This window comes from Echiichthys vipera (genome assembly GCF_963691815.1).
Source record: "Echiichthys vipera genome assembly, chromosome: X".
Lineage (NCBI taxonomy): Eukaryota > Metazoa > Chordata > Actinopteri > Perciformes > Trachinidae > Echiichthys > Echiichthys vipera.
The window spans coordinates 178,291-755,006 of record NC_139825.1 but is presented as its reverse complement, the minus strand read 5'-3'; the positions used below and the strand labels follow the sequence as shown (position 1 = coordinate 755,006).

At 42.7% G+C, this 576,716-nt stretch overlaps 4 protein-coding genes across 4 annotated transcripts; 3 read left to right on the top strand and 1 right to left on the bottom strand.

Moving 5' to 3' along the window:
• Positions 1 to 146,527: 146,527 nt before the first annotated feature.
• Positions 146,528 to 440,519, bottom strand: LOC310965473 (dihydropyridine-sensitive L-type skeletal muscle calcium channel subunit alpha-1-like). The gene is made up of 42 exons (XM_083939088.1): positions 440,178 to 440,519; positions 439,820 to 439,925; positions 423,891 to 424,030; positions 413,726 to 413,868; positions 413,422 to 413,574; positions 410,965 to 411,170; positions 395,287 to 395,390; positions 395,054 to 395,199; positions 390,388 to 390,469; positions 377,235 to 377,395; positions 375,208 to 375,433; positions 372,846 to 373,053; positions 372,590 to 372,710; positions 369,656 to 369,770; positions 357,543 to 357,645; positions 357,376 to 357,445; positions 357,144 to 357,276; positions 342,482 to 342,611; positions 342,294 to 342,353; positions 331,730 to 331,836; positions 325,793 to 325,880; positions 325,598 to 325,705; positions 325,452 to 325,504; positions 292,829 to 292,975; positions 292,405 to 292,606; positions 275,174 to 275,332; positions 269,101 to 269,211; positions 267,686 to 267,769; positions 258,114 to 258,161; positions 254,485 to 254,511; positions 254,231 to 254,356; positions 254,080 to 254,145; positions 248,333 to 248,424; positions 219,273 to 219,432; positions 216,700 to 216,827; positions 214,402 to 214,498; positions 202,541 to 202,643; positions 199,986 to 200,087; positions 176,844 to 176,974; positions 168,810 to 168,935; positions 164,131 to 164,282; positions 146,528 to 147,301 (listed from the first exon to the last, which is right to left on the bottom strand). Exons 1-42 carry the CDS (start codon positions 440,363 to 440,365, stop codon positions 147,292 to 147,294), a joined length of 5,022 nt encoding a protein of 1,673 aa, XP_083795214.1. The 5' UTR covers positions 440,366 to 440,519; the 3' UTR covers positions 146,528 to 147,291.
• A 17,713-nt stretch (positions 440,520 to 458,232) lies between these two features.
• apobec2a (apolipoprotein B mRNA editing enzyme, catalytic polypeptide-like 2a) lies at positions 458,233 to 488,445 on the top strand. Its single transcript, XM_083939020.1, has 4 exons — positions 458,233 to 458,570; positions 479,812 to 480,036; positions 480,440 to 480,748; positions 487,552 to 488,445. Exons 1-3 carry the CDS (start codon positions 458,332 to 458,334, stop codon positions 480,741 to 480,743), a joined length of 768 nt encoding a protein of 255 aa, XP_083795146.1. The 5' UTR covers positions 458,233 to 458,331; the 3' UTR covers positions 480,744 to 480,748; positions 487,552 to 488,445.
• Positions 488,446 to 503,867: 15,422 nt separating this feature from the next.
• Positions 503,868 to 526,746, top strand: LOC310965573 (uncharacterized protein). The gene is made up of 6 exons (XM_083939245.1): positions 503,868 to 503,926; positions 517,549 to 517,607; positions 517,725 to 517,796; positions 520,923 to 521,045; positions 526,248 to 526,305; positions 526,620 to 526,746. The coding sequence occupies exons 2-6, from the start codon at positions 517,569 to 517,571 to the stop codon at positions 526,685 to 526,687; spliced, it is 360 nt and encodes a 119-aa protein (XP_083795371.1). The 5' UTR covers positions 503,868 to 503,926; positions 517,549 to 517,568; the 3' UTR covers positions 526,688 to 526,746.
• A 14,986-nt stretch (positions 526,747 to 541,732) lies between these two features.
• On the top strand, positions 541,733 to 550,453 carry elf3 (E74-like factor 3 (ets domain transcription factor, epithelial-specific)). The gene is made up of 9 exons (XM_083939666.1): positions 541,733 to 541,873; positions 542,033 to 542,193; positions 542,824 to 543,057; positions 543,325 to 543,432; positions 543,522 to 543,668; positions 543,778 to 543,864; positions 547,682 to 547,801; positions 547,995 to 548,190; positions 548,807 to 550,453. The coding sequence occupies exons 2-9, from the start codon at positions 542,040 to 542,042 to the stop codon at positions 548,916 to 548,918; spliced, it is 1,158 nt and encodes a 385-aa protein (XP_083795792.1). The 5' UTR covers positions 541,733 to 541,873; positions 542,033 to 542,039; the 3' UTR covers positions 548,919 to 550,453.
• The last annotated feature ends 26,263 nt before the right edge of the window (positions 550,454 to 576,716 follow it).

The window sequence follows — 576,716 nt, the reverse complement described above, 5'->3', positions numbered from 1 at the left end:
TGTATTTAAAGCCGCTACTCTTAGACCACAACAGACTCATCTGATGTATGACCTGGTTTGAGTTGTATCAGAACTTGTCTCCGCTTTGCAAAGTGCGCCAATAAAGATATTGGTGTGATCTCAAGCCATCGTCTCTAGATCTCTTCTTCTATCCTCCGATAACTGCAGGTTGATCTCAACAACAGCTAAATGAGCAAATCAGCAATCGTGATAATAAACATCCAGCGGAGCATTTTCCAAGTTTTTCATTCCGTTGTTTTGAACTGATCTGGAGACGTTACCGTTCAAGCAGCATAGCTCTGCTGGCCATTGAGAGGACACTGGTCAAGTCCTGTGTCAAGGTCACAAATAATTTTCTTGAAAAGGAACGAAGGGTACAATTTACATGTTAATAAAGAAACACATTCATGATGTAGGCCGGAAAAATTAGCTTCCCCCCCTTGAAGGATCAGCAGCCACCACGGAGCTGACCACATCATCTTCCATGTAGACCGCACACCCAACCCCCATCCTGTTGCCACTGGTGCATCCTCTCTGCTAGGTCAATGGTCTCTGAGTGCTCTGCTAAGCAAGTAATCTCTGCTGGGATGAACTATACAGGGATCCGCCATTTCCAAGATTCTCTTGAAATGCAGATTCTTGGCTCTGGTGTCCAGGCAACGCTCTGTCTATTTCTTCATCCTATCATTTTAGACTGAAGGTAGACTGGTGAAGTGACTCACTACCACTTCTCGAGGTACAAGTGATATTACAAGACAGGATGGGCTGCGGCTAGCTCCAGTTTTTTTGACATTTTAAACAAAAAATGTGGCCATATGTTACACATTGCACCTTTTAAAATGTGAAAGATTCCATATTCTGTTAGCAATTATTGTTTAATCTTTTGAGGTGAAAGTAGTTTTTATTTCTTGCCGGTACTATCAAATTGACCAAAAGCGTGCATAGCGCGTGACATATTAAACATAACGTTACCTACCTGATCAGTCTTTATAGTTTTGTTTGAGGAATTGTGTTCTTCTGTATTCTGTAGGTTGTTTATTGTTACGGTAGGCAGGAGGAACAAGTTCTTATCTATCTCTATCTAGTATTATAGTATTCAAAAGGGTAATTTTTCTTCTTAAAGGGTACAAACATTTCCATCCTATTAAGCTAAATTAATTTGGGGATTTGAGAAAGCAGAGAGGTTGTGCAGCTGGGTGCACTTTAACCTGAACTTTCATCATCCGATGTAGGGGAGTCTGTCTACAACAAAGGATAATGGTTCTGATGACCAATCCCAGTGCTGCCTGTGTGGCATGCAGTCTGCTTCTGCGCTACTGCTGTGAAACTTTCTCTTCCACTCTCAAATACTCACACACACAGACTACAAAATTACTTTATGCCTCAATCAAAGCTACTTTTTGGCCTCTGCCTAGATCATCTTCGTTTCGTGATTTATTTATGCTTCACCAGACTCTACTGTAGTCAAGTGAGTCATGATGGCAGGGTATTACTCACAGGCTTACACCCGGAAGAAAAAACATCAAGCAACGCCAAGCAGGGATACTCATAGTCCCAGAGTGCATTTTAGGGCCTTTGAATCATAAAAAAGAAATTTCAGTTTGTTGTGTTATGTTTTTCAGGCCAATTGCAAAAGCTCATCTGTACTGAAAAAGTCTTCAGGGATATGTTCCAAGACACACAAAACATGCTCAAATAATACATTTTAAGATAGATGATACATTTTTTCTGTAATTGTCAGCTACGGTGTCATGGATATTGCCTCTTCAGGATATTGGCTTTGGTGTATTTACATAGTTTTTGCCATCAACTTGATTAGTTACACTACCATACTTTCAGACAAAGTATTTGCTAAGACCTGGGAACATAACAACATGACTACAACAAAGTAGGGCAAGAAACATGAGCAGTCATATGAGATGTCTTTTGGTTTTGAATAAGATGGCAGATTAGCCAGGTTATTTAAACTAGAAGCCTTTCTTCAAAGTGGGAGCTTCAGTGAATTTAAATGAAACACTATTACATTACATAAGTTTTCAAAAGAAGATCACACAGAATAGCCTAAATGTGTGCGATTTAAAGAAATACAGTAGTTTTGGAGAATATTAGTGTTTTCCCAGAGTCAGAAACTATATATTTGGTGTCGTCTGAAGTTATATAAAAACAGCAATATTAGGCTATCCTGGCTCCATTAGTGTGTGTCTATACGGCACAACATTAGCCTGGCTATTACTAGATCAAGTTCAATCTATGAGGTCTGTTCTAGTTCAAATGGCTGCAAGCAATTGGACAGTCCTTCAACCATTGGGGCGGCAGTAGCTCAGTCCATAGGTGACTTGGCTGGGGACTGTAGGGTCACTGGTTCAAGTCCCTGTGTGGACCATGTATGGAGCGTGGACTGGTGGCTGGAGAGGTGCCAGTTCATCTCCTGGGCACTGCCGAGGTGCTGTTGAGCAAGGCACCGAACCCCCAACTGCTCGGGGCGCTGGTCACTGGCAGCCCCCTCGCTCTAACATCTCTCCTTAATTGCATGTATAGGTCCTGTTTGTGCATGTGTGTATTTCGGGCCTGTGTGTGTAACATGTATAATAATAAGAGTGAAAAAATTCAATTTCCCCGTGCGGGATAAATAAAGTAATTCTTCTTCTTCTTCTATTCAGACCAATGATCCAGATGACGCACTCCATTTGTTTGGCAACTAGCAGGACTAACTGGTAGATTTAACTTTTACCAAATCCAGTCGGCAGTAAAGCAAATACATCCTTTTTTTGAAGGAATTGCAAGTTTCTGCTCAGTTTTTAAAGTAAACTTGCCACTTGAAATAATGTAAAACTGTTAACTGTAAAACAACAAGTTGCGGTTGCTGCGCTGCAATGTTGAATGTAAATTGTAAACAAAAAACTATCACACTGCTTCTCTGTTGTCATCAGGATTAACCAGCCAATAGTGTACCAGGTGAAAAAAGCAAGCTTGGTAATTGAATCCAGAAAAAAAGAGATAGGAAACAGAAAAAACAGACTTTCTCTTTTCCAGATCCTTTTGCAGAACAAATTAAAATCGCCGGCAGAAGGGGGTGGGGATACCCTTTCTAGCACATCATAACTAACATAATCATAATCCCACAGGTTTCCAGAAATTAAGCGAAACTAAGCACACCTTATGCCTTTTTCAAAGCTTTGTCTGAAGGGAGGCCTACAGCCACAGACTTTCAAAACCCTTGATCTAAACCAACTGGAATAAAACCATATCAGTGCATCAAAAATGTCCGTAACAATGCGTTATTGGACACGATGTTGTGTGAGCACAAGTACAGTTTTGGTAAAGGCCTGGTCACACCAGCATTTTACGTGGCCGTATCATGGAAAAAATTACTTCTTCAGTGGTTGTGCACATAGATTCGGGTATCTGGGGTGCCTACCAATCCACAATCTGAGAAATAAGCCCAGTCAGTTGTTTGTGGGCTGCGGAGGTCAGAAAACATGGGATTCAACAAGCCTTTCAGATTTGTGCCATATTTTTCTTACAAGCCAATGAAAGCGGACTGAGATTTTTTGGAATGGGGCTTAAATAGACAGGGGCTAAGGCCTTTCAGACAAAGGCCGAATACACGTATATTTGGAGAGAGAGTATGAAAAAAGTAACATTAAAAGAGTAAACCTGAAAATGGCAATGATAGGTCTCCTTTGAAACAGCCAAGAATTCCAATGATTTCAATGCAGTTTCATGCAGAGTCATGCGACAAGCAAATCCACAGTTGTACCATTCCCTGGTAGCATGTTAGCAGTTGGCTCATCAGCTACAACAGTTCACTAACTAGTCCTCTGAGTAATCGCGTGTTACGTGTTACGTGTTACGGTGACGTATTACGTAATTTCCGGTGCTTGTGTGTTGGTCACTCGTTGTTGTTTCACTGTTAGCTGCTCTCACTAAATTCAACTGTTTTTGCTATAATATTCACCACAGTGGCTAACTACCGCTTAACATTTAATCATCACTAGTTCTACTCAAGCACTCACAGCTCTCCTTCTTTCAGCCGCTTTCTTGCTAATTAAACGTTTCACGCTGTTAGCCACTTTAACTTAGAAGTTAGCTTCACGGCTGGTGATGGCTTACCCCGCTCTCTCTTGCTCGGAGTATCGTAAGTTTAGCTACTCCTCCGCCTCCTTTAGTGATAATGGTAGGGGTAATAAGTGTAATAAGTGTACTTGTAGCGCTGGAGGCGAGCCTCAGTGAGTTAGAGGCACGGCTCCGCACCATGGAAGCTCAGTCTTACGCTACAGTAGCTAGCCGGCCACCTATAACTTTATCCGGTGCCAAGCCACATAGTGTAGCGTTAGCTCCTGCTAGCCCTCCCTCGGCAATCCCTGAGTAGCCAGGGTCCTCCTGGGTGACTTTGAAAGGAAAGCATAGTTTTAAATCGAAGCCCATGGTTAACCATCCGCCCGTTCACGTTTCAAACAAGTTTTCTCCACTCAGTGACACACCTGCTGAGGAAACAACACTGGTTATTGGCAGCTCCATTTTGAGAAACGTGAACTTAGTGACACCAGGGACCATAGTAACATGCATGCCAGGGGGCAGAGCGGGCAACATTGAGTCCTATTTGAAACTTCTGGCTAAGGATAAACGTAAATATGGTAGGATTGTTATTCACGTCGGCAGTGATGACACCCGGTTACGTCAATCTAAAATGAATGTGGAGTCGGTGTGTGCTTATGCAAAAACTATGTCGGACTCCGTAATTTTCTCTGGTCCCCTGCCCAACTTGACTTGCGGTGACATGTATAGCCGCATGTCATCATTCCGTCGCTGGCTGTCTGGATGGTGCCCGGTAAATAATGTGGGCTTCGTAGAAAATTGGCAGTCTTTCTGGGGAAAACCTGGTCTTATTAAGAGAGATGGTATTCATCCTACTTTGGAGGGTGCCGCTCTCATATCTAAGAACCTGGACGCAGTTGTTAGCGGTCTAAAACCATGACAACCCAGTGTTGGGATCAGGAAGCAGAGTCGCAGTTTAATATACCTCTCTGCGCTGCCCTTATCGCAGGTGCCCAGGAAGCAGAGTGGCAGTCTTACACACCTCTCTGCGCTCCCTGTGGAGCATTTTCCAGCTCAGTTTAGTGTACAAACACTGTCTGCCCCACGATCATATAAATTAACCAGATCAAAAATAAACAGAAGAGGAGCTATACAGAAAAACTTGATACAAATCTACGCAAAATCTGCGACTATGCAACAATATCAGAAAATAAAATGTGAACTTTTAAACATCAGATCTCTGTCATCTAAAGCTGTATTAGTAAACGATCTGATATCAGATAACCATATTGACTTACTCTGTCTGACCGAAACATGGCTGTTTCATGAAGAATATGTTAGCCTAAATGAATCCACTCCTCCCAGTCATATTAATACTCATATTCCTCGAGGCAGTGGTGGAGGAGGAGGCATTGCAGCTATTTATGACTCTGGCCTATTAATAAACCCTAAACCTAAACTAAATTATAATTAATTTGAAAGTCTTGTTCTTAGTCTTTCACATTCAACCTGGGAAACTGTGCAGCCAATTATATTTGTTATAATGTACCGTGCTCCTGGTCCGTACTCTGAATTTCTGTCTGAATTCTCAGAGTTTCTGTCAAATTTAGTCCTTAAATCTGACAAAGTAATCATTGTAGGTGATTTTAATATTAATGTGAACAGCGATAATAATAGTCTTAGTACCGTGTTTATCTCTCTATTAGATTCGATTGGTTTTAGTCAGAGTGTACATAAACCTACTCACTGTTTTAATCACACCCTCGACCTTGTTTTGGCTTATGGTGTGGAAATTAATGACTTAATAGTCTTTCCACAGAATCCTATTTTATCAGACCATTATTTAATAACTTTTGAATTCATATTACAGGACTACTCACCTCTGGGTAAAAGTGTCTACACTAGATGTTTATCTGATAGTGCTATGACTAAATTTAAGGAAGCGATTCCATCTGCATTTACTTTAATGCCTTATTCTAATATTCAAGATTCCTGCACTAATGTTAGTTTCTCTGAAATTGATCACATTGTTGACAGTGTTGCAGGCTCTCTATGAACAACACTCGACTCTGTTGCTCCTTTAAAAAAGAAGATAATAAAACAGAGGAAGTTAGCTCCGTGGTATAACCTACAAACCTGTGAATTAAAACAAATATCGCGAAAGTTGGAAAGTAAATGGCGCTCCACTCAACTGGAGGAATCTCACTTAATTTGGCAAGAGAGTCTAAAGACATATAGGAAGGCCCTCTATACTGCGAGAGCAGCCTATTACTCATCTTTAATAGAGGAGAATAAGAACAATCCTAGATTTCTTTTCAGCACTGTAGCCAGGCTGACAGAGAGCCACAGCTCTATTGAGCCATGTATTTCTATAACCCTCAGTAGTAACGACTTCATGACCTTCTTTGATGACAAAATTATAACTATTAGAGACAAAATCAACTCGCTTGGCACCGATTTTTCATCAAACCCAGGAACCTTAGAAACTGTACGACCTGATATATTCTTGGACTGCTTTTCTACAGTCGACCTTAACAATTTACATCTACTATTTCAGCATCAAAGCCCTCTACTTGTCTCCTAGACTCTATTCCAACTAGGTTACTTAAAGAAGTGTTACCTTTAATTAGCATTCCTGTATTAGATATGATTAACATGTCTTTATCAGCAGGTTATGTACCACAGTCTTTTAAAGTAGCTGTAATTAAACCTCTTCTTAAAAAGCCCAGTCTTGATCCTGAGGTACTAGCCAACTATAGACCTATATCTAACCTTCCTTTTCTCTCTAAGATCCTCGAGAAATTAGTTGCCAATCAGTTGTGTGACTTTTAACATAACAATGAGATATTTGAGGATTTCCAGTCAGGATTTAGAGCAAATCATAGCACTGAGACAGCACTGATGAAAATTACTAACAACCTTTTTATAGCTTCAGACAAAGGACTTGTCTCTGTGCTTGTTTTACTAGATCTTAGTGCGGCCTTCGACACTATTGACCATCACATCCTGCTACAGAGACTGGAGCATCTAATTGGCATTAAAGGAACCGCACTGAGCTGGTTTAAGTCATATTTATCAGATAGATCTCAGTTTGTACATGTTAATGACAAATCCTCCATGCACACTAAAGTTAGTCACGGAGTCCCACAGGGTTCTGTCCTTGGACCGATTCTTTTCACCTTATATATGCTTCCCTTAGGAAATATTATAAGGAAGCACTCCATAAATTTTCATTGTTATGCTGATGATACACAATTATATTTGTCAATCAAACCAGAAGAAACCGATCAGTTGGATAAACTTCAAATGTGCATTAAGGAAATAAAAAGCTGGATGACATGTTAATGTTAATGTTAAACTCATACAAAACTGAAGTTATTGTACTTGGCCCCAAAGGCCCCCGAAACTCAATAGCTAAAGACATTGTTACTCTGGATGATGTTGTGTTGTCCTTCAGCACCACAGTAAGGAATCTGGGTGTTATTTTTGATCAGGATATGTCCTTCGATTCTCACATAAAACTTACGACAAGGACTGCATATTTTCACTTGCGTAATATTGCAAAAATTAGGAACATTGTGTCTCAGAAAGATGCAGAGAAACTATTCCATGCATTTGTTACTTCTAGGCTGGACTATTGCAACTCATTATCAGGCTGCTCCAATAAGTCTGTTAAGAGTCTCCAGTCGGTCCAAAATGCTGCAGCTCGTGTACTAACTAAAACAAATAGAAGAGAACATATTTCTCCTCTATTAGCTTCTCTGCACTGGCTACCTGTTAAATCTAGAATAGAATTTAAAATCCTTCTCTTTTCGTACAAAGCTCTTATTGGTCAGGCTCCATCGTATCTTAAAGAGCTCATAGTACCGTATCACCCGACTAGATCTCTGCGCTCTGAGAATGCTGGGCTACTCTTCGTTCCTAGAGTCTCCAAAAGTAGAATGGGAGGCAAAGCCTTCAGCTACCAAGCTCCTCTCCTGTGGAACAAACTCCCAAATGTTATTCGGGAGGCAGACACTGTCCCCTTTTTTAAGAGTAAACTTAAAACTTTCCTTTTTGATAAAGTTTACAGCTAGGACTTACGATAAGATTTTATTCTGCTTAAATATGCTGCTATAGGCCTAGTCTGCCGGGGGATAATACTTTTCCTGATACTCTGAGCGTCTCTCCTCTCTGTCTGTACCATTCATGTCTCATCAATGCATGTTACTAATTCAGCTTCTTCCCCGGAGTTGTTTGTGCTTTGTCGTCTTGCAGGTCACTGCTGATCGTGGTGGTGCCTTCTGCCGTGGTCCTACATGACGCTTCCTGCTGCTATTATCACTGTTACTCATATATACTATCACTAGTTTAATAAACTATAAAATTTGTAGCTGTATCGTAGCTGCTATTGCCACTACTCATCATTGATCATGTTTGCCACCATAATTATTATCATCTTCATATTCTATCACCTTAGCTGTGCTTGTTTCTACTATTCTGTTGTATTAACTGCCATAAAATATAAGTCATATACACATTACTATAGATATTATTATAGTTACTGTTAGGCTTTGCTTGCATCTCTGGAAGTGTGTCTGTCTGTCTCTCTCTGTCCTTCTGTGTGTCTTTTCTCTCTTTCCCACTCCTTTTCTTCCTCCCCAACCGGTCAAGACAGATGGCCGTCCTCCACAGAGCTGGGTCTGTGTGACGTTCCTGCCTGTTAAAGGGAAGGTTTTCGTTGCCACCGTACTCTACAGAGGAATTGTTGGGTCTATGTAAATCATAAATAAGTCATTGAGTGTGGTCTTTACCTACTCTGTAGAGTGTCCTGAGATAACTTTTGTTATGATTCGACACTATAAATAAAATTGAATTGAATTGAATTGAATTGCAGCTTCATTAAGCTTTCAGCAGCTTTCAGCAACCCGACCTGTTTTCTGGCATGTTTTCTCTTTAACCCTTGTGTGGTGTTCGGGTCTGTGGGACCCGTTTTAATTTTTTATTAAAAGAAAAATGATACAATTAATTAATTTTTCAAGACCCACTGGCTTTGGCTCATTTTCTGTGAAGAGCATATATCAGAATACATATTAAATGACCACACACCATACACCCTCCCTACACATTTCTATTACATATAAGATGTCCGGGTCTAATAGAATTGTGGAAATTGGTGTTCTGCGTAACACACACACACACGCACACACACACACACACACACACACACACACACACACACACACACACACACACACACACACACACACACACACACACACACACACACACACACACACACACACACACACACAGCAGGCCTAGACAGGAGGAGGACAGAGTGTAGGTATACAGAACATCAGAGGGTCAAATGTGCGAGAAAAGGAGAGCAGACATTCAAATTCTGAAATTGAATGGTCTTCTCGCCCAAGAAAAGAGCCACCCCGCAAGGCTGCCAATGTGATAAGGATGCAACCAGGGCCAACACGGATGGCAGTTACTCACACACAGGACATCAAGTCTTCTTTTGAGCTTTTCATCCCAGATTCTATCCAGGAAATTATTCTTTACTGCACTCATTTAGAAGGAAGACGTGTTTTTGGAGAGAGGTGGAAGGAAATGGACTAAACCCAATTACATGCTTACTTCGGAGTTCTCATCCTTGCTGGAGTTTTCAGGTCCAAAGGGGAATCCGCAGAATTCCTGTGGGATGCAGAAACTGGCAGATAAATTTCCCATGCAACAATGTCTCTGGAAAACTTTCACATCATTTCCAGGATTATATGCTTTGACTACAGAGATGACAGACCAGCTCGACGGCAGAGAGACAAACTAGCTGCCATCAGGACATTATGGGACAAGTGGGTGCGCCACCTCCCCCTGCTGTACAACCCTGGGCCAAATGTCACCATTGACGAACAGCTGATGCCATTTAGGGGCCGCTGCCCCTTTCGGCAGTATATACCATCTAAACCTGCAAAGTTTGGTATAAAGATCTGAGCTGCCTGTGATGCCACTTCCTCATATGCTTGGAACTTACAAGTCTACACAGGGAAACCTGATGGAGGAGCCCCCGGGAAAAACAAAGGAATGAGAGCTGTCCTCGACATGTCTCAGGGACTCAGTGGACACAACATCACATGCGACAATTTTTTTACCTCGCACAAACTTGGACAGGAGCTCCTGAAGAGGAAGCTGACCATGGTGAGAACAATGAGGAAAAACAGGTCAGAGTTCCCACCTCAACTGCTGACTTCAAAGAACAGGCCTGTCAAGTCTTCCAAGTTTGTATACACGGCTGACACATCCCTGGTATCCTATGTGCCAAAGAAATGCAAGAAGTTGTCATGAGTACACTGCACGGGGATGGAAGAATCTGTGACCAGGAACATCACAAACCAGAGATCATCATGGATTATAATGCCACAAAAGGAGGGGTAGACAACATGGACAAGCTGGTGACGGCCTACAGCTGCAAATGAAGGACTCTACGCTGGCCACTGGTGATATTCTTTGACATGTTGGACATCTCAGCGTACAATGCCTTTGTCATTTGGATGGCACTGAACCCAGAGTGGAAACGAGTGAAGCTCCAGAAAAGATGGCTCTTTCTTGAGGATCTGGGAAAGGCATTGGTGAGACCACAAATCAAGAGAAGAAAACATATCCCCAGAACCCCAGCCTCTGCAGCCAGGGTGAGGAGGATTCAGGAGGAGAATGCTGGTGCCCTGTCCACCCAACCAACAGAACCACAATCTGCAGAGCCTGAAGTAAGTGTGTGATGCTGTTGCAGAAGAAGAAGAAGAAGAAGAAGAAGAATTACTTTATTTATCCTGCAACGGGGAAATTGAATTTTTTGACTCTTATTATTAATCATGTTACACACACAGGCCCGAAATACACACACATGCACAAACAGGACCTATACATGCAATTAAGGAGAGATGTTAGAGCGAGGGGGTTGCCAGTGACCAGCGCCCCGAGCAGTTGGGGGTTCGGTGCCTTGCTCAACAGCACCTCGGCAGTGCCCAGGAGATGAACTGGCACCTCTCCAGCCACCAGTCCACGCTCCATACATAGTCCGAACAGGGACTTGAACAAGCGACCCTACGGTTCCCACCCAAGTCACCTATGGACTGAGCTACTGCAGCCCCTTCTTCTTCTTCTTCTTCTTCTTCTTCTTCTTCTTCTTCGGTGCAAAGTGTGCAGACCCAAGATGGACAGGAAAACACGATATACATGCATCAAGTGCAAGAAGTATATCTGCAACACACACACAGTAAAGCTCTACCCCTCATGTGTTGTATAGGCTAGTGGCTAAAGGCCATGTGTTCAATGGGGCTGATGTGTTGTCTTGACTGATATGTTTACTCTGTGTTCATGTGTTCAGCTTGTGTTGTGCACCTGAATGGGTTAAATTTCAAGTTCAAAGAAATAAAAGTCAGTAGTTTTGAAAAACCTTGCTTCTCTTGTAAATTTATATAACGATGACCTGGACGAATGAGAACATTCACAGGCTTAACCATATATATTGTTTATACTGCTTGTAATTGGGATAAGGTAAACATCTGTTCAGTATTTTAACATAAAAGTGTTTGATGGTGAGGCATTAAAAGCCACAAAATGCAACGGGTACATCAGACCCACAAATGCTGGCTGAGTAACAACAATATGAACATTACACAAGGGTTAAGATAAATTTGAGGATTTATGGGGTGGGCTGCTCTGTGAGGTGAATCACGGGTACTTGGGGGGGAAACATACATTCTGCCTCCCTATTGGGCGGGACTTCTACACCAATTCAACGTTGAATGTATTTTTATCCTTTTTTATTTTTACAAAGTATTGATCTGTGATTGGCCAAAACACTGAAAATGACATAGATGAGGAGCGCTTCCTGCCTAACGAATCACAGTTCGGGAAACATGATAGACATGTCCAATAACCATATCCAGATTTCAACTTCAACCACTTAACTGTACTCCATGTAGCACCTAGCACCTGCTAGTTAGATAGCCACAGGCATTAGCAAGCTTGTTAGCCTTTAATTAAATTTTGCAGTAATAATGTGGATTTTGTGACTTGATCGAAGAGAAGAACACAGAAGAATGGCCAGACAGTTCGGTGGTAATGGTAAATGGACTTGTACTTATATAGCACCTTTCAGTGTCTTGCCCAAGGACACTTCGACATGCGGACCAGAGGAGCCATGGATCAGACGAACGATCTCTCGAATGGAGAAAGACCTACACTACCTCTGAGCTGCCCTGGTGGGCAGCAAGGTGCCGTGGCCTGAACAGAGAGCTCCGTTTTTGAAGGGCAGCTATCAGGTACGGAGGAAGTGAAGACAGAGACATGCGTCCACCTGACTTGTTGGATCATGGCATGGGAGTTGCACATTTGCACGGCAGAGAACTTGCTAAGGGGAGTCAAATATACAGCTAAGCTGACATTTTTAAAGGTTTAACCTAAGGAATGAAAATGTATTTTGATATTTTAGTCATTGTGATTGTTATTAATTTTTTCCCCAAATTGCTTTATTGAGTTTTTTCAGTTGCATACTGAGTCTGAGCGTCTGCTTTAAAATGAAAGGAAAAACAAAAAAACCCCAACATGAATTTCACTATCCCTCCGAACAACCCATGTCAGACATAGTCACAGTACATAACTAGGTAATTAACTAACATATAACATAAGTAAATGGTTGAGGTACAATGGGACAAAATTGAGTAAAAATATATATTTAAAAAAAAAGTCAATATAAGCTAATTAAACATAAAAAAGAAGGGGGGCTCTCTCTTTGGAATTATTAGGAAGTGTCATCAGCATCACCAGGAATAACAGTAAGACTATTACTAATAAAAGCCAGCAGTTGGTCCCATGTTTCCATTTAATGGAATGGTATGTCTGGCGAGCAGGGTGGTAAAGGCCATGACCCGCTGTGTAGTGATAGGCGGATTTACAGACAGAGGGAGCCCAAAAAAAGTAGTCAGGGCATTTGGTTCCAAATTTGTGTTAAGAGCCTGTTTGAGGGTTTGAAATATAAAAAATTCAGCAAGCTTCGGGCACGCTGGGGGCTGCTTACAACGGTCACAAGTATCACTGTGACTAGGGTATATCTTAGCAAATTTAGTATTGGTGAAATGGGCTCTATGAAGCACCTCACACTGTAATAGGCCGTGCCTGGCACAAATCGTGGATGAATGAACCAGTCCCAGAATGTCCCTCCACTGGAACTCAGTAATGTCTACCACCATATCCTTTTCCCATGCTTTTTCAGTCAATACAGTGGGGACTGGGGACAGAAGAACTATCTTATTATAAATGACAGATATCGGTCGTTTGTGTTGTACATTTAGAGAGAGGAATTGGTCGATCTCAGCTTCAGGGGGACGGTTTGGAAAATGTGGAAAATGCTTTTGGATAAAGTGTCTCATTTGGAGGTATCGAAAAAAAGTGGCTATTAGGTAGGTTGCATTTGTCCGACATAGATGCAAAGGACGCAAAAACACCTTCGTCATACAGGTCATTAAGTGTTTTGAGGCCCTTATCCGACCATATGCGAAACGTAGGATCGTGCAGGAAGGTAGAAACGCATAATTATTCAAAACTAGGGAGGCGTGATTGAGAGGAACGGCCTCCCTGATCTAAATCCAAGCGGTCGTCTGTTATTAGACTTCTGTGCTAGTCTGACTAGACTACCGGATAAGGTGAACAAATCGTAGAATGCAAAGAGCAGGAAGAAGATGTTATCTCAGTATGATCCCAGAGTGGGCAGACTTCTGCAACTTCACCGCAGAGCAAATACAGAAGTTTATTAATGTTGCAGGCCCAGAAGTAGTGGCGAAATTAGTGCTCGCCCCCCTTAAGGTTTAGGGATATGTTTTTTGATACAGGCTGCTCTATTCTGCCAAATAAAAGCCTCAAGTTGTGGGTCTAGATTAGCAAAAAATTATTTAAATTGGGAGGTGTTGAAAAAGGGGCTGTGTTGTCTGGAGTCTAGTGCTCCTGGTAGGGTCTCCCATGGCAGAGTGTGAACCATTCTTAGTCCGGCCCCTCGCCTGAGACCAAAGACTCTATGGACAAACGAGGTACAGGAAGAGAGACCCTGCCCGGAGGAAGCCCGGGGCCCCGTCCGGAGCCAGGCCCAGACAGAGGGCTCGCTGGCAAGCGCCTGGTGGCCAGGTTTGCCACGGAGCCCGGCCGGGCACAGCCCGGAAAAGTGACGTGGCGCCTCCCTCTTCTCCATCCTGTGGGCCCACCACTCGCAGGAGAAACCGCTGGGGTCGGGTGCGCTGCTGCACGGGTGGCAGTGAAGGTGAGGGGCCTCGACGGACCAGACACGGGCTGCAGAGGCTGGCTCTGGGGACGTGGAATGTCACCTCTCTGTCGGGGAAGGAGCCGGAGCTTGTGTGGGAAGTGGAGTGCTACCAGTTAGATCTGGTGGGGCTTACCTCCACACACAGTCTCGTTCTGGAACCGTGCTCCTGGATAGGGGTTGGACCCTATTATTTTCTGGAGTTGCCCAGGGTGTGAGGCGCCGTCGGGTGTGGGGATATTCACAAACCCCCGGCTGAGCGCAGCGGTGTTGGAATTCACCCCGGTGGACGAGAGGACCCCTCCTTACGCCTGCGGGTGGTAGGGGGAAAACTCTGACTGTTGTTTCTGCATATGCACCGAACAGCAGTTCAGAGCATTCAGCCTTCTTGGAGTCCCTGAATGGGGCTCCAGTAGGGGACTCCATAGCTCTGCTGGGAGACTTCAACGCCCACGTGGACAATGATGGAGACACCTGGGGCCTCATGTACTAAGAATTGCGTGGCTTTCTTACTAAAACATGGCGTACGCTAGAATCCAGAAACTGGCGTAAGCACAAAAAAATTCAGATGTATCAATGTGTGCGTACGCATGGATCCAAGCACTTTTCCTTTGTACATCCCAATCAACGTGGAATTGAGCGCACATGCAGAAGTGCTAAACTCCTCCCTGTCCACGCCCCCATTTAAATATGCAAATCAATGTAAATAGGGCCTGCACCGGGGATTCCCTCTCTGCACTATCAGATTTAAACGATGAGTAAAGGTAAGAAGCGCAACTTCAACGAGTCTAAGCTCGAAATTTTATTAAATGAAGTGGAGACCGAAGAGCGGTTTTATTTGGTAGCCTCTTTTCAGGGATAAACACAAAGAAAAAGACATTTCTGGGGAGTGTGTGTGTGAGGCAGTGAACGCTGTGGGGTCGGAGCAGCGCACAACCACTGAAATAAATAAAAAAAATGGTCCGACGTGAAGCGGAGGATTTCGGCCCACCGCCGAAGTATCACCGCAACGGGCGGGGTGACAGGAGGGGAGGAACTGACCCCCTTTTGACCAGAGAGTGGCGGCTATTGTGGAGGGAACAGCTCTAAGCGGAGTTGTGGGGGGCCATGAAGGCGACACAGATCATCCTCAAGGTAAATGTGTTAAACTCAGAAATGTCATTATACTAGGCTGCTCACATTACACATGCTCGTGCGTTAAGTTGCCAGGATATAAACACATTGACTCATGTTTAATTACTTCTTTTTTATTATTATTATTTCTCAATAGACGATGAGACAGGAGAGGGCTCCTCCCTCTGCACCGTGCGCCCTGGCGTCTCCACCGGCACCTCCAGCACCACGCGCCCTGGCGACTCCACGCCAGCTGACGTCCGCCCGACTGGCCGTGTCCTTACACAAGCTGTGCTGGAATCACAGGAGGAAATAGTGAGAGCAACCCGTGGCGTCAGTGGTCATCTAGATCAAATTGTCAATGCACTGGGAGATATTTATCATGCAATAAATGCACGTACAAAGTAAATCGTGTCCTTGCCTCTTTACATCATTGAAATCAGACGCTGACGGGCCCGTATCGCTTTGCGGGGTGGGTCGAGGTTGACGGGTCCGGCATCCGGTTCCTCCGGTGGGGGGGATGTGCTCTGGCAGTGGTATGCCATGGCGGTGTGCCAAGTTGTGCAGGACACCATAGGCCAGCACGATGCGGCACACCTTCTCAGGTGTGTACAGCAGCACCCCGCCCGACCTGTCTAGACAGCGCCAGCGCCCCTTCAATAGGTCAATTGCCCTCTCCACCACTGCCCGAGTTCGGGAATGGCGGTCGTTGTATCTCCCCTCTTGGTCGGTGCCGGGGTTAGTGAGAGGGGTCAACAGCCACGTTCTCAGGGGGTAACTATATATATATATATATATATATATATATATAAATCACACTACTGTTCGCGGGAAAACAAACAGGACAAAATAACTGCATTACAAGGATTGACAAGACTGATCCCACTTATATTAATGACTGCAGAGGTTCCAACTTTACGCACGCGTTTATTGAGACGAATAATGAACACAAGGAGACATTCTTTTTTCACCAGGGAAAAAAACAAATACACATATTTGAATGCGCGTGTCCAAACGGGCATTGTGCTGGTTTAAATTCGGGGCGCATTAAACGGATAAATGATTTACTCACCGAGAAGCCACTCATCGCGCACCGTGCCAGCCTCCAACCTGTTACCAACCATGCTATTGTTTAGATTGAACGAGTCATGCGTTGCCAGAAATCCCAGAGTGGTCAGCACCTGTGTGGGAATGGACAACCCCTGGCTCCTGGGCGTGTGTCGTTCTAAGTCTGGCCGCGGCTCCGCGCACAGCTCCAGTAACACTGGCCTCGGCAACCCGAAACGACTCATGAGCCAGTTGTCGTCATTTGCAAACAGATCTTCCCGCTCTCTAAACACCCTCTCACGGCTGACATAACCATTTGCGATGTCTTCTAACAAGGCCAAGGCTGCCATTGTTAATTCCATTTTTTATTAAATTGCGCATGCTTTATATCCTTCTCCTTATTTTATATCCTTACGATTGCAAACACGTGTGTGTTAATTGTCCATTAATGTGTCTCTGATGCGCACATTACACTGAGGATGAATTATTTTCACATAACTAACAGTTTCCCAGCATCACCTCTAAGTGTCGCCAACGAAACAATAGCTGTAGAAACGTGCGTACGACAGCCATGAAGTTTGCGTGGCGCACCGCACATTTCCACGGTCATTTCACTTTTGATACATCCGAACGTTGGCGTGGAAAATGGCGTACGCCACGTTTTTGTGCGTACGCAACATTGATACATGAGGCCCCTGGAGAGGCGTGATTGGGAGGAACGGGTTTTGGTTCTCCCAAGAGAAATTTAGAAGAAAGTGCTCAGTGACAAGCTGTCTTTTTTTGTAGACAATGCAGAAACTTAACCATTATCACTGAACTCAGTTACTGTTGTAGGCTTCTCTGGGGTTAACCAAAAACTGTCATTAACCCATTCACTCCCAGTGACTATGGGGCGACAGACTCTTTCTCACAGTTTTGTCCAAGATGGGTGTGATGTGACAGGTTGACGTCAGGGACATATATGTAGGCCCTGAGGGCTGAAAGCTTCTGTTCTATTAACTCTAGAACATCAGGTGTGGTATGGAGGCAGAGGCGTACCCACACGTCTCTCTAGCCCTCCATCCTGGGCACGAAGCTAAGGACCTCAGTCCCATGACTAAGACAGTGATGCAGACAGATTGGGTATCCATTCAGATCCCTCATTTGCAGTTTTCACCAGCAACTCATATCTACTGTATCCAAGCTGACCATCCGTCTAGTGCCCCTCTGTTAGATAAGTTACCAGACTCACTCAGGTCACAGGGTCCTACTGATGTGGGTTACTGCCCGTCACATGTGACTTTTGAACTCACTTCACGACCCTCTATTTGGCAACCCCAGTATCCACACAAATCACAGGCAAAGGAGGGAATAAGGGAAACTATCATGGGTTTGAAAGACGTGGGAGTGTTAGAACCTGTCAACCTGGAACACACCAATTTTGCCTATCTTAAAACCAGGCACCGGCAAGTACAGAATGGTCCATGACCTCAGGAAAATAAATGACAGGTTAGCCACATATACAGTTCCAGTTCCTAACCCTTATACGGCTCTCACTAGTCTTCATCGCAAAAGTGGTTGACCTGTATTGATCTGGCCAACGCTTTCTTTTGTCTCCTCCTACATCCAGATTTGCGAGAAATCTTTTATTTTTCGATAAGCATACGCTCGTCTACCACAAGGGTTTGCCCTCTCACCAGGCATATTTAAACAGTTGTTAAAAAAGGCATTAACCAACTGTCCCCTTCCAAGTGGAACAACTCTCATCCAATATGTGGATGACCTACTGATTGCAGCAGAATCAGCAGTTGATTGTTTGACAGCCACTGAAACAGTTCTCAGGTGGTTAGCACAACAGGGTTTCAAGGTTAGCCGTTCTAAACTACAGGTTTGTAGAAAACAGGTTTCATTCTTGGGTAGGACCCTCATTGGCCGGGGTTCCGGCTTATCACCTGCCCATAGATCCTCAGTCTTACATCACCCAACATGCTCTCATTTAACTGGCTACAGTAGAAACTACATTCCTGGCTATTCTCTCCTTATGCTCCCCTTAAGGGCTCTGGTTAACAGCAATGGTATGCGTAACTTATCCGCCCACTTGGATTGTACATTTGCTGCAGGCGTTTATTAAGCTAAAACAATAATTATCCTCAGCAGCTGATCTAGCCTCTCCTGACTATTCAAAGCCTTTTTATCTGGATGTTTCTGAAACAGATGGGGTGACAAATGAGGTCTGTTTCAGAAAAGGGGGGATGGTAGGTGACAAGTACTACTATATCTAAGTGCTCCCCTAGAAAACATAGAAAAACAACATCATGATTGCACCAGACTTGCAAGAGTGGCCAGACTGATTAAAAAAATAGCACACATAGGGATGTGACACCAACTGCACGTACTGACTAACCGCAGTGTAGTAGCATACACTCACCGGCCACCGGCAACTGCTCGGTAACGCAAATTTCTAATCAACCAATCACATGGCAGCAACTCAATGCATTTAGGTATGTAGACATCGTCAAGAAGATCTGCTGCAGTTCAAACCGAGCATCAGAATGGGGAAGAAAGGTGACTTAAGTGACTTTCAGAGGAGAATGGCCAGACTGGTTTGAGCTAATAGAAAGGCAACAGTAACTTAAATATCCACTGGTTACAACAGAGGAATGCAGAAGAGAGTATCTGTGAACACACAACACGACCTGCTTTCTAGCAGATAGGTAACAGCAGCAGAAGAGCACACTGACACTTTATTAAGCACCAATTGCACCTAATAAAGTGGCCGGTGAGTGTATGTGAACTCACAAACATTCACCATGACGTCACTCAGACAAAGACAACTGAGCAAACAACTTGAGGCTCCTAACCTACTTTTCACACATGAAGGCATTAACATATGGCAGACCATGACTACAGGAGAACCTCACCAATGTGAACACAAAGTAACACAAGAAGACTGTAGGAGATTAAGCCTGCTTTTATTATGGCTAGAATATATTAGTCGCTGAATTAATTATGAATTAACACGACTCGTTAAAATTTAGGATTTATTTTACCTCGGAGTAGGGCACCACACCAAAATAAGACAGGATGTTTATTAAACTTTGGTGAAGGTTTAATACCTGTTAGTTATTTAAAGTAATTGATTATTTAAATTTTTATCAGTCTTGTCTTGAACGCGCTAGTTCGTACCACAGCCTTATCAGGGACCAACACTTTCTGCACAGAAAGGACGACTCTCACAACGACGTAAGGTTATAAACATTTATTTGACTACCTAACAAAGAGAATACAGGACAGTGCAACACTGAATAGAGAAGTGAAAAAGGGTTAAATGTGGATATAAAAGCTTAAGACCAGGGTGATTCAGGCCTACGGGGCTGGTTTATAATATTCCTGGCGGACTTTAAAACTGGTTCTAATTAGCCTGTCAAAAGAACTCGGATCAGAATTTAACTGTCACCAACGTTTAACCAAGAGTTGCATTAAAAGGCCAACCTTACTTTGCCGTTGATATTACAGTCGCCCTGGCGTCTTACAGTACCGATGCAGGTTCGTAGGTCCGCGTCCCGGTGTTTGGCAGATCTTAGTTCTGGTACTGTAGACTGGGTCAGCTGCGCGGTTGGATCGGCGGGCTCGTCTGCTTCCGTCCTGGCTCTTCAGGTGGCTGTGGCTCTGGGGCCAGCAGACCTCCCCCAAGGACACAGGCCCACACACCACTGCCTGGGTCCTCCTGAAAGTCATCCAAAGGATGTGGTCAGAGCCCAGGTAGAAAGGTCCATATCGAGTGGTGGAACGCACCTCCCATGCCATCCGTCAGAGGGTAAGGGGGACACATGGTACCATTGGAGCCAGTGCAACCCAGCGGAGGAACCAGGCCGATCGTTGACAGAGATCCAGGACCACATGTCAACAGAGTCATCATCCCATCAACCAGACACCTCATCAGGGCCACCCAAGGGTCCTGAGGGAACCCTAATAGACTCGACAGCGGAAGACGCGACTACCTGAAGATACACTGTTAATTGAATTGGGTGAAGTGCTAGTGCAGCCAACCTCTCCCCATAGGTCATAGAAGAGTGAGCTGGGCGGTCACAATTCCCAGCCAGAAGAAGCATTGAAGCAGGATATTCATTTGCATTAAGTTAGGGATTTTTAGTTCATGGTCACATCTAGTTTGCCAAGCTGGGTAATAATTAATAAAGGGTTTAAGCTCATGAACTGGACCCTGCCAGTTCAGCACAAAGATAAATTGGATTTGGGTGGCTCACCACAACCACTGAGGTTCCCCTCTACCTTTACAGAATGGGAGGAATCCCAGCAGAAGAAGTAGTAGTCTTCATGCAGATCTCAACCAGGACTCCATATGAGGAAAAAAAAAAAAAAAAGAAAAGACAAAAGACCCGGCCTATAAAAGGCCAAAAAGAGAGTAACTATAATATTCAAATAAATAAAATATACTTTTAAATGTAAATAAATGCATATAAACATATATTTATACATATACCTTGTAACATTGTTTCCTGATAAGTTTAAACACTCTTTGCTGCGCATTAAACGAACTGAACACATTTCTCAGTATTAACGTGACATAAAGGCGGAACATTTCTTTCCGTTTATCTGCTTTCTCTTTTTCTTTACTGCCTCTCACTCTCAGAGAAAACACAGACTGGGGGTAATGCAAACACTGTAACCTTTTTTTTTTTTTTAATGTAGCCTGAACCAGCACTGAGCGGTAGGGTTTGTGCCTGCTGCAGTCGACACCACCACAAAGGCCAGAGGCTCTCTGCTTTAGATTGGAAAGAGCTCCCATCCACAGTTATTGAACATTCATCAGTGTGTGACAAATTGAGGAGACAAAAATATGTCAGGTCGTCATAAAAAAACGGTGCAGAGTGCTGCATGTGGATGTGGGGAATGTGAATATGCTCTGTTGTGCAGCAGTCAGGCAGACAAGGAGCGGGCCGGGCCGTCAGCAACTGTGGGACACACTAAGCATCTGGTGACAGATCCGTGGGGATGCATGACCACTTTACACTGGGCTGCCTTTGTGTGGGAGTTCTGGATAGATACATGATGTGTTTTTACTGCCAACTTAGTGCACACCTCAGGAATTCTAGCGAGGTCCTGTCCTCACTGGTAATACTTAATATTAAGGTACACCTATTCACCACAAATTAGTTGCCTATTAGCATGCAAATTAGTAACATATTGGCTCTTAAGTAGTCATTTTTAGGAAGTAATAATGCCTTATTCTGCATGGCCTTATTATACAACGAGTAAGCCATTAAATAAGTTTTCCCTTAATAACCTCAGAATTATTGCTTATTAGTAGTAAGTTAATAAGTTGTTGTATATGAATTATGATCTCAATATGCTTTGCTTAGTATGGACCGTGGTAGTAACACAAGAATAGTTATTATCCCTTAATAACACTTAATGAATATGGTCTGTTGTTACGTAGCATAACATAAAACTACAAGTGTTACTAGGGTCCAAATAACTCAAAATTAAGTCTTTGTTACATAGAATATATCACCCATACTAAAGTGACATCTTTATCATTACTCATTTACTAATAGTTGAATACTTATTAACAACACATGTTCTCTAATCTAAAGTTGCCTCCTTTTCACACTTGGTTAATATATTATAGCACATAACTACCGCAATGAACAAGTGATGGGTTACACCTTTGAAAAAAATGGATCCATCTATAGGTTCCCTCTCATTCAGTCATAGAATAACGAAGACAGCAAAAGTACAAATAACTAAATTATTAAACCACTGGTTAAGGTTTCCCAAGGCTGACAACAAATACTGCATTAACTTGCTGTGTAGTTTAACTTACAGGTAATGGGGTCTGCCTGAAAATTCAAACACTGACAAGTATATATATATATATATATATATATATATATATATATATATATATATATATATATATAGACAGTGTATATAAACATGTCATACAATGTGGAATCAAATGTATAAGCAGGTCATACTGTATGATAATACAGGTACTCTATTGTTGAAAATCTGTGTGATCCTTTAACCAAAATATGCTTGCTTACAAAAAAAGCACAATCTAAAAAATATAAAATCTGCACAGCTCAATATGAACTTGCTCTTTATCAGCTAAGCTACACTTGTCAACGCTTAGAACAAATAGTGCACAAATATTTCACTTTTCCAATACATATAACAGAATTTTAACCGAACAAAGAAGCTCACTTGTATTTTAATACATTAAGAAGGGAAGGAGTTGACATTTGGCCTTCATGTCCATGATACTAGCCTTTTACTCAGGGGTAACAGTACATTTAGTGTGTCAAAACTTTTGACTGGTAGTATAAATATCAACTTGATAACCCCCTCAAATGAATTTCAGTCAAAAGCAACTGGACTTGGTTATTCATCCAAGAGGCTTCATCAGTTCATGTACGCATCTGACCAGGCTGGGACTAGTCCAACTAACTGGTGTGAGATCCAGGTATTTAACCTTTCACAAGGCCGATGATGTCACTGAAACCCTTTGTGCTCCAAGTGCCAATGGCCGTCATTGGAGTGGCAGTCGTTGGTGGGAAGTTGGTTTCGACTTTGTCAGTCTTCTACTGAGTCTTAACGACCGTCGTTGGGAGACGAGAAGTCCAGTGACAAAATCCAAAGCGATGTGAGACCAAGGCCGACCGAGAACGGGAAGAGGACGGAGAAGGCCAGCTGGAGGACAATGAGAGGCCTTTCCCCGAGCGCAGACGGTGCAGGCCAGGACAAACTCCCGGGTATCGGTTGTCATGGTCTTCCACTAGAAGTGACGGCGCATGAGTGACAGGGTCCTGGTGATCCCGGGATGACAGGCAAGACGAGAGGAATCCCCCCACTGGAGCACCTGGGAGCGAACACTGGCAGGAACAAACAGACGCCCCGGTGGCCCTCCCCCGGGGACGGGATTAGTGCGTTGCGCTTGTCTAGCTGTAGACTCGATCTCCCAGGTGAGTGCGGCCATAACGCAAGAATAATGTGATCCGACCCGGTCACCTCCTCCTCAGCAGGTCCAAACTGACGAGAGAGGGCGTCCGGTTTAATATTCTTGCTGCCTGGAATGTAAGTCAACAAGAAATTGAAACGTCAAAAAAAACAATGCTCACCAGGCTTGCCGGGAATTCAGTCTCTTAGCCGTCTGGATGTATGACAGATTCTTGTGATCAGTCCAAACCACGAACGGAATCTCTCTCCTCCAAAGATAGTTTGACTGCTAGTAACTCACTGATCCCTACGTTGTAGTTTCCAGAAACGCGTCATCAGCGGCTGAAGACCAAACAAAGGGAGTTGTGGGAGACGTCAATCTGGCCATCGGGGACACAACCTGGCTGTAGTTACGGATAAAGCAATGGTAGAAATTGGCAAAACCCAGAAAACGCTGTAGTTGCTTTCTGTCACCGCTTTAACCTTGGCAGGATCCGCCCTCACCTGTCCTTTCTCCGCAATGTACCCCAAAAGAGTCACTGATGAGACGTGGAATTCAAATTTCTCCGCTTTGACGAACAATCAATTCTCCTGTAGACGCTGGAGAATGTGGCGGACGTGATCAACATGTTCTGAAGTCCCTTGAAAAAATCAAAGTGTCATCCAGGTAGACAAACACTGATCGATTCAGCATATCACGGAGAACGTCATTAACTAATGCCTGGAAGACAGCTGGGGCATTAGTTAACCCAAAGGGCGTTACCAGGTACTCAAAGTGGCCGAGTGAAGTGTTAAAGGCGGTCTTCCACTCACCCCCCTCCTTAACCCTCACTAAGCGCTACGCGTTGCGGAGATCTAATTTGGAAAAGACAGTAGCACCATAAAACGGTTCAAACGCGGAATTAATCAACGGGAGGGGATACTTATTCATGACGGTAATGTTGCTAAGGCCGTGGTAATCAATACAGGGGCGTAACGACTTGTCTTTCTTGGCCATGAAGAAAAAACCCGCTCCCAGAGGGGAGGAAGAAGGACGAATGATCCCAGAATGATTACCGGCAAGAGACGTGGTCAAAGGAATTGTCTCAGCAGAGATCTGTGCAAGCTCCCCACCACTGAGACCATTAACCACCAACGGAGTGTCTAGATGAACAGTAGGGAACTGACTAGTACCCACCAACTCAGAATCAATAATGTTAGTATCCTCCCCTAAGTCGATTAGAGCTTGGAGGGAGAAATCTCTGCCCTTCACAACTCAAAACAATCTCCAAATTAACGCGCTTACGGGGAATAGCAGGAACAACAGATGGACTCACCAGAACCCCGTCTATAACTGGTGAGTCTGATCGTTTAACCGGAGCGGACAGGTAGCCAACTGGTGATTAGGAGCTCCACAGTAAACACATAGTCTACCTCGAAAACGCCGTTGACGTTCGGCGAGAGTCAACCGGCTGCGACCCAACTGCATGGGTTCCTCCTGGACTGGAGCAGAAGACTGGTTTACACGGTCGTAAACAGGTACGCTAGGAACAGGGTCGAGGGAAACAGTGAGCGGGCCTGGCGTTACCAAGGGTGATGACCGCCTCTCATGGAGACAGTTATCAATCTTTATGGCAAGGCCGATGAGCTCCTGAAGGTTAGTGGTCTCAGATCTCCCCACTAAGCAGTCCTTTACCTCCTTCTTCAGCCCCTTGAAAAATATGCTCTGTAGAGCCTAACTTAGCTGCTAAGGTTCGGAAATCGACTGAATAATCCGCCGCACAGGCGGAGCCCTGACTCAGGTCAAGTAACCGGTTGCTAGTATCACAATTTCAAAAACCGGATGGTCAAACATGGAAAGTATTTCGTTAGAAAATAGCTGAAACTTTGTATGTTGTGTGAGCGGGTTGTTCCAGAAAGCTCGGGCCCTACGTTTTAGCAAACCTAGCACATAGGCTATCTTGGAGCTATCACTTGGGTAGGTGAGGGGCTGCTGATCGAACAAGAGTGAGCATTGAAATAAAACAATGTTACACTCCCCTAACTTCCTATTATAATGCACAGGTGCAGGGACATGAGGCTCATGAGGCAGAAGGGTACTCAAAGTGGTAGCGGGTGACTCAGCATTCGCAGAGGTAGCAAGGAGAGGCCCAACCTGTCTTCCCTCCAAGCGTGATACACAGGCAGACAGCTGGCTCAGACCCTCAAGGATTCCTTGCAGCGTCTGTGAATGCTGAACGAGCAGAACACCCTGACTGAATACTGCTCGACGAACGGAAAAACCCGGAGAGTCGACTTCCATGTCTGCGGGGTCCATGTTATGGCCGGGGAAATAACAAAGGAACCGGACCCAAAATGCAGGCAAGGACACAGTGTAGGGAATAGTGCCGACACGTATTACGGACAAAATAGATTAGTCACCGAATTAAATGTGAATTAACTCGACTCGTTAAAATTTATGATTTATTTTACCTCGAAGTAGGGCACCACACCAAAATAAGACAGGATGTTTATTAAACTTTGGTGAAGGTTTACTACATGTTAGCAACTTAAAGTAATTGATTGTTTAAATTTTATCAGTCTCGTCTCGAAACGCGTTAGTTCGTACCACAACCTTATCAGGGACCATCCGTTTCTGCACAGAAGGGAAGACTCTCACAACGTCGTAAAGTTATATACATTTATTTGGTTAACTAGGAAGGATAATACAGAATAGTGCAATACTGAATAGATGAGTGACAAAGGGTTAAATGTGGATATAAAAAGTTTAAGACCAGAGTGATTCAGACCTAAAGGGCTGGTTTATAATATTACTGGCAGACTTAAACTGGCTCTAATTAGCCTATCAACAGAAACCGGATCAGAACTTGATTATCACCAACGTCTTAACCAGAAGTTCGATTCAATCAAATTTTATTTATAGTGCCAAATCATAACAAAAGTTATCTCAGGACACTTTACAGAGTAGGCATAGACCCAACAATCCCCCCCTAGAGTAAGGTGGCAACGAAAAACCTTCCATATAACAGGCAGGAACGTCGGACAGACCCAGCTCTGTGGAGGACGGCCATCTGTCTTGACCGGTTGGGGAGGAAGAAAAGGAGAGAGAAAGAGAGAAACACAAAGATAGACAAAAGACAGAGAGACTGACAAGCTTCCAGAGATGCAAGCAGCCAGCGACTAACAGTAACTATAACAATATCTATAGTAATGTGAACATGACCCACATGTTATGGCAGTCTACACAGCAGAACAGTAGGAATATGCACATCCAAGGTGACAGAACATGGAAATGATAATAATTATGACAAACATGATCAATGATGAGTAGGGGCAATAGCAGCTACGATACAGCAAGACATACCACTGATGGTGTTTTTATGGCTACAAATTTTATAATTTATAAGACTAGTGACAGTATAAATGACTAATAGTTATTGAAGTAGCAGCAAGCATCATGTAGGACCACGGCAGCAGGCACCACCACAATCAGCAGAGACCTGCACACAGGACCACGGCAGCAGGCACCACCACGATCAGCAGAGACCTACACACAGGACCACGGGACCGCGGCAACAGGCACCACCCTCATCAGCCGAGACCTGCGCACAGGATCAGGGCAGCAGGCACTACCAGCATCAGCAGAGACCAGCACACAGGACAACGGCAGCAGGCACCACCACCATCAGCAGGGACCTGATACAGAGGACCAAGGCAGCAGGCACCACCACCATCAGCAGAGACCTGCACAGGACCACGGTAGCAGGCACCACCACCATCAGCAGAGACCTACACACAGGACCATGGCAGTAGGCACCACCACCATCAGCAGAGAACTACCCACAGGACCACGGCAGTAGGCACCACCAGCATCATCAGAGACCTGCGAGATGACAAAGCACAAACAACTCCGGGGAAGAAGTTGAATTAATAACATGCATTGATTCGACATGAATGACATAGACAGAGAGGAGAGAAGGTCAGAGTATTAGGAAAAGTATTATCCCCCAGCAGACTAGGCTTATAGCAGCATCATTACGCTGAACAAACGCAGCTTTAAGACTTACTTAGACTTAGACTTAGACAAACTTTATTGTCATTCACACACATTTTCATGTATACAAACGAAATTCCGTTGCAAGGCTCCAGAAACCACCAAAAATATACAATATAAAAGGTAAATATAAAATGTAAAAGGAGGCAAGATATAGACATATCTACAACAAATAAAATATAAAATAAAATATAAAATAAAATAAAATATAAAATAAAATAAAATATAATATAGCATCTAAGTTGACAGAGTTGACAGCTGTTTGAAGTGAGTATTAGCAGCAGAATATTAAGTATAAATAATAAATAAACAGTGAACGGTGTAGTGAACAGTGAATAAATAAATAAGAATAACAACAACAACATAGCTGAGGGCTCGTAAGCCCTAGCTGTAAGCTTTATCAAAAAGGAAAGTTTTAAGTTTACTCTTAAATATGGGGACAGTGTCTGCCTCCCAAATAACCCTTGGGAGTTGGTTCAACGAGAGAGGAGCTTGGTAGCTGAAGGCTCTGCCTCCCCTTCTATTTTTGGAGACTCTAGGAACGACAAGTAGCCCTGCATTTTCAGAGCGCAGCGATCTAGTCGGGTGATACGGTACTATGAGCTCTTTAAGATACAACGGAGCCTGACCAATAAGAGCTTTATAGGTAAGGAGAAGGATTTTAAATTCTATTCTAGATTTTACAGGTAGCCAGTGCAAAGAGGCTAATATAGGAGAAATATGTTCTCTTCGGTTTGTGTTTGTTAGTACACGAGCTGCAGCATTTTGGACCAACTGGAGACTCTTAACAGACTTATTGGAGTAGCCTGATAATAAGGAGTTGCAATAGTACAGCCTAGAAGTATCAAATGCATGGACTAGTTTTTCTGCATCTTTCTGAGACACAATCCTAATTTTTGCAATATTACGCAGGTGAAAATATGCAGTCCTTGTTGTTGATTTTATGTGAGAATCGAAGGACATATCCTGGTCAAAAATAACACCCAGATTCCTTACTGTGGTGCTGGAGGACAACACAACATAATCCAGAGTAACAATATCTTTAGTTATTGAGTTTCGGAGGCCTTCGGGGCCAAGTACAATAACTTCAGTTTTAACTGAGTTTAACATCAGACAATTGCAGGTCATCCAGCTTTTTATTTCCTTAATGCACATTTGAAGTTTATCTAACTGATCAGTGTCTTCTGGTTTGATCGATAAATATAAGTGTATCATCAGCATAACAATGAAAATTTATGGAGTGCTTCCTTATAATATTTCCTAAGGGAAGCATATATAAGGAAAATAGAATCGGTCCAAGGACAGAACCCTGTGGGGCTCTGTGACTAACTTTTGTTTGAATGGAGGATTTGTCATTAACATGTACAAACTGAGATCTATCTGATAAATAAGACTTAAACCAGCTCAGTTCGGTTCCTTTAATGCCGATCAGATACTCTAGTCTCTGTAGCAGGATGTGATGGTCAATAGTGTCAAAGGCAGCACTTAGATCCAGCAGAAGCTATTTTGTCTGAAGCTATTAGAAGGTCGTCAGTCATTTTTACCAGTGCTGTCTCAGTGCTATGATTCGCTCTAAATCCTGACTGGAAGTCCTCAAGTAACTCATTGTTATGTAAAAAGTCGCACAGCTGATTGGCGACTAATTTCTCAAGGATCTTAGTGAGAAAAGGAAGGTTAGATATAGGTCTATAGTTAGCTAGTACCTCAGGATCAAGACTGGGCTTTTTAAGAAGAGGTTTAATTACAGCTACTTTAAAAGACTGTGGTACATACCCTGCTGATAAAGACATGTTAATCATATCTAATACAGGAGGGCTAACTAAAGGTAACACTTCTTTAAGTAACCTAGTTGGAATAGAGTCTAGGAGACAAGTAGAGGGCTTTGATGCTGAAATAGTAGATGTTAATTTGTTAAGGTCGACTGTAGAAAAGCAGTCCAAGAATATATCAGGTCATACAGTTTCTAAGGTTCCTGGGTTTGAAGAAAAATTGGTGCCAAGCGAGTTGATTTTTTCTCTAATAGTTATAATTTTGTCATTAAAGAAGGTCATGAAGTAGTTACTACTGAGGGTTATAGGAATACATGGCTCAATAGCGCTGTGGCTCTCTGTCAGCCTGGCTACAGTGCTGAAAAGAAATCTAGAATTGTTCTTATTCTCCTCTATTAAAGATGAGTAATAGGCTGCTCTGGCATTACGGAGGGCCTTCCTATATGTTTTTAGACTTTCATGCCAAGCTAAGCGAGATTCCTCCAACTTAGTAGAGCGCCATTTCCTTTCTGATTTTCGCGATATTTGTTTTAGTTCACGGGTTTGTGAGTTATACCACGGAGCTAACTTCCTCTGTTTCATTATCTTCTTTTGTAAAGGAGCAACAGAGTCAAGTGTTGTTCGTAGTAAGCCTGCAACACTGTCAACAAAATGATCAATTTCAGAGTGACAAATGTTAGTGCAGGAATCTGGAATATTAGGATAAGGCATTAAAGTAAATGCAGATGGAATCGCTTCCTTAAATTTAGTTACAGCACTATCAGATAAACATCCAGTGTAGAAACTTTTGCCCAGAGGTGAGTAGTCCTGTAATATGAATTCAAAAGTTATTAAAATAATGGTCTGATAAAATAGGATTCTGTGGAAAGACTATTAAGTCATTGATTTCCACACCATAAGCCAAAGCAAGGTCGAGGGTGTGATTAAAACATTGAGTAGGTTTATGTACACTCTTACTAAAACCAATCGAATCTAGTAGAGAGATAAACGCAATACTAAGGCTATTATTAACAACGTCCACATGAATATTAAAATCTCCTACAATGATTACTTTATCAGATTTAGGGACTAAATTTGACAGAAACTCTGAGAATTCAGATAGAAATTCAGAGTACGGACTAGGAGCATGGTACAATATAACAAGTATAATTGGCTGCACAGTTCTCCAAGTTGTAGAAAAAGGCCTGCCTTACTTTGCCGTTGATACTACAGTCGCCCGGGTGCCTCACAGTAGCTATGCAGGTTCCGTAGGTCCGAGTTTGGTGGACCCGTGGTTGGTCTGTGTGCAACTTTAGATCTGCTGGGCTTGTCTGCCTCCCGTCCCGGCTTGGATTCCGGCCCTTTAGGTGGCTTGACTCTGGCTGTGGTTTGGTGGTGGTCAAAAAGAAGTTCTGATCGATTCTATTGAGCTGGTGTCGCGCAGGATTCAATGTACTTTGCCAGCCAGACAGACGTAACAAAGATCAGCATGAGCGGCTTTATTATACTAAAATTAAAAATGTACTGTAGAAAACGTATAAAGTCGCGTGATAAAAATAGATTAATAAATGAAAATACTTAAGTAAGAAAAGAAAATATAACGTTACGTTTTTGCGAACTCTTGAGCAACAAAGTTGAACAAAGGAAACAAAAGAAAAAACAGCGGAAGAAGGCGCTGAATAGAGAGATGAGACGACGCACCGGCGAGTTGAGAAGAAAGAGAAGTAAGAGAAGTAAAAGTAAGAGACACCTCCACCTTTGACTTTTATCCCCAAGAGGCAGACAGGAAGGGGGGTTATTGTCTTATACAGATACAAATAATGCATACATAGTTACATATTTAAAAAAATGTCTTTAAACAGCCAGTTGAGATGAAACAGCGAACTTGACTGTTTTTCCCACGTTTTAACAGGAATTAAGGAGAAGTTCTGTTACTCAACGAAGGTCTGTTCCTTGTCCTTACCACATCCTACCACTGGATGTCACTCTGTCTCCTTAGGGAAAGACCGACCCTTGGTTCAACTTGCAGTCAGATTTGACGTTGATTTAAGAGGGGAAGGGGTCCTTCGTCCTGGGAGGAGATGTCCTGGAGTGCTGGGTGTTAATTACCCTAGTAGGGGCTGAGGTTGTAAAACTTCCTTATCTCACATAGAAATGGGTATAAAAATCTCACACTCCCCTCCTGTGAAGCTTAGCAGCTGGTCAAGAAGGGAATCAGGAATGCGTGTTCACAAAGGAGAACTTTCAGACTGAGGTCCCTACAACAGGATAAGGGAATAAACAAATATTTTATAACAAAAACAAAAGGGAACCAAATACAGGGAAAAGTACAATACGGACGAGACGGTCGAGGGTAATCTGTCGGGGATCTGGAGAGGGGAACGGGATCCCGGGAAACTACAGAGGGAAAGAACAAAGAAACAATAATTATATAACAAACAACACAAAGCAAGAATGCAATACGACGAGAACCGGGAGCCAACCGGCGAGAAGTTAGCACGTACATCAGAATAACGGTCCAGCGCCGAATGTGTGTCACCGCTTCTTATACCCAGGGAGGTGATCAGTATAACTGGATACAGCTGGGGTGGAACCACGCCTACCTGCTCTGGACCAACAAAACACACAGGGGAGACACATGCAGGGAAAAACAGACAGAACCTGGGCACTAACAATTCCCCTCGATTGAATCAATGAACTACAATGTACCTTATTTCAGAATGCAGTAGTTAGTCCTTGAGATGTCTCTACATTCAGTAGCTGAGTTTAGCACAGACTTAACCAACATCAAATAAACATTTTTAGACACAAAAGCATGTATTTGGCATCAAAGTAATACTCATAAGTGTTTAAGTAACTTTCATAACTTTCTTTCCTAATTTGCAGGTAGGGCAAAGTCAGGAAGGAATTGAGAGGGAGGGGGGGTGTCAGCATGGCTGGAGGTTTGGAGGTGGATGGTTGCTGAGGAGCCGTGGTGGTGGCCCTTTCATCAAATCTGATGGTTTGTAGCCAGTGATGCTCCTCATGCCGCTCCACACGTCGTTCACATTGTTCTGCTGGAGTTTGTGCACCAGCTTCCTCCTGTAGTTTTCTTTGCCCTGTTGAATCCTCTCCTTAAGCTCCCTCTGGACCTGCCTCATCTGCTCTCTGTACCCATCTCTGAAGGCCCTCTTCTTCTCATTCAGCAGGACCTTGATGTCTCTGGTGACCCACGGCTTGCTATTGGGGAAACAGCGTACAGTCACTGTAAGAACAACGCTGTCCACACAGAAATTGATGTACCCGTTATGCAGTCCGTGAGATCATCATGGTCCTCTCCATGTGAATCACAGAGAAACTCCCAGTCTGTAAATTCAAAGCAGCCCTGTAAAGATCCATCAGTCTCCTGTGAACATCTCCTTACAGTCCTGGTGATCCTAGGAAGCCGCTGAACTTGGGGCTTATACAGGGGCTGCAGGTGGATGAGGTCGTGGTCCGATCTTCCAAGAGGAGGAAAGGCAGTGGAGCTGTAAGCCTCCTTAACATTGGCATACAGCAGGTCCAGTGTCTTGTTTTCCCTGGTGGGACAGTCCACAAACTGCTTGAAAATGGGCAGTTTTGCAGCCAGAGTGATGTGGTTGAAGTCCCCAGATATGGCAATAAATGCATCTGGGTGCCGTGTCTGAAGACCCGCGACGACGGTGTGGATGACGTCACTCGCGCGCGTCATGTTTGCATCAGAGGAATGTAAACAACCAGGACGATAACGTGTGAGAACTCCCTCGGCAGATAGTATGGCCGCAGACTCATGGCAAGCAGCTCAATGTCCAGGCTGCACACACGCTCCTTTACAGTAACATGACCAGGATGACACCACTTGTTGTTAATAAGAATAGCAAGTCCCCCACCTTTCCTCTTGCCGCTCTCACGGTGAATTCTGTTCGCCTGAACAGTCTGAAAGCCGTCCACAGTTACACTAGAGTCCGGGATGTCCTCGTGGAGCCACGTCTCCGTGAAACATAGCACACTTCAATGCATAGCGGAAATGAGTGGAAACCATAGTAACCAAATGTAAACAAAAATAATGGATTATATCCTCATTTGTTACATCTCGCTGCTCAGATTATAGCGGAGCCATTGACACATATTTTTAACTGGACCATAGTAAGTGGTAAAATACCTAAAGTCTGGAAGTCTGAGCATGTTGTCCCACTTGTGAAAGTTGGTTATCCAACAAACCGTAACAGTTACAGAGCTATATCTAAACTCTCAGTGCTTGCTAAGGTTTTGGAAGGACTTATTAGTAATCAATTAAAGAAGTTTTTTATCGAGTAATGGCTTTCTAAATTACTTACAATCTGGTTTTAGAAAAAAACACAGTACTATCAATGTTTCAATGAAGGTTTTAAATTATATTATAAATGCAATTGATGAGAAAGAGAATTGTGCTGCGTTATTTTTAGACTTATCCAAAGCTTTTGACACAGTCGACCACTCTGTTCTATTGCAGAAGCTTGTTGGGATGGCCTCTAGAACCGTTAAATGATTTGAAAATGACTTGAGCGATAAGATACAATGTGTCCAAGCTGACGTTTTATTTTCTGACTTCATGACTATACAAAATGGTGTCCCTCAAGGGTCTATTTTGGCCTATTTTATTAACTATCTATATTAATAATTTTTGTAGTAATGTCACAAATACAAAATTTCATTTTTATGCAGATGACACCATTATTTATAGCTCTGCATCATCTTTAGAAAGTGCAATTAAGGACGTTCAATCTGCCTTAAATGTAGTTCAGAAAAATCTTTGTGGATTGAGACTTGTATTAAATTTTGATAAAACTAAAATGATCTGCTTCTCAAGACTTAAGACAGTTGTATGTCAGACAAATGTAAAGAACTTACAGATTGTTTCTCTCAATAATAAGGTGATTGAGAAAGTCTCAACTTATGAATATCTTGGCTTTTTCCTTGAGGAAAATCTGTCTTTTAAATACCATATTAAGTGACTTACTAAAAAACTCAGGGTGAAGTTGGGTTTTTTGTTTATAAATAAATGTATTTTTTCTTTTAGTGCTAGAAAAAAAATCATCCAAGCCATTCTTTTATCTGTTATTGACTACGGGATATTTTGTACAATGCTGGATTCTGTGCACCATGCTGTTTTACGATTCATCTCTGATTCTGGTTTCCGAACACACCATTGTACTCTGTATGAGAAAGTTGGAATACCATATGTGTTTCTGTATATGGCTATTTTATATCAACTTCCATCCTATCTGTGTTCTCTACTAGCTCCTAGAAACACCAGAACCTGCACCACCCGCTCCAGCAGCCTTATTATGTTAAATGTTCCTCGAACCAACACTGTGTTTGGTGAAATTTTTTTTAAATATTTACCACCCCTATCTTGGAATAAACTACAGGATCATTTCAAACTGGAATCCCTCATCAACATGGACCATTTCAAAATCAGGATTATGGACTTTTTAAAAACAATTTGCACATGTACTGTCTCTGAGCACTGATTTGCTTTTTTATTTTTAATGCTGTTTTATTTTGTTGATTTATCATGTTAAGTTGTGTGTCACGTTTAGTTGGGTGTTGTTTTGGTTTTAAACATGAAACTTGTATGTTTATGCTGCTGTCTTGGCCAGGACTCCCTTGGAAAAGAGATTTTAAATCTCACCGGGGATATTCCTGGTTAAATTAAGGGTAATGTATAAGAAAATGAAAACTTGAACCACCTGCCCTGTTTGCAACAAGTGTTCATGAAAAGTAATTATTAATAAAAGCTTTGGAAGAACTGTTAAAAATATCTGAAGTAATCATGAGGAAAAAATACAGATCCTAAGTTCTGCATTCTGAATATACTAGGAAGTTGATGATAAATAAAAATGAAATGTCTAAAGTCAAAAATGTGGCCTTCATCGAGAATAAAGCTCCATTTTATTTTGCAGCATTTACTCATCCCATCTCATCATCTCATCTTCATCCGCTTTTCCGGGGTCGGGTCGCGGGGGCAGCAGCTTTAGCAGGGGACCCCAAACTTCCCTTTCCCGGGCCACATTAACCAGCTCTAACTGGGGGATCCCGAGGCGTAATCTCTCCACCTAGTCCTGGGTCTTCCCCGAGGCCTCCTCCCAGCTGGACGTGCCTGGAACACCTCCCTAAGGAGGCGCCCAGGGGGCATCCTTACTAGATGCCCGAACCACCTCAACTGGCTCCTTTCAACGCTAAGGAGCAGCGGCTCTACTCCAAGTTCCTCGCGGATGGCTGAACTTCTCACCCTATCTCTAAGGGAGACTCCAGCCACCCTCCTGAGAAAACCCATTTCGGCCACTTGTACCTGCGACCTTGTTCTTTCGGTCATGACCCAGCTTTCATGACCATAGGTGAGGGTAGGAATGAAGATTGACCGGTAGATCGAGGGCTTTGCCTTCCGGCTCAGCTCTCTTTTCGTCACAACGGTGCGGTAGAGCGACTGCAACACCGCCCCCGCTGCTCCGATTCTCCGGCCAAACTCACGCTCCATCGTCCCCTCACTCGTGAACATGATCCCGAGGTACTTGAACTCCTTCACTTGGGGTAAGGACTCATTCCCTACCTGGAGTAAGCAATCACCGGTTTCCTGCTGCATTTACGCTAATTATTATTCAACATCCTCTCCCAGAACCATCACCTTATCGTGGTAGAGAGGTTTGTGTGTCCCTGTGAACCCGAGGGCTATGTTGTGTGTAGGGTCTCCCATGGCAGAGTGGTCTCAGGCGAGGGGCCGGACTAAGAATGGTTCACAAAGACTCTATGGACAAACGAGGAAGAGAGACCCTGCCCGGAGGAGGCCCGGGGCCCTCGTTTGGAGCCAGGCCCAGACAAGCGCCTGGTGGCCGGGTTTACCACGGAGCCCGGCCAAAAAAGTGTCGCACCACTCGCAGGAGGAACCGCTGGGGTCTGGTGCGCTGCCAGAGGCTGGCTCTGGGAATGTGGATTGTCACCTCTCTGTCGGGGAACAAACCGGAGCTTGTGCGGGAGGTGGAGCGCTACCAGTTAGATCTGGTGGGGCATACCTCCACACACAGTCTCGTTTCTGGAACCGTACGCCTAGATGGGGACTGGACCCTATACTTCTCTGGAGTTGCCTAGAGTGTGAGGCACCAGGCGGGTGTTAATCCGACTAACACGCCCTCTTTTGTAGAGGCAGAGCTGGGTACTGATGGGGAATCAGTCAATATCTCTGGTGGAAGTCACTGAGGTAGTCAAACAACTCCACAGTGGCAAAGCCCTAGGGATTGATGAGATTTGTCAAGAAATACTGAAAGCTTTGGGTTTAGAGGGGTTGTCTTGGTTGACACGTCTCTTCAACATAGCGTGGAAGTCTGGGACAGTGCCAATGGAGTGGCAGACCGGGGTGGTGGTTACCCTATTTAAAAAGGGGGACCAGAGGGTGTGTGCCAATTACAGGGGTATCACACTACTCAGCCTCCCTGGTAAAGTCTACTCCAAGGTGCTGGAAAGGAGGGTTTGTCCTATAGTCGAACCTCAGATTGAAGAGGAATGCGGATTCCGTCCTGTACGTGGAACAACGGACCAGCTCTTCACTCTCAGAAGGATCCTGGATGGGGCCTGGGAGTATGCCCATCCAGTCTACATATGACATGAGAAGGCATATGACCGGGTCCCTCGGGAGATACTGTGGGAGGTGCTGTGGGAGTATGGGGTGAGGGGGTCACTTCTGTGGGCCATCCAATCTCTGTACACCCAAAGCGAGAGCTGTGTCCGGATCCTCGGCAGTAAGTCGGATTCGTTCCCAGTGGGGGTTGGCCTCCGCCAGGGGTGCGCTTTGTCACCAATCCTGTTCGTGATTTTCATGGACAGGATATCGAGGCGTTGTCATGGTGGGGAGGGGTTGCAGTTCGGTGGGCTGAGGGTCTCGTCTCTCCTTTTTGCAGATGATGTGGTCCTGATGGCATCGTCGGTCAGTGACCTTCAGCATTCACTGGATCGGTTTTCAGCCGAGTGTGAAACAGCTGGGATGTGGATCAGCACCTCTAAATCTGAGGCCATGGCTCTCAGCAGGAAACCAGTGGATTGCTTACTCCAGGTAGGGATTGAGTCCTTACCCCAAGTGAAGGAGTTCAAGTACCTTGGGACCATGTTCACGAGTGAGGGGACAATGGAGCGTGAGTTTTGCCGGAGAATCGGAGCAGCGGGGGCAGTGTTGCAGTCGCTCTACCACACCGTTTTGACGAAAAGAGAGCTGAGCCGGAAGGCAAGGCTCTCGATCTACCGGTCAATCTTTGTTCCTGCCCTCACCTATGGTCATGAAAGCTGGGTCATGACCGAAAGAATGAGGTCGTGGATACAAGCAGCCAAAAATGGGTTTTCTCAGGAGGATGGCGGGAGTCTCCCTTAGAGATAGGGTGAGAATTTCAGCCATCTGTGAGGAACTCGGAGTAGAGCCGCTGCTCCTTTGCATTGAAAGGAGCCAGTTGAGGTGGTTTGGGCATCTAGTAAGGATGCCCCCTGGGCGCCTCCCTAAGGAGATGTTCCAGGCACGTCCAGCCAGGAGGAGGCCTCAGGGAAGACCCAGGACCAGTTGGAGAGATTATATCTCCACACTGGCCTTGGAACGCCTTGGGATCCCCCAGTTAGAGCTGGTTAATGTGGCCCGGGAAAAGGAAGTTTGGGGTCCCCTGCTAAAGCTGCAGCCCCCACAACCCGACCTCGGATAAGCGGTTGAAGAGGAGATGAGATGAGATTATTCAACATCAAATGTTCAATTCAATTCAATTCAATTTTATTTATAGTGCCAAATCATAACAAATGTTATCTCAGGACACTTTACAAACTAGGTAAAGACCACACTCTATGATAAACATAGACCCAACAATTCCCCCGTAGAGTACGGTGTCAACGAATGTTTTGCTAGAAAGATTTTTCTCTCAGAAGTAAACATAATTTTGATCTGTAAGACTTACCAACTAAACAGATCCGAGTATCAGAGTATAACTTTTGTATTGAATTCTGAACCACATGTTGTGCATGGAATTATATAAGGAGATGAACAGATTGTCCCATTCCAAAAATATGCTTTATGCTTTTATCAAAAGAGAAGTGACAAGTTTAAGCCATTTCAGCTGAACTTAAGCTGTGTTTGTGCTAATTTCTCATTCTGTTTTTGTTTTATACATTTTTCAGTGAAAGGGCCAGCTGAGCTTATCAGCAGATATAAAAAAGTCTTGAAAAACACTGCACTATGACTGAAGCCTTCAGAATCAATGGCATGGACTGGGGAACCATCAAGATGACTGCTGCAATTGCAAAACTCAACATTGTGGATCCTGAAACCTTCAAGACCCTGAAGTATGATCCTGCAACTGAGACCCTGCAGTCCTTTGCTAAGAGATATGCAACCAAATGGTTTTATAGGGTTAGCCCTATAAAACCATTTGTATCATATATGCTATGCTAGTTTCTGTGAGCTCTATTTTATCAACATTATCAATACTTTCCTTGAAAACCTGTTGTATACGACTTGATACCTGTACTCTGCCCCCTAGTGGATTATCATTCCAATGCAGTCATTTGAGGGGCTTTTTTTTTTACCTTTTCAAAATGGCTGCTGTCATCAGATCAGCCACACACCTTTTTCAGGAAAACATTTACTAATTTTCAAGAACTTTTTTTAGTGACTCATTTTTCATTTTTCATGTATGATTATTTAATAATTCATTATTTATATTAGAGTTAAATCGTGTTAAAAATGAGTGTATCAAATTTGATACTGTTGGTATATAAGGTGATTTATCCCTGAACCCTCATGTCACAATTTTGTTATATAATCTACATCAATACATGTATTACAATACACAGACTATTTTGATGATTTTATTATTCTAATTAATGGCTGAAATGCCATCTTAAATTATATTTTATGTGGAGAAAAATAAATATCAATCAGTCGATTTTATTGCATGTGTTGAGGAAGGCACAGATGACAGCTGTGACGGGAGACCGTACATGTGTTTCAAACAGTTTGTCACTGATGAAAACTACAGAACAAACAAACCTGTACAGACTGCAAAAAGAGGGTAGGTCAGTAAACACAACTTTCAAAGAGATAGAGCAGGTTCTAGGCATGTAAATGCATATGGGATGGAGACAAAGCTCCCTACAGTTTATAATGTGATGTCTCGAGATCTGTTTTGGAAATTGCTAACACTGATTGACTTTCAGGACAACCTCAGTGTGTCTGATGATGCAAAGAAAGATCATTTGTGGAAGCTCAGGCCATGAAAGAACAGTTTCTCTGCATACCACCTGAAGAATTCCATGCAGTTGATGAAATTATGGTACCATTCAAGGGAAAATCTTATCTATGTGTCTACATGCCTGCAAAACCTCACAAATGGGGTATTAAGATGTTGGGACATGCTAGACAAACTTTCTTTATGACTTTGATGTTTGTCAAGGTGCAGAAAATCCAGTCAGAGAAAACTCTGAAGTAGGTGTTACAGGAGAAGTTGTGCGAATAAATGACATCAACACTTCCAGCAGGAAAAGAATCACAAGGTCTTTGCAGACAACTACTTAACATCAGTTCCCCTGGTGCAACACCTAAAAGAGAGAGGAATCCACTATGTTGGCACAATCTGGATGATCAGGATAAAAGGCTGCACCATGAAGGAGGAAAAAAAATTGACGAAAGCAGTGCACCTGATTTCCTCTTTTGGTGGCATTGAACCTGTGGGAAATGTGAAACGCTGGGATTGATATTCCAAAACTTACATAATGGTTCCCAGACCAGCCATTGTTGAAACATACAACAAGTTCATAGGAGGTGCTAATCTCCTTGATATGCTGTCTCTACTTCACACGTTCAGCTTCAGATCACGAAGATGGTACATGTACATCTGGTGGCACACTGTTACAGTGGCTGTCTTCAATGCGTGGAACCTCTACAGAAGGGACCAGAAAGAGCTAAAGCCCCAGATGAAACCCATGGCTCTGTCAAAGTTTCAGGCTTTGGTTGGCACTTCTGTCACAAGTGCAGGAAAGGCCAAACTCAGACCACTATCTTCTCCAGAAGTGACTCCAATATCACCCCGTAAAAGGCCAGGCTGCAGCGTGCCTCTTGATGTGAGAAGGGATGGCACTGATCATTTTCCAACATGAGAAACCCGTTAGAGATGCAAGCACTGCACCGGCAATCATTTCTCACATGTCTACTGTGAGAAGTGTAAGGTGAGAAGTGTAAGGTGCATCTTGCCCGAACAAGGACCGAAAATGGTTTTGTGCCTACCACAACATGAAATAAAAAGGCTGTAAAAAGTTTAATGTAAACAAAAAAATGAGAAAAACTACCTGAAATATTCTATATTGTCAAAATGTTGTGGGAAAATCTGCTTTTGTATTTAAAATTAACATGAGTTGTGAACAAAAAGTTGCCAAGACAACCTCATGTATCAAATGTGATACAAAAAATATAAACATAATATGATGTGGCAAAATAAAAAAATTGGGATTTTGTTTGAGGGTATAATAAACATTTCAGTCCCGAAAAATTAGAATTTTCTTACTATTTTTTCATGGGTCTGGCTTTATAGGGCTAAAACAGGTTTAGGCTGTAAAGTGCAATGTTTGCACAGTTCAGCACATTTGTTCTAAGTGTAGTTTAGCTGATAAAGAGTAAGTTCATGTTGTTTATATTTTTTGTTTTTGTACTTAATATTGTGCAGTATTTTATATTGTGCTGTTTTTTTGTAAGCAGGCAGCTTACCGGTTTTACGTACCGGCCTGGGAACCTCCTACAATGTCTAACGTTAGTAAGGCAGAGAGCTATATTACGTCGTTGCCGTGCAATGATCTGAAGTTACGGAACGATACATTTTAATATCGATACGGTGCAATTCAATTTAATTGAATGCAGTTCTTAACATTTTTTTAATGAATACATTCAATCCGTCTAATGAATTTAAATAAGCCAATTCTATAAAAGTGTCACTGCTGCTTACATCCAAATAGATATAATAAAAGTAAAAAAGTATTTTTGTTCCTGCATTACATTATGGCATCGAAAGAAAATGGAAGACAAATGTCTCATTTCCTAACCTGTCTTGCGTCACTTTTCCAATAGACACACAAAGAGAAAAAAATATATACTACTGTATGAACAAACAAACTTTAACCTATTTACCATGTTACCAAAGACATGATTTTAACTCCACTGTAAGGTCTTAAGTCCTGAGCAATAAAATTGACTGTAGATGTTTGGAAACGCTTTTAATATCCATTACATTGTCTTTAATTCAATTCAATTTTATATACAGTGCCATGTCATAAAAGTTATCTTAGGACACTTTACAGAGTAGGTAAAGACCACACTGACTTATTTATGATTTACATAGACCCGACAATACCCCCTACGAGCACACAGTGGCAACGAAAACCTTCCCTTTAACAGGCAGGAATGTCGGACAGACCTATCTCTATGGAGGAGGGCCATCTGTCTTGTCTGGTTAGGGAGGAAGAGAAGGAGAAAGAAAGAGACAGACAGAGACAAAGACAGACAGAGAGACAGTCCCATAGATGCAAGCAACCACAGAAGTATCAGTAACAACTATAGTAATGTGATTATGATTTATATGTTATGGCAGTTAATATAGACACAAGCACAGCTAAGATGATAGAATATGACAATGACAATTATAATTGTGGCCCCGTACATGCAGGCTCTAAGATACCACTTTAAGAAACATCACCTCGATGCACTGGGACGCATCATCAGTGTTGTTACCTGGGGTCATAAGGAGTTTCGGGTCTTGCAACAGACCCTCTCGCCCAGGCGACCCTGCCGGGGGTGATCAAGTCCCAGCCTGCGTCCCAGTAGCAGCCCACGGATCAGCCCTTTTAATACACTGCCACCTAGTGGCTTTCTCTGCGGCTTCACTAGCAGATTGAATGGCCCTCTTTTTGGCTGGCCCTGTAATGCCCAGTTGACCAAATACTCTACAGAGCGAGCGTCCTGCAAAGCCTCTGCAGCCAACTTCAACCGGCTCATAGACTGTCCTCCAGCCCCTGCCTCTGCACACCTCCACCAGTTCCTGGTACTTCTCACGCTTTCTTTCGTTGGCTTCCTTAATCCGCTCTTCCCAGGGCACGGTTAGCTCCACCATTATCAGTTGTTTTGGGACCTCAGATGTTATAATCATGTCTGGTCGGAGGGATGTTGGTGCAATGTGTTGTAGGAACCTTAGCTGTTTTCCAAGGTCAGCCTGCAGCACCCAATCAGGGGCTGTATGGAGGAGGCCTGTTGTTGCCTGACACCGGGTGCGTGGTCTCTCTCCGGCCTTGACGAAGGGGACTGTCTTGGGAGCTCGATAGTGTCTGCTGGTGCTGATAGCTGAGGCTATACTCTCAGCCACTGCCTTGAGCACCTGGTCATGGCGCCACCGATAGCGACCATCAGCCAGGGCTCTTGGGCAGCAGCTAAGGAGATGTTCTAGAGAGCCTCTTCTTGAGCAAAGGGGACAAGAAGGTGTCTCACTCTTCCCCCAGGTGTGGAGGTTTGCTGGGCTTGGGAGGGCATCATAGACTGCCTGCACCAGGAACCGGACATGCTTGATGTCTGCCTGCATGATGTTCGACCAGGTGACTTTGCACTTCAACGTGTTCTCCCACCTTGTCCAAGCTCCCTGCTGCCGGAGTCCCACTGCCCTGCTCACTCTCTCTTCTTCCAGACCAGCTCGAACCTCTTCTTGGAGTAGTTGGTGTTGCTCCTTGCCCCAGGCCTTGCTGATCTGGGTCTTTGGAAAGTAGCCCAAGCCCGCTCTTCCGGTTGCCAAAACCCCCACCAGGGCCTTCTGCCTTAGGCGGGACTCTGCCACCTCCACTGCCTTCCCTGCCTTCCATTTCCTTCCTGTCCTCACTTCAATCCCAGCTGATGACACCTTGTGGTCCCTGGAGTCCCTGTATTGTAGGGTTTCTCTTGTGCGTGCCACCTTGAACTCCTCAGTGAGTCCGCTGAAGGGCAGCTGCAGGGTGTTACTCGTCCCATACAAAGCAGCGCTGGTGAGACTACGAGGGAGGCCCAGCCACTTCCGAAGAAAGCCACAGATAAATTGAATGCCAATAGCAACATAGCTAAGGGCTCGTAAGCGCTAGCAATAAGCTTTATCAAAGAGGAAAGTTTACTTTCAAATATGATGGCCATATCTGCTGAGAAAGTTAGTAAAGACTGCCGTACCAGACTGTGATGGATGAGTTGAGCATGCTTTCGATGATGGCTGTATAGAAGCGGAGCATGGGATGAGACCTTGCTCTGAACTTCTTGAGCTGTCGGAAATGGAAAAGTCTTTGCTGTGCTTTTTTGTAGATGTGTTTGTTTTCCATTTGAGATTGTTACTGATGTGGGTTCCAAGGAGTCTGAATGTGTCACTGATCGAGTTACCTTCAATGAGCACCAGAGTGTCCAGTAATAATTATAATCATGTTTATCAAAACTGAAATAAAAACATTTATACAATACCCTTGGCAATTTTGTCACTGAAATATTTCTCGTAAAATTAAGCAATGAGGCAGTTAATCTTTTCATTACACCTAATCAGGATAGGCAGTTATGCATTACATTCACATTAGATCTGTATGAAAACCTTAGTAAACAGTGTGCAGTCTTATTCTGAGCAACTTGAAATTTTTTTATATATGACTTTGCAGCATGTTACGGCTGTGAGGGTTGTTTTTCTTTGTGCTCCCTGGCTGTAGGTCCCACCTTTCCCCACCTGACATAGATTCAAGCACATCAGCGGGGCCTTAAAAAGAGGAGGGGATCTGCTCTCTCCCTCTCTGACTCTCTCTCCATCGTCATTTTGAAAAGCGGCTTCGGTGGCAGACGCCATGTGTTTTTTGTACAGCTGTGTGAAGCTGTGTGTTTTTGTTAGTCATTAGTTAAGTTACTAAAAAGGTTAATAAAAACTAACTTTACCTTTTAAAAACAACTGGACCTCGACTCCTTCACCCCGGGATATTATTATTATTTTGATATCATTTTGGTTTTATGTTCGTCCCTTTTCCCCTAGACGCTATTCAGGACGTATCACAGCACCTGACCAAACCCCTGAACAATAGTCCAGATGAGCTAAAACAATTGTTTTAATGACATTTACCATTATATTTTAGGTAAAAAAAAATAAAAATATAACTGAGAGACCTCTGCCAATTTTACTTACCAATGTATCAATATGTTGAGCCCAGGATAATTTACTATTTACAATAATGCCAAGAAGTTTGGTCTTTGGAACTTGTTCAACTGCCATACCTTTAAAATACAAATTAAACTTTGGATAATTAAATAACAGATGCTTTGTCCCTAAAACGATGCTTTTTGTTTTAGAAATGTTAAGAACCAGTTTGTTATTTGTTACCCATACCAATGCTAACTGCAATTCCTTGTTCAAGCCATTAGTAAGCATTTATATATAAGGTTAAAGGTAATTCATAAATAGCCATGGTTCCAGACAACTTCTCTGTGGAACTCCATAAGTTAATGATTTTAGTTCAGAGAAACTTCCATTAAAGTACAGTCTGTTTCCTTTTTGCTAAATAGCTGTCTAGCCAGAGTATTGCAGTTGAATTAAAACCATATCCTTAGTTTTTGTAGTAACAGATTGTGATCAATTATATCAAAAGCCAAGCTGAAATACAGCAGCAGAGCCCCTAATAAGTTCTTATTGTTGACTTCTCTGTGCCAATCATCAGTCATTTGAGTAAGGGCTGTGCTAGTGGAATGTATAACATCAGAACATTTTAGGTCATCCAGCTTTTTATTTCCTTAATGCACATTTGAAGTGAGCTAACAGATCGGTTTCTTTTGGTTTGATCGATAAATATAATTGGGTATCATCAGCATAACAATGAAAATTAATGGAGTGCTTCCTTATATATAAGGTGAATGGAATCGGTCCAAGGACAGAACCACGTGGAGCTCTGTGACTAACTTTAGTGTAGATTTTTTTCTTTGTCATTAGCATGTACAAACTGAGATTGATATGATAAATAAGACTTAAACTAGCTTAATGCAGGTAATTTAATGCCAATTAGATGCTCCAGTCTCTGTAGCAGGATGCGATGGTCAGATGGTTCGATAGTGTCGAAGGCAGCACTAAGATCTAGTAAAACAAGTACAGAGACAAGTCCTTTGTCTGAAGCTAATAGAAGGTCATTAGTAATTTTTACCACTGCTGTCTCAGTACTATGATTCATTCTAAATCCTGATGGAAAGTCCTTTAAATAACTCATTGTTATGTAAAATGTCACTCGGCTGATGGGAATTTCTTGAGGATTTTAGAGATAAAAGGAAGGTTAGATATAGGTCTTTAGTTGGCTAGTACCTCTGGATCAAGACTGGGCTTTTTAAGAAGAGGTTAAATTAAAGGTACTTTAAAAGACTGTGGGGAATAACTTGCTGATAAAGACATATTAATCATATCTAGTACAGGAGTGCTAACTAAAGATAACACTTCTTTGAGTAATCTAGTTGGAATAGAGTCTAGGAGACAAGTATAAGGCTTTGATGCCGAAATAGTAGAGGTTAATTTGTTAAGGTCGACTGTAGAAAAGCAGTCCAAGAATATATCAGGTCGTACAGTTTCTAAGGTTCCTGGGTTTGATGAAAAATCGGTGCCAAGCGAGTTGTTTTTGTCTTCAATAGTTATAAATTTGTCATTGAAGAAGGTCATTACTACTGAGGATTATAGGAATACATGGCTCAGTAGAGCTGTCGCTCTCTGTCAGCCTGGCTACGGTGCTAAGAAATCTAGGATTGTTCTCATTCTCCTCTATTAAAGATGAGTAATAGGCTGTTCTGGCATTACAGAGGGCCTTCCTATATGTTTTAAGATTTTCTTGCCAAACTAAGAGACATTCCTCCAATTTAGTGGAACACCATTTACTTTCCAATTTTTGTGGTACCACAGAGCTAGCTTCCTCTGTTTCAGTATCTTCTTTTTTAAAGGAGCAACAGGGCCGAGTGTTGTTCATAGTGAGCTTGGAACACTGTCGACAATGTGATTAATTTCAGAGAAACTAACATTAGTACAGGAATCTTGAATATTAGGACAAGTCGTTAAATTAAATGCAGATGGAATTGCTTCCTTAAATTTAGTTACAGCACTATCAGATAAACATCTAGTGTAGAAACCTTTGCCCAGAGGTGAGTAGTCCTGTAATACAAATTCAAAAGTAATTAAATAATGGTATGATAAAAACAGGATTATGTGGAAAGACAATTAAGTCTTTAAGTTCCACACAATAAGCCAAAACAAGGTCAAGGTTGTAATTAAAACAGGTTTATGTACACTCTTAGTAAAACCAATCGAATCTAATAGAGATAAATGCAGTGCTAAGGCAGTTATGCATTACATTCACATTAGATCTGTATGAAAACCTTAGTAAACAGTGTGCAGTCTTATTCTGAGCAACTTGAATTTTTTTTATATACGACTTTGCAGCATGTTACGGCTGTGAGGGTTGTTTTTCTTTGTGCTCCCTGGCTGTAGGTCCCACCTTTCCCCACCTGACATAGATTCAAGCACATCAGCGGGGCCTTAAAAAGAGGAGGGGATCTGCTCTCTCCCTCTCTGACTCTCTCTCCATCGTCATTTTGAAAAGCGGCTTCGGTGGCGGACGTGTGTTTTTTGTACAGCTGTGTGAAGCTGTGTGTTTTTGTTAGTCATTAGTTAAGTTACTAAAAAGGTTAATAAAAATTAACTTTACCTTTTAAAAACAACTGGACCTCGACTCCGTGCTATTATTATAAACGTCCACGTGAATATTAAAATCTCCTACAATGATTACTTTATTCACTGTAGAAGGTATATAAGTACCTGGCGGTGTACTTCCATAATAAGTTGAACTGGGCTAGAAATGCAGAGGCTGTCTACAAAAAGGGCCAAAGTCGACTCTTCTTCCTGAGGAGGCTGAGGTCCTTTAACATGTGCTGGACAATGCTGAGGATGTTTTATGAGTCTGTTGTGGCCAGTGAAATCTTCTTCGCTGTCACATGCTGGGGCAGTGGGCTGAAGGTCGCAGATACCAGCAGACTGAACAAACAAAAAAATTCTGGGGCAGATTGAACAATGTAAAGTTTCGTTTATATGTTTTGGGCAAAATTTATCGCCACACCTCATTGAAGGCGTTCCAACTGCCTCACAAAGGTCTTTAGATGCAACCTACCAGATTTGAAGTTACTGAGATTATTCTCTAGGAGGATATTGTTAAAGTATAACACGTCTGATTAGCTTAACTTTGTGAAAAAAAGGCAGTCAGAAATCACAGGAGGAGACACTTTTATTATGTCCGCTGGTCAGAATCTCTGGAGATAACCTCCATCACTTCACTCAGCAGAAACAACACACAGGACTCCTCCACTGGTCTTTATTTGTTCTCAAACTGAAAACAGTAACTGCTATACATTAACTTGATAGTCTCTTGATAGTCTTGATAGTCTGCGATGCAAACAACAAAAGTTTACACCAACTGGCCTATGCTCGAATTCCAATATGAGAGGGCATAGAGTGGAGAAAATCATGGAAAAGGCTCAAAACCAACTCCTTAATGAGCGGATAAGACAGGTTAATTTTCATTATCGAAGGGCTAAAAGAGAAAGCGGACCTCTTACCTGTTTCTATCATGGAGAAAGTTGTGGATTTCACCCAGAAAGCCCAACTATCTCAACAGAACAAGAGCAAAGAAAGACAAAAAAAGAAATTTCACACTTTACAATCCAGGAATATTGACAAAAACACAGGCAACAAACTGACACTCTAGTACAGAAAGAAACACATAACAGATGGGTTAAGAATTTGTCGGACAGAGATCTTACCCACCCAGAGAAGGAGGTCTTAGCCAAAGGCTTGAACTTTGCCATGACATCAAAATAGTGACCCATAGTGGAGTTAATTACAGCTACAGAATCTGCTATAAAGAAAAACAACCTAACTGGAACTGAGGCTGAACAGCTAAGGTTAAAAGTGTCAGCAACGTCCCAGCTAAGGTCCCCGACGTCCAACCTCACCATTGATGAGAGAAAAGCAGTAACAGAACTCAGCAAAGACAACAACATCACAATCCTTCCAGTTGTTATCAATACAACTGATTACCAGGAAAAGATCTCTGCACTACGCAGTGACTCTAACACTTACGAAACTCTGAAACAAGACCCTACCAGCAGTTACAAAAAGAAAGTTAAAGAGTGTCTACAGCAACTACAAAAAGAAGGGGTCCTTGACTAATCACAATATTACAAGCTCTATCCCCAGGACCCAACCCCCTGCTTATATGACCTCCCAAAAATCCATAAAGAAGGGGCCCCACTCAGGCCCATTGTCAGCAGCATAAACTCAGTCACTTACAACATTGCCTAGCCAATATCCTGGCCGCACTGGTGGGCAACACCCCACACTACATCCAAAACTCCATAAACTTTGTCAACAAAGTCCGAGACTTAAAAATGGATCCAGATGAAACCATGGTATCCTAAGATGTGACTTCCTTGTTCACCTGTATTCCAACCATGAAGACTGTGGCCACAGTAAGAGAGCGCCTCACAAAGGACAACTCCTTACACAACTGAAGAAAATCTCAAACCAAACCACATTTGCCAATTTCCGGATTTGTGCCTGAACACCACATATTTCTAGTTTAATGGCACTTTTTACAGACAAAAACACGGCTGTGCCATGGGGTCACCAGTATACCCTATTGTGGCAAATCTGTACATGGAGGAGGTAGAGGACAAAGCTTTGAACTCCTTCAAAGGAATAAAACAGAGCCATTCGTTCAGATATGTTGACGACACATGGGTCAAAATAAAATCCAAAGAGGTGCAAACTTTTACCGAACATATAAACTCAGTGGACAGAAACATCATGTTCACCAGATTCCCCACTCACACAGATCAATATCTACTATTTGACTTCCACCACCCCCTGGAACACAAGCTTGGAGTTATCAGAACCCTGCAACACAGAGCTGAACGTTCCCACCAGCTCACAGGCCCAAGGGGAAGAACACAAGCACCTGAGAGGCGCCCTCACAACTTGTGGTTACCCCGGCTGGACCTTTGTGAAAACAGCAGCTGCTTCCAGAAAGACAACCAAAGTGGTTGAAAAAGAAAAAGAAAACAAGAGAAACAACATAGTCATCCCCATTCAACAAACCTGCTTACTACCTGTGTATTTCTAACCCAGTAACACACTCAGACAGAGACTAGAAGGACAGAACACCACACACCCACAAAAGCAATCTGGTTTATGCTGTCCAATGCAATGAGGAATGCAAAGATCTTTACATCGGAGAAACAAAAACAAACACTGCATAAATGCATGGCCCAACACGCGAGAGCTAACTCCTCAGGCTTGGACTCTGCTGTCCACTTACATCTCAAGGAGAAAGCCCACTCCTTTGATGACAACAATGTCTACGTCCTGGGCAGGGAGGACAGATGGTTTGAAAGAGGAGTAAAAGAAGTCATCTATGTAAAAGTAAAGAAACCATCACTAAACAGAGGAGGAGCACTGGATTGGCATGGTTTTAGACCGCTAACAACTGCGTCCAGGTTCTTAGATATGAGAGTGGCACCCTCCAAAGTAGGATGAATACCATCACTCCTAATAAGACCAGGTTTTCCCCAGAAAGACTGCCAATTATCTACGCAGCCCACATTATTTACCGGGCACCATCCAGACAGCCAGTGAGGGAATGATGACATGCGGCTATACATGTCATCGCAAGTCAAGTTGGGCAGGGGACCAGAGAAAATCACAGAGTCTGACATACACGACCTCCGATTGACGTGTCATTACCGCTTACATGAATAACAATCTTACCATATTTACGTTTATCCTTAGTCAGCAGTTTCAAATAGGACTCAATGGTAAGAGTAGGAGTCATTTTACTCTGGTCCCTGGTGTCGCTAAATTCACATTTCTCAGAATGGAGCTGCCAATAACCAGTGTTGTTTCCTCAGCGGGTGTGTCACTGAGTGGAGAAAATGTTTGAAACGTGAACGGGCAGATGGTTAACCATGGGCTTCGATTTAGAACTATGCTTTCCTCTCACAGTCACCCAGGAGGACCCGGGTTGCTCAGGGATTGCCGGGGGAGGGCTGGCAGAAGCTAACGCTACACTATGTGGCTTCGCACCGGCTAAAGTTATAGGTACTGTAGCACAAGACTGTGCTTCCATGGTGCGTAGCCGTGCCTCTAACTCACTGAGCCTCGCCTACAGCGCTACAAATGCACCACACTTATTACATTTACCATTATCACTAAAGGAGGCAGAGGAGTAGCTTAACATAAGACACTCCGAGCAAGAGAGAGTAGGAGTGAGAGTGGGGAAAGCCATCACCAGCCGTGAAGCTAACTGCTAAGCTAAAGTGGCTAACAGCGTGTAACGTTTAACACTTTGGAATTAGCAATAAAGTGGCTGAAAGAAGGCGAGCTGTGAGTGCTTGAGTAAAACTAGTGGATGTTTGAATGTTATGCGGTAGTTAGTGGTGTATATTACAGCTGAATTTAGTGAGAGCAGCAAACAGTGAAACAACGAGTGACCAACACACAAGCACCGGAAATTACGTAATACATCACCATAACACGTCAGCACGTCCTCCTGACGTAGGTTTACACCACTGAGAATTACGGTGTGGCTGTGTAGTCCAGTTTCCAACCACATAATAAAAGTAAATAATGATGAATACTAATAACTGAATAATGCCTTTTCAAAATGTAAACTGAAATTCCTGAAGGAAGAGAAGAATTTTGAGAGTGTAAACTAGTCTAATGTACCTATATATCTGATTATAAATTCCGTGTGTATCTTTTCAGTGAGGCAATCTGCTGCAACTGATCAGTGGCCAAATCCATAAAACTGAACAGCATGACCTCTTTATTCCTGAGTTCATTGGAGAGCCTTCTGATGTCCTCCTTCAGGTCAGATTTTATTTGCATGTAGAAGTTGTATGTCAGCATCAGAAGGCATGGTGCGTGAAGTTGTGATGCTAGTGCTGCCTGGTTGAAATGTTTGTTTGGGAACAAGGCAGGCACTAGATTGGTCTGGCTTCAGACTTTAAAGTCGACAATGTTAAAAATCCTTCTTATGACAAAGACAATGCACATAAATCTAACATAAATCCATGGCTTAAAAAGATGTTGAAACTTGGTAAAAAACTGTAAAACACTAGAGGAGCTGTGGGGTGCTGTGGCTCTGGTGTGGGTGTAAAGATACTGTTACAGTTGTCGGGCTTGCTGAATCAGAATCAGAATCAGAAATACTTGAATAATCCCAGGGGGAAATTATTTTCATTGCAAACTCCAGATATACAAACAACATATTTAACAACAATATTATACAGATAACATATATTCGGAAAAACATATATATATATATATATATATATAAACTGTCAAATTTACAACAGTAATATATACAGAACAAAAGTACTGTAATAATGTGCAAAGTACTGTAAAAATTTCAAAATAAAAGATTGTTTATGACCATATCACCACCCCAATGTCTATATTATGGGGGGGGGGGGCTCTCCTTGGCATGCATTGTACAGTTTATTGACCACAGGAAGGAAAAACAAAATATTTACAGAACAAGTTTTGAAACAATGAATACAATACATGCAGTTGCAATTATGAGGTAAAATGTAATGAACAAGAGTTTTCATACTCATTACTTTCTTTTTTTGACTTTCATTTTTTTAATGATCATTGTGATTTAAAAAAAAATCTATACATATTTTCACACCAGGTGTGTGTGTGTGTGTGTGTGTGTGTGTGTGTGTGTGTGTGTGTGTGTGTGTCTAGGTCTATACAGTCTATGGTGTGGGTGAGTGCGTGAGTGAGTGAGTAAGAGAGTGGGAGAGCCATCGGCTTAGCGGCCAAGTGCGGTACTGCAGCATTCGCCTGTTTGTGTGGCGGTCCTGTGCCTGGAAGCACATTCGCCCATTCACATGCGAAGAGGAGATCACCTCCAAACTTTTTTTAGAAACCAATTAAAAGGCTCATTAATATCTTCAGACCCTCTACTAAAAACTGTATGTGGGCATAATTTTAGACCAGACCAAAATGGACCTATGGGCAGGAGAAGGAGGGTCTCATCTCATCTTCAACCGCTTATCAGGGGTCCGGTCGCGGGGGCAGCAGCTCTAACAGGGAGAAGGAGGGTGCGTGGCTAAAAAGCGCCTTGGTGAAACACCTCCAGCAGCTTAAGCCCTGTCTCTGTAGAGGCAAGTGCAAGGCTCTGGCCGTAACACAACTCTGCTGCTCACACTTGTGTTGTGTTCGATATTCTTTCTATTGATTTTTGTTGTATTTTGTGTCGTGCACGGGCATGGACTCAGGAACGCAAAGTTCTCATCCAGTAGGTCCTCCTGCTTTCACAAGAACCTGTGTGTGTTCGAGAGAGACAGAGAGCAGAGCGCAACACATACAGTATGTGTGGGGGAGGGGCGCTGTCAGCTACCCAATGAGGATTTTCATTCATTCATTCTTATTAAACTTGTACTTGGAAAAAGTGCTTTATCTGTACCAGATACTCATTTAAGCCGGGTTCCGGCTCAATTCCAGGTTTTAGTATTACAGTTTGAAGCTGGGTGATAACTTATGATTGTTCTTCAGTTTTTCTTTGTTTAATTGGAGAAAATACTGCCCCATCCAATCGTTGATTTGCTTAATGCATCTACTCATTGCTTGTATTGGACTATAGTCTGGTGATATTGTTATGTAAATTTGTGTCATCTGTGTAGCTACGGTGACATATGTTGTTGTTTTTCATGATCTGAGCCAGTGGAAGCATATACATATTAAACAGAAGAGGCCCCAGAATGGAGCCTTGGGGAACCCCACATGTAGGTTTTGCTCGCTCAGATGTGTAATTACCTATAGACAAAAAGTAGTCCCTATCCTTCAAGTAGGATTCAAACAATTTTAATATTGTGCCAGTCCCATCCAGTTTTCCAGACAACCTAGTAATATGTTGTGATCAACTGTCTTGAATGCAGCATTGAGGTCCGGTAATACGAAGACTGAAATTCGGTCTCATCTCATCTTCATCCCCTTATCCGGGGTCGGGTCGCGGGGGCAGCAGCTTTAGCAGGGGACCCCAAACTTCCCTTTCCCGGGCCACATTAACCAGCTCTAACTGAGGGATCCCGAGGCGTTTCCAGGCCAGTGTGGAGATATAACCTCTCCACCTAGTCCTGGGTCTTCCCCGAGGCCTCCTCCCAGCTGGATGTGCCTGGAACACCTCCCTAGGAAGGCGCCCAGGGGGCATCCTTACTAGATGCCTGAACCACCTCAACTGGCTCCTTTCAACGCAAAGGAGCAGCAGCTTTACTCCGAGTTCCTCACGGATGGCTGAACTTCTCACCTTCTCTCTAAGGGAGACTCCAGCCACCCTCCTGAGAAAACCCATTTCAGCCGCTTGTACCCGCGACCTTGTTCTTTCGGTCATGACCCAGCATCATGACCATAGGTGAGGGCAGGAACGAAGATTGACCGGTAGATCGAGAGCCTTGCCTTCCGGCTCAGCTCTCTTTTCGTCACAACGGTGCGGTAGAGCGACTGCAACACCGCCCCGCTGCTCTGATTCTCCGGCCAAACTCACGCTCCATCCTCCCCTCACTCGTGAACATGATCCCGAGGTACTTGAACTCCTTCACCTTGGGTAAGGACTCATTCCCTACCTGGAGTAAGCAATCTACCGGTTTCTGCTGAGAGCCGTGACCTCAGATTTAGAGGTGCTGATCCTCATCCCAGCCGTTTCACACTCGGCTGCGAACCGATCCAGTGAGTGCTGAAGGTCACTGACCGACGATGCCATCAGGACCACATCCTCAGCCCACCGAACTGCAACCCCTCCCCACCACGACTACGCCTCGATATCCTGTCCATGAAAATCCCAAACAGGATTGGTGACAAAGCGCACCCCTGGCGGAGGCCAACCCCCACCGGGAACAAATCCGACTTACTGCCAAGGATCCGGACACAGCTCCCACTTTGGGTGTACAGAGATTGGATGGCCCACAGAAGTGACCCTCTCGCCCCATACTCCCGCAGCACCTACCACAGTATCTCCAGAGGAACCCGGTTATATGCCTTCTCCATATCCACAAAACAGGAATGAATGAAGAGCTGGTCCGTTGTTCCACGTCCAGAACGGAATCCACATTGTTCCTCTTCAATCTGAGGTTCGACTATTCAATTCAATTCAATTCAATTTTATTTATAGTGTCGAATCATAACAAAAGTTATCTCAGGACACTCTACAGAGTAGGTAAAGACCACACTCAATGACTTGTTTATGATTTACATAGACCCAACAATTCCTCTGTAGAGTACGGCGGCAACGAAAACCTTCCCTTTAACAGGCAGGAACGTCAGACAGACCCAGCTCTGTGGAGGATGGCCATCTGTCTTGACCGGTTGGGGAGGAAGAAAAGGAGAGAGAAAGAGAGAAAAGACACACAGAAGGACAGAGAGAGACAGACAGACACACTTCCAGAGAAGTAACTATAATAATATGTATAGTAATGTGAATATGACGTATATGTTAAGACAGTTAGTACAACAGAATAGTAGAAACAAGCACAGCTAAGGTGACAGAATATGAAAATGATAATAATTATGGTGGCAAACATGATCAATGATGAGTAGTGGCAATAGCAGCAACGATACAGCTACAAATTTTATAGTTTATTAAACTAGTGATAGTATATATGAGTAACAGTGATAATAGCAGCAGGAAGCGTCATGAAGGACCACGGCAGCAGGCACCACCACGATCAGCAGAGACCTGCGAGACGACAAAGCACAAACAACTCCGGGGAAGAAGCTGAATTAGTAACATGCATGAGAGGAGAGAAGCTCAGAGTATCAGAAAAAGTATTATCCCCCGGCAGACTAGGCCTATAGCAGCATAATTAAGCAGAATAAAATCTTATCGTAAGTCGTAGCTGTAAGCTTTATCAAAAAGGAAAGTTTTAAGTTTACTCTTAAATAAGGGGACAGTGTCTGCCTCCCGAATAACATTTGGGAGTTTGTTCCACAGGAGAGGAGCTTGGTAGCTAAAGGGTCTGCCTCCACTTCTACTTTTGGAGACTCTAGGAACGATGAGTAGCCCTGCATTGTCAGAGCGCAGAGATCTAGTTGGGTGATACGGTACTATGAGCTCTTTAAGATACGAAGGAGCCTGACCAATAAGAGCTTTGTACGTAAGGAGAAGGATTTTAAATTCTTTTCTAGATTTTACAGGTAGCCAGTGCAGAAAAGCTAATACAGGAGAAATATGTTCTCTTCTATTTGTTTTAGTTAGTACATGAGCTGCAGCATTTTGGACCAACTCGAGACTCTTAACAGACTTATTGGAGCAGCCTGATAATAAGGAGTTGCAATAGTCCAGCCTAGAAGTAACAAATGCATGGACTAGTTCCTCTGCATCTTTCTGAGACACAATGTTCCTAATTTTTGCAATATCACGCAGGTGAAAATATGCAGTCCTTGTCGTTAGTTTTATGTGAGAATCGAAGGACATATCCTGGTCAAAAATAACTCCCAGATTCCTTACTGTGGTGCTGGAGGACAACACAACATCATCCAGAGTGTGGTGGTGGTCCCCCTTTTTAAAAAGAGGAACCACCACCCCGGTCTGCCACTCCCTTGGCACTGTCCCAGACTTCCACGCAATGTTGAAGAGGCGTGTCAACCAAAAGCCCCTCCAAACCCAAAGCTTTCAGCATTTCTGGACGAATCTCATCAACCCCTTGGGCTTTGCCACTGTGGAGTTGTTTGACTACCTCAGTGACTTCCGCCAGGGATATTGACAATGATTCCCCATCAGCCTCTAGCTCTGCCTCTACAAAAGAGGGCGTGTTAGTGGTACCACGTACACTTATGAGCATCCTTATGTTCGAACATGGTGTTAGTTATAGATAATCCGTGACTAGCACAGAAGTCTAATAACTGACGACCACTCGGATTTAGATCAGGGAGGAAGACTGTTCCCCCTCATCCTATCGCACATCTCCCTTGCTGTCACCTTCAGACATCAGGGATCTCCTTGTTGTCCTCAGCCAATCAGGCTGTAGCTGTCAAATGTTTAAAAGTGGTCTCTCTGTACTGTCATTCCAGGCGCCAGGCGATGACAAACAACCACCTCCACCCCATTCACCTCCATGTCTTTAACAGCATCTTCTGGACTCCTTCTCCACTGCATCCATCCCAGTCATCTCCTCTTCACCACCACCAATGTCTAGACTCCATTGGGTGGGTATCCTGCTCTACCCTTGGCTTTACTACCCCTTTAACATGAAGTCTCGATGGAGTCTAGTCGCCAAAGACTCTCATTCAATCATATTATTTGTCATGCATTGTTAAATAAATACTTACTTTTACGTCTAAAACGGAATCATTCATTCTTCCTGATTGAAATGGAGTTAGCAGTGTCCATCCTTGCCTCAAGTGTGGGATACTCATCATTAATGCCTTGTACCATTGGTTGCACTGATGCACTAGCTGCATACTGTACGTCTGCTATTTCCTTGCTGGAGTGTACGTGATTTGTGTCATGTGCAGATGGATGTTCAAAGACATGCGCGTGTTAATTGATGACTCTAAATTGCCCTAGGTGTGAATATGAGTGTGAAAGGTTGTCTGTCTCTGTTTGTCTCTATGTTCCCTGCGATAGACTGGTGTCCTGTCCAGAGTGTAACGTACAACTGTTCAGTAATTAACATTTTTGAAAGACAAATCATCAGCACAGTTTTGAAGAAATATTAGTATGATGTCATAAATCAACAGCCATGTTTAACAATTCACTATACACTGTTTCCCCTACAGCTTTGTGCGGGGACATATTTTCTAATGTGCATTCTCCGTCCGCTGGTGTGCATACATCATAAAGTGTGTAAACGCGAGACCATAGAGACAGAAATGATATGCCATTGTGTGACTAAGATAAATATAGGGGTGCACCGATTGCAATTTTCTTGGCCGATCCCGGTTTTGTAGAGTCTAACCTGCCAATATCAATTTTTGCTGATGCTGATTTTTTTTCCCTACTTTAGACACATTAGCTGTGCAACATGCTAATGTTAGATTTAACAGGTTAAACTAAAAAATAAAGACCATAACAGCATAAAAGTGTCAGAACTCACGGATTACAGTTTGACCCTGTGTGTAGCAGCATGACCAATAGGGAAGTCAGGGTTCTTCTAAGAAATCGCTAATAGTGAGTGAAACCTAAAGTTCAGAGCACGTCTAAATGCAAGGACTTCATTATATGATGCTTTAGTAATATTTAACATGGCTATAAAACATTATCACTAGTACATTAATAGGTCAGAAAAGATCGAAAAGCATAATAGGTCCACTCTAATTTGCTATTTGTACCATTGATTTTACATATGGCATCTCTTGCATCCAGTGCATTATATATACGTTAGGTAGGTCAGGGATATTAAAAATTATTTTTATACACAATTCTGCTTTGACATACAATTCCGATTAAATATTATATTATAGCCACTATGACTAACTATGGTATCTCTTTTAGACCATGTATTGCCTAGTTATCTAAACTTTGTAGTGATCACAATTCACTAGCTCTCGAAACTTCTTTGTAGATGTAGAGGCTTTGTTCTTAGACTGCAGCTTTTAGTTTCACAGTCACAGCTCTGGAGTGACCTATGGGTGACTCAGCTGACCTGATGATTAAAGCACTGCCTACCTCTTGTTATGTACAAAGGCCTGTGCTGGCAGACCAACCCTCTGTGTAGCTGACCTACAGCGCCCAAACCGACTGAGACGTAAACCCACCCAGCCTCAACAAACACACTGTTGGACAACTTCAAACACAGTACTCAGCTCTGAACTTACCTCACATGAAAGAGAAAGATTCATATTTTTGCTCAGGCATTTCATTTGATGCAATGCATTGACCTATACGGGCACAGTGCAGGTTTGGTTCACATCTATCAAGCTCAGGTCTGTCACATTTGCCACATCTTTCCTCTTTCTGTATAGATCACATTGGCTCGGACGATGTAGCTCTTTTAAAGACATTTGACAAACGTAATGTCCTAATCACATACCACTGTGGTTACAAATGGGGGAGCTCACTTTTGTTGTGGAAATGATTTCTTCAATAAAGATCAACAAACAGGATCAGCTTTTTCTCTGTGGTTTATTTTAACAAAGCATTTTCTTCTGCAGACAAAAATACGTTCACCCCTGCTTCCTTTCAAAGCCTTGAGTCTAGCAGGAATGACACCAAGCCAAATCGTGCCCAGTCTTTTAGGGGAAGAGACAGGACGTGATAAGCCTTGGTTGGTTGACATCTTTAGACCAAACAAAAACATGCCTCAGACATTACAATTTTGAACATTCTGAACCTCTCTCATCACAAGGTCTCTAATACAGAGTGCAGATGCACACATATGCCATCAAGAGTTAGTTATTTGCGTTATCCATTAAGAAGGTTAGACAGAGGAGACATTGAACTATGTCTGACCTGACAAAACTATGATTATGAATTACAAATATCCAAAATCCCCACAACACTTTCTAATGCTTCTGTTACAGCAGCTTGTTCAGCTTCAGTTAACCAGGGAAGCTAAACATTTCATAGTTGGAAGATCATTTGTCTCACTCCCTCTTAGCCAAGGGGAGCAGTGTAGGGCTATAGGGAGCAGAATGGGAGTTTGAAAATCACCTGGCAAGTCACTAAAATCTGAGAGGAATGCACCTTTCCCAGTCTTTTAGCTATAACATACTGACCCAAAATTAAAATGATTGTATTCTGATGCACGGCAGAACAATTTCATTTTAAAATGGTTACAAGAAAAATACATTTCGAATCAATTTAACTCTTTACTGTCTAAGAAATCCATGAGAATTCAGCTAAAATCAATTTAACTTTAGCATTTGTACTGTGTATCTGCCAGGACTTTTGCATTCAGTGGAAAATCCACATATGTGCACATCCTCATACCTAAACATACACTGTTGTTAGCCAGCGACTCCCAAAACAACATACTGTATGTGACTTTTTCTATTCCAGGCCACCACTCCCTAAATTCATAACACGTAGAACTAAGTTTGCATAGCTTCTCATGTTGAACTGAGGGCTGCATATTAGGGCGCACTCACACTGTCCATCCATACCGAGCCCCGTGTTTTAGGGTACTTGCTCCCCCCTTCCTCTCCCCACGTGGGCCAGGCCCGTTTGTACTCACACTGCCTGGGCCTCGCGCGGATGCTTCTTCCCTGTCTATACGTCATCACGCCATAACACGTCACACACATTGATTGACGTCATCGCGATGCGTCGCTTTGCTTACAAATCTTTCCATAGACCTCGGAGTTTTTGGCCGCTTGTCCAACTGTTTTTGAATAATTTAAACCGACCAAATCTGCAGTGAACACTCCACCTCCGCATCACACCAATGTGAACCTTTCGCCGGCAATGTTTTAAATGTCAATGCATGGTCCGTCTTTTTTTTTTTTTTTTTTTCTATGTCTGAACAGGCGCACATAAAACTACATCAGAGCCGCCGCAGGCCTCGTGCTCGTACTCGTACACGTGCGCACGCTCATGCTTGTACATGTGCAAATGTGCTTTACAAAATCCCACCTCTCCCAAACTGTCCTTGGCCGGCAAGCAGGCCACAGATAGGCGCGGTACGGTTGCACTCACACTGGTCAAAGGAACTAGACTTTACCCTTAAAACCTTTGGGCACGGTATGGATGGACAGTGTGAGTGCGCCCTTACTCGCAAATGCGACGCAACTATGCCCGCTGTTGAGGCAGTGAACAAGCCTCCCCAGATCTGTTGATGAGAAGTGATCAGTTTGGACATATACAAACAAGCTTAAATATTTATTAATACAAAGAACTTTGGAGATGTCACCACAGAGAATCACATGCAAGCCCGGTGAGATCTGCTGATACAGAGTACACTTCTTCTTTATTGGCTTAAGCTTATATCACCCACCCACTGACAGTGTCCTTGAAGGCCTCAGTGCTCCCTTACCCATAGTTGCCCTATCTACTAGGGTTTATAAAAAAATTTTGTCCTTTTCAGTACGCATGCCACGGTTGGGGACACGTGTGTACCGTTAGGTTTATGAGGTGCAACGTAGCGTAAGTCTTCATGACTGCTGTCCTTTCATCTCAGCGCTACCATATCCCGCTATGTGTCAGCGCGTCAAATCCCAGCACGCTGGTGGACTTGCTCCATGCGTGCCCTGTAGGCGCGCGGCCACAACGCTACGCACGCTCCCGCTACGCACGCTTCCGCTACGCACGCTTCCGCTACGCTCTTCTTCGTGGGTTTCTGAATCCTCTTGACAACAGCTCGCTAAGCTCCGCTCTGTTGTTGTTCTCAATTGGTTAGTCCGGTAAAATCTGTGGTTAAATCACCACATCAATGTCTCTTTCTACTCTGAAAGAAAGGTTGTCAAAGAAAACTGTCCGTTCACCAGAGAATGAACAGAGACATTTTTGTTTCTGTTACTGTGAAGCCTGTGTTTACTCTGCAGCCACATCTGTGTGTGAAGAGGATAAGTAAATAAAGCATTTTAAAAAATCATGCTACTCTGCATTTATGTTACGTTCATTTGTGTCAATCCATTTTTTGATGAATAAACTAATGTTTCATATGTGCTTGTCAGCCTGGTAAAGTAACTAGTAGCTGAAGTAATCAGATTGAATGTAGTGGAGTAAAAAGTAGAATATTTCCACTGATTTGTAGTCGAGTAAAAGTATAAAGTAGCATGTAAATAAAATACTCAAGTAAAGGAGAAGAGCCTCAAACATTACTTTAGTCCAATAATTGAGTGAAAACCTCTGGTTAACAGGTTTGTTCATTTAACAAGGATTGTTTTGACAAGCTTGTTGCACTTTGAGGTCATGACTACTATTTATATTGATAAAATAAAGACAATATATGTACTATATTGGATTATGTACAATATCCATTAATGTTATGCTCGTATTTTTCCGGCCCCTCATTTTGGATAATTTTCGTCAACCGGCCCCAATTCCAAATTAATTGAAAAGCCCTGATGTAGCCTATTTCAGCCAGTTCAGTGATTGCTGTTTGTGCATATTTTAGTGAAAGAAAACTATTTTTTTTTTTTTTTATAGATTTAATAATGTATACGTGTTTATATTCTTACCTAGAAGGCAAACAATTGTTTACCTTTTTGCTAAATAGATATATAAATGCGTATATTCAGCAATGTCTCTCCTACACTTTCATTTAAGATTGTTACAGTAATCCCTAAACAAGCTGCCTCATTATTTCAGTTTTTGCATGATTGCATGTCATGTCCTTAAGAATATCTCATTAATAAAAAAGTCTTATTATTAGGCTATAGATTTGATACATGGTATTTTTAGAATCTAAAAGAAATAGAAAAAAACAACCGAACCGAAAAAAAACCGTGACCCGAAAACCGTGATATGAACCGAAAAGTGTATTTTGTGAACCGTTCCACCCCTACTATCTACTGACTGCTACTCAAACTCCCTTATCCCTCCTCTGCGCACACTCTCCCAGTGGTTTCAAGGCTGAGAAACAAGCACCCACTGTCTGCATAATACATGAAAATGACAATGAACACAGAATATAAATGTATAACACCTAATGTGCTACTTTTAACCACTACTCTTTTACCACTATAACAATCAGCATATATACATATATCCTTCAACACCGCCACAGTGCCACAAGTGATCAGACGCAGTGCTTGCACGCACTAAATTAAGTGAGTTTGAGAGGAGAGAAAGGAGGTCTGTCATCTAATGCAGTTGTTCCCAACCTTTTTCTTAAGGGACCCATATTTTTACCATTGTAAACTTTGGTGACCCCCCCCCCCCCCCCCCCCCCATGAAAATAAAAATAAAATAAGGAACCTCATAACTTCTTTTACATGAAATACTTTATATTTCAGTTATTTAATAACAGCATGGGACAATGAGGAGAACCTGTGTATGATTACAACATATTTCTTCATAACTTGTACTTTAAAAAAAAACTTTTTCTTTAACATATTTCAATATGTTACCTGCTTAAATTAATTTGAAAAACAGCTTCAGAACTTGTACTTTTAAAAGTACAAGTTCTTTTTTTTTCAAATTCATTTAAGCAGGTAACATATTGAAATATAATAAAGAAAATGAATTATTATAAAATTAAAAATATACATTCTGCTCTAATTTTATCCATTGCTTCTATGAAGCCAAACTCAATATAACTTTCTTGGTAGCCCCTCTTTTTCTTTTTGACATTTTCCGCAGTCTCCTCTATCTGACGCTTCGCCATCTCTCCCTTAGCTCCGCCTAGCAACGACTGCTGCACATGAGGCGTTCAAGTCACACACGCTCTGTTCCTCGTGATATAGGCCTATAACTTGTTCATTTATCTAAAATTTGAAATACACGAATAAATGTTTAATGTGGCCCTTGGATTTAGTTGATTTTGTCACATATATGAATTAAATGCTTAGCCTACTCATTTATTTAACATTTTAATTACATTAAAATTATTAAACCCCTTAAAATCAAGAGGGCTTCGCGACCCCCCCTGGATCTTTGACGCCCCCCTTGGGGGGTCGGGCCCCCCAGGTTGGGAACCACTAATCTAATGTACCGCACGCATTTCTGGAATGATTGAAACCAACAACCGACCAATCACTGCTCAGAGCCGGGAACCAGCGCAGGAGATGGTGACAAAAAGACAACACAAATCTGGCACAAGCAAGACGAAAACAAACAAAAACAAGAAGAGCTTCACTTGAAGGTGAGCATGTTGTTTAAACACAAATGTAAAACGTTGGCCATAGTATAGGCAACAGTTCAAGTGCAATGATTCACATCATGAAAGAAAGTTCCGTCTCTTTTTACAGGCTACTGGAGATTCAGCAAGCAGCGATGAACAGGTCCTCGCAACCAGTGCATGTTGGGGAGGTGGCTGGTCGCTGGCGCTCGCAGCAGTGTTCTTTAGATATTGAGAATTTTATGTAAATCTGATTCATTTAGTCATATAAGTCTGATTTCCTGTTGCCAGTAATTGGTGATGTGTCTTTTAGTCGATATTGGCATGTAGTTGTCCTCGGGCCTCGACTCTAATCATCTCTGGGAAATGTGTTGAAGTTTGGGCAATTCATGCTAGAGCTATAGTGACTTCCTGTTTATGGCGGGCGGGACAAAATCGATGCCATGCCATTAACCAACATACGCAAAACATGCATCATGTTTCCCTACATCAAGTGTAGAACCCAAAATATAAGTTTCTTGTAAATTGGTAGATATTTGTCCTTTTTCCCATTGCCAGTAAGGGACGCTATGCTTATGATTAAATATTGACATGCAGATGTGTTCAGGCCTGGACTGTTATGATTTATGAGAAATTTGGAGCATATTGGACAATGTATGTTGAAGTTACAACCACTTCCATAGGAATGGTTGCCACGGAAACAGAATTTGATGAAAAGCCAAAAGCTACATGAGCAAGCATCATCTTAAGTATGTGCTGACAGGATTTGAGGTTGATGTTTTCAACCTGCTAGGAAAAGAACATGACAATATATAAAATGTAACTTCCTGTCGGCTATGACAAGGATTCAAAATTGTCATACATACATGTTTAGGGTGGGTGTCTTATCAAGCATGTGAAGTTTGGAAAAGATCTGAACACCTGGTGTGCAGTTTCAGCAGTGTCTTTGGGCCCTAATAATAACCATTCCAATTACAATAGGATCCTCGCCAACTTTGTTGGTGCTCGGGCCCTAATAACAATAAAAATAATAATAATCATAACAATTTAAATAGGGTTCTTGCTGACTACATCAGCGCTTAGGCCCTAATAATAATAATAATAATCATAATAACAATAATCATTCCAATTACAACAGGGCCCTCGCCGAGTTTGTTGGTGCTTGGGCCCTAATAATAATAATAATAAACAAAATGGCCAAACAAGATAACATAGGTTGGAAATGCTTTGAGCATTTCCAACCTATGTTACCTTTGTTCTGAGGTATGTTCTTTTCTTCTGAGGTAATACAAAGCGCTGTGTGCTCATTGGCAGCCATGCACTGGCTGTGATGAAAAGGTTCATTACAGTGTGGAAAAAAGGGGGAGGGGGGTTTGTTAGATTGTGTTAAGATTAATATAAATCCATACAACTAAGTAATTAAACTTGTCAAAACTAAATTAAATATCCAAACTCTAAGTATGGACAGCAATGTCCTTTCTAGGAAAACATGTTATAGTCTACATAAATGTTACGTTTAGGGGTACAAGTCTTCTACTTCTACTTGATATTTAGAAGTAAAATTTACTTGAACAAATTATTTTTTATTAAGTTAAATCAGACAGACAGACAAGTTTAAGCTATGAAGAAGTGGAGAGCTCAGACAAACGATTAAGTGTTGCTATGGTGATGAACAGCTTCACTGTTTTAATCAACACACATTTGTTAACTGCATGCTACTGTGACAAGTGAAACAAAATCTGTGAAGCTTCTCATCAAAGAAGCTTCAAAAAAGCCTAAACAATACGTGGTATCAATATAATGACCTCACCATGAGCACCACGAGGCAGGGAGTTCCAGAGGGTACGGGCGGCGATGGCAATGGCTCGATCCCCCAGGGTGCGACCATATTTGGTTTTGGTGATGGGGATGAGAAGGTTGGGGTCAGCAGAGTGGAGGCGGCAAGTGGGGGAGTGGCGGTGGAGGAGATCTGTCAAGTATGAGGGGGCAAGGTCTTTTAGGGCTTTGTAGGTGGTGAGGAGGATCTTGAAGTTGATACGTTGTTGTATGGGAAGCCAGTGAAGTTCAAGGAGGATGGGAGTGATGTGTGCTCTAGAGGGGGAGTGAGTGAGCAGTCGGGCGGTCGAGTTTTGTACATATTACAGTTTTTGAAGTGCAGTGGGAGGAGGCCATAAAGGATGCTGTTGCAGTAGTTGAGTCTGGAGGTGATGAAGGCATGAATGAGTGTTTCAGCAACTGAGGAGGAGAGAGACAAGCGAAGGTGTGCAATGTTGCGGAGGTGGAAGAAAGAAGTTTGGTGGTGGTTTGGTGACATGGTTGATGTCTGACTTGAAGGAGAGTGTGGGGTCCATGGTGATGCTGAGGTTTCTGACCGGGGGGGGGGGGGGGGGTGACAGAGTTGCCATTGATGCAGCGGGAGAAGTTCTGGAAGGTAGGGAGGATGGATTTTGGGCCGAAGATGATGATTTCCGTTTTATTGCCGTTGAGTTTCAGGAAGTTGTGGTTCATCCATGTTTTGATGTCATTGAGGCAGTCGGTGAGGGTAGAGAGAATGGCGGGAGTAATGGCTTTGGTGGTGGTGTAAAGCTGGGTATTGTCAGCATAACAGTGAAAGTGAAGACCATGGCGGCGGATGATGTGACCTAGTGGGAGCATGTGCATAATGAAGAGGACTGGACCAAGCACTGAGCCTTGAGGGACTCCATGTGAGACAGGGAGAATGTGGGATTTGTGGTTGTTGATGCAGATGTAGTGGAATCTTTCAGACAGGTAGGAGGTGAACCAGGAGAGGGCGGAGTCAATGATGCCAATGGATTGCAGATGGCTGAGGAGGATGGAGTGATTGACGGTGTCAAAGGCAGCACTGAGGTCGAGGAGGAGGAGAATGGTGAGGGAGCCGGAGTCAGAGGAGAGTAAGAGGTCATTTGTGACTTTGAGTAGAGCTGTTTAGGTGCTGTGGTCGGTTTGGAAGCCGGATTGTAATGTTTCATACAGGTTATTGGAGAGGAGGTATTGCTTGAGTTGTGTTGCGACGGCTCTTTCCAGTAGTTTTGAGAGGAATGGGAGGTTGGAGATGGGTCTGAAGTTGTTGGGGTTGTCAGAATCAAGGCCAGGCTTTTTGAGGAGGAAGGTGATGGTAGCAAGCTTAAGAGGTGGGGGGATGGTGCAAGAGGTAAGGGAGGGGTTGATGGTGTCCTTAATGAGTGGGGTGAGAGAGGTGAAGCAGGCTTTGACGAGGGTGTGTGCTGTGAGACCGGTTTTCTTATGCAGTCGTTCTAATTGTCTCAGTTGTTTTTTGAGTTTGTAAAGTTCCGGGGTGAACCAGGGGGCCGAGTGAGTGAAAGTGTCGATTTTGGTTATCAGGGGAGCCAACTGGTTGAGGGAGGTGGATAGTGTGTTGCCATAGATGTTGACAAGAGTTGGGTTTGGGGGGCGGTAGATGATAGAAATGATGAGAGGCGTAGGGCAAGATATTTTAAATGACAGGTGTTCAAATGAAGGAGCAGCAGGGATGGAGAGTGGGCGGGGTTGGAGGTCATGCTGGTAGAAAGCAGCAATACCCCCTCCTCTGCCTTCAGAGTGTGGGTTGTCCAGGTATGAGTATCTAGTATGGATAGTTTGGTTGAGTGCAAAGTAATTCAGAGGTTTTTGCCAGGTTTCTGTAGGGCTAGTTTTTATTTTATTGGAGGATAAAGTTTATGAATAATTAGGGGCGCAGCCTCTTGAGTGACTGCTAGCTGCTGGCCCTCACTTTGCCTCAGAGTTATACGTCAGCCAGATGGACATATCTCCCTCCCCCCCACCATCACATCAATGCCCTCTTTTGGTAAGAGGAAATGAAGCGGAGTCAAAGTCTGACAAGATGATGACTACTACTTAATTTCCGGTTATGATTGGATCAAGTAAAATGGAGAGTTATAGTTCCAAGAAGCTGTAGTTCTTAGTATTAAAATAGGCAGTTTCAGAAAAGCTCAAAGTATTGGCATGGCAGCAAATGTGTGGTTTACACTGATGATAACCCTTTAAGTCATTTTCAGAACCTGAGGCTGGGGGCTACTTAACAAAGATAGCTTGCCCAGTTGGCAGCTTTCGACTTCACCATGCACTACTAGCCAGGTAAAAATAATGCTGCTGCTGCTGACTCTCTCTCTCCAGTACAGCACTCAGGCAAAGGAAGACTTGGCGAGGAAATGGTGTTACTGGCCAGGGATCGGAGTGGATATTGAGAAGTATTGTCAGAATTGACAATGCTTTGTGCTATCTAAAGCTGTCCAGCCTAGAGTCAAGACTTACCAGGAGTGGGGGGTGAGATGTGCTGAGATTGCAAGACCGCTGAGACAAGATTTGGATTCATCATGGTGTCGCCGGCTGCTAGATCGGACTACAACGTTTCTCCTGTTTTTATTCCCTTCTTGTTACCATATATAATATAAAACATAATAAATAAATAAAAAATCACGACCATCAAAGAATACCATACAGAAACACACCGCACCCTGATCAAAGTGGAGGACCTCAAGGAATACATTGACAACCACTACTACCACCTTGGAATGGAAAACAGCCCGGTTTACCACACTTTCAGTCCAAACAAATGCAAAAAGAAAGATTCAGCCACGGAGATTTTTAAACCACGGATATACAGGTAAAAAAATTGACGTTCTCAACATGCTCCACCAGGAAATGAAAGACTCGAGTTCCAGCCTTGAATTCACACATTCCCAAATAACCCATCTTCAAACAGACAACACGCAATTACACATCACTGTCGAGCTACTTACCTCCCAGATATCCACAATACAAAAGGAGAACAAGACCCTAAAAGAGACCATCCTGGACATTCCATCCCGAAGCATCAGAGATAACCTCATCTTCTCAGGAATCCCCGAAAACACGGCAGATAACCCAAACACACTAGTTTGCAACTTCATGCAGTCCGCTCTCAAACTCCCGGCAGACACTGTTAATAAAATCACATTTCACCGCATACATCACCTTGGAGCCCGCACCGGATCACGTCCTCGTCCCATCATTGCAAAATCTGAACACTTCCAACAAAAATAACTGGTCAAAAGCAAGGGGATGGAACTGAGAGGAAGCGCGTTTGGGATGAACGATCAGTTCCCAAAGGAAATAACTGAAAGGCGTAAAGTACTGTACCCCATTCTCAAGCAGCGCAGGCAGAAGGGTGACCGGGTCACCCTGGTTGTGGACAAACTCTACATAGCAGGACAATTATTCCGTGACTCCTCCCTCACACCCTGGCTCATATAACAAGTGGACTTATGCCTAATTGATCAAATTCTTCTCATTTAAGATGTATACATAACAATCTCACTCTGTGTTGCAAGGCCCCCGCCCTGTTAAATAACAAACGAACTTCCTCTCTCTTGCTCACCTTTGATTAATCTCATTCTCCCCCCTCTCTCTCTTTTTCTCTCTCTCTATATCTCTCTCTCTCTCTACATCCATCCCCCTTTCCTCTTTACACTCTGCTCACCCCTTTACTGTATGTCCTGACATTTCACCTCCGTCAACTCTGTCTCATATCATTGTATTGATGACCCTTTTTTTAAATATTACATGGTAGACACACACACACACACAAATATCAGTCATGCTCACAGATCCAATCTTGACAGAATCCCACCTACATTAACATGACATAGACACTAAACTTCGGAACATGGAATGTGCGCGATATTCATGCCGGGCCCAAGAGGAAAGGAATTTTAAACCATCTCGTCAAATTAGAGGCAAATATATGTTTATTACAAGAAACCCATCTAGCTAACTCTGAATCACATATTCAGCCAAGCTTTTTCAGCCACTTACAACAGTAGACAAAGAGTTGTCTGTATCTTAGTAAACCACTATACAATAACTGATCGAGAAGGACGATACATCATTATTACTGCAACCATCTAAAACAAAAAATTTACATTTGCCAACATATATGGTCCCAACACAGACAATCCATCCTTCTTCCACACATTTTTCTCTACATAACAAGATTCTACAGATATCATAATTGGTGGGGACTTCAATACAGCAATCAACCCCACAGTGGACCGATCAAGCACTGCTGGCAATTTACGATCCTGGCACTCTACTGAACTGCTAAACATGACAGATTTTGGTCTTGGCGGCAGTTGGAGATTTAGCAACCCATCATCAAGAGAATACACTAATTTTTCTCCACTACATCAATATCAGTATCCAAGACTATCATACATCCAATCATGATTAGTGACCATGCTCCAGTATCCTTTTCCATAAAAACTGAATCAGCTGTAAAATACTCTCCCTGTCGGCGTTTTAACACAAACAATATCATACTCAAGGGAAAAAAAGGAACAGGAACTAGAAAAACATCTGAAACAAAAAAAGAAACAACTTACAGATATCTATTCAAACTACTCCAACATACAAATAAAAAAGAAGCTACATAACACCAAATCATGGCTTAAAGAAACTATAAGCAAAAAACCCTAATTTTGATACCACAATTAAAGTATGACAACTTTGAAAATAGCAATAAACCAAGCAAATATTTAGCTAGTCAACTACAACATAAAAAAGAAAAAGCAATAATCTCAACTATGGAAAACTCAATAGGTGAAACTACAAAAACAAAATCCACAGTAAATAAATAACACCTTTCAAACTTTTTACATTAACTTATACTCTTCAAATACAGACCCCGACCCATTAGAATTACAATCATTCTTTAATATCCTGGACTTACCCAAACTATCCAAACCAGAGGCAAAAACACTTGATAGACCATTAACATCAGATGAACTGTATAAAGCCCTACTCCGGATGCCTAATAATATTTAACAAACTAACCATAGAAATTCAAAAAAACATCACAAATCCCTCCCCACATGTACACATCTGCCATTTCAGTTCTACTCAAACCCAATTGAGAACCAATGCAACCTTCCAGCTACCTCTGATCGTTCATCCCAAACGCGCTTCCTCTCAGTTCCATCCCCTTGCTTTTGACCAGTTATTTTTGTTGGAAGTGTTCAGATTTTGCAATGATGGGACGAGGACGTGATCCGGTGCGGGCTCCAAGGTGATGTATGCGGTGAAATGTGATTTTATTAACAGTGTCTGCCGGGAGTTTGAGAGCGGACTGCATGAAGTTGCAAACTAGTGTGTTTGGGTTATCTGCCGTGTTTTCGGGGATTCCTGAGAAGATGAGGTTATCTCTGATGCTTCGGGATGGAATGTCCAGGATGGTCTCTTTTAGGGTCTTGTTCTCCTTTTGTATTGTGGATATCTGGGAGGTAAGTAGCTCGACAGTGATGTGTAATTGCGTGTTGTCTGTATCACACATCTCCGCCATCTTTTTTTTTAAACAATAATCAGTTTATAGACTTCAAGGAACTTGAAGAATTAAAAATCAATGAGTGAAGTATCATAATCATGTGTTAGCGTGTGTATTAGTAATGATAAATGAGAGTGTGATAATAAGAAGCAATAAGTATAATCATTTAAGAGTGTGATAGTATGTGCCTTTGCTATTATTTGACCAGGCTCAAGCTTTTCTGCTTTCTACAAAGCACACAAACTTTTGGCAGTCAGTCAAGGTCACAAAGACAATGAAATAGCCAGCTTGCACAAACACACCTGGCAACTAGTTGAGTTTAGAGAATTGCGGTTCGCAAACAACAACCAGATAAGGAGAAAGGAACAACCATATAAGGAGGCAGGCTACAGGGAGGATGAGAGTATGTGCTTCTTTCACAGATAAAGAAGAAGAGTCATGCGGAAACAGAGGTTACCCCGACGCGCGGGGAGGAAGATGGAGGCTGGAGGAAGATGGAGGCTGGAACAGCGGCTACTTCTGAAATACACATATGCATGCACAAGCAGACACATAAACCACGCCTTTGTAACAAGCATAAATGCTGGCGTAGTTAGAATAGATATCAGAACTTCTTGGCTCTGATCCTGGGTACTGTGTTGCACACAGTTACTCAAGATAGAGAATAGAACATTTCTCCAGACGTCTGTATCATCCGATGTCCTTCTGCTAATAAATGCCTGCTGGCGCACTAAACTGCCAACGACTTGCTGACTCCAGAAAGCCTCCTGTAGAATTTGAAATACGCAATATATACTCTGTGAGGTCCTTCTGATTTGACTAAAGTATTGTGTGTAAAATTCCAACAACTTCATACAGAACCAAGGAATTGATAGACAATTTTTAAATTACTCACAACTTAAATCCATACTCAAATCTAAAATCAAGATCAAGAGACATCCAACTTGAACGTTCTGAATAATTGACGACATAATTACTTTAAAAATACAAATAAACTAACTTAAACTAAACTAAAGAAAAACTATACAGATTAATATTAGCTTCAGAGAATTCAATAACACTCCCAATAACCCACTGGTTTACCATGACATCCAATACAAATTCAAGGATTCAAGGTGTTTATTGTCATATGTTCAGTTAAGACAGACGTCACTGCACAATGAAATTCTTACTTTGCACATCTCCCTGGTCACAAAGAAAGTAAAAATGAAATAAAGATATATATATTTAACTAAACAGTGTCAGAAATAGAATTTTAAAAAGGCTACAATAAAATTTAAGTTAAAAAAAATGTACAGACCAAAAATAAAGCTAATTAAAATTAAAATGAAAAGAGGGAATCTTAGAACAGATCCAAGGACAATATTGCACGATTAAAATGAAAAAAAAAAAAATCTTAGAAGTAGAACAGATCCAAGGACAGTAGTGCACGGTAGATTCTAGGAAGAAATGACAACAAGTATTGAGAGTACAGAGAGTAGCAGCAGTGTTTGTATGTTAATCAGTTCTCTCTCTCTCTCTCTCTCTCTCTCTCTGTGTGTGTGTGTGTGTGTGTGTGTGTGTGTGTGTGTGTGTGTGTGTGTGTGTGTGTGTGTGTGTGTGTGTGTGTGTGTGTGTGTGTGTGTGTGTGTGTGTGTGTGTGTGTGTGTGTGTGTGCGTGCGTGCGTGTAAGTAAATCAGTTCAGGGATGTGAGGGAGGGGGGGTTCTTGATGAGGGAGCTGTTCACCAGCCTGATGGCCTGTGGATAAAAACTGTTTGTCATCCTAGTGGTTCTGGATCTCAGACTCCTGTAGCGTCTGCCTTATGGCAGCAGCTTGAAGAGTCTGTGCTGTGGGTGGGTGCTGTCTTTGATGATGTTGTGGGCTCTTCTGGTGGCCATGGTGGAGTAGATGTCCTGAAGTGAGTGGAAGGCTGTTCCAGAGATGGACTGTTTTGACCACCCGCTGGAGGGCCTTCCTGTCTTGGGCAGTGCAGTTTCCATACCAGACTGTGATGGAGCTGGTGAGGATACTCTCAACCGTACACCCGTTGAAGTTGCTGAGGATTTTGGATGACATGCCAAATTTTCTCAGCTTTCTCAGGAAGTACAGTCGCTGCTGGGCTTTTTTAATCCTCTGCTGTGCGTTGTGAGACCAAGTAAGGTCCTCGCTGATGTAAGTCCAGAGGAATTTGAAGGTTTTCACCCTGTCCACTTCTGTCTCACCTATGCACAGGGGTATGTGCTGCACTGTCTTCCTTCTCGGGTGAATGATCATCTCCTTGGTCTTTTCTGCATTCAAGGAGAGATTATTGTCTTGACACCAGGCCACAAGTTCTGCCACCTCTCTCCTATACACCGTCTCCGACCCACCAGTAATCAGTCCGATGACTGTAGTATCGTCCGCAAACTTTACAATACTGTTGTTGTTCTGGGTGGCCACAAAATCATAGGTGAAGAGGGTGTATAGCAAGGGACTCAGCACGCAGCCCTGGGGGGTCCCTATGCTTACAGTTCTTGTTTGAGATGTGCAGTTGCCAACTCTGACTGACTGGGGTCTGTCAATGGGGTCTGGCATTGAGGAAGCTCAGCATCCAGTTACAGAGGCTAAGTGTCAAACCAAGAGTGAGGAGCTTAGTAGAGAGTTTATGGGGAATGACCATGTTAAACGCTGAGCTGTAGTCTATGAAAAGCAGTCTGACGTATGTGTCCTTGGCCTCTAGGTGAGTGAGGGTGATGTGAATTACAGTGTTGATGGCATCGTCTGTGGACTGGTTCTTCAGTTAATCCAATATAAAATCATCCACCTAACACATATCACACAATATAAAATGCACAAAATGGGGCTAACAACCACAGACATTTGCTGACAATGCTTAACAGGAACAATAAATAACTACCTTCATGCACTCTGGGCTTGCCAACCAGTTCACTCTTTTTGGAAAAAACCTCTCCTCCATACTGGACTAAAAAAAATTATCTCCAAAATTGGAAATTCAAAAACTCAATAAACATCAACCACTAGATCAATCTTCTTTTGGAACACATCTCTATGGAAAAACTCACTGCTTACAATAACAACAAAATAACTGCTTTCACAGAAAGATGGTCCCCATTCCTCTCCTCGACGGACCTGTACCCACACCAATGCCGCACACATTCCTAAGCCCCCCCTTTTTTTCTTTCTTCTGCCTCTTACTTGCCCTAACTAAAATATTCTCTCTTCCAGTCTTTATTTTCCTTTGCTTTTCTTTTTTTATTATTACTATTGATATTATTACTATATTAGCACTATTTTTATAATCACTATGACTACGACAATGACTAATACGCTCACTTCGTTGAATGTGTTTATTCATATTACAAGCACAGATACGCTTCTGACTGAATATTATGGTTATGATTGTTATTATTGTTGTTGCTATTGTCATTATTATTATCACCATACCATCATCATATCTAAAGGTGTTTTTTTTGCATCATTTATCTATCATATTACCATAACAACTGTTCTGAACATCATCATTATAGATGTAGGTTATCTTATTTATCCAAGATATCATTATTATAACTATAGTTTCTTATTTATTTATTCATTTGTTTAATTATTGTTATTATTATTTTTAACTATAATTATTATTATTATTTTTCCTCAATAATAACCACGATAATGCCATTATTATTTTACTATATTATGACTACAAATTCATCATCATAATTATGTTTTATTTACTTATTAATTTATTTATGTATTTATCATTGACTTGTTTACTAAAATTATTATTATTATTACCATACCAATATCCGAACTAGAGCTTCTTACCTTACTTATTTATCATACCATCTCTATATAGTTTATATATATATATAGTAACTCATTCATCAACAAATCTCATCTCATCTCATCTTCAACAGCTTATCCGGTGTCGGGTCGCGGGGGCAGCAGCTTTAGCAGGGGACCCCAAACTTCCCTTTCCCGGGCCACATTAACCAGCTCTAACTGGGGGATCCCGAGGCGTTCCCAGGCCAGTGTGGAGATATAACCTCTCCACCTAGTCCTGGATCTTCCCCGAGGCCTCCTCCCTGCTGGACTTGCCTGGAACACCTCCCTAGGGAGGCGCCTAGGGGGCATCCTTACTAGATGCCCGAACCACCTCAACTGGCTCCTTTCAACGCAAAGGATCAGCGGCTCTACTCCGAGTTCCTCACGGATGGCTGAACTTCTCACCCTATCTCTAAGGGAGACTCCAGCCACCCTCCTGAGAAAACCCATTTTCGGTCAGGTGAGGGTAGGAACGAAGATTGACCGGTAGATCACGAGCTTTGCCCTCTGGCTCAACTCTCTTTTCATCACAACGGTGCGGTAGAGCGACTGCAACACCACCCCCGCTGCTCTGATTCTCCGGCCAAACTCACGCTCCATCGTCCCCTCACTTGTCGGTGGTTGTATCTGTAGGAGAGTAAGCCTACACGTAGACCACTGCTTACCCGAATTGTACAGCATTGTTTACAGTCACGTCGAGAAGCTAATTTCTGGTGCTGTATCAATTAGCTTCACTACAGATATCTGGTCTTCAAGCGTTAACCAGGTTAACATGTTGAGCTTGACTGCACAATGGCCAGATGAGGACTTCGTGTTGAAAAAGGCTGTTCTTCATTCTCAAGAGTGCCGTGGGTCTCACACAGCAGACCGAATTGCATCGACTTTTGAAGGTATGTTCGAGAAATGGAATATCCCCAAGGCGAAAGTACACGTAGTAGTGAGAGACAATGCGCGTAACATGGCTAAAGCTGCGGTGGAGTTTGGTGTGTCAAGTCTGCCCTGCATGGCGCACACCTTGCAGCTTGCAGTGAACGGAGGTGCCCTGTCTCACCGCAACATTTCAGATGCTCTGGCCGTGGGGAGGCGACTGGTAGGCCACTTCAAGCACTCACCACTAGCTTGCAGTAAACTTGAGGACATACAAAAGGAACTCAAAATGCCTGTCAAAAAGCTCCAACAAGATGTGCCCACCAGGTGGAATTCCACCTATTATATGATGCAGAGCCTGGTGGAGCAGAAGAGGTCTATAAGTGCATTTGCTGATGATTATGAACTCCCTGCAACCCAGAAACTGACAGCAACTCAATGGGGAATTCTGGAGAAGATGATCCCCTTACTGCAACCTTTTGAGCAGCTAACCAAGGACATCAGCTCTGCAGAGGCAACTGCTGCTAATGTTATCCCTGCTGTGGTGTCCCTGACACGGCTGCTTACCAAGGAGGATGAATCTGACAAAGGTGTGAAAACAGCCAAACGTGCTCTACTTGAAGCTGTCAGTGATCGCTTTAATTGTGTGCAATCTGAACCTCTTTATGCCATTGCAACCATGGTTGATGCCCGTTACAAAGATCGTTTCCTTGACATAGATAAGAAGGAGGGAGCACGCAATATGCTTCTTAAAGTGGTGAATGAAAGGACCCGTGGCAGCAATAGAGAGGCTGCTGGTGGCAGTGCAGATGACCCAGGCCAGGAGGACCAGGAATGCCCACCTAAGAGGGCCCGAACTGGAAGCTTGAACCTGCGGGACATGTACCAAGAAATCCTCGCAGAAAATGAAGTTGACGATCAAGCACCTACAGGTGAGACAGCACAGGTGAGTAGTTAATAAACTTTATTATCAAACTTATTTAATCTGTTGAGCACTTCACATGAAAATGTACATACAATGAATAAAATAAACATTTGGCTGTCAGTGCTTCAAAGAAAAGTAAACACAAATCCTATTAAAGAAAAGGAAGAATTATTTTATATAATTATTGCTTTCTTTTATTTTTTACGCTTTCTTTAGGTGCATGCATTCCTGGGAGAGGCCATCCTCCAGAAAGGATGCCCTTTGGAGTACTGGAGGCTCAACCAGGCCCGCTTCCCTGCTGTTGCTCGTGTTGCACGCAAGTACCTGACTGCACCCTGCACCAGTGTCGACAGCGAACGGCTGTTCAGCAATGTTGCCCATGTCATTGATGAGAAGAGAAATCACATACATTGTGACAATGCCGAGATGCTAGTTTTCATACAGAAAAATCTGCCTCTCACACATGAGGACATGCGGAAAAAGAAATAGGCCAGTCATATGGACCGGTCAGCATCAGTCTTCTTGGAGCTTCATTTGTTGCACTTTAAATGTTAAAGTTTTTAAACATTCTTGTGCCTTTCTTGTTATTTGCACTATTTTGTTACTCATATGAAAGAGCAGGGCAGATTGAGCCCAGTTTATAATTTATTGATTGTATTATTTGCCAAAGTTATGGCCAGTTACTCAGTCTGGAAAAAGAGGACTATGTTTGTTTACTACTCTGGACTGAAGACATGCATCTTCCTTGTGTTGTTATTGTCTGTAGCGTTGTTTGAGGCAAAATATTCTCTCTAAAAACAAAAACAAATAAATGAATGGCACTTTTTTGGCACTTTTTTCAAGAACTTATTTTGCACAGACAGTGTTTACATTTGAAAAGCCATGTTGCATCTATGTATGCATCCAGTGGGGCATCACAATAAAATTAGGCATAATGTGTTAATTCCATAATAGGTGATATGTGATGTTGTTATCTAACAATTTTGGTGTAAAAAGACTGCATATATCGGGACAAGAGTTGGACAATATCGGAATATCGGATATCGGTAGAAAAGCCAATATCGAGCATCCCTACTTTATACTGCCGACCTGTCTGACAAGCACATGGCTGGCTCAGTCACATCTCAGCTCTTGGATGGCCTGAACAAAATCGACCAAAGCTATCTCCCAGGGAAATTCAAGGTCTGGTGTTACCAGTTCACCCTGTTCCATCGTCTGATTTGGCCCCTGAAATTGTGTGATATCACCTCCACAACTGTCCTCAAGATGGATTCAAAAGCCAACAATTACAACCGTAAATGGCTGGGCCTTCCCAGATGTCTTTCCAACACAGCTCTGTTTGGAAGAACCGCCCTGAAGCTGCCACTGAAATCCATTAGCTTGGGCTACAAACAGGAGAAGGTGAGGCTTGTGTTCGAGCTGAGAGACTCACCTGATCCATCAGTCCGTAACACCAAGGCCCAAGTTCATAAAGGACGTAAATGGAATGCTTGTCAGACAGCCATCATCCGACTGAAACATCAGGAGATGGTAGGACAAGTGCAGTCTGGCAGGGCTGGTTTTGGATAGTGAACAGCACCCACAGTGTGGTCTAAAGCCTCAAAGAAGGAGAGGAAAGACCTTGTGGTCTCAGAAGTGGTGAAGATGGAAGAGGAGAGCTATGTGATCAAGGCTGTGGCCCAACAGCAACAAGGGAGATGGACCAATTGGGAGGCCGTAGTCAACAGGGTCATTACATGGGGAAAATATGTGGAGAATGCCCCAAGCAAGGCTGAGTTTCCTCATCAGGGCCACATATGACACCCTTCCCAGTCCCTGGAATCTGCATGTGTGGTACGGGTCAGAGGCGACCTGCAACCTCTGTGACTCCCAGAACGCAAGTTTGCAGCACATTCTTTCTGGCTGTAAAGTGGCTTTGACACAGGGCCGATATGGATGGCGCCACGACCGCGTTCTGTGGAAACTAGCAGAAATCCTGGAAGTACGCAGAATGGAAGCGAATGGCGCCAGCTCAAGAACAGCAGAACGGTCGATCCAGTTTGTCAAGCAAGGGGGCAAGCCACAGAGCATCACTAAGAACCCACAGTCCCTCCTGTCAGCTGGAAGCGAGTGGAACATGAGGGCTGATCTGGACCGGCAGTTGAAGTTCCCGCAAGAGATCACCACAACCTCTCTACGTCCAGACATTGTGCTGTGGTCCACCTCTACCAAGACAGTCATCATGGTAGAGCTGATGGTTCCTTGGGAGGAGGGAATGGAGGCTGCCTTTGAGAGAAAGAGGGACAAATACTCTGAGCTGGCAAGTGAGTGCTCACAAGCAGGGTGGAGAGCCTTCATATACCCAGTGGAAGTCGGGTGTAGAGGCTACACTGGAGCATCCACCCAGCGGCTACTAAAGTCCCTTGGGATCAAAGGCTCCAAGCTGAAGACTGCCCTCAAAGTCCTGGCAGAGGAGGCAGAAAAAGGGAGTTTCTGGTTGTGGCTCAGGAGGAATGATAAGGCGTGGGGAAAACAGGGAGCTTAGACAGGGGGCAGTAGGGAAGCTTTTCTGCTGCTACATTCCATCACCCTGAGATGCTGCGGTATGCGGTCAGCCCACGTCTGACTCAGGGAGATGGACGTCCCTGCCATGCATAGTCCCTTGGGTTTCATTCCATAACCACAACAGCAATAACATAGGGGACAGAGTGTAGGGTGAACAAGGATCTTTCCGCTGGCTGCAGGGGGTGGCAGGGAGACGTCCCTGTTCGCTGCTCCATAAGATTAAAGGAGCGAAACATCTGCGAAGGGTGGCTCCCGGCTGATGACCCTGCAGCCGGCAGCATGGCACCGTCGGAGGTGCGGCAGGCTGAAATGCCCAGCAAGTCCTATCACTTGTGCTTACATCTAAATGACAGAGACTAGCGTCTCTTACAGGTATTACACCGTTTTCAACGAGAAAAAATGAATTAGCCCAATTAATAATTAAGATGATTAATAAATGTATTTATGCTTATATAGGTAGTATCTCTGTTTTTCTATCTGACGTTAAGGGGTTGCATACCAGCAAATATGACAGACAACTGATATAAATTCTCTTTCATAGACTCTGCCTTTTCACTGCTCGACACTGTACGGGGGGTATGGGGACTCAGTGGCAGGAGCAGGTGCCCCTTATACAAAGCGCTTGACCTGCGGCTCTTTGTTGCATGTCACCTCTCTCTCTTTCCCATTTCCTGTCAACATCCAGCTGACAGGAAATAAAACAGAAACAGAAAATTAAATAAAAGTAAAGACTGACTTGATAAATCAATGCCATCAGGGATCTATCAACCTGGAACTTGACTAGCTTGCTCAGACAAAAAGACGCTGTTGAATATTCCTACCCATCATATCTGTGTTCCTCGCAGAGGCCATCTTACCATCAATTATGATGCCCAAATTCTTGTTAAACTCAACAATTGTTGTGTTTAGAGAAGGTGGGTGGTGAAGTCTAATATCAATGCACATGTCCTTGGTTTTATTCACATTTATGGCTCTATTAGCATAGACAAGGGGTCAGCAATGTTAGGCACTGGTGTCACCATTGGCACATGGTAGGTTAATCAACACTAGCAATGAGTGTGCAAGAGACTTTTTTTAAGTGTTCTCTTATAGGCATGCCAAGTGATACTTTTCACAGCCATTCAGAGGTGCACAGACTGTTATTTATGGTAGTTTAATTTAATTTTTTTTTTTATTGCTGGCAAGTGAGTAGGTAAGCAGTTGAGCGGGTTAGGCACTCCAGTTGCTGGCGGCGTTTGCTGCAGCGGCACAGAGCCAGTTGAAAATGGCTAACTAATCATATGTTACAAGCTAACGCTAGTGCTAGCTAGCTCACATTGTTGGCATGGTACAACCTAATGCTGATCAAAACATTTCTGTCATTCACAATGTTACAATGAACTTAACACCTTACTTAAGTAGAAATTTTGGTTATCTATACTTCTAGTAATTATTATTCAGATGTCTTTTTACTTCTTGTTACATTTTCAAGCAATTATCTGTACTTTCTACTCTTCTGTTTCCCCCCTTACATTACTTTTAGTTTTATACTTTAAATTGTTTTGAAACCAGTACTTTATTATTATTATTTATTATTACTTTTACTTGAGTAAAAAGCTTGAGTTGATACTTCTACTTCTACAGAATTCCTAGTATCTATACTCCTACTTGAGTAATGAATTTGAATACTTTTGACACTCTGGAACTAAATTAAAGTTTATCATCTTTTTTCTCTAAAAGGGACCATAATTTATATTTCATATTGTATTGAAAAATACTTAACTTGAAAAAAAAAACTTAATGACTAAGACTATAAAATATATTGGGAAAGACAGGTAATAAATTCCTGTGAGAAGTAGGCTCATTTTCCTATTGACTTCCATAAAAACTCACTTTTTGGAGCAAGTAGAGTCACCCCCTGCTTGACATTAGAAGAAATGTAGGTGTAAGGCACTTCACTTCAGACCTGGAAGTTACATCTTAAGTTAAATTTACTTATTGAGGTCAGTAAACTCAATACTTCCTCTACAATTCCTCTTTTTAATTCTGTTTTGAGATTATGACTGAAAAGGTCATGCTTTTCATGCAAGCTGATGTTTGCTTTGTTGCGTAAAATAAAAAATAAATGCTTCATGCTGCTAATGTTAGCTAGTAAAATTGCTAAGAATCGTAAAAAAAAATAGTTGAAAAGATGGTCACTCAAGTTTCGAGGGAAACAGAATTGAGTGTATCCACATCAAAAACAGTCAGGCCTGCTCTACTTGTACTAGAGCTTATCTGACCCCACAGTTCAATTCCTGATGTAGCTACTTGATGATCACGTCAGTGTAGGTGACTTCATCTTCGTCGTCATCATCCTCTTTCTTTTTACTGCACCCTAATCTACCCGGAAACAAAACTTCTTCTCCAGACGCAATCCTGGTATAATCTGTTTCCCCTTCCATGGCGCTGGAGGACGTCTTTGGCCGAACAGGCAATTCTTCAAACTAGGGAACAACGTGAAAAACAACAATAACAAGGAATCACTGAGCAGGAGCAACATACAGTGAATACAACTGCCAAGTTAATATTACATGTTCATATTAATATATTACTACAGTAATACATATTACTGGTAGTGCATATGTATTCTGATCATTCTGTAAATTGGTGACAGACAGAATTAATACTATACTTAATTTCTATAGTCCCCCTCCAGACATGTGTTAACGTAATTAAAAACTACTCTAAAATGATTGATATTTTGTTTAACAGATTTCCCACATAGAAAGTAAAAAAAAAAATTCAGAGATGAGCTGGAAAGCGCATCTACTGATTCTCCGCTTGTAACTGTCAGTGGCTGACAGCTATGATGGCAGTGTGGTTTCTCCCTAGTCAAATTGTTTTTCACATATTGGACAGCTGATTGGTTTATGGATTAGTGATGTACCAACTAAAGCTGCCTGGGATACCTTTGAATCTCAAAGCCCAGAGATGTGCACAGACATCTCCTTCAGGAGAGAATTGTTAAAACACCTCACAAGTGACAAAATGTGCTCAGATACAAGTCACTATAGTCAGTGTGAGACATTTTAGAGGACAGATACTGAAGAAAAACTTTTTTGAGTAGAGTAGTAATTTAAGGATACTAACTGTTGCATCACAAGACAATGCAAGACACTAAAATATGAAGCAGACATAAATAAGAAAAAACCTCACTCCCAAGTAAAATGTCACTTTGGAGCACCATGATGCCTGGGTTCAAAGGATTGGTCTCCATTTTTATACAACAGTGAATAGGGGCGGCGACTGGTGACTGGAGAGATGCCAGTTCATCTCCTGGGCACTGCCGAGGTGCTGTTGAGCAAGGCACCTAACCCCCAACTGCTCGGGGCACTGGTCACTGGCAGCCCCCTCGCTCTAACATCTCTCCTTAATTGCATGTATAGGTCCTGTTTGTGCATGTGTGTGTATTTAGGGCCAGTGTGTGTAACATGTATAATTAGAGTGAAAAAATTCAATTTCCCCGTGCGGGATTCTTCTTCTTCTTGTGCAATTTATTTTGATCTGTTATGATAACTGTGCTCATCATAGTAATTTGCTGTGATCTGAGAATACAGTAACATAAAAAAAAAGGTCCAATGACAACACCGAGATAGCATCAGTGTCATGAATGGTGCGGGGAAACAACACAAAGAGACTGGACCCAAATGCAGACAAGGACACGGGGTAAAAGTACAAACAAATATTTAATACAAACAACAAAACAGGAATAACTACAGAGGAACAAGAACACTACGGACGAGACAGTCGAGGAGAACAGGAACGAGGATACGACAGACAGTCAGGGATCTGGACAGGTAAACAGGAACGCGGGAAACAAACAATAATTACAACAATTAAAACGGAGCAAAAATGCAGGAACAAACGAGATAGGGGAGCCAACCGACGAAGAGTTACCAAGTAAGCAGCTGGGGTGGAACCACGCCTACCTGTTCCTGGACAAAACAAACACACAGGGGAGACACATGCAGGGAAAAACAGAGGGTGACAAACTCACACAAAAGGGAGCGAGGAGGGACTGAAAGAACAGAATCCTGACAGCCTGCAGTTTTGCTCAGCCGTCCGCAGCAAAGACTGATCGATTCAGCATATCACGGAGAACATCATTAACTAACGCCTGGAAGACAGCTGGGGCATTAGTTAACCCAAAGGGCATCACTAGGTATTCGAAGTGGCCGTGTGGAGTATTAAAGGCGGTCTTCCATTCGTCCCCCTCCTTGACCCTCACTAGGTGATACGCGTTACGGAGATTTAACTTGGAGAAGACAGTTGCCCCATGCAACGGTTCGAACGCGGAATTGATCAGAGGCAGGGGATACTTGTTCTTGACGGTAAAGTTGTTAAGACCGCAATAACCAATATAGGGGCGTAACTACTTGTCCTTCTTGGCCACAAAGAAAAAACCTGCTCCCAGAGGGGAGGAAGAAGGACGAATGATCCCGGATTCGTTGATGTACGTCTCCACAGCCTCACGTTCGGGTCTGACAGGTTATAAAGACGGCTAGTAGGAAAAGTAGACCCGGGCAACAACTCAAAAGGACAATCATAGGGACGGTGAGGTGGTAGGGATAACGCCTTAGCCTTGCTAAATACCTTCGGCGAGGTCATGGTAGACCGGTGGCACGGAAGACTCTGGAGGTTTAGGCAACGAGGGTCTAGGGTCACTGGGGCACCTAGGAGGAGCTGAAAAAAGACAAGAAGAATGGCAATTGCTGCTCCAACTCACAACCCTTCCTGTTACCCAGTCAATAACAATGTTGTGAGTGATAAGCCAGGGAAGACCAAGAACCACGGGAGCATTAGTGGACAGCATAATGTGAAGAGCAATGGTCTCAGAATGATTACCGCCACGGGACATGGTCAAAGGAATAGTCTCCGCGGAGATCTGTGCAGCTCCCCACCACTGAGTCCATTAACCACCAAGGGAGTGTCAAGCTTTACGGTAGGGAACTGACCGGTTCCCACCAACTCGGAGTCGATATTGTTGGTGTCTGCCCCTGAGTCGATTAAAGCTTGGAGGGAGAAATCTCTACCCTCACAGCTCAACACGATGTCCAAATTAATGAGTTTACGAGGAATAGCTGGAACAACAGATCGACTCACCAGAACTTCATCTGCGACTGGTGAGTTTGATCGTTTAACCGGAGTGGACAGGTTGCCAGGTGATGATTAGGAGCTCAACAGTAAATGCATAGTCTACCTCGAAAACACCGTTGACGTTCGGCGTGAGTCAAGCGGCTGTGACCAAACTGCATGGGTTCCTCCTGGAATGGAGGGGGAGACTGGGTAACACGGTTGCTAACAGGTATACTAGGAGCGGGTTCGGGGGAGAACTGGAGAAACGTTGGATGTTGTGTGAGCAGGTTGTTCCAGAAAGCTGCTCCCCAGACTCGGGCCCTACCGATTAGTAACCCTAGCACGTAAGCTATCTTGGAGCTGTCACTTGCGTAGGTGAGGGGCTGCTGACCAAACACAAGAGAACACTGAAACAGGAAAATTTTACACTCTTCTAATTTACCATTATAACGCTCAGATGCAGGGACATGAGGCTCATGAGGCAGGAGGGTACTCACAGTGGTAGCGAGTGACTCAGCATTCGCAGAGGCTGCAAAGAGAGGGCCAATCCGTCTCTCCTTGCGTGAGACACAGGTGGACAGCTGGTTCAGACTACCAAGAATCCCCTGCAGCGTCTGCGAATGCAGACCAAGCAAAATACCCTCAGAGAAACCCGGGGGATCGATTTCCTTGTCTGCAGGGTCCATGTTATGGCCGGACCATTCTTTCATGAACGGTGTGGGGAAATAACACAAAGAGATTGGACCCAAATGCAGACAAGGACACGGGGTAAAAGTACAAACAAATATTTAATACAAACAACAAAACGGGAATAACTACAGAGGAACAAGAACACGACGAGACAGTCGAGGAGAACAGGGTCGAGGAAACGACAGACAGTTAGGGATCTGGACAGGAACGCGGGAAACTACGGAGGGAAACAGAAACAATAATTAACAACAATTAACACGGAGCAAAAATACAGGAACGAACAAGATACGGGAGCCAACCGATGAAGAGTTACCAAGTAAATGAGAACGGTCCGGCGCTGCATGCATGTCACCTCCGGCTCCTTATACCCCTCGAGGTGATCAGCGTAACTAGCGAGGTCGGGGTCCACAATATGGCAGTCCACAAGGTACTGGAGACCTCTACCCCGCCGACGAGAGCGTATCAGGCGCCGCACTGCATACACCAGACCACCATCGACGATATGAGGAGGGGGAGGTGGCTGCTGGGGCTTGGACAGATGAGCAGCCTGCTGCAGACACCTTTGATGACAGGAGGAGCTCCACTCCAGAACAGCCCCAGTCAATGTGAGGGTTGTGAAGACGGAGCCATGGATACCCCAGGATGAGAGGCAGACGGGAAGAGCTTAGGATGTAGAACTGGACTGTCTTGTGATGATTACCAGGAAGTAGCAGGTGAACCGGGGAGGTCTGATGCGTTACAGTGCCCAAGATGTGTCCATCTAACGCTCTAGCAGGAACCGGACGAGGCAAGGGAACCCGAAGGACCACCTCCTCATTAATGATACAGACATCAACCCCAGAGTCAGTGAAGACGGCCAAGGTGTGGGGGCCACCTTGAAGGAGAAGGCGGCCTTGAAACAGAGGTCTCTGACCTTGGGGGAGTTGAGCCCACCAGGATCTCCCCAACTACTGGTGAGCTGGCTTTTGCTGGACAGTTGGAGACGTAGTGTCCTGCTGCACCACAATAGAGGCAAAGATTGGCCTTGTGGAGGCGCTCCCTCTCTGCCAGGGAGAGGGAGGTGCAACCCAACTGCATGGGTTCAGGATCCTCAACCTGCTGATGCAGTGAGGTGGAGTTGGCTGCTGCAGCGTCCCAATGGGAGCGAGAGAGAAAAGAGCGTTGGGTCCCCCTCTTGACGCCTCTCTAGTCGATGGGTCTGAATGCGTAGGTCAATGCAGATGGCCAAATCAAGCACCCCGTCCAAGGTGATGGGGGTGAGACCAGTTCATCCTTAATAGTCAGCCAAACCGTGAAGGAAGGCATCACAGAGAGCAGAACTGTTCCAACTGCTTTGGTTGGCTCTGGTGCGGAAATCGATAGATCTGCCACTGATCGCTCACCTTGCTTCAGTCCTATCAGTCCTCTTGTTGACTCAGATCCACAATTCTCAAACCCAAAAACTTTGCGAAGGTCAGCAGCAAACTGGTCAAAGGAAGCACAGGCTGCAGATCGTCTCTCCCACTCAGCTGTTCCCCACAGTCGAGCTCTGCCTCAAGTCTCTCAATCACCGTTGTAACGCTCCGGGGTTCCCACCCGGGCCTCAGGGGCATCTCTGGGCAGTGAAGAGGCTGGTTCTCCAGTGTCTCTGTCCGGCTAACGCCGCTAGCGCTCGTTCATAAGTCTCAGCAGCTTGTCTGGCTTCAGAAGCAGACATCATGGCCTCATGCTGCTGCAGGACACCCTCAATTGTCTCCAGGAGACTGAGGGGTGTGGGATTGTCTGCTGGGTTAATAGCTGGCCAGATTGTACTGTAACGAGTGTAGAGTGAACCCAATTGCTGCACAGATGAACCAAGTATTCGTCTTATATAGTATTCGACAGTCTTTATTCAGCAGGCAAAAGCAGGTACATGGCTGACCAGGGGAGAACAGAAACAGGTCAGGCGCCGACCAGCCACAGGCAGACGAGGAACAGAAAACAAGCAGGCAGTACTCGTGGTCAGGAACAGAAGGCTGGTAGATTTACCGGGGCTTAGACGAGAGGCGAAGGTCAGAGGAAAGTCGGGTCGATACCAGGTAGCAATCCGGGAACAAGTGCTGGAGAGTCAGGCATGAGAGCAAAGACAATCTGGCAAAGAGTGAGTGGAGTGAGGCTGTATATATACTGGCTTGATTGGAGATGGTGAGCAGGTGAGAGCAGCAGGTGAATGCTGTAGACTAATCAGGGGTGTGGCTGAGCAGCAGAGAAGGAGCCGAGCAAACTGACATACTGGCTTGATTGGAGATGGTGAGCAGGTGAGAGCAGCAGATGAAAGCTGTAGACTGATCAGGGGTGTGGCAGAGCAGCAGATTAGGGGAGGAGCCGAGCAGACTGTGACACCTAAGTACATTACCAGTTGTTGTTTTTAGGGTGATTTTTGGGTGATCGTCATCGTTTAATTTTGTAATTTAATGGTCTGCCTCTAAAGATTAAGCTGCTGCTCCATGGAGTCAAACAGCTGTTCCGAAACTTGACTTCAGAAGGTGTATGGTTGTAGTCCTGTGTATTAAGGGAAACAAGTGTAGGGATATATCCTTACAGTTTGTTAGTATATCTTGTCCATTACTGGGAATCCTCACTAGAATTTAGCAATTGCTTGGATGAGTGTAGTGTTATCAAAGCCAATTGTATTCTGGCCAGAAAAACAAAAAATGTAACCCCCATTGTTGTTAACTCTAGTTTTCTTTACATTTCCTGTATAAACACTTCTGTGCACAATTATTAACACCCAAACAGACAGTAAGACTGTGTCAAAATGAATTGTAAGACAGGATGTGTATAGGAAAATACTGCAAATTGCAAAGTAACTGAAAATACGGTATTCCATCTTTCATGCATTATTTCCTGTTGTTTGACTCACCTCATCATCTGAGCTACTTGAGGTCTCCTTGTCATCTCCTGTAAAGACAGAAAACAACATTTACCATCTCTGGCTCAACTGGTTTATTTTTAAACTGTGTTACATCGACAGCTGGGAACGCTTTACATTTAACTTTACTATCATTTTAAAGCTATTTTCACCTTATTTAGTATTTTCTTTTTTTAACTTATGTATTAATTTAGAGCATTGTTACAGAGCATTCAATCTTAAGCTTTTGTTACTTGTATAATGGCAATCAGGATATTCAATTTTATTTCTATTACAAAAGTACATCTGTCTAAAAATCTGTTTTTAAATTTAGTCTCAGGACTCTGAAGAAACAGAAAACTGAATCTTGTGTTCCAGAGAGCTCAACATAGAAGCTCTTTTATGTTGGTGGTTTGTGACACAAAAACAGTACAACAAGCTGAAAATACAACAGGTATTATTAACTTCAATTTCTGTTGTAGTTGTGTGTGGTCCCAGTGTCCTGTTGTTTCGGTCGAGACACGTTTTTTTCCTATTACTATTAACGGAAATATCCCAGAGAGTCGCTAACAGTCGCTAACAGCCAAATGCGGCTAACATAGATTAGCTTGGGGCAGTACAGTAAAGGCATTAAAATGGCTTTTTTTTAACCATTAATACTGCTCAAAAACAACACCAAAACTCTGCAGTAGCATGATAAGAGTTCCTACACATAAAACGAAGCACCAACAACGTAGTTAGTGAACCCAGAGTTTACTAAAAGAGTGTTTTTAAGACTAACCTACTAGCCCCTGTACCAGCTCCTCTCATAGTAAAGTCCATTCAAGTCAATTACAAAATGCAATCCAAAAGGAAGGAGCCCATTGGTGCTTTGTTTTATATGTAAGGACTCTTATCGTGCTACTGCAGAGGTTTGGTGTTATTGTGAGCGGTATTAGTGGTTAATAAAGACGTTTTAATGCCCCGAGCTAATCAGTGTTAGCCGCATTCAGCAGTTAGCGACTCTTCTCCGTTAATAGTTGTTACATGAAAAAAAAATGTCACAATGGCTTATTTGATAAGTGTATTTGTCGAAAAAAAAACATGTAATGATTTTATGCTGTGATTTCATTTTAAGCTGCTGAATGCTAAATTTTGTTCACCAAGGAGTCTTTAACTTCCAACTGGCTTTGTAGTTTGGTGCTGGGCAGGTAGTATACAGTGGGTTTCTGCCATAGAGCCAAAGGGAACAACGGAGTGGGTGATTATGCTCTGTGACTTCATCCCTACGAGACCCCTTTCATAATACACATAGTCATCTGATCCATTTTATTAGTATGGCTTTTAGTTTTTTCATACAAAAATAGTTTGCTCCATTGTGGTCAGAAGCCATTCATACCTTCACCAGGTGTGGACACTTGACGTCGATGATGACTGTAATAGTGGGCCACTGAGTTAGCATACATATTAGCATGGACGTCAACTGCTGACAGTGGTGTTCTCCTTGCAAACAACCTTTCCCTGAGTTTTGGACCTAAAACATAAAACTGAAGTTAGTTCTTATTTATTTGCAGAAAATATGACACATTAATATTTAAATGCAATAAATATGAAATATTTTTGTCTCTTTGCCAAACAAATTATCAAAACATATTAGGGGCTCTAATTTCAGGGGTTTCTGATTACCTTCTGAGGCACAAAAGGTCAGACTCTCTGTATTTGCTAAGAATGCTGCATTTTTGGTTTGGTTTCTCAAATCAACTGAGCGGATTGGTATAACATTTCAGAGGTGGAGAGCTGTATACTAGAATATGTGCATATAAATGTTCTTACTGTGCACACCAGGGGCACCCTCTCAGAGTAGAGGGGGTGGTGTATTCTTGAGGGGCCCTTCTTCTATTGTACAACTGTACAATAGCTGGTATATCCTACTCCAGGGGTTTCCAATCCTGCTCCTGGAGGGCCACTGTCCTGCATGTTTTAGTTTTCTCCCTACTCTAACACACCTGATACTAACAATTTTCAAACCTTTGACAAGCTTCAGCTGCTTGTTAACTAGCACATCATTAGAATCAGGTGTGTTGGAGCAAGGAGAAACGTAAAACATGCAGGACAGTGGCCCTCCAGGACCGGAATTGGGCACCCCGGCCCTACTCTAACCAACACAAACGCCACTTATTGAGCCAAGTAAGCCTATGTCTAAGAACAACATGATGCCACTGGTTTGGTCTGAAGAACAAAAATAGAAAACAGATTGCCAGTCACATTTAAATGTTTCAGAACAGCAAATGGTGCTCTATATGCATCAACTGATGAATGGATCAGCTCAACCCCTTAGACGGTTTAGACAGCGGTGCTGAATAATATAAGAACAAAAACCTTGCATACACTTTTTCAAAAATAAACTACGATTTATAAAGAAAGAATTGACCTCATGCAATACCTTCTTTGCTGCATTTCTCATTGGAAAGACGGCTGATGAAAGGTCTAATGAGTGGTCGAGCAGCACACACCTTTTGATATGCCAACTGACTTTATGGGCATTTCTACATCCATTTATGGTGATCTGTGTGTGTTTGTGTGTAAATAAGGCTCATGCATGTGCATCCAGCTCCACAATGATGAAGTTTATAAAACTGAAACAGGCATACTTACTTTATAAATGCGTTGAAACAAACGCGTATGCATATTTCTGTCTTTTTTGGTGGTGAATCTACAGTGCTTTATGCATTTGGCCGCTGGTGAACAGTTTTAGCTAAGCTAACTAAGATAAAATGAGGAGATCGAATAACATTCAATGTGCTGGCGCTGTAGGAGAGGGCTGCCTCTCCGGTAGCTCTCAGGTTTTTAGCTCTCTTACCCTATTTTGACCTCTTTCTTTCTACTTTTTATTCATCTTGTGAAGAGATTGTGTGTTTTATAATATATCCTATGGATATTTCTAACTTTAAAATCCAACAAAGAGCCAGTTTTCTCAATCACTCAAGAGAGGAACTGCTGGCTCTGCGCACAACGGGGTGAGCAGGGGTACGACACCTCTTCCCGGCAGAGCTGAGGAGGAGACCCAGGGGCTGCAAGGCTGGGGGGAAGCTAAAGAGCCAGCGAGCGGAGAATCGGAGGCACTACAAGCCATCGATTCCCTCCGTAATCATGGGGAATATGAACTCGCTGCCGAACAAGATCGTCAAGCTGTCCGCGCTCAACAACCAATTCAATTCAATTCAATTTAATTCAATTTTATTTATAGTGCCAAATCATAACAAAAGTTATCTCAGGACACTTTACAGACCGTGAGAGCAGCTTGTTCATCTTTACGGAGACATGGCCAAACCACCTCGTACCGGATGTTAACGTGCCGTGAGAGCCTTCAAAGACACAGAAGCAAAACAAAAGGCAAAGGTGGGGGACTCATCATGTATGTGAACAAACGCAACATGAGACTTTCTCCGTAAAGAAAGTCTCATGTTGCCGGGACCTCGAGCTGCTAGTTATTAGCCTGCAGCCATATTATCTGCAGAGGGAGTTCTGTCACGTGATTACCATCTGTGTTTGCATTCCTCCAAGAGCGGACGCAGCCACCGCCTGTGACAAGATCCACTCAGTCACTGCAAGGCTGCAGACACAGCACCCTGAGACATTTATGATCATCTCTGGGGACTTTAATCATGCAACTTTGGATTCTACCTTGGCTGTTTTTCACCAGGTTGTAGACTGTCCCACCAGAAACAGGACAATTGATCTCCTGTATGCTAATGTAAGGGATGCATACAGAGCGACCCCCCTCCCCCCACTGGGGAAGTCTGATCACGACCTACAGCGACTGTATACCCCCCTGGTCCAAAAACAGCCGGTGACAACTCTCACCATCAGGAGGTGGTCCCCTTAGGTGGAAAGTGCCCTGAGAGACTGTAACAACACCACAGTCTGGGATGTGCTGATCAACCCGCACGGTGAGGACATAGAAGGGACACATTGTCTAACGGAGTACCTGAACTTCTGTGCAGACGTGGTCTCCCCTGTCAAGACTGTCTGCTGTTACCCTAATAACAAGCCATGAGTAACGCGGGAAGTTAAGGCTGTCCTCAACAAGAAGAAGGCTGCCTTCAGGAGCAGGGACAGGGAGGCCATGAAGGCAGTACAGCAGGAGGTGAAACACTGTGGGAGGGAAGCTAAGGACAGCTATAGAAGAAAGGTGGAGGAGAAGCTGAGGGAGAACAACATGAGGGAGGTCTGGGAAGGTGTGAGAACCATCACAGGTCACAACACAAAGACCAGAGCTACAGGGGGGACAGGAGGTGATGGCCAATAATAGGAGTTTATATATGAAAACATGGGGCGTGTAAACTAGACATTTTGGGATTCGTGTGACGGAGGTGTAGTGAGAGCTTCTGTCAATTTGTGGGCCAGACACAAGTTCAAAATTCTATTGAAAAATAGCTGGCATTAGTATTTTTGAATATTTGAAAAAAATGGCTGTGTGCAAATAAGAAAAATAAATAAATAAAATAAAATAAAATAAGTCATAATAAAAAGAAATATACATGAAGTAAAAACAAATGTAACACCGGCAATTATTATGAGAATTAAACATCCCAACAACAAGAAGGAGATTAAGGAACTATCTGAGAAATGGAATAACTAACAAAGGGTTTAGATTCAGCCTGGTCAAAAGAAGGGCCTGTCGGTATGAGTCTGTGTGAGGACATTAAGCTTTGTATTAAAGAATAGAAAGCAAGGATAAGTGTAATAAATGACAGTGAAAAAGACAGAAAGAACTAGAAACATTAAACCTATTTAGAGATGAAGGAAAGATTACTCCCCACCACGACTACGCCTCTATATCCTGTCCCTGGAAATCACAAACAGGATTGGTGAAGAACAGGGGACCAGACTCCGGCTCAGAGATCCTGAGACTAGTGGAACCAGGTGTACACAGAGATCTTCCGGAATTAATAAGGTGGCAGCTCCAACCAGAGCTGACATCTCAGAATCATATATATCGTAAATAGAACAGAGTTTAGGTGCTAAGGTCTCATCACACAAAGGCAGGAGTTAGACGTTTAAATTCCTTTTCCAGTGTACCTACTCTAAAGACAGGTTATACACCCAATCTCCCAATAAGGAGCTTAGACCTCCCCTTTAGACAAGACACCTGCTTTAACAATCTTTCTCCCCAAGGTTGAGGTCACTACTAGACCTGCAGATGAAGTAGTAAGTAGAAGTATAGCTTTCAGGAGTGTGCCAAGGCACAACAGAAGGAGTGTAGGGAAGGTAACTTCATGCCCCTTAGACAGAGCACCCAGAATTTTCAGGCTGCCTACTGTATATACGGCATCCAACGTAGATTAACCCATGGATCACAACATATACATAATTTGTTAAAACCATTTATTAAGTTTCAAGAAGTATGTGTAGAATTTCAAATTGCTACATCCCAAAACGAGCCCCCTACAGATTATAAAGTAGATATACTGGCTGAATATGAATGTTTCGTCAGTGAATGACCGTCAGAGACAAGCAGGAACAGGTCTGGAGTCCACGTAGATAATGCAACTGTTAATTATAAAACAACTTGGGTGTTATCTTGGTTTCCAAATGCTAACATGACTCCTGAATAGACCAGTGTGGTAGGAGAATCCTGGCCCCCTAGATCAAACTTGTCACAACATAACGTTACATGTACTGAGTGAGCAGACATACACAGAAGCGGTTAACTATTGGATGTGTGGTGGTAATGAGGTGATTAACATTCTTCCACCACATTGGATCAGTCTTTGTACTTAAGTAAGAATGAAAATTCTAATACAGGTAATTTACAAGGGAGTAAGTGACTTAATTGGGGATCAGAGGCCTACAGATTCACGCCATAGGGAAAAGAAGCAATATGTTCAAGAGTCACATGTACATTTATATGAAATAATGATGCCTAGAGGTATCCCCCAAGATTTAAAGCCAAGATGAGGTTAGAGCTGGAATATAATCCATATTCCTCTTAGTAATGCCAAAAAAGAATGTAGCATGGACAAATTACATTTATTATATTTATTATAATCAACAACGGTTTATGAACTACACGAACGAGGCCCTTAGTGTCTTAGAAGAACAACTTCAGAAAACTAGTAGGATGGCTTGGAAGAGTAGACCAGCTTTAGATTGGATGTTAGCTGAAAAGGGTGGTATGTGCGAAATGTTTTGGGAAGAATGTTGCACGGTACACACCAACAACCCTGCTCCCGAGGGAACGTTCTCAATGGAAATGTCAAAACTTAAAGAATCAGGACAGGAAGTGAAGGAAAATGTAAGCAAAGAGGAGTCATGGGATTGGTTGGATCTGAAACTCGGTCGTTTAGGAGCAACAACAGTTTAAGTAGCATTAATCACATTCATAGTTTTGATCATAGTTATTCTTTTAGTTGGTTGCATCATGCCCATATTGAGAAATGTCCTCACCAGAACTGTGCCAAACAGATGAATGTGACAGAGATGGAGCATCAGTTGAGCAGGTGATTTTGGAAGAAAACACAACCGAGAAAGTGAACAACAGGACAATGTCACAGTGTACTTGGGACATAGGCCTGATAAGCACATTCTGTTTAGAAAACAATAGAACTGTATTTGGACATGATGACGTCTGGACACAAAGTAGACGCCACTGATTCTAAATGTACTGAGTGTGTATTGGAAAGACCTGATGGGGCGTGTAAACGTTGTCAGCACACGAACCTCAGTATAAGAGGGGAAGTTCTGTTAAGAGACACTTGGAACTTGGAATATTGTGATGGGAGTGTATTGACCTTGATTCAATAAATTCCCCTCGATGGCTGTGAGACTTCTCTGCTGACTCCTTCTTGTAGACCTTTCTATTTTTATAATACATTGTTCTACCATATAGTTTAGTTTAGTTTAGATTATTTCGAATATGTGAAAAAACAAAATGATCATACATTAATGGGCAGTCATACAGAAAAGGAAAAAGAAACAGAGAGAAAAATAAATGTACAATAACAAAGTATAGCAAAGTAAACTGAAAAAAATATAAATTATGTATACATATCCGAAAAGGGGTGGGAAGAAGTATAAACTCATTTTATTCTCCCCCTTTTTAATAAATATCACTGAAATAACATGTACTGAAATATTTTGCCTTCTATCTATATAGTAATAATAACAATAATAATAACTTCCATTTGTCATTCTTCAATTATTTTTGTTCTATATCTAACAAAGCATAATTCTATTACAAAGATATTTATCTTAATAAAATATTGTATTATTCTTTATATTATTATAATATATAACATACACTCATACTGAAGATGACACAGAGTACAATATAGCTACCTGTATAAACATACATACACGCGAACGTACACACACACACACACACACACATATATTTACACATATACATACATACATATGACATACACACACACACTGAAGATAACACATAGATACGTAAATGACAAAGTAAATAAACAATATACACACAGTAATAATCATACACCCATCTCATTTCTGTGCCTTGTAAAAATCATCATTTATTTTAACTGGTTTATGTTGGACATTCCCTAAGTGCCCCCTCCAGACTGTTCCATAATTTAACTCCACATATTGAAATACTCCACCATATCTCTGAATTTTATTAGTTTTGACTGTAAGAATAGGGAGTTTGTGTGATTCTTGTATCCAACCCCATGAATGATCCGTATTGCTTTCTTTTGTAAAATTAAAAGTGGATGTAATGTATGTCATATAGTTGTTGCCCCAAACTTCTACACAGTAAATAAGGTATGGCAGAACTAACGTACAATATAGAGTACATAGTGATTTATGATCCAGTGCATGTTTTGTTTTATATAATACTGCGATGCATCTTGACATTTTGGTTTGTACATGTTTAATTTGTGATTTTCAACTAATCTTCTTATCTATGATCAACCCTAAAAATTTGATTTAATTTACTCTTTCAATACTAACCCCATCCAAGAGTATCTCTGGTTGTACATTATAACTGTGATTTCCAAAAAGTATTAGTCTTGTTTTGCTAAGGTTTAATGATAATTTATTTTTGTCCAACCATTCTTTTATTTTATTCAATTCAGTATTGATTACTTCTGTTAAAATTTGTAGATCACTACCAGAACAAAAAATATTTGTATAATCTGCAAACAAGACCAACTTCAACACTTTTGATACCTTACATATATCATTGATAAAGAGTATGAAGCAGGGATGTCAAAGTCAAATACATCAGAGGGCCAAAAAAACTAATTTGCTACAAGCCGAGGGCCGGACTGGTTCAATGTTTATTAAAACATATTAAAATGATTGCATATAACCTATTGAACCAAGATCTAACACAGTGTACCGTATAATATATAATAATTAAATAAATAATCCAATATTTCTGTATGGCTCCAGCAGTAATTTCAGGTGAAAACATTTTTCACCTGACAACAGGCTCACAGACAAAAACAAACTTCCTTCAAAGAGAAAACACATGTCCTGTACATTAAATGAATAAAGCAATATTTTCTTATGACCTTAGTTATTTCAAGGAAAACATTTTCAACAGGCAAACAGCAAAAAATAAAATGTCCTTCAAAAATAAAATGTGTTCCTTAATATCAAGATAAAGACACACAGCTTTGCCTTTTACCTCCGTGAACATGCATTCTGCCTCCCACCAAGCTTAAAACACCCTGTTCTCATCGTCCACCTTCCATTTAGCCGTAATTGGGGGGGGGGGGGGGGGGTGCTGAACGTTGACATCTGCCCTGAATGCTTAAGAATATTGAAGACGGGGTGGCCCACTTGCAGCGCTACAGTGAGTTTGCGGGCTACCGTTGCATTGTGGGTAATGTAGTTTTTTGCGTGAAAAACACCAGCAGGCGGCTGTGGCGTGCGGGCCGGTTCTAATACTTATCAAATATCATCACGGGGGCCAAGATAATTCATTGGCGGGCAGAATCTGGCCCGCGGGCCAACACTGACCCCTGAGGGACGCCGCAGGTAATGTCCAAACACTTTAAACAAGCATCCCCCAATTTCACAAACTGCTACCTTTTTGTCAAGTAGCTCTTGATCCACTCTAATGCTTTCCCCCTGATGCCATACCGGTCTAGTTTCTTGAATAATATATCGTGGTTTATTGTGTCAAAAGCTTTTTTTTTAGGTCTATGAATATCCCAACTGTATACTCTTTTTGATCTATTGAATTTCCTCAACTGAATCGATTAATGCCAGGGATGTTGCTCTGTTGGATCTAAATCCATACTGACTTTCAGTGAGTAATTGGTGTTTATTTATGAAATTGTCCAGTCGGTTATTGAAAAGCTTTTCTAGAATTTTAGAGAACTGAGATAGGAAAGACACAGGTCTGTCGTTTGTGGATTGGTGTTTGTTCCCAGTTTTGTACAGACCCTGCTCACCCTTTTCACCCTTTTCACAACAGTCACATCAATATCATCACAATCCTTAGATGTCTTATTTGCACATTTGGTAACAGTATTTATAATTTATTTCTCATCCTCTGCTGTGAGGAATATTGAGCTCAGATTCCAGTCTATTAAACTGTCGCTCTGCTCTACAGATGTTACTGGATCTGGGATTTGTTCTGCTAGGTCAGATCCAACACTAAGAATTTATTAAAGCTTTCAGCTACTTCATTCATGTCATGCTTTTCAGTGTTATTGACAATAAAATACTAAGGATAACTTAATTGTTAAGAGCTATTTTTTATTGTAGTGTTCAGTATGTTCCATATACCTTTAATGTTGTTCTTGTTATTACCTAATAGTTTGTTATTGTATTCTTTCCTAGCTATTCTTATAATGTTAGTTAACTTGTTCTTGTATTTCTTATATTTATTTTCTGTCTCCTTGGTTCTCTGTCTTATAAATTCTCTGTATAGTGTATTTTTCTTTTTGCAGGCATTCTGCAAACCCATTGTAATCCAAGGATGATCAGCATATTTTAGTTTCCTATTAATTTTTTCTACAGAACAGTTTTTATCATACAGTATTTTAAATATTTTTAAGAAGTCATCATATGCACTATTTGTATTATTGCTATTGTATACAAGATCCCAGTTTTGCGCCATTAGGTCATTTTTGAATGCTCTTATTGATCCTTCTGTTCTCACTCTCCTATGTACAGTTTTATTGTCGGGTCGATTAGTCTTGTAGTCATTGTCATACACTGTAAAAACTGGCAGATGGTCATTGATGTCACTGATGAGCAGCCCACATATTGGCCCTCATTTATCAATCTTGCGTGAAAACGGGCGCAGATCTGAGTGCAGAATTGGTCGTAGTAAAGGGCCCACATGTGATTTATGAAACATTCGTATCGGACCAATCTCAGCGTACGAATGAGCGGGCCTTGATAAATGCGGCGGCTGAATTCGATCTTCATTAACATGTTACGCCCTTAAATATTCCTGTTTCGAAGGCCTCGCCCACTGAGGTCAAACATGGAGAGACGAAACACTGGTTAGAAAAGAAACTTTTCCGACACAGAGATCGGCATCCTGACATCCGAGATGGAGCAAAATAAAGATGTGCTTTTTTTGGCAGTCGTAAGAGTAAAATAAAAGGGGCCCATAAAAACGCTGTATGGAAAAGAATAACGGAGGCAGTCAACACGAAGCAGCGCTCCACTGTGACCCGTGTGCGTGTGTGCGCACTGCTGAACCTGCGCTCCTGCTCTGTAGCGGGGTTTGCCAGCGGGGTTATTAGGTATTCTGTTAGGGGATAACCTTTGTCACCTAGAAGAACCATACCAAAATGTTAATCATCTGATACCTTGTTTGATTTAATGCAATTTAGGGGGGTAGCCACTTACTGAGGAGATGACTTTGGCTCTGCAGTGCGCCTTGCTGCAGTGCGCCTTGCTGCAGCTGCGCGCCAACACATTCATTAGTATATTCATCTTCAACCGTTTGTCCCTGTCGGGGTCGGGGGGGGGGCTGGAGCCGAGCTGTTTTAAAATATCGCGTGTGTGTGTCCCTGGCCACCTGGCCACCACATTTAAAAGTGACAGCTTGGCATCACAAATCACCTGAACATTTATCGAGTGTTAGTTTTGGCGATTGATGAATGCGTAATCATGCATGGATGGTGCCTTCAGACGCAGATGAGTACAATCAATTGCTCCAACCACAATTTTTATTTTTTTTAATTGGTTTTAAGAATCCGTTTTGATTTGTTCTTAATATGTGACTGCTTATGCTTAATGATAGCTGAGGTTTGTTAATTATTTTCAGCCAGATTTTGTTGTGCTGCACCTCAAATACACAGGCTGAAATTTGCGTACACGATCTCGGACCAGACGTGAGATTTGATCGTAGCTCCCGCTCACGTCCAAATTGATAAATGCCGAAGTTTGCCACGAAATGGTCGTACGCACGTTTTTCTGCCTTACATTTGTTTGATAAATGAGGGCCACTGTGTTGTGAACAATATCATTTGTGAATATATTGTCTATAAGAACTGCACAGTGGGAAGTTATCCTGCTGGGTCTGGTGATTTTTTGGTATAGGTTCATACTATATACTGTGTTAATAAAATCATCAGTCGTTTTATTTTTATTTGGATTAAGGAGATCAATATTGAAGTCTCCACGGATAAAAATTGTTTTATGACTCTTATTTGTGAACATTTCCTCCATCCATTCCTTGAACAGTTCAATATTTGAGCCCGGTGTTCTATATATACAACTAATGATTACTGGTCTATTTTTCTTCTTTGCACAGTTCAATTGATATGCATTCAAGCATGTTGTCCACAAGCATTGACATATTTTCCAACACCTTAAAGTTAATGTTTCTGTCCACATATATTGCAACTCCTCCTCCACCTACATTTTGTCGATCCATATGCACAAACTCAAAAACTTCCAATTCAAAGTCCACCCCTTTTCCTGCGTTAATCCATGTTTCATATATTGCAATGATGATTTTTTCTGTTTCTTCAGTTAGCATGCTTGTTTGGCGAGGTCTGCGTTGTGTTTGGTCGGGTGCTCCTTGATATATACAAGAAGAAGAAGAATTACTTTATTTATATATACGTTTGTCCCTTTCAGCTTCCTCCCCTGTTTCAGCAGTGCAATCTTGTGCTTTCTGTTCACAAACCTCATGATGACAGCTGGGTTTTCTTTAGTGTTTCGTCTTGGCAGAGTGTGGCAAGCCTCAATGTTCTCACAGTCAAACTCAATGCCTCTGGTCTGCAAAAATGCGGCCACCGTAAGCCACCGTGGAGCTTACATCCAGGTCTCCGGACTCTTCTTGGTGATGGCCACCGCACGAGCGTATGACCGGGGTTTCATATCGAGTCCAGAGATGATGATGTCATTTATCCTGGTGTATTGCTCCAGGTCGGCAACTCTGTTTTCAAGGAAGGCGATTTTCCTATCCTCATTCTGGATGCAAAGGGCTTTCACCTCCTTCACCAGTGTCAAGATCCCCTTCTGCTGCAGCCTGACAGCGGAAACTTCTTCGGCTAAGAAGTCGGCGACTTTTTTATGTCGTCGACCTCTGGTAGCTTCTTTGGACCCATTTATTGTCCATTTGCACTAGTTGCTAGCTGTAAACAGCAGCTGCTGTAAGCTAGACAGCTCATAGTAGCTGTGTGACGGGTGTGTGACAGCATGTCAGGTGACCGTGTGACAGGTGGGGATCTTTGGGATATGATCGGGAAGCCAGATTTGTTTCCTATACCTGATATCTGAAGAACATGGACTACAGTTGGATTCCCTGACAGGGGAACTGGTAATAAAGTAAGTCAGACCCCAATTTTAAAGTGTTCTGAGTGTGAACTGAACTTCGTAACCTTTGCAGGATCGTGAACTGTCAGTTTCCTGTCATTGTGAGTTTCTCACGGAGCTTTGAACTTTGGATGTAAACACTCAGTTTGATCTTTTGAACTTTCTAACCATGAACGGTTGTCTATGGATTTCGAACCGTTAACATTCTTTTTGGATTCCAACCTTAAACATCGAACATTGAATATTGTCCCTTCTCCCTCGAGATTAGAAAAGACAAGAGGGGTGTTTTTCATTATTCACGTTTAGTTTAAGATTCATTTTAAGACAGCTCTCATAATAGTGTATGACCTATAACTATAATGTTAGGTAATTGATTGGTAATCACTGGCAAGTAATTATATATTTTTAAGTAATCTTTTTACTTGTATGTAATCATATAGTGTGAACTGAATATCTTGTGTGTGGGGATATGTGGAATATGTTTGAGTCAGCCATTATGATGAGAATTTGGGATTCAATCAAAGACCAGCAGATTTTGATTTATACTTATCATCAACTAGTCCATCTGACATTCTGATTTTCTCACTCTCACTCTCTCACCTTCAAACCGCTTATCCGGGGTCTGGCTGCGGGGTAGCAGCTCTAGCAGGGGACCCCAAACTTCCCTTTCCCAGGCAAGATTAACCAGCTCTAACTGGGGGATCCCGAGGCGTTCTCAGACCAGTGTGGAGATATAATCCCTCCACCAAGTCCTGGGTCTTCCCGAGGCCCTTCTCCCAGCTAGACTTGCCTGGAACACCTCCCTAGGGAGGCGCCCGGGGGCATCCTTACTAGATGCCCGAACCACCTCAACTGGCTCCTTTCAATGCAAAGGAGCAGTGGTTCTACTCCGAGTTCCTCATGGATGGCTGAACTTCTCACCCTATCTCTAAGGGAGACTCCAGCCACCCTCCTGAGAAAACCCATTTCGTCCGCTTGCACCCGCGACCTCATTCTTTCGGTCATGACCCTGCTTTCATGACCATGGGTGAGGGTAGGAACAAAGATTGACTGGTAGATCGAGAGCTTTTCCTTCTGGCTCAGCTCTCTTTTCGTCGATGGGGTAGAGCAATACCGCCCCCGCTGCTCCGATTCTCCGGCCAAACTCACGCTCCATCGTTCCCTCACTCGTGAACATGATCCCGAGGTACTTGAACTCCTTCACTTGGGGTAAGGACTAATTTCCTACCTGGAGTGAGCAACCCTCCGGTTTCCTGCTGAGAGCCATGGCCTCAGATTTAGAAGTGCTGATCCTCATCCCAGCCGTTTCACACTCGGCTGCGAACCGATCCAGTGAGTGCTGAAGGTCACTGACCGACGATGCCATCAGGACCACATCATCTGCAAAAAGCAGAGACAAGATCCTCAGCCAACCGAACTGCAACCCCTCCCCACCACGACTACGCCTCGATATCCTGTCCATGAAAATCACAAAAAGGATTGGTGACAAAGCTCACCCCTAGCGGAGGCCAACCCCTACCGGGATCGAATTTAACTTACTGCCGAGGATCCGGACACAGCCCTTGCTATGGGTGTACAGAGATTGGATGGCCCACAGAAGTGACCCCCTCACCCAATACTCCCGCAGCACCTCCTACAGGATCTCCCAGGGGACCCGGTCATATGCCTTCTCCAGATCCATAAAGCACAGAAGTTAAGAGTTGGTCCGTTGTTACACATCCAGGACGGAATCCGCATTGTTCCTCTTCAATCTGAGGTTCAACTATAAGACAAACCCTCATTTCCAGCACCTTGGAGTAGACTTTACCAGGAAGGCTGAGTAGTGATACCCCTGTAGTTGGCACACACCCTCTGGTCCCCCTTTTTAAACAGGGGAACCACCACCCCGGTCTGCCACTCCTTTGGCACTGTCCCAGACTTCCACACAATGTTGAAGAGACGTGTCAACCAAGACAGCCCCTCCAAACCCAAAGCTTTCAGCACTTCTGGACGAATCTCATCAATCCATGGGGCTTTGCAACTGTGTAGTTGTTTGCCTACCTCATTGACTTCCGCCAGAGATATTGTCAATGATTCCCCATCAGCCTCCAGCTCTGCCTCTACAAAAGAGGGAGTGTTAGTCGGATTAAGGAGTTCCTCAAATTGCTCCTTCCACCGCCAGATTACCTCGGCTTAAGTCACCAGCATCCCGTCCTTACTGTTCCCCGTTTCCCCCTCCTGATGTGTCGAATAGTTTCCCAAAAGCACCTTGGTGCCGCCCGAAAGTCCTTCTCCATGACTTCTCCAAACTTCTCCCACACCATCTGCCTTTCCTCTGACACAGCAGAGGCTGCAGCCCTTCTGGCCCGTCTAGCCTCTCCGGGAAACATCACCTAATTGTGGTGGAGAGGTTTGTGTGTCCCTGTGAACCTGAGAGATGTGTTGTCTGGAGCCTAGTGCTCCTGGTAGGGTCTCTCATGGCAGAGTGGTCTCAGGCGAGGGGCGGGATTAAGAATGGTACACAAAGACTCCATGGAAAAACGAGGAAGAGGAAGACCCTGCCTGGAGGAAGCCCAGGGCCCCCGCCCAGACAGAGGGCTCACCGGTGAGCACCTGGTGGCCTGGTTTGCCGCGGAGCCCGGCCAGATACAGCCCGAAAAAGTGACGTAGCACCTCCCCCCTCTCCGTCCTGTGGGCCCACCACTCGCAGGAGGAACCGAAGGGGTCGGGTGCGATGCTGCACGGGTGGCAGTGAAGGTGAGGGGCCTCAACGGACCAGACATGGGCAGCAGAGGCTGTCTCTGGGGATGTGGAATGTCACCTCTCTGTCGGGGAAGGAGCAGGAGCTTGTGCGGGAGGTGGAGCGCTACCAGTTAGATCTGGTGGGGCTTACCTCCACACAGTCTTGGTTCTGGAACCGTACTCCTGGATAGGGGTTGGACCCTATTTTTCTCTGGAGTTGCCCAGGGTGTGGAGCGCCGGGCGGGTGTGGGGATACTCACGAACCCCCGGCTAAGCACTGCGGTGTTGGAGTTTACCCCGATGGACGAGAGGTTTGCCTTCTTACGCCTGCGGGTGGTCTATATCTATATCTATATGTCTATATCTAACACCATGTTCGAACATAAGGATTCTCATAAGTGGACGTGGTACCAGAGCACCCTAGTCGATGATGGTTTGAGTAATTGTTTCATCTGATCTGAGGCCGTATGTTTTGGACACTTGAGTGAAGAGAGGGGCTGAGCTGTCAACTGATCACTATCTGGTGATGAGTTGGGTCAGAGGATGGGGGAAGATTCTGGACAGACCAGGTAAGCCCAAACGAATAGTGGGGGTGAACTGGGAACGTCTGGAGGAGGCCGATGTCCAATAGATCTTCAACTCACACCTCCGGCAGAGGTTGGGGGCATTGAACCGGAGTGGGCAATGTTCAAAGCTTCCATTGCTGAAGCTGCAGCGATGAGCTGTGGCCTCAAGGTCCAGTCAAGGTTTATTATACTCTGATTTTGCATCTATCATTTACAGGTTATTATTCTGAATATCTGAATATCTTACAAAGGTTTTATCAGTTCATTTTTATCACATGATAAATGGTTAATGTGAAGAAATCAATGCAGCTGCTGTTCGTGCCTAGCGCAGTCGCCCATCATCCATGTTATGTCAAAACAGAGGCCAATGGGGACTTTTCAGGACTTAAAGTGATGAAATGATCAAGAATGATTATATGGTGAAGTAGTGAAGGCTGGAGGTTTTTCACCTGCATGAGCCTCGGATGGCAAATTGATTCAGCCCCCTATACTTCAGGACAAACTGAACAGGATGGGAGTGGAACCCTATCTGGTGGACTGGGTCAGAGACTACCTCACTGACAGGCCACAGTATGTCAGGCTGAAGGACACCACGTCTAACACTGTGGTCAGCAGCACCCCTCAGTGCTGGCCCCCTCTTCTCTTCACCCTGTACACAGGGACATCAATTCAGGAGCAGCACCCACCGCATTCGCCTCTTGAGAGGGAGGATCCAACGGGGAAGGATCGAACGACGGGGCCATCTCAACCTCCTACTCCGAGGGAGGATCGCACTAGGATGCAGTGTCGCGCCAGCGCACTCTAAGGTGAAACAGACGGCAGCTTCCAGAGCCAATCTGCAGCAGCTCCCGGCTAGTCTAGCCAGCTCAACACCACAAGGGAGGACGTCTCGCCAAGCGGTGAGGTCTCCCAGAGAACCTGACCAGCTACCAAATGCAGAGACAGCGTACAAGACTCGGCCGGACCAGCTCAACGAAGCAAAGGACGAGTCCGACACTGAGAGCTCTGACGGCGGAGAATCTGACAGGAGCCTGGCATCTGAAGCTAATCAAACCATGTCCGAGCCTAAACCGTTACGGATAGGGCTTCGTTACGGGGACTAGTGAAGCCAAGGTGAAGACCGGAGAGAAGGGTTTGAATCTGCTGGATCGGGTGATCTAGTGTGCATGGCCATACGAGCCTTGGCTGTGCCAGGTAACAGACCCCCCGTTATGGGCCATCCAAGCTTCCCAACTGCTGAGAGTTTACCGGGATCCGGAGAAGGCTGGCCGTCATGAGGGCGTCAGCCATCTTCCTGATGATGTTCGGGAAAGGGCAGAATGGACAGGATGGACTTGGCCACGGGAACTCACCACCTGGGCATCTCTGATAAAAGAGGTAATAAAATGTGCTGACTACCCATGGGAAGATCTGCCAGGAGTTCCCAAGGAAGAATGCAGAGGGAATAATCTGTACTACAGTGTCACCGGCCTGGATGCCTGGGGGAGCCAGAATGCTAAACCCAAGACGAAAAGGGCAGAGTTCACCGTCACCCCAGAGGACTGGCGTTGAGACGAAATAATACAAGTACCGGGGGGAGTGGCTAGCAGAGCAGCCACACCCAGCACACCTGAGCAGACGGTGACAATACTAGTACAGATTTCCATGGTAACAGTTCCATTCCGCGGAGTAGTCTCGGTGGGAGCCGACATCTCTGTGGTCAAGGAGCAGCCCCAAGAACTTGAGCCAGAAAAGAAAGTCCCAGCCATCAGAAGGCAATGGCAGGGGTACCGGTTTTCTAGAAAAAGGAGCTCCATGCGGGGCACCCAGCAAAAGCAGTAACAATATGGGAGCACGGCGGAGAATTGCACCTTGGACATCACAAAGACAAAAGTATCAGGTACTAAAAAGACCACATGGAATAAAGAAGAAAAAGCCAACCACTATTGACTCGGGTGCAATAACATTAGGAATAATGTACCTAGTACTAATAGTCATACTAGTATCAGGACTAATTAGTATATATTGTTGTGGGAATTTGGGATAATTCATAATCATAGTTTTGTCAGGTCAGACACAGTTCAGTGTCTCCTCTGTCTCACCTTCTTAATGGATAATGCAAATAACTAACTCATGATGATTTATTGGCTTATTTGAGCATCTGTACCCTGTCTTAGAGACCTTGTGATGAGAGAGGTTCCGAATGTTCAGAATTGTAATGTCTAAGGCATGTTTTTGTTTGGTCTAAAGACGTCACCCAACCAAGGCTGTCCCTTCCTGTCCCTTCCCCTAAAAGACTGTGCGAGATTTGGCTCATCGTCATTCCTGCTAGACTCTAACTTTGTGAGGATGCAGGGGTGAACGTATTTTTATCTGCAGAGGAAAAGGCTTTGGCAAAGTAAACCACGGAGAAAAAGCTGATCCTGTTTGTTGATCTTTATTGAAGAATCCATTCCCACAACAATATGTTGCAGCCATTAAAGAAGGAATAGTAAGACCTATGGCACCGAGGAAAAAGGGGAACCATGGATAACTGTAAATTGACTGTCGGAATTATACAATTCCTTGTTGAATTACAACAAATTGAATTATTAACATGGAAAAAATTTATTTGAAAATAAAAACTGCGAGATAAGGCAGCAAAACCAACTTCTCTTACCTTTTACCCCACACCCAGCTGGTTAAGAACTGAAGAAACAGAAGCACCGGATGCTCAGTATGTCAAATCCCCTATGTATAGCATTCTAGCAGCATTACCATTTGGACCTTATGATCCTGAAGAGAATAGGATCCCGAGGAAATTATTAGGAAAGAACGAGTGTATGATTACGGTGACGAAAATAACTCGAGATTTTGACAACGAACATCGCAAGATGAACATTCCACCCTTTATGATTGAAACAGTAGGGTATTTACTGAGATGTGAATGGTTGGTAACAAGTTTGACAGAAAGGAGTATCTACCAACAATGTTTCCATAAGCGGGGAGAGTTGATAGTCATCCAACTAAGGGGGGTGGTGATATTCAGCAACTTTCTGAGGCCTCTACAAAATGTGGAAAAACAGCGCTACACAGTAAGCTACAAAGTGACATGAAGATAGGGGTGTGACCAAGGGCGGTGTCAATCCCTGGCCACCCCCTTTATAAGCCATTATATAGTGACTGACCAATTATAACTAAGAAGGGCTCCAATCAAGGATGGAGCTTCAACCCATGATGCCTCGACCGGGCAGAAGAGCTCCTCGACCAAACCCAGATGAGTTTGGCTCACAAAGAATGGAATACCAACCGCAGCAGCTGAATAAAAGAAAGAAAATAAAATATTGCTTTTGCTTTTTGGCCAAAAGTGGTGCAGTGATAATTGGAGTTATCACAGTCCTACTCATCCTGTACCACTACGGCAGCCACCCATGGGCCCTAACCCATACTGGGTAAACGAAGGCAGCCCAGCAGGCTTGCTGGACGGTCTAACCAAGAAGTGTCTTCATGGTATGGGACAACACATCAGGAAATCTAACAGAATTCTGGAAGACCGCTCTTAACGGGACTAGAGTTTTGATGCGGAACAGGACCCAAGGTGAAAATGTCACCAAGGGGGATGGAATTATTCTAGATTTGCAAGGATGGGATGTCGGGATCCTCGTTCAAGCCTTGATTCTTCAGACGAAGAAAACAAAGAAGACGCAGTGCAGCTGGATACAACCAGAGGGTGGAGATCCAGCGTGGTATTGCACTTGGGGATGCAGGCCTTTGGCTGAGGTAAAGGGCCAAGGTTACTGGGAGAGGGAGACCGTTTTCCCAGCCTCTCCATGAAACAACACCTGTACCACAATACTCCCAAAATGGGAGTTTTGGGGGAACTACAACCTCACCTGCGACAGAGACATCGCACCAGGGCACCAGAAACAAGACGACGACTCCACGTCGATCGTAAAATACAACCAACGCAACACCCAGCCCAAGTCAGCAACCCCTATACACCAACGGCGGCTCCCAGCGGAGGACAACAGATAAGTCCACCCCCTACGGGATCCACGCTAGCCATTCTAGACCCTGGTCTCTCCCGAGAGCGCACCCAGCAACAAGAATGGATTAAGATCATTACATATACATGTGTACACGAGCAGTTGGTGTTGTTGAATCCTTGCTACTGGAATGTACAGAGGGAATGTACGACCCAGAACTATATGGTGTTAACACCGGAGACCAAACCAGGCTTCTTCATCCAGAAGGGGGCATACAGAGAAGGATGGCTCAACGACACTATACCCTGAGTGTGGATCTCCTCTCTACAACATTTTCAAGGGACATTTCCACCTTCCATTTTTGAAAACTGGGTTGGGGCTACAAGGACCTTACAGATCTATTATTATTATTATTAATTAACTAATGTCAGTAAAGCCTGGGGAGTTTCAGACGGTCGACCAGTGTGTAGCTGAAAGGATGTTCCAGGACTTGAACGACATAGAATTTGACAGTAACGGTAAGTCTCCTCGATGCTCAATCTATCAGCATGAGGAGGGTTGAAGAAGTTAAAAGCTGGGTGCTACCGTGCCTTGGAAATGCCAGCGGTTATTGGGTAAAGTACCAGTAATTTGCAACAGTATACTCCAAAGGCCGAGACATTTGGCGAAGCAAGTGGAGTGGGCCAGATCCCTATGTGAGCCCAAGACCATGGAGCATGGTATGTGACAGTGCCAACACCACATGCACCATTAGCCTGGTAAGAAAGCACTGCCAAGAAATTCCTGGCTGGACCGACTATTGCCTGTCAGTCTACGGTGACGAGTATGACAAATACGATCATCAATCAGTTTGGAAAGAGATTAAAAACAAATGGAGCAGATTGTTTCCACCAGGGGTTGGATGCGCTAAAGTCATCTTGGGACATGGAATGTCAACTAGGAAAGAAATCCTAGGTAAGATTGTACCGTTTGTAGCAGACCCTATCATGATGGTGGCTGAAGGACACGCCTTCAGAAAAAGCCTATGCGAAGGTAATGAGAGCACAGGCCTCGAAAGGCTGGGGAGTAACAGCCTCTACAATAACGGGACCTGCCAATCCCCTGCAGAGCATTGGATGCAGTGCGGTGCGGCAGAGGGGAAGACGGATGATTGCAGATGGTACGAGAGAGCTGGAATGGTCCTAAAAGACGGATTTGCTACCCTGATAGAAGAAACTGCAGGGATAATCGAAGAAAGGATCGAGGTGATAGGAGGCTGGCTCGGTGGATTATTCGCTAGATTGTGGCCCTATTTGCCGATAATACTAGGCCTGATAATCACCGGAGTAGTAATCCTAGCTTTGATCAAGGGCGGGGTCAAGGCTGCCCTACGTTAGGTACCTGTTTTCCTGCAACTTCAAAGTCGTTTTTTTTTTTTCTTCGATCATTTCAACTTAACATAGCCAATTAATGAAAGTAATGATTGTAGCCTATAATTCATTTGAGCTAAAATATATGATTTATAAAAGCTAGCTTTGCTTGATGTGTAACTACCAATGTTTTCTTGCAACATTAAATTTGACTTATGATTTACTGCTTTAATAAATTACATATTGTCCCAAATAGTTTCAGTAAACCTTTTGCATTCTCGCTATGTCAAATTGTATTTTTGTAAATCTTGGATATGTTTAACATACTTGGATAATTGCATTTGTTTTGTTGATAAACCGGAAGAGAGATACAACTTTAACTATCTTCAAGGAGGACTATATTACTCAGCAGCTGACATGAGTGATGCTGAGGAAAAATCATCAGAGACTTTAGGGGCATCTTTTCACTCCAAAGCCTTCCTTCTTCCATGTCATCGGTTGATACTCCATCTTCCACCTCCCAATATACAGTTGCAACACAACCGGTAGAGTCATCTGACTTCCTGTCAACTTCTCAAACTTTAGTATATTTTAAATATACAGCTTTCAAAGAAAGTAAGATATTTGCTATTGATTCAGTTGTCCATCTCTATTTTTTGCTTGTTCATTCATAAGCAGTAAGTGTGTATTGGTTGTTCCCCTTGGAATGTTTCGTGACCACACACAAAATCTTGTTTAGGGCTACCAAAATCCTAGGGCCGCCCTGTCTAGTAGTTAAAGGTTGAATATGGAGAATGAGCAGAACACCGCCATCTAGTCTCTCAAGATCATAGTCGCAAAAACAAAAAACAATTCCAGCAGTCGAGTTGCCATGTTGGCCAGACCCTGTCCGTTTGAGTCTGTTTGAACCCATCCCCTCCAGCAAATTACACCATAAAAACAAGTATTGCAGAGGAGTTTGACCGAAAGTTTCAGTTACTTTCATTCTGTACCCCTCAAAACGCCCCGTGGGTGTATTATTATTATTATTATTAAATATTTAGCTTAAATAAAGATTATACATATTCAACCTTTAAACAACAGATGAAAATCTTCATTCATAACCAAACTTTAAGGTTATACAGACTAATTATGGATATTTGACTTACCAATTGTTGTCCATGCTCAGCCTGCTGTAGCAAATTTAGTTTGAGTCCATTTGTATATATTTCATCCCCCATAAGACAAAATAAGCCCAACATGTTAATAAACCTTTTAAAACTCCTCTTCCCACACTGGCGGTAAACCTGCCAACCACTTTTTTGTCATTGTATTGTTAGATTTAAAAAACAAAAACAAACGGCAAACAAAAGAGGATCAAAACGAGCCTTCCCAATAAAATAATGAGATGATGGCCTACATTTTCCATAATATCGGCTGCTGGACTTTACTACTTTACTTTAAGTACTTTAAGTTTGCTGTTATATGTTTTAAAACTAATAGTGTAGACTACATTTTTCTTAGTGCTTTTGTAAAGTGTCTGTCCAGATCAGGGTGGTTTGGTGTTTGTCAGATTTTGTACTGATTTGGCTTTCTAAGTATTAGTGAAGTGGCTGTTATATTACTTAAAGTCAGCTGTAATGCTCAGGCCACTCCTTCTGCTTCAGCAGTAGCTCTGCTTATGGTGAGCAAAATCATTTGCCTATCGGGACGTGCACAGCCAATGTTATCCTTACCACAGTGGGTATGTTAGTGAATCAGTGTCATTCTAAATTGACAGGTGCATTCCCACAAATAAATTAAATCTGAAAAGCAACTAATGTTCTCAAATAAATGCAGTGGAGTAGAAGTAAAAAATAGCATAAAATGGAAAGTTTCAAGTTAAGTAGGCTACAAGTACCTAAAAATTGTTCTTAAGTACAGTAAATCTACTTTACTTTCCATCCCTGGTTAAAAGCTACAGATGATTCTCATTTCATTTTGCTGACCCCATGTCACTCCATGGCAGTACATTGTGGTGGTAAACAGGGAGCTTAAGTATGGGCTGCACTGGATGAATGAAAGCAGTATGCTTGAAATCTTTTGAAAAATACACCATCTGACCACAGAATGGGCTGTAATGGCAAAGTGGCACTGTCCGTATTTCTTCATGTTCACTCCACAGGAAATCAGAATCAGAATCAGAAATACTTTAATAATCCCAGGGGGAAATTATTTTTGTTACAAAACTCCAGATATACAAAAAACAAATATTATACAGACAACATATATCAGAAAACTCTAATTTAAATTAACAGAAATTATTATTTACAGTAGTGAAATATATACAAGATCAAAAATACCAGACTAATGTGCAAAATAACAAATTGGCTGTGGTTGAGTCTGAATTACAGAGAGGTGACAGACTCTCCAAGGGATGCATTGTTTAATTTAATTATCACAGGTAGGAAAGATTTCCTGTAGCGCTCTGTGGTGCATCTGGGTGGAAGGCGTCTTCTGCTGAAGTTGCTCCTCTGCTGGGCCAGTGTGTAGTAAACAGGGTAGGAGACATTGTCAAGGATAGACCGGAACCTGGACAGCATCCTCCTCTCTGCCACGGTCGTCAGGGTGTCCAGTTCCTCCCCCATGACATCACTGGCCATCCCAATCAGTTTGTTTAGTCTATTGGTGTCTGAAACGTTAAGACCACTGCCCCAGCGTGTGACTCAATGCGAATAAGATTGCACTGTCCACAACAGACTCATAAAACATCCTCAGCATCGTCCGGCAGATGTTAAAGGACTGGATGCCAGGTACTCTTCTACAGTGTCCACAGGGACCTCCTGGATGGAGACAGGGGTCACAGGTGTTTTTACCCTCCTCAGATCCACTACAAGTGGCACTACATTAGTCATGTTGAGCTGCAGACGATTCTGCTCACTCCAAGTGACCACAACAGTCCTGTATTCACTTTCATCCCCCTGTCCAATGCAGCCAACTATTGCTGAGTTATCAGAAAACGTCTGAAGGTAGCAGGACTCAGTGCAACACTTGAAGTCTAAGGTGATGAGGGTAAAGAGAAAGGGAGAGAGGACATTCCCCTGTGGGGCCCCAGTGTTGCTGACCACTCTGTCAGACATACAGTTCTGTAGGCGTACATACTGTGGTCTGCCCATCAGATAATCCACAATTCAGAACACAATGGGGGCCTCAACCTACATCACAGCCATCTTCTCACCCAGTAGAGCCGAATGGATGGTGTTGAATGCACTGGCGAAGTCAAAGAACGTGACACTCACAGTGCTTGCAGGCTTGTCCAGATGACTGTAGACTCTGTTCAGCAGGTAGATGATGCCGTTCTCAACTCCTTTGCGGGACTGGTAGGCAAACTGTAGTGGCTCAGTGAAGGGCCTGACCATAGGCCCTTAGCTGCTTCAGGACGAGTCCCTCCATGGTTTTCATGATATGAGATGTCAGGGCCACTGGTCTGTAGTCCTGAGGGCCACTGGGACGTGGCGTCTTTGGCACAGGCACAAGGCAGGACATCTTCCACAGCACAGGGACTCTTTGGAGTTGCAGGCTCAGACTGAAGACTTGACTCAGTACTCCACACAGCTGGGGGGCACAGGCTTTAAGCACCTACGCCATCAGGGCCTGCAGCTTTGCCAGAGTGGAGTCTCGTCAGCTGTCTTCTCACCAGGTCAGGCGTGAAGGACACTGTAGAGGTGTCTGTTGGGGGACGATCTCAGGGTCATCAGGTTGGACATGATGTAGAGCAGGGGGCAGGGGTGGAATAGGTAGGTGTGAAGTGAGGTGGTGAGGGGCAGACAAGGGGACTGTTAGGAGGACTAGGGGGAGGCAAAGTGGCATTAGTTGAGGGGCCGGCAGCAGCAGAGTCATGTGGGGGATGGGCCACAGTATCAAACCTATTGAAAAATAAGTTCAGTTTATTGGCCTGGTCCACACGGTCTTCCAACCCTTTGCTACCAGTCTTCTGGAACCCGGTGATGGTTCTCATGCCCCTCCACACATACCTCATGTTGTTTCACTGGAGTTTGTTCTCCAGCTTTCTCCTGTAATTGTCTTTAGCCTCCCTGATTTTAAGTCTGAGTAGCACTTGCACTCTACTCACCTCATCACGGTTGCCATCTCTGAATGCTTTCTTCTTTTCATTCAGGATGGCCTTAATGTCTTTAGTGATTTAAGGTTTATTGTTGGCGTAGCAGGTTACAGTCGGAGCTGTGGCATTGCAGTCCACACAAAAATTGATGTAGTCTGTGATGCACTCAGTGAGCCCATCGTTGTCCTCCCCGTGCGGCTCACAAAGTGCAGGCCAGTCAGTCTCTTCAAAGCAGCCCTGCAGTGTCTCATAAGCCTCCTCAGACCACCTCCTTACAGTCCTTGTGGTCACTTCCTCTTCACCAGAGGCACATAGCAGGGTTTGAGGTGAACCAGGTTATGAGCTGACCTGCCCAGAGGGTGGGGTAGACGAGGAGATGTATGCATCCTTCATGTTAGCATACATCAGGTCCAGAGTCCTCTCCTTTCTGGTAGGATAGCTCACATACAGTTGAAAGGTCGGCAGAACTCTATCGAAGGTGACGTGGTTAAAGTCTCCCAACATGATGATGTGGGCACTGGGGTGTTGAATCTGGAGTCTGAAGATGTTGCTGTGTATGATGCTTCAGGCAGATGTCAGGTTTGTAGAGGGAGACATGCACTGAACAACAGTGATGACATGCAGGATCTCTCTAGGCAGATGGTATGGACGGAGTCCAACAGCCAGCAGTTCAACATCCAGGCTACAGAGCAGTTCTTTATTAGTGAAATGACCAGGATTACACTATCTGCTGTTTATTAGAACTGCAAGCCCCCCTCCTTTCCACTTACCACTCTCAGTGAAATCCCAGTCAGCCTGAATTGTGTGGAAGCCATCCATGGAGACGTTCTGGTCCGTAAATTCCCTGTGCAGCCATGTCTCTATGAAACACATCAGACTGCACTCATGGTACTCCCAGTGGCTCTGCATTAGCATCGTCAGTTCATCCATTTTGTTGTACAGAGACCGTACATTACCCATAACAACAAAGGGGAGACACAGCTTAAATCTTCTCCACTCATTAAGCCCGTCCTGTCTCGACCCTCCTCTATAGTTCCGACGTTGCTTCCCACCTCTAAGTACTCGTGTGTTTTTCTCCAGCTGGTCTGGCTGCTATGCAGGTCAGTGGTGGGAGCGGCATTGATAAAAACAACTCGAAAAGAAACACAAAAACTAGCGAAAGTAACGTCATTGTAGAGGGCAGAACTTGTGTGCAATGTTTCCGCATGTGCACTAACTGTTTTCAAAAAATATATATATATATATAAATAAGCTGAATGTGGAGGAATGTGTTTTAAATCAATATATTTTTCCACCTAAAGGGCACTTTAGCACATTACACTATTAGACTGAAGCACTATTTGTCTGGCTACTTAACATGAATGTGAATTAAGCATAATCAACCCTGAATAATTCAGCACATGAATCAGCAGAGGTTAGCTGTATGTCAGATAAAATCCTGGTTGGATATTGTTTTTAAAGTTGGTGTTTTCTTATCTGCTGTCAGTCATTGTTCAGTCATGCACATATTACACAGAATTAAGTCGCTGATCAGCTCAGGATATAACATCTGCATGTCCCTTTTTTAAGCTTAAAACACTGTGACTGTGCAGACACTACATTATTTAATCTCAGTTTAAATAGTAAAAATTGTGAAATAACAAATGTTTTATTTTGTCTTTTCTTTTTCTTTCTTTTTTATTTTCCCATTTAATATTGTAGGTCATGCGATTTAACTTTTCTATCTGCCCTGACGACGTGAAGCCACAGAACCGGAGGAACTCAGCTGTGATTTTTTCCATTATTGAGTTATTGTTACAGTGATACTGTAGGTGTGTTAGTGAAGCTAATGACTGTGTGACGGTTGTTGATACAAACGTCACAACGATAAACGGCCCATTTACAGCTCTCACAAAAGGATTAAGAAGCTCGAGGAGCAGTGTCAGGCAGGTTACTTGTTATGAGGACATCTTCAACACCTCACTGGAGACATGCCGTGTGCCAGCTTGCTTCAAGGCCTCCACCATCATACCAGTCCCCAAGAAACCAGGACCCACCGGATTAAACGATTACAGACCTGTCGCCCTGACCTCTGGGGTCATGAAATCCTTTGAGCGCCTGGTTTTGTCCCACCTCAAATCCATCACAGACTCACTCCTGGACCCCCTGCAGTTTGCCTACAGAGCCAACAGGTCTGTAGACGATGCTGTCAACATGGCTACACACTTCATCCTCCAGCATCTGGACTCTGCCGGATCCTACGTCAGGATCCTGTTTGTGGACTTCAGCTCTGCATTCAACACAATCATCCCGGCTCGTCTGCAGGACAAGCTGTCTCAACTCAACGTGCCAGACTCCACCTGCAGGTGGATCACTGACTTCCTGACTGACAGGAAGCAGCACGTGAGGCTGGGAAGCCTCACCTCGGACTCCAGGACGATAAGCACCGGCTCTCCGCAGGGCTGTGTTCTTTCTCCCCTGCTCTTCTCCCTGTACACTAACAACTGCACCTCCAGTCACCAGTCCGTCAAGCTTCTTAAGTTCGCGGATGACACCACCCTCATTGGACTCATCTCTGGTGGGGATGAGTCTGCCTACAGATGGGAGATCGACCAACTGGTGACTTGGTGCAGGGAGAACAACCTGGAGCTAAATGCTTTAAAAACAGTGGAGATGACTATAGACTTCAGGAAGAGCACAGCCCCACCCTCCCCCATCACCCTGTGTGACTCTCCAGTGGACACTGTGGAGTCCTTCCGCTTCCTGGGAACCATCATCTCCCAGGACCTCAGGTGGGAGCCAAACATCAGCTCCCTCATCAAGAAGGCTCAGCAGAGGATGTACTTCCTGAGGCAGCTGAAGAAGTTCAATCTACCTCGGACAATGCTGGTCCACTTCTACACCGCCATCATCGAGTCCATCCTCACCTCCTCCATCACCGTCTGGCACGCTGCCGCCTCTGCCAAGGACAGGTGCAGACTGCAGCGTATCATACGTTCTGCAGAAAAGGTGATTGGCTGCAACCTCCCTTCTCTCCCAGAACCCTACTCTTCCAGGACCCTGAGGAGAGCAGGGAGGATAGCTGCTGATCCCTCCCACCCTGGACACTACCTGTTTGAACCTCTCCCCTCTGGCCGGAGGCTGCGGTCCATCAGGACCAAAACCTCCCGCCACAAGAACAGTTTCTTCCCCTCTGCCATCAGGCTTTGGAATTCTGCTAAAGACACTTAACGGTCATTCGTTATATTAACGATTATTATTATCTGGGACTCATACGTTATATTAACATACCCAAATCACAGATGTTATATTAACACCCCCCCTTTTCACTGGACACTTTAACTTGCACATTACCACCTGCACTGGTCATACAAATACAGTCACTTATATTTCATGTATATAATTCAATGCCATATGTTTAGTTTTGCTTGTGTTCATGTTTATATTTATGTAGGCACTGTAAAATCAAGTCAAATTCCTTGCAATGAAAATTGTCTGGCAATAAACCTGATTCTGATTCTGATTCTGATTCTGATGAGTCTACTTTTTTTACATTAAATTAAGTTCTCATGTAAGCACATCATAGCTTAAAAATTGTAAAGCACGTTGCTACTTATCTTTGAAAATGGCAATATAAATAAAGATCATTGTTCTTATCCTTGTTCGTATATATATATATATGATGAGGTATTGTGCGGAATTCATCATTGTAAGTAATTATCAATTATCATTATTAATTATTATAAATAATAGTTTCTATAGATGTATGGGTAGTACTTACCCTTGTACTTGGTGACAGTAACAGACACAATTATGATGATAAGAAGGATTATGCTGGTCCCTATTATTATGATGCCTACATGTTGTTCATTGGATCTAGAAGACAGGAATATTTACTGTCAGCAACCTTCAAAGTAACAGTGCCTGCAAAACATACTAGTATACTTTCCAAATAAATGCAAAACATTACATTTTATAAATGATATAAACAACATATGAATCTATTAAATAATACAACCTTGATATAGGGTTCCCTGGAGTGACTGCTGGAGGAGGAGGAGGAGGAGGAGGAGGAGGAGGTGCTGTAAAATAGAAGATTAAGAGTGGGTAAGTTGCCCAAGCCCCTTGTCTTTGGCAATGAAAGCCATTTATGTCTAATACACATCCAATGCCAACATTTAATTAGTAAAACATATTTATTAATACAATGAATATGTTTTATCTGTTATTTTTTGGTATTGTGTTTCACCTTATCTGGCTGTTAAGTCTGACATAACATCCTTTCAAAATACGATTTTCGGGTCCAAATGCTCCACTGAAACAAAACAAATACACCTCTTTCTTTGCTGTGTTGTAGAATTACGAGGCTTGGACTGGCTTGGACCCGGAAATCATATTTTGAAAGGTTGTTACATAGCGCCTTAACAGCCTGATTAAGTCATATAATTTAGTCAAAGTGTGTTTTTCTAGACAATAATTAATGAAATAGAAAAACCTTGTGTAACAAAGGTCCTATATCACAAACTCTATAACAATGTAACGAAAATAACAGATCTGCTTTATATTTGTTATTTAAAGGGGTCATATTATACTCTTTCAGTTTCATACATGTATTTTGTGTTTCTAATTGAACATTTTTAGAATGTTTTAGAACATTTACATTAATGTTCAAAAAAAAACTTAGACTGTTTACCCATGTTTACCCCATTATTTGAAGCTTTGGTCATGTTTAGCATGAACATCTGACATTATTACTATATATATATATATATGATAAGGAGTAAGGAAAAGCATAATAGGTCCCCTTAAAAAAATGAATGTAGAATAAGTAAGTATACACATACCAATGACAACAATCTGTACATCTGTATTCCACCTGCTGGACGGGCAGCGATATGTTGTTCCATCATTGTTTGGTGTGACACATATTTGTAATATGAGTGAGCGGTCTGTCTCTATTACATTCTCTTTCATATGCACACAGTGAAAGGGGCTCACTCTACACCAATATGGTTGGACATTATAATAATAATAATCATATCTTCCCCATCTGCTCCCTCTCATTCTGTCATAATCCCAATTATACCTATCCGATTTTAAACAAATAAGATTGAGCTGAGTGTAAGCTTTTACCTGAACTTTCCTATTAGAAGATACTTCCACATCTAAAATAGGATTTTGGTACAAAGGTTTTAAATAAACACTGGATCTTTCAGAGGGAGCCCCTGATCTCTTTGCCACACACCGGAAAGATCTAATATTTGAGCAAGCCACATGGTCAATAGTCAAAATTAGGGCAGACCTAAATCTATCATCTACACTCCTGACTGTTTCAGGACACTCTGAATCATCACATAGCCAATATTTCGAAAATTCTTGCAAGTCCTGGGAGTACTGGCATATGATTTCAAAGTGCTCATCTGCCTTCGGATTAACCTGGACAGGACTGATCTGCAGGAAATTGGGTTCATCTTTAACCTGGAGTTCCACCACATGGACCTTTGTGTGATTTTGAAAGATCTGTGTGCATCTGTAAAATCCTGTGTCGTTGTGTGTCAGCTGAAGTTTCTCAAGAGAGAATGAGCTTTGACTGTCCAGGATCTTGAAATTCCCTTTGCTTTCATTTTTAGGACCCATGATCGTGTCGATCTGACAATCAGTCTCGTTCCCCAAGTGGCACCAGCGTTTCTCTGAGGCAGCCATGATGTCCATTCCAGTGCCGCATGATATGACTATGGATTGTCCCGCAGTCCCAATCACAACAGTTGGGTCTTGATCTGACAAAATACAAAGAAAAAAAGTCTCTGAGCACAATCCGATTAAATCCATTTTATGACTTTTACTTTGGTGGACCCAATGGCCCTCATTTATCAATCTTGCGTGAAAACGGGCGCAGATCTGAGCGCAGAATTGGTCGTATGACAGGACACACGTGTGATTTATGAAACATTCGTATCTGCCCAATCTCAGCGTACGAATGAGCGGGCCTTGATAAATGCGGAGGCTGAATTCGATCTTCATTAACATGTTACGCCCTTAAATATTCCTGGTTCGGAGGCCTCGCCAACTGAGGTCAAACATGGAGAGGAGAAACGCTGGTACGAAAAGAAACTTTTGCGACACACAGATCGGCATCCTGACATCCGCGATGGAGCAAAATAAGTGTGCTTTTTGGCAGTCTTAAGAGTGGAATAAAAGGGGCCCATAAAAACGCTGTATGGAAAAGAATAACGGAGGCAGTCAACCCGAAGCAGCGCTCCACTGTGACCCGTGTGCATGTGTGCGCACTGTTGAACTTGCGCTCCTGCTCAGTAGCGGGGTTTGCCAGCAGGGTTATTAGGTATTCCGTTAGAGGATAACCTTTGTCACCTAGAAGAACCATACCAAAATGTTAATCATCTGATACCTTGTTTGATTTAATGCAATTTATCGAGGGTAGCCACTTACTGAGGAGATGACTTTGGATCTGCAGTGCGCTTTCCTGCAGCTGCGCGCCAACACATTAATTCATTCATCTTCAAGCGCTTGTCCCTGTCGGGGTTGCGGGGGGCTGGGGCTGAGCTGCTTTGAAATATAAAATAATCGCGTGTGTCCCCCTCTGGCCACCACGTTTAAAAGCGATAGTTTGGCATCACAAATCACCTGTATATTTATCGAGTGGTAGTTTTTGCGATTGATGAATGCGTTATCATTCATGGATGGTGCCTTCAGATGCACATGAGTACAATCAATTATTCCAATCACAATTTTTACTTTTTTTATTCGTTTTAAGAATCCGTTTTGATCTGTTCTTAATATGTGACTGCTTATGCTTAATGGCCGCTGAGGTTTATTCATTATTTTCAGCCAGATTTTGCTGTGCTGCACCACAAATACACAGGCTCAGATTTGCGTACACATTCTCAGACCAGACGTGAGATTTGATCGTAGCTCCCGCTCACGTCCAAATTGATAAATGCCGAAGTTTGCTTGGAAATGGTCGTACGCACGTTTTTCTGCCGTACGTTCGTTTGATAAATGAGGGCCAATGTGTGCAAACAGTAGCAAGATTATGTGACTTATCTGCCAAATCTATATTACATACCCTGCTGTACAGATGATCAGAATTGGAATAGCTGTTCAATTTTCATGTCATAAATGTTTAAACCTTTGAACTAGGAAAAAAGAGTCCACCAGTGCCTAACGTGGTATTTTGGCTTATGTGGTGTCATTTTTGAGTATCTTCAAATACTTCATATCTCTAAAATCTTTACAACCTAAGCTAAAAGGTCTTTTAACCATAACATTTTAAAGTACTAAAATTGTGTGTTGAATTTAAACGAAATACAAAAATCTGATATTTTTCTTAACATTTTGCCAACACACAAAACATTTTGATACAATTTCTAAATGTAGACACATTAAAATAAATATAAATATTTCCTATTACTCTTTAAGTTATTTGAAATGTGTATCTTTTTTTTTTCTTTTTACTTTTATGAGCAGAGTGTTTTGGCCCAGATATCATATAACATGATGACATCACAAGTGTACAACATGATGACAGGAGAGACAGAAGCCTTAGCTTTCTGCTGCAAAAACAATGATTGCTCAAGCTAATGGGTTTTACTTTAGCTCCGTTTTTAAAGGCCTTTCACCTTGCAGGTTGCAGTTATATTTGGTTTTATTGACTTGTGAATTCAGCTGTAGAGATGGAAGTCTAAAAATCACATTTCTTAGTTGTGTTAATCACTATTCTTCATTTGATGGCTTTGATGATTTGAATATGTATATGAAGAGCTGACTAGAGAGTTCCTGACTGTGGAGCAGTCAGACTGATGAAATGTAAAAACAAGGGTGGGGGCATCTGCCACAGCAACTTCCTGGTTGATCCAATCTCTTGAGTGACAGCTAGTCGCTGGCCCTCACTTCTCCTCGGAGGTATACATCAGCCAGATGGATGTATCTCCCTCCCCCCAATGTCACATACATGGCCCTTTTTGGTAAGAGGAAATGAGGCGGAGTCAAAGGCTGATAAGATGGCGACGACGTCGATTGGATCAAGTTGAGACAACGGAACTCGACAGAGAGGCTACGTTGATTTTTTTTATACAGTCTATGGCTTAGATGAGGATGTTCTCCTCATCTAGAGCACCTTATGAATGGATGTCATCCTATTATCTCCTCAGGGAGTTTACATCTCCACACCATATCGACAGGTCAGCTGCCTCACTGCCAGAGGCCTCACTTATCACAAAAAAAACATCTGTACAAACAGTACAAAAACAGCATCTAACATAATGACTTACCTTCAAACACATTTAATCTGTACTTTTTCCCAATTCTTCGGCTGAATGAAGTGGAGCATGCATACAGTCCTGAGTTACTGTAATTGAGTCCAGACAACTTCCAATATTTCTCTGATTTATAGCTTTCAAAGAAACTGGGGATCTGTTTTATCACTTCTGTGCACAGGTGACATTTCTGCGGGTATGAAGGGCAGTAACACATCCCTAAGTTCTCAGTGCTGGAACATATGAGTGTTACAGAAGCATTCTTCCTCACATTGATGGTTAGCTCTAATCCCCGAGTACCTGGAATGACAAGTTACATATTACTGTTGTAGCGATTGATGTTGGATTGAGTTTCAAATGCATCTCCTCTAATGACCTGCATGTGTTAGTTCTTATCTTTCATGTCCACCCCACCTTTTTTTATCAATGGCTTGGTTAGCGCTTATGAAAATACTGTGCTCTCTCTCATCTACTGAGCTGATGGCTTGTAACTGATAAGCACAATGTCACCGCAACTGCTGCACAAATTTCCATTCTTTATCAGATGTAGGAGGATGACAAGATTACTGACAGCGCTTTACAAGATCATTGCATCTAAAACATTCAATAGAGGCATGTTTAACTTTATTTATTTGAAATGAGTATTGGTATGATGGGGAATTAAAATGAGTAGGAATGTGGTTGTTAAACAAGTATTGTCAACACAAGTGATGGAAGCCTCAGTTACCAACAACCGAGATTGTCTATATGATTTTTTAATGGGCTGTAATTTATTTGTCAAATATGTTTTGGAGGAAATGTGCCTGGATTACATCTCCAAGCTCATGTTTCAAATGGTAAATGGTAAATAGACTTGTACTTATGAACTTATATAGCACCCTCTAGTCTTCTGACTAGTCAAGGCGCTTTTCACACTACTTGTCACACACCCATGCGCATCACGAGGAGCAATCTTGGGTTCAGTGTCTTGCCACTCTTGACATTTTGACATGCGGACCAGATGAGCCAGGAAACGGACCACCGCTCTTTTGAATGGAGGATGACCCGCGCTACCCCTGAGCCTCAGCCGCCCTCAAGTGAGCACTGACTTTATTGGCGACTTTTTTTAAGCACCCTCTGTGAACAGTGTATGCACCCTGTCAAATCCAAGTTCCCATGAGTATAGTGCACACACAGACTTTACTGTACATTGAATTGTATTTTTATGTTTGAACATTTTAAAATACATTAAACAATAACAAGAAGAGCAAACCGAATGGTCTTATTTGAAGCTTCCACCTGAATAATGTTAAAATATCACAATGTTATAGAAGACAAAAATGCAGAAAATACATAACATCATAAATACAACATAAAAATGATAGCAAACTAATATTGATATTATTAATATAAGAATACATAACAACATCATGTGCATACATGTTGGTCTGTGTGTACAGTATGTGTGTGTGCCTGAGTGTGTGCATGAGTTTATGAGGATATTACTTTACACACTGTATTAAATCCTGAGCAATAGTAATAATATGTGTCACCAAAACAAATAAAACATGTAAGCTTTATTATATGCCCAGAGACTAAAAAACATGTTGGATCACTTTAACCAGCCCTTAGTTTAATGTGTGTCAATGAGGTCAGTGAATTACGTATTTATTTAGAAATCCCAATATGAATCAAAGGGTAAAACTTTATTTACAGGGCCCCTCTACAATTGTATGACTTTCTTTTGAGGCTTTCATGGAATAGCATTTCCAAGAAATTGAGAATCCTTATGGCCATTTCAAAATGGACTAGGAAGGTGCACATGGTTTTTACACTGTCCTGGATATAATTAGATGTTTCTTTTATATACATTTAAGATAAAATGTTATGATAAAGTCAAGTAAAATAAAAAACACTTACCTTCTTCTGTAAGGAACAGAAATATGCAGAGCCTCACACAGCTGTTCATTTTCTTATCTTGTAGATAAAGAACTATCCGTAATGATCAATATTTGTATTGGCTTATTTGTTTGACTGCATTAAGTAATGTATATCTGATTTGTGTGCTTCTTAGGTCGAATTATTATGTAGTTCAACTCAAAAGTAAATGCAGCCTCAGAGCACTGACACATGAACAGGAAACCCAGTCAAATTTGAAAGTCAAAGTGGAAAGTAGTGGTTTATCACACAGGATGAAGGAGGAAAGACAGATTCAAATGTACATGAAGATATGCAATTTTATCAGGTCTAAAAATTAGTAATCTGCACAACACGTCCTCCAAAGTGAGACTGGTGGTTAACATGTTTATATGTGATAACTTTCTCAACAGAATGACATAAATCGTTGGTGCTTTCCAAAACTTTTTTGATTTGCCACTGCTATGACTAAAGTTTGGTTAAACTATTCAGTGACACTTGTTTTCTTGCCAAACCTTTTTAAACAATTGACACTTAAAAAAACTCATGGCATTCTTTGCTGCAATTTAAGCATATTGCAAGCTTTAGTCTAGTGTTGAGTGTTGTTTTAATATTTGCATTAAATCCTGACATTTATCAGTAAGGTCTCTTAATTTTCTACCCTCCAAGTGCAACTCCTGTTATTTTAAGTTTATATTAATTAAAAATATATACTTTATTTGTATTTTATTATTTTATTTGTATTATTTAATGCTGTCCTTTGCCATAGTCCTTTGTAAGCTCAAAGAAAATATCTTTTCATGTATAAAAAGCTATTAACGACCAATTCAGAGACTTATTCAGACCATCAGGGAAAAGGGAGAAATATATACATACTCTCTGGCACTGCCTCAGGCGGCAGCTTGTAGCCGCAGCTCCCATCATGTTTTTTTTTACTTTGTTATTTGTTGGTTTCAGTCTTTTCATTTGTTTGTTAAACAGTCCCCAAGAAGTCAAGGCCATTGGACCCAGCAGACTACAGACCAGTCGCCCTGACATCTCATGTGATGAAGGTCCTGGAAAGACTGGTCTTGGCCCAGCTGAGGCCACATGTGAGGGCGTTTCTGGACCCTTTGCAGTTTGCAGTTCAGCCTCATTTAGGAGTCTATACAAAACATAAGGAGCCCATATGCATCTGGATGGTGGGGGATGCACTGTGTGGATCACTTTCTTTGATTTCTCTGGTGCTTTTAACACCATTCAGCCTCTGCTCATGGGTGAGAAGCTGCGGGTGGGTGGTGACGACTCAATGATCTCCTGGATTACTGACTACTTGACAGGCAGGCCACTGTCTAACGTGGTGATCAGTGGTACAGGAGCTCCACGGGGAACTGCGCTTTCTCCCTTCCTCTTCACCTTATACACCACTGACTTTCAGTGCAACACAGGGTGAGTATAGGACACTGGTAGACAACTTTGTAGAATGGTCCAAACAGAATAACCTGAGGCTGAACGTCAACAAGACCAGAGAGATGGTGATTGACTTCGGCAGGAAGAAGAGGATGCCTTCACAGCCATTACGGATCCCAGGGGAGTTGGTGGAGGAGGTTGAGGACTACACATACTTAGTGGTGATCGACAACAGACTGGACTAGGAATCTAACACCGGCTGTGTACAAGAAAGGGATGAGCAGACTCAGACACTGAGATCCTTCAACATGTGCAGCAAGATGTTGGAGATCTTCTACCAGTCGGTTGTTTTGCAAGCGTCATTTTCTTTGCTGCTGTGTGTTGGGGCAGCAGCATCAGAGCCGGTGACACCAACAGACTTGATAAAATCATCAAGAAGGCTGGCTCTGTCTCATGCTGGAGTCATTTGAATCCATGGTGGAGAGGTGAACGCTGAACAAACTGTTATCCATCATAGACAATGATCAGCACCCTCTCCATCACACAGTGGTTGGACAGAGGAAAACACCTTCTCACACAGACTGCTCCAGCTCTGCTGTCAAAGGGACAGATACAGGAAATCTTTCCTGCCACATGTCATCACACTGTACAATAACAGTTAAACTGTTCAGAACAATACAATCGGAAGCACCTTATGTTTTTCTCGTAATCGCTCCACTGCACCTAAATATGTTTACATTTGCACTACAATTAGACCGCTTATTTATACATTTTATTTTAAGGTATCTTTTATATTGTATTTTTATGTTACTGTTTTGATGTGTCTGTGTGCAATGCTGCTGTTACACTGCAATTTCCCAGCTTGGGATCAATAAAGAATCTCTATTCTATATGGATGGATATAGCAGCCCTGTTGTTATTATGTGACGCCACGGGGTTAGAGGTCGGAGGTGGGACGATGACGACATCATTTAACAATGTATGCGGTTTCGCCATCCAGACAACAATGTTTTCAAATCTTCGCACTCTGGGACCTGGTTACAAAAGATACCATTTTCAGGCTCTGATAACACCGGCTGCGGGTGGATGGTCGGCCAAAATGCTAATAAATTTGTGCGATTACAGGAAAACATGTATTTGTGTGGATGGGCCCTAACACACCTACAGTATCACTGTAACAGTTCACCAGAACTCAATTGGAAAAATGGATCAATGGGAAAAAAACAACTGCTGAGTTCCTCCGGTTCTGTGGCTTGGCTTCACCTTGTCAGGGCAGATAGACAAGTTCAATCACGGGACCTACAGTATTAAATGGGAAAAGAAAAAAGAAAGAAAAAGAAACGACAAAATGAAACACTTGTAATTTCCCAATTTTCACTATTTAAACTGAGATAACATATTGTGCTGTCTGCACAGTCATGGTGTTTTAAGTTTAAAAAAGGACATGCAGATGTTATATTCTGAGCTGATCAGCAACTGTGTAATATGTGACGCACGGCACATGAAAAATGGCAACTTTAAAAACAATATCCACTTTTACTCAGGCTGTTCAATACCAATGGCCAACTGAAGAACACAGCACAAACAGCTTATATAACCAACACACCTGCATTTATCCTTAAATTAGAAATAAATTAAAGTGGGGTTATCTGTAATAATGAAAATTAAATGTATACTGTATACAGAATAACCAGCAAATACACATAAATATACCTGTGTGTATATCTGGATATACACTGTATTGTACAATGAAAAACAGCTAAGCTATTTAAATATACTACCACAAAACTGCCACATTAACACTAGCTAAAATGCCTGTTTGGTGGACTAACGGACTTATTTAAAAACACACGTAAACAATGATTAAATCCACGGACAACAGGACAGTCATGTCCCGTCTTGCCGTTGATTCAGCTCCACAGCGGAGAATCAGCTGAATAAATATCATGAATATCAGTCCACCAGTCAAAATCAAGTCGAGGTTCATTCACCAGAAAAAGGGCAAGACACGGTTATCTCAGATTTCGGTTATTGTTTTCAGCCTCTTTGCTGTAGCTATCAGTGTCACGTTACTTCTTCAGCTGCTTATTTCCTGTGGAGTTAACATGCAGAAATACGGACAGCACCACTCTGTCAATGCAACCCGCTTTGTGGTTGGAGGGTGTATTTATTATTGTTATTTCTATTATCATTCATGCCTTTATTGGTGTTATTCATATCATTCTAGTATATCCACTGTTATAATTATTATTGGTCATATTTATATTATTATCATAGTTGTTAATGTCATTAATGTGGTTGCTGTGCAACTCTGGGTTTCTCTTTCTTTCTATCAGCCCCAACCAATCAAGACAGATGGCCGACCACCATAGAGTCAGATCTTTTATCTTTTAACGTTCCTGCCTGTTAAAAGGAAGGTTTTTATCACCACTGATCCTCATGGGGGCATTGTTAGGTTACTGTAAATCAAAAACAAATCATTGAGTGCGGTCTAGACCTACTCTTTATGGTGTGTCTTGAGACAAATCATAGAAAAAGTTAACACTATAAAATAAGTTCAATTAAGAGATTTCTCCCAATTCCTTAGTAAAGGTGTCTCAGCAGCTTTGTGAACAGGTTTTAAGGGGGCATTCTAAGTAAGGGACTTTTCATACTATTTAGGAGTTCTCCTAGTGTTAACATCATATGTGTTGTGAATACAGGCCCTGGAGTGTACACTTCAGTTATCCCCTTTCTTCTGTATAGGGTCACTCAAGGAAACAGATTGATTAATATTTTTAACTTTTTTATTGATCCTTTAAAAGTTACATTTTTTCTTTTCTTTCCTACTCTCAAATATAATTCAAATACAATCAGTAAAGATATCTAATCTAACACAGAATAACCACAGACATCAGGTTTCCTGTCATTTTCCGTAACGTAGACCAAAGGTGTTCAGGTTGTATGAGGACACATCTTGACGTTTCCTGCTAGTCTGAGGCAGGACGACCTTTAAGATCCACCATGCTGTCCTGGGAAACTTTCCATTAGTTGAATGGACCTTAGCAGGTAGATTCTCAGAAATGTGCTTTGCTGATGGAGGTATTGATGCATGGCTTAAACCTCTCAGGGTTTTGAGTATTGCCTGATCTGAAGAACAAACAAGACAAAAGATCTCTGTCTCCACCTTACTGATTTTGTAAACTTATTCACAATGCTTATGACTTGAAAAGGCGGTAAGTTCAGATTTAAACAAAACAGAAAAGGAATACAGCGAAATATAGTATGTTAATATACTGTAAAAAAGTAATATAACTAAAACACAATTTTAACCTTTTTTGTTTTTTATAGGCTACTGTTTGTTTGAGTTTATTTACATTATACCTTTTATTTTCATATTGTTAAATGTGCACTGTAGGGTATACATACCCAGGGACAACAGATACGTTAGCTTTATCTATTACAATACATTTATTTTACACTGTTGCTATTTCAAATCTAATTTATATAACATTGCATGTTATTATTTATTTACACGTGTCTCAAACAGAGATGTGTCTCTGTCCTGTCAAAAGCTGCTATCTCTCTCACCACTGCTTGCTGCTCTAAGGCTGGTCTGTGAGCATACCAGTTTGTGAGCTTGTTAACAGCAAGTGTGAAGCTTTTTAACTTTGAAAAGGCAGAAAATCACAGGTGATGGGTGTTCATTCTATTGATGATTAAGACAAATTTTGTTATTTTTGCCATAATAATTAATGATAGTACCAAAACATACACCACACTACACTAAAGTGATAAGGTTGGGAACCCCTAGGTTAAGGCATAATTCTCCTTGTTGATTTAGTGTTGCTTGAAATATAACTGGTTCATTTTGACTTTAGCTGAAGTTATACCTTATAAGCCTGTCACTTTATTGGGATTTTGTGAGATAGTTGGCTGCTGCTACCGGCAGGAAAGCCCCATTCTGATCCAGCCCCTACACACTCCTCCCACCCACCCACTCTTACTCTATTTGTGCATTCGCATGGAGAGTAGTTTCATGTCAAACCAGAGTGGAAGTGGGTTATAAAGCCCTCCAACAGCAAGACTTACAAAACACACTCCTCAAGTGCAGCACCTTGTGTAACACCATACATCTAAGATACAAATGTGAGTTTCATGCAGTTATTTGAGTATACAATACGATATGTTTACTTCCTCCTTGAACGGACATTAAATCAAATATTTTAGTGCAGTTTACATTGCATTTTGGATCAAATGAACCCTTGTCTCATCTAGAAAGCTACATGTAGTAAACATCAGCAGGTTCTACCGGAGCTGTGAGTAGCTTTACTTTGTGGGCATGCTTTACCTGGAGCATATGACCTTATTTGAAAAAAACATATTAATCCGCAGTCAACTCTGGTCAGTGTAGACACTGAAGACAGACCACAACCGCTGTTGTTGGGCTGACATGTACACGTGTGTAGTGTAATCCAAGGTTATGCATGGACCTGTATTTGCAGAATGCTATTAAAGCCTCCAGAACTATGTACCTTCACTGCAGTAGGTGTATTTCAAACTGCTGCAGGTGTAGACCTCTGTTGACAAAGCAGCCATCATCAGAGCAACAATGAGTCGTGGCATCATGACACTCAGTACAGCTGCTGAAGTCCCTCTGCAAGCAAAAAGAAATTGTTAAAAAAACATTAATCACTGTAGGGTGCCTTGAAAGTTTGAGCATGTTGCTTCTATATACATTTGCTGCAGACAGACTCAACATAAAGTCTGGATTATTGTTATGTATGACTTTACTTATATTTATTATTAATTGTCAACATGTAACCTTTAACACCTTCCTACAACTTGTACAGTTGTACAGTTGCAGGCAGTATTAGGTATACACTTTAGATGTGACTGATTCTCAATTCTTGGCATTATTTGTAACAGAAAACACAACACAAATATCAACTTTATAATGAATGATGTTTGGGTTGCCTGAAACTGATGGGGAGCTTATTCCACGCCGAAGATGCCCTATAGAGATCTAACCTTACTTCGCCAGATTGATTTGCATAATTCGCATATGCTTTGCATATCCATCTGGGAACTCTCGGGTGGAGATATTTTGGGAAGAGATGGAAATACTAGTTGCTGATTGAATAAATCATCTGTCTGTGATACCTATAGCAGGCACAATATCAGGTCCCGGTCCATATTCCAACAGAAGGATCACAGAGAAAAAAGCGTTAGCAAGCGGCTTGCTTTTTAGCTGGCAAATATCCTTTACTGACATGTTGTTTACTTTGCCTCAACGCTCTGTTAGTATGTCATACGCTTCCTTGATCTGATTGGTTGATTTAGACTGTCTATCACAGACAGATGATTTATTCAATTAGCAACTAGTATTTCCGTCTCTTCCCAAAAGATCTCCACCCGAGAGATCTTATATTATTATCATAGTTGTTGATGTTATTGTTGTGGTTGCTGTGTATCTCTGGGTGTCTCTCTTGTTCTCTCTCTCCCAAACCGGTAAAGACAGATGGCCTTCCACCAAAGAGCTAGGTCTGTCCAATATCCCTGCCTGTTAAAAGGATGGTTTTCGTCACCACTGTGTGGACAAGATTGCTGGATTAATACTGTGTATGATTAATAATAATAATAATAAAGATATGATATGACTAAGATTTGGCGCTGTAAATTATATTGAATTGAATTGAATTGAGGACTTAATAACTACCTTATCTGTGTTGGAAGAAGTAGAGGATAGGGTCTTCTAGCCAGATCAACACCACCCTTAGACTGAGTCCTTGAAAACTCACAACCCAGTCCAACCTAGAATACGCTATAACCTAGCATTCACACCAAAAGCGATGGAGGTGATGAAAGCGTCAAGCTGCCATTCAAAATTAATGTAAATGATGCGATGACACGCAATGTCGCTTTGGGCGGCGTGTTTTTGAGCGATCAGAGCAATACGATGAAGCGATGATGCGTCCATCGCATCTATTGCCTCATTGCGTGGGTCGCTTGAAGATGAAAAATTGTAACTTTTCAAGCGACATCGCATGAAGCTGTGCTGCAAAAGCCAATCAGCATTGAGATTGTGGTAAGCGCAATCGAACTTGAAATACCCAGGGGCTCACCAAAGCCGCTATTGTTGCAGTCCTTGATGGAAACCAGGTTGTCCCTATTGATATAATATAATGGATATAACTATGAACTGCGGATGGCAGCGGCATGCCTTTAGGCATCTAGTCTGCCGGAAATCCAGAAGAAGAAGAAGAAAGCAGTCAGTGCAGAGTGAAGCTGGGAAAGAGACCGGGCATAACCTGCACGGCTTCAGAGGTTAAATCACTGACGGCTGATCACACTACAACACACACTTCCTCTGAGAACTAATTTCTGTTCTTTTAGAAGCATTCAGACCCCTGGTTAGCACAAGCATCACTTACATTTGGCACAACAGCAGAGTAGGCTGAGCCGGGGGTTAGCTTCAGTTAGCTAGGCTTGGCCAGAGGCAGCTGCAGAGCAAATTGAAATTTGCTACTGTGTTGCATCTGGATTTCCTATGTACTGCTCACGTACTCTGTCTTGTGAAGTGATATGATGAAGAAGTAGAAACAACGAACCAGGATTCTAGTATTGCTCCCCTAGTTATATTTCTCTCCCAGTTCCAGCACACACACAATTTACACACAACAGCTCATACACCAACATTACAGACCAACTTCAAATTGTGAGTAGCTTTACAGGATCTGTGTTTGACATGTCCCTGTTTGGAGACATTGATGCTTCATAATATGGTGATGGTTCAACTTGAAGATGACTAATATCCTTCTGCCTCAGCCAAGCTCTTATAAAACATTACTCTTAATTAAAGTTATAATCCATACGATTATATCTATCGTCGACTTCATTCATTGCTCTGGTCTATTGTGACCCCATTCATTGCTCTAGTATGTCGGGACTTTGTTAATTGCTCGGCTCTATCTTGACTCCATTCATTGCTCAGGTCTATTGTGACCTAATTTATTCCTTGGGGGTAGTGTGGCTCCATTCATTTCTCAGGTCTATTGTGACCTAATTTATTCCTTGGGTCTATCGTGACTCCATTCACTGCTCTGGTCTATTGTGACCTCATTCATTGCTCTGGTCTATCTGGACTCCATTCACTGCTCTGGTCTATCGTGACCTCATTCATTGCTCTGGTCTATCGTGGCTCCATTCATTGCTCTGGTCTGTTATGACCTCATTCATTGCTCGAGTATATCGTTTATTATATATATTATTAGAGCCAAATTACATGGGGAAAGGAAGCACAGCCTATACCGAAATTGAGCAGAACTTACCGTATGTTATTAGTGATATCATAGTTACTGCACTTGTTGGCTTGTAGGTTACTACGTATATTTATTTTCTTTACAGATTGTACTTGTGTTTTACTGTTCAGTTCATTGCTCAGGTCTATCGTGACCTCATTCATTGCTCGGGTCTATAGTGACTCCATTCATTGATTTGGTCTATCATGACCTCATTCATTGTCTGGGACTAGCGTGACCTCATTCATTGCTCGGGACTATCGTAACTCCATTCATTGTTCGGATCTATCGTGACCTCATTCATTGCTTGGGTCTATTGTGACCTCATTTGTTGCTCTGGTCTATCGTGACCTCATCCTCATTCATTGCTTGGGTCTATCGTGACCTCATTTATTGCTCCGGTCTATCAGGACTTAATTTATTGCTCGGGTCTATCGTGACTCATTTATTGCTCGGGTCTATCATGACTCTATTCATTTCTCTGGTCTATAGTGACTCCATTCATTGCTTGGGTCTATCATGACCTGATTTATTGCTCTCGTCTATCGTAATTTCATACATTGCTCTGGTCTATCGTGGCTCCATTCATTGCTCTGGTCTATGTGACTTCATTCATGAGGGGCGGCTTTGGCTAAGAGTTAGAGCGGGTCGTCTTCCATTTAAGAGAACGGTGATATTACCGGCTCCTCGAGTCCGCATGTCGAAGTCTCCTAGGGCAAGACACTGAACCCCAAATTGCTCCTTGTGCTGCTCATGGGTTTGTTAATGTGGCGTGAATGCAATACAAAAAAACAATAGAGATTAATTTGAAGATGGGTAGGTGTATTTACTTTACAAAAATGGTGCGTAAATGTGACCAGATTGGCCAAAGTGTGCTTCTGTGTGCAATGCGTAAAATTGGTATATATTTCAATAGCCATGAACTTTGCCTGACAAAATTGACTGTCTAATAGTAAAGTATTATAGTCATTTAGTTTTGTAAAAGTGAGCTTCACTTACAAATAGTATATATAAATGGATTTGTTTGGCATTTATTTTAGCACAAGTACCTCCCCCACAACCACCAGCACATGGCACAGCTAAATATATGAAGCATAAAACATGCACATTATGTAAATATTGTAAATCATGTTTTTTGTGTGTTTTTTGTATGTAGTAAATATTTGGTTTGGAAAAGAAACTTTTGGAGTGGTCATTCTTTTTCATTTGCACATATTCCATGAAGCTAGATATGTAGTATGAAGTCATTATTAAGTCACATTTCTTCTCAGTCCCTCTATGGAGAAAGTGTGTGACAGGCTTAAAAAAACAAAACAGTATTGACAAAATTTCATTTTAGACATTTATTCTACTTTGATCTACTATTTTAGTCGTATATTACACTACTTTTGTAAACCTAAGCACCCAAACAGTGTATCCACATGAGTTAAAGTATGTTTTCATAATAGATAGATAATAGATTCAAAAATGGAATAAAATGTTCAGCCTTTGGGCCAAATAATCTCTTTACACATTGCTCTAGGACAAATTTGGGCCTCACTGTACATAAAGCTGAGTTTGTTCTGAACATTTCCATACAAAACACTTTATGTTATATGCAAGTATTCTCAAAAGGGGAATTTAAGTAAGTATGTAAAAATCAAGAAAATAGTCTTAGACATCAGAGGGTTAAAAACCTGTCTGGTATAGTTGCAAATTACCTTTTTGTCTGACTCCAACCTCTGATCAATTACTGCATTGACTTCAGCACAGTTTCCAAGAATCAAAAAAACATTTGTAGACTCAGCTCCTCAATTTGGTTTCCTTGTTCTCTTCATTCAGCTCCAGTCACTCTGTCCTCATGCCCTGCCGATGGTGCACTGCTACGCGGACAAATTCCCCGATGGGACTGTGAGACCCTGAACTACAGTAACTACATCCTCATATCATCAAACAAAGACTTCCTGGAGATACAAACAGAACCTGAGTGGATATGAAATGTGATGCTGTGATCTTACCTTTGTGCTGAGGTGAGCGCTGACTGATAACACACACACACACACACCCACCCCCACCCCCTACACACACCCACACCCCACCCCCTCTTGGACCAGAGGTCTATTTTATAGGGTGACAACTCCTGCGTCATCATCACTGATCACTGGTTGGTAGTTGTGCAGTACCACATATGCACTAACATACACACTACACCATTTCTCCTCATTTCTTTCCTGTTCATCCACCTCTTCTTTTGAGATTTGGGCTTACAAAGAATAGTAAAATTTCAAAATGCTCTCAGCTTTGGTTTGGTTACTACTTCGGACGTTTCATTATAGACCAGAAATTAGGTTTGTGGTCAAGACAAAGGAATGGAGGTCATGACAATAAGTACACAGTGAAAGAAAGGTGGGCTATATAATAGAAACTAAAAATATACACTGGAGGGACGTTTCTGTAACTAAAGAAAAATATTTGTTTGTCCCTTTTCTGTTCTCAGTTTCATGTAAAATGATAAAGCGCTTCTTTTATGTTCTTGCTTTGATGTATTTTAGGAAGCCTTTTTTAACACCTGGACAGGGACTAAAGATGAAATATGTCCAAAAAGCACTTTTTAAAGTAATAGTAATCAAGATCATTGTGGTTGAAGGCCTTGAAACTCGGGGGGGGGGGGGGCAATATGATGATATTTGATGGTGAAGGTAAGAATATGCTGACGATCTTCCAAAGCAGAGAGATTGTTGTATCGTCTGTAGGACGCATTCTATCCATTGCTGTTCTATGCTCTGCACAGATGCATCAGGCTTTCCTCAGCCAAATCACACCATTGGCTAGTCCGCCTCATGCATCACCCTAAACATATGCCGATCAACCAATCATAGAAACCTACAGGCAGTGACGAGGATTTCTCATCCCCCATCCTGTTTGATTCATAGAGTAGTGGGAAGCCATGGCAGAGAAGGGAAACGTAACTACCGTGTCCTAACAGCACGCCAGCGTCAGACTATCGTGTCGCATAAATGTCTGTCCACATTTATTCACAGAATCCGTGGAACAAACTGTAAAATATGCGGCTTAAAAAAAACAAATTAATGTCCCGTGCAATCGTACTTGATCTATTTGGAATCAAATAGATCAAGTGGACTTGGCTCTATCTTTTTCACACTCAGCACAGCATCACAGTCTGTCTCCTTTTTTTTTTTTTTTTCCAACACATTCCTCGTTCTCGTTCTCGCGAGATGTTCCGTCCGGGTTAGAGCACTGCTGGCGTCTGGCTTGTTGACTGCCGCTTCTATCCCTGTCTCCGTCCAACGTTTTTCGTGTCTATCTGTCTCTTCTTTCTTTGTTTTATTTTTATCCCCTCGTCTCAGTGTCAGTTTAGCCAGCGTTAGCCACCGCCCGCGTCTCTCACCTCATCTCGCCTCCCCGCAGTTCTCCTTGCTTCCCCCCACTCCCGGACTACCAGCTGTGTTAGCCAGCTAGCTAACTGCCAGCCGGCTAAACATCCTCCATCACTGGACCTATCTGCTTCTCCTCCACTGGATCTCCCCGTGTCTCCGAGTGTGTTGCTCGCTCGCTCACCCTGGACCTGGCTCCGCTCGTTTCCCTCACCCGCTCCTACGCTCCCGGACTATCAGCTGTGCTAGCCGGCTAGCTAGCTCCGCCTCTGGATTTATCTGTGTCGCCTTCACTTCGTCTGCCTGTGTCTCCCTGTCTGTGTGGACCGCCTGCTCTGGACCGGGGTGAGTAAGTCGTGTGCTTGTGGTGGTGTATGTGGCAACCTGTGACCGTCCCGCTACGTCTGCTGCTAATAACATTAGCCACACTCCCTGCCAGTCCGTCCGACGCAGCCTAGCTGAGTGCCCCGCTAAAAACATTAGCGCAGCTGTGTAGCTATCTTGCCGGCGTTCAGGGGGGGAACCCCCACTCCCTTCCTGCTCGTCAGCGGTAGCCTAGCTGTCTGTCTAGCTTACCACCACCAAGCAGGCGTACCTGGGGGGAATCCCCATTCTCCATCAGCTCGCCTGGCTAACTGCTGACACGGCAATGTGGGCTCTGCCTACCGCCCGGGAACGGTCCGGGCCAACCAACACCACCCATTCCACCGACTTCAACCCCTGGTTCACTGCTGCGCTCACACAACTCACTGCCTACCAGCTTCTAGCTACCCAGATGCTAGCCTCTGCCAACATCCTACCTCGCCTCCTTTCACCATTACTGACCCATCTACACCCTGGATCTTCACCTCTGCTACTTCACACTCTCTCGACCCTTTCCTCCACTCCACCAACTCCTCCCCCTCTCACCTACACTGCTGCCGATCTCCACCGCCTCAACAACAACCATTGCCTTCCTGCTGCTGCTGCCACCGCAGCCAGCAAAGCTGGGATCCACCGTAATCGCCACTTCATCCACCGAGGCCCTGGCCCCCCCCGCAACCATCACCTCCCCGCTGGCTCACCTATCCCCTCATTCTGGACTAACTCTCGCCCCCCCCCCCGCTCCCACTTCCCGAACTGCCAACCTCAACAACCTCCGCTCCCCCTCCCCCGCTCCTCCATCCATATCCCTTGCGCTACTGAACTGTCGCTCCCTCTCCAACAAATCAACTGTTATATCTGAACTGTTACTGGACAATAACCTCGATCTACTCCTCCTCTGTGAAACCTGGCAACAGCCGCTGGATTACTACGCTCTCAACCAAGCCACTCCTCCCAACTACAGCTACATCGCCAAACCCCGCCTTTCCGGCAGAGGGGGAGGCGTTGCCGTTCTCCATAAACAATCCCTGACCATCACTGAACTCAATCTCAACCTCCCATCTATCTCATCCTTCGAACACCTTGCCTTCTCCCTTGCCAACTCTATCACTGCTGTTCTAATCTACCGTCCCCCGAAGCCACACCCATCTTTTCTCTCTGATCTGTCCGACCTCCTCACTATTGCGTCCTCCCTCTCTCCCCGCCTCCTACTTACCGGTGACCTGAACATCCACATCGATCAGCCCAACGCCCCACTGACATCTGACTTCCTCTCTCTTCTTGACTGTTTCCACCTAACCCAACATGTTGACTTCCCCACCCACACCAAAGGCCACATCCTCGACATCGTCTGCTCTACCTCCCTCCCCGTCTCTAACCCACATCCCCTCCCTTTTCCCCTCTCTGATCACCTTTGCATCATCTTCTCCGCCCCTCTACCCTCCCCCCACAATCCCAAAAAGCGTGCCATCTACTACCGTAACATCAAATCAGTCAATCCAATCTCCCTCTCCCAGCTCATATCCTCTGCCTTCCCCCCCGACTCTGCCCCCTCTTCCCCTGATGACTACGCCACCATGCTCAACTCCATCCTTTCTGACTCACTTGACTCCCTTGCCCCCTGGAAAACGTCCTCTGTTTCATTCACCCGCTCTGCCCCCTGGTACACCCCCGAACTCCGCACCATGAAACAGACCGGCCGACAAATCGAACGACTCCTCAAACGAACCCACCTCACCGTTCACGCTGAAGCCTACAAACACCACATCTCCTCCTACCGTGATGCTCTCCACGCTGCCAAATCCGCCCACTTCTCCACCCTCATCAACAGCACCAACAGGAACCTCGCATCCTGTTCTCCACCGTCAACAAACTGCTCCAACCCCCAGACCACAACCCTTCCCTGTCACCCGACATCTGCAACTCTTTCCTCCTCGCCTTTAACAATAAAATCTCCCAAATCAACAGCTCCCTGACTGCCACTGTTGGCAACTCCTCCACCAACTCCATCCCAGTCCCCTCCCCCCTCCCTGACCACCCGCCCCCCCCTTCTCTCACTGCCTTCTCCCCCATCGACCCCTCCTACATCTTGGACATCATCTCTGCGTCCAAAACAACCACCTGCTCCCTCGACCCCCTACCAACAGCTCTAACCAAGGCCTGCCTCCCCGTCCTCATCCCCCACCTCACCACCCTCTTCAACCAGTCTCTGTCCCTTGGTCTCGTTCCCTCCACCTACAAACTTGCCTCCATCACCCCCATCCTTAAAAAGCCCACCCTTGATCCAGCTAACCTCTCCAACTACCGTCCTATCTCCAACCTGCCGTTCTTCTCCAAAACTCTGGAACGCATTGTCGCCGCCCAACTTCACTCCTACCTCCAGTCAAACAACCTCTACGAACCCCTCCAATCCGGTTTCCGCCCACTTCACAGCACCGAAACTGCCCTTGTCAAAGTTCTCAATGACCTCCTCACCTCTGCAGACTCCGGTGCCCTCAACATCCTGCTACTACTCGACCTCAGCGCAGCCTTCGACACTATCAATCATTCCATCCTCCTCGAAAGGCTGCGCCAGCAGGGTGTTGAGGGCACTGCCCTCGACTGGCTCACCTCCTACCTCACCAACAGGCAACAGTTCGTCTCCCTCTCCGGCCACACATCCTCCCTCTCTCCTGTTTCGCAGGGGGTCCCTCAAGGCTCAGTCCTTGGCCCCCTTCTCTTCATCTGCTACCTATTCCCCCTTGGTCACCTCATCCGCTCACTCAACCTCGATTTCCACTGCTATGCTGACGACACCCAGATCTACATCCGCACCAAACCCACCCAAAATCTTCCACTCAACCACATTGAAACCTGCATTTCTGCAATAAAAACATGGCTGTCCCAGAACTTCCTCAAACTCAACAGCGACAAAACAGAACTCCTCCTCATTGGCACCAAATCCCCTTTAAACAAAACCGGACCCATCTCACTTACCATTGACAGCTCAATCATTTCTCCCTCCCCCCTTGCACGCAACCTTGGTGTTATCCTGGACCCCACGCTCTCCTTTGATCACCACGTCCGCTCCATCGTCAAGACCTCCTACTTCCACCTCCGCCGCATCGCCAAAATCAGACACTGCCTCTCCCCCCCTGCCGCTGAATCCCTCATCCACGCCTTCATCTCCTCACGTCTCGACTACTGCAATTCCCTCCTCACTGGCATCACCTCCCATTCCCTCCATAGACTCCAAATGGTCCAGAACTCTGCTGCTCGCCTCCTCACTCACACCCGCTCCCGTGAACACATCACCCCCATTCTCTACACCCTCCACTGGCTCCCGATCAAACAACGCATCGATTTCAAAATACTCCTCCTCACCTTCAAAGCTCTCCACCATCTGGCACCACCCTACCTCTCTGACCTCCTTACCCCCCACCGCCCCTCCCGAGCCCTCCGATCCTCCTCCTCCCTAACTCTGACCATGCCACCTTCCAAACTCAAAACCTTCGGACACAGAGCTTTCTCTAGAACTGCACCCCGACTCTGGAACTCTCTCCCCCAGCCCATCCGCGACTCTCCATCACTCACAACATTTAAATCCCGTCTAAAAACCTTCCTTTTCTCACAAGCCTACAACCTCCCCTACCCATAACTACATTCACTCCCGGCCTCTCCCCCGACCCCCCCACCCCCCCACCCTCCTTCCGCTCTCCTCACCCATTTCAGCCCCTCCCCTTGACACCCCCCCCCCCCCCCACTGCTCTTCAATCCATCCCCCCACCTCTATTGTTGTACCTGTTTCTGGCTATTTGTCTGTATCACCATTACCCCATGCCCCCTTCGCCTTGCTTCCCTGTCATCCTTGTCATCCTTGTCTCCTGTTGTTTATCGTCTGTATATTATATGTCCTACTCTGTAAGCGACTTTGGGTCTCTGAAAAGCGCTATATAAAATAAATGAATTATTATTATTATTATTATAAAAATTGAGATATGATATTTTTACTTTATTGCCCACCCCAACTTGAAACCATTAAAAAGAACATTTGGGGTGGTGATCAACTGAAATTATTATTGCAGAGAGAAACCTTCTATATACACCAAATGCAGGCCAAGGTTAATCCAGAACTAAAATTTAAGATTGATTACAGTCCTTTTTTGTAGTTGTTCTTATATATGCCATCCCGAGCTGGGAACATAGGGATGACCCCAGTCGCATAAGCCTATGGTCATAGTTGCCTATTCCTTCGCTGATTTTCATGCCTTTTTCTCAAAAAAAGGTTCGATATTCCCAGGTCACATACAAAGCTGGAAAAAAGAAAGGACCTTTCTTGGGAAAAGCCGGGAACATCGGACCCTTTTTTCTATAAAAAAGTAACAATATTTTTAGATATTGAGTTTTGGAGGCCTTCAGGGTCAAGTACAATGACCACATAAAGTGTCCTTACATGGTGGGGGATGTTGGATGATATAAGTAATATTTCTTAATTTTAAATATGCTATTGCATAAATGTGCTCATAAAACCCGACCTACAGACACACTTGACAACTCTGACCACTTTACACATAGTGGAACTGACTCGGAAACAGACATGGAAATAAACATAACACTGTGAGGATAGCATTACAAGGGCCCCCTCCTCCCTTCAGTCTGGGGACTGGACAGCGTAAAGTTTACCAGCCATGGAAATCTAGAGATGTCCAGGGGCTTTTGGACATTCTCCCTCCCCTTAGTCAGGGGGCTAGTCCATGGATTAGAGTATCTGAACAGCACATATTCGGCAGACAGTAACATATGCACAGCAGTCACCTGAGTGGCAAACCTGGGGGATACTCACATTGAAATATTTTCTTTTCTCATGCTCTCCTGGTGGTACGCTGCTACACGTACAAATTCACTGATGTGACTGTGAGACCCTGAACTATCATCAAACAAAGACTTCCTACAAGATACAAACAGAACCTGAGTGGATGTGAAATGGGCTGCTGTGATCTTACCTTTGTGCTGAATGTAAGCGCTGACTGATAAAGACGAAATATGTCCAAAAAGCACTTTTTAAAGTACATAATAGTAATCAAGATCATTGTGGTTGAAGGCCTTGAAACTAGGGTTGGGCGACATGATATGATGATCAATAATAACATTGACATTTGCACGCTAACTGACTCGCGCCCAGATGATGAGGATTTTGGCCTGTACAGAGGAGCATGGTGGATGGCAATGTGAGACAGATGTCCTGTTAATACTGGGATGGCTACTAAACTGCTGATACTTTCTGTCAGAGAGCTGTTGATGAATGAAAATATTTGTGGACAGGATCCCAATAATTCGCCTGCAGCAACTTTGATGTTTAAGGCTTCCATTATTAAGGGTGCTAACCCCAAAGTAGCTGAGCTGATGTATGATGTTGGCTCGTCTCACATGAACCTGCTTGAGTGGACTATGCTTCTCAAACATTACATGAACAGAGGCAGAAAAACAGGATGCACAAGATGCAGAAATAAAAGTCTTACAAGCTAGATTTTTAAGAGCCCAAATTCAGGAAAAGGATCGAAAACATAATAACAAAAAGTAAACCTGACAATGAAATGAAGCAAATGCGTTTAGTGATGCCTCAGCCACACACACTGGCTCAACCCTCCCTTCCTACCTTCCCTGCTGTTATGCCTCCCCCTCCCTTCCCTCCTCCAGAGTCTTCTTCCTCTGTCCTAGACAGCAGGGTTCTAGAGAAAGGGGCAGAGGGTTTGGCCAGCAACAGCAGCAGCCCAGGGGCACGTGTTTCCTCGCGACTGCAATTAGTGTTGCTTTCGTCAACGAAAAAGATGACAAAATACTGTTGTCAACGAACCTTTATCACGTGACGAAAACTAGACGAGACGAAACGAAAATGCTGATCATGTGAAAAACGAGATGAAATGTGGTTTACAAAATAAAAACCATGCTAAAATGTCCCTTCATTTTCGTTGACGAAAACGAGATGAAATAACGTTGTTTCGTCTCGTTTAGTCATGTTATTATTATTATTATTTTGTACTTTTTCTCCCAGTCTCGCGTCTGGGGGACGTCACTTCCTCAATCCCCACATTATTTAGATTCTGAAGATGCTGCTGCTGTGGGTTAGCGTTAACAACAACTAAAGAAAAATGAGAACAAAGTCTGACACCAGCCGGGGGTCGTCTTTGGGAGAAAAAAAATAAACACTTTCATTACACAGACGTGGAAAGGAAAACGGGATGTGTTGGGGAAAAAGAAAGGGAGAAATGCAACCACAAAATCACAGGAAAAAACACCACAGATCTTAAGAGACCTCTCAGGGCATTCCAAAATAAAATTCAGGTAAGTCAAGACTGATTTTCTGTTTTATTAAGCTCATGCGACACGATGCTATGGTTAATGTGTCGGGTTTGACGCTGGCTTTAGCGTTAGCCACTGGAGCTGAGAACAAGTGTGTGTGTGTGTGTGTGTGTGTGTGTGTGTGTGTGTGTGTGTGTGTGTGTTTTTGTGTGAGACTAGCGTGTGTCTGTGTGTGTGTGTGTGTGTGTGTGTGTGTGTGTGTGTGTTTTTGTGTGAGACTAGCGTGTGTCTGTGTATGTGTGTGTGTGTTTGTGTGAGACTAGCGTGTGTGTGTGTGCAGCATGTGTACTAACTAAAACAAACCGAAGAGAACATATTCCTCCTGTATTAGCCTCTTTGCACTGGCTACCTGTAAAATCTAGAATAGAATTTAAAATCCTTCTCCTTACCTATAAAGCTCTTATTGGTCAGGCTCCGTCGTATCTTAAAGAGCTCATAGTACCGTATCACCCGACTAGATCGCTGCGCTCTGAAAATGCAGGCCTACTTGTCGTTCCTAGAGTCTCCAAAAATAGAAGGGGAGGCAGAGCCTTCAGCTACCAAGCTTCTCTCTTGTGGAACCAACTCCCAAGTGTTATTCGGGAGGCAGACACTGTCCCCATATTTAAGAGTAAACTTAAAACTTACCTTATTGATAAAGCTTTCAGCTAGGACTTACGATAAGATTTTGTTCTGCTTAATTATGCTGCTATAGGCCAAGTCTGCCGGGGGATAATACTTTTCCTGATACTCTGAGCTTCTCTCCTCTCTGTCTGTATCATTCATGTCTCATCAGTGCATGTTACCAATTCATCTTCTTCCCTGGAGCTTTGTGCTTTGTCGTCTCGCAGGTCTCTGCTGATCGTGTTGGTGCCTGCTGCCCTGGTCCTACATGACGCTTCCTGCTGCTATTATCACTGTTACTCATATATACTATCACTTGTTTAATAAACTATAAAATTTGTAGCCATAAAACCACCACCAGTGGTATGTCTCGCTGTATCGTTGATGCTATTGCCACTACTCATCATTGATCATATTTTCCACCATAATTGCTGTCATTTTCATATTCTATCACCTTAGCTGTGCTTGTTTCTACTATTCTGTTGTATTAACTGCCTTAACATTTAAGTCATATTCACATTATTATAGATATTATTATAGTTACTGTTACGCTTTGGTTGCTTTCATCTCTGGAAGTGTGTCTGTCTGTTCTCTCTTTCTCTCTCCTTTTCTTCCTCCCCAACCGGTCAACACAGATGGCCGTCCTCCACAGAGCTGGGTCTGTCCGACGTTCCTGCCTGTTATAGGGAAGGTTTTCGTTGCCACCGTACTCTACAGAGGAATTGTTGGGTCTATGTAAATCATAAATAAGTCATAGAGTGTGGTCTTTACCTACTCTGTAAAGTGTCCTGAGATAACTTTTGTTATGATTTGACACTATAAATAAAATTGAATTGAATTGAATTGTGTGTGTGTGACTAGCGTGTGTGTCTCTGTGTGAGACTAGTGTGTGTGTGTGTGTGTGTGTGTGACTAGCGTGTGTGTGTGTGACTGGCGTGTGTATGTGTATTTGTTTGTGTGAGTGTAAAGTGTGTTTTTAGTTCCTACCTGATTGACTCACTCTTTAAGTGCACTAAGCATCCCCTGTTGGCCAAATACTTTCACTAGTTTTGTATTTCACAGAGCAATTAACACTGAACTGAATTTGGCATCAACATAAACTGGATTACTTATTCTAGACCTATACATGCATGTAAACAAAATATATTTGCATGGGTTTGGCTAAAAGAAAATGTTGGTTTCGTCACTACTACTAGGTACTTTCATTATATTGAGTAAATATAATTGCATTACTAAAAAGAGACTAATATACAATTTTCTTTGACCAAGCTAGATTAAAATGTCATACATTTTTTTCATTGACTGCTGAGCAAGATATTCTACACTTTCCACACTTGCACAGGGTTAGGCACTTAGGGTTAGGAATTTTCTAGTATATCCCCAAAGCAATTTTAGTCAAAAGCAACTGGACTTGGTTATTTGTCTAGGAAGACGTTTCACCTCTCATCCAAGAGGCTTCATCAGCTCATGTACGCATCTGACCAGGCTTGGACTGGTCCAACTAACTGGTGTGGAGATCCAGGTATTCAACCTCTCACAAGGCCGATGATGTCACTGGAACCCTTTGTGCTCCAAGTGCCAACAACCGTCGTTAGAGTGGCAGTCGTTGGTTTCGACTTTGTTAGTGCTCTATTGAGTCTTAACGACAGTCGTTGGAGTCACAGGAGGCCATTTGTGTGTGAATCTCCTGGGAAGGGATGAAAGTGCTGCATTGTAAATTGGAGATAAGTGGTGTCTCAGACCTCCTCCCCTGTTTAGCGATGGTTTCTCTACTTTTGCATGAATGGCTTCTTTTACTCCTCTTTCCAAATCTGTCCTCTTTGTCCAGCTTTTGATAACTTCACGTTTCAAGACCCCGAAAATCACAGTAAATAGTAATATTCATCTCGTTTGATGGGAACAACAAAATATGTCGACGTATATGACCAGACAGACTGTAAAAGACCAGTGTCAGGAATGGTACGGGGATAGCACTAAAGGTGGACCCAATGCAGACACGGACAAAAGGTAAAGTTACAAAAGAAATGTTTAATATAATAAACGGACAAACGCAAAACACTACAGAGAAAACAAATACAAGGACTAACTAAACGAACACGGGAATACAGGAACAGGAAGACGACGGAAGATCAGGGAGAGGGACGGGAAACGGGAACACGGGAAACTACGGAGAAAAACAGAAAACAAACATGATTAATCAACTTACTTCGGGGAGCGTGAAAACCACAACGAGAAAGGGGATGCCAGTCCGGAGGGAATAGTTTTACCAATACAGGGTCGATGACGGTCCAGCGCTGCATGCCTGCCAGCTTCAGGTATTTAAGGTGGAGGGGTAATCAGCTTAACAGGCTGCAGCTTGGGGGAAACGCCTCCCGGACCTACACACAGACAAGGGAGAGACACATGCAGGGAAACACAGACAGAGGGAGACAAACTCACACAGAACGGAAGAGAGGAGAGCACTGACAGACACAGAACATGACAACCAGGGGGCGAAGATTAGCCCCGCAGATGACTCATACAAATACCTTGGGCAGTGGCTGGACAATAAACTGCACTGGACAACACACACCAGCCACCTGTACTGGAAGACACAAAGCAGGTTGTACTTCCTACGGAGACTGCGGTCCTTCGACAATTGACTGGAACTGAAGCTCATTAAAGAGTGAAGAAATTTGTGTCAAGGTCGTTAATAAAAATTCCTCTGATCTTTCTATGACCAATAATGCCAAAGATACAAAAATATTGTGATATCTAAACAAAACTATAAGTACTGTCATGAAAAAATCAACTAAGGATTAAAGTGTGTCCCAGTCTGTATGAATGTGTCATGTGATCATACCGTATATTACTGAGGATTTCATTTTAACACATTATTAAGATATATTAAGTCACTGTCACAAAATTATTATTTTAATGGATCTGTTGATGTAATGCTGTCACTGACAGATACTTCCATAGGATTATTAACTTAGAGTAAATTCACATTATGTGTTACTGTGCTTATTGACTGTTCAGTTCATACATTTGGTCTCACTTGTTTTATTCATATGAAAACGGATCACTTTCTTCTCATTATATCCAGGCCACACCTTGGAACTGGAATTAAAGAGTAGATCCAAGCTGTCTTCTTCTCAATCTCTGTCTTTTATTATTTTGTCTTAGTTTTGTCTTGTCTTCAGATTAATTCTGTCCTATCTATTGTACAGTCTTTTATTTTGTAACATCTATCTTGTTTAATTGTGTCTTTAAGTTTTACAAGTACATTGCTCTCTGACTTTGTTTCAAAGAAGTTCAGTGTTTTTGACAACAAACTTATTTTATAAGCCTGTGAATGTTCTCATTTGTTCAGGTCATCATTATCTCCAAATAAATTTCAGTCAAAAGCAACTGGACTTGGTTATTTGTCTAGGAAGACGTTTCACCTCTCATCCAAGAGGCTTCATCAGGTCATGTACACATCTGACCAGGCTGGGACTGGTCCAATTATCTGGTGTGGAGATCCAGGTATTTAACCTGTCACAATTCCGATGATGTCACTGGAACCCTTTGTGCTCAAAGTGCCACTGACAGTCGTTGGAGTGACAGTCGTTGGTGGGAAGTTGGTTTCGACTTTGTTAGGTTTCTACTGCAGGTGACTAGGTTACCACTGGACTAGCACTGGAGTCCACATTCCCTGTTTAAGAAATGGTGGTGCCCTTCTTAACGAGGAATAATTCATTAGCCTAGTTAATTATTAATAAGGTGATTAATTAATTTAATATAATAAGTCTAGTTATCCTACAGTTTAGAACAGGACTTCTGACAGCATAAGAGAACTATTGTTACCCACAAAGGTAACCATTTTTAAAATGTAAAGGGCATCGAAAGGGGGACACAGAGATAATTTGAGGAAATAATGCAGCTGATACAGCAGCTAAAATAGTAGCAGGCTACGTCCGAGTAGCACAGATGATAGTGACTGACGTTGTGAAACCTACTTTGACTGAAGCAGACATTAAAACATTACAGGCAAGAGCAGGAGCTTATGAACAGAATCAGTGGACCGAAAGAGGAGTGACCTGCACAGACGGACTTTGGAGAGCCATGACAGTAACATTGTTGCTCCAGCTGGACTATTACCACTTTTATGTAAAGAAGCCCATGGACCAACACACTGTTCGACCAGACACAATAAATTTAACTCCATCAGCTTAATTTAGTGATGCATCTTATTAACGTATTTAATCAGTCTCAGTCTAAAACTTGTTAGTCTGTATACCAGAACAGTGACCATTTCCCCAAGGAAAAACTTGCACAACAACGTAAGATCATAAACATTTATTTGATTCAATGATAATGATAATACAAGAATAATGCAACATTGAGTTAAAACAGGGATAAATGAATTAAAGAAGATCTGAGTGTGGCAAATTTAAGATGGCCTGATTGGTCTAAACCTAACGGTAGGCTGGTTTATATGTTAAAGTAGCGTTAATTATCTGAATATGATGCCTTTGTCTGTGAATCCACATTTTCCACCATGATCATTCTGAAAATAAAACACAGGAAGACTGACCTGTACACTTGGACTGTCACATATGGATTGCCATGACAATCAAAAGGGTACAGTGATACTGTAATTTGAAATCATGTACTGTATTTTTGAGTTTATTGAGCACAAGTAGAAGACAATGATCAAGGAAAAACAGACAGTGAAACAATATATAAGGTTATGTTTTATTTGATGTGTATTACTATTTTGCACACAAATACTATTGCTCTACATTGAAAAAAAGTTACAGCTTAAGAACCAGATATATACTGCAGGAGTTGGTGGTAACCTAAACTGAGCTTAAAGAGCGTGAAACACAGCTCCAAATGAATGCTAATGTTGCTCTACATGGTCACACTATGTAAACATGCAGACAGAGTAACAACATAATCAACTTCAAAGTATTTTCCAAAAAATGTTCACTGTCATTGTGATATTTTGTTTAAAATAAATACCTTTCAATTAAACCCCCTAGTGTTACACAAAACCAGTGTGAAAAGTTCACACTAACCCAGTTTAATAATTCAAATGCAAATGGGGTTGGCAGCTTTGGCATCCTCTGTAATCAAAATCCTTCTTTGCATCTGTTGAGAAGTTTCTGCTCTCTCCATTTTGCTGAGGTCAAAGGTCATGGATTTGGAGTACTCTATTAGACATCAATGGTCACAGGCCAATTCTTCCAACCATTAATAAAGGCTGATTAAACAAAAGAAGAAGAATAAAACATGTCATGTTATCAGTTCAGGCAAACATACACAACAGCAAGCTATTACCATTATAATAAAGTGTAGGCTACTTTTTCCCTATCGTCAGTCTCTATTGATGGAAAAATTCACAACACTATAATACAGTGGTTCTCAACCTTTTTTGAGCAAATGCCTCCCTGACCTTACCTTGATCGACTTGCGCCCACCCACTTTCACTTTGATTGACGTTACAAGACTTGAAGTAGGCCGTATCTTTGGATGCTTTGTCAGGATGTTTTATGATTAAATGTTCCTGTAACTGCGAGGGAAAACATGATCGCAGAGCAGGCGCAAAGGTAAACTAGTGTTTATCTCCAAAGGAATAAATCCATAAGTCATGTTTTAGTGTCTGCACATTTTCTTGCTATCCGCCATGTTTATTGAAGTGGAATACGTCACAGTGAATTGTGTAGCCTACATTTCTATTGGTTATTTAACTGTTAACCCACAAACCATGGTTATGTTTATCGGCGTTATAATAGAGATGACAATATGACAATAGCTGATGTAGTGTGAGAAACCCATCAATGAAAATAGTTTTTTTCATTTTTCATTTCTGTACCTAAAAAGATTTGAAAACTATGAAAGTTTATAATGTAAAGAAAAAAACCTCTCACTTTCCCAGGTTGTACGAGCATCTTATTGCTGGGGCTTACTATCCCTTTGCTATGCTGTTATTGGCATTCAATTTCTCTTAGAGCCTGCATGTACTAAGCTGATTTTGCTATGCGTAGCTATACTGCTATAGGCCTAGTCTGCCGGAGGACAATACTGTTCCTAATACTCTGAGCTTCTATCCTCTCTATCTGTGTCATTCATGTCTCATCAATGCATGTTACTACTTCTGCTGTCTTCAGAATGCTCCTGCAGGTGGGATGGTTAGTTTGTCCACTACTGCCGCAGCTGTGCCCTCCAGTCATGCATCGGGAAACTATTGCTGGTTAGGGTCGGCAAACGGGTGGCAGGTGCGATGATTCCTGGATCCGCTTGATGAGTTCCATAGCGTGTCTGGACAGGTGAAGGGGGTTGAATCAACCACGGCTGAAGCCAAACCCAATGAACCAGGAGAGCCGGCGCTGCAGGAGGGCCCAGGGGCTGGACAGTCTGCGCCGACATTATACGTGCTTCCGGACCCTAAATAATCGGTGACAGGTGAAGCCGAGGTAAAAAAAAACGGTGAGAAGGGTTTGAATCTGCTGGATCGGGTAATCCAGTGGGCATGGCCATACAACCCTTGGCTGTGCCAGGTAACAGACCCCTCACTATGTGCCGTCCAAGCTTCCCAACTGCTGAGAGTTTACTGGGATCCGGAAAAGGCTGGCACTCATGAGGGCGTCAGCCATCTTCCTGACGATGTTCGGGATAGGGAAGTGTGGGCAGGATGGACTGGGCCATGGGAACTCACCACATGGGCATCTCTGATAAAAAGAGGTAATAAAATGCTCGGAATACCCATGGGAAGATCTGCCAGAAGTTCCCAAGGAAGAATGCAGAGGAAACAATTTATACTACAGTGTCACCGGACTGGACGCCTGAGGGAGCCAAACTACTAAACCCAAGACAAAAAGGGCAGAGTTCACCGTCACCCAGAAGGAATGGCGTCCAGGGGAAATTATACAAGTCCGTGGCTGCTCTGCTAGCCACTCCCAGAACACCGGATCAGACGGTGACTTTTACATAGTAACAGTTCCATTCCACAGAGTAGTCTCGGTGGGATCCAACATCTCTGTGGGTTGAGGAGCAGCCCGAAGAACCTGAGCCAGAAGAGGGAGTCCCTGCGGGCAAAGGGAAGTGCCTGGGGTGCCTGTTTTCCAAAAAAGGGAGCTCCATGCAAGGCTCCCAGCAAAAGCAATAAAAGTATGGAAGCATGGGGAAAAATTGGATCTTGGGTCTCACAAAGACATGGAATAAAGAAGAGAGAGCCAACTACTATCGACTCGGGTAGATTACTGTTAGGGGCAATGTACATAGTGGGGATAGCCATACTATTAGGGGGACTGCTTTGTACATATGTTGCGGCCATTAAAGATGGAATAGTAAAGCCTGTGATGCCCAGAAGAAAGGAGAAGCTTGGATAACTGTAAACTGACTCTTGGATTTATAAAATTCCTTGTTGAATTACAAGAAATTCAACAATTGAGATGGAAGTAATTCATTTTTTAAAAAGCATTATGAGAAAAAGCAGAAAACCATCTTCTCATTATTCACCAGCTGATTGGTATTGCTACAAACCCGAAGGGGTAGGAGAAGAGGACAGGAGCTTTTCTCACCTCTACCCCACCCCCAGCTGGTTGACGACTGAATTCTAGACCCTGGAAACACAGAGGGTGAAGATAGACAAGTTTCTTACCTCTATCCCACTCCCAGCTAGTTAAGAACTGAAGAAACAGATGCACTGGATGGGCGGTATGTCAAACTCCCTATGTATGCCATGTTAGCAGCACTACCATTTTGACCTTATGATCCTGAAAAGAATAGGGTCCCGAGGAAATTATTAGAAAGAACCGAGTGTTTGATTACGGAGACAAAGATAACTTCAGATTTTTACTACGAACACCGCAAAGTGAACAATCCACCCTTTACCCTTGAAGCACTATGGTATGTACTGAGATGTGAGTGGTTGGTGACTAGTTTGAAAAAAAGGCGTATTTACCAGCAATGTTTATATAAACGGTGGGAATTGATAGTCATTCAGCTAAGGGGCGAGGTGATATTCAGCAACTTTCCAGGCCTCTACAAAATGTGGAAAAAATGAGCTACACAGTAAGCTACAAAGTGACATGACGATAGGGGAGTGACTAAGGGCGTGTCTCTGGCCCTCTTCTTTATAAGCCATTATATAGCGACTGATTATTCATAACTAAGAGAGGTTCCAATCAAGAATGGAGCTTCAACCTATGATTCCTCAACCAGGGAGAAGAACTCCTCGGCCCAGACAAATTTGGATTACAAAGAATGGAATACCAGCCATAGCAGCTGAATAAAAGAAAGAAAATTAAATGTTGCTTTTGCTTTTTGGCCAAAAGTGGTGAAGTGATGTTTGGAGTTATTGCAGTCCTACTCATTGCAGCCACCCATGGGCCCTAACCCCACCCAGGGTCCACTATGGGTCAACAAAGACAGCCCAGCAGGCTTTCTTGACGGTCCAACCAAGAAGTGTCTTCATGGTGTGGGACAACACATAAGGGAACCTAACAGAATTCTGGAATACCGCGCTTAATGGGACTAGAGTTTTGATGTGGAGCCAGACCCAAATTTCCGGTTCCGGCGCTGTGTAAAGCGGCAGCCAGCAACAGTTGCTCCCTCTCCTTTCCGCACTTTCATGCTATTTTATCTTATTTTATTGTCTTTTTATTAGTACTTTTTCCTGTAAGTCGTAGTGCTAACCTTAGCCAACTATGTTCGTGAACTTTCTTACGTGTTTTTTGTCCGTTTGTCTCATTCTTGGGACTATTTTTGCCGACCGCGTCTCCGTCTGGACGCAACAATGCGGCGGCTCCATTGTTTACACCCGTGAACAGCTGTTGACGCTAACACAAACGGCGCTAATGCGGGAGAGGCCTGAAATCCCCAAAGAACTGAGGAGAAAGTACAGGGGATGTAAGGCTGGACGTAAACAACGGGAAAAGAAGAGGAGATATAAACCATCTCTCCCTTCCATCACCATGGGGAACGTGAGGTCGCTGGCTAACAAGATGGACGAGCTGGCGGGCCTGGTGAAGACTCAGTGGATGTATCGTGTGAGCAGTGTGCTGTGTTTCACGGAGACGTGGCTCCACGAGGACATCCCGGACTCGAACGTAACTGTGGACGGCTTTCAGACTGTTCGGGCGGACAGGAGTCACCGTGAGAGTGGCAAGAGGAAAGGTGGGGGACTTGCTATTCTTATTAACAACAAGTGGTGTCATCCTGGACACGTGACTGTAAAGGAGCGTGTGTGTAGCCCGGACATTGAGCTGCTTGCCGTGAGTCTGCGGCCATACTACCTGCCGAGGGAGTTTTCACACGTGATCGTTCTGGTTGTTTACATTCCTCCGACTGCAAACGCGGCGCGCGCGAGTGACGTCATCCACACCGTCGTCGCGGGACTTCAGACACGGCACCCAGACGCATTCATTGCAATATCTGGGGACTTCAACCACATCACTCTGGCTGCAACACTGCCCACTTTCAAGCAGTTTGTGGACTGTCCCACCAGGGAAAACAAGACACTGGACCTGCTGTATGCTAATGTTAAGGAGGCTTACAGCTCCACTGCCCTTCCTCCTCTTGGAAGATCAGATCACAACCTCATCCATCTGCAGCCCCTGTATAAGCCCCAAGTCCAGCGGCTTCCTGTGACCACCAGGACTGTGAGGAGATGGTCACAGGAGACTGACGAAGCTTTACAGGGTTGCTTTGAACTCACAGACTGGGATTTGCTCTGTAATTCACATGGGGAGGACCTTGATGATCTCACGGACTGCATAACAGGGTACATCAATTTCTGTGTGGACAGCGTTGTTCCTACAGAGACTGTACTCTGTTTCCCAAATAACAAGCCGTGGGTCACCAGAGACATCAAGGTCCTGCTGAATGCGAAGAAGAGGGCCTTCAGAGAGGGGGACAGAGAGCAGATGAGGCAGGTCCAGAGGGAGCTGAAAGAGAGGATCCAACAGGGCAAAGATACCTACAGGAGGAAGCTGGAGCACAAACTCCAGCAGAACAACTTAAAGGACGTGTGGAGCGGCATGAGGAGCATCACTGGCTACAAACCATCTGGTAGCCAGACGGTAGGAGGTGGTACTGAACGTGCCAATGAGCTAAATCTGTTCTTCAACAGATTTGATGAAAGGGCTCTGGACCACCTCCCCACGGCTCCTCTACAACCACCCACCTCCAAACCTCCAACCCTGCTGACACCTCCCCCTCAATTCCTTCCTGATTTTGCCCTACCTGTCCCCTCCCCCCCGCCATCACCTCTCTCCACCCCCTCCAACACACACAGCAGACAGACCTTCACTGCAGAGCAGGTGAGGAAGGAGCTGTGCAGACTCCGCCCAGGCAAGGCAGCGGGTCCCGACGGTGTCAGCCCGAGGGTCCTCAAAACATGTGCGATCCAGCTGTGTGGAGTCCTGCAGTACATCTACAACCTCAGCCTGAGTCTCAAGAAGGTCCCTGTGCTGTGGAAGCCTGCCTGGTACCATTACCAAAGAAGGTGCGTCCCAGCACCTCAGAGGACTACAGACCGGTGGCGCTGACATCGCACCTGATGAAGTCCCTGAGACTAGGAGTGGAGGATGCTATCATCTTCCTGCTCAACCGTGCCTGCGCCCACCTGGACAGAGCGGGGACCACAGTGAGAATCTTGTTCATGGACTTCTCAAGTGCGTTCAACACCATCCGGCCTGCTCTGCTGGGACGGAAGCTGACGGCGATGCAGGTGGACCCTCCCCTGGTTTCCTGGATTACCGATTACTTGACGGGTCGACCACAGTATGTCAGACTGCAGGACAGAGTGTCTGACACCGTGGTCTGCAGCACTGGAGCTCCACAGGGTACTGTTCTTTCCCCATTTCTGTTCACCCTGTACACCTCAGACTTTCAGTTCCTCTCTGAGTCCTGCCACCTGCAGAAGTTTGCTGACGATTCTGCAATTGTTGGCTGTGTCAGTGAGGGGAAGGAGGAGGAGTACAGGGGCGTTGTGGACTCCTTTGTCGACTGGTGTGCAGCTAATCACCTGATTCTAAACGCCACCAAGACTAAGGAGCTAGTGGTGGATTTCCGCAGGAGTAAATCTGCCCCCACACCCATCTCCATCAACGGCGTGACTGTGGATGTTGTCCAGGATTACAAATATCTTGGAGTATACCTGGACAACAAACTGGACTTTTCCAAGAACACTGAGGCTGTTTACAAGAAGGGCCAGAGTCGTCTCTATTTCCTGAGGAGGCTCCGGTCATTCAATGTATGTAACACCATGCTGAGGATGTTCTACCAGTCAGTGGTAGCCAGTGCCATCTTCTTTGCTGTTGTGTGCTGGGGCAGCAGACTAAGGGCAGCAGACGCAAAGAGGATCAGTAAGATCATCAGGAAGGCTGGCTCCGTCCTGGGGGTCAAACTGGACTCTTTGGTGGCGGTGTCTGAGAGGCGGATGCTGTCTAAACTGCACAGCATCCTGGACAATAACTCTCACCCTCTCCACCAGCTGCTGACCTCCAGCAGAAGCACATTCAGCCATAGACTCATTCTCCCACGGTGTAACACTGAACGCCGGAGGAAGTCTTTTCTTCCGGCGGCCATCAAACTTTATAATTCATCTCCCCCCGGTCAGGTGAGGAACAGTGGAGACACTGTATCCTGAAAATGTCACTTTGTCACTTTATACCATCACTGCACCACTTTATTCAGTTGTACTTTATTCAGTTGTACTGTCACTTACTTCAGTAAGTAATGCTGCTATACTACACTGTCACTTTATATCACCACTACATCACTTTATTTATTTATTAATGGTTTACTGTAACTATCTGCTGATACACTTACTGTGCTTTAGGACATGCTGCTACATTTCACTGTGGTTTACTGTAACTGACTGAAGTACGAAATGCTGCTACACTCCACTGTGCCATACTGTCACTTAGTTCTGTAGGACATGCTGCTACATTTTTAACATTTTTAACACTTATAACTTCTTCTCACTTATCTAGTTTGTACTTATTTTATTTCAATCTGCTGCTAAACTGCACGCTGCGTATTGTTGTATATTGTATATACCTACGCTTAACCACGACGTCTGTTGCACTCTGTCACACTTGGTTCATTGCCTGATTTATCTGACGTTAGCTTTATTTTGATTTGATTTATGTTTATGCTTATTGTTACTCTGATCCTTTTCCGCCTTTGTATCGAAACTGTTGCACAATAATTTCCCTCGGGATAAATAAAGCTTCTTGAATCTTGAATCTTGAATCTTGAAGGTGAAAACGTCACCAAGGGTAATGGAATTATTCTAGTTTTTCAAGGATGGGACGTGGAGATCCCTGTACAAGCCTTGATTCCGTTTTCCCAGCCTCTCCATGTAACAACACCTGTACCACAATACTCTCAAAATGGGAGTTTTGGGGGAACTACAATTCGACCTGTTGCAGTGACATCGCCAGGTGCCGGGACGCCAGAAAGAAGACGACAGGTTCCAGGGCTTCGGCACCACGTATTACATCTCGCATATTTACGCTGTAGGCCTGCTAGCTGATTAGTTAATGCCACAGGTCCGTCATCATTGACTTTAAGCTACCATGCGCCTGCACTCTTGCTTCTGCTGGCGTAAGGGCAGATTTGGGACCCTGGCAACACATGAGAGCTGAATAGTGATTGGATAAAAACTCTAACATAAACGCCAGCCCCCCCAGACCTCGACCTGGGGCTGGAAGCAGAGCAACCAACTTAGGAAAGCTATGAAATTAAGTTTATAGACTATGGGGAACAATTTAATACATATTTGTGGAAAGATTATATATATCAAAAAAATATATTCCTGATTATGTTTAGGCCAGCAGAGAAGGCCTTGCTGGCCTTGAGGGTCCACAACTGCTCACACGGACATCTACCTAATTGCTCTGGTATGGCACCTAGTTGAATAGCCTCGAACAAAGCATATATCTAGCTATCTATGTTGTAAATTGAACTACACATACACATTTCTTATTTGGAACAACCAAGTCAGTCGTCACAGAGCTGGCCTCTGATTGGTTCTCACAGAGCTGGCATCTGAATGGCTCGGAGCTGGCCTCTTATTGGCTTTCACGGAGCTGGCCTCTGATTGGCACTCACAGAGCTGGTCTTTTGCAGAAATTCAGATTTTGAATATTCTATTAAAATATTCAGCTTTTCTATACTTTTGCACATATTCAGCTTTTTTAATATTGTTTTCAAATATTCAGCTTTTTCATACTTTTGCACATATACAGCTTTTTAAATACTCAACGGACCAGACCCGGGCAGCAGAGGCTGGCTCTGGGGATGGAGAATGTCACCTCTCTATGGGGGAAGGAGCCAGAGCTTGTGCGGGAGGTGGAGTGCTACCAGTTAGATCTGGTGGGGCTTACCTCCACACACAGTCTTGGACACTATTCTTCTCTGGAGTTGCCCAGGGTATGAGACGCCCAGCGGGTGTGGGGATACTTAATTCACCAAGAGCAGGATTAGACAAATACTACAGCCTTTTTAATACTACTACTGCTACTACTAGCCAACTTCTGCTTCTGCTAATTTTGACCTTAGTATTGTGATGTGCACCAAGTATCAGAACAGGTAAAAGTCAAGCCCACAGTTAAAAAAAATCAGAATTTTCTAGTTATAGTTACTGCTACTTTTGTGGTTGTATGCATCTCTGGGACTGTCTCTTTGTCCGTCTTTGCGTCTGTCTTTATCTCTCTCTGTCCATCCGTCTGTCTTTTCTCTTTTTCTCTCTCCTTTTCTTTCTCCCAAACCGGTCAAGACAGATGTCTGTCCTCCATAGAGCTGGGTCTGTTCAACGTTCTTGCCTGTTAAAGGGAAGGTTTTCGTTGCCACTGTGTACTCAAGGGGGAATTGTTGGGTCTATGTAAACCATAAATAAGTCATAGAGTGTTGTCTTTACCTACTCATTATTTAAAGTGTCATCTTGTTATGAATTGGCAATGTAAATAAAATTGAATTTAATTGAAATTGAATTGTTTGTATATTGAGTAACGTCAAGATTTTCTTTTACGAGAGACAAAAATGTTTTATGAATCTGAATCAGAATCTAAGATTACAACTCTCAAGGACTCTCAACCCTATAACAATATCTCTCTTTTCTGGCTTGATGCTTAAAGTTGTACGCCATAAGAATTGAGATACGTTGTTTCTAGTGGCCTCTGTGGCAGTAAGATGTAACTTCTTTCAGAGCCTCCATCTTGTCACGTTCATGGTCAGTATATGTATTGAGTATTTTTATTTTTTATTTATTTTTTGCTCTTTTGTAAACTTTAATGAAACACATTCACCTCTCTACTTCTGGTCCGTCCGCTATATGTTCCCCTAAATCCATACATACACACGCACACACACACACAAATGTTCATGTTACGCTTCTGCCCTTACTCATTTACTCAGTTACTTCTATCCCTGACTCAGAAGTTGGAAGTTCTGATTTCCGATTACAATGTTACGACATTAAATGTAAACAAAGAAGACAAAGACAGAAGAAAAGACAAGATTCAGCCCTTTGGTAGTGTGCAGCCTACGAGGTGTGTATTATTAGTGTATATGTGTAATCATTAAGCTGCAAGCTCTGAATTAGCAAATGTATATACCTGTCTATTTGTTTATTTTTACTTTCTTTAGTTGTCACGGGTCGGTCGGTGACTGTGAATAAACCCTGTTTTTTAAACGAACAGCAGCATGTAGACAGCATGGAACAGACTTGCAACCACAAGCATCGGAAGATATGGAAGCTGCTAACCAGGCCTCTTCGCCAGAGAAGTCAAAGAGCTTGCAAGTTGACAGAAAAGGGCCATAACTGCACAAGGAGCAAGTTAAAAGGGTTCAACACTGTTTGTTCAAGAGCTACGTCAAGTGGAAAGCAGTCATTAAGGATGCTAAAGGAGTGCTGAGAGAAGAGTGTCCAAACAGCCCGCTGCATGAACACATTACTAAGGTGAGTGATGCTGCAAATGACCTGAATGATGTCTATGAAGAATTGAGACGTATTGACATTTCAGATCCCGATACACGTCGCAGAATAGACACCTGTGAAGCAGTAACAAAGACAATAATTAAAACTGCTACAAGTTATCTACACACAGAAACTGAGGAAAATCAAGAGATTGAAAAACAAGACAGCAAAAAGCGAGATAGAGAATCGGTGTTTAAGTCAGCAGCATCAGATACAACAAGCATCTGTCATCATACAAAATCCAAGTCCACCAGGTCTTCAGTTAATTCTCGAAGTAATTCAAAGGTCACGTCCGGACGCTCAAGCCAGTATTCTGCTCACAGACGGGAGGCTGCTGCTGAAGTCGCAGCCAAAGAAGCTGCCTTGCAGGTACTATTAGAGAAAGAATGTCATATCAAGGAACTCGAACAACTTGAGGCAGAAAATGCAGAGAGGCAAAGGGCGCTAGAGGCCAAGCGACGAGAAGTGGAACGATTGGAGACATTAAGAAAGTTAAAGGCTGCCAAGGCACGTCAGAAAGTGTATGAAGAAAATGAATGGTCAGATGATGAAATAGATCAACTGCTCCATCAACCTGTCTCTCTGAAAAGGAAGGAAGAAATTCAAGTTGTCTCAGCATAACCCTCCACCACAAGCAATGACACAACTAGGGAGAGAAGACAGCACAGCAGCTCTTGTGAGAGTCCATCAGTGCAAGCCATCTTCCTACACCCGAAACAACAACATTCAGCGGCGATCGACTCAGATTTAATGACTGGAAAGGTTTCATTTTAAACACTTATTGACAGGAAAAACTTACCAGGTGAAGAAAATATATATTACCTGCGAAAGTATGAGTGGCACAGCCAAGAAAGCCATAGAGAGCTACTTCCTGCTAGGCACAGATTCAGCTTATCGCGCAGCATGGACTATCTAGAAGAGAGATATGGCAATCCATTCCTCATCGCCAAAGCTTTCAGGGACAAGCTTGACAAGATAAACTCCAAGAGTAGTGTGGAACTTCAAGAACCTGCTGACTTCCTCCGCAGCTGTGAGGCAACCATGTTTCAAATCAAGGGCTTTGAAGTACTCAACGACTGTAATGAGAATCAGCAGATACTCGCTAAACTTCCAGACTGGCTGACCTCTAGATGGAATAAGAAGGTCATGGAAGTGCAAGAGCAAAGTTACAGGTTCCCAAGCAACTTTTTTCAGTTCCTCACATGTGAAGCCAGAATTGCTTGCAACCCAATAACATCTCTCTATGCTCTCAAGCCAAGTGAAAATGAAAAGAACAAGGTTTCACGGTACAGAGCTCCTGGAGCAAAGGTGCAAGCAACAAACTCAGATGAAAAGGCTGTTGTTTCCAGTTGTGCTTTCTGTGAGAAGGCAGGTCACAGTTTACTCAAGTGTTACAAGTTTATGGATGAAACAGTCTCTGCACGAGTCAAGTTTGTCCAGGGAAACAAGTTGTGTTTCGGCTGTTTACAATCCGGCCATCGCTCGAAAGAATGTGAAAGGAGACAGACCTGCAACATATGTGAAAAAGGACATCCAACTTGCCTCCATGATAAGTGCACTAATGAAATAAAAATGCTGACAAAGGCTACTGGTGCTAGTTACCATGACATGCAGAAGGACGGAAGCACTGAACGGCGACAAGACAAGGCAGCGAGATCCTCATTTGAGGCAATGTCAAACAGAGTCATACAGAACATGAAATACACTCATACAGCCACTATTATTCCGTTGTGGGTGTCAGCCACAAGTGAGCCTGATAGTGAAATTCTTGTGTACGCACTCCTGGATACACAAAGTGACACAACCTTCCTCCTTGAGGAAACTGCAAGGGCTCTGCACACAAAGAATGAACCAGTTCAGTTAAAGCTGTCCACAATGGTTCCAAGAAACACCATCGTGCCATGTCGAAGAGTCACTGGCTTACAAGTAAGAGGATTCTATTCAGACAATATAATACCTCTGCCGGTGACATATACAAGAGACTCCATACCTGCAAATAGAGAACATATTCCCACACCAGAGACGGCTAAAGTTTGGCCTCACCTCGAACACATCGCAGCTGAGATAGCTCCTCTTCAAAGTTGTGATGTTGGCTTGTTAATTGGCTACAACTGTCCTCAAGCTCTCGTTCCAAGTCAGGTGGTGTCTGGTGAAGGAAATCAGCCGTTCGGATTGAGAACCGACTTGGGCTGGAGCATAGTAGGCTATGGCAACCTTCATCTGGATTATGGAGACGCTATAGGAGTAAGTCACCAAGTTGTTGTAAAGCAAGTCATTCCAGATTGTAAGTTGGCTTCAAACGTCACAAGTGAACTGCATTATGTCTGCAGAACACAGATCTAAGAAGTAGTCTCACCTGTAGATGTCATTAAGATCCTGGAGTCTGACTTTGTCGAAAGAGTTACATATGACACAAGCATCTCACAAGAAGACCTCCGATTCCTGTCACAGATGCAAGGGAGCATCAGGCTCAACGATGATGGTCACTATGAGATGCCACTACCTTTCAAGAAGGAGAGACCTAACTTACCAAACAACAAGGTCTGCGGCATCCATCGTCTCAGATGCTTAGAAAGGAAACTAAAAATAAACGAACAGTACTACAAGGCCTACAAAACATTCATGGATGACATCATAGCTCGCGGAGATGCAGAAAAGGTTCCTGAAGAAGACATCAACAAGACTACCGCATGGTACATTCCCCATCACGGGGTGTACCATCCGCAAAAGCCCGGGAAGATCTGCGTCGTCTTTGACTACTCTGCAAGGTTGCAGGAGACTTCCTTGAATGACCATCTGCTAACGGGTCCAGAGTTGACAAACAACTTGGTCGGAGTCCTTTGTCGTTTTCGTAGAGGTCCTGTGGCGATAATGTGCGACATCAAGCGCATGTCTCACCAATTCTATGTAAGGCTGCGCCAACTTTGGACTAAGACAACTTGCTGATGAAGGACGGGAAAGATTCAGTGAAGACACAGTCCAGTTCATCAAAAGGAATTTTTACGTTGACGATGGGCTGGCAAGTGTCACATCTCAAAGGCAAGCCATCCAACTGGTGAAGGAAGCAAGAGAACTCTGCAGCACAGGCAAACTCTGGCTGCATAAGTTCATCTCAACTAGTGAGGAAGTCATGGCCACAATTCCTAAGGAGGAATGTGTTGCGTCTGCCAAAGATCTGTACAGGGCGCTTGGTGAGCATCATGTAGAAAGAGCGCTCGGCATTCAGTGTTGTGTGACCTCAGATGAATTCCAGTTCCGAGTAGTCGTCAAACAAAATCCACTCACCCGAGGAGTCCTGTCCACGGTTGCCTCAATATTTGACCCGCTCGGATTTGTGGCACCATTCATCCTGGTAGGGAAAATAATTGTCCAGCAGATATGTCGCGACAAGCTCAGTTGGGATGACAGCTTACCTGGCGACCTGCAACTTCTCTGGGAATCCTGGCTCCTGAACCTGAAACTCTGGTCTCATGCTTTACTACCGGGAGGAGCTTCAGATATTAACTTAAAAGAAAATTAAATAAATAAAAATCTTAAAGTACAACTTTAAGCCTGTTTCTTTATTGACTCCTAATTGTGAACTGCAAACCACAGCAGAACCTGATCAAATGTGTTGAAAGCTGAACCAATATCTAAAGAAACTTTGAGAGAAAAGACTGCTAATCATGCAAGTTCTGCCACAGTGACCTCTGACCCTAGGAGGGTTGAAGATGACCCCACAGCTGTCAGCTGAGACAGGCAGAAAAAGAGAGAGATGGAGAAATTAGATCAACCTGAATTGCATTTTGGGAAAGCAGCTCCAAAAGGCTCAAGAGCTCCAAAAGGGACTTCCACCCTGCCACAACCTGCTGAACAACTTTTCTGACTTCTGCCAATTGGAAGGTGAAACAAAACATTTTCATGCGGTCATGAGTAGATGTCAGATGCTTGATGCTAACATCCTAGTCAAGCAATTGAAAGTATTGAATGACAAAACCTTAGACGCAGCATCTTCTCAGGAATTTCCCTTAAAATCTCGAATTAAGCCAAAATTGATCAATTAGACTGGATTAATTAAAGTGTAATTCCAGTGTAAAATCCTCCCAGGGTCTTTTTCGGCACTCACATAGAGTCGCTAACAGCCGGATGTGGCTAACACTGATTAGCTCAGGGTAGTACGGTGAAGGCATTAAAATTTATTTTTTAACCACTAATTCTGCTCAAAATAACACCAAACCTCTGCAGTAGCATGATAAGAGTCCTTACACAGAAAACAAAGCACCAATGCATTTGGTAATCAACTGGAATGGAGTTTACTACAAGAGGAGCTGGTTCCAGTAGTAAGTCTTTCAAAACGCTCTTTTAATAAACTCCAGGGGTCCGTTTCACAAAGCAGGTTCAAAAAACTCTGAGTTTAACCCTGAACTCTGAGTTGATCTACTCTGAGATAGGAAACTCTGAGTTTTCGGTTCCAGAACAGCAGATTTGCGTTAGGTTGATCAACTCAGAGTAGTTTGACCTGGAGTTAAGCGTGTGCACCACAAGTAAAAAAAGACAGCATCAATGGAGCCCTGATTCGACGAGTCACCATGGCAACGGGGAAGCGAAGGGCTACGCTACAACTGGAATTGGAAATATTAATGCGCTCATACGGAGTTTGAGCAGGTTTACACCGCTGCAGCAGCAAAAGAGAGGGAGACGGTGCGGGAGGACATTGCTGCTCGGGTCAGTGCGTAAGTTTAAATGTAGTCCTGTTGCAATCACAGTAATATCACAGGGGGAACTGCTTGAGTGGGAGCCTATTAGTTTATTTCATTTAAGTGCAGTCCCACGGGGGAGAATTGCACTTGGCAGCAGCTTAAGATGAAAAATAAAAACTTTGTTCAAACAGGTAAAACATCGGCACAATCTCATGGTGACGCCTCATTTTCAGGATGTTTTACATGGTAAAGTAAATATTACCGTAAGCGCAACACACAATATCTGCTGTGATATGAGAGCATGACTTTGGTTGTTAATGTTGGAAATGTAAGGAGGGATGAGATGGACTGTGACGTGAAACGGTGTTTCCCTGCCGTGAAATGCACCCCCTCGCATTAAAGGTGATATTCTGGATCAGAAGGCTGTATAGGAGTAGTTTATATACCGGTAACCCAATTAAAAGCACACACTTTTGAACCTATGAATTGCAAGAAAAGCTGGGATATATTTAGGAAACGCTAAGTCAAATACATTCAAGCTCAAAAGATCCATTTCATTCATTTTGTATTTATGGCTTCAGTATATTAAGGACGTCTATGCGCGGTCTGATAATCCTCTCCCGACCAATATTTAATTCTCTTTGCGGTAATGCTGCACCTTCATCCACGGGGTCGTTATCAAAAGGACATGCCATGGTAGTGAAATAGTCACCACCTCATATAACTTCTAATGTCTGATGTTTGCAGTGATTTTCTGAAAAACTGACGGAACTATACTACGCCAAAACTCGCCCGCTGACTGAATGAATGAGGAAATCAAACACCGTGTGTGGCTGAAAGAGGGCGGAGACAGAGAGAAACTCAAGGTTTTCTGAGAAAAACCTGGTCCCGACCAGGTTAGTTTCAGAGAGCATGTTACCATGGTAACTGACCAAGAGGTTAAGTTACCTCTCTTTGTGAAACAGGCTAGAGTTACCCCTCTGTCTCTGGTTTGAGTTACCTCCCTTTGTGAAACTGAAAACTCAGAGTTTCCCTCATTTCAGGGTTAACAGACTTTGACTTTGTGAAACAGGCCCCAGTACTCGTATAATGCTACTGCAGAGGTTTTGTGTTATTTTGAGCAGTATTAGTGGTTAAAAAAAGACGTTTTAGGGCCGCTCACACTGTCCGTTCGTACCTTGATCCCGTGCTTTAGGGCGATTGTCCCCGCTCTGTCTTCCCCTGCAGCCCAGGCCCGCTTGTACTCACATTGATCTGGGCCACGGCTCAATTGCGTATTGCTTATACGTCATCACTCCTCTGAGATTTAGTTTTGTCAGACTGTTTTTTAACATTTCATCTGACCAAATCTGCAGTCAACACTCCACCTCCACATCAGACCATCGCAAACCGTTTGATGCATCTTTTTAAATGTCATTTGCGGGAACAGCCGCATATAAACAGACATCAGGACCGCCGTCAATGCTCAAGCTTGTGCCTGTACATGTGCATCCGTGTTAAACTAAAGCCCACCTCTCTCGACTGGGCCGCAGCCCGCAAGCATGCTGTGCCTGGGCGCGGTACAGTTGTACTCACAGTGGTCAAACGAACTAGACTTTAGCCGTGAAGCGTGCTTGAGCACGGTACGAATGGACGGTGTGGGTGTGCCCTGAATGCCTTCACCATACTGCCCCCCGCTAATCGGTGTTAGCCAGGTCCAACTGTTAGCGACTGTTAGCGGCTCTTCGGAATGACTCCATAACAGTTAATAATAGTAATAGTAGTTTTTCAGGGGAAAAAAACTGTCTTGATGGCTTATTTGATGTATGCAAGTGCTGAAAATAACCATGGGGTGATTTTATGCCGTAATTTCACTCTAAATAAGTTTAATGAATGTATTACCTAAGGAATTTGTGTTCTCAGGGGGCTGGTGCTCCGAGCTCTGCAAAGTCTGTTCTTCAGTATAATCTCATTGTCTCTGATAGCCGAAGTCGAGTTCACCTCACTTTCCTTCACCTTTAATACAAGTTCATGTGTGACATGATCTGTCTAATGGTAAATGAACTTGCATTTATACACCCCATCTAGTTGTCAAAGTGCCCTACACCTCATGCCACATTCCCACTTTAACACTGATGGCAGAAGCTGCCACGCCACATTTACCTCAGGATCTGATTGAATCATTCAGACACACATTAAGTACTTTTGGGGGTTCAGTATCCTGCCCAAGGAGGGAGGAGCGGGGGATTGAACCACTGATAATAAGAGGACGATCACATATCCAATAATGCAGTAAATGCAGAGCTTTATAATGCCTCTGAATGTGTGTGTGTCAGTGTGTATGTGTGTGTTTGTGTTGGTAACAGACACACTGCCTTGTGTGCCCTTGATTTGGCAAAGCAAACAGTTAACATACCCAAACATAAACATAAGCATACTGACCTGTGACTTGTGTTGCTGTTGGTGATATTTATATTGTTGTTGATGACTCCTTCCATCAGCAGAGGACGCTGGCTAATTGCCTGGCCAGTATTGGCTATCTCACTCTCCAAAGAAAAGGGGTCTGAGTGGTTTCCAAAAAGACTACCTTGTCTCTGTTTTAGAGAAGATACCAGTTATTGTGGGCTATATTCATAGTTGACAAATACGGATGTCACATATGTCAAAACAAGTTAATACAAAACATTACACATCAGTATTGAGACTGTCAGTAATATATATATTTGCATCACACTTATTTTTTTGTCCATCTCTTTGTGTTTTTAGGAAGCCTACATATGTTCCCCGGGTCCCATGTTCCCCGTGTATAATGATTGAGGGTCGGCTTGATCCATTTATATTTACTTTAATGACAGCACAAACATCTAAACAAACAGGCGCAGGAAAAGCTATACTAAGTTATATATGACATCTCCCCCTTTAAAGTTAAACTATATATAACATATCCCCCTTTAAAGCTATCAATAACTAAATAAATAAATAACTTTCTTTCTCTCTCTGTTTTAAAAAAAAAAGAAAACAAATGAGTCCTTCTGTTTCCCCAATCACCCCAAAGGCCATATGGTTGACACGTCAGTGTCTGCCTACAGGACTAGCCTGTTGACTGGTCTGCACAGTCGTCAAGCTCTGGTTCGATACTGTCCTGATGTCTGTGCAGGGGTGTGTGTGGGGCTTGTGACTTCCGTCGGATTAGAAGAAACAGTCTCTGGAGTGATAACAGTTGCTGGCTGGGAAATCACTGCTGTACTGTCAGCTGGAAGTAGGGTGTCTTGGGCAGGTTGTGAACACACTGCTCCTTGTGGTATGACCTTGGAGTCATACACTCTTTTGAAAGAACTGCTGGTGTCACCCAGGCCTTTTCCTGATCCAACTTGGTGAGGACTGTGTCTCCAGGTCGTAGTGTTGGAATAGGTCTGGCTCCATTTCTGCAATTATAGTAGAAAGCTTGTTTTGCCTTCTCACCAGAATCTTTCTGTTTAACAGTCTTTTTGTTGTGCCATTTAGGTTGAATATTCTTCTTTAATGTGGGCAGTGTTGTCCTGACTTTTCTCCCCATTAATAGTTCTGCCGGACTGACTCCTGTGGTGGCACAGGGAGTTGATCTGTAGCACATGAGGGCTATTTCTGGGTCTTCTTTCACATTTTACATTTTTTACATTATTACAGTACTTTTGGTCTGTATATATATATTACTATTGTAAATTTTATATATACATATATGTAGGTGCAACCAGCACCCCAAAGATGATTGTTAATTTCTGGATTAACGTGAACTTTCAGTTTGATTATGAGAAGGCCTCACCTGACCTCTGGTGATGACATCATCAGTGTCTATAAAACTGTAGGACACTTCCTGCGCTATCTCTCTCTCTTGGATTCCTCTTTCTTGAACCCTCTTCCTTTGAATCTCCACACTCAACTCGACGCTCTCCTGCCAGATCAAGGGACCAGCTGCCCGCTGTCCCTCGGCCCTGAAAATGGCCTGTATGGTGTAGGATCACTGGCAAAGGTTAACCAACCGGTTACCAACTCAACTGAGAAGAACAAAGAGCTACCTGAGTCCTCTTTTGTCTAAGAGCAACAACCAGAACAAGAACCTTTCTTCAACCAGTTTCCATCACAAGGACCAGCCACTGGCATCAAGCAACGCAATTTATCTCCCATCTCATGGACTGGTAACTAATCACCAGTTAGGCATTACTACATGTTATAGGACTGTATGAACGGCTAGATAGAACTGTAACTTTGTTATAACCTGACTCTTACAGCGTGATCACACTGTCCTTTTGGCCGCGGCCAAAACCGGTTTTTCAGCTAAAGTCTAGTACCTTTAAGTAGTGTGAGCGCACCCGCTCCGCGCTCAACTGGGGCCAGCTGGCCCTCCACGGCCCGCTTGAAAGAGGTGGGCTTTAGCGGAGCCGTTTGCACATGTACGAGCACGAGCGTGCGCACGTGTACGAGCACGAGCCCTACGGCAGTAGCGATATGTCCGCCTGTTCGGACATGTAAATAGAAGGACGGACCATGCGCGGACATTTAACAACAACAACAATGGTGGTGAAAGGTTCACGTTGTGTTTACTGCAGATTTGGTTGGATGAAAAGATTCAAAAACAGTCGACAAGACGCACAAAAACTCTGCGGTCTATGGAAAGATTTGTAAACAAAGCCACACACACGCGATCAATGCGTGTGACGTGTTACGGCTTGAAGGCGTATGGACAGCAAGAAGCATTGGCCGAGGCCCAGGCAGTGTGAGTACAAACGGGGCTGGGGCGCGGGGGGGGAGAGGGAGGGGGGACAAGTACCCTAAAGTCCGGGTCGTGGTCCGGGAGGACAGTGTGATCACGCCCTTACTTCTGAGGTCTTCAGCCTGCTTGCCTTTGTGTAACTTAAATGTTAACACCATCCCTGCAGGGGTCCAAGCCCCCCACCTCTCCTCTTTGTTTCACACACACACGCACACACAAACACATTTGCTTTTAGCTTTAGTTAGTTTATTGTGTTTTGTTTGTTGCATTTATTAATTTGTTAATAAATGTTTGTGTTTACCGTATGTCTGTTTATTTAATATTATACAAAGATGTATGAGCCAGCCTCTACTAAGAAAATAACTTTTAAATCCTTCAACTGATTAAACTATTACATTTATCGGTGTTCAACCCTTAATTAGTAGTTTAATATATTTAATGAGACTTTTATATTAGTTGTCACTCCGTCTATGATGGTGGTGCCCGAGGAACTCTGGTTTAACTGGAGTACTTTTTATTATTATCTTTGATAATTATTGGTGATAACTAAAATTGACTTGATTAAAAATAAGTTTATTAAAAATACTCAATCTCATAATCTGAATGTGAGTCAAGGCCCTACATTTAATTGGTTCTCTGTGTGAAGTTTTTAATAAATTAAAGTTATTAATTTTTAGTCATTTTTCTTTATTAATTTCCTTTTTCAAATATTTCATTTGATAGTCACACTTTTGATCCAATTAATCCTAAAGTACCTACATATATATACTGTTTTATATTTCTGTTTTTAGAAATATATGTTATGTGTATAATATTGTTGGGGTTAAATATGTTGTTTGTATAGCTGGAGTTTGAAACGAAAACAAATTCCCAATGGGAATATTAAAGTATTTCTAATTCTGATTCTTGTCGGAGGATTCTCTTTGCAGTCTGTACTGCTCTCTCCGCAGGACTATTTCCCTAGGATGGTGAGGACTAGACACGATCTGCCTGAAGTCCAGCTCTTGGAATTCTGCGCTGGAGAACCATCTTTACTCACCACCTCATCTGGGATCCCAAACCTTGCAAAGGTTGCTTTAAGTCTCTGAATGACTTGAGCACTACCAGTATATGGTACATCATCTCTTAACTGGATTTTGACTGGTTCAGTTTTTAGAGTACCATGCTCACTGTGGGTTAGATGGATGGTGATGCATTTTAGCTCACCTACTCGCTTCACCAGGTTCATCCTTACTGACAGGGCCCGGCTGAGGAGATTGCTGACTCTTTGTCCACGTACTACATAGGCTGTGAAGGGATAATGCTGAATTTTCCCACATTTGCCAAATTTCTTCTCATTTCCCCCATTTTCTGTCCTTTTCTGCCTTGTTGTCGCTGCTGTGATTTCCAGTTTGTGCTTTTATGTTTAAACTGCACCTCCTGTACTGATCCTGCAGTGTCTCCTTGCAGACACACTTGTGTCGCAACCTCCTCTGACTGTCTGATGGTCTGTATGTGTGCATCAGCATCAGGTCCGCCATCAGCTGCAGTCCACGGGAGAGCTCTTTATCCGTTATCCGGACGACGATGTGGTCACGGATATTTTCCTCTCAAGTTGTTCCAAACTCACAGTGCTCTGAGAGATCATACAGGCCTCTGATGAAACATTCTGTCTTCTCACCTAGCCATGGGACGACATGCCCGTTCGTGGATAATATTCCTCCTCGGAAAAAAATAATGATGATAGTCATTGCGGTCCTCCTCTTGAGCAAATGTGATCGACCTTTAAATGTTATCTGCCTCGTTGCCCATGGTGTAAATAAGGTAGCTCACTTGAACTTGTCCCTCCTCCTTGTGAAGTTGTGTTGTAATTCTGTATCACTCGAACCGTTGCTTCCACTCAAGCCACTCCGTCGGCTTGTCAAATGTAAAGTTTTCCAGAGAGTTAAACTTAGTAATTTCTTTCTTGCCGTCTGTCTTCTTAATTTATCTCTTGGTCATTTGTTAAACTACTTCTGACACCATGTAAAATGATCAAGGGTCAGCTTGATCCATTTGTATTTACTTTAATGACAGCACAAAGATCTAAACAAACAGGAAAAAGAAGCGTCTCTCGTAACCAAGGCAACAAGTCAATAAGTGCTCTGCTTTGCAATGTTCCAGTTACTGTAACAACATTAGTTCCATCACATGAACTATATATGACACCCCGGGTCCTATGTTAGTATGTGACCGGGGAACATAGGACCTGGTGAAAATAGGGATGACCACTGTTCTTAATTAACAGGAATTATCTTTCCTCACTCGACTGAAGCTGCAAAATGTGACTAACTTACACACCTTCCCTCACTCCCATCACCTATTCATTCATCTTTCTATATTGCCCTCTTACCTTGAAGATGCTCTGCACAGCAACTCCGTCAGTAGCTTGGGCCATCTCTTCTTCAGTCACAAGGTCTCCAGAGATGGCCCTATGAAGCTCTGGAGCTGCCTCGTCCTCAATGTTCCTTAACCCTGCCTGATGGACAGAGAAAGATATGGTTAGTGAAGAAAACAAAAATGAAACCCATTCAGGCCTTTTAATGATAAAATATCGGAGGGGAAATAGAATAGTCACGTATATAAAAATCTGTGTATACAATAATTTGTGTATAATAAAGTGTTTGTTGTACTTGGAATGCCAACTTATAGTGTACTTCTAATCAGGGAAACAGAGATTTAATAAAACATGTTAAGGACTTTTATAGATATATTTTTTTATTTATTTTTTACATCTTGTAGATTTGACATTGACTTTTGACTCTGTCGTCCATTATTTATCATTCAAAGATGGCTCTCACCTATCTTTCTAAGAATAGGGACCTGGCTAGCATCGGGGCCAGGTGATGTTGTTTTAAGAAAATACACAGCCTGGTGAATCACAAATCATTTTCAGCAGGCCTCGGAAAACATATGTAAATGTTTGTCTTTGTTTTTCTTGTATATTTGTGATATTCAGTAATTTATGAAAATGTTTATCTAATAATTAAAAGTAATTGATTGCTAAAAAGGATCGGGCCCTTCCCTATGGAGTTTGCATGTCGGCAAGAATTCATTTTAAAGCTAAATGGTAAACTAAAATATGTTGAATGTTGATTCATATTTCATAAGCACTTGATTCACAGTTCAATCACACTTCAGAATCAGAAATACATTAATAATCCCAGGGGAAAATTATTTTTGTTACAAAACTCCAGATATACAAACAACAAATATCATACAGACTAAAAATGTATTGGAGAAAACTCAAATAAATTTATATCTACAGAAATTATTATTTACAGTAGTGAAATATATACAAGATCAAATATTGTCTGTGGTTGAGTCTTAATTACAGAGAGGAGGTGAGAGGCTCTCCAAGGGATGCATATAGTTTAATGACCACAGGCAGGAAAGGTTTGCCTGGATAGCTTCCTCCTCTCTGTCACGGTTGTCAGGTTGTCAAGCTCCTCCCCGACAACAACACCGGCCCTCCTGATCAGTTTGTTCCTTCTGTTGGTGTCTGCGACCTTCAGGCCACTGCCCCAGCATGTAACAGCAAAGAAGATCTCACTGGCCACAACAGACTCATAAAAAATCCTCAGCATCGTCCGGCAGATGTTAAAGGACCTCAGCCTCCTCAGGAAGAAGAGTCGACTTTGGCCCTTTTTGTAGAGAGCCTTGGTGTTTCTAGTCCAGTTCAATTTATTATTTAAGTACACCCCCAGGTACTTATTCTCCTCTACAATGTCCACAGTGACCCCCTGGATGGAGACAAGGGTCACAGGTGTTTTTACCCTCCTCAGATCCACTACATCTCTTTTGTTCATGTCACGTTGAGCTGCAGATGATTCAGCTCACTCCAAGTGACAAAGTTGCCCTCAACAGTCCTGTATTCACATTCGTCCCCCCTTTCCAATGCAGCCAACTATTGCTGAGTCATCAAAAAACTTCTGAATGTGGCAGGACAATAGTTGAAGTCGGAGGTGAAGAGGGTGAAGAGAAAGGGAAAGAGGACAGTCCCCTGTGGGACCCAGTGTTGCTGACCACCCTGTTGGACACACAGGTGCCCATTAGGTAATCCACAATCCAGGACACAATGGGGGCCGCCACCTGCATGCAGACATCTTCTCACCCAGTAGAGCTGGAATGATGGTGTTGAATGCACAGCAGAAGTCAAAGAACATGACAATCACAGTGCTCGCAGGCTTGTGCAGATGACTGTAGACTTTGTTCAGCAGGTAGGTGCTCCAGGACAAGTCTCTCCATGGTCTTCATGATGTGGGACGTCAGGGCCACCGGTCTGTAGTCCTGAGGGCCACTGGGACGCGGTGTATTTGACACAGGCACGAGGCAGGACGTCTTCCACAGCACAGGGAACAACAGTGATGACTTGCGGGATCTCTCTAGCAGATGGTATGGATGGAGTCCAACAGCTAGCAGTTCAACATCCGGGCTACAGAGCTGTGCGTTAATAGTGATATGAACAGGATTACACCATCTGCTCAGCACTAGAAAGGCAAGCCCCCATCTTTTCCGCTTACCTCTCTAAGCGCAATCGTAGTTAGCCCGAATGGTGTGGAAGCCATCCACGGAGCCGTTCTGGTCAATAATGTCCCTGTGCAGCTACATCTCCGTAAAACACATCAGACTGCACTCACGGTACTCCGGGTGGCTCCTCGTTAGCGCTATCATCCATTTTGACGAAGACAGAGATAGAGATAACAACAGAGGGGAGACATGGCTTAAATGTTCGCCTCTCCATAAGCCCATCCCCTCTAGACCCTCCACTACTGCCCCGATGTTGCTTCCCTCCTCTGTGTCCCTGGTGTGTTTTACTCCAGAGTTCGGGTGGAATCTCAGCCGGTCTGGCTGCGATGCTAGCCGGCATTAGCGCGATCAGCTGTTCTCCGGAGTAAACAAAGACAGCGTGTCCCGGTGGAAGCAGCATTGATGAAAACAGCACGAAAAGAAACATGAAAACTAGTGAAAGTAATCTCATTGTAGAGGCAAGAACTTCAAAGAAGTTAGGGTGAAGAAACAAACAAACGGAGAATAGAATTTAAGAAGTTAAAAAAGCAAACTCAAAGACCGGAGTAGTAACAGGCAGCATGCAACTTTCGCGCATCCGTACTAAAAATGCGAACATGAATATGAAAAACAATATATTTTTCTTAGAGAGTTACTGACTTCAGCTTTAACTGATGATTCTGAATTTAACTGAACCGTCAGCTATGTGATATCAGCTATGATCGGCTCCAGCCCTCGACCCCAACTGGGATAAGCATTTACAAGTAATGCTAGCTACTACTTGCTAACTGTATATAATTTGTGCAGACTATCTTTTGCTGGTAGCAACATATTTTTTTCTCTCTAGTTTTTGTACACCAGAAAAAGGATATAAGTTGTACAGTGTGTCTTCTTTAAAGTGAAAAAAAAACATAAACAAAAAAAGAAAAAAACCCCAACATGAATCCTATCATCCCTCCCAACAACCAGTGTCAGACATGTTCACAATAACTGTGTCTCTAGTGGAGATTACATCGGATATGAAATAAAATTTGGAAAGAAAAAAAAAAATCACCGGCTCGGCGAGTAGAGTGCAGGCAGCCAGCATTAATGATCTATGATTTAAACTGATATTCAACACAGTACCATGCCCATAGACTGTAAACCACCGACCTTCATGGCCCGAATCCTCCAGCTGCTCCAGATTGGCATCTAGTGTATGTGTCATAGATAGCAGGCTGTACTGCAAGTCATGGTGTAAACGTGGCTATTTAGTTAGCATAACAAAGCTAATGTTAACACTGTGTATTCCTAAACCATCTGTTTGTACAATTGATCAAAGAGCAAACCATCTTATGGAAACACCACCACATGAATGACGGCAGTCCTGGTCCAGATGACGGAGTTTGCATGCTAATCCTGACAACTAGCCTCCGAGGAGAAGTGAGGACAGGAGGCTAACTGTCACTCAAGAGACCGCACCCCTAATTATTCATAAACTTTAACCTCCAATAAAATAAAAACTAGCCTGTTACAAAAATATTCACCCTCATAAGTGTTGTCATGGAGATATGACTTACACATACAGACTAGAATGTTTTTTTGTAAAGAAGCCCTAAATAGGTTTAATTATGCTGTGAAAATCAGCCTTTTTAACATGGGGGTCAATGAGAAACTGCTCTATTGTGCAAACTACTCCTACTGGCCACTTGGAAAACTGCAGTTTTTTGCACTTCCTTATTGGATCAACCAGGAAGTCACTGTGGTGGGGACTTGGACTTGACACATGTCTACTCAATCTCAGCCAAACCGGAAGTCCAGCAGTTTCGTTTTTTTGTATTTTTCCATTTCAATTCTGTTACATCATGTTGAGTATGTATATTTTAACATTTATTTCCTAGACTGCTGCCCCCGCAACCTGATCCCAGATAAGCGGTTGATGAGTGAGTTAGTGAGTGTAATTTGAGTTTTAGAACTTTACCCAAGTGACAATGAACAGCTTCAGCTTTATATAACATTTATGTTAGTATGCCATCCACACCTAGGGTGGGCAGAATAAGTAAGTTGTGTAACATTACTGACATCCCGAAACACCGCAAGTCAGCACGTTGACGCAATTTGTATAATGAGAGTTCATTAAATCAGAGTTCTGCTTTGTGAAACATGACAAATACCTGAGTTAATTGTGTAATTGTGTTTGATAAGTTAATTTACATTTTAAATTTTATAAAAAGGCAAGTAAAGTCTTAAACTGTCATTGAAATAGTAATAAAGCATTTAATTAATAGTTACTCATACAAACAAAATACACCTTAATAATTATGTTGACAGATTGATGTATTAATCTCTAAATAATCTTTATAAATAGACTTAATTACTAAGTAATTCAATATTCAATATTTTAATAGGAAATAAAGAGAAAATAATTCACAAATGAAATGTGAATCCATTAATACATAGTTATCACTAAAAAAAGGTTTTACAAAAACAACATAAAAGTAGTAAGTATGGAATTTTAAAATAAATTCATACATAATTAATCCCTCACTCATCAGTCATCTTCCACTGCTTATCCGGGGTCGGGTCTCGGGGGCAGCAGCTATAGCAGGGGACCCTAAACTTCCCTTTCCCAGGCCACATTAACCAGCTCTAACTTTGGGATTCCGAGGCGTTCCCAGGCCAGTGTGGAGATATAATCTCTCCACCTGGTCCTTGGTCTTCTCTGCGGCCTCCTCCCAGCTGGACGTGCCTAGGACACCTCCCTAGGAAGGCGCCCAGGGAGCATCCTTACTAGATGCCCGAACCACCTCAACTGGCTCCTTTCAACACATAGGGGCAGCTGCTCCTCACGGATGGCTGAACTTCTCACCCTATCGCTAAGGGAGACTCCAGCCACCCTCCTGAGAAAAAACATTTCGGTCGCTTGTACCCACAACCTCGTTCTTTCAGTCACGTGTCAAGACAATAATCTCTCCTTGAATGCAGAAAAGACCAAGGAGATGGTCATTGACCCGAGAAGGAAGACAGTGCAGCACATACCAGTGTGCATAGGTGAGACAGAAGTGGACAGGGTGAAAACCTTCAAATTCCTCGGGACACACACACACACACACACACACACACACAGAACTGATTAACATACAAACACTGCTGCTACTCTCAATACTTATTGTCATTTCTTCCTAGAATCAATCGTGCAATACTGTTTGGATCTGTTCTAAGATTCAATTTTTTTCTCATTTTAATCGTGCAATATTGTCCTTGGATCTGTTCTAAGAATCCATCTTTTCACTTTAACTTTAATTTAGCTTTATTTTTCGTCTGTGCGTATATTTTTAGTCTGTACATTTTTTTTAACTTAAATTTTATTGTAGCCTTTTTAAAATTCTATTTCTGACACTGTTTAGTTAAATATATATTTTTATTTCATTTTTACTTTCTTTGTGACCAGGAAGATGTGCAAAGAATTTAATTGTGCAGTGTGACGTCTGTCTTAACTGAACTTATTACAATAAACATCTTGAATCTTGAATGACCCAGCTTTCATGACCATAGGTGAGGGTAGGTACGAAGATTGACCTGTAGATCGAGAGCGTTGCCTTCCGGCTCAGCTCTCTTTTTGTCACAACGGTGAAGTAGAGCGTCTGCAATACCGCCCCCGCTGCTCCGATTCTTTTCGGCCAAAAACACGCTCCATCGTCCCCTCACTCGTGAACAAGATTCCAAGGTATAGAACTCCTTCACTTAGGGTAAGGACTCTTTCCTTACCCGGAGTAAGCAATCCACCCGTTTCCTGCTGGGAGCCATGGCCTCAGATTTAGAGGTGCTGATCCTCACCCCAGCCGTTTCACACTCAGCTGCGAATCGATCCAGTGAGTGCTGAAGGTCACTGACCAACAATGCCATCAGGACCACATCATCTGCAAAAAGCAGAGTCGAGATCCTCAGGCCACATACCTGCAACCCCTCTCCACCATGACTATGCCTCGATATCCTGTCCATGAAAATCACCAACAGGATTGGGGACAAAGCACACCCCTGACAGAGGCCATCCCCCAACCCCTCTCCTGGAACCATCACCTTCACGTGGTGGAGATGTTTGTGTGTCCCTGTCAACCTGAGGGCTGTGTTATCTGGAGCCTGGTGCTCCTGAAAGGGTCTACAATGGCAGAGTAGTCTCAGGTGAGAGGCTGGACTAAGAATGGTTGTCAAAGACTCTATGGACGAACGAGGAAGAGAGACCCTGCCCGGAGAAAGCCCAGGGCCCCCGTCTGGAGCCAGGCCTAGACGGAGGGCTTGCCAGCGAGTGCCTGGTGGCTGGGTTTGCCAAGGAGCCTGGCCGGGCACATCCCGAAAAAGTGACATGGCACCTCCCCCCTCTCCATCCTGTGGGCTCATCACTCACATGAGGAACCGCTGGGGTCGGATGTGCTGCTGCACTGGTGGCAGTGAAGGCGAGGGGCCTCAACGGACCAGGCATGGGCAGCAAAGGCTGGCTCTGGGGACGTGGAATGTCCCCTCTTTGGGGGAAAGAGACGGAGCTTGTGCAGGAGGTGGAGGACTACCAGTTAGATCTGGTGGGGCCAGTAGGGAACTCCATAGTTCTGCTGGGAGACTTCAACGCCCATGTGGGCAATGATGGAGACACCTCGAGAGGCATGATTGGGATGAACGGCCTCCCTGATCTAAATCCGAGCGGTCGTCTGTTATTAGACTTCTGTGCTAGTTATGGATTGTTTCTAACAAACACAGTGTATGAACATAAGGATGCTCATAAGTGTACATGGTACCAGAGCACCCTAGGCCAAAGGTCCATGGTTGATTTTGTGATCGTATCATCTGATCTGAGGCCGTATGGTTTGGACACTCAATTGAAGAGAGGGGCAGAGCTGTCAACTGAGTTGGACTAGAGGATAGGGGAAGATTCTGGACGGACCAGGTAAGTCCAAACGAGTAGTGCGAGTGAACTGGGAAAGTCCTGAGGAGGCCCCTGTCCAAGAGATCTTCAACTCACACCTCCGGCGAAGCTTTTCTGGCATCGCTGTGGAGGTTGGGGGCAGTGAACCAGAGTGGGCAATGTTCAAAGCTTCCATTGCTGAAGCTGCGGCGGTAAGCTGTTGCCTCAAGGTCTTAGGTGCCTCAAGGGGCGGCGGTAACCCTCGAACGACGTGGTGGACACTGGTGGTCAGGGAAGCTGTCCGACTGAAGGAGGAGTCCTTCTGGGAAATGCTATCCCAGAAGACTCCGGAGGCAGTTGCAAGGTACTGACAGTCCAGAAGGGCTGCAGCCTCTGCCGTGTCAGAAATAAAGCAGCGGGTATGGAAGAAATTCGGAGAAGTCATGGAGAAGGACTTTAGGGCGGCACCAAGGTGCTTCTGGAAAACAATACCTAAATAATGATTTAAAAATGTTTGCTAAAAAGTTAAATAAATAACTGGATTCAAAATTGAATTAAGTATACAGATTTAAATAAGGCGGTCAATTTTCTTTTGCCCTTTGTATTTCTATTTCCATTCTGCTTCTCCTTTCCCTATTAGCTATTACATTTGCTTAGTCATTCATTTTATCGAAATGACCCTCCATTCAGCCCTTCCATGACAATTTGGGCCTTGCTAGGTAAAAATTAGGTTAAACAATACAAATTACCCATGGAATGTAACAAGCTTTCTCTGTTTTGCTATCACCTTCCATATGGTGAAACATTAACAAAGGATTAAGTGTTGTAAAGTAGTCTTGCTACTATTTATATAATTCTAGTACATCCATTGTCATAATTATTATTATTCATATCCATTACTGTAATTAGACATATTATAGGCCCTGTGAGCATCTCATCTTCACCTGCACTAGTTTACATTGAACAGTCAAAGGCTTAAATGTCACTGCTTTAACTACTTACCTGAATCTCATTGGTCACACTTTTATTGATGGGCCGGTAACCATAGTACTCTTCCTGTCTCTTCTTCAATTTCCTGAAATAATCCTGGATTAGGAAGGTAGCATAGAACTTTCCCACTGTCACTTCATCATCTGTTAAAACACAGAAAAATATGTAAATTGTGGAAAAACCATGCTATTAAATTTTACAAAGGGTTGATCCCCTGTACAGTGGCCATTTTAAAACACCTCAGACTCCACATTATTACACAATCATGTGACTGCAAAATGGAGACTGTGTCGGCTATCCGTCTGCCACGCCTGTTTCGCTTGCTCTGTATATTATTTGCTGCAGTCACAAGCCCGCAAAGGCGGTGTAAGCCAGGCATGCCTTCGCCCATTGAAACGTGTTGCACCATCAACTAGCGTGGAGGTCAAGCTTAGCATGGCTCTGCTTCTACTACTTCTTCACCTCTCGTGAACTGGATTTTAAGTTTGTGATGGAGAGCTGGGGCTGTATTTATCAAGCTTCTTAGAATTACTCCTAAGAACTCTGCTAAGAGTTGACTATTGAATAAAAAAAATTCTTCGCTGAAAGCTGCACTTAAAAGTTAATTATCAAGTGTCTTACTCACACGTTCAGCGAAGTGTAGGACTGAATCTTAAGTGTCACTCTCAGAGCTGAATTACGACATTACTATGTGCCGTAAACGGAATTTTAGGTGACGTCATTCCTGTGTCCATAGAAATGACCAATCACGGAAGGGAATCCCTTGTCTAAGAATAAAGAAATATCTTAGGAATATCTAAGTGGACAATGGGAGTGTATATTTTGACAATAATCTACAAAATAATACAAAACAAACAAACAATATTGGCAATAAATCAAAAATAAATGTTTCCTTTTCTTTCCAATTCATTAATTAGGCAACTAATTTGAAACTGGTGTGGGTGGCTCTATATATAATAGCCCATTTCAGCCACATGCAGAAATCAACATGGAATCGAAAAGAAAACCAAACTGGCGAGAGGAGGAGACACTGTCGTTAGTAGAGCTAGTCGTGGAAAGGAAGCTCATCATCAGGCAAGTTCAGCCTGACGCGTACCAGCCATGACAAAAAACAGGCATGGGAAGACATATCAAATCAACTGAACGCCTCTCAAACCTTCAGACATCGGTCACCAGCTGACTGTTAGAAGAATCGGTATAACGTTCTCTCAAAAAGCAGAAGTGAAATTGCAGCTTTCAAGGCCTGCTCCATGCGCACTGGTATGTAGTGCTTCTGGTATGTAGACCATTTCTGATATTTCAGCCATATTCTTTATGTATCAGTTTGGATCGAGATGCATTAGAGTCTCCTGTGTCCCTGAGCATCTCCGACGCGCACTCTCCCTCTGCCTTTGACGCGGTGCAGCCAGGCCCAAGCACTTCGTGTGAGGCAACAGGCAACAATCAAGTGTTGGGTGAAAAAGAAAAAGAAGAAATCAACTTAAGTTTATCACATCTTGAGCATGCTGTCTCTTTCGTTTTTCAGGCCGAGGTGAGTGATTGCGACTCAGCAGAGGAGACGGATGATCTGAAGGCACTGCGGAGACAAAAAATTAAGCTGCGAATTAAAGTGCTGCGGCTCCAAGAGGAGTACTACAGCTTGGCTTTAAAAAAAAGAAAAGATACCGAGTCACTAATAAAATGAAATGGTAAAAAGCCACTGTATCGATGATTTATTGTTCTTGTCCAAAGTGGAGGTTGCCGAAGTGTTGTCTGAAGGCTGCCCCATCACATGGATGGATGTTGCCAGGGACGCTCGCGTCTCCGTCTCCTCCCTCATCGTCATCATCGTCTGCTGCAGGGAGTGGGACATTGCGCTCCATACAAATGTTGTGCAGTATTGCACTTGCCATAATGATGGTTGTGATGGCCCCAAATCATCAGCGTTACACTGTTGCATTTTCCCAGTGGCGAGATATCAAAGCATTGTGATGACCTTTAGTTCTGCTGTGAAAGCTCTGCTGTGGGATGTTGCTGATGAGATGACGCCCCTTTATTAAATCTGTGACAAAAATAATACCCGCTCTGTCTAAAGGATACTGGTTGATCAGCTGCTCGTCATCAAACAAAGCCAGGACATCCTTCCGCTCCCTGAATGTTTGCACACGTCTCTCTCGCCTTAGTGCCATCTCCTGCTGGCAACTCCTAACCACTTACGACACCTCTGGAGGTCTCTTAAATATCTTGGAGAGTAGGAGTAATTCTTAGACTTAAGAAAGTTGATAGATAGCTTTTATTCTTAAGTTTGAGAGCAGGACTAAATTTCGCAAATTCTCAGGACTTAAGTGTAAAATGAAACTCTAAGACGCTTGATAAATACGGCCCCTGGCTTCATGTACTTTCTTCAGCTCCCCTCGTACCTCTGGTAAAGGTGGAGGTTTGGCCTCCGTTTACAAATTCAGCTTTCAGTGTAAACAGATCCACTTACTCCAGCTTTGACTTCATACATGACTTTGCTGACCTGTTGTCGGAGGTTATGGTGAAATATGACCATCTCTTAATTTCTGGTCATTTTAATGTACATGTGTGCTGTAAATCAAACCCTTTGGTCAAGGGTTTCTTAAATCTCACCATGGTCGACTACCCTGACTGAGGCGGGCCTCTTGCCAAAAACACCCCTTATTTCCATGTGAGTCGCTCCGGAGGCCGTTTGACCTGAGATATACCCAGTTGCCGTTTGGATGTAGCTCTCAGCTGGATGTGAAGTGTCGTAGTTGTGCATCGTGTATTTCGGACCATTTGCCTGTTTCATTTAATGTTTTAATACCTTGTTCGAGGCCTAAGGTGTGTGCTCCTGTACGCCGCTCACTTACATTTCATCACAGTTCTCAGTTATTTTTATTGAATGTACGATCTCAGATGGAAACTGTGCTCTCAGTGCTGAGGAGTGTTTTAGCAGTTTTAACTCCATATGTAGAAATATCTTAGATCCAGACGCACTAAAGCACTTTCTGAGCCTTGGTTGAATGACTCCACCTGCTCTCTCAGACACTCATGCGTGCTGAGAGAAAGTGGAAGAAGGACAAACTCCATGTCTCCTTAGAGGCCTTAAAGGTCTCTTTATCTGACTATCAATCAGCTGTTAAAGAGGCTAAAACAAAGTATCTATCCAATCTTGTCCTCACAAACAGTCACAAGCCTCAAGTTCTCTTTAAAATTAACTCTCTTGTACATCCCTGTGAGGTTCCTCCATTCTGCCATCAGCTTCCCTTTTTGAAGAATCCGTTGTGCCCTGCTGTTTTCGACCAGTTTGAGCCTGTATCGCTGTCATCACTTTCAGATATAGTGAAGGGTCTGCGGCATACAAACTGCCCTTCTGACAGCATTCCCTCTCGCTTTCTCAAATAGGTTTTTGATACTGTTGGTTAAAGTGTTGTTGTTCCTATAAACACTCAGTTCAGGCTCCAGATGTGTCCCAGCTTACTTTAAACATGCTGTAGTACAGCCTCTAAAGAAAAATCTAGACCCTTCTGTTCTTTCTAATTTCATACCAATCTCCAAGCTACCGTTTCTGTCTAAGGTTTTGCAGAAGGTAGTCTATGTTCAGCTACAGTCATTTTTAACTCTCGTTGGCATCAACGAAAAATTCCAGTCTGGCTTTAAACTGTGCCACAGTACCGAAACGGTACCGAAAGAGTATTTAATGATCTAATTTTAACTGTTGATGCAGGTAACTCTGCTGTCCATGTGCTCCTAGACCTGTCCAGTGAATTCAACGCCGCTGTCCCTCTCACCTGTGTAGTCCTTCAAGGATCTATTTTGGGCCCTATCCTGTTTTTACTGTACTTTTGCTGCCCCTGGGATCCATCTTAGCGAAACACAACATTTCTTTCCACTGTTTTGCTAATAACAAAATCTATATCCCTGTAAAGTCCAATAGTAAGGACACATTGCAGCCATTTCTTGATAGGTGTCGACCAGCCGTTGCTTTGTCACCTGCAGCTCGTCCAAAACGCAGCCACTCGTCTCCTGACTGGTAAAAGAAAGCGCAACCACATGAAACCAGTCTTGGCCTTGCTACACTGTATCCCTGTCTGCTTCGGGATTGATTTTAAACTTTTATTATTTGTTTTTAACCCTTGTATTGTGTTTGAAAGCTGTTTACACCTGTGGTGTTAGCAGGTCCATTTGGACCCATGATTTTAAAATGCTTTTCAGCTAATTGCTGGCTTAGTATGTATTCATATAAATGGAACCAGCTTGTGAATTGATTTTAGTTGGTTCCACAGACACAGTTTTATAAATATACTACTCGTTTTTGATTGCAAAAACTGTTTAAATTCACTAAATATATTTGTTTTTCTTATAGAATGAGTAATAATAAACTGAACATTTGTTATAAATTAATATTAGAGTACACCTACCAAAAAAATTATTATTATAATTTTTTTTAATTTAAAATGATTAACTATAGGACATCTTTGCCGTTTCTGGTCAAAACGGACCCACATAGATAAATGGTAGGATAAAGACAACAAGTCAATTTTTTTCCCATAAAACCAACTTTTATTTAACCATACCAATTAACCAAACAATTTAACCATGAACTGAACATTGACAATAATATGGTGTTAGCGCAGGTATGTCGTTCTGAATTAACCATAATCTAAACACTGGAAACAATCTTGCGTGAAAACGGGCGCAGATCTGAGCGCAGAATTGGTCTTAGGACAGGAAACAAGTGTGATTCATGAAACATTTGTATCTGACCAATCTCAGCGTATGAATGAGCGGGCCTTGATAAATGCTGCGGCTGAATTCGATCGTCATTAACATGTTACGCCCTTAAATATTCCTGGTTCGGAGGCCTCGCCCACTGAGGTCAAACATTGAGAGAAGAAACACTGGGAAGAAAAGACACTCTTCCGACACAGAGATCGGCATCCTGACATCTGAGATGGAGCAAAATAAAGATGTGCTTTTTGGCAGTCTTAAGAGTGGAATAAAAGGGGCCCATAAAAACGTTGTATGAAAAAGAATAACGGAGGCAGTCAACCCGAAACAGCGCTCCACTGTGACCCGTGTGTGTGTGTGCGCACTGTTGAACCTGCGCTCCTGCTGTGTAGCGGGGTTTGCCAGAGGGGGTATTTGGTATTCCGTTAGAGGATAACCTTTGTCACCATCTGATACCTTGTTTGATTAAATGCAATTTATCGAGGGTAGCCACTTACAGAGGAGATGACTTTGGCTCTGCAGCCGCGCCTTTTCTGCAGCCGCGCGCCAACACATTAATTGATTCTTTCATCTTCAACCGCTTGTCCCTGTCGGGGTCGCGGGGGGCTGGAGCCGAGCTGTTTTGAAATATAAAAGAATCGTGTGTCCCCTGGCCACCTGGTTTAAAAGCGACAGCTTGGCATCACAAATCACCTGTATATTTATCGAGCGGTAGTTTTTGCGATTGATGAATGCGTAATCATTCATGGATGGTGCCTTCAGACGCACATGAGTACAACTTCCGGTTCCGGCGCTGTGTAAAGCGGCAGCCAGCAACAGTTGCTCTCTCTCCTTTCCGCACTTTTTGCTATTTTATCTAATTTTTAACTGTCTTTTTATTAGTGCTTTTTCCTGTAAGTCGTCGTGCTAACCTTAGCCAACTATGTTCGTTAACTTTCTTACGTGTTTTATGTCCATTTGTCTCATTCTTGCGACTATTTTTGCCGACCGCGTCTCCGTCTGGACGCAACAATGCGGCGGCTCCGTTGTTTACACAGCTGTTGTCACTAGCACCAACGGCGCTTATGCGGGAGAGGCCTGAAATCCCCACGGAACTGAGGAGAAAGTACAGGGGATGTAAGGCTGGACGTAAACAACGGGAAAAGAAGAGGAGATACAAACCATCTCTCCCTTCCATCACCATGGGGAACGTGAGGTCGCTGGCTAATAAGATGGACGAGCTGGCGGGCCTGGTGAAGACTCAGTGGATGTATCCTGTGAGCAGTGTGCTGTGTTTCACGGAGACGTGGCTCCACGAGGACATCCCAGACTCTAACGTAACTGTGGACGGCTTTCAGACCGTTCAGGCGGACATGAGTCACCGTGAGAGTGGCAAGAGGAAAGGTGGGGGACTTGCTATTCTTATTAACATCGTTCTGGTTGTTTACATTCCTCCGACTGAAAACGCTACGCGCGCGAGTGACGTCATCCACACCGTCGTCGCGGGACTTCAGACACGGCACCCAGACGCATTCATTGCAATATCTGGGGACTTCAACCACATCACTCTGGCTGAAACACTGCCCACTTTCAAGCAGTTTGTAGACTGTCCCACCAGGGAAAACAAGACACTGGTCCTGCTGTATGCTACTGTTAAGGAGGCTTACAGCTCCACTGCCCTTCCTCCTCTTGGAAGATCAGACCACAACCTCATCCACCTGCAGCCCCTGTATAAGCCCCAAGTCCAGCGGCTTCCTGTGACCACCAGGACTGTGAGGAGATGGTCACAGGACACCGATGAAGCTTTACAGGGCTGCCTTGAACTTACTGACTGGGATTGGCTCTGTAATTCACATGGAGAGGACCTTGATGATCTCACGGACTGCATAACAGAGTATATCAATTTCTGTGTGGACAGCGTTGTTCCTACAGTGACTGTACGCTGTTTCCCAAATAACAAGCCGTGGGTCACCAGAGACATCAAGGTCCTGCTGAATGAGAAGAAGAGGGCCTTCAGAGAAGGGGACAGAGAGCAGATGAGGCAGGTCCAGAAGGAGGTGAAGGAGAGGATTCAACGGGGCAAAGACACATTCAGGAGGAAGCTGGAGCACAAACTCCAGCAGAACAATTTAAAGGACGTGTGGAGCGGCATGAGGAGCATCACTGGCTACAAACCAGACAGTAGGAGGTGGTACTGAACGTGCCAATGAGCTGAATCTGTTCTTCAACAGATTTGATGAAAGGGCTCTGGACCCCCCCCCCCCACCCCCCGCGGCTCCTCCACAACCATCCACCTCCAAACCTCCAGTCCTGCTGACACCCCCCCCCCTCCCCCTCAATTCCTTCCTGATTTTGCCCTACCTGTCCCCTCCCACCCGCCATCACCTCTCTCAACCCCCACCAACACACAGAGCAGACAGACCTTCACCGCAGAGCAGGTGAGGAAGGAATTGTGCAGACTCCGCCCAGGCAAGGCAGCAGGTCCCGACGGTGTCAGCCTGAGGGTCCTCAAAGCATGTGCAACCCGGCTGTGTGGAGTACTGCAGTACATATACAACCTCAGCCTGAGTCTTGAGAAGGTCCCTGTTCTGTGGAAGACATCCTGCCTGGTACCATTACCAAAGAAGGTGCGTCCCAGCGCCTCCGAAGACTACCGACCGGTGGCGCTGACGTCGCACCTGATGAAGTCCCTGGAGAGGCTGGTTCTTTCACTTCTTTGGCCCTTGGTCAGCTCATCACTGGACCCTCTACAGTTTGCCTACCAGCCAATACTAGGTGTGGAGGACGCTATCATCTTCCTGCTCAACCGTGCCTGCACCCATCTTGACAGAGCGGGAACCACAGTGAGAAACTTGTTCATGGACTTCTCCAGTGCGTTCAATACCATCCGGCCTGCTCTGCTGGGACGTAAGCTGACGGCGATGCAGGTGGACCCTCCCCTGGGTTCCTGGATTACGGATTACTTGACGGGTCGACCACAGTATGTCAGACTGCAGGACGGAGTGTCTGACACTGTGGTCAGCAGTACTGGAGCTCCACAGGGAACTGTTCTTTCCCCATTTCTGTTCACCCTGTACACCTCAGACTTTCAGCTCCTCTCTGAGTCCTGCCACCTGCAGAAGTTTGCTGACGATTCTGCAATTGTTGGCTGTGTCAGTGAGGGGAAGGAGGAGGAATACAGCGGTGTTGTGGACTCCTTCGTCAACTGGTGTGTAGCTAATCACCTGATTCTAAACGCCACCAAGACTAAGGAGCTAGTGGTGGATTTCCGCAGGAGTAAATCTGCCCCCACACCCATCTCCATCAACGGCGTGACTGTGGATGTTGTCCAGGATTACAAATACCTTTGAGTATACCTGGACAACAAACTGGACTGGTCCAAGAACACTGACGCTGTCTACAAGAAGGGCCAGAGTCGTCTCTATTTCCTGAGGAGGCTCCGGTCATTCAATGTATGTAACACCATGCTGAGGATGTTCTATCAGTCGGTGGTAGCCAGTGCCATCTTCTTTGCTGTTGTGTGCTGGGGCAGCAGACTGAGGGCAGCAGACGCAAAGAGGATCAGTAAGATCATCAGGAAGGCTGGCTCCGTACTGGGGGTCAAACTGGACTCTTTGGTGGCGGTGTCTGAGAGGAGGATGCTGTCTAAACTGCACAGCATCCTGGACAACAACTCTCACCCTCTCCACCATCTGCTGTCCTCCAGCAGAAGCACCTTCAGCCACAGACTCATTCTCCCCCGATGTAATACTGAACGCCGGAGGGAGTCTTTTCTTCCGGTGGCCATCAAACTTTATAATTCATCTCCCCCGGTCAGGTAAGGAACAGTGGAGACACTGTATCCTGAAAATGTCACTTTGTCACTTTATATCATCACTGCACCACTTTACACAGTTGTACTGTCACTTACTTAAGTGAGAAATGCTGCTATACTTTACACTGTCACTTTATACCACCACTACATCACTTTATCTAGTGGTACTGTAACTTACTGCTGCTACTCTCTTTACAGCGGTTTACTGTAACTTATCTCAGTAAAATGCTGCTACACTGTACTTTACTGTAACTGACTGTAACTTACTCCGGTGAGAAACGCTGCTACACTCCACTGTCACTTTATATCACCACTACATCACTTTATCTTGTGGTATTGTAACTCACTGCTGCTACACTTCACTGTGCCATACAATCACTTGTATCACAGTTTGTACTTATTTTATTTCAGTATGCTGCTAAACTGCACGCTGCGTATTGTTGTATATTGTATATACCTACGCTCAACCATATTGTCTTTTGCACTCTGTCACGCTTAGTTAATTGTTTGATTTATTTTATGTTAGCTTATTTTATTTGATTTATGTTTTTATGCTTATTGTCACTCTGATCCTTCCCCACCTTTGTATTGAAACTGTTGCACAATAATTTCCCTCGGGATAAATAAAGCTTCTTGAATCTTGAATCTTGAATCAATTGCTCCAACCACAATTTTATTTTTTGTATTCGTTTTAAGAATCCGTTTTGATCTGTTCTTAATATGTGACTGCTTATGCTTAATGACAGCTGAGGTTTGTTAATTATTTTCAGCCAGATTTTTGCTGTGCTGCACCGCAAATGCACAGGCTGAAATTTACGTACACGATCTCAGACCTGACGTGAGATTTGATCGTAGCTCACGTAGTTTTTCTGTCGTACGTTCGTTTGATAAATGAGGGCCAATGTGTTGTCGGTTAACCATAATTTGAACTGTGTGTGTTAGTGTGTCCGTGTCTGTGTGTGTGTGTGTGTTCAAATGCATGAATCACAGTATTTGATGGTTACCTTGTGCTCCTTGCAAATTAATTCCTTGCATGTGTGGCGTTGGTGTTGGATTTCCTGTCCTTGTTGGCGGGGCAGGACTGGCACCTCTTTCTCTTCCTCCTGGAATCTCCTCCCTGGTTCTTATCAGAGGATGATGGTGTGGGTGTTGGCTGAAGCTCTCTCACCAAACGAACAGACGCTTCGGTTCGGGGCAGCCGCTCTCGTCTTTTGATCTTTTGAAGGGAGACACTAGAGACTTGCCCAACTCCTCCAAAAGCCTCCTCTTGAAGGTTTTTTCTCCATTCCATCCTGGATCTATTTCAGCCCACACCCCAAATGCGTTGCATGCAGACACATCCAGTATGTTGTAAAACACAACCATTGGCCACCTTTTTGTCCCCCACTTGCATGTATACGTGCCTGTGACCTTGTCCAGGTTGTAAATGCCGCCTTTGTTCTTATTGTAGTCCAGAATTATGTCTGGCTTCTTATCCTCCCTACTGCTCACACCAGCCTCCCTGTGGAGAGTGGACATCACTAGTACATTTTTGTTTTTTTTGGGACAGTAGGAGGCAATTGTGGTCCTTTCTGTGAATGCGAACTTTGATGAGAGAGGAGCCCTGTCTTTTGTTCCTAGAAGAGAAAGGGGAAGCTCAGGTTTGTTCTTCCTGACTTTTCCCACCATCGTCAACTTCCTCTTTAGAAGCTCTTGCGCGAGGTCATAGGAAGTAAAAAAAATTATCACAGGTTATGATGTGCCCCAGAAGACCCTTGGTCATGTCCAGGACAACCCGCTTGCCTTGGTTCTTCTCTGGCACTCCGCTGGCAGGTTTTCCGGTATATATTTGCATATTCCATGCATAGGCCGTTTTTGCATCACATGCTGCCCATATTTTGATACCATATTTTCCAGGCTTGTTTGGCATGTACTGCCTGAAGGGACAGCGGCCTCTGAAAGGGACTAGCCGTTCATCCACTGTCACCTCTGGTCCAGGATTGTACACAAAGGGTAAATGTTCCACCCATTTGTCCCAAACCTCCCTGATGGGAGCAAGCTTGTCATTCTCACAACGAGCAACTCTTGTCTCCCTGTTGTCAAAACGTAGCACTCTTGATAATACATGAAAGGCTTGAAGCGTCATTGTGGCACGAAAAATAGGGCGTCCTGACTCACTATCCCATAAGCTGGCCGTAGCTTCATTACAGGATCTGTATACCCCTGCAAGAAGCAACACTCCCATGTAGGCATCAAGCTGTGTTATGTCCTCTTCTCCCTTCCATGTTGGTCATCACAAATGGGATATTCTGAATAGGTCGCGGAAAGAACAGTTGAAACGCTGACTTGATGTCTTGTGCGTGTGACACAGCATATCTAGTAGGCCCTGGAGTCATTCTGAGGATGTTCTCTGTCGGTGCCCTGGATTGGGTTTGAAGAGGGCTTGATAACCATGAAATGCCAGTCTAAATGGACTGGCACCGCTGCTACTGTATTTCATGTGTATTTTTAATCCTAGTTGTGTTGTATTGTATTGTCTTGCTGAACTGTACAGCACTTTGGTCGACCGTTGGTCATTTAAAATGTGCTCTTTAAACAAAGTTTTTTTTAATTTGATTAAGATGTATAAGGTGTGAAATAAAGCAAAGTGGATTTTGATTTACCAATACAATGAGGCATCTGAGCATAAATGTGCCTTATCCTGAGGTTTTATTCATCTACTGCATTAAATGTCAGAAAAACTGAGACATAAGATCTGAAACAGAAAAAACACCCTTGTGCAACTGAAAAAAATTGAATTAAGAGAGATTTTTAGTAGGTCTCATCTCATCTCATCTTCATCCGCTTATCCAGGGTCGGGTCGCGGGGGCAGCAGCTTTAGCAGGGGACCCCAAACTTCCTTTTCCCGTTCCCAGGTCAGTGTGGAGATATAATCTCTCCACCTGGTCCTGGGTCTTCCCCGAGGCCTCCTCCCAGCTGGACTTGCCTGGAACCCCTCCCTAGGGAGGCGCCCAGGGGGCATCCTTACTAGATGCCCGAACCACCTCAAAGGCTCCTTTCAACGCAAAGGAGCAGGGGCTCTATATGAAATTAATGAAAATTACATTTTAATTTGTCAAAATGATAAAACATTTGTCAAAATGATAAAACATTTGTTTCCATACAGGCACCTGAACTGTCTGTACTAGTGTTCTCATAGACTTATGAACCTAAATTAAGTCTGCATCTAGCCATGAACAGCCCAAATACGCAGATGTGACTTGCTTCATCCATTTTATCTGAGATACATTGGAGGTGATTTGTGTGGACATGATAGCACAATGACATATAAATATGGAAATAAGTGTTTTTAAATTCCAAAGTGGTCCTTGATTGAAATAACAAACACATTACATAGAAACATACAAAACAAAGAAGAAATATAGAAAAAAATAATTTCTTGCTATTTTACCTTTAACATGAGGAACACTGAATGATCTAATGCTTACTCTTGGGTTGCAATTATGTTGGCTTTCGACCATGTCAGTGTGATCATTTATAAAATCTGTGGCCTTTTTGTGAATAATAGCAAATGTGGTTAAGTTTAAGTTATTTAACTCGATCAACAACAGGTAATACTGCAACCTGCTTCATTTCTACAGGTCCAATATGTGTCCCCGGAGGAGAATTGAGCATGTAATCTAATAATATTATTCTGCGCTTCTAGCTAGCTAGTGCAACATCTTGCATCACAGGCATAGTAGCACTGGATTAAACAGGGAATTTGCAGCCTCTTTACCTTAATATGTGACAATATTAAAAACCTTTTTTGCAACAAGGTACACACTGTACCTTGATTGTATTGTTTTTCTAAAGTTTGTGTTTAGTGCCAAATAAAATAGACAGAAGCCAAGCATTCCCACATTCATCGGACACTTCACTCATGATTTAGAAGTAATTTCCTATTTGGGGTGCATGACAATGAAAATAATCACTCACAAGATAGCTAGGCCGAAAGGCAAAGTTCTCGGTCTACCGGTCAATCTTCGTTCCTACCCTCACCTATGGTCATGAAAGCTGGGTCATGATCGAAAGAAAGAGGTCAGCTTCCGTGGCCCAAAGAAAGGAGGACTTGGAGGCACCTGCAAGGCAAGTTGAGCGTTCTCCACATGTCCCTGGGCAGGTGGACCTTTTGTTGACCAAACCATAATTGGAGTGAGCATGTGTGCAGCAACCCCAAAGGCACCACCTGGGCGGCAGCAGCAAGGAGCCCCAACATTCTATGACACTGCAGCGCTGACACTGACCTGCTTGAAATGCAGTGTGTGACACACTCCGTTATTGCATTCCTCCTCTTCTGTGTGAGGCATGCTGTTATGGTGACAGAGTCCAGGATTAGACCCGGATACACTACTGACCTGGCTGGCAGCAGGCAGCTCTTCTTTACATTCAGGTGCAGCCCAAGTGCAACCAACTGTGCCAGCAAGGCATCTGTGTGGCCTTGCACTAAACCCTCTGATGGTGCTCACACTAGCCAGTCATCAAAATAATTGTATACTCGGGTGCCCTGCTGACGCAGGGGGATAAGTGCAGCGTCCATGCACTTCGTAAATGTCCTTGAAGACAGGGACATGCTGAAGGGAAGGACATTGTACTTGAAGGCATGTGACTGGAAAGAAAACCAGAGGAACTTGCTGTGATCTTGACTGATGGGAATGTGAAAATAGGCAACGCGAAGGTCCACTTTTGTTACCAAATGGTCTATCCTTATGGCATGAAACAATGCCCTCAACCTTAGAATCTGAAATGGGAGCACCTTGAGGAACTTGTTTAAGCTCCTCAAGTCTATAATCGGGCGGAAACCACCGCTGTGCTTGGGCACAAGGAAGTAGTTGGATAAAAAAAATACAGTCACTTCCTCTGGAGACAGGGGCCATATTGCTCCCTTCTCCAGTAAGGCAGAAATCGCGCTGGCCAGCGAACAGCGGTACAAGATTTGTCCCTTACTTTTGTTTCCAGGATCCCGCAGAAGCGAGGAGGCCGGACCCTGAATTGCAGGCAGTACCCCAACTCCAACTATTGAGCACCCAGGGACAAGAGGTGCATTGACACCAAGCATTGAGGTGAGTGATGGAAAAAGCTGGCGTCAGGAAGGGAACACAGTTAGGAGTGTTGGAAAGCCTTGGCAGACCCCCTATTGACACAACCCTGTGAGCATGGGAAAAAACATTCCTGGACTCGGGACTGCTGCGGGGGAACCCCCGTCCCCCTTTTCCAGAGCCACGGGAGGAGCTCTGTCCTGAAAGCGAGGACACCCTCCTGGAGGTCCACAAGACGCCGATCTTGACTGTCTAGGCAGCTGCAACAACCGTGTACGCTGCTTGACCTCCTGGGCATCATCCAGTGCAGCCTCCGCTGCTGGCCCAAAAACCTTCCCAGGAGTTATCTGGGCCTCCAAGACAGCAGCTTGTTCTGAATCTGGCAAACCAGACTGACTGAACCAGAGTTCAGCCATCCGTGAGTAACTTGGAGTAGAGCCGCTGCTCCTTTGCGTTGAAAGGAGCCAGTTGAGGTGGTTCGGGCATCTAGTAACGATGCCCCCTAGGGAGGTGTTCCAGGCACATCCAGCTGGGAGGAGGCCTCTGGGAAGACCCAGGACCAGGGGAAGGGATTATATAGCCACACTGGCCTGGCAATGCCTCGGGATCCCCCAGTTAGAGCTGGTTAATGTGGCCCTGGAAAGGGAAGTTTGGGGTCCCCTGATAAATCTGCTGCCCCCGAGACCCGACCCCAGATAAGCGGGTGAAGATGAGATGAGACTTAGCCTGAGCACCGGCGCCCTGGATCACCGTGTCCACAACCTTAATCATCTCCGACAGGAGGTCAGCAGGGCTTTTGGATTCTAAGTCGCGACTCGGACCCTCCAAATACACTAGCAGAAAGGCATTGGTGTTTGCCAGCCTAGAGGCCTAGCCATAGAGTGATAAGCCTTAACCACAAAACCATCAGTGGTGTGAAACCTTTTATCTGGGTGTTGGACAGGGCTGCTCGTGGAAGAGGACCCAGCCAGCAGTGCAAAGGTTGGGCCTATACTGGCCACACGATCAAGGCCATGCATTGAAGCATCACTAAGAGCAGACCGGGGGCCACAGCTTCCCTTCGGTGAGCTAAAGCGCTCTGCAAGTGTGTAACCATATCATGGTACACAGACAAAGGAGTTGGCCCCCGGCTCCTAGGGTTTCGATCTGGTAGGCAGCGCCAGCTTCACCGTTTTCTTCACCAATGTCATACACATACACCTGCTTAGAGGAGCCACAGCCGGAGCTGTAGGTCTTATCCAAATGGTCTGAGGCAGCAAGGGACATGGTAAATCTAAAAGGCGTTGCAGGTTTGCAGTCATGCTTTCATTGGTCTTATGCATGTCCTCCAATTGCCTCTGCATCACAGGCATGGTCCTATTCGGTCCATTCCCTCTTCTTACTGGCCTTCTTTTCCGACCAGCCGGGGAGGGTGTGAACCGGGAGGGGGCGTGGCCTTGCCAAGTGGCACAGCCTCTTCCAGGCTGCCATCGAATACTGTATTTCACTTGCATGGCAGAGAGTATCACGAAAAAATAAATTAATAAATAAATCACACAAATAAAGGAGATGGCAAAAATAGGCATCTTTATGAAAGATTTGAGCTGTTCCTTAACAAGCTTCTGCAGTCTGACCTTGTTTCCTGAATTAACCATGAGTTGGTTGAACACAGCGGCACCTGGGAACCTGTCTTCGAGCTTGGGGAAAACATTTGGGCCATTTGGATGTTTTGCTGCCCTATAATCATGCTCATCCTCCCTGACGCTGAAAGGAAGGTCATATATGTCATTGACAAGGATGATGAGGTATGCGTTCTCATAGCGTGAGAAGATCAAAGCACAGATTTTATCCAAGTAGTCACACCAGTGGTACTCTGAGCCGTCCCACTTCCGAGACTCCAGGTCTTCAGGCGTAGGAGTGGCAAGCCACCAGAACAGCCCCATGTCCACAAGGCTTACGTGGTCTCTTGGTTTTTCACTTACTGGGTCTAGCTTGAAGAGTTCTAACAACTTGCTCTTCACAGTCTTACGCATTGACCCATCTACATTGTAGAGTGAAAGGTACTCCTGAGTCACTCTTCTCTTAAGGGCTGACTCAAGTTGGAACATCCCTGATCCCTCTACAAGGTCCACTAGGGCTGCCAGCCCTGATCTCCCCATATTGGCAACCTTCATATGAGCACCATATGGTGCACATCATTTCTCCAAAAAAATTCTGCCTCTTATTCCTGTGGATGGTTGTAGTGAGAGGCTTGGTTTTTGTGAACATTATGCTTTAGGCCAAGCACTAATTCTGGTGAGGCGACCAGGTCTGACTGTAGCAACCTCAGTGTAGGTGAAAAGATGTCAAAGGGCTCAGCTTCAAAATACTCCATGCATGCCAGCAGGTCTTGAACTGCCTGCTCATCCTTCTTCACCCTTGCTGGCTGGCATTCAACATGCTTTCTATGGCAGCGCTGGCACTTGAGGCTCTGCTTCACAGTAAACTTCACCCTTGCAACATTGTTTGCATTTCTTGTTGTTGAGAACGGTTGCTTGTCATTCTGTAGAATCTGAATCCATTCTAGCTTTAGCTTCAAGTTTAGATTCATAGTTGTTTCTATCCAAAGGTCGAGTGGCTGAGATGAGTACAGTAGCCCGGTCATTGACTGGGTGAAGTGAATGTTGAAGAATGCCATTTTCTCATCTGACAGCGAAGAGAGCATTGCCCAGTAATCTGGAAACCACCTTCCATAATCATGGTTGTCATACGCCATCAGTCCAGGCAGCATGTAGTATGTTGACAGTAGGTACACTGTACCATTTCTTGCATGACATCATCAAGACATTGTACAAGTGGGTCTGTCATCTCCAGGAGACCCAAAAGTCCCATATGTCTGTACCAGGTTTCTCTTAAACTCTGTTGTGCAGCTCCTTTACATCCCTATCCTCCTCGAGATCCTTGTAAGCTTTCTGAAGAGCCTTTCCTGAGTTTCAGTTAGTGCATTGTACAGGGTCTGGAGATTCTCCTTAATATCCTCTGATATCTCTTCATGCTCAAGAATACTTGCCAGTCGTTTATCGATTAGAGCCTCTCTCCAGAGCTGGATGCAGCGCATGCCGTGCCTGCAGTGCTTCCCTCGTAGTGCTTGGTCTACCGAACCCTCCACTACTACCCCTGCTGTAATCAGAGTGTCTGCCATTCCAGAGCCCTTGGATCTCTTGTAGATAGCATAGATGTAGGACATCTGTTGGTGGAAAGCACCAAGGATTGGGATAATGTCCTTGAACATTAAACATTCTCAGCCTTGAGCTGAACGATCGTCTTAATGGTTTAGAGTCAGAAGTGATGTAGATTTATTGATTTGACCTTATTTTGACCTTAAAATTCAAGAAGGGTGACAATTTTTGGCTTGTTAAATGTCAATTTTTCAAAATCGTCATAGAGCCTTAAGACTAGGCTCAAATGAAAGCTTTGCTCATACTGAGTTCAGTTTTGGACAGTAAAATTACAACATACACATAGGAAGTGTTGGGAAGTAACTGGAGAATGGAATATTTTTCTTGTGCATGGCATTCACTTGTTTAGCCATAATGCCATGCACCACTGACCTGCTTGGGGGTTCGTTGTAGGTTATGTGGTAGAAAGGCTTGCTCTTGTTGTGTGGTAGATGATAGCAAGACTGAGCACCACTGTATCCCGAAACGTTCTGCTCTTGAGGTGGTGGTCTTGAACCATCAGTGTCTATGCAAGAAAGTGCATGTATGACAGAGCGAGCACACTGTGGAGCTGAACCATTCATTAATATATATACCATGGAATGAGCTGGTGGCTCACTCTTGCTACCAGGTGGGCATCTGTACTGATGGACCTTTGTCAGCTCTGCACATATCTGCCTCAGCTGAGTGAAGAGAGGGGCAGAGCTGTCAACTGATCACCATCTGGTGATGAGTTGGGTTAGAGGATGGGGGAAGATTCTGGACAGACCATGTAAGCCCAAACGAGTAGTGCTGGTAAACTGGGAACGTCTGGAGGAGGCCCTTGTCCAAGAGATCTTCAACTCACTCCTCCGGCGGAGCTTTTCTGGCACCCTGTGGAGGTGGGGGGCATGTTCAAATCTTCCATTGCTGAAGCTGCAGTGGTGAGCTGTGGCCTCAAGGTCTTAGGTGCCTCAAGGGGCGGTAACCCTTGAACACTGTGGTGGAGACCGGTGGTCAGGAAAGCTGTCTGACTGATGAAGGAGGCCTTCCGGGATATGTTATCCCAGAAGACTCCGGAGGCAGTTGCAAGGTACCAACGGGCCAGAAGGGCTGCAGCCTCTGCTGTGTCAGAGGCAAAGCAGCGGGTGTGGGAGGAGTTCGGAGAATTCATGAAGAAGGACTTTCGGGCAGCACCAAGGTGCTTCTGGAAAACCATTCGACACCTCAGGAGGGGGAACGGGGAACCGTCAGGACCTGACGCTGGTGACCTCAGCTGATGAGGTAATCGGGCGGTGGAAGGAGCACTTTGAGGAACTCCTTAATCCGACTAAAACCCCCCTTGTTGTAGAGGCAGAGTAGGAGGCTGATGGGGAATCATTGTCAATATCTCTGGCGGAAGTCACTGAGGTAGTCAAACAACTCCACAGTGGCAAAGCCCCAGGGATTGATGAGATTTGTCCAGAAATGCTGAAAGCTTTTGGTTTGGAGGGAATGTCTTGGTTGACAAGTCTCTTCAACATTGTGTGGAAATCTAGGACAGTGCCAAACGAGTGGCAGACCGGGGTGGTGGTTCCCCTATTAAAAAAGGGGGACCGGAGGGTGTGTGCCAATTACAAGGGTATGACACTACTCAGCCTCCCTGGTAAAGTATATCTTTCCAGGAGGGTTCGTCTTATAGTCCAAACTTAGATTGAAGAGGAACAATGCGGATTCCGTCCTGGACGTGGAACAACGGACCAGCTCTTCACCCTCACAAGGATCCCAGAGGGGGCCTGGGAGTATGCCCATCCAGTCTACATGTGCTTTGTGGATCTGGAGAAGGCATATGACCGGGTCCCTCCGGAGATACTGTGGGAGGTGCTGCGGGAGTATGGGGTGAGGGGGTCACTTCTCTGGGCCAACCAATCACTGTACACCCAAAGCGAGAGCTGTGTCCAGATCCTTGGCAGTAAGTCGGATTCATTCCCGGTGGGGGTTGGCCTTCGCCATGGGTACGCTTTGTCACCAATCCTGTTCGTGATATTTATGGACAGGACATTGAGGCGTAGTCATGGTGGGGAGGGTGGTCCTGATGGCATCGTCGGTCATTGACCTTCAGCACTCACTGGATCGGTTCGCAGCCGAGTGTGAAACAGCTTGGATGAGGATCAGTACCTCTAAATCTGAGGCCATGGCTCTTAGCAGGAAACCGGTGGATTGCTTACTCCAGGTAGGGAATGACTCCTTACTCCAAGTGAAGGAGTTCAAGCACTTGGGGATCATGTTCACGAGTGAGGGGACGATGGAGCGTGAGTTTGGCCGGAGAATCGGAGCAGCAGGGGCAGTGTTGCAGTCGCTCTACTGCACCGTTGTGACGAAAAGAGAGCTGAGACAGAGGGCAAAGCTCTTGATCTACCGGTCAATTTTTGTTCCTACCCTCACCTATGGTCATGAAAGCTGGGTCATGACCGAAAGAACGGGTACAAGCGGCCGAAATGCGTTTTTTCAGGAGGGTGGCTGGAGTCTCCCTTAGAGATAGGGTGAAAAGTTCAGCCATCCGTGAGGAACTCGGAGTAGAGCCGCTACTCCTTTGCGTTGAAAGGAGCCAGTTGAGGTGGTTTGGGCATCGAGTAAGGATGCCCCCTGGGCGCCTCCCTAGGGAGGTGTTCCAAGTATGTCCAGCTGGGAAGAGGCCTCGGGGAAGACCAAGGACTAGGTGGAAAGATTATATCTCCACAATGGCCTGGAAACGCTTCGGGATCCCCCAGTTAGAGCTGGTTAATGTGGCCCAGGAAAGGGAAGTTTGGGGTCCCCTGCTAGAGCTGCTGCCCCTGCGACCTGACACCGGATAAGCGGTTGAAGATAAGATGAGATGAGAAGATGAAATAAACATATAACTATGAAAATATCTAAATTAAATAATACATTACACAATGTGTCCTCATAAAATATTTATTTGAATATGCCCTTAGGGAAATGTCTTTGTAGCTGTACCTGAGGATGGTTCATCACAGCATTGTAGTGAACTGAAGGCTTGAGATACAATGGACAGTTGCTGGAGTTGTTCAGGAGTCTATGGTTGTTAGCTGCTTGCTTGACTACTTGTGGATGGCTCATGATCCGAATTTTCCTCCTGATGGTGTTTTGCTCCTTGAACATATTCTAGCATTGACCCTGGGAATAGTTTTGAAAAAAATGTATTGGGAAAAGCTAAATAAAAATACCAAAACACAAGTGACCTAAATTATTTTCATATGCATCAGCTTAAGTTTTCTGTTCATCTGAAAAACACTTTATATGTCATAGCTATCTAGTAGCCTGTGTATTTCACCATGATAGGATAATTGGAATAAACTATATATTAATTTATTAACATAGACAAATTCCTTAAATATGGATGTACTCTAATCATACACATAAAACAAAACAATCATAGCATTTTTGTCCAACCAACTAAACATTGTTTGTATTTTCAGCATTCCGCAAACTGCATGCATGCCTATTTTAAGTAATGTATATATTACATGCATATGCCTTAAATAAAAGTTCTGAAATAATTCTCATTTTTCTTATGTCTTGGTTAATTTATATGCCCCTCTTATAGCTGGTCAATAATCATAAATTAGTATGTAGAGTATGGTCTTTACCTACTCTATATGTTAAGTGCCATGATTTTGCACTATTTATACAATTAAACTGAATTGAAATCTTGTTGTGTCACAGTTTGTAGAAAAGTTCGGACTGCAGCAGTGAACTGTACACAGACTGCTTACTAGAATTTAGTTATTTAGAGTTTAGTTAGACTTCATATAAGGTACAGAATATCTGACATTTGTCATCTAAAGTTGACAGCTGTCAACTTTGTAAACGTGCCACATGCATTGTGAAAATCTAGATTATATAGTTTTTGGCGAAGAGCTACATCAAATTCAATTGCTAGGTAACCTAGCCTCGCTGGCTGACGTTAGCTACGAGCTACTTTAGCAAAACAAATAAATACAGACTTACGACCAAGGGATGTGTCATCTCTCTGTTGTCTCTTCTTCTGTTCTTCAGTGCAGATTCATGTTGTCTCTTACTTCCATTATTATTTATGCCTCAATATTCACAAATAAATAAAGAAGACTAACTATGGCTAGTTCAAATCCAGGGAAAAAGCTACACAGAGCAAACTCCTATGCAAAAAGGCAAGAGACAAGAAACTTTAAAGGCTGTACCACTTCAGAGAAGCTGGGGGTGGGGGGGTGGGGAGGTTAGAGTCATGAAACGACTCTAGTAAAAACACCAGGGCACCATGTTCTAAGTGACAGCTAATATAAAAGTCTCATGAAATATACAAAACAATTAATTTGGGGTTATGCACCAATTAATGTAATAGTCTTAGTCGGTTGAAAGATTTGGGAGATTCTTTCCTAGAAGATGTTGGCAAATTCATCTTTGTGTAATATTAAATAAACAGATATATTTCAAACACAAACAAATGTATATGTAAATGTATAGAGCCTTCCACTGAACAGGCTCTGCTGGTTGCTGATGACGGTGTGCAGGGGGTGGCTGGCATTGTCCATAATGTCCAGCAGTTTGTCCAGTGTCCTCCTCTCTGCCACCATCACCAGTGAGTCCAGTTTCATGCCGACCACAGAGCCGGTCCGTCTGATCAGTTTATCCAGTCCGAAGGAGACCTTCTTGGATATGCTGCCCCCCACAATGTAGATGAGTCTACAGCCTCCACCTCAGCTCCCTCTAGCAGGACTGGTCGCGTTCTTGGTCTGGACCTCCCAAAATCAATGACCAGCTCCTTCAAAGACACGTTTTCCTGTAACCGCACAACTTAAGTATTGTTTTGGCCGACCGTCTATACACAGCCGGCATTATAGGAGCCTGTGTGGATGCAGATTTTTCTTGAGCCGAGGCTATGTGGATGGAAAACTTTTTAAGAACGACAGAGAAAAAAAAGGTTGTTGTGTGGACGTACCTCTAGATATATAGACATTGTGATGTCATCAGTCAGGGTCAGACTTTTGACCAATGGTAGCTGACAGTATGGGTCCTTGGGAAAGTTTTCACACCTGGGTGTGACCTGTGTGATCCTGCTGGGTCACATGGCAGTTCTTTGTCTTTGGTAATGCGGTCAGGAACAAAGGGCCGTGTGGCAGGCTTTCAGGCCTTGTCTTGATTAAAATTGGAAGTTCACATTAGTCCAGAAATGAACAATCATCTGTGGAACGCGGGTTGCACTTACAACTGTAAACAATGTCGCTGTTAATTGTGTTGTGATTGATGGCTTGCTATGAAAGGAAAGGACTCTTTACAGATTTTTGGTGCCATTTGTTTTCGCAACTGTATATTGTATAGGAATAGTCTGACAGGAGACTGTGTCAGACTATTATCCTGTGTTCCTGTGATACTCTGAGCTTCTCTCCTCTCTATCTTTCATTCGTGTCACATTAATACTGTGTGAATGTTACTAACTTCACCGCTTCCCCGGATTTGTTTGTACTTTGTTGTCTTGGAGGTCTCTGCTGATTGTGGTGGTGCCTGCTGCCGTGGTCCTGCATGACGCTTCCTGCTGCTATTATTACTATTATTCAAATATATCATTATTAGTTTTAATTATTATAATACCCACAGCCATAAAACCATAATCAGTCGTAATTCTTCTAGTAATGCAGCTGTCACCGCAAATCGTATCATTCGATCATATACACACATATGACACATATGTAGTCATTGTCAATAGCTAATTTAAAATGGTTCCATACCTCAGACTTTCCTCCAAACTTGCTCAATGTTAATACTCCTGTTTTTATTGTTTTAGCATCTTCAAGATCCATTTTGCACTTTTAAGATAATAATGCACACACATGAAAGCAGTCCTGGGGTAAAGTGTGTGAGTGGACATGACACCTGTTTTGTTTTATTGCATTGCAACTTTTTACACATTTGTTACTTGATATATATATATATATATATATATATATATATATATATAGTCATAATAACCTTTAATAAAAAATAATTAGCATTATGATTAGGAGCCCGGCCAAGGCTAGGCTATGGCTCAGCCAGATAATCTTAACTCTAGTGCAACTTGTTGCTGCTTATGGGGGAATTGTTGGGTATCTGTAAATCATAAATAAGTCATAGAATTGAACTGAATTAATTAATTGATGGGTAGAACGAGTTAGGTTTGGTTCACCAAATTGGAAATAATAAGCCTTCTTTTTGTTAGCTTATCATGGTGCCGTTGCTAGTTTGAACAGTCTTGCATTTTAATATGTAAACATTTGTTTACATTTTGCTTTTGTTGCATCATACAATGACATACAGTTTGTCAAAATAAAACGAACATAGCCTCAATGAAACAACCAAATATGATCTTTTTGGATGAAAATTAATCAATTGGCCCTGTACTAAAACCAGTAAAAATATCTTAGTCGTCAATAAATCTGACCTCCTATAGGTGGGATGACTTGATCAAGAAGTTTCATACTGGTGCGCTTCCAGATCTTCTTGATAATTCCCCTCAGCTCCTCGTTGGCTTGTTCAAAATCACCTGGCCAATGGAAGAAGCATAACAATGAGAGGACAATGAAAAGATAATGTAAGGAAATTACTGATATTCAAGACAATCAAATATTGGATTGGTAATGTACCTCAATAAACAGTGTTAATGTAGCAAAATGTATGTAAATGTAGATTCACTGGTCACTTCATAGGAAAACAAATGTTATTGTCTTTTTATTTCTTGTGTCAAGTGGCATTGGTACAAGCCTCCACCACAGCAACTTCCTTGTTGATCCAATAAGTGCCAAAAATTGTCCACTAGGGGCAGGTTTAATAAAAGAGCAATTTCTCATCAACCCCCATTTTAAAAAGACTGTTTTACAGCATAAGTAAACCTATTTAAGGCCTGGTACAAAAAAAACATTCTAGTCTGTATGTTTAGGTCATATCTCCATGAAAACACTGAGAGGGGGGAATGTTTTTGTACCAGGCTAGTTTTTTTTTTTTTATTGGAGGTTAAGGTTTATGACTGGGATACGGCCTCTTGAGTGTCAGCTAGCTGCTGGCTCTCACTTCTCCTCGGAGGCTAGTTGTCAGGATTAGTACACTTACTCCAAAACCTTGACCTGGACCGCGGCCATTCGTGTGGTGGTGTTATCATAAGTGACAAGGTGGTTTGCTCCTTGATCCACTGTACCAACAGATGGTTTAGGAACCTGACCATTTAGCTCTGATATGCTAAGTAAATAGCTGCCCTTGCACCACGACTTGTAATAGAGCCTACTATCGATGGCACATACACTAGGTGCTAATCTGGAGCACATGCCGTATTTTGGCTGTAAGGGTCGGTGTTTTACAGTCTATGGGCATGGTACTGTGTTGAACATCAGTTTAAATCATATACCATAAATGCTGGATGCCTGAACTTGACTCCCGGAGCCAGTGTGTTCTCCCCTAAAGACTGACACGAGAGTGCCTGCACTTGACTCCTGTGTTCTCCGCTAGAGACTGACCTACCATGTCTTTACCCTCTAAAAAATCCTGCTACCGCCGTTCCCGTATCAAAATAAAAAAAGGACTCCCATTCCCTCCCGGTCCCAGAAAAAACATCTCAACATTGACTCCAACACCCGTTTACCTAGTAGCGTGTTCGGTTAGCCGAGCTCCGGGGTGGTGGTGCTAATGTGGCTAATTCAGTAAACGTCAGCCAGATGGACATATATCCCTCCCCCCCATACATACTCTTTTTTGGTAAGCCTGCCACATCCAGCTGAATGCTCACTCCAACAGTCCCCACTCTGGTCTCTCTCTTTGCCTTCTGGCTCAGCTCTTTTTGTCCCCCTGAGGTACTTAAACTCCTTCACACAAATAGGCAATCCATCAGTTTCCTGCTGAGAACCAGCCCTCAAATTCAGAGGTGCTGATCCTCATCCCAGCTGCTTCACACACTGCTGCAAACAAATCCATCGAGTGCTGAAGATTACAGATCGGTGACGCCATCAGGACCACATCAACTGCAAAAAGCAGTGATGAGATTTCCAGGCCATCGGATTGCATTTCCTCCCCACCACAACTACGCCTTAATATCCTATCCTTGAATACCACAAACAGGATTGGTGGCAAAACACTGCCCTGAAATTGTGGGCCAGACCGCTAAACAATGAGCTGAAACTCACAATAAAGTTCATTACTACCAGATAACCCGTTCAAACTGTTTTCACATTGTCATTTAATTGCATAGTTATTATAAAAACATAAATCATAGGCACTTGTTATTATTATTATTATTATTATTGTTATTATTAAAGACTTGTAGAGAAGATGGCCTCTGTGTTAAAAACTTAATTGCTAATTGGAGACCCCACTATATCGACTTCCTGGTTGATCCAATACGGAAGTGCCAAAAACTGAGTGTCTACTAGGAGTAGTTTGCACAAAAGAGCAATTTTCACAGCATAATTAAACCTATTTAAGGCCTCATACAAAAAACATTCTAGTCTGTATGTTTAGGTCATATCTCAATTACAACAATGAGGGTGGGGGGTTTGTACCAGGCTAGTTTTTATTCTTTTCAAGGTTAGTTTATGAATAATGAGGGGCGCAGCCTCTTGAGTGACAGCTAGCCGCTGGCCCTCTCTTCTCCTCGAGGTATGTCAGCCATGCGGACCTATCTCCTTCCCACTCAACGTCACATCAATGCCTTTTTTTGCTAAGAGGAAATGAGGGGAAGTCAAAGTCAGACAAGATGGCAACTCCCGTAGGCGAGTAAGACTGGATCAAGTTGAGAGAACGGACCCTGACGGGTATGCTACATCAATGTTTTTATACATTCTATGATTGGAACTCTCTAATCTTTGACCTTGGGCCCCCTAGCCGGTTCATCTGGTCATGAGTGACACTACTTGACTGTCTGGAAATGAGCTAGCTACATCTCAAACCTACATTCAAGACAAAATGATTAGCAGAAATATAATGTACAATTGCAATGTTGATAACACAAACCTTCTGTCTTTATTTTCAGTGCAGTTCTAACCAGGGCAAATAGTGTGGCGTTGAAGGTTACTGTTCCATCGCTGTTGAGAGGCATGTTCATGGAGACCAACCTCTGAAGAAACACACACACACACACACACACACACACATAGATAATGTTTTATCATTGATCATCATTTAATAAATGACTTAAAATTTAGAAAAAGTGCTGAATAAAAAACAGCAACAAAACTTTATGTTTATAAATTTGACTGCCCAGGGCCCATTGCTTGTGTACTTTGCTTGCAGTTACCAGCTGTGCTGAATAGTTAACTAGGAGAACCTAGCCAATCTTTCAGCCTATTTAACCCTGCCTTCCAGAGACCAGAGCCCGTTATTGTCAAGTGACCCACAGAGACTGCTCATGTCAATATTCATACTTGTATCACCAAATAAACCATTATCACTTCCATAGATATCGCTCCACTAAGGTATCTCCCATTCTAGCACAATAATTCATTGGAGACCAAGGTTCCACCCTTGTCCCAAGGAGCAGATCTGTGGATTCAGTTACTAGAACAACAAACTGCAGGAGAGCCACTGGCCTGTTGATAAGGTGTGAAGGCTCTCAAGGGCCTGGAGAAGACGGAAGGCGAGACACTCAATCTAAATTATGGCCGCGCAGCTGATCTATGGGAGGATGCCACAGGAAGCAGACATGACTGGAGTAAAAACATGCTCTGGAGAGACCAGGTGTTAAAGTGAAAATTCAGGTGTAAAATCATCCCAGGGTCCTACGTAGATTTTCTGCGGCTAACACATTTGTTTACAAATCTTTCCGTAGACCTCGGAGTTTTTGTGCGTCTTGTCGACTGTTTTTGAATATTTTCATCCGACCAAATCGGCAGTAAACACTCCACCTCCGCATCACACCAACGTGAACCTTTCACCGCCATTGTTGTTGTTGTTAAATGTCCGCGCATGGTCCGTCCTTCTATTTTCTATGTCCGAACAGGCGCACATACTGCTACCGCCGTAGGGCTGGTGCTCATGCTTGTAAACATGCGCATGCTCGTGCTCGTACATGTGCAAACGGCTCTGCTAAAGCCCACCTCTCCCGCTGGCCGCAGTTATGCGCGGAGCAGGTGCACTCACACTGCTTCAACGTACTAGGCTTTAGCTGAAAAACGGTTTCGTCCCGGGACAGAAAGACAGTGTGAGTGCGCCCTAATAGAACATACAGACCCTGGGATGATTTTATACTGGAATTACACTTAGCACTCCTAAAGTCACTCCAAGAAACCCTAGAAGACGTCGCAGGGCTTGAAACAATGGACCTGTTTCAGTGGAACCTTGGTGAACTGGTATACCAGATACCAATCCAAACACAAAAAGGAAGAATAGGATTTGGCCACCCTAACCAAATCCGTTCTGTGGAATAATCCCACAGCCAGCCTCAGCCCAACTGGTAGAAATCAAGGCATAAACTAAAGCACTAAAATATGCCCAGGGAAAGATAGTGAACGTCTATTTGGACTCAGCCTACATGGAGCCATACATGTGAATGGAATGATAGCCACACAGGCTGAGAGACAACATGAGATAACTGAAGATGACATAAAACACATGCAGGAAGAAGCAGGAGCCTATGATCTCAGCCAATGGATGAAAGGAGGCGCCGCTGTGACATTCAAGTGCCCCATGGGAACAATAACAAAAACATTTTATCTTACATTGCTTTTTACATTCCATAAATTATTAAATTTAGATGATAACATCGGTTGATAATCAATCCACATCATCAGCATTAAAAATAAATATTTTCCCTAACACAATTATCAGATTAGTAATATTACTATTTGTCTCTGTAGGATCGCCAAGCATAATAGAAATGAAATCAAGTTTAAAACGATTCAGGCAAACAAAAATGAAATCCATCCAAATTGGCAATACCCCTTGATATATATTTTTATTTGGAAGGATCTTAAAAAATTGTTTTTTTATATAATAATGTAAAAAATGTGTGTCTACGGTAAAGGGCAGTCAAAAGAATCCTCTCATTTTTAAAGGTACCATATGGAATAATCTGAGCAGATTTTAATCTTAAATAAAAGTTGATAATTTTGTTTAATTTAATGCCCTTTAACCACCTTGTATTTATTTTAATGGGTTGCGCACTAACAACTTAGACTTTCCACAAGTAATACTGTTTTCCAGTTTCCTCCAATATCCAAGATAAGCAGAGCCTGGCTCTGGTGATGTGGAATGTCACCTCTCTGTGGGGAAAGGAGCCGGAGCTTGTGAGGAAGGTGGAGCGCTACCAGTTAGATCTGGTGTGGCTTACCTCCATGCACAATCCCGGTGCTCCTGGATAGGGGTTGGACCCTACTCTTCTCTGGAGTTTCCCAGGGTGTGAGGCGCCGGACAGGTGTGGGGGTACTCACAAACCCCCGGCAGAGGGCCCCGTTATTGGAGTTCACCCCGGTGGACGAGAGGGTCGCCTCCTTACGCCTGCAGGTGGTAGGTGGGAACTCTGACTGTTGTTTGTGCATATGCATCGAACAGCAGTTCAAAGTATTCAGCCTTCTTGGAGACCGTGAATGGAGTCCTGCATTGGGCTCCAGTAGGGGACTCCATAGTTCCGCTGGGAGACTTCAACACCCACGTGATGGAGACACCTGGAGAAGCATGATTGGGAGGAACGGCCTCCCTGATCTAAATACGAGCGATTGTCTGTTATTACACTTCTGTGTTAGTCACGGATTGTCCATAACGAACACAATTTTTGAACATAAGGATGCTGTGTACATGGTACCAGAGCACTCTAGGCTAAAGGTTGATGATCAATTTTGTGATTGTATCATCTGATCTGAGGCCATATGTTTTGGTCACTCAAGTGAAGAGAACTGATCACTATGTGGTGATGAGTTGGGTCAGAGGATGGGGGAAGATTCTGGACTGACCAGGTAAGCCCAAACCTGTAGAGCGGGTGAACTGGGAATGTCTGGAGGAGGCCCCTGTCCGATAGATCTTTAACTCACACCTCTGGCAGAGCTTTTCTGGCGTTCCTGTGGCGGTTGGGTTGGGTGCATTAAACCGGAGTGGGCAATGTTCAAAGCTTCCATTGCTGAAGCTGGGGTGGTGAGCTGTGGCCTCAAAGTCTTAGGTGCCTCAAGGGGCAGTAACCCTTGAACATCATGGTGGACACCGGTGGTCAGGGAAGCTATCCGACTGAAGAAGGATTCCGTCCGGGATATGTTATCCCAGAAGACTCCGGAGGAAGTTGCAAAGTACCGACGGGCCAGAAGGGTCGCCTCTGCGGTGTGGGAGAAGTCATGGAGAAGGACTTTCTGGCCGCACCAAGGTGGCTCTGGAAAACCATTCAACACCTCAGGAGGGGAAAACAGTGAACCGTCCAAGCTGTTTACAGTAAGGACGGGACGCTGGTGACCTCAACTGATGAGGTAATCGGGCGGTTGAAGGAGCACTTTGAAGAAATCCTTAATCCGACTAACATGCCGTCTTTTGTAGAGGCAGAGCTGGAGGCTGATGGGGAATCATTGTCATTATCTCTGGCGGGAAGTCACTGAGGTAGTCAAACAACTCCACAGTGGCAAAGCCCCAGGGATTGATGAGATTCGTCCTGAAATGCTGAAATCTTTGGGTTGGGAGGGGCTGTCTTGATTTACACGTCTCTTCAACATTGCGTGGAAGTCTGGGACAGTAGCAAGGGAGTTGCAGACCGGGGTGGTGGTTCCCCTGTTTAAAAAAGGGGACCAGAGGGTGTGTGCCAATTACAGGTGTATGACACTACTCAGCCTCCCTGGTAAAGTCTACTCCTAGCTGGAAAGGAGGGATTGTCCTATAGTCCAACCTCAGATTGAAGAGGAACAATGCGGATTCCATCCTGGACGTGGAACAACAGACCAGCTCTTTACTCTCACAAGAATCCTGGAGGGGGCCTGGGAGTATGCCCATGCAGTCTACATGTGCTTTGTGGATCTGGAGAAGGCATATGAACCGGCCCCTCTGGACAAACTGTGGGACATGCTACGGGGGTATTGGGTGAGGGGGTCACTTGTGCACTTCACTGTGCGTCACTTTGGGCCAATCAATCTCTGTACACTGGAAGTGAGAGCTGTATCTGGATCCTCCCCCAGGGGTGCGCTTTGTCACCACTCCTGTTTGTGATTTTCATGGATAGGATATCGAGGCGTAGTCGTGGTGGGGAGGGGTTTCAGTTCGGTGGGCTTTTGGATCTTGTCTCTGTTTTTTGCAGATTATGTGGTCCTGATGGCTACGTCGGTTAGTGACCTTCAGCACTCACTGGATCGGATGGCAGCTGAGTGTGAAACGGCAGCACCTCTAAATCTGAGGCCATGGCTCTCAGCAGGAAAACTCCAGGTAGGGAATGAGTCCTTACCCCAAGTGAAGGAGTTCAAATACCTTGGGATCTTTCACAATGGAACGAGAGTTTTGCTGGATAATCTGAGCAGCGGGGGAAGTATTGCAGTTGCTCTACGGCACCGTTGTGACGAAAACAGAGCTGAGCCGGAAGGCAAAGCTCTCGATGTACCTGTCAATCTTCGTTCCTACCCTCACTTATGGTCAGGAAAGCTGGGCCATGACCAAAAGAACGAGGTCGTGGGTGCAAGCGGCCGAAATGGGTTTTCTCAGGAGGGTGGCTGGAGCCTCCCTTAGAGATAGGGTGAGGAGTTCAGCCATCTGCGAGGAACTCAGAGTAGAGCCACTGCTCCTTTGCGTTGAAAGGGGCCAGTTGAGGTGGTTCGGGCATCTAGTAAGGATGCCCCCTGGGCGCCTCCCTAGGGAGGTGTTCCAGGCACGTCCAGCTGGGAGGAGACCTCAGGGAAGACCTAGGACTTGGTGGAGAGATTATATCTCTACACTGGCCTGGGAACGCCTTGGGATCCCCTGCTAGAGCTGCTGCCCCCGCGACCCGACCCCGGATAAGCGGTTGAAGATGAGACTAGATGAGATGAATTAATTCCTATTTATACAGGCATATTTTGAATAAAACAATCCATTTTTTTTACTGAAAAAATAAATAAATAAAGAATTACAACAGAAGATACATGGATTTTCCTTGTGGTTAAGACTGATCCAACATAATAGACACAAAACAAAACATAACATAAAACACAAAAAATAAATTAATACCTTGTGAAATTAAGCTTAAAACGGGGATACGTTTTACAACTTTGCCGTCACGAACAGTTACATCATGTGGTTGTGTTACCATGGGAATAGCATTGAGACGTTATCATCCTTCGACTTCTTCCAATGTTGACATCCCGTGTTGACATCCCAGTTATTGTCCATCACATCTGTAAAGTTTGCCGTTTATGTATAGTTTGTCAACCAAAAGGCAAACTTTTTGCACCTTCTGTCTCAGATCATTAATAACTGGAAATAGCCTGCGCTAATTCTCAACCACTTTCACTGGATATTGATCATGTAACATCATGTACTTTTCAATTCAGACGAAGAATGTGATCCTTACATTTTGAACTAACTTGACAACAAAAGTTCTTGGTTTACCTTGTTTCTTGTGTTGCCTTAAAGCTGCAGAACACCCACACAGGTGTTTTCAGTTATTCTGGCTGATCAGGCCACTGCTTGGGTTGAAGGTGGACGGGGCTTTAATCAGAATTTGATGGGGATCTATGAGGTCATAAGTGTCCCTCTATCAATAAGAATGATAAAGATATACTTTGTTTTACCTTAAGAGGTGAAACAAAGCTAACAGGAGACTCTGGAAGATGTCAATCATTCACAGTAGACACAACCACACAGTCCTGAAAAGAGATCAACTAATTCAATTCAATGGACAGAGAGAGACAAAGACAGACACAAAGACAGAGACAGACACACTTCCAGTAACTATAATAATATCTATAGTAATGTGAATAGGACTTATATGTTATGGCAGTTAATACAGCAGAATAGTAGAAACAAGCAATGCTAAGGTGATAGATTATAATATAGCAGGAAGCGTCATGCACCACCACGATCAGCAGAGACCTGCAAGACGACAAAGCACAAACAACTACAGGGAAGAAGTGAATTAGTAACATGCATTGATGAGACATGAATGATACAGACAGAGAGGAGAGAAGCTCAGAGTATCTTGAAAAGTATTATCCCCTGGCAGACTAGGCCTATAGCAGCATCATTAAGCAGAACAAAATCATTTAAAAAATAACAACATTGTTAAAGGATTGTAAGTTTTAAGTTTACTCTTAAATATGGGGACAGTGTCTGCCCCCCGAATAACATTTGGGAGTTTGTTCCACAGGAGAGGAGCTTGATAGCTGAAGGCTCTGCCTCCCACTCTACTTTTGGAGACTCTAGGAACGACAAGTGGCCCTGCATTCTCAGAGCGCAGCGATCTAGTTGGGTAATAGGGTACTATGAGCCCTTTAAGATACAACGGAGCTTGACCAATGAGAGCTTTTTATGTAAGGAGAAGGATTTTAAATCCTATTCTAGATTTTACAGGTAGCCAGTGCAAAGAAGCTAATACAGGAGAAATATGTTGGCTTCGATTTGTTTTAATTAGTACACAAGCTGCAGCATTTTGGACCAACTGGAGACTCTTAACAGACTTATTGGAGCAGCCTGATAATAAGGAGTTGCAATAGTACAGCCTAGAAGTAACAAATGCATGGACTAGTTTTTCTGCATCTTTCTGAGACACAATGTTACTAATTTTCCGCAATATTATGCAGGTTAAAAAATATGCAGTCCTTGTCGTTAATTTTGAGTGAGAATCGAAAGGACATATCCTGATCAAAAATAACACCAAAATTCCTAACTGTGATGCTGGAGGACAACACAACGTCATCCAGAGTAAAAATATCTTTAGCTATTGAGTTTCGGAGGCCTTTGGGGCCAAGTACAATAACTTCAGTTTTTTTCTGAGTTTAACGTCAGAGAATTGCAGGTCATCCAGCTTTTTATTTCCTTAATGCACATTTGAAGTTTAGCTAACTGATCGGTTTCTTCAGGTTTAATGGACAAATATAATTGTGTGCCATCAGCATAACAATTTATGGAGTGCTTCCTTATAATATTTCCTAAGGGAAGCATATATAAGGTGAATAGAATCGGTCCAAGGACAGAACCCTGTGGAGCTCCGTGACTGACTTTAGTGTGCATGGAGGATTTGTCATTAACATTTACAAACTGAGATCTATCTGATGAATACGACTTAAACCAGCTTAATGCCAATTAGATGCTCCAGTCTTTGTAGCAGGATGTGATGGTCAATAGTGTCGAAGGCAGCACTAAGATCTAGTAGAACAAGCACAGAGACAAGTCCTTTGGCTGAAGCTATGAGAAGGTTGTTAGTCATTTTTAACAGTGCTGTCTCAGTGCTATGATTCGCTCTAAATCCTGACTGGAAGTCCTCAAATAACTCATTATTATGTAAAAAGTCACACAGCTGATTGGCGACTAATTTCTCGAGGATCTTAAAGAGAAAAGGAAGGTTAGATATGGGTCTATAGTTGGCTAGTACCTCAGGATCAAGACTGGGCTTTTTAAGAAGAGGTTTATTTACAGCTACTTTAAAAGACTGTGGTACGTAACCTGCTGATAAAGACATGTTAATCATATCTAATACAGGAGTGCTAATTAAAGGTAACATTTCTTTAAGTAACCTAGTTGGAATAGAGTTTAGGAGACAAGTAGAGGGCTTTGATGTGGAAATAGTAGAGGTTAATTTGTTAAGGTCAACTGTAGAAAAGCAGTCCAAGAATATATCAGGTCGCACAGTTGTTTCTAAGGTTCTTGGGGTTGAAGAAAAATTGGTGCCAAGCAAGTTGATTTCGTCTCCAATAGTTATAATTTTGTCATTAAAGAAAGTCATGAAGTCTTTACTACTGAGGGTTATAGGAGTACATGGCTCAATAGAGTTGTGGCTCTCTGTCAGCCTGGCTACAGTGCTGAAAAGAAATCTAGGATTGTTCTTATTCTCCTCTATTTAAGATGAGTAATAGGCTCCTCTGGCATTACGGAGGACCTTCCTGTATATTTTTAGACTTTCTTGCCAGACTGTGAGATTCCTCCAGATTCCTTTAGTGGAGCGCCATTTTCTTTCCAATTTTCACGATATTTGTTTTAATACACGGGTTTGTGAGTTATACCACGGAGCTAACTTCTTCTGTTTCATTATCTTCTTTTTTAAAGGAGCAACATAGTCGAGTGTTGTTCGTAGTGAGCCTGCAAGGTAATCAATTTCAGAGAAACTAACGTTAGTACAGGAATCTTGAATATTAGGATAAGGCATTAAAGTAAATGCAGATGGAATCGCTTCCTTAAATTTAGTTATAGCACTATCAGATAAACATCTAGTGTAGAAACTTTTGCCCAGAGGTGAGTAGTCCTGTAATATGAATTCAAAAGTTATTAAATAATGGTCAGATAAAATAGGATTCTGTGGAAAGACTATTAAGTAATTGATTTCCACACCATAAGCCAAACAAGGTTGAGGGTGTGATTAAAACAGTGAGTAGATTTATGTACACTCTGACTAAAACCGATCGAATTTAATAGAGAGATAAACGCAATACTAAGGCTATTATTATCAACGTTCACGTGAATATTAAAATCTCCTATAATGATAACTGAATTTGACAGAAACTCTGAGAATTCAGATAGAAATTCAGAGTACGGACCAGGACCACGGTACACTATAAGAATTATAATTGGCTGCACAGTTTTCCAGGTTGAATGTGAAAGACTAAGAACAAGACTTTCAAATTAATTATAATTTAGTTTAGGTTTAGGGTTGATTAATAGGCCTGAGTCATAAATAGTTGCAATGCCTCCTCCTCGACCAATGCCTCGAGGAATATGAGTGTTAATATGACTGGGAGGAGTGGATTCATATAAGCTAACATATTCTTCATGACGCAGCCAGGTTTTAGTCAGACAGAGTAAATCAATATGATTATCTGATATCAGATCATTTACTAATATAGCTTTAGATGACAGAGATGTGATGTTTAAAAGTCCACATTTTATTTTATGATTTTGTTGCATAATTGCAGATTTTGTGTTGATTTGTATCAAGTTTTTCTGTATAGCTCCTCTTCTGTTCATTTTTGATCTAGTTAATTTAAATGATGGTGGGTCAGACAGCGTTTGTATATACTATACTGAGCTGGAAAATTCTCCACAGGGAGCGCAGAGAGGTGTGTAAGACTTCCACTCTGCTTCCTGGGCATCTGTGATAAGGGCAGCCGGAGAGGTATATTAAACTGCAACTCTGCTTCCTGATCCCAACACTGGGTTGTCATGGTTTTAGACCGCTAACAACTGCAGCCAGGTTCTTAGATATGAGAGCGGCACCCTCCAAAGTAGGATGAATACCATCTCTCCTAAAGGGACCAGGTTTTCCCCAGAAAGACTGCCAATTATCTACGAAGCCCACATTATTTACCGGGCACCATCCAGACAGCCAGCGACGGAATGATGACATGTGGCTATACATGTCATCGCAAGTCAAGTTGGGCAGGGGACCAGAGAAAAGTCCAACATAGATTTTGCATAAGCACACACCGACTCCACATTAATTTTAGTGACCTCCGATTGACGCAATCGGGTGTCATTACCGCCAACGTGAATAACAATCTTACCATATTTACGTTTATCCTTAGCCAGCAGTTTCAAATAATGTCACCCGCTCTGGCCCCTGGGATGCATTTTACTATGGTCCCTGGTGTCGCTAAGTTCACGTTTCTCAGAATGGAGCTGCCAATAACCAGTGTTGTTTCCTCAGCCGGTGTGTCCCTGAGTGGAGAAAACGTGTTTGAAACGTGAATGGGTGGACGGTTAACCATAGGCTTCGATTTAGAACTATGCTTTCCTCTCACAGTCACCCAGGAGCACCCTGGCTGCTCAGGGATTGCCGGGGGACGGCTGGCGGAAGCTAACGCTACACTATGTGGCTTCACACTGGCGAAAGTTACAGGTGGCCGGCTAGCTACCGTAGCACAAGACTGAGCTTCCATGGTGCGGAGCCGTGCCTCTAACTCACTGAGCCTCCAACGCTACAAATACATTACATGTATTACATTTACCATTATCAGTAAAGGAGGCAGAGGAGTAGCTAAACATACTACACTCCGAGCAAGAGAGAACAGGAGAGAGAGCGGGGGAAGCCATCACCAGCCGTGAAGCTAACTGCTAAGCTAAAGTGGCTAATAGCGTGTAACGTTTAACACTATGGCATTAGCAAGAAAGCAGCTGAAAGAAGGAGAGCTGTGAGTGCTTGAGCAGAACCAGTGGATGTTTAAATGTTAAGCGGTAGTTAGCCGCTGTGGTGAATATTATAGCAAAAACAGCTGAATTTAATGAGAGCAGCAAACAGTGAAACAACAAGTAACCAACACACAAGCACAGGAAATTACGTAATACGTCACCGTAACACGTCAGCACTTACTAGCTAGCTATTAATATCCCAGAGTGATAAGGTCAGATAAAAGATCATGTTTCAGTAACAAAGAGTTAGCTAAGGTAGAACAGGCCTAAGGGATAGCTTACAAGTTTGGCAGGATTTGGTAGAGAGAGGCCAATCAGACATGTAAAAGAAAGAAAGCAAAAGTGTGCCAGGGCACTAAGCTAAATTAGGTAGATGCATTGTCGCTTGCACTAATGTCCATGAGATGTTCACAAATGGTCAAACCCACTTCACCCCTCATGAACTGTTGACTGGTCCCCCCCATGCCTGGGCCCCCTGGAACTTGAAAACACTGACTGAATTTATCAAAGTTTTGTCTACACAGGTCCAGCATGTGGAGAAGGAGCCAGACACACAAAGAAAGGGAAAACTAAAAAATAGGTGCTAACAAAGGTGGACAGGACTGTGGGAAGTGACGGAATACACTACCACTTCAAATAAAAGGTAAAACTGGAGCAATTTGCCACCACCTTACACATTGTGTATCTGCTGAACCACTGTCTCAAACTTTGAGAGAAGGTGGTTCTCTCAACCACTGACAAAGTCTAAGACTTAGCCAAGGAAACATCTATACAAGGAGTTGAAGAGGATTTGGGGAGCTTTAATAATAATTGTGTGGTGGTGTGTCCCTGTGGTGGTGGGGAACACAACAACATAAGACAAAAAACAGAATCCAACCCAAATAAACAGAACACCAATAAATTACCCTACAGCTTTTGACCACATTGAAGAAGACACATATACCACACCCCCACACCATTGATGGGAAAGCCTAGAGCAGTAGGCTCTCAATCAACTAAAGATACCTTCCCTGTTTGACTGTCTCTATACTGTACTTTTGGGCAAACATGTATGGCCAAAGTTGGCCTATGTTCCATTATATCATGCAGACACCCTCCCACTCAATGGACATGGTGTGATAAGTATATTTTCATGACCAGTGTAGTCCGCACCAGTTTTGTAGATGTGTTAGGAGCTGTAAGGTTTACATGTGGGTGTAACTGTGAAATGTGAAATGACATACTAATGAATATGGGAAAAAAGGATTGGGGTTATAATCAGTATAATTCTTCTAAAAGTCAGCTGGCTTTACAGCTATTTCCAGTGAAGGGGTGGAAAACTCCAAACCACTGGTAATCACTTTAAATGACCTTAGGGCCTCAGATAATGATACCTATGTTTCACTCGGTGGGAGTGATCCCACTGGACTATTTGTAGTCCCTGTCTTTTTCCTGACTGAATAATTGTTTGCATTGTGATATGAATATCCCATGCCACATTAAAATCAAATTACAACAATCACAACATTGAGAGATGTATTGTATTATAGTGTTGTCTAATCAAGTATTTTAGTATATTTTTTTTAGGATTGCAATGTGACATGAGGCTGAATTTTTTTTCTTACCTTGCAGGCAATACGATGAGGACAAAACTTTCCGAAACCGAGAGGAGGAGGTATTCTCCGTAGGAGTGTCACCACATCAAGGTGTTTAATTCGCCCACTGACAGAAATAAAACAATAAAATACAAAAAAGGATTTTAATACTGACACAAACAAACAGAGGATATTTAACAATTTAAAAAAATAATGATGTCAACTGGGATCAGCTGGGATCGGCTCCAGCCCCCCACGACCCCAATAGGGACAAACGGTTGAAGATGGATGGATGGATGAAAAAAAAAAAGATCTTAATATTCATTGCGCCTTTCCTTTTATCTAAGCAAAGAGAGATAAGCATATGATCCAACCTGATAGTCACAAAGAGCAGTGTAAAACCCTACTTTAAGTTTATTAAATGAGTTCATCAGCAGGATCAGGCCATTTTCACATCAGCTTTCTAAAGTAGCAGTTCTTAACTAGTTACAACTTTGTTTGTATAAAAAATAGTATAAGTGAGTGTCGACCAATCCAAATTGAATATGTGCTTTTATTTATGCTCATTTATTACTTTGTAAAATGTATATGAATGATATAATAAATTATTTGATTATTTTATATTATCATGTTAACACTCAGTATTCGTTTGACCTATATCTAACTAAGCAGTGTACCAGAAACATATCTATCCAAGAGGAGGATACAGTCACCCAGGTCATTTGGTCATAAACAAGCAAGTCTCTAGCCCTTGTTTAAATAAAGTTGCCAAAAAGGTCGCAAAGGTAGCGAGACAGTGCCCGCCTGGGATTGCTTCGGTGCGGGGAAGGGGCTCACAGCAGCACCCGCTGCTCGTTGAGGATACTAGCTGCAGAGTGATTTGTGCATCAGAGTCCAAAACACCACAAAAGTCTCCAATAACACCAGAAACAGTCGACAGATTTCTCTCTAGAATGGATGAGAATTTGGGAAGTCTACAGATTTGGCAAGACAGTCCCCAGTGTTTGTATTATGATTCCGTGTAGACGGAAAACTTTTTAAGAACGGAGAACAAAAAAGTTTTTTTTCAATTGTGTGGCCATACCCTAAGGCCAGGCCTGAAAGTTCAAAGCTTCCATTGCTGAAGCTGCAGCGGTAAGCTGGGGCCTCAAGGTCTTAGGTGCCTCAAGGGGCGGTAACCCTCGAACACCGTGGTGGACACCGGTTGTAAGGGAAGCTGTCCGACTGAAGAAGGAGGCCTTCCGGGATATGTTATCCCAGAAGACTCCGGAGGCAGTTGCATGGTACCGACAGGCCAGAAGGGCTGCAGCCTTTGCTGTGTCAGAGGCAAAGCAGCAGGTGTGGGAGGAGTTCGGAGAAGTCATGGAATAGGACTTTCAGGCGGCATCAAGGTGCTTCTGGAAAACCATTCGACATCTCAGGAGGGGGAAACGAGGAACCGTCTAAGTTGTTTACAGTAAGGACGGGACGCTGGTGACCTCAACTGATGAAGTAATCGGGCGGTTGAAGAAGCACTTTGAAGAAATCCTTAATCCGACTAACATGCCGTCTTTTGTAGAGGCAGAGCTGGAGGCTGATGGGGAATCATTGTCAATATCTCTAGCGGAAGTCACTGAGGTAGTCAAACAACTCCACAGTGTCAAAGCCCCAGGGATTGATGAGATTCGTCTAGAAATGCTGAAAGCTTTGGGTTTGGAGGGGCTGTCTTGGTTGACACATGTCTTCAACATTACGTGGAAGTCTGGGACAGTGCCAAGGGAATGGCAGACTGGGGTGGTGGTTCCTCTGTTTAAAAAGGGGGACCAGAGGGTGTGTGCCAATTACAGGGGTATCACACTACTCAGACTCCCTGGTAAAGTCTACTCCAAGGTGCTGGAAAGGAGGGTTCGTCCTATAGTCGAACCTCAGATTGAAGAGGAACAATGCGGATTCCGTCCTGGAAGTGGAACAACGGACCAGCTCTTCACTCTCGCAAGGATCCTGGGAGTATGCCCATCCAGTCTACATGTGTTTTGTGGATCTGGAGAAGGCATATGACTGGGTCCCTTGGGAGATACTGTGGAAAGTGGTGCGGGAGTATGGGTGAGGGGGTCACTTCTGTGGGCCATCCAATCTCTGAACACCCAAAGCGAGAGCTGTGTCCGGATCCTCGGCAGTAAGTCGGATTTGTTCCCGGTGGGGGTTGGCCTCCAAGGTAAGCCCAAACTACACAAGCATGTACCGATGACCATTCAGATAACTGTAGAAACAACAGTGGTTCCAGCCACAAGTCTCAAAAATAAACACTCTTCACTGTTTGAACCAGATACATAAAACACAAACACTTACGTGGCCTCAGGATCATATTCTGCCCATATTTTCTTGAACTCATCCAAGTGCTGGGGGCCCAGGATGGACCAATCACGTGTCAAGTAGTCAAAGTTATCCATGATGACAGCCACAAATAGGTTGATGATCTGTGAGGGATAGAGGCAATATATGTTTTACTGTATGTTTGTGTGAGTATGATTGTGACACTGAATCCAGCAGTAAGGTACAGTATACTACAATGTTCACAAATTGCAATAGTTCAATTTGCCTCTACGCAAACACTCATCTGGAAGCCTATTGCACTCCTAAACACATGTAACGCACCATTTCCATTCTAAAGTTTGTATTTGGTGTCATTCATGCCATTGTGCTAGCGTGATTGGCATTCAAAACTTGAGCTTGATTTAAAGTGTAATTCTGGCATAAAATCATCCCATGGTCTTTTTTGGCACTTGCATACATTAAATAAGCCATTGAGAAGTTTTTTTTTTTTACGTGTATGAACTATTAACTGAGGTATCCCGGAGAGTCGCTAACAGTCGCTATCAACCGGACGTGGCTAACACTGATTTCCAGGGGGTAGTACGGTGAAGGCATTAAAACAGCTTATTTTAACCATTAATACTGCTGAAAATAACGCCAAACCTCTGCAGTGTCAAGTCTGCAGTGTCAAGTAGTCAAAGTTATCCATGATGACAGCCACAAATAGGTTGATGATCTGTGAGGGATAGAGGCAATATATGTTTTACTGTATGTTTGTGAGTATGATTGTGACACTGAATCCAGCAGTGAGGTACAGTATACTACAATGTTCACAAATTGCAATAGTTCAATTTGCCTCTACACAAACACTCATCTGGAGCCTATTGCACTCTTAAACACATGTAATGCACCATCTCCATTCTAAAGTTTGTATTTGGTGTCATTCATGCCATTGTGCTATCATGATTGGCATTCCAAACTTGAACTTGATTTAAAGCGTAATTCTGGCAAAAAATCGTCCCATGGTCTTTTTCGGCACTTGCATACATTAAATAAGCCATTGAGAAGGTATTTTTTTCGTGTATGAACTATTAACGGAGATATCCCGGGGAGTCGCTAACAGTAGCTATCAACCGGACGTGGCTAACACTGATTACCAGGGGGAAGTACGGTGAAGGCATTAAAACAGCTTATTTTAACCACTAATACTGCTCAAAATAACTGCAAACCTCTGCAGTACCATGTTTACAGTCCCTACACATAAATCAAGGCACCGACAATCTAAAAAGGGTTAAGAGACTCACAACTCTGTTAAGAGTTCCATTTCAGAGGAGGTTTTCTTGATAATGCTTGATCACTTTAGTCTCTGTCAAAGATGACACTTTGACACTTACCTGTGATGACACTTACCCTTAAAGTGAAATTCCGGTCTAAAATCTGAGCCTTGGATGGCTCTTTCTAGACAAATACACCCATCAAATACGCCTTCCTGACAATTTTGTTGTGTACGAACTACTACCAGAGAAATCCGGGACGGACGCTAACAGACACTTACAGCCAAATGCGGCTAACATGGATAAGCTTGGGGCGGCAACTTGAACGCATTAAAACGGCTTTTTTTAACCACTGATACTGCTCAAGATAACACCAAACCTCTGCAGTAGCATGATAAGAGTCCTTACACTTAAAACAAAGAACCAACAGCATAGTAGATGAACACAGTGTGTATTAAAAGAGTGTTTTGAAACATCTACCAACTCGCCCTGGGTCCCCGCCCCTCTCGTAGTAAACAGACATGCTAATGCCTCTGCCTAAGCGTGTCCATTGGTATTCAAAACAATAAGCCACTGGTTAATCAGAGCACAGTTATCGTACCACAATGGCAGCCTATGAAAAATTTGTGGGTTGGAAGCTTTCATTTTTGTTTCACAGCCGGAAAAGATACAAACACAGACCATTCTATCTCTCTCACTTCAAGCTGCAGGCTAGTCATCTTCCCCTGGGCTTGCTCTCACATATGCTGTGTGTCTTCTGGCCACACACGCCCCCTGCGATCTGCGTAATGTTTTAGTGCTGCAGGGAAAATTGTGAGGGACTTTTCCAAACCTTTTATCATCTATTATTAACTTATTTTTCAGCAAACTGCCACAAACCACAACATCTACGGATTTTGCTGGAATAAATCACCAAAGGGCTCCTTCCTTTTGGATTGCATTTGATAACTGACTTGAATGGATCAGCTTGTACTTGTAAGTAGGTAGGTGCTTTGTTTTATGTGTAAGGACTCTTATCATGCTACCGTAGAGGTTTGTTGTTATTTTTAGCAGGTTAAAAAACACGTTTAAATGCGTTCAACACGCTGCCCGAGTTAATCCGTCTTAGCCGCATTTATCTGGTAGTAGTTCGAAAAATAAATAAATTGTCTTCATGGCTTATTTGATGACTCAATTTGCCTAAAAAGACCCTGGGATGATTTACACCGGAATTTCATTTTAAATGGTAGCCATGCAAACAGTTATATTTTTGAACATGTGGAAGGTAGAGTGTTAACATAAGCGTTATAATGCTCTGTATATGTGTTGAGAATGTGTGAACGTGTGTGGCTTTACCAGAAAGGCACAGAGCATGTAGAAACTCATGAAGTAGATGATGGCAAAGTTTGATCCACAGGTGTTTTCTTCCCCAGGCAGGTAGTCCGACTTGGGGTCACACTTCTTCCCATACATACATGCTAACATCACTTCATGCCATGCTTCTCCTGTAGCACATCTGCACAACAGAGATACCAAAACATCTTCAGTCATACCTGATATTCACACAGAAAAGCCAATATGTCACTTCTGCCTTACTCAATCTGATTACTTTCTCGTTAGCCATTACTATAGGAAGGGCTTGAATTTGTTTTGTGTTCAGAAATTAGAAGGCTTGTAGTTGCAACCGGGCTAGCTTTAATGCAGCTCACATTAACACATTCAACAAATCTCTCATCTCTACTAGAATGCATACACTACTTCCTGAATCACTACAGTGCCTGCCTGGCCTCTAGCACCATCTGCTGGCCAGATGGTATCGTAACATCTCTCTTTACATAACAAATGAAGGAGTCTAACAACTAAATAAATCTATCTCTGGCTATTAATATAACAAGTCTTTTGAACATGAAAATGTAAACAGAAATTCACATTTGGACTATAGCATGTTGTGTATCTTAAACAGGTTTAACATGTCAACTTATCACACAAAGATACTGGCATAATCTATTTACTAGCACTTTTCAATACTGCTAATACTTATCAATACCATCATCAGTGTCCAACCTATTCCCTGTCTCTCTCAGGGCACTCAGGGTCTTTATATCTCAAAGGTTTCCGTGTATTGGATCTGGTCCTAGTGTGTAGACATTCTGTGTCCTGTGAACCTTCTGGTACCATTGCCCTCTCTATGACATGTTGTTCTATTTCAGATGAAGGCTCTGTATACCAGTCACTGTCCAGAGTGGTATATTCTCCTGTTGGTGATATGTCAAGCTTTTCCTGGCACTGGGTGGATGTCCCTTTGGTTCCTACGATATGTCTTTACATTCACCAGAACAGCATAGGAATGTTCACTTAGTTGGTCTAGGCACATTTCCAGGGACCACCGTGTGTAGGAAGAAGGACTCTCACGTCTGACCTTGGCTGAGAGCAGTCATGTTCCGTGCCCGGGCATCATAGTTATCTTTCACTGTCCGTGTCCTTGCCCGCTTACTTTTAGTGACTTTCTGCACCTCTTTGGGCTTTAGTTGTGTGTCTTTGAAGGGCACGAGTGTGGATGTCCGTCAGGACATGAGTCAGTGCACTGAAGAGCCACCAATTCCTTCTGTTGGAGTGTTCCTTCATGCCAGAACAGCTTTCCATGGGTCACTTCCCTCCAGGGATGACTTTTTGGGCAGCGTTTTGGCGATTTTGACAGCCAACTCAATTTTTCCATTGCTCTGTCTGTGATAGGGGGATGACGTGTTATGTGTAAAGTCCCGGTCTTTGGCAAAGAGCTGAAAGTCAAATCCTGAAAAGGGAGGGACAATGTCAGTGAAAACAATTTGGGGAGCTCCACTTCGACTGAATTGTCTTTTGCAGCAAAAACGGTGGATGCAGTGCAGTCTGTTAGTTCTTCCAGCTCCCAATAGTCAGAAGAAGAAGAAGAAGAAGAATTCCTTTATTAGTCCCGCGAATGGGGAAATTCAATTTGGCATTCTTCGTCATGTCTGGCCAGAAGACAATCTTGCAGGTTTTTCCTGAGGCTGACTTCTATTCCTGAATGGTCAGTGTGGATCTTTGTCAAGAATTCAGAGTGCAGCTTTGCAGGGTGAGCACTATGTTCCCTTTGAAAATGAGGCCCCTGTCTATAGTGAGTTATTCTATGTATGTCCAGAAAGGTTGTAGGGACTGACCTATGTCTCTAGCATCTGAGTGGTGAAGTTTATATCACAGGCATGATTCACTTGTTCCGGTTCTGCCAGGGTGAGGCCCATGTCATAGACTGTGGCAGGGGTTTGCATTTGGGTGTGGTCTGTATTTGGTAGCTGTGCCCTGGACAGGAAGTCTGTGATGTGTAGATCCTTGCCTTTCTTGTAGATCACTCATAGCTGGTATCTCTCTAACCTCAGCATCATCCGCTGTAGCCTTTTTCGTGCTGAGAGAAGATACTTTTTAAAGATAGTTTCAAGTGGTTTATGGTCTGTATGAACTGTGCTATATACTCTGCCATGCAAGTATTAGTCAAACTTATCAAATGCAAAAACAATGGCCAATTCTGTAGAAGGACTACTGTCAATCCTTCCTTGCATCACATTGCAGAGTGACTTCTTCCTGGAGGTCATAGTATTTGAGGACTTGGTGGTGCTTGATTAGGCGCGTAATGGTCTCTGTGCGTTGTGTGCTGGCAGCAATGTCTATGTCTTTTTCAGTCAGAAGTTGGAGAGGCTCGCACACATCTGATAGGCTAGGAAGAAACTTTAAAAGATAGTTCACAAACTCTAACAGTCTCTGGAGAGACTTGATGTCTGTCGGGGTCTGCATGTTCCGCACAGCTGTAATCTTGTCATGATCTGGACGCAGGCCCTCTGATGTGAGACAATGACCCATGTATGTAACACTGGGAAGTTTCAGCTTCAGCTTTTTTTAGTTGAGCTTCAAGTTTACTTCTCTGGCTCTTTGTTGTAGGGCTTTCAAGATTCTTGTCATGGTCTACTATGATTTCCTTGTTGGTGTCTCCACATCCATACACCAAGATGTCATCTGCTATTACTCTCACCTTCCAGGCCCTGAAGTGGCTTGTGTTGTGTCTTCTGATATTCCTGGTTTTACAACAACTGGCATTCCTAGTCCAGAATGTGGTCTGCTTGCTTGATCCATCTTTTGAATGTCATACTGAGAATATCTTTTCTTTTGCTAAGTATGGTAGTATTACTTCTATTGTGGGCATCTGATAGTGTGATCTCAGTAGGGCCTTGTGCAGTTGACCCAGGTCCAGGTGTAACTCTCTCTTGAGGCATCCCAGTCCGTTGAAAACATCCCCATGAGCGGGGACGATTTATTTCGCTGTTTTGGGTATGTCTATGTGAATTAGGTCGGTTCTGAGAGTAAAGGTATCTGTGATTTCTCCTTTATCTGGAATTTGAGGATGTGTGCTGTTCGATTATGTTCGGCTTTGAGTTCTTATTCTCCTCTGGGTCTTATCAGTGTGCCATCAAACAACTTAAGCATTGTTTTGCTGGGTAACAGAGCTGGGTTACCGTCCTGCAGTACACGTTGTTGGTCAGTGAAACCCATGACATTGACATCGGAGAACTTTTTTTTTTTTGTTTAAATTATTTTTATTATTATTATTATTATTTTTTTATATATATTTTTTTTTATGGCCAGAGCACTGGCAAGCATCAGGCCAGCGAAGGCCCTATTGAATTTGTTAAAATCATTATTATTAGAGCCTGAGCACCGACGAAGTCGTCGGAGAGGGATCTTTTGTAACTGCAGGAATTCTTTTTTTTTTGGTCCAAATTAATTGCCCTTTTGCTTTATCATATTCAAATACTCACCAAACTTCACAAATATTTCAGGGGTGTTAAAACTTTACCAAATGTGCGTAGCAAATTGACTCGCTAGCTAGCAAACCCTAGAAAACAGGAGTGTATATATGAAATCATGGGGCGTGTAAACTTTGACAACACACGAAAATCAGTATAAAGTGAGAGACTGGAACGAGACATTTTGGGACTTGTGTGACAGAGGTGTAGTGAGAGCTTCTGTCAATTTGTGTTCATAAAGCGGCTTTAAAATTTGCTATAATATAACAAGAATTTGAAACATTGGACTCTGTCAGCAGCTGTGATACAAAAGGAAAAAAGAACACTGGCCAGACAGAAAGAGTTTAAAATTGTGTGTGTGTGTGTGTGTGTGTGTGATCGGTCATGTGTGGAATGAGGGAGAGTGGATGTGTGTTCAGAAAAACTACAGAGTCAACTAAATAATTGATATATACGTGAAAGGAAATTCACTAGCAATTGAGCAGGATCTGTTTGAGCACTGGATAAAGATAGGGAAACACACACAAACACACACACACACACACACACACACACACAAAAAGTGTCTCAAAAGGTCCATTGGAAGGCTCAAAAATAAAGTAATTCAGTTGGAAAGGGGATCACACTACTTATGAAAACTCCCAGAGCAAAAACATGAACTGATAGAACCAATGCATGCATGATATGTAAAGCACCAATTAATAAAGGAAAGTTATTGTTTTACTATTTTCTAAACAGGAAAGAGTGTCAAAATAATATCAGAATAATATAATCTATACATAAATCTGTAAAAATCTGTCAATAATCTACCTATATAAATCTTTAGACTGAAGTCTTGAAAATCTTTGACTGAACGGTTTAATCACTAACTCACCCAGTCTCTCACTGACTGAGACGAGATTGTAAAAAGAATATGTGTGTGAGTTTTTAATAGGTCTAGTGTGTGTGTCTGTATGTGTGGGACGTCCATTTAACAGCTGGTTTACATTGTTCCAAAGTTGAAAAGTTAATGTGGCAAGGGTGATTCAAATCCAGAGGAAAATTAGCAGATTAAAGAATTATTTTTTTTGCGGTCCATGTCATTTTGAAGTAGTGGTGTAGGAGAAAATTCAGAAGAGCTATCAATCGCCATTTTGAAGTTGTGGCACCATTGAAATTCGGGAGTTGGGTGTGGTTGTAAAATTAAATAGACATTTTGAAGCAAACGTTTTACAAAATTTTGTGGTAGACGTCACTAATACCGGGAGTGGCTTGGAAGCCCGTCATAAAGAGGGTGGGTGTAACAGATAGCACCAGCTGAGAGGGCCTAGCAGTTAGCTATAGGCCCAGAGAGCATAGGAATGTTATTGATACAGAACTACTATAACATGACTGTTTATGCATGATTAACTGTACATGTAAAAAGGAATTATTTTTTGTTTGTCAGTGGCGGTTTTGTACATGGCTGTTTTTGATTATGCTCTCCGGAGAGTTGTTTAAGAGCCCATCAACTGTTCAATCCCTAGTCTTTGCCACAACATAAGTAACATAATTGGCATCCTCTAACGAACAAGACACCACATCGGAGCTGCAAATTCTCTCCTGGCAAAAGATGCATGGCTAGCACCTAAAACCAAGAGATCTTTTGATCCATAATTCGGTTTGTGCAGTCTTTGTTGACATTTTTGGACGTTTTTTTCAAAAACGTTGTTCTGTACTTTAACAAACTCCTTCTAGAGAATTATATGGAATTACTTCAAAGTTGGTCTGTACACCTTAAAGACATGGGCGACACTCAATTGCGGCGCATACGCATTTCCATCAATCCGCTTGGCCGTGGCGGGGCCTCAAATTTCGCCCCCACGCCATGAAACAGGAAATGATATTTAACATGCCCATACATTGTCAAATCTTTCCCAGAACTTCTCAGGCATGATTGGACTCTCAGCCTGAACACATCTATGAGACAATATTAACGTATAGCCATAGCGCCCCCTGTTGGTAACAGGAAATGACATGTTTCATACTTCGATGTCATCGTCCTAACTGGTTCCTAACTCATTCATGATGAGAGCCTAAAGACGTGGATGATGCTGCATTATGAACATGGGACAATGCCGTTAAACGGCACAGCTGTGGCGGCACGACAAATTTTGATGAAATGCCATGACAAAAGACACCACTGAAACTACACACCAGGTTTTCAGATCTTTTCCAAACTTAACCTGTTTGATAAGAGACCCACCCTGAACACAAATGTAGAAAAATTTCAATCATTGTCATAGCGCCCCCTACTGGCAACAGGAAGTTACATTTCATTTATTTTGATGTCTTTTTCCTAGCCGGTTGAACACATCCACCTCAAATCCTGCCAGCACATACTTAAGACCTTCATGATGCTAGATCATGTAGCTTTTAGCTTTTCATCAAACTCTGTTGTCATGGTGACCACACTTCGCCGTGAAACAGGAAGTGGTTTTAACTTCAACATACATTGTCCAATATGCCCCCAATATTTCATGATTAAGAGTACAATATGCTGCAGCTCCCAAAAAGTCTCTGGCTGCGACGGAGCAGCACCATTCTCTTTGCTCTTGTGGCATACAGCTCCATCAGTGGGTTGATATACCTATGATATACCTTGATATGCCTTAACGTGATTTGCATTTAGTACATATTTGTGTGTGAAATTTGTGTTTTATGAAATGGAAAGGTTGATTTATTGTTTGAAAAATGTAGTTATCTAGCAGTATGCAGTGTCTAACTCTGACCAGCAGAGGGCACATTCACTAAACTGTGTGTTCAGGGACAAGGGGAGTCTTGCGTGAATACGTTCAGAGAACAGAACACACACTTGAGTGTAAAGTTACTTGGGGTGGTGAACTGTGATGATAAAATACATATCTTTGCTGTTTGCGGGTAAGAAGTGTGGAAGATATAGATCTCGTGCTCACTCACACTCACCTCGTGATGACCCTTAAGAACAAGGGAATACTCAGTTCCTCATTTTAACACACTCATAAACTGACAATTTCATGTGGTGCAACACAGACACATCTGTTCTCTCTAGATATCCATATAGGGACATGCACTAGTCTCCCCCACACAGCTTTTATTGTTAGAATGTGTTACCAGGCAGATTAACGCCCATTGCCGCCTTCTTTTTCTTTAAGGCGTTACCATCGAAAGAGGGGTACTTAAGCCTCTACCCCTAGACAATAACAGACTCTTCTGATGTATGACCTAGTTTGTGTTGTATCAGGACTTGTCTCCGCTTTGCAAAGTGCTTCAATAAAGATATTGGTGTGATCTCAAGCCATCGTCTCAAGATCTCTCCTTCTATCCTCCGATCAACGGACCCGGGGAGGTAACTGCAGGTTGATCTCAACAATTTGGGGGCTCGTCCGGGATCGGAAGGAGGAGCAGGCAAATTCGACCCAAAAGGTTTCTTCACGGGGAACAGTGTGAGACACAAGCCGGCACATCAGTAAAGGTAAGCAGAACCTGTTTAATCGAAACTCTGCACATTGGGCATTCTAAAACATTGTGTCTTGCCTGCGCCACAGTGAGTAAACTATTTAAATTGAAATAATGGCAAAACTGAGAATGGTAAACTGAGAATGGTCCTGGGTCGTGGTTGACCCCACCGTTATTATGACGAGGATACGGACAAAACCTAGGAGGTTACTGGGTTAGAGGCCCGGGGAACTGAGGATACCCCGAATTCTATAAGTGAGTTTTTAGCTCACAGAGGCATCGCAATTTTGCTATAAGCGGAGTCTGGGACTCATATGTGTTATTAAAGCAGTGTGGGAGGTTCGTGTGTATATCCACTTTGACATCAGAGGATGTCAAAGTGGAGGAATACACATTTCTGTGGGACAACAGAGGGCGGTTTAGTTCCGTCGCTGTTTTTTATCTGAAACGGGAAAAGTGGTGCACGTTCTGGGGTAACCCCGAGAGTGAAGGCGCACAGACGTGAGTCTGTGTAGAAGCTTCCTTTACTAGAACAGCATTACCGGCATTAACCCCCGTTGACGAGAACAGGGAAGTGTTATAACTTCATTCATGGTTGCATCATATACGTCACCGGAGTATTTAGCGTGGATTGTAAAAGTGAATAAAGAACAGAAAAGGCAGACGAGATACTTAGGCGCCATTTTTAGGAGTATTCGTGTTAGAGGTGGTGTTTGTTGTCGGATATCTTATTCACGCATACACGGATAGTTAAAAGTTAAAATATGGATTTCCATTGGGAATAATTAAATATCGGGCTTGCTGTTTTCTGACTCACAATAAGAGCGAAGTGAACGAATAACACGGTGTCCTGGCTGTTCCAATCAGAGGTGAACTGTAACGAACAAAGTCAGCAGGATCAGCAAGAGCTGATTGGCCGTGGATGAGTCACCGTCTCAGAATAAGGCTCAGAAGACAGTAATCATTTAAGAAAATAATGAACGGAGAATTTGATCCCGAGCAGGACGATGGAGGCTGGGGTCCGGTTAACCCCAACTCCAGATGGACGTCATTTGCAGTCCAGTTAGACAATATGATAAAAGTAGCGGATACCACCCTCGGACCGAAAGGGAAAGACAAGAAATTGTAGGAAATACGAGTTAAAGTGGAAGGGTTGGTGAAGAGAAAAGGGAAAGAAATGGATGAGAAAGGATCATTGGGCAAGTGGTTATGGGAGAAGGAGTGTGAAAGTCGTGTGACAAGGGATGAAATGAAGGACAAGGGTAAGAATGCAGGAATAATGAAACGTTCCGGATATAAGAAAAAAACGGAAGCTCTGGAGGAATATAGAAGGGAGTGGTCAGAACTAGAGTTTTACTGGCGAAGTACAAAACACTTACACAAAAAAACCACACCCACAAAACAACTCGCCACTTCTGCCACAGCTCCGTCATGTCCACCTCTGTATTCCCCTTCAGCCACGACTCAAACTTCAGAAACCCCTGGCATGTATCCAACATTGTATATTACTGAGGGCACCCTCATGGTCGGCGAAGAGGAGGAGGTGTACACACAGGATATTGTTAGTAACACCTCAAGCCTACAAACTGGCCCCATCTCACAGGCAACAGGAGGGGCCTCGTGGCCACCTCCACCCCCGCCACCGACGGTGAACACCAGCTCAGGCGGAATGGACAATACTCCATTTGATCTGCGCAAACAACGTGAAAAACAAGCCGAAGAATGGGCTAGGTTAGAAAGTGAATTACAAAAGTACCCCTCGACACTGAAGCAACAGACCCAACCCCGACCTCCACCACTCACCACTGCCCCCACTCCGACAGCACAGCCACCGTCGCAGCCTACAGGCTTCCCCACACCGAGCTCCAATACTCTTTTACCAGCACTCGATTTAACGGGTCGAGGGCGGGCCACCTTTAGGGGGACAGGGGAAGAAGAACAGACTGGGAATTTCGTTCCTGTCACTATGGATCTGTTAGGATCCTGGGACGATAACGATCCGGCACCTGCCTGTCCTTCTGTGACAGACATACTAGAACGCAAGAGGTCTGCTTTACAGGAGAAAATTTGGGAATCAACAGTCACTGTTAAAGCCCTGGAAAATACTATTGGTAGCAGGGTTGCGGCCAGAAATCGCACAAGCCGTCAGGAAAGTCTTTTTGGAGGGGCATATGGCAATTATCCACTGGTGACGTCAAATAACAATAGAGGATGATATAAACCTTATAGTCAGGGAGACCTTGGCGCCATCGTTGAAAAACTACCACCGATGTCCGAAGGGGGTAACTTGTGGTTAGCCAAATTAGATGCGTTGACTGCGGGACAGAAACTAGGACTGGGGACTTCCGAGCGGTAGCTGCACGTTGCGTGACAGGAGGAGACTTAGCGTCCCTTGAACAACAGGCAGGGACCGTTGGCCTAAGTGATGATACTCCATTTTTGGCGCTGAGCACTCTGATTAGTCAGTTTCTGAGGGAAAAATACCCTTTACCTAGCACAGCTGCCATGCCTAAAATGAGGTGGGATCCTAAGCAAAATCCGCGAGAATACATCGATAACGGGAAAGATTTATGGCTAAAATATACAGGCATGCACCCTGGCAAAGAAGGTACACTGCATGAATGGTTTAGACAGGCGGTGCTGGAGGGAGTTCCGGAGGAAGTCAGAGTGGCTATGGTCAATAACCCGGATATGTTAGGGGCGGAGTCGACTAATTGGGAAAAACATCTCATACATCATTTGACTTGTGCACAAGACCAAACTCAGAAAGAGACAGAGGATCTTAAAGAATTACAGACACAACTACTGAAATTACAATTATCTGATGTGAGACAAAAAGTAAATGACAAAAAGAAGTCTAATAAGGACTCTGGGAAGGTGATGGTTGCCGCAGAATACACGCCCGACTCATTCCTCTCTGATCACATTCCATGGGTGCCACCACACCCACAACAAACGAGGGACAGTGGGCGTGGCAGGGGATTCGTGAGGGGTGGCAGCAGGTTCCGAGAAGGGCATGGAAAGGGCAGCACAGGGCCTGGTCAGTCGAGGGAGGGTTGCTTTGTATGCGGTGACCAGGGACACTGGGCCAGAGACTGCCCCAGAGGACAGGGCGGTCCGTCACGTTTCCGGGCCAGAGGCCGTGTATCTGGAGGACGACGACCTCCATGTCCTCCTCGGCGTGCCACTGACGAAGCCACACCAGAGGGCAGCAACGAAGATCCCAGCCAGTTTCCACAGTGGGAGGGTGGATGGGAGGAGTCCAGCCAATATTGACACACCCCCGAGAACCACACGGACAACAATCCCACGGCAGAAACAATGTTGTCTCTACAAGTAGGAACTGCTAAATTGCCATTTTTGGTTGACACGGGGGCCACGTGCTCAACGATAAAATCATTACCTCCCGGTTCTCTATCTTCGAACACCATCACATTTCTGGGCTTCTCTGGGGAAAAACAAACTCTGCCGATTACCAAACCCCTGTTAACAAAAATTGGCCCACAGACTTTTGCACATCCCTTTGTGCATTATCTCATGGTCCCTTTGAATCTCCTGGGGAGGGATTTGCTCATTAAAATGGGAGCATCCATCCTGTGTTGTGCTGATGGACTGGTTGTCACTCTACGGGACGGTACTCGACTGCCATGCTCGAACGGCCCAGCCTCAGCTGGACAATATCTGCTGCAACCTGTAAACGAACAATGCGTCGACATATACTGGAGAACTATACAACCACAAACGCCTGGGCAGGGTAGCGTTCTTTCGGCTTACCCTGGAAACCCTGGATAGCTCAGATCGAGCCCTAGGTCTCTCCTCCGGATCCACCACATGTCACACTGTTCTATGATAGAGCACAAACTGATTTGTATCAGGATAAATATCAAAGCTGCCTTGAAGGGCAGACTTGGGAAATTGACACAGAATACATTTATGTTGCACCAGAGGGTGTGGCTGCTGCGGTCAACTTAACACCTGAACAGACTTTCTGGTACATGATGGATGACGAGGCATCGCCACACGTTTCTCTGGCGCTGCATCCTCAACATCAGGCCAAGGAACTTGGGAGCATTGTTAAAAGGGCAATACAGCAAACGGATTGGGTAGACACACCACTGCCACAAGTCCAATATTCGCATACGACTAACACTTATCGTATTTTAGTTTCAGGAACTGATCGGGTAATCTTAGAACATGCACAGTTGTCCAGACATCACGGTCGCGAGCAGACGGATCACCCAGAGGCCGCCAACATACACTCCGGACTTCCTGCTAGTTTATGGGCAAATGGCCCGACGGACGTCGGCATGGTACAAAGCTCGCCGGTCACTTTCCAGATACAGGACGGCAGTCCTATCTGGATCAGGCAGTATCCACATAAGCCTCAAGCTGAGGAGGGGATAGCTGACACAATCCTGGGCCTTTTCCACTCAGGGGTCCTGGAGCAATCACATTCCGAATGGAACACGCCCATTTTACCGGTTGAAAAGAAAGGGACAGGTAAATATCGCTTGGCACATGATCTGAGGGCCATCAATGACATCCTTCGTACTCCCACAGTACCAGTTCCTAACCCATATGTTGCGCTCACGAATTTGGTTCCGGAACAACTGTGGTTAACCTGTATTGATTTGGCTAATGCGTTCTTCTGTTTGCCTTTGGCCAACGAGTTACGGGACATTTTTTCATTTACCTTCCAAGGACAACGACTTAGATACACCCGCCTACCACAAGGTTTCGCCCTCTCCCCTGGACTGTTTAATCATACCCTCAAGGAACTGTTAGTCGACTGTCCCTTACCCGTCCAAGTGACTTTGGTTCAGTACATAGACGACCTGCTACTTGCTGCACCAACGGCCGCGTTATACCTACAAGCGACGCAACTCATTCTGACTCATTTGGCATAAGGGGGATTCAAAGTCAGCAAAAACAAACTGCAGGTCTGTCAAAAGCAGGTTTCTTTTTTGGGATGGGTAATTTCTCAGAAGGGGACTAGCCTCTCTCCACAGCATAAATCCACCATTTTGCATCATTCAAAACCCGTGTTAGTAAAAGACATGCTGTCGTTTTTAGGACTCACAGGCTATAGTAGGTCATATATTGCTGACTATGTTGGACTAACGACTCCCTTGCGCAACCTCGTGAAAGAACAGGGTATGCGGAATCTCTCAGCGTCTCTTGACTGGACCCAGGAGGCGGAAGAAGCTTTTATCAATCTTAAACAGGCACTTTCGTCCGCCGCTGAATTGGCCATTCCAGACTTCTCGTTACCGTTCTGTCTCGATGTCTCTGTCACAAATGCCTGCGCCAACGCATTTTGTTCCAGAGAAAAGGGGGAGATAGGATAGTATTAATGTATGTAAGCGTCATGTTAGACGAAATGGAAAAACAACATCATGACTGCACTCAACACGCAGCAGGTTTGGCTAAAATCATCCAGAAAACGGCCCATGACGTCATGGGCCATCCATTACACGTTTTGACATCACACAGTGTGGTAGCATATGTCAACTCACAAGCATTCACATTAACGGCGTTACGACAACGAAGTCATATACTCGAAGCCCCAAATTTAACATTCACACATGGAGGAATAAATATGGCCGATCAAATGGGAACAGGAGAACCTCACACGTGCGTGGACATAATATATAGGGATGAAAAAGTGCGACCACACTTGCAGGCACAAGCAATTGATGGCGCCAGAGACTTGTACACAGACGGCTGTTGCTTTAGAGACAAGAGGGAGGGGTTAAAAGCTGCCTTCGTGGTGGTAGAGGATGTACAAGGACAGTTCGTCACACGAAGCACGGAACGAATACAGGGACAGCAATCAGCCCAAAGAGCGGAGGTTCTGGCCCTTATAGCGGCCCTAGAAATAGGTGAAGGACAGAGAGTAAACATTTATTCAGACTCCGCGTATGCAACGGGAGCGGTGCATGTAGAATTAAAACAATGGTTAAGGACAGGCTTTCTGACGACCAACAAAAAACCCATCAAACATGAAACTGAAATGAGAGAACTGGCGAATGCATTATTACTCCCGAACGAGGTAGCAGTAATAAAATGCAAAGGACATGATAAAGTCAACACACGAGTAAGACAAGGCAATGACGCAGCTGATCAAGGCGCAAAGAAGGCGGCAGGATACGTAACACAAGCAATAGTGGTGTGTTCAAAGGCAGAAGAGCTATCTGATCTGAGTGCACTCAAAAATGGACAAGCAGCAGCGTCTCCACAGGAGAAAACCATGTGGAAAGCTAGAGGGGCCACACAAACGGATGGTTTGTGGAGAGGCCCGGATGGGCGTCTCGTTTTGCCACCGGACGGTAGGCAGACTGCTTTAGCTGAAGCACACGGTGTGGGACATGTGGGTGTGGCTCAGATGATGAGAAATCTGGAACATTGGTGGCATCCTTATCTGAAAGACATGGCCAAACACTTTGTGACCACATGCAAAATATGTACACAGTACAATGCCAGACCCACGGTGAAAGCACATCCTGGACGATATCTTCTAGAACCCAGAGTCGGAAGAGAAATCATAATCGATTATACAGATATGGTTACCATGGTAAGAGGGTATAGGTATGTGTTGATGTGTGTGGATGCATATACAGGATGGCCAGAGGCATGGCCTGCGAAGAAGGAAGACAGTAAGACGGTAATTAAGTTTTTGATAAACCAGTACATTCCGAGACATGGGTTCCCGGAGAAAATCAGGTCAGATAACGGAACACATTTCAAGAATCAGGATTTGCAGAAGGTTGAATCAATGTTGGGTTTGAAACACAAGTTTGGTACATTTTACCATCCCCAGTCACAAGGGAAAGTGGAAAGAATGAATCAGACTATAAAAAACAAATTAGCCAAAATCTGTGCACAGACCAAAATGAATTGGGTTGACGCCCTACCATTAGCCTTGATGTCTGTTAGGAGCTCTGTGAATCAGAGCACAGGTTTCACGCCTTTTGAGTTGTAAACGGGAAGGGCTCTGCCAGGGCCACAGTCTAGGCTGCCTGGTATGAAAAATGATGACCAATCACTAACCAACAGAGAGTATTTCCGTGAATTGCAAAGTCTCGTTTCAGCATTCGCCAAACAGGTGGCCGATCGACTCGGCAACGCGGAGGCCCAGGACAGGTCCATACCAGGTGGTGGAGCGAAAGTCAAATGCCGTCTGACTGAGGGGGAAAGGCGACACTTGGTACCACTGGAGCCATCGGCGGCAGCGGCAGAACAACAACGCTCCTTGAGTGAGGTGCATCAGGACCTGAAAGCATCGTGCACTGTAGAGGAAGAAGAAAAGACCACCGACCAACAAGGGGCAGAATAATCCCTTGGTGGCACTGGAGGGAAGGTAGTATACCTGAGCTTGTTAAAACCAACACCCGAAGAAGACGACGTCGCCAGACCCACCATCCACATGACAACATGTCAACTGAACTTTTTCATTTTTCTATCTGTAATATTTGCTATTTCCTTTGCTTTAGGTTTGCTAAAACTAATACTCACAGGCACCACTAGGTTTAAGTGCTAAATCATGCTACTATTTGGTAATAGAGGAGTGTTATTATCGTGTGGTGCTCTAACATGTATAATTGTAACCCCTGATTTTTTGGTTATGCGAAGGTCAGCATGAACAGAGTGAGGCAGTGACACCCCTTAGCCCGCTCTCTCGTGAGAAATGAGGAACGCAAAAAAAGGATAAGTGCATACAGAAATATGGGGGAATTGAGTTAGATTTCACCCTAAATTCAACCTCGGCGTTCCAATTTGACCTGTGTAGCGTAATTCCTTGTGGAGGCAAGCCAACTTTGCATAGAGGGTATGACGTATATATCTCTGCCAGCTCGGGTGGCCAGGGAGCCAGGTTTGGTGTCCTAGCTGGAACCATGTCTGGTAGGCCACCAATCGAGACTTTAACCCGCAAACGACCACCTCGGAGGGAAAGGTAAAAACGGCGGGGTACTTTCGTATACAGAGGGATTTAAGTGCACAAACAAACCCATTAACAATGAGTGTCCTACAATTAACAGCCAATCCGTATCCTAACCGCCCAAGTGGACATTGTTGGAACTATACCGAAACTCCTTCTATTTCTTATTAGGGTTAGATATCACAGGAAAGGACCCTATGGGCCTAATAAAACTGAACTTACACCCGGCTCGTCCTCAAAACCTCACTGCATTAGCCACTGTGTCCGCTCCAGCCCGGGCGACTAAACCGGACCTGGGATCTACCTTTAAGGTCATAGACTACTCTCTATTGAAACCGGCAGATGTAGTACGGATGGCTACCGGGTACTCTGAAGAAAACTTGTGGGTATTCTGGGTAGCTCAGGTAGCGCGAGAACAGAGTGAAGGGGACTGTGAAGCATGTGCATCTGCTCGCCCCAGTTTAGTAACAGTCCCAGCGCCACTCTTTCCAAACGACACAGTAGGCTATAATTGCATGATGAGCTTGACTAACGGCATTGATACCAGCTGTTCCACTCTGGGACATCTGTTTCCCCCGATATCTAACAAAACCACAGTAGATCCATTTACGCCCAATAAGAACAATGGTACGTACATATGTTACGAATGGTCTGACTATAGCCCAAGATGTAATCTAACTCACAGCAAAACGCCTGATAAACGCGACTATGGGTCCATAGACTCCTCCTGGTGCAAAGAAATCAGAAACGGAAGTGAAATTGGCACGTGGGCTTGGGCAGGATTATATTACTTTTGCGGCACTAAGCGACTCTATGTCCGTCTTCTCCCACATAGCATTGGGAAATGCGCGATGGTAAGACTGAGAACACCTCTCCTTTTGATAGGCGACCATTTGAGACATCTGTCTGCCACCGAAACCGCTAGACAGGCACTCACACAACGTCAACGACGTCATGTGCTCCAGAAATGACACACCGGTTCATTTGATACGTCATTAAACAATCCTACGTATATTGATGCAGTTGGAGTACCACGCGGGGTCCCCAACCGATACAAATTAGCGGATCAAGTAGCGGCAGGTTTCGAAAACACCCCCCTTATCAGCGCTGTGTTCCCGATCACGCCCAACAAAAATGTTGATCGCATCAATTATGTGCATTACAATGTCCTGCGACTAACCAATTTAACCAGGGACGCAGTCAAAGGTCTTTCGGCTCAATTAGCCCCGACTTCACTTATGGCAGTTCAAAATAGGATGGCCTTGGACATGGTTTTAGCCGAAAAAGGGGTGTGTGTGCAATGTTTGGGGACATGTGTTGCACATTCATTCCCAACAATACTGTGCCGGATGGTTCAGTGACCAAGGCCTTAGAATGATTGCAAACCCTCTCTAAAACTATGCACGAACATTCTGGATTGAATAACCCCTTGGATGAATGGTTCACCAGAGTATTTGGAAAATGGAAGACATTGATTCTGTCATTGTTTCTGTCTATCGCTGTTTTCCTGGCCATACTGGTAACTTGTGGATGCTCCTGTGTACCATGTATCAGGTCCTTGATGGTTAGGCTAATCACCACCACCATTGAAGGTAAAGCTCCTGTCATGATGACCATGCCTCTACTGTTAGCTGAAGAACAGGAAAACCAGGAGAATGAAGATGGTGACTACGGGATATTAGACTGGTCGATGTCTAGACCCACTACAGATGTGATTCCAACGCTTTTTCTTAAAACCCATGTACAGCCGAACTATATCATACGGCCGAGCTATATCCATGCTTGCTATCAAAGATTTTCTGCAATTGCGAACGCTTGATGTTGAGCTCTTTTGAGAGCTCAAAAGGGGAATTGTGGAAGATATAGATATCCTGCTCACTCACACTCACCCCGTGATGACCCTAAAGAACAAGGGAATGCTCAGTTCCTCATTTTAACACACACACACACACACACTCATAAACTGACAATTTCATGTGGTGCAAACACAGACACATCTGTTCTCTCTAGATATCCATATAGGGACATGCACTAGTCTCCCCCACACAGCTTTTATTGTTAGAATGTGTTACCAGGCAGATTAACGCCCATTGCCGCCTTCTTTTTCTTTAAGGTGTTACCATCGAAAGAGGGGTACTTAAGCCTCTACCCCTAGACAATAACAGACTCTTCTGATGTATGACCTAGTTTGTGTTGTATCAGAACTTGTCTCTGCTTTGCAAAGTGCTTCAATAAAGATATTGGTGTGATCTCAAGCCATCGTCTCAAGATCTCTCCCTTCTATCCTCCGATCAACGGACCCGGGGAGGTAACTGTAGGTTGATCTCAAAAGAAGGGAGGGTTAGAATTGTGTAATTGACGGGTGAATGTGTTATGTTGTAGTTTATAATCCCGTTTGGACTTTATGTGGTATGGTTTAAGAACGTTACTTATTCAGCTAATGTAACATGCTCAAACGGCTAGCCAGTAGTTAGCACTGGTTGCCTAGTTATCTTAAGCGAGTGGGAGGCTGGAGAGAATAAACTATGAGCCAGTCTAAAGACCCCGAACTGCTCGTGTAGAGTGCATAAATAAACAAATAAATAAGTAGGTTTAATATTCATAAATAAATGAATAAATTATCTAAACGGATACATAATTGACTTGGGTTACATGACAATGTTGGGTAGACACTATTTAAAGGGCCATGGTGGTGGCAGAAGTGGCAAGAACTGAGCAGGAACGCCTTAGCATCAAAGCGGTGTCCCAGGGCCAGCAAGGTCGTTGGACGTCATGGGAAGGTCTCACAAACAGATCTATGTCGTGGTCTGATATGTGGAAGATCCCCCAAGCCAGGCTCAGCTTCCTGATCAGAGCAATGTATGACACCTTGCCTTGCCCCCGAAACCTCCACCAATGGTTCGGTGCCAAAGAGAACTGTCTCCTGTGCAATACCATCAATGCGAGCCTCCAGCACATCCTGTCCGGCTGCAAGATAGCACTGTCCCAAGGTCGCTATACATGGCGACACGACCTGGTGCTGAAAAAGCTGGCAGAGGTGACCGAGGTATGCAGACAGGAGGCAAACAGCAGACCTTCCGCCCCGGACAGACATCCCATCCAGTTTGCCAGGGCTGGACAGAGAGTCAAACCCTCCCGCCAGAAGGACACAGCAAGACTCCTCTCATCGGGCAAAGAGTGGTCCATGAGGGTCGACCTGGGGAAGCAACTCCAGTTCCCCAGGGAGATAGTGGAAACATCGCTCCGACCAGACCTCGTCATGTGGTCGGGGGCTTGCAAGACAGTCCTTCTGGTCGAACTCACGGTCCCATGGGTAGGGGGCTTGGAGGCTGCTAACGAGCGGAAGCGAGCCAAGTATGCCGATCTGGCGGCAGAATGCAGGGAGGCTGGCTGGAAAGCTGTTATCTGCCCTGTGGAAGTGGGGTGCAGGGGCTACATAGGTTCCTCAACTGTTCGCCTTCTCCGCGACATGGGATGCACAGGAGCAAGGCATCGGAAGGCCGTGAAAGAGCTGGCTGAGGAGGCGGAGAAAGGCAGCTTTTGGCTGTGGCTAAGGAAGAAGCACAAGAGTTGGGGGGGCGAATAACACCTAGGGCATCAGCCGGGGGCGGCAGGGAGAGATCCCTGCCGTCGCTCCGCCACTAGTGGACGTTCTGGGGTTAAAGGAGCGAAACGTTGATCACTGGTGGTCCCCAGCTGATGACCCGGTTAGGCCCATAGAGGTGTTCATTGAGGTGTTACAGCACACCTGCTCTAAGGCAGTAATGCCCAGCAGAAATACCATCACCTGTATCATGAATGAATGAATGCTGTGTACTGGAGAAACAAGTTTCTATCGAATGTACATGTTGAAACTGGTCTGTAATATCAATGCAACACACATAGTGTGGCACAGCACCACACAATCAACACAGAGCGCCACAAATTGACTCTGGGTTTCTGCTATTTTTCAACGCGCTTTTAAATATTGTTCCATTTATTCATCTCCGCATAGCACTCTTTCTCCCTGTCATTCTCGTACACACACAGAGAGAGACGCGCACCTCAGTGCAGCCTGTTTGTGTGCTGACGGTCAACAGTGTGAGTGCAGTTTCGCTCTAACTTCTGGCTGGTGCTGACATCTGAGCTAGGGATGTAACGATGCATCTTGAGACAGTTAAAATTGATTAAAATGTGTGACTATTCAAATAGGTTGTTGAGATGAAAAATGGAAAGCAATGCACTATCTACTTTTGACTTTGTTTGTTGACATCGGTGCAAAGATGGCGGTGAGCGCAGCAGGTTGCCCCGGTCTGTTTTATCGGAGGTTCTAACTCAGTTTTGTCTTTTGGAACTGAAAGAAGTTGTGTTTCTTCATCCACTGATTTCCTGTCCAACGCGCTGTCAGTGACACAGGCTGTCAGCAGTGCGGAGCAAGTTATTACGTAAATCCTTTCAAGAATAGTTCAGTACGCTACAGAGGCTAGTCTGTGTGTGTGCCGGTGAAAAGAGAGGATGAACTCAGAGCAGACAGCTGTAGCTGGTGATGGTCGGAGCAGAGAGAAATTAGCAGTTAAATTATCACGTTTTAGTGAGTGTTTCATATTTCCTGACGCTGGTTTGTTCCTGTAAACAGAGCCTCTGCTAACCGAATGGTATTCATTATGTGTACAGGAGAACACAGGCAAAGTCTTAGTTTCTTTGTTTTTCAATTCAATTATTGCTTTTGTTTTTTAAAAAAATATTTATGTTCAGTTTAACTTTTACAAAGAAAAGGAAATGTGCACTGTTTTGCAGTTCATACCTAAGAAATAATCATTCTTTCATTTGAAAAAGAGAAGAGCAGAAAATTGCCTATGTATTTTGTGATTGTATCAATTTTTGTTGAAAACCTTGTATCATGAATGGAATCCAATTGTGAGTTAATTCAGTGTCTCCTTACATCCCTACTGAGCAGTCTCATTAAACTGTGTTTAATAACAGGCTTTTGGTCCAGCTGCAGTATTGTTATTTTTATTACTGGTACCAGAGTTTTTCCTGGCCAAAATTTGGGCTAAACCCAGAGGGGGAGCAAAAATCTTGCGGTACAGAGCCGAAACGTGCATGCTCGTCAATTAATACGTGCATGAAGTGCCCAGCCACTGAATACTGAACTAATGTTCTGTCAACCACAACCCAAGAACCAAAACAGTTCCCTACAAAATATTACTCACTGTTTACTGAAAAAATAATTTCCCAGTCTGGGATCATTAAAGTAATTTTATTCTATTATTATTACTATTTCCACCCTTATTATTTGTGAGCAGTAAGTTTGCCAGGGCTGATGGCAAAACATGGAAGTTTAGCATCACGCTGGTTTGCATTATGCAAAACGGATTATGTCAGAAAATAAGATGTGACTGTGACTCACGTTTTTGATACTTACACGTTTTGTTCAGTCAATATTCACATTTGAATGCCTTTTATATTAGGCATATAGTCACTGTTTGTCTGTGACAAAACATGTTTTTTTGTATGAAACTGTGTTTTTATGCAAAAAAAATTCACCTGACCTGTTTCCAGGCGGGTCACTAGCTAATGAAAACACCCAGGCTGTAGCCCTAAAGTAAGAATCCTTTTCAAAAGGGGGTTTGGGGGTTTCTCCCCCCAAGAAATGTTTTTAATTGGGCTGATGAAAATGCAATCGTGACGTAGTTTGACAAGGAAAGGAAAGACCAATTGCCATGTGTGACTCCCATCGGAGTCACATGTAATGTTTCTGTTAAGAAAGGTCCGCACAGACACTAGCAGCCAGATTGAGACATGAGAACAGCATACAGCCTCAGGAACACTGACATGCACTGACCCGATGTCAAATGGACCGGGTCCAATCCACTGCAGGTCTCCTGAAACTGTGCAAACTAGAAAACATCACTGCCCTGACGGATGTTTTCTCTATCCAGTTAACTGGACACTTTCAGCTGAAAGAGTCTGCAGTTGCAATAGTGATGGCAGATGTTGGTTAATAACAAGAGAATGCGTATCTGTCCTGTGAATGCCTCTTTATGGCGTTATGTACCTGATCAATCTTTATAGTTTTGTTTGCGTAATTTTATCAGTGCCGTTTTGTTTGTTGCTTGTTTTTACAGTAAACAGGAAGAGAGCGAGTTCCTTCTGCTAATAATATAATATCTAGCTCTAATTATTTTTCTAAATTAATACATTTTTCTTTGAAACCTGCTTGTGTATACACGTAGAATTTTATTAAAAAAACAAAACCTATTTTACTCCTTTGTAGTCATGCTGTTCTGAGTAAATAAATAAAAATTAAGAGATTAACTCGATGCTCCACCAACCACGAACCTGTCGAAACACCGGCAAGTCAGTCTGACTTAAGTTTGATTATGAAGTTAGCACTTGTCAGTGTGGACTGTGGACACGTCAGCATTGTCTGACCAAGCGATACTGAAAACTTTGAGTTTTTACTGCAACGTGTGGTTGTGGCTTGGCGCCAGAGTTAAGAAACAGGAAGTTGGTGCAATTGCAACAAACATTGCACAATCTGCACCAATTTGATGCATGAAAACAGTTCAGGCCTGAAGACACTTGCGTGACAATATTTACTCACAGTGATAGAGCCCCCTGCTGGCACCATCTAAATTACAGCCCCTCCCCCAAGATTGACATATAAATATGGAAATCGCTAAGCATATAAAACACCTCCAGACATAATAAAATGCAATTTTGCTATTTATTGCTCTATGTCGCCTTAGCTTGGCATCAAAGTTAGGCTTTTTGCCATAAAACGTTGCTGCAAATTCATCATACATTGTCCAATCTTCCTCAAATTTGTCATCATTCATAAGAGTCATGCCTTGAACACAAACCAATCTTAATATTGACTCACAGTCATAGCGCCCCCTATTGGCAAACATTAAATTACAGCCCCTTCCCCAGGATTGACATAATATTATGAAAACCAGTAGTCTCTTGGAGTAATATGCTTAAGTCAACAGGAAGTCAGCCATTTTGAATTTTATGCCCATTTTTGCACATTTTCAAGTGTTGTACTTTTTACAAACTCCTCCCAGGGATTTAACACGATCGTCTTCAAAATCAGCCAGGATCATCTAGAGACATTTCTGACAAAACAATACTCGGCCCTTTTTCTATTTTTTGCCCCGTGTTGCCATAGCTTGGTGTCAAATATAGGCCTTTTACAATAGTTAAGAAACATGAAGTAGCTGTAATTTCAGCATACATTTTCTAATCTGTAGCACATTTCTCATGCATGACAAGAGTCATGTCCTGAACACACCTACATCTCAATATTGACTCACACTGCTAGCGCTCCCTATAGGCAGGATGAAAAATTATCCGATATACATGAAATTTCCATTGTGGATTCTGCACTTGTATGGAAACATAAGGCATGTTTTGTGCATGTTGGGTAATGGCATGGCGGCCATTTTGGGCTTTTCCCCAGGAAGTCGATCTAACTTAAATTTACATTCTCCAAACTGCATCAAATTTCTTATACATGAGAAGAGTCCAGGCCTGAAGAAACCACATGCCTATATTTACCAACAGCCACAGCGCCACCTACTGGCAACAGGAAGTCGGCCTAATAGGACAAAATTAATCAGATTTACATTAAAATTTCAATGTATGTTCTACACTTGATGAAGAGCAACACAAAACATGCTTGGTACGCGCTCTCTAGCGCCACAGGGGGGATTCAGGAAGCGCTGCAAGAATGACGTTAGATATCCTGGGGCGCCCCACCCTCGGCACAGCATTCCGTGGCCGTGTAAAGCCAAGACCGCCCCGGCCGGGGTCTGGCAGGCTCCCTTGACACACAGCGGGTGCGAGGGCTCGTTCATCAACGCTTGCAGCATTAATTATCATTAGGGCCCGAGTGCCGACACCGTTAGAGAGGGACCTATTTTATTTGTAAGGATTATTCTTCCCAAAGACCTTAGTGATCAAAGTTACCTCATATCGTTTAGTTTTTCTAGAGGGTGTGGCCGTGGTGTAGCGGTGAACATTGGCGTCATGTTATAAAACAGGAAGTTGCTGTAACTTGAGCATACATTGTCCAGTCTTCACCAAATTTCTGTCGGTTGATGAGAGTCTGGTCCTGAACAGAAACACATCTCAATATTCACTCATAGTCAGAGTGCCCCCTAATGGCGGCAGGAAATATGTAGCTTTTTGATGGTACCCTACTTTAACTTACTCCTAGAGATTGAATCCCATCCCCTTTAAAATCTGCCTGTACCATCTAAAGTCCTTAGTGATCAAAGTTACCTGATATCGTTGCGTTTTTCTGAAGCTTCTGGTCATGGTCTAGCAGCGGATATTGGCGTCACGTTATGAAACAGGAAGTTGCTGTAACTTTAGCATACATTGTCCAATCGTCCCTGAATGTCTGAGGCATGACAAGACCCCTTGCCTGAACACACTACCATCGTAATATTAACTCACAGCAACAGCGCCACATGTTGGCAATGAGCCTAATATGACAAACTTCATCCGTTTGATATACAGCAAGGCAAAGCATCTTCGGTAGGTGCTTTCTAGCACCACATGATGCAAGGAGTGGGCAATAGTTTCCATAAATTGCCTGTGGCTCCACGCCCTTCGTGCAGTGTTTGCCAGTAGCTGACACACGTGGCCGCATTGACTTGAGTCTGACCGGTTCCCCCGAGGTTCACCAGTTGCGAGGGCCCATTCATTGCTGCTTGCAGCTTTAATTAGGGCCCGAGCACCGACGAACGTTAGGCCAGCTGAAGCCCTATTGATATTGAAGGAATTATTTTTTTTTGTTGTTGTTGTTATTCATGAAAATAAATTTCCTTTTTGGAATGTGTATCATATCCAAAACCTCCCCAAACACAATAAGATGAAACCAGTAGGCATATATAACTCATCCAGACGTACAAAAAAGTCTATTGGAACAATATCCCAAACTCAACAGGAAGTCTGCCATTTTGTATTTTATGGCCATTTTTCCACTTGTGTCATACTTTAACAAACTCCTCCTAGAGATTTAACAAGCTCAACTTCAAAAATGATGCTTAGTGATAGTGCCCCCTGCTGGCAAACCTTCAATTACAGCCCCTCCCCCAGGATTGACATACAATTCTGTAAACCGGTAGTCATATACAACTCATTGAGACATACATTACAAAAGAAGCCTCTTTGAGCCATATGCTAAAGTCAAGAGGAAGTTGGCCATTTTGAATTTAATGCACACTTTTGAATGTGCCATACTTTAACAAACTCCCCCTAGGGATTTACCACAATCGACTTCAAAATCAGCCACCATCACCTTAAGACATTTTTGCTCAAACAATACTCTGCACTTCGTTTTATTTTTTGCTCTGTGTCACCGTGGCATGGCGCCCAACTTTGGCCTTTCGCCTTCAAACAGGAAGTAGCATTAACTTGAGCAGACATTATCCAATCTCCATAAAATCTCTCATGATCCATAGGAGTCCCGCCCCGAACACAACTCCATCTTAATATTGACTCTACGTCATAGGGACCCCTGCTGGCCACAGGAAGTCACATGTTTTTTACATTTCTTTTTGTTTTAATGATCTCCTCCAAGAAATTACACATGATCAACTTCATAATTGGTTAGGACCATGTTAAGGCATGTGTGACTAAACGATACTTGGCGTTTGCGTTTTAATAATACTGTATGGGCGTGGCACCAAAAGTCAGCCCTAACTACAGAAAGTTGCTTTAACCTGACCATACATTGTCCATTTTTCACCAAAACTCACATACATGACCACAGTCCCGGCCTGAACACACCTACATCTCAATATTAACTCACAATGATAGCGCCCCCTATTGGCAAAAACTCACTTACAGCCCCTCCCCCCAGGATTGACGTAAAAATCCCAAAAATGGTAGGCATATATAACTTATCGAGGAATACAAGAGTCTACTGGAACGATATGTTAAAGTCAAAAGGAAGTCCCCAATTTTTTATTTTATATTACGGATAATATTAGATTCTGCGAGGACACCACCATGCCAGCCCGGACCGTTCACTGCTTCTCCAAAAACAAGCCCTGGATTACCAATGACCTGAAGGCACTCCTGAACAAGAAGAAGAGGGCTTTCAGGTCAGGAGACAGACAGGAGCAGAGCGCGAACTCCGAGAGATGGTGAGGACGTGCAAGGACAACTACAGGAGAAAGCTTGAGGCCAAACTCCAACAGAACAGTGTGAGAGATCCCCAAAGCAATTTCAGTCAAAAGCAACTGGACTTGGTTATTTGTCTAGGAAGACGTTTCAACTCTCATCCAAGAGGCTTCATCAGTTCATGTACACATCTGACCAGGCTTGGATTGTCCCAACTAACTGGTGTGGAGATCCAGGTATTTCACCTCTCACAAGGCCGATGATGTCACTGGAACCCTTTGTGCTCCAAGTGCCAACGACCGTCGTAGGAGTGGCAGTCGTTGGTGGGAAGTTGGTTTCGACTTTGTTAGTGCTTTATTGAGTCTTAACGACAGTCATTGGAGTCACAGGAGGCCATTGGTGAACAGTTGTTCTTTGAGGTTAGATTGTTGAATCTCCTGGGAAGGGATGAAAGGGCTGCATTGTAAATTGGAGATAAGTGGTGTCTCATACCTCCTCCTCTGTTTAGCAATGGTTTCTCTACTTTTGCATAGATGGCTTCTTTTACTCCTCTTACAAACCATATGTCCTCTCTGTATAGGATTTGGACATTGTTGTCATCAAAGGAGTGGGGTTTCTCCTTGAGATATAAGTGGACAGCAGAGTCCAGTCCTGAGGAGTTAGCTCTCCTGTGTTGGGCCATGCGTTTATGCAGTGGTTGTTTTGTTTCTCCAATGTAGAGATCTTTGCATTCCTCGTTGCATTGGATAGCTTAAACCAGATTGCTTTTGTTGGTGTGTGTGGTGTTCTGTCCTTGGGATGTACTAGTCTCTGTCTGAGTGTGTTACTGGGGTTGAAATACACAGGGATGCAGTGTTTGTTGAAGATCCTTCTGAGTTTCTCTGAAACCCCAGCCACATACAGCATTACTATGTTGTTTCTATTGATTTCTTTTACTTTCTCAACCACTTTGGTTTTAGCCACAAGCCACTTGAGTTCTTCCCCTTGGGCCTGTGAGCTGGTGGTTACGTTATCAGCTCTATGTTGCAGTGTTCTGATAACTCCAAGCTTGTGTTCCAGGGGGTGGTGAGAGTCAAACAGTAGATATTGATCTGTGTGAGTGGGTTTTCTGTATACCCCAATGTGGAGGCTCCTGTCATTCTCCATATGGACGTCACAGTCTAAGAAAAGCAAACTATTTTCCTTGACTTTTTGTCTGGTGAACTTGATGTTTCTGTCCACAGAGTTTATATATTCGGTAAAAGTTTGCACCTCTTTGGATTTTATTTTAACCCATGTGTCCAAATATTTGAACCAATGGCTCTGGGTTACTCCTTTGAAGGAGTTCAAAGCCTTGTCGTCTACCTCCTCCATGTATAGATTTGCCACAATAGGGGAACCCATGGCACAGCCGTGTTTCTGTCTGTAGAAAGTGCCCTTAAACTGGAAATATGTTGTGTTCAGGAACAAATCCAGAAGTTGTCAAATGTGGTCTGGTTTGAGATTTTTCAGTTGTGTAAGGAGTTGTCCTGTGTGAGCCACTCTCTTACCGTGGCCAAAGCCTCCATGTTTGGAATACAGGTAAACAAGGAAGTCACGTCATAGGATACCATGGTTTCATCTGGATCCATTTTTAAGTCTCGGACTTTATTCACAAAGTCAATGGAGTTTTGGATGTGGTGTGGGGTGTTGTCCACCAGTGGTGCCAGAATTGGCAACGTGCTTGGCAATGTTATAAGTGGCAGAGTTTATGCTGCTGACAATGGGCCTGAGAAGGGCTCCTTCTTTATGGATTTTTGGGAGTCCATATAAGCAGGGTGTTGAGTCCTGGGCTTAGAGCCTGTGATATTGTGATTTCTCAATGACTCTTTCTCCCTGAGTAAACACTTGTGTCACCTAGAACTTTTTAATGCACCACTTTGAATTGTTTGAATTTTAAACTTATTCATGGTAAATTGCAAGTGTATTGCCTTCAACACACATTCACACACATCTCGGCTCTCTCCCTTTCCCCCTCACACACACATGCACACTCAAACACAAACAAACACACACACCTGTTAGGTTACCACACCAAGTAGGCCTACCCCAGACATAATATATCTATATTTTTTTGCAAAATAATGCAAATTATGATACATTTTTACGCAAAATTCTATATTTTTTTTATATGATTACTTGATTAATGTATGGAATAATCTGTAGAATTCTCGATTACAAAAAGATGCGATAGCTGGAGCCCTACAGACAGACAGACAAGCAGTCAGACAGACAGACAGGCCCCATCAGTTAATATACCATATCAGGCTTTTATTTTGAAGAAAGTTTCAGACTGCAGTGATGATGTCATGTCAGCAACAGTGTGGTGTTGCCATAGCGAAGGTCAGTGCTCTTTGACTCCTGAGGCAGACAGAGACTCAGAGAGAATGTATTGGAGCACACCTCTCAAACTCAGTCTTCTAGATGAAAGACTGTAACTCTGATCGCTTAGATCTCCGGGGGTGAGAGTGAAGACACCCTGGCGGAATTTAATTGTAAGATTTGTCTGGTTAGTCCAAAAACTGTAAGCGTTTACAAAGACCCTGCATCTGATCCACTCCCATTCTGTTACTATAGGAGTCAATGCAGCATTTGGTTGACTCTCTGTCACTTGGAGGCTCACTGTGCCAAATATATAGTCTTATTGCTTCCAAAGCTACATCTTTAGAATGGGCACATTTCCTACATTTTAATGTTAAAATGATGAAGGAAGAGTAAAAAAAGTGTGGACACCATAGCAGTTTAACAGAGATATTCTCTCTGTTGCACTCCACTCTGACAGTTGAAACCCACACTCTGTGGCTGAGCATTCTGTCCAATACAAACCCATTGTAAACTGAAAACAGTATCATATTTAAACAGCCATCATTCAAAAACCATCATTTAAAAACTGTTATATATAATATATATATAAACACTCGAGTTGGAATGAAGTCTGTAGTTGGAAGTATGTGGGACTAGATGAGGTTCAAAGAGTATTTTCATCCCATCTCCATTGGTTTGCATTATAAAAAAAATAAATTAAAAAAATGTCCCATTCTTTCTTGATGCACAACTTAAGTTGCTGAACAGTCCAGGGTCTCCATTATCATATTTTGATATTATGGACTGTAGATGATGAAATCCCTAAATTCCTTGAAATTGTACTTTGAGAAACGTTCTTAAACTATTTGCTCACTCAGTTGTTAACAAAGTGGTGAACCTTGCCCCATCCTTGCTTGTGCACGACTGAGTCTTTCAGGGATGCTCCTTTTATACCCGATCATGACTCACCTGTTTCCAATGAACCTGTTCACTTGACCTGTGGAACGTGAAACATTCCTCAACTTTCGCAATCTTTTGTTGCCCCTGTCCCAGCTTTTTTGGAACGTGTTGCAGGCATCAAATTCAAAATGAGTAAATATTTGCAAAAAAAAGTTTAAGTTTATCAGTTTGAACTTTAACCCTCCTGTTCCCCTCAAATTTTACCAACACCGATTATCCTTTAAACATCCAGAAAATGATCATAATTAAAGTTGTTACTCAAGTCTTTATATGAGGTACTCTGTGTGTATTTGTTGACTACCTAAATAGCATTTTAAATTAAACACAGCACCAAACACCTTCTTATACATCCAGAATACATACAGTATAACGTGAAAGTCTGAAACTGCTGTTAGGACATGGTGTAAGGGGCAACACAAATGTGAAAAGCTTATATGTTGTAATTGGCTGCATGGATTTGCACAAAAGTTGGTCCAGACAATCTAGGTCATGTCTCAGTCGATGCATTAATTATTTAATAGAGTGTGTGTTACTTAGTGGAACAAATTTTCTTGACATTTCACATTAGAAACTTCAAAAAAATCTAAATTAATAAACTGTATTCCCTACAGAACTGCATTTTAGCACACACACTGAATTGTAAAAAACATTTCATTAAGTTCAGTCCCAACCACTTGTGGCTCTATAGGTATATCACAGAATACAAAATATTACAGTGTTTTCTTCCAAATACCTAGAACTATCTGTGATGTTACATAGTTGTTGTATGGATTTTTTGTAGCCTTAGCAGAGGAAGAACGACCACCAACCTGAATAACAGCAGCACAGCCTGTGGGAAAGTTTGGAAGTTGTTGTTCCTGTTGATGTATGTGCCGTCAACCAACGCAATTTTGCCAAAAATCTGCAGAAAAAAAAGGATGGTATTATCCTGTTTATACTGTGGTCATTCATATACAATAGTATTAAAACCACATATCCACAACATTTTGTAGTGCTCAACTACTACCATGGTGGTAAATGCTTAGGTCACACAAATATCAATACATTTTAAATTGCATTTGCATGGTTCTCATGAGATGCTACTTACCCTTTTAAATTATGCTGTAGCTCAGCTAAATGATACTGTTTTTACCAATAGATAAATACTATAAAACTGCAGTCAAACATGTCATAGGTGTTTGATTACTAATCTTTTCACAACTTAAACCCCACACCCCTTCCAGGCCTGTTTCTTAAATAAATCATGAGTGATCAGATCATAATTGGACAGCTCTACAGGTGTGAATGCACCCAGCATGCATTGAGGCAAAAATGCTCACAGAAAGCAGGGAACATAACGCAACCGGCGCTAGAACCCTTACCTGACTCAGAGGAGTCCGAGGCAGACAAGACGAGGCTAGCTGAGAAAAGCTGGTGACATACGTCAAGAATTAACGTCGGCTACCAAAGTTAAAATTAAAACCTGAGATGCAAAAGACCTTTAAAGAGTTTCAGGCCAACCTCAGAAGAGACATAAGGGGAGGGAAGACCACATTCGAACAGGATATTAGCCTGAAGCTAGCCAAAACCGCCACTACTCTACAAGCCCAAGGTGAGGCTATCAGCGAAGCTGAAACGCGTATATAAGATCTGGAAGCAAGCTGCCCGGTAGCTAAAGTCGCCCTCATTACTTCTTAATCAACACAGTAAGATGCAAGAAAAACTGACCGATTTAGAGAATAGATCCAGGAGAAACAACATACGGCCCTACGGGATACCAGAAAATACAGAAGGCACTTCAATGCTTAATTTTGTCAACAATCTGCTCTCCACCGAACTCCAGACGGAGTCAACTGAGAGATTCAGAGAGCACACCCAGGTCTGTTATCGTGAAGTTCCTACATTTCGACATCAAATAGATGGTGCTAAAGTCAGCATGGAAAAAGAAGGTGTGTGGGGATGAAAAGCATTTTTTTTTAACCATGATTATGCAAACAAAGTAATGATTTAATCCCGAACCTATAAAGAAATCAAAAAGGCTTCAAAAGAAAAGTGAATGGGTTTTCAGACCCCTCCGGGAGGCGGCACTCCCACGGGTACCGTCGGACATAAGCATGGAAATATGTATACGGAAAGCATTTCCATGGCATTTCCAAAGATGACGGAAACCAGATGGCTACACACGTGAGGGAGATGCTGCAGGAGTTCAGGATAGAAACACAGCGCTGATGAGACAGACAAGTGGGCTAAAGGGCTAGAGGGTGAGGTGAAGAAAGTGATGGCCGTGAAAGACACACAAGGATATCGCTCAGGAAAGAGACATTTTCAGTTTTGATTAACATAAGGACAAAGTAATGTCCCATTCATTTTTTTAAAATCTTTATTATATTTCGTTTTAAGATGCAGAGTTTGCAATTTTTTTCTTTCTTTATTTTCTGCCTTCTTCCTACAGACCCTTCTAAAATATAGCCCTCTTTAAACCTTACAAAACTGCTTGGTCACTACTAAATGTACAGAATAATGCTGGATTACATTTAGATTAATGTTGGACATGTCTAGGAGGAATGGAAGATGTCACTCCACCCCTAGGCGGGGGCCCAGGGGCGGATCTACAGGGGGGTGGGCAGGTGCCCCACTACTGTAGAGCCTTATTTAGCCAATCATTTTGATTTGATGAGCTAATCAGTACTATAAAACCACTTACTGTCACAAATCACAGCAATAACGCTGCACAAATGAAAGCACTTACTGTCATACTGGTAGAATAATCAATACAATAGCAATATTTAGGATAAACATTACTGTGCATGTTGTAAATCTTTTCTGAGTTTATATTTGTTATACGTATTAGCTACACGGCCCTACAATGTAACATAATATAAGTATAACCAGAGATTTTCACATCTTGACTATTAGCAAGACTAGCTGGAGAGAGCAAAAAAATGAAAAGCTAAGCAAAAAAAGGGGATCTTGACAGTTTTTTAGTAAGAAAGGTGCACAGCAGGAAGATAAGGAGGGAAGGGGGGTATCCTTTGCTGAGGGAATATCCCCCTACCCACTGACGGAAGAGACTGTTCTTGTTCGTGTCTCTGTTGGGAGATTGTTCTCTCCATTTTGTTTCGGTTCTTAAGACCTAAATACATCTGCAATGATAATTGAAGGAAGTATAGTACTTTTAAGTTACTTTACCCCGGTCAGAAAAATGGTGAAAATAATTACTCTCAATGTAAATGGGATGCTTAAACAATCTAAAAGGATCAAAATTTTAACTAAATTACAGAGACAGAAAATAGATATAGCGTTCCTACAGGAGACCCATCTCACATAAATAGAACACAATAAACTTAAAAGGAAAGGTTTCAAGCATGTATTCTCATCCTCCAATAGATCAAAACAGAGGTGTGGCCATTTTGATTTCAGGGAATATTGTTTATGAACATCTAACACAAATAACAAACAAGGGAGGTACATCTATCTTGATTAAGGGCCGGCCCGCCGCATCCCATACCGAGTACAAGTAAAATGAGTACGAGTAAGATATCCAAGGGCCACAGGTTTATCCAAGGGCCACAACCTCTGCCATTAAGACTTGATCTTGCCGGTGCCGTGTGTCTGAGCAGAATAGCGGTACAAACATTTTCTGGGTTTATACAACTTGTGTTATATGTTGAGTTTATACTAATTACCTCTCATTGCATTTTGGTGCCATGGGGGTTAAACATCGAATTCATCTCACCTCATATCAGTTAAGTAAGGTTGGAATCACTGATGATATATCCACCTAATAGGGTGCCTTCACCTGTCTGCTTCTTACACTTTGTGATTTATGTTAGTAAAGCCCTGTTAGTCCAGGGCTTTATCATTATATTACCAGCCTGCAATTTAGATTCGTCAGAACTGTGTATTTTTCTTGTCATATTTGTAGACAACCAGCACTTTCTGTCCCAGTCTATCTGCTGTACTTTACCTGTATGTGCTACACCTTAGCTCAATAAGGTACGAGACTGGCAGTGGGTATATGGGTATTATCTAGGTCAGTTTTAATAATGCTGTAGCATTTTTGTAATGTATTGATTTTGTTTTGTAGGCTGAACTGGAGGCACACATCTGCAGGGGAGCCATTGTTCTCTCCTCCCAAAGATTAATGATGATGATTATTGATTAGTGCCTCGATCCTTGTTGTGTGTGGTTTTTGCTCTTGTACCTTGAGAGTTGCGATTTTAACCTTTCCATGGTGTCTTTAGAATTGAATGGTTTCTCTATAAATGTGGCGTGCCTTAAAACCTTTAAATGTGCAGTGGCATTCACCTGGCTATGTGTGTATGCAATTCTTGATACTTATTGCTCTACTATATACCTAAACTTTTTGATCTTATTGTTTCTGTACAATGGTTCTCAAACTGTGGTACTTGTACCACTGGTGGTACCCAAGCGCTCTCTGGTGATACTTGAAGGTGTGCGCGCAGATGGCACTGGGGATGGGGGGACATGACCCCCTCAAATTCACAGTGACCCTACACACTTTCCCCACATAAGGCGACAAACATTGCTGGTAAAACAGAGGATTAATGTTCCATTCGTTAGACTAATTTACATTGCAGCACAAATTGAGAGCCCGGCGTTTGTGTGCTACGACTAATGGTGCGTTTAAGTTGTGCATGAATGTTGAAATTTCTGAGCTCCAAGTCAGAATTTTAATCAGAACCCCCCGTGCTTGTGGAGACAGATCTCCAACTCTGAAAGTCAGATTAAACTCACCAGCCAGACATCTGCTTCATATGTAAACAGTAGTTACATGTTTTGTGTTTTGCGCTGGAAGCACTCAACTTTGGGGTTACATTGTTCCGAGCTCCAAGTTCCAACTTTCAATGTAAATTGAACACACCATAAGGCACGACTCTAATTCCCCAGGGTCCTAAAGAGGAACTGGTAGCTGTGCCTGTGCCTGTTGTTGCAGGGATCAGACCATTGTCTGCTATGACAGAGAGGGTGATTTCAATTCAATGAAGAAACTAAATGAAGATACCGAAAACAATCAGAGTGTTTCTTTCAAGAAACAAACAATGTAAGTAGGCTATCCTACGCCTGTTGACTTTCCAAGATGTGGCAGCTAATCATTTTGTAATGTTGAGTAGCTAGTCTGACTTTAATAAATGGCATCTGCTCTTACCTGAAGTAGGCTAAATGTAAAATGAAAAGTTTGAGAACCAGTGGTTTATGACATTGCCGAATAAAATTGTTATTTTTGTGCACAAACTAAAAGAGTCTCTGCTGGGCCTTGCAATAATAGGCGTTAACCTGAGTGGGGAGTCTTTGCTGTAAGTTAGTTACACTGTGTGTGGTTTAGGGTCTCTCCCCTTGAAGAGAGTGGCGTCACACATAACTAACCCTAGTGCTGGTCACACTAATTTCAGGATAAATGCACACGTTTATCCGTTGGTAGGTTATAAGCTGTTGGTTTGTGCTGCATTCTTCAGTTGGCCGTTGGTATCGAATAGCCTGATTAGACCTGGATATCATTTTCAAAGTTGGTGTTTTTTGCTGTGAGTCATTGTTTGGACATTCACATGTTACACAGAATTAAGTCGCTGATCAGCTCAGACTGTAACATCTACATGTCCTTTTTAAGCTTAAAACACTGTGAGTGTGCAGACAGTACAATATGTAATCTCAGTTTAAATAGTGAAAATTGTGAAATAACAAATGTTTTATTTTGTCTTTTCTTTTTGTTTCTTTTTTCTTTTCCCATTTAATACTGTAGGTCCCGTGATTGAACTTGTCTTTCAGCCCTGACGACATGAAGCCAAGCCACAGAACCTGTGACTCTTTGCTGCATCTTGTTCTCAGTCCACTTGAAATGTCCAATCACGAAGTCGGAATATCCGAGTCCCAGGTTCAACTAAAACGCAGCATAAGCCCGGTTCATGGGGCTGTGCTGCTGTATGTTAAACACTAGTTCAATAATGAGGGAAACTTTGCTGATTTTTAACCAGCTATGTGAAGGTTTATGGTACAAACTCAGACCCAGAAGCACGGCTATGAACTATGAACTTAAGACTCTGTAATGTGAAAGTATACTGTAAAGGTCCAGCAGATAATTTGATAAAGTGCTGTGATTGATTGCCCGTCTGTACTCATCTGGACTGTTCACATGTGCCACCTTGTGTGCACTGCAGTTACTGCAGCCAGTGAAACTAACATCTGAATAAAATCTTGTTTGACCCCCCTTAATGACACTATGGCATTCACCCAGAGCTCACGTTAAATACAATTGGAAACAACTCTATAGCTATTTACATGTAAACAGAAATTATGTATATGTTTATTGACATACAGAACAGGTAAGTGAAATTAGACTACAAGTGGACACACAAGATCCACGTGGAGACACATTCTGCTGCCAGGTGTGAACAAACTTACTGAAAGCTGTCAACTGTGATCTGATCACTCAGGACAGATGCTAAAACCAGGAGAGAACAGGCTCTCAGCAACAAGCAATAATGGACAGTGTGTGTTTGTGTTTGTGTGTGTGTGCATGTGTGTGTGTGTGTGAGAGAGAGAGAGAGAGAGAGTGTACCTGCATTCCAACCACAGCGTATATAAAGAACAGCATGAGAATGAGCAGGGCCACATAGGGAAGAGCCTACAACACAATGACCAATGACACTGTCAGACGGACAGACTCATTCTAAACTACTACGCTGAATTACGCCAGAGAGGATACTGACCTGAAGGGATTTAATGAAAGTCCACAGAAGATTCCGTATTCCCTCAGAGCGATTCAAAAGTTTCACTAGACGCATGACACGAAACAGTCTGAAGAATGTGACTGATACGCTCATATTCTCAGAAGACTTCTCATAGAGAGAGAGTGTGAGAGAGAGAGAGAGCGAGAGAGAGAGAGAGAGAGACATGGAGAGATCTACATTGCCAACCCCAAATCCAACAAAAATCCAATTCAAGAAGAATTAAAGCAACTCACCGCGATTGCTTGCATGGGATCCACTGCCTGCAAAAACAAATGTTAATTTATATACTGCTGCTTTCTGATGAATGGCTTTAACAAACAATTTTTGGGACGTACATCCAAAGTTTTGAACTGTTACAATGCTCACATTGCAACATTTGATCATTTCAATCAGGAAACTATTACCGAAGAAGCAGAACAATGCTTTTATGTGTGTTTGCTCAAACAAAAGAAGACATTCAACATGCAGGACATGCAGTGGTGAGTAGAAAGATTTAGAGTCCAGTTTACAGAGTATAATTTAGAATTCTGCCAGACTAGGGGTAGACTGTTGCATCAATTTGCAAACATATGGTCCTAATATTTACTGTTCATCAAAATTTGCACATACTGCCACTTAGTATCATTCACAGTCTTTGGACTGAAACGACGGCTTCGTCTTTCTCTCAACTCCACTAATTCCCATAAACTTGCCTTGAAAATTGTACTCCATAAGATTGGAGAAACCTTATTTCTAGCGGCCTCTTTAGCAGTAAGATGTGACTGCAGGCGAGCATACTGCTCACCTTGTCGCCTAAGCTTCCCTAGTCCATGCCAACAATGTGGTCTGACAGGATATACACCTGGTCCATGCTTGCCTGGACTCTTCTGTCGCTTGCTCGCCAGCCCTTGATGGGACTGCTCCAGTACTCAGCTGTGGAGCCCCTGAGACTGCACTACACCTCCACCTGGACATCGCTTTCCTGCCCCGTCGGAGATACATCCACCGGGGGTCCCGCCGGAGCTTCTGAGAGGACACTTCGAAAACAATCAAGTCCATCTGGCCCAACTCCCATCGCTCTCCACCCAACCCCGGCAGTGTTGCCAACCACAGCGTGCTAACCAGCCTAGCCCGGTCAGCTAACACAGCTGTCAAGTACGGCACCATCAGTGTCAACTTCAGTCTGCTAAACATCCGTTCACTCACAAGCAAGGGGTATCTCATCCAGGATCTCCTCAGTGATCGGAAGTTGGATTTTATCTGTGTTTAAAATGAGACATGGCAACAGCCCAACGACCTTTCCCAACATAACGACTCAACTCCTCCGGGGTTTGTTTACATCTTTCAACCCCGCTGTTCCGGCCGGTTTTTAAATGACTTTGCTGCTTTTCTCGCACACCTTTCCACTCTATCACAACACCGGATTTCAGCAGCACACCCATATTCCCACACACTCCAAAGGACACATTCTGGATTTAATATGCTGCTCTGGTGTTACCCCTATTAACTGTGCAGCAGCTGAACTCCCCATCACCGACCACTTCCTCCTCTCATTCAATGTCGACCTCACTCTCTTCATCACTGAGTCCCCTCGTCTCATCTCCTTTTGCAATATTAACAACATAAACACGGACTCTCTCTTCTCTAGTATTGACAATTTCATGGACATTGTTGACCCCTTAACAGCTGGTTTCATACTATAACACCGGACTTCATGATATCCTCAACTCCCTCGCTCCACTAAAAACCAGATCTGTTTCTTTCTCCCTCTCTGCTCCCTGGTTTACCCTGAACTCCAGCTTATAAAAGCCAAAGGCAGGCAGCTTCAACAGCTTCACCGTAAAACTGGATTAACTGTTCACAAAAAAATATAGAAAAATAATTTTCTGAACTACCAGGACTGTATTACTAAATCCAAATCAAACTATTACTCCAGCATAATCTGTTCAAATGTAGGTAACACCAAGTCACTCTTTTCACTGTTCAACAATATCACCGATCCCCAGTTTCTATATCACCCCACTTGTACTCTGCCTTCTGTAACTCTCTTATGTCTTTCTTCAACACCAAAATCCAGACAATCCACCAGAATCTCAAACTACTCCAGTGTCCCTTCTGGCCTCTACCCAACTGCCGTCCCCTTCTCCTCTTTCGAGCTCCCGACCCTCTCAGAGATCTCCGACCTCATCCATAAGTACAAGCCCACCACATGTCAGCTGGACACCCCAACTCCAACTCAAATCCTTCACATCCCAGCAGTCCCCCGTCACTTCAGGTGTGCCCCTCCTTTTCATAATTTTTCTTCTTCCCCTCGGCAATATTTTCCGTAAGTACAACATCAGTTTTCACTGTTATGCTGATGACACCCAACTCTACCTCTTCCATGTTGCCTTGCCCTCCCACACTCTCAGATCCTCCTCCATCCACCTGACTGTCCCACCTGCCCGTGTCACCACCATGGGGAGCAGAGCATTCTGCTCCCCATTTGTTGTCCTTGAGTGCTTAGAAAGGCGCCTATGAATAAAATGTATTACTATTATATATACATATATATATAACATATCCAAATGTTATTTGCCATGCTCATCTTTCTGATTTTCTGCCACTTAAAACATCGTTCATTGCGCCATAATGTCACGTAATGACCTGGCGGTTTTGCTCCTCAAGCCCGAAAGCTAGTTTAAAATGGACAGTTTTTTTTACAAGAAAGAGATCAAAGGAACAGTCCAACAGCCCTGCTGTGGAGGATGCTGCTACAAAAAAACTTAAGAACTCCTGAAAATCAGAAGGTATGAGGCAGCATACATTAAGTATGGCTTTACAGCCATACAGAAAAATAGCCATGATTGCCCAACATGCTGTCTGGAGTCCCTCTCAAATGAGTGTTCAGCAACACTTGATACAAAAACATCCAGCAGAGGCCAAAAAAGCGTCAGCGGGCCCTAAAGGCATAATTTTTAGCTTCATACTACATTGCTTGTGCAAAAAAACCTCACACAATTGGAGAGGATTTGCGTTTACCAAAAAACAAAAACCTTCTTAAAGTTGATGTAAGATATATTTTGTAGCATTGTCTTTGGGTTTGCAAAGCGGGTCCCGGGCCAGAAGCTAATTCTGTTTGGGGGGCCTTGGCATTGAAAAGTTTAGGAACCCATGGCCTATATGTTACGCACTCTTAAATCCATACACACACACATTCCTATTTCACTTATGCCCACTTATGCATAAAAGTGACGAGTTAGGCCGACCCAACAACTGCTGTCAGCAGCGTCACTAACATGGGGACTTATTTACATCTAGCCCTGGTTGCCACAGACACAGATATTGGAATACTTGGCAAAAAAGGCAACAAGTCTTTTTATTTGTGTGTCATATGATCAATCATCATTGTTTTAACTCACTTTTTGATAGATATTAACTTAAAAAGCAATTAAACAGATGGAAATGTTATGGAGTACAACTTTAAAGCATACACGTTTATTTGAAATAGTGTTGACAAATCAAAATGTCCTTCTTGGATGCTGTCTGTCTTGCTCCAGTTGCATCCTCACACCTTCAAGCTATATTCAGTGAAACATTCACTCTAAAGAAAAGGAGACAGGCTGCAATCTGCCATGCCTCCAGGGCCCTGACCTATTTGAAAACTTACTCTCATTCTGATTCAACAATCAATTCTTGATTGTGTAACACTTACTGAGTTGTTTTCCTCTGTTGCTGTTGCAATATTTTAAAACACAGCATACGTTATCCAAGACGTAATATGGATATTATGATCATCTTAGCCCTATCATACCTTTGGGAAAGGGGCCCAGGGACATCTTTGTTGAATAAATTCCATGCAATATGTGGATGTCATGCAAATCAGAAGCAAGTGAATAGTTACAGTGCAGCCATGGAGACAGTAAAGTCCTCCAGAGGAGGCCAGTGCTGCCTGTGGGAGGGAAACACAAATTGAACAAGGGATGTCAGAGGAAATAAAGAAAGCTTCCAGTTGTAAAGGTTCACAAAAATACACTTGAGATCAAAATTAGAGATCAAGTTATTAATACTTATTCTGATATATTGTTATTTTTTAATGTTCATTATTTGATAGAATATCCAATGTGGGTATACCACTGCTGTACTGGGTTTTTTTAATAACCAAGGCACTTCAACAAAAACTTTTATTTTTTAAAAAGAAAAACAGTGAGCAAAATAAGAGAACACTTTCAGATCCCTCCCAGTTATTGGTGTTAATCTGGCACCTGGTGACAATTGACTTAATTGTTGGACACACCCTATTTATCTGGCAGCTCTCCTGGTTACTTTACAAGATGGCGAGCTGCTCTAAGGTGAATGAAACCCTGCAACAGCAGGTTGTCCAGATGGAGGCCAAAGGGATAACCCTTTCAGCCATCAGAGAGAGGTTAGGCTCTGCACACTGTGTCTCATCATTTAGGACTTGTTGGACTGAAATCCCACTCTGCAGTGAACAAACCTCTCACCTGCTAGGCCTAGGCAAAGCAGAACTCAAATGCAGTCAGGGTACGATAAATGCAGGCTTTAATTCCTCGACAAGACTGTGGTAATGGCTAGAGGTACATGAACAGACGATAAAACTCTGGCAACAAGACAGGGGAAGAGGAGGACTATATACACATGACGGAAGGTGACACAGGTGGACACAATCAGGTTATCAGGGAACACAGAAGACCGTTGACACAGGAGGTAGAGCAAGTGACCTGAAACCAGAGGAAGATTAATACATCAAAATAAAACATGGATTTTACAAGACAAAAAATCCAAGACAGGACACCTCATGTGTGACATCAGCAAAAAAATTTAAAAGGCTAGAATTGCCTTTTCTGAGATGCATGTTGTGTGGACAGAGGAGAACTGGTCCAGAGTAGGGCTGAACACAATCATGCCATCGCCAGAGCTGCTGTTTTTGCGGCGCTCCTGACCCAGGATCTGTTGTGACTGACCCTGGATCTGTTGTGACAACTATTTTACACATATCCTCAAAGCAATTTCAGTCAAAAGCAACTGGACTGGAGAAACCAGTCCAGTTGCTTTTTACTGAAATTGCTTTGAGGATAACGATGACCTGGACGAATGAGAACATTCACAGGCTTATTTTACACATACATGCCATCTCCCTACCATCCTGCCAAGCTCACTAATTAGAAGCGGCGTGCTACTCGTGGACAGGTCACGTTAATCAATCAATATTACTTGCTCCATATTTGTAATTAGTCCGAAATGGCTTCAGCTTGACCAGAAGTGGCTTTAAGGGATTTAATCCCCAAGAAAACAGCACGTCCGTCATTTTGGAGTTATTCGGGTTTGAGGCTGCAGACGTGCACCAGTAATAGGTACTGTGCAAAACCTGTCGTGCTAAAGTTGCAACATCCAGCGGAAACACAACCGATTTATACTTGCACTTGAAAAATCACCACAGACATTTGCATGACGAGTGCATGACGAAAAAGCCCAGTGAAAAGTCTGGTGACAATTATAATCAGGCCCAATGTAACAAACTGACTACAGCATGTTTTGCCAGTGTAACTCCGTATGACAAGAGCAGCCGAAGACACCGGGAGATAGCTACGACCACAACACACTACATTGTTAAAGACATGGTTTCTGTAACATGGTCACCAAAGACCGATTTAAAAACCTCCTCCACACACTGGAGAGATGATATATGATTCCCTTCCACAACCTACTTCAACCAGGTTGCCATCCCACATCTGTACGCAAAAAGTGGTAACAGAGTTGAAAACTGTGGAGTAATACGCCACTACTACTGATATTTGGGTGCTGCTGAGCCATAAATGAATGACCCACCTATTTAACTGTCTGACATATGTTTCAGAAAGGTAATTTTATTTAAATAAGAGTTTTTGTATTTTTTTTTTTTTGTTTGTTTGTTTAACTTTACACAATTATGGATTTTTTTAACTACTTTTTTAAGTTAAGAGAGTCAATTATGGCTCTTTTGGTTCATTTGTAATAAATGCCATTGGTCAAGGACTTTAAAGAATGTACATGCATGTTTCTTTATAATAAATACATTTGGAAGCAATTTAGCTTTCATCTTGCATTAGAGTCATAGCATTTAATGTTACTGCACTGAAGCTTTATTTGAAGGAAATCGTGAACCAAATCGAAATCGCAATATCTGGCAGGAAAATCGCACTTAGATATTTTCCTAAAATCGTTCAGCCCTAGTCCAGAGTGCAATTTAGTGATGAGGGTCAGTTCAACTTATTTGGGTCTGATGGGAAACATTATGTTGGATGTAGGACTGGGGAAAGACTAAACCCAAAGTGTGAAGAAGTCAAATTAAGTTAAGTTAAATTATGAGGAGGAAGTGTCATGATTTGGGGGATGTTTTCTGCAGTGGGAGTTGGTCCTGTTGTACAGCTACATGGTAGGGTGAATGCACATGTTTATGTGAATCTGCTTCAGCAACATGCAATACCTTCACTGCAATTGTCTCCCAACCAGCCCACAATTTTCATGAAAGACAATAGTCCTGTTTCCACTAGCCCTATAGATTGGCTGCTCAGAAAGTTTCAGGGCACGCCCTCTCAAATGGCCGTTCACTCGCCATGTTTCCGGCGAGTGAACGGCGAGTGAAGGTCTGAGAGGCATTTGCGAGACGAGGCCTCCTGAGCGACTCATATGCAAATTAGGGCCATTTTTGGTGAGATAGACCTGCCTCATTCCGGGTAGTCAACCATAGTGGAAACGCACCTAATGTCGCCTGTCACACTGCAAAATGGGTTAAGCACGTTCTTAAAGCTCAGAATATTGAAACAATGAAATGGCCAGACCAGAGTCCAGATCTAAACCCCATAAAGAATCTCTGGAAAATCCATGGAAACAAAGTAATGTCTTAGAAATCCACTATAGTTACTAAACTGTGGAAGAGACTGCAAGAAGAACGGACCAAGATCAAACCAGAGCTGTGTTAGAAACTAGTGATGTCCTGTGAGCGCAGATGTGCTGAAGTCATTCATAGCAAGAGCCTCCTTCCTATTCATTTTTGAATCCTATAGCCCTAAATCTTCTCTTCTGACACAGTGAATACCGTTTTCTAATTTTGCTCACTGTTTTGACACAAAATAAAGGGCCTTGGTTGTTTAAAAAAACATGCAGTGGTATAGCCATAGCTGATATCTTTTACAATTCTAAACACTAAAAAATAACAGTATTTAAGAATAAATCAATAATTAATACTTTGTTCACCAATGTTGATCTCCAGCTTGAGTGAGAGATGAAGTCATGTACATGGAATGCAAAGAAAAACATTAAAAATGTAATGTCACCATTCATAAAACAAAAGATGGACACATATGAATCATATGTCTCATGTTTTCTCAAGATTTACTGGATGCAGTCTGTCAAATCACAATTATTACATGAGCAGGCCTGTTTCCCCTGTAAATTCAAAATTCCAAAAATGCATAAAACTCAGGAATATGTTCTTGACATGGTTGCAAAGACATTGGGACTGTAAGAGATGTGCTATTTATTATGTTGTAGTGCAGTCATATTGCTCCTACATTTAAAAAAAACATACAGACAAAATAACCTCTGAATAACACACACACACACACACACACACACACACACACACAACAACAACATGCTTCACCGAGTCCACTCCCATTTGAATAAGGGAAGCGGTACAGCGAGGATTCTCTTCTTGGACTTCCCCAGTGCCTATGATACCATCCAGCCCCCTATACCTCAGGACAAGCTGAACAGGAACATACACACACAACAACTATGGCACTTTAATTGTTTGCTTTGCTCTATGTTTTGTTAATGTTTTGTCTGCTATCTTGCAACAAAATAAAAATAAAAATGTCAAGGTTTAGGGCTTCTTTGTTGGTGCGGGACTGGCCAGCTCACCATCATAGAATCTATAATGAATTTTCCATTGTAGCAGAGGAAAATGCGAGACCATCTGTAAACAAACTGAAGATGTAGAGGATGTGGACCATGCAACATGACAACGATCCAAGTAAATCCACAAAGCAATGGCTAAAAAAAAAAAAAAAAAAGGAGAATTCTTGAATGGCCACATCAAAGCCCAGATCTTAATCTTAATATGTGTAAATTTCTTTAAAATATATTTAATTTTTCACATAACCGAATATAAATAAGGCATGTAGTATCAGAATGACAACTGTGAATGACTCCTGTTCCAGGATTGTCTTGTACCAGCTCTTCATCAATCCTCTACTAAATTTGAAAATATTATCCTACAGATTTTCTAAAATTCAACTAGCTAGTTTCAAAGTGGTCTCATCTCATCTTCATCCGCTTATCCGGAAAGTGGTGATACACTAAATCGGGTTACATAATTAAAACTTAACAAATGTCTTAGCTAGTAAGGACTATGTAAATTGGTTGCTAATAAACATCTGTAAGGCTGTCCAATAAAATAGGACAGGAAGTCACATTGGCATTACAAGATAGCACAAATCCTTTTTTAAACAGTCCACCTGGGTTTTAAAGTCGCTGCTATAATATTAATAATGACCACCAATGAAAATGTGCCTGTCATTCATTTTTCAAGTGTTTTGGTCAAAGACCACATTGGGGCAACATTTTAGAAGTAAGTAACATGGGTATGGTTTGTCTAGCTAAATCTGGCTTCATTGCAGTTCATGCACTCAGCATGAATCAACTTGTTAAAAAGGGGTTAAATATGTGCAGTTTATTATTAAGGTTTGTCTACGTCAAAGAGGTTATAATACTAAGAGGCATTGACTCGTCCATACAACATCTTTGCGCAGTCGAGAGCAAAGTCGCCGCCATTTTGGACTGAACGAACGGCTCGCGTTAATAACAGAAAACCGACTTTCCTATTCACAAGAGGGGGTTAATCTGGTCAAAACTGCTAGTAAACCATGGCAATGGCAGTCATTAAGTCTAAACATTTTCCCTTCACTTTCCATACTGGTGACATAAGTACAACTATGTTTTGCAATTAATGCAACAATACCTTTTTAAAATCAATTTTTGCTTGTCCACAGAGCATTATATGGTGGAAAATTATTGAAAACACAATGATAAGGTTCCAGAAACAAGTTACCTTTTATTTTTATCTCATCATAAAATGTTTATTAAATTTGTGTGCACCAAAAACCAAGGAAAATGCCTTATATGTGAACAACTATTGGAAATAAACGTATAAACTTTTATTATTATTGTCATTATTATTCGGGCCAGAGCTGCAACTGCAAGTCGCCCAGCAAAAGCCCTATTGAAATCGCGTTGTTTATTATTAGGGCCCGAGCGGTGACTGCAAGTGCTACATGTTAATCATGCAACTTTGTTTTCTACTTGGGATGTTTTTCACCAGGTTGTAGACTGTCCGACCAGAAACAACAGGACAATTGATCTCCTGTATGCTAATGTTAGGGGTTCATACAGAGCGACTCTCTTTCCCCCACTTGGGAAGTCTGATCACAACCTGGTTTACCTACAGCCACTGTATACCCCCCCGGTCCAAAAACAGCTGATGACAACTCGCACCATCAGGAGGTGGTCCCCTGAGATGGGCCATGAGTCTGGGATGTGCTGATCCACCCGCACAGTGAGGACCTAGAGGGGATAAGACATTGTCTGACGGAGTACCTGAACTTCTGTACGGACAAGGTCTCCCCTGTCAAGAATGTCCGCTGTTACCCTAATAACAAGCCATGGGTAACGTGGAAAGTTAAGGCAGGGATGCCATGAAGGCAGCACAGCAGGAGGTGAAGCACTGTGTGAGGGAAGCTACGGGCAGCTACAGGAGAAAGGTGGAGTAGATGCTGAGGGAGAACAACATGAGGGAGGTCTGGGAAGGTGTGAGGACCATCACAGGTCACAACACAAAGACCAGAGCTACAGGGGGTACAATGGAGAGGGCGAATGACCTGAAAGACTTTATAAACAGGTTTAACCAGCCCCCCCACTTCAGCAATCTTTCCTTCTTCCCTCTACACAGCTTCACCCAACACCACAACACCCCCTTCCTCCTCCTCCACATCAACACAATCCCTGCCTCACCACAGACCAGGTCAGAGGACAGCTGAGGAAGCTCTGACCCAGCAAAAGCAACAGTCCAAGACTCCTGAAGATCCGCGCTGCAGAACTGGGGGAACCACTACAACAGATCTTTAACCTTAGCCTGCAGCTAGGGAGAGTGCCTACCCTCTGGAAGACATCCTGCATCGTTCCCAAGAAGAACAGGCACAGCGAGCTGAATGACTTCCGACCGGTGGCACTCACTTCACACCTGATGAAGATGTTGGAGCAGCCTTTCCTCAGCCTCCTCAGACCCCAGGTACAACATGCCCAGGACCACCTGCGGTTTGCGTACCAGCCAGATGTTGGTGTGGAGGATGCCATCCTCTACATGCTGCACCGAGTACACTCCCATCTGGATAAGGGAAGCTGTACAGCGAATATTCTCTTCTTGGACTCCAGTGCCTTTAATACCATCCAGGCCCCTATACTTTAGGACAAACTGAAAAGGATGGGTGTGGACCCCTATCTGGTGGACTGGGTCAGAGACTACCTCACTGAGAGGCCACTGTACGTCAGGCTGAAGGAGACCACGTCACATAAACATTGTGCATTCAGCAGCAGCACTGGAGCCCCTCAGGGCACACACCTCTTCTCTTCACCCTGTACACCTCGGTTTTCTGCTACAACTCTGCTGTGTCACATACAGCCATTGTGGAATGTATCAGGGTTGACAGAGAGGAGGAGTATTGTAATCTGGTGAGGGACTTTGCTGTCTGGTGCCACACTAACCACCTACAGCTAAACACCTCCAAGACGAAGGAGCTGGTCATTGATTTTGGGAGGTCCAGGCCAAGGCCGCGACCAGTCCTGCTAGAGGGAGCTGAGTTTGAGGCTGTAGACTCATACCTCGGGCTGTGGCTGGACAACAAACTGGACTGGACAACACACGCCAGCCACCTGTACAGGAAGACACAAAGCCTGCCCAAGTGTAGGACCAGCAGGCTCAATAACTCCTTTGTCCCTCAGACCATTATCCTCTACAACTCCTCACTCAGGGGGAGAAGGAAATAAAGAGGACAGAAGGGAAGGAGTGGGAGCCACTCACTGTGCAATAATAATCTACTTAAACATACCTGGACACTGCTCTTCTTTTTCTGTGCAATCATTTAATCTTACTTCTCATTTTCGTCATACACAGTCATATATACTTTCTGTATTTATTTAGTTTATTGGTTATATTATACTGTTTTTTTTTTTTTTATACCTCCCTTCGGTTTTTGGAAGCTGCTCGAAATTCTATTTTCTTGCGGGAGTCATCCCAAAGGGATCAATAAAGAGAAGTAAGTCTACGCCTATTATTATTATTCCTCACTCTTCATCCCCCAATATCACCCCTTTCCCAAACTGGAAAAGTTGTCTAACTTTGCGGTGTACCTTCGGCCGGATCCGATATTTTTGGGTGGTCGCACAGGGTTGACGCAAAATGCCGAAAAAGTGCCTCCTACAAACCTTCAAAATCCCGATAGGGAATTTGGGAAACTTTGTCCCACGCACATGCAAATCGGTACACATATGTTCAGTATCATACCGAGTTATGCGAAAAAGCCATGACCTCAAGCCAAAATGAAGTCGGCCATTTTGTTTTTAATTTATTCTGCTCAAAACAAACTCCTCCCACAGATTTCACCCGCTCAACTTCAAAATTGTTACGGTCATCTACATACTGAGCTGAGCTTAAGTTGTGCTCTGCAGGTTTTTAGGTTAGAAGGTGTGGCTGCTAGGGCTCAACAAACTTTTGCTGCTTGCCATCTAGATACGAGTGTGTCTCACACACACATACTTGATCCACTATAAACTTGATGGACAAGATGATGGATCCGCCCTGATTCGCCCAATGTATTAATATCCCACTTCAATCATAGCGCCGTCCGGTGGTAACAGGAAGTGAACTAAAATGTATTAAAATTACATACAGCACTCAACTTTATTCCACTTTCAAGACATGAAGAACAAGTTGCTGAAGCTACATTATAAATGCTGTGAAGATAAGAATAAATACACTTCCAAATACACTTTTCATCCGAAAAAAAGCCTTGAAATTCAAGGACTTGGTTTACTTTCGAACGGCACAATTTATGTTTAAAATAAAGAATAATCAATTCCCCATTCTGATTCAGAACCTGTTTCAGGAAAGGGAAAGTACCTATCTGCTGAGAGGGCAAGACGTGCTGAAAAAGCCCAGTGTTAGAACAAATGCAAAAATGCATTGTATTTCTGTTGTTGGAGTGAATGTTTGGAATGATTTGGCCATAGGTTTAAAAGACTGCAGAACATTAATTTACTTTAAAACTGTTCTCAAGAGGAACATTATTCAAACATATGTTGATTGTGTTTCGCTGACAGCAGCAATAAATTAATTATTAGACATTTTCTTTTTGACCTGTGTGTAGCTGCTACCTAAGTTTATGTATTTTAAAGGGTAGGCGTTATAAGCTTTAGCTTCTGCCTATTCCCTTTTTTCAGACCTTATACATTTATTTTTTGAGTTTGTTACGAAATGTCCTTGTCTGAAAATAAACTGAACTGAACTGAACTGATAATGGCGTCTGTGTGGCGACACAATTCCTTGCCAAGGAAATACGTTTGACTTTTGCATGCCTTTAATGAACTCGTATCATCATGAAAATTGATAGCCAGGCCAAGGGGGGCAAGGTCTTTGATCTGATAGGGGCGCCAACCATGGGTGTGGTAAAATGCCTCTAAAGCTCCCCCTTTAATTTTTATAATACCCCTCCCCATAGGGCTTTTTTTCGACTAGGAGCATGAGAATCAGTACACCTGTGTGTCTACCAGATGAACATAAATGTCTCTGGCATTAATGGTCTTCTCCAAACAGGAAGTCAGCCATTCTGATTTTGACATGTCATTTTGGCATGATTACCTCATGTTCTACATTCCCCAATTTTACCCCTTTCCCAAACCGGAAAAATTGTCTAACTTTGCATGTCTCCCCGGCCGGATCTGTTTGATAATTTTTGGGTGGTCGCACATGGTTGATGCAAAATGGCGAAATAGCGCCCCTTTCAAACTTTCAAAACTATGAAAACTATGAAAAGCTAGCTGTGAGTTCATAGTGGGATCATTTGAGCAGTTAATTGCAGAACACTGCTTGATATTCTTCATTGTTGACATAATGTTACAGTACAGTAAGTGATGCACTTTAGGGGACCGTTCAGTCCAAAATGGCGGACGCACCGTCCGGTGGCGGTTGCACAAAAACATGTGTGGCCTCTTAGTATTATAACCTCTTTAATTATGTTGTGAAAAATTGGTGTGCTGTGTGTGTGAGAGAGAGAGGCTGTGAGAGAGAGAGGCTGAGAGAGAGAGAGAGAGAGAGAGAGAAAGAATGAGAGAGACAGAGAGCAAAACCATGATACTCACATCAATCTCGCTTAGCATCACGTCCACAACACTTCCAATGACAATGACAAAGTCAAAGACGTTCCAGGGGTCTCCAAAATAACCCTTTGAAAAACATAGATAAGCATGGATGAGGGTATGTCTTGGCGTGTCACTTCATAATATACATATAGGCAGGCCCTCGGTAATGCCAGAGCAGCATATTACTAATTTTTAATAGAGGAGAATAAGAACAATCCTAGATTTCTTTTCAGCACTGTAACCAGGCTGACAGACAGGTCTATTGAGGCATGCATTCCTATAACCCTCAGTAGAAACGACTTCATGAACTTCTTGAATGATAAAAATATAACTAAAAGACAAAATCAACTTGACTAGCAGCAATCTTTCTTCAAACTCGTTGTCATTTAGAGCGATTAGTCAACTAACGCTTAACACCCCCCCCCCCCCCCCCACACACACACACACACCCAATATAGCATCAGCGACTGAATAACATATTTCAACACAATTAATAACCATTATCTTACAAGTGCGCAAAGCCGGACGCTATTACTCTGCAGAGTGAGTGTGTCAGAAAAAATCAGGTAGCTAGGCTAATGTTACTTGCATGTTTAATGTAGGAGGTCATGTTCATCATGGACGAGTGTTCTTGTCAAAGTGATCCCATATTCTTGACATTTTTCCCGACATGATTGGTTATTAATTATTAACTGTCTAACCGCAATGTACAGCCAACGGACCTGCGGTGTTAAAAAAAAAAACACTCACAGTGACTGTCACAACTTCCTGTATCTTGCCCTTCAAATTAAAAGCCCTCCATCCTTTTAGGCCCAATACTAGCTGCCAGTCACACGTTATTTTGACAAGACACGGCTCGAAATGGCTTTTTTTTTTGGGGGGGGGGGGGGGGGGGGGGGTCCTGCGACCAATCGACCATGAAATTTTGGTCTGCTACTGATTTTTTGGTTGACCAGTGCTTGGTCAACTATTTGGGAGCAGCCCTACAAATTAACCTAAACTCTTTCATCATCAAAGCCATTTACTTGTCTGTTTTTTTCCCCAAAAAAAGGTTTTTGTTGAAGTGCCTTGGTTATTTAAAAAAACATGCTAGTGCTAGTAGCGGATATTCTATCAAATTCTGAACAATATCGAATAACTGTATTTCAGAACTTATCAAAAATGTATTAGTTGTTCTCTAATTTTGATCTTCACTGTATGTTCAAAGTATTGATTGTTTCCAAGTAAAGAAGAAATGACAAAAGATTTAAAAAAAAGGCGGACAAACATACATACAATGTTAGCAGAACTGCACTAATCCTAAGCACACATTTGCATGCATGTGCTTTTATGGGAAAAGTGGTACACTTACAAAAGTATCCATGTGTATGTGACCTAAATGATTGAATGTAATAGTACATTCAATTTAGACAAACCTTGGCTTTGAAGGCCATGAGTTTAAGGATCATCTCTACAGTGAACAGCACTGTGAAAATCACGTTCAGCATGTCAGACAGGTGAGTAACGTGGTCGGACTGGTTGCAGTGCTGTGGGTTAAAGAGGCACAAATAGCTGCATGAATATAAAGTGGCACTGAGTGATTGGACTAATAACAATTATAAGAGGTAATATACAAGTCATTTGCAAAAGGCTCGACAGCATCTGGGTCAGGACCACAAGTGACTAACAGGTTTTGCCCAAAGACTTACACCTTGTTCACACATTTGGACTCAAAGTCAGATTCATTCCCCTGCAGAGTCGGAGAGCCCACCCATTTTAGACGTATGCATGCACAAGTCTAGCACAGGCGCTCTCATCGAATGCTCCTATGGCTTAGAGGCCATGGCGGTACTGCAGTATTTGCCTGTTTGTGTCGCCATCCTTGGCCAGGAAGCACATTCACCCATTCACTTCCATACATGCGGGGAAGAGAAGATCACCTCCTTTTGTCTACCAATCAAAAGGCTCATAATTAAGCCTCCACTAAAATAATGTAGGTATTTATCATTTTAGACCCTACCAAAATCAAGTTATGGGCAGGAGGAGGATCAGCGGCTAAAAAGAGCCGTAGTAAAACACCTCATGCAGCTTTGGTCCTGTCTCTGTAAAGGCCCAGTGCAACACACAACTCTTCTGCTCACACTTTTTGTGCATTGTCTGATGTTTTTTCTATTGTTTTTCATGTTGTTACATGCAAGGGCTCAGAACGCAAACATTTTTACATCCGGTTAGTCCTCCCATGTACACGCGAACCAGAAATGGTGCCGTTCTAAAACAACCGTGCGCCACTGAGCAGCTCTCATAGTAATAAATGGGCCCGATTTTCGGTCCACCGTCTATTCATTTAATCTCCATGGTCCAGCACCCGTTTTAGTATACATCCACAAGCCGAAGTCCATGTGTTTATTTAGTGGCGATTTTGCATAGTTCTTTAACAATATACAGTACCCTATTCACAGATGTGTTATAGATGGAAAATAACCTCCACAACACATACATATAATCAAGTATAATAGTAAAGTGTTCATACCATTTGCATTGGTTTATAGCTTTTCTTAATCCACCTATAAACACGCATAGCCATAAACACTGAATGCAAAATCATGTTCGCATCTCGCGTATGCATCTCTTAATCCACACTCAAACCAATAAACTAAATTAAACTTAACTAAGTAGAAAACAACTAATAGATATATAAAGCTCAGTTCAGACCAAATATTTACAACAAGCGGAAACTTGCAACTACTTGCAATAAGGCCATAAAGGGAACTCATTAGAACGAGTCATGCTTAACTACCAATAAAAAGTTTGTTGCTGAAATTCCAGTCAATAATCCATGCATTTATATTTTCTGCAGAACTGGTTTCTTCGTGGTTCAAAACGTGATCATGCTACACAAATAGGTTAGCTGCTTTTTGTAAACAGAACAGAAAGTTGGCGTCCCCCGTGACTTCATCGAGCAGTACTGATGCGCTTCTGTCTAATATATATATATGGGTGACCCCGAATAGTCGACTAATGGACGATTCGCTCCGAGGAGCCTGATTCGACTGTCAATCTCACCAGAAATACAACAGTCTGCTACTTTTTAATCATCAGAATCTTTTAATTTGAACATTTGCCCATTTGTTGTTTAATATTACCGTCAGCTATTGTCAAAGAAAGATGCAAACAAAACACATTTATGTTATAACAACAATCCCCAAAGGAATTTCAGTCAAAAGCAACTGGACTTGGTTATTTGTCTAGGAAGATCATCAGTTCATCTAGGCAACTGACCAGGCTGGGACTGGTCTAACTATATGGTTTGGAGATCCTGGTATTTAACCTTTCACAAGGCCGATGATGTCACTGGAACCCTTTGTGCTCCAAGTGCCAACGACCGTTGTTAGAGTGACAGTCGTTGGTGGTGTAGGTACTTTAGGTTTAATTGAATCAATAGTGTGACTATCAAATTAAATATTTGATAAAGAAAATTAATAAAGAAAATTACTAAAAATTAATAACTTTAATTTATTAAAACTTCACACGGAGAACAAATCAAATGTAGGGCCTTGACTCACGTTCAGATTATGAGATTGAGTATTCTCAATAAACTTATAGTTAATCAAGTAAATATTAGTTATCACCAATAATTAACAAAGATAATGATAAAAATTACTCTAGTTAAACCAGAGTTCCTCGGGGCACCACCGTCATAAACGGAGTGATAACTAATATTGAAGTCTCATTAAATATATTAAACTACTAATTAAGGGTTAAACACCGATAAATGTAATAGTTTAATTAGTTGAAGGATTTAAAAGTTATTTTCTTAGTAGAAGCTGGCTCATTCATCTTTGTGTAATATTAAATAAACAGACATATGGTAAACACAAATATTTATTAACAAATTAATAAACACAACAAACACAATAAACTAACTAAAGCTAACAGCAAATGTGTGTGTTTGTGTGTGTGAGTGTGTGTGTGTGTGTGTGTGTGTGTGTGTGTGTGTGTGTGTGTGTGTGTGTGTGTGTGTGTGCGTGTGAGAGAGAGACAAAGAGGAGAGGTGGGGGCTTGGACCCCTGCAGAGAAGGTGTGAACATTTAAGTTACACAAAGGCCAGAAGCCTGATCTCTCAGTTCTTAGTTCTTCTGACAAAGTTACAATTGTATCTAGCGTTCATAAAGTCCTATAACATGTAGTAATGCCCAGTTGGTGATTAGTTACCAGTCCATGAGATGGGAGATGTTTTGTGTTGCTTGATGCCAGTGGCTGGTTGAAGAAAGGAAGCTTCGTGGTAGAAAGGTTTCTTGTCTTAGTTGTGGCTCTTAGGCAAAAGAGGACTCGGATCGCTCTCTGTTGTGCTCAGTTGAGTATAACCGGTGGTTAAACTTCGTGGTGATCCCACGCCATAGGCCAGGTCCAGGGCCAAGGGGACAACGGGCAGCTGGTCTCCTGGATCCGCAGGATCACGTCGAGTTGAGTGTGAGAGAAGAGTCTGAGAGAGATCCGGGGGAGAGGGATCCGGGAGAAAGATCGAGAGGAAGAGGAAGTGCAGGTTGTGTGCTACACTTTATATAGGCCCTGGTGATGTCATCGCCAGAAGTCAGGTCAGCCAATGAACAGTTTGGGGGTCCCTTGGAGAATCACACCTGGGTGTGATTTGTGGGGGAGAAGGCATGGCAGGCCTTTGTTTCAGAGACCAAGGCTTTGGGCCTAGTCGTCCCTTTAGCCTGAGCAGGCCCAGGCCTTCTCATAATAAATCTGAAAGTTCACGTTAATCCAGAAATGAACAATCATCTTTGGGTGCCGGTTGCACCTACAGTGGGAAGTAGGTTTCGACTTTGTTAGTGCTCTATTGAGTCTTAACGACAGTCGTTGGAGTCACAAGAGGCCATTTGTGAACAGTTTGAGGTTAGATTGTTAAATCTCCTGGGAAGGGATGAAAGGGCAGCATTGTACATTGGAGATAAGTGGTGTCTCAGACCTCCTCCGCTGTTTAGCGATGGTTTCTCTACTTTTACATAGATGGCTTCTTTTTACTCCTCTTTCAAACCACCGAATGGGAAAGATCTTAGAGACCGCTGCATGTCTGCAGTGGAAGCCTTGTTGACCTTTTTCCCTCATCATCATTTCCTCCATCATCCCCTGGAAATTTCCCTTTTTTTTGGACTTGAATTTGTTTATTTACCTCCTGTAGTGTGATTAATTTAGTTATCTTCACACATTATTTCCCTCTGTTACGTAACTCAAGTTTTTTTTCAAATAAGCCTTTTTTTCCTCTCTGGCCTCTGGCTTATATCATTTTTTATAGTAACAATCAAATTCTTCTACAATCTGATCCTTGTCAGTTATTATTATAGATGGTTGGTCCTTAAATTTGTAATGTGTCAGTCCTTTATTCATTTTTTTATGTTTATGAGCTAACATTTTTAAAGACTTTGGTCCGCCATCATATTCTTCTTCTCACAGTATTTTTTCTATATCAGTTTTGCGTATCTTCTCTAGTTTTGACTGCTTACCCTTTAGCTTTTATTTATCTTCATCACTTTTTGTTATGCTGTCTTTATCTTATCTATCTTTATTTCTTCAATCAACTGTTTCTCTTGTGTTCGCCTTTCTTTTATCTTAACTACTTTAGCTGCTTCCCATATTATGATTGGATTTATCTTACCTTTCGTTTATTTGTATATAATCTATCTATGTTATATTAGTTTTAAACTTAAAAAAATGGGACGGCCAGTGGCACAGTGGTTAGAGCAGTCACCCCATGTAAAGAGGCTGAAAGACCTCGAGGCAGCGGCCGCGATTTCGATTCTGACCTGCGGCCCCTTGCTGTATGCCCCCCCACCCTCACCCCATTTCCTGTCTGTCCTATATAATAAAGGCTTGAAAAACAGCCATAAAAATGTATATATATTAGAAAAAAACCATGAAAAAATAATCTAGTCTGTTATAAATTTCATGCTTTCCAGAATGAGTGGGGTGGAGCTCTCTCCTTACGTCTATAAGTCCTATTTCTGAGCAGGCCTTCCATAATAAATTTGCATTTTTCTCTGCCGATGGACCATTGTGCTAGATTAATCTACTTTTGTTTCCATTAGAATGTTGAGGTCCCCTGCCATTATTAGAACTCCCTTAGACTTTGTAACCACCAAATCACTTAATGTGTGCATCATTTCTGGACCCGTATCCGGTGGATAGTATACATTCTTCTTTATCTTCTTTCTTCCTTCTTTATCAGTGAAGCAGTTTTCTATTTCAAAGTTCACACGTTGTTTATTTAATATTCCTACTCCTCTACTCTTGGTTCTTCTCCTTTCAGTTTGGTTTCTTGTCAAGAGCTTTTATAGTTTGTTTAGATTGTGTTTCAAGCGGACCCAAAATTGAGTTGCTTGCCTGTGACCAGTTTTTTAGATCATAGTGTTCATGTACATTCTAGCAGCACTGGTTGACATACAATCGCTTATGAAACTGTAATTTGCTAGAGGTTTGCTATTGCAGGCTTTTGTAACATAAGTTTGAAATGTGAGATGTGAATCTAATACAATCCCAATATATTTTAATTATTTGGCAATTTCTAGTCATCTGATTACACTCGGTCAAAACACGGTCCACGCAGTCATCTCATCACAACTTGATTACTGTAACTCCATCCCATATGGTTTATCAAAAACCATCCCTAATAAACTTCATTATGTTCAGAACTTTGCCGCCCGTATGATCACCTCCACCCGCTGCTCTGACCATATCACCCATGTCCTCCACCACCTCCAATGGCTGCCCGTCAAATACCGGATTGATTTCAAGATACTACTCATCATCCTCAAAGCCTTCAAACACCTGGCCCCTCCCTGCCTCTCTGAGCTCATCCACCGGTACATTCCTACCTGTCGCCTCAGGTCCACTGATGCCAACCTCCTCCAGCCCATCAGCACTAAGCTTCAGACCTGAGGTGACATAGCCTTCTCTGCACCTCAAATCTCAACTTTTCACTCTTACTTTTAACCTTTAAACATCTTTTTCTTATTTTGTTGTAGTTTTTAATGTTTGTGTTTATTCAGTTGCTATTGTTAAAGCATCCTTGATCATCTGGAAAAGTGATGTATAAATTTGATGTCTTCTTCTTCTTCTTCTTATTATTATTATTATTATTATTATTATTATTATTATTATTATCATTATTATTATGCTTTATTCAACAAAATACCTTGTGCAAAAGATGTGCCTTTGTGTGTTTAGTGGTTATGTCTGCATTTAGGGTGAGGGCAACAGATAGAGTACATTCGTTTTTACTTCTTTGTTTTCTACACACACAAAAATCATCTGTGTAGAATAATTTTAAAGATGCTATGAAATGGCATAATCAGTGATTAAAAAGGGCATGATAGCAGGGAACCATCTACATAACTAATTCCCTCTACCAGCAATATGTTAAATATTTTGTCACAACACAGGTTCCATTCCCACCATCAGACAGGCAGAAACTGTGTAATATGTTTGTGATGTGTGTTGTATTCATACCTGCATTCCCAGACACATGGTGTTGAGCATAATGAGGAGGAACATAAGGTACTCAAAGTAGCAGGAGGTGACGATGTACCACACCTGATACTGGTAGGGGTTCTTGGGAATATAACATCGCAGTGGTCGGGCCTTAAGAGCATACTGCACACACTGTCGCTGTAAAACCAAGCAGAAGAAAGATGCAGGGCTTAGTGAAATTAAACATATGATGACTCAGGATGATTCATTTTTGTGGCTAAAAGCATCACCAGACGTTCAAGCTAAAACAAAATCTAAAAATGATATAATTGATGATGGATATTTTTACTTAAACAAAACAAGAAGTATTGTGAAGTAAGTATTGTAAGCAGGGGCGTAGCCATCATTTCAGAAGTGAGGGAGACAGATTGTTGAGGAGTAAGCGACACAGAAAAACTATTGAGCCGAGATTGTCATTGTGCTTCGGAGCCAGGTTTTAAACCTCCGAAGACAAATAAAGCTTCTTCCGGCCTCAGCTGAGGAAGCAGGCACAGTAAGGAACAACAACACAAGTACTTCCACTTGCTCAAAGAGGCCATGGACTTCTGGCTACTCCCTTGCAGAATGATAGCAGCTTCACTGCTAGACTAAAAGTCATACTTGGACTTGAAAAATGCTAATTGCACTTGAAGGGAAGCAATTGCAGCAAAACCTCATCATCTACCACTCCTAGTACTTTTTCAAGATTCACAATATATTTTCAATACATAATAAACAGCCCTTAGTTTTCGAAACTTTCTGTGAATTGCATAGTCACAGTGTCTATAACCTTGAAAAATGCTGTTCTGAAGTTGTCAACATGAGGTATTTCAATTAGAGACAGGTTGAGTGTTTTACACATTTGTGATGCTTTGTTGTAGACCTTGACATTTATCATGGGCTCTTTTTTCAGCTACGCTTTCTTGTACACAAGTGAAAGCAGCAATCATGCCATCGACTCTCTGTCAACGCCTTTGAAGAGAATTATTGAGGCACTCTAATTCCTCTCTAACCTCCAAGGCGAGCACGAGACCATGAACTACTCTTCCATTTTGCAATCTATCTCCTGTGGTCACAGACATTTCATACAGGCCAGAAAATTCTTTATGAACTATCAGATCATGATCACACATATCCTCTCCTGATACGTCTTGTGTGCTATCCATAATCACAGAAAACTGCAGTCGCGTCAGTGACCCGATGTTACCAAGCCCCAACCATAGCAACTTCCTGGTTAATCCAATCAGTGACAGCTGGCAGCTGGCCCTCACTTCTCCTTGGAGGTCTTACGTCAGCCAGATGGACATATCTCCCTTCCCCCAATGTCACATCTATGCCCTATTTTGGTAAGAGGCGGTATCAAAGTTGCAATTTCACAGACTATAGAGTGGCTCAATAAACCCATGATCTTGTTTTATATATATAATCAATTCACTCTTGAGCTACACCATGCCTTCCTAAGAACTGCACAGCACTGTGCACATACATCTACTGATACCTCTGGATACATCACCAGTGATATGTCTTGTATCATTGGAGGTTTATGGTCTTTCAACAAAATATGCCCGCCTGCAGGTGATCCGGGGCTGATAAGACCCCAGCTTGTTTCCAGATGGCTAGCTAGCTACCATGACTCCATGACTCTCTTCTTTTGAGCCACAGCCGTCTTGAGGCCCTCTCTGCTTTGAATGACTCTCCTCCTTCTCTCTCCCTTGATGCCCAAACTGTTGAAGGCTCTGGTCAGGGAATGGGCTGCAAAACCCCTGCACCCAACCTCCACTTGGAGACACCTTGCAACCAGTTTTGAGCTAATTAGTCAGCTTTAACTGCATTAAGTGATTATTCTGTTCTTATTCATGTGTATTTGATATTTGATTGATCTTTCCTCAATCTATAGGAAATGTTATATGGGATATGTTATCCCAGAAGACTCCGGAGGCAGTTGCAAGGTACTGGAAGGCCAGAAGGGCTGCAGCCTCTGCTGTGTCACAGGTAAAGCAGCGGGTGTGGGAGGAGTTCGGAGAAGTCATGGAGAAGGACTTTCGGGCGGCACCAAGGTGCTTCTTGAAAACCATTCGACACCTTAGGAGGGGGAAATGGGGAACCGTCCAAGCTGTTTACAGTAAGGACGGGACGCTGGTGACCTCAGCTGATGAGGTGGAAGGAGCACTTTGAGGAACTCCTTAATCCAGAGGGTGTGTGCCAATTGCAGGGGTATCCGACTATTCAGCCTCCCTGGTAGTCTACTCCAAGGTGCTGGAAAGGAGGGGTGCGCTTTTATCACTAATCCTGTTTGTGATTTACATGGACATGATATTAAGGCATAGTAGTGTGTGTGTGTGTGTGTGTGTGGGGGGGGGGGGTTGCAGTTTGGTGCGCTGAGGATCTCGTCTCTACTTTTTGCAGATGATGTGGTCCTGATGGCATCGTTGGTCAGTGACCTTCAGCACTCACTGAATCGGTTCGCAGCCGAGTGTGAAATGGCTGGGATGAGGATCAGCACCTCTTAATCTGAGGCCATGGCTCTCAGCAGGAAAATTGTGGATTGCTTACTGGATAGGGAATGTGTCCTTACCCCAAGCGAAGGAATTCAAGTACCTCTGGATCTTGTTCACGAAGTGACGGCACGATTCAATTCAATTCAATTTAAAAAACTTTAATTGTCCCCGGGGGGCAATTCAGGGCACACAGAGCAGCAAATAACGACAGTGCAATTATACAAAAACATTTTAACCAACACAAGAATAAAGTGTAAAAGAAGAGTAAGTGTCAGGATGTTAGTGTGTTAGTACAGGTAGAACAAGTGTCAGGATGTTAGTGTGTTAGTACAGGTTAGATACAGAGAACATCGTCGGCGTGAGATGTGGAAAGACATGTGTGTATCAGATGTAAGCAGACATGTGAACGGGTGTATATGATGTAAACAATGTAAACATGCAGTAGACTGTTGAAACAGGTATGAACAGAACTGTAGTGCAGAAAAGATATAAGTGGACAGTGATCGGATTCAGATGGGGTCAGACATGATACATGTGTGTAATGAGCAGACGTAAACAGAACTATAGTGCAGTAATAGAGTATAAATATAATATATAACTATAAGCTAGATAATAAAGTGATAGTGGTGCATGGCAGGAAAACAGCAGTCTAAATATATGCTAGCTCTGTGTAACAGATGAATACTGAAAAATAAAGTGACCATAGTGCTGTAATGGATACAATATAAGATCTGATAGACAGAATAAAGTGGAGCAGTGCATTAATACCATAAATTAACATAACTAACAGAATCAAGTGGACCAGTAAGAACATAGTAACAGAATAAGTCCGGTGTGAACATAATAACAGAATAAATAAGTAAGTGGAGTAGTGCAACAGACCGGAGTAACATTATAAACAGAGTAAATAAGTGGAATAGTGCAACAGACCGGAGTAACATTATAAACAGAGTAAATAAGTGGCGTAATGCAACAGACCGGAGTAACATTGTAAACAGAGTAAATAAGTGGCGTAGTGCAACAGACCGGAGTAACATTATAAACAGAATAAATAAGTGGCGTAGTGCAACAGTCCAGTAACATTATAAACTGAGTGAACAGAATAAGTGGAATTGTGCATCAACCAGTAGTTCACAGCTTTGAGGACAGGAGTGGAGGTAGGTAGCCAGTTCACGTGTCCGGTAAGTGTCCAGGGGGGGGGGGGGGTCCACGGGGTGAAGGTGTCCAGGGAGGGTGTCTGGAGAGGGGAGGAGGAGGGGTGAAGGGAGGGGTGTCCGGGGGGGAGAGGGGGGTGAGGTGTCCAGGGAGGGTGTCTGGAGTGTGTGTGTGGGGGGGGGGTGATGGTGTCCGGGGGGGTGAAGTGTCCAGGGGAGGGTGTCAAGAGTGGGAAGGGGGATGGTCAGAGGGGTCAGGATTTGAGGAGCTGGACAGCCCTGGGGATGAAGGTTGCTCTTCTCCTCTGTGTCCTGCAGCAGGGACAGCGAAGACGGCGTCCTGAGGGGAGCCACTCAAACGCTGAGAAGAGAGCGTGAGAGGGGTCCTGCATGATCCGACCAGCTAACCTGAGTGTCTGCTGCTCGTGGATGGTCGACAGAGTTCTAACAGGAAGTCCAATGATCTTAGAGCAGACCGTGGCTACGCTCTGCAGGCGGTTTCTGTTCTGGAGGCTGGTGGAGTAGAACCAGCATGTGATGGAGAACGTGATGATGCTCTCGATGAAGGAGTAGTAGAAGGTCAGGAGGATGTTCTTGCTGACTCCAGGAATTGAGCTTCCTAAAGAGGTATTTCCGCTGCTGACATTTCCTGAGAATCTCCTCTGTGTTGGAGGGGAATTTCAGCAGGCTGTCGAAGATGGTGCCCAGGTACCTGTACTCCTCAACTGCTTCAACAGGCTTCCCGTGGATCACGGTGTTTGCTGATGCAGCCAGTTCCCTCTGCTTGTTGGAGAAGGTCACCACCATGTCTTTGGTTTTGTTGACATTCAGCTCCAGGCAGGAGCTGTCACACCACTCCACAAACTCCTGAAGAGCTGGTCCGTGGTGCAGAGATGGGCCTGACAGCAGAGACAGGAGGACGGTGTCGTCAGCGTACTTCACCAGATGACAGTTAGGCTGTGTGGTTCTGCAGTCATCGGTGTAGAGGATGAAGAGCAGAGGTGAGAGCACACAGCCCTGAGGGGAGCCGGTTGAGGTGTGTTGGAGGTCGGAGAAGGTGCTGTTGACCAGGACTCTCTGTGAACGGTTGGTCAGGAAGCCCAGTATCCACAGGATTATCAGTTGGTCCAGATGAAAGAGGGCTGAGAGTTTGTCAGCCAGGATGTGGGGCTGCATGGTGTTAAATGCAGAGGAGAAGTCTGCAAACAGGAGTCTGGCTGCGGTGTTGGGGCGCTTCAGGTGTTTGTGAACAGTGTCTATTATGAATGTTTTTGCATCATCGACGCCCCTGCCAGTTCGATAAGCGAATTGGAGCGGGTCCATCTGGGAGTGGGTTTCCCTGATGATGTGTTGTTTTATGATCCTCTCCATGGCCTTCATCACAAGAGAGGTGAGGGCCACCGGCCGGAGGTCATTCAGACATTTGACGGCGCTCTTATTGGGGATGGGGATAACTGTAGAGTGTTTCCATTGCTGGGGGACTATGCTGCTGTCCATGGATCTTTGGAACAGGGTCTGAAACACGCCCCCTAGCTGCTCAGCACAGTGCTTCAGGACGCGGCCGCTGATGTTGTCTGGGCCAGGTGAGCTGTTCTCCCTGGTCTTCCTGAGGGCTTCACCACATCCTCTTCACTGAAGGTGAAGGCTGCTGAGTCACAGGGCTTGAGCTTGGACATCGCTTCTTCCAGCTGGGTGGTGTTGTCCTGCTGGAACCTTGTGTAGAAAGAGTTAAGGTCATTGGGGAGAGATGAAGAGCTGCTGCCTGAAACCTGGATGGTTTTTGTGTTGCTGGCAGCAGTGTTCACAGCAGCCATGTTCTTAAGTCCCTGCCAGGCTGAGCGGAGGTTACCCTGCGTGAAGCACTCCTCCACTTTATTCTTGTACTCCAGCTTGGCAGTTTTTATGGCATGCTTGACCTCTCTGTTGACCTCCTTTTTCTCCATTTCAGAGCCGGTGAAGAAGACCCTTTTCTTCTTATTGAGGATCTCCTTGAGTTCTTTGGTGATCCAGGGTTTGTTGTTGGGGTAGATAGTGACCGTTTTGGAGGGGATGATGTTGTCCACACAGAAGGAAATGTACGATGACACGGTGTCCACATGTTCATTAATGTCATCAGAGGGGACCAGGAGGTTGTCCCAGTCAGTGGATTCAAAGCATCCTTGGAGTGTGATGATGCTTTCGTTGGTCCACTGCTTGTTGTTCTTGACAACTTTCTTCACCCTTCTCATGACAGAGATGTAAGCCGGAGCAAGCAGGATGGCATGGTGATCAGCAGAGCCCAGAGGGGGGAGGGCGACAGATCTGTATGCGTCGGGTACTGAACCATAGCACTTGTCCAGTGTCTTCTCCTGGCGTGTGGCATGTGATATACTGTTGATAACCTTTTAATGATTTGTCCAGGGAGCAGTGGTTGAAATCACCCAAGATGAATTTGGGAGAGTCCGGTGAAATGTGGTCCAGTTTGTTTAAGGAGTCTGTGATGTGTTCAGTGGCTGTGACTGCGTTGGCTCTGGGGTGGATGTAAACCAGGATGACAAAGAGCTGAGGAAACTCTCTGGATAGGTAGAAAGGACGAAGGGAGACAGCCAGAAGCTCAATGTCCGGGGTGCACAGTTTCTCCCTCACGACGATCGTTGAGCACCAGCGTGTGTTTACATACAGACACACGCCGCCGCCATGTTGTTTACCGGTGAGCTCACTGTCTCGATCAAGTCTTAGAGGGGGGCCGAAGCCATCAACGTGCAGGGCATGGTCATCGTCGTTCTTATTTAACCACGTCTCAGTGAAAGCAAGAACCGAGGCAGTCCTGTACTCATGCATGTGGTTAACGTTAGCTTGTAGCTCGTCCGTTTTGTTCCGGAGGGATCTAACATTAGCTAGGACGATAGATGGAAGCGGCCGTTGTTTACAAGTCTCCCGTTTGAGCCTGGCCCTGATTCCGCTCTTTCTCTTCCCCCTTCTGGTTACCTTATTGTTCTTGTGTGTGGACTTGTCATGACTGGTTGAGTTACTCCGCAGTAATTCCTTCGGTAGCGAGTCTACGGCGAAGGCGTGTAGAGGATGGAGTCCGAGCTGTAGTAGGGTCTCTCTGGAGTACGTGCTCCGCTGGTCGTTGTTTCGTCACAAACTCCAGGAGAAACCACACTTGAAGAATGGCCATGAAAAACACGGGTATATCCATGCTGAACGGAGAATTAAAGTCCCGGGTGAAAAGGAAAAGAAAAACAGGAGAATAACTTCCGCGTTGTCCGGCAGTCACGGGGTTAACAGGAAGGTAAACAAAGAGAGCGTCTCAAGGGGACGGGCAGGAAAAAAAAGTCCGCTACGTCTATGTAACGTAGTTAGAAAGTTAGAAAACACAATCGGCGTGTGTGGCATGCAGAGGGTAAACTAAAAAGTAACAATATATATACATAAAATAAGTAGAAAAACGTAATAAATGCTAAATAACGCTCAAAGTTGCTCTGTGCTCCAGTGTCGACCGGTCGACCACACGAGCAGCGACCCGGAACCGGAAGATGGAGCGTGAGTTTGGCAAATTTGGAGAATTGAAGTGCAGTTGCTCTACCGCACCATTGTGATTAAAAGAGAGCTGAGCCGGAAGGCAAAGCCCTTGATCTACCGGTTAATCTTCACTCCTACCCTCACCTATGGTCATGAAAGCTTGGTCATGACCGAAAGAACAAGGTCGTGGGTACAAGTGGCTGGAATGGGTTTTCTCAGGAGGGTGGCTGGAATCTCCCTTAGAGATAGGGTGAGAAGTTTAGCCATCCATAAGGAACTCGGAGTAGAGCTGCTGCTCCTTTGTGTTGAGATGAGCCAGTTGAGGTGGTTTGGGCATCTAATAAGGATGCTTCCTGGGCCCTTTCCTAGGGAGGTGTTTCAGGCACAGGGGTGGAGATAATATATCTGTTTAAATATTCACCTCCCACCGGAGCTCTTCAGCCTCCGCTCCACCCCAATGCTCCTGAGGGACTGTCATTAGATGAGGGATAATCTTTTTTTCTGTGTCTTTGAAAACATGGAAGAAAAAGCACTCTGTTAAAATGTTTATTTCATGCCAATGATATATGATTTTCTAAATATTTTTGCAATGTAAGGTTTCCAATTTTCTGGAATATACCGTACTATGCACTGTTTCCGTTTTTATAATATATTAAGCCATATATCAAAATCCGTTTAAATTGAAAAATGCTGCTACTGGTGTCAAATATTGATATGCGATTAATCAAGATTCATTACAAAGCCTCTAATGAATTCGATATTTTTTTAATCCTGTCCCACCACTAATATATATATATATATATATATATATATATATATATATATATATATATATATATATATATTCATACGCTCTTCCCTTTTAATAAACTAAATGCTATTGAGGATATTATATTTTTGAGCCAGAAATGTTCACAAGGGGAGTATTGTGATGGAAATTTATAATTATGAATTTGTGTAACTCAAAACACAGGACAAGTCAACCTTTTGTTCTGAAATGTTGCTGCAAACAAGCAAAAAAGTGGTGAAATATGTACTGCTGTGTGTACATGTCATTGACTAAATACGTGCTATAAAGCCTTCATCTTTTGTTCAGAATTAGCTACTTATCCCAGGTAACCGCCGCAACTGCCTTCTCATTAACCCCCTGTAGTGCCACAAAGCTTTACACAGTTGGACGCTCAGCTTCTACTGACTTCAGTGGGGAAGCGTAGAGCGGGCTGTTCCACTGCACCCAAACTAGACGCTCATTGGATGAATGCTGGGCTTTGTCCCACCCATCGGATGCTCAGCGTCTCTGGGGGTCTATGGGACAGTGGGCTGTGTGTGTGTGTGTGTGTGTGTGTGTTCAAAACAAAAACAAAAAACAAAGACTGAAAAGTAAATTTCCCCTCACGGTACTAATAAAGGCATGCTTTCTTTCTTTATATGCTACCGCTGGGACATATCATAAACCAACCTGGTCACATCATGCCATTTTGTCAGGACCATTTGGCGTAACTTGTCAATGCCCTTGGTAGCCCTGTGCTCCCTGTCGCTGCACCAGGTAGCCTTGTGTCAAAATTTGCTCCAGGTCAGTGTTTTGAACACGGTTAACACACATTAAACTATGTGGTTAGGTCAAGGCAACATGAACGGGACAGCCTACTCCAGTCTCCTGCATGAAAGTCTGGAGTTTCTTTTTTTTTACCTATGCACCACCCTAATCTACCTTCTTGTGGTGTGTTTTTTTAGCAAACACCAAGGGCTGTGAAAAAATGACGGTATGTGATGCCCTAGGAATGAAAATGGCCTGCATCAACAAGGATAAAATGCAGTATCATTGTTACGCAGATGACACACAAATTTATCCTGCCAATCAAAAAGTGCTAGAAATCACAAAACCGTATCCAGTAAAATAAAAATAAATAGGAAATAATTGTATTCAGTTCTCCCAAAGTCCATCCTTATTTCATATCACTATCTTGGACTCCTAGTTAAAATGTCTAAACAACTATTCCTATGTTATATATTTCTTTTAGTTGTGTACCTACATCATCCCTAATGTTTCCAACAATAGGCAAACATTATTGGGATATTCCCTTCAGTTTACTACAATGACAAGCTAAAGGCAAATGCTTGGTGGCTAAACTGTACAGAATTGTTAAACAGTGATCAACTGTCCACAAACAATGGCGCCACAATTCAATTTGCAACGTAACGTTAGCTACAGTAAGTTAGCTATATGGGTAGTGGCTAATCTAATGCTAGTTACCTAGAACTACAGCCCATTCCCTCTGCCTGGTGCTGGGAGATTTTGACATGGATGGCGTTAGCCTTTGGTTAGCGTCAGTACCACCTCCAAAAAAACAATCACAAACCAATCTAACATGGTCTAACAGAAAGTTTACTGATCCAGAATGGATGAGAGGCAGTCTAGGATCCGATCACCAAACCTGCAGCTTGTGTGTGGCTGTATCTGAGGTGCTACCTATGGCCATAGACGCTGCTTGCCAGTAGGCAAGGCAGGCAACTGCTTGGGGCCTAAGGCCGTTAGTACATGTAGTTCTGTATTGTTTTGCAGGTTGGGTGTGAAAGACTAAGAAAAAGACTTTCAAATAAGGTATAATTTAGTTTAGGTTTGGGGCTGATTAATAGGCCAGCGTCATAAATAGTTGTAACCATCTGCCAATGCCTCGAGGAGTATAAATATGACTGGGAGGAGTGGGTTCACTTGGGCCAACATATTCTTCATCACACAGCCAGGTTTCAGTAACACAGGATAAATCAATATGATTATCTGATATCAAATAATTTACTAATACAGCTTTAGAGGGCTGGATGCAGAAATTGTCTCCACACTTGCCTGGGAAGGCCTTGGGATCCCCCAGTAAGAGCTGGTTAATGTGACCCGGGAAAGGTAAGTTTGGGGTCTCCTAGAGCTGCTGCTCCCGCCACCCGATCCTGGATAAGCGGTTGAAGATGAGTGAGCTTTAGATGACAAAGATCTAATGTTTAGAAGTCTACAAACTACTCTCCAGTATTGTTGTACTATTAAAGATGTGCTGTTAATTTTTATTGTGTTTTTCTGTATAACTCCTCTTCTGTTACCTGTTGATTTAATTAATTTAAATGAAGAAATCAACTGGTTTGCTAAACTTCAAGCATGCAATTAGCTCAATTGGTCTCCACTTGGTATAAGTCGTTTGCTTCGTGGCATTGGCTAATGGAGTAATTTGCAAACAGCAAGCTTACATTCTGAATATGATTGTAATTCATTTTACAGGATTATACCAACATGATGCCAGGTAATTATGTTGAGTCTCCCTGTTTTGACCGAAACTTGCCTACGGCTCTGGAGTGTGCAAGCAAGTTGGCGCGAGCAACAGGATGCTGATTCCAGTTCATCAGGCCACCAGTGTCGCCATTATCAAGGGATTTTTTTAAAGTTACATGGAGAACCTTTAGTTCCCACATAAAACAAACAACAAGGACTGCCTCTTTTCACCGGCATAATATTGCAAAAAAACAAACAAACTCAAGTATACCGTATCTCAACAACATGCAGCAGAGTTAATCCATGCATTTGTTTCTTCTAGGTTGGATTATTGCATCTCCTTATTATCAGGCTGCTCCAAGAAGTTCCTTAAGTATCTTTCTTTGATCCAGAATACTGCAGCATGTGTACTGACAAGAACAAGGAAAATAGATCATATGTCTTTTCTATAAGCTTCACTGCACCGCCTTCCTGTAAGTAAGTAAGCAAGGTAAGGTAAAATACTACTACTACTACTAAAATACTGCAATCTCAGAATGCAGGGTGACTTGTGGTACTAAGTGTCTCAAAAGTAGAATGGGAATCAGAGCCTTAAGATACCAAGCTGACAGTTTTGGTTTGGGAAGCAGACACCACTTTGACATTTATGAGTAGAATAAAATGTCAAGCTTGATAAAGCTTATAGTTAGGACCGGCTCAGGATTGCCTTGGACCAGCCCTTTGTTATGCTACTATAAGCCTCGCCTGCTGGGGTACCTGCTGGGCATGAAACTGAGCTTTTATCTCTCAAGGCTTTTACCCCCCCCCCCCTTCTCTCTCCATCTGTATCACATTAATGCAAGCAACTAACCCCAAATTATTGTGCATACTTATTTCACACAAGTTTCCAAAGTCATAAAATGTACTTATTTTATCATTTCTTGTATAATTTCTATTATTATATTGTTATATTATATTCACTGCTTTAATTATTATTAGGGTTAGGGTTAGCTCAAAAGTGCCAGGACCTATAGTTTTTGGTGAAATTATCAGACAGTCAGAAGTGTTAAAGTTCTGTGGTGATTGCGCTCAGGCGGGATAAAGTTGCTTTGTTGTTTATGAAATTTGATGGAATCAGTGCTCTGATAAAGAATGTGAGTCATTTTTTTAAATTTTGGCCATTATATTTCATTTCATGAACACATGTTTGAGGAATTTAGTATGCACAAGGCATGGAGGAGTGAGGAGAGAGGATTTTTCTGGACAAAATTTGGGCTGAGGCAGGCAGGGGAGCGAAAATTTTGCGGTATGTGCGCGTGCACGTGAAGCAAAATGTGTATGCTCGTCAAGTAACATGTCCATGCCCAGCCACTGGATGCTGAACTAACTTTATGTGCACAAAACCGGGTCCACCTGGTCTTTCTCATTCATACAACTCTGTCACCCACAGTCCAAGTACCATAACAGTTTCCTACAAAATATCATTCACTGTTTACATTATTATTATTATTTCCACCCTTATTATTTGTGAGCAGTAAGTGTGCCAGGGCTGACGTCAAAACCCGGCAGTTTAGCATCGCGCTGGTTTGCATAATCAAAAACGGATTATGTCAGAAACTAATATCTGTGATTCACGTTTATGATACTTAGAGGTTTTATTCAGTCAATCTTCACATTTGAATACCTCTTTATATTACATCTGAAGCTAAAATGTGATCGCCAGAATTTAAAAGCTAACGGTAGGTTTTACCGGCTTTAACGGACTAACGTTACTACATGGTTGAATAACTGAGATTCACCATCACTAAACTTTCCACTGATTTCAGCCACATGATTTTAAAAACATTGTATAATTTCAAAGTTACCAAGCAGCAAATGAAACCAATTTGTTGCTCTGTGCCAGTGGGGTGCGTTCGGGCTCAGCACAAACTTTGAACGTAGCGGAACCCCGATGAGCCCTGCAGGAACACAAGCAACACGTCAACATCATTTTGCAGCCTGGAGCTGAAATCAGAGCATGCTGTTGCTGCACACGGGCAAAACATGTACCCCAGATCAAATCACAGTGAATTTATTAGAGGAGCTTACCCTGCTACAGTTATCGTAGAGGCCCACACATGCAGAACACCGCTACCGTCAATATCGCTGGTGAGGGCTTATGGGAGAACAAACTGGGCTACCTCAGACTTGACAACAAACCCGGAGATAAGAGACTTTTGTGCGCTAATGTTCACTGATACCTGGCTGAATGACACCAAAAGCATGGAGGGGCTAACCACTTTCTGTGCACATAGGTGTGTGGCTCTGAGTGGCAAATAGTGACATTGTTCTTGGACATTGAACTTTTTACGATTAAATGCCATTCATTCTACAGTATATCCTCAGGGAATTCTCTGTCATAGTGATCACTACTGTTTACATACATCCTTTAAACATCCTTTACAGCTTCAATCAATGATCAGCAAACCATTTACCCCAAGAGAATATGCATTGTTGCTGGTGACTTTCACCAGGCAAACTTAAAGAAAGTTCTAGCCTAGCAATATGTGGACTTGTAGCAACAAGGAGAGCCAACTTACTGGAATATGCTTATACCAACAGCAAAGAAGCATTTAAGGCAGTATGCTGCCCCTGCCTGGCTCATCTGACCATATGGAAGCCATGTCATCATTACAGGACTGCGCCGACTGTACTGACTGGTTTGTTTCCAGAGAGTGCCGCCAAAGATCAGAACACAGATGTCAATGAGAATGCTGAGGCTGTTTCGGGCTACATTCCAAAATGTATGGCGTCCCATAAACAATCACATTGCGGGCAAATTAGAAACCATGGATGACAACTTAGGTTTGCACCGTGCTGAGACCTAGCTTTAAATCTGTCATCTGTCAATCAGTCACTTCAAAGACCACCAAGAGAATATGGCAGGGAATTCCGACAGTTACAGACCATAGAACTAGCACTGAACATTAGACCAGCAACAAAAGGCACGCCACAGCACAACGGCCAGGAGCTAAGTCTTGACCCCGGCTGTTGTCCAACAGACCCTGAGGAAAATCATAGACATGTTGTTGTTTTTCTTTTTTTTATGTCTGATACTGACTTTAGTTTGTCCTGCATGCTTTATGTATTTTATGCCGTGAACTATTGAATATTTACAGGTTATTTGGTTATGATTAATGTTTTGTGTTCTTAGTTAATGTGTTGTTTTTTTAACCCTTCTTTTTTTGCCTTTTAGGGAACCTATTGTAACATCTGGCCAGGGACTGCAGATGAAAACTAGTATTCTGGCTAAATCTGGTATTAACAGAAATGTTTATTAATGTGCACTGTCCCTATCAAATAAAATATAAATGTATAAATAATCAACCCACAGAAAGCTGTAGGTCCTAACATGATACCAGGGTCTGTGCTCAATGGGTGTGTGGACCGGCTGACTCATGTCTTAACAGACATATTTAACATATCTCCCTGAGTCAAGATGCTGTGCCATCATGCTTCAAAACCTAAGTTATCATCCCATATTCCAAAAAAAACACGGTTACCAGCCTAAACGACTATCGACCAGTAGCAATCACTCCATAATAATGAAGTGCTTTGAAAAGGCTTAACATTCCTGACATCCTGTCCTGGCACCTCTTCACTGGTGAAAAAGGCTCACCAGCATACGTGCGCACTTCCTGCGGTGGACACGTGTTGGTGCCCTTTGGTGAATTTTACATGCAACTAATGGCTTGTTGTGTGTTTACTACTGTACTAAAGGACCATTCAAGAATGTTCTACAGTTTTTTTGGCAAGTGAAAGATAATAATCTTGCACATTGCTGTTGAACATTACATAAACATTTCTGTCCCCAGTAACTTCTATCAGTGTCATATCCATTAATGTGCACTGTCTGCAATGGTGATGTGTGGGGAAATTTTATCTAAACATTAGTTTAATCAGTGCCATTATTATTATTAATATTGTCTTAATGTGGATGCACTAGTGTAATCTTAATTCAGATATGCTTTGACTTGTCCGTTAGATATGTAATGAGTGAGGTGTTTCGCACAGAATTAGACTGAAGTGTGGTGGTAACTGTTGGGGGGATGGGGTGGAGACCTTCAGTTAGCAGGAAATATGAAGCAACTTTAATTCAGGATCAATGGCAGCACTGGGGTTTGCAGTTTGCACTTATTGTTGATACAGAGTAAATCTGTCTACAGGCTTCCACCATAACTATTCCTATGCTCTAGGCCACCGGTTCTCAAACTGTGGTACTTGTACAACTGGTGGTACTCAAGCTCTCTCTGGTGGTACTTGAAGGCATGCACGCAGATGGCACTGGAGACAGAGGGACATGACCCCCTCAGATTCACAGTGACCCCCCCACTTTCCCTACATAAGGTGACGAACATTGCCGGTAAATCGGAGGATTAATGTTCCGTTAGTTAGACGTTAGTTAGTTAATGATGCGTTCAAGTTGTGCACGAATGTTAAAATTTCCGAGCTCCAAGTCAGAATTTTAATCAGAACCCCCCATGCTCGTGGATCTCGGATCTCCAACTCTAAAAGTTGGATTAAACTCACCAGCCAGACATTGAATTCATGCTATTTGCTTCTCATGTAAACGGTAGTTGCATGTTTTGTGATTTGCGCCGGGAAGCGCTGAGAGCACTCAAATTCGGGGTTACGTTGTTCCGAACTCAAAGTTCTTACTTTCACTGTAAATTGAACACACCATAAGAAAAAAAAAGAAGAAGAAGCCATGTCTCTCACGCCCCAGGGTCCTAAAGAGGAACTGGTAGCTGTGCCTATGCCTCTTGTTGCTGTGACCAGACCACTGTCTACTATGACAGAGCTGTTGATTACAATTCAGTGAAGAAACAAAAATGAAGAAACAAAAAACAATCAAAGTGTTTTTTCTAAAAACAAACATGCAACAAATTTAAGTAGGCTACCCTACGCCTGTTGACTTTTTTCAGATGTGGCAGCTAATCATTTTGTAATGTTGAGTAGCTAGTCTGACAATAATAAATGGCATTTGCTCTTAGATGAAGTAGGCTAAATGTAAAATGAAAGTCTTTTTAGACCGTAGGTGAATAGCTTTAATGTTTTGTTTAGATATTTTATGTAATATGTTATCTTAATAAGCAACTGTTGTAAAATTATAATATTTAAAATGTTAACATTATCCTTCTGGCCTGCAGGCAATTCCTGATGACAGTAAATTTGTTTGGCAGCACTATAGGGAATTCCTAATAGTATTACTTCTGTCATTTAAAATGTGAATTTAATTTACAGTATACATACTTATTTTTATTTATGTAAATATGCTGTTGTTTCAACTTCTGAGTTCATACACAACTGTTTAAATAAAACATATTTTGCATAGGGCATGAAGTTTTTGTGGGTGATTGGCATTCCAGACAAATAACAGTTTCATCATAAATGGCTAGTGTTGATCAGTTAGAACTTTGTTCAACAATGTTCATTGTTGTTTATCCATGATTTCAAATAAGAATTCTCCAATGGCTTGTTTGTGCAAATCATTGGCCCATTAGCTATTACGAAAGTAATTGCTTGAACACTAGTTAAAGCCCAAATTACAAAAAAATTACTTATTGAGATTAAAAATGATTTGCTTGGTCCCCTCCAGTCGCAGGGGGGCTTGAGATGATCCCAGCTGACATCGGCACGAGGTGGGGTACACCCTGGACAGGATGCCAGTCTATTGCAGAGCACATAGAGACAAACAGAGACAGACCACCATTCACATTCACACCTACAGGAACTTTTGAGTCATCAATTAACCTAATACAAGGACGTCTTTGGACTGTGGGAGGAAGCCAGAGAACCCGGAGAGAACCCACGCAGACATGGAGAGAACATGCAAACTCCACACAGAGGGGCCCCATCCCGGATTCAAACCAGTAACCCTCTTGCTGTGAAAAGATAGTGCTAACCAACAGGTCATTGTGTCGCCAAAATGAAACATTCATTACTAAATTAATATTATACTTAAACTTTATAACCCTTGAAATGTCATTTAAAAATTAGTTTAGCATTTCCTGTCATATTTTTGTTTCTGGAAAGTTCCCAGCAATTTACCAAAACATTTACCGCCCCTTTGCAACCCTAGCTGTGATAGGTTACCTACAGTGTCTCAACCACTTTTTAAAAATGCTATAGGTAAGTGGAAGGTAGGAAATCAATGACACCTCTTGGTATTTTTGATCATATAGTTCAGTCATGTAATTCAAGCCGAATTACAAGCTAAACTGTGATGGCAAGATGGTAAGCAGAGGTAAAATGATTGGTTTGAAAACACTAACATGTCACTTCTGATGCTAACTCTTTTCTAATGCGTGGCTGTGGCTGAAGACAGTCAACAATAAATAATCATCTGAATAGGAATAAAGCTTCCTGCCCGTAGTGTAACAGTGTCGGCCTATGCTGCTGTATTTCAACGTTGGTCTTAGTGGTGGTACTTGAGAGAGCCTGATTTTAACTGAGGTGGTACGTCATGTTCAAAGTTTGAGAACCAGTGACCTAGGCAAAGTAATCTAGGTAGCTTCTAAGCCCAGCTTGTTAGCCTTTGCTAGGTCAGTAGCTTTGAGACAGGCTTTATTTGTCCCTCTTCAGCTCCACCACGCTCCACCTCTTTGCTCATTTTTGGATTAGCTTGGAGCAGGCAGATGCAGGCACTGTCAAGATTGTGACAGCCAGAGTCACCAGGGGCCACCGACATTCAGCTTAATTTGGCTCTTTGGAAATGGGTGATGTCATAGAGACTACGTCCAAATTTTAGACAGTCTATGGCAACAGTGAAATTTTCACTCCCTGTCGCTTTTAACATACCTGGTTTTTGTCCAGCTCACAGTTCTTATACTCCTGCTCTCCTTGCTCCTGGAAGGTGACGATGACGAAGCCCACAAATATATTCATCATGAAGAAGGCGATAAGGATGAGGTAGATGATAAAGAAGATTGATATGGCCACTCGGTTGTTGTAAACTGGACCTTTATCTTCTAAGTTTGAATCAATGGCCTTATATAGTATCCTAGGTAAGTAAAATAAAATGTCACACACAAATCAACACACATCTAATATACAAATTTAAAAAAAGATTTTTAAAAATGCATTAAAAGTCAATTGCAGATACACCATTGACAAAATTACAGTGAGTAGGTGCTGCTTAAAGTAGATTACTGAACTTTAAGCATGAATTGCTGAAATTAGTAGAAACCATTAAAGAATTGGCACAAAACAGATCATGACTCACTTTGGCCATCCTTCAAAGGTAGAAATGGTGAAGAGAGTCAGCATGCCGTTGAGGATGTTGTCAAAGTTTAGTTCGGAGTTGGTCCATTCCCTCTTATGGACCTCCACTTCATGAAGTGCCTCTTCCTGATACTTTATATACCAGCCTCTGAGTCACATAGTGGAATGCAAAGAGAGACAGGCAGATTAATGAGTTTAGGTTTATTTAAGTTTTTTTATGCCAACTATAGACCTAGATGTAACCTTCCCTTTATCTAAATCACTTGAATCAAATTCAAATGAGAGGTTTCAACCTGACATCTGCACCCACCATAGCACTAAGACAGCGCTTGTTAAAGTTGTAAATGACCTGAGAATGAACATGGATGACAAGAAACTCTCAATATTAGTATTTTTAGACTTAAAGTGAAATTCTGGTGTAAAATCATCCAATAGTCTTTTTAAGCAAATTTGGTCATCAAATAAGCCATCGAGACATTTCTTTTTCATGAATGAACTATTAACATAGACTTTTAAGAGAGTCGCTAACATTGATGAGCTCGGGGCAGTAAGTTGAAGGCAGTAAAAATCTTTCGTCTTTTTTAACCACTAATACTGCTCCAAATAACACCAAACCTCTGCAGTAGCATAATAAGAGGCCCTAAACAATAAACAAAGCACCAACAACGTAGTATGTGAACACAGAGTTTATTAAAAGAGTGTATTGAAAGACCTACCTACTGGCCCAGTACCAGCTGCTCCATTCAAGTCAATAACCAAATGCAATTCAAAAGGAAGGAGTCCATTGATGATTTATTCCAGCAAAACATGTAAACGTTGTGGTTTGTGGCAGTTTTGTGAAATGTCCCACACAGTTCTCCCTGCAGCACCAAAACATTAAGGAGATCTCATGGGTCATGGGGCAGGGAGCAGGGGTCAGGGGCCGTGTGTTGCCAGAAGACGCACATTGAGTGCAGGCACGAGTAAAGCCTAGCAACTATTAGTAAAGAGAGACAGAATGGTTCATGTTTGTATCTTTCTCGGCTGCGAAACATAAATAAAACTTACAACCCAGAAACTTTTCATAGGCTGCCATTGCGGTATGATGACCGTGCTCTGATAAACCGATCGAGACGATAAGGCAGAGGGATTACCGTGTCTGCCACAAACCACTACTTTTACTTGTTTTTCTGGAATAAATCATCAATGGGCTCCTTTCTTTTGAATTGTATTTGTTAATTGACTTGAATGGAGCAGCTGGTACCGGGCCCAATAGGTAAGTCTTTAAAAACAATATTATAATAAACTCTGTGTTAACTAACTACATTGTTGGTGCTTTGGTTAATGTGTAAAGACTCTTTTCATGTTATTGCAGAGGTTTGGTGTTATTTGGAGCAGTACTAGTTGTTAAAAAAAAGCTAATCCGTGTTAGCCGCATTTTGCTGTCTGTCATGGATTTCTCCGTTAGTTGTTAGTGTACAAAAAAAAATTGTCTAGATCGGTTATTTGATGAGTGTATTTTCCTAAAAAGAGCCTGGCATGATTTTACATCGGAATTTCACTTTAACTTTACTGTATATGTTATGTTCGATTTTGTCACACAGACGGATGTTTTGTTATTCTGGTCATCTATGGATGTTTGACTATTAAGGTAAACTTATTTTCTTTTCAACAATTGAAATGCAACATCACAGGTGCAGAGTACAGAATATAACCCTCTGTAGTAATAACTTCAGCCCAGTCTTGATCTAGAGCAGGCCTGGCCAACCCGCGGCTCCCGAGCCGCATGCGGCTCTTTGCCTGGTTTCATGCGGCTCTAACGTTCATATCGAAGTTTGGGTTTGTGTTTTTTCTAATGTGCGTGTTCGCTTCGCTTGAGTTCAATACGGTACTTTCGCCAAACGCGCATGCGCGTTAGATGAAAATACGGCAAAGTTTCCCAGTAGGGACAAAATCTTTTGAGTAAACAAATTGTGTCAAGTTCGCCTTCAAAATGGCAGGGAAAAAATGCACAGCCAAACGAAAATATGAAGATGAACACAGGACGTTTTTAACAGAATGGGAGAGTTTATATTTTTTTGTTGAGCGTAATGGCAAGCCATTCTGCCTTATATGCCAGGCGTCATTAGCGCATTTCAAAGCGTCAAATCTTCAGCGCCATTTCAGCTCACTCCATGCTAACATCGACCAGGAATTTCCAAAAGGAACTGAACTTCCTAAGCACAAGTTGGTCACTTTGAAAAGCCAGGCAGAAAAGCAGAAACAGTTTTTCCACAAATTTACGAAGTCCTCAGAGACCGTAACGCTTGCATCGTATCAACTGGCTTGGAACATTGCGCGGGCTAAAAAGCCATACAATGAAGGGGAGTTCGTTAAAAAGTGCCTCAGTGACGTTGTTGAAATCTTGTCTCCTGAAAACGACAAGCTAAAACGAATGGTATCAGAAGTCCAGCTGTCCCGCCACACTGTTGAACACAGAATATCGGACATTAACACGACTATTGAATCACAGTTGCACTCTGCCCTTCAAGCATGTGAGTATTTTAGTGTCGCATTGGATGAGAGTTGTGACATACAAGACAAGCCTCAATTGGCAATATTTGCACGATCTGTGTCAAACGATTGTGTGATCAAAGAAGAACTCCTTGATATTGTGCCATTAAAAGACAGAACCCGTGGCATAGATGTGAAAGAAACAATGATGGCTGTATTTGCGAAAGCAAATCTGCCCATACAGAAACTAACTGCAATAGCCACGGATGGAGCGCCAGCCATGATCGGGTCTGTGAACGGGCTTGTGGGGCTGTGCAAAGCTGACCAAACATTTCCCGAGTTTTGGAATTTCCACTGCCTCATCCACAGGGAGCAACTCGTGTCTAAATCATTGAATTTAGACAACGTCGTGAAGCCTGTGATGGAAATCGTCAACTACATCCGTACACATGCGCTTAACCACAGGCAATTCAAGAATCTTATCGCTGACCTGGACCAAGAGCTTCCAGGTGACCTGCCGCTGCACTGCACTGTGAGGTGGCTATCGAAAGGCAAGGTACTTTCTCGCTTCTTTGAGCTTTTGGATGCCGTGAAACTGTTCATGGAAAAGAAGGACAAGGACTATCCCGAGCTCTCGGACCACGAGTGGATTATGGATTTGGCCTTTTTGGTTGACATGCTGTGTCACTTGGACAGACTGAACCTGACCCTGCAGGGTAAGTTAAAAATGCTGCCTGACCTGGTGCAAAGTGTGTTTGCGTTTGTCAACAAACTGATGCTGTTCAAGGCACATATTCAAAAGGGAGATTTAACGCATTTTCCCACTCTACTAAAAGCCACGGGCACCAGCGTCGCCCTGAATAAGAAAAGAGCTAGATATGCAACACTGGTTGAAAACCTGCACGAAAGCTTCGTGACCCGGTTCCGTGATCTACAACTGAAAAGGCCACAGATTGCATTCCTCGTTGACCCATTTAATGTGGAGACGCACTGTTTGAAAGCCCCGCTAGTCACAGATGAGGCTGCGGCTGAGTTGGAGATTATCGATCTTTGTGAGGAGGACCAACTGAAACCTGCTTTAAGGGAAGGGGTCATTGAGTTCTGGAAAAGTGTGCCAATGGAAAAATACCCCAATGTCAAACGGGCTGCACTTAAGATACTGTCAATATTTGGGTCAACATACGTCTGCGAGTCTGTGTTTTCTACCCTGAAACACGTGAAATCAAAGCATCGATCTGTTCTGACTGACACCCATGTGAAAGAATTGCTTCGAGTGGCAACAACTGAATACAAGCCAGATCTGAAGAGGATTGTTCAAGGCAAGGAATGCCAGAAGTCCCACTAAGCACCATGCACAGTAAGAGAAAAAATATATTTTAATTATTATATTTTTGTTTGTGGACTTGGTTGAACTGAGAGTTTGTGTGTGTGAGACAGTGCACACAATGTTCAATGTTGAAAATGACTGGCCCGTGGGCTATAGAAGTCAAATTCTGTCATTATCATGTTGGTGTGTGACATTTACAATAAATCTGGCTAAGCAGAGGTCTGTGTGTGTGTGAGGAAGGGATGAGGCGATGTTCATGTGTGCCCATGTGTATGATGTGGCTCTTTGCGGTAACACAGTAAAAAAATGTGGCTCTTAGGCTCTGACTGGTTGGCCACCCCTGATCTAGAGGTACTAGCAAACTATAGACCTTTATCTAACCTTCCTATTCTCTCTAAGATCCTCGAAAAATTAGTCGTCAATCAGCTGTGTGACTTTTTACATAATGAGTCAGTCAGGATCTAGAATGAATCATAGCACTGGTAAAAATGACTAATGAACTTTCAATAGTTTCAGACGAAGGACTTGTCTCTGTACTTGTTTTACTAGATCTTAATGCTGCCTTATTGACCATTTCATCCTGTTACAGAGACTGGAGCATCCAAATGGCATTAAAGGAACCACATTAAGATGGTTTTCAGTCTATTTATCAGATCTCAGTTTGTACATGTTAATGAAAAATCCTCCATGTACACTTAAGTTAGTCACAGAGTTACACATGGTTCTTTAATTGTTATGCTGATGATACACAATTATATTTATCGATCAAACCAGAAGAAACTGATCAGTTAGCTAAACTTAAAATTTGCATTAAGGAAATAAAAACCTGGATGACCTGCAATTTTCTAATGTTAAACTTAGATAAAATTGAAGTTCTCTTTCATAATATTTCAGTCGATGCACGCCTCGCTGCAGCCCTCAGAAGCATTTATCTCATTACGCCAATTCTGATGGTGAAAGGTACCGGAACCACCTCATTCAAACACCTCTTCTCACTCCGAGCATATCTCACGTCCAGGGACAGATCTTATTTAGCTTCTGTCGCCGGGCGCTGCTAGCTTTGGATATTTTTCTACTTCTCGTCGGTCACACTAGATCAAACTTGGTGCTTTCCTGCCCTCCACGAAGCAACTTCTCCCCGTCTTCCCGGAGCTGCTGGAGGAGGTGGCGGGCTCATGGAGAGACCGCCCCTACAGCAGCCGAAGCCCGATTCCCGGGGCCTCGTCCCTCGACTGTGAGGTGATGGAGAGCCTGGGTCTGCTCCGTATGCCTCCAATGGAGCCACTTGTTGCAGCGCACCTTCACCCCCCAGCTGTCAGCAGTGTCCTCCCGGAGCCCCAGCCAGGAAATCCTCTCACTGTTAAACAAAGGAGCAATCTGTGTCGTTCCTCCCGCACAGTGTCAGAGCGGTTTTTACTCCAGGTATTTTCTGGTCCCCTAATATGACGACGGTGGCGTATATCAACAGTCAAGGGGGGTTACGCTCTCGTCAGTTGCACATGCTGGCACGCAGACTGATCCTGTGGAGCTGTGGTCGTCTCCTCTCTCTGAGAGCAACGCACATCCCGGGAGCTCTGAACATGGGTGCGGACCTGTTGTCCAGGTAAGCGCCAGTATACGGGGAATGGACTCTGCACCCAGAGATTGAGGAACAGATCTGGGCCCGTTATGGCGCTGGACCTGTTTGCATCGAGAAGAAATGCGCAGTGCGCGCTGTTTTAGTCTCTGCGCAGCATGGACGCTCCCCTCGGCGTAGACGCACTAGCGCACGCCTGGCAGCGAGCTTCTTTACGCGTTCCCTCCCATGGCCTTGATACCCCCCACTTTATCTAGAGTAAGGGACCACGGCCACATGCTGATTCTGGTGGCTCTGCATTGGCTAGCGGAGATTTATCAGTTACTGTGCACACAGCCCTGTCAGCTCCCGCTGCGCAGGGACCTGCTATCACAGGGGGGAGGGACGGTCTTCCACCCGCATCCAGAACACCTGGTGCTGTGGGTTTGGCTCCTGAGTGGCTCAATCTGTCAGCTGTGGGACTCCCACAACGTGTGATTTCCAATATACAAAGTGCTCGAGCCTCCTCCACTCGGTCTCTGTATGTAAGTGGAGGGTGTTTGAGGGGTGGTGTCACAGAAACGGTCACATTCCTTTTCAGTGTCCAGTGGGAGTGATATTGTCATTTTTGAAGGATCTGACTGACAAACGAAAAGCCTTCTCCACGGTTAAAGTGTGCCTGGCGGCTATCGCTGCCTGGTCACGTGGGGTTTGGCAGGCAAACAGCGAGCCACCACCCGCTGGTTTGCTGTGGTTCTGGAGGGGCTTAAGGGCGCCCCGTTTGAACCAATGGAGGATGCAGACTTGAAACACACGTCTTTCAAGACGGTGTTGTTACTGGCTCTGGCTTCGGCTAAACGGGTTAGTGACATCCATGCACTTTAGGTTGTAGGCTCATGTTATCCTATTGACCTTGTGGTCACATGCGTTATGTCCGGTCCGTGCAGTGCGCACTTACATGGACAGGACTAAGGGTTTCAGGAGGAGCGATCAGCTGTTTGTCTCCTGGGCTAATCCTCATAAGGGGATACCTTTCACAAAGCAGCGCCTGTCCCACTGGGTCGTGGAGGCAATTGGTTTGGCCTATAGGAGTCGGGGTCTGCAGCCACCTGCGGGCCTGCGGGCGCACTCGACTCGGAGCTTGGCTGAATCCTGGGCCTTATTCAGGGGAGTTTCTGTTAAGGACATTTGTGCTGCAGCAAGCTGGTCCTCGCCTCTCACTTTTGTCCGTTTCTATGCTGGACATCTCTGCGCCGTGTTGCTGTCCTGATTGGAATAGAGTGCCTTTCCCTGTGGGTTGGTGGACGCTAGATAAGCCTGTCTGGCAACACAGGAGCAACCATTTCCATTTAATTTGAGACATCGAACGAAATATTATGAAAGAGAACTTTTACATAACCCCGGTTCTCTGAGTAATATGAGTGAGATGTCTCACCAGACAACCCTTCTTGCTTGGGCGAGTGAGAAGAGGTGCTTATTTTGAATGAGGTGGTTCCGCATGAGCTATTTAAGGTAGCTGGGACTACCTGAGGCGGACGGACACCTTTCACCAGGCAATCAGGATTGGCGTAATTAGATAAATGCTTCTGAGGGCTGCAGCAAGGCGTGCATCCCATAATGAGACATCTCACTCATATTACTCAGAGAACCGGGGTTATGTAAATAACCTAAAGTTATTGTACTTGGCCCCGAAGGCCTCCGAAACTCAATATCTAAAAATATTGTTATTCTGGATGATATTGTGTTGTCCACAGTGATGAATCTGGGTGTTATTTATGATCAGGTTATGTCCTTCGATTATCACATGAAACAAATGACAAGGAATGCATACTTTCACATGCGTAATATTGTGAAAATTAGGAACAATGTGTCCCAGAAAACCTAGTCCATGCATTTGTTACTTCAAGGCTGGATTATTGCAATTTATTAGGCTGCTCCAGTAAGTCTGTTAAGAGTCTCAAATTGGTTTAAAATGCTGCAGCTCGTGCACTGACTAAAACAAATCAAAGAGAACATATGTCTCCTTATTTGCACTGGCTACCTGTAAAATATAGAATATAATTAATAATCCTTATCCTTACCTACAAAGCACTTATTGGTCAGGCTCCCTCGTATATTAAAGAGCTCATAGTATGGTATAGATAGATAGATAACTTTATTTATCCCAAGGGGAAATTAGGTCATCATAGCAGCGGTACAATACAATCAGCATCCTGTGTGGCACCACCTCCTCCAGGGTGACAAGCTTGGAGCCAACAACAGACCCTGCCTTCTTTAAAAGTTTGTTCAGTGTGTTTGCGTCTTTTGCTTTGATGCCCGCACCTCAGGACACCACAGCGAAGAAGATGATGCTCGCGACAACAGACTGATAAAACATCTGAAGCATCCGGTTGCAGACATTAAAGGACCTGAGCCTCCTCAGGAAGCAAAGCCGGCTCAGGCCCTTCTTGTAGACTGCTTGCGTGTCCACCCCAGTTTATCGTCCAGCACCACACCCAGGTACTTGTAAGAGTCCACAATGTTGATGTCTGTCCCACCAATGCAGACTTGAGAGGGCGGGGGCTTGTTCCACCACCATCTCTTTTGTCTTTGCCACATTCAGCTGCAGGTGGTTCTCCTCACACCATTTGACAAAATTGCCGACCAGGTCCCTGTACTCATCCTCCCTCTCACCCTCTACACGCTCCACAATGGCCATGTCATCAGAGAATTGCTGCAGATGACACGACTCAGTGCAGTACTTAAAATCTGCAGTGTAGGTGGTGAAGAGGAAGGGCGACAGCACAGTTCCCTGGGGGGGCGCCGGTGTTGCTGATCAGACGGTCAGACACACAGTTTTGTAATCTCACATACTGTGGCCTTCCTGTCAGATGGTCATTAACACATGTGACGAGAGGAGAATCCACCCGCATGTTCTCCAGTTTGGCCTTCAGCAGCTTGGGCTGGATGGTGTTAAAGGATAAGGTGAAGAACATGACGCTGACAGCAGTGTGGGGTCTATCCAGGTAGGAGTAGGCTTCCTTTAGCAGGTAAATGAGTGTATCATCAACCCCAATATGGGGCTGATATGCAAATTGTAGGGGGTCCTGTGATGGGCACACTTGGGGTATGAGGTGTGCAAGAACCAGCCTCTCCATGACCTTCATAATGTGAGAGGTCAGAGCAATTGGCCTGTAGTCATCCAGTGCCACAGGATGTCCTTTTTGGGGCAGTGGAACAAGGCAGGATGTTTTCCAGAGCACTGGCACTCACTGAAGGTGGAGGCTCAGGTTAAAGAGGTGCTGGAGAACTCCGCAGAGCTGGCCGGCACAGGCCTTCAGCACGCAAGGGCTGATGAGGTCCGGTCCAGCAGCTTTTCTCTGATTTAGCCTCTCCAGCTCTCTCCTCACCTGGCTGGCTGTGATGTTAAGTCCAGACTGGGGGGTTGGAGGAAGTGCAGAGTGGTGACTGCTGCAGAAGTTTGTAGGCAGCAGTGGGGGAAGTGCGAGGGTCCTGGGGGAGGGGGTTGTGAGACGATCCGTGGTGGGGGCCAGCAGGGGGTGGGGGAGGGGGACCAGAAGGTGATGGAACCTGGTGTCTGCTGCGGGGGTTGGTGTGGAGTTGTGAGGCTGGTGTGGAGCTGTGGGGGATTTGTGACCAGAGGTGGTTGCTTGGAGGAGCAGCAGGGGGGCTGCTGGGGAAGCTTGGGTCGAACCTGGGTCAAGACAGGTTAAACTCGTTCACACGTTGTTCATTTCCCTCAGGTGTCCCTACTCCTTTCCTCTGGAAGCCAGTGATCTCTCTCATCCCCCTCCATACATTCCTGGTGTTATTTTTCTCCAGTTTGGATTCCAGTTTTATCCTGTAGTTTTCCTACTCTCCCTGACGCTGTGTTTTAGTTCTCTCTGAACATGCTTGAGTTCTGCATGGTCCCCTGACCTGGTAACCCAGGGTTTGTTATTTGGGTAACAGCGGACCTCTTTACTGGGGATGGTGTTTTCTATGCAGAACCCAATGTAATCAGAGACGCAATCAGGGATGCCATCAATGTCCTCGCCGTGTGGTTTGGAAAGTGCAAAATTTTATCAGACCATTATTTAATAACTTTTGAATTCATATTACAGGACTACTCACCACTGGGTAAAAGTGTCTACACCAGATGTTTATCTGATAGTGCTATAACTAAATTTAAGGAAGCGATTCCATCTGCATTTACTTTAATGCCTCATCCTTATATTCAAGACTCCTGCACTAACGTTAGTTTCTCTGAAATTGATCACCTTGTTGAAAGTGTTGCAGGCTCTCTAAGAACAACACTTGACTCTGTTGCTCCTTTAAAAAAGAAGATAATAAAACAGAGGAAGTTAGCTCCGTGGTATAACTCACAAACCCGTGAATTAAAACAAATATCGCGAAAGTTGGAAAGTAAATGGCGCTCCACTAAACTGGAGGAATCTCACTTAGTTTGGCAAGAAAGTCTTAAAACCTATAGGAAGGACCTCCGTAATGCCAGAGCGGCCTATTACTCATCTTTAATAGAGGAGAATAAGAACAATCCTAGATTTCTTTTTAGCACTGTAGCCAGGCTGACAGAGAGCCACAGCTCTATTGAGCCATGTATTCCTATAACCCTCAGTAGTAACGACTTCATGACCTTCTTTAATGACAAAATTATAACTATTAGAGACAAAATCAACTCGCTTGGCACTATTTTTTCATCAAACCCAGGAACCTTACAAACTGTACGACCTGATATATTCTTGGACTGCTTTTCTACAGTTGACCTTAACAAATTAAACTCTACTATTTCAGCATCAAAACCTTCTACTTGTCTTCTAGACTCTATTCCAACTAGGTTACTTAAAGAAGTGTTACCTTTAATTAGCACTCCTGTATTAGATATGATTAACATGTCTTTATCAGCAGGTTATGTACCAATGTCTTTTAAAGTAGCTGTAATTAAACCTCTTCTTAAAAAGCCCAGTCTTGATCCTGAGGTACTAGCCAACTATAGACCTATATCTAACCTTCCTTTTCTCTCTAAGATCCTCGAGAAATTAGTTGCCAATCAGTTGTGTGACTTTTTACATAATAATGAGTTATTTGAGGATTTCCTGTCAGGATTTAGAGCAAATCATAGCACTGAGACAGCACTGGTGAAAATTACTAACGACCTTCTAATAGCTTCAGACAAAGGACTTGTCTCTGTACTTGTCTTACTAGATCTTAGTGCTGCCTTCGACACTATTGACCATCACATCCTGCTACACAGACTAGAGCATCTGATCGGAATTAAAGGAACCGCACTGAGCTGGTTTAAGTCATATTTATCAGATAGATCTCAGTTTGTACATGTTAATGACAAATCCTCCATGCACACTAAAGTTAGTCACGGAGTCCCACAGGGTTCTGTCCTTGGACCGATTCTTTTCACCTTATATATGCTTCCCTTAGGAAATATTATAAGGAAGCACTCCATAAATTTTCATTGTTATGCTGATGATACACAATTATATTTGTCGATCAAACCAGAAGAAACCCATCAGTTAGATAAACTTCAAATGTGCATTAAGGAAATAAAAAGCTGGATGACCTGCAATTTCCTGATGTTAAACTCAGACAAAACTGAAATTATTGTACTTGGCCCCAAAGGCCTCCGAAATTCAATAGCTAAAGACATTGTTACTCTGGATGATGTTGTCTTGTCCTCCAGCACCACAGTAAGGAATCTGGGTGTTATTTTTGATCAGAATATGTCCTTCGATTCTCACATAAAACTAACAACAAGGACTGCATATTTTCACCTGCGTAATATTGCAAAAAATTAGGAACATTGTGTCTCAGAAAGATGCAGAGAAACTTGTTCGTGCATTTGTTACTTCTAGGCTGGACTACTGCATTTCCTTATTATCAGGCTGCTCCAATAAGTCTGTTAAGAGTCTCCAGTTGGTCCAAAATGCTGCAGCTCGTGTACTAACTAAAACAAATAGAAGAGAACATATTTCTCCTGTATTAGCTTCTTTGCACTGGCTACCTGTAAAATCTAGAATAGAATTTAAAATCCTTCTCCTTACGTACAAAGCTCTTATTGGTCAGGCTCCGTCATATCTTAAAGAGCTCATAGTACCGTATCACCCAACTAGATCTCTGCGCTCTGAGAATGCAGGGCTACTCGTCGTTCCTAGAGTCTCCAAAAGTAGAATGGGAGGCAGAGCCTTCAGCTACCAAGCTCCTCTCCTGTGGAACAAACTCCCAAATGTTATTCGGGAGGCAGACACTGTCCCCTTATTTAAAAGTAAACTTAAAACTTTCCTTTTTGATAAAGCTTACAGCTAGGGCTTACGATGAGACTTTATTCTGCTTAATTATGCTGCTATAGGCCTAGTCTGCCGGGGGATAATACTTTTCCTGATACTCTGAGCTTCTCTCCTCTCTGTCTGAATCATTCATGTCCCATCAATGCATGTTACTGATTCAGCTTCTTCCCCGGAGCTGTTTGTGCTTTGTCGTCTCGCAGGTCTCTGCTGATCGTGGTGGTGCCTGCTGCCGTGGTCCTACATGACGCTTCCTGCTGCTATTATCACTGTTACTCATATATACTATCACTAGTTTAATAAACTATAAAATTTGTAGCTGTATCGTAGCTGCTATTGCCACTACTCATCATTGATCATGTTTGCCACCATAATTATTATCATTTTCATATTCTGTCACCTTAGCTGTGCTTGTTTCTACTATTCTGTTGTATTAACTGCCTTAACATATACGTTATATTCACATTACTATAAATATTATAGTTACTGTTAGGCTTTGCTTGCATCTCTGGAAGTGTGTCTGTCTGTCTCTCTCTGTCCATCTGTGTGTCTTTTCTCTCTTTCTCTCTCCTTTTCTTCCTCCCCAACCGGTCAAGACAGATGGCCGTCCTCCACAGAGCTGGGTCTGTCTGACGTTCCTGCCTGTTATAGGGAAGGTTTTCGTTGCCACTGTACTCTACAGAGGAATTGTTGGGTCTATGTAAATCATAAATAAGTCATTGAGATAACTTTTGTTATGATTTGACACTATAAATAAAATTGAATTGAATTGAATTGAATTGAATTCAACATGACCAGAACTGACACCTTGCCTGAGTCAGTGTCATTTAACACTCTAATAAGAGCTGTTTCTGTACTATAGTGAGGTCAGAAGCCTGATTGAAATTTCTGAAAAAGAAGTTGCTGAGTTTATTAAAAACCTCTTTCTCAATGATCTTGGCTATAAGGGAAGATTTGAGATTGGTCTGTAATTAGTTAAAATAGTAGGATCCAACGAGTGGCTTGATGGCAGCTACTTTTAGGGGTTTAGGAAATGTACCTGATTGAAGTGAGCAATTTATTATTTTCTGCAGATCTGTTTGGACAGAGCTTACAATAGTTTTAAAAAGGTCAGATGGCATTGTGTCAAGACAACATGCCAATGATTTAAGATGCTGAACTGTTTCCTCAACTTTTTTTTGGTTAACTGTATTAAACTTTGACATTGCAGTTGATTTATTCTTAGGTGATTTTAGGGATTGCATCATTGTATTATTTTTGCGGATTTGTGTGGATATTTAGCCTTATATATTCGATTTTTTGTTGAAAAGGCAAGCAAATGCATTGCATTTTTCTGTGGAGTTCTGAAACTATCTCCTTTGTGGGGGTTGTAAGCTTATCAAGAGCACAAGTGTTGTTGATGTTCTTATTAATCATTTCAGAAAAGTGTTGCTGTCTAGCCTTGAATAACCCATGGTTAAAATTACAAATACTTTGTTTGTAGAGGTCATGGTGAATTTGAGGTTTAGTTTTCCTCCATTTACTCTCTCGCCTTTACAATCACTTTGGTCCTCCATGGTGTTCTCTGTCTTGTCAAGGTCATCTTAGTTTTAATAGGTGCCATGGTATCAATGACGTTTGAGATTTTAGAGAGTTCATCAACGGTCTCTGAACTCACAGTTGGTGACATTGCTATAGATTCCCTAAACCAAAGGTTAAATTACGGTGTAAAATCATCCCAGGCTCTTTTTAGGCAAATACACTCATCAAATGGGCCAATTGAGACTATTTGTTTTGTGCACGGACAACTAACGCAGAAATCCGGGACAGACGCTAACAGTTGTTAACAGCCAAATGCGGCTAACACAGATTAGCTCGTAGTGGTGAGTTGAATGCGTCTAAATGGCTTTTTTACCACTAATACTGCTCCAAATAATACCAAACCTCTGCAGTGTCAAGAAGAGAACAAAGTTCCTTGCCATTTGTGTCCATGTTATTGTCTATGTGTATGTTAAAAATTCCCTGTTATGATAAAAAAGTTGTAGTCAGTGAGTCAGTGCAGATAACTGACAGAAGTTCAGCAAACTCATCAAATTATTTTCCTGGGTATCTTGGTGGTCTATAAATAATTAGGAAGAGAACGTTTGTCTCCCCCTTTACTAAAAACAGAGATATCAAAAATAGCTAAAATCACAATCAAATATAGTTTCCTTGCACTAAAATACAGATTTAAAAATGAACTGCAACTCCCCAGCCTTTTTTACCACTTCGACACTTATTCACAAAACTGAAATATGTTGGTGCTGCTTCATTGAGGATGGTACCACAGCTACATTCAGTCAGCCATGTTTCACTAAGAAATAAAAAGTCTAGATTATAGGTCATAATGATGTAATTTACGAACAAGGATTTGTTGGCTAGTGATCTGATATTGAGTAAAGCTTACCTTGTGGAGATAACAGGAGACACCTGTAACCTGATAATAGGAGACCTGTGAGTTTCCAGGTTGACAAGCTGTACTCAATAGATTGGCAGATTTAATTGAGCCCTTTTTTATTTCTCACTAGTTTGAACACTTTCCTGTTACCCCTCATCACAGGGATTGAGAAGGCTGCCTGAACTACATAGGGTCCTGGGGAACAACATTCTTGATATCAGTATTGCAGTCTGGACCCGGCCTATATAAGTGAGATTCCATGATATAATGATTCAGAGGAGGTGGTGGGGCTCTATGACTTTTGGTCGAGGGTTGTTTCTGAGGTGGTGGAGTGGTAGGGGGTGGATGATGTGGTAGAGTAATAGGGGAAAATATAAGATCGTGGCGTGGTGTTAGTTGGATTTCAGTATTGATGAGGCTCGTCATCATGTTGGGGAAATCCAGTAATGGGGAGTCAAGACTAAATAGAGGGAGTTTGGGGCTGGGTGGGGTCTTTGGCGGTGAAGGTTGGGAGTCTCCTGTTGGGGCTGCGGTAGATAATCAAGATAGGCAAGGCAAGTTTATTTGTATGGCACAATTCAAAGTGCTTCACATAAAACATTAAAAGCTTTGGGAGAAATAACACGTATAACATATAAATCTAAAACACATAAAAGGTCATTTAAAACATAAAATATTTTAAATGCATAAAAGGTCCTTTAAAACATAAAAGATGGTTACAGTTACAGAAGTTACAGTGCAGTTTACTGAAAAGCAGTGGCACATAGAAAATTATTCAATCTTGATTTAAAAGCACTAAGATTTGCAGCAGATCTGCAGTTTTCTGGAATTTTGTTCTGGATATGTGGAGCATAAAAGCTGAACGCTGACTCTCCATGTTTAGTTCTGACTCTGGGGACACAGAACAGACCTGTCCCGGATAATCTGGAAGGTCTGGATGGTTCGTAGCTGAGCAGAAGACCTGAGATGTATATTGGTCCTAAACCATTCAGTGCTTTGAGTAAACCAACAGAAGTATTTGGAAATCAATTTGTTGACAGACAGGAAGCCAGTGTAAAGACCTGAGGACTGGAGTGATATGACCTACTTTTTTTGGTCTTAGTTAGGACTCAAGCAGCAGTGTTCTGAATTAATAGCAGCTGTCTGATGGACTTTTTAGGGAGACCTGTAAAGACACTGTTACAGTAGTCGAGCCTGCTGAAGATAAATGCATGGACAAGTCCTGCTGACACATAAGTCCTTTAATCCTTTATATATTACTTAGGTGATAGTAGGCTGACGTTGTAATTGTTTTGATGTGGCTGTTAAAGTTCAGGTCTGAGTCCATGACTACAGATAAGTTTCTGGCTTGGTTTGTGGTTTTTAGCATTACTGTTTGAAGTTGGGTGCTGACTTTTGATCGTTCTTCCTTGGCTCCAAAAACAATCATTTCAGTTTTTCTATGTTTAATTGGAGAAAATTCTGCTCCACCCAATTATTGATTGCATCTACTCAGGGCTTATATTGGACTATAGCCGCCGGGTGATATAGTTGCGTTGATTTGTGTGTCGTCTGTATGGCTGTGGTAACATATGTTGTTGTTTTTCATTATCTGTGCCAGTGGCAGCATGTAGATATTAAACAGAAGAGGTCCCAGAATGGAGCCTTGGGGAACTCCACATGTAATTTTTGCCTGCTCAGATGTGTATTTACCTATAGACACAAAATAGTCCCTGTCCTTCAAGTAGGATTCAAATCATATTAATGCTATGCCAGAAAGTCCCACCCAACACTGTTCATTAACTTTAACATTAACGTTAGTTGTTCAGCTACTAAAACACGTCTTTTTCAATGATTTTACTGATAAATGGGAGGTTTGATATTGGTCTATAATTGTTCATTAGTGAAGTGTCTAAATTTTTTCTTTTTTTCTTTTTTAAGAGAGACTTGATAACAGCAGTTTTGAGGGCCTTTGGGAAGACACCTGAAAGAAGAGACATGTTTACAATCTGGAGAAGATCTGAGGCCATGCAGTTTTGAGGGCCTTTGGGAAGACACCTGAAAGAAGAGACATGTTTACAATCTGGAGAAGATCTGAGGCCATGCAGTTTGATACATCTTTGAAAAGGCCTGTTGGGAGAATATCAGGGCAGCAGGAGGAGGATTTCAGATTTTTTATAATGTCCTCCAAGATCCTATGGTTAATCACATGAAAAAGTGCCATGGTATTTGAGTTAGTGTTAGGTGGGCACATGGACAGCACATGTCCTGCACCTGATGTAAAGGCACACATTCATTGCATGCTCTGGTGGAAAGCAGTTCAGGGGCTACTGACACAGGAGGGTTTGTTAGCCTCTTGACAGTAGAAAACAAGGCATGTGCATTATTACTGTTTTTGGCAATGTTGCCTGAGAAGAAAGATTGTCTTGCATTTTTCAGTTTCAAGTTGAGGATTTGAAGTCTTCCTTTATATATGTCATAGTGAACCTGGAGATTTATTTTCCGCCACATGCGTTCAGCTTTCCGACACTCTCTTCTTTCTATTCTTACTAGTGTGGCATTTCCCCATGGAGACTTTTTTTTTGCCTGAGACCACTTTCACCTTAGTGGGCGCAATGGCATCAATACTTTTTGTAAGTTTCAGAATGAAATTATCAACTAGCTCATTTACTGAGACCCAGGGGAGGGTTTGTGTGGAGGTGAAGATTGAATACATTTTCCACAGGTGTTTTCTGTGATATTACATTTTGTGATGACTTTTCTTTAAACATCTGTCTGCACAGAGACAGAAAACACAGGAATGATCAGAAAGAGCAACATCAATCACAGCAACCTTAGAAATCCTCACACCCTTGGACATTACTTAGTCCAGAGTGTGGCCTTTGTTGTGTGTGGGCTCGGTTACATGCTGCATAAATCAATAATTATCAATGATGCAATAAAATTATTTGGTCCCCTTGTCATGAAGTTTGTCAACATGAATGTTAAAATCACCCAAAATAACTACACGTTCAAAGTAAATACAGATCATAGACAGCAGCACAGAAAATTCTTTAAAAAAGGTTGCACAGATTTGGGAGGCCTGTAGACATTTAGAAACATAACTCCGGAGGAATAATTCAACTTAAGAGCTTCATATTCAAAGGAGGCACAGTTTCCATAATATATCTGCTTGCATTGGAGGGATTCATTTTACAGGACATCCACCCCTCTTCCTTTCTTATGAACTCTGGCATCACTTTTAAAACCGAAGTTGGAAGGAGCTGATTCAATAAGAACAGCACCACTGTTATCCTGATTTAACCAGGTTTCAATTAAGAATAAACAAGATGATCAAGATTGTGCTTGATAATGAAATCAGTGATTAAAAATGTTTTTCCTGCCAAAGACCTGATATATAATGAGGCTAGATTTAATGTGTTAATGTCATTATCTGCCCCATATTTTAGGATTGGCTGTGACTGATGAGGGATGGGTGCTAGATTTGATAAATTTACAGAATCAGTTGGGGGTTTTTTCTTAGCGTTTTTGGTTTACTTTTCAAGACTGGAACTGAGGAAGCTGGGGCCCTGACTTCTCCTGGAAAAAGCCATGAGTACAGTCCATCTGGTAGTCTGAGTCCAGCACATATCATTAGAGCTCGCTGTATTTGATACACAAGTAACTGAACGTGCTGTACTGTTATCAGGCTGTGTTTGGCCAGAACTGGACTTAGAGCGAGTTTGTGTGGGAGGATGCAGTTAGGCATTTGAGGGGTGGAATCTAGGAATCGGGCAGGGTGTGAATTTTTTCTCCTGGCTGATCATGCTCAAAGGTCTCTTCATGCTTAGGCTTTGTTTTGGCTTCTTCATGTTTTGATTCCTCCTGTTTGGTGTCCTTTGCAGAGGGAACAGATGAGTGATGTAGGAGATAAATAAGGTTTGACATTAAAAGCTTTATCCCCATCCTGTATAGGTAATCCATCTGCTTTAAAAATGTGTCTGGTCCTAAAAGGAGTTGAAATTGTCAATAAAAAGAACTGAGTGGACGGCACATGCAGCTGAAAGCCATGTGTTAAGAGTCAAAAGTCTTGAGAATTTCTCAACTCCTTTTCCAACGGGCGGTAGAGGCCCACGGATTGACACTTCAATGTTCAGACAGCTGACTGTGTTTAGCAGATCAATAAAGTTTTGCTTCAGGATTTGCTTCAGATCCTGCAGCAGTGGAGCAAATCTGTTCTCCAGTTGTACTCATTGTTGTTTAGGAGGTTTCTTGTTATTCATCTCTTTGGCAGCTGTCCTAGGCTCTGTCCTGCTAGGACAGGGGTTGATGAGGCGCTATGCTTTGATGGTGGAGCAGGACAGCCGATCGCATAACAAATCTCATTGCGCTGGGCTCTACCTGTTGGTCTCCCTCAAATTCCTCAGGGAAATTGTTTACTCTCGATCTTAGCACCAAGAAAGTTCCAGCGATAACTTGTGGATTTATTACCTTGTACACAGTCCTCCTGTTTCTTCCTAGTGCTAACTAGCCATGTGTTAGCCTTTTCTTGTCCGCTGTGGGATAAGGCTGTATCGTTACCACACTGCCCAATCACTTCCACATTCACTACTTACCTCTGGATTTTGGTTTCCGGCACTGCATCTTCTGGAGAAGTTTGTGATAGTTATCTTCAGAGAAGGGAGGCATCTTGCTGCTAATTAGCTTTGGTTCCGTCTCACTGCAGGCTTTTGCTATGGGTAGGCCAAGGTTGAGGAGTACTAAGGTTGCAAAAGTATTTAAATATGGTAGTAGTTTGCTATACACAAAAAGTGTACAATCCCAGTGATTTATATCCAGGAGCTGCTGCTTGTAATTTATCTTGGAATAAAAGCATGAATATAAGCACACAATTTCAGGCAGAGGCGAGAGCAGAGAGAAAAGCGTCTGCACTGTGAGAAAGCCGAATCAGCACAGAATTGCATTGGTTGCTTTCTCCGTGGTATTGGGGTGGAAGAGACATTCCTGCGTGATGGCAGTGCAGGCCACTCTCTGTCATGATGAGTCTCCAGCTGCTGGGTTCTGCCTGAAAGCCGTCTTCCCATATTTGTAGTGCTTTGGCTTTGCATCAAGAGAGTTTCAGGGAGGACTGTTTGATTTACTGCCAATTACACCTGGCTCCTGGCACGTCTTGATGGTGCTAGTTAGCTTTCTGTTAGCCTGCTCCCTTTCAGTGTTTTGGGTTATCGGCAGAGTAGTTTAATTCCCATAATGTCCATTTATCTCCACATTCACTTCGAGCCGAATAATTTATGTGGTAATCATCCGTGGAAAAGGAAGGCATCTTAGTGCTAATTAGCTTCTGTTAGCTGAGCTCCTCAATCCCAGTCACTGTGTAGCTTTTTGGTAGGCCAAAGTCGCGCAGTGATGGAATGTTTTGTTTTTTTATCTAGAATTTTTATTGCTTGTTTGTATTGTGATTCAAGTGGTTTTGATATGCTCAAGTTGGCCTGCAACCAGCTTATCAAACAATAATTCAGATGACTAAAGATCATAGAGTGTAAAAACATTTTAGCAGCCTCTTTAGACATGTAATTTCTGATGGAACAACAATTAGCAATATTGAATTTGGTAGTTTTGCAGTTTTGTGCCTTAAAGGAAAGGTTTGAATCAATTAACACACCAAGATATTTAAATTCACTCACAACCTGTAATTTTTTATCCCGCTACAATTATGTGATGGTCACTATTGGGTTTATTGGTTTTACAAAAGAACAAACTGACTGTTTTTGAGAAATTTAATTACAGGCAACATTCTCTTAGCCATGCTGTAACCTGAGCCATGGATCTAGTAAGCTTATCTAAAACAACTGTAATAGGGAAGGTTTTCGTTGCCACCGTACTCTAAAGGGGAATTGTTGGGTCTTATGTTTATCATAAATAAGTCATAGAATGGGTCTTTACCTAGTTTGTAAAGTGTCCTGAGATAACTGTTGTTATGATTTGGCACTATAAATAACATTTAATTGAATTGAATTCAACTTCCTTGGATCTTCCATTTACAAATAAAACAGTGTCATCTGCATACATTATAGTTTCAACCTCAGGACACACAGATGGTCATTAATATAAATACTAAACAAGAGTGGACACCAGTGGGCAACTGCCGTGACTTTGATCTATGATTATTTATATGAACTGACTGAGACCTGCATGTTAAATACGATTCAACCCATTATGTTACACCATTACAGAAGTTAAATTCGGATATCTTAGTAAGGAGCACTTTATGATTTACTGTATCAAAATTCCCCCTAAGATCAAGAAATTCTGCACCTAAAATACCACCCAAATCAAGAGAGAATTTAATTTTTTCTAACAAAAGACATGTAGCTGTCTCTGTTGAATGTTTGGCTCTTATGGGGTGGAGAGAGGTAGAGCTGTTATCAAGATCAAAAATAATCTGCTCTGCTACCCATTCCAAAGACATCTTTTGCCTTAAAAGGTTTGAGGGACCTGATGGTTTTCATGATCTGTGACTCAGTGATGTTTGTTAGGCCAAAGGTATTTTCTACTATGGTGGCTGGCTCCTCTCTACCTGGAAACTCTGGGAGATTTCAGCCCCACAGTCAACAAAGTAATAGTTGAAGGCTTCTACTATTTCATTGGGCTGACTTAAAATAGTCCTATTTAGGTTAGTTTCAGGCATTTTTCTATTACTGTGATTTTCTCCTGTCAGTTTCTTTAAGTGGCTCCAGATCATTATAACATTTCCTCTGGCTTCATTTAAAGCTGCTATAAAAATGTGCCCTTGCTTTTCAGATTTATCTCATTATCTTGTTTCTTAACATTGTGTATTGATACCTATCATGTTGAAGTTTTGTTTTGATGGAGTTTAAAAATATTGTCATTTAACCAAGGGAGACTGTTCTTTTCCGCCCTATTTTTGATCTTACGGGTAAATTGTTTATAAATGCCATGTTTTTTGTTTGAAAATGTTAAACAATCTTGTTCCAGATTACTCCCTGATAGCAGCTTATTCCAGTTTAATTGCTCATTAGCGCACATGTGCGAAAGTTGCATGCTGCCTGTCACTGATCCACTACAGTTCGCTTACCAGCCCCGCCTGGGAGTGGAGGACTGCATCACCTACCTGCTGAACAGAGTCTACAGTCATCTGGACAAGCCTGCGAGCACTGTGAGGGTCATGTTCTTTGACTTCTCCAGGGCATTCAACACCAACCGTCCGGCTCTACAGGGTGAGAAGATGGCAGCGATGCAGGTGGATGCCCCCATTGTGTCCTGGATTGTGGATTACCTGATGGGCAGACCGCAGTATGTTCGCCTACAGAACTGTGTCTGACAGGGTGGTCAGAAACAATTGGGCCCCACAGGGGACTGTCCTCTTTCCCTTTCTCTTCACCCTCTTCACCTCAGACTTCAACTCCACCTTCAGAAGTTTTCTGATGACTCAGCAATAGTTGGCTGCATTGGAAAGGGGGACGGAAGTGAATACAGGACTGTTGTGAGCAACTTTGTCACTTGGAGTGAGTTAAATCATCTGCATCTCAACGTGACACAAACTAAGGAGCAGAGTGGATCTGAGGAGGATGAAAACACCTGTGACTCCTGTCTCCATCCAGGGGGTTCCTTTGGACACTGTAGAGGAATAAAAGTAGCTGGGGGTGTACTTCAATAATAAGTTGAACTGGACTAGAAACACAGAGGCTGTCTACAAAAAGGGCCAAAGTTGACTCTTCTTCCTGAGAAGGCTGAGGTCCTTTAACATCTGCCAGACAATGCTGAGGGTGTTTTATGAGTCTGTTGTGGCCAGTGCGATCTTCTTCGCTGTTTCATGCTGGGGCAGTGGGCTGAAGGTCTCAGACACCAACAGACTCAACAAACTGATCAGGAGGGCTGGTGATGTTGTGGGGGAGGAGCTGGACACCCTGACAACTGTGGCAGAGAGGAGGATGCTGTCCAGGCTCCAGTCTATCCTGGACAATGTCTCCCACCCTCTCTACGACACACTGATCCTGAAGCACACAGGGAGCCAATGCAACGATTTCAAAACTGGTGTAATGTGCTCCTGCCCTCTGGTCCTCGTCAGCACGAGTCAACTGAGTTCTGCAGTAATAGGAAGTTGTACATTTTCTTTTTAGGAAGACCAGAGAACAGGGCATTACAATAATCTTACCGACAAGAGATAAAAGCATGCATCAGAACCTTTGTGCTGGCCTGAGAGAGAAACGGGCGGACTCTGGCTCTATTCTTAAAATGGTAAAAAATCTATTATGTTATGTTTTTGATATGTGGAATAAAAGCGAGCTCAGAGTCAAAATTCTGTAACATTGGTAAAGGTTTCTCTCTCTGGCCTTCAGGACCAATGACTAAAACCTCTGTTTTGTTCTGGTTGAGCTGCAGGAAGTTTGCTTCCATCCATGACTTGATGTCTACAGTACAATGCCGTTAAAAAGGGCATCAATTGGCCCTGTGTCATCAGGAGACACGGCGATGTACAGTTGCGTATCGTCAACATAACTATGAAAGCTCATGACGTACCTCCTGATGACAGCTCCAAGGGGAAGCATGTAAAGATTAAAAGGAGTTGGACCCAGAATTGACCCCTGGGGAACCCCACCCTTTATCTTATGGGCTCCTGAGAAACAAGTATCCATACTTACAAAGAAACTTCGATCAGTAAGGTAGGATGTGAACCTGTTAAAAACAATACCAGAGGAGCCGACCAGGTCTCTCAGTCTATTTAATAAAATGTGATGGTCTACTGTATCCAAGGCGGCAGTTTGATCCAGCAGTACCAAGACTGTGAGTTTATTATAATCTAAATTACACCTGATGTCCTTTAAAAAAAATTAAAGTACGGTCTCTATACTGTGGTTCCTCCTAGAACCAGACTGATGGGTCTCTAAAATATGATTTGAGTTTAAAAAATTGTTTACTTGATTAAAAACTTAGTTGTTGGATACAGGCCAGTAGTTATTTAAAACATTGGGGTCTAAATCACTTGTCTTCATAAGGGAGTCACCACTGCCCAAAGGAGGTGGTGAAGACATCTGTCTGAAGAGAGCAATTCACCAGATACAACAGCTGTACCTTAAAGAATCCGTAGATTGTTTTAAAAAATGGTAATTGGATCTAAAAGACAGGTTGTGGGCTTTATCTTTACCAAGTGTCCTAACATCAACCATGGTTAAACTCTTCAGTGTTTCCTCCAGTAAAAGTAATGCTCCAGTTGTTAAAAGCTGTTGGGATGAAAAATTGGATCTTTAGGGTGCAGGCCTTCGTGTTTGAAAAGGTGGGGTCTGTTTAAAAAAGCTGTAAAGTTATAGTTGTAAAAGATGTGGTTGTAGTTCTGCTAGCTGTGGTTGTGGCCCAATCAGCTGTGGTTATAGCCTGGCTAGCAGTGCTAGTAGCCCTGCTAACTGTGGTTGTAGCCATGCTTACTGTGGCTGTAGCTATGCTAACTGTGGATGTCGCCCTGCTAGCTGTGCTTATCGCCATGCTAGCTGTGAATATAGCCCTGCTAGCTGTGGTTGTGGCCATGCTAGCTATGGTTGTAGCCATGCTCTTCTTGGCTTGGTAGAGGGCTTGGTCACCATCTTTATCCATTTTCTGTGTAAGAGTTAGGCACAAGAGTAGAAAACATGCCAAAGTGGTAAAGATACATGTAGATGACAAAGCTAATATCTTTTGAAGTTTTAAGTTGGCTTTTGGAGCAAACACCCAGAGGCTGCCAAACTGCGTGACTCCATGGCTCCATCCTGAAAATCCAAACAAGGATTCCCCGGTTTAAATTTATTAAAATCACCCATGACAAAGCCTGGTGCATTTGGCTTGAAGGCTAGAAGACAAGCTCATCAACTTTTTTGCGCAGTGAATGGACATTTGCGAGGATGACCCTGGCTCCTGGGCCTCTTTTCCTCACCATTGGTCTGGATGCCTGGCTCCAGAGGGACCAGCAGCCGGATAATCTCCCTAGGGAAAACTGTAGAGGCATCAACAGTGTCCACACTGGTAACGCGCAGTAGTAATAGGGAATTCCGATTGTACTGGAGAGGCTCTCCATACACAGAAAGACTGCATAAAAAGTGACATGACAGCGTCCACAGAAAAAAAAGGCCCAACATACTGAGGTGAGTCATCATGTTGCCTCAGTTTCCAATGCAGATCAGTCACATATCAGTCACAGAAAGGTTAGTAGGACCTTAAACAGGACACACGGGACAGGTTAAAAACCATTGCTTAAAACTGATAAAAAATATAGCACGATTAAGAGGGTTAAAAACAGTTAAAAGACCCTAGTTTGGTCAGACACAGACTGCACTTTCACACTGCTGGCGCGTTTCACTATTACACACAGCAGCATTGTGAGGGCGTTAGTTAGATAGTTAAAGGTTTAATTAGCAATAAGAAAGTAACATTATTGAATTTCTAAGACCACCAGGAACTTATAAAGGACTAATAAAAAAGGTGTTTAACACGCTAAATATTGATACACCAGGTGTGGTTATATGCGCTGGGGACCGGAACATTAATTTACAACCCACTCTGGACCCTTCAATTTAAACAAAAAATATAAAACCTGAAGATTTATACGCTAAAATAATGCTTAAAGAAATAAGCATGTTTGATGCATGGAGATAATTACACCCGACCGATAAGTGTTTTACTTCCTTCTCCAACTCGCATTGTATGTATTCAAGAATTTTTTTTTTATTAAAAAAAATTATAAAATTGACAGACAGGATTATAAACGTGACATAGGGGTAAGAGATATTTCTGATCATGTGGGGGTATATTTGACACTGCTTTTAGATAACAGACCTAGAGAGAGACTGTGGAGACTAAACACCAGCTTCTTAAATGACTCCCAATGCAGAAAATATAAAGAGGAAGAATATGAAGAGTATATGTTGTTTAATAATATGGAGTTGGTGTCTCCCAGTACATTATGGGGCGCAACCAAGGCTGTTATTAGGGGCAAGCTCGTAAGAAGATGAAAAAGAGAAGCAAATTATGAATGATGATGAAATGATTTGACTGCAAAACTAAAGTCCCTGGAAATCAGACATATGAAGTATAATGATACTGATGTCTTAAGCCCAATCAGAGATACAAAACAAACTCTGAATAACATATATGCAAGTCAATTGGGGAAAAAAAAGAGTTAAATGTATCAAGCAAACATGAAAAAAAAACCTGCAAGAAACAGCAAAAAACTGCTAGCATCGAGTATACGCAAACATTTGGCAGATATATTATTCAAAAACTTAAAAATCAACAGACTGATCTAATGCATCACAAACTGGAATATATTCAATGCTCATTTGAAACTTATTATAAGAACTTATACTCAACCCAAGGTGGTTGAATCTTCAGCTGTATCAATTTCTATATTTATTTTCGATAGGAATGGAGCAGAATAAAATGATGACCCAAGACATAACAGATGAAGAAATAAATAAAGCCATATCGAGAATAGGTAAAATGCCAGGAGCTGATGGCTATGCAACGTCATGGTATAAAATCTTTTGAGAAATGATTGTACCGCTGCTTAAAAAATGCTTTAATGATGTCCTTGGGGGCAGGTAGATGCCGCTTTCCTGGAGACAAGCTATAATTTCAGTGATCCCCAAACCAGGTAAAGACAAGACAGAATGTAGGTTGTACAGACCCATATCAGTACTAAACATGGACTACAGATTATATGCTGTATATATCCTCTACAACTCCTCACTCAGGGGGAGGAGGAAATAAAGAGGACAGAAGGGAAGGAGTGGGAGCCACTCCCTGTGCAATTAATGATCTACCTGGACACTTATCTTCTTTCTTTATGCAATAAGTTTATCAACAACTTAAGTGCAATGATTTAATCTTACTGCTCATTTCTATCATATACAGTCATACATATTTTATCTTATATCCTCAAAGCAATTTCAGTCAAAAACAACTGGACTGGTTGTTTGTCTAGGAAGACGTTTCACCTCTCATCCAAGAGGCTTCATCAGTTCATGTACGCATCTGACCAGGCTGGGACTGGTCCAACTAACTGGTGTGGAGATCCTGGTATTTAACCTCTCACAAGGCCGATGATGTCACTGAAACCCTTTGTGCTCCAAGTGCCCACGCCCGTCGTTAGAGTGACAGTCGGTGGTGGGCAGTTGGTTTCGACGTCGTTAGTGCTCTATTGAGTCTGAACGACAGTCGTTGGGGTCACCCGGGCCATGTGTGAACAGTTGTCCTTTGAGGTTAGATTGTTGAATCTCCTGGGAAGGGACGAAAGGGCGGCATTGTAAATTGGAGATAAGTGGTGTCTCAGACCCCCTCCTCTGTTTAGCGATGGTTTCTCCACTTTAACATAGATGGCTTCTTTTACTCCTCTTTCAAACCATCTGTCCTCTCTGTCCAAGATTTGGACATTGCTGTCATCAAAGGAGTGGGCTTTCTCCTTGAGGTGTAAGTGGACAGCCGAGTCCAGGCCTGAGGAGTTAGCTCTCCTGTGTTGGGCCATGCGTTTATGCAGTGGTTGTTTTGTTTCTCCAATGTAAAGATCTTTGCATTCCTCGTTGCATTGGACAGCATAAACCAGGTTGCTTTTGTGGTGGTGTGGTGTTCTGTCCTTCGGATGTACTAGTCTCTGTCTGAGTGTGTTACCGGGTTTGAAATACACAGGGATGCAGTGTTTGTTGAAAATCCTCCTGAGTTTCTCCGATACCCCAGCCACATATGGGATGACTATGTTGTTTCTCCTGTTATCTTCTTCTTTCTCAACCACTTTGGTTTTCTTTCTGGAGGCAGCTGCCGTTTTAACAAAGGTCCAGCTGGGGTAGCCACAAGTTGTGAGGGCGCCTCTCAGGTGCTTGCGTTCTTCCCCTTGAGCCTGTGAGCTAGTGGGTACGTTATCAGCTCTGTGCTGCAGTGTTCTGATCAGAACACTGCAGGGGCGCCCTCACAACTTGTGGCTACCCCAGCTGGACCTTTGTTAAAACGGCAGCTGCCTCCAGAAAGAAAACCAAAGTGGTTGACACCAGTTAGTTGGACCAGTCCCAGCCTGGTCAGATGCGTACATGAACTGATGAAGCCTCTTGGATGAGAGGTGAAACGTCTTTTTGCTTTGAGGATAACGATGACCTGGACGAATGAGAACATTCACAAATTTTATCTTATACATTTCATTTAGCTTATATGATTTAATTTTCCATGAATTTAATTTTACCTGTATTTTTACATCTACCTCATATATATTTGACTAAGAGTTTATTGTTTACTGTTTATTGTTTTGTTTTTTTTAAATATTTTCTGTATTTATTTAGCTAAGAGTTGAATGGTTATCCTATACTGTATTTTTTTATACCTCCCTTGTGTTGCTGCTGTTGTAGCTGCTGGAAACTCAATTTCCTTGCGGGAGTCATCCCAAAGGGATCAATAAAGAGAAGTAGTAAGTCTAAGTCTATGCATTAATACTAGCAAGAATCCTCTAAGTTTAGAGGATATTGTCCCAGATCTCATAGACCCAGATCAGACAGGCTTTCTGAAACACAGGCAAGCTCAGGAGAATGTGTGACATGCTTTTTGTCATTGTGCAGTGTCTGCTCTACCTGCCTTACCTTAAATAAACCCTTGGTGATAAATAAACCCGCTTGGGGATAAATAAAGTCTTGAATCTCTTCACCTCATTAATAGGATGAGAAGTAGCAGTAGGGAATCCATAGCTATTAGTCTTGATGCCAAAAAGGCTTTTGATTCTTTTCGTTGGGAATATTTAGGGCCCGAGCACCGACGAACGTAGGGCCAGCAAAGGCCCTATTGGAATTGAAGGAATTATTAGGGCCTGAGCTCCGACGAACATCTGGCAATTGAAGGATTTTTTTTTCTTCTTCTTGTTATTCATGGAAATTAATTGGAACTTTTTGCAAGCTTTAACATATTCAAAAACTCCCCAAACTTCACACAAAATTCAAGCACGGTAAAAATGTAGGTATTTCATTGTTTTCAGAAATGTGCGTGGCAAATTGGCTCGCTAGCGCCCCCTAGAATCAGCCAGGGTGCTACGAATTAGGTATATTTACCAAAATCGGTAGGCCTTTAGAACTCTTCCAGACATTCAAAAAAGCCTCCTGGAGCCATGTGGTAAACTCAACAGGAAGTTGGCCATTTTGAAGTACCATCTTAAGACATGTCTGACCAAACAATACTGAACATTTTGAGTTTTCACTGCAATGTGTGGGCATGGCTTGGCGTAAAATTTAAGAAACAGGAATTTGCTGTAATATCAACAAACATCGCCCTATCTGCATCCAAATCCAAATTTTTGATGTATGACAAGAGTTCAGGCCTGAAGACCCTCTAAATTACAGCCCCTCCCCCAAGATTGGCATAAGAAATATGAAAATTGGTAAGCATATAAAACACCCTAGACTAAAAAAAAAGCCTCTTCGACCAATACCCTTAACTCAATAGAAGGTCGGCCATATTGAATTTTATGTTCATTTTTCCACTTTATCACATGTCGTGCTTTAACAAACTCCTCTTAGAAATATGACACGATCATCTTCAAAATTATCCAGTATCATCGAAGAACATGTGTGACCAAACAACTCACAACTTGGCACTTTTTTTTTGCCCCGTGTTGCCATGGTATGGTGCCAAAGTTATGCATTTTGCCATGAAATCGGACATTACTGTAAATTCACCATACATTGTCCAATCTCCCTCAAATTTCTCATGATTCATAAGAGTCACCTCCTGAACAGAAACCAATCTTAATATTGCCTCACAGTCAGGGCGCCCCCTGCTGGCAACAGGAAGTCACATGTTTTTACACGTCTTTATACTTTAAATAACTACTTCTACAGATTTTACACGATCAACTTCAAAATCAGTCAGTACCATCAGTCAATACCATCTAAAGACATCAAACCATACTCATTGTTTACGTTTTAACTTTATTGTGTAGTCGTGACATGGCCCCAAATTCAGCCGTATCGCCAACGACAGGAAACTTTTTTACTTGAACATACATTGTTCAATTTGCACAAACGTTCTCATACATGACAAGAGTCGAGGCCTGAACACACCAAAATCTCAATATTGACTCATAGTGATACTATTGAATATTGGCAAACTCTAAATTACAGCCCCTCCCCCAGGATTGACATAAAATTATGAAATCGGGTAAGCATATGTAACTCATTGAGATGTACAAAAAAGCCTTGTGGATTCGACATGCTAAAGTCAACAGGAAGTCAACCATTTTTAATTATATGGCCATATTTGCATATTTGCACGTGTCGTATTTGCACAAACTCCTCCTAGGGATTTAGCACGATTAACTTCAAAATCAGCCAGTATCATCTAAAGACATGTCTGAACACAGGGTTTGGCACTTTTTTCTATTTTTTGCTCTGTGTCGTCGTAACTTGGCGTCAAAGTTAGTAGCTGTAACTTCAGCATGCATTGTCAAATCTCCAGCACATTTCTCATGCATGAAAAGAGTCATTTCCTGAACACACCTACATCTCAATATTGACTCACACTGCTAGCGCCCCATATTGGCAGGATCAAAAATTACAAAGATTATCCAATTCACGTGAAATTTCCATTGTGGATTCTACACTTCATGTATGAAAACACAAGGCATGTTTTGTGCATGTTGGGTAATGGCATGGTGGCCATGTTGGACTTTTCGCCATGAAAGAGGAAGTCGCTCTAACTTAAATATACATTGTCCAAACTGCATCAAATTTCGTATACATGATCAGAGTCCAGGGGTCCGTTTCACAAAGCAGGTTCAAAAAACTCTGAGTCTAACCCTGAACTCTGAGTTTTCGGTTTCAGAACAGCAGATTTGCGTTAGGTTGATCAACTCAGAGTAGTTTGACCTGGAGTTAAGCGCGTGCACCAAAAGTAAAAAAAGACAGCATCAATGGAGCCCTGATTCGACGAGTCACCATAGCAACGGGGAAGCGGAGCGCTATGCTACCACTGGAAATGGAACTATTAATGCGCTCATACGGTGAGTTTGAGCAGGTTTACACCGCTGCTGCAGCAAAAGAGAGGGAGACGGTGCGGGAGAACATTGCTGCTCGGGTCAGTACATTAGTTTAAATGTAGTCCTGTTGCAGTCACAGTAATATCACAGGGGGAACTGCTTGAGTGGGAGCCTATTAGTTTATTTCATTTAAGTGGAACCCCGTGGGGGAGAAGCGCACTTGGCAGCAGCTTAAGATGAAACATAAAAACATTGTTCAAACAGGTAAAACATCGGCACAATCTCATGGTGACGCCTCATTTTGAGCATGTTTTACGTGGTAAAGTAAATATTACCGTAAGTGGCTGTTTTATATGTTGTATAAAAAACTCCCATTTGCAAAAAAACGCAGCGCAACACACAATATCTGCTGGGATATGAGAGCATGACTGGTTGTTAATGTTGTAAATGTAAGGACGGATGAGATGGACTGTGACGTGAAACGTTGTTGTGCGTATTCAGCACCCCTGTCGTGAAATTCACCCCTTTGCATTATAGGGGATATTCTGGATCAGAAGGCTGTTGTTTCCACCTATAGGAGTAGTTTATATACCGGTAACCACATTAAAAGCACACACTTTTAAACCTATGAATTGCAAGAAAAACTGGGATTATATTTAGGAAACGCTGAGTCAAATACATTCAACTTGCTTAAAAGATCCATTTCATTCATTTTGTAATTATGGCTGCAGTATATCAAGGACGTCAATGCGCGCGGTCTGATAATCATCTCCCGACGAATATTTAATTCTCTGTGCAGTAATGCGTTATCAAAAGGATATGCCATGGTAGTGAAATAGTTGCCACCTAATATAACTTCTAATGTAGGCCTACTGACTGATGTTTGCAGTGATTTTCTGAAAAAACAGCCGGAACTATACTACACCAAAACTCGCCCGCTGACTGAATGAATGAGGAAATCAAACACTGTGCGTGGCTGAAAGAGGGCGGAGACAGAGAGACTCTCAAGGTTTTCTGAGAAAAACCTGGTCCCGACCAGGTTAGTTTCAGAGAGCATGTTACCATGGTAACTGACCGAGAGGTTAAGTTACCTCTCTTTGTGAAACAGGCTAGAGTTACCCCTCTGTCTCTGGTTTGAGTTACCTCCCTTTGTGAAACGGAAAACTCAGAGTTTCCCTCATTTCAGGGTTAACAGACTCAGAGTTTTCACTAAACCTGCTTTGTGAAACAGGCTTCAGGCCTGAAGACAAACATGCCAATATTTACCAACAGCCCCAACGCCACCTACTGGCAACAAGTCAGCCAAAATTCATCCGATTTACATTAAAATTTCAATGTGTTCCACACTTGATGAAGAGCAACTCAAAGCGTGTTTGGTACTCACACTCTATGAAAGTCTAAAAATATATAGGAAGGCCCTCCGTAATTCCAGACCAGCCTATCGCTCATCTTTAATTGAGGATTATAAGAACTATCCTAGATTTCTTTTCAGCACTGTCGCCAGGCTGACAGTGAGCCATGTATTCCTATAACCCTCAGTAGTAAATCAACTCCTTTGGCACAAATTTTTCTTCAAACCCAGGAACCGTAGAAACAACTGTACGACCTCATATATGCTTGGACTGCTTTTCTACAGTTGATCTTAACAAATGAACATCTACTATTTCCGTATCAAAACCTCACGCTGTCCATTCGTACCATGCCCAAGCATGCTTCACAGCTAAAGTCTAGTTTGTTTGACCAGTGTGAGTACAACTGTTCCGCATCCAGGCATGGCACGCTTGCCGGCCACAGCCCGGTTGAGAGAGGTGGGCTTTTGAAAAGCAAGGATGCACATGTACGGGCACGAGCATGCACACATGTACGAGCACAAGTGTGAGCATTGATGGTCCTCATGTCTATCTATATACATCTGTTCCTTGCGACGTACATTTAAAAAGATGCGCTTAACGGTTTGCAGTGGTCTGATGCAGAGGTGAAGTGTTTGCTGCAGATTTGGACGGATGAAACGTTCAAAAACAGTCTGACACAACCGTCACGCCTTGGCCCGGATCATTTCAAGTAATGTGAGTTCAAACGGTCCTGGCCCGCGGGGGAAGAGGGAGGGGGCACGGTACGAATGGACAGTGTGAGTGCGCCGGGAGAGACTAGACTAGACTGCCATTCAGTGAAGTAAGAGGAGAAGAAAGGACATAGTAGGTTGCTTTTGGCTTAAATTTGTTTGTTGTTCTTTTGCCCCAGTTTATTTAGTTTCATTGCAATTCCTGTTTTTTTATGGCTGTTGACTAAACTTTTTGTAAATACATGCTTTTTTGCACTACTCTTGATTATCTACATGCTTATTTTTGCTTTAGAAAGTTTGTGGTGCCACACCCCTTCATCTGCCTTCACATGGGGTGGCAGCACTACACCTGATATGTGATTAAAGCTAGTAAGTTATTTTGTCAAATGTGCCTTGTTTACTGAGTGTTTTGTCCAAATTCCAATTTAAAATCATTTTTTGTTACATGTTTCCTTCGAATTATTTTGTCTGGACTTTCTAAATAAAAGATAGAGACCTAGAGCAGCATTATGGAGCATCACTGTTCTAATAAACACAACCAAGTCCTTACCTGCATGTGTCTTCTGTCATTTTGTCAGTATCTGTGCAGGCACAGAACTTGCCCTGGGAAAACAGTAAAAGTGTAAAAGGTTTACAATACCAAATGCAGTGCTCAGTAACAGTACTTTATTTTAATTAATTTATTTGTCTCTTCACCTTGAAAAGTTGGACTCCAATGCAAGCAAACATGAAGTCCAGTAGCATGGTGACCAGTACAATATTTCCAATGGTCTTGACAGCAACAAACACAGACTGAACAACATGCTACAAAGACAGAGATATGATAGATGATCAATCAGGTCTGTATTAGGGACATTTAGAACTGCACATATATTGATAAACATCTCTTACCTTGAGTCCCTTGGCTCTATTGATGGCCCTTAGGGGCCGGAGTACCCTTAATACCCTGAGAATCTTCACCACTGAGATAGCACTGGATCTAGATGAAACAAACACAGCCAGAGCATATTTAGTATTTACATTACTCTGAATATATATTGTTGTCTAATGCTGCAATGACACATGGCAATGCTTTATTAAAGTTGTACTCCATAAGATTCAATTTTCTTTAAAAATTAGATTTATTGGATTTTCAAAATTTATTTGACCCGCGACCCGACCCGGATAAGCGGTTGAAGATAAGTTGAGATGAGATGAAAAGATGATTTTCACAATTAATTTGACACATCCATTAATGAGGGAGTACATGCCCACGTTCAAAAAGAAAAGAACAAGCCAAACAGAGAGGATCATAACGCTGAGGTAAACAACAAAAACAAATCAAAGCGAAAATACATAAATGAAAAAAATTAGTATTATTATTATTAAATAGCCATAAAGAATATTATTGTCGCCGTACAAATCTTTGACTTTTCTGATCCCTCTCTCTGCCCTCTCTCTCCCTCTCCCTCTCTGAGTTTAAAGCCAAGGTCAGTTCTACCTGGTGAAAATCTGCGGTTTCCCCATATTGGTGTCAAACCTGATATATCTGACATTATGGGGCTTGCATTTTGTACCACACCTTAATAGTGTCCTCGACAAATGGGTTGTGGGAAGTTTTTAACAGGTTGTTCAAAGAATCCGCATATAAATAAAGATTTAGGGGTATGGAAATGTAGTGGCCTTTTCTATTGTAACCCAGGGCATAGAAGCATCGCCCATGAACCAGTACATGGCTGCTCTAATCTGAGCTGCCCAATAGTACCAGAGATAGTTTGGCATTTGAAGTCCTCCACTGTCATGTGTCAAGGAAAGTAGTGTGATTCTGAGTCTCAGACATTTATTATTCCAAATTAAATAAGATGTTAACTCTCTCAGTTTATTAAATAGATTCAATGGATTGGAATAGAAACAGAAATGTAGGTAAGATATTCATTCGTCCAATTAAAGAAATAGGTAGATCTGACCATCCTTTAAGGGATTCTGACACATAAGTTAAAATAGGATTATAGTTCTCTGGAACTAGGTCTTTTATGTCGGTAGTGATTTTTATTCCCGGATAGGTAAAGCCCCAAAGTGAATTTTGAAAGGTATTCGCCACTGGTGGGTAGACTCTTTCATTCTTCCCAAGAAACAGTATCTTAGACTTTGCATAATTTACTTTATAACCAGAAAAACTCCTCAAAGACTCCAATAGTTTAGTAAGTGTCGTTAAGGACTGTGCCAGATTTTTTTTAAGAACAGAACAATATCATCCACATAAAGGCCAACACAGTGTTTGTAGTTTCCAATTGTTACTCCAATAATTAGGGGGTGGGATCTAATTGTCAGAGCTAGGGGTTCAATTGATAATACGAACAGGAGGGGCAAAAGCGAGCACTCCTGACGAGTTCCCCTGGAAAGGCTAAAGGGTATTGCAGTAAAGGTATTAGTCAAAACCTCTGCACAAGGGCTACTGTACAGCAGTTTTATCCATTTAATTATATTTTCTCCAAAGCCAAATATTGGGAGCAATTCTAACAGATACGGCCATTCCACCCTGTCAAAAGCCTTTTCGGCATCCAGGGGTAGAATGGCTGCACCCGGACGCCCGTCTTTAAAATGTAGAATGTTAAGCACCCTTCTCAAATTGTGAATTGCCTGCCTGCCTCTAATAAACCCCCTTTGATCTCTGTGTTGCTCTGTTTTGTTGGCAGATCGATCTGACTTATAGAGTATTTCATAAAATAATTTGAATGTTTAATTTCCTTGTTTGTGATTGGTTGTCCTAATTCCATTTAATTGTTCCTTCTCATGAATACTTTTTTTATTTTGTAGAGTTTTAATTCTCCAAGCAAGCAGTTTACCCGCTTACTCCCTCTGGTCATAGAATGACTGTTTTAGTTTGTTTAAATTAGCTAGAGCCTTGTTTGCTGACCGTTCATTACAATGGACTCTAGCAAGTATGGTCAGTTTATGCTCAAGCACCGAAGTTTTCTTAATTATGATTTTGCTTTCTAATGATTTAAATCTCTCCAACATTTTGATTTTGAATTGTTTAAATTTAAAACTGGAGTAGCTAATGATTTGCCCTCTGATATAAGCTATAAAAGCTTCCCATCTAACTAAGGGTGAAGTTTAAAAAGACCTGGAAGAACAATTCTATCTGTTGGTCAGTGAAGTGGATAAATTCTGGGTCCTGTAGCCACTTGGTATCAAATCTCCATCTGGGAGGTCTGCGGAATTCTTTCGAAGTGCTGTATTCTATAGACACTGTAGCATGATCAGAAATTGTTATGCTACTATAATGGCATTTCTCAACATAAGGAAGTGAAGACCTAGAAATAAAAATAAGTCTTGTCATGAAAATGTTTTATGAGTTGCAGAGTAGCAGGAGAATTCACTATTATCTGGATAAAACTCCCTCCAGACATCACACAGGCCCAGCTCATCCGTAAAGTCGAGGATCACTTTTCATAGATTGATTTTGATAGGAGTCTCAATTACAATTCCGATTGATATTGGGGTTCAATGCGCAGTTGTAGTCCCCACCCATAATAATTTTCCCTCTAAATGATGAAAGTTTTAGAAAAATATTGTTATAAAATTGTAGATCTTCTTTGTAAGGGTCGTAGACATTAACTAAATTAAGATATTGGCCAAATAAATTACCTCATAGAATGATAAATCTTCCTCCAGAGTGGTGGTACTTATTTGAAAGGGGATGGACTTGAAATAATATGATCACATCCCTAGCATGGGATGATAATTAGCAGCAAAGACGTGTTCCTGCCATCTTTTTCTTAATCTGATAACCTCAAGTTAAGTTGAATGTGTCTCCTGAAGAAACACAATTTTAGATCCCAGGTGTTTAACCTTAGTCATTACTTGTTTTAATTTGACCAGTCCGCCATTTGACATAACTGGTTACTAGCCATGGAGCAATTTAAAAGGCATATTATTAGTGGGGAAAATCCTGAATATGTGTTTCTGTATCGCCACTTGTAATATCAAAGTCAAAGGAAAAGCAAGGAAACAGGGTAAAATATTGAATAAAAAAAATTAAAAAACATGAAAAGATATTGACCATTTTACTAAAACCTGCAAAAACACACAACTGTATACTAACACCTACCAACTGTCTTTTATTCTACAGTCAAAACCAAATTAATATACCTAACTAATATTCTAACTTCCTTGGATCTTATTACTCATCCATAGAGGAGCTACTATGCGAGGAATTAACTCACACCTGTTACCATTTATCCCTGACCATCAGTCTCATTTGTTAAATGGTCCTTTTATACGGGAAAAAATATTTTAACATTAATTAGTATATTTTGTCAACACCAAATTATCAAAAAAAATTGGGGAACTCTCCTTAGATAATCAGGTTATTTTATTTAGATGGTAGAGTCGATAACTCAGCTGACTTCTCAGATTGCTCACATCTCAAATGACAAAAAAATGACTTTTTGTACAATCTGGGTGTGTTTAATGTGGAACTGTCTCTTACACTGGTGAACAAGCATCTAGATACACAAACAGAGCTAGACTCATTCGGGTTCATTATCTTAACACCTGAAGTAGTCGGTGACAATAACCTTTCGTCTTTTTCAAAGTCCACCCTGGCCAACTCCTCGTTACCATCCATAATATATTGTCTTCAGGTGGTGACAAACGCAAATTCATAAGAATGGACGAAATTAAGTTTTTGAAAACCGCTGGAGTCCAGGAGTGCCTTGAACATCATATCATACGCAGCTCTTGCTGAGAAACAAAACAGGATCAGTGTCCACAAACTCCAGGGTTATGGTCACCTTCCTTCACTTCCCCGTGTCGCTCTAAACTTTCTGCCTTAAGAGATTTGATGGCCATAAGCACAGCCTCCTGCTGTTTAGTCTGAGTGCCTAGTTGGTTAGTTTCATCAGAGAATGTTGCCATTTCCATCTGGCTTCCTTTGTTAGTCAGGTCCATGCTAGCTTGGCTAAAAGTGCTAGCCGCTGAAGCTTTTGTTACAGGTAATTTAGCGTCATGTTGGCTTCTACTGTTAGGCCTTGTTGGAGTTTTGTTTTTTTTCGTCCCCGGCGCAGTTTATGTTTATTTGCCTTGCTTTAGTTTCAATTAGGGACTTACAAAGGGCATATGTTTGGTTAATTAGTCAGGAGACTCGTGGAGCATGTCCGTCTACCTCACCACCATGACCGGAAGTCCTAAGCAATACCACATGCTTCTAAAGTTGGCTAAGGAGTGACTCCGTAAGATTTGAGATATCTTGTTTCTAGCTGCCTCTTTGGCAGTAAGATATAACTGCAGGTGAGCCTGATCTTTCAGGTTTATTTTTTTGCTCTTTTGTAAACTTTACTGAAACACATTCACCTCTCTACTTCCAGTCCATCCCCTATATGTTACCCTCTTAAACCATACACGCACACATGTTACTATTACACTTCTGCCTTTACTACAAGCCTGACTCAGAAGTTGGAAGTTCCCCATTTCCGTCTACAAGTGAACGCAGTATGACCGTAAGTGAGGCACTCCACCGGCAGCAAGATTTCTTTTCTTCCCCTACCATCCTGGGAAAAAAAGATATTGCCCACTGGCAGACCCATAGACATGTACAGACACCGCATCGACTAGTGTCGCCCACTAGAGCGACATGCCTACAGGGCAGCCATCTTGGAACAGGGCCACTCAATCCTACAGTGCATCCATAGACATATATACATGTGAACATGCAGGCCCGCCGTGTCTCCCACATGTCCAGGATAACAATAAACCTTACAATAAAGGTGAATTGCAAAATACATTTTCCCAGTACATTCTTGGACTATTTATTCTTTTTAATTGCACTGAATGTGTGGAAATAATAAACCCTTCTGAAAGACAGCAGCTGGTGCCCGTGAATCCAGCACTGCACGGTCACGCGTGTCAGACAAAGAAGTTACTGAGTGATGTGATTTCTGATAGGGGCATCTTATTAAAATAATTTTTTTTGTTATAACATAAATGTGTTTTGTTTGTATCTTTGTTTGATGACGGTACTATAATTAGAACTGTTTCACTTACACAGCACTGTATCAGACTATCGGATTGAACGTCTATATCTAAATGTAGTAATATCTACTATTCTTATCATTATGTTATATCATTATATTATTGTTTCTATTGCTATTATTCTGATATTAATATTAGATTATTATTAATAATCTATCTCATTGTATTATTATTGTTATATTATAATTATATCACTATCATTATTATTACTATTGTTATTATAATTATTGTAGCCATAGGATCTGTTGTCTCTATCTGCTGTCTTCACAAATCTTCTGTCAGAAGCTCCTCTGCTGATAACATTAAGTAGCATTTGCAAATGGTAGTAAAACCAGTATTTTTAAAATATCCAAGCACCCTGTATCATAGCTACGTCTGTGACATTTTTAACAAATCAATACATTTGGAAATCCTAATAATATAATAAGAATTCTGCTTTGAGATTGAGAAGTACCCCTTTCCTTCATAGGTTGATTAGGCGCATCCCTCCACAGTCGATGTAGCATCTATACATAGCATCTATGTATATATGTCTATGGGCAGACAAGTCACTAACTAATTTACATCTATGCTGGGAATGTCTCCACAGACACACAGACTGGAATACTCGGTAAAAAGGCAACATGTGCTTTCATTAGTGGATTATGTGATCAATCAATCATTGTTTTAACTCACTCTTTAATAGATAAGTACTAAAAAGTCAATTAAATAGATGAAAATCTTTCAGAATATAACTTGAAATACAGGAGTCAACAAGATAAAGAATAGATCTATTTTGCATACATGAGACAGACATTTTTAGACTGCACTTACTCCATGCCCATTGAGAGGAGAGATACACTGACCACCAGAAGATCCAAGATGTTGAAAGAGTTCCGACAGAAAGACCCTTTGTGAAGAATAGCACCATATGTTGTCATCTGAAAAAGAATATTAATCCATTTAGAACACCAGAACTATACTAGTGTAAGCGACTTGGGGGCATGCAGAGATATGAATCAGTCTAACATGTTCCAGCTTTTCCTCATAACTTTAGTGAGTCTCCATGCAACACAGGAGCAAACCGTGGGGTCTAATGGAGGACGACCGGCTCTACCTCTGAGACACAGCCACCCCTATGTGGCCCTGTAAGCCGCAAAAAAAAAATCTGCCACAATTTAGGCTGTCATTTTGAGTACAGTTGGTCTAAATGAGCAAAGTGTAATAATAATCAGGTATGACAATGCCATAACATTAATATACAATAATATTAACAACCCAGCTTTGATTTGGGGTTAAATCAGGATTGTTGTCGTGAGACAGAATTTGCAGTGCTACTCATTCAGCTGACTGCCCAAAAGTTTGAACCTGACCTAGTGTTCATGTGTACAGTAGAACACTGGTGATGGTGGGATGACTTCTAAATCCACTGTCAGCCTAGGCCGACGATTTATCTAAGGAAAGAATCTGTTCTCGTCCTCCACAGACAGCGTTGATAACTGTCGGTCTTAAAATGCCTTTCAACACTTTTCAACTTTTCTGTTAATTCCAGTGCAGGAGTTGATCTTCATCTTCGAAAGTGCATCATGAAAAAGTCAATGCCATCATGCTAACCGCAGCGCTGTTGTCTTCTCTGATGTCTTCAGCCGTGGGCTGCTGATTTAACTCTCCCGGCCCGCTGACCCGGTTAAATGTCGGTGGCCTTCTGGAAGACGTAGGGCCAAATAACTTCTTTGGTAATGATTGATGATGATTTTTTCTGTCCCGCCCACTACTATCAGCATTTGATTGGATGATTGACCAGTCACTTACCACATCAACACACACACACACACACACACACACACACACACACACACACACACACACACACACACACACACACACACACACACACACACACACCAAGAGGTCCATGGTCCAAACCAGTGAGCAGAGAGCTGGAAGCCTTTTCTGCCTAGAGGCAACAACAACTAAATCTGATTGGATAACTCTATTTTCAAGGTTTTAGGACACTTACACTGCCCTTTCTGAAGCAAACTTGATAGAAAATGAGGATCAAATTAGAATTAAAAGAGATAATTATTATTATTAATTGAAATAAAGTAAATATGGCATTTAAAATGCTGATATGTTGGGCCCCCTGCAATAACACCCCATGTTGTAATCTTTCCCTCAAACCCAGCTGTCTGAACAGTACCAACTAGTGTTGTATGTGATAACAGAACATAGCTCATAAAGTTGACATCACTGTAACCACCAAATGTGCATATAAGACAGTAATTCAATAGTACACTACATAAAGCATTATGTCCAAACCTGTGCTATTATCTTTGGATCAAACGATTTCACTGTTACACTAGGAATAAGTTGCTACTTTGCGTTAAGACCTTTCCTTTGGAATTGCATTGATAGCCAACAGCTTGGGTCCTCGTTTACTTTCTGTCAGTTGATATCATTCACATACAGTGCAAAGGGATATAAACTGGGACACATTTAAAATGTTTATGTGTTTAACTGTGAAACGGTATATAATATCTAGCTTTTATACCAAATAATTGAAGAATCACAACACTATTACAGTTGTTTCTCAGTTCATTTGGCTGACCCCATGTCACTCCATGGTAGTTGCAGCGGTAATCAGGGGGCTTAAGTGTGGACTTCACTTGCTAACTGTACACTCTAGAGGGCAGCATTATGCTTGAACTCTGTTGACAGGATTTAAGGAAAATAGACCCCCCAACCACAAAGTGGTTTGCAATGACAGAGTGGCACCGTCCATACATCAGACACCCCATGTACAGAGGCTGCCGTAGGGCTCTTGCTCATGCTCGTACACGTGCGCACGCTTGTGCTCGTACATGTGCAAACGGCTCCGCTAAAGCCTACCTCTTTCAAGCGTGCCGTGGACGGCCGCAGTTATGCGCGGAACGGGTGCACTCACACTGCTTAAAGGTAAGAGGGCTTTAGCTGAAAAGACGGTTTTGGCCCCGGCCAGAAGGACAGTGTGAGTGCGCCCAAAAGTCCTTGCTGCAGCCGCCAGGGTTCAATTCTGACATGCAGCTCTGTGCCTCATCTTGTTCTTGCATCACTGAAATAGCATAAGCCAGTGTGGCGTTAAATGCTACTTCAACCAGCTGACTGAAGTCAGCGGGCATACTTTAGTAGGCAGGCGAGAGGCATGCTCTTTTCACCTGCAGTGACACACAGTTGCAAATCTTAAACAAGTTACCCTGATCCCTAGGACTAACTGCTGTAGCTCGGTTAGCAAAGTGCAACACTGAATTTTCAGCGGCCAGATGTTCCAGTGAAGTGTGATGAGGTGAAAACACAGTGAGAGGGTCAAAGTCCCTAGACTTTAGGTGCTTGTACACTATGGTCGAATTGAGGCAGGTCTATCTCGTCGAAACGCCCCTAATTTGCATGTGAGTCATTTTTCGGTGTCAGATTTTTTTGGCAGGTATTCAAGCCTTTATTATATAGGACAGACAGGAAACGAGGTGAGAGAGGGGGGGGGGGGGGCATGCAGAAAGGGGCTGCAGGTCGGAGTCCAACCTGCAGCCACTGCCTGAGGACCATTTCTTTGCACGGGCTTGTTAAAATAAGTGCTGCAGCAGCCGGGTTGGATTCTGACCTGCAGCCCTTTTCTGCGTGCTCTCTCTCTCTCTCTGTCTCTCTCCCTCTCTCTCTCTCCCCCATTCACACACACACGCACGCATTCATACACGGGTGGGGTTTTACTCTCTTAAACATGGCGCTTGAGAGATGGTGGAGAGAACTTAGTGGTCTAAAGTGAGGCATTATTTCACAAAATATATATATTCTCTCTCTCTCTGTATATATATATATATATACTCCTCCTCTCTGTCACCCCTGATACATCCCACGATGGCTGTGTCATTGGTGTATGTGACACACCTCCAAGTTGTAGGAGTAGTCCGAGGTGTACAGGGTGAAGAGAAGAGGGGCCAGCAATGCGCTGCTGACCACAGTGTCAACCTGTCGGCCTGTCAGTGAGGTAGTCTCTGACCCAGTCCAGCAGAGAGCAGTCCTCTCCCATCCTGTTCAGTTTGTCCTGAAGTATAGGGGGCTGGATGCTATTAAAGACACTGAAGAAGTCCAAGAAGAGAATTCTTACTGTGCAGCTTCCCTTATTCAGATGGGAGTGGACTTGATGCAGCATGTAGAGGATGGCATCCTCCACACCAACATCTGGCTGGTACGCAGACTGCAGGCGGTCCTGGGCCTGTTGTACCTTCAGTGGGGGTGGGAGGTTAACCCTTCTGTTGTGTTAGGGTCAAAATTGACCCGTTTTCAAGTTTAACTATGTAAAAAGTGCACTTTCCTTTTTTGTCCTGGAATGAGGCTTCATCTAATCCTCAGACACACCTATTTAAATGCAGCAAAACCAATTTTCACAATTTTAGTAAATTCTAAAGGTCTCAAAAAAAAAGTTACATCTGTGGTGTTACGGGTCCAAAATGACCGGGCAGAGAATACTGGCTGTTGTATGAATCACTTAAAAGCTATGGGTTGCTCTGAGGATCAATTATGGCCCAATGTGCACAGTTATGGCCCACATCACCAACACACACACACACACACACAGGCCTCTTTCACATGCACATGCACAGGCACAGACAGAGACCCACAGAAACACACGCATACAGGTGCACACACACACCAACCCCCACGTGAACTCAAACTTTCTCGCAGCATATTGATACATTGTTTATAAAACATTGGCACATATAAAGAGGGTTTGGGTGGGATATTATCAGTTGAATTCTGTAGGAGCATCAGTCAACATGGGCAAAAGGTATACTGTTCATGAGGCGCTGGATCATATCTTTGGTAAGGATGGTGATCCTGAGGATAGAGGGCAAAGTGAAGCTGAGGAGGATGTGTCTGAGGATGAGGATAACGTTCAGTATGACCCTGAACAAGACCAAACATCTGATGAGGAGGACCCAGATGTCACAGATGATCAAAGAGAGGTTTTCAAGTCAAGAAAAGGTGACATTTCCTGGTTATCAAGCCCTCTTCAAACCCAAGCCAGGGTACTGACAGAGAACATCCTCAGAATGACTCCAGGGCCTACTAGATACGCTGTGTCACACGCCCAAGACATCAAGTCAGCGTTTGAACTGTTCTTTCCACAACCTATTCAGAATATCCTACTTGAGATGACCAACATGGAAGGGAGAAGAGTGTTTGGTGATAGCTGGACAGAAATGGACAAAACACAGCTCGATGCCTACATGGGACTGTTGCTTCTTGCAGGGGTATACAGATCCTGTAATGAAGCTACGGCCAGCTTATGGGATAGTGAGTCAGGACGCCCTATTTTTCGTGCCACAATGTCGCTTCAAGCCTTTCATGTATTATCAACAGTGCTACGTTTTGACAACAGGGAGACAAGAGTTGCTCGTCGTGAGAATGACAAGCTTGCTCCCATCAGGGAGGTTTGGGACAAATGGGTGGAACATTTACCCTTTGTGTACAATCCTGGGCCAGAGGTGACAGTGGATGAACGGCTAGTCCCTTCATCGAAAGACGAGAGCGGCGGCCCGGAACCGAAGCGTCTGTTCGTTTGGTGAGAGAGCTTAAGCCAACACCCACACCATCACCCTCTGATAAGGACTAGGGAGGAGATTCCAGGAGGAAGAGAAAGAGGTGCCAGTCCTGCCCCGCCAACAAGGACAGGTAATCTAACACCACTTGCCACACATGCAAGAAATTAATTTGCAAGGAGCACACGGTAACCATCAAATACTGTGATTCATGCATTTGAACACACACACACACACACACACACACACAGACACACACACACACACACAGAGACACGCACGGACACAGACACACACACACACACACACACACAGTTCAAATTATGGTTAACCGACAACACATTGTTTCCAGTGTTTAGATTATGGTTAATTCAGAACGACATACCTGCACTAACACCATATTATTTTCAATGTTCAGTTCATGGTTAAATTGTTTGGTTAATTTGTATGGTTAAATAAAAGTTGGTTTTATGGAAAAAAAATTGATTACCGTCTTTATCCTACCATTTATCTATGTGGGTCCGTTTTGACCCGAAACACCAAAGATGTCACTATTGTTAATAATTTTAAATAATAAAAAAAATATATTAAATGTTGGTAGGTGTACTCTAATATTAGTTTATAACACATTTAAAGTTTATTATTACTCATTCTATAAGAAAAATAAATATATTTAGTGAATTTAAACAGTTTTTGCAATCAAAAACGAGTGGTATATTTTAAAATACTGTGTGGAGCCAACTAAAAACAATTCACACACTGGTTACATCTATATGAATACATACTAAGCCAGCAATTAGCTGAAAAACAACATTTGAAGAAAACTGGTGATTTTAAGCATTTTCAAGCATTTTAAAATCATGGGTCCAAATGGACCCGCTAACACCACAGGTGTAAACAGCTTTCTAACACAATACAAGGGGTAAACCTGTTAAAGAAGTCATTCAGCTTGTTTGCTCTCTTCATTGTCCCCCCCTGTAGCTCTGGCCTTTGTGTTGTGACCTGTGATGGTCCTCACACTTTCCCAGACCTCCCTCATGTTGTTCTCCCTTAGCGTCTGCTCCAGCTTTCTACTGTAGCTGTCCTTAGCTTCCCTTAAACAGTGTTTCACCTCCTGCTGTGCTGCCATCATGGCCTCCCTGTCAAATACATCCAGCCCATACAGGAATACAATATCGAGTTGTTTTTAACTTTTGGAATACTGTATTCATGTAACTGCTTTAGGCCATGGGGCTCTTGGACCACACCCTGTTCACAAAGGGCCCGCCCCACTTCACCTTTCATTCAACCACTCTCCTCCTTTACTGAAATCACCTCATCCACCATACTCACTGGCATGAAATCCCTCAAGGCCTAGCTCTCGTCACTCTTCCCCCTGAAGAGCAACTTCAGAAGTTCACAACTTGCTTAAACTCAACTGCAATAATTCTAAAATCCTTATCATTGACCCAAACTCCCTCCCCCGGTCCACCCAGGATTTCTCCCTCAACATTGATGGTTCAAACTTGACCCCCTCCACTCATGTCCGTTCACTGAAACAGCCTTCTTCAGGAACATCCATCTCCATCCCTACCCATAATTCATCTCATCAGGACTTGACTACTGTAATTTCATCCTATATGGTTCATCAAACAACATCTTCAATAAACGTCAATATGTCCAGAATTCTGCTGTCCGTATGCTCACCTACAGCCACCACCTAACTCAGACAGGTTGCCTTAGGTCCGCTAATGCCAACCTCCTCCAACCCATCAGGACTACTACAAGAGGAGCTGGTACCGGGGCCAGTAGTTACATCTTTCAAAACTCTCCTTTAATAAACTCCGGGGTTCGCTAACTACATTGTTGGTGCTTCGTTTTATATGTTAGGACTCTTATCATGCTACTGCAGAGGTTTGGTGTTATTTTGAGCAGTAGTAGTAGTAGTAGTAGTAGCACACAGTGGTCATGAAAACCTTCCCTTTAACAGGCAGGGACGGATGGCCATCTGTCTTTAAGGTTGGGGGAATAGAGAGAGTCCATTATATGAGTTGGCCAGTAAGGGATAGCACGAGCAAATTTAAACATTATGAAATAATTCATAGATATTACTGGATTCCAGTTAGACTTAAAAAGATTGGTCTTATTCAAAGCAACCAGTGCTGGAAATGTCAACAGGTATTTTTCCACACCACTTGTGGGACAGTCCGTTGGTTTCTCCATTTTGAAGACAAGTGGTTGGGACAAATTGGAGATTGGATGGATCAAGCCCTGCTAAGCACACCATCCTTTTTCCTTTTATGGGAAAAATCTGTCATGGTTAGGGTAGGTTCTTTAATTTCCCCAAGGGGTTAATCGTTTTCACACAAGTCAGTTCTCTTTTCCATGGCAGCATACATAAAACAAAAAAAATATTTAAAAAAAGGCACAACACATGGACATCATATACAGATAACACACCCTATCCCCACAAATAACAAATAGACCCTCTTCCCACATATCCCCAGAACAACATATAGACATATAGATAGCACATAGCCATGATCTACATATTTTTGTTTAGCGCTTTGATCGCTAAGGGGACGAAACTTCTATTAAAATGAGCTTTCCTCTAGTCTAACACCGTGTATCTGCGGCCAGATGGGAGTAGAGTGAGATGTTGGTTCAGGGGGTGATCCGGGCTGCTGACTATCACACTTGCCAGGCGTATGATAGCAAGTTAATTTGTTTATGTGAGGCTGGAGGTGGGAAGGTTGATTGTCATAGCTGCTGTGTGTGAGATTTTGAGGAGTTTGTTTCTGCTGGTGACAGTGAGCAGGGTGAAGAAGCAGGGGAAACAGTATGTGAGTATAGGTTTGGATGATGCTTTTGTAGAGGAGTAGGTGGGGGGGCACAGACAGTGATTTTAGTTTGCGGATGATGTAGAGTCATTAAAGTTGAGTTTGTTGTCTATGATGAGTCCTAGATATTTGAAATTACAGACCTGTTCAACTGGTTGTCCTTTGATGGATGTGTGACTTAGTGCAGGGGGTGTCTTGGATGTGTGTATGACCATTTGTTGATGTTTAACTGGAGGTAGTTGTCTGTGCACCACTGTGACAACTGTGTTATTGACTGTCGGTATGCTGTAATGGAATTGCTGTTGCTGTGCCATCTGAATATTGGTAGTATGTGGTGACTGGGAATGGGCTGCTGCAGTCATTTGTGTAGAAAGTGTACAGAAACAGACAGAGAATGCAGCCTTGGGGGTCTCCAGTGTTGGTGATAAGGGGTGATGATGTTGCTGTGCCTTCTCTCACTGTATGTCGTCTCTTGCTGAGGAAGTTGTATATCCAGTGAATGTGGAGTGGAATAATGTCCAGGTGTTGGAGCTTCTTGATGAGCTGGTGCTGCTGGTTTGTGTTGAATGCTGAGCTGAAGTCGACAAACAGGACTGATGCAAAGTTGTTTGGTGCCTGGAGATGGTGAAGGAGGGAGTGGAGGAGGCATGCCACTGCATCCTCTGCCCCCCGTTTCAGGCTGTATGCAAATTGATGAGGATCCAGTTGTGGTCTGACAGTTGGCAGGATGAGGTGAAGCATTATCTTTTCCATGCACTTCATGATTATGGGTGTGAGTGCAACAAGACGGAAGTGGTTGGGCTCTGACAGGCGGGGATTTTTGGGTATTGGTGGAATGGTTTAGGTTTTCTAGAGGGTAGGAACTTTAGCTGTTCTGGATTCCCAGAAGATGGAGTGGAAGACTGGGGAGAGCTCCATGGCACTTAGCTTTAGCGCCCTTGCCGGGATGCCATCCGACCCCTGTGCCTTGCCAATTTTCCACCTGGCCAGCTGCTGCTGTACATCCTCCTGACTGAAGGGTGGGTACTGGGGTTCTTCCAGGGGTAGCGGACTGAGTAGCTCCTCACAGGAGGTGATGTGATCCCGAACCTGTTAAAGAAACAGTTCAGGGAGTTGGCAAAGTATAGGGGGTCAGTATTTGTGGTATATCAGTATTTGGTCTGCACACCTCCATGTCTGCCTCTACATCTTGGTTTGATCTCAGGTGGAAGTGCAACTGGTGGTCTTTGGTTGCAGTCGGCGTAGACCCGGAGATGTAGGTGAGTGATCCCTGGTTAAAGGCTAGTAACGCCAACGCCGGCTTGTTTTTGGATATCCATAGAATAACAAATGTGATGGCAAGTATTTTTCATAGATCAGGCATTGTAGACATTGCACAGACAAACAATGTGACTAGACACAGTTATAACAGAGACGAGACTTCACGATACGTGGATTAGACACTATACAAACAGACCAACAACAGACAGATGCGACGTTGCCATGAACACTGACTGACTGTTTGCCGTCGCAGCAGTTGTTAATTGAATTTTCATGAAATCAAAATAAATTCACCGTTAAGTGAATTTTCGTAAATTCAATAATCTCTTAATACATTGCTCTAGGACAAATTTGGGCCCCACTGTACATAAATCTGAGTTTTTTCTGAACATTTCCATATAAATATGAGTCCTTATAGTACCTTGGGATCTCGTTCCCGAGTGAGGGGATGATAGAGCGTGAGTTTGGCCGGAGAATCTGAGCAGCGGGGGCGGTATTGCAGTCGTTCTACCGCACCATTGTGACCAAAAGAGAGCTGAGCTGGAGGGCAAAGCTCTCGATCTACCCGTCAATCTTTGTTCCTACCCTCACCTATGGTCATGAAAGCTGGGTCATGACCGAAAGAACGAGGCCGCGGGTCTAAGCGGCCAAAATTGGTTCTCTCAGGAGGGTGACTGGAGTCTCCCTTAGAGATAGGGTGAGAAGTTCAGCCATCCATGAGGAACTGGGAGTAGAGCCACTGCTCCTTTGCGTTGAAAGGAGCAAGTTGAGGTGGTTCGGGCATCTAGTAAGGATGCCCCCTTGGTTCCTCCCTAGGGAGGTGTTACTGGCATGTCTAGCTGGGAGGAGGCCTCAGGGAAGTCCCAGGACTAGGTGGAGAGATTATATCTCCACACTTGCCTGGGAACACCTCGGGATCCCCCAGTTAGAGCTGGTTAATGTGGCCCGGGAAAGGGAAGTTTGGGGTTCCCTGCTAGAGCTGCTGCCCCTGCGACATGAGTGAGTGAGTGAGTGATTTCCATATAAAACACATGGGTATTATGTTATATGCAAGTACCCTTAAAAGGGGACTTCACAAGTATGCACAATCCAGAAAATAGCCTTAGACCTCAGAGGGTTAATGTACTATGGAGGGATTTTTGACCATTTTTTTCAATCTCAAGTCGTAAGAAGACAATTAAATTATGCTCCAGATCTGTGTAACAAATGGTATTTACCCAAAAATGGCTGCAACAACTTATGAGAAAATAAGTACATGTGTCTTGTCTATCTTGTTTTAAAACCACTCTAAATTAAATATTTGTGAAAAGAAAATTAGGTATCAATCACAGCCATTTGAATATGGGTGTCATTGTGTCACTTGCCCTATATTTCACTCTTCACTCTTCAGCCTCACACCGTCTGTGTTCCTCTGGTTAAGCTTTTATTACATACAATTAAACACGTGAGTGAAAGGAAAACCAACCATGCAGTGTTTAACAATATATTGTTGTTGTTCCAAAACAAATCAGAACAGCTTCTACTCCTCTTGGCATTGATTTAAACTTTATTGGAGGGGTGAGCTTCAAATTTACATTGATTGAGTTCATTTTGGGTTGAGATTCAGTATTGTTCACATACTTTTCATAAGCAAAACATATATCGTGCCTTAATGACCTGTAAGTCATTGTTTCTCCACACCTCTTAAAGTTTTCTTTAACTTCTTAACCATCTGTATCAAAAATATACTCTGGTACCTGTTATTACCTTGAGCACAATTTCTGCTGTGAACACCGAAGTGAAGACTATATCAGCGTATGCCAACACCTAAAAATGAATACAAAAAAATTTAATATTTCTATTAAATGCTGATAACGAATGAAAACTGTAATTTTTTTCAATTGCAGTGTAACTTAAACATTTATTTTACAATGGAACAGGCATGCACTTGTCACCTTGTTCCTGAAGGATAAGGGGTCGATGGGATCCTCTGCAGCCAAAGAAATAGATGAGAGTAGGATGAAGAGCAGAATGATGTTGGTGAAAGTAGTTGCATTGATTATACGGTGGCAGAGCTTCCGGAACCTGAAATGGTTAAAAGACATTAAAATACATTGTTTTGCCAATGATGAAAGAATGAAGGTTTTGTTATAGTAACTCTATTGCTATTAGGACAGGTCTCCACCTGTCCCTCACCCTCTACAAGACTCTGGATCTGAATACATGCAGACCCCACAGTATATAAGGCAGTACACACCACTTTATGCTATCCTTTACCTTCTTCACTGAGCGGCAAAGGAGCGACATGGCCCCTAGGTAGAGGTAGAGGTAGCTCCACCTGTTCTAATAGAACTAGGGTTACAATACAGTAACATTTGTTCTGTCTCATTAGGCTCCACCCTCTACTGGACTCTATGGGGACAGTGGATGGAGCCAAATGTATGAACGCCCTGTTGCGTCGTAACATTGACCCAGCCACACTGACCCTGACCAACTAGAGGCCCACCTACCTTGTGTAACCTAAGATGTCACACGACACAAGGAAGTAGGGGGCCCCAGCAAACTCAGGTTGTACGCAGCTAACCTAGCGAGAGTTGCCATTTTACTTGGCTTGATTATTATTTGGGTCCCTATTGTAATTGGAATGATTATTATTAGGGCCCAAGCACCGACTAAGTCGGTAAATGACCCTATTGTAATTGGAATGATTTTGCCAGATTGTAATTCGAATCATTAGGGCCCGAGCACCGACTTAGTCTGTGAGAACCCTATTGTATTTGGAATGATTATTAGTGCCCAAGCACCGACTAAGTTGGGGAGGACCCTATTATAATTAGAATGATTCTTATAATTATTATTAGTATTGGGGCCAGAGAACCGATGAATTTGGCTACCCTATTGTTATTGGAATGATAATTATTATTAGGGCCCGAGCCCCGGCAACGTTGGCGAGGAATCTATTGTAATTGGAATGATTATTATTATTATTATTATTATTATTATTATTATTATTATTATTATTAGGGCCTGAGCACGGACGAAGTCGGTGAAGACCCTATTGTAATTGGTATGATTATTATTATTATTATTAATATTAGGGCCTGAGCACCGACAAAGTCGGCGAAGACCCTATTGTTATTGGTATGATTATTATTATTATTATTATTATTATTATTAGGGCCCGAGCACCGACTAAGTTGGCGAAGACCCTATTGTAATTGGAAGGATTATTATTACGGCCCGAGCACCGGCTTAGTCGGCGAGGACCCTATTATAATTGGAATGATTATTAGGGCCCGAGCACTGACTAAGTTGGGGAGGACCCTATTGTATTTGGAATTAATATTATTATTATTATAAGGGCCGGAGCACCGATGAAGTCGGCGAGGACCCTATTGTATTTGGAATGATTATTATAATAATTATTATTATTGGGGCCCGAGAACCGACGAATTTGGCGAGTAGCCTATTGTAATTGGAATAATAATTATTATTAGGGCCCAAGCACTGAAGAAGTTGGCGAGGACCCTATTTTAATTGGAATGATGATGATTATTATTATTATTATTATTATTATTATTATTATTATTATTATTATTATCATTATTATCATTATTATTATTATCATTCTGTGGGCCCACCACTCACAGTCAAGTCAAGTCAAGTCAGTTTTATTGTCAAAAATTGCAATATGCATGACATACAAAATGCAAAAAATGAAATTACAGTCCTCTCAGACCCAGTGCAATCGGCATATATATATACAACATAATAAAAATAATAAAAATATACAAAGAGTAAAAAATGTAAAGTGGCAGTGGATTGTAAAGTGAATAAGGAGGAACCGCTGGGGTCGGGTGTGCTGCTGCATGGGTGGCAGTGAAGGTGAGGGGCCTCGACGGACCAGACACGGGCAGCAGAGGCTGGATCTGGGGACGTGGAATGTCACCTCTCTGTTGGGGAAGGAGCCAGAGCTTGTGCTGGAGGTGGAGCGCTACCAGTTAGATCTGGTGGGGCTTACCTCCACACACAGTCTCGGTTCTGGAACCGTACTCCTGGATAGGAGTTGGACCCTATTTTTCTCTGGAGTTGCCCAGGGTGTGAGGTGCCAGGCGGGTGAGGGGATACTCACAAACCCCCAGCTGAGCGCTGCGGTGTACGAGTTTACCCCGGTGGATGAGAGGGTCGCCTCCTTACGCCTGCGGGTGGTACAGGGGAAAACTCTGACTGTTGTTTGTGCATATGCGCCGAACAGCAGTCCAGAGTATTCGGCCTTCGTGGAGACCCTGAATGGAGTCCTGCATGAGGCTCCAGTAGGGGACTCCATAGTTCTGCTTGGAGACTTCAATGCCCACATGGGCAATAATGGAGACACCTGGAGAGGCGCGATAGGGAGGAATGGCTCTAAATCCGAGTGGTCGTCTGTTATTAGACTTCTGTGCTAGTCACGGATTGTCTATAACTAACACCATGTTCGAACATAAGGATGCTCATGAGTGTACGTGGTACCAGAGCACCCTAGGCCAAAGGTAGATGATCCATTTTGTGATCGTATCATCTGATCTGAGGCCGTAGGTTTTTGACACTCGAGTGCAGAGAGGGGCAGAGCTGTCAATTGATCACCATCTTGTGATGAGTTGGGTCAGAGGATGGGGGGAGATTCCGGACAGACCAGGTAATCCCAAACGATTAGTGCAGGTGAACTGGGAACGTCTGGAGAGATGCCCCTGTTCGAGAGATCTTCAACTCAAACCTCCGGCGGAGCTTTTATGGCATCCCTGTGGAGGTTGGGGGAATTGAACCGGAGTGGGGCAGTGTTCAAAGCTTCCATTGCTCAAGCTGCAGGGGTGAGCTGTGGCCTCAAGATCTTACAGTAGGTGCCTCAAGGGGCGGGAACTCTCAAACACCATGGTGGACACAGGTGGTCAGGGAAGCTGTCCGACTGAAGAAGGAGGCCTTCCGGGATATGTTATCCTATAAGTCTCCGGAGGCAGTTGCGCGGTACCGACGGGCCAGCAGGGAGTGGCAGACCGGGTTGGTGGTTGTTTGTGCCTGCTGCCATGGAAATGCATGACGCTTCCTGCTGCTGTTATTACTTGTTACATATATACTATCATTATTCTTATAAATTATAAAATTTGTAGCCATAAAAACACCATCAGTGGTATATCTCACTGTATGGAAGCTGTTATTACCGCTACTCATCACTGAACATATTTACCACCATAATTGTTATTGTCATTGTCATATTCTGTCGCGTTGGCTGTGCTTTTTTCTTACTATTATGCTTTATTAACTTCCATAACATATAAGTCATATTGACATTACTATACATATTATTATAGTTACTGTAACTTTTGTGGTTGCTTGGATTACTAGGACTGTCTCTCTGCCTGTCTTTGTGTCTATCTTTGTCTCTCTTTGTCCATCTATTTGTCTTTTCTCTCTTTCTCTCTCCTTTTCTTTCTCCCCCACCGGTCAAGATAGATGTCCGTCCTCCATAGAGCTGGGTCTGTAAGATGTTCCTTCCTAAAGTGAAGGTTTTTGTTGCCACTGTGCTCAAAGGGGAAATTGTTGGGTCTATGTTAATCATAAATATGTCATAGAGTGTGGTCTATACCTACTCTGTAAAGTGTCCTGAGATAACTTTTGTTATGATTTGGCATTGTAAATAAAATTGAATTGAATCTATGAAAAGTTCCCCTGTATATGAATCCATCAAAGAAGGTTTAAAAGGGTGTTTGAGAAGAAAGGCATAGATATTAAAGTTTCAGCTTTATCAAGATTTTCCCTATTTTAGTCCATAGTGTGAACAGCTTCTTATAGGATCACGTTACCCGAACTCCCAAATATGTTAGTGGACCCGTTGTAACCCGGAGAGAGTCCTGACCAAAGGACAATGTTAGTGCTGTCCTATCAATTGGTAAAAAAAATACACTCTTTGTTAGATTAATTTTTCTGACAGGATTATGGCAGACTCAAACATACATTCCTGCAACCATCACACACTGCTTGCATGACTCAAGACATTATTTTCTGGCAGCTGTCCAGCTGGGACGAGACCTCGGGGACGAGACCTCGGGGAAGACCCAGGACTAGGTGGAGAGATTATATCTCCACACTGGCCTGTGAACGCCTCGGGATCCCCCTGTTAGAGCTGGATAATGTGGCCCCAGGAAAGGGAAGTTTGGGGTCCCCTGCTAGAGCTGCTGCCCCCGCGACCCGACCCCGGATAAGCGGTTGAAGATGAGATGAGAAGGAAAGAATATTACAGTAATTTATTAGATAATAATAAAAACAATATTAAAAGTCAATGGGATATATTAAATAGTGTTATTGATAATGGTGCTAGACAAATTATTATTATCCACATGACTTTATTAATAATGATATAACTATTGATAATATGGATAATGCAGTTAATGGCTTCAATAATTACTTTGTGAATGTTGGATATATAAGAAAATCCCTGTTTCGATGAGCTCTGAAGACAATAATTTTGATTTCATAGACATGAATCTCAAATCAACGTTTCTAACAGCTGTGGAAGAGCGTGAAATTATAGAGATTGTTCATAAATGTAAAAACAAAACTTCTTCTCACTATAATGAAATTAACATGGGAATAGTTAAACAGGTCATTCAGGGAATTGTGAAACCATTAATGCACATCTGTAACTTATCATTTAAAACTTGTAAATTCCCAAGAAAAATGAAAACTGCAAAAGTCATACTGCTGTACAAAACTGGAGACCATCACCTATTCACAAACTACAGGCCTGTTTCACTGCTTCCTCAATTTTAAAAAATCTTAGAAAAACTATTTGCTGACAGACTTAAAATATTCACCAATAAACACAACTTATTAACTGACAGCAAATATGGATTCAGACCCAACAAATCTACTTTATTGGCAATCATTGAGCTAACAAAAAAATCACAAATTCCCTGGACAAAAAGGATTATGCAGCTGGTGTTTTCATTGATCTAAAAAAAGTATTTGATACAATAAATCACAACAGATTATTTTAATACATTAGAATGGTATGTTATCAGGGGGGTTGTATTTAACTGGCTGAGGAGCTATCTACAAAACATGCAACAGTTTGTGCCGACGGGTAAATACATGTCATCTTTGGACATGTGTTAGTTTGGACATTGCTTGTGGTGTCCCCAAGGGGTCATTCTACAATTTGTGTTATTTGCAGAAGACACAAATATTTGTTTGTAAAGAAGAGGATTTGCAGCAGCTTCTGGAGTTAATTTCATCGGAAATTAGCAAATTAAAAAGGTGGTTTGACAATAATAAATGATCCTTGAATTTAAGCAAAACAAAAATCATGCTGTTTGGAAATTGTAATTTTAATAATGATGGAAATGTTAAGATAGACGATGTTAATATTGAAAGAGTGTATGTAAATAAATTCCTAGTTTCCTAGACAATAGACCACAAGCATTGCTGGAATCCTCACATAAAACATGTTAAATCTAAACTGTCACGTAGCATCTCAGTCCTATGCAAAGCAAAGTATATACTGGATCAGAAATTATTGCATATTCTCTACTGTTCAATGATCTTACCTTATTTAAATTACTGGGGGACCACTCACAAAAGCTCACTGCTACCACTAGTCAAACTTCAAAAACGAGCCATAAGAACAATCAATAAAGCTGGTTATTATGATCACACCAACCTCCTGTTTTTAAATGCCTGTACTTTAAAGTTCAGTGACCTGGTTAACTATCAATTGGCACAAATTATGTTTAAAGCAAGAAACAAACTGTTACCAGATAATATTCAAACACTTTTTTTTTTACAGAGATTTGAGGGAATAGTTTAATTTTAAGAAGCCAGCAGTTCACACGACTTTAAAAAGTCAATGTATTATAGTGGCTGGTGTGAAACTGTGGAATGGAATGAGCACGGAGCTAAAGCAATGTCCAAACATGGTCCAGTTTAAAAAAGGTAGAGAGGAATGATTTTTTCAGAAGGTACAGGGACGGGAAAAAAAATTGCTTTGTGTAGAAATATATCCATATGTATATGTAGATGTGCTTCTATGGATGTTTATATGTAGGCCTATGAATTATATGATGTTACTTTATATATATTATATGCTATTTATACAATTTTATAATATTGATTATTGTATAGTAAGATTTACAAATTGTACATATAGTGGATAAAAGACACAGATTACAGCAATCACTGAATTGTTAAAAAGGGGTAGGATTAAAATTGAAGTGAAAACTTCTTCCTACTCCTTCTTTCAGACAGAATAAATTGTATATATGTCGTTAGAGGTTTTTTTTTTGTTGTTTTTTCCTCTCTTATTTGTTAAACTAATTTAATTTTGTATACTTTTGTATTCTTTTTTTTGACATCTCTGAAATAAATTCATATATTCAATTCAATTCAAAGTGAGGTATATACAGTTGTTTCTCAGGTCATTTGACTGACCCCATGTCACTCCATGGCGGGACGTCGCAGCGGTAAATGGGGGTCATAAGTGTGGGCTGCACTTAATGACTGTAGACTCTAAGGGACAGCACAGCAGTATGCTTGAAATCTGTTGTTAATACACCCTCTGACCACAGAATGGGTTGCAATGGCAGAGTGGCACTGTCCGTATTTCTACATGTTCACTCCACAGGACATAAGCCAAATGTGGAGCCGAATCAACTGTAAGACGGGGCATGACTTTCCTGTTGTCTGTGGATTTCAACATTGTTTACATGTGTTTTAAAATGAATCTATTTGTCCACCAAAATGGTACTTTAGCTAACTTTAACACTATTAGACTAAAGCAGTATTTGTCTGGCTACTTAATATGAATGTGAATGAGATTTCAATTAACAGACCTAGGTAACCTTCAGTACCCCTACTATTCGTGCATGTAAACAGTGTTCCTGGATTATGATTGGGTTACACGTCTGCACATGCTCTGTAGGTTATAAGTGCCGATCCCCACTCTGCAGCAGTATATAAATAACTATATAAAATATATATATATTGTATATATACAATATATACAAAACAATATATCAGGAAGCAACAGCGCCGAAAAACCCCGTAAAAACAAAAACAAATGCTTCAGCTTTAAAGACCCTTGAAACTCAAATCCACAATTTCCTTCTAACTATGTAATTTAGGAGTGTATGTACATAGATTAAGCTCTCTTCACACCTGTTCATAGCCTTGAGAAAGTGTTATTGTACAGGGGCATGCAACGGAATCTGCACACTGCTTAATCTGAACTACTCCCTCCATTAAATGGTTAATTAGACTGTATTGTTTTTATATGAACAAATTTAATATGATAGTGTGTAGTGTCAAAACTTTACAGGGAACATTTCAGTCAAAGAAATGTATTCTGTGCCTCTGCCCAACTAGCCCAGTAATAGTTAGCCATCACAGAAAATTGACTGTATGTAAGATTTGAGTGAGATAAGAGCATTTATTATAAGATAAGCCTTTTTTGATCCTCAGAGGGGAAATTCAAGTGTTGCAGCAGCACAAAGACACAAATAAGTCCAGGTGAATAGAAGTGTCAATCAAAGACATGGTTACTAGGTAAATTGACACGGTATGATTAAGAGAAGCAAGTCTAGTAAATACTGTATGTAAACAGTGTATGCAAGCATAATGTAAGCCTGTGAATATTCTCATTTGACCAGGTCATCGTTATCCCCAAAGCAATTCCAGTCAAAAGCAACTGGACTTGGATATTTGTCTAGGAAGACGTTTCACCTCTCATCCAAGAGGCTTCCTCAGTTCATGTACGCAACTGACCAGGCTGGGACTGGTCCAACTATCTGGTGTGGAGATCCAGGTATTTAACCTCTCACAAGGCCGATGATGTCACTGGAACCCTTTGTGCTCTAAGTGCTAACGACTGTCGTTAGAGTGACAGTCGTTGGTGGGAAGTAAGTTTCGACTTCGTTAACGCTCTATTGAGTCTTAACGACAGTCTTTGGCGTCACAGGAGGCCATTTTTGAACAGTTGTTTTTTGAGGTTAGATTGTTGAATCTCCTGAGAAGGGATGAAAGGGCTGCATTGTAAATACGGGATAAGTGGTGTCTCAGACCTCCTCCTCTGTTTAGAGATGGTTTCTCTACTTTTGCATAGATGGCTTTGTTTACTCCTCTTTCAAACCATCTGTTTTCTCTGTCCAGGATGTGGACATTGTTGTCATCAAAGGAGTAGGCTTTCTCCTTGTCCTTCCGCACCGTGCCCCGGGCTTTAGGGTACTTGCCCCCCCCTCCCTCTCCCCCCGCACCCCAGCCCCGTTTGTACTCACACTGCCTGGGCCTCGCGCAAATGCTTCTTGCTGTCCATACGTCATCACTCATTTGTCATTTTTGAAAGATGTTTTCTAATAGTAATGAACGTTTATTTTCACTCAGAGTTTTTTTAGATGCTTAATGAGACACACCTTTGATATAATATATACATTTTTAGTTTTTATAGCTGGGTTTCCAGTGGCTTTAACCCAAGGGAGGACTTCGCCATGGCAAATGGGAAATGGACTTGCACTTATATAGTGTCTTTCTAGTCTTCTGACTACTCAAGGCACTTTCACACTACTTGCCACATTCACCCATTCACACAGATGTTCATACTGGCAATTAACTTGTAATGAGCGAGTCTACTTTTTCTACATTAAGGGTGCACTCACACTGTCCATCCGTACCATGCCCCATGCTTTAGGGTACTTGTCCCCCCCTCCCTCTCCCCCCAAGGGCCAGGCCCGTTTGTACTCACACTACCTTGGCCTCGGCGGAATGCTTCTTGCCTGCCTATACGTCTTCACGCTGGAACACGTCACACGCATTGATTGACGTCATCACGATGCATCGCTTTGTTTACAAATCTTTCCATAGACCTCAGAGTTTTTGTGCGTCTTTTCCAACTGTTTTTGAATATTTTCATCCGACCAAATCTGCAGTAAACACTCCAGCTCCGCATCACACCAATGTGAACCTTTCTGTCTGTCCTCCTTTTTTTGTATGTCCGAACAGGCGCACATGAAATGATGTCAGAACCGCCGTGGGCCTCGTGCTCGTACACGTGCGCAGCTCGTGCTCGTACATGTGCAAACGTGCTTTACAAAAGTCCAACTCTCCCATACAGGCTGTGGACGGCAAGCTGTACGGTTGCACTCACACTGGTCAAACAAACTAGACTTTAGCCGTGAAATGTACAGTTACGGATGGACAGTGTGAGTGCGCCCTGAATTAAGTTCTCATGTATAACATACTGCAAAACTGGCACTATTATGTTTCTCTTGTAAAGCACATTGCTGCTTATCTTTGAAAGTGGCAATATAAATTAACCATGCCCGTATTATTAATACCAATTGTATTTGTGAGAGTGAGATATGCAGTTACTGTATGCATGTAGCACAGCTGGAGCCTACTTTTAAAGCCTCTTCGAGTACTGTTATTACTATTATTATTATTATTAGTAGTAGTATTATTTCAGCAATAAAGGCAAAGTGTTAATTGTCAATCGAATATAAAGCATTTCACGAAAACAATCACAATGTCCCCAGAGCAGACGGCAGCTGCTACAATAACTTAGTGCGTTTACATGCAGTTTAGAAACCCGTTTATATTCGGGTTAAGGGCATACCCTGCGTTCTTAAACACCATGTAAACACTGTACCCCGGGTAAAATCTGGGTTTTCATACCCCGGTTAACAGACCTAGATCTCTTTCAGTTCCCTGATTATTCAGAATCAGAATCAGAATCAGAAAACCTTTAATGTCCCGCAGATGGGGAAATTCTTTTGTCACAGCAGCAACAGAATATGAAAAAAATAGCAAAAATAAGCAATAAAGTTAAATTTAAAAAGGGAAGAAATGGAAATAGACATATATACATATTCATATGATATAGTGCAGTTGTTCTTGTTTTGTTTGTTTTGTAATAATGTAATATGGAGTGAATAAATATGATTAAATATGTCCAAATAGTGCAAAAAACAGAAGTGCCCATAGTACAGGCATATTGCACAGTGCAGGGTACAGGATGAGGTAAATAGTCTATTGGGAGCAGTGCTGATTGTAAAGTCTGACAGCAGCAAGGAAGGACCTGCGGTACCTCTCCTTCGCACACTTAGGGTGTATCAGTCTGTTGCTGAAGGAGCTGCCCAGTGCTACGAGAGTTACCTGCAGGGGGTGGGACTCCTGTACCAGCAGGGATGACAGCTTCCTGCTATCTCCCACCACCTGCACTCCAGTCCACAAGGCATCCCAGGATGGAGCCGGCCCTCTTGATAAGTGTATCAAGTCTCCTCCTGTCTGCTGCTGACATGCTGCTGCTCCAGCAGACTACTCCATAGAAAATGGGTGAATGTAACAGTAAAATCCTTTTCTGTCTGCCACCAGGAACACATTATCCTTGTCCTGTGTGCTTGGGCCTGTGCCTGCACCACAGCTATCAACACCTCACCAGCGCATGGCACAGCTGAAAATATGTACATTATGTAAATATTGTAAATTGTGTATTTTTGTCTATAATACATATTTGGATTGGAAGAGAAACATTTTTATCCTCAAAGCAATTTCAGTCAAAAACAACTGGACTGGTTGTTTGTCTAGGAAGACGTTTCACCTCTCATCCAAGAGGCTTCATCAGTTCATGTACGCATCTGACCAGGCTGGGACTGGTCCAACTAACTGGTGTGGAGATCCAGGTATTTAACCTCTCACAAGGCCGATGATGTCACTGAAACCCTTTGTGCTCCAAAAGCCCACGCCCGTCGTTAGAGTGACAGTCGTTGGTGGGTAGTTGGTTTCGACTTCGATAGTGCTCTATTGAGTCTGAACGACAGTCGTTGGGGTCACACTGGGACATGTGTGAACAGTTGTCCTTTGAGGTTAGATTGTTGAATCTCCTGGGAAGGGATGAAAGGGCAGCATTGTAAATTGGAGATAAGTGGTGTCTCAGACCTCCTCCTCTGTTTAGTAACGGCACTGAGCAAAGACCACAGCATCACTATCCTTCCAGCAGACAAGGGTAGATGCACAGTTGTTCTCAATACAACTGATTATCAGGCAAAGATCTCTGCATTACTCAGTGACTCTAACACTTATGAAACTCTGAAACGAGACCCTACCAGCGGTTACAAAAAGAAGGTGATAGAATGTCTACAGCAACTACAAAAAGAAGGAGTCATTAGCAAACCACAGTATTACAGGCTTTACCCCCAGGACTCAACCCCCTGCTTATATGGACTCCCAAAAATCCATAAAGAAGGGGCCCCGGCCCATTGTCAGCAGCATAAACTCGGTCACTTATAACATTGCCAAGCATGTTGCCAATATTCTGGCACCACTGGTGGGAAACACCCCACGCCACATCCAAAACTCCATAGACTTTGTGAATAAAGTCAGAGACCTAAAAATGGATCCAGATGAAACCATGGTGTCCTACGATGTGACTTCCTTGTTCATCTGTATTCCAACCATGGAGGCTTTGGCCACTGTAAGAGAGCGGCTCACACAGGACAATTCCTTACAAAACCGAACAAATCTCAAACCAGACCACATTTGCCAACTTCTGGATTTGTGCCTGAATATACCACATATTTCCAGTTCAATGGCATTTTCTACAGACAGAAACACGGCTGTGCCATGGGTTCGCCAGTATCCCCTATTGTGGCAAATCTGTACATGGAGGAGGTAGAGGACAAGGCGTTGAACTCCTTCAAAGGAGTAACCCCAAGCCATTGGTTTAGATATGTGGACGACAAATGGGTTAAGATCAAATCCGAAGAGGTGCAAACTTTTACTGAGCATATCAACTCAGTGGACAGAAACATCAAGTTCACCAGAGAGGAAGTTAAGGACAACAGCTTGCCCTTCTTGGACTGTGACGTCCATATGGAGAATGACAGGAGCCTCCACATAGGGGTATACAGAAAACCCACTCACACGGATCAATATCTACTTTTCGACTCTCACCACCCTTTGGAACACAAGCTTGGCGTTATCAGAACACTGCAGCATAGAGCTGATAACGTATCCACTAGCTCACAGGCTCAAGGGGAAGAACGCAAGCACCTGAGAGGCGCCCTCACAACTTGTGGCTACCCCAGCTGGACCTTTGTTAAAACGGCAGCTGCCTCCAGAAAGAAAACCAAATTGGTTGAGAAAGAAAAAGATAACAGGAGAAACAACATAGTCATCCCATATGTGGCTGGGGTATCTGAGAAACTCAGGAGGATCTTCAACAAACACTGCATCCCTGTGTATTTCAAACCTGGTAACACACTCAGACAGAGACTAGTACATCCGAAGGACAGAACACCACACCACCACAAAAGCAACCTGGTTTATGCTGTCCAATGCAACGAGGAATGCAAAGATCTTTACATTGGAGAAACAAAACAACCACTGCATAAACGCATGGCCCAACACAGGAGAGCTAACTCCTCAGGCCTGGACTCCGCTGTCCACTTACACCTCAAGGAGAAAGCCCACTCCTTTGATGACAGCAATGTCCAAATCTTGGACTGAGAGGACAGATGGTTTGAAAGAGGAGTAAAAGAAGCCATCTATGTAAAAGTGGAAAAACCATCGCTAAACAGAGGAGGAGGTCTGAGACACCACTTATCTCCAATTTACAATGCTGCCCTTTCATCCCTTCCCAGGAGATTCAACAATCTAACCTCAAAGGACAACTGTTCACACATGGCCCAGTGTGACCCCAACAACTGTCGTTCAGACTCAATAGAGCACTATCGAAGTCGAAACCAACAGCCCACCAACGACTGTCACTCTTCAGTGACATCATCGGCCTTGTGAGAGGTTAAATACCTGGATCTCCACACCAGTTAGTTGGACCAGTCCCAGCCTGGTCAGATGCGTACATGAACTGATGAAGCCTCTTGGATGAGAGGTGAAACGTCTTCCTAGACAAACAACCAGTCCAGTTGTTTTTGACTGAAATTGCTTTGAGGATAACTATGACCTGGAACAATGAGAACATTCACAGGCTTAAGGGAACATTTGTAATGCTAATTTTCTTCATTTGCACACATCCCATGAAGCTAGATATGTAGTATGAAGTCCTCAAAAAGCGATATTGACAAAATTCCATTTCAGACATTCATTTTACATGTATCTACTATTTTATTCATATATTAAACTACCTTTGTGTACCTAAGACTTTGGTAAACTAATTTCAAGCACCGAGAAAATAGCCTTAGACCTCAGAGGGTTAAGATTAGTGAGTGAGTGAAAACAGTACAGTCCTCCACATGAAGACGAGATGGTGTTTTTACACGTTATGTAACGTTAGCTGGCAGTAACGTTGAGTCTCTTACAGACCATATGAATGCGTTAGCAAACGTCCATGAATTTATTTACCGGTTTATTATTTAGCCAGATGACTAGAAAACAAACAAATAAGAGACTATAATGTTTCTTGCACATAGTGTATAGGAGCTGGTCACAATCTCATCCCATGACTAACTGAGTTACCTGTCAAAAGCAATGTTTCTGACATGTCCTGAGGCTGTTTTTTGTAACGTTGTAGAGATGAGGGAAAGTGCTGTAATAGATTTAGACATAACAAAACTGTATCTGAGGCCACTGTTAATCCAAGTGGTGGAACAGCCAATGCTGTGTTTCATTAGTTGTTCAACATGCCCTGCTTCACTTCCCCTCAGCCCTTGGTATTACATAGCAGCACATGTCACACGGAGGCCACTTGGAGGGCTGAGGGAAATTGGTCAGGGGGAGGAGCGGGGGTGGAAATGAAATGCACCTGCCCTCGTTCACTTAATCCAAAACTATCATGGATCCACCACCAGGTGTAGGTTTAGCGCTGAACTGCTTCTTAGTAATAATCAGAAATACCTTTAGACTAATTTTAATGAGATGAAGGGGTTTTCTACAGATGATTATACGTCTGCACTTTGTAAACAGCTGTAAACATCATCTTTGATTCAGAAACTTCTGTTTGTGATCTGTATCATGATCACAAATCATTATTATTGCTATGATATTTTGCAAAATAACATCTATTCTATGTGTTTACATATATATATATATATATATATATATATATATATATATGTGTGTGTGTATATCCGTATATAAACCAAGTAGGCTATATATCTACGGAAACTTAAATATAAAATATGAAGCTATCAATGAGATTTTGTTCAGAAACTATCTGCTAAACACGCAAGTAAGCAGCATACACATAAAGGAATGCAGACTTAAAATAAGCTATTATTATTATTAATATTATTATTAATATTATATAGAAAAACTGAAACTGAAAAGCATGTTAGATATTTAATTTTTATGATGATAAAAAGTTGCTCAATTCCTGCACATTGTAGAGGTTTACATTCATCACTGCCACCTACCCATGGATGTGTTCTCTTCCACCAAGTGCATAACTACATGTCCATGGCTCACCAACCCATATCAGAGGGTTTTTCATGAGCAAATAAATAATTATTCGACGATCAGTCAACTAAAAGCAAGAAGTGACGAATCAGATTCGACTATGAAAATTTTTAGTCGGGGACACCGCTATAATAATGTTATGTAATTTCACTGCATTTCAATTACGATCAATTCCAACAATCATACTTGTTTTGAGGTCCAAAGATAAAAAACGAGCTGGCTTCAGGCATTGGTACTGCTTCTTCCTTTAACTGTAGATCTGCCATTGGACGAGGTCTAGGGCTTTCTGGGATATCAGGGTCCTCCTCTTCATCATCACCTAGCAAACAGAAAGAGTGACGGGTTAGCAGAGTTCTTTCTAACCTCTGACTTTGGAATTGTATGATTATTAATACAGTATGGAGGCATTGCAATTTACCAGGAAAGTCTGCTGGAGGGAAAGGGTCTTTGATCTCATTGACATTAGACTCAAACTCATCAATTTTGAGCTGCAAATTTGAAAATTAATGGAGAAATATAAGAAACAGAAACGGTTTATCATATCCTTTCATTAACATGGTCGATTAATGCTCTTGGATGCCTCACCTTGGCAGTTGTAGGGATGCCCTCTACACCCTTGGCCCTTTGCTCAGCCAACTTCTTTGCCAGATTTGCTTTCTCATCTGACGCCTTGTCAGGCATGTTGGCTCTGTAAATCAACAGAGTGGTTAAATCATCTGTAAGCGTGTGGTGTTAAAGAACATTGCAATATTTTAAAACTCAAATCATGTTCAGAGTAAAACAACTAAATGTCACATATTCTAAATAGACTACACGTTCAAATCACAATGACAAACATACATGAAAAAAATGGGTGATGAATCCTTCACAGGCACAAAACTCTACAGATAAGGACAGCACACCATTTAAAGATGGCAGCACTTTGGGGGTATGACCATAGCTATGGAAGAAGGCATGGACACCAATCAAAGATGGCGGTTCTTTGGGGGTATGACACATGCACAATCGAACGGGAGCTGGGCTGTTGGAGGGTTCCAGAAGATGGCACTACAATTAAAGTGATGGTTTCCGCTCAGGTTCTGTTTGGGCTGTTTCTTCTATTTCTATGATTGTGAGCCACCTTTTGAGCCTAATGGCAATCGCAGACCTGATTTATTTGCATTGCAGAGTCATACCCCTAAAGCGGCGCCAACTTTAAATGATGTCTTAGCCTCTTTTGACTAATCTTGCCCTTCCTTGGTGTGCATTGGCAATTTTTACGAAGCTGCAAAGGTGTGCTTAATTAAAGACCTCAACATCACCCCATACTACCAGCAGTGGGAGTTCTAATCAAAATTTCAAAAACACATAACCTTTAAACCCTTTGAAAAGAGAAGAGCAAAAGATGAAACCTTACATGAAAAATAAAATATTTTTTATATATTTTAAAATAATACAAGTAAATAATTTGTCCATCATAAAAATCTAATTCAACCCATAAAGATTAGGTGTGGCCTAAACATGTATCCAATAAGCCTCTCTCTGTTTTTTTGGTTTGACATTTATCCATTAATTTATTTAAAAAATGATTCCATCACAAAACTAATTGTGACATCTATCAATTTATTTGTGTTACTCTGAGAATGCCAAAACTACACATATCAGAGCACAAAAAGTTATGTGTATCTCCTTTTGGATTGCAAAATTTGTATATTTTCTTCTGTTAATTGAACTGCAACTTTAAATGTTAACAGCAATAATGAATGATCAGGTAAATCATATTTCTCCAATGAGATTAACACAGGTTGCAGCATTTTGGTCTATAAGATCTGTGGCAGTAATTACTTGAAAGGCATTCACTATATTGTCCACCACAGCTTTTCATATAACTAATATGGAGGTAAAAATATCATTATGTAGATTTTTCCTAAAATTTAAGACACAGCATTTAGAATCCCTAAGAAAATCAATGGAAGATTCACCAAGACTATTAAGACAAATCTAAGGCTACTCTTGGTGGAAAATTGTCTAAATCCCAAAATCAGTCATCTTTATCAGCAATACGACTATTAAAGTCGGCCCAAAAATAAATTGTGTCTGTAGCAAAATAATAAAAATTTAGTTAAGAAACGACTGAAAACATGTTGCAGTCTCTTCCCTTTGTAGATTCTTCGGAGCATTGCTTTGGAAAAGTGTCCTTGAGCAAGACACTGAACCCTGAATTGCTCCCCGTGCTGTGCATGGGTATGTAAATGTGGTGTGAATGGTTAGATTAGATGGTATGTACAGTAGATGTCCACTGCCATCTGTGTGAATGACTGTGAATGGGTGAATGTGACAAGTAGTGTGAAAGCGCCTTGAGTAGTCAGAAGACGAAAAAGGCGCTACAGAAGTACAAGTCCATTTACCATTTACCAAAAAAAAAAAAATTCCCCTTATTCACCTGTTGGCAAGTGTATCAGTTGGCAGATATTGGCAAATCATTAAGTACTACAATTTGAATTTGACAGTGTTCTGTCTGCTTGCCCAGATCGTCACGAAAGGTTAAGCTACAGTCACTTGTAATTGGAAATTGTGAGTCAGGCTTGTAGTAAGGTTAGAAGTGTAATAAGAATGTGTGTGTGTGTGTGTGTGTGTGTGTGTGTGTGTGTGTGTGTGTGTGTGTGTGTGTGTGTGTGTGTGTGTGTGTGTATGTATTTAAGAGAGGAACATATAGAGGATGGACTAAAAGTAGAGAGGTGAATGGGTTTCAATAAAGTTTACAAAAGAGCAAATAGTAGTAGTAGTTCACAGAAGTTCTCTCCCTCACACACAGGGGAATGGCGCTCCATTCTTTCTCCAAGTGATAAATAGAGAATAGTTGCAGTTTAATTAAGGTGGCCCGTATGATTCACACTGTCAACTTATGTACAAGTAACATGAAAGAAAACACTACAGCGCCTTAAAAAATGAGGGTGCTGTAAAAGTGTGTGTTGACGGAAAGGCTTGCAGTGGTGCAGACTAGAGGACATATATAGCATATCTCTATTCAGGAATAGCTCTGTAGAGTGTGTCTGTGTGTGTGTAAATGGGAGAGAGAAAGAGGGAGCACACAGCAAAGGATCGCAGGTCAGAATCCAACAGAATCCGGGAACTGCAGCACTTATTCACTATCTGGCTATGAGTTGGGTCAGACAATGGGGGAAGATTCTAGACAGACCAGGTAAGCCCAAAGTGTAGGCTAGTGTAGGTGAACTGGGAACGTCTGGAGGAGGCCCTTGTCCGAGAGAGCTTCAACACACACCTCTGGCGGAGTCTGACTCCTGACTAAAGGTTATAAACCGGTAAGGAAAGTTCCACTCCAACAAGGAGGACAGGATTCTGCCTGATGTCAGGAACGGGTGCTGGACAGTGGATGCTCCATCCATTTTAAACATGAGTACAGTGTTTTTAAGATCATATCTCTTGTAATTGTGAAGACAAGCTTCATTTACCTGTGTTGTTTTGAAGCTCTGAAGAAGGTGTGAGACCTAGGTAGACAGTTTAAGATACCTGTGTGGATCTGCTGTCAAGATAATTTATAATTCCTTTATGCACCTAAAGGTATATAAGTGATGTCTTAAACTAGACAAAAATGAATATAAATGTGTTGTGAGAGGTTGGTGCAACCTAACAAAGGAGAGAGGTGTTTTTGAAAATACATGAGCATTTGGGGAGAATATGAATGATTTCTGAATCAATTATTTAAAGAAGTAGAAATTTTTGAAATGCAAATATCATTTGCATGAGCGAAGAGATTCCCAACTACAAAAAAATAGGCGTATGAAGGTCGTAAGGAAAATAAACTTTGTGGTGACTCAATTTCAGTGTCTAAATATCTGGTTTGGATATTAAAGGGTGCGTTGCTCGGAACGAAGGTGTCGTACAAACCGCCTGGCTGAAAGATTATCCAAAGTTAGTGTATGTGTGATAAGATCTAACTATGTTCATATGGAAAGATCAGCATGTGAACAATAAGCCCATTGAAAGTAAAAGCACATCCCAGTGAGTCAATAGAAAAATGGGAAACAAAATGGGAAGGTTAAAATAATTAAAGGTCCTGCTAAATTTATAGCAGTTAAATGGGTAAATTGTGGTTGACAAGTTCCATTTTGGCATTACTAGACTAAGGGAGTTTTTTATATATTAGGTACATATATAGTTAAGAGGGTAAAGTGATGTGAGAGAGAAACGGACAAAAAGTAGGGAAAGATGGATTGTTGGGATAAAGAATGAAAAGAGAAAGACGGAGGAAAGCAGACTCAGTTATAGGAAGACAATAAATTAGAGAAATATGTATGTGTGACAGAAAAAGAAGAAGTAAGTGAATGAAAGAATGAGGAACAGGAAAGCAGGGAAAAAAGACAGGGCCTCCATCATTCTGTCTCCAGGCCATGCAGCCCCTCCATTAAGCCCCCATGCATGTTCCAACAGCCCAGAAGGACTCTGACAGTGAGGGGGAGGGGAGACTGGACCTGCATCAGATGTGTCAGTTTTCACAACACTAGTGACTGGGGGAAAACAGACTGAAACAAGGAAAAAGCTAGCATTGCTTCTCCAGAAAGTTCCCTCTCCAAACAGCAACTTATTTTTTGACTACTGTCCTGAAGAAAAGGGAACAGAGAGGATGTCCACCAGATGTTCATTTCAATTGAACACTGAAGAGCTTTTGTTCAGGACATGGCAGTCAGAGGAACTAAAACATTGTAAGGAGGTGGGAGCTGGAGAGGTGTGAACTCTGATGGGCTAACATTCGACCAGCCATTTGGTTCATTATACCAGCAGAATGGGGCACAGAATCCTGAACAAAGATGGCCTCATCAAGACAACAGCAGAAGAAAGGAAAGAAGGAGAGTGGGACAAGATCCAGAAGAGTCCTGGTTGCATGTTTCTACCTGGGGTTTTCATGTTTCCAGTGAACAGACCATACAGACAGCGGTCAGAGCATTTGAAAATCACAAATTATAAATTAAAGATAAAAACATCCACACTAGATGACACCATGATTTTAATGTTCAACACATACATACACATGCATATACATATATGAACTCTTATTAAGAATAGGTACTGGGGTCAATAGGGGAGGTTTTGGTTTTGCAGTGAGAGTTGATCGTTAGACACAGAAAATTACATTTTTGATTACTATGATCAGACAATGTACAATGTACTATGTACTATGTACTATGTACCCCGCCTCACGCCCAATGTCAGCTGGGATCGGCTCCAGCACCCCCCGCGACCCCGACCCCGGGATAAGCGGATGAAGATGAATGAATGAATGATCAGACAAAATCTTTTTAGCTCCCATCAGACAAAATTTAAGTTATTGAAAGCAACACTGATTCTTTCTTATACAACAAACATGCAATTTTGGAATATTTCAAATATAACTCCCATTTTACCTGAAGAGGCATCGTAGATATCACAGGTTGGAGTTTCTGGTGATTGATTTAGAAAATGCAATATTGTAGCATCACTGTCCATCCTCACTCATTATTCTGTGTTTTTTGCTTTCACTCTCGATGGTATTTGAATTTTTGTAATTTTATGGTACAGTTTTCTGGAGAACATGTTGAAAAACTGTCGTGATGGTGAAGTTTTCAAAAACATGCGTCTCGTTTTTTCAAATCGAAGCATTGGATATAACAATAATAATATTTAAGGATGATTATAATAATAATAATAATAATAATAATAATAATAATGATAATAATTGGGTCCTGACTGAATCCAGAGAAACTGGATGGGTTTAAAAAAAAAAATATATATATATATTTTTTTTTTTTAGCGCCGTTTATGGATTATTTTATGTTTTTGTGGAGATCTCCCAAACCCTATATAAAGAAATTTGACCAATGACTGACTTTTTAGACTGTGACTGCTGAGGCAAACAGCCTCTACCGACTTAAACTGACCTACCTGATCGAGCTTTGATTGTTTCAACATGAACTAATCCTTTTCATTTTTGCATGATAGTTGTATGTCAGCAGTATTATGTCGATTAACAAATTCTAACAAATTAACAGCTGACACTATTGTATTTTCGAAGTGTGCACGTCCTGCATGGTACTCATTGTCACACTTATGTTTTATGTCAGCCTGAAGCGCTGTACTGTCTTCATTTTTGAGCTTTTGATCCTACAGCTGAAGATGGAGAACCATTCTTGGTTGGAAATGTTTAACAGTGGATCAAAACCATGGGATGCATTGTCTGATACATAGTGTCTAACGATGATTCTGTTTTTCTTTATAGATGGTTCTGTGAGGAATCCATCTGACTACTCTTTCTGTGTTTGCCTATGAACTAAACTGCCGAATAACTTGTCTGCTAAGGTGACAGAGTTATTTGTATTAATCTGTGGTTTTCATTCTAGGAGCAACAGATGATACAATGTCATTGAGTCACATTATGCTTTAAGAGTATGTCCATAACTTTCACACTCTGGGAAAAAACTGTGGCATTCTCACTCCTACAGGAAAACCTATTGTTCCCAGACCACTCATCCTTAATTTTTTGTCTCCAACACTTTTACCGGTTTACAGAGTTCACAACTCAGTTTTCACAGAGCAATGCCATTGCAGATGATGGTGCTAAAGAAGAAAGAAATGAGACAGTGGTAAAGACTTGTTTTCTGACAGTATGTCATGTGCTGTTAACCTCTGACACCAGAAGAAAATGGATGCCATGGCATCAAATGAGGCAAAATAAAGCAAGGAAACCTATATAGTGGTTCAGATGAAGAAATGGTGTGAATAGAATTGTTTTGTTTGAATGTTTTTCGTTCTTTTTATCTTCCCTCTGGTTATATTCTGAGAGTTAAAAGTTAACCTATACTAATGTTTGTAGTGTGTAGTCATAGAAATAGTTAGTTGATGATACCATGTTATTACCCCAAAAATATTTTACACTTTGTGTAAAAAGGGGGGAAATGTGGGAAATAACCAGGGGTTTCCTTTTTTCTTTGTAAGTGTTCTAAGTCTATGATGTAAATCCTTGGTTTCTGTATGTTGATTAACACAACAGTCAAGCTATGGATAAGTGCTGGGGGGATTGCGGAGAGGAGTCATAAATGGTTTGCAAATGGTGACATTTGGTGGTCGTAAAACACTGATAACATGCACTGGGCTCATAGACTTTAAGTAGTGTGTTTGTTGTTATTGTTACTTGGATTTCCTTGTGTTTCTAAGGTGCTTTGATGTGACTGAATATAGGCTGAAGCGATCTGGAGAATGCCAGAGCAACATTTTCGACCGCGTTGTTTGTAGCTTCTCTCCTTTATGCATGCAGCTTAGTAAAGACATGATTTGAGAAACACTGAGGACTCCAGAGAATTTCTTTCACAGAGTAGAGCCGCTGCTCCTTTGCATTGAAAGGAGCCAGTTGAGGTGGTTCAGACATCTAGTAAGGATGCCCCCTGGGCGCCTCCCTAGGGAGGTGTTCCAGGCACGTCCAGATGGGATGAGGTCTCAGGGAAGACCCGGGACTAGGTGGAGAGATTATATCTCCACACTGGCCTGGAAACTTCTCGGGATCCCCCATGAAGAGCTGGTCAATATTCTTAGCTTCAATGAAGTGCTTAACCTGTTTTGTAGTGTGACAGGGGGCATTGTCTTGTATGAAAATTGCAGCGGATTAGGAGACAATTGCAGTGGAGGTATTGCATGTTGTTGAAGGAGGTTCACGTAACATAACATAACATTTGCATTCACCCTGCCATGTAGCAAGAGGCCCAACTCCTGCTGCAGAAAAAATCCCCCAAACCATGACACTTCCTTCTCCAAATCGACTTATTTACACACTTTCGGTTCAGTCTTTCCCCAGTCCTACGCCAAACATAATGTTTCCAATCAGAGGCAAATAAATTGAACGTGCTCTCATCACTAAAGTGCACTCAGGACCAGTTCTCCTCTGTCCACACAACATGCTCCTCAGTCCAAATTGTCTTAAACGACAAGACACATTGAGAGTTTTTGCATAATCCTGTCCTCTTGTGCACCGGCATTTTTGAGGGACTTAAATGAATGCGTGTCCTTGTAAAGTTTCAATATTCTTGAAATCACAGACTTGGAACACCCAAGCTCTCTCTGATGGCTGAGAGGGTCATCCCTTTGACCTTTATCTGGACAACCTGCTGTCTCAGTGTTTCTTAAAGTGGCTCACCATCTTGCAAAGTAGCCAGGAGACCTTCTAGATGAATAGGGTGTGTCCATTGTCACAGTTTGCTTGGCTCCTCCCCTGCTCTGCTGCTCAACCACACCCCTGATCAGTCTACAGCTTTCACCTGCTGCTCTCACCTGCTCACTATCTCTAATCAAGCCAGTATATATGCAGCCTCACTCCAATCACTCTTTGCCAGATTGTCTTCGCTCTAATGCCTGATTCTACAGCACCCGAATTACTTACCTGGTATCGACCCGACTTCCCTTTGACCTTCGCCTCTCGTCTAAGCCCCGGAAAATCCACCAGCCTTCTGTCCCTGACCACAAGTATTGCCTGCCTGTTTTCTGTTCCTCGTCTGCCTGTGGCTGGTTGGCGCCTGGCCTGTTTCTGCTCTTCCCTGGTCAGCCGTGTACCTGCTTTTACCTGCTGAATAAAGACTGCTTTAAAACGAACACCTGGTTCATCTGTGCTGCAATTAGGTTCACTCCACACCCGCTACAGTACAATCTGGCCAGCTATGAACCCAGCAGACAATCCCACACCCCTCAGTGGCCTGGAGACAATTGAGGGTGTCCTGCAGCAGCATGAGGCAATGATGACTGCGTCTGCTGCTGAAGCCAGACAAGCTGCTGAGACTCATAGATGAGCGCTAGCGGCGTTAGCCGTACAGATGCAACAACTAGCAGCCTGCTTCTCCCAGCTCTCACCATCTGCTGTGTCTGTCCCCTCTTCTGGAGAACCAGCTTCTGCTCCCGCACATGAACCGGCCTCTTCACTGCCCAGAGATGCCCCTGAGCCCCGGGTGGGAACCCCGGAGCGTTACGATGGTGATCAAGAGACATGTGGCCCCTTCCTCACCAACTGCTCTCTTCTGTTATACCCTGCAGCCCCACACCTTTGCCGCAGAACCGGCAAAGTTAGCATTTGTCATCAACCACCTGACAGGCAGAGATTGACTGTGGGGAACAGCTGAGTGGGCGAGACGGTCTGCAGCCTGTGCTTCCTCTGGACTGTTTGCTGTTGAACTTCGCAAAGTTTTTGGGTTCGAGAATTGTGAATCCGAGTCAACAAGAGGTCTTATAGGACTGAAGCAAGGTGAGTGAACGCTGACAGATTATTCTATCGATTTCCGCACCAGAGCCAGCCAAAGCAGTTGGAACAGTTCTGTTCTCTGTGATGCCTTCCTCCACGTTTTTGCTGACTATATTAAAGATGAACTGTTCTCACATGAAACCCCCATCACCTTGGACGGGGTCATTAATTTGGCCATCCGCATTTACCTACGCATTCAGACCTGTCGATGAGAGAAGCATCAAGGGGGGGCCCAACACTCTTTTCCACCTCGCTTCCATGGGGGCGCTACAGCAGCCAACTCCACCTCACTGCATCAGCAGGTTTAGGATCCTAAACCCATGCAGTTGGGTCGCACCTCCCTCTCCCTGGAAGAGAGGGAGCGCCGCCGCAAGGCTAATCTTTGCCTCTATTGTGGGGCAGCAGGACACTACAAATCCAACTGTTCCAGCAAAAGCCAGAGCTTACCAGTAGTTGGGGAGATCCTGGTGAGCTCAACTGCCCTGTCACCTCCCCAAAGCCAGAGACCTCTGTTTCAAGGCCGCCTTCTCCTTCCAGGTGGCCCCCCACACCTTGGCCATCTTCATTGACTCTGTGGCTGATGCCTGAATCATTAATTAATGAGGAGATGGTCCTTCAGCTGGGTCTCAAGCGGGTTCCTTTGCCTCATCCGGTTCCTGCTAGATTAACACCAATAACTGGGAGGTATCTGAAAGTGTTCTCTAATTTTGCTCACTGTTGTTTTCACAAAATAAAGGTTTTTGTTGAAGTGCCTTTGTTATTTAAAAAAAACATGCTGGTACAGCAGTGGCAGACAGTGAGTATTATATCAAATTCTGAACAATAGAAAATAACAGTATTTCAGAATAAATCAGGTATTTATAATTTTTCCCTAATTTTGATCTCCAGTGTATGTGATCAAACGATAGTAAAAACTTGGGAGTCTTTTCACTTCACTGTGTTGGCGTGGCATGGTGCCAAAGTCATGCCATTCGCCACAGCACAGGAATATTTTGTAACTTTACCATACTTCGTCCAATCTCTTTCAAATTTCTCACGGTTCATCAGAGTCCTTTCCTGAACACAACCCCATTTTATAATTGACTCAAAGTCATAGTGCCATCTAAACACATGTCTGATCAAATTATATTGAGAATATGGAGTTTTCACTGCACCGTGTGGGCGTGGCATGGCACCAAAGTCAGCCCTATCGAAAAATTTTCTCTTGTTTTAACCTGACCATTCATTGTCCAGTTTGCACGAAATGTCTCATGCATGACAAGTCCCAGCCTGAAGACACCTACGTATATCTAAATATTTAATCACAGTGATAGCGCCCCCTACAGTCAACAAAATTACAGCCCCCCTACAGCACGTTTAACTCTTCCAGATGTACAAAAAAGCCTCTTGGAGCTAAGTCAACAGGAAGACGTGACATTTATGGCCATTTTGGCACATTTGCACATGTAGTACATTAACAAACTCATCCAAGGAGATTAACACAATCAACTTAAAAATTGGCCAGTATCATCTAAATACATGTCTGTGTTGCCGTGGCCAAGCTTGGCCTTTCACCTTCAAACAGGAAGTCACTGTAACTTGGGCATAAATTAGAGTTCGAAAAAGTAGCTATTGCATATATCGCGATCCTGATATAAAAAGACCAGGTGGAAATGGGCTTAGCCTATATCCCGAAAATTCATGTAGATTCAGTGAATGCCTTAATGTAAGAATTTTGAATGTGCGAGGTACGATGTGGGATTTACAGGAAAAAACGTGTTCAACTTTTTTATTATTATATTTTAATATAATAATATTTATTTTAATTATAGCACCACCTGCTGGTGAGCATGTCATTTTTGGTGTCTGCCATACGTCCAGGGGTCTGAACCAAAGTTCAAAGTTTCCCCTCCCCAACTTGTATGGTGTAGGTTGCAGTATGAGTTTTACAGATAAAATATTAAAAAAAATACAAATCCTTGTGAAAGCACCACTGATATTGGGAACCACACTGTGGTTGATAAATGTGCTGTGGTCTAAATTCCAAGATTCAGTGCCTTTGAGAGAACATGTGGATGTAAGAAATCTATATTTGCAATATACACTGTTGAAGTTAGCGCTCAAAAATCCTGTTTCTTGATTATAGCGCTACCCCCAAATTAAATGTAATAACATCCATAGTGATATCAGTCTGATAGTCTGGTCAATGTCAGACATTTTAGAGGATATGCATATTGAAAAAATACATTTTTGAGAAGAAGGTAAGTTTAAATAGGTTGCATACACTATATTGTCGTGATGTTGTTTTATGCTGAAGAAATGGGGGATGTGGAATTAGGCGAATAATAAAAACAAATTGAGTAATAAGGGAAGAAACAAGTGTCTTTGTCACTGAAATCATAACAAAATATAAAATCTGAGAAAATAGTGACAACTATATCACCTACTTATATGCCATTAGCCTTCCACAGCTCATATGTAAATTCACAAGACCAAAATAGTTTCAGGATGTAATTCGCATCTCTGTCCCATTTTCATTTTCATAAGAAATGTTTCATTGGATAATTGAGAGATACTTCTGTGCGGCACATCATCAGTCACTGATGTTACTTCAAACTGAAGCTGTGGAACCAAGACTTTCTCATTTTCACGTTTCGACTCCTCTGTCCTCACATGTATTGTTCACATACTCACTGGAAGGAGCGAAGACACAAGGAAGAGACACGAGTGAGGGAAACAAGGAGACGCGCAATTAGAATGAAAAGCACCTGTAGTAGTATAGTTGCTTGTCGTGGCCACTTGAACCAAGCCATAACAATCCAATACAGGCTAAATAATTTGTGGTGTAGCACACCACCAGCTGACAATGTATAGTGTAAATGTGCAGTCTGGAGTGATGAATCAGGCTTTTGATAAAGGCAGATGCCAGGAGCACGCTGCCTGTCTGAATCTGTAGCCAACTGATGATGGTCTAGAAATGATGGTCTCAGTAATGGTTTCATAAGGACCATTCATATATGGATTTAATGTTTTTGTGTCCACTGTGTTTTGGCTAAGGACTATAAATTATTTACCCACCACAACAGTCATATTTTGAAATGAGCTGCTTTTCATAATTGAAATTGATGTGAGATTTTTCACAGACCCTAATTCTTATTTTCTGTCATATTATTATAATGTCAGCTGTTCATGCTAAACATGACCAAAGCTTCAACTAATGAGGTAAACATGTTTATGGGTAACCAGAACCCCCATCTGCTGCCTTAATGAGACAGGCACTGCAACAGAGTGTCTCAGACAGAGGGTGAATACAGGTGCAGCAGCCATGAACAGTATGAGAAAATGTTTTAACATTAAAGCATGTAAACATTAGTACAATTTATAAACACAAAATACATGTGTGAACCTGAAAAAAGGGTACAACAGGAACCCTTCGATACTTAAATAGATATTTAGAGAGACTTACCTAAGTGCTTTCTTGCGTTCTTTCTCCTCTGCTTTTTCTTTCTGTGCCAAAGTCAGAGACTCAGCCTCTGCCAAATTATCAACAGCAATGGCCAGAAAGACATTTAGAAGGATGACTGAAGGACTGGGGAGTCAAAGATTATGACAGGGATTTGAAATTAACTCCAGGTTTTTTTTTTTTTTTGGTTGTCATAGTTGAAGTTCAACATTGGTTAAAGAGACTCTCTCACTCATTCTCTCTCTCTCTCTCTCTCTCTCTCTCTCTCTCTCTCTCTCTCTCTCTCTCTCTCTCTCTCTCTCTCTCTCTCTCTCTTTCTCAAATACGTACACATTTAATTAATTACAAAACTAGGAATATAAACTAAACAGCACAACACTGATGCATTTTTCTGCCATCATTTCACAATCATGTTTTTCTCCCAGTAAATATAGGAATCTTTGTGTGTGTGCTGTATGTTTAAATTCAGAGTGTATGTGTGTAACTGGGTGGAAGTATTCCTCTCTTACAGCCTGATGTGACAAAGTGGTGCTCTGTCTCTACCTTTTGGGTGTCTCAGTGGGAGCAGTCTGTCCTCCTGGGGGAGCCAGCTCTTTTTGTAGCGACTTGATTCTATAGCCAGACTATGTTCGCTGAGTCTGTACACTGTCACACTTTTAAGAGTGCTCAGGTCATCTGACAGTTTCTATTCTCTATTTAGGGCAAAATAATTTTCTAATTTTCCGTTGTTTTCCTTTTTGTTAGTTTTGTTAGCTGTCCGGGCCTGGTCATGTGATGTGGGTGGAGCCTTTGGCCAGCTGGCTGAGGGGACTTTTCTCTGGCTTCAGTTTTTGGCAGCACAGGGCGGTGTGATGGTAGGACGGGGGGTCACTAGTTTTTGGGTGTTGATCAAATTCGAGTGCTCTTTTTTGAATTTTGAATATGAGGGGATAGCGGCCATGTTCTGCTCAAGCCCTTACCGCAGCGACTTCCTGGTTGATCCAATATAATACAATTGCTGTTCTCTGAATCTTCACTAGGGGGAGGCTGCATAATAGAGCAATTTTCCTTATTGATCCCCATGTTAAACAGGCCATTTTCACAGCAGAAATAAACCTATTTTTTTGTACCAGGCTAGGTTTTATTTTATTGGAGGTTAAAGTTTATGAATAATTAAGGGTGTGGCCACTCGAGTGACAGCTAGCCACTGGCCCTCACTTCTCCTCGGAGGTAAATTGTCAGGATTAGTGTGCTAACCCCGTCATCTCGACCTTGACTGCGGACATTCGTGTGGTGGTGTTACCATAAGTGACAAGATGGATTGCTCTTCGATCAATCTGTACCAACAGATAGTTTAGGAACACAACATGTTAGCCTTGGTATGTTAATTAAATAGCCGCACCTGCACCATGACTTGCAATACAGCCTACTATCGTTGGCACATACACTAGATGCTAATCTGGAGCAGCGGGAGGATTCAGGCCGTCAGGGTTGTGTTTTACAGTCTATGAGCATGGTTCTGTGTTGAATATCAGTTTAAATCATATACCATAAATACTGGCTGCCAGTACTTGACTCTCGAAGCTGCTGTGTTTTTCACTAGAGACTGACACGGGAGTGCCTGCACTTGACTCTGCTGGAGACTGACCTCCTGTGTCAGTCTCTACCCTCTAAAAAATCCTGTTCCTGTTACAAAATAACAACAAAAAAAAACCTAAAATAATAATAATATAGTAATCCTGGGCGTTGGTGCTAATTTGGCTAATCCAGTAAATGTCAGCCAAATAGACATATCTCCCTCCCCACAACGTCACATCAATGCCCTTTTTTGGTAAGAGGAAATGAGGCGGAGTCAAAGGCTGACAAGGTGGTGACTCCCATAGGCGAGTAAGATTGGATCAAGTTGAGAGAATGGGACTCAACAGAGAGGATACTTCCATTATTATACAGTCAACTATTCTACTCTACATGCATTTTTCTGGTTCTTTCTTTGTATGTGTAAGAGATTCTTACAGAACTTAGTGTGAAACAATTCAAATTACTGTTGTCTCCATTTTTTCAAAGTCCTGATTCAATTTTTGACCACAGATTTCACTGACATAGAGATAAATTTTTCACAAAATGGAAAGTTTTGAGCTATATGGTAATTGGTCAGAATTTCAGATTTTATATTTGGTTTAATTGCATAGAAAGCCCTTATTTCTGGAGCTGATGTTCAGGCTGAAGTATGTGTAGTTTTGTGTGTGTTGTTATTTAAAGGTGTCCAAATAAAACAAATGCATGTTTTCCTTGCTTCTGGATGGCTTCTAAAAAATCATAACTTTGGTCTTTTCTAGGGGAAGCCCAGGTGTGACTGAACTGATGGGGGAGAGTCAGGTGCTGCTGTAGACCTTCTTCAGTCAACAGTACCAGGATAGAGGAGACCTTTGATTTTTCTTTTATTCAGGGAGAGGCCAGGTGATGCAGTGTGATCCAATTGGTTCGCATTCATATATAAATTAAAAAGGATTGGACTAATGTTATATCCATTTCTTACTCTCTCTGAGAAAAAATGCTGTGTTTGTGCCCGATTTTAACAGCAAATTTAATATTAGTATAAATGGATTAAATAATATTGTATGCTTTTCCTCGAATGCGTATGTGATTCTAGAGAAAAGGCTCTCATGCTAACGGAATAATGTCCGTTTTAAAGTCAATGAAGCATGAGTGTTGAGGGTGAATATGTGATCACTTGTACAAGAAGTTGGTAACAATCAAAATTTGACATGTATTTAAAACATGATCTGTGATAAAACTGAGAATTCAGGCTATCAGAGGAGGCTGTTCCCAGATTACTATTAGCACAGATCCTTTAATAATTTAGGGTATTTAATTATTCTCTCTCTCTCTCTCTCTCTCTCTCTCTCTCTCTCTCTCTCTCTCTCTCTCTCTATATATATATATATATATATAGGATACAGTTCCCACAAACAAAGAGGATGATGAAGTAGATGCTCACTAGGATACCAGGCATGCTGGGTCCTTCATGAGCCATGATGCCATCATACATGACAGTATTCCAGTCCTCACCTGTCAGTATCTGAAACACATTCAATTTAATCACACTATGTTATGTTACTGCAATCAATTGACATATTTCAAAATGTATTTCTGTTCTCTGTTTTTTAGAAAAAACATTTTTGAATGAATTTAGGATTTGTGGATTAGATTGTACCTGGAATACAGTGATGAGGGCCTGAGGAAAGCTGTCAAAGGTGCTGCGGGGTTTGGGTTGGTTGGGAAAGTTGAACTTCCCACCAAACACCTGCATACCCAGCAATGAGAAGATGACAATGAAAAGGAAGAGAAGCAGCAGCAAGCAGGCAATGGAACGGACCGAGTTCAAGAGGGAAGCCACCAGATTACTGAGAGATGTCCAGTACCTAGGGCACACAAAATCAGTTGAAGTCATCAGTTATTCTGCCAGTAGTATTAAATTATAAAATTGGGCTAGAAGATTTTAATTTATTTTGGTTTTAAAATTACATTTCAGCTGAATAATTGCCTGTACAACTGTACAATGTTACACAACATATCATGGTCACAATTTTTAATAATGCAAAGTTAAGAGATCCTTGTGTATTCATGTTAAAGACAATTCTAGGAATATCAGCTTTGTAATTAAATTAGCATGGTTAATTATTCATAATAATTGCTATCAGCTGCTATTATTAGATATTTTTGATTCACAAGTTTTGGTCAGGCTACACTTACAATTACTTCAAAATGCAACATTGTTAGAATAATTGTACATAAAGTAATCTCATATTTACCCCAATTGCCTTTACATATAAACTAACCTTACTTAGTGTATGTGTACAGCTAATTTGTGCAGAGTTGTTTTGCAGGTAGAAGAAATCAGATAAGCGTGACTGCTGATGAGTCACCAAAGAGGTATCTGTGCAGAAACAGAAACTGCTATTCCGTTTAAAGACAGAACATGCTGTTTCAAGGACGAGCAACATGTGCCCCCTCTCCCTCAGAGCTGTAACTCATGAAGATAATGAATTGTGTAAATGTGAGAAGTTGCAGCTGTGTGCCCCCTCACCCTTAGAACTATAACTCATATTGTAACTAGGGACCACCTTAAGGAAATAAAAAGAAAGGGCTCGGCAGAGTGTGTTTCAGAGAGGTAGGAGATTGTAACTGAACACATCTCTGTCCGTTCTCCTTGTAAGTAATATAACTTGTCTTTCTCTCTTTTGTTATGTTTTGGATGTTCTAGGTTGTTTGAACTTGACAAACATGTTTAAATAAACAAATAAAAAATAAAAAAAGATTATGAGAGTAATTTTGTTTCCAAAACAGGAATAAAGTCCACCTTATCTTACAATTAAGACAATGTACTGACTGAAGCCCACATTTTTACATCTTTTTCCTCATTTTAATTTTTATCTAAAGTTTCCTTCCAAATATACACGTCTCTACCAAACTGATGTTTAAACCCGTATTGGATGCCAGCAGTAAGAATGTACTATTCCAACCAAGTTCCATGGACTAAGAAGCCCATCATACAGATAGAAAAAAGAGGAATGCGTTTCTTGCTAGCATATTTAAGATGTTCAGCAGTTAGTTTATCAGCACCACACACTTTATTCTCATCTAAACCCAATATTGCAGTTTCAACCTCTTCAGAATTTTTGCTGTTATTAGTATCAACATTTTTCACCCAAAAACTATTCCTCCCAATACAATAAAACAACTCATTGTAATGTTGCTGCCATCCCACTCTGTTCCCTCTTCTTATTTATTTCTCTCTTTCTCTGTCTTTAATTTCATCCAAAACTGCCATTTCGACCTACTGATAGTTCACAACTGACTGGACCAGCGGACCTTACTACGGGTTAATTGGCTGTTTAAACAAACAATGTGCCTTACGTACCAAAACCTGGTTTAAGTCAAGATGAGATGGGCCAGTTCACACCTTTGCCTGCAACGTTCTAATAAGGTTTCGTCTTGTTGCATATCTTGGTCTGAACCGGACATAAGGTGATCTGGTGGGGGCTTGCTATATGTACCAAAAATGACTTTATGACAAGTATGGTGAAGCATCTTTCTGATGTAAGCAATTAGATAAGCATCTGCTGTTGTTCTATTGCTTTTAATTATTTTTCACTTTTTGACACCATTGTTGTAATTTTATATTTATTTTTATTATTTTCCTATCCTATTTTATCTTCTTGGGAATGTATTATTGCATTGTTTTACACTTTTTTATTTTGTGTATTGATTCATTCAAATATCTTTTTTTTAATTGAGTCAACAGTACAGAGAATAAACACAGTATAAACGTTAAGGCTTTGTTAAAGGTTTTATATAAGTCACAGGCACAATATGTGCTCTTTAATTAAAGAAAATGGGAGGATCAACAATCATTACTACCATTCAAGGGGGAAACACTCAACTATCATAGGAATAATGATAGACTAACTGGATTGGTAAACAATTACCATGAGATATTCTTGATGAAGACTTTATACACAACTGCATACACATTTAACATACGTAGTAGCTATGCTTAATAAATGCCAAATTACCTGGAGACTTTAAGCAGGCGGAGCAGACGTATGCAGCGCAGCACAGAGATGCCCATGACTGACATGACGCCCATGTGGACAAGGAGGAGCTCCAAAATACCAGTGGACACCACGAAGCAGTCAAAGCGATTGAAGAGAGACATGATATATGAGGTCAAGCCTAGCGCATACATCTTCATGAACATCTCAAGGGCAAACATAGACAGCAGTAGCTTATTTGCATTGTCTGTTGATGGTTGGGGCCAACAGTACAAAGAGGGAGGCAAGACACAAAATAGAAAGAGACAGAGTTATTAAAGTTAATCAAGTTCAGCTTTCAACATTTGCAACATACTACGTTATAAATACCAAAAGTGGGTTGACAATTAATTAATGTTCACAACCTGGAAATGAGATTATTAGCAGAAAATATCCCTGCTAATATTATACTTGCACACCCTGCACAAAACTGCCCAACTTATTTAAAAAAAACTAAACTTTATTTATCAGTTGTCGCATACAATTGTTAGAACTATACAGAGAAAATTCACTTCTGCTTAAGCCTATCCTAAGGAGCAGTGGGCATAGGAAAAGCACCCAGGGAGCAATTAGGTGTTCAGTGTCTTGCTCAAGGACACTTCAACATGTGGACAGGAGGAGCTGAGGACCGAACATCCAACCTTGTGGTCTAAACCACAAGCGCTCTACCTGCTCCGCCACAGCTGTCCCTGTCATTTATCTGTTAAATTGTACATATTTTGGGTAAATATTTTAACTCAAGTAACAGATTTGCTTGGAAAAAAGACAGAAAAATATTGTGTTTTTTTTCAAGGAACTACATTGCTTCAGTCTCACTACAGACACTGCGCATGGGGTCTATAGCTGCTCCTCAGCTCTACTATCGTAGATATGAGATAAATATATTAGCAAGGTATACACCCCTAGTACTAGAAAAATCACGATAGCAGTGCAGGGGTGGTAGTGAAATCACTGTTTTCAGCCCATGGAGCTACTAACCCCCTAAGATAAATTGCATTTTTGAAATCCGGTGTATATCTGGTTTAGGCTCATGGTAGGGATATTGTCAAAATTATATTATATGGTGCGTTGGAAAGGGGGACCATTTAGGCTTTCATTTAAGCCCAGTACTGAATCTGTCTGACAAACAAAGAACTTACATGACTTCTTTAAACCAGAAATAACACACATTTTCTCACAGTTTTCACCTAAACTGTATACTTTATTTTATCCCTGGAGCTTGAAGGGACACCAGGGACACAAAACTCAACAACTTCAATACTCAAGGCACTCTAATTATTCAAAAAATGTATAATTTACGCATACTATGGATTTTTGAGAGGGGATTGTGTAAGCTTTAAATTAGACTTGGGCAGCCAGCACAAATCCTCAAAATAGAACAGAGCAAATAGAATGGACAAATAGGATAGAGCCCTATTAGTTATAAATGTCAATAAAGAAACAGGTTTTAAAGTGAATATATCAATCAAAGACTGGTTTGTATGTACTTCACTTGGGGTAATGACTCATTCCCTCATCCCTTTGTATGTTTCATGACCGAAAGAACAAGGTTGCGGGTACAAGCGGCCGAAATTGGTTATCTCAGGAGGGTGGCTGGAGTCTCCCTTAGAGATAGGGTGAGAAGTTCAGCCATCTGTGAGGAGTAGAGCTGCTGCTCCTTTGCGTTGAAAAGAGCAAGTTGAGGTGGTTCGGGCATCTAGTAAGGATGTGCCCTGGGGGCCTTCCTAGGGAGGTGTTCCAGACACGTCCAGCTAGGAGGAGGCCTCAGGGAAGACCCGGGACTAGGTGGAGAGATTATATCTCCACACTGGCCTGGGAATGCCTCGGGATCCCCCAGTTAATGTGGCCCGGGAAAGGAAAGTTTGGGGTCCCGTGCTAGAGCTGCTGCCCCCGCGAACCCGACCCCGGACAAGCGGTTGAAGATGAGATGAGATGAGATGAAAACTGTAGATTGGGCTACTAAACACAGGATAAAATGCATGTAGGCATGTAACAGGAATTGCTCTGACCTTGCCAGTTTGTGAGTCTCTGAGACTGTTTGTGGTGTTCCGTTGCAATTGCCAGCGTATTCAGGAAGACAAGCATGATCACCCACCAGTAGAACAGTTTGGACTTCACATAATCTCTGCATTTACGCCGTAACCAACGATTCCATTTACGAGCCAGTTTACTGTACAAAAGAGAAAGAGAGAGAGACAGGTTTCATTTGGGGAGAAATTGTGAGTCCTCTTAGTGACCAAAGTGAAATATAATGACGTATTAATTACTTTGATGACCTCATTTTTTTCTGACATATTTTATGACATTTTTACAACAAGCTTTTAGTGTTTAACAGAAGCTCCAAAGTACAAAATCTGCGATATCCCTATCACTTCTTAAGATAACTTTAGAGTATTAGTTGTCCTGTGTAGAATACATCTCTTAAAGTGGTATTGGTAAATCCTGTCACATGAGGAGAGGAGGACAGGAGTGGACAGGAAAATCATAGGAAGAACAAGGGTGCAGGGTTTATGATGCAAACTTACATTTACAAGGTCACTTTAACACAGTCAGTCATGTCACATACTGTATCTTTAGCATTGGTGAGTGTCTATATAAGTATATCAGTCAGGAAGTTTATCCCAGTTTTAATCATATTCAGGATATGATGTTTACACGGGTAAAGAAATAAAAAATAAAAACAGACTGGCAATTTGAGATGAAAACAACAGAAAATAATCAATTACATTTTATTTATAGTGCCAAATCATAACAAAAGTTTTAACAAAAGTATTTCAAGAAACTTTACATATAGAGTAGGCATAGACCACACTCAATGACTTACTGATGATTTACAGAGACCCAACAATTCCTCCATGAGCAAATAGGAACAGTAACAGTGGCAACAAAAACCTTCCTTTAACAGGCGGAAATATTAAACAGTCTATTGTTTACTGTTTTTTTTATGAATGTATATATAGTTTCTGTATTTATTTAGTTAAGAGTTTTATTGGCTATCCTATATTCTAATTTTGTATACCTTTCTTTTTGTAAGCTGCTGGGAATTCAATTTCCTTGTGGGAGTCATACCAAAGGGATCAATACAGAGAAGTCTAAGTCTAAGTCTATCAGAAGGAAATCTACCTTGACCAAATAGGGGGAGAGAAAGAGAGAGACAGCAATAAGACACAGAGAGACACAACAGACACAGAGACAGGCAGACACATAAATACAAGTTCCACAGGAGAGGAGCTTGGTAGCGGAAGGCTCTGCCTCCCATTCTACTTTTGAAAACTCTAGGAACAATAAGTAACCCTGCATTCTCAGAGTGCAGCGATCTAGTCAGGTAATACGGAACTATGAGCTTTGTAGGTAAGAAGAAGGATTTAAAATGACATTCTGTATTTTACAAGGAGCCAGTGCAGTGAAAATGTTGTTAACCATTTCAAGTTTCAGCTTCCTGACTGTGGTGAGTGTCAAAGTGTCTGAACTCCTTACTCACATGTGTAGGGGCCTCTGCCATTAATACATTAATGTGTGTATGTGGGAAAGTCTGCATGCGTTGTAAAATGCTTTGAGTGGTCGATAGACTAGAGTGTGCTTTGTAAAATAATGTAATTTTACCATTTGGTACCAATTGACTTCAATGGTAATTTATTTTTGCTCTGATCTCTAACAGCTGTCTTCTCTACACTTCACTATTCTTATAACACTGTTCTACCTTTCAGCCTGTCACTGTCACCATGTAGGGAGCAGTGGCTGAATATGCCCAGTTGTTACTGGTGGGAATGGGTCATCATTAAGGAATTCAGTTTTTCGATTTGATATAAAAAACATACCAGAAGGCACAGCACTGTGTCTTAATTGCAGTATTCAGATACTTGGATAAGATTTATGCATGCAACATTGTCCTAGTTTCTCTCAGAATAGTCCAGTCTATGTCCAGTGCAGTGCCTTTTGAAAGTTATGATACCTTTTGAAGTCCTTTTGTCACTTTTTTTCTAAATGATAATACATACATTTTTTTTTTTTCCTAGCGTGATTTACACATTTTGAGTCCCCAGATTTAACACTTTGTGGAGGCACATTTGCTTTACTTACAGCCATCAGTCTTTTTGGATTGGTCTCTACCAGCTTTGTGCACCTAGATTGAAAAATATATCCCCATTCTTCCTTGCAGAACTGTTCGATTTCAGTCAAATTCTGTGGTGAGCAGCGATGGACTGCACTCTTCAAGTCCATCCACAGATGTTCTATAGGATTGAGGTCAGGGCTTTGAATAGGTCACTCTAGGACATACACCTTCCTGTCCTTTAGTAACTGTGTTGTTTTTATGGCGGTGTGTTTCGGGTCGTCATCATGTTGGAAGGTGAACCACCCATTCCCATTTTCAAGTGTATAACAGAGGGCTGCAGATTTTCCTCAATAACTTGGGTGTACTTGGAAGCATCCATTTTCCCTTTAATCCTGACCAATTGCTCAGTCCACAGATCGACCAACCTCTGCCATTTAGAATTGTAACTCCTTCAAGGCCCCTGGCCCGGGAAAGGGAAGTTTGGGGTCCCCTGCTAAAGCTGCTGCCCCCGCGACCCGACCCCGGATAAGCGGATGAAGATGAGATGAGATGAGACTCCTTCAAGGTCACCGTGGGCCTCTTGGTAGCTTCCCTGATCCACCTTTTCCTGACTCGGTAATTCTGAACAATACTCTGAACGGTACTCAGAGGGATAGTTAAAGTCTTTTAAATTTGATTTCTTTTCATATCCTTCTCCTAACTTGTGCCTATTCAGGACATTATCCCGGAGTTCTTTTGAAAGCACCTTTCCAACCATGGTAAATTTTTTTTGTTACCATGCACTACTAGGAGTGGAATCCTCAAGGAACAGCTTATTTTATTCTGAAGTAATCAAAGCCACCACAATTGATGTCAGGTGGAGGCCAATCCACTTGGTGTGTGATCTGGAAGGTGATTGGTTATACCTGAGAATGTTTATAATCAATATTCTAAAGGGACTGATCCTCTCCGGGAACCACCACCTTATCGTGGTGGAGAGGTTTGTGTGAACCTGAGGACTGTTTTGTCTGGAGCCTGGTGCTCCTGGTAGGGTCTCCCATGGCAGAGTGAATGGGAAGAATGATGAAGAATGGTTCAGAAAGACTCCATGGACAAACAAAAAAGAGGAAGCCTGGGTTCCCCATCTGGAGCCAGGCCCAGACGGAGCGCCTGGTGGCAGGGTTTGATACGGAGCCCGACCGGGCACAGCCCAAAAAAGTGACTTGGCACCACACACAGAGGCTGGCTCTGGGGACGTGACTTGGAATGTCACATCTCTGGGGGAAGGAGCCGGAGCTTGTGTGCGAAGTGGAGCGCTACTGGTTAGATCTGGTGGGTCTTACCTCCACGCAGTCTCGGTTCAGGAACCGTACTCCTGGATAGGGGCTGGACCCTATTCTTCTCTTGAGTTGCCCAGGGTGTGAGGTGCCGGGCAGGTGTGGGGATACTTACAAACCCCCCGGCTGAGCGCTGCGGTGTTGGAGTTTACCTTTGTGAGCGAGAGGGTCGCCTCCTTACGCCTGCGGGTGGTTGGGGGGAAAATTCTGACTGCTGTTTGTGCTTTTGCACCGACCAGCAGTTCAGCGTATTCAGCCTTCTTGGAGACCCTGAATGGAGTCCTGCATGGGGCTCCAGTAGGGTACTCCATAGTTCTGCAACGATAGAGACACCTGGAGAGGCATGATTGGGAGGAACAGCCTTCCTGATCTAAATCTAAATATGAGCGGTCATCTGTTATTAGATTTCTGCGCTAGTCATTGATTGTTTATAACAAACACCATGTTCAAACATAAGGATGCTCATAAGATCGATTTTGTGATCATATCATCTGTCCTGAGTCCGTTTTGGACACTCGTGTGAAGAGAAGGGCAGAGTGTGGAAGAAAACATGATTGAGGAAGTGAATAACAGGACAAGGTCACATTGTACCTGGGACATGGCTTGATAAGCACACATTCTGTTTAGAAAATAATATAACTATATATGGGCATGATGACGTCTGGTCACAAAGTAGACCCTACTGATGGTAAATGTGTGTATTGGAAAGACCTGATGGGGGGTGTAAACGTTGTCAGCACACAAACCTCAGTCTCTCACCTCTGCCTGACAGAGAACTCTGGTCTCTCTACTGTTTTGTTGTATATATTATTATTGTTATAGTATATTTTGCATATTTTTTGTATATATTATTATTGTTTATTGTTTATAGCACACTGTGCACTGTATATATACACTATGTATAAATTGGATTCTATGTATGTTATGTACAGTGTGTTTTATTTGCTGACCCACTACTGCTGTTACAAAATAATGTCCCAGTCTGGGATCATTAAAGTAATTCTATTCTATTCTAAAAGAGGGGATGTTCTTTTTTTCAGAGTCACTTGGAATTTTGAATTTAGAACTTGGAACTCTGTGATGAGAGTTTGTTAACCTTGATTCAATAAATTCCTATTGATGGCTATGAGGCTTCTCTGCTGACTCCTTCTTGTAGAACTTTCTATTTTATAATACATTGTTCTACTATAAGAGCTGTCCACTGATCACCATCTGGTAATGAGTTGGGTCAGAGGATGGGGGAAGAATCTGGACAGACCAGGTAAGCCCAAATGGGTAGTGTGGGTGCACTGGGAACATCTAGAGGAGGCCCCTGTCCGAGAGATCTTCAATTCACACCTCCGGCGGAGCTTTTCTGGCATCCCTGTGGAGGTTAGGGGCATTGAATCAGAGTGGGCAATGTTCAAAGCTTCAATTGGTAAAGCTGCGGCAGTGAGCTGTTGCCTCAAAGTCTTAGGTGCCTCAAGGGGTGGTAACCCTTGAACACCGTGGTGGACACCGTTGGTCAGGGAAGACTCTGGAGGTGGTTGCAAGGTACCAACAGGCCAGAAAGGCTTCAGCCTCTGCCATGTCAGAGGCAAAGCAGCGGGTGTGGGAGAAGTTCGGAGAAGTCATGGAGAAGGACTTTCAGGCGGCACCAAGGTGCTTATGGAAAACAATTTGGCACCTCAGGAGGGGGAAACGGGGAACCGTCCAAGCTGTCTACAGTAAGGACGGGATGAGGTAATCGGGCAGTGCAAGGAGCACTTTGAGGAACTCCTTAATCCGACTAACACGCCCGCGTCTGCAGAGACAGAGCTGGAGGCTGATGGGGAATCATCGTAAATATGTCTGGCGGAAGTCAGTGAAGTAGTCAAACAACTCCACAGTGGCAAAGCCTCAGGGATTGATGAGATTCGTCCAGAAATGCTGAATGCTTTGGGTTGGGAGGGGCTGTCTTGGTTGACACATCCCAAAATTGCAGGGAAGTCTAGGACAGTGCCAAGGGAGTGGCAGACCGGAGTGGTGGTTCCCCTGTTCTCTGGCGGACCAGAGAGTGTGTGCCATTTACAGGGGTATCACACTACTCAGCCTCTGGAGAAGGCATATGACAGGGTCCCCAGAGAGAGACTGTGGGAGATGCTGTGGGAGTATGGGGTGAGGGGGTCACTTCTGAGGGCCATCCAATCTCTATACATTCAAAGCGAGAGCTGTGTCCGGATCCTCGGCAGTCAATCGGATTCGTTCCCGGTAGGGGTTGGCCTCCGCAAAGGGGGGCGCTTTGTCACCAATCTATTTTGTGTTTTTCATGTACAGGATATCGAGGCGTAGTTGTGGTGGGGAGGGATTGCAGTTCGGTGGGCTGAGGATCTTGTCTCTGCTTTTTGCAGATGACGTGGTCCTGATGGCATTGTCGGTCAGTGACCTTCAGCGCTCACTGGATCGGTTCGCAGCCGAGTGTGAAACGGCTTGGATAAGGTACCGACAGGCCAGAAGGGCTTCCGCCTCTGCCATGTCAGAGTCCCTCTAAATCTGAGGCCATGGCTCTCAGCAGGAAACCGGTGGATTGCTTCCTCCGCGTAGGGAATTCAATTTCAATTTCAATTCAATTCAATTTTGTTTATAGAGTCAAATCATAACAAAAGTTATCTCAGGACACTTTACAGAGTAGATAAGGACCACACACTATGACTTATTTATGATTTACATAGACCCAACAATTCCTCCGTCGAGTACGGTGGAGGACGAACATCTGTCTTGACTGGTTGGGGAGGAAGAAAAGAAGAGAGAAAGATAGAAAAGATGCACAAATGAACAGAGAGAGACAGACAGACAGACACACTTCGAGAGATGCAAGCAACCAAAGCGTAACAGTAACTACAATAATATCTATAGTAATGTGAATATGACTTATATGTCATGGCAGTTTATACAGCAGAAAAGTGGAAACAAGCACAGCTAAGGTGATAGATTATAAAAATGATAGTATTATGGTGGCAAACATGATCAATGATGAGTGGTGGCAATAGCAGCTACGATACAGCGAGACATATCACTGATGGTGTTTTTATAGCTACAAATGTTATAATTCATGAACTAATGTTAGTTTATATGAGTAATAGTGTTAATAGCAGCAGGAAGCGTCATGCAGGACCACGGCAGCAGGCACCACCACGATCAGCAGAGACATGATACAGACAGAGAGGAGAGAAGCTCAGAGTATCAGGAAAAGTATTGTCCCCCGGCAGACTAGGCCTATAGCAGCATCAATAAGCAGAACAAAATCATTTAAAGAATAACAACATTGTTAAGGGATTGTAAGCCCTAGCTGTAAGCTTTATCAAAAAGGAAAGTTTTAGGTTTACTCTTAAATATGGGGACAGTGTCTGCCTCTCGAATAAAACTTGGGAGTTTGTTCCACAGGAGAGGAGCTTGGTAGTTGAAGGCTCTGCCTCCCATTCTACTTTTGGAGACTCTAGGAATGACAAGTAGCCCTGCATTCTCAGAGCGCAGTGATCTAGTCGGGTAATACGGTACTATGAGCTCTTTAAGATAAGACGGAGCCTGACCAATAAGAGCTTTGTACGTAAGGAGAAGGATTTTGAATTCTATTCTAGATTTTACAGGTAGCCAGTGCAAAGAAGCTAAAACAGGAGAAATATGTTCTCTTCGATTTGTTTTAGTTAGTACTCGAGCTGCAGCATTTTGGACCAACTGGAGACTCTTAACAGACTTATTGGAGCAGCCCGATAATAAGGAGTTGCAGTAGTCCAGCCTAGAAGTAACAAATGCATGGACTAGTTTTTCTGCAACTTTCTGAGACACAATGTTCCTAATTGTCGCAATGTTACGTAGATGAAAATATGCAGTCCTTGTCGTTAGTTTTATGTGAGAATCGAAGGACATATCCTGACCATGATTCACTCTAAATCCTGACTGTAAGTCCTCAAATATCTCATTATTATGTAAAAAGTCACATAGCTGATTGACGACTAATTTCTCGAGGATAAAAAGGAAGGTTAGATATAGGTCTATACTTGGCTAGTACCTCAGGCTCAAGACTGGGTTTTTGAAGAAGGGGTTTAATTAAAGATACTTTAAAAGACTGTGGTACATAACCTGCTGATAAAGACATATTAATCATATTTAATACAGGAGTGCTAACTAAAGGTAACACTTCTTTAAGTAACCTAGTTGGAATAGAGTCTAGGAGACAAGTAGAAGGCTTTGATGCTGAAATAGTAGAGGTTAATTTGTTAAGGTCGACTGTAGAAAAACAGTCCAAGAATATATCAGGTCATACAGTTGTTTCTAAGGTTCCTGGGTTTGAAGAAAAATTGGTGCCAAGCGAGTTGATTTTGTCTCTAATAGTTATAATTTTGTCATTAAAGAAGGTCATGAAGTCATTACTACTGAGGGTTATAGGAATAGATGGCTCAATAGAGCTGTGGCTCTCTGTCAGCCTGGCTACAGTGCTGAAAAGAAATCTAGGATTGTTCTTATTCTCCTCTATTAATGATGAGTAATAGGCTGCTCTGGCATTACGGAGGGCCTATATGTTTTTAGACTTTAGACTTAGAAGTGGGATTCCTCCATTTTAGTAGAGCGCCATTTACTTTCCAATTTTCGCGATAATTGTTTTAATTCACGGGTTTGTGAGTTATACCACAGAGCTAACTTCCTGTTTCATTATCTTCTTTTTCAAAGGAGCAACATAGTTGAGTGTTGTTCACTTTCAACAAGTTGATAAATTTCACAGAAATAAACGTTAGTGCAGGAATCTTGAATATTAGGTTAAGGCATTCAATTAAATACTGATGGAATCACTTCCTTAAATTTAGTTACAGCACTATCAGATAAACATCTAGTGTAGAAACGTTTGCCCAGAGGTGAGTAGTCCTGTAATATGAATTCAAAAGTTATTAAATAATGGTCTGATAGAATAGGATTCAATGGAAAGACTATAAAGGCTTTGCAAAAGTTTATACACTAGATGTTTATCTGATAGTGCTGTAATTGAATTTAAGGAAGTGATTCCATCTGCATTTAATTGAATGCCTTAACCTAATAGTCAAGATTCCTGTACTAACGTTAGTTTTTCTGAAATTGATCGCCTTGTTGACAGTGGTGCAGGCTCACTATTGGCAAGGTTCTCTGTTACAAATAGTAAAAAAAGTAACAGAAGAACGCGGAGAACAGTAACAAAACTTAGGCCAGGCATTGTCTCAACGTTTATGTACAGAATGTGATTAATTCGACAAAACAAATGAAAAGACTGAACCAACAATAACAACGTTAAAATAACCCGACAAAAGCAGCTGTTGCTGAAGAAGTTGAATTAGTAACATGCATTAATGAGACATGGATGATACAGGTAGAGAGGATAGAAGCTCAGAGTATCAGAAACAGGATTATCCCACGGCAGACTAGGCCTATAGCAGCATCATATAGCATAACAAAATCAGCTTAAGCCCTGAACATGCAGGCTCTAAGAAAATGAAATGCCAATAACAACATAGCTAAGGCTCGTAAGCCCTAACTATAAGCTTAATCAAAGAGGAAAGTTTTAAATTTACTCTTAAATATGGGGATGGGGTCTGCCTCCCGACATCATCCCCATATTTATTTCCTGTTCCACAGGAGAGGAGCTTGGTAGCTGAAGGCTTTGCCTCCCATTCTACTTTTAGAGACTCTAGGAACGACAAGTAGCCCTACATTCTCAGAGCAGCCTATTATTCATCTTTAATAGAGGAGAATAATAACAATCCTAGATTTCTTTTCAGCACTGTAGCCAGGCTGATAGAGCCACAGCTCTATTGAGCCATGTATTCCTCTGATTCAACATGTTCGGTATTGCACCACCTTTCACTCACGTAAGGTGCAAGCCCTTATTCTTCCGACTTTTAAAACAATCTCTGTCTCCATGTACCAAACAGTAACCGGGAAGCTCGGCGCTACAGTCCGGGATGTGCGAGTTCAGCCAAGTTTCACTGACGCAAAATAGGCTACACTCAGGGCATTCCCTTTGGGTCTCACCAGCCCTGAAAGTTTGTCCATCTTATTCCCCAAAGACCTCACGTTTCCCATTAGAATCACTGGGACTGCTGGCTTATGTCTTCTTCTTTTCTCCCTCCGTTTGTTTCCAGCCCTGAAGCCCCAGCGTCTCCTCCTTAACTCCTGCAGGATCAAAGGTCTGTCTCTGGGGAGCAGCACAGGCTTACGCAGCACAATCAGCTATTTACGCGTGTAAACAATGCCCCCCCCCCCCCCCCCACTACCGGCAAGGTTCTCTGTTACAAAAAGTAACTGAAGAACGCAGAGAACGGTAACAAAACTTAGGCAAGGCATTGTCTCAACGTTTATGTATAGAATGTGATTAATTCGAAAAAAAAGTGAAAAGACTGAACCAACAAAAACAATGTAAAAATAGCACGACGGCAGAAGCTGTTACAAGCTGCCGCCCGATGCTGCGCCAGAGAAGTAATTATGGTAGTTAATACGATCAATGATGAGTAGTGGAAATAACAGCTGTGGCTGTGACCATGGCAGCAGGCACCACCACGATCAGCAGAGACCTGCGAGACGACAAAGCACAAACAACTCCGGGGAAGAAGTTGAATTAGTAACATGCATTAATGAGACATGGATGATACAGGTAGAGAGGATAGAAGCTCAGAGTATCAGGAACAGGATTATCCCACAGCAGACTAGGCCTATAGCAGCATCATTAAGCATAACAAAATCAGCTTAAGCTCCGTACATGCACGCTCTAAGAAAAATTAAATGCCAATAACAACATAGCTAAAGGCTCGTAAGCTCTAACTATAAGCTTAATCAAAGAGGAAAGTTTTAAATTTACACTTAAATATGGGGATGGGGTCTGCCTCCCAACATCATCCCCATATTTATTTCCTGTTCCACAGGAGAGGAGCTTGGTAGCTGAAGGCTCTGCCTCCCATACTACTTTTAGAGACTCTAGGAATGACAAGTATTCTTGCATTCTCAGTGCGAAGCGATCTAGTCTGGTAATACGGTACAATCAGCTCTTTAAGATATGACGGACCCTGACCAATAAGAGCTTTGTAGGTAAGGAAAATGATTTTAAATTGTATTCTAGATTTTACAGGTAGCCAGTGCAAAGAAGCTAGTACAGGAGAAATATGTTCTCTTCGATTTGTTTTAGTCAGTACACATGCTGCAGCATTTTGGACCAATTGGAGACTCTTTACAGACTTATTGGATCAGCCTGATAATAAGGAGTTGCACTAGTCCAGCCTAGAAATAACAAATGCATAGACTAGTTTTTCTGCATCTTTCTGAGACACAATGTTCCTAATTTTCGCAATATTACGCAGGTGAAAATATGCATTTCTTGTTGTTAGTTTTATATGAGAATCGAAAGACATATCCTGATCAAAACCAATACCCAGATTCCTTACTGTGGTGCTGGAGGACAGTGCGACATCATCCAGAGTAACAATATCTTTAGATGTTGAGTTTCAGAGGGCCAAGTACAGTAACTTCAGTTTTATCTGAGTTTAACATAAGAAAATTGCAGGTCATCTGCAGCTTTTTATTTCCTTAATGCACATTTGAAGTTTATCTAACTGATCACTTTATTCTGGTTTTATCAATAAATATAATTGGGTATCATCAGTATGAAAATTAAAATTTATGGAGTGCTTATTTCCTAAGGGAAGCATATATAAGGTGAATAGAATCGTTCCAAGGACAGAACCCTGTGGAACTTACTTTAGTGTGCACAGAGGATTTGTCATGAACATGTACAAACTGAGATCTATCTGATACATACAACTTTAACTTAATGCGCAGCTTAATGCGGCCTTCTGATTTTGATAATTTTAGGTCAATCCTGGGGGAGTTGCTGTAATTTAATGTTTGCCAAAAGGGGGCGCTATCACTGTGAGACAATATTGAAATGTACGTGTATCCAAGTTGGGGCTCTGGTCATGTATGACAAATTTGGTGAAAATTGGACAATGTTTGGTCAGGATAAAACAACTTTTTCTTTTTTGGAGATAGGGCTAAATTTGGCGCCACACCACGCCCATACACTGCGCTTAAAACGCAAATGCCCAGTATCGTTTGGTCACACGTCTCAAGATGGTACTGACTGATTTTGAAGTCGATTGTGTTAAATCTCTAGGAGGAGTTTGTTAAAGTGTAAAGACATGTAAAAATATGTGACTTCCTGTCACCAGCTGGGGTCTATGACTGTGAGTCAACATTAAGATGGCTTTGTGTTCAGGGCAGGACTCTTATGAATCATCAATCAAAGTATGAAGGACATTGGAAAATGTATGGTGAAGTTACAACAACCTCCTTTTTTAATGGAAAGAGCGTAATCTGGCACCCCTGAATTAATTGTGAAGTTTGGTGAGTTTTTGAATATGATAAAGCCGCTAAAAAGGTGATTCATTTGGAACAAGAGCCGCAAGCGACGATGAAGGGGCCCTCGCACCCGTCGCATGTCAGGGGAGCCTGCCAGACCCTGGCGGGGGCGATCGTGGCTTTATGCAGCCGCGGAATGCTGTGCGGAGGGTGGGGGGCCGCAGGATATCTATCACCATTCTTGCAGCGCTTCCTACATCCCCCCTAGGACGCTAGAGAGCGTGTACCAAACACGCTTTGTGTTCTCTTCATTAAGTGTAGAACACACATTGGAATTTTAATGTGAATCGGATACATTTTGTCCTATCAGTCTGACTTCCTGTTTCCAGTAGGTGGCGCTGTGGCTGTTGGTAAATATTGGCATGTGTTTGTCTTCAGGCCTAGTAAGTTATAGCGACTTCCTGTTTTATGGCGAAAAGCCCAAAATAGCCACCATGCCATTACCCAACATGCACAAAACATGCCTTATGTTTCCATACGTGGAGTGCAGAATCCACAATGGAAATTTCATGTAAATGACATGGCGCAAAAAATAGAAAAAAATTGCTGAGTATTGTTTGATCAGACATGTCTTTAGATGATACTGGCTGATTTTGAAGTCAACCAAGTTAAATTCCTAGGAGGAGTTTGTTAGGGTATGACACGTTCAAATGTGCAAAAAATGCCATAGAATTCAAAATAGCCAACTTCTTGTTGACTTTAGCAAAACACTCCAAGGGGCTTTTTTGTAAGTCTGATGAGTTATATATGTCTACCGGTTTTCATAATTTTATGTCAATCCTGGGGGAGGGGCTGTAATTTAGTGTTTTCCAATAGGGGCGCTATCATTGTGAGTCAATATTGAGATGTAGGTGTATTCAGGCCTGAATTCAGTTTGGTGCAAATTGGACAATGTATGGTTAGGTTTCAACAACTTCCTCTTGTATGGCGGTAGGGCTGAATTGGGGGCCACGCCATATCCACACAGTGAAGTTAAAACGTAAACACTGAGTATGGTTTGATCAGACATGCTACTGACTGATTTTGAAGTTGATCATGTAAAATCTGTAGGAGTTCTCGAACGTATAAAGACATGTAAAAACATGTGACTTCCTGTTGCCAGCAGGGGATGGATGACTGTGAGTCAATATTAAGTTTGGTTTGTGTTCAGGGCGTGACTCTGAGGAATCATGAGAAATTTGAGGGAGATTGGACAATGTAAAAACCAGAAACTTAAAAAAAAGATACTAACCACAATACTCACATCTATATAAACAGACTCAGTTTAGTTTTCTAACCTGAAATGCTGATGTTCATGAAAATATTAGATGTTAATAAAAAAAACTACAACTTTTTTCATGAGGTCAAATAAGATATCTTCCAAAGCAAAGCTATAATTTAATGGTGATGCAAACTACTGACTAGTAATAGATGACCAGCTGCATTGTGTCCATTTTGCTGACACTTCCAGTCTCTGATCCTCCATTTTCCAAGGTGAGCAGGCCTGAGGAGAAAACACACACACACAGATGTGCACGCACACACACACACACACACACACACAGAGAGAGATTCTAAGGGTCTAACCAGAAGTGCAAAGAGTTACATATACATACATGATATACAGTGAAAAATTCATATAATACTGTACAGTAGTTTAAGTGTGTAGGTGCAACCGGCCACCCAAAGATGATTGTTCATTCCTGGATTAACGTGAACTTTCAGTTTAATTATGAGAAGGCCTCAGTCTAATCAAACAAAGGGAAAGACTAGGCCCAAAAGCCTGGCAGCCTTTGTCCTTGAGGGCATGGTCAAAGACAAAGGCCTGCCATGCAACTCTCCCCCAATAGGGTCACACCCATGTGTGAACTCTCCAAGGGGCCCCCAAACTGTTAGTCCATTGGCTGACCTGACCTCTGGTGATGACATCATCATCAGTGTATATAAAACTGTAGGACACTTCCTGCTCACTCTCTTCCTTGGACACTTTCTTCAAATCTCCACACTCAACTCAACACTCTCATGCTGGATCCAGGGAACAGCTGCCCGCTGTCCCTAGGCCCTGAACATTGCCTGTATGGAGTAGGATCATCATCCAGGTTAACCAACCGGTTACAACGCAACTGAGCAGAACAAAGAGCGACCTGATTCCCCTTTATCTACAACCAAGACATCTCCCATCTCATGGACTGGTAACTAACTTTGGTATAACCTGAATAAGAACTCCTATCTCAGGAGCCTGCTGGCTTTTGGGTGACTTTAATGTTCACACTCTTTCTTGGGGCGGCAGTAGCTCAGTCCATAGGTGACTCGGCTGGTACGAGTCCCTGTGTGGAGGTGCTGTTGAGCCAGATGGTGATCAGTTGACAGCTCTGCCCCTCTCTTCAATCGAGTTTCCAGATGATACGATCACAAAATCGATCATCGACCTTTGGTCTAGGGTGCTCTGGTACCACGTACACTAATGAGCATCCTTATGTTCAAACATGGTGTTAGTTATAGACAATCCGTGACTAGCACAGAAGTCTAATAACAAATGGCCGCTCGGATTTAGATCAGGGAGCCCGTTCTTCCCAATCACGCCTCTCCAGGTGTCTCTATCATTGGCCACGTGGGCGTTGAAGTCTCCCAGCAGAACTATGGAGACCCCTCCTGGAGCCCCATGCAGGACACCATTCAGGGTCTCCAAGAAGGCTGAATACTCTGAATTGCTGGTCGGTGCATATGCACAAACAACAGTCAGAGTTTTACCCCCTACTACCCACAGGCGTAAGGAGGCGACCTTCTCGTCCATTGGGATGAACTCCAACACCGCAGCGCTCAGCCAGGGGTTTTTGAGTTACCCACACCTGCCCGGCGCCTCACACCCTGGGCAACTCCAGAGAAGAATAGGGTCCAACCCCTATCCAGGAGTACGGTTCCAGAATTGAGACTGTGTGTGGTTGAGAATCGAGACCCCAGCGGTTCCTCCTGCGAGTGGTGGGCCCACAGGATGGAGAGGAGGGAGGTGCCACGTCAGCCCGGCAGGGCTCTGTGGCAAACCCGGCCACCAGGCGCTCGCCAGCGAGCCCCGGGTTTCCTCCGGGCAGGGTCTCTCTTCCTCTTCCTCGTTTGTCCATAGAGTCTTTTTTGAACCATTCTTAGTCCGGCCCCTCGCCTGAGACCACTCTGCCATAGGAGACCCTACAAGGAGCACTAGGCACTAGGTTCAATGTTTGGTCCTAAACTGACAAAAACAGTTGGGAGTGCATTGAAACCTGTTTGCATGTTTATTTCCACAATGTCAGCTGTCTGTATTGTGTGACAATGTAGAGCTCTTGCATGCTATTTTAGAATAGCTTCTTGCTTTGCAGTTTAATTTGTGTATCACTAGGTGTTTTTACAATGGACAGTGATTAATTTGGCTGCCTTTTTTGCAGCCTGGTCCCTGAATTTGGACAGAGGTATTGCCAGTTTAATTTATTACCTAACGGCTTAGGGTTGAACAATTTATTGTTTTCTCACCGAAACAGTGATTTCAGTCAACGTGATCATGTGATCGCCATAGCTGCAGTTTTTGCAGCGCTCCTGACCGACCCAGGATCTGTTGTGTCAACTATTTTACACATAAATCCGTCTCCCTACCAACCTGCCAAGAAGTGGCATGCTACTAGTGGACAGGTCACGCTAACCAATCAGTATTTACCTTGTAATTAGTCAGAAATGGCTTCAACTGAATCAGAAGTGGAGTTAAGGGATTTAATCACTAAGAAAAACAGCATGTCCATCATTTGGGAGTTATTTGGGTTTGAGGCTGCAGATGTGCACCACTTGAAAAATCACCACAGACATTTGTATGAGGAGTGCATGACGAAAAAGTCCGGTACAAAGTCCGGTGACAATGATAATCAGGCCCACTGTTGCAAAAAGACCAAAATTACAGCATCTTTTGCCAGTGTAATTCCGTACGATAAGAGCAGCCGAGGACACCGGGCGATAACCAGAGCCATAACACATTACATTGCTAAGGAGATGGTTTCTGTTAACAAGGTCACCAAAGACGGATTTAAAAACCTCCTCTGCACGCTGGACAGAAGATGTATCATTCCCTCCTGCATCTACTTCAACCAGGTTGTAATCCCAAAGCTTTACGTGGAGTGTACAGCTAAACAACAGTTTGGAGGTGAGCCATTAAATGGGGAAAGGTCACACGCACAGGACAAGGAGTGAAAAGTAACATCACAAGGTCCAAACACTGTTCACACTGTGAAAAAAAGGACAGAGGGACTCGAGTTGTTTGACACACTTGTAAATGCCACTAAAGGAGTCAATGCATCTATCACGATCAGGGTGCAGAACCCTACAGACCACAATATAGTACTAGCAGGTAGATCTGTTGTTTGATCAGACATGTCTTCAGAGGGTAGTGACCGATTTTGAAGGCGATCAGGTTTAATCTGTAGGAGGAGTTTGTTAAAGTATGACACGTGCCAATGTGGATAAATGGCTCTAGAAAAAAAATGGCCAACTTCCTGTTGCGTTTACTTTATAGCTCAAACAGGCTTTTTTGTACGTTTGGAGGTGTTATATATGCCTACTGGTTTTCAGAAATTTAGGTCAACTTGGAGTACATATTAATTTAACAGTATAACTGTTGTTAACTGTTGTGTGATGAAAGGGCTGACTTTGGTGCCATGCCCACACAGTGCGACAAAAAGTTAAAGTTTTCAGTATGGTATGATCACACATCTATAGATGGTACTGATATATTTGGAAGTTAATTGGGTTAAATCTGTAGGAGGAGTTTGTTAAAGTATAGAAACGTGTGACTTCCTATTGCCAGCAGAGGCACTATGACTATGAGTCATAATAAGATGAGGTGGTCACACTGCAGTTCCAAGTAACCTGAATCAGATTTTTTTTCGGTCATATGTGACCCATATCTGATTTTTTTTTACAGTGTGAACAGCATAAATCACATTGAATCTGACATTTTCAAATCAGAATCAGGCCACTTTTAATTGTGCTACTGAACTGGATACGTATCGGATTTTTTTGAATGCGACCGCAATCTGAACAGCCGGGTCGCATTTAATGAGACTTTCACGTCCTTCTGTTTTGTAAATGAGTGACAAATTAAGTTGATTGAAAAAAAAAGTGCACAACAGGTGGGAGCCGGGAACCGAATCAAAACAAACATGGAGGACAGCAGTGAAGCAGGTGGCCAGTGGAGGGAGAGTGAAGTGAAGTTTTAGTCATGAAGTCCTACAATACCGGTTGCCGTTGCCATGTACCCTTCCATAAACACTGTTGTGGCGTGATGTCATCAATGATCAACTGCGCATGTAGGTCACTTCAGAAGCGTGAACTGGTCACAAGTAGATAAGCCACATTTAAAGACTTTATGTGAACAGCCAAACAAAAAATGGGATGTGAGCAAAAAATCAGAATGGTGCATTAAGACCTGCAGTGTAAACAGAGCCTTATAAATCATGAGAATTTTGAGGGAGATCAACAAAAAACACCTTGTTTGTGTACAGCCACATGTAGCAGTAACTGTAGCAGTATAGTAATGAGGCTTCTGAAATAAAGCTCAGAAAGACTGACCGACATGGGATGATTTGGAAAATATAACTCATGATATATACAGCATTTCTGTAGCGCAGTCTGGTATCTACTCAGCCATGTCTCCTTGAAGCACAAAACAGATGATGAAGAGAAGTTCCTGTTTTCCCCACCAATAGCTGACTTTTGTCCAGTTTGTTGCACAGTGTTAAGTTAGGTAGTAACAGTCAAAAAGGACTTTTGGGTAAATGTTAGCCACAAGGGTGATACAGGAGGGATATTAAGTGTATGTGAAAAAAAAAAAAAAACATATCAAAGAAAACATATGCCAATAAATCTGATTCTGATTAATGAACCACATGCTGAGTTTCTGAATAAACTACAGAGAGATTACTTTTAGTGTAAGAAGTAACATACATTTGTAAAATTTGTTGATGATATTGTTGCAGATAAAAGAAAAACATGGGAAACTTGTAGTGTAGTTAAACTCAACCAATGCATCATGACAGAAAATAGGTATTTTATTGTCTGTATTGTGTCTTACCCTGGCCCTCCCGGTCATTGTCCATGACCTCAGCCTGGGTGATCCACTCCATGTAGCCCTTGAGGTCCTCATCCAGCTGCTGGGTTTCTCTCAGCTTTTGAAACTCTCCACGGGACTTGGCCTTCTCTCGCTCTTTTGTGAACTCACTAGTGGGAAAGAAACCATTTGAAGGGCAGACACAAACAATTATGCAAATAAACAAATAGAAGAGTTGTAGTTAAGGGTATTCCTACCCACTGAGTACACCCAGAACCAGGTTGAGCACGAAGAAGGAGCCAACCAGGATCAGTGTGGTGAAATAAATCCATGGCCATTCCATTCCTATTGCATCATTTACCTGTCAGATAAAGCAAACCTTTCTGTCTTTATCAAAGAAATTGGTAAGTATGACTTAAATGTTGTGATAGCTAACACACAAAGAACACATTTCCACAACAGATGGAATATTTGTCACAGAGTAGGTATGGATCATCTTTCTAAAGTTTTACCAAGCATACCACTCCATTTACCATGGAAACAAGTCCAAAATGTCTTCAGGGTCAACGCAGTTTGGGCTTGAGAATTAAAAAATGAGCAGAAATGTGGATTTGGTAAGACGTGCTTGAGCAGCTCTAACAAAAGATGCTATTTTGTGCTATGTGTTTATTTATTATTCCTTGCCAGTCTACCAGTCCGCTATTTCTCTTAATGAGGAAAAAAAGGAGAAGAACGCATCTGCAGCTGCAGTTATGGCCAGTGAATGTTTTTACTCATGCTGGTGGCGAAGCACTTGGTCAAGTCAACAGAGAAGGACAGCAGATCGTACATTTTAGGATTAGGCCTGATAAGTTATTAAAGGTTGAATATGCAGAATTCTTTATTCAAAGCTATATATATATATATTTTAAATAATACACCCATCGGGCATTTTGAGGGGTACAGCATGAAAGTATTTATTTTCCATAAAAAGATATATTTAGTCTGAATTAATACTTAAACATTTTTTGACGGGTTTGACAATGACTTTCTTTCACATTCTGTTTACATTGTACCAGCCAATAGCATTGGACATTGCAGGTTGCCAGGGTTGTCTGTTGTTGGGGTCAGCTACTGTAGGCTGGCACTGGGTGAAATGGAGTTTGCTAATCCTGCAGCTGCTTCGGAGCCTCAGCGAAGGGGACGTTATTTGTCCCAGCAGTTGAGTGACCGGAAATGGTCAAAAACGAGAGTCAATATAGGCCAAGCATTCACTCGATGGACTGAGATAAAGGAGATCAACGGCATTAAAAGCACGCCCAAATGGCTATGTTTCTCCTTGATCGGTAAGCTAACTTTCATGTTTACTTATCTGTAACGGCTAATGGTAACGGCTAACGGTAAGTGTCGGTCAAACTCATCTGCAATACTTGTTTTTATGGTGCGATTTGCCAGAGGGGATGGGTTCTAAAAGGCTCGAACAGACTCCGGTCTCCTGTAGACTACTGGGCCTGGTTTGACCAACCTGGCAAACCGACAGCTGAATTATTTTTTGTTGTTTTGACTACAATCTTGAGATACTAGATGGTGGTGTTCTGCTCATTCTCAATATTCAACCTTTAATAACCTATTTTGAGGATCTTTGGTGGTTGGTCTGACATGTATGTTGCAGGTGTAGTAAGGGTTTGTTTGACTACACTTTTGCTAGTTAGACTATGCATATTTTAGGTGCAAAGTAAGGCACATGGGGTAAATGTTAGTCTCTTATGGGCATGTTTTTGGCATACCATGAATGAATCCAATGAGTGTCATCTCCTATTCCCTTTAAAGGCCATGTGCCCATGTTATTTAAACAACTGATTCAAAAAAGTGGAGAAAGTTTCATGCTCACAGTTTTCTGTACCATCAACACTCAATCTGCAAGTCATTGAGCAAATGCACTGATAACCTACTTAACTGAGGAGAAGGAGGAGGAGGAGCACTCCTGAGCATCTCTGTGTGTGTAACAAGCATGACACGTGGAATGGCTCTGCTGACACCGGAATCCACTGATCAGTTCAATTAATCAACCGCCAATTATATGAATTTACTTTATAGCAAAACTGTTAGACCAGTCTACTGTGCTTTGTCTGCATTACAACTGCACTACTTAAGGGGATCAAACCAAGATAAACTACATCCTGAATCATAATCTACAATGTGAAATGCAATAGAGACCAAAAAGGCAGGGGTACTGAAGGTGTTTTACAGAGAAGAGTCCAGGATATCCGTGTGTGTGTGTGTGTGTGTGTGTGTGTGTGTGTGTGTGTGTGTGTGTGTGTGTGACTGTGTGCGTTTGCATGTGAGTGCATGCTACAGTAGACCAGAGGAGGACACTATTGTAAATAATGAGAGTTGAGTGTGGAAATATATGAGTGTCTCGGGACATTCTAAATTCAAGTGGTAAAAACAGTGCAAGTGTCCAACAATCTAACATAATGCCTATATAAGCAGAAGAGAGCTTTATTCACATCAGAACTTCTTCAATTCCAGCATTTTCTTTAGAACGGCTTAACCTCTGTTAAGAGTATGATTTTTACAATAAATGGATGGAAGAGGTGGGTACCCTGGTTGTCCAAGCCTGGACGATTTAAACGCCACACCCCTAATGGACTAAAGATTAATACAAACATTTGCACCCTAGACGCAGTCATTTAACTTTCTCCTCTTTCATTTGAACTATCTGATCAATTACTACAATACATACATATTAATTTAACAGTATAATTTGCACTTAATTTTGGACCACGTCTCAAATGTACACGGTATAATTATTTTTATTTAAGTTACTATTGTAAAGGATTTTTGTATATGTCTTTGCTTTTTATCGTGTTGCAGATACCAGGGTCTCTGTACGTTTTAATAAGTTCAATTTAAGACTTTTTAAGACCTTTTTTGAGTCCAAGAATTACTTGCGAAGTAGATATAAACATGACCTCACAGAACTAACCAAGTCAAACATTAGATTACACAATTAATTTACACTCTAAAATCACTTTTGCACTTTAGAATGGTTAATCTACCTGAAACCAGCTAGAATTACGCAAATACACCAGGAAAAAAACCTCATCCTGAAGGAGGCTGGCGTTTGCTGCTGGCTTTTTGTATGGCCACTTTGTGTTTCTTCAGCTATGCATGTGACTGTAATTAAGATGTAATGATTCACTGAATTCACAAATCGATTCATGATACTGAGATCACGATATGATTTTCAATCCCTTTTAATAAAATCTACAAAATATATTTTCTTGGCTCTTTTTTTAAATTTAAGAAAGAAATTTCTGAGGTATTGTGGAGGTAAGAGAAATGAGCTGCTCTCTTCATGTGGCTTTTGAAATGGCTAAACTGAAGTTGGTACACAGTACCCCTGGAATGAGACTATTCCTTGCTGATTAAGCAGATAATAAACTTGCAACACAGAGCCTAGAATGTGCAAGGTAAGATATCTCGGCCCATTCTCCCATCACCTCGTAAAGATTCTAACAAACAGAGGAAATGCTCATTTCCTCATTTTAGGCACACACACACATATTCCTTAACTAACAAGTTCGAGTGTTGCAAACACAGACACATCTGTCTCTCTAGATAGCCATATAGGGACATGCACTAAATTCCTTCTCTCAGCATTTAGTGTTATAAGATGTTGCTAGGCAGATTAACATCTGTTGCCACCTTTTTTACCTTGGGGGCGTTACCATCAGCCCACCAGTGTATTTAAAGCCACTACTCTTAGACCACAACAGACTCGTCTGATGTATTACCTGGTTGGTGTTGTATCAGAACTTGTCTCCGCTTTGCAAAGTGCTCCAATAAAGATATTGGTGTGATCTCAAGCCATTGTCTCAAGATCTCTTCTTCCATCCTCCGATCAACGGACCCGGGGAGGCAACTGCAGGTTGATCTCAACAATTTGGGGGCCCGTCCGGGATCGGAAGGAGGAGAAGGCAAATTCGACCCAAAAGGTTTCTTCACGGGGTACAGCGTGAGACACAAGCCGGCACATCAGTAAAGGTAAGCAGAACCTGTTTAATCGAAACTCTGCACATTGGGCATTCTAAAACATTATGTCTTGCCTGCGCCACAGTGAGTAAACAATTTAAATTGAGATAATGGCAAAACTGAGAATGGTAAACTGAGAATGGTCCTGGGTCGTGGTTGACCCCACCGTTATTATGACGAGGATACGGACAAAACCTAGGAGGTTACTGGGTTAGAGGCCCGGGGAACTGAGGATACCCCGAATTCTATAAGTGAGTTTTTAGCTCACAGAGGCATCGCAATTTTGCTATAAGTGGAGTCTGGGACTCATATGTGTGTTTAAAGCAGTGTGGGAGGTTCGTGTGTATATCCACTTTGACATCAGACTCAGGTTCTGAGGAATACACATTTCTGTGGGACAACAGAGGGCGGTTTAGTTCCGTCGCTGTTTTTTATCTGAAACGGGAAAAGTGGTGCACGTTCTGGGGTAACCCCGAGAGTGAAGGCGCACAGACGTGAGTCTGTGTAGAAGCTTCCTTTACTAGAACAGCATTACCGGCATTAACCCCCGTTGACGAGAACAGGGAAGTGTTATAACTTCATTCATGGTTGCATCATATACGTCACCGGAGTATTTAGCGTGGATTGTAAAAGTGAATAAAGAACAGAAAAGGCAGACGAGATACTTAGGCGCCATTTTTAGGAGTATTCGTGTTAGAGGTGGTGTTTGTTGTCGGATATCTTATTCACGCATACACGGATAGTTAAAAGTTAAAATATGGATTTCCATTGGGAATAATTAAATATCGGGCTTGCTGTTTTCTGACTCACAATAAGAGCGAAGTGAACGAATAACACGGTGTCCTGGCTGTTCCAATCAGAGGTGAACTGTAACGAACAAAGTCAGCAGGATCAGCAAGAGCTGATTGGCCGTGGATGAGTCACCGTCTCAGAATAAGGCTCAGAAGACAGTAATCATTTAAGAAAATAATGAACGGAGAATTTGATCCCGAGCAGGACGATGGAGGCTGGGGTCCGGTTAACCCCAACTCCAGATGGACGTCATTTGCAGTCCAGTTAGACAATATGATAAAAGTAGCGGATACCACCCTCGGACCGAAAGGGAAAGACAAGAAATTGTAGGAAATACGAGTTAAAGTGGAAGGGTTGGTGAAGAGAAAAGGGAAAGAAATGGATGAGAAAGGATCATTGGGCAAGTGGTTATGGGAGAAGGAGTGTGAAAGTCGTGTGACAAGGGATGAAATGAAGGACAAGGGTAAGAATGCAGGAATAATGAAACGTTCCGGATATAAGAAAAAAACGGAAGCTCTGGAGGAATATAGAAGGGAGTGGTCAGAACTAGGGTTTTACTGGCGAAGTACAAAACACTTACACAAAAAAACCACACCCACAAAACAACTCGCCACTTCTGCCACAGCTCCGTCATGTCCACCTCTGTATTCCCCTTCAGCCACGACTCAAACTTCAGAAACCCCTGGCATGTATCCAACATTGTATATTACTGAGGGCACCCTCATGGTCGGCGAAGAGGAGGAGGTGTACACACAGGATATTGTTAGTAACACCTCAAGCCTACAAACTGGCCCCATCTCACAGGCAACAGGAGGGGCCTCGTGGCCACCTCCACCCCCGCCACCGACGGTGAACACCAGCTCAGGCGGAATGGACACTACTCCATTTGATCTGCGCAAACAACGTGAAAAACAAGCCGAAGAATGGGCTAGGTTAGAAAGTGAACAATCTCATTCCTATCCTCTCCAAATCAAAGTCAACATCGAAGCCTGTCAATAACACCATCAGGATGGGTCTGCTCAATGTTAGGTCTCTGAATAACAAATCATTTTTAGTCAACGATTTTATTACTACTTCCAAACTTGATTTTATGTTTTTAACTGAAACATGGCTGGAGCAAAATAACAGTGCAAGCATTCTGATCGAGACAGCACCCCCCAACTGTAACTTTATTGATGTATGTAGATCTGGGAAAAGGGGGGGAGGGGTTGCTGCTATATTTAAAAACATATTTCAGGGGAAACAGATGTCACTTGGTGATTTTACATCATTCGAATACCTGTGTGCTGTGTTGAAATGCTCTCCCAAAATTCTTCTGTTAATTATTTACAGGCCACCTAAATACTCAGCAAATTTTTTCGATGATTTTACCGAATTATTGTCTAGTATCTCCACTGACTTTGACTGCCTAGTTATAACTGGTGACTTTAATTTTCATATTGACGATTCGAAGGGCAAGGGTGCAAAGGAACTTTTTACTATTTTAGATACATTTGACCTGTCTCAACATGTGAAAGAGGCTACTCATTGTAAAGGACACACCCTAGACCTGATTATCACAAAAGGTCTCAATGTTTCTGATGTTCTTGTGACTGATCTTTCATTGTCTGATCACTTCTGTGTTTTCTTTAATATTTCTTTAATTCCGGAGACACAAACAGAATCAAAGAATGTCAAAAAGTGCTACATCAATGAACATGCTAATGTACTCTTTAAAAATGCCATCTCCTCGCTACCACCTCTAAACCCATGCCATGCTGATGATCTTGTAAACAACTTTAATTCCAAAATTGTGAATATCATAGATGTCATTGCACCGGTTACAGTTAAAACAATTTCTGGTAAGCAAAAGGCACCCTGGAGAAAAGCTGCTGTTGTAACAGCCCAGAGAAGAGAGTGCAGGAAGGCTGAACGAATCTGGCGAAATACAAAACTTCATATTCACCATGACATCTATAAAGAGAGGCTCCAGGCCTAAAATTTAGTCTTAAAAAGCGCTAGAGAAACATTCTTCTCCAATATCATAAACAGCAACACTAATAAGGCCAAAACCCTATTTGCAACTCTCTACAGACTGACCAACCCCCCAACACAAATACCAGCCGAACTCCATTCCACACAGAAATGCAATGAGTTTGCATTCTTTTATACTGATAAAATTGAAGGCATCAGACGTGCCATCAATATCTCAAACAAAAAAGTTGGATCACCACCCCGTTTAGGCCAAAATAACACAGCAATGATGGCAAGCTTTAATGCCATAGACTCTAAAACTCTAGTGGAAACAGTGACCGATCTAAAGCCAACCACCTGCTGTCTCGATGCTTTACCTACCAACTTCTTTAAGAATGTTTTTGACTGCCTATCAACAGACGTATTGCAAATAGTTAATAACTCTATTCAATCGGGCAATTTCCCAAAGGCCTTCAAAACTGCAGTCATTAAACCTCTTCTAAAAAAGCGGAGCCTAGATGCCTCTATTATCAACAACTACAGACCAATTTCAAATCTACCATTCATAAGTAAAATAATTGAGAAAGTTGTACTCCAACAACTAACTCACTTCTTGGCTTCTACTGGCTGCCACAACAACCTCCAGTCAGGATTTAGACCTTTTCATAGCACAGAGACGGCCCTTATTAAAGTTATAAATGACATCCGTCTTAACACAGACTCTGGCAAAACTTCAGTACTAATGCTATTGGACCTCAGTGCTGCATTTGACACTGTCGACCACTCAATACTTTTGGACAGGTTGGAAAACTGGGTGGGGCTCTCAGGCACAGTCCTAAACTGGTTCAAGTCATATCTACAAGATAGGAACTATTTTGTTTCCATTGGCGACTTTGTATCAGAACAAACCAACGTAACGTGTGGAGTCCCCCAAGGTTCAATCTTGGGGCCGACTTTATTTAATATCTATATGCTCCCACTAGGACAAATCATGCAAAATAATAACATTGACCACCATTGCTATGCCGATGACACCCAAATCTATGTAGCGCTATCACCAAATGACTATCGCCCCATAGATCTACTGTGCCAGTGCATTGAGCAGGTCAAACACTGGATGTGCCAAAATTTCCTTCAACTAAATGAGGATAAAACTGAGATAATTGTTTTTGGTGCTAAGAAAGAAAGGTCTAAAGTCATCCAACACCTTCAATCACTGTCCCTGAAAACCTCAAATAAAGCCAGAAATCTTGGGGTTATTATGGATTCTGATTTACATTTCGACAGTCACATCAAATCAGTAACAAAATCGGCCTACTATCACCTTAAAAATGTAACAAGACTTAGAGGGCTCATGTCAGCTCAAGACTTAGAAAAACTTGTCCATGCCTTTATAACCAGTAGGCTAGACTACTGTAACGGTCTCCTTGCAGGTCTTCCCAAAAAAACTGTCAGGCAGCTACAGCTTGTTCATAACGCTGCTGCTCGAGTTCTAACAAAGACCAAAAAATGTGAGCACATTACACCAATTCTTAAATCATTACACTGGCTTCCTGTACGTCAGAGAATTGATTTCAAAATCCTCCTGCTCACATATAAATCACTTCATGGTCTAGGGCCGAGGTATATCACTGATATGCTCCCACTACATAAGCCTTCTAGATCACTAAGATCCTCTGAGACCAATCTGTTAGTGGTTCGCAGAGTAAACTCAAATCAAGGGAAAGCATCTTTCAGTCATTATGCAACAAACAGCTGGAATAAACTTCCTGAAGATTTGAGACTTTCACCCACTCTGACCACTTTTAAAACTAGACTGAAAACTTTTATGTTCACCTTAGCTTTCTGCTAAATCTTCGCACTTTTAACGTCCGCACTGTTTTGATTATTGTCTATGTTTTTATTCTCTTTGTCTTCCTGTAATGCATTTGAATTCATGACATGTTGTGCTGTGAAGCACTTTGAGTCTGCCTTGTGTATGAAAAGTGCTATACAAATAAAGCTGCCTTGCCTTGCCTTGCCTTGCCTTGCCTTGCCTTGCCTTGCCTTGCCTTGCCTTGCTGCACCGACGGCCGCGTTATACCTACAAGCAACGCAACTCATTCTGACTCATTTGGCATAAGGGGGATTCAAAGTCAGCAAAAACAAACTGCAGGTCTGTCGAAAGCAGGTTTCTTTTTTGGGATGGGTAATTTCTCAGAAGGGGACTAGCCTCTCTCCACAGCATAAATCCACCATTTTGCATCATTCAAAACCCGTGTTAGTAAAAGACATGCTGTCGTTTTTAGGACTCACAGGCTATAGTAGGTCATATATTGCTGACTATGTTGGACTAACGACTCCCTTGCGCAACCTCGTGAAAGAACAGGGTATGCGGAATCTCTCAGCGTCTCTTGACTGGACCCAGGAGGCGGAAGAAGCTTTTATCAATCTTAAACAGGCACTTTCGTCCGCCGCTGAATTGGCCATTCCAGACTTCTCGTTACCGTTCTGTCTCGATGTCTCTGTCACAAATGCCTGCGCCAACGCATTTTGTTCCAGAGAAAAGGGGGAGATAGGATAGTATTAATGTATGTAAGCGTCATGTTAGACGAAATGGAAAAACAACATCATGACTGCACTCAACACGCAGCAGGTTTGGCTAAAATCATCCAGAAAACGGCCCATGTCGTCATGGGCCATCCATTACACGTTTTGACATCACACAGTGTGGTAGCATATGTCAACTCACAAGCATTCACATTAACGGCGTTACGACAACGAAGTCATATACTCGAAGCCCCGAATTTAACATTCACACATGGAGGAATAAATATGGCCGATCAAATGGGAACAGGAGAACCTCACACGTGCGTGGACATAATATATAGGGATGAAAAAGTGCGACCACACTTGCAGGCACAAGCAATTGATGGCGCCAGAGACTTGTACACAGACGGCTGTTGCTTTAGAGACGAGAGGGAGGGGTTAAAAGCTGCCTTCGCGGTGGTAGAGGATGTACAAGGACAATTCGTCACACGAAGCACGGAACGAATACAGGGACAGCAATCAGCCCAAAGAGCGGAGGTTCTGGCCCTTATAGCGGCCCTAGAAATAGGTGAAGGACAGAGAGTAAACATTTATTCAGACTCTGCGTATGCAACGGGAGCGGTGCATGTAGAATTAAAACAATGGTTAAGGACAGGCTTTCTGACGACCAACAAAAAACCCATCAAACATGAAACTGAAATGAGAGAACTGGCGAATGCATTATTACTCCCGAACGAGGTAGCAGTAATAAAATGCAAAGGACATGATAAAGTCAACACACGAGTAAGACAAGGCAATGACGCAGCTGATCAAGGCGCAAAGAAGGCGGCAGGATACGTAACACAAGCAATAGTGGTGTGTTCAGAGGCAGAAGAGCTATCTGATCTGAGTGCACTCAAAAATGGACAAGCAGCAGCGTCTCCACAGGAGAAAACCATGTGGAAAGCTAGAGGGGCCACACAAACGGATGGTTTGTGGAGAGGCCCGGATGGGCGTCTCGTTTTGCCACCGGACGGTAGGCAGACTGCTTTAGCTGAAGCACACGGTGTGGGACATGTGGGTGTGGCTCAGATGATGAGAAATCTGGAACATTGGTGGCATTCTTATCTGAAAGACATGGCCAAACACTTTGTGACCACATGCAAAATATGTACACAGTACAATGCCAGACCCACGGTGAAAGCACATCCTGGACGATATCCTCTAGAACCCAGAGTCGGAAGAGAAATCATAATCGATTATACAGATATGGTTACCATGGTAAGAGGGTATAGGTATGTGTTGATGTGTGTGGATGCATATACAGGATGGCCAGAGGCATGGCCTGCGAAGAAGGAAGACAGTAAGACGGTAATTAAGTTTTTGATAAACCAGTACATCCCGAGACATGGGTTCCCGGAGAAAATCAGGTCAGATAACGGAACACATTTCAAGAATCAGGATTTGCAGAAGGTTGAATCAATGTTGGGTTTGAAACACAAGTTTGGTACATTTTACCATCCCCAGTCACAAGGGAAAGTGGAAAGAATGAATCAGACTATAAAAAACAAATTGGCCAAAATCTGTGCACAGACCAAAATGAATTGGGTTGACGCCCTACCATTAGCCTTGATGTCAGGTTTCACGCCTTTTGAGTTGCAAACGGGAAGGGCTCTGCCAGGGCCACAGTCTAGGCTGCCTGGTATGAAAAATGATGACCAATCACTAACCAACAGAGAGTATTTCCGTGAATTGCAAAGTCTCGTTTCAGCATTCGCCAACGCCGGAGACAGACTGGGTGGTGCTGAAGGTCATCAAGCGGAAGTAGTCCGAACCTTGCTGGACAGGTCCATACCAGGTGGTGGAGCGAAAGTCCCACGCCGTCCGACTGAGGGGGAAAGGCGACACTTGGTACCACTGGAGCCATCGGCGACAGCGGCAGAACAACAACGCTCCTTGAGTGAGGTGCATCAGGACCTGAAAGCATCGTGCACTGTAGAGGAAGAAGAAAAGACCACCGACCAACAAGGGGCAGAATAATCCCTTGGTGGCACTGGAGGGAAGGTAGTATACCTGAGCTTGTTAAAACCAACACCCGAAGAAGACGACGTCGCCAGACCCACCATCTCCATGACAACATGTCAACTGAACTTTTTCATTTTTCTATCTGTAATATTTGCTATTTCCTTTGCTTTAGGTTTGCTAAAACTAATAGCACAGGCACCAGTAGGTTTAAGTGCTAAATCATGCTACTATTTGGTAATAGAGGAGTGTTATTATCGTGTGGTGCTCTAACATGTATAATTGTAACCCCTGATTTTTTGGTTATGCGAAGGTCAGCATGAACAGAGTGAGGCAGTGACACCCCTTAGCCCGCTCTCTCGTGAGAAACGAGGAACGCAAAAAAAGGATAAGTGCAAACAGAAATATGGGGGAATTGAGTTAGATTTCACCCTAAATTCAACCTCGGCGTTCCAATTTGACCTGTGTAGCGTAATTCCTTGTGGAGGCAAGCCAACTTTGCATAGAGGGTATGACGTATATATCTCTGCCAGCTGGGGTGGCCAGGGAGCCAGGTTTGGTGTCCTAGCTGGAACCATGTCTGGTAGGCCACCAATCGAGACTTTAACCCGCAAACGACCACCTCGGAGGGAAAGGTAAAAACGGCGGGGTACTTTCGTATACAGAGGGATTTAAGTGCACAAACACACCCATTAACAATGAGTGTCCTACAATTAACAGCCAATCCGTATCCTAACCGCCCAAGTGGACATTGTTGGAACTATACCGAAACTCCTTCTATTTCTTATTAGGGTTAGATATCACAGGAAAGGACCCTATGGGCCTTATAAAACTGAACTTACACCCGGCTCGTCCTCAAAACCTCACTGCATTAGCCACTGTGTCCGCTCCAGCCCCGGCGACTAAACCGGACCTGGGATCTACCTTTAAGGTCATAGACTACTCTCAATTGAAACCGGCAGATGTAGTACGGATGGCTACCGGGTACTCTGAAGAAAACTTGTGGGTATTCTGGTTCTGCTGTATTAACTACCATAACATGTCATTCATATTTACATTACTTTAACTATTAATATAGTTACTCTTTCTTTTTTGGTTGCTTGCATCTCTGGAAGTGTGTCTCTGTCTGTCTGTCTTTGTGTCTGTCTTCGTCTCTCTCTGTCTATCTGTCTGTCTTTTCTCTCTTTCTCTCTCCTTTTCTTCCTCCCCAACCAGTCAAGAAAGATGACATGTTACAGGGAAGGTTTTTGTTGCCACAGTACTCAACGGGGGAATTGTTGGGTCTATGTAAATCATAAAAAAGTAATAGAGTGTGGACTATACCCACTCTCTAAAGTGTCCTGATATAACTTTTTTTATGATTTGACACTGTAAATAAATTAAAATTTAATTTAATTTAATTGAACTTGAAAGAACTCCAATCCTTCTTGGGCTTCTCCTGTTACTACCGGAGGTTTGTCAAGGATTATTCAAGGATTGTCAAGCCCTTAACCAACCTTACAGTCGGATATCAACCACGGGGCAAAGGAGTTAAGGTTAGTCTAATTGATGGAAAATAGCTCAGTCCAGAAAAGCAGTAGTGAAGTCTGGGAAACTGAGTGTCAACAGGCCTTCAAGGCAATCATACACAAGCTAACATCATCCCCAGTCATTGGTTATGTGAATGCTAAGCTTCCTTGCCAGCAGAACAGGATTAGGAGCCGCTTTATATCAGGAGCAAGAAGGGAACCTGCGTGTGATTGCCTATGCTAGTATAGGACTCTCCTGCAGTGAAGCAAGATACCCAGCACAAAATCTTTAATTATTGGCCCTTAAATCGGCCATCACAGAGAAGTTTCACGACTGTCTGTATGGAAACTTCTTTACTGTCATCACAGATAACAATCCCTTGACATACCTACTTACCACAGCCAAGCTTGACGCTGTGAGCTACCGTTGTTTAGCTGCACTATCAACTTTCACCTTCAATATCAAGTATCAAGCTGGTAAACGCAGATGCAGATTGGTTGTCAAGGAGACACCATGGTGCCTTGGAAAATTAAGCTGCATTGCATGAAGAGAGCTAAAGAATTGACCGATTCACTTCCCAGCTTTTAACATCTATAGTCTAAGTTTGGACTGGTGACTCCAGAGATTGTTGGAGCTACTTGTCAAAGACATACTGTGAGGCAGGTTAGAGAGCTCTCACCTTTCTATGGCTATTTAGAATCCTTGAAACTTCAAAGAGAAGATCCCGTTCTTTCCAGAGTTATCAAGCTGGTGGAGTCCAAAAACTTACCTGCAGATCACACAGCAGATTCTCCTGAAGAACGGTTGATCCTGAGAGAATGGACAAGGCTGGAAAAGACACAGGAGTGTGAGGGACAAACCCTCCTCAAGCTAGTACTCCAAAATGACCCACTTCACTCAGGAATCTCCATGATGAAAGGGGGCACTTAGGGATTGGGTGCACTCTTTAACTTACCAGATCACGATTCGACTGGCCAAAGATGGCAATCGAGGTAGACAAAAAGGTGAAAACGTGCGAGAGATGTGTTTGGAGAAAGACCCAACCGGACAAGGCTGCACCACCTACTAATATCCAAACCACTAGACCAGTGGAGTTGGTCTGTACGGACTTTCTGTCATTAGAACCAGACAGCTACAACACTAAGGACATCCTTCTCATTACAGACCACTTCACTCAATATGCCATAGCCATCTCCAACAGAGACCAGAGAGCTAATACCATCACAAAAACCTTATGGAAACACTCCTTGGTTCATTATGGGTTTCCTGAACGCTTACACAGTGATCAGGGTAGAGGATGAGTCTCACACTATCAAATAGCTGTATGTGTTAGCTGGTATCCGTAAAGTGAGAACAAGTCCTTACCACCCCAGGGGTAATCCTGTCGAGCGATATAACCAAACACTCCTCAGCATGTTAGACACCCCTACAAGATAAACCATATGAGTACATGTTTGGTAGACAACCAAGACTTCCCAGTTCACACTCAGTACATAAGGAACCTGAGATCTCACCTCAAAAAAGTTATCAGGTCGCCATTGAAAACTCTCACTAGGTCACAGAAAAAAACAAAAGGCGATTTGATAGAGTTGTCAGGGAGTCTACATTGGCTGTTAGGGATCAAGTCCTCGTCCTTAACCTTTGTCTGCACCACAAACATAAGCTGGGTAATCGTTGGGTAATCCTCTAGTTTCTGTTGTTACGTCCTTGATTCAAGTTTTGAGCAACGCTCTCACCAATTCCCTAAATGATAGTGCTAGTAGGGGTTGGTTAATAAACATTCCTGTAGAAGTAACAGAGACAGCAGTTCCCCAGCAGCCCTGTAAACATGCAGCGGGAAATGCATATATTTAAAGGGGGAGAGTGTAACCTGTGGAAAAAAGAGAAGTATTTTAGTTCTGTAACCTGAAAAAAGAGAGAAAAATAATCTACCTGTTACCTACCTGAATGAGAGAAAAAATGTTACAACAGTTAGATATATTTTATTTTTTATATTTTTCTTTCATTGAGCATAATTTTCATTTAATTACTAATTGTAGTCTTCATTTCATCCTGTATTTAATTAATTCATTTATTTCATCCCAGAGGTCTATCTTTGCTTTAAGAGTGGTTCTGTGCAGAAAAATGAATTTAATTTGCTCAGTGAAGTTAAGCTGAATTGCTATTGGAGAGATTGGCTCATGTGGGTTAGAGGAAGGCAGGCAAAAGCTAACCGGCCAGGGAAGGAAGTCTCTCCAGGGTATGTCCATCAGTCACAGCGGCGAGGATAAACAAAATTAAAAAGAAAGGAGGTGCTCTATTTGGTTTTCTCATTTACATACAAGAGCCATTTCAACCAATACTTCTGGGCTTTATGACGGTTCAGTCTTAGAGAAAAAGTTAACATCTCCATTTCATGTATTTCTTTTACAGTTGCTGATCACTCTCCCATCGTCAGCGGCTCCCTGTCAACGGCTCCCTCTAAAAGCCCACTTTTAAACATATAAGCTACTATAGTCAGCAATATGAAGAGACACATGCTTTCATACTGACTGATATAATCAGAGATAACTTGCTATGTAAAAAGTGTAAATTGTATGTTGAGATGCCACTACAAAAGCTGTTGAGTTTATACTTCATATTTTCATTTTTCCAAGAATAGAACCAATCTAGGAAAGATCGTCAGTCCATCTGATTAGAAAATGTCATAATAGGGGACTGTGGAAGTAACTTTGAGATAACTTTGATACTCCAAACAGAGGCCCTCTACGTACGCATATCTGTGTTTTATTTATTTCAAACAAACATTAAATAAGAACACCAAAAGATCCATTTCCAAAATATGATTTCTGGGTCCAAACGCTCCGTTGAAACAAAACAGACACAACGTCCAAGCATGTGAACAATTATGATCACCCCAACGTCAGTTAGACATCTTTTTCATCCTTAATAAAGAGGTTAGATGACAATTATGTTGTTTTTTTAAAAATCAGATCTGTTCAAACAACGGGAAACACGGCGCTGCTGCGTTGTAGAAATACGAGGCTCAGAACGGCTTGGACCAGGAAATCATATTTTTAAAGGCCGATACGTCACGACTAAACAGCTGGATTACCAGTGAAGCAGTTTGCATTAAGACTAAACTAATTCCTTACCCAGTAGAGTACATCGGTCCACCCTTGTGTGGTGATACACTGGTAGACAGTCAGCATGGAAAAGCCGAGGTTGTCAAAGTGGGTGATTCCATGGTTTGGGCCTGGCCAGCCAATGCGACACTCTGTGCCATTAATGGTACAACGGCGTCCATTCCCTGCTTGGGCACATGGAGCTGGCTTCTCATTCTCCACTGTCGCAATGATATCTGAAAGATAAGCCAGAGGATGGCAAAATTGTCATTTTACGTCATTTAAAGCAGGAAATGTTAGCGAGGCGGCATGCACTAGTTCATCATTTTAAAAAACCCACCTATATAGGGTGGGACCCACTGAGGCTACAGACCTATTACAGATCAGTGAGCTGAAACTAACATTGGCAATGGCAGAATCAACGACAATGGCAGAAGGTACTCAGTATGATATGGAAGAAGGGGATTTGAAGATCTGGTGCGCGAATCAGAGGTTCTAGGTGACCTTTATGAGTCGCAATATAGTGACGAGCAGCTGAAGCTGATGGGGGAACGGGAGGCATCTACTGCGGCTGCTACAGCCGAGGCAGAGGACGTGCCTGTCGCTAACAAGGTGCATTATGGGAGTTGTTTTCAATCCACAAGCAGCATAAAGTCACTTTGTGCCTTGTCTCGGTCAAGAAGGCACCAAATTAGAAATGAATGTCACATTTCGACTACATATATGACCCAGGTTCAATACAGATTAATGTATCCACTGTTGAAGTATTCCTTTAAGTACAATATTGTGAGCACGGTGTATTGTATTTTGAAATTATCCAGATGTTTCATTTTGTTTCTGTGCTCGACTTCCTGTCCTGGATGATTGGCTCTGTGCTGAACTGACGGAGTTGGAACCATAGACTGTATTAAAAAAATGTATGTAGCATATCCGACGGTGTCCGTTCTCTTTACTTGATCCAATCATAATTGCCTACAGGAGTTGCCATCTTGTCAGACTTAGACACCACCTCATTCCCAAAAAAAGGGCATGTATAAAGTTGGGGGGAGAACATAACTCCATCTGGCTGACGTATACTACCGAGGAGAAGTGAGGGCCAGCAGCTGTCGCTCAAGAGGCCTCACCCTTAATTATTCATAAACTTTAACCAAAAACTAGCCTGGTAAAAAAAAATCACCCCCCTCAGTGTTGTCATGGTGATCTAGACATACAGACTAGAATGTTTTTTTGTTACCGGGCCTTATATAGATTTAATTATGCGGTGAAAAACAGCCTGTTTAACATGCGGGTCAATAAGAAACTGCTCTATTATGAAACCTGCCCCACTGGACAAATTGCAATTTTTGGCACTTTCTTATTGTTCTGTTTGTGCATGGGGGCATGATTTACTCCCCACAGGCAGTGCAGGTGATCTCAATCAGCAATCAACACTCCATATCCAACCCCTCTGGATTCCCTCCTACTCGTTGCCAGATCGTTTCTTCAGTCTTCGTGGTTCCTGGCTCCCCTGTGTCATTTGTCTTTTTGTTGTAGCTTGTATGGCTATTACTCTCTGTGCTCATTCACTCTTTTCACAGATCACAGTGCTTGCTCTGTGATTTCTTGTTTTTTTTTCCTGCCTGCCTGTGGACCAAACTGCCTGTTGCCTGTTCTCCTGTGTTTAAGCTCTGTGTGAGTATGTCCATTAGACAGACTTCACTGCGCCGTGCCGCAGCGCCGCCATAACCACATGGCAGACGCCACAACAAAGACACTCTCACTGGAGATCTATGATCTCAGGACTACTCACCACCCCTCCTACTTGCACTTGTGTTTGCACATTGAACTTAAAAGTTGTCATTTATTGTTAACTTTGTGTCTGAGTTTCGCATTTGGGTCAGTCTCCATTCAAACCTTAACACTTAACATCAACCAAATCCGTATCTAGTGGAAATTAGAAATTATATTAATTTGCAGGGTTGGGTCAAGCTTTGACTTGCTGGTAACAGGTCAAACTTTGCTGTGTGCTTTTTGGAAAATTGGACCCATACAGGACTCTAGAGTAAGATAATTGTACACACAAGAAGTGATTGCCATTGGCAAAAGTTCAGTAAAAGAACATTACTGACAGCTAAGAAAATGTATTGCCAAAACATGATCAATAAGATCAGTATTGGCCCCAATCCAACAATCAAAAGAAGAAGAAGAATTCCTTTTATTTATCCCGCAAGGGAAATTCAATTTTTCACTCTGTTATTATTATTATACAGGTAACACAAACAGGCCTGAAATACACACATGCACAAACAGGACCTATATACATGCAATAAATGTCTGAGCGAGGGGGCTGCCAATGGCTCAGTGCCCTGAGCAGTTGGGGGTTCGGTGCCTTGCTCAACAGCACCTCGGCAGTGCCCAGCCAAGTCAACTATGGACAGAGCTACTGCCGCCTCAAATTTGTACTCTCCAGTATTACTGTCATGTAGAACCCTGTAGTGCATACTGTACTTGTGCCTGTGTAGTAGCAGGTCTTGTGCATTTTGCACTTAAAGAGCTCCAATCCCATAATGGAGTAAATGGTGACCATGAAAAGGACCAGAAGTGTGATGTGAAAAAGAGGCAGCATGGACTTCAGGATGGAGTTCATCACCACTTGGAGGCCTGAGGGACACACACACACACACACACACACACACACACACACACACAAATAAATGAAGTGAGTGAAATAAGATTACCAATAATAATAAATATAAATGCTAAGAAGAATATATCAATGATAGGAACATTTACTAGCAGATCAAATACTTACTGGGGACTCCAGAGACCAGTCTGAGTGGTCGGAGGACTCTGAATGCCCGCAGAGCTTTCATGTCAAAGCCACCACCTTTTTCTCCAACTGGAGCCTCCACACCACTGATGTGGTTAATGGCATCCACAACCACAGTAAACAAGCTGGAGGGATAAAAACAGAAAAATATGTTTCCCTGATATTGAGATAAGAAGTGGGCATCTTTCCTGACCATACTAATTGACTGATGCTTCTCCTCACTTAATTGCATCCATGTTTCCCTCACTTGAATCTTTGGCTACGTTCACACTGCAGTTCCACGTGACCTAAATCAGATTTTTTTTTGCTCCGATATCTGATTTCCGTTTGATAGTGTGAACAGCACAAGTCGCATTGAATCAGAATTAGGCCACTTTTAAATGTCCTGCTGAATCAGATATGTATCAGATTTTTTTTTAATGCGACCGCAATCTGAGCGGCCAGGTTGCATTTTATGCGACTTTGACGTAATTCTGCCCTGCACTGCACTGTTTTGTAAATGAATGAAAACTAAAGTTGTTTGAAAAAAAAAGTGTACAAACTTGGAGGAGAGCAGTGAAGCAGGCGGCCAGTGGAGGGATATGGAAGTTTTAGACCTCATTTGGTATTATTTGGTATTAGTAATTACACTGTTTTAAGTATTAAGCCATAAAGTCCCACAATACCTGTTGCCATGTTTGCCTCTGTAAACACTGTTGTGGCGTGATAGCATCAATGATCAAATGCGCAGGCCATATTTTAAAACATAATGTGAACAGCTAAACAAAAAAGAGCAATAAATCGGAATAGTGCATTAAAGTGAAATTCCAATGTAAAATCATCCCACGGTCTTTTTCCTAAAATACCCTCATCAAATAAGCCATTGAGACCATTTTTTTGTGTAACAACTATTAATAGAGATATCCCAGAGAGTCGCTAACGGATGCAGCTAACACTGATAAGCTTGGGGCAGTAAGGTGAAGGCCTTAAAAAGGCTTTTTTAACCACTAATATTGTTCAAAATATCACCAAACCTCTCTACGAGTCGCTACACTACGCCAAACTCAACTGTTTCTCTGGATGGTGTTGTGTTGTCCTCCACAGTAAGGAATCTGGGTGTTATTTTTTATCAGGACATGTTCTTCTGTCATCCACTCTTACATAAATCTACGAGGATCAAATATTTTTCGCCTATGTAATATTGCAAAAATTAGGAACATTGTGTCTCAGAAAGATGCAGAAAAACTAGTCTATGCATTTGTAACTTCTAGGCTGGACTATTGCAACTCCTTATTATCAGGCTGATCCAATAAGTCTGTAAAGAGTCTCCAATTGGTCCAAAATGCTGCAGCACGTGTACTGACTAAAACAATCGAACAATACTTTGAGCTTCTTTTCTCTCTATCTGTATCATTCATGTCCCATCAATGCATGTTTCTAAATCAACTTATTCCCCGGAGTTGTTTGTGCTTTGTCGTCTCGCAGGTCTCTGCTGACAACATCCGATCCCTCTCTCCTTCCATTCACCCCTCCATCCATCTGACTCTTTTTCAGTCATGCATCCTGACTCCGCCACAGAAACTCTCCTCTTCACTTCACGGCGAGTTCACAAGTCATCGCCAGCCACATGGTTATGTGACTCAGTGCATGCTGAGAGAGCCAATATATGGGAAATATAGTTTAACAGACTAAAATCCAATCCTCCTTCTCAAACCCCAGAAAACTCATCTCAATATTCTCTTACCTCTTTGACCATCCCCAGTCAAATAGTCAAAAGGATGACACATGCCCTTCCTTCTCCACCCTACCTGTCAGCTCGACCTGGGCCATTTGCTGACATTAGCCATGAATGTTAGTATGTGGGTGCACTACAGTTGTAGCGACAGCTAATGTGACCTTGGAAATATGAGTGTTGGCTGATTTGACCTCTAACGCCTTAGTTCTCTATCTCTCGACAGAAGGTCGAATTACGCTGCAGCTTCTGTGGGTCTGGGTTTGTGGGAGGCAGCAGTCAGTGTATCAACCAATAGGTGAAAGGCTGATCCCATGTCCTATGCCTCCATCATTCAAAGAAATACATTGTAAGATGTAGAAAGAAGGAATACAGATATAAATAAATGAATGTGATAAAGATAAATAAAAATTAAATGTAAGAAAAAATACATTTCAAAATTAATTTAAAAAATGGAAACAAGTACCTTTGGGATCATGTTCACGAGTGAGGGGACGATGGAGCATGAGTTTGGCCGGAGAATCGGAGCAGCGGGGGCGGTGTTTCCGTCGCTCTACCGCACCGTTGTGATGAAAAGAGAGCTGAAAATGATCGAGAAAGCTCTCGATCTACCGGTCAATCTTCGTTCCTACCCTCAACTATGGTCATGAAATCTGGGTCATAACCGAAAGAACGAGGTCGCGGGTACAAGCGGCCGAAATGGGTTTTCTCAGGAGGGTGGATGGAGCCTCCCTTAGACATAGGGTGAGAAGTTCAGCCATCCGTGAGGAACTCGGAGTAGAGCTGCTGCTCCTTTGCGTTGAAAGGAGCCAGTTGAGGTGGTTCGGGCATCTAGTGAGGATGCCCCCTAGGCGCCTCCCTAGGGAGGTGTTCCAGGCACGTCCAGCTGGGAGGAGGCCTCGGGGAAGACCCAGGACTAGGTGGAGAGATTATATCTCCACACTGGCCTGGGAACGCCTCGGCATCCCCCAGTTAGAGCTGGTTAATGTGGCCCGGGAAAGGGAAGTTTGGGGTCCCCTGCTAAAGCTGCTGCCCCCGCGACCCGACCCTGGATAAGTGGGTATGTCATAGTTTCGGGCACACTTCAGAACACACCGGTGGTCTTAATTTTGGTTTATGCGCCCACCTGGGACGATGAACAGTTTTTTACAAGGTCATTTGCAACTTCAACCTGGCGCAGGATTCAACTCTCGACGGATCTTCCCCTACACAAATAAACTATCCAAATCAGCACACATAAAAAAAACATATGGATCACAGTTTGGAATTTCTGGTCCCTGGAGATTTAGAAATCCCAATGGCAAAGCTTCCTCTTTTTTTCCCATGTAAACAACACATTTTCCCAAATTTATATATTTTTAATCAATAGCAATTTCCTCGACTGTGTGAATTGGTATGAATATTACAAATTAATAAGGCTGCACACACACAGACTCCATCTCCCTGCAGGTCGTCTACGTTTTTGTTTTTTAAAACAATCAGCTTTCAACACACACACACACACACACTCACTCACTCACTTTCTCTCTCTCTGTCTCTCATACTCACACACAAAAAAGAACCCAAAAAAATCACACTGATCATTAAAAAATTAAAAGTTAAAAAAGAAAGTTATGTTGAGTATGAGAACTCTTGTTCATTACACGCATATGTTGTATTCATTGTTTGCTGTTGCGATCAAAACCATTGATCTAAAGCTCAATGTTGATGCTGTCCTGTAAATAGTTTTCTAATCAGCAATGAATAAAACAATTTCTGATCAACCCATTTTCTTCTTATGTTATATGTTATTTAATTACCTGGTTGTTTTCTATGACTCAGCTGACATGGGTTTTTGGTAGAGATAGTGCAAAAAACACTTTTGCCTGTCTGCAAAAATAGTGATTAATGATTCAAGATTTGTTTAAAGAATGTTTGTCTGGACGTTTTTCTTGTCAGTCTACGTCGGAATACCAGTACAGTCGACAGGCTTTATTAGACATCCGAAAAAGCAAGATCTGCGAAGTTTTGGAACCAACAACAGAGACGCTAAAAGAGCTCGGACTGCTCCGTCGGCCTGCTCTCACACTGGACTCGCCTACTACCCGTCCCCAAGAAAGGAGGCATCGGAAGCGGTGTGTGAGGACAACGAAGAGGGGCAAACGTGGAGGTATCCGAGCCAGACTAGAGGCTAGTCCAACTCGCCCAGCCATTCCATCTATCCTCCTGGCAAATGTACGATCATTGGACAATAAAATGGACCACATGTGACTACTGAGATCAGCGAATCGAAAAGTGAGTAACTGCTGTTCTTGTATTAACTGAAACATGGCTAAATGACAACATTCCTGACTCTGCTGTACAATTGGAGCAGCTAGCATGCTACCGAGCAGACAGAGCCCTCGTAGAAGGAGGGAAGACCCGTGGCGGAGGGATCTGTGTTTACATCACAGTCACAGAAATGACTGTGATTCTACTAGCTGCAGTCTACATCCCTCCCACTAACAACAACAGTGATAGGAACACTGCACTTAATGAACTGTACCAAGCCATCAATGAACAACAAACAGCACATCCAGATGGTTTCACTATCCTTGCATGAGATTTTAACCATGTTGATCTCAAGACTGTACTGCCAAAATTTCACCAGCACGTTAACTTTCCTACAAGGGGAGTTAACACCTTGGATCTGGTCTACACCCGACACAAAGGAGTGTACAAAGCCACCTCCTCCCCCACATTGGCCTATCTGACCACCTCACTGTTATACTAATGCCAGCTTACAGAAAACAGTGAAAGCCACCAAACTGGTTCTGAAGCAGATTAGGGAGCACTCACACTGTCCTTCTGGCCGGGGCCAAAACCGTTTTTTCAGCTAAAGCCTAGTACCTTTAAGCAGTGTGAGTGCACCTGTTCCGCGCGTAACTGTGGGCTTTAGCGGAGCCGTTTGCACATGTACGAGCACGAGCGTGCGCACGTGTACGAGCACGAGCCCTACGGCAGTAGCGTTATGTCCGCCTGTTCGGACATGTAAATAGAACGACGGACCATGCGTGGACATTTAACAACAACAACAATGGCGGTGAAAGGTTCACCTTGGTGTGATGCGGAGGTGGAGTGTTTACTGCAGATGGTCGGATGAAAATATTCAAAAACAGTCGACAAGACGCACAAAAACTCTGAGGTCTGTGGAAAGATTTGTAAACAAAGCCACACACACGTGATCAACGCATGTGACGTGTTACGGCTTGATGTCGTATGGACAGCAAGAAGCATTGGCCGGCCCTGGCAGTGTGAGTACAAACGGGGCTGGGGTGCGGGGGGAGAGGGAGGGGGGGCAAGTACCCTAAAGCCCAGGTCGCGGTACGGAAGGACAGTGTGAGTACGCTCTTAGAGTGTGGCCAGAGGAAGCCTCCTCAACTCTTCAAGACTGCTTTAACACCACAGACTGGGAGATGTTCAAACAGACAGCCACTTACAACAACAACACAGACATTGAGGAGTTCACAAACACTGTGACCTCCTACATAGCTCAGTGCACTGATGATGTGACCCACACCTAGGACATTGTCACTTGGGCAAACCAGAAGCCATGGTTGACGGGGGTCGTCCACAGGCTGTTGAGGGCCAGAGACAAGGCCTTCAGAGCTGGAGACGATTCTGGCTTGAGAACAGCAAGAGACAATCTTTCCCGGGGCATCAGAAAAGCAAAACAGGATCAAACACACAGAATAACATCCCGCTTCAACAGCAAAAATGCACGGAGCCTATGGCAAGGCATTCAAGCTATCACAGACTATAAGCCCGCAACAAAGAGCTGCAAGAGTGACACCTCTCTGCTTAACAACCTGAACAGCTTCTTTGCATTCTTCAATGCACAAAACAACACTCGCCCACAGAAAACCCCAACACCTCCCCATGACCAGACTCTGAGCCTGTCTGGTGCCAGCGTAAAAAGAGGACATTCTCTACCATCAACGCCCGGAAAGCAACAGGCCCAGACAACATCCCAGGTAGGGTGCAGAAAGAACTGAAGGATGTATTCACTGACATCTAACACCTTCTTGAAGCAAGCCATTGTCCCATCATTGGAACGGCTAGTCCAGTCACACATCAAATCCATCCTCCCCCCCACCTTGGACCCCTTTCAGTTTGCATACGGGGCCAAACGATCCACAGAGGATGCAATTTGCTCTGCCCTCCAACCGGCTCTCACCCACCTGGAACAGAAAGACTCATATGTGAGAATGCTGTTCATAGACTTCAGCTCAGCATTCAAAACCATAAAACCACAACAGCTCATCTGAAAACTGGACAAGCTGGGCCTCAGCACTTCACTCTACAACTGGCTGCTCGACCTCCTCAGCGAGAGGCCACAAGCAGTACGTGTTGGGAACAACACCCCTAGCACCATCACCCTGAGCACGGTGGCCCTACAAGGCTGCATGCTCGGTCCTCTGCTCTTCACCCTATTGAAGCACGACTGCACACAAACTTACAGCACCAATCAACTCATAAAGTTTGCGGACAACACAAATCCGGTGGGTCTCATCATCAAGGGCGACGAGACACACTACAGGAAAGAGGTAGACATTCTGACCACATGGTGTAGGAACCACAACCTCCTGCTCGGGGGGAAGTTGGTTTTGACTTCGCTAGTGCTCTATTTGGTCACAACGGCAGTCGTTAGAGTCACAGGAGGCCATTTGTGAACAGTTGTTTTTTGAAGCTAGATTGTCAAATCTCCTGGGAAGGGATGAAAGGGCTGCATTGTAAATTGGAGATAAGGGGTGCCTCAGACTCCCTCCTCTGTTTAGCGATGGTTTCTCTACTTTAACATAGATGACTTAGTTTACTCCGCTTTCAAACCATCTGTCCTCTCTGTCCAGGATGTGGACATTGTTGTCATCAAAGGAGTGGGCTTTATCTTTGAGATGTAAGTGGACAGCACAGTCCAGGCCTGAGGAGTTAGCTCTCCTGTGTTGGGCCATGCGTTTATGCTGTGGTTGTTTTGTTTCTCCAATGTAGAGATCTTTTGCCTTCCTCATTGCATTGGATGTGGAAGATGTCTTGCCTCATGCCTGTGCCTATGGTCAGGCCCTTCCCTGATCCACAACAGTTTGCTTGCCAGCACCGCCTGGGAGTTGAGGACTGCATTACCTACCTGCTGAACAGAGCATACAATCCTCTGGACAAGCCTGCAAGCACTGTGAGAGTCATGTTCTTTGACTTCTCCAGTGCATTTAACGCCATCCATCAGACTCTACTGGGTAAGAAGATGGCTGCAAGGCCCCCATCATGTCCTGGATTGTTGATTACCTGATGGGCAGACCACAGTATGTATGCCTACAGAACTGTGTGTCTGACAGGGTGGTCAGCAACACTGGGGCTCCACAGGGGACTGTCCTATTTCCCTTTCTCTTTACCCTCTTCACCTCAGACTTCAACTATTGCACTCCTGCCACCTGCCAACTACAATGCATCCCTCAGAGAGTCTGTCACCCCCTCTCTGTGATATTAACTCAATCATAAACAATCTTTTCTTTGCACATTTTTACGGTACTGTGCACATTATTACTGTACTTTTGTTCTGTTTATATTACATAGTAAATTTGATATATTTTGTATATATTCAATTCAAAAAACTTTATTTGTCCCCGGGGGGGAAATTATTATATTTCTGTTTTATACAAATATATATATAAATATATGTTATCTGTATAATATTGTGTTGTTGAATATGTTGTTTGTATAGCTAGAGTATGCAACAAAAACAATTTCCCCCTAGGATTATTAAAGTTTTTCTGATTCTGATTGTAGTTTTAAAAAGAAAGTGTAGTTATTTTAATTAGTAGATAGTGTGTTTGCTCACATAATGCATGCACTACTCAATTTTGCACAACAGCCCCAGCTTGTGGCCAATTGTTGTCAGATTTTGCACAGACCTTCAGTGCGGCTCGAGAAATTACTTTTCCAATCTGTGTGATGATCAGAGAAACAACTTCAAAGTAACACACCACTTCCTGTTTTGACTACAGTGTACCAAGTATTTCCTCTATAACATTCATATTGTTTGGCTTATGAAAATTCTTTTGATAACTTTTTATCCTAGCGTTAGAAAAATGATGCGTGCAAAATATTGTGCTGATGAGACTCTTGGCCTTGCAAAAGAATGTTTTGAATATTTTTTGCATGGTTTGTGTATTTTTCAATTTTGTGTAACAGCGCCAACTAATGTTCGAATGACTTCACATTTTGCACAGCGCCTGAAGTTTGCATGGAAAACTGTCAGTCCAAGTTTGATGTTATTCTGACTAATTATTGCGAAGATATACAATACTTCCTGATATGAGTACAACATTCAGGAAGTTGTTTCTTTATAAAATACAAATGTTTTGGATGATCACAATTATTTTGACAATTTTTAATCAGGATGATTTAAGGATGTCAAGGGGAAGTTTGAAAAAAATACCTTTTCATTTATTTTTAGCAATTTTGTGCAAAAATACTAGGCAGAAATGTGCCTTGGTCTAAATCCCAAGATCCAGTGCCTTTCAGAGAACATAATGATGTAAGAAATCTATATTTGCAATATAAGATGTGGACGTTAGAGGCCAAAAAGCCTTTCCTTGATTATAGCGCCACCTTGTGGCGGAAGTGTCATTTTTGGTGTGTTCTGTGGGGGCACCAGTCTATACCTCCCCTGAAAGTTTTGTTTCCATAACTTGTACGGTTAATATTCCAGTATGAGTGATATTCAAAACAATGCCACCTCCTGAATGATTGATGTCATATTTTTCTCAAAGCCTCAGACTAGCATCACAAAGCTAGCTAATGTATGATGAATTCTGCATAACAGCGCCACCCAGGTGTTAATTGGTGTTACATTTGGTAGAAGGCCTCAGTAAGACATAGAAAGCTAACCAAGTTTTGTGTCGATACACAGCACTTCCTGTTTGACTTTAATCTATGGGAAGTTTTTCCTTTATAACGTTGGCATTTATAAGAGTATCAAAATTATTTCGATTTATTTTGGTCAGGACCATCCAAACATTACGTGTACCAATTTTCATCTTGATCGGACACTCGTTCTAGGAGGATTTCGAAAAAGTAGCTATGCATATATTGCAATCCTGCGAAAAAAAAAAAAGGTCTTGGCGGAAATGGCTGTGGCCTATATCCTGAGAAACACGTAGCTTCATCCGAGGTATGATGTGGGAGTTACAGGCAGAAACGCGTTCAACTTGATTATAGCACCACCTGCTGGTGAACATGTGTCAATTTTGGTTTCTGTTGATGTGCAGGGGTCTGAACCAGTGTTCAAAGTTCACCTCCATAACTTGTATGGTGTAGACTGCAGTATGAGTTATACCGATGAAAATAAATAAATGAATAAAAATCCTTGTGAAAACAATAGGGTTCCCAGCACCGCTGGTACTGGGAGCCATGCTGCTGCTTGCATCGCGTGACCCCAGTCCCCTCGGGCTGGGCCCCTAGTTATGACTGTGAGGCCCTATTCATGAAATTGATTGCTAGGCTAGATATCATCTGGAGAAATTATGTGTTTAAAGTGTGTGTCCATTAAGTTACAAATCATGATATAATCACTAAAGGTTTTTGATTCATGTTTATTGGTGGTGAGTTTGATTAGTCTGAATAGAATTGCCTAGGGTAGTATGAATTACTATAGAGGGGGATAAGTATTGTATTACTATCAATTTTATTATTGTAATGTCAGAAGAACAGTTTATGTCTCCCACTCAAGACCAGAGCAGCCCACTTCAATTAAATTAAATTAAATTAGATTATACTTTATTCATCCCTGAGGGAAAATTATTTTACAAAAGATAGTAGGAAAGCCATACAACACATGAAGAGGAGGGGGTGGGGGAGGATAAAAAAAAGAACTCCCCACACTGCGCTCCCGTGGGAAGTGGGATTTTGAGAAAAAAAACAGCACATAAAACAGAAAACTCGAAACAGTTTGCATAACGGGTGAGGGAAAAAGGTCAGCGAGGTTTCCAGCGCAGACAGGCAGCCCGCCGGCAGCTGTCGCAGGCGCACTTGCGGACCATGCCTGTCGCCCTGGAGGGTGGAAGGGACCATGGATGCGTGTGTGATATCAGCCTGTAGGGTCACCTCGACCAGCAACTCAGTCAGTATCTCAGTCCACAGAGATAAAGCACGATAACACAGCAAGTTGCTGTGGAGACGTCAGAGTCGACAACCAACTGGTGTGGGGTGCGAGGGCCCGTTAATGCTCTTTAATTAATATTATTCTCTTATACATTTAGTGGCATATTAATGTATTTATTAGGTTATTTTTTCATTTTTGTTTTTATTTTGGCATGTTCAGTCCACGATTACATATACACTACATTCTGGAATATAGCAATTGCGAAAATTGAATTACAAACTAAGCCAGCTCATCACAAAACTTCAACTTCATCAACTTACCCAACAGATACACAAACAAAGTCCAGAATGTTCCAGCAGTTTCTCAAGTATGCATCTGCATGAAAAAGAAATCCATAGGCAACAATCTTCAATAAACACTCTATAGAGAAGATGATGAGGAAGATGTACTCCAGGCTTTCCTGTAAAAAAAACAAACCACAATATTTTGTTAGAATCTGTTATTTATACTCATTAAGTAGCCTCAGATAACTTCTAGGAGTGTTATGTCGTGGATAGGCTTTGGTTATAATTCATTGTCAACATGCTGAAATCTTTACAAAAATAGGGGGATATAGCTATTAAGTCCTCAAGTTTCTTCCATTGTTGTACCTCTGTTTTACACAAACAGGTTGAGGAGTGAAACATCCCCTGCTCATATTTCTTCATGAGTCGTAAATGTTGCCAGTCACACTAATGTGCTTCTGTCTATTCATGTCACTTACAAACTCACACACGTGGAATGTTTTATAGCCTCTTCCATGTCAGTAGATGCATGCAGTGAATTTCTATTTTAAATTCACAGCACACAGAGAGTGCCCTTAAGGAGTGTTGATCTGATGAAGGGCACTGACTTATCAGCCATACACTGTCCTTGTATCCTTGTCCTTCTATAAAAAAATAAATAAAACTAATTGAAATTAACTAATCAATCACTACATTTCATCACATTTTGTTTTTTGTGTCCTGTACTCAAAGTGCCCAACCCTCATGGGTTTATACGACACCATCACATAAAACATTACATTCAAAATACAGATCATTATACAGCTAGATCATTGAACAAAATATTCCTTCTTCTTTCCCAGGCTTTACCAAAAAAGGTTCCCTTTTTAAAGCGCAACTCCAATTTTTCATATTCATATAACGAAAAGAAATTAGCATTAATGGAAGACATTTTAGTAAAAATATATTCCCCAAATCATCATAAATTGGACAATAAAACATAAACTTAATCTCATTCTCAATTTCAAATCACTATATCACTAAGGTCTTTAGACTGTACAGGGCGAATTTGAAGGTGATGGGAGTTCATCTCAAGGAGGAGGTCCTTGAAGTATGACACCATCAAAAAGCCACATATCTCCTGTCGCCATTAGGGGGCGCTCTGACTATGAGTGTATATCTAGATGGGTTCTGTTCAGGATGGGTCAAGATTGGACAATGTATGCCCAAGTTACTGCAACTACCTGTTATATAATGTGACGCCAATATTTGCCACAACCAAGTGCTCCATAAAAATGAAACGATATGAGGTCATTTTCATCACAAAGGTCTTTTGATTATACTGGCCGGCTTTGAAGTCGACCAGGTTAAATCTCTAGGAGGAGTTAGTTAAAGTATGACACCTGCAGATGTTGGAAAAAAGCCATGAAATACAAAATGGCCGACTTCTTGTTGAGTTTCAGATTTTGGTCCAAGAGGCTTTTTTGTGCAGCTCCTCGTTCCCAATGTCGCGTGTCGGGGGAGCCTGCCAGACCCTGGCAGGGGTGGCTGTGACTTTACGCGACTGCAGAATGCTGTGCTGAGGGTGGGGGGCCGTGTGAGAGAGCAGGATGCTGGTCAAGCTGTCCTGCAGGAGTCCCATCCCCTGCAGGTAACTCTCACAGTACTGGACAGCTCCTTCAGCAACAGACTGATACACCCTAAGTGTGCGAATGAGAGGTACTCAGAAATATGGTGAAGATTGGACAATTTATGCTTAATTTACAGCAACTTCCTGTTTCATAATGTGATGCCAATATTCAATATATATACCAATATATACCAATATATAGACACTGTGGCTGTTGGTTAGCATTTGCATGTAGTCTTCAGGCCTGAACTCTCCTCATGTCTGGAAAATTCGGTGGAGTTTGGATAATGGATGTTGAAGTTAGAGCTTATTCCTGTTTAATGGAGAGACTTTTATGAATCTTCATCCCCAAAGCAATTTCAGTCAAAAGCAACTGGACGGAAGACATTTCACCTCTCACCCAAGAGGCTTCATCAGTTCATGTATGCATCTGATCAGGCTGGGACTGGTTCAACTAACTGGTGTGGAAATCCAGGTATTTAACCACTCACAAGGCTAATGATGTCACTGGAACCCTTTGTGCTCCAAGTACCAACAGCCGTCATGAGAGTGACAGTCGTTGGTGGAAAGTTGGTTTCAACTTTGTTAGTGCTCTATTGAGTCTTAATGACAGTCCTTGGAGTCACAGGAGGCCATTTGTGAACAGATGTTCTTTGAGGTTAGATTGTTGAATCTCCTGGGAAGGGATGAAAGAGCTGCATTGTAAATTGGAGATAAGTGGTGCCTCAGACCTCCTCCTCTGTTTAGCGATGGTTTCTCTACTTTTGCATAAATGGCTTCTTTTACTCTTTCAAACCATCTGTCCTCTCTGTCCAGGATGTGGACATTGTTGTCATCAAATGAGTGGGCTTACTCCTGGAGATGTAAGTGAGCTCTCCTGTGTTGGGCCATGCGTTTATGCAGTGGTTGTTTAGTTTCTCCAATGTAGAGATCTTTGCATACCTCATTGCAATGGACAGCATAAACCAGATTGCTTTTGTGGGTGTGTGGTGTTCTGTCCCTGGGATGTACTAGTCTCTGTCTGAGTGTGTTACTGGATTTAAAATACACAGGGATGCAGTGTTTGTTGAAGATCCTCCTGAGTTTCTCTGATACCCCAGCCACATACAGAATTTCTATGACTTTCTCAACCACTGTGGTTGTCTTTTTGGAAGCAGCTGCCATTTTCACAAAGGTCCAGCTGGGTTAGAGTAAGTGGAAGAGTAACTGGGGGACCCTTTAAGCATTAGCTGAACCTACAGGCTCTCCGGAGTGTAGGCTCTTCCACCTGCTGGACAGCATTGGTGACGCCGTAATAAGCGAACTCAGGCTGTCTCATTGCCGTACTGCGGAGGAGGTCTTTCGGATCTTGGAGGACTGTTATAGGGACATGTCGCAAATAGCGGACGGCATTGTACTGGAGGATTTACCAGCAGTGGAGAGGGCGCTGTTGGACCTTATAGACTTGGGTTATGAGGACGCCATAAGGAACAAGATCTGGTCACTGGAAAGTAAGCTGCCAGACAGCATGAAGGAAAGGTGGCTTTTGTACCGGTACGACGCAGTCAGCAACGTAAATCCATGTAACCGGTTCGACAAACTATGGCAGCTCCTGAGAGATCAGAAGACGGTTCTGGGGAAACTGGAGCAGTTACAGATCACCAGAGGGTCAGTCTTTGCTAGGGCTGGTGAACCGAGCCCTCGTGAGAAGCCGAGGGGACCGAAAGCAGGAGAGACGTTCATTTACCAAGGCCACGGCAAGTGAGGCGAGAGGAGAATTATCGCAAGATCCTTGCAGTATGTTTGGCGAAGAGGGGCATACTAGACATTTATACCGATGTAAGACATTTAAGAAGGCCATCTCGGCAGAACGGAGGGCTCAGGTAAAAAGGATAAAAGCCCAGCCCAAATGCCTGGATGTCCATGGGAGAGACAGTACGTACAATACAAATGATCTGTGTCGCAAAGACGAATGTAAGAGAGGTGACACGCCTTCAGATCACCACTTCTTCCCGTGCCTCAAATCACCAGCCAAAAAGGGACACTGCCAGGGCGGAGATCAAGGGGGAAAAAAGGAGAGAACCCTGTGGTCCGACTGAAGAACAGGAGACTTTGTTTGCTGGTTTAGGTCTAACCCAGGAGCAGATGGAGGCTGTTTGTAAGGCCTGCACCAACAAGGTGTCTTCGACAGTATGTGCTGGTATGGATTTGGTGGAAGAGAGTGGACCTAAGGAGCACCCGGTCCCCATGATGTTGGTGGAGGTCACGACTAAGAGAGGGTACTGGGTCGGTGCCCTCATCGATCTAGCCTCTGATACAAACTCTATAACTCACCAAGCAGCAGAGAGGCATGGATTGGAAGGTGAGCCAATCACACTGGATGTATACGGTGTAGGTGGTATGGAGGCGAGAGTTGAGACTAAGAGGTACTGTGTGAGCATAAAAGCAGCCACGAAAAAGGGGACATTGCGGCTCCATGAGATGCTTTGCTATGGACTAGAGATCGCCAGAGTGGATCATGCAGTGGACTCAGAGCGCCTGGAGAAATTGGTGTTGTCAAACCAGGGGAGCTGACCCGCCCGGAGAAAGTTGAGTTACCGATCAGTACTCAGGAAGGTCACCTTGCTCCCTAGTGGATGATGAGGTGCGGTGATCTGGTGTTGTGGGATGGTCCACTCAGTAAGACTGTTAGTGGCGTGCATCCGGACCTTTTTGAGGACATTGAGGTGACTGCGTGCCACTCATCGACCCACTTTGCATGCTCCATGAGGGCATGTCAAGGTTCTCTATAACTACTGCCCTGAGCAAAAGAGCAGCATTGTAGTTGGAACCACAGCTGCGTGCAATGCTGAGATCATCAAGTGGCTGCAGTGGGACAGCCTCGGAGCCGCCTGTAACCCTTTGTGTGGTGGTTGTCGTTGTGGAAAGTGCGCTCCTGGGTGGAAGAAGATGTCACTCGCTGACGAGAGAGAGTTGGAGATCATCAGGTGAGGGTTGACCTTTAAGTTAAGCGACAACCCCACTGGGACGCCAGGTACCCCTGGAAAGAGGACCCTACTACCATGCCGAACATCCGCAAAGCTGTAAAGGCGGCATTTCTGAAGTCAGAGGGGTGCCTCAAGAGGAATCCTAAGTGGAAGGAGGGCAGGTCTACGACATGGTAGCCAAGGGGGCAGCCATCAAGCTTTCCAGGGCTGCGATGGACAGTTGGAATAGTGCTGTGTGGTGGGTGAACCACCTGACAGCACCCAACCCACACCGGTAAGACTAGTCTGGGACAGCAGCCGGGAATTCAGGGGTGTTAGCCTGAATGGCATCCTGCTGAAGGGCCCAGACGTCTTGAACCCTATCCGGGCAGTCCTGCTCCATTTCCGGGAGGGGGAGCATGCAGCTGTTGGGGATGTGTCCAAGATGTACAACGTGGTGTGTTTGCAGGATCAGGAGGTGCATGTCCATCGCTTCTTGTGGAAGGACTCTTCGACAGATGACATCGAGGACTACGCTGTGGTACGGGTGAACATGGGTGATAAGCTGGCTAATTGTATCGCCCAGGTGGCCATGAGGGAGACCGCCCATCTGCCCCAGTTCGCCGACGGAGTGGATGAAAGACATGTCATCGTAGACAATACTTATGTGGACTACATTCTGGTGTCTCACAATGACCCCCAGCGACTGAGTAAAATCCTTCAGGGGCTTGAGACCGTCCTTGCAACCGGGGGATTTTATCTTAAGCCATGGGTTCGGTCTGGCCAAAGTGGAAGGCAAGATTGTGTTCCCACCAAAACTGAGACTATCAAGTTGCCCAACCAGTTACGGGATGAGGACAACAAGGCCCTGGGAGTGGGTTGTCATGTAAGGGAGGACATACCTTTCCTAATGGTGGCCGTTAATTTCTCTGCTAGGACAAAAACGATGCACACTGAGCTCGACCTCACCATGGAGGACATAGAGGAGAAGACACCGGACCCCCTTACCCATTGTATGTTACTGAGCCAGTTAGCCAGGCTTTATGACCCCCTTGGTCTGGCGATGCCCCTGAAACAGAATGGCGTCATTCTTATTAGGAGGGCCTTTCAAGAGGCCGGCACATTGACTAAGGATATATGGGACAAGCCACTGTTTGGTGAGCTGCGCGGTAGGGCAATCGAGCTCTTCAAAGAGTATGCCCGGCTGAGCACCATCACTTTCCCCAGGAGTATTACACTCTTGGCTGGCTAGGTAAACCCTGGGGGATCACATTTTCCAATGGGAGCTGTGACTCTTATGGGGCAGTTCTCTACCTGTGCTGGGAGACTTCAGGGAGTGTTGTAACCTGGCTGAAGGGGTACATACTGAAGCATGGGCGGTTGGAAGTGGATAGGTGGTACCACTTTGTCGACAGCCAGACTGTGTTGGGAGCCATCCAGCGGGAAAGTTATGGCTTCCAAACTTTCTTTGCTAACCGAGTTGGTGAGATCCAGAAGGCCAGACAGGTGACAGATTGGTGGTTGGTCCCGGGTGAGTACAACGTGGCTGATCTAGTCACGAAAGGGTGTTCCCCTGAGCAGCTTGATGGTGACTCCTTGTGGCAGAGAGGTCCTGAGTTCCTGACCAGGGCAGTGGGTGAGTGGCCCATGAAGTCTGCTGCAGAGGTGGCCTCTGGAACCAGGGAGGTCGTGAGTAAGCTCCAAAGGGAAGCTTTCTCTGCCATCATCACGAGGGGTCAGGCAAAGAAGTTGTCTGCCTCAGGCAGTCCTACCGGTGTGAATGCCATGGGCAAGCACCGGGGCGATTACGTCGCCTCCTGTGGTTCATAATAGGATCCTCGCCAGGTGCTGCTGCGGGGTCTTCTTCGACAGCATCTAGTGCCTGCAGTACGAAGAGGATTTGGGGTTCGGCTCTTGTTGGACTGGTGAATCTTTCAAGGTTTGCTACACTAACCAAGCTCTCTGGGGCTGTGGGATACGTCCGCAGGGCCATGCAATCTCTCTTTTCATCTCTGTAACATATAGCTGATAACGTACCCACCAGCTCACAGGCCCAAGGGGAAGAACGCAAGCACCTGAGAGGTGCTCTCACAACTTGTGGCTACCCCAACTGGACCTTTGTGAAAACAGCAGCTGCTTCAAGAAAGAAAACCAAAGTAGTTGAGAAAGAAATAGAAAACAAGAGAAACAACATAGTCATACCGTATGTGGCTGGGGTATCAGAGAAATCCGGAGGATCTTCAACAAACTGCATTACTGTGTATTTCAAACCCAGTAACACACTCAGACAGAGACTAGCACATCCCAAGGACAGAACACCACACGCCCACAAAAGCAATCTGGTTTATGCTGTCCAATGCAACGAGTAATAAAAAGATATATACATTGGAGGAAAAAAAACAACCACTGCGTAAATGCATGGCTCAACACAGGAGAGCTACCTCCTCAGGCCTGGACTCTGCTTTCCACTAACATCTCAAGGAGAAAGCCCACTCCTTTGATGACAACAATGTCCAAATCCTGGACAGAGAGGACAGATGGTTTGAAAGAGGAGTAAAAGAAGCCATTTATGCAAAAGTAGAGAAACCATCGCTAAACAGAGGAAGAGGTCTGAGGCACCACTTATCTCCAATTTACAATGCAGCCCTTTCACCCCTTCCCAGGAGATTTGACAATCGTACCTCAAAGAACAACTGTTCAAAAATGGCCTCCTGTGAGTTATCTCATTAAGACTCAATAGAGCACTAACTTCCCACCAATGACTGTCACTCTTACGTCGGTCGTTGGCACTTGGAGCACAAAGGGTTCCAGTGAAATCACCGGCCTTGTGAGAGGTTAAATACCTGGATCTCCACACCAGTTAGTTGGACCAGTCCCAGCCTGGTCAGATGGGTACATGAACTGGTGAAGCCTCTTGGATGGGAGATGAAACGTCTTCCTAGACAAATAACCAAGTCCAGTTGCTTTTGACTGAAATTGCTTTGGGGATAACGATGACCTGGACAAATGAGAACATTCACAGGCTTTTATGAATCTTGATAAATTTGAGGCAGATTGGAAAATGCATGGTGAATTTACAGCAACATCCTTTTTTTATGGCGAGAGGCATTACTTTGTTTAATTTGGTCAAAAATGTCTTCAAATGATACTGTATGATTTTGAAGTATACATTGATCTGGCTGTCCGGTCTTGCACCACAACCACCCCCTGATAACAACCCAGTGTTGGGATCAGGATGCAGAGTCACAGTTTAGTACACCTCTCTGCGCTGCCCTTACCACAGACACCAAGGAAGCAGAGTCAGAGTCTTATACCCTCTCTGCGCTCCCTGTGGAGCATTTCCCAGCTCAGTATTGTTTAGAAACGTTGTCTGCCCCCCGATCTTCTAAATTAATTAAATCAAAAATTAACAGAAGAGGAGCTATACAGAAAAACTTGATACCAATTAACACTAAATCTGTGATAATGCAAATAATGATAATGCAAGTTGTAAAAAATAATGTGGACTTTTAAACATCAGATCTATGTCATCTAAAGCAAAGTAAAAGCTTTGATATCAGATAATCATATTGATCTATTCTGCCTGACCGAAACCTGGCAGTGTCATAAAGAATATGTTAGCCTACATGGTAACAACCAAAGGCAACACTAAGATCTAGCAAAACAAGTAAAGGGACAAGTCCTTTGTCTGAAGCTATTAGATAGATATATATATAGAAATTAGGTCATTGTAGCATCGGTACAAAACATTCAGAAGTACAAAAAATAAATTACAAAATATGAACGACAATAAGAGTACAGTATCGCAGATAAACACTATATTACAATATACTATGTGGATTTTAAGGTGCAAGAGAGAGAAAGGTGCATTTCAGCAATAAGTCACTTCGAATAATGTGAGTTTATTCCCTGAGGTTAGTGTGGGGTTGTGGGGCTGTTGTGGAGCTGTGGGGGGGTTGTGACCAGAGGTAGTTGCTCGGAGGAGGGGGGCTGCTGGGGGAGCTGGGGTCGAACCTGTTGAAAAACAGGTTAAACTCGTTCGCACGTTGTTCATTTCCCTCAGCTGTTCCTCCTCCTTTCCTCTGGAAGCCGGTGATCTCACTCATTCCCCTCCCTACATCCCTGGTGTTATTGTTCTCCAGTTTGGATTCCAGTTTTCTCCTGTAGTTTTCCTTACTCTCCCTGATGCTGTGTTTAAGTTCTCTCTGAACACACTTGAGTTCTGCACGGTCCCCTGACCTGAAGGCCCCCTTTTTCTCGTTGAGTACGGCCTTCAGGTTGCTGGTAACACAGGGTTCGTTGTTTGGGTAACAGCGGACCTCTTTGCTGGGGATGGTGTTGTCTATGCAGAACCCAAATGTAATCGCCGTGTGGTTTGTAAAGTGCATCCCAGTCAGTGGCTTCTAGTGTTGTTTTTGGCGGCCTGTTTTACTTTTAGTCTAGTCTAGTTTTAGTCGACTAAAAGTCTGAGCATTTTAGTCTAGTTTTAGTCGACTAAAAGTCTGAGTATTTTAGTCTAGTTTTAGTCAAAGAAAATTGTATATTAGTCTCTTTTTAGTGATGCAATAACATTTAATCAATATAATAAAAGTACCTAGTAGTATTGACAAAACCAACATTTTCTTTTAGCCAAACCCATGCAGATATCTTAAGTTTACAGCATGTACAGATCTAGAATAAGTAATCCAATTTATGTTGATGCTTAATTCAGTTCAGTGTTATTTGCTTTGTGAAAGTGAAAACTAGTGAAAGTATTTGGCCAACAAGGGAAAGTTTAGTGCACTTATAAAATGAGTCAGCCAGGTAGGAACTAAAAACACACTTTACACACTCTCACAAATAAATACACATACACACGCTAGCCACGCGCGTGCGGGCGGACACACACACACACACACACACACACACGCTAGTCTCTCTCACAAACACGCTAGTCTCTCTTACACACACACACACACGCTAGTCTTACACACACACACGCGCGCGCACACACACACCTCCAGTGGCTTACGTCTAAAGCTAGCGTTAAAACCTGACACATTAACCGTAGCCTAATGTCGCATGAGCTTTCTAAAACAGAAAGTATCGTTACGTCATGTCATGTCAATGTCATTATGGGATGCCCTGAGATGTCTCTTATGATCAGTGGTGTTTTTTCCTGTGATTTTGTGGCTGCATTTCTTTCTTTTTACACAACACATGCCGTTTTCTTTTCCACGTCTGTGTAATGAAAGTGTTTCTTCTTTTCCTCCCAAAAATGACCACCGGCTGGTGCCACACTTTGTTCTCATGTTTCTTTAGTTGTCGCTAATCCTAAATCTAACGAAACGCTAACCCACAGCAGCAGCAGCTTTAGAATCCAAATAATGCGCGTGTGGGGATTGAGGAAGTGACGTCGCCCAGACGCGAGACTGGGAGAGAAACTTCATAATAATAATAATAAAAACGTGACTAAACTCGTTTTCGTCAACGAAAATGAAGAGACATTTCGTCTCATTTTTATTCGTCAACGAAATTGCATTATATATTTAGTCTTAGTCATCGTCACATGCCCACCATTTTCGTTTTGTCTTGTCTAGTTTTCGTCACGTCATAGAGGTTCGTTGACGAAGATATTTCGTCATCATTTTCGTTGACGAAAGCAACACTAGTGGCTTCTAGGGCACCCTGCAGTGACTCCATGGCCTCAGGAGACCATTTCCTCACAGTTTTTACTGTCACTGTTTGCTGCTGAACCACAGGCTTGTATGATGGGGAGAGCAGGATGAGGTTGTGGTCTGACCTTCCCAGGGGAGGGAGGGCAGTGGAGCTGTATGCCTCTTTTACATTTGCATACAGCAGATCTATGGTTTTATTGTCCCTTGTTGTGCATTTGACAAACTGGTGAAACGTTGGGAGAGTGGATGAGAGAGAGACGTGGTTGAAGTCACCTGTGATGATGACGATTGCTCCGGGATGTTTGTCTGTAGTCCCGTGGTTGCAGCGCTGATGACGTCACACGCTGTGTCGGCATTTCCAGACGGCAGAATGTAAACAGTAATGGCGATGCCGCTGGTAAACTCCCATGGCAGATTATATGGATGCAGTCCGATGGCGATAAGCTCGATGTCCGGGCTGCAGAACCGGTCTTTCACAGAGATGTGCCCCAGGTGACACCACCTGTTGTTGACGAGCACGGCGAGTCCTCCTCCTTTCTTCTTGCCGCTCGTGGTGGTGTCTCTGTCGGCTCAGACCGTGTGGAAGCCGGGGATGGTGGCGTTTGCAGTAATAACTGCTGGGATGCAGGGTTTAAACTTCCTCCTCCATTTAGCTCCTGCTCTGCGACCTTGCCGTCTCCTCTTTAGCTCCTTCGATACTGTAGGTCTGTCCCCAACGAAGGGGGTCTGGGGCCCCAAGGCGATCAGCTGGTCGCAGGCACGGCTTTCAGTCACCAGCAGAGACCAAAGCATGAAAAAACTAACTAAGAGATATCCAAAGCGTTGGATAAACATCTTGATGGTTGTATCCCCAGCGCAGGGTACGGATAATAAATAAAGAAATATGCTATATATATATTACTGGCGGACTTAAACTGGCTCTAATTAGCCTGTCAACAGAACTCGGATCACAATATAACTGTCAACAATGTTTAAACCAAGAGTTGCATTAAAAGGCCAACCTTACTTTGCCGTTGATATTACAGTCGCCCTGGCGTCTTACAGTACCGATGCAGGTTCGTATCTCCGCGTCCCGGTGTTTGACGGACCTGGGCTCGGGTCTGTAGACTGGGTTAGCTGCACTGTTAGATCGGAGGGGCTCGTCTGCTCCCGTCCCGGCTTGGATTCAGCTCTTCAGGTGGCTTGCCTCTGGAGGTTGTTTGTGGGTTGACAAAAAGGTTCTGATCGGTTCTGTGGGGCTGGAGTCGCGAGTTCGATGCAATTTGCCGGCCGGACAAAAAGGCAAAGACAGCACGAGGGGTTTTACTATACTTATAAAAGACAAAAACGTGTCGTAGAAAACTTAGAAAGCCACGCGATAATGTCAACAAAACCAAAGACATGGTGGTGACCTTCTCCAACAAGCAGAGGGAACTGGCTGCATCAGCAAACACCGTGATCCACGGGAAGCCTGTTGAAGCAGTTGAGGAGTACAGGTACCTGGGCACCATCTTCGACAGCCTGCTGAAATTCTCCTCCAACACAGAGGAGATTCTCAGGAAATGTCAGCAGCGGAAATACCTCCTTAGGAAGCTCAATTCCTTTGGAGTCAGCAAGAACATCCTCCTGACCTTTTACTACTCCTTCATCGAGAGCATCATCACGTTCTCCATCACATGCTGGTTCTACTCCACCAGCCTCCAGAACAGAAACCGCCTGCAGAGCGTCGCCACGGTCTGTTCTAAGATCATTGGACTTCCTGTTAGAACTCTGTCGACCATCCACGAGCAGCAGACACTCAGGTTAGCTGGTCAGATCATGCAGGACCCCTCTCACGCTCTCTTCTCAGCGTTTGAGTGGCTCCCCTCAGGACGCCGTCTTCGCTGTCCCTGCTGCAGGACACAGAGGAGAAGAGCAACCTTCATCCCCAGGGCTGTCCAGCTCCTCAACTCCTGACCCCTCTGACCATCCCCCTCCCCACTCCTGACACCCTCCCCTGGACACTTCACACCCCCCCCCCCCCACTCCAGACACCCTCCCTGGACACCGCACCCCCCCCTCTCCCCCCCGGACACCCCTCCCTTCACCCTTACTCCTCCCCTCTCCAGACATCCTCCCTGGACACCATCACCATCACCCCCCCTCCCCACCCCTGACACCTTCCCTGGACACCTTCACCCCCTGGACACCCCCCCCCCCCGGACACTCACCGGACACGTGGCTATCTACCTCCACTCCTGTCCTCAAAGCTGTGAACTACTGGTTGATTCACAATTCCACTTATTCTGTTCACTCTGTTTATAATGATACTGGACTGTTGCACTACGCCACTTATTTACTCTGTTTATAATGTTACTCCGGTCTGTTGCACTACTCCACTTATTTATTCTGTTATTATGTTCACACTTATTCTGTTACTCTGTTCTTACTGGTCCACTTGATTGATTCTGTTAGTTATGTTAATTTATGGTATTAATGCACTGCTCCACTTTATTGTGTCTATCAGGTCTTATATTGTATCCATGACAGCACTATGGTCACTTTATTTTTCAGTATTCATCTGTTACACAGAGCCAGCATATACTCAGACTGCTGTTTTCCTGCCATGCACCACCATCACTTTATTATTCACTTTATTATTAAGCTTATAGTTATATATTATATTTATACTCTATTACTGCACTATAGTTCTGTTACGTCTGCTCATTACACACATGTATCATGTCTGACCTCATCTGGATCTGATCACTGTCCACTTATATCTTTTCTGCACTACAGTTCTGTTCATACCTGTTTCAACAGTCTACTGCATGTTTACATTGTTTACACCATAAACACCCGTTCACATGTCTGCTTACATCATATACACACATGTCTTTCTACATCTCACGCCGACGATGTTCTCTGTATCTAACCTGTACTAACACACTAACATCCTGACACTTATCCTACCTGTACTAACACACTAACATCCTGACACTTACTCTTCTTTTACACTTTAGTCTTGTGTTAGGTTAAAATGTTTTTTGTATAATTGCACTGTCGTGATTTGCTGCTCTGTGTGCCTTGAATTGCCCCCCGGGGACAAATAAAGTTTTTTGAATTGAATTGAATTGAATTGAATAAAAAAAGATTAATAAACGAAAATACTTTAGTAAGAAACAAAATATAAAATAACGTCTCTTGCTAACTTTGGGGTTAACAAAGTTGAACAAAAGAACAAAAGAAACGAACCGCAAGAAGCACAGAAGAGGGGGAGAAGAGGTGCAGTAAGAAAAGAGTTGTCAAACTAGCATAGATACAGGCTGTACAACATACATACTACGACATACTACGCTGGCGCTGTAGGAGATGGCTGCCTCTCCAGTAGCTCTCTGGTTTTTAGTTCTTTTACCCTATTTTGACCTCTTTCTTTATACTTTTGTACTCTTCTTGTGAAGAGAATGTGTGTTTTATATATATCCTATGGATATTTCTAACTTTAAAATGGTACCAAAAGCCAGTTTTCTCAATTACTCAAGAGAGGAACTGCTGGCTCTACGCACAAAGGGACGAGCGGGTATACGACACCCCATCCCGGCAGAGCTGAGGAGGAGACCCAGGGGCTGCAAGGCAGGGGGGAAGCTAAAAGCCAAGCAAGGGGAGAATCGAAGGCGCTACAAGCCATCGATTCCCTCCGTTATTATGGGGAATGTGAACTCGCTGCCAAACAAGATCAACGAGCTGATCCAGTGAAACTACCATGAGAGCAGCTTGTTCATCTTTATGGAGACATGGCTAAACCACCTCGTACTGGATGCTAACGTGGACCTGCCAGGATTCATTGGCATGAGAGCCGACAGCGACACAGAAGCGAGCAGAAAAAGCAAAGGTGGGGGACTCATTAAGTATGGGAACAACCGCTGGTTGAACCCAGGACATATCTCTGTAAAGAAAGTCTGATGTTGCTGGGACCTCAAGCTGCTAGCTGTTAGCCTACGGCCATATTATCTGCTGAGGGAGTTTGGTCACGTGATCACCATCTATGTTTAGATGTTTTGTCTACATCCCTCCCAGAGCAGACACAGCCGACTCCCTGTGACAAGATACACTGTAAGGCTGCAGACACAGCACCCTGAGGCATTTATGATCATCTCTGGAGACTTTAATCATGCAACTTTCGACTCTACTTTGGCTGTTTTTCACCAGGTTGTAGACTGTCCCACCAGATGCAACAGGACAATTGATCTCCTGTCTGCTAATGTAAGGGATGCATACAGTGCAACTCCACTCCCCCCACTGGGGAAGTCTGATCACAACCTGGTTCACCTACAGCCACTGTATACCCCCTGGTCCAAAAAACAGCCGGTGACTCGCACCATTAAAAGGTGGTCCTCTGAGATGGAAAGTGCCCTGAGACTGTTACAACACCACAGTCTGGGATGTGCTGATCGACCTGCAAGGTGAGGACATAGAGGGGATGATACATTGTCTGACGGAGTACCTGACGTGGTCTCCCCTGTCAAGACTGTCGCCTGTTACCCTAAAAACAAGCCAATCGTAATGCGGGAAGTTAAGGCTGTCCTTAACTGTCCTTTAAATTAAATTTCTTTTAAAAGTACAGCTGCATACTACATCAAAGCGTCTCCTTTCAAGTGAGAAAAAAAAAAAAGAAAAACCCAACATAAATCCCACTATCCCTCCCAAGAACATATGTCAGATGTAGTCACAGTAAAAAAACTAGGTAATTAACTAACATATAACATAAGTAAATAATTAAGGTACAATGAGACATTAAGCATTTTGAGGCCCTTATCCGACCATATGTGAAACATAGGACTGGTGCAGGAATGGTATTGGTGCCGAACAGATAAGGTGAGACCTTAAGGGCAATTATGGGGAGCTGTGAGCAAATTGTAGAGTGCAAAGAGCAGAAAGCACATGTTATCTCAGTATGAGCCCAGGGTGGGCAGACATCTGCAGCTTCACCGCAGAGCCAAAATAAAGTTTATTAATGTTACAGGCCCAGAAGTAGGGGGGGAAATTAGGTAGCGCTAGTCCTCTTTCAGGTTTAGGGAGCGGGAGAATAGTTTTTTTTTTTTTATACAGTCTGGTTTATTTTGCCAAATAAAAGCGTTGAATTGGTGGTGTAGTTTAGCAAAAAAAACGATTTATTAAGACAAATTGGGAGGTGCTGAAAAAGATACAGAAACATCAGTAGAATGACCCTCTTAATAAGATTAACCCGACCTGCAAGGGACAGGGTGAGGGCCGCCCATCTAGACAAGAGTTATAGCGGCTGGAAGTTCTTTTGAAAAAGGTCTCTGAAGGAGCAGGTCATAAATCACCGCCAAATTTGTGAACCCCTTATCGGCTGTTTTAAAGGGAAATATGGATTGTGGGAGTGATCTCACCAAGTTGTTAACAAAAAATAACATTTCTGAATATTCAATTCATACCCCGATAGGTGCCCAAAGTAACGGACAATTTAGAGTCATCAATGAACCTAACACCTGCATGTCTTTGGACTGTGGGAGGAAGCCGGAGAACACGGAGAGAACCCACAAGGAGAACATGCAAACTCCACACGGAAGGGCCCCAGCCGGGATGCGAACCAGGAACCCCCTCGCTGTGAGGCGACAGTGCTAACCACCAGACGACTGTGTCGCTTAACACAAAACCTGACAGTCAAATCTTTGTTTTGAACGGCCAGATATTGAAAAAATATTGAATTTGGGTACAGCCACAGTTTATTTACAGTATATTATAATAACAAACACAAGCATGCTGACGCACCAAGTTGCTGTTGGTGTTGTTGCTGTCTTCCTCAGGCATGGGCAAGTACACAGCCAAGGCGACACAGTTGGCGAATATGGCCAGTAGGATTATGATTTCAAAAGGTCTGAAAGTGATTTATAGGAAGCTTTCATCAACCATAGTAGTTTACATATAGATGTCCTCGCAAATAAAAATAGCACACACCTTAACACACACTGAGACATAAACCTACAGCTGTTCTACAAATAGAACACATCATATACAACACACACAGTAAATAACGATCTCTTAAGTAAATATGGTCTGTGGTAGCAAAAATCACATCAAAGCTTGTCTTATATGTTAGAGCTAGAGACACTTTACTAGAGCAGGATACTTCCACTCCACAATACTGATGCACGCCTTGCGGAAAGGATTCCTCAGTGTCAAGAAGAGGAGAGAACGTGCAGGCCTCGGGTTGCCTCCTGTAGCCATCAGCTTCTTCAGCTTCTCCTTTTGTTTTCTCTTCAGAGTTTCCTCATCCATGATGTAGGATGACAATGGGGGACTGCCTCTGTCTGCCATTGTGGCTTCAGGAGAGTATTTGTCTTCAAAGTTCACTTTGAATTGGAGGTGGTATTCCAAAACGTCTGTTGAAGATTTTTTTTCAAAATGCAGTAACCGTGTTGACTTGGTCTGTCGACTCGTTCATAACCCTTCTCAACTTTTCTAAATTGTCTCTGTCACACTGTCTCTCTCTGATGGTTTGACTGAGCTCCCTCTCTTTCTCTGTCTCTATCTGTGGAATGACAGCTGTCCCCTTACCTTGTAAGGGATTGGTTTACTGAGCAGCTGTTTGGTCAAGAGAATAAATATAGACAATCGGCATGGCTGTTGTAGCATGGGGGTGACAAAAGGGGTCATCTGCACAGATATAGTATAGCATATATTTTTGAAGTGAGTGTGTCCCAAACAAAGGTGTAGGAGTTCAGGGAATGAAAATTTGACATCAATTAATTAAACGGGGTAACAAGGTAAACCTACTGCAACAAACGAAACTCTGCTGTGCCACAAAATACATTTCCCCCATCTGGGTGGTGGGGCTCTGAATTGACTCTCCAACATACCACAGCAATCCGGAAAATGCATAAGAATGGTCCTTGAACTTGGCTCAGAGTCCTCAAAAGAGGAGGAGCAGACACTCCCCTCTGCTTCCTCATACAAACAGCAATCCCAACAGTGCATCTTCTCTGTTGTGGCATTGTCAGTTGTGAGCCTTGCCATCCCTTTCCGCTTTCCACTCTGTATTAAAAGGTATTTTTTATTTTTATTTTTTTTAATCGTCCTCCTCGTCCTCTTTTTGTTCTGTTGCAGCCAGCGGCCTCTTCACGCCAGCGATATTCAGTCACATTTTGTTTTTCGGTGTATCAGTTTCGAGAAATTCAGCCGCAAAGTTCACATATTTGCTTAGTAAAATGAGCTTGTTTCCTTTTTTAAAAATATCTGTTTTGTTTATTTGTTAAAAATATAATTGATGCTGAACAAATTAAGAGATTTACAATTTATTTATAACAGCAACCCTCTAAATAGCATGGCCAGTTTCAAACAAAAGTCCTTTAGCTAGAATTGTCTTCTGGAAGAGCCAATAACTGGACCAGCCGAGCCACTGGTCTCAGGTAAGTCTTCTTGCCAACGGTGACCTCAGCTGTTCTGATCCATCCATCATCACTCGCATTCAACTTGACCACCTTTCCAATTTGCCAGTGAGCATGTGGAAGCTGAGGATAAACAATCATCACAACTGTGTCCATGGGAAGATGATTAAAATATGAAAATCGGTAGGGCTATAAAACACCTCCAGATGCAAAAAAAAGCCTCATTGAGCGGTATGCTTAAGTCAACAGGAAGTCGGCCATTTTGAATTATATGGCCATTTGCACGTGTCGTACTTTAACAAACTCCTTCTAGGGATTTAACACGATTGACTTAAAAATCAGCCAGTATCATCTAAAGACAAGTCTGATCAAAAGATACTCCGCACTTCTATTTTTGCTTTGTGTCGCCGTAGCTTGGCGTAAATGTTAGGCCTTTTGCCATAGTTAAGAAACAGGAAGTAGCTGTAATTTCAGCATACATTGTCCAATCTACACCAATTTTCTCATGCATGACAAGAGTCATGGCTTGAACACACCTACACCTCAATATGGACTCACAGTCATAGCGCCCTCTTCTGACAACAGGAAGTCACATATTTTTACATGTCTTTATACTTTAACAAACTCCTCCTAGAGATTTAACACGATGGACTCCAAATTGAGATCAGAACCATATTGAAAACTTCAGATTTACTACAGGTCATCTAGAGACTGAGCTGAGCTTAAGTTTTGCTCTGCAGGTCTGTAGGTCAGAGGGCATGGCTGCTACGGCTCAACAAACTTTTGTTGCTCACCATCTAGATACGAGTGTGTCTCACGCCCACATACTTGATCCAATCAACTTCAAACTTGCGGGGAATGGTGATGGATCCGCCCTGATTCGCCCGATGTATTAATCTACCACTTTTCTCATAGCGCCCCCCAGTGGTAACAGGAAGTAAACTAAATATGTATATAGTGAACTCGTATCATCATGAAAATTAAGATACAGGCTAAGGACATGTACCTCAACACCTCTATATATCTCGCTCTTGCCCCCCCCTTGTGGAAACAAGAAGTGCCATATTTTACATTGTCTCAGTTTGATTCGCTCCAAACTTTAAATGTGTGATGAGGGTCCGCCCTTGACCACACCAGAACACATGTGGTGATGTGGATAAAGGAGGCTTTATCATTGAAAAATTGTGTGTGCAACAAGAACAGTGGATAACAGAAAATAGAGGTTGATAAGATCACATCCTGCCTAGTGAATAACAAGACTATATATGGGCATGTTTGATGACATTCTGGACACACAAAGACACTGGGAGAGCCAGTGAAGTGATGGCCAGTAATGAGTGTATATATGAAACCATAGGCCGTGTAAACTTTGTTAACGTACGAACATCAGTACAACTGAGAGATTGGAAAAGACATTTTGGGATTTGTGTGACAAAGGTGTAGTGATACTGTCTGTCAATTTGTGTTAATAAAATTCCCCCTTGATGGCTGAGACGGTCTTTGCTGATTCATTTGTAAATCTTTCTATTTTTATAATACATCTTTCTGCAATATTGACTGCCCCCTGGTGGATGAACCATCAACTTATCATATCTCCTTCATGCTTTATTCGATTCGCTCCAAAATTGACGTGTGTTAATTGGGACCGCCCTGGCTTCTGTTGGGTTTCATGCACTAGCCTATTAGTATAGACAACAAAACAAAACAGATCATGTTATTTTTTAACTTTGATTGTTAGCTACCTCCATTAACTTACTCACCTTACCTCTGCATGTCTAAACAGTCTTTGTTATGCCTGTTATATGATCTCCCTAGTTACTTTTGTGTACATGCTGATTTATTATCTAAACTTATTTCATACGATATCTTAATGCGTACTAGATTGTTGAACCTTTGGCATTAGAATTGACTTTTTATTTACTCATTTTCCACTCATTGTTAAAGGCCCAAATTCACATTATTCTGTTTTACTGTTCTCATTCTCTCTCCCCTCGCACAGTGATCTGTCCTGTGCGAATCAGGAAGTAGCATGGTTAACAATACCAATTCTTTCTCATTTACCCCCCCCCCCTCAACTGCTAATTGCTTCATTCATTTGTTGACTCTGGTGATGCTAATGATGTCAAAAAGTCATTTACTGTCATTACATATGTTCTTTAATAACTGTAGGTGTAGGTAAACTGCGTACATCTTTACATGTAAACAAATAGGTATCCTGGATTTCATAAATGCTAAAACAATAAGACACAAATTTATATTAAATTTCACTTTACTTACAACCTGCAAACTTGAATGAGTTAATATTTTTATTGCATCTGTCTGTGACACTGGTGATATTGGAGTATTACAGGGACTATTTATGTCAACCAATATTACTGGTTCAAAATATTAAACTCCCTTAGCAGCTTTTATTCAAGATTCAAGATTCAAGAAGCTGTATTTATCCCGAGGGAAATTATTGAAAATATCAATTATCAATTTTAAGTGTGGTTTTGTAGCTTTTAGGATTTTGATAAATTTGTATAACTTATCCTGCTTCATAACCTTTAGACTACTGAATCTGTTACGTTCTCAAACCAATACACTTATGCACATTCTGATTACCTTTCTATTTAAACATTCTGTTCCTAAACTGTTAACATAAACATTTTATTATTTTTTATTTTATATTTAATCAATCTTTGAATTTGAAATTACACACCCACCCACTGATACACTGGCCTATTCGTCTATGTTGGGTGGCTGATCCCCAAACCCCCCTTCATCCTTTCGGGATCCAGTCACTGGATTTCTCGACCATCTGGCGATTCTGTCACGGTGTCTCACCTCCCCACTCCTGCTGTGAGGATGACTGGGGAACTTTTTCTCATGTTTTATCAGTCACTTCTCTAAGCGGAAGTTGAGCAAGTTTAATTTGAATATCTCTGTCTTGCTCTTTCATCCTCTGCTAGTCAGTGCATCTATCTGGGGTGTGAATTGCATGTCCTATTAACTGTCACTGTTTTCCCCCCTCACAGGGCGCTTGCTAATCTAGGCATTTCCTTTTCCATGTATTTTTATTTGTTAGAATTATCTTTGTTTTCCCTGTTATTAATGCCTTCATCTCGCCTAGTTTTAATGTTTCTAGTTCTTTCTCCCTTTTTTCGCTGTTGTTTATTACTCTTATACTTTGATTTGTATTCTTTAGTAGGAAGCTTCATGTCCACACACAGTCTCACACTGACGGTCCTTTCTTTTGGCCAGGCTAAATCTAAACGTTTTGTTAGGTTTTCCATTTCTCAGGTAGTTCCTTAATCTCCTTCTTGTTGTGGGATGTTTAATTCCCAGAATGGTTGCCGGTGTCACATTCATTTTTACCTTATGTGTCTTTCTTTTAATTATGACTTATTTTATCTTTTTTTCATTTTTTTTTTCATTAACACACAGGCAGTTTTTTTCAAATAGTTAAAAATACTAATGTGTCAGCTATTCCTCAATAGAATCCCTTACTTGTGTCTGTCCCTTGTTCTGGGTTTTTCTTAAATTTATAAGTCTGATGAGTAAGATCAAAGGCTAGAATATAGTTTAAATTGACTTCACTATTTATTTCAATTGTTGGCTCAAATATACTTTACCTAACTTCCCTAATTGTTTTTATTTCAGTGAATTATTGTTTTTATTTTGTTACTATTGTTCATGTTAAATGTTGCTTTTTAGTTAAGCTATTAACATATACTTTCTCCCATTTTCACGTAATTACTTACTTTGCCTTGCTGCACTTCCTGGTCACACTGTCTGTGGCTTTTAGCTCTGCCCCGCTGTTAAGCAGGCTCTCACTTCCTTTAGTCTGCAGATTTGTTTTGAACTGCCACGGATAACATCTTTCCTTTTATATTGTAAGAACAGGCTGCCGTGAACCCTGTTCTATCGGCCTGACGTCTCACTAACCCAGAATGAGACTTCAGAATGGCTATCACACTTACTTCACCTCTCACAGTGAATAAAAATCAGAGCGTACTATATATCAAGCTTCAAAGCAACTTTACACACGGATTATGTACAGAGGCATCATGCAATTTTCTTAGCAATTCTGAATTCATCACAACTCAATTCACTCCACAGACATTTTCACTCTCTCAGTAGGTGCGGTCCTGCTCGCTCAAACACACATACATGCATGTACGCGCCCACGCAAAAACACAAGCCCCCACTCTCTCTCACTGTCCTGCTCTGGTTTCTTTTCCTTTTTTTTCACTCGTACACAGAACTACACAGCAGTGGGTTAGTTAGTTATTCAAGTTCACAGTTTGTACACTATCCACTACAGCAGTTAATAAATCTATATCACTTCGGTCAGTCCATCAGTCTTTTTACATGGATTTTTAACTTACGTCTACAGTTACTTTTTTTTATAAGTATACTTATCTCTGACTTTTCACTTTACACTAACGTCTACATTAGTGTAAAGGAAATCAGCCATTTTGGTTTTAATTTTCCTGATCAAAACCTCTCCGAGAACCATCACCTTTGTTGTTTGTGTGTAACCTGAGGGCTATGTTTTCTGGAGCCTAGTGCTCCTGGTAGGGTCTCCCGTGGAAGAGTGGTCTCAGGTGACGGAGGGCTTGCCGGCGAGTGCCTGGTGGCCAGGTTTGCCACGACACCCGGCCGGGCACAGCCCGTAAAAGTGACGGGGCTCCTCCTCCCTCTTCATCCTGTGGGCCCACCACTTGCAGGAGGAACCGCTGGGGTCGGGTGCACTGCTGCATGGGTGACAGTGAAGGTGAGGGGCCTCGACGGACCAGACACAGGCAGCAGAGGCTGGCTCTGAGGACGTGGAATGTCCTCTCTCTGTTGGGGAAGGAGCCTGAGTTTGTGCTCGAGGTGGAGCGCTACCAGTTAGATCTGGTGGGGCATACCTCCATACACAGTCTCGGTTCTGGAACCGTACTCCTCGATAGGGGTTGGACCCTATTCTTCTCTAGAGTTGCCCAGGGTGTGAGGCGGGTGTATGGATACTCCCAAACCTCCGGCTGAGCGCTGCAGTGCAAAATTTGAGCAGTCGTCTGTTATTAGACTTCTGTGCTAGTCACGGATTGTCTATAACTAACACCATGTTCGAACATAAGGATGCTCATAAGTGTACGTGGTACCAGAGAACCCTAGGCCAAAGGTCGATGATCGATTTTGTGATCGTATCATCTGATCTGAGGCCGTATCTTTTGGAAACTCGAGTGCAGAGAGGGGCAGAGCTGTCAACTGATCACTATCTGGTTGGGTCAGAGAATGGGGGAAGATTCTGGACGGACCAGGTGAGCCCAAACGAGTAGTGCGGGTGAACTGGGAACGTCTGGAGGAGGCCCCTGTCCGATAACTCACATTTCTGGCAGAGCTTTTCTGGCATCCCTGTGGAGGTTGGGAGCATTGAATTGGAGTGGGCAATGTTCAAAGTTTCCATTGCTGAAGCTGCAGCGGTGAGCTGTGGCCTCAAGGTCTTAGGTGCCTCAAGGGGCGGTAACCCTTGAACAACGTCTTGGACACCGGTGTTTAGGGAAGCTGTCTGACTGAAGAAGGAGGTCTTCCGGGATATGTCATCCTAGAAGACTCCGGAGGCAGTTGCAAGGTACCAACGGGGCACAAGGGCTGAAGCCTCTACTGTGTCAGAGGCAATGCAGCGGGTGTGGGAGAAGTTTGGAGTAGTCATGGAGAAGGACTTGCGGGTGGCACCAAGTTCTTGTGGAAAACCATACGACACCTCAGGAGGGGGAAACAGGCAACCGTACAAGCTGTTTACAGTAAGGACGGGACGCTGGTGACCTCAGCTGATGAGATAATCAGGCTGTGGAAGGAGCACTTTGAGGAACTCCTTAATCCGACTAACACGCCCTCTTTTGTAGAGGCAGAGCTGGAGGCTGATAGGGAATCATTGTCAATATCTCTGGCGGAACTCACTGAGGTAGTCAAACAACGCCATAGTGGCAAAGTCCCATGGATTGATGAGATTGGTCCAGAAATGCTAAAAGCTTTGTATTTGGAGGGGCTGTCTTGGTTGACATGTCTCCTCAACATTGTGTGGAAGTCCCAAAGCCCAGGGCGCGGTGCGGAAGGACAGTGTGAGTGCGCCCTAAGTCGGATTCGTTCCTGGTGGGGGTTGGCCCTCCGCCAGGGTTGCGCTTTGTCACCAGTCCTGATTTTCATGGTCAGGATATCAAGGCATAGTCGTGGTGGGGAGGGGTTGCAGTTCGGTGGGCTGAGGATCTGGATGTGGTCCACGATGTGGTCCTGTTGGCATCGTCGGTCAGTGACCTTCATCACTCACTGAATCGGTTCGCAGCTGAGTGTGAAACGGCTGAGATGAGGATCAGTACCTCTAAATTTGAGGCCATGGCTCTCAGCAGGAAACCGGTGGATTGCTTACTCCAGGTAGGGAATGAGTCCTTACCCCAAGTGAAGAAGTTCAAGTTCCTCCGGATCTTCCGTTCAGTTTGGCCGGAGAATCGGAGCAGCGGGGGCGGTGTTGCAGTCGCTCTACCGCACCGATGTGACGAAAAGATCTACCGGTCAATCTTCGCTCCTACCCCAACCTATAGTCATTAAAGCTGGGTCATGACCAAAAGAAAGAGGTCGCAGGTACAAGTGGCCGAAATAGCTTTTCTCAGGAGGGTGGCTGGAGTCTCCCTTAGAGATAGGGTGAGAAGCTCAGCCATCCGTGAGGGACTCGGAGTAGAGCAGCTGCTCCTTTGGATTCAAATTCTACAGGAGGCTTCCTGGAGTCAGCAGAGTCGTTGGCAGTTTAGTGCACCAGCAGGCATTTATTAGCAGAAGGACATCGGATGAAACAGATATCTGGAGAAATGTTCTATTCTCTATCTAGAGTAACTGTGTGCAACACAGTACCCGGGATCAGAGGCAAGACGTTCTGATATCTATTCTAACTACTCCAGCATTTATGCTTGTTACAAAGGCGTGGTTATGTGTCCACTTGTGCGTGCATATGTGTATTTCAGAAGCAGCTGTCCCGATTCCTCCATCTTCCACCCCCGCCCTTCGGGGTATCATCTGTTCCGCATGACTCGTCTTCTTTATCTGTGAAGGAAGCACATACTCTCATCCTCCCTGTCCTCTGCCTCCTTATATGGTTGTTCCTGTCTCCTTATATGGTTGTTGTTTGCGAACGGCAATTCTCTAATCTCAACTAGTTGCAAGGTGCGTTTGTGCAAGCTGGCTATTTCATTGTCTTTGTGACCTTGACTGACTGCCAAAGTTTGTGTGCTTTGCAGAAAGCAGAAAAGCTTGAGCCTGGACTAATAATCACACTATCACACTTTTAAATGATCATACCTAATAATCACACTCTCATTAATCATTACTAATACACACGCTAACACATGATTATGATACTTCACTCATTGATTATTAATTCTTCAATTCCCCCTGTTGATCACTCACCAGAGTGATCATTCCTCCAAGACCACAAAATCCTGGGTGTCTAAAGGGATGCCACGGGCGTGGCCTGCCAAGTTCCATAACTCTAACAATTATCTGACCATGCCCATATGAGATAAATTACCACTAAAATAATGAATATTACAATAAACACACTAAGTGTCCACACACACCGTTTGTTTTTGTGCTCCTTTTTTTACCCTATTTATCCACTCTATATACTGTGGTGTTTTTACTAATGGTGTATGTGGGTCAATCATAGATTATATGTATTTACAGAAGTCCCTTAACCCTGTTGGGTTAGATCTGTTCTGACTTGATCTAAGGACCTTTTGTGCTCCTCCCCCTGTCTACACCTTGAAAGGTGAATCCACATGTCACTGCCCTGCACTTTTACTGCTGTGGAGGTTCTCTCCACCACCTTGTGGGGTCCTGTCCACCTAGGGTGTGTCCACTTTCTTTTCAATATCTTTACATATACCCAAGGTTCTCCTAGCAGAGTCAGTGGGGCTTGGCTTCCTGCCAATGTCTTCACCCAGTCCTGAAGCTGAGTCACGTAGGACCGTGCTAGTCCGGGTGTGGCCCCTGGCTGCAGCGATTCCTGTTGTCTTGGTCCGGGGATAGTGCGACCTGTAAGTAACTCATAAGGGGTAAATTTATTTTCTCTGGCACTACACTCTAGACCTCATAGAGTGTAGTGCCATAGGCAAGCAGTCTAACCATGATAGATCTGTAGTTGCCATAATTTTTGCTATTTTTTCTTTTAGAGTCCTGTTACATCTTTCTACTCCTCCCTGACCATCTCTCCTCTTATTAGGAGAGATGGTATTCATCCTACTTTGGAGGGTGCCGCTCTCATATCTAAGAACCTGGACGCAGTTGTTAGTTGTCTAAAACCATGACAACCCAGTGTTGGGATCAGGAAGCAGAGTCGCAGTCTTACACACCTCTCTGCGCTGCCCTTATCGCAGGTGCCCAGGAAGCAGAATGGCAGTCTTACACACCTCTCTGCGCTCCCTGTGGAGCATTTTCCAGCTCAGTTTAGTATACAAACACTGTCTGCCCCACGATCATTTAAATTAAACAGATCAAAAATGAACAGAAGAGGAGCTATAAAGAAAAACTTGATACAAATCAACGCAAAATCTGCGACAATGCAACAATATCAGAAAATAAAATGTGGACTTTTAAACATTAGATCTCTGTCATCTAAAGCTGTATTAGTAAACAATCTGATATCAGATAACCATATTGATTTAATCTGTCTGACCGAAACCTGGCTGCGTGCCGAAGAATATGTTAGCCTAAATAAATCCACTCCTCCCAGTCATATTAATACTCATATTCCTCGAGGCAGTGGTCGAGGAGGAGGCGTTGCAGCTATTTATGATTCAGGCCTATTAATAAACCCTAAACCTAAACTAAATTATAATTCATTTGAAAGTCTTGTTCTTAGTCTTTCACATTCAACCTGGAAAACTGTGCAGCCAATTATATTTGTTATAGTGTACCGTGCTCCTGGTCCGTACTCTGAATTTCTGTCTGAATTCTCATAATTTCTGTCAAATTTAGTCCTTAAATCTGACAAAGTAATCATTGTAGGTGAATATTATATACATGTGGACAGCGATAATAATAGTCTCAGTATCGCGTTTATCTCTCTATTAGATTCGATTGGTTTTAGTCAGAGTATACATAAACCTACTCACTGTTTTAATCACACCCTCGACCTTGTTTTGGTTTATTTTGTCGAAATTAATGACTTAATAGTCTTTCCACAGAATCCTATTTTATCAGACCATTTTTTAATAACTTTTGAATTCATATTACAGGACTACTCACCTCTGGGCAAAAGTGTCTACACTAGATGTTTATCTGATAGTGCTATAACTAAATTTAAGGAAGCGATTCCATCTGCATTTACTTTAATGCCTTATCCTAATATTCAATACTCCTGCACTAACGTTAGTTTCTCTGAAATTGATCACCTTGTTGAAAGTGTTGCAGGCTTTCTAAGAACAACACTCGACTCTGTTGCTCCTTTAAAAAAGAAGATAATAAAACAGAGGAAGTTAGCTCCGTGGTATAACTCACAAACCAGTGAATTAAAACAAATATCGCGAAAGTTGGAAAGTAAATGGCGCTCCACTAAACTGGAGGAATCTCACTTAGTTTGGCAAGAAAGTCTTAAAACCTATAGGAAGGACCTCCGTAATGCCAGAGCAGCATATTACTCATCTTTAATAGAGGAGAATAAGAACAATCCTAGATTTCTTTTCAGCACTGTAGCCAGGCTGACAGAGAGCCACAGCTCTATTGAGCCATGTATTCCTATGACCCTCAGTAGTAACGACTTCATGACCTTCTTTAATGACAAAATTATAACTATTAGAGACAAAATCAACTCGCTTGGCACTATTTTTTCATCAAACCCAGAAACCTTACAAACTGTACGACCTGATATATTCTTGGACTGCTTATCTACAGTCGACCTTAACAAATTAACCTCTACTATTTCAGCATCAAAACCTTCTACTTGTCTCCTAGACTCTATTCCAACTAGGTTACTTAAAGAGTGTTACCTTTAATTAGCACTCCTGTATTAGATATGATTAACATGTCTTTATCAGCAGGTTATGTACCACAGTCTTTTAAAGTAGCTGTAATTAAACCTCTTCTTAAAAAGCCCAGTCTTGATCCTGAGGTACTAGCCAACTATAGACCTATATCTAACCTTCCTTTTCTCTCTAAGATCCTCGAGAAATTAGTTGCCAATCAGTTGTGTGACTTTTTACATAATAATGAGTTATTTGAGGATTTCCAGTCAGGATTTAGAGCAAATCATAGCACTGAGACAGTACTGGTGAAAATTACTAACGACCTTCTAATAGCTTCAGACAAAGGACTTGTCTCTGTGCTTGTCTTACTAGATCTTAGTGCTGCCTTCGACACTATTGACCATCACATCCTGCTACAGAGACTGGAGCATCTAATTGGCATTAAAGGAACCGCACTGAGCTGGTTTAAGTCATATTTATCAGATAGATCTCAGTTTGTACATGTTAATGACAAATCCTTCATGCACACTAAAGTTAGTCACGGAGTCCCACAGGGTTCTGTCCTTGGACCGATTCTTTTCACCTTATATATGCTTCCCTTAGGAAATATTATAAGGAAGCACTCCATAAATTTTCATTGTTATGCTGATGATACACAATTATATTTGTCGATCAAACCAGAAGAAACCCATCAGTTAGATAAACTTCAAATGTGCATTAGGGAAATAAAAAGCTGGATGACCTGCAATTTCCTGATGTTAAACTCAGACAAAACTGAAGTTATTGTACTTGGCCCCAAAGGCCTCTGAAACTCAATAGCTAAAAGCATTGTTACTCTGGATGATGTTGTGTTGTCCTCCAGCACCACAGTAAGGAATCTGGGTGTTATTTTTGATCAGGATATGTCCTTCGATTCTCACATAAAACTAACAACAAGGACTGCATATTTTCACCTGCGTAATATTGCAAAAATTAGGAACATTGTGTCTCAGAAAGATGCAGAGAAACTTGTCCATGCATTTGTTACTTCTAGGCTGGACTATTGCAACTCCTTATTATCAGGCTGCTCCAATAAGTCTGTTAAGGGTCTCCAGTTGGTCCAAAATGCTGCAGCTTGTCTACTAACTAAAACAAATAGAAGAGAACATATTTCTCCTGTATTAGCTTCTCTGCACTGGCTACCTGTAAAATCTAGAATAGAATTTAAAATCCTTCTCCTTACGTACAAAGCTCTTATTGGTCAGGCTCCGTCGTATCTTAAAGAGCTCATAGTACCACATCACCCAACTAGAGTTCCTAGAGTCTCCAAAAGTAGAAGTGGAGGCAGAGCCTTCAGCTACCAAGCTCCTCTCCTGTGGAACAAACTCCCAAATGTTATTCGGGAGGCAGACACTGTCCCCTTATTTAAAAGTAAACTTAAAACTTAACTTTTGATAAAGCTTACAGCTAGGGCTTACAATGAGACTTTATTCTGCTTAATTATGCTGCTATAGGCCTAGTCTGCCGGGGGATAATACTTTTGCTGATACTCTGAGCTTCTCTCCTCTCTGTCTGTATCATTCATGTCTCATCAATGCATGTTACTAATTCAGCTTCTTCCCGGGAGCTGTTTGTGCTTTGTCGTCTCACAGGTATCTGCTGATCTTGGCGGTGCCTGCTGCCCTGGTCCTACATGACGCTTCCTGCTGCTATTATCACTGTTACTCATATATACTATCACTAGTTTAATAAACTATAAAATTTGTAGCTGTATCGTAGCTGCTATTGCCACTACTCATCATTGATCATGTTTGCCACCATAATTATTATCATTTTCATATTCTGTCACCTTAGCTGTGCTTGTTTCTACTATTCTGTTGTATTAACTGTCTTAACATATACGTTATATTCACATTACTATAAATATTATTATAGTTACTGTTAGGCTTTGCTTGCATCTCTGGAAGTGTGTCTGTCTGTCTCTCTCTGTCCATCTGTGTGTCTTTTCTCTCTTTCTCTCTCCTTTTCTTCCTCCCCAACCGGTCAAGACAGATGGCCGTCCTCCACAGAGCTGGGTCTGTCTGACGTTCCTGCCTGTTATAGGGAAGGTTTTCGTTGCCACCGTACTCTACAGAGGAATTGTTGGGTCTATGTAAATCATAAATAAGTCATTGAGTGTGGTCTTTACCTACTCTGTAAAGTGTCCTGAGATAACTTTTGTTATGATTCGACACTATAAATAAAATTGAATTGAATTCAATAAACCTGATTCTGATTCTGATTCTGATATTTAAAAAGACCTTGGAATTTGAAATAATTAATGCATATGTGTAAATGTTATAATTGGAAAAGAGAAAAATAATAAATAAATAATAAAAGGGAAATGTTATTCATTTGATTATTGAATACATGGAAATGAGAAAAAAGTAAACCTTATTTAAGCAAATATGAATTTAGATTTTTGCAGATTTTGATTTTTGCTTTGTGAGTATGTGTTTGTATGTTTATATGTATAATATGTTTAAATGTATATAACGTAAGTAAATTATTTCATTTATTTAAGTATAAGTAAATATACTTTTAATCAAATATATGTTTAATCATAAGTAAATATGTTGTGTTTAAACAGTTAGAACTGTGATGTTAGGGTGGGCTAATAAAAGCAAGTTGCTTCAGCCCAATCCTTTTTTTGGTTGAAATTGTCAAAATATTATGTCATTTTATTTAACATCTGATGTATAACCAAAAATAAAATTAATTCATTCATGGTGAGCTCTGTGCCTACGGTTAGACCAGCTAATTTCTGTAACCATATTCCAGCACCGTCACTACGTTGTGGTAGTTGTGCTTTCATGTGTTCCTTGTCTGCTAAACTAAATGGTGTGTATATCGGCGGTCCTGTCCCTTTAGAGTGCACTAGAGGCATCATGTGAGATTTACCACGTGTTCTAAACGCTACTGGTCTGTCTGCTCAATGCTGTGCCGGAAGTCGTAACTCATCTTCTAATTCTCTTCGATTCTTTTCCACTAATTCTTGCATCTCTACTAATTCCTGCATATATACTCCCTCATCCTCACCATCACCCCTGTCCTTCACTTCCTCGCCCCTTCTTTTCCTTTCTTCCTTCATGTCTCGTCTAGTCTTAGTTCCTGGTCCTCTGCTTCCGCATTCTGACCATAGTATCTCCTCTTCCTCCCCCTCTGAGCCAGAACTCATCATACTGATTTTTTAGATTTACGTGTTTGTTTTTAAATTCCTCTCTCTTTCTCCCGTGTTTGTCGCTTTTCTGGCTTCTACAGTCATAGTCAGAGTGGTCTGAGTCAGTTTAGTCAGTCTCAGGTTTGGGTTTTCCTGCTTTGTGTCGCTGTCGTGTGTGTTGCTGCTCCCTCTATTTCTCCCTCTAACTCTTCTCCTAGTATTCCTGACTTCCCATGTTCCCTTTCATACTTTTTCTCTTCCTCATACGATCTCTCCTTCTCATACTGTTTTTCCTCCTCCCACTGTCTCTCCTCTTCTGTCTGAAGTCTCACCCTCTCAGATTCACCTGTTATTATATTATAGTCCTCCTCTCTTTCTTCCCTCTTTCTCGTATCCTCATAATCTGCGTTTCTTCTCATTCTTACCTTCATGCTTCCTTCTGCCTCAATCGTAGGTGACTATAAGGCAAATCTGGATATATTCTGCTTGAGGGCGGGGTTGACGGTGGCGGGGCTGGACTTGGATATGGTGGAGGCCCTGCGTCTGCCTTTTTCTTCTCTGCCCTATTTCTCAGCTGTCTCTACACCACCTCAGCTGCCATTCCGGCCATATGCAAATCTGCTCTTCGCTCCTCCCTCTTCTCCTATTCCTTCTCCTCCTTCTTTCTCTTATTCCACAAACTACTAGGTCCATTATTTCTGTTCCCCACTACTTCTTCCGGTGCCTTGTCCTCCTCTAACTGGATAATTTTAACCATATTCTCTGGGTCGCCCTCACCCCATCCTTTACACGTCTTTAAATATTCCTTCAAATCTGTCAATCTAGTCTCATGTTTCTTTTTATCCTGACTATGAGTAGGCCTTCCGGAAATGGCCTCTCCTACTACTCGCTGCCAGTATTCATCCCTACCTAATCCTGGGCCTGCCATAGTTATTTCAGCTGTTAAAGTACTATTCACAGGTATATATTTGTTCGTTAGTCACAACACACTCATCCGGTCAATGGATCTAGTCCCCAATGATCCTCCCCTCACTCAAGTTTCTACTCTACCGAGATAGAGTGGAGTGAGGCAATAAATCACCAGTTTTACTGACCAAAAGCCGAGTGTCACAGCCTCGTTATTTATGTACCCCCAGATAAGAGAAGACCAGTGGTGAGTTTAATCGTCAGGCTTTTCCGTCTTGTCTGCAACAAGCTTCTACTGACAGTGATTCCCTATCAGCGGCTGCAGACAGGGTGTATCCACCATCACAGAAACCTACTCACACTTTTATCTGTTTGTGTTCTCTATTATCCTCGAAACCTCCCACACAACAATCCCACAAATAAACACAACTTTTAGGTATTTCTTATACTTTGGTTCCCAGAACCTTAGGTCCCAGACCTACAATTTTTCTTTGGTTCCCAGAACCTAGCTCCCAGAGCTCCAAGTCGGTGGTGTTCTAGGCTCACCTAGGGGCTATCCCCCTGCGGCACTTTTAGTCCTTAATGCCTAACGTATATTCAAGGGTCTCTACAGCCTCCAGCCTTTCTGCATTCCCAGAACATCTTACTGAGCACCGTTTATGCGCCTAGGACCTGTCGGGATTTAAGATCCCAACACTCCTTTACCTTTTACTCTTATACTGATTCCAAATCAGTTTACCAGGCCTTTCTTTCAAATCGTCAGTCCACCGGCTAAATTTGGATCGAATTAACCTCTAGGAAACATACTGACTTTCTCCACCAATTTAGATTTTAAGGCCGAATCACAGTCTTTACTTCTTAAGAAGAATAGGTTACTGCTTAACTTTTTTAGTGGTGGGCGCCCCTTGTGGAGAAGTTCAGCCAGTCCCAGGAGATTCCAAGTGACTCCGCTTGGTCATCGATCTAACCTCTGCAGCTCCTTTTACCTACTCCTCCTTGTTAGAATCACGTCCGGGGTCACCAAGTATCTCTGTAGGAATTTTACACACAATACTTTAGTCAAATCAGAAGGACCTCACAGAGTATATATTGCGTAATTCAAATTCTACAGGAGGCTTCCTGGAGTCAGCAGAGTCGTTGGCAGTTTAGTGCGCCAGCAGGCATTTATTAGCAGATGGACATCGGATGATACATACGTCTGGAGAATTGATCTCTGATCTGGAGTAACTGTGTGCAACACAGTACCCATGATCAGATGCAAGAAGTTCTGATATCTATTATAACTACTCCAGCATTTATGCTTGTTACAAAGGCGTGGTTTATGTGTCTGCTTGTGCATGCATATGTTTATTGCAAAAAGCAGCCGTTGGTTCCTCCTTCTTCCACCCCCGCGCTTTGGGTGTAATCTGTATAGCAGGGCTTTCTTCTTTATCTGTGAAAAAGCACACACACTCATCCTCCCTAGTACCCTGACTCCTTATATGGTGTTGTTTTGCGCAAGGTACTACTCTAATCTCAGCTAGTTGCTAGGTGCGTTTGTGCAAGCTGGCTATTTCATATCTGGTGACCTTGACTGACTGCCAGGTTCGTGTGCTGGTGTTTTGCAGAAAGCTTGAGCCTGGTCATATAATAGCAGAGGCACATACTATCACACTCTTAAATGATTATACTTATTGCGTCTTATTATCACACTCTCATTAATCATTACTAATACACACGTCAACACATGATTATGATACTTCACTCATTGATTATTAATTCTTCACCTTACAGCACTCGTGTGCAGTAAAGCATTGTTTGCCACATGCGTGAAGTTAGTTTTAAGTTTGATATTTATATGGATATTCACTCCGGTCCCAGCCGCCAACTTAAAACTTGACTTCACCTAGAGAGCAGCGCAGGCCTTTAAGTGGCACTGAAATGAGGCACCAAAATCTGCGTTGTCATTTGGTACAGTAGATACTGTTTGTTTACAAACCCGAGTTTTGATTCCTAATCCTAGTGCCGAGCTCTCCTTTCTACACTCTATTCTTGCCATAACATCACATTACATTAATAACATATCAAAACCTAACATTAATCAGCCTTTTTCCTTCAGACCTTCCCTTTAATCCAGACTCGTAGTATGCAGCTTATCCTCAACACTGGAAACAAATACTGCATGTATCAGTAGACAACATTAGCTGCAATCTTAGTCTGTCAAGTTGCCGGTAAGCACAGGCACAACTGTCCAAGCTGAAGAGTTGGGGCTCTGCCTTTCCCAACCCTTGGGTCTTTAAATAGACCAGATGGTCTGAGAGCTGCAGCTGCCAGTGTGTGTCAAACATATGAGCCTTAAAGGTCCTAATATTGATTTTTTCTTTTTTTAGATTAAAGCTTTTTACAGACAATATTGTATGTTTTTATATAGTACCTTTAAATCTTACAATTCATGTGCCAAAAAACAATCTAAATGATCCAGTGTTCCCTTCTGAAAGGCTTTTTAGACAATCACTTGAAGCTTAGATTTTCCCAGTGAAACACCTAATAGATAGGTGACTAAGTGACCCATCATATCAGGTCAAATCTGATTTATGGACAGACCAATGAACTGTATGGTCTAGTATTTCACTCTCTCTACTGTTACTTACTTTCTCAATTCTGCCCTGCCCTCCTGACAAAGTCCACTCCCCTGCTCAATTTGTCTCCCTTCCATTCTGCTTGTCTTCTCTTTAGTATTTTTTTGTTTCCGGGCTTCGGCCTTTACCTCCTTAAAGTCTTGTTTTTTTTACCAGAATTCTTTCCACAGACTTTTTTTTACGTACAAATTATCTAGAAAGTCATTATTTCACCATGGCTGACAAAAGTCATACACTTATGAGAAGAAAAGAGAGAAAACAGAAAGAGTCTGCTGAAATTGGCAAGGATGTGAAGGAAGAGAAGAATGAAGGAAAACAAGGAGAGCAGGCAGTGAATAACGGAGAGGTCCCTTCAGCTGAGGCAGCAGCCACCAACGGTGCAGCAGCTAACATTCAGAATGGAGATTTTCAAACTGAGCCAATTGAACTACCTCCATTTGAAATCATCAAAGGGTAGGTCAATATCACCAAGTATGGTTCAAAAAGCTATGGCTTTGCATGGCTGACTTACCAGATTTTACATTTGCATTATAAACATTTTGTCTTTTGCTGCCTTCAATCTGTTTGTATGTCTGATCACATCAGGGAGCAGTACATGGATCTACTGATCCCACATGCTTGCACTGAAAAGCATTAGAGTTAATTTGAGTGAACTGTCTGACATTTAAGAGTAAATTTTAAATTTGTTGTGCTTAAAATACTAAACATAAGGAAAAACCACCAGATTCTTTACAGAAAGTGAAAATGTAATATCTACATGACAGCATAACTCCCTACCCTATACAGTATCATATGTGTGGTACATTGTGCAATTCGTTTTATTGCTTATTGCTAGATTTAGATCAACTTCTAACTTGGATAAGTATTTGATAAAAACATCACTAATGTAAAGTAACCTACTGCTATTGATCATTCAGAACTCAGAATGGTGCTTCCAAATGAAAACTATACAAACTTATCTTCCCTAAGATTATTTTACTAAGAAAAGCCTCATTAGGTGGTGGGGGGTCTAAAAACCTCCAGGGCCCTTATTCCCAAAAAATCTTAAGGTTAAAACTAGCTCCTATAGTGACTTGCTGATTTGGGAAAAAACTCTTAAAAATGGGAGTGTCACTCCTAATTTTAGGACTCCTAAGTCTTTGGACAGAGACTATTTTTACAAAGGATATTAGCCCTAAAAGCAGCTCCTACATCTGTGAAAAGTTAAAAGTAGTCAAAGTCTCCAAAGTCGAGAGAGAAAATCACAAACAATCCTAAAATGGAGGCTGCTAGCAATAGACCTCATTATTTTTAGAAACCTGTAATGACCACATTCATTTCCAGGCATATATTTTCCAAGCTTCTGTTTTGGCTTTAGCAGTAATCGTATTCTTTTTTTTTTTAAGAAGTTGGACAAGAAGCGAAAGTTTGCGTTTTAACCTCTCACTATCAGCCATGGTTATTGTCATCTGCTTCTTAAGAATACCTACTTGTTGTTTACAAGCTGTCGGATATGTATAAGGCTGACAGTTATAAGCTGTTTATATTTGACGAGTCAGTAGTAGTAGTCTTGTTAAATCAGTGACTAAATATTTATTTGGAGATTGAAAAAGTACCTCTTACAGTATTTCTACCAAGAATTCACAGACAGAGACCAAAAATAGCTCAATACCCATCATAGCCAATCCCAGTTTTACGAAACATGACATCATCCATAGCAACAGGGCAAACCCCGTACTTTCTCTTAGTTTAACACTGGTCTCAGCAGCTTTGTGAAGAGGTTTTAAGAGGACACTTAGAAACTTTTAGTGCTATATAGGAGTCCTCCTAATGGTCCTATCTCATCTTCATCCGCTTATCCGGGGTCGGGTCGCGGGGGCAGCAGCTTTAGCAGGGGACCCCAAACTTCCCTTTCCCGGGCCACATTAACCAGCTCTAACTGGGGGATCCCGAGGCGTTCCCAGGCCAGTGTGGAGATATAATCTCTCCACCTAGTCCTGGGTCTTCCCCGAGGCCTCCTCCCAGCCGGACGTGCCTGGAACACCTCCCTAGGGAGGCGCCCAGGGGGCATCCTTACTAGATGCCCGAACCACCTCAACTGGCTCCTTTCAACGCTAAGGAGCAGCGGCTCTACTCCGAGTTCCTCACGGATGGCTGAACTTCTCACCCTATCTCTAAGGGAGACTCCAGCCACCCTCCTGAGAAAACCCATTTCGGCCGCTTGTACTCGCGACCTCGTTCTTTCGGTCATGACCCAACTTTCATGACCATAGGTGAGGGTAGGAACGAAGATTGACCGGTAGATCGAGAGCTTTGCCTTCCGGCTCAGCTCTCTTTTCGTCACAACGGTGCGGTAGAGCGACTGCAACACCGCCCCCGCTGCTCCGATTCTCCGGCCAAACTCACGCTCCATCGTCCCCTCACTCGTGAACATGATCCCGAGGTACTTGAACTCCTTCACTTGGGGTAAGGACTCATTCCCTACCTGGAGTAAGCAATCCACCGGTTTCCTGCTAAGAGCCATGGCCTCAGATTTAGAGATGCTGATCCTCATCCCAGCCGTTTCACACTCGGCTGCGAACCGATCCAGTGAGTGCTGAAGGTCACTGACCGACGATGCCATCAGGACCACATCATCTGCGAAAAGCAGAGACGAGATCCTCAGCCCACCGAACTGCAACCCCTCCCCACCACGACTACGCCTTGAAATCCTGTCCATGAAAATCACGAACAGGATTTGTGACAAAGCGCACCCCTGGCGGAGGCCAACCCCCACCGGAAACGAATCCGACTTACTCCCGAGGATCCGGACACAGCTCTCACTTTGGGTGTACAGATATTGGATGGCCCACAGAAGTGACCCCCTCACCCCATACTCCCGCAGCACCTCCCACAGTATCTCCCTAGGAACCCGGTCATATGCCTTCTCCAAATCCACAAAACACATGTAGACTGGATGAGCATACTCCCAGGCCCCCTCCAGGATCCTTGCGAGAATGAAAAGCTGGTCCGTTGTTCCACGTCCAGGACGGAATCCCCATTGTTCCTCTTCAATCTGAGGTTCGACTATAGGACGAACCCTCCTTTCCAGCACCTTGGAGTAGACTTTACCAGGGAGGCTGAGTAGTGTGATACCCCTGTAATTGGCACACACCCTCTGGTCCCCCTTTTTAAAAAGAGGAACCACCACCCCGGTCTGCCACTCCCTTGGCACTGTCCCAGACTTCCACGCAATGTTGAAGAGGCGTGTCAACCAAGACAGCCCCTCCCAACCCAAAGTTTTCAGCATTTCTGGACGAATCTCAGCAACCCCTGGGGCTTTGCCACTGTGGAGTTGTTTGACTACCTCAGTGACTTCCGCCAGGGATATTGACAATGATTCCCCATCAGCCTCCAGCTCTGCCTCTACAAAAGAGGGCGTGTTAGTCGGATTAAGGAGTTCCTCAAAGTGCTCGTTCCACCGCCCGATCACCTCATCGGCTGAGGTCACCAGCGTCCCGTCTTTACTTTAAACAGCTTGGACGGTTCCCCGTTTCCCCCTCCTGAGATGTCGAATGGTTTTCCAGAAGCACCTTGGTGCCGCCCGAAAGTCCTTCTCCATGGCTTCTCCGAACTCCTCCCACACCCGCTGCTTTGCCTCTGACACAGCAGAGGCTGCAGCCCTTTTGGCCTGTCGGTACCTTGCAACTGCCTCCGGAGTCTTCTGGGATAGCATATCCCGGAAGGCCTCCTTCTTCAGTCGGACAGCTTCCCTGACCACCGGTGTCCACCACGGTGTTCGAGGGTTACCGCCCCTTGAGGCACCTAAGACCTTGAGGCCACAGCTCACCGCTGCAGCTTCAGCAATGGAAGCTTTGAACATTGCCCACTCCGGTTCAATGCCCCCAACCTCCACAGGGATGCCAGAAAAGCTCCGCCGGAGGTGTGAGTTGAAGATCTCTCGGACAGGGGCCTCCTCCAGACGTTCCCAGTTCACCCGCACTACTCGTTTGGGTTTACCTGGTCTGTCCAGAATCTTCCCCCATCCTCTGATCCAACTCATCACCAGATGGTGATCAGTTGACAGCTCTGCCCCTCTCTTCACCCGAGTGTCCAAAACATGCGGCCTCAGATCAAATGATACGATCACAAAATCGATCATCGACCTTTGGCCTAGGGTGCTCTGGTACCACGTACACTTATGAGCATCCTTATGTTCGAACATGGTGTTAGTTATAGATAATCCGTGACTAGCACAGAAGTCTAATAACTGACGACCACTCGGATTTAGATCAGGGAGGCCGTTCCTCCCAATCACGCCTCTCCAGGTGTCTCCATCATTGCCCACGTGGGCGTTGAAGTCTCCCAGCAGAACTATTGAGTCCCCTACTGGAGCCCCATGCAGGACTCCATTCAGGGTCTCCAAGAAGGCCGAATACTCTGAACTGCTGTTTGGTGCATATGCACAAACAACAGTCAGAGTTTTCCCCCCTACCACCCGCAGGCGTAAGGAGGCGACCCTCTCGTCCACCGGGGTAAACTCCAACACCGCGGCGCTCAGCCGGGGGTTTGTGAGTATCCCCACACCCGCCCTGCGCCTCACACCCTGGGCAACTCCAGAGAAGAATAGTGTCCAACCCCTATCCAGGAGAACGGTTCCAGAACCGAGACTGTGTGTGGAGGTAAGCCCCACCAGATCTAACTGGTAGCGCTCCACCTCCCGCACAAGCTCCGGCTCCTTCCCCGACAGAGAGGTGACATTCCACGTCCCAAGAGCCAGCTTTTGCTGCCCGTGTCTGGTCATATTTTGGGAATACAGTAGTGGTTCAGTAGTGTTTAAACAAACATAATTTATGTTGTTAAGAAGTTCATTTTCACCATGATTGTGTTTTGTGTTTTCCCCTATGCTTTAACTGGAAAATTAATGGGTCTTTGTCCCTTTTTTTGCAGTTTTGACCACCATTTCAGTTGTAATAGTTAATCTGTGAACGTCTATATCCTTTAAACAAAAGGTGCCGAGTATAACACCGTACACAGTACAGTGTATTATAGTAAAAAGCCTCTTATCTTGATAATATATATACCATATTTTGCAATATAGGGCACACTGGATTATAAGACACACTGCCAATGAATGTTCTATTTTTCATCTATTTTCATGTATAAAGTGCACCTGACTATAAGGCGCATTAAGCGAAACAAAACAGTCAGATAAGTCAGTCAGTTAAACTTCATTAAAGGCGTTAATAATAACTCTCGGCTTTGTAGTTCACCAAAGTCGTACTAAAACATTTTTACTTAGCGTTGTGTACCACACAAAATCCCTCCGAGGTCAGTAAACACAACCAGAATAAATCCATATATAAGGCGCTTCGGATTATAAGGCGCACTGTCGTTTTTTGAAAAAATGAAAGGCTTTTAAATAAGCCCTATAGTGCAAAAAAGATGGTATATATATTAAGAATGAGCAAGTACAGTATTATCTGTATCTGTATCTGTATTCGTTTACCATATGACCTATCCATATCTGTACTGAGCAGGATTTAAACCGAAAGTGGGTCTTGTAATGTGCAGGGCTTTAACCAGAATGGTATTTTAAGCATGCAATTGATATGGTTGATCAGAAATAGTATATTTATTGCTGATTAGAAAACTATTTACAAGACAGCATCAGCACTGAGCTTCAGATCAGTGGTTTTGATCATGACAGCAAACAAACTATTTACGCAACAAGTTTACAACAATGAATACAACACATGAATGTAATGAGTTTTCATAATCAACATAACTTTCTTTTTTAAATTTTCTATTTTTTTATTATCAGTGTGATTTTTTTTATTGTGGGTGTGTGTGTGTGTGTGGGAGAGAGAGAGAGAGAGAGAGAGAGAGAGACAGAGAGAGAGAGAGAGAGACCCTGGCAGGGAGGGAGTATGTGTGTGTGTGTGCAGTTTAATTAATTTGTAATATTTATACCACTACTACCTTAATTTTTTATGGAACACAGCAAGAAATTGTCAGACACTCAGTTAAAAAAAGAAAAACAAAACTGTCTCTGACAGGCAGAGACACAACGTGAGTCCCATTCTACCAAGCAGCATGTCTGAACGAACCTACGTTTACAGAACTCTGCTGTTAATAAGTGAGTACAAACCGAAGTTAAAACAAACCTGAAGCTGAAGAAACTTAAAAGTTGAAGGAAAAACCCACGAGTGCCATCAGTGGCTTTTTGACCTTCTTGGAGTGAAACTGTTGGAGGGGGAGAGAGAGAGAGAGAGCTCAGATATTGATCTCTGCTCCTTGCACGGATATTGATGCGTGTTACTCGTATCATACTCGTATTCGGCAAAAGTGCTTTATCCCTACCGGATGCTCGTTTTTGCCAAGCATCCGGATGCTCGTTTAAGCCAAGCATCCGGCTCATCTGTAATATATATATATATATAATAATAATGGTATGAGGATGAGGATGTGACATTCGACTGTACTGTATATGGATTTAGTCTTTATTCTCAGTCTTTACGAACTTCACTGTAAACCCAAACAGTACTACTAACTCATAGTCATTACAGATACAGCGATAACAAAACAAAATACTAGTGATGGTGTTTTAATTTTGACATGTCGATCTGATCTCCTCATTTATCCAATTCCAGGTATTACTTTCTCTCACTTAATTAACGGGCCCCAAACTTCACTTCAATATAGGAGGACTAGTTCCATGATATATTGGAAAATTTTAAGCCAGATCATGATTAGGGGATTTAATTTGAGCAGTCTCCTACCCAGGTTCGGCCCAGCATCACAATTTGCTCCAGATGGCGATCCACATCATCTGCTGGTTGCAACGCCCCCACCAGGTCATGCTGCACCATATCCCTATCTGTGCCGGGACAGGACATTGTCCCGGGGATCCACCCTGTCCCAACTAAGCGGACCCCTCCCTGTTTCCCTGCTTTTTAGAGACCTGAGGGCACTGCCGAACCATGTGGCCAGGCTGGCCGCACCCCCAGCAAACCAAAGTACGTGACCTGGGGCGCTGCTCTTCATGCAGCGTGGCAGCCTGCACCAGCTGCGTTAGTTCTTCTACCCAGACAGGCCTTGCTGTGTCCAGCTCCGCCTCCCTCACAGCCCTCACCTTAGGCGAACTGTCCATTGTGGTCCCCAGGGGTCCAGCACACAGCATCTCCCTCTCTGAAGCCAGCTCCAAAGCCTCCAAGAGCGACTTAGGGTGGGCCAGCAGCGTCTGGAAATGCAGATCGGTAGGCAACAGCGCCCGGAGGACATGCTCTCGGGCTAATACGATCTGGATGGCGGGGGGCATATGTGCGTAGGTGCGGTGGACCAGCCCCCTTATGTCGTTGGCGAGATCCCTCAGCGCCTCCCCAGGTCATCGCTGTCGACTGCACAGCTCAGAGTGGAGCAGGCTAGCTGCTGAGCATTGTCCAAACCTCTTTAAAGCTCCCACTAACGCATCATAGTCACTCCTATCTTCAGGGATCAGAAGCCATTCTCAGAGTCATGTCTGTCACCCGCTCTCTGTGCTCTGCCGCGCTCCGATCCCCGGCAGAGCTGTCATAATCCCGCTCATCAGCTCCTCCCCTCCCGCTTGATCTTCGAGTAACTCCCCGCATCTCTTCCGTGGAGTGATCACAGTAGAAGCCCCCGTTAGCCCGTCACGGACGAGACCGCGGCCGTCGGAACCCCCATGGCAACGGCTATTCACCTTTAACTTCTCCCTCAACGATCAGGCGGTGAGACTTTATCCAGTTTGTTGCGCTTTATTTTCTAACTGAACACGGCTACTGTGGGCCGCAGCCGACGCCAACAAAGAACAACCTTCTAACTTCTAACTCTCATTTTTACTCGTCCTTTCTTTAACTACAGGCTTCCAGCCTCTCTAAAAAAATGTGTAACTTCACTGACCTGTGGGACATCTCAGTGATTCACTCGAACAGTGACACATTCTAACATTAACATACACATACAACATACACAATATTTTCTGGACAGATCTGTGATTGCAGATCAATGACACTATTTCCCAATATACAGTAGAGCAGTAGGTAAACCTGTCCAAGGAGTCTCCTTGTGTTCTACCATTAACAATGTATAATCCCTGGGCTTTGCATACTTGTAAAACTTATTTTCCACTCTTTTTCACTAAACTATCATAGCTATGCATATGTGTTGTAACAAAGATAATCAAATCAATGTTATGGAAGAGGTGGTAGAGTTAAATCACTGGATATTCCAACTGCTAACCAAATCTAGGTGAATTTAAGTTTGCACTGAACTAGAGCATATTTAAATATACCAAATGATTGGTTTAACCTATTCAATCTGTGACAAATGAGTAGTTGATATCTGTCAATTGATTTTGCTCTCAAAGAACCTTTGTTCTGGAAGCAACAGCAGCGTAGGAGTTCCCCTCTCTGTGTGAATGCAGCTGTTCTCTAGGGAGCTGCTGCTGGGTCTGGTGCAGCTTCTGAAGTTGGGGACGTTTGTGCTGCTGTTGGACCCGGTGTTGCTACTGATAGTGGGGATGCTGTTGCTTCTGGTGATTTATCTGGTGCTGTTGGGGAAGATCTTGCTGGTGCTGCTGGAGGGACTGCTGGTCACTGTGGTTCCCCTGAGTTGGGGGAGGGGACTTTCCATGCACCTGAGAGAGGTGAGTGTACCTCTGGTTAAGACGAGGCTGCAGATCTCTCTGCTGCTGGTGGATGTGAGGGTAGCTCTGATGTCCCTGGGGAGGGTGGAGGTATCTCTGGTGTTACTGGTGGATGTGAGGATACCCGTGTTGCTGCTGCTGGTTTGGAGGGTACCTCTGGTGTTCCAGGAAGTGATGGGGGAGACCCAGAACCACCACAGAGACTGTGGTGGTTCTGGGGGAAGCGCTCTCTTTACAGAGCTGTCTCTTTACAGAGCTGTCTCTTTAATCTTTTGAAGGAGTTTTATACTGTTGAGATGGATGTGATCATGCAGATGTTGATAACTTATTCTGCTGTGCTGTGCTATAATTAGGGAGATGAGTGGTGATCTCTGAGTTTCAGAATCAGAATCAGAAATTCTTTAATAATCCCAAGGGGGAAATTGTTTAAAAACGTAAGTTTAAGTGCTAACTGAGACAATGCCCTTAAAAGGGAGGCTTTGTTGTTTTTGTTTTGATTAGGAAAGACACAGAGCAAACAATTTGCTGACTGCATTAACTGCATTTATTTGCCAAATTAATTCATACCATAGTCATTGTAAACATTTCATCGCTATCTTGGTTGTTGCTTGATCCTAAATAGCAACATTTTTGGATTGTTTTTTGTTTTATTTTTCCTGAAAAGTCAATGGGAGATTATTGTTTTAAATATTAATCTTCAAGACAACACTCTGTGTGTGTGGTTTCAAGAAAATGTGTGTCAGAAAATCTGTGCTTAAAATGGAGCAACAGTAAACAAAGGGTTCGCCATTTCAGTACCCTTCTTTAATGGTTCACATCCTACCTGGCTGATCGTAGCTTATCTGTTACCGGGCATTAACACCAAAAGCAATAGAGGCGATGTTAACTCCAAACCTCCATTCAAAATCAACGTAAATGATGTGAGCGATGCGACTCGGGCGATAATAGCAATGGACTGTGATTTTATTCATCCGTGTGACTTGCCTCCTTTTTCATCAGGGACTTTTTATACTTTTTTTAAAAATGGAACCGACTGCAACCTGCAACTTCACTGTTTTGGCTCCTGGAAGAGCCTCTTATCCACAGGGCCGGCTGGATGTTCAGGATCCCAGCAGACCTGGTCTGACCCAGCATTTGTGCTCAGCTGGGACAGTGAAGCTTTGACACGTAGTGGACACTGCAGGTCCAGGATTTTACAACATGGAGGATGTGTACTCTCTACTAGGTCTGAGGTCAAGGCATCATACTAGGGACATTGTAAACACATGAACTAAAAGACAGAGCAATGAGCAACTGGAAATGTTACAGGACTATTTTATAGGAACAGATACTCCTAACAAGAGAGATCCTTTCCCTGAACTAGATCTTAAAAAAGACCAAACTGGATTGAGAGGACAATTGTTGGTGTGTCAAAACTGTTGCACCTGTAGACTTGAGCTTTCCCATTTGTTTCTTTACATCATGATATAATTTTATCTACTCTGATTGGTGTTTGGAGAGTACTGTTGATGTGATGCTGGTCAGACTCATAGACTGTATAATGAATAACAGAGCTAAGGTGACGTCACTCATAGATTTGTGAACCTTCGGAAAGAAACCGACCTGGACGCTGCCATCTTCTTTTTTCTATGTCCATGGGGCGCTGCCATCTTTAAGTATTGCAACCGTGGACAGGAAAGGTAGGAGCTTAGGGGGACAAGGGGTGCATCCATTGGATTCTGGGTTGGACCTGACATATCTGAGCCGCTGCTGCTCATAACAAAGTTAGCTTGGATAATCGGAGGTAAGCTGTACAGCTAACTCCACCTTCATTACTGTAGTAGTACTACTATAATTGGAAAACGTGAAAAATAACCCTTAACCTTGTACTGTTATTGTAGCTGAAGTTACACTGTAAGCTGTCACTGCCGTTACTTGACGATAGATAATGTGAATAATGTAAAGATAAAAATTACATTATTATAATATTACATATGGTTTGATACTTATGTGCTGTTTGTTCAAGGCTCTCGATATCAGCAGATGGAAACGAGCTAATTTAACTAGTTTACACCACAAAATTCTGAGTACAACTCAGGATTATGTGAGTGTGTTAAGAATTAAGGTTTGTTCACTATTTTTGTAGTCCTTTCATTTGCATTATTAATATTTTTAATGACTAATCTAATAAGCCTTGGATATTAATCCTTTTCTGTTTCAGGAATAAAAACAGTGTGACAGTCACCATGGCATGTAAACCTGCTGTATGTGAGTAATAAGTTACATTTATTTTGCTATTTAATGTAAAACAGTACAGCAGATGTTTTATTTCATTTTTTATAACTAAGGCTTTTCCTCTACAGCCTACAATATGATCAATTTCTCACCATTACAATGTTTTCTGTCCATCCAGCCAGTGTGTAATATTGATGATCTCTGGAGTGAAAAAAAAAATCAAAAGACCATTCCATATTGCAAATCCTGGGGAAGGCGTACAAGGTAGGCCCCAAAATCAAGCCTCTGGTAGCAGAATCTTAGTGGGTATTCTCTGCTTGAGTAGGAAACCAGACTTGCCCATTTTTTTCCCAAGTCTTTTATGTTGCAGGATCATTTGTGTCCTCTCTACTCTCAGTGGGAAGGCCTACAATGGGGAAATGGCTGATTTTAGTGGTGAACACCATTTTTCTCAAGAATGAAATCCTGACATTATGGCTATGAAATTAAAACATGGTGTTAATGGGACATTAATGTCTGCAAGTGACTCAAGAGGGTAGTCAATTTTAAATCAGATCCTACACAAAAACTAAAAAGCACCAAGGTAAATAGTTTGTCTTATCGATTCAATTCAACTCAGTTTAATTCAATTTGATTAATAGTGCCAAATCATAACAGACGTTATCTCAGGACACTTTACAGAGTAGGTAAAGATCACACTCTATGACCTATTTATGATTTACATAGACCCAACAATTCCACCATTGAGTACGATGGCAATGAAAACCTTCCCTATAACAGGCAGGAATGTCGGAGAGACCCAGCTCTATGGAGGATGGCCATCTTGACCGGTTAGGGAGGAAGAAAAGAAGAGAGAAAAGACCGACAGATGTACAAGAGAGAGACAAAGACAGACACAATGGCAGACAGACAGACTTCCAGAGATGCAAGCAACCACAAAAGTAACAGTGACTATAGTGATAGCTAAAGCAATGTGAATATGACTTACAAGTTATGGCAGTTAATAATATAGCAGAACAGCAAGAAACAGGCTCAGCTAGAGTGACAGAACATGGCAATGATAATAATTATGGTGGCAAACATGGAGTTGAATTAGTTACTTGCATTATGCAGACTAGGCCTATAGCAGCATCAATAAGCATGACAAAATCATCTTAAAAGTAACAACATAGCTAAGGTCTCGTAAGCCTTAGATGTAAGCTTTATGAAAGAGGAAAGTTTTAAGTTTACTCTTAAATATGGGGAAAGTGTCTGCCTCCCGAATAACACAGGGAGTTGGTTCCACAGGAGAGGAGCTTGGTAACTGAAGGCTCTGCCTCCCATTCTACATTTGGAGACTCTAGGAATGACAAGTAGCCCTGCATTCTCAGAGCGCAGCAATCTATTCTGGTAATACGGTACTATGAGCTCTTTAAGATACGGCGGAGCCTGACCAATAAGAGCTTTGTAGGTAAGGAGAAGGATTTTAAATTCTGATCTAGATTTTACAGGTAGCCAGTGCAATGTGTTCAGTTTTATCTGAGTTTAACATCAGAAAATTGCAGGTCATCCAGCTTTTTATATCCTTAATGCACATTTGAAGATGCTAACTGATCTGTTTCTTCTGGTTTGATCGACAAATATAATTAGGTATCATCAGCATAACAATAAAAAATGATGGAGTGCTTCCTTATAATATTTCCTAAGGGAAACATATATAAGTTGAATAGAATCAGTCCAAGAACAGAACCCTGTGGGACTTTGTGACTGACTTTAGTGTGCACGGAAGATTTGTCATTAACATGTACAAACTGAGATATATCGGATAAATACGACTTAAACCAGCCTAATGCGGTTCCTTTAATGCCAATAAGATGCTCCAGTCTCTGTAGCAGGATGTGATGGTCAATAGTGTTGAGGGCAAAATTAAGATCTAGTAAAACAAGTACAGAGAAATGTCCTTTGTCTGAAGCTATTAGAAGGTTGTTTGTAATTTTCACCGGTGCTGTGATTCGCTCTAAATCCTGACTGGAAGTCATCAAATAACTCATTATTATGTAAAAAGTCACACAGCTGATTGGCGACTAATTTCTTGAGGATCTTAGAGAGAAAAGGAAGGTTAGATATAGGTCTATAGTTGGCTAGAACTTCAATATCAAAACTGAGCTTTTCAAGAAGAGGTTTAATTACAGCTACTTTAAAAGACTGTGGTACCAAACCTGCTGATAAAGACTTATTAACCATATCTAGTACAGGAGTGCTAACTAAAGGTAACACTTCTTTAAGTAACCTAGTTTGAATAGAGTCTACTGGACAAGTAGAAGGCTTTTATGCTGAAATAGTATAGGCTAATTTGTTAAGGTCAACTGTAGAAAAGCAGTCCAAGAATATATTAGGTCGTACGATTGTTTCTAAGGTTTCCGGGTTTGAATAAAAATTGGTGCCAAGCGAGTTGATTTTGTCTGAAATAGTTATGATTTTATCATTAAAGAAGATCATGAAGTCGTTACTACTGAGGGTTATAGGCATACATGGCTCAATAGAGCTGTGGCTCTCTGTCAGCCTGGCTACAGTGTTGAAAATAAAAGGATAGGATTGTTCTTATTCTCCTGAGTAATAGGCTGCTCTGGCATTACAGAGGGGCCTTCCTTTATTTTTTTAGACTTCCTTGCTAAACTAAGCAGGATTCCTTCAATTTAGTGGAACGCCATTTACTTTCCAATTTTCGTGAAACTTTGTTTGTGAGTAAAACCATGGAGCTAACTTCCTCAGCTTCATTATTTTCTTTTTTAAAGGAGCAACAGAGTTGAGGGTTGTCCGTAGTAAGCCTACAACACTGTCAAGAAGGAGATCAATTTCATAGAAACTAACGTTAGTGCTGGAATATTGAATATTAGGATAAGGCATTAAATTAAATGCAGATGGAATTGCTTCCTTAAATTTAGTTACAGCACTATCAGATAAACATCTAGTGTAGAAACTTTTTCCCAGAGGTGAGAAGTCCTGTAAAATGAATTCAAAAGTTATTAAATAATGGTCTGATGAAATGGGATTCTTTGGAAAAACTATTAAGTCTTTGATTTCCACACCATGAGCCAAAACAAGAGTGGGCCAATGGTGTGATTAAAACAGTGAGTAGGTTTATGTACACTCTGACTAAAACCATTCCAATCTAATAGAGACATAAACACAATACTAAGGCTAGTATTATCAATGTCCACGTGAATAAATAAAATCTGAATGATTACTCTATCAGATTTAAGGACTACATTTGACAGAAACTCATAAATTCAGAGTATGGGCCAGGAGCACTGAAAACTATGACAAGTGTAATTGGCTGCACAGTTTTCCAGGTTGAATGTGAAAGACAAAGAGCAAGACTTTCAAATGAATTATAATTTAGTTTAGGTTTAGGGTTGAGTAAACAGCTGCAATGCCTCCTCCTCGACCACTGCCTCGAGGAATATGGATATTAATATGACTAGGAGGAGTGGATTCATTTAGGCTAACATATTCTTCATGACACTGCCAGGTTTCAGTCAGACAGAGTGAATCAATATGGTTATCTGACATCAGAAAATGTACTAATACTGATTCAGATGGCAGTGATCTGATGTTTAAAAGTACAAATTTCAAAAATCGCAGATTTGCTGTATAGCTCTACTTCTGTTAATTTTTGATTTAATTAATTTAGATGACCGTGAGGCACACAGCGTTTGTATAGGATACTGAGCTGTAAAGTGCTTCACAGGGAGCGCGGAGAGGTGTGTAAGACGGCAACTCTGCTTCCTGTGCGTCTGTGGTAAGGGTAGCACAGGGAGGTGTATTAAACTGTGACTCTACATCCTGATCCCAAGACTGGCTTTTCGCCAGGAGGTGGTGGTACAGGACTGGACAGTAAAAAAGCTGTAAAGTTGTCCACAAATGGAATACTTTTCCCCAGGCAGTATCCTTTAAGCCTGAAGGCTGTAAATGATGTCACCAAAATGTGTCGGGGGAAGTGGGCCCCATGTCTAGCAGATGGTTCACGATCGACCTGAAGTCCTGCTTGAGGACCTCGGACTGGAGGTTCTTTAAATCGCTGGTACTGACATGCAGGATCAGCGTGGAGGCGGAGTTGTGCTGTGAACACAGCTTGAGGGCTGAGGACTCAACCTCCCTGATGCAGGCTCCAGGGCAGCAGAAGGTTTGGCCGTGCCTGACCATCGAGGTCCCGACAACCAGCATGGAGGGAATGCGCTGGTCCAGTGGCTGCCTGAAGGTCGGCGGCCTGTGGCTGCTCCTAACCGAGACAGAGGGGAGGGATCAGGTTGGACCCCGGCTGGAGCGCACACCCAGTGGAGAAAAATCCTGCAGGCTTAGTACGTCATACCTGTTATCCAGTGGTAGATCTGGAGGCGAAGGAGGGAGAGATGGGCTCACCAGAACCAGAGCCACCGCTCCGTGATCCCTGATGGAGCACTGCCACTCTCTGGGGCGAAGGCAGGAGGCGAGGAGTGCCGAAGACTTGGGCGTGGCTCCCTGGTTGCTTAAAACATAAGGTGGAAATCTTAAAGGAAGCAAAGAAACTTAAAGGCATCGGGATTTACCTAACCAAGCACTTAACCAAAAAAATGCAGAAATTGCTTGGACTAGCCGGATGCTGAAAAAGCAAACTAAAATTCAAGCCACCTGGACAAGAAACAGAAAGGTGTTAATTCTGCTAAATGGACCACCTGAACATTCTAAAGTGACTGTGGTCAGAAAACTACAAGACTTGGACCAGTAAGAAATGAACAAACTCAAGAAATAACTTAATTTGTTCAGAGATTTAAGAGCAAGCTACTCCATGGCATATAATCTACACTACAAATGAATGATTCATTGGTGAGTGAATCTTTTTCAAATTTTGATTTCAAAGAACATGGCACATATGATTTTGATAAAGATGTGGACACAGAGTCTCATTTGTTTAAGGATTTGAAGGATTATTGTATATATTACACTGAAGATCAACTGAGTGAAATACACACTCAAGAGACATGTTCTCTTAATTAATTTTAATTGTCTGAGTCTGCCAAAGAATTTCACAAAAATTAAGCAGTTTTTGGACACATTGAAAGGCAAATTTAAGTTGATCGCCCTTTCAGAGATGTAGATTAATAGAGGGAAGGAGGTATATTTGAATATTGAAGGATATGATTTATATTTCAACAATAGAGCAGCTACAATTGGAGGTGGAGTAGCTATCTATGTTGACAATGACTTAAAATGCAAACCAGTTAATTGTATGACAATAGTAATTGATAGTTTGATGGAAAGTGTTTCAGTTGAAATAGAATTAGAAAAAAGCAGAAATATAGTTGTTGCATGTTTGTACAGGAAAACCCGGATCCAAAATAGAAACTTTTAGAGATAGTTTTGAAGACATGATAAGTCACCTAAACTACAATAAAACATTGGTGATTTGTGGAGATTTCAATATTGATCTTTTAAAATGCAACTCACATTCACAAACATCAGATTTTCTAGACACATTATATGGTAAAGGGCTCTATCCAATGATCACAAAGCCTAGTAGAATAACTACAACTAGTGCAACTCTGATTGATAATATATCTACTAATTGTTTGGACAATTTCACAAATTGTGGCTTAGTAATTATTGACATAAGCCCATTTGCCTATTTTTGCAATATTTAACCTTCAAATACCAAGCAAGTCAACAGTATTTTCTCAACTATATAAAAGAAAACTGAATGATGAGACAGTAAGTGCTTTCAGAGATGATCTCAATAATCAAGACCGGAACAATGTTTTCACGAATGACGTGAACATGGCATATGAGTCATTTCTAAAATGTTTTTTTACATCTCTACAATAACATTGTCCAGAGGTCCCATGTAGATCTAGAAATAATTATAATAAAAAACATTGGATTACAAATGGCTTACATAATGCCTGCAACAAAAAAAACTGTACAAGAACTTTATCCAAACAAAAACATCAATGGATGAAAAGCACTATAAGGACTACAAAAATAAGTTAACAACTATATTGCGACATGCTAAAAAGGAATACTATTCGCCAATTCTGTATGAAAATAAACATAACATCAAGGACACTTGGAATATTCTGAGTAAGGTAGTAGGAAAAAGGACAGAATTCACAGAAATTCCAAAATACTTCATAAAAGATAACATGGTCCTTGATAAGCATGAGGAAATTGTAAATGAACTTAACTCATTTTTAGTCAATATAGGTCAGAGTCTAGCTAACAAAATTACATGTGATAAAACATTTTAAGGTTTACTGTAATGGAGAAAAAAATACTCTACAATCAATGTATTTAGCCGATGTTACAGAAAATGAAATATTAGCTGTTGTTCACAAACTTAAAAACAAGATATCGAAGGACAGTGATGGTATTGACATGAAAATAATTAAAATGACTATAGATTGTATTCTCAAACCACTACATTATATTTACAATTCATCATTTATAACGGGAGTATTTCCAGAGAGTATGAAAATGGCTAAAGTAATTCCTCTCTTTAAAACTGGAGACAAGCATGACTTCAATAATTATAGGCCAGTATCACTGCTTTCTCAATTTTCAAAATTATTAGAAAAAATATTTGTAGATAAACTGGATAGTTTTGTAGAAAATATCAAACTACTCAGTGAGAAACAGTATGGTTTTAGGTCTAACCAGTCAACAAGTTTGGCTATAACAAAAATTGTAGAAGAAATCTCAACAGCAATTGATAAAAAGAAATATATGATAGGAGTGTTTGTCGATTTAAAAAAGGCGTACAACAATATAGATCATTCTATTCTAATTTTTAAATTGTATTCATATTGTTTGCATTGTTTCATGTTGTTTGCAGACGACACAAACTTTTTCTGTTCTGGAAATGATCTAAAAGAGTTGAAAGAAATGATAAAACTTAAACGTTTGATTACAACAAATTATCTTTAAATTTAATAAAAACAAAGTTCATGGTATTTGGCAATAAAAGAAAAATTGAAGTCACGTTATCCATTAACAACACAAACATTGAAAGAGTGAATGAAATAAAATTCCTAGGTATAGTGTTGGATGAAAATTTAACATGGAAATCACATACAACTTATGCGGAAAACAAAGTATCAAAGAACTTATTCATTTTGAACAAATCCAAATATATTTTACCTGGCCACATATTGCGAATGTTATATTGCTCAATCATACTGCCTTATTTCAATGAATGTACTGTAGTGTGGGGTAACACCTATAAAACTAACATAAAGCCATTAATATTATTACAGAAAAGAGCAGTCCGAGTAATAAACAAAGCTGCATTTCGAGAGCACACAAATGCACTGTTCATTAAGTCAGGATTGTTGAAACCCAAAAACATCATAGAATTGCAGACGTTATTGGTAATGCACATATTGAATCATATAAACTTGAGGACTAGCTTGATGCACATATTGTATAAACTGTTCTATAGGTTTAGTATTTAATTTGGTGATAACTGCGAGGGTGGGGGAAATCAGGGGATGTCATTACATGTTTGTGTTATGTTGAAAGGGGGCAGACAAATATAAGAATTGTATTCTTCGTATCTGCCCCTTTCCATTCATGTAAATGTTTAAATGTATATAAATGTAATTGTGAATTTAATTTATCATTATGTGTACAATATAATGAACAGGCATTTTCATGAAAGGAACAAATGAATACAAATAAAAAACTCAGTGCCTGTGCACCTGTCTGTTTCATCTTAAAATCTTTTGGGGAAAAATTACCTTACATTTACGAAAAAGAGCAAGAGCTGCTGCAGACCTGCCCTAATGTCACATCCCATTGCGCACACATTTCATTCCATTCAATGATATGAAGTTTTAAAAGCTATTTTCTGACTCGACAGAGAGAGAGAGAGAGAGAGAGAGAGAGAGAGAGAGAGAGAGAGAGAGAGAGAGAGAGAGAGAGAGAGAGAGAGAGAGAGAGAGAGAGATGAATCCTGTACTGGTTAATGAGAACATGGTCACATGTTAACCAGTCTAATAATACTACGGTGTAAAATTCCCTCTGCTCAGACTGCTGCCCCCGCCATTTCAACCTGACACCCATCTCGCCATCCTTCATGTTTGCTTGACTCACAAAACGGAAACAGGTGCTGTGGTTATATCATCCTGCTGAAGTTAATTTTATCGCTTCAATTATCAGTCTTACAGTACTCTATTTTTAAAAATAACACATTTATTAGTAGATCTTGTTATTTGTGAATATTCCATTCCAAAATTCCTTAATTGTACACTCAATTTTATATTGTCAATAATGTACTGTTCAAATAAAAAGCTAAAATTAAATGCATGTTCAATAATTGTTTTTTGTTTTTTGCACCATATAAGGTGCTTGTGATTGTATTATTTTGAGCAGATTAACTGTTATTTCTACATTGTGATGGTATGCGGCAGGAAAGATTTCCTGTATCTGTCCCTTTTACAGCGGAGCTGGAAAAGGCTAACAGCGTTCTACTCTCCACCACGACTCAAAAGACTCCAGCCTGAGACCAAATATAGAGCCAGCTTTCTTGATGATTTTATCAAGTCTGTTGGTGTCGCTAACGCCAATGCTGCTGCCCCAACACACAGCAGCAAAGAAAATGACACTAGCAACAACCGACTGGTAGAAGATCTCCAACATCTTGCTGCACACAGATCTCAGCTTCCTCAGGACATAGAGTCTGCTCATCCCCTTCTTGTACACAGCCTGAGTGTTAGATTTCCACTCCAATCTGTTGCGATCACCACTACCAAGTATTTGTAGTCCTCCACCTCCTCCACCACCTCCTGATCCGTAGTAGCTTCAGGTGATTTTGTTCGGACCACTCTACAAAGTTGTCTACCAGTGTCCTGTACTTACCCTCATCCCCTCCGCTTACACACCAGACAACAGCTGAGTCGTCAGAAAACTTCTGCAGGTGACATGGCTCATTGTTCTACTGAAAGTCAGTGGTGTATAAGGTGAAGAGGAATGGAGAAAGCACAGTTCCCTGTGGAGCTCCTGTATAACTATCCACCATGTCAGACAGGACACTGCTCAGACAGACAAACTGTGGCCTGCCTGTCAAGTAGTCAGTAATCCAGGAGTAATTATTGCCCAGATGCATATGGGCTTGTTGCCGCAGGTAGATGACAGTGTCACCGAATCCTAAATGGGGCTGATATGCAAACTGCAAAGGGTCCAGACACGTCCTCACATGTGGCCTCAGTTGGGTCAAGACCACATGAGGTGTCAGGGCGACTGGTCTGTAGTCTGCTGGGTCAGATGGACTTGGATGGACCAAACAAGGGGTCTTCCACAGTAACAGGACTTTCTCCTGAGGTTGTACAGATGTCCAAGTGCAGGTGACAGCTGGCTGCCGTAGGTCTTCAGGATCCTGGGTGAGATGCCATCAGGTCCTGCAGCCTTTTGCTGATGCAGTCTTTCCAGCTGCCTCTATACCTGGCCTGTAGTCACCGTTGGTCGAGGGTTGGTGCAGATGTCATCCGTGGAGGAGGAGGGGCACTGTACAGGAGAACGCTGGGGGGAGGCTCAAGCCATTTGGGACAGTGTGAGTCTGTTGGGCATTGGAGGTGTCGAAGGGCAAGCAGGAGGTGAGCTAAACCTGTTGAAAAAGTGTTTATACTGGTTATTTCTATCCAGGCTCCCAGATGTATGCCTTACTTTCCCCTTTAATCCCTGTGGTGTGCTTCATTCTTGCCCACAAATCACTCACACTGTTCTGTTGGAGTTGGACTTCAGCTTTCTCCTGTAGTTGTCCTTGCACTTCCTCAGCATCTCTTCTCCTCTCTGTCTCCTGACCTGAAAGCCCTCTTCTTCTTGTTCAGGAGTGTCTTCAGGTCACAGGGTTTGTTATTGGAGAAGCAGTGAACAGTCCGGGCTGTCATGGTGGTGTCCTAGCAGAGTAGAATATATTCCGTAATGCAGTCAATCATTTTATTAATACTACTTTATTACACGGATAATAATATGCAAGTTTGTGTGGTCAATCCCTGCATTTTATGGTCTGTTATTCCTGTATAGCAGACCGTTATTTTGTAAAACGGATCATTGCTAATAAATATAGATGTTTCTCAGTTCATTTGACCTGATTCAGGTGTTAGTTTCACTGGCTGCAGTAGCTGCAGTAGACTGCAGGTGGCACATGTGAGCAGTGAGTGTACAGACAGGCAATGGGAGAAACAAAATGAAAAGATTTTGGGAACGAATCACAGCACTCTTATCAAATCATCTGCTGGACTTTTACAGTATACTTACACATTACAGAGGATTTATTTCATAGTGGACATTTTTTTTTAACAATAGATGGGACCAGTCCCAGCCTGGGCAGTTGCATACATGAACTGAGGAATGGGAGGTGAAACATCTTCTTAGACAATTAACCAAGTCCAGTTGCTTTTGACTGAAATTGCTTTGGGGATAACGATGACCTGGACAAATGAGAACATTCACAGGCTTACCATAGATCATCTGTGTATAGCTGCCTGCAGCAGGCAGACCTATTATACTAGTGAAGCAGAAGCTAATTACATGTGACATGAGTGAGGTGAACCTCATATGCAGATATTAAAATCCCTGTCGTTGTTTTGTGACTTAGAAACATACAACTAAAGAAAACAATGCTTTACTACTTTTACATATCAAAATTGAATATGTTTCGGTTAACATGGAAGCATAGTTAACCGGCGGGTCTCGTTTCAAAAAGTGTTAGGGAAAAAACCAGCCGATCCAGCCGATCCCTCGAGTGGTGTGCCGGTCAATAAAGTGTCTCAAAGCGACCCATCATGTCAGAATATGAAAACACACATACCAGTTTTTCTTTCATTTATTCTGTTTACACAGGGACCGGATTGATCCTTTTGCCTTCAAGTTCCAGTTCAAGAACGTGGAATACTCTTCAGGCCGCAACAAGACCTTCCTGTGTTACCTGGTGGATAAAGGGAACACAGTTGACGGGCTACTAAGGGGCTATCTGGAGGATGAACATACTGGGCCTCATGCGGAGGAGGCCTTCTTCATAGACTGCCTGATGCACTACGACCCTGCACTCAAATACACAGTTACCTGGTACGTACCTCTTAAATTTTCTGATGGTATGTGGTATTAAGAATCTGGAAAATTCAAAAATATCTAGCAGTCCAGGCAATATTTTCCCTGTTATTTCCATCACCGTTTTTTTTATGAATGCACAAATACACCTGATAGTATTGTGGAGTCAAATAACATTCACAACAACCCACTTGTGTCTAAACATAATCTAAACTGTAAACTGAAAAATGTGACAATATATAAAATACATAACATTTGTTTATGGTTATACATCATGTAACCATACTTGCGTAAACTATACCAATAATACAACCCCATTTCCCAAAAAATGTGGGACAACGTATGCAATGCATATAATGCACTGATACAATGCTGATTGCTTTGGAAAATAAATATTTCTCTTCTGTCACCTTCCTCTCAGGTATGTGTCTTCCAGTCCATGCTCTGCTTGTGCATTAAAGATAGCTGAAGTGTTAAAGGCCAGGAAAAACTTAAAACTGAGCATCATTGCTGCTCGGCTGTTTGAGTGGGAGGAAACAGAGCTCCAGGCTGGACTGAAGGCCCTACATGCTGCTGGCTGTAAGCTGAGGGTGATGAAGCCTCTAGACTTCTCCTACACCTGGGACACGTTCGTGGAGAACGAGGAGCAACCTCTGAACTTGTGGGAGGACTGCAAAGAAAACTATGAGTTTTACCATGAGAAACTGGCTGAAATTCTACAGTGACCACAGTAAGTGAAATGAAAGACTAGACCACCCTCACCCAAAAAAAAACAGAAACCTTAATGATTGATTGTGCAAGCAAACATCCCATAAAAACATTTTTGATTAGGTGGTGACTTCTAGTTGCTGTAGTAACTATCGCAGGAGCAAACAAGAAATTCAAGCTGAGATGGTATATGAACCCTAAACTCTGTGTAATCAGAATCAGAAGTACTTAAATAATCCCAGGGGGAAATTGTTGTTTTTTTAAAAATATTATACGGACAACATATACTAGAAAAACTCAAATTTAAATTTACAGAAATTAATATTTACAGTAGTGAAATATATACAGGATCAAAAATACCAGACTAATGTGCAAAATGACAGATTGTCTGTGGTTGAGTCTGATTTGCAGACAGGAAGTGACAGGCTCTCCAAGGGATGCATTGCATAATTGAATGACCACAGGCAGGAAAGATTTCCTGTGGCGCTCTGTGGTGCATCCGGGTGCGAAGAGTCTTCTGCTGAAGGTGCTCCTCTGCTGGGCCAGTGTGTGTCGTAAAGAGGGTTTGAGACATTGTCCAGGATAGACCGGAACCTGGACAGCATCCTCCTCTCTGCCACGCCGTCAGGGTGTCCAGCTCCTCCTCCACGACGTCACCAGCCCTCCTGATCAGTTTGTTCAGTCTGTCGGTGTCTGCAACCTTCAGCCCACTGCCCCAGCATGTGACAGCGAAGAACATTGCACTGGCCATAACAGACTCATGAAACATCCTCAGCATCGTCCGGCAGATGTTAAAGGACCTCAGCCTCCTCAGGAAGAATAGTCGACTTTGGCCCTTTTTGTAGACAGCCCCTGTGTTTCTAGTCCAGTTCAACTTATTATTAAAGTACACCCCCGGGTACTTATACTCCTCTACAGTGTCCACAGGGACCCCCTGGATAGAGACAGGGGACATAGGTGTTTTTACCCTCCTCAGATCAACTATGAGCTCCTTTATTTTAGTCACGTTGTGCTGCAGATGATTCAGCTCACTCCAAGCAACAAAGTTTCCCACAATAATCCTGTACTCACTTTAATCCCCCTTTCCAATGCAGCCAACTTTTGCTGAGTCATCAGAAAACTGAAGGTGGCAGGACTCAATAGTAGTACTATAGTAGCAATAGTTGAAGTCTGAGGTGAAGAGGGTGAAGAGAAAGGGAGAGGGGACAGTCCCCTGTGTGTTGCTGACCACCCTGTCAGACACACAGTTCTGTAGGCGTACATACTGTGGTCTGCCCATCATTTAATCCACAATCCAGGACACGATGGGGGCCTCCACCTGCATCACAGCCATCTTCTCATCCAGTAGAGCCGGACGGATGGTGTTGAATGCACTGGAGAAATCTAAGAACATGACTCTCACAGTGCTCGCAAGCTTGTCCAGATGACTGTAGACTCTGTTCAGCAGGTAGGTGATGCAGTCCTCAACACCCAGGTGGGGCTGGTAAGCGAACTGTAGCGGATCAGTAAAGGGCCTGACCATAGGCCTAAGCTGCTCCAGGACCAGTCCCTCCATGGTCTTCATGATATAGGAAGTCAGGGCCACCAGTCTGTAGTCCTGAGGTCCACAGGGACGCAACGTCTTTGGCACAGGCAAGAGGCAGGATGTCTTCCACAGCTCAGGGACTTTCTGTAGGTGCAGGCTCAGGCTGAAGACTTGATTCAGTACTCCACACAGCTGGGGGGCATAGGCTTTAAGCACCCTGGGAAATATGCCATCAGGGCCTGCAGCTTTCCCAGAGTGGAGTCTCGTCAGCTGTCCTCTCACCAGTCTGTCTTTTCTCTCTTTCTCTCTCCTTTTCTTCCTCCCCAACCGGTCAAGACAGATGGCCGTCCTCCATAGAGCTGGGTCTGTCTGACGTTCCTGCCTGTTATGGGGAAGGTTTTCGTTGCCACCGTACTCTATGGGGGAATTGCTGGGTCTATGTAAAACATAAATAAGTCATAGAGTGTGGTCTATACCTAGTCTGTAAAGTAGACTCACGGAGCAAAAAAAAGAAAAAGTGCAAAGTATCGTTTGATCAGACATGTCTTTAGATAATACTAGCTGATTTTAAAGTCAATAGTCATAAATCCCTAGGAGGAGTTTGTTGTACAACACGGGCAAATGTTCAAAAATGACCACAAAATTCAAAATCTCCGACTTCCTGTTGACTTTAGCATATTGCTCCAGAGACTTTTGTGTGCGTTTTTTTCATCAATCCTGGGGGGAAGGGCTGTAATTTAATGTTTGCCAATAGCGGTGTTATCTTTGTGAGTCAATATTGCGATGTAGGTGTGACTCTGGACATGTATGATACATTTGGTGAAAATTGGACAATGTATGGGCAGGTTTCATCAACTTCATCTTTTTTGCCGATAAGGCTGAATTTGGTTTCACGCCATGCCCACAAGGTGCAGTGAATACTCAAAGTTTTCAGTATAATTTGATCAGACATCTGTTTAGATGGTACTGATCTATTTTTGAAGTTGGTCATGTTAAATCTCTAGTAGGAGTTTGTCAAACTATAAGGACATGTAAAAACATGTTACTTCCTGTCGCCAGCAGGGGGCAATATTGTGGTCAATATTAAGATGGGGTTATGTTCAGGGCCGGATAGAAATTTGAGGGAGATCAGACAAAGTTTCCAGTATTGTTTGATCATACATGTGTTTAGATGGTTTCTAATCAATTTTGAAGTTGATCGTGTTAAATATCTAGGAGGAGTTTGTTAAAGTATGACATGCAAAAGTGGGAAGATGGCCATACAATTCAAAATGGCCACCTGTTTAGTTTAGGGTATTGCTCCAAGAGGCTTTTTTTGTACAGCTGGATGAGTTGTATATGCCTACCAGTTTTCAGAAATTTACAATAATCTGGTAGTCAGGGCTGTTTTCTAGGGGGTGCTAGCGAGTTAATTTGCCACGCCCATTTCTGAAAACAATGAAATAAGTAAATTTTCACCAAGACTGAATTATTTGTGAATTTTAGTGAGTTTTTGATAATAATAAAACCTTCAAAGAGGCAATTCAAGAAAAGTATAATAATAATATTAATTCCTTCAATTTCAATAGGGTCTTCTTTGGCCGGAGTTTTGTCGGTGCTCGGGCCCTAATTAAAGCTGCAAGCGGGATGAATGGGCCCTCGCACTCGCCGCACGTCAAGGGAGCTTGCCAGACCCTGGTGTGCACGGCTGTGCACCGTGGGATGCTGCACGGAGGACCCATCTCTATCTATAGTGTGTACAAAATGCGCTTTGTTTTGCTCTGTACCAAGTGTAAAACGCACATTGAAAGTTTTCTGTAAATGGGATAAAATTGGGCAGATCAGGCTGGCTTCCTGTTGCCAGTAGTTGGCGCTCTCATCATGTCTGGAAAAATTGGTGGAGTTTGGACAATGTATGGTGAAGTTAGAGCGACATCCTGTTTCAGGGCGAGAAGCACAAAATGGCCACAATGCCATTAAGCAACATGCCATCATTGTGGGTCAATATTCATGTGTAGGTGTGTTCAGGCCACGACTCTTGTCATCCATGAGACATTAGGTGCAGATTGGATAATGCATGACCAAGTTACAGTGACTTCCTCTTTGAAGGTGAAAGGTCAAAGTTCAGTGCCAAGTCACGGCGACACACAGCAAAAAAAAAAAGACAATATATGCCAAGCATTGTTTTCTCAGGCATGTCTTTAGATGATACTGGAGGATTTTGAAGTCGATCATGTTCATCCCTAGGAGGAGTTGGTTACGAAAAGTGCAAAAGTGCAGAAATGGGCATAAAATTAAAAATGGCCTATATCCTGTTGACCTTAGCTCCAAGAGGCTTGTCGATGTGTTTTGTATGCCTACTGCCATCTGTCTTGACCAGTTGGGGAGGAAGAAAAGGAGAGAGAAAGAGAGAAAAGACACACAGATGGACAGAGAGAGACAGGCAGACACACTTCCAGAGATTCAAGCAAAGCCTAACAGTAACTATAATAATATTTATAGTAATGTAAATATAACGTATATGTTAAGACAGTTAATACAACAGAATAGTAGAAACAAGCACAGCTAAGGTGACAGAATATGAAAATGATAATAATTATGGTGGCAAACATGATCAATGATGAGTAGTGGCAATAGCAGCTACGATACAGCTACAAATTTTATAGTTTATTAAACTAGTGATAGTATATATGAGTAACAGGGATAATAGCAGCAGGAACCGTCATGTAGGACCACGGCAGCAGGCACCACCACGATCAGCAGAGACCTGCGAGACGACAAAGCACAAACAGCTCCGGGGAAGAAGCTGAATTAGTAACATGCATTGATGAGACATGAATGGTACAGACAGAGAGGAGAGAAGCTCAGAGTATCAGGAAAAGTATTATCCCCGGCAGACTAGGCCTATAGCAGCATAATTAAGCAGAATAAAGTCTTATCGTTAGCCCTAGCTATAAGCTTTATCAAAAAGGAAAGTTTTAAGGTTACTCTTAAATAAGGGGACAGTGTCTGCCTCCCGAATAACATTTGGGAGTTTGTTCCACAGGAGAGGAGCTTGGTAGCTGAAGGCTCTGCCTCCACTTCTACTTTTGGAGACTCTAGGAACGACGAGTAGCCCTGCATTCTCAGAGCGCAGAGATCTAGTTGGGTGATGCGATACTATGAGCTCTCTAAGATACGACGGAGCCTGACCAATAAGAGCTTTGTATGTAAGGAGAAGGATTTTAAATTCTATTCTAGATTTTACAGGTAGCCAGTGCAGAGAAGCTAATACAGGAGAAATATGTTATCTTCTATTTGTTTTACTTAGTATACGAGCTGCAGAATTTTGGACCAACGAGTAGACGTTGAGGGCCAATCAGGATCTGGAGACCACCCTTCGCTGTGTCTGCGCTGGTAATCCTTCGTCGTGGTCTTCTCAGTTGTCCTGGGTGGAATACTCCCACAGCCCCCTCACCTGTTCCGCCACTGGTATGTCACCTTTCGAGGCCTCGTTAGGTTACTTACCTCCTCTCTTTCCTGCCCAGGAGTCCAAGATTGCAGCTTCCTCAGTCCAATATCACGTCCGGAGGGTCCGTCGGATCCGGAGAGAGGTCCGGGTGTGTTGCTCCGCACGGCAGAACAGAACCAAAAGATGGCGGATCGCTGTCACGTCCCAGCCCCTAAGTACAGACCTGCTCAAAAGGTTTGGTTGAACTCACAGGACATCCCTATAAATGTCACCTCCAAGAAGCTCACCCCCCGTTTCATTGGTCCCTTCGAGGTCGAGGCTGTGATTAATCCTAGTGCAGATGGACTCAAGCTCCCTGCATCTCTAAGGATCCATCCCACATTCCAGGTCTCAAAGTTGCCTGTGACCACCAGCACGCTTTGCCCGCCTACCATCCCCCCTCTACCTCCCTGGACCGAGGATGGCCATCCGGTGTTCACGGTCAGTTCTGTCCTGGACGTGCGATGCAGAGGGTGTGGCTTCCAGTACCTGGTCGATTGGGAAGGATATGGCTCTGAGGAGAGGAGTTGGGTCTCCCGGTCCCTGATTCTTGACCCGTCTCTCATCAGGGATTTCTACCGATTGTTTCCCTCTGTCTGTGGTTCCCTGTGTCTCCCCTCTCTGCGTTTTGTCTGTTGGAGACAGGAGGCGTGGTTCCGGACAAGCTGATCTCAATTCCACTAATCACCTCCCCAGCAGTATAAGAAGCCAGAAGTGGGACACATTCGGCGCCAGATCGTTACATCATCTATGTGGTATTGTGTTTCATTCGTTGGCTCCACTTTGTGCTTTGAGATAGATATGTTTCTGTTCCGTGTTCTCGATGTTCATTGTTTCTTTTTGTTTAGTTACCCGTGATCGTCTACCCCTGTTTGCATCCCAGTCTGCTTGCCTACCACCCGCTCATGTTTTTCCTGTGATCGCCTCGCTGTCGTTTGTTTCTTCACCTACACTGGACACGCTCTGGAGAGCTACACCTTCACCTGGACCTCACTCCTTTTTCCCCTGCTTCCTGGACACTTTTGTACATAGTTATTTCATTAAAGACTCGTTTAAACCTGACTCTGTTTCTGTCTACATTTGGGTCCCAGGTCTCTGTGTTGTTCCCAGTACCGTTCATGACACACTTCCTTTTTCACAGCAAAGGATGGTCGCCACGACAACATCATTTGATGAAAAGGTGGCGCTATGGCGCAATGCTCGGACTCATTACCAGAACGCAGCTGAGCTAACAGCTCGGAAACCTGCTAACTGTCCTTCACGGTTACACACAATAACAACATATCGTACACAGCATGGCAAAAACATGCCTCAGTACCATTAAACTCACCAAAATAGTTCAGAAAGTTTGGGGGAAACATTCCGTCGCCATTCAGTCGCTCCCGTGACCGGTTTCACTTACACCAGGTAAATATCTCTTCACACTCACTTTCTAATGTCAGTTCAGTCACAACTTCACAAAACATAATCATCACATTTGGTTGCCGAACAAGGACACTTTGCTCCGCAGCTGCATGAGGTTTCTGCTCCCCCCCCCCCCCCCCCCCCTTTTTCCTTCTCTCTGTCCATCAACTTCTCACGCACCCAAGCTGCAGGTGATGCATTCAAGTAAGTTCATTAATTCCACTACCGGATGAGAAACAACCATGATGCAATGAAAGGGCTCTGTAAATAACAGTACAATAAAACTAACGAGGGTTACACTTAGCAAAAAAAGAACACAATTATGTGTTTGCTTTAATGAAGTGAGGCAATTAATCAGTGTATTGTTTTGAATTTACATAAAGTTTGTTTTAAAAACTCAAAACTTTCTTTCTCTCTGTTGTCACAGGAATCCAGTTGGGAATGTGTGCACCTTCGACCATCACCATTACTTATTTGCAGATGATTCAGGCTGATAATGTTGTTGATTGATACATATTTATAGTGCATATGAATCTATTGGTGGAGAAACTGTGTGTGTATACCTTTTGTTCCATGGTGAAAGACCCACCCCACAAACATCTGACAGTAATCCCCACATCTCGTTTCCACTCTGGGATTGCCATAGTTTTAGACATTAGTGCTTTGCACCACTTGTTGGATATGGTTTTGTTTATTTTTTGCAAATTACTTGCACACAGAAATGTGTATGGGGTGCTAGACTATTTCCAGCTTTAAGAGGTAAATGGTAAAAGAGAAAGACAGAGTATGTTCACATTAAGGGCATGCCATTTATGTAGAAGATAGCTACATGATTGTATTTCTCCACATTCAGCATCTGAGCTTCTGTCATCTCTGACTTTCATCAGCAGGTGAGGATACACCTACTTTAGTGTGGGGCTGCCTGGACTGTCAGATGTACCACTCTGCTGAATTTGGCTTCTACTATGGCTGCATTGTACCTTTAGTCTTCTGCTCAGAACTATGTACAATGTGACAGTTTAAAAAAAAAACGGACACATTTTACCTTGCTGGATTGACCTGTTTTGGGAGACTTGACTGACAGCCTTTCAAGAAAATTCATTATTATTTAATTAGATTCTAGTGCATATTGCAAATAACTATGAGATTTCTCTAACTACCAGAATCCAACTTACACACATTAGACTTGGGGCTATCCCTGGGGCACTTGGGCTTAGCTATCATTTTTGTTATTACATCAAAAAAGGAGCATATAATTTGTTTAGATCCAAATAATATATCTGTATTTGCCTTCTGTCTCCTGTTTGTTCTGTTCTTTCATTAATAAACAAATTTCAATAGTCTATTGCTGTTTCTTCTGTTCACGCTCCACAACATAATTCTCAAACAGCTAACCAAATCAATCACAGTCTTGGCAGTTTTACCTTCAAGTTTTTACTTCAAGTCAACTTTATTGATATAGTACATTTTATTAATTTTGGATAGTCAAAGAGGAAATTATGGATATCTGGAATATTTTATCACTTTGGATGGATACAATTGGATTGTAGATATCTGAAATGGAAGTTTTTCCTAGTAAGAATTGTATTGCAGATGTTCAGAACGTTCATTCTAGATATCTAAAATGAAATTGTGGCTATCTAGAATTAAATGCCCAACACACATGAATGGCAAAAGTGATGTCATTAGTACGAATGATGTTGTGGATATCTGGAATTTTCTTTTTGACTAGGACAATTTGAATCACAGATATCTGCAATACATATCCAGTCTAGCTATTATAGTGTGTTTCCGATGTAAAATCATCCCATGGTCTTTTTGACACTTGCATCAAATAAGTCATCGAGACAGCCAGACGTGGCTAACACTGACTAGCTCAGGGCAGTACGGCGAAGGCATTACAACAGCTTTTTTAACCACTAATACGGCTCAAAATAACAACAATATTCTGCAGTAGCATTATGAGTCTCTACAGATAGAAGGAAGCAAAAACAATGGAGTTAGTGAGCCCATTCAAGTCGATTCAAGTCAATTACCAAATGCAATCAGAAAGGAAAGAGCCCATTGATGATTTCTTCCAGCAAAACACAAAAACTTTGTGGTTTGCGGCAGTTTATTGAAATATAAGTTGACCGTCTGAGGTCTTTTACTTTTGTAAATTCCCCTTTTAAGGTTACTTACATATAACATAATACCCAAGTATTTTATTTTGAAATGTTCAGAACAAAGTCAGCTTTATGTATAGTGAGGTCCAAATTTGTCCTAGAGAAATGTGATTATTTGGCCCAAATGCTGAAAATGTAATTCTTCTTTTTCAAATTCTTCATATCTCTTATGAAGATATACCTTTACTCATGTGGATGAACTGTTTTGGTGCTTGAAATGAGTTGAAAAAAAAGTCTTAGGTTCTCAAAAGTAGTGTAATATATGTATAAAATAGTAGACACATGTAAAATGAATGTATGAAATGGAATTTTGTCAATATCGCTTTTTGATTTTAAAAAAGTGCTGTCTCTCTCTCTCTCTCTTTTCACCATGAGATTAAATGGGCCTTTATACTACATATCTAGCTGTATAGGATCTGTGCAAATGAAGAAAAATAACATTACAAATGTTTCTCTACCAAACCAAATATTTATTATGTACAAAAAAATACACAATTTACAATATTTACATAATGTGCATGTTTTTATGCTTCATATATTCAACTGTGCCATGTGCTGGTGAGGTGGTGATGGCTGTGGTGCAGGCACAGGTACAGGTAGAGATGAAAAGGATGATGTGTTACTGTTGGCAGACAGAAAATGATTTCTGTTACATTCAATATAAAAACCACATACAAATAAAGAAATGCAATTCTATGAAAGACAGTTTCATCTACACAGAACAGTGTGCTGAACTAGCCGCCAAAACAAATCTATTCATCTAGACCAGGGGTGTCAAACTGGTCCAGTAAAGGTTCGCTGTGGCTGAAGGTTTTCATTCCAAACCAAGCAAGAACACACCTGATCCAACAAATCAACTGTGTGAATACAATTCAGGTGATAGAATAAATCGTGTCAGGTGTGTTCTTGCTTGGTTGGATTTAAAACCTGCAGCCACAGCAGCCCTTAACTGGATCAGTTTGACACAGAAGCTCACTAGTTAATAATATAAAACTAAATAACTATTACAGAGTAGTACTTTACTAATGGACAGTCAATTTTGTCAAACAAAGTTCCTGACTATTTATACACAAACCAATTTATGAATTGCGCACAGGAACAGACTTTTTCAAATGGATCTCTATTGTTCCTCTCTGTCGAAGGAATCAACCCTCTCGGCCAGAAATGCCAAAATCCTCGTCACGGCTTGGCCAAATCAATTCCAGAATGTATGGTAAATATAGAGATGTTATTTTGTTCAGGCAAGGGGTCTTTTCATAACTCAAAAATATAGTGAAGATTGATGTATGCTAAATTTCTCTTCACCAGAGGAACATAGCAGGGTTTGAGGTGAACCAGATTGTGATCTGACCTGCCCAGAGGGGGAAGAGAAGAGGAGATGTATGCATTCTTAATGTTAGCATACATCAGGTCAAGATCCTCTTCTCTCTGGTAGGGCAGCTCACGTACTGTTGTAAGTCCGGCAGAACTCTATCCAAAGTGACGTGGTTAAAGTATCCCGACATGATGATGAGGGCACTGGGGTGTTGAGTCTGGAGTCTGGAGATGGTGGTGTGTATGATGCTGCAGGCAGATGTCGGGTTTGCAGAGGGAGGGATGTACAGAACAACAGTGATAACATGCGGGATCTCTCTAGGCAGATGGTATGGACGGCGTCCAACGGCCAGCAGTTCAGCTGGAGACGTTCTGGTCCATGATGTCCCTGTGCAGCCATGTCTCCGTGAAACACATCAGACTGCACTCACCGTGCTCCAGGTGGCTCCGCTTTAGCGCTGTCAGTTCATCCATTTTGTTGTAGAGAGACCGTACATTGCCCATAACAACAGAGTGGAGACAGGGCTTAAATCTTCTTCTCTACATACGCCCATCCCGTCTCGACCCTCCTCTATTGCCCCGACTTTGTTTCCCATCTCTGCGTCCCTAGTGTGTTTTTCTCTAGAGTTTGGGTGGAATCTTAGGTGGTCTAGCCGCTATGCCAGCCGGCATTAGCACAATCAGCTGTTCTCTGGAATAAACAAAGGAAGCATGTCCCGGTGGAAGCGGCATTGATAAAAACAGCACAAAAAGAAACACGAAAAGTAGCGAAAGTAACCTGATTGTAGAGGGCAGAACTTCACAGAAGTTAGGGTGAAGAAACAGAACGAACAAAAGAGAATTAAAGTTAGAAAAAAAAAAGCAAACTCAAAGACCGGAGTAGTAACAGGCAGCATGGAACTTTCGCGCATATGCACTAAGGATGACAATCTAACGGGTTCTGACTTTAATTCATTACCCGTTCTCTTGGAAGGGAATCTACTGAGTGGATGTCCCTGTCCGTCAGATAATCAGTCATAAGACACAAGTCCAACCCAATCACCAGCTCACCAAGCTGAAGCTCCATCCTTGCCTCATTTATTTGTTTGGCCAGAGTTCTGGCTAGCACAATTCTCAATATGGGTATGATTCAACAAAATAACAGTAATTCTGATTGACACTATCAATGCCAGTAATGCTACTTTAGCTTATTATGGCTTCTTTTACTCCTCTTTCAAACCAGCTGTCCTCTCTGTCCAGGATGTGAATATTGTTGTCATCAAAGGAGTGGGCATTCTCCTTGAGATGTAAGTGGACAGCATTGTCCAGGCCTGAAGAGTTAGCTCTCAGATTACAATTGCAGATTACAGAAACCGCCTACGGTTTAGTCTGAGATGCGAACAACAAAGGCTTACACCAACCTATGCTTAGCCAATGCTTGCATTCCACAATGAGATGGCATAGAGTGGAGAGAATCATAGAAAAGGCTCAAAACCAACTCCTAAATAAGCAAATAAGACAGGTCAATTTCACTGTCGAAGGGCTAAAAGAGAAAGCGGACCTCTCTCTACAGAAACTGTCAACAATTTTACCTGTATCTATTGTGGAGAAAGTTGTGGATTTCACCCAGAAAGCCCAACTATGTCAACACAACAAGAGCAAAGAAAGACTAACCAAGAAATTTCACAATTTACATTCCCGGAATATTGACAAAAACACAGAAATACTCACTTGGAGGCAAAAACTGACACGCCGGCGCAGAAAGAAACACATAACAGATGGGTAAAGAATTTGTCAGACGGAGATTTTACTCACCCAGAGAAAGAGGTCTTAGCCAAGGGCTTGAACTTTGCCATGACACCAAAAGAGTTACCCATAGTGGAGTTGATTAAATCTTAAGAATCTGCTAAAAAGAAAAAAAACCTAATTGGAACTATGGCTGAACAGCTAAGGTTAAATGTGTCAGCAACATTGTCCCAAGCTAAGGTCCCCCCGTCCAACCTCACCGTTGAGGAGAGAAAAGCAGTAACAGCACTGAGCAAAAACCACATCATCACAATTCTTCCAGCAGACAAGGGTAGATGCACAGTTGTTCTCAATACAACTGATTACCAGTCAAAGATCTCTGCACTACTCAGTGACTCTAACACTCACAAAACTCTGAAACGAGACTCTACCAGCGGTTACAAAAAGAAGGTTATAAAGTGTCTACAGCAACTACAAAAAGAAAGGGTCATTGACAAATCACAATATTAGAGGCTTTATCCCCAGGACTCAACCCCCTGCTGATATGGACTCCCAAAATCCATAAAGAAGGTTCCATTGTCAGCAGCATAAACTCGGTCACTTACAACCTTGCCAAGCACATAGCCACTATCCTGGCACCACTGGTGGGCAACCTCATCCAAAGCTCCATAGACTTTGTGAACAAAGTCTGAGACTAAAAAATTGTTCCAGAACCATGGTATCCTACAACGTGACTTCCTTGTTTACCTGTATTCCAACCATGGAGGCTCTGGTCACAGTAAGATAGCGGCTAACACAGGACAACTCCTTACACAACCAAACAAATCTCAAACCAGACCCCAGTTTAATGGCACTTTTTACAGACAAAAACACGGCTATGCCATGAGTTCACCAGTATCCATTTTTGTGGCAAATCTATACATGGAGGAGGTTAACTACGTCACGTAAAGAAATGTTACTTTTAGTTAGCACTCCTGTTCTAGATATGAATATGTCTTTAGCAGCAGGTTATGTACCACAGTCTTTTAAAGTAGCTGTAATCAAACCTCTTCTTAAAAAGCCCAGTCTTGATCCAGAGGTTCTAGCAAACTACAGACCTATATCTAACCTTCCTTTTCTCTCTAAGATCCTCGAGAAATTAGTCACCAATCAGCTGTGTGACTTTTTACATAACAATGAGTTATTTGAGGACTTCAAGCCAGGTTTTAGAGTGAATCATAGCACGGAGACAGCACTGGTAAAAATTACTAATGACCTCCTAATAACTTCAGACAAAGGACTTGTGTCTGCACTTGTTTTACTGGATCTTAGTGCTGCCTTCAACACTACTGACCATCGCATCCTGCAAAAGAGACTGGGGCATCTAATTGGCAATAAAGAAACCGCATTAAGCTGGTTTAAGTCTTATTCATCAGATCGATCTCAGTCTGTACATGTTAACGACAAATCCTCCATACACACTAAAGTCAGTCAGAGTTCCACAGGGTTCTGTCCTTAGATCGATGCTATCCACCTTATATATGCTTCTCTTACGAAATATTATTTGGAAGCACTCCAGAAATTTTCATTGTCATGCTGATGATAGCCAATTATATTTATCGATCAAACCAGAAGAAACCGATCAGTTAGCTAAACTTCAAATGTGCATTAAGGAAATAAAAAGCTGGATGACCTGCAATTTAAACTCAGATAAAACTTTAGTTATTGTACTTGGCCCCGAAGGCCTCCGAAACTCAAGATCTAAAGATATTGTTATTCTGTATGATGTTGTGTTGTCCTCCAGCACCACAGTAAAGAATCTCTGTGTTATTTCTGATTAGGATATGTCCTTCAGTTCTCATATAAAACTAACAACAAGGACTGCATATTTTCACCTGCGTAATATTGAGAAAATTAGGAACGTTGTGCCTCAGAAAGAAGCAGTCCATGCATTTGTTACTTCTAGGCTGGACTATTGCAACTCCTTATTATCAGGCTGCTCCAATAAGTCTGTTAAGAGTCTCGAGTTGGTCCAAAATGCTGCAGCTTGAGTACTAACTAAAACAAATGAGAGAACATATTTCTGGGAGGCAGAGCCTTTAGCTACCAAGCTCCTCTCCTGTGGAACCAACTCCCAAGTGTTGTTCTGGAGGCAGACACGTCCCCATATTTAAGAGTAAACTTAAAACTTTCCTCTTTGATAAAGCAAGCCCTTAGCTATGCTGTTATTGGCATTCAATTTCTCTTAGAACCTGCATGTAAATGGCCTAAGTTGATTTTGTTATGCTTAATTACGCTGCTATAGACTTAGTCTGCGGGGGGATAATACTTTTCTGTCTTTGTTTCTGTCTTTGTCTCTCTCTTTCAACCTGTCTGTCTTTTCTCTCTCCTTTTTTCCTCCCCAACTGGTCAAGACAGTTCCTGCCTGTTATAGGGAAGATTTTTGTTGCCGCCGTACTCAATGGGGGAATTGTTGGATCTATGTAAATCATAAATAAGTCATAGAGTGTGGTCTATACCTACTCTGTAAAGTTAAAGTAAAAATTGAATTGAATCGAATTAAACAGAGGAGAAGGTCTGATACACCACTTATCTCCAATTTACAATGCTGCATCCATTCCCAGGAGATTGAACAATCTAACCTCAAAGAACAACTGTTCACAAATGGCCTCCTGTGACTCCAACGACTGTCGTTAAACCCAGTAGAGCACTAACTGTTGTGATTCTGGACAGTCTCTGCCTTCTCCTCTTTAATCGTTGTCTCCCTCTGTCTGTGTTTTTCTGTATGTGCTTTTCTTTTTCTGGTGTTGAGTTTGTTTTCCTGGCAGGTGATCCCTGTTAGCATTGATCACCTGCCAGTCTGTATATAATCCGGTACTGAGCCTCACTCAGTGCCGGATCATACCCTCTTCATACCCTGATGTCTCCCATTCATCGTGTGAGTTTGTATCTAGTTCTTCGTGTTTTTTCCTTTGTGTTAGTCCACCTTTTTGTAAAATAAGTTTTATTAAATTTGTTAATACCGTCTCCTGAGTTCCGTGTCTGCATTTGGGTCTCCCCCGTGTATTCTCCGTCGCCAATCATGACACTAACTAAGTCGAAACCAACTTCACTTGGAGCACAAAGGGTTCCATTGACTCCATCGGCCCTGTGAAAGGTTTATTACTTGGATCTTCACACCAGGTAGTTGGACCAGTCCCAGCCTGGTCAGATGCGTACATGAACTGATGAAGCCCCTTGGATTAGAGGTGAAACGTCTTCCTAGACAAATAACCAAGTCCAATTGCTTTTGACTGAAATTGATTATCTATCTCATCTGTGTGTGGCTCTGGAACATATTGCATCCGTACCCTATGCCCTGTGTCTGTGGACCGCTCATCCCCAATTAAGTTGCATACTCCTTCATATATTACCTGTGCTGTATGGTGGAAGAACGTTAATTAACATTTTGCCACCACACATCCAATAGCTATCCGCAACCGCATATGTTTGTTCACTCAACACATGTAACATGGGCAATTTCATAGTTATGTTGCGACACGTTTAATCTATTGGGCCAGGATTTTTATGCCACACTGGTCTACTCTGAAAAAGAGGAATCATGTTAGCATGTGGAAACCAATATAATAACTATGTTGTTTCACAATTTACAGTTGCATTCCCATGCACTCCAAACCAGTTTCTACTCGTGTTTGAAAATCCTCCACTGACAAAACATTTGTAATCCGCCAGTGTATATACTTTATAATCTCTGGGGGGCTCGCTCTGGGATGTTGTAATTTGAAAATCTGCACATGCCTCTTGAATCTTAAAAATTGGTTTTGGTAGGTGATGTATATGTTGTGATCCATAAATTAACCTACAATGGATACCCCAAATGGGCAACCTGAAAATTCTAGGTGCTCCAGCTATGGGGTTGAAGTTACCTTCTCAACACTCCTTCTGTTGTGCCTTGGCACACTCCTGGAAGTTATATTTCTCAGGAACTACCATTGGGAGAGTAGTTGGGGCTCCCGCGATAACACACTCACACTCTCACTTGATGTCATTTGTCTATCTGTGTACCATGCCTACTTATACTAGCTAATGTGTGAGGGTTAAAGCCCCTTGGATTCATTCTGAGTCTATCCCACTGACCAAGCTGATCAAGCTCAGTTGTTTGGCCTGCAGGTGTAGTGGTGACCTGAGTCTTAGGAACTACAGTTTTCAAAACATTGGTCTTAGTTAAAGAGTGCTCTGGGTTCTGTTGTGGAAATGGATTTCTTCAATAAAGATCAACAAACAGGATCTGCTTTTTCTCCGTGGTTTATTTTGACAAAGTGTTTTCCTCTGCAGACAAAAATACGTTCACCCCTGCCTCCTCACTGTTCCCAGAGTATAGCAGGAATGACACAGAGCCAAATCGCGCTCCGTCTTTTAAAAGAATAGATAGCACGAGCTAAGCCTCGGTTGGGTGACGTCTTTAGACCAAACAAAACATGCCTCAGACATTCCAATTCTGAACATTCTGAACCTCTCTCATCACAAGGTCTCTAACACAGAGTGCAGATGCACACATATGCCAGTATACCATCATGAGGCAGTTATTTGCGGTATCCATTAAGAAGGTTAGACAGAGGAGACACTTAACTGTGTCTGACCTGACAAAACTATGATTATGAATTACAAATATCCAAAATTCCCACAACAGTTCCTTATTAGGGGAATGGATGTGGTACTTGTCTTTAGAGTAGGCACAGTGGAAGGAAGCTCTAAACCTCTACTTATGCTTATGTGTGATTGGACCTCAGCATCTAAGATCTGTTCCATCCACATTATATATGTTCCTGAGATTTCAGTTTTGGTTGGACTATTAATCTTATCAATAAGTAATTTCTGAACTAACACCTTAATTGGGCCTTGTTTATTAGCTTGTCCCTCCTCATGCCCCCACCCAAGTTTGTTATCCCTTGCTGTTTCTAGTTCCTCTAAAAGTTATATCTCCTGCACACTTTCCTGTATTATCTACACTCATGAAATCCAAAACATTTTTTTTATTGGGGTCCATTATAGCTTCATTGATCTCTAAGACCCACTTACCCCTGCTTACCTGCACCACCAACCCATACTGCTCAAGCTGTCATGTTTCTTCCCCATTCAAGCGATGATTTCTCCATTCACTGCCCCCCGCTTCTTTTTTATACCTCCCTTGTGTTTTTTGGGAAACTCAATTTCCTTGCGGGAGTCATCCCAAAGGGATCAATAGAAGACAAGTCTAAGTATTTTAGGATTATTGCTCGACAGATCAAACTATCTGTTAGGTCGTGGGTTGGAATATATTTCCTTACTTTACCAGCTGTATCCTGTGCTATTCTCTCTTTTAACATTACGTTGGATCCTACATTTTTATGAGACTGCCGTTGAGCTACCTCTTCAGGCTGTGGTGTCTGTTTTACTAAGTTTTACTGGAATTACCTCATCCTCTTCGTGTTTTAATGGGGCGATAGACAGGGTGGTTTGTCTATGGGGAAGCATTGCATAGAATGAGGTTTTCAGACCACCTTCCCCTCTACGAACTATTACATGGTACATCACCCTGGGGGTCCACCGTGGCTCAAATTTAACTTCAATATTCGACTTGTCAACAGTCTTATGTATCTTAACCTTGAAACGTATCTGTCCCCCACAAGTCTTCCTCCTGTTTGTCAGTTATATAAACTCCACACACTCTTATTGACTACTATCGTTATGATGTTCCTTTTGATCAGCTGCTGCCCGCGCCCTGGTGCAGTGGTTCAGATGTTACCATGCTGTGCTCCCCTCCATCTGGAGCTCCGCTGGTGTTGCTCAAACCATGGTGTATGGATCCTCCTTTCACGGCTCATGCTACTTCTTCTGGAAGATCTCTATGCACACCTGGTCTCCTGGTACTACCAGTCTCAGGATCTCTGACTCAGAGTCTCTGGTACCCTGTTGTTTTCCCACAAATAGAAAAAACTATATACACCAGTTAATTGCTTCTTACATCATATGTAAATTCATATGTTCTCCAAACTTGCAGTGGTTGAGAGGTTAAGTGCTCAGCCTGTTAACATGCAGTGTTCAGTATATACTTCTGTTAGGTTTCATGCGAAAGCTTATAAGTACAAACAGCAAAGACAAAACAGATCTTATTATTCTAAGTTTGTTGGTTAACTTTAACACCTTAACTCTGCACATCGAGGAACTTTTTGTTATGTCTGTGATATTATCTCCCTAGTTACTTTGTGTAAATGTTGTTTAAATAAATGCATTATCTAGATTAATTTCATAAGGTATCTCAAGCATACTAGATGTTTGAACCTTTGACATTAGAATTGATTTTTTTTTATTTTTCACTCATTATTTAAAGCCCAAATCTCACATTGTTCTATTTACTGTTCTCATTCTCTCCACCCTCTCACAGTAATTTATCCTGTGTGAATCAGGAAATAGCATGGTTAACAATAACATTATTTTCTAATTTACCTTCACCCTCCTCAGCTGCTTAATGCTATATCAATTTATTAGCCCTAGTGATGTCAATGATGTCAAAATAGTCACCTTACTTTCTAACGTCACCTACTGTCACTACATGCGTCCTGTAATAAGTCCTGTAATAATCTATAGGTGTAGCATGTACAACATGAGCACAGAACTGTCGATGAGGCATTGACGTCAATTCTACAACATCTTCCACTCTGGTTTGTACTGGACCTGGCAACGCGTCCACAACTGAGGTTCTGAACAAACTCATCAACAGTGGGCTATTTTCAGTTTTTTTTCAGAGTTTTTTCCTAAAATACTATAGGTCTGTTGCGTAAGATCAAAGGCTAGAATATAGTTCAATTAAATTCACTATTTATTTAAATTGTTAAATCTAAATGTTACTATTAGTTATGCTATTAGCATATAGTTTTTTTCCCATTTGGACCAAATTAGCTATTACTTTGCCTTGCTGCACTTCCTGGTCTCACTGTCTGTGGCTCTTAGCTCCGCCCCTGCTGTCTAGCAGGCTCTCACTTCCTCTAGTCTCCATATATGCTTGTGAACTGCCATGTAAAACGTCTCTCGCTTTATATTGTAAGAACAGGCTGCCATGAACCCTGTTCTATCTGTCTAACGTCTCACTAACCCAGAATAAGACTTCAGAATGGCTATCTTACTCAATTCACTTCTCACAGTGTATAAAAATTAGAGCATACTATATATCAAGCTTCAAAGCAACATTACACACAGATTATGTACAGAGGCATCATGCACTTTTCTTAGCAATTCTGAATTCAGCACAACACAGTCTGTGTTGTGCTGAAACTCAACCCACTCTACACAGTCCGATGCACGGAACACATTTATACAATAAAATACACAGCACACTAGACACACACAACACAAACCATACTGGACTGCTCCAGCTAAAGCAAATACAACACTATTATATAGATTATCTAAGATTATACTGCAATAATATTATTACTTCAAGGCCATAGTGCGTTTATACAATATACAATAGTATAATCGTACAATCGTTTTCTTTTTTTCTCTCATTCACTCACACAAGCACGCGCGTACGAGCCAGCCAGATTTTTTCACTCTCTCAGTCCTGCTTGTTCAACACACGTTCGCACATGCATGCGCAAAAAGCCCCCACCATTCCACTCTGTGTTCTGCTCTGTTTTCCTTTTTTACCCAAGAGAGCAATCTTCACTCACACACACACATACACACACAATGGTTTGCTATCCTTTTTCCTGTCTCTCAAACTCCCAGACTTCAGTCAGTCTTTTTCACATGGATTTTTTAGCTTACATTTCCAGTTACTTTGTTTTACTCCTCTAAGTATACTTAACTCTGACTTTTCACTTTTTATTAACGTCTAAATGTTCAAAGTTCCGGCATCAAGGCAAAGGACGCCAACAGACAGAACAAACTGATTAGGAAGGCAGAGTCTGTTGTTGGCTCCAAGCTTGTCACCCTGGGGGAGGTGATGGAGGACAGGATGCTGGCAGAACTGCCAGCAATCATGGACAATCCCTCTCACCCCCTCCACAAGACACTTGACAAGCTGAAGAGCAGCTTCAGCAACAGACTGATCCAACTCTGCTGCTCTAAGGAACGTTACAGTAAATCGTTCCTACCAACGGCAATAAGACTTTTCCATTCTGTCAGAGCCTCAATCACCTACCTGGATTAAATCAGATCTGTAAATTCTTGGACATTCTCTGTCCACATATTCATAGTATAGTATTTTTTAGTATCAGTATGTATACTATACCCATACTATATATCCCAGACATATAATTAGTATTTTTATTTTACCATCATCTTGCCACTGCACATTTCTATTAATTTCTCTTGCTTTATATTGTGCTTGTTTGTTTCGCCCATGTTCTGTTCTGTGTTTCTACTTATGTATTCATTCATTCATTCATCTTCAACCGCTTGTCCCTGTTGGGGTTGGGGGGGGCTGGAGCCGATCTCAGCTGACATCGGGCGTGAGGCGGGGTACACCCAGTCTATCCCAGGGCACATAGAGACAAACAGAGACAGACAACCATTCACACCTACAGGCAAATTAGAGTCATCAATTAACCTAACACAAGCATATCTTTGGAATGCGGGAGGAAACCGGAGAATCCGGATGAAACCCACATGGACAAGGGGAGAACATGCAAACTCCACACAGAAGGGCCCCAGCCGGGATTCGAACCAGAATCTCGCTGTGAGGCGACAGTGCTAACCACCACATTACCGTGTCCCGGATATTATTAAACATCCTCCCCAATATACTCTCTAACTTTAATATGTCTGCTCTATACGCAGCTATATCAGTTCAGTTGTATTCCTGTATAGTATTTATAATATTCTCATAATTTATTGCTCCTAGAGACTACGATGTACTGTTCAGATTTGTGTATCAATATCACAGATAAGACTGTTTTCTTACAGTTGATTAAATGCTCTATTTTGTACACTCCTCTTTGTCTAGTGAATACATGTACTCACATATATATTATAGACCATCATAAACAATTTCTTTTCACTTAATGAGCGTCCTGTGTAAAGTCCGGTCTTTGTTTAGACTATTTCGAGCAACAAGCTAACATTTACGAAGCTGTGTCTCAACCTTGAGAATTGCAGTCTCCCTGGCTCAGATACACAGATCTGGCCTTTTTCCTTGTGACTCTTTCCGAGGGTCACCTTTGGGAAAGGAAATAATTCTTACTGTTTAGCGCTCTAACACTTCACTGAACTGTATTATTTTTCGTCTTAGAAAACACAGCTGTGGACATCCTGAGACTTCCTGTCTCTGGTAACATACAGTATGTTAATAAACATGCATACATCAAGTACACAAATCCCTTGTCTCAGTTACCTCACCAAGCATTAACCCTCGGAGGTCGATGCCTGTGCCAGTGCGTCCTAGTGATGTTTTTTCACTGTTTATAACAATATCTTAGCTATTATACAGCATTCAAACGTGATCTATATATTGCCAGAGATGGCAGACTCTCCTCTTCCACATTCTTTTTAATTCAATTCAATTCAATTTTATTTATAGTGCCAAATCATAACAAAAGTTATCTCAGGACACTTTACAAACTAGGTAAAGACCACACTCTATGACTTAGTTATGATAAACATAGACCCAACAATTCCCCCATAGAGTACGGTGGCAACGAAAACCTTCCCTATTACAGGCAGGAATGTCAGACAGACCCAGCTCTGTGGAGGACGGCCATCTGTCTTCAAGATTCAAGATTCAAGATTCAAGAAGCTTTATTTATCCCGAGGGAAATTATTATGCAAAAGTTTCAATACAAAGGTGGGAAAGGGTCGGAGTAACAATAAGCATAAAAACATAAATCAAATCAAAATAAAGCTGACATCAAATAAATCAAGCAATTAACTAAGTGTGACAGAGTGCAACAGACATTGTGGTTAAGCGTAGGTATATACAATATACAACAATACGCACTGTGCAGTTTAGCAGCAGATTGAAATGAAATAAGTACAAACTAAATAAGTGAGAAGGAGCGATAAGTTATAAGTGTTAAAAATGTAGCAGCATTTCCTACAGAACTAAGTGACAGTATGGCACAGTGGAGTGTAGCAGCATTTCATACTGAAGTAAGTTACAGTAAGTTACAGTAAACCACAGTGAAATGTAGCAGCATGTCCTAAAGCACAGTAAGTGTAGCAGCAGATAGTTACAGTACCACAAAATAAAGTGAAGTAGTGGTGATATAAAGTAACAGTGTAAAGTGTAGCAGCAGTAGTTACAGTAGCACTAAATAAAGTGTTGTAGTGGTGATGTAAAGTGACAGTGTAAAGTGGAGCAGCATCTTTTCAGACACCGCCACCAAAGAGTCCAGTTTGACCCGCAGGACGGAGCCAGCCTTCCTGATGATCTTACCGATCCTCTTGGCGTCTGCTGCCCTCAGTCTGCTGCCCCAGCACACAACAGCAAAGAAGATGGCACTGGCTACCACCGACTGATAGAACATCCTCAGCATGGTGTTACATACATTGAAGGACCGGAGCCTCCTCAGGAAATAGAGACGACTCTGGCCCTTCTTGTAAACAGCCTCAGTGTTCTTGGACAAGTCCAGTTTGTTGTCCAGGTATACTCCAAGGTATTTGTAATCCTGGACAACATCCACAGTCACGCCGTTGATGGAGATGGGTGTGGGGGCAGATTCACTCCTGGGGAAATCCACCACTAGCTCCTTAGTCTTGGTGGCGTTTAGAACCAGGTGATTAGCTGCACACCAGTTGACGAAGGAGTCCACAACACCCCTGTATTCCTCCTCCTTTCCCTCACTGACACAGCCAACAATTGCAGAATCGTCAGCAAAATTCTGCAGGTGGCAGGACTCAGAGAGGAACTGAAAGTCTGATGTGTACAGGGTGAACAGAAATGGGGAAAGAATAGTTCCCTGTGGAGCTCCAGTGCTGCTGACCACAGTGTCAGACACTCCGTCCTGCAGTCGGACATACTGTGGTCGACCCGTCAAGTAATCCGTAATCCAGGAAACCAGGGGAGGGTCCACCTGCATCGCCGTCAGCTTACGTTGCAGCAGAGCAGGCCGGATGGTATTGAACGCACTGATGGCCCCTTCCTCCCCAACGGCTTGACTGGTTGGGGAGGAAGAAAAGGAGAGAGAAAGAGAGAAAAGACGGACAGATGGACAGAGAAAGACAAAGACATACACAAAGACAGAGACAGACACACTTCCAGTAACTATAATAATATGTATAGTAATGTGAATATGACTTATATGTTATGGCAGTTTTAATGTAAGCTCATAGGTCACTCTGACGGCCAGTAAGAAGACAGGAAAGACCACTTGTGACTGGCATCATTTGCTTCACAGTGTGTGGTTGGTGGACCGTGGTGTCCATCATCATTTTCTGTGAAACTAACCAATAGACACTCAAAAAATTGCTAAAGACCCACCCTCTATGGTCAGAAAGTTAGTCTGATTCTTTTACTGCATCATGACGTAGGCAGCAGATCACATGACGAGGGCGGTTGTGGCTGGAGGTTTTTATTCCAACCAAGCAAGAACACAGTTTGACACCCCTGGACAAGATGAATGGATCTGTTTTGGCAACTAGGTCAGTACACTGTTCTGTGCAGATGAAACTGTCTTTCATAGAATTGCATTTCTTATTTGTATGTGATTTTTAAACGGAATGTAACAGTGAAATCCTTTTTCTGTTTACCACCAGTAGCATTATCCTTGTCTTGTTTTCCTTGTCCTGTGCCTGCACCACAGCCATCACCACCTCACCAGCACATGGCACAGCTGAATATATGAAGCATAAAAACATGCACGTTATGTAAATATTGTAAATTGTGTATTTTTTTGGAAATAACAAATATTTGGTTTGGGAGAAAAACAGTTGTAATGCTATTTTTCTTAATATGCACACATCCCATGAAGCTAGATATGTAGTATGAAGTCCCATTTCATCTCATGGTGAAAATAGAGTGAGAGACAACACTTTTTCTCATAAAGCGATATTGACAAAATTCCGTTTAAGAAATTCATTTTACATGTATCTACTATTTTATTTATATAACGCTTCTTTTGTGAACCTAAGACTTTGGTCAACTAATTTTAAGGACCAAAACCGTTCATTCACATGATTAAAGGTATGTTTTCATAAGAGATATGAATAATTCATTTAATAAAAAGCGGAATTCAGTTTTCAGCATTTGGGCCAAATAATCTCTTTACACATTGCTCTAGGACGAATTTGGGCCTCACTGTGCATAAAGCTGAGTTTGTTCTGAACATTTCCATAAAAAACACTTGTTATATGCAAGTACCCGTAAAAGGGGAGTTTACAAAAGTATGCAAAATTGAGAAAATAGCCGTAGACCTCGGAGGGTTAATATTGAGATGTTAGTGTGTGTCTTGCCATGCCACAGAAATTTGATGAAGATTGGACAATGTATGCTCAAGGTACAGCAACTTCCTGTTTCATAACTTGCTCTACTTCCTGTGTGGCGCCAGTGAGCGCCTATCAAATATGCTTTGCCTTACTGTACATTAAATGAAGAGCACATATTGAAAATTTGATGTAAATCAGATGACGTTTGTCATAGTAGGCTGACTTCCTGTTGCCAACAGGTGGTGCTGTGACTGTGAGTTAATATTGAGTTGTTTGTTTGTTCAGGCTGGGGGTCTTATCACGTTTCAGAAACTCGGTGAAGAGTGGACAATGTATAATAAAGTTACAGCAACTTCCTGTTTCATAACGTGACGCCAATATTTGCCGCAGGGCCCAGGCAGACGCTCCAGAAAAGCAAAACGATATGAGGTAACTTTGATCACTAAGGCCTTTAGACTGTACAGGCTGATTTTTGAAAGTGATGGGATTTAATCTCTAGGAGGAGTTCGTTAAAATATGACACCATCAAAAAGCCACATAATTCCTGTCGCCAATAGGGGGCGCTATTTCTATGAATGGATAGTGAGACGGGGTTCTGTTCAGGACCAGACTTTCATCAGCCATCAGACGTTTGGTAAAGATTGGACAATGTATGCTCCAGTTACAGCAAATTTCTGTTTTATAACAATTTCAGTTAAATGAAATGGACTGGTGATTTGTCTAGGAAGACGTTTCACCTCTCATCCAAGAGGCTTCGGAAATCCAGGTATTTAACCTTTCACATGGCCAATGATGTCACTGGAACCCTTGGTGCTTCAAGTGCCAATGACCTTCATTGGAGTGACAGTCGTTATTGGGAAGTAGGTTTCGACTTCGTTGGGGCTCTATTGGGTCTTAACAACAGTCGTTGGAGTCAAAGGAGGACATTTGTGAACAGTTGTTCTTTGAGGTTAGATTGTTGAATCTATTGGGAAAGAATGAAAGGGCAGCATTGCAAATTGGAGATAAGTGGCGTCTTAGACATCTTCCTCTGTTTAGCGAACGTTTCTCTACTTTTGCATAGATGGCTTCTATTACTCCTCTTTCAAACCATCTGCCATTTCTATCCAGGATGTGGACACTGTTGTCCTCAAAGGAGTGGGCTTTCTCCACTCATTTGCCCACCAGTGATGCCAGGATAGCCACTCATTTCATTGGGATTCATTTTTAAGTCGCTTTGTTCACAATGTCTATGGAGTTTTCAATGTGGTGTGGGGTGTTGCCCACGAATGGCTAACCTGGCACCACTGGTGGGCAAATGAGTAGAGAATGCCCGGGAGTGGGCTCACCTACTGTTGGAAGGTCTGCAGAACTCTATCCAAGGTGACATGGTTAAAGTCTCCCAACATGATGATGAGGGCCCTGGAGTGTTGAGTCTGGAGTCTGGAGATAGTGGTGTGTATCACTGTGCAGGCAAATGTCGGGTTTGCAGAGGGAGGGATGTACAGAACAACAGTGATGATATGGGGACTTCTCTAGGCAGATGGTATGCATATTTGGACTCCAAAAAATCCATAAAGGAGAGGCACCTCCCAGGCCCATCGTCAGCAGCATAAACTCAGTCACTTAAAACATTGCCAAGTATATATATATATATACCACTGGTGGACAACAGCCAACAACACATCCAAAACTCCATAGACTTTGTGAACAAAGTCTGAGACTTAAAAATGGATCCAGATGAAACCATGGTATGTGACTTCCTGGTTCACCTACATTCCAACCATGGAGGCTCTGGCCACAGTGAGAGAGGAGCTCACACAGGAAAACTCCTTACACAACCGAACAAATCTCAAACCAGATGACATTTGCCAACTTCTGGATTTGCGCCTGAACACCACATATTTCCAGTTTAATGGCACTTTTCACAGACAAAAACACGGCTGTGACATGGGTTTACCAGTGTCAACTATTGTGGCAAATCTATACACGGAGGAGGTAGAGGACAAGGCTTTGAATTCAAAGGAATAACACAGGGCCATTTGTCCAGATATGTGGACGACAAATGAGTTAAGATCAAATCAAGAGAGGTGCAAATTTTTACCGAACATATAAACTTAGTGGACAGAAACATCAAGTTCACCAGAGAAAAAGTCAAGGACAACAGTTTGCCTTTCTTAGACTCTGACGTCCATATATAATGACAGGAGCCTCCACATTGGGGTATACAGAAAACCCACTCACACAGATCAATATATACTGTTTGACTCACACCACTCCCTGGAACACAAGCTTGAAGTTATCAGAACCCTGCAACAAAGAGCTGATAACGTACCCACCAGCTCACAGGCCCAAGGGGAAGAACGCAAGCACCTGAGAGGCGCCCTCACAACTTGTGGTTACCCCAAATGAACCTTTGTGAAAACGGAAGCTTCCAAAGTGGTTGAAAAAGAAAAAGAAAATAAGAGAAACAACATAGTTATCCCGTATGTGGCTGGGGTATGTAGGTGCAACCAACACACCAAAGATGATTTCTGGATTAACGTAAACTTTCAGTTTGATTATGAGAAGGATCATCAGCCAGGTTAACCAACCAGTTAACAACCCAACTGAGCAGAACAAGGAGCGATCTGATTCCTCTTTTGTCTAAGATCAAACAACAAGGACAAGAACCTTTTCTTCAACCACTTTCTTCACAAGGATCAGACAGTGGACTTTATGAACGGCTATGCACAGAACTGTGACTTTCTTACCACTGATGTTTAATGATGATTATGTGTGACTGCGTTGATTCAGTTAAGTTGAGGATGTTTGTTAGCAATGTTCCACACAGTTATTGCACGCACTAACACTCTGTTACCTATAACTGTTTTTGAAAGGACTACACAAACATAACCTGAATTTGACCCTTTTTAGATCTCTCCAGCTGTTGCTTTTGTGTGATTGAAACATTCACAACTTTTCTGTAGGGGTTCAAGCCCACAACCCTCCCCCTTCTCTCCTCTTCGTCTCATTCACACACACACACACACACACACACACACACACACACACACACACACACACACACACACACACACACACACACACACACACACACGCTATAACACAAACCTGAATGAACTGTGAGGAGGTGGTCTGAGGAGGACATTGATGGGCTCACTTAGTGCATCACGGATTACATAATTTTCTACGTGGACTGCAATGTCCCAGCTCGGACTGTAACCTGCTATGCCAACAATAAACCTTGGACACGGACACCTCAACAGTGTCCTTCACGCCTGACCTGGTGAGAGGACAGCTGACGAGACTCCACTCTGGGAAAGCTGCAGGCCCTGATGGCATATTTCCCAGGGTGCTTAAAGCCTATGCCCCCCAGCTGTGTGGAGTACTGAATCAAGTCTTCAGCCTGAGCCTGCACCTACAGAAAGTCCCTGAGCTGTGGAAGACATCCTGCCTCTTGCCTGTGCCAAAGACGTTGCGTCCCTGTGGACCTCAGGACTACAGACTGGTGGCCCTGACTTCCTATATCATGAAGACCATGGAGGGACTGGTCCTGGAGCAGCTTAGGCCTATGGTCAGGCCCTTTACTGATCCGCTACAGTTCGCTTACCAGCCCCACCTGGGTGTTGAGGACTGCATCACCTACCTGCTGAACAGAGTCTACAGTCATCTGGACAAGCTTGCGAGCACTGTGAGAGTCATGTTCTTAGATTTCTCCAGTGCATTCAACACCATCCGTCCGGCTCTACTGGATGAGAAGATGGCTGTGATGCAGGTGGAGGCCCCCATCGTGTCCTGGATTGTGGATTAAATGATGGGCAGACCACAGTATGTACGCCTACAGAACTGTGTGTCTGACAGGGTGGTCAGCAACACACAGGGGACTGTCCCCTCTCCCTTTCTCTTCACCCTCTTCACCTCAGACTTCAACTATTGCTACTATAGTACTACTATTGAGTCCTGCCACCTTCAGTTTTCTGATGACTCAGCAAAAGTTGGCTGCATTGGAAAGGGGGATTAAAGTGAGTACAGGATTATTGTGGGAAACTTTGTTGCTTGGAGTGAGCTGAATCATCTGCAGCACAACGTGACTAAAATAAAGGCTAGACTAGGCCCAAAGCCTGGCTGCCTTTGTCTCTGAGGGCATGGTCACAAACAAAGGCCTGCCATGCCTTCTCCCCCACAAATCACACCCAGGTGTGATTCTCCAAGGGAACCCCAAACTGTTCATTGGCTGATCTGACCTCTGGCGATGACATCACCATCACAGCTATAAAGCTGTAGCACACTTCCTACACTTCCTCTTTCTCCCGGATCCCTCTCTCCCGGATCTCTCTCAGACTCTTCTCTTGATCTCAACTCGACGCGAATCCAGGAGACCAGCTGCCAGCTGTCCCCTCGGTCCTGGACCTGGCCTAAGGCGTAGGATCACCAGCAAAGGTTAACCAACCGGTAATCCTCAACTGAGCACAACAAAGAACGATCTGAGTTTCCTCTTTTGCCTAAGAGCAACAACCAACACAAGAACCTTTCTTCAACCAGCTTCCTTTCTTCAACCAGCCACTGGCATCAAGCAACGCAAAACATCTCCCATCTCAGGGACTGGTAACTAATCACCAACTGGGCATTACTACATGTTATATGACTTTATGAACGGCTAAATAGAATTGTAACTTTGTCATAACCTGGGGTCCGTTTCACAAAGCAGGTTAAAAAAACTCTGAGTTTAACCCTGAACTCTGAGTTGATCTACTCTGAGATAGGAAACTCTGAGTTTTTGGTTCCAGAACAGCAGATTTGCGTTAGGTTGATCAACTCAGAGTAGTTTGACCTGGAGTTAAGCGCGTGCACCACAAGTAAAAAAAGACAGCATCAATGGAGCCCTGATTCGACGAGTCACCAGGGCAACGGGGAAGTGGAGGGCTACGCTACAACTGGAATTGGAAATATTAATGCGCTCATACGGGAGTTTGAGCATGTTTACAACGCTGCAGCAGCAAAAGAGAGGGAGACGGTGCAGGAGAACATTGCGGCTCGGGTCAGTGCGTAAGTTTAAATGTAGTCCTGTTGCAATCACAATAATATCACAGGGGGAACTGCTTGAGTGGTAGCCTATTAATTTATTTAATTTAAGTGCAACCCCGCGGGGGAGAAGCGCACTTGGCAGCAGCTTAAGATGAAACATAAAAACATTGTTCAAACAGGTAAAACATCGGCACAATCTCATGGTGACGCCTCATTTTGAGCATGTTTTACATTGTAAAGTAAATATTACCGTAAGTGGCTGTTTTATATGTTGCAAAAAAAACTCCCATTTGCAAAAAAAACGCAGCGCAACACACAATATCTGCTGTGATATAAGAGCATTACTGGTTGTTAATGTTGGAAATGTAAGGAGGGATGAGATGGACTGTGACATGAAACGGTGTTTCCCTGCCGTGAAATGGACCCCCTTGCATTATAGGTGATATTCTGGATCAGAAGGCTGTTGTTTCCACCTATAGGAGTAGTTTATATACCGGTAACCCAACTAAAAGCACACACTTTTGAACCTATGAATTGCAAGAAAAGCTGGGATTTTATTTAGGAAACGCTGAGTCAAATACATTCAACTTGCTCAAAAGATCCATTTCATTCATTTTGAAAAACATACGGCCTCAGAACAGATGATACGATCACAAAATCGATCATCGACCTTTGGCCTAGGGTGCTCTGGTACCACGTACATTTATGAGCATCCTTATGTTCGAACATGGTGTTAGTTTTAGACAATCCGTGACTAGCATAGAAGTCTTATAACTAACGACCACTCGGATTTTGATCAGGGAGGCCGTTCCTCCCAATCACACTTCTCCAGGTGTCTCCATCATTGCCCACGTGGGCGTTGAAGTCTCCCAGCAAAACTATGGAGTCCCCTACTGGAGCCCCATGCAGGACTCCATTCAAGGTCTCCAAGAAGGCTGAATACTCTGAACTGCTGTTCGGTGCATATGCACAAACAACAGTCAGAGTTTTCCCCCCTACCACCCGCAGGCGTAAGGAGGCGACCCTCTCGTCCACCGCGGACGAGAGGGTCACTCCAAAACCGCGGCGCTCAGCCGGGGTTTTGTGAGTATCCCCACACCCGCCTGGCACCTCACACCCTGGGCAACTCCAGAGAAGAATAGTGTCCAACCCCTATCCAGGAGTACGGTTCCAGAACCGAGACTGTGTGTGGAGGTAAACCCCACCAGATCTAACTGGTAGCACTCCACCTCCCGCAAGCTATGGCTCCTTCCCTGACAGAGAGGTGACATTCCACGTCCCCAGAGCCAGCCTCTGCTGCCTGTGTCTGGTCCGTCGAGGCCCCTCACCTTCACTGCCACCCGTTTAGCAGCGCACCCGACCCAAGTGGTTCCTCCTGCGAGTGTTGGGCCCACAGGATGGAGAGGAGGGAGATGCCACGTCACTTTTTCGGGCTGTGCCCGGCCGGGCTCCGTGGCAAACCCGTCCACCAGGCGCCTGGCAGCAAGTGCCTGGTGGTTGGCTTCCTCCGGGCAGGGTCTCTCTTCCTCTTCCTCTTCCTCGTTTGTCCATTGAGTCTTTGTGAACCATTCTTAGTCTGGCCCCTTGCCTGAGACCACTCTGCCATGGGAGACCCTACCAGGAGCACTAGGCTCCAGACAACACAGCCCTCAGGTTCACAGGGACACACAAAACTCTCCACCACTATAAGGTAATGGTTGTCCAATCTTGACCAAATTTCTGATGGTTGATGAACAAACTGGTCCTAGAGATTTCACCTGATCATCTTCAAAACCGGCCTGTACAACCAGACCTTTGTGATCAAAGGTATCTCATCTCGTAACCTAGTCAGAGTGCCCCATATTGGCTACAGGAAATATGTGGCTTTTTGATGGTGTCATACTTAAATGAACTCCTCCAAGAAATTAAACCTGAGCGGCTTCAAAATCTACCCATTCCATCTAAAGACCTTGGTGATCAAAGTTACATCATATTGTAACCTAGTAATGGAGGGTGTGGCAGTGGTGTGGCCGTGAACATTGGTGTCTTATCAGAACACATTAAGTAGATATAACTTGAGCAATAGTTGTCCAATCTGCCCCAAATATCTCTTGCATCACAAGAGCCCCACTCTGAACAAACCTAGATGACAACATTGACTCACAGTGAGAACGTCCCCTACTGGCACGCCTCAAATTAAAGCCCCTCCTCCAGGATAGACATTTTATGAAAATCGGTTGGCATGTATAACAAAAAAGCCTCTTGTAGCGAAATCCCAAAGCATAGTCGGCCATTTTGGATTTTATGGCCATTTTTTTTTCATTTGTGTCATACTTTAACAAACTTGTCTTAGAAATTAAACCTGATCAACTCCAAAACTGGCCTCTACCATCTCAAGACCTGTGTGATCAAAGTTACCTCATATTGTTTCATTTTTCTGGAGCCTAGGCATGGTGGCAAATATTGGTTTCACATTATAAAAAAGGAAGTTGCTGTAAATTGAGCATATGTGGTCCAATCTTCACTAAATTTGTGATGGTTGAGTTCTGCTCTGAACAGAACCACCTGTCCATATTCATTCGTGGTGAGAGCGCCCCCTATTGGTGACAGGGAATATGTGGCTTTTTGATGGTGTCATACTTTAACGACCTACTCGTAAAGTTAGAATCACATTACCTTCAAAACGAGCCTGTACCGTGTAAAGACTTTGGTGATCAAAGTTACCTTATATCTTTTCGCTTTTACTGGAGCATCTGGACATTTTCAGGCAACAAATATTGGCGTCACGTTATGAAACAGTTGTTGTTGGGAATTTAGCATACATTGTCCAATCTTCACCATATTTCTGAGGCATGAAAAGACCAACAGCCTGAACACACCAGCATCTCAATATTAACTCACAGCCACAGCGCACCATAGCGAGGCAAAGCAAGTTTTATGGGTGCTGTCTAGCGCCACACAGTGGACACAGGAAGTGGGACAGGTTATGAAACAGGAAGTTGCTGTTACTTTAGCATACATGGTCAAATCTTCACTAAATTTCTGTGGCATGGCAAGAACCCAGGACTGAAGAAACTAACATTTCAATACAGACACACAGCCACAGCCCCACCTGTTGGCAACAGGAAGTCTGCCTAATATGACAAACTTCATCCAAATTACATCAAATTTTCAATGTGTGTTCTTTGTTTGATAAACAGCAATGCAAAGCATCTTTGGTAGGTGTACTCTAGCGCCACACAATGGATGCAGGAAGAGGGGCAAACATTTCCATAGATTGCCTGCAGCGCCATGCCCTTCGTGCAGTATATGACAGTCGCTGAGACACCTGGCTGCATTAGCAGTAGTCTGGCCGGTTCCCCCCAGGTGCACCGGGTGAGAGGACCCGTTCACTGCTTGCAGCTTTAATTAGGGCCCTTAAGTCGGTTGGCGAAGGCCCTATTACATTTTTTTTTTGTTGTTTTCCTCAATGAATTGCCTTTTTGGAAGCGTTGTCATACTCAAAAACTCACCAAACTTCACAGATCATTCAGGGGTGGTGAAAAGTTACATATTTCCGTGTTTTCTAAATTGGGCATGTCAAATTGACTCACTGGTGCCCATAGAATTCAGCCCCAACTCCCAGTCTGATGTAAATCAATGAAAACCGGTGAACTTATAGAACCCACCCAGACCTAAAAAAAAATAAAAAAAGCCTCTTGGAGGTACATCCTAAACTCACGCAAAAGTAGGCCATTTTGAATTTTATGGCCATTTTTTAACTTTTGCAAAAGTCATACTTACAAACGCCTCCTAGAGATTTAACACATTCTGCCTAAAAAATAGATCAGAACCATCAAAACAGGTCTGATCAAACTAAACTGAAAACTTTGAGTTTTCACTGTGCCATGAAACAGGAAGTTCTTGTCAATTCACCATATATTGTCAGATCACTCTCAAATTTGTCATGATTCATAAATGTCTCGCCCTGAGCCCAACGACATCTTCACCGCACCGTGTGGGCATGACGTGGCGCCAAAGTCAGCCCTACCACCAAACAAGAGGAAGTTGTTGAAACCTGACCATACATTGTTCAATTTGTACCAAATTTATCATACATGACAAGAGTCAAGGCCTAAAAACACCTACATTTCAGTATTGACAATGATAGCGCCCCCTATTGACAAAGAATTACAACCCCTCCCTCAGGATTGACAGGCAGACATATATAACTCATCGAGTCATACAAAAAAGCCTCTTGTAGAGTTATGCTAAAGTCAACAGGAAGTCGGCAATTTTAAATTTTATGGCCAATTTTGCACATTTGCACGTGTCGTACTTTAACAAACTCCTCCTAGGGATTTAACACGATTGACTTCAAAATCAGCCAGTATCATCTAAAGACATGTCTGATCAAGTGATACTCAGCACTTTTTTAAAACTTGTTGCTCCGTGTCACCGTAGCTTTGCATCAAAGTTAGGCCTTTTGCCATAGTTAAGAAATAGGAAGTAGCTGTAATTTCAGCATACATTGTCCATCTGCACCAAATTTCTCAAGCATGACAAGAGTCATGGCCTGAACACACCTCATCTCAATATTGACTCACAGTCATAGCGCCCCCTTCTGTAGACAGGAAATTATGTGTTTTTACATGTTTTTATACTTTGACAAACTCCTAGAGATTTAACACTATCAACTCCAAAAATCGATCAGTACCATCTAAAGACATGTCTGATCAAATGATACTGAAAACTTAGATTTTTAACTGCACCGTGTGGACGTGACATGGCGCCAAAATCAGTGCTATCGCCAAACAAGGCGAAGTTCTTGAAACCTGCCCATACATTGTCCAGTTTTTACCAAATTTTACCAATGTGTCCAATTCTGAACACACCTTCATCTCAATATTGACTCATAGTGATAGTGCCCCCTATTGGCAAGCCTTAAATTACAGCCCCTGTGAAGTAGGCATATAGAACTCTAGAACTTGAGACATACAAACTAGCCTCTTGGAGCCATATACTAAAGTCAAAAGGAAGTCGGCCATTTTGAATTTTTCGCACTTTTGTACGTGTCGTACTTTAATGAACCCCTCCTAAGGATTTAACATGATCAACTTCAAAATAAGCCATTATCATCGAAACCTGTCTGAAAAAACGATACTCAGGTAATACGGTACATTTTCTAATTTTTGCTCATTGTCACCGTTGTATGGCACCCAAGTTGAGCTTTTAACCTTCAAACAGGAAGTCACTGTAACTTGAGCATACATTGACGAATCTGCACCAAATGTCTCAAGAATGACAAGAGTCATGTCCTGACCAAACGTACATGTCAATATTGACTCACAGTGATAGCACCCCCTGTAGAATGATTAACATCCTCCGAAAGACATTACATTTTCATTGTGAGTTTGGCCCTTCATGTACGGAAACATAAGGCATGTTTTATGCATGTTGCGTAATGGCATAGTGGCCATCTTCTCGCCATGAAACAGGATTTCGCGCTAACTTCAACATACATTGTCCAAACTCAACAGTCACAGCACCACCTACTGGTGGAATGAAGGTAGTCAGCCTGATATGACAGATTTGATCTCAATTACATCATTACAATCACATTAATTTTCATTGTGCGTTCTACACTTGATGCACAGTGAAACAAAGCATGTTTTGTATGCACTTTCTAGCGCCACAAAGGGGACACAGGTAGCGCTGCAAGAGCTGCAATCGATAGTCCGCCTACGCACAGCATCCCACGGTCAAGTAAAGTAAAGTAAAGGCACAGCCGTGCACACCAGCGTCCTAATTTTGCGTGTAGCCGTGGCGGGGTGACGTTTTTCCATGAAACAGGAAGTAGCTGTAACTTTAGCATATATTGCCCAATCTGCTCCAAACTTCTGATGGTTGATGAGAGTCTGGCCCTCAACAGATCCATATCTCAACATTCACTCATGATCAGAGTGCCCCCTATTGGCTACAGGAAATACATGGCTTTTTGATGGTGTCCTACTTGAACGAACTCCTCCAAGAGATTCAACCCGAGCGCCTTCAAAATCTGTCCGTTCTATCTAAAAACCTTAGTCAACGTTCCCTCATATTGTTTCATTTTTCTGGAGGATGTGCCCGTGGCGTGCCTATGAATTGGCAATCAGAAGACATAAAGTAGGAATAACTTGAGCAAAAGTTGTCCAGTCTTCCCCAAATATCTAATGCATGACAAGAGCCCTGAACCAACCTAGATGACAACATTGGCTCACAGTGAGAGCGCCCTCTACTGGCAAACCTTAAATTACAGCCCCTCCTCCAGGATGGACATACTTTTTATGAATATTGGTATTATATAACATATCCAGACGTACAAAAAACCCCTCTCGGAGCCAAATCCTAAGCTCAACAGGAAGTCAGCCATTTACGGTTTTATGGCCATTTTCCGTCATTTCTAGTGTCATAATTTAACGAACTCCTGGAGATTTAAGCCGATCGACTTCAAAACCAGCCAGTATCATCTAAAGATCTTTGTGATCAAAGTTAGATCATATCGTGATGAGAGTCTGGCCCTGAAGAGAACCCCATTTCCACTCATAGTCAGAGTGCCCCCTATTGGCAACAGGAAATATGTGTTTTTTTGATAGTCTCTTCTCATCTCATCTCATCTTCAACCGCTTATCCAGGGTCGGGTCGCAGGGGCAGCAGCTTTAGCAGGGGACCCCAAACTTCCCTTTCCCGGGCCACATTAACACATTCATAGATTGCCTGCAGACCCACGGACTGGGGTATACTGAGGTGTTCCCAGGCCAGTGTGGAGATATAATCTCTCCACCTAGTCCTGGGTCTTCCCCGAGGCCTCCTCCCAGCTGGACGCGCCTAGAACACCTCTCTAGGAAGGCACCCAGGGGGCATCCTTGCTAGATGCCCGAACCACCTCAACTCCGAGTTCCTCACGGATGGCTGAACTTCTCCCCCTATCTCTAAGGGAGACTCCAGCCACCCTCCTGAGAAAACCCATTTCGGCCACTTGTACTGGCGACCTCACTCTTCCGGTCATGACTGAGCTTTCATGACCATAGGTGAGGGTAGGAACGAAGATATTCGTTTTTTTGATGGTGTCATACTTTAATAACTCCTTTAATAAATCCTCCTAGAGATTAAATCTCATCAACTTCAAAATCGGCCTGTACCTTTGGAAGACCTTAGTAATCAAAGTCACCTCATATCGTTTTGTTTTTCTGGAGTGTCTCGCTCTGGCCTGGCGGCAAATATTGGTGCCACGTTATGAAACAGGAAGTTGATGTAACTTTAGCATACATTGTCCAATCTTTACAAGATTTCTGAGGAATGACAATACCCTCAGCCCGAATACACTACCATCTCAAAATCAACTCACACCCACAGCGCCACAAGAACACAGAGAGTCAGTCTACTATGACAAACTTCATCCGATTTACATCAAATTTTTAATGTGTGTTCTTCATTTGATATACAGCAAGGCTAAGCATGTTTGGTAGGTACTCTCTAGTGCCACACACTGGATGCAGCTAATGGGGCAAACGTTTCCATAGATTGCCTGCAGACCCAAGGACTTCGTGCCATGTTTGATGTTAGCTGAGACATGCGACCGCATCGGCTGGAGACCGGCCAATGGGACCCATCAGCTGTGGGTCAGAAAATCGGGAGGTTGCTGCAGTTATTAATGTTATTGATGTTTCTTATGTCTGTATAATTCCCTTTGATGTTCCTGTTTAAATTGTAAAACAGGCTTAATGTTGGGAAAGAACATGACAGATGTGAGTTGAACCACACTCTCTCTCCAAGCATGGAGCAAAGGATTTGATTAATTTAACACCAGTGACTATATATATTTTCCTCCACAGTGTATTTGGTTTAATTCACCATGAGGATGACTGTGGTGCACAAAATGAAAGTCCAAGAGGTTAGTTCAATAAGTAACTTTGGGTAAGCATAATACCTGGGTTAGGGTTAAATTCACTGAGATCATTGCAGTTAAAATGTACCCCTCCCTCCCTCTCCTTTTTTTTTCCTGGCACAGATTACAAAGTTTCCAGTAAGCTACGTGTTGCACACACATTCTGGTCTGAGGCCCAATCTACCTGCCAGACAGGTATGTTGACCTAGTAGGAGGAGAGTAAAATTGCTCTCACCTCCCTAAGGAGTGTCAGAGAGCAGTCTGACGAAAACTCAAGTCTTACCATTCATTATGAAACATGGAAATTTGTAAAGGCTGATGGTGGGGGCCACAGCGTGGTACTTAAGAATAAAATGCAGCGGCCTGCAGTGATATGTTGAGAGGGATTACAACTTTAGAGAAGAGCAACCCAACACTGCAAACATGTGACAAGCGATCTGACTTTTTGTCACTTCATTTTGAGGCAGTGTGAGGGACAGTAAATCACAAGAAAGTTTAAAAAAATACTATAAGAGTGAAACATTAAACAAAAGCACTGCCTTGGTTTGTGCTACAGCTGATTTTTTTCCTGTAACAGATCTATTTTTGTTATCTCTTTCTCCAAGAAATGAGGATACCTTTAGGTGGGGATGGAAATGTCAAGATCATAACAACGATATGACTGAAAACTATGAACTAAACTAAACAGGCATGCATTGTCACTCATAACATAACGCACTACATTTTCCACGGTCAAACACTTGGTAAACCACAGCTGTGCATACTGACTGCCCTGGTGTCAGTCGAGAAGAGATCCATATCCATAGCTTCACATTATAAATACAATTTTTCCAAGTACTTTCTTTTAAAGTTCCAGGGTCCTTTATGTTCTTCAGTGTTTTCATATCCATCTCCTTTATGTTATGTTTTGTCTGTCACAGTTAACAATACAATTTTCTGAAAGCTGAATTAATTTCTGCTTGTCCATAGACAACCGCACCAGTGTTGTCACAATAATGTGATATCAATTAACGATTTTACAGTTGCTTTAACCTCATGGCTAGCATGTTGCCTGCTTTATCGCTGCTTTCGAAGTACTTATGGTGGAGTCTGAACAGCGCAAATGCAGCCTCTTCATGTATAATCAGTGTTACAACCCAGCTCATGAGGGAAAAGGGAAGCAATATGAAACCAGCTGTTTATGGTATATGTAAATCACTTATTAACAATAAGGGATAAAGTTGTTTAAAAAAAAGACATACCGGATTACAACAGAAGGAGAGGGCCTATGGGTGCTGCTAAAGCAATGAAACAAATATAAAAGCAAACAAAAGATCACCTAATTAATTAAATCTCTTAAAACAAAACACAACGTGAGCAGCATCCCTAGCCCTAGTGTCTCTAAACATTAAGTAGCTATGGGCACAGCGAAATCAGTGTCAAATCTAACCTGGCCCAATCTCTGAAGTAGTATCCAACACAGGTAATGCACAACAGAGAACCCAACAGAGCACGAGGTGGCTGATCAAGTGGAATTACAGCGCCCAATCGCTACACAGAGAAGTACATTTATAGGGTGAGTAGTGCTGCTGAAGTGGTTGGAGCCGCTGCTTGATTGGGTGATACTACTGCTGACCGCCGCACCAATCAGGATCCGTAGGAACCAGGAAGTGGGAGGGTCTGGAACCGACGAACAAATCCCCAACAGAAGGCCACACATCCTCCTTTGCATACTCACACAAACACTTAAATACATGTGAGGAATAACAACAGTCGTAACAATTGGCTAGAGTTCTGCCTTACAGATCGTCTATATTATAGATTATAGAATATTTGGTTCCTGCATCTGTTGAATTTCTGGTGTTTTAAACTTTGAAATCAAATGCTTTTCCTTCATGATCATTCCCTGCCTTTTGGCTGTTTTAAATGTTTTCCATACTTTTTGGGTTGAGGTCACCGAACTAAGATTAATATTTATAAATTAATTAGGTTTTTATTTTATTAAGGATAGGAAAGAATGAAAAGTCTAGACTTGCCTTTGCTGAGGAGCATGCTGTGTGGACAGAGGAGAACTGGTTCAGAGTGCACTGTGATGAGACTACCTTCAATTTATTTGGGTCTGATGGGAAACATTATGTACGGCGTAGGACTGGGAAAGACTGAACTTAAGTGTGTAAAGAAATACTGTTACTTATCTATCAGATAATTAAATTATAGTCAATAAATAGTCAGGAAAAAAAGTGCCCGGTTTTCCTGCTCATGACATGATACTGCTGCGCCTGTGTAGAGCCACAAGTGTTTATTTCTACAGGTCTCATGGCTTCTGTGGAGCTTTTTCACTATATCAGAGGACAACTGCACGGTTGCAATTTCTAATACATACTCTTTAAACGTCAGAGGAGGGAAAAATGCTCAAACTTTCTGCGCTATAAATCCTATATTTCACGTGAAAGGTCATCACCATGATGATGATGATGAATGCAGGAATGCCTTTCCAACAGGCATGTGAAAACAGCAGGCAGTTTACTAGAGACAGCCCAAAGGCAAAAGCAATTAATGACAAATTTGTGGAATTTATAGCTCTTGATGACCAGACTTTTTCTGTTGTAGAAGACCAGGGTTTTTGACAGCCAATGGCCAGTTTAGAGCACTGGTACACTCAGAAGTGTCCCTGGCTGCCCTGTATGATGAGGTCACCAGACACATTCACAGTCTGATCAATTCTGAAGTAAGCGACCAAAGTTTTACCACGGACAATGGACCTCAGACATCAGTTCAGTGAGTATGTTAAGTTTTCATGGCTCTGTGTTAAGATGATGACTTCAACATGAAACGGACATTACTGCATGCACAGGAGTGCTCTGGGTCCCATACAGCAGCAGTACGTGAAGCTGTTGAGACTTTACTCAAGCAGTGGACAATTAAAAAGGAGAGGGTCCAAGTTTTACATCCAGCTGATACAGTGCTTGTAATATGTTCAAGACTACTGAGGACTGTGGGGTTACAAGCTTCAGCTGTAAGGACCACGCTTACTGTACTGAGCCAAAGAAATGTATTGTAGCTTTGTTTAGATTGGGAGGAAGATGATAGGCCATTTTAAACAGTCCCATCATGCCACCCTCCATTTGGAAGATTTACTGTCTTCACCTGACAAGCGGATGCCTCGCTAGTTACTGAGTCAGTGGTCTCTGCCGACGCATCACTAGTTCTTGATTCCGTGGTCCCTGCCAACACCTCCCCAGTTCTTGAGTCAGTGGTCCCCGCCTGATCAATTTTATAGTAAAAGGTTTTGTTTGTTCCTCATGCCTGTTGGATTGAAAAACATCTGTTTGTTTCTTTGAGGTCTCCAATCTGTTGCATTCTTCATCTGGGTCCTCCTCTCAGCTTCCACCTGTCACTGCTGCCACCCCACCCACCTGCTTTTTATCTCCATCCAAAGCGGAGAAACTACAGCACTGCTGTATGGTAAGTTAACAATGTAACTGATTTAGACTAGATTGCAAGGGGAAAGTGATAACTTTCCCCATTTTTTAAATCTTGTTTAAAAAGTAGGTATACTAGAGAGCTAATAGGGGTTAACATCCTTAGATCCAGGCTGCTGCAGACCTGTAAAGCACCCAGCACGGAGAGGACCTACAGCCCCTGCCTGTGTATAGCACCACTGCACAACTTCCTGATGATGGCTTAGAGGCAAGATCACTCATGTCAGTTACTGGACATAAATGTGAATTGTCCCTGCAATTGTACTGGTGCCCAAATTACAAGAACTGAAGATGCTAGAGCAACATCCTTGCTTCTGGCAAGACGCAATTACAAACAAACACCCTTTACCCTTACGAACTTTCAGCACTGGTGAAGACCCAGAGGGAGTACCGCGAATGTAGCTTATTTTGATTCAATGAAACTTGGTTCCCGGTTACTGTTTTGTACGTGGAGACGGAGATTGTTCCAAAAGTCGGAAGAAGAAGGGTGGTGGACTTGTACTTTATGTGAGTGAGATTTCGAAGAAATATCTGGTGAGGTGGGAGCCTCTACTGCCTGGGATCTCACTGGTGACTTGGCTTGTGCTTATGAGTCACTTAAATCTGAATCATCACTACATAACACAAAGTGTGAAGTCAAAGTCCTCAGCTCTTCCTTTTAACGATTTCCCATTGGGAAAGAATATTTTCTTCCCATCTCCTAAAATTTTGTTGTGTCATATTTTCCGGCAATGATCTCTCTTGTGCCCCCACCAGTTGGTCATCTAACCTGCCTGAAATAACCATGTTGATAATTCATCGAACCCAGTTCTATTTTTCTTGTTTTTTGTGCAGCATTCTTGTTTCCCAAACCAAGTCCTGAGCAAGTATGATTTGAGGAGCTTGTTGTTTGGAAATTTCATTTTAATCGTATGCGTTCTATAAGTTTCTTTTTATTACCTGCATTGCTCCCACCTTCTGAGACTGAGCTTGTCCAATGTTTGGCAAACACACAGTCTCCAAAATGAGGAATGTACTTTGACAGGGTTTCGTCATCCATCATCCTGACAACATCTTGGTCCACCTGCCAGGGGGAAAAAAACAACTCATAATCAGTATTAACATTAATATGAGATTAAGACAGCTGATCTCTAACCTAAAATGGTTAGGTTACTGCCTTAAGGAAAAGTTCAATTTTTGAACTTTGCAATTTGACCTGTGTGCCAATTTCTGTGAGCCCACATGCATCCTAATATCCTCAAAAATGCGATTGGCCGAGTAGAAAAATTAAAAACAATAGATTTCCGCACACTTTCGGCCCCTGGCACTTTTGTGCTCAGGCCCTAATAATATTCATTCCAGTTACAATACAGTCCTCGCCGACTTAGTCGGTGCTCGGGCCCTATCAATCATTCCAATTACAATAGGGTCCGCGGCGACTTAGTCGGTGCTGGGGCGCTAATAATAATAATAAGAAGACGAATAATAATAAGAATAATAGAATTAGAAGATCAGCATAGAATTGTCTTTATTGTCATTGTACCAGTACAACAAAACTTACAGTACAATCCCTTAAAAGTGCAGAAATAATTTAACATTAAAAACATCCGATCCCAGCTGACACCGGGCGTGAGGCGGGGTACACCCTGGACAGGACGCCAGTCTCTGCAGGGCACATAGAGACGAACAGAGACAGACAACCATTCACATCTACGGGCAATTTTAGAGTCATCAATTAACCTAACACGTGCATGTCTTTGGACTGTGGGAGGAAACCGGAGAACCCGGAGAAAACCCACGCAGACACAGGGAGAACATGCAAACTCCACACAGAAGGGCCCCAGCCGGGATTCGAACCAGGAACCCTCTTGTTGTTAGGCGACAGTGCTGATGAGTTAGTTCAACTCAAATGGTTTGAGGAAACCGATTGCCTTAAATAATTTAAATTGGATTGCTCAAATTATTTAAGTATAAAAAACTATTAGATTGGATTACAAGTAACTTTAATAATTATTGTTACAGTAACAGAAGTGAATTCAGTTAAAAGTACATATTCCATTTAGTTAATTGAAAGTAAGTATTTTGCACTCTTAACGTTACATTTATCCAAATTTATTTAAATGTGTAATCAGAACTTGTCTGTATTACGGAAGACTAACTTGAATGCACCAGATTATTACATTCTAGTTGTGAAATCTTCTTTCTAATCATTTCATTTGAGGAAACTGATTGCCTTAAACCTTTTAAGTCACAATAACACAATATACACACACTTTTGGCACAACTTAAACCATTTATTTAGTTGAATGCTCAAGTTAAATATCGGAATCAGTACAAAGTAATTTTTTTTCATTATACCATAGCCAATATATTACCAAAGAAATGTAAGTCAAACGCAACTGGTTGGTTGTTTGTCTTGGAAGACATTTCAACTTTAATCCAAGAGGCTATAACGAAGACCTGGGCAAATGAGAACATTCCCAGGCATAAACAATATAGCTTCTTTAGTCACAAGCCAAAGTATTACTTACATACATAAGCAATGATATATTTTGCCTTTTTGAAAACTGATGTATCACCATGAACAAAATGAAATACCCTATAATATAGGACTAGGTTCACTGACCTGATTCACTTAAGAAAAAACTTATAAACAGGAAATGGAGTATCGGGGAAACTCAGAAGGATCTTCAACAAACACTGCATCCCTGTGTATTTAAAACCCAGTAAAACACTCAGACAGCAACTAGTACATCCCAAGGACAGAACACCACACACCCACAAAAGCAATCTGGTTTATGCTGACAACAATGTCCACATTCTAGACAGAGAGGGCAGATGGTTTGAAAGAGGAGTAAAAGAAGCCATCTATGCAAAAGTAGAGAAACCATTGCTAAACAGAGGAGGTCTGAGACCCCACTTATCTCCAATTTACAATGCCACCCTTTCATCCCTTCCCAGGAGATTCGACAAACCAACCTCAAAGAACAACTGTTCACAAATGGACTCATGTGACTCCAACGACTGTCGTTAAGACTCAATAGAGCACTAACAAAGTTGAAACCTACTTCCCACCAACGACTGTCACTCTAACGACGGTCGTTGGCACTTGGAGCACAAAGGGTTTCTAGTGAAATCAACGGCCTTGTGAGAGGTTAAATACCTGGATCTCCACAGCAGTTAGGGCGCACTCACATTGTCCGCCCGTACCGTGCCCTGGGCTTTAGGGTACTTATCCCCCCCTCCCTCTCCCCCCACTGGCCAGCCCGTTTGAACTCACGCAAATGCTTCTGGCCTGTCCATAGATCATCACGCCGTAACACGTCACACGCATTGATTGACGTCATCGCGATGCTTCGCTTTGTTTACAAATCTTTCCATAGACCTCTGAGTTTTTGTGCGTCTTGTCCGACTGTTTTTGAATATTTTCATCCGACCAAATCTGCACACTCCACCTCCGCATCACACCAACGTGAACCTTTCGCCACCATTGTTGTTGTTGTTAAATGTGGTGGCCCGTCTTTTTTTTTTTTCTATGTCCGAACAGGCGCACATAAAATTACGTCAGAGCCGCCGTAGGCCTCATGCTCATACACGTGCGCACGCTCATGCTCGTACATGTGCAAACACGCTTTAAAAAAGCCCACCTCTCTCAAACGGGCCGTGGACGGCCAGCTGGCCGCGGCTAGGCGCGGAACGGTTGCACTCACACTGGTCAAACGAACTAGGCTTTACCTGTAAAACCTGTTTTGGCCCCGGTACGGAAAGACAGTGTAAGTGTGCCCTTAGTTGGACTAATCCCAGCATGGTCAGTTGCGTACACAAACTGATGAAGCCTCTTGGATGAGAGGTGAAACGTCTTCCTAGACAAATAACCAAGTCCAGTTGCTTTTGACTGAAAATTGCTTTGGGGATAAAACTTGAGATGCAAGGGAACATCCATTAAGTATAAAAATAGAGTTTCTAACAGTCTATCAAATCACATCTTTGCTATCATTTGACAAAGATGTATGAATATCATTATTTTGAACCATTATAAATGCATGGAAGCCAACAACATAAACAAAGGATACACACAGTTTCTATGGATGCAATTATGAACAAAGGCCATTCAAGAAAAAAAGGAATCATTACTAGTGCTCTTGCTGATCATTCTGAATTTAGCATCATTCACATTTATAATGTCAATATTAGCGCCACAATATTTATGCAACAGAAATAATTCTGTTGACAAAGAATATCACAAATGAAAGCCTGTTTTGAATCAAAGTTGTTTTTTCTCTTATTTATAATAACAAGAACAACAAGCCGCTAACATTATCCTTGGATGTATTTGAGCACAACATGCTGTTTCGAAATATCTTTCTTTCAGCAACCCCATATTTAGAGCTTGACACTCAGACACTCACACATTGAAAGTGTGATGGGGCTCACCTGGATAGTTCAAGTTTAGAGCATATATGAGGCCAAATAAGAGGGCACAACCATGTGCAACTAATGGCAGTTCATTAAACACCTCCACACCTTCAATGATGATGCCTACATCGAATGGTGGCCGTAGAGGATACTCCTCCACTCCACAAACAATGCCATTGTTCACTGTTGAAGCTCTCTTTCGGCGTCATCCTTCTCACCAACCTGACAAATAACAAGACATTTATTGTATAAAAGGCTACTTTGTATGTATGCACACAAGCATGTCTCCCCTTTGTGTAGCAGGAAGTTATCATATAGCAGAGAACAAAAATACTTTTTCTCTCAGCTGTAGTAAACTTGTAGCGGACAGTTTCTGCCTGTGATTTGGGATATTTTCCTTTGGAAGGGTGCTCTTGTGGCACTCTGAGTGTCAGGTGAATAAAGAAAAGTAAGTACCATTTCTGTTGTACTTACATTGTGTTGCATCTCATTAAATTCCAGACTTGTATTTCTTCAGTGATAGATAAAAGATATTTGTTTCATGATTATGAGAGATGAGTGGCTTGTGTGTTTGGTAATGGATAGTCAGTTAACTCATCTGTTCATTGCTCCATGGGGAACCGATGTGCCCTTTGAGAGCACTTGTTTGCTAAACAGTAGATGGCACTTTTGAACCTTATAACTCACCTTTTTGAGTAATATTTGTTGATACTGGGTTAACCTGGATAATATTGCTGTACTTGCAAATGAGAGAATCAACTCCTTAATGAGTTTTTGTACATCTTCCAAGGTAAACGATGAGGCACTTCAGCAGACACTCTCTCCTTTTGCTTACATCAAGGCTCTAGGTAAGTGCAAACATAAACAATGCAGAATCATGCTGTTGAACTGTGCAACTTGACTGAAAATATATCAATGGCAACTTAGACTTACAGTAATTGTCCAGTTATCAAACAAATGGTTTGCGCAAACGTTGAGATGTAACCTGTACTTCTTTCAACATGTAATTTAACTCCACAATCAAATGTGAGGACAATGACACATTAACACTATTGCTTCTATTCACAATTTTACTATTTATATGATGTAAGGCAAGTTTTGCAGTATTAAGTACATACCTGATTAAGAACTTTCAGCACATCCCGGGTCTTCTCTTTGACAGCTTTGTTCTTGATGATCTCAATCAGCTTGCTGTGGTGCTTGTCCAAGGAGGCCAGGAATCGTGGTTGAAGTGGGACATTAGAAATCCTCATGAATTGAGCATTGATCTGTATAAAACAAAATATCACATACTGTATGTAAGTTATGACATTACATATTGCATTAAAATGATGTGGTATAAGCTCTTTTGTGACATTTTTGTGACTCCTTTGGCTAATTTCTTCTCCACAGGTTTCATATAATAGGGGATATTAATAACATTTAATTCACAGGCCACCTATTGCTATTGATTTAAAAAATAATTACCTCATCCATTGTAAACAATGCCAGCCATCTCTCTTTTACCTCCTCCACTCCTGATTCCTTTGCCACAAGTTAGTATTATCCAGGATTGTCAATACAGACCCCAATTTATTAGACCTTAGGCATTCTGGTATTGTACTGTACTGGATTATACTGACATATGAGAGAATGGACTTATAAACCCTTCCTCTTCTGTGGATCCTTTGATACTGGGTCTCACTGAATGAATAAAATATCGTCTGCAATTTATTTACTTTTACTCTGCACACTATTTTATTTTGGGGGAAAAAATGGCTTCAAATATGTACCGCTCATAAACTGCCTATCTGTCAATCATTTAGCACAGTGGTTCCCAACCTTTTTCTTAAGGGACCCATATTTTTACCATTGTAAACTTTGGTGACCCCCATGAAAATAAAAATAAAATAAGGAACCTCATAACTTCTTTTACATGAAATACTTCATATTTCAGTTATTTAATAACAGCATGGGACAATGAGGAGAACCTGTGTATGATTACAACATATTTCTTCATAACTTGTACTTTAAAAAAAAAAAATTTCTTTAACATATTTCAATATGTTACCTGCTTAAATTAATTTGAAAAACAGCTTCAGAACTTGTACTTTTAAAAGTACAAGTTCTTTTTTTTTCAAATTCATTCAAGCAGGTAACATATTGAAATATAATAAAGAAAATTAATTATTAAAAAATTAAAAATATACATTCTGCTCTAATTGTATCCATTGCTTCTATGAAGCCAAACTCAATATAACTTTCTTGGTAGCCCCTTTTTCTTTTTGACATTTTTCGCAGTCTCCTCTACCTGACGCTTCGCCATCTCTCCCTTAGCTCCGCCTAGAAACGACTGCTGCACGTGAGGCGTTCAAGTCACACACGCTCTGTTCCTCGTGATATAGGCCTATAACTTATTCATTTATCTAAAATTTGAAATACACGAATAAATGTTTAATGTGGCCCTTGGATTTAGTTGATTTTGTCACATATATGAATTAAATGCTTAGCCTACTCATTCATTTAACATTTTAATTACATTAAAATTATTAAACCCCTTAAAATCAAGAGGGCTTCGCGACCCCCCCTGGATCTTTGACGCCCCCCTTGGGGGGTTGGGCCCCCCAGGTTGGGAACCACTGATTTAGCAGATAGTCACTACGTGGCCCTGAAGTGCAAATCACAACAACAAATAGAAAAATGCAACAGCAAATCATAAAACAAAACGCCAAATAAGAAAACCAAACGCAAAATAAGAAAACAAAACACCAAATTGGAAAGCACTTCAACAAATTGGAAAGCACTTCAACAAATCCTAAAACACAACAACATTAACTTCTACCGGAAAAGGTAGGCCTATCTAATCAGAGGATGGACTCTGCTGATTGGACAGTCTGTCTTTAACAGGAAGGAGAGATGGAAAAGCCGGAAAAGAGCCTATTTTCAAAGTATGAGTATTTCCAAAGATACTTTCGCTATTATTAGGAATTATTTTTGATGCAGGGCATCTGTACGACGTGATAGATGATATGTTGTCAACCAACCTAAACATCAGGATGAGTATATCGGACTATGTGGGAAGTAGTTCAGCAAAAACACTAGCTACGTGTCAAACGCAACCTTTGCTCAAGTACTTGCTACAGCAGATAACGGAGTAGCTGCCCTGGTCCATGCAGCTCTGTAAGGACAGCACGACTCACCTCATCTGGATGTTAATAGTTTTTCCTTCTGTACAACCCTGCTTCTCTGAAACGTGACTTTCAATATTTAACGCCACATTACGTTTATAGGGCTGTAACGAACCGCAGGAGAGCGAGGACAGACAGAGAGTCTGAGAAAGTCATTTATTATTTTTACTTTCAGTTATCTCATTTTTCTAGACCAAGTGAATCTCTTCAGCAGCTTTTTAAAAACCCATAACTCATTGGTTTTGTACCATACATCATGTTTCATATAAAAAAGGGTATCTTATAAATATAACAGTAAATTTAAGACCATTTCAAAACAGAACCTGGGTTATTTTCTGTACTATTTTTTAAGTATGACATCATCACTACCTATATCTACCTTTTAAATGTTTCTATCATTAACTGTAGATATTGTGTCCATATAACCAGGCGCATTACACAGTTAAGATGCAGGTCGTTTGCTTGGCCTGTGGCCGGCACATAAAGCCCTTACCTTCACTAGGTCCATCGTCAGGAGACAGTTTCCAGAAGGAGGTGGAATTTAGATTATGAAATGTCCCTTTTAGGTGACAATCTACAAAAATACTCAAAGTGTCATGCTGTATAAAAACATTTTATGCAATAAAGATCAGTTACTGCATTAATGTTAGGCCTGCATACAGAAGTTAAACTATTTACCAACATCCCAAAATATACAGACTATTCATGTATTTTTATATTCAGGAACTACAGTACAATAAGAAACATTCTGCAATACAAATGTAAAATAAAACACAAGACTGGATCTTTTTAAAATATGAATGTGGATGTGCCAAATGGTCAAAAGTTTAAAAACAGATGTATCCATTTAAAACTAAAAAGCACTCATTAGATTTATACAATCCTAAATTAACTATTTTATTATTAGAAAAATGTTTTAATTGATCAAAATACACATAGACAATCATGAGATATATGCAACATTTTTTCTCAACTTATATATATAAAATGAATGAATACTGACAAAGGTAAAAACAAACATCTTGCAATGTCTAGAAAACATTTTTCATTCATATGAATTGTAGACTTTGGTCTGACTTTTTCTTGACGAATAGTAATCTTATCCAGTAAACTTTCACACTGTGTTAAACTGCAAAAGTTGTGTTAGAGACAGGCTGTCCAACTGTCCCCGGTGATGTTTTGGCAGGATGTGGAAAGGGCAGTCAGCACGACTCTCTGATACAGCAGTCTTTGATGAGATGATAATGAGATGTAGACCCCTTTGTGACTCTGTTATGGCCAATGTGAAGGATGAGGAAGCAAACACATGCTTTTAGATCACATTCAGTGATTCAGCTTCTCCTTAATAGGGTGATCAGATGTCAGCATCACTGGTCCATCAACCTCTCAGCTGCCATCATGGTCTAAAAGCAGGACTGCCAAGAGAAGCATTGAGAAAAAGCAGATCAGGCAGTTCACAATCTGATCATTTGTGAAGAAACACAGAAGTAAAGTAAATATAGTATACAAATAAAATCTAGTATGTAGAAAAAAACACATGTTCTTGTTTTTTGTAGATTAAGGGATCACTACCACTTTGAATAAAACTGTTGCATTAAACACTGACAATAAATAAATAATGTAGTCAAACACAAGGGCCCTGCAATTAATCTATATGCATGACGTTTATAATGTGTTTGTTCAAACATCACATTATGTCATTAAGATTATCATATAATATTATCATTGAGGTCAGAGGGACTAGTAGAGTTGTGTCTGACTGCATTATACTCAGTGGTGTTATTTTACACAGCATTATGTCATTGGAGTGGATATATCTGTTTACTATAGAACATGTACAGTTAACAGTTCATGTTAGATAGCAGAGTAAATGGACATGTTTTTTTCTGAATCACTCTGTCACTGCTCTGTAACTTTAGGTGCATATGTCCCTACATTAACGTTACCAACAGTCTCTCCATTAAACTTAGACACTGACGTTAACACACCAACATTGCTGTTAACGTTACTTGCCTGATATCTCTGTTTTAACTGACTCTGTGGGCTCTGGACCCAGGCGATAACAGCCTGTTACAACCAATTATAAATACATTAGCTGTACAAACATAATCTCAAACTAACGCTCTGTAACTAAATTTAGGGGTTTTAACATTAACAAACTGATGTTACAGATTTTGCAGGATTAACTTGTAACGTTAGGTGCAGGCTAACAATACCATTAGCTTAATAGCTGGTGTGTTTCGGCTTCTTTACAGCAAGACTACTAACCACACCTCGGTCCTTATGACTGAAACAATTATGCTGGCTAATGTGGAAGCTGACAAATATTAAAAAACTAAACTTATGATGCACAGTTCATGTTTTCGGCCATGACCATCCCTCCCACCGGGGGCGTCAGCTGCACAGGAGGCTGACGAAGCTGCTGCACTGAAGGAGGTGCACCAGCTGTCTGCCTCACATGTGTGTCGGAGTCTGCTTCAATATCTCACTCTGAAATCCGTCATGTTACTGGAAAAATAAGGGACCCTAACGTTACACGGCCATGTACAGCTGCAGCAGGGTTTCCATCTCTCCTTCCTGTTAAAAGACAGACAGTCGGTCCGTTAAATCAGGAGGGTCCATCCTCTGATTAGATAGGCCTACCCTTTTCGGTAGAAGTTAATGTTGTTGTGTTTTAGGATTTCTTGAAGTGCTTTCCTATTTGGTGTTTTGTTTTCTATTTTGTGTAGTGATTTACACTTCAGGGCCACCGTAAGTCCCACATGTGCTCCCTGCCTTGGATTCCAACAGCCAATCATCTCACAGCTGTGAAATTCGGTTGCAGCACTAATCATTTTGCGTGTGTGTGTGTGTGTGTGTGTGTGTGTGTGTTTCAAGTACCCCTCGACAGTTAAGTGCCGAACACGGCATCAAAACAGTAAACTTTCAATGAACTCATCCTTTCTCCACTCCCCCCATCCCTCCTGCAGCTACCTGCGTTCAAACACCTACAAAATGTATTCACTGACCGTCGCAAATCACAATTACTCTAACTCACAGTGGAGTTTCGCCGACTTTGCCACACTCTGCTGAACAGACAGCGGTATGCGTGTGTGTCGTGGTGTGGATCTGCAGCTCACCTGGAAGAAAAGGTGGCTAAGAAGACCAGCTCCCGTTTCTCGTTGACATTAATCAAGACTTATCACAATAATTAATGCTTATTCTTTCATAACGCGACTGCACAGTAACATTAACAACAACATTATCTTTGCACTTGTCAAACACAGGCAACAAACCTGTTAGTTAGCTGTTGTTAATGTTTCAGCAACAGACCTGGTTTAACCAGCATTTGCATGGTGAACAAAGTTTAAACCCAGTTTTTAAGATACTGTTAGTTGTTCACTCTGCCTCTGACCATTAAAGTACACAGAAAGTGCATGTTGTACTAAAACAGCACAATTTTGAATTACTACCTTGTTTAACGAGTTTCCTGATAGACAGTCCACTCTTCCGGTCTGGTCCGGTCCACAATTGATGCGATGAAACAACAATGGCGGACTTCAACGCCGAAAAAAGCGCTCTGACGTGACGTCACATGACAGGAAACTGGTTTGAAGTATACCATTTGAGTCGAGTAGAAGTGTTTCTTTCAATTGTATCCACAGGGAGTGATATTTACTTTGAAGCAAACTGAAAACATCACGTTTAAGGTCATCAAGCTTCAGCTGCCTGATATGAGCAGATCATCAGGAGTGTTGGAGAAGAGAGAAACCTGAAACATGTAGGGGCAGTAGCTCTTCGGGAGCAGTATATGACTGCTCTAGACATTCCAAGTTTAGGAAATAACTGAGCATCATAGAACCCTTCACTATGGCCAGAATGAAATAGAGGAGGTAACCCAAATACAAATGAAACTAAATATGGGTTGGCAATGACTGTTATTGTAGGAGAGAGAGCCTACTTTTATTATGGCTAAAATATATTAGTCGATGAATTCATTATGAATTAACATGACTCGTTAAAATTTAGGATTTATTTTACCTCGAAGTAAGGGCACCACACCAAAATAAGACAGGATATTTATTAAACTTTGGTGAAGGTTTAATACCTGTTAGTTATTTAAAGTAATTGATGGTTTAAATTTTATCAGTCTCGTCTTGAACGCGTTTATTGGTACCACAGCCTTTATCAGTGACCAACACTTTCTGCACAGAACGGAAGACTCTCACAACGACGTAAAGTTATAAACATTTATTTGACAACTTAACAAGGAGAATACAGGATAGTGGTTAAAAAGGTTAAATGTGGATATAAAAGCTTGGGACAACAGTGATTCAGACCTACGGGGCTGGTTTATAATATCACTGGCGGATGAAAAAAACTGGCTCTAATTAGCCGGCCAACAGAACTCGGATCAGAATTTAACTGTTACCAACGTTTAACCAAGAGTCGCATTAAAAGGCCAACCTTACTTTGCCGTTGATATTACAGTCGCCCTGGCGTCTTACAGTACCGATGCAGGTTCTGTGGGTCCGCGTCCCGGTGTTTGGCGGACCTCGGCTCGGTTTGTAGACTAGGTGAGCTGCGCAGTTGGATCGGCGGGTCTCGTCTGGTCCCGTCGTGGCTCTTCAGTAGGCTTGCCTCTGGAGGTGGTTTGTGGGTTGACAAAAGGGTTCTGATCGGTTCTGTGGGGCTGGAGTCGCGAGTTCGATGCAATTTGCCGGCCAGACAAAAAGGCAAAGACAGCACAAGGGGTTTAACTATACTTATAAAAGATTAAAAAAAAAACGTGTCGTAGAAGACTTAAAAAAGGCCATGCGATAAAAATAGATTAACAAACGAAAATACTTTAGTAAGAAACAAAATATAAAGTACGTCTCTTGCTAACTTTGGGGTTAACAAGAGAAACGAACAGCAGGGGGGGGGGTCAGAGGTGCGAAAAGGTAGAGATGCAGGAGAGGAGGTGCAGAGAGCGAGGTGTAGAGGGGTGAAGAAGAGTTGCAGAGACAGCAGTCTCTTCCTTTTCTACTCAGAAAAGGGGGGTGTCTCGGTTTAATCCATCCCTTAGACTCTGAGCGAATCAACTGCTTTTTTACACCGGAATTCTAATTCTAAGATTAAACTATCTTTGGTTGATTTTCCATTATTAAGCTTTCTGATATCCAATTTAACCAAAATCTTTAGGCAGACAGTTTTAACAGATACAGATACTACACATCATCACATTCTCCTAGATATAATGACGGGCCTATTATTAAAAAACAAAATATTTCAGGAATTAGACAGAGACTTTGCACTTCTGAAATCACATAAACATAATCACAACAAGATACAAATAATGCATATACTGTTACACACTTGCAAGAATGTCTTTGACCAGCCGGTTACGATGAAACATCGAACTTTAACTGTTTTCCAAACTTCTACACAAAGTTCTGTTGTGTAGATTTTATTACTGAAAGTCCCTCTGTCTCCCAACAGAGACTGTCCTCCGGTTCGAATTGCGGTCAGATTTGACGTTGATTTAGGTTAAAAGGGGTCCTTCGTCCTGGAGTTCTGGTATTTTTATTACCCTAGGAGGGTTTTAGGTTTTAAAACACCTTATCTCCTATCGAAACCAGTATAAAAATGTCTTCATCTACGGCTCCCTTACTGTGACGCTGAGCAGACAACCAGACACTTAAACAGCACTTCCTTATGAGGTCCTACATTATCGATCACGCTTACAGTTTTTATAATCCATTGTTTGATCATCCACCAGTCCATAACTTAAATATCCACTTTACTTATTAGACAAGGAGTAGGCAAAACAAAAAAACCCTCACATTTGAGAAGCTTACATTTATTGTACTAATATAAAGTAAACTCAAAGAAAACGAGTCGAACCCGGACGCTCAGCTTCTGCATGATGATTAGATAAGCTGTCTGTGGCGGAATCCTTTTTTGATTGACAGCTAAATGAGCGAATCAGCGATCTTGAAGAATAAACATCCACCGGATATTTCCAAGTTTTTCATTCCGTTGTTCTGAATTGATCCGGAGACTTTACCGATCAGCGACTTTGTCTTTGTTAAAAACGAATAGCGTTGTGTTTGATGACTCTGTTCGGTCACCCTGCAGTTTCTATCCCCAACGAGCAGCGACAGCTGGGGGGCTATGCCTCCCGTCACTCACACTCACACTCAAAGGCGGTCACACTTCACAGTAGCCTGGCGCACCAGCTCCAGTTGGGCCAAGACCACAGCATAGCTCTGCTGGCCATTGAGAGGACACTGGTCAAGTCCCTGGAAAAGACGTCTAGTTGGTACGACAAGGTCACAGAAAGGAACGAAGGGTAGAATTTACATATAAATAAACAAACATATTTATGATGTAGATCGAAAAAATAAGCGTTCCCTCCTTGAAATTCAATTCAATTTCAATTACATTTTATTTATAGTGTCAAATCATAACAAAAGTTATCTCAGGACACTTTACAGAGTATGTAAAGACATAAATAACTCTCTGAGTTATTTATGATTTACATAGACCCAACAGTTCCTCCCTAGAGTACGATGGCAACGAAAACCTTCCCCATAACAGGCAGGAACGTTGGAAAGACCCAGCTCTGTGGAGGATGGCCATCTGTCTTGACCGGTTGGGGAGGAAGAAATGGAGAGAGAAAGAGAGAAAAGACAGACAGATGGACAGAGAGAGACAGACAGACACACTTCCAGGGATGCAAGCAACCAAAGAGTAACAGCAACTATAATAATATCTATAGTAATGTGAATTTGACTTATATGTTATGGCAGTTAAGCAGAAAAGTGGAAACAAACACAGCTAAGGTAATAGATTATGAAGATGATAGTAATTATGGTGGCAAACATGGTCAATGATGAGTAGTGGCAATAGCAGCTAAGATACAGCGAGACATACCACTGATGATGTTTTTTTAGCTACAAATGTAATAATTTATAAACTAATGATAGTTTATATGAGTAACAGTGATAATAGCAGCAGGAAGCATCATGCAGGACCACAGCAGCAGGCACCACCACAATCAGCAGAGATCTGAGAGACGACAAAGCACAAAGAACTCCGGGGAAGAAGTTGAATTAGTAACATGCATTGATGAGACAGGAATGATACAGACAGAGAGGAGAGAAGCTCAGAGTGTCAGGAAAAGTATTATCCCCCGGCAGACTAGGCCTATAGCAGCATCATTAAAGAGAACAAAATCAATTAAAAAATAACAACATTGTTAAGGGATTGTAAGCCCTAGCTGTAAGCTTTATCAAAAAGGAAAGTTTTAAGTTTACTCTTAAATAAGGGGACAGTGTCTGCCTCCTGAATGACACTTGGGAGTTTGTTCCACAGGAGAGGAGCTTGGTAGCTGAAGGCTCTGCCTCCCACTCTACTTTTGGAAGTCTAGGAACGACAAGTAGCCCTGCACTCTCAGAGCGCAGCAATCTAGTCGGGTAATACGGTACTATAAGCTCTTTAAGATACGACAGAGCCTGACCAATAAGAGCTTTGTAGGTAAGGAGAAGGATATTAAATTCTATTCTAGATTTTGCAGGTAGCCAGTGCAAAGAATCTAAAACAGGAGAAATATGTTCTCTGCGATTAGTTTTAGTTAGTACACGGGCTGCAGCATTTTGGACCAACTGGAGACTCTTAACAGACTTATCGGAGCAGCCTGATAATAAGGAGTTGCAATACTCCAGCCTAGAATTAACAAATGCATGGACTAGTTTTTCTGCATCTTTCTGAGACACAATGTTCCTAATTTTCGCAATATTACGAAGGTGAAAATATGCAGTCCTTGTCGTTAATTATATGTGAGAATCGAAGGACATATCCTGATCAAAAATAACACCCAGATTCCTTACTGTGGTGCTGGAGGACAACATAACATCATCCAGAGTAACAATATCTTTCGCTATTGAGTTTTGGAGGCCTTCGGGGCCAAGTACAATAACTTCAGTTTTTTCTGAGTTTAACATCAGAAAATTGCAGGTCATCCGGCTTTTTTCCCCTTAATGCACATTTGAAGTTTGTCTAACTGATCGGTTTCTTCTGGTTTGATCGACAAATACAATTGTGTATCATCAGCATAACAATGAAAATGTATGGAGTGCTTCCTTATAATATTTCCTAAGGGAAGTATATATAAGGTGAATAGAATCGGTCCAAGGACAGAAACCTCTGGAGCTCTGTGACTGACTTTAGTGTGCATGGATGATTTGTCATTAACATGTACAAACTGAGATTGATCTCATAAATGAGACTTGAACCAGCTCAGTGCGGTTCCTTTAATGCCAATTAGATGCTCCAGTCTGTGTAGCAGGATTCAATGGTCAATAGTGTCGAAGGTAGCACTAAGATCTAGTAGAACAAGCACAGAGACAAGTCCTTTGTCTGAAGCTATTAGAAGGTCGTTAGTAATTTTTACTAGTGATGTCTCAGTGCTATGATCCATCCAAAATTATGTAAATTGGGGTAACTGCACACAAAGCAAAGATTTGGCAATGAAAACTGTGCTGAAAAACACAAAACAGACAGTATTAATATTGGTTCATAAAACCTACTAGAGCCAATAACAATGGCTTATATTTTCTGCAACACCTTCCTTCTAAGAGGAAGTTAGTGTATTAAACATCTGGGGAAGCAAAGGAATTTTTTTTTCGACATAGGCCACACAAATATTTTGAGTTCCTGAACTATTGCTCTGATTGGCTTTTTGGTTTCTACCCACTCGGTGACTGATTTCTCACATGCCCATGCCAATCTCTTCAATCTTCCAGCCGCTAGAGTTCTTTCCAAATTTGTATACAAGCCTCCGTCCGTCAACTCGCTCCAGGATCTCCCTCTTATAATAATACCTGAGGGAGGAGGAGGGTTAATTAGTCCAGGTTTAACGCACAACATATGCAATTCTCTTTATCATTTGCTGCACTTAGAGCAACTTCAAACTCTTGTTAGTAAAGGAATATGTCAAAAGTGACATCTAGTCTCTTAAACAATATTCTTTCACAAGACCAAAATTTAAGGGGCACTTCTTCAATTTTACATCAAAGTCAAAGTCTCACTATCACTGTCAAAACTGTTTGGGGTGCTGTCATCTGACATCATACAGTGTTTTTGGATTTTACATTTCAAAGTTAGAGCATCAATTCTGTGTTACAAACTTGGGGTGTGGTAAATCACTGTCGAAATCCTTGCAAACAAGGAAAAACTACCAGTGTAGCCAGTGTTATATTTAGCCTCTAAGTGCTTACAGAATCTCAGGCATCGATGGTTGTCTATGATGGAACGTCTCCCCATTTACAGAGTAATAAATACATTTGATAGTGTTGTGTTTTAGGCCAAGCCACAGTGCAAGACTGTTAAACTTGTGAACCACGTATAAATGCTGAATCATTTGGGATTCTGATAGATATGATGGAAAACTGATTAAACAGCTGGAATTCCCACATCAAACTTCTACATGAACTCACCTCATGGCACGGCTGAGTTTCTCGTACGTCATGCTGCTGTTCTTTTTTTTCTGGCCCCACATCTGAGCCACAGTCTCGGACTTGAGGAACTTAGGGCGTACTCACATTTTTCTTCCGTACCGCGACCCGGACTTAAGGGTACTTGTCCCCCCTCCCTCTCCCCCCCGCGCCCCAGCCCCGTTTGTACTCACACTGCCAGGGCCGGCCAATGCTTCTTGCTGTCCATACGCCATCACGCCGTAACACGTCACACGCATTGATCGCTTGTGTGTGGCTTTGTTTACAAATCTTTCCACAGACCTCGGAGTTTTTGTGCGTCTTGGCCGTCTGTTTTTGAATATTTTCATCCGACCAAATCTGCAGTAAACACTCCACCTCCGCATCACACCAACGTGAACCTTTCACCGCGATTGTTGTTGGTGTTAAATGTCCGCACATGGTCCGTCCTTCTATTTACATGTCCGAACAGGCGGACATAACGCTACTGCCGTATGGCCCGTGCTCGTGCTCGCACACGTGCGCACGCTCGTGCTCGTACATGTGCAAACGGCTCCGCTAAAGCCCACCTCTTTCAAGCGGGCCGTGGACGACCCTCTGGCCGCAGTTGTGCGCGGAGCGGGTGCACTCACACTGCTTAAAGGTACTAGGCTTTAGCTGAAAAACCGGTTTTGGCCCACGGCCAGAAGGACAGTGTGAGTACGCCCTTAAAGACACCCTTGTAACGGTCCTCCCACTTCATCAGGCCCTGGTTCTTCTCTGGGTGGATCAGAATGTCCCTAATGAATTCCTGTAGGTGAGTGCCACAAGGTGCTATAGACAAATAGTGGGGGCAAAATTAATTAAATGTGTGCATGGATGTATAAGCATGCAAGTCAGACAGATATGCCTCTACAGCGTGATACAATGCAAAGTAGAATCTGTAAAACAGCTCAGCAGTGTTCACATACAGATGCCTTTTGAACAGTGTTTTACATGATGAATGACGATATGCTGATACTCCAAACATGACTTTACTGTGTTTGTTTTTCTTTGGATTGTCATAAGTGCTGGTGCTGTGCTCTCTGCTGACTTTGGGAGGACGGCCCCTTGGTATTATGTAAAAATTCACACAGCTGATTGGCGACTAATTTCTTAAGCATCTTAGAAAGAAAAGGAAGATTAGATATAGGTCTATAGTTGGCTAGTACCACATGATAAAGACTGGGCTCTTTAAGAAGAGGTTCAATTACAGCTACTTTAAAAGTTTGTGGTACATAACCTGCTGATAAAGACATATTAGTCATATCTAATACAGAAGTATTAGATACCTTCTTTAAGTAACCTGGTTGGAATAGAGTTTAGGAGACAAGTAGAGGGCTTTGATGTGGAAATAGTAGAGGTTAATTTGTTAAGGTCAACTGTAGAAAAACAGTCCAAGAATATATCAAGTCATACAGTTGTTTCTAAGGTTCCTGGGTTTGAAGAAACATTGGTGCCAAGCGAGTTGATTTTGTCTCTAATAGTCATAATTTTGTCATTAAAGAAGGTCATGAAGTCGTTACTACCGAGGATTATAGGAATACATGGCTCAGTAGAACTGTGGCTCTCTGTCAGCCTGGCTACAGTGCTGAAAAGAAATCTAGGATTGTTCTTATTCTCCTGTATTAAAGATGAGTAATAGGCTGCTCTGGCATTAGGGAGGGCCTTCCTATATGTTTTTGGACTTTCTTGCCAAACTAAGTGAGATTCCTCCAAGTTAGTGGAGCGTCTCTTACTTGCCAATTTTCACAATATTTGTTTTAATTCCAGGGTTTGTGAGTTATACCACAGAGCTAACTTCCTCTGTTTCATTATCTTCTTTTTTAAACGAGCAACAGAGTTGAGTGTTGTTTGTAGTGAGCCTGCAACGCTTTCAACACGGTGATCAATTTCAGGGTGGAGCGCAGAGAGGTGTGTAAGACTGCGACTCTGCTTCCTGGGCACGGCAGAGAGGTGTATTAAACTGCGACTCTGCTTCCGGATCCCAACACTGGGTTGTCATGGTTTTAGACCGCTAACAACTGCATCCAGGTTCTTAGCTATGAGAGGATGAATACCATCTCTCCTAATAAAACCAGGTTTTCCCCAGAAAGACTGCCAATTATCTACGAAAGACCAAAAGCCGCCATTGATCTCAAGCTATTTGCATTATTCTGCAAGTTGATCTTTGTACAAACACAAGGAAAAAGAGGTAGAAAATTTAGCTAATTGTAATTTATAGTTATCTAATGGTTGTAAGGCCTAGTTGTAAAAAAAAAAAACGCTGTAAAGAAAACCAGGGCTCTGACCTCGGTAATGCTCTGGTGGCTGAATTAAAGCAAATATATGCAGCCAGGTTCAAAATCACCTGGAAACCTTCCCAGTGATTACGTACCAGTAATATTCAGGTGTCCACATACTTTTGGTCAGGAAGTGTACTACCCGTTGAATTTTACCCATATTTTATCAGTACATTGTTTGTGGTAGCAGCAGTACGTGTAGTAGAGGTGTAGGCAGTTAATCACTAACCACTAGGTACCAACAGTGAGCTATCAAGAGGATTGCAATCTTCAGCTTTCTCTTTGTAACATGACACCTGATCAGCCAGCTTAAACACAGTGTGTGATTTCCCTGTAGTATACTGTCTTTCTTACTGTTAGGATACAATTAGTATCAACATTCAAGCTCTCTCCCCTCAGGTTAATCTTAGCATGTAAGTGAGCATGTGACTAATCAGCACAATATATGCAGAGCAACTGCATCTCTTTAAAATTCTATTCACAATACATGTAGCTTTGTATGTGCGACGAGAGAGAGGGAGAGAAAGAGTCAGAAAGTCAGACACAAAGCAGGTTAGTTGGAACTGTCAACATAGTCTGCTGTTTGCCATTGCTGCCCACTGTGTACAGGTATTTTTAGACCATCAGCAAACATCTGTCAGCCACTGTCCCCTGACTCACTTCCTGAAGCGAAAAATGGCTGTGTCATGGAAATATGACAAAATTAAGTCTGGTCAAAACATTTGAATTATATAATGTGATAACTGATCTTTCAACATTGACTGAAGAAAATATGCCACTACCTGTTTCTCTGTATTTGTGATGTGTAAAGATCCTCCAACACATTTCAGCACTGCTGTTTCATTTCAGTGAAAGGAATGTGAAAGTTAAAGCTGTAGCACTTTCTCATGGCTGCAATTCCAATAGTTTGACAATTTTAACAAATGTATCTCTTTATTTTTTAATTCAAATTTTTTGGTTGTTCGCTGTAACTGCTGTGCTTAGTTTGCAATTTTCTCTTGTATGTTGTTTGTGTTCATGCGCGCTACTGTAAATCAAATTTCCACTCGAGGGAATCTAAAGCTCTGAACTGAACTGATGTGATAACACAAAACAAACTCCATTATGTATACCTATAAATACAAACATAATCCAACCCTAACTGGTGATTTTAAAGAAATACAAAAAAAGGTTGGACACAATTGCAAAGCAGGTTTGTTTTGTTGATCAAGTTCTCTGGAAAGTGGAGGAGGAGGAATGGAGGAGTGGCCAGTTTCAGGTGGAATTCCCCTGAACTCACCTAAGTCTGTCCCCCACTCCTTTACAGGAGTATAAAGCTCTTCAGGTGGTTAAATGCAGGAGCAGTTTTATATTTGCCTCAGAGACACAAGTTACACAGAGAACAGGAGAGTACTTATATTTGAGCAGTGGAAATTAAACAACACGCTTATACTGCAGATTATCTTGGACCATAATTCCTTTCCATCATACTGTGGCTCGTGCTGTGATCAGGTAAAAAAACATTAGTTAACTTTTTATTTGAAATGTTAACTGGTCATGTTTAGAAGTTACACGGATTTTGTTAAGAAGCTGGGTGACAGCAAACTTGTTGCTGGTTTCAGTTTGTCCATGGGAAATTGCACGTACACAAGTATCTTCTATGTTTCTTAGCGTCTCAATGTCATCACCGTGCCTCAGCAGCATCCTGACTCATGCCAACCTTACCGTCTATCAGACTGGCAGCCCTGATGTCCTGCCGCAGCAGCTCAGTGTGCTGCCAAGCATCAACACCCTTAATATCAACAATTCAGCATACAGCTCCAACATAAATGGTAAGAGGAACACCAACTACTGCTGTGCCCCTCATTTCTGTATTATCATTGCTGTAAGATTCAATTGCTCAGTGAAAGTGTAGTGCCTTGGCTGTCAAGCCTTTGTTAATCATAACTCCAGTCTGAGTTTCATGAGTTTCAGTTGAAAAGTAATCTCAAAACAAAAATGAATCTTTACTTTCACACTTTACCAAGTGGGACCATTAGCTCACTGAACTTTGCTTTGACCTCATTTAGACACTGCTGGCTCAATCATTTACTGAGCAGCCAATGTTTAACTCAGCATAACCGCCCCCCGCCCTCCCATAGTTGAAACAGCTCAGGCTTTGTTTGTCTGACCTTAGAGAAACAAATCCAGACTGGGTGATGATTCAGACTGGTATTAATTCACCACACTGATAGCTGAACATGTAGACACACATTAAAGAACAAGAGTTTTGACATATTATGTCTTCTTCGATAGAATTTAGTCAGACACGTGAACCTAGATCAAAAATGTATATGAAAATATACAGTTTATAAGTCTTCTCTCATTAACAGGTAATAATGCTTAATTCTGGCACAGAGGTATCATTCTGTAAACCTTCCACACTCTGTAGTATATCAAGTAATCCCTTTCACTGTCTGCAGGCCAGTGGTACAGGCAGATTAACCCTCACTGCTGGACGGCAGACAATGTTCTGGAGTGGATCAGTGACCACGTAGAGAGCAACAAGTTTGATGCAAGCATCCTGAGTCTGGTCTACTGTACCATGGATGGCTCTGCTCTCTGCCAGATGAACCAAGGACAGATGATAGGGGTCTTCGGGCCGCAGCTTGGCCTCCACCTTCATCAGAGTCTGCAAGAACATAAGGCCAAATATGGTAAATATGGTATGCATCTGTCGAGTGGAAATGATTGTAGATTTACAGAGCTGAAATATATCTAAAGTTCATGTTATTTGAATTCTGGACTGAAATTGTAGTGTTAATATTTTAGTAAGCGAAGGGTTTAAAGTGCCAAAATTCACAAAGCTACATCAAATTCAAATTTGCCATGGCAGTTATATGTCAATATGGAGTTTTCTTCTCCTGGATGAATGTAAAAATAACAACTATGTTTTCATCACCTCATGTCCTTTTTCTTCCCAGAGCTACAGAGCCTTTCAGGACCAGAGCTGAATGAAACCTGCCAGCTCCTGGACAACTTCCTGGACAACCTAACGTTTCCTTTGCTCAGCACCATTAAAATTGGCCAAGGTCCATATTGTATAGTGTTGTTACATACTAGCATAAAATTGATATAGTGTGGAAATCATAGGGCTAATGCTACTACTTACTACCAGCAGCTGGCAGCACTCTCAGCAAGATGGAGTGTGACTACAAGGATGATTATGATCTTACTAGTCTAACAGTGGAGCCCATCACACCTCTAGGAGACACTGAGTACCTGTCTGATAACCAGTCTGACAGCGAGTACAGTTCCTCCTCTAACAGTCAGTATTTTGTTCTCATCATCTTACTCATCTCTTCTGCCTCTCATTCATTTCATTCTTAAGAACGCTGCTTATCTAAAACATCTTAATGGTTCCTATGTCTGTTCAGGTGGGATGTGTGACTTCTTAAGCCTTGGTTCACCAGAGTCTGGCAGTGGCGAATCAGACCTGGAGTTCTCCTACCCTCTGATTTCTAGTAAGTAAGCAGAAAAACTCATACCAAAACATTTTTGTATTCTTAACTTAACTTTCTCTTACATTTTTGCACATGGTGGGCTCGTACACATGTACCACAACAGAATCAGCAAAGGCTCCTTACCTCAGATTAGAAAATGCATCATAGACTGTACAAAAAATGGACGTAGCCTCTCCGCTGGGGCCCGTTCTCTCAACTTGATCCAATCAAATTTGCCTCTGGGAGCTGCTATCTTTTCAGACTTTGACTCCTCCTAACTTCCTCTTACCAAAAGAGGGCATTGATGTGACATTGGGGGGGGGGGGGTACGTCCGTCTGGGTGACGTTTACAGAATTCGCCACATTAGCTCACATTAGCTCCACCGCCTGGGAGCTAGGATAACAGAACACGTTACTAGATAAACGGGAGTGGGAGTCCCGTGTCTCTAGCAGAGACTACACCGGCTCGTCAAGTTGAGTGCAGGCACCACCGTGTCTCTAGCGGAGACTACACCAGTAAGTACCATGCCAATAGACTAAAACACAGACCCTCATGAACTGAATCCCCCCACTTCTCCAGATTAGCATCTAGTGTATGTGCCATCGATAGTAGGCTGTATTGCAAGTCATGGTGCAAGTGTGGCTAAATAAAAATTGACTTTGTATGTAATCGCGCTGCTTCATCGCACTTTTTCTGGGTCTTCTTTGAGCTCTTCTTGCTTCAAGTCTATCGCGTGCGGTGTGATCGCAGCATAACTTGATGCTGCTATTGCATCCGTGTTGTCCAATCTAGCGAATATTTATTTTTTAAAAGAACACCAGAGAACTGCTCTGATGGTGGAAACAATGTTGGCTGTTCTGTTTGGCGTTTCCCTGTGTCACTCCTCAGCATCATGGATTGGTTTAGATGTGAGTGGTTGAAGTAGCACGTCAATAAAGATGACAGACAAGTGGTTTATCCAATCATATGCAAGGATTTTTGATAAGGCCCAGCCTCCTGAAATTAATTTTGTGTTTGTGCACGACTTCCTGTCTGTGATGAATTGCTGTGATATGGCAAAAACAGAAGACCTGCCTATCTGCTAAGGTCCTGTCCGGATCAGCGGAGCTGTGACGGAACAGTGACGGAGCGGTAACACAGCCGGAATACAGCGCAACTGTAACAGATGGAAGCACAAACTTGAATATTATTGAAACGTAACGGCTCTGGCGCCGTTCTGGGGACCAGATGGAACAAACATACATCTTTAACACTTTCAGAGTGTTAAATGTAAAGTGCAATACAAATACATTTTTTTAGTTTTCACAGCATAATTAAACCTATTTGAGGCCTGGTACAACAAAACATTCTAGTCTGTATGTTGAGGTCATATCTCCATGACAACACAGGGGAGTGATTTTTATTTGTGTACCAGGCTACTTTTTTTTCTATCTATTAAATTTTATAAATAATTATTTGATGACAGACTGCAGCTCGCTGTCAGCTGCAGTTGCCATTTTGATGCTTTCCATTTTGCTTGGAGATGCTGGGATACCTTGTACCACCGAAGCTACAAAACACTCCACCTCGCTATGTGTGTCATGTGTGTAATTTTTCCTGGCACATATACAGCAACTGGTCTATACCTCATAAGCCGCATTAGGAGACGCTGACATCTCAAGGGAACATTATCGAGGCTCTGGCTGTTGATGAGCGGCACTGATGGCTTATGTTCAGTCTCAAACCTGAAATCATCTAGGCCACACAGATACTTATCACACTTTTCACAAGCCCACATGTCAGCCAGACACTCCTCCTGTATCTGGGCACAGTGTGTTTCAGCCTCTGAGAGACGCCCGGAGCAGTAGGCTACTGGCTTCCACTCTTCTCCCTGGAGCTGAAGAAGCAAAGGTCCTAGTCTGTAGGCCTTGTGACATCATAAAAGGAAAGAACAGGTGCTTTAGTCAGCATTCTTTTATGCCCTCAAAAGCTGACTGCTTTACGTGTCCCCAGGTCCAGATGTTCTTGCTCTTTAGCCACTCATATAACTGGCTGTCCCTCCGAGGCAAGGACTGGGACAAACCTCCCCAGGTAATTCACCATGCCTAGGACTCTCTTTAGCTCCTGCACATTTTCAGGAGGTGGCAGCTGGTGTATGGCCTCCACTTTGTCAGGGCCTGGTCTGACCCCTGACTGGTCGATGAGATGACACAGGAAGCGTAGCTGGCTCTGCCCAAGGGAGCATTTCTCCGTGTTGAGTTTCAACCCTGTCAACTCAACACGCTGCAGCACCTTCTAAGTCGGGCATCATGTTGCTGCATCGAGGTCCCATTGATTAGGATGTCATCCATGAAGACTGCCAGTCCTTCTAGAATCTCCAGCATCTTCCGCTCGAAGATCTCTGGTACCCTTGTTATGCCAAAAGGTAATCTTTTGATACAGTTTCTGCCAAATGGTGTTATGAATGTTGTCAGCCTCCAGCTGCCTGGATGAAGATGAATCTGCCAGAATCCACTGGCAGCATCAAGAAAGGAAAACGCAGTTGCACCACCAGCTTGGCTGTTATCTCGTCTGAAGTGGGTAGCACGTAGCGTTCTCTTTTGACTGGCTTATTTAGTTTTTTCAGGTCAACGCAGATTCGGGCTGTGCTTGTGTTCTTCAGGACTGGTACCACTGGGAGCGTACCATTCACTAGGTTGAGTCACCCGCTCGATGACACCATCCTTTTCCATCCTCTATATTTCCACTTCCACCTTCTGTAACATGGGAAAGGGCACATGACGTGCAGTGTGCACAGCATATGCTACAGTATCATCTCTTAACTGGATTTTGACTGATTCCGTTGTTAGAGTACCATGCTCACTGTCGGTTAGATGGCTGGTGATGCATTTTAGCTCATCCACTCGCCTTACCAGGTTCATCCTTAGTTGGCCCGGCTGGGGAGATTGCTGACTCTACGTCCACATACTACATAGGCTGTGAATAGATAATCCATGGTGGGTCCAGTGTTCTCTCAGGGGTGAGTGTGTGAAACGTGTCCTCACTTATGACAGGGACATCAGCTCCCGTGTCAATATTAAATTCTACTAGAGAGGAATCAACTTGTAGTTGCACAGTCCACTGTTCACTTTCCTCATTAACATCACACACTCAACTCAGAAAATAAGACGTCTACTCATCTCTGTCAGTCTCTGTGACCTCATTCACTGAACTGTGTGGCAGGACCTGTGTGACCCGGTGTGGCAGGTAGCTCTTTCTGCAGGGCACTTTTCAGCTTCATCCGTTTATATTTACTTTAATGCACAAACATCTAAACAAACCGGCATCAGAAAACCAAGTAACCAAGGCAACAATACAATAACTTCTCTGCGTTCCATTGTTACAGATTCTGTGGCAACATTAGTTTCATTACATAAACTATATATGACATCTACCTCCTCCACAATTGGAATAGCAGAGTCAAACCGGCGACCCTACAGTTCCCTGCTGAGTCCCCTATTGACTGAGCTACTGCTGCCCTGTTGATGAATTGTTGAATACTGAAAGCTCTCCTCCAACACTTTTACAAACCTGTTGATATCCCCAAAGCAATTTCAGTCAAAAGCAACTGGACTTGGTTATTTGTCTAGGAAGACGTTTCACCTCTCATCCATGTCCAGTTGCTTTTGACGGAAATTTCTTTGTGGATAACAATGACCTGGACAAATGAGAACATTCACAGGCTTAAGCCAGTTAATAACACATCTGTTTCTATAAGTTGTTCTTGCATGAGACCCATTGTTTGTAAAGTTCTTTGTATTCCACAGTCAGCCGTGACAGTAAGTTTAAGTAAACATCTAACAACTTTTGTCTTAACAGAGGCACAAATCAAAACGGAAAAGGGAGAGTCTCCACTCAAGCGACCACGAGGCCGACCTCCCAAAGTCAGCAGAGAGCACAGCAGCAGCACTTATGACAATCCAAAGAAAAACAAACACAGTAAAGTCATGTTTGTATCAGCATACTGTCATTCATAATGTAAAACACTGTTCAAAAGGCATCTGTATGTGAACACTGCTGAGCAGATTCTACTTTGCATTTTATCACGTTGTAGATGCATATCTGTCTGACTTGCATGCTTATACATCCATGCACACATTTAATTAATTTTGCCCCCACTATTTGTCTATAGCACCTCGTGGCACTCACCTATGGGAATTCATTAGGGACATTCTGATCCACCCAGAGAAGAACCAGGGCCTGATGAAGTGGGAGGACCGTTACGAGGGTGTCTTTAAGTTCCTCAAGTCCGAGACTGTGGCTCAGATGTGGGGCCAGAAAAAAAAGAACAGCAGCATGACATACGAGAAACTCAGCCGTGCCATGAGGTGAGTTCATGTAGCAGTTTGATGTGGGAATTCCAGTTGCTTCATCAGTTTTCAATCGTATCTATCAGAATCCCAAATGATTCAACATTTATACGTGGTTCACAAGTTTAACAGTCTTGCACTGTGGCTTGGCCTAAAACACAACACTATCAAATGTATTTATTACTCTGTAAATGGGGAGACGTTCCATCATAGACAACCATCGATGCCTGAGATTCTGTAAGCACTTAGAGGCTAAATATAACACTGGCTACACTGGTAGTTTTTCCTTGTTTGCAAGGGTTTTTTACAGTGATTTACCACACCCCAAGTTTGTAACACAGAATTGATGCTCTAACTTTGAAATGTAAAAGCCAAAAACACCGTATGATGTCAGATGACAGCGCCCCGAACTGTTTTGACAGTGATAGTGAGACTTTGACTTTGATGTAAAATTGAAGAAGTGCCCCTTAAATTTAGGTCTTGTGCAAGAATATTGTTGAAGAGACTAGATGTTACTTTTGACATTTTCCTTTACTAACAAGAGTTTGAAGTTGCTCTAAGTGCAGCAAATGATAAAGAGAATTGCATATGTTGTGCGTTAAACCTGGACTAATTAACCCTCCTCCTCCCTCAGGTATTATTACAAGAGGGAGATCTTGGAGCGAGTTGACGGACGGAGGCTTGTATACAAATTTGGAAAGAACTCTAGCGGCTGGAAGATTGAAGAGATTGGCATGGGCATGTGAGAAATCAGTCACCGAGTGGGTAGAAACCAAAAAGCCAATCAGAGCAATAGTTCAGGAACTCGAAATATTTGTGTGGCCTATGTTGAAAAAAAAAATCCTTTGCTTCCCCAGATGTTTAAGACACTAACTTCCTCTTAGAAGGAAGGTGTTGCAGAAAATGTAAGCCATTGTTATTGGCTCTAGTAGGTTTTATGAACCAATATTAATACTGTCTGTTTTGTGTTTTTCAGCACAGTTTTCATTGCCAAATCTTTAGTTTGTGTGCAGTTACCCCAATTTACATAATTTTGGATGCTTGTGAGTTTTCTGGAAGCACCTATAGGCTAAATGGCAAGGTTTTTATAATTGTACAGAATGCAGGAATAACTCTTCCAAATCTGTCACTATGGAGTTTGTTTTGGTATCTGGGCATTAATGACTATTGTGAATGTTATATTATTATTATTGTTATTGTGTATCTGAATGTATGACTAAATTTAGACAACTCTGCTGGTAAGCTCAATGTGAAAGAAAAAAACACAAAGTTTTTTACTGGTAAACTTCATGTGAAGGCAAAGGCAGAACAAGGGAACTAGGGTGAAATGGGTGATGCTACTTCACATTAATACTAACTATGTGTTTGTCTTTCATATCAGTTATTATTGTGGTTACACAGTGTAAAAAGTAAAAAAGTACTTTAAGGGTAACTATATTACGTCTTTTATATGATCATCACCTGTTAAGACAGTGTGTATTAATACATTAGTAATAAGTAGCATGCAACGCTATTTTTGTGATTTAAGTTTTATGTTTTAATTTGATGAATCCACTTAGTTGTTATCCACTTCCGATTGATAAATGTATATGCATGTTTAGCAAATACCGTTTCTAATATGTACTTGAAGTTTGGGGATTGATTTTTTAAACTGTACTATTCTTAATCTTTCTGGTATATTTGTAACAAACAAATATGATTCAAGATCTCTTTATTGTCATTCAGCAAAACACAAAAATGTAAAACAGAATGGAATTATGTGCATGGCTCTTGTGGAAGATAGAGAAATGAGCTGCTCGGTCATGTGGCTTTTGAAATGGCTAAACTGAAGTTGGTGCACAGTGGGGTCATGGTACATAAACCCCTGGAATGAGACTAGTCCTGGCTGGTTGAGCAGATAATAACTTGCATCACAGAGCCTCACAGAAAAGAGAGGAAGATAGAAATCTCGTGCTCTCTCACACATCACCTCGTTATGATCCTAAAGAACAGAGGAATGCTCATTTCCTCATTTTAGGCACACACATACATACTCATTAATTAACAATTTCGTGTGGTGCAAACACAGACACATATGTTCTCTCTAGATAGCCATATAGGGACATGCACTCATTTCCTTCACTCATCTTTTAGTGTTATAATGTGTTGCCAGGCAGATTAAAGCCCATTGCCGCCCTTTTTACCTTTAAGGTGTTACCATCGACAGAAGGATATTTAAAGCCGCTACCCCTAGACAACAATAGACTCTTCTGATGTATGACCTGGTTTGAGTTGTATCAGAACTTGTCTCCGCTTTGCAAAGTGCTCCAATAAAGATATTGGTGTGATCTCAAGCCATCGTCTCAAGATCTCTCCTTCTATCCTCCAATCAACGGACCCGGGGAGGTAACTGCAGGTTGATCTCAACACTCTGTTAAAACACAGATGAGTGAATGAATAAATAAATACATTTCATACTGTTAAATCACAGATACATGTATAAATAAATCATATTTACAGACCAGAATAAATAAATAAAACTGTCAGTACTTGCACATACAGAATGAGATTATTAATATGACTCAAATAATATTGCACTTATATATATATATATATATATATATATATATATATATATATATATAAATATATATAAGTATATATAAGATATATTTTACATTTACACAATTTCACAATGAGGGACAGTTAGTGTGTGTTGTTGTTTAGCAGTCTGATAGTAACAGGGTAGAAACTGTTCCTGAACCTGGCTGTGCTGGGCTGTCGTATGACAGGGATGGGGTCTATCCGTATGCTGTTGGCTTTGGTCAGTAAGCCCTTTTGCGCCAGATCCTTGATAGGTACCATTGCGGCCCAAATAGTCCTTTCTGCTGACTTCACCATTTTAATAAGACTAGTTATTGGATGATGAATGGGCGTGCCAAGTATGTCAGTAGGTCTGTAATGAGTCATGTAGGGACAAGCATTTAAATTATAAGAAAAAAGTGTGTTTAGACCTTATAGACATATGACTGTCATTTTTACCCTTTTTGCATTGACAAAAGTAGAGACAGGAAACATTGTATGGAGTCGAAGTCATGATGTTGCACTAATATGGACACATAAAAAAAAGAATCATTATTATTTTTAAAAAAATGTATTGTATTTTTCGTTCATGTACAACAATATTTCACACATACACTGTCGATAGTGGTTCTGTCTAAACACTCTAAGAAGGGTCGCCAGGTTGTTAAAAGTGTTGTCAGAACCCGCCACGGAAAATCTTAACTTCTCAAGTTTGAAATGGGTCAGGACCTATCTAAGACAGATTGAAGATTCAAGATTCAAGAAGCTTTATTTATCCCGAGGGAAATTATTGTGCAACAGTTTCGATACAAAGGTGGAAAAGGATCAGAGTAACAATAAGCATAAACATAAATCAAATCAAAATAAAGACAGCTATTGTGTGAAGGTGGTAGAACATGTTTCCATTTAAACAAAATAAGACGTCTGGCCCGAAGAGTTGTAAAGGCCATTACCCAGTGGTTTGACATAGAGAGATTAGGTCTTAGTGAGTGAGTTAGTGAGAGTTGTAAGTGGAGGGGAACCAAACAGGGCTGAGCAAGGTTCAAGGTTAAGATCCATATCAAGCACTGTTGCAAGTGTTTCAAAGATTTGGCGCCAAAGGCCATTAAGGTTTGAACAGGACCAAAACGTGTGTGTGATTAGCAGGTGACCGCTTACATCTATTACAACTGTCACTGGTGCCTGGGTAAATCTTCGCTAGTCGGTCGTTTGTGTAGTGCACTCTGACAATAACTTTACATTGTGATAAACTGTGCCTGGCACATATAAAGGATGTATGAACCAGCATAAGAATTTGGTCCCGGGGCGGTTGGTTAGGGCAGTCACCCCATGTAAAGAGGCTGAAGGTCCTCAAGGCAGCGGACGTGGGTTTGACTTGGACCTACGGCCCTTTGCTGCTTGTCTCCGCCTCTCTCTCACCCCATTTCCTGTCTGTCCTGTATAATAAAGGCTTGAAAACTGCCAAAGAAAATACTTTTTTTTTTAAAAAGAATTCGGTCCCATTGTGTCGTTGTGTTGTGTTGTGGCCCCAGTGAGTTGATAACAGGGTTCTGTGAAATATTATGAATCTTGAGGGGGAGTTGAGCGGCAAGAAGGGACTGTAAAGACAACTTTTGAGGGCAGTAGTTCTGTCAGAGCCCATGAAGGGCCTGTGTCAGCTCCTCTATCAAGCCAAAGACTGAGTTTGTCAATGTTGCATGCCCAATAGTATTGGATAGGATTGGGAAGTGAAAATTGTAAAGCAGTTTTTCCAACATGGGGTGGCTTATTTAACCATAGAAATGAAGATGGGTGGTTGATGTAACATGGCCTTGTTGTGATTCCGAGTGTCAGACAAAAGTAAATTTGCCAATTTATTTTTTTCCACTTTTCAGAATATGCTTCTATATGTAAACACATGGAACATTCATGCAATTAATCAGTCACTTTTTCAAAATGATGAGCCGAACATGAAAAAGCTCATATGTTTTGACTGCCCCAAGCACATTTCACAAAGTTTAAACTTAAATAAAACTAAGAAAAATGATTTCAAATCTGCTCAATCAAGTACAGGATTAGAACACAGGGGTACATTTGTGAGTCTTCTCTTTTCATAGTCCAGGCATAATATTTTGAGTTAGCTCTGGTCAAAAATGATTTGTCCCATAAATTGATATCATATGATGTGACACTATATTGTTATATTTAAATGGCCAATTGTTTGGAGACCCTTGAGGAGGAGGGGTCCTTGTTTAACCAGGAAGTACAGAAAACATCTCAGAAGTACATGGAAGGGTTAAAGGTGAGTTGTCTCTTGTCATTTTTTCAATAAATCAAATCTTTTTGGCACTCCCGCTTCAGTACCCTTTCTAAGTGTCTTTGAGTGTGATGCTTTTTACATAAAAATGCCACAGAAATTACTTTTTTGTCAATATTACATTGAAATGTATGTTACCATATTGCAGTGGGTATGCTCTTAGCATGCTAGCATATAACCACAAGGTCCAATGATGTGCATGAAACCTCATTTGGCTTGACACTACATCATTTTGTGTGACAGGTTTGGCATTTCACACAATATGATCCATTTGTCACACCATATGATATAACCTGTAGTTTCCTACAGAGTACTTATTCATTTGAGATAATGGTATTATATTGTATTTTATAAGTAACAACTAAGTTTAATATGTATATATTATTTGTCCTTTTTAACACTTTTCTTTCTATGCATACCTAACTACCCCATTTGTTATACTACCTCAATAATTCTAACTCCTGTTTGTATTCTCAGCTTGAAGCAGATAGTAGAAAGATGAAAAGTGCAGAAACAAACAAACTCATGGAAATACAGGGGAAATAATAAATGCAGGTCCTGCAAGGAGAGAGGAAGTCCTGAGAAAACGATGAACAAAGTGAATAGAAACGTTAAACTTATTAGTGGTATTGGTAATAAATATGCAGACCGAGTATCACCCAATACAGGCTAGGTTACTAAAGCTAAATATTTCTGACATTTTAAAATTTTACATGATATTCTCACATAGATAAATCCAGTTTTGAAAGAGAACAATACACTACATTATTATCATTAATTTCAATAAATGTATTATTGCCTAAATTTCAAAGTCCTTACGCCATGATGAACGTGCAGTGTGGGCACACAAACCCAGTTATAGATGATTTCAAGAAAATAAATTACCCTGAATGTCCTAAAAGATGGGCCAGCAACCCAATATCACAAATGAGCAAATTCCTCATGAGCAGTGTTCCCTATACATGGGGATTTAAGAGGGTCATTTGGAACTTCTAGGAGCATTCTCATGGAAACGGTGCACCTGATGGTGATGCAGGTGTGTTAAAATGTAAGGCCGACATGCATCTTGGTTGCTCTTAGCACTGCATCAGGCGGCAGCTTGTAGTCACAGCTCCTGTCAGATTTTTTTTTTAACTTTGTTATTTGCTGGTTTCAGTCTTTTTGTTTGTTTTGTATAATTAATCACATTCGGTGCATAAACGCTGAGACAATGGCTGGACTAAGTTTTGTTAGTGTTCTCCACGTACTTGTGCTACTTTTTTTTAACTTTTTGTAACAAAGAACCTTGCCGGTAGTAGTAGGGGCATTGCTTACATGCGTAAACAGCTGATTGCGCTGTGTACGCCTGTACTGCTGCCCGGAGACGGACCTGTGGTCCCGCAGGAGTTACGGAGGAGACGCCGGGTTAGCAGGGCTTGAACCAAATGAAGGGAAAAAAAGAAAAAGATATAAGCCAGCGGTCCCAGCATTTATAACGGGAAACATGAGGTCTTTGGGAAATAAGATGGACGAACTTTCAGCGCTGGTGACGACCCAGAGGGAGTACCATGAGAGTAGCTTATTTTGCTTCGGTGAAACTTGGCTGCACTCGCACATTGCCACTGCAGCGTCGAGGTTCCTGGTTACTGTTTGGTACATGGAGACAGAGACTGTTCCAAAAATCAGAAATAGAAGGGTGGTGGGCTTGCACTTCATGTGAGTGAGAGGTGGTGCAACCCTGGACATGTCTGTGTGAAGGAACGTCTCTGTACCCCGGACATTGAACTGCTGGCTGTCAGAATGCGCCCGTGTTATTAGCCAAGGGAGTTCATTTCCACCATGGTTATCGCTGTCTACATCCCCCCATCAGCTGGTGCAGCGGTGGCCTGTGAAGTTATCAGCTCCGCCACCACAAAACTGCAGACTGAACATCCGGATGGATTTATGGTTATTACAGGTGATTTTAATCATATTTCATGAAACAACACCTTAAATAATTTCCATCAATATGTTGACTGCCCAAGTATGTCCCTGGGATGTACACTGTGAGCTACACAGGGAGGACATCGATAAGATGACCGACTGCATTATGGATTATATTAGATTCTGCAAGGGCACCACCATACCAGCCCCGACCGTTCACTGCTTCTCCAATAACAAGCCCTGGATTACCAGACTAATAATAATTGGTAGTGGTGATCGACAACAGACTTCAACATGTGCAGCAAGATGTTTGAGATCTTCAACCAGTCAGTTGTTGTCAGCGCCATTGTCTTTGCTGCTGTGTGTTGGGGCAGCAGCATCAGAGCCAGCGACACCAACAGACTTGATTAAATCAGCAAGAAGGCTAGCTCAGTACTTGGTCTCAGGCTGAAGTGTTTTGAGTCTGTGGTGGAGAGGAGAACGCTGAATAAACTGTCATTGACAATGATCAGCACCCACCCCATCACACAGTGGTCAGGCAGCAGATCACCTTCTCACACAGACTGCTCCAGCTCCGCTGTCGAAGGGACAGATAAAAGAAGTCTTTCCTGCCACATGCAATCTCGCTGTACAATAACAGTTCACTAACAAGACCACACCATTGTACGATATTGGAGAAGTTTAATTGGAAAAGCCGGGGATTGCGAGAAGGTGGGGTGAGGGTGCGTTTAGGTGGGGTGAGAGAGGGTCGAGGGGATAATGAGAGGGTCGATCGCCGCGGATGGAGACAATCGCCAGGGATAAAGGACATGGGTCGATCGTCTGGGATGAATGGTGCGAAGTGGGTTGAGGAGTGTATGATGTTGCACCTAGCCGGGGAGCGTTGCTCAGGGTGGGTTAACGCCTTGATGTATGCTGATACATCGACCCCCAAAAGAACTTTGTTGGATGAGACGAGAATGGACTGTTCGGATATCGCTTGGATGGCTGTGCATGGCTTATGTAGTTTGGAATGACCAGAGGGTATTTGGGAAATAGATAGGAGTGTTGTTGAGGCTTGCATGTAGCGATGAGTTGTAGGTCGTACATGCTGGATGTCTGAGGAAACCAAAAAAGCTGAGACAAACGTTAATTTAAGAGTTGGGTTGACGGGGAAGGAGTTGCATCCTGCATGTATGGTCTGGATTCTGCAGATGAGGAGGTTGGCTGCTGAGGGTGAGTGCTTGGAGCGGTATGGGATTCTGTGTTGCGTATGTCTGATTAACACGTTTATGCAAGGGTAAAAATATAAAATAGAGGGGCTGGTGCTCCGGCGAGTTGTATGGGTTAGTATATGCAATGGGAGCCCGAATGTCGCGGCCCGGTCGTCGCCAAACAGAAAGAGCATGGCTCTCCTTGAGGACGTGCTGGATGCGGGAGGCTGTCCAATCGAAGACTGTCATAGCACGGGAGGGAGCCTCGGGCTGCTCCGGCCGGCTCATGGCAGACATCTGAGAGACATCAGGAAGAGCAGCCTCCTTATGAAGGCCTGCGGCGATGATGTCCCCGATGATGCGGGGATGAGGGTGATGCCGGGCTGGATCCGCCGGACGTGGAGTACTAGACGAAGCTGTGGAGTGAAGGAGGGACTTGCGGGAACAGAAAAGACATTGGGATGATGGGAAAGGAATGAGGGATGGATGGCAGAGGCTGCAGATCCAAACAGCCATCCCGTCCCCTCCATCAGACACAGAGGGAGCAGTGTGGAAGAAAATATGATTGAGAAAGTGAATAACAGGTCACCGTGTACTGGGGACATAGGCCTGAAAAGCACATTCTGTTTAGAAAACAATAGAACTGTATTTGGGCATGATGTCGTCTGGACACCAAGTAGACGCCACTGATTGTAAATGTACTGAGTGTGTATTGGAAAAACCTGACGGGGCGTGTAAGTGTTGTCAGCCACGTTATAAGACGGGAAGTTATGTTAAGAGACACTTGGAATCTGAATTTGGGATTGTGGATCTTGGAACTCTGTGATGAGTGTATCAGACCTTGATTCAATAAATTCTCCTTGATTGCTGTGAGACCTCTGACTCCTTCTTGTAGACCTTTCTATTTTTATAATACATTGTTCTACCATAAATTGGTGACCCCGGACGTTCGATCGGTTTGGACCTGCTCGCTGGGACGATGGCTGAGCTCACCATTGCAGGGGCTGTGCAGAAGGCGCCAAAAAGGTAGGAACTTTTATCCTATCTCGCACAGTTGTATACCTGTTGAGGCTCAGCCTCGACTCAGGGTAGGGTTTTTGAGGTGCATTCCAAGTTGAACAGGCTGAGTCAGCTGGGAGGTTTCTGGCTGTCTTGTCTGTACCTGCATGCAGGACAGCTGCTGTAATTCTTTAAAATTTGCTATGATATAACAAGAATTTGAAACATTGGATTGTGTCAGCAGCTGTGACAAAAAAGGAAAAAGAAAAAGAATACTGGCCAGAAAAAGTGTGAAATTGGGTTGTGTGTGGATGACCGGTCATTGTGATTGTTAAACGGGATGTGGTATTGGCTTAAGAGGATATTTCCAAAGAGTTTGGAAATATATGGAGGGGCGTGCGCTTTAGAGTCTGTCTATATAGGTCACACGCACATGCTGACCCGCTACCGCCACGGGCTGATCACCGTGGTACTACAGAGTCAACTAAATAATTTATATATACGTGAAAGGAAATTCACTATAAACTGAGCAGGATCTGTTTGAGCACTGTAATATAAAGATATGAACACACACACACACAGCAAACAGGAAAAAATGTATCAAACAATCTAGTGAAAGGCTCACAAATAAAGTAATTCAGTCTGTAAGGAACACATTGCTTATGAAAACTCCCATAGAAATATATAAACTCATATAAACAATGCATGTATGATATGTAAAGCACCAGTTAATAAGGGAAAGTTAACATCGCAAATAAATAAATAAACGATTAATAAAATCTCTATATATAGATCTGTAAAAATCTATCTATAACCTATAAATATATATGTAGATCCATAAACTGGATTCTAGAGAATCTTTGAACGGGTTAATCACTCACTGACTCTTTTTCAACAAGGATATGTTCATGTGTGTCTGAAATCTGTTTTGACTGAGCGTGGAGTATTGAGATACTGCATGTGTTTTGAGATACTGCTATCTGCATGTTGAGCAGCTGGCTTTCATGGTTCCAAGTAGAAAAGTTAATTTGGCTCAGCTGTGATCAGAGGAAAAACAACTAAATAGTATTGTGTAAATACATACTGTGAATTAAATGAATGAGGTTTTGCGAGCGTTGTCATTTTTAGGTTGTGGCGCAGTTGTAATTCAGAAGTTGGGTGTAGCTATAAAGGCCAATCGCCATTTTTGAACAGTGGCGCAGAAGAAAATTGGAGATAGTTGTGGTTGTGTTATCAATCGCCATTTTGGAGTTGTGGCGCAGTTGAAATTTAGGAGTTAGGTGTGGCTTGGAGGACCGCTATTTTAAAACCTGATCGCCATTTTGAATCAAACGTTTGTGCAGTTTAAATTCTTGGTAAAGGTCATTTTTGCCAGGAGTGGTTTGGCAGACTGCCAGACAGGAGGTGGGTGTAACAGATAGCACCAACTGAGAGGACATAGCAGTTAGCTATAGGCCCAAATAGCATAGCTAACTGAAAGGCTAATCTAAGTCTTAACATTTAAAATTGATTACAGCTATTACCATAGCCTAGCTTAGCATAACTAGCATAGCTTAGCATAACTAGCATAGCTAAGGTTAAGCTAATTAGCATTGAGTTTAGAAAAAATTAAAAACTAACATATGAAATTAGACTGTGGGTATTTCCATAGCATAGCATAGCATAACCAATATAGCTAAGGCTAAACTAGCTAGCATTAAAGCTTAAGAATTAACGGTTCAATTGATTTCAAATATCACTAAAAACTAGTATAACCAAGGTAAGCTAGGCCTAAACTCACCACCAGTAAAACATAGAAATAGCATTCGGCAAAAGTGCTATCAAAGATTAGCATCACCATAATAACACAGCAACACAACACTGACTGCACGACCAATTGAGATAATGGGGGCCAAATACCCAGAATACATTAAGGATATTCCAAGATTTTCAAAGAAATGGGCAAAGTGCACTGAAAAAATGCCTGCACCGTGGCCGAAGGAGGGCACATTTGATGTGGGAGCCTGCGAGGACATGAATGGACAAATAAAAAACTACAAACCAAAAGATGGGAGTAAAAAAAGGAAAGGGAAAAGAGAGCTTGAATTAAAGATTTTGAGCTTGTTCAAAACAGAAGGTGAAAGATACAGAGAAAAATTCAGAGAGAACGTGATAAATCACAGTCAAATAAAAAAAGAGGCGTACAAACAGCAGGCTCCAGGAATCTACCCCAGCCTAGCTGGCAATATCATATTTACTTTGTTGTTGGTGTTTGTTCCTGAAGCTGCCAATGGATACCAACAATCCCGTGGTGCATGGGGTGGATATGGAAACGCATAAGGTTCAAGGGGAGGTCCCTACAGAGGACAAGGACCACAGCGAACCAGTGGTGAATGCTGGGAATGCGGCATGCCAGGACATTTTGCAGACTGATGTCCAAAGAACAATGCATTTAGAGGGGGCAGAGGCAGGACAATGCAACTTGGAGCTAGAGGCTCGGCAGGCCCCTGGGGAAGACCTAATTTTGGATAATAGGGTTGCCCAGAGAATCCTGAAGGGGAGGGTCAGTTTCCAGTGATAACAGTGGAGGCTGATGAAGAACATATGCTGCAGGTTCGAAATGAAGGTAGACAAGTACCAATGCTAATGGACACTGGAGCCACTCACACATGTGTGGGTCCGAAGTTTGCGAAGCACCTCCCCATGTCAAACAGATTTGTTGAGACAGTAGGATTCTCGTGACAAAAGCAGCTAATTCAAATGACGGCTCCAGTGAAAATAACCACAGAAAACGAAGACATTAAAATCCCAATTCTGGTTTCAAAACAAACACCTGTCAATTTGATTGGAAGAGATGCATTGTGTAAATTAAACATGACAATTTTGTGCTCGTCAAAAAATATGCAAAATTCAGTAGAAAACACCATTGACGGTCAAATGGCCTTTCAATCAGAAAGGGCTAAAGTATATTGGCTGTGGAACATCAGAAAGCCAGTGTCAGAAGCACTCCAGAAGTGGGGGAAATATTTAAAAGTACAACTCCCAAAAGCAAAAACACCAACACTAGACTATCACTGTACAATGTTTTATGATGTGGCTAGAAGTGAAGAGTTTGAAAGAAAGTGGAGCACAGAAACGGAAGGAACAGAAGTAGAATTAGTCACACAGTACATCATTGTAGGTGAACGAGGTGCAGCTCTCAGCGTGGAACCCAATGATTTCATCAATAAATGGCACAATGTTCTAGAATCAGCGCCTCACATCACTCTGCTGGTAAGTAGCAAGGCCAAGGCCAGAGATTTGGTTCCCATGATGGAAACTGCGCAAAAAGCAGAATGGAAAGCAACTGACAATCCGTTGATACTTCAGACGCAAGACTCAAGGATGATCAAGATTCTGTGCGGAACATCGATGTTGGCCAAACCACAGGAAGTAAATATAATGGCAAAATTTCTGAGTCACAGGGACACAGATGTAGAAGTGAGAGAAAACAACCTGTTGGAAGAGATATTGAAACAAGTGCCGGATCACCTGTGGCCAAGGAACGATTTTGATGTTGGACTGGTAAAGTCTGCCAGGCTAGTAAAGGTGGATCTTAAACCAGAGGAAACTCTCCCCAACCGCCGACAATATCCACTGAAGCCGGAAGCGGATGAAGGAATAAGTAAGATACTATTTCTGGTCTGCTAAAGGCAGGGGTTCTGATAGAAACACATAGTCCATGTAACATTCCAATATTTCCAGTATTGTAGGCTGATAAGTCCAAATACAGGTTGGTGCATGATCTAAGGATTGTAAATGGCAGAGTACAGGGCAAAGTAGCAGAGGTAACAAACCCCCACACGCTGCTCACAAATGTTCCACCGGATGCAACATTTTTCAGCGTTTTTCAGCATTCTCCTACATGAAGATTCACAGTACCTATTCGTGTTCACTTACAGGGGAAAGCAGCAGTGCTCAGTGGCACACTGTTGCAGTACGTAGATGATCTGGTGCTCTGCGCACCGACATTGGAAGACTGCCACAAAGACCCCATCAAAATCCTCCAGCGATTGGTAGAAGGAGGACACAGAATTTCAAAATCAAAGCTTCAGTACTGTAAAACACAGGTTGTGTACTTGGGACGGAAAATCTCACAAGGAACCATAGCAATCTCACCATCCCAATTGGAGGGTATAGCTAGAGCTCCAAACCCACGTACTGTAGGACAGATCATGACATTCTTAGGAATGACAGGATTTAGTTCTGAGTGGATGGAAGACTACGTGGAAAAAACAGCTCCGCTACGAGAACTAATGAAACAGGCAGGTACCCAGGTTTTAAAGGCTCCACTGAAGTGGACCACAGAGGCAAATATAGCTTTTGAAACTCTAAAAATGGACATGCAAAATGCACCAATACTAGCAACACCTGACTATAAAAATCAGTTATTTTTGTATGTAGCTAACAAACAAAACAAGTATGCTTCAGCAGTATTAATGCAAGAGACATGTCACGGTAGGGAGAAAACAACCAGTAGCATACTACAGCATAAAGTTAGATAATGTTGTGCAGGGATGTCCTCCATGTTATCAAGGCCTAGCTGCAGTGTATTATGCATATGGAAAGGCGGCAACGGTGGCCATGGGATACCCAGTTACCATCCTGACACACCACAAGATCGTTGAGTTGGTGAATCAAGGCAAGTTTGTCATAACCCAGGCAAGATGCTTACAGTACATGACGTTGCTGACGTTGCTGACGTATCCTGACGTGACAATAAAGAGATGCAAAACATCAAACCCAGCTAATTTCATGCCATCAGAGGAAGAGGGGGAGCCCCATGAATGTGTCGCTGAAACTATGAAATATACCAGACTAAGACCTGAAATGGAGTCTACACCATTGTTACAAACCGACGTTACATATTTTGTTGATGGTTCATGTTACAGAGACCATGTAGGGACCCATGCGGGCTATGCGGTAGTCAAACAGGAGGGTAGCAAGCACATTATTGAGAAAGCGGAAATGTGTGAGCAGCCATGACCAGCACAACTAGCAGAACTAAAAGCATTGACTGAAGCATGTAAATTAGCAAAAGGAAAAACTACCAACATATATAAGGACTCAGCATATGCACATGGAGTGTGTTATTTGTCTGCGTCTGTGTGGAAACAAAAAGGGTTCCGGAGATCCGATGGGACCCCAATTCAACATTGCAGCCAAATTAAAGAGTTAATTGCAGCAATGATGCTTCCATTAAAGGTAGCAATAATAAAGTGCCAGGCACACCGGTAAGGGAACAATGACGTTATCTGCGGAAACAATGCAGCTGATGAAGCAGCGAAGGCAGCTGCTAAGTGTCAAATAGCTATTTTGGCCCCAATGGTGACATTGGAGCCTGTGGCCACCCCAGAAGACATCATTTTGATACATAAAGAAGCGGCTGAGGATGAACGAGACATTTGGAGAAGGCGAGGGGCAACAATGAGTGAACAAGGGTTATGGCGGGCACAAGACGGTTTGTTGGTGGCCCCAGTGATGTTGTTGTCCATGTTGATTTCTGAAGTGCACAGTCTAGATCACTGTGCAAGGGGGAAGTGATGAAGAAAATTCAACATCAAGGCTACTGGTCGCCTTATATGCAAGCAATAGTGAACGAGGTGTTAAACCAATGTGAAGTATGTGCTCAAAATAATGTAAAGAAAGGTGTGAAAACACCTGTCGGACATATTACAGTACCAGAAGGTCCATTTAAACATCTAGTTATGGACTATGTTGATATGATAAAATCAGTTTAAGGAAAAAGATACATGCTTGTGGTAATCGACAGATTCAGCAGATGGGTTGAAGCACACCATCTAAAGACTTGAGCGCTGAGACGGTTGTCAAGTTTCTGATAAGAGAAGTAATCCCGCGATTTGGGATTCCATCAGAAATCAGCTCTGACAATGGGTCTGTGTTTGTGCAGAAAGTTGCAAAAGGTATCCTACAACAGTTGAGAATCAAACAACGTTTAGGAGCAGTTTATCATCTGCAAAGCCAAGGAATGGTTGAGCGAGTAAATGGAACACTGAAGGCTAAGCTAAACAAAATTTGTGCCGCCACTAAGCTGAACTGGGTAGACGCTTTGCCACTAGCACTAATGAGCTATCTCATGCAAACGCACAGAAAAACGCATTTAACACCGCATGAAATGCTTACAGGTCGACCTATGACAGCACCGCAGCTAAGAGGTCCTTTTAAAGGTCCACCGCTTGAACAATTGCAAAATGAGCTGAAAGCATATATGAAATATCTAACTATGATCCATAGAACTATCTTCACACAGGAAAGAGCACAAGAGGAGAGCCTGGAGCAGAAGGGGGAGTCGCCAGTGAAACCAGGAGACTTGGTGTGGATCAAGGTGTTCCGGAGGAAGTGGCATCAACCGCGTTGAGAAGGACCGTACCAGGTGGTCAGGGCCACGCCAACAGCTGTCCAGGTCGAAGGGAGCACCACGTGGTATCATCTGAACCACTGCACAAAAACGCGTATCAAGGATGAAGGGAACCCAACGGCAGAAGTGGGAGATGAGAAATGTGGTAAAACTGACTCTGACATTCCTGTGTGTTCAGAGTATGATGACTGTGGAGAGCAGAACCGTGCCGAGCCAGGTACCAACAAGCTAGAGTCCACAGAAAGAAGGAGTCAGAGACGAGGAAGAGGCGATCCAGCCCCTCTAGCCCTAGACGGGGATCCACCACTCTAAAACAGATGAGTATGATGCAAAACTAAACGCTCTGTGCCACCCGCCAGCATTGTCAGATAGAAATAAATTTACAAACCCATTTGAGCGTCTAACGCAGGAAAGCATAAAAATGCGAAAGAAAAGACAGAGCCAAACAATATGGATTTGGGAAGACAGAGAAATACTTCCTGAACAAGTTACAAGACCAGAGGTAACAGAGAAGTTAGAAGGGAACGAAGGATTTAGGACAGAGATGGTAACAGGAGGGAGATTAAGATTACACCTCCCAGCACAAGAACGAGCAGGTTTGGTAGAAAGAAGAGAGTTGACGATTTCAGAAATCCTCAAAGATGGAAGTAGGCAAGTTATATGTGGGTGGATGTCAGATAAGTTAGGAATGTCAGTGTGGGACAAGGGGGCAGTGAAATGCATGCCGGTAGTGCGAGAGGCGTTGTGTAGATGGATCATGAAAGTAGATAATGCAGCAATTAATATTGGTAAAACATATGAACTCAATAGTGTTAGTGCTGCAGAAATAGGTAGTCAAATGGACGTGAAAGTACGATGGAGTGCAAGGTATGCAAAGCCAACAATGGACGTGCTGTGTGAAGGGCTGGCGAGGGATGTGACTACACCTGTGAGTACAATTATTACTACAACTAAAAGGATTACAACACCAACTAAGACTATTACTAAAACTAAAAGGATTACAACACCAACTGAGACTATTACTACAACTAAAAGTATTACAACACCAACTAAGACGACTACTACAACTAAGAGTACTACAACACCAGCCAGAACCACGACCACACATAAAAGCATTACAATCAGTACAACAACCCAAAGAACCACCACAGTAGAACCAAAACAAGTGACCACAGGGCTTATCAAGACCACAAAAGTAGTAGTACAAAGAATGTATAGAACAGACAATGCAAGTAAAATTAAAGTAGTGTGTAACGATCCTCAAGGTGGGCTGGAGGTATTTGTGGACGTGACGTATAGTGGAGACAGCCCCCACGGCCGGTCCGAGAGCATTTCCTGTGGCAGGTCCGAGAATATTTAAACCTAAGTGGGTACGGCCAAAAGAATATAGAGAGATTAAAGATGAGCTGGAGGCCCGAGCCGCACAGAACTATTGGTACAAGAGTGTGTGGGCTACGGCCAAAGACCTGACGACAAACGACTGTTTAGTGTGTTTTAAAAGTACCAGAGCGAGACCTACGGTAATCCCAGAAAAGTATAACTCTAGAGAGTGTGCAGAGTATCAGAAACAAGTCTGTGAAAAAGGACAGTTTAATAAGAATAAACATGCACCGATGTTCTTTCGCCAACCTGTGTGTGGTCTTGGATGTAGATTACTATGGTGGTTCTCAGGGAATACATTCATATTTGAGGTTTGGAGACAATAAATACAATGTAAAATGTACCGATTTTAAGACACAGACGGTTGAAGACGACGCCCCCCGACAAATTACAACATAGACCGAGAGGCTGAGTACAAGTGCTTCACGAGCGGAGTCTTCAGGGATCAAGGTGGTGTTGAGGTAGGAAACACCACCGTAAAGTGTAGCGTTACATGGGTACTATCCTGGTTTCCACATGTAAGCAAGACATCAATTACATCACCAGTGTGGTTCGAAAACCCTTCAGAGACTTTAGAACAGGATTGTGCTAATGTAACCATGACGTTGCCCACACTATATTTTTTCGGTGACCAGACCTTTCCCATTGTTGACAGTTATTGGATGTTTGGAGGGGATAGAGTGATAAATGTATTACCAGCAAGGTGGGTTGGGCTGTGTACATTAGTAAGGTTAAAGGTGCCAACAACTGTGATTTATTCAGGAGTGGACGAGTTAGTTGCAGGAAAGACCTGAATGAGAAGAAGTCTTATGGAGGACAGGGAAGTGTACTTGTGATAGGACAACCACGAGGAATTCCATACGAGTTTAAGGCCCGAGATGAGATTAAAGCGGGTCTTGAGTCTATCATACCGTGGATCACCATTAACAAGAATGTAGAGTGGATAAATTACGTATACTATAACCAACAGAGGCTGATCAATTTCACCTTAGAGGGCTTTGAAGTATTTGGTGCACAGTTACATGCGACCTCTGAAATGACGAGACAAAACAGGCTGGCGTTAGATTGGCTGCTAGCCGAACAAGGAGGAGTATGCTACATGTTTGGGGAGCAATGTTGCACATACATACCAAACAATACGGCCGCTAATGGAACTTTTTCTATTGCTATGAACAAATTGAAGTGGCTGCGGGCCGAAATGACAAAAAATGCTGGCAGAGATGCACGTGAGTGGAGAGGACTAGAAGCAATAGCCGGAGAGTGGGGAGCGTTATGTGTAAAAGCTATTGCGATCATTTTCATAGTGTTAATTATTGTAGCATCCCTACACTGTTGCATCATACCCATACTGAAAAGGTGGATCCAGGGGATGTTGTATAAGCGGGCAATGGAAGACACAAGACTACAAATGGTTCAACTGGAGTTGGTCAACTGAACCACTACCAGGACAAATGAAGTATGGAATGTCTACATGGTTTCTGATTCTTTCTTTTTCTCTTTTGGAGCAGTAAGGAGGATGGTGAAATGGACACAAACTAACTGAGAGAGAGCTCATCAGGACTGTGCCATGAGACATCCTCTCACGCTGAAATATTGCCCAATCGAATCTTGGTATTGGCGGAGTCGGCGACTTCAAGGACTGATGATGGGCGATGCCGACACATATTAACCCACATATTATTCTATTATTGTTTAAGACTGTACAAGAATGTTCATGCATTTCATATGTGTATGCTACCCAATATTAGAGTGTAAGTCGCAGTATAAAGGTTACATCATAATCATACACTAGAGAATAGTTACAGGTTTTATAGTAATAAGACAATCAAGGTAAATCACATATAGTGAATTTAGGAGGGATATGGTATGATGGATTTAAACACACACAGATTAGATGGTTATAATTACCAGATCACAGCGGATGATCTGCATAGTTGAGAGTCAGGAAAGTCAGTCATTATACTCAGTTAGATTAAGATTTATTTTTCATTCATTGTTCATTGTTTTTATTCATTCATTTTTATTCTAATCAAAACATGATTTAACAACAACTATATTCAGTTAGGTTAAGATTCATTTTTATTCTAATCAAAACATGATTTAACACGACTGCACAACGCAGGCAAGCGCTAGTCTAAAGTTGCTCAGGCTTACGATACATTTGATGATTTCAGTTGAAAGTTTTACAGGTAATAACACCATATTATGATTGCATTTATTATTTACAGTGTTAAAGTTTATTAGCTTAGGTTTGTATAATTTCATTTACAAATGTTTTGTCATTGGTTAATTTGAAACACATGCCAAAAGATTAACATGAAGAAATCAATGCAGCCATTGCTCGCGCCCCAGCGCAGTCGCCCATTATCTATGTATGTCAAAACAGAGGCCATGGGGACTATGCAGGACTTTTCTCCTCCACAGAATGATGAGATGATCAAGAATGATTACATGATGACGAAATGAAGGCCGGAGGTTTTTCACCTGCATGAACCGCGGATGGCAAATTGATTTCTAACGATAATGCTTTAATGAGGGTTAAAACCCTCACAGGAGGGATATGTGGAAGAAAATATGATTGAGAAAGTGAATAACAGGCCGAGGTCACCGTGTACTGGGGACATAGGCCTGATAAGCACATTCTGTTTAGAAAACAATAGAACTGTATTTCTGGACACCAAGTAGACGCCACTGATTGTAAATGTACTGAGTGTGTATTGGAAAAACCTGACTGGGCGTGTAAGTGTTGTCAGCCTCGTTATAAGACGGGAAGTTCTGTTAAGAGACACTTGGAATTGGAATTTGGGATTGTGGATCTTGGAACTCTGTGATGAGTGTATCAGACCTTGATTCAATAAATTCTCCTTGATTGCTGTGAGACCTCTCTGCTGACTCCTTCTTGTAGACCTTTCTATTTTCATAATACATTGTTCTACTACAGCAGGCAAAGGGGGGCCCTTGGGGAGGGCTTCTGGAGGCCTTGACACCATGCGCTGGCAACGCCGGAACAGGAACCTAGAAGTGGGCGGCTGCCTGGAGCCGTGGAGATGATGGAGGCCGTGAAGAGCCTGACTAACCTGGATTAATTGTCGGTTCAACAGAAAGGGATCGCTCAGTCCTTGAGGACCTGCTGGAGGTGGGGGACAGCGTACCCAGCAAGGTGCAGAGGGCGAGGGCGATGCCGGGCCAGAGTCACCTGACAAGGAGTACTGTAACGAAGCCGCCCGCAGGATGCAGACGATGAAGCGCAGGAGGGGTGGCAGGCCGCGTCGGAGTGGGCCGACGGAGGAGGAGATTCAGAGATTCTGGTCACTGAACAGGTCCAAATCCAACGGTTGAGGAACGGCCCACCGTAATGGAGCTGGTGCGAAGGCAATTAACGGCTTGGAATACGCGTTCGGTCTGGTCCAACCAGAACAAAAGGTCCTTGAAAACTGAGACGAACGAGAGAGAGAGAGAGAGTGGGTCAGACACACTATATGGTTGCACAGTATTTGAGTTAATGAGACACAGGTGTGTGCTAATAAGACACGGGTTGTTTAGATGTGAGGCGTGAGTGGTGGAATTAGTAAAGGGAGAGGGATATGAAAAAAGTGTCTGGTCTAGCTGCTGAAAGAAGGATCGTCTGATTAAAAAAAGTTAACTAAAAGTTTAAGATATATTTAGGGAAAAATAGTTGATTCTGTTTGTCTCCCTCAGCACTTACAGACACCGGCTTCCCTTCTCTCAACACAAAGCACTCTTTCCCACAAAAAGCAGCAGCCTAAAGATGTTCTCTTCACTCCTCACTCTATTGAAAGAGGCACTCAATGAAGTGTCATCTTTCTGAGCCTGTCCAAAGTCATTAGCCACTCGTTTGCGAAAGCAATGCTCTTGAACGTGGTCATTTAATGTTCGATGTACTCATCTGCCTTGTATGGGGGGTCATCAAGATGAATAGTGCTGGTGGTATAGCCCTAAAGCTTCTGAGAGAGGGCTTGACATGTTGCCGGCGGGACGTGATGCTGTCTGCCGTGTGTCAGGATGAGGGTTTGGCAAAGGAGCGAAGCAAAGTGAAGAAGGAGAAAAAGAAAGAAAATAATATTTTAGAAAAAATATACTTTTTATACAAAGACTAAGGCTATGATAAGCCAAACAAAAGCACTTATATAACTGAAGCTTTAAGGGAAAAAAACCCTCACTTATCTGTGGAGTCCAGAAAAGCACAGCTTTGCTTCCTACCTCGAGAGACCCACAACTAAAACACATCCTTTTTATATGGTAAACAGTGGTTATATATTATAATAAATATCAATTGATCATGATAAAAAATTGATATTGATAAAAAAATGGATAAAAAAATCTGTCCCGTTCGGTACGCTTGTCACTCTTCGGGACACGTGTGTATCATTCGGTTTATGAGGTGCAATGTAGCGTGAGCCTTCAGGTCGCTGTCCTTTCTCATATCCATCTTAGCGCTACCGTCTCAGCGCGTCAAATCCTGGCGTGCTGGGAGACTTGCTCCATGCGCTCCCTGTAGGTGCGCGGCCACAACGCAGGCTCCCGAATCCTCTTGGCAATCTCAATCGTTTTTTGTCTGGTTAAATCTGTGGTTTAATCACCACCGCAATGTCTCGTTCTACTCTGAAAAAAAGTAAGGTTGCCACAGAAAACCGGCAGTTCAACAGAGAATGGACAGAGCAGATTTTGTTTCTGTCACTGTGAAGTCTGCGTGTACTCTGCAGCCATTTCCGTGTGTAAAGAGGTTGAGTTAATTAGGCATTTTCAGAAAAATCATTCTACTCTGCATTTATCTCTCTATTAGATTCGGTTGGTTTTGGTCAGAGTGTACATAAACCAACTCACTGTTTTAATCACACCCTCGACCTTGTTTTGGCTTATGGTGTGGAAATCAATGACTTGTCTTTCCACAGAATCCCATTTTATCAGACCATTTTTTAATAACTTTTAAATTACTACTCACCTCTGGGCAAAAGTTTCCATACTAGATGTTTATCTGATAGTGCTGTATCTAAATCTAAGGAAGCGATTCCATCTGCATTTAATATAATGCCTTTTCCTAATATTCAAGATTTCTGTACTAGCCATAATTTCTCTGAAATTGATCACCTAGTTGACAGTGTTGCAGGCTCACTATGAACAACGCTCTACTCTTTTGCTGGTATAACTCCCAACCAGTCAATTAACTCCCAACCCGTCAATTAAAACAAGTAACGCAAAAATGGAAAGTAAATGGCGCTCCCCTCAATTGGAAGAATCTCGCTTAGTTTGGCAAGAAAGTCTAAAAACATATAGAAAGGCCGTCCGTAATGCCAGAGCAGGTTATTACTCATCTTTAATAGAGGAGAACAATCCAAAATTTATTTCCAGCACTGTAGCCAGGCTGACAAAGAGCCACAGCTCTATTGAGCCATGTATTCCTATAACCCTCAGTAGTAATGACTTAATGACCATCTTTAATGATAAAAGTATAACTATTAAAGACAAAATCAACTCACTTGGCACCAATTTTTCTTCAAATCCAGGAACCTTAGAAACAACTGTACAACTTGATATATTCTTGGACTGCTTTTCTACAGTTGACCTTGACAAATTAACCTCTACTATTACGGCATCAAAGCCTTCAACTTGTCTCCTAGACTCTATTCCAATTAGGTTACTTAAAGAAGTGCTACCTTTAGTTAGCCCCCCTGTACTAGATATGATTAATATGTCTTCATCAGCATGTTGTGTACCACAGTCTTTTAAAGTAGCTGTAATTAAACCTCTTCTTAAAAAGCCTAGTCTTGATCAAGAGGTACTAGCTAACTATGGACCTATATCTAACCTTCCTTTTCTCTCTAAAATACTTGAGAAATTAGTCGCCAATCAGCTGTGTGACTTTTTACATAATAATGAGTTATTTGAGGACTTCCAGGCAGGATTTAGAGGGAATCATAGGACTTGTCTCTGTACTTGTTTTACAAGATCTTAGTGCTGCCTTCGACAGTATTGACCATCCCATCCGGCTACAGACTGGAGCATCTAATTGGCATAAAAGGAACGGCATTAAGCCGGTTTCATTCTTATTCATCAGATAGATCTCAGTTTGTACATGTTAATGACAAATCTCCATGCACACTAAAGTTAGTCCCACAGGGTTCTGTCCTTGGACCGATTCTAATCACCTTATATATGCTTCCCTTAGGAAATATTATAAGGAAGTACTCCATACATTTTCATTATTATGCTGATGATACTCAATTATATTTATCAATCAAACCAGAAGAAACCGATCAGTTAGCTGAACTTCAAATGAGCATTAAGGAAATAAAAAGCTGGATGACCTGCAATTTTCTGATTTTAAACTCAGATAAAACTGAAGTTATTGTACTTGGCCCCGAAGGCCTCCGAAACTCAATAGCTAAAGGTATTGTTACTCTAAATGATGATGTGTTGTCCTCACCGCACCACAGTAAGGAATTTGGGTGTTATTTTTGATCAGGATATGGCCTTCGATTCTCACATAAAATGAATGACAAGGACTCCATATTTCCTCCTGCATAATATAGGAACATTGGGCCTCATTTATCAAACTTGCGTGGAAACGGGTGCAGATCTGAGCGCAGAATTGGTCGTAGGAAAGGACCCACGTGTGATTTATGAAACATTCGTATCGGACCAATCTCAGCGTATGAATGAGCGGGCCTTGATAAATGCGGCGGCTGAATTCGATCGTCATTAACATGTTACGCCCCTAAATATTCCTGTTTCGGAGGCCTCGCCCACTGAGGTCAAACACGGAGAGGAAGAACGCTGGTTAGAAAATAAACTTTTCTGACACACAGATCGGCATCCTGACATCCGAGATGGAGCAAAATAAAGCTGAGCTTTTTGGCAGTCTTAAGAGTGGAATAAAAGGGGCCCATAAAAACACCGTATGGAATAAAATAATGGAGGGAGTCAAACCGAAGCAGCTCTCCACTGTGACCCGAGTGCGCCTGTGCGCACTGTTGGACAGGTGTGCCGTATTCAGCACCCCTGCCGTGAAATGCACCCCCTCGCATTATAGCTGATATTCAAAAGATCCATTTAATTCATTTTGTAATTATGGCTGCAGTTTATTTCCACAGAACATACAAAAGGTGTTGTTTTGTGTTCGCTATCATCCAAGTTTGTGATTTTAAACACTTAAAATAGTTTAAAGACTGTAAGTAACCAATGTTCTGACCGTTGTGGGTTACCTGTATATAAACTACTCCTATAGACGGAAACAACAGCCTTCTGATCCAGAATATCACCTATAATGCGAGGGGGTGCTGAATATGGCACAACACTGGCGCTACCGGTGGGTCATTAGGTATTCCGTGAGAGAATACCTTTGTCATCTAGAAGAACCATACCAAGATGTTAATCGTCTGATACCTTGTTTGATTTAATGCAATTTATCGAGGGTAGCCACTCACCGAGGAGATGAGTTTGGCTCTGCAGTGCGTCTTGCTGCAGCCACGCGCCAACACATTCATTCATTAATTCAATGTCGGGGTCGCGGGGGGCTGGAGCCCAGCTGTTTTGATATTTAAAAGAATTGCGTGTGTTCCCCACTGGTCACCTGGCCACCACGTTTAAAAGCGATAGCTTGGCATCACAAATCACCGGTACATTTATCGAGTGGTAGTTTTTGCGATTGATGAATGCGTAATCATTCATGGATGGTGCCTTCAGACGCACATGAGTACAATCAATCGCTCCAACCACAATTTTTATATATTTTTTATTTGTTTTAAGAATCCGTTTTTATCTGTTCTTAATATGTGACTGCTAATGCTTAATGACAGCTGAGGTTTGTTCATTATTTTCAGCCAGATTTAGCTGTGCTGCACCGCAAATACACAGGCTCAAATGTGTGTACACGACCTCAGACCAGACGTGAGATTTGATCGTAGCTCCCGCTCACGTCCAAATTGATAAATGCCGACGTTTGCCAGGAAATGGTCGTACGCACGTTTTTCTGCCGTACGTTTGTTTGATAAATGAGGCCCATTGTGTCTCAGAAAGATGCAGAAAAACTAGTCCATGCATTTGTTACTTCTAGGCTGGACTACTGCAACTCCTTATTATCAGGCTGCTCCAATAAGTCTGTTAAGAGTCTCCAGCTGGTCCAAAATGCTGCAGCTCGAGTACTAACTAAAACAAATCGAAGAGAACATATTTCTCCCGTATTAGCTTCTGTGCACTGGGTACCTGTAAAATCTAGAATAGAACTTGAAATTATTCTCCTTACCTGCAAAGCTCTTATTGGTCAGGCTCCGTCGTATCTTAAAGAGCTTATAGTATCGTATTACGCAACTAGATTGCTGTGCTCAAAGAATGCAGAGCTACTTGTCGTTGCTAGAGTCTACGAAAGTAGAATGGGAGGCAGAGCCTTCAGCTACCAAGCTCCTCTCCTGTGTAACCGATTCCCAAGTGTTATTCGGGAGGCATAAACTGTCTCCATATATAAGAGTAAACTTAAAACATGCCTCTTTGATAAAGCTTACAGTTAGGGCTTACGAGTCCTTAGCTCTGTTGTTATTGGCATTCAATTTATCTTAGAACATGCATGTACAGGACCTAAGCTGATTTTGTCATGCTTAATGATGCTGCTATAGGCCTAATCTGCTGGGGGATAATACCTTTCCTGATTCTCCGAGCTCCTATCACCATCGTCTGTATCATTCATGTATCATCAATGCATGTTACTAATTAGACGTCTTTCCCGGAGCTGTCTGTGCTTTGTCGTCTCACAGGTCTCTGCTGATCGTGGTGGTGCCTGCTGCCGTAGTCCTGCATGACGCTTCCTGCTACTATTTTTCACTATTAGTCATATATACTATCATTAGTCTTATAATCTATAATCGGGGAACCGTCCAAGCTGTTTACAGTAAACTGTTTACGGGATGCTGGTGACCTCAGCCGATGAGGTAATCGGGCGGTGGAAAGGAGCACTTTGAGGAACTCCTTAATCCGACCAACCTCTTTTGTAGAGGCAGAGCTGGAGGCTGATGGGGGAAGCATTGTCATTATCTCTGGTGGAAGTCACTGAGGTAGTCAAACAACTCCACAGTGGCAGAGCCCCAGGGACTGATGATATTTGTCCAGAAATGCTGAAAGCTTTTGGTTTGGAGGGGCTGGCTTGGTTGTATCTGAAGTAATCAGATAAATGTAGTTGAGTAAAAAGTAGAATATTTCCACTGATTTGTAGTGGAGTAGAAGTATAAAGTAGCAAATACTCAAGTAAAGGACAAGGTTAACAGGTATGTTCATTTAACAAGGAATGTTTTTTGACAAGCTTGTTGCACTTTGAGGCCTGTGACTACTATTTACATTGATACAATAATGACAATATATGTACTCCTATGTCACTGTATTGTTTTACAATATCAATTAATGTGATGCTCATATTTTTCCAGCCCCTCATTTTGGATCATTTTCGACATCCGGCCCCAAATTCAGATTGATTGAATAGCCCTGATGTAGCCTATTTCAGTCAGTTTAGGGATTACTGTTTGTGCATATTTTAGTGAAAGAAAACCTATCCTTTTTTTAATATTTGATAATGTATAAGTGTTTTTCTTTTCTTACCTAGAAGGCAAACAATTATTAACCCTTGTAGGTGCAACCGGCATCCCAAAGATGATTGGTCATTTCTGGATCAATGTGAACTTTCACTTTTCCCAAAAGCCTGGTAGCCTTTGTTCTTGAGCGTATGGTCACAGACAAAGAACTGCCATGCAACTCTCCCCCAACAGGACACACAGGTGTGAACTCTCCAAGGGACCCCAGACCGTTGGCTGACCTGACCTCTGGTAATGACATCACCAGAGGTCATCATCATGTCTATAAAACTGTTGGACACCCTCCTGCTCACTCTCTTTCTTGGATTCTCTTCTTGGATTCTCTTTCTTGGAATCTCTTCCTTCTCTACTTGACTCTCTCCTGCTGAATCCAGGGACCAGCTGCCCGCTGTCCCTAGGCCCTGAACATGGCCTGTATGGGGTAGGATAATCAGCCAGGTTAACCAACCGGTTACCAACCCAACTGAGCAGAACAAAGAGTGATCTGATTCCTCTATTGTCTAAGAGCAAACAACAAGGACAAGAACCTCTTCTTCAACCGCTTCCTTCACAAGGACCAGACATTGGCATTGAAGCAACAATGTATCTTTCCCATCTCATGGACTGGTAAATAACCAACAACTGGGCGTTACTACATGTTTATGAACAACTAAGCACAGAACTGTGACTTTTGTCACGACTGATGTTCCATGATGATTATTGGTGACTGCATTGATTCAGTTAAGTTGTCATCAGTCATGTGAGGACTGATGTTCACAAGTTCATGTCTATGTCTAGTTGTTGAATAGTTGAATAGTCACTGCCCCGAGCTAATCACTGTTAGCCACGTCCGGCTGTTAGCGACTCTTGCGGATTCTCTGTTAATAGTTCATACATGTAAAATAACGTGTAATAACTTACGTTGTCCGGGTTAGAGCACTGCTGGCGTCTGGTTTGTTGACTGCCGCTTCTGTCCCTGTCTCCGTCCAACGTTTTTCGTGTCTATCTGTCTCTTCTTTCTTTGTTTTGTTTTATCCCCTCGTCTCAGTGTCAGTTTAGCTGTCCAACTGTCCACGTCTCTCACCTCATCTCGCTTCCCCGCAGTTCCGCTTGCTTCCCCCCCACTCCCGGACTATCAGCTGTGTTAGCCAGCTAGCTAACTGTCAGCCGGCTAAACGTCCTCCACCACTGGACTTATCCGCTTCTCCTCCACTGGATCTTCCCGTGTCTCCGAGTGTGTGGCTCGCTCGCTCACCCTGGACCTGGGCTCCGCTCGTTTCCTTCACCCACTCCTACGCTCCCGGACTATCAGCTGTGTTAGCCAGCTAGCTAACTGTCAGCCGGCTAAACCTCCTCCACCACTGGATCTATCTGTGTCACCTTCACTTGATCTACCTGTGTCTCTCTGTTTGTGTGGACCGCCTGCTCTGGATCTGGGTGAGTAAGTTCTGTGTTTGTGGTGGTGATTGTGGCAACCTGTGACCGTCCCGCTACGTGTGCTGCTAATAACATTAGCCACACTCCCTGCCAGTTCGTCAGACGCAGCCTAGCTGAGTGCCCTGCTAAAAACATTAGCTCAGCTGTGTAGCTATCTAGCCGGCGTTCAGGGGGGGTGCCCCCACTCCCTTCCTGCTCGTCAGCGGTAGTCTAGCTGTGTGCCTCGCTAATAACAACAGCCCAGCTGTCCCGCCACCAAGCAGGCGTACCTGGGGGGAATCCCCATTCCCTATCAGCTCGCCTGGCTGACTGCTGACACGGCAATGTGGGCTCTGCCTACCGCGCGGGAACGGTCCGGGGCAACCAACACCACCCATTCTACCGACTTCAACCCCTGGTTCACTGCTGCGCCCACACAACTCACTGCCTACCAGCTTCTAGCTACCCAGATGCTAGCCACTGCCAACATCCTACCTCGCCTCCTTTCACCAATACTGACCCATCTACACCTTGGATCTTCACTTCTGCTACTTCACACTCTCGACGCTCTCCTCCACTCCACCAACTCCTCCCCCTCTCACCTACACTGCTGCCGACCTCCACCGCCTCAACAACAACCATCGCCTTCCTGCTGCTGCCGCCACCGCAGCCAGCAAAGCTGGGATCCATCGCAATCGCAGCTTCATCCACCGAGGCCCTGCCCCCCCCCCCCCCCGCAACCAGCACTTCCCCGCTGGCTCACCTATCCCCTCATTCTGGACTAACTCCCCCCCCCCCCCCCCCGCCCCGCTCCCACTTCCCGA

Excerpts from the sequence above, each read along its gene's own strand:
- LOC310965473 (XM_083939088.1), bottom strand. The coding sequence starts at position 440,365 with ATGGCAGACAGAGGCAGTCCCCCATTGTCATCCTACATCATGGATGAG. Across the intron at positions 395,391-410,964 it reads GGACCGATGTACTCTACTGG|GTAAATGATGCAATAGGAAT; the intron begins GTAAGGAATTAG and ends TTTATCTGACAG. Across the intron at positions 216,828-219,272 it reads ACATGCTCTGTGCCTTTCTG|ATCATCAACCTATTTGTGGC; the intron begins GTAAAGCCACAC and ends TATCCCTCACAG.
- apobec2a (XM_083939020.1), top strand. The coding sequence starts at position 458,332 with ATGGCTGACAAAAGTCATACACTTATGAGAAGAAAAGAGAGAAAACAG. Across the intron at positions 458,571-479,811 it reads CCATTTGAAATCATCAAAGG|GGACCGGATTGATCCTTTTG; the intron begins GTAGGTCAATAT and ends CTGTTTACACAG. Across the intron at positions 480,037-480,439 it reads CTCAAATACACAGTTACCTG|GTATGTGTCTTCCAGTCCAT; the intron begins GTACGTACCTCT and ends CCTTCCTCTCAG.
- LOC310965573 (XM_083939245.1), top strand. The coding sequence starts at position 517,569 with ATGAGGATGACTGTGGTGCACAAAATGAAAGTCCAAGAG. Across the intron at positions 517,608-517,724 it reads ACAAAATGAAAGTCCAAGAG|ATTACAAAGTTTCCAGTAAG; the intron begins GTTAGTTCAATA and ends TTCCTGGCACAG. Across the intron at positions 521,046-526,247 it reads AACTACAGCACTGCTGTATG|GTAAACGATGAGGCACTTCA; the intron begins GTAAGTTAACAA and ends ACATCTTCCAAG.
- elf3 (XM_083939666.1), top strand. The coding sequence starts at position 542,040 with ATGTCATCACCGTGCCTCAGCAGCATCCTGACTCATGCCAACCTTACC. Across the intron at positions 542,194-542,823 it reads ATACAGCTCCAACATAAATG|GCCAGTGGTACAGGCAGATT; the intron begins GTAAGAGGAACA and ends CACTGTCTGCAG. Across the intron at positions 548,191-548,806 it reads AAACTCAGCCGTGCCATGAG|GTATTATTACAAGAGGGAGA; the intron begins GTGAGTTCATGT and ends CTCCTCCCTCAG.